Source organism: Molothrus aeneus, chromosome 8 (genome assembly GCF_037042795.1).
Source record: "Molothrus aeneus isolate 106 chromosome 8, BPBGC_Maene_1.0, whole genome shotgun sequence".
Lineage (NCBI taxonomy): Eukaryota > Metazoa > Chordata > Aves > Passeriformes > Icteridae > Molothrus > Molothrus aeneus.
The window spans coordinates 14,955,694-15,443,280 of NC_089653.1; the positions used below are offsets into that span (position 1 = coordinate 14,955,694).

Consider the following 487,587-nt stretch of genomic DNA (forward strand, 5'->3'; position numbering starts at 1 on the left):
ATCAACAAAAATAACAGGTGAAGAGCCCTCACTCACAATAGCTCAGTTCTGGGCTTTTCAGATCTTACAATGACAGATTATGGCAAGGGTCTGTTGCTGAAATGAATCCATCTGGCATGGCATAGTTGAGTCCTCTAGAGAAGCTTCCACATGGAGTCAAAGAAGCAAAGAGGAATGCTCTCCCATGCTCAGCACTGCATTTTTGAAAATTAAGAGATTAATACCACAAGAACCATTCCATCCTCTTACAGAGACATGCATGTACCAAGAAAGAGAGGAAAATTGTAAGAATAACTCAATTTTTAGGGACTCCATACTGAAATACTTTGAACTGGACATGTACCTTTCTCAAGTCTAATCCAGTTCAATAGAAGTAAGGGTGAGGAAGATGAAAGGGTGAAAGTATTTGAGGTTCTGCTGCTCTGCAATGCTCACACATTCATTGCCAATCAAAGTTAAGTGGATTATGTGGAGAGTGGGTGCAGCATGGATTGTGTGCAGAGACATTAATCATAGAACAGGTATAAATTAAAGGAAACTTCCAATTTTCTGCCAATTTTAAGGGCATCAGATGCTTAATGAAAGAAATTCTATTTTGAGCTCATTGCAACCCAACAAAGCAGTGCAGTCTGCTCTTCCACAGACAGGCAAAGAGGGAGTGGGGCACACATCCCTTTCACTTTCACACAAAGTCTTTACTAATCCCTTGGTTACAATAAAGATTTGTCTCGGTTACAAACTCCTAGTCAGACTTCTAAAATACTACCCAGCAGCAGGCTTGACATTGGAGCTGTGGAGACAGACCTCTGCCAAAGTATAATTGCAGGATTGGGGACTTATGTTAATCAGAAGTTTGTTCCCAAATCTGTTAAAACCATGAAAAAAAATCAGTGGCTTTAGATTAGACCTTCATTTATGCTGTTTAGCTACCATGTACCAGATTGATTCCTAACTGGCTGGCTTAGTGGGTTTTAAGATGTGACTGTCCACTTCATTCAGGTTTTAGCCTGGAAGATTTGAGTCACTTGGGAAAGCTATTTCATAATTACTGCAAAGCCTGGTTATAAAAAATTAATCTCATGATAAATGTGTTTTTCTTGCTGATTTTTCCAGAGGAAGGAGGAGGAAAATTGATGTTACTGGACAAAATTTTGGACGAATTTTAAATCTGTGGAGAGTGGATTTTATTCTAGGTTTCAGGGTGGCAGGGATTTGGGGGTCTTTTGGGGTGGTTTTCTTGTTTTAGTTTGGCTTTTCTGTTTGGTTTGGGTTGTTTGTGGTTGATTTTCTTAATTTTTTCTTATTATTTTTCTTTCTGATGCTTAATGAAATTTTGGTTGGTAAAATGTCTCATGAGCCATCCCAGGCAATTCACCTTGTGTTTTATGTGCTATCAAAATATATGGCTCCAGCCTGTGCAGCTGCTTGCTGTTAGGTTCATTACATCCTGAGCATCCATGGCCCCAAGTGGTTCCTGCTGAAGCCTCTGTCATTCATTCATTGAGGAGATGACTGAGGAGAGAGCTGATCCTCGTGGAGGTGGGACTGGGGCTGCCTGATTGATTGTCCACAGAGGACAGCAGGCACTGAGTCAGTCTGCAGGGAAGGAGGATACAACAAACAGTTGGTTTTATCTTTCTTTGGAGCATTTCATTCACATTCCTGCACAACATATGCTTTGTTTTGCCTTTGTTCCACATAATAAACTGACAATGGCTAAGGATTTTAAATCGTTTTTCCTTTTGTTTCTCATGTGTTCCTAGAAATTGGAGAGGAAAGTGATGCTGTGTGTTTCAGACTAAGCCAGTTTGTCCTCTACAGAAAAGCTTGGTGCATTTTACCTCATCCAGTGTTAAATCATCTAGAAGTGCCATCATAAACAATTACACCTTGGGGCTTTACATTCTCAAAGAGAGAAGTGAGAGGGGGGACTTTGGAGCATGCTTGTCCTAAATGCCTTGGTTTAACTGCACAGCTTCAGGGAGTCACTGCTGCCTGGCAGAGAATCACTAGGTTGCAGTGCAGGAGTGCGTGTGGCACACGTATTGAGCTGTGCAGTTTGCTGCTCAGTGCCCTGTCCCTGGGCACACATGGCACCCCTGCCATCCAGGGGACGCCAACAAGGCAGTGGCACTGGGAGATTGCCAGCTTGGCACTGGGAAAGGCTGACAGCTGCCACGGAGCTTCCCCAGCAGGGCAGGAAGCTGGCCTGGCTGCAGCAGGTGCTGCCATGCCCTGAGTAGGTGGTGTTTTACCTTAGAGTAAGAGCCAGGCTGTGACAGGCCAGCAGCACCAGCAGTGACCTGGGCTAGTGACCCATGGTGAGGAGAACCATCAGGGAGGAAGGGCACCTGGGTCTGGGCCAGCACTGCAAGGCCTTCACCTTCCCATGTCTGTGCCAGGCTGATGATTCACGTTTGCCTGGAGCAGCATGTGGTGTAACTTGACTTTCAGCGCTTGTTTTAAAGTCCAATTCTCTCCACATGGCAGGATTTTGAACTGACAGGTGTGTGTGCTTCTATGAAAACATTGCCCCGTTTCCCTAAAGCCTCAGCTAAGTGATCTTGTCTGGTGAGCAGTCAAAAGGAAAGGCAGGAGAGGAACTGTTGTCACAAAACCACCATTTACAAAGGATGTCTGTGTCACGCACAGTTCATGCAGGCAGCTGATTATTTAAGATCACTGTTCAATTTAAAATGACATGGGAATTTGAGCAAAGATTAATATGATTTTGCACCTGCAGATAGACAAACGTGGGATGGGCAAATGTGAATGTTGATTCTGACATTAAGGAAAAAAATGCAGTGTTTACATCTGAGCATTAGGGTCAAGGATTTCCCTGTCTCCCACTTCATTACAGCATTTAGTGCCTTGTCACAGAAGGGTTCTCTGAGGGCTGCCTTTGTGATCACAGGCTGAGTTCTGTGGCAGAACCCAGAGAAATCAACTTTATATTGCATCCCCAGCAGAGATTTCAGCTGATAACAGTTGTGTTTGTAAACTTAGTGCCCTTTTATGTTACCCTGCACATAAAAAATGAGTAAATAACACAGAATGGATCACCATGAATCCTTCCTTCCCATAGGAAAGATTTCATGGGCTAAGCAGAGCAACTCTGATCTTCACTCTGACGCTGGCAGAGGGGCACTGCCATATTAAAATCATTTCAGACATGGTGTGCATTTGCTGTCACCTGAGTGACACTTGAGTGGCTGTTTGGCACAATACTGCTAATTGCACTCTGGTGCAATTTAAAGCCTCTAAACCAGAAGCACAGAAATTCCCTTTGCTAATTTGGTGCTGGCTCAGGTCTCCAGATGGCCTCATCATAGCAGCACACCAGGCCAGATCCAGTCCTGCCTCCGCACCTTCTCTGCAGCAAATCCATGAGTCCAGATTATTGTTCTGGTAGTTGTTGGAGGATTTTTTGTGTTTGTGTTTGGGAGGTTTTTTTGGTTGGGTTTTATTGTTGCTGGGGTTTGGAGGATTTTTGCAGGAGAGGGAGGATGGAGGATTGGATATTTTTCTTTTCCCCCCTTAGGTCATCTGACATCCTTCATTTTTCTGTGTAGTTCTTCCTCATGTCTAAATGAGTTTTAGTAAATCTGTTACTCCCCCCTCTGTTTTGGCAGCTGCAACTGGTCTGTCTTCCTCACTCCTCAAAATATTAATAATTTATTTTGAAGAGATCATATTGTTTACTTTCCTTTATAGCTATCCATTGCATCTTCCTTGTAATTCCATAATATGCCTTCTGTTTAAATTTAGGTTAGTAGCAGCTCTTAGCTTGAATACTTTGGCCACCCCTAATGTGATAAAACATTGCTGATTATCAAAGTAGTGGTAGCACTTAGACTCCCACACACACTAAATCTAGATTGAGGAATGTGAGAAATGAAATGTAGGCAAGAGAATGATTGGTTCCTTAATCAGAGTGCTATTAAACAGCAGAACACAGCCCATTACTGAAAAATAAATTAAAAGAGACATAATTGAATATTTAATATGGAAAATATGATGACATAGACATCTGGAAAACAGCTGATGGTATAGCTATCATGTTCTAAAATAATCAAAGAAGAGGACAAGTGAAGAGTGTGTTTCTCCTAATGGTTCTAGGAAGGGATGAAAACCTGCCTTTAGTTTCTGGCTGTTTGCCTTCATGGAGAGTTCTGTCTATCTATTGACTGTTCCACTGTGGCTCTGCAAAGTGGCTGTAGTAGCACCTGGCTCCTTTACTGCATCAGTTCAATGAACCCAGTCTGTGGAGTACCTGGGATTTTTCTCAGTTTTTCCTTCCAGATGAATAATAATCTGGTCTTTTTAGTTCTGTATCCCTGTTTTTTCCCCTTAAGAACATCCTTAATTGAAGTTCATATTTAAGAAGGGATTCTTTTTTCATGTCTTCAAGTTAATTTCTAAGAATGGCCATTTTAGAACAACAATTCCTGTTACTTTAATTCTATTCCATGCCTTAGAATTTTTCTTAAACTTTAATTTTGGAGTCAAGAAGTCTCTGGAATCGCTTAGTATAGAAACACATATTTTTATTTGCCATTATTCTGAAAAATCAGAATATCTGAAAAACATAGCAGCAGTGTATATAGATGCTAGGAAAACAAAAATAAACTTGCAAAATAAACCATGTGATCTGGTGGTTGATGTGAGGATAAGAAAAAAAGGATAATTTCTTTTGAATTATTGTGTTAAGAATGAGCTTTAGGGTTTTGTTTGGAATTAGTTTTGGAGGCACTCCTTTTTGCTTCTAACTTGCCACAGAGCAGTACTAACTCTTCCTTCTGTATTTTTTTTTCCTGTCTGAAAGAGCAGAAAGAGGCACTTCTATTTATTTATAATCTCTTAAACTGAGATACATAGCCTGGTGTTCTTGGCAGATTGCATAAAAGACCCATCTATGAACCAATAAAGAAATGCTCCAGATTGATTAGACACTGGATAAGGCTTAGGCTGAGGAGAGTGGCCCAAATCCATTTTAAGTTAGGTACAGGTCTGAGTTATGCTTCATCCCTGCCTGCCTTTTCCTGCCTTCAGCTGCAGTTCACTGAAGCTGTTGTCTAGGATACAGGCAGGCTTAGCTTATTCAGCCCATGGTGGAAATGCAGCAAGAAGGATAGTTTGGGGGCTGATGCAAACATCCATGTGGCATTTGAGAAGTCACTTACCAGAGCTGCTTTCATCTTTCATGTGGGAAGGTTCATGTTCTTGGGAGGGACCTTGGAAGTACAGTGATAGAGATCACAATAGGTAAAAGAGAGAGAAACAGACAACATCTGATGTCTGCATCCTACAGCTACATCCTTCTGGGTTTTGTGTTGGTGCTGCACAACTGACAGTGGGGATAAAATCTTCCACTTTATTCACTTAATTCACTCAAGTTTAAACTTCCTTCCTGCCATCCTGGATAGTCCTAGCAACCTGAGAAGCTCCAGACAGCCTCCAGGGACCATCCCGAGCTGCAGGACACAACATCTATGTCTGTGGCCATCCATCATGACTGGGTGAGAATTTGAAAGGCACATTCTGTATGCTGTGTCACCACTGAGCAGCTTTCCTTGGCTGAAATGGCACAGCCAGCATGTGAGGAAGAGGAAGGGTAATGTTGTTCTGCTCATGGGCTTTACTTGCTGGGTAATTATGGTGAGGAAGCAGGAGCCCACCATCTTCTGCTTGCTTCTGTCAAGGAGGATCATGGAGCTTCTGCTATGACAACTTCCATTAGGGAGAACCTTCATTTAAGGAAATTAAATCTCCTGTGTCACAAAATGTCATAAAATCAATACATTTTATTATTTAAAATTTTAAATAATTTTATTTTAAAAATATTTTAAATAATTTTTAAATGAAATTATGCAGGTAATTGATTTGGAGACAGGAGACTTTCCAAAATGCTGATGGGTTCAGGCTAATATGCAGGGGCTTGTGCAAGTCAGCCTTTCCCTTCCTCCAATGCAGGAGTTTTCAATGGCATGCAAAACAAAGTTCCAAGAAAAGCAATTATCCAGTGTCTCTGGAAAGCAGTGCTGTGCCTCTCAAGAATGAGCACACAGGAAGGGTCTGGTAAGACTTTCTGAGTGACAGAGCTTTAATCAACATCCTGCACAGAGGAAACTGCAGGGGAAAGTATATTATTTTGCTCCATTTCTCTAAAGATAAGCAGGAAAAAAAAAGAACAAACAACAAATCCCCAATAATCACAGCTCATAAATTCTTCATCCTGTGAACAGTCCTTAGGTAGACATATCCACCATGGGAGGTGTGTGACAGCTTCTAGGCACAAGCTGCTGCCCTCTGTGTGGCCTACAAATTGCTGTGTACACTAGCTAACACTTTGCTGATGGGCTGGGCTGTTAAACAGGAAAGAGCTCTTGACTGGAAACAGACCATTTTTCTCCTTCAAAGCAGATGTATTTTCTCATCACCACCTTTCATAGTAATTCAGTGATACTGTTTGCTGTGCCAGCATCATTTTCCCTGGCTGTTTAATAACCAGGCTCTGAACCAGAGCTGCAGAGTATCTCATTATTCTGCTCCAAAGGTAGGAGAGGAAGGGTAGATGTGAAGAAAAACATCTGTTTCTGAGCATGTCATAAGTAAGGTTATGGTGCCAACTGCAGTATGGTATCTGAGATACTGCAGTCAGTATCCCTGCAGCAGCTGTAGGAGAGGAATGAAATGAAAGAAAAATCAACATGGAAAAGCATTATTGATTTCTTTTCTGCAGCACTGAGTTTAACCTGAGTTTAATATTACTTGAATTTAAAATATTTGGGAGCTGCTGCTTACTAATCCATCCAGAGTTGGAAGAAAGCTCCTATTTGTTATCTCTGGAGGATTTGCAAAAGCAGAGTTAATGCTGGAGAAGGCTCTCTTGATGTTCCCAGTGCCTCAGAAAGGAAACCCACTGACTCACAGGTCCATGAGGGAAGTCAGAGCATTTTGAAATGAAAGCAGCATCCAAGGTGAGCTTCACTGCCAAGAAATGTCCTGCAGAGCAGTGCAGGTGCCTAAAGCACAAGGAAGAGAACTGTGGGGTGTAACACCCTGCAGAGGCACGTGAGCTGTGGGTCAGCTGTCCCAGCACAAAACCTGCAGCCTGGGCTTCGTTCTGTGCAGTGCTGGCTCTGTTTGTCATGGTCTGGCCACCCAGAGGTGCAGAGGCAGCAGCTCAGAGAGGCCATGGGGTAGAGGCTGGAGGGTGGCACTGCCATCAGCTGGCACTCCCAGCAGGGAGCACACAATCCTGAGGCAGAGAAAATCAATAGGTGTGCTGCTGCAATGTTGGGCTGTTGTCTTTTTGCCTCTTGCTCCTCACAGTTTTCTTCAGGGCACAGGTCTGGTCTTAATCTGCTTGCTGTGAAAATCCAGGGAAGTGCTTGGACATAACACCAGGTCTTTCCAGCTTCTCTGCATAAATCACCCTAATTTAAAATAAATTTCTTATGGGAATATTTGACATAAAATTTTTCAGCTGGCAGAGCATTGCCCACTACATGCTATGTCTTTCTGGAAACCACAGTACCACAGGAGAGCCTGAAAATTACTTTCTTGTGATGGGACTGCCTTCTTTGCATTGATTTTTATATCATTTTCAGCCATAAGTTAGAGGACATTTCAAACCTGCCACTCCAGCATCTGAAAAGGTAAATCATTTTGCCTGTGGTATTGCAGTGACTATTTCAGCATGGCTGGAGTTAGTTGCCAAAAATTATTTCAAAGGTGTTTTTAGGATGACTTTGGTTTTTAGCTGTCTCTTTAAAAATAAACAAAATACAAAACTTTATAAAAAGTGCCCTTTAGCCACAGAGCTGTACAGCACAGCATAGTGAGGACAGAACATACCTAGCCAAAAAAACACAAGGTCAGGGAAAACTTGATAGTGTTCAGCCTATGGATTTTTCACTTGTGGAAATTTTGTCATGAGATGCATTCTATTTTGGCTGCTAACATTTTTATCTTTATTTTTAACACCACAAAATATTTGAGATGAGCATGAGCAGAAGAGAAACTAATGGGCGTTTTAACCAGATGTTTTAATGAGTAGGAAATTAAGTAATTACAGAATTGAGAAGGAACTTTGCATTTTGGAATCACTGGTTCAGTCCCTACCAAGATCAGCAACAACCCTGGGATTTCTGCTTGTTCTTTGCTTATTTCTCTGCATCTCACAGAGAAGTGGAAGAGATTATTTTTTTTCCAGGTGCTTTTTCCCTCTCTCCTGCTAGCAGACTCTGTTGGGAGCCCAGGGACCTGGCTAGGGCTGGCCATATTCCCACTGCTAAGCTAGGATATGGGTAGGATAAGTTGCTCCTACACTGAAGTCTTTGTACCTGAGTCCCTTCACAGCTGATTTTCCTCCCTTCATTTACTTATTTTCTTGAACAGCAAAAAAATAAAGAGTTACTTTCTATTGCTAAGATAGTAAGGTGGGTATGCAGTTGCTTATATAGCTGAGTGATTCAGGAGCATCATTCAGCAGGTCCAAAACATTGGTACTTTCATAACACCTGTTAGAGTATTTAAGATGGAAAATCTTGCAGCAAATGAGTCTCTTTCAAAAGGTCTCTTTGTTTTTTAAAGCTTTTGGAAGACTCCTGAGACATGAGCCCAGAAGGCTGCCCATTTAATAAATGAGAGACCAAATTTTGTTTAATATTGTCTGTTTCAGAGAAGATGCTCCTGGCAGATGCTCTTTATTGAAACAAAAGCTTGATGGCTTTTGCTAATGATGGTGTATCCTACAAAATATTTATGTTCTGGGAATACTCTGAGTTGTGATCTTTTGGTAGGAGTTTTTATTGATGGAGTCTAGTACCCCATTATGGCAAATTTATCCTTTCCTCAGAGTTATATATATATATAAAACCTTTTCTCTGTCATTAGTTTTCCTGTCTCCAAAATGAGAATTAGCATTGCAGGATATTATGGTATGGGTGAAAAGATGAATCGTTACTCTTTGGAAAGGTAATTAACCTCCAAAGGCATCTGCCAGAGAGCTGCCATTACACCATCAGCTGCACTCTGTTTCAGTTTTAGCCTTTCCCTGTCCTCCTCCAGCTCTCAGAGGTGTGTTGTTTATCAGCTCAGCTCAGTGCAGGCAGGAAGATGGATACCTTCAGCACAACACCTGCAAGGAGCAGGGTGACAAATGCAGGGCTTTCAGCAGGCTAACACCCCGTGCTCTGCTCTCTTGCCATCCACATGCAGGGCAGAGCTGTGACCTTGGCAGTGCACCTGAGCAGGTGTTGGCAGCATCCAGGGATGCTGATGAATTGTGCTGGCTCAGTGCAGGGAGGGCTGCTCGTGGATGCAAGCCTGTGTCAAGGAAAGAGGAGACCCTTAGGCCAGGGCCCTTAGGTGAGCCCTGCTGGTCTGTGTCAGGGAAGGACAGCTGTACAAAAGGCACATTGACTTTGTGAGAGAGGGAAGGGGGATCTCTCAAAGAAGATGCTTCTCAAAGAAGCATCTCTCTTGCTGGCAGCTCAGGTATGAATCCTGATATGAGAGAAATTCTCTCCACTGGGAGAGAAATACTTAGCCTTTCTGCAGGCACTTGTTTGCTAGTAAACAAGAAACACTGTTCCAAACAGAAATGATTATTTGCAACCGAAAAATTTAGGAACTGGGTGGAGAGCCTTATTCTGCCTTGATCACACTACCCATTATGTCAGTAAGTTCTGATTTTTTGAGACTAATGGTAGGTGTACACTCATGCAAACATGCACTGATCTCCCCCTCAAGGGACTGTGGATTTATCTCTAATGCTGTCAGATTTATTTATAAAAGATAGAGTACACTCACAAATGCTCCATTTTGCTCTGTTATTTGGAACCTAGTCCCAATGGATAAGGCAAAATGGAATAGGGTTTTAGTCTTTGCCCTCCCAAATGAAGTGATTTTTAATTGAAACCTTTGAGTTTCTACCAGCATACCTGTAAAAAGGAAAAGATAGTGACCATTTCATACAGAATTCCGGGCAAAGAATTTTGTCACACTGCTGGAGGAGTGCTCACCCTCGTGTGACAATGATAGCAATAACCAGTCTTTTGCTGCTGCTGTTTCTGTTGCAATGCGTGTTTTCCTATTAAGACAATTTGGGTCTCTGTCACCCTTCAGTGACCAAATTGTAGTTTAGCTTTTCCATAACAAAGAGCTAGAAAGATGGTGGAGATGTTCAAGACACATCTCAGAGGAAGGACTCTCATGCTTCCTGGGTTTCTTGTCTTCCTGGATGCCCCTGATTTTTTCCTAGACACTTCTTTGTGTTATTGCCTACCTAGGCTTGTACATGCAGTTTCCAGTGCTGGGGAGAATGCTCTTACTAGTTCAGGAAAGATTTCCAGAAACTTTGAGGGGTTTTCTCCCTCCTCTTATATGTCTGTTGCAGCATGTGTATGTTATGCCACAGCTGTACATGCCTTTGCCTTCCCCATCCATAATGTGGTTGGATTTTTGTGCAGATGGACATGTGAATACCTGTTTGCAGAAAAAGCATGGCTGCATGGCTTCTTGTACAAAAATCTCTGCTTTTATAAGAAGCCCATTGTTCTCAGCAGATAGTGAGGTCTCTTTAAACCTCAGCTCTTCATTAAGAGCCAAATGCCACAGTGACAGAATTAAACTCACCTTGATATAGAGACACCAGGAAAGCATCTAAGCAATGCTTGAAGCTTTCAGGTATGGGCAAGTGCTGCTGCATAAAAAACAGCAATTGTTTCCAAACTCTGTTAGTGATTTGTATTTCACTGTTTATATTGCATTCAAAGCATGAAATTATGCACCTCCTGAAGTGCAATGCTCATTTGAATCCATGGGTTCCATCCTCTCCCAGTCAGTGGGAGTCTCTGCATTGATTTTGGCAGGCTCTGGACAAGTGTAGGCAGAGAAGACTGATTTTGTCACCAGAATGATGAGCAAGCTGCACCCCCTCTTCTGTTATTGAGAGCTCAACTCACACAGGCATTCTCCTCAGGTTCTTGTTCCATTCCAGGTAGTAATTAGATTTCACATGTACATTCTTACATCCCTATGCAATCCTTGCCTGGTAGGTAACGCTTTGTAAACAACCATCCTTTGCCGGAGCAGTGCTTTCCCCGATCTTTGAGCCTGAGAGTTTCTGCAGGGGAAGCATTTCCTCCCAACAAACTCTTTTGTATCGCCTGACAAATGGCTCTACTAAAAGAATTGTGAATTTGTGTGGGTTTGTTTTTTCTTTGCTTTCTCTGCTGCTTGAAGTATTCTCAGGAAGGTCAACTGACCTTTATCAAGCCCTGGCCACTGGCAAGATGATATCCATAATGAATGTACTTCAAGCAGCCAGTGCTCCAGCATGAGTGGTTTAACATCTGAGCCCTTCAGTGCAAACAGTGCAAGACACACAAGATACTTGACTCCTTTTCCTAGAGGAGAGCAAACTCCAACTGCGTACCAGATAGGGTGGAAAATACCACATACTTATGACCTAGCTAGAAGAATAATGCATCCAGTCCTTCACTTGGTTAAATGTAACAGTTCCTGCAGCTTGTTTAGGTTTTTCTCTATATGTGTGACCTGTACTGCTGTCTGGGAAGATGCAAAGGTTACTAATTTCCAGGTATTGTTTAGGTTTCTTTTGCTGTCACTTGCCCTACCCTCTAAAGGAGAAATACCATAGTTAAATCATTAATATCTGGAAAAGCAAATAACAAGGCAAATAACAGCCTTGAGGCTGTAACAAGTACTTTTCACTTTCTGTGATACAGGACATGACATCACATGCTCCTCACTGACCAGGGTTTTTACTGACACTCACATTGTGTTCCTCCATGTCATGATGGAAATGTTTTCCCAGGCAGGCAGAGGTGAAGCACCAAAGGCAGGGAGTGCACCATGGGGTGAGAGCTGACTGAGAGGTGCCTTGAGTGACTGCAGTGAGATGGAGCATAAATGAAGTGCTTCCTCACTACTCTCACCTGTTTTAATCCATGGTTCTTTTCTTAAAATTAAGGAAATTGCCCATATTAAGCCAAGTATAATACAAACATGTTTACTGAAGTAACCCTTTGTCTATCTTAGGGTTTTTTCCACATGAGCTGTCAGGCCAGCCAAACACAGAGTGTACCACAGGGAAATGTTGTTGGGAAATCACTGTTCTTCCCTGTGTTTGAGGGAACAAAAATGGGAAGACCCTTTCAAAAAGGGAAAGGCTCATGCATTAGCCTTATAATTTTTAAATTTGTATTTGTTATGGCATTTCACTCTCTTAGTAATAGCATGGCTTTCTGCTCATTGTGAGGGGTATTTATTGCACTGTCCCTGAGGTTTTCATGTCTGATTGTCTCCTTGGGGAGAAACTGTTGAAATTTGGAGGGGGACTCTGATCTCCTTTTGAATGACAGTCATCTTTGCAGTATCAGAGAAATGTCCATCTCTGTTAAAGCACAAGCTACTGTATGTTCTGCATTCTGGAAACAGCAGTTTGGGGTCTATGGAACTTAAACGTCTACTGGATATTCTTATCTCAGCAGCATTTGCTGGGATATTGATGTGCTGGGGCTTTGGTGGCGGTGAATTTGCTCTGGAGGCTTGTTAGTTTTTCTTTTTGCTTAAGAGTCAAGTGGTTCTTCATGTGAGGGCACAGTAACCCTTTTGGTAGGGATTTTCCACTGACATTTGATCATTATGTGCAGGTAGATTTATTGTTTGGTATAATTTTAAGGGCAACTAGGCTTTGAAATACTCCCCTCTGTGACCAGAGGATACAACGAAAAGTAATGGCAATATTTCAAAGCAATCATTTGAAATACCTTCTTATACTCAGAAAATTATGATCATTTATTCCCTGTTCCTAATTCAGTACTCATCCTGATTTAGAGATTTTAATTTTACTTGTAATGATATTACCAGTTGTTAAATTATAGAAGTCTATTTTTCTTCTGTACGTCTGATCTAGATAAATGCAAAATCAGAAGTTACTTGAACTTATTTGAGATGAAATAAAAGAAAAATGAGGGAGAAGCTTGAGGAGGTGGAAGTATTTCAGGATGTTATCACATATTGCCTGAGCACTTAGATTCCAAGATGATACATACCTAAAAATGCCATAGACAGATGTATCTGGCATTATCTCACCCTCTAAATGCTTGGTAAAATTACAGAAAAACTGAAACAATAGAGAAAAGGCAGGTTTTATTCTTTTTATACCTCCACCTGTGACAGTTACCCTTAAGAAAGCCTGTCACATCTTTTGATAAAAGGTCCATCCTCAGTTTTAAATGGGAGCTATCTATGCTGAAGCAGAGATTCAAAAGCACTTTATATAAACAGCCCCTCGGGAGCCTTTAGCTCCCTGCTAGCACAACAACAAGAAGAAAAGTCAGCTCCTGAGTCAGGCTGGCCTTGTCAGAGGAGGTGGGGGGAGCCTGAGCCCCTGGCAAGGCTCTGCCACTTAGCCTAGGTGGGCACCAAGGCACCCACGGGGCAGTTCCCAGCCCTTCTGCACTCACAGAAATCATCCCAGCCTCTGAGGAGCCAGGCACAGATTCCTCCTCTCCCCTCGTCTGAGGCAACACCCTGCAAGGAAAGGAAGCTGCACTCTGCTCTCACAAGACTTTTAGGAATATGTCAGATAAATGTATGTGGCTCTGAACAAAAAGAAGTTTGAATTGAGGCCAGCTCCTCCCCAGGTGCAGCATGGTGCAATGCCTTGCACTCTCAGGGAACAGTGACCATTTAGTCCATGTGAGGATCTGTCCCCAAGCCTGCTGTGAGCAGACAGAGATGTGTCCCTGATCTCTGCAGCTGCAGGAATTTGGATAAGAAGGAAGCCTGTTGTGAGCCCAGACTGTCCTCCTCTGGCCCCTCCTTTTAGCACAGATTGTTTTCCAGGACACTTGCTTGCAGAAAATGCTTTTTGTTTAGTGGTGAAAACTCCCTGAATGCTGCTGAAGAACACTGTTTTTCTCTACCACACTTGCACTGTGTCCAGTAGAAACTGATTTAAAAACAAGCTAACAGAAAAAACCTCTCCCAAGAGCCATCCAGGGTGAATTTACTAAATTGTTCATGTGGGAGGGAATGGAAAGGTCTGCATCCTGCTGGTTCCTTTTCTGCAGCACAGGAGAAAGGCAGTGATGGACAGAGCATGTGTGTGAGCAGGAGGGAACAAGGATCTCTGTGTGGCTGCAGGATATGAGGAGAAACAGTGAGTAGCAAGAACCTCTCCTTTGAGACAGAAACACTTTAAAACGTTTTCCTGAAAGGGGATGCCTAGTATAGACTTGGTGAGGGAGGGTGTGGGAAACACAAAAAAAACCCTTTCAACAATAGAGCTGCTGCAGTGGTGAGCTCGATGGTGCCACCCAGAGTACCTTTTTGCATAATAGATGATGCTCTGTGTGGGTCTGGAAACTGGAAAGATTAAAGCAGATGATCTTTCTGCATGCAAAGCAGCCAGAGACAGCATGATGGATTATTACTGAATACATTTCTGGCCATGCATAATTGTGTTCTGATCCTCCTTGCTGAACTTCTACCACCACCTCTCTGCTAGACTATGTCACTTAACTCAACTCATAAGAGCCAAAAATACTCTTTACTTCTCCATGTTCTGACCATAGCTCTCTCTGGGGTCACTTGCACTTGAAGTAGGTTACTGCCAGCTCCAGTAAAATATTAAAATGGTACCAAAGCATCCAGAGCAGACCAGCAAGGGGGGGAATCAGGTAACTGGTTGCATGTAAGGTCTAGGAAAAGTGTCTGTTCATATTTTAATAGGCATGAGCTTTGTTTAACACTTTGTGGTTATTTCTGCACTGTCTGATGTCTGATTTGCACTGAGAATATTAATGCAAAACAACAGAGGGGGATTGTTCTGTCATTTACTTTCCTGTCATTTCTAGTTGATGTTTATCAGAAAAACACTGTGCAGTGTATTTACTGCATAAGGGTTAAATAATCCTTAACACATAGTGGTGAGCAATACAGAAGTCTCTCTTGCTTACAAATGGAAAACAAAGTCAAAATGAAGGTGGCCATGTGCAGTGGGAGTTTCAGGAGCCCTGGGATCCAAGTGCTGAGGGACATGCAGGTGGTCCTGGTCTGCACAGCTGAGCTGCAGCTCTCCTGGGCATGAGACTTGTGGTGACATGGTTTGCACTGCTGCCCTCTGCACTGGTTAGAAGAGCTTTATTGCAGGCCTGTCAGTGTGAATCATTACCTGCCTTTACATCTGCAGGGTGTCACCTATGTCAAATAATCTATAATTAATTTATCCCCTGCATTAAACAACTTTTAATTGTACATGGTACCTATGAACACTTAGGTGCCTTTCACTTCTTAGTAAATACAAGTGAGAAATGCATAAAGTGCCAGAAAATGTCCTCCTCCTTTCTCTTCCCTAACACAGTAAAGAAAAACTGGAAATTTAAGGAAAGATTGAAATCAAACTTATGTTTAGAGATTTTTTTCTCAGAAATAAATAGCAAAAGTTATTTTGAAGCAAGGTTTAAAAAGGAGATATTACTCCTTCATTCAAGTCCCAGAAGCATTTCAACAGTCTTTATTTCAACACTTATCATATTGGCAATTACTTGAGAGGTGTATATACAGATATATATATATATATATATATATATATATGTAAGTGTAGCTATACCCACAGGCAGTCTTCAATTTGCATTCACTATTACTGCTGGTCCTTAATATCAGGCTGTGCTAATTAAGTCGTAATGAACAAATGCGCATCATTTGCTTTCCAAGCTTTTTCATCTAAAAATGTGAGATTTTTATGTTCATTATGACATTAATTCTCCACTTACATACTGTTACTGAGCCTTTTGGATATAACCTTCAAGAATATCGATGCTTTCTATTTTCAACATTTTAATTTCCAGCCTTAAAAAGAGGTGTCAACAGGTGAAAAGTGTACTTTAATGCCTTATTATGCTGCTTAGCTCCAACTCTAATACTTGAATATTTTTCATTTATTCAAAATTAAAGAATTTGTGCCATAAATACACCCCACGGTATTTTTATGTGATAAATAAATGATACAAATGATAAATTTTTTCACTCTCAAATACATAAATATGGTTTAATTTGGATCAGCACATAGCTAGTAGGAGTATATAATTTTTTTTTTTATGGTTCCATTTTTTTCTTTTAAGATGTCTGGAATTGTCTCATTCCAGTTTGCACAGGACTCAATAGAAAATGACACATTTATAGAAGGCAACTGGTTGCCTCTAGACAGCAAGAGCTTGGTTTTTCCTGACCTCAAAATGCTTGCTTGTCATGAGTTGCAGAGAAAGGAACCATTTGGCTCAGCTCTGGTTTTGGCTGCTGTTTCTCTGAGCTGTTCAGCAAGGCACAGAGCTCCTCCCTGTCCCTCCATTGCCCTGCAATATGTTGGAGTTGCAGGAAATTTCATGGCATGAATTGCTGCCATGCTGAGCAGAGCCTGGCTGTGTGGTTCTGATGCTGCTGAGCCCAACAGCAGGGCCCTGAGCAATAACTGCAGGCAGGTTCCATGGGACAGCTTCTCCATGGGTGCTCTTCATTGCCAGGCCATGGTGTGCCAGGAGAGGCCAACCCCTGGTGCCTCCCTGCAGCTGCACCTTGCTAACAAACACTGGGCATCTCCTTGCTCAGGGAGAGTCAGCCCAGTAAGAGCAGCTTGTGAAAAGAAAATCTCCCTGCAGGAGTAGTTGTGTCTTGTGAAATCAAGCACTTGTGATGGTTGTTCCTTTTAGAGCCAGTTCTCTTCCCTAAAAGGATTCTGAGAGGCAGTTTCTTGCCAGGCAGTCCTGTGCTCCCATTTCCAGACCAAACCTCAAGGGCTGGCACCAGAAATAACTCTATGGTCCATGGCCTAAAGCAAACCTGTACTGAACCCTGTTAAAAATACAGGATGCATGCAGCTTCTCTGGAGTTGCAGTTGTTTTCCTGCCTCTGGGTGGCTCATGGTGAAGAGCAGCTTCTCTTTCAGGAGTTGTGCAGCCTGTTCCTGCAGCTGAGGGAAACTGGGGAGGGGGGGGTAGCAAAACACACCTGAGTGCACTTCAGGGCCCCCAAAGCCATGGGGAGGCTCCAATGTGCTCCAGGAGATCAGAAAACCTACAGAGACATCAAGAGCTGTGACAGGCATGTCAGTGTTGAGAAGGCAAGAGAAGCATGAGGAGAGCACATGTGTTTCCATCTGAGAGGCTTCAGGACTTTGTGGCTCTCTTTCCATGCCTCTTTCCATCCCCTGCTAGGTGTGTGTTTCCCCTTCATGGCACTATGGCACTAGAAAGTTGCAAGCAGGAACTTCAAGGATGGGGGAAAAAAATGGAAACACAAACCTGTCCTGCAACCACACAGTCTTTTTTTTTTTTTTTTTTTTTTTTTTTTTTTTTTTTTTTTTTCTGATGGCAGCATCCTACTGCTGCCTCGCTGGGCTGTTTTCCCTTTGGGACTTGTGGGGGTTTCACTGTTTTTACTCTTATCTGTCATCTATGTCGTAGGCATAGTCCATTTTTCCTCTAGAGAATTGTTTAAGACAATGCACTGAGGAATTAGTTCCTGCAAGTCATTCCTGAGCACAACTAAAAAGCCTTGAAAGTGATGAAATGTGTTTGTGTCATCTGTGAATGCATTGATATTTATCCCTATTATCCTTCACATTTTCAATTCAAGCAGCACATAATTTATAAGCTCTGTTGTCAAATGCTGCATGTAATTGTGTTAAGTAGAAAGCTTGGTGGGAGAGGGGAGAGCAGATGGGGGGGATAACCATTCACTTTTTCCCAGGAGAATTGCAGAGCAGACCTTGCTTTGAATTTGGTGGCCATCTACTCTTTTCAAGTACTCCCATGGCAGATGTTGTAAAAGTGGAGCAGCATATCAAATGTAAGAGTGCAGTTCAGCAGGGGCAGCACAGGTGAATGTCTCACTGGAACGATGCAGAGCATGAGACTGGAAATCCTTCAAGGGTTTGCCAAGCTCATTGCTCATTGACATCACTCTGAAAATGAAGTCCCTTGGATACAAGATGCTGGTGCACTGCAGTGGTCTTCTTTCAGTATCAATATTATGCTGCTTTGAGTAGAATTTATTTTAGTTCTTTTAATCTCCTTCATGAAAACATGTATACCACACAGTTAACAGATGGCACCACTTAGACTGGGGATGTCAGCTGCAAAAGAGGCTGGAAAAAAGCCACTGACATGCTTTAATTTCTGTAGGAGAACATGGCTCTGTCTGTGTGCCCTGGTTGTTCTGTATTCAACAGCTGTGGAGTCACAGCAGAAGACCTGACAGTCAGATCCCTTTATGTACTCTGCAGAGTTGCTAATTAAGACACACAGGGAGCACACCAATAAAGTATGCCTATGAAAGTAGCAAAGGGGACAACTTGTGGACAAGGGCCTCCACTTTATTCCCCACACTAAGGCTCCTGCAGCCTGTGTGACAGCTGGTTCTTCTGTGGCTTCTCCCTTTCTCCATTTCTCATCATGACCTGTGGTGTGTTGACAGAACAGTCCTTTGGAAAGTGTTTTTGCTTATGTCTTTGTCAAAGATGCATGGACAGATTCTCACCAAGATTTTTTGCATCTTGTAGGCCTAAAAAATGACATTGAAAACATGTAGATCTTCCTGCTAGCTGTTCTATTTCACTCTGGAGGAACTGCAGTGCAAGGAGCATGTTGGGAATTGAGACATCTTGATGGGTTTCCCTGGACCTGGTAAACGTGGTTAGGAGAGAGCCCTTCTGCAATTCTCTTTTTCCACACTTAGAAAAGCACTGAGGAAGTACACTGCTGTTGGAAGGAACAGACTCAGTGCCTGCAGTATGGGCCATCTAGGGTAGTAGGGAAATAAAGCCTTTTTCTTTCTCTTTTTTATTCTTTTGATCGTGAATAGAGATATGGAAATTGCAATACAACTCTGTGTTCTCCCAAGGGAACATTGTGACCTGGAACCTCAGCACCTTAAGAACTTTACCCTTAAGCCTAGTATTTAAGTGTGATGTTTTTAAAAAGAGGAGATTTCTTTAGTTAGGTTTGGTTTCCCCATGGAAAGCATGCTGCTCTGGTGCAGAGCAGTGCTGTGCTATTACCCCATCAGTAGAAACTTGTAGGGCTTTGCCTTTTCCCCTGTTGAATGCTGAATCTATGCTGTGAACCTTAGTGGCATTGCCTGCTTGAACAGGACAAAACAAGGCAGCTAGTGAGCTGTCATAGGGATGGGAGGCACCAACTCCTCCCAACCGCAGAACCCTTCAGCCAGCCTGGCAGGGAAAAGCTTTTCCTGCTGTTATGAAACCATGCCCCATGCACCAACTGTGCTGACTGTGAGTGAGAAGTTTTGTGCTGTGGCTTGAAAAGAAAAGGGAAATAGGATGTGGCCTGCTCTGGTGTGTCAGCCATTTGAGAGCACTAACAGTGACGAGTGCCTGTCTTAGGCAGAGCAGGGGGTGTGAGGGATTTGAGCAATAAGGGTTGTCAGACTGGTAGTTTGATGTCAGCCCTCACTGTGCCAGAAGAGCTGCTTGTCCCCTGTTAATAGATTAGCAGAAATTTCTGTGCCTCTCTAGCATATTATCAGCAGTTTGCCTCTGTTTTGCTACAGAAATAGATTAAGCTTTAGCTGTGCTCCTATCAGACAAATTTTCTTTGCCTTTTTTTTTTTTGAATAATCATCAGATCTCATCAGTTTGGTCCTACAAGTAAAGCTTTGAAAAAACCCTGAAGAGTTGACTGAACAGTTGCTTTTCTTTCAGCATCTGTAGCTGTTTAATATTTTGCTTGTCTGTCTCTTCAGGTGCACAGGGGAGAGAGAGCTGCTCTTTCCAGTCTGTATCAAGACAAGCAGAACTTGATCAGCTGGGGAGAGAGGACGAACTGCCACAGCAGTGCCAAAATTTCTGGCTCATGTTCTCGAACTCTGCTGTCCATGTGTCAAAAATTGAAAGTGTAACTGGGTGAATAATCCTCAGGCCATGAAATTCATAAGTGTTTGGGTTTCAGCCAGGTCTTTAGTGGGGATTTTATGAGTCCAGTTTTAAGTCTTCCTTCCATTTGACATGGGAATCATGTAATTTATGCAATTCTGGAAATGTGGAACCAGGCAGTGCTTTCTATCATTGCTATTTTATTTATTAATTTATTTAAGTGCTATGGTGACCTGTTACCCTTCTTATAAAATCAGAATTTTGTAAGTATTTAAAGCATACTGACATGTGAAGGTCAGTACATAGTTCTGGATACTCACTACCACAAGCTAATCAGACTTACATTTGCTGAAACAAAAAAACCTCTTGTTGTAATATGAACACCTGCTATGGTGAGGTCAGGCATCAATGACCTCAGTGACAGAGCTTTCTTTAAGCAATTTTGCAAAGAGCAACTGTTTCTTTCAGGCACAAGTTGCTTTTTTGTGTTAAAATTCTGCTTAAGAGCCTCATCTAAAGTCAAATCACTACAATGCCACTATAGTACCTGTCTCACAAGCTGAATCTTTTGTTGGATTTAGTATCTCCTATAACTTTTAGCCTAATACTTACCTCTTGGCAGGCTCTTCAGGCATAGCCTGTAATGAATTCAAGAGATATTTCATGCCTGAGCCAGGAATTTATTTATCTCACTTCTGTGGATGCACAGAGTGGAAAGACAGAGTACTGACAGCGTGTCTTGCTGCCATGTACTGAGAACACTATTGAAAACATATTCCTAACTACTTTTATACATCTGAATTCTGTGAAACAACTTACTCTAATTGTGTCTCAGAATGTGTCTGATCTTCTGTGGTGAAACAGTATCAGCATGAAATGAATCTTCCTTGGACAATGGTGATTGGAGTTAACTGTGCTTGGATCTTTGTCTTTTTTTTTTTTTTTCTTTTTTTTGACAGACTTGCATACCTGGGTAGAGGTTCTGGTGATGCTGTAGGCTTTTTGTGTGATGTTGCAGAAATATATTAGTATTCATGACCTAACCTAGAATGTTATTAATGCTCTCCTGCACTCTGCTTACAGTGTGAACATGTAGACAACTGTCACTAATTCTCCAGAGCCAGTAACCCAGATTTAGTCTTACAGAATTTGCTCTTATACATGGAAATAAAGCACAGGAATGATACCTGGCTGTGGTCATCTTAAGTATGAAAGGATTATCAGCACTTGAAGTCTGAGCTACAAGTTATTTCCATGAGGTGGAAAAGGCTGCCTAATTTTATTTCTGCTTGTATAGAAAGGAAGAATAGTAAGAACAAATGTTTTTGAGAGTAGCAGGTGAAGTTTCTTGGACATTTTTTTCACCTAAATCAGTGATTTCTCTGTAGTAATCAGATGTTGCTCATTTGCTTTTTTCTTTTATATTATTATAGAAGTGTTGGTTTGTTTATTTGCTTTAAAATCACTGCTGTGTCAGCCCTACCTCCCCCTCCTCATTCTCTCAGCAGTGGATGAGAATTTGCTGCAGTGCTTTCTGATAGCTCTAGTGCTTGTCCTTCAAGTCAGTTCTGTGGTTAAACAGATACTTTGAAAAAGATGACAGAATCCAAAGAGGATGAAAAATCATCCCAGTTTTCCCTAGGGAAATAATATCCTTGATGTAGAGTCTGTGTTACTTAGTTTTACTCCTGTATCATTTTTGTGCTGTCTTATTTTTCCCCTTCTCAAAAAGACACAGGGATCTTGCCAGGCACACAAACTACAAAGGGCCCTAAAATGCATCTCCCTGTGTGCCAGGAGAGCAGAGTAAAATACTGCAGCTTTCTGTGAGAGTCCATTTTGTACCACTGGATTACAAGAGAGTGTCACATAAAATTTATTTCTATTTTCTGACCTAGAAAGACAGATTAGTAATGTAAGATTGTCATAAAAAAAGAAAACTAGCTCAAGATTTATTCTTTAAAAGAAACAAATACTATTAATTTCTTCCTCTCTGGTTCCTTCTTCTTGACTAGCTCCCTAGCAATCACTTCTAAATTTCAAATTTGCATTTCTGCCAACTTGACATGCTACATAGAAACAAAGCTTTTCAATAATATATGTACTGTGCCTGCTCTGAAAGCATATTGTGGCAAGGGCTTTTCTAACTCAAACTGGTATCCACTGTCAGAGATTCCTTTTCTATTACTATTTAATTTCAATACAGCCTGAGAGAGGCTGCTCTCCAAGGTCCTGCAGAGCAGCGTTATACAGGCAACTGCTTCCTGCAGGAATTTAGAGGCTGTCAAGGAGCCCTGGAAATTCAAAGCCTGCATGCAAAAGAGCAGAACTTCTCACTTGACTGTACTGCCAGTGAGGTTCAGAGCTGCTGCTCCTCGGGGACTTTTGGGGATTCATGAACTTGCTGCATCCCAGAGAAGCTCGGTGCTAAAGGTTTCTGCTGCTGCTGATCACCCCTGAGGGCAGGGCTGGACAATGAGGGCTCTTAGGACCTACATCAAGAACCTTTCAATTTCCATCACTCCATGGGGAGGGCTTTTAAAGAAACAACAGGTTCCTACTGATTTCTGCCATGCCAGAAACAGACTGTGGGCCAAAACTATTGGTAGGGAGAAATCAGTAACTAGGGCGCCCTCGCTTCACTGCTACAGGGAGCATATCCACAGATATAAGTTCCAGAGAGGGTTCTTAATATTTTCTCTGACCTGCTGAATCACAGAAGATGGACATGACATGGCCTTCCTTGGGCCTTCCTTGGGCCTTCCTTGGGCCTTCCTTGGGCCTTCCTTGGGCCTTCCTTGGGCCTTCCTTGGGGCCTTCCTTGGGGCCTTCCTTGGGGCCTTCCTTGGGGCCTTCCTTGGGGCCTTCCTTGGGGCCTTCCTTGGGGCCTTCCTTGGGGCCTTCCTTGGGGCCTTCCTTGGGGCCTTCCTTGGGGCCTTCCTTGGGGCCTTCCTTGGGGCCTTCCTTGGGGCCTTCCTTGGGGCCTTCCTTGGGCCTTCCTTGGGCCTTCCTTGGGTTTCAGTAATCTGAAATTATGATGCACTTACTAGTTCCTACCACAATGAATACAAACTGTCCCTGGATTTAGTCCACCCTTAAAAGCTTACCATTCACAACATGCTTGAGGACATTCAATTACTGAATCACTTATGCTAAAAAAGTAGAACCATAGAATGGCCTGGCTATTGGTCATGGATATGAAGCCGTAAAATCCTATTTTGGAAAGTATTTGTGCCACAATATAAAATTAAGCTCCCCAGTGTATTGATATTGGTGCCTATGTAATTCTATGCATAATTTTATAGAAAGCCATGTGATAGGGTGAGTGCTTTTTGGGAATTTGATACTAAGATATACAATAGATTGCATTTTGTTAAAAGTAAAACATTAATTAAAGCCTGTTCTTCCTACAGTTCTCACGGCTTTGTTTTTGAAAGCCAACCAAATTTAAGAACTGCTGAGGCATGAAATTCTGGCAGTTAAAATGTATATTTTTCTTCTATTATAGAGAAATACATGTGAAAGACCAAGTTCAGAAGGAGGAGGGGAGTTTTAGTAAATATTACTTCAGAATGAACATTCTTCCTTATTTTGAGACTTGGGAATGGGTTTTTCCCCAGTCAGATTGTTTTTTCTTGTTTGTGACACTGACTGTGTACTAACACAAAAATGCCAAATGGCACATTTTTATTTACAAAGCATTGGTAAAATACTTCCCATTTTAAATTTTTTTTCCTTTGTTCAGTGGCAAAACAGCTTTTTTTTTTATAGCATAGAGTGGCAAAAATTTTTCAGTATTTTTATATAAAGTGATACAAGCTGCATCACAAAACAACTTTCCACGGAAAATTTAGAAAAACGTAAATAAAAAGCATGAAATGTTTCAGCTTCAGATTAAAACCCAGCATTTTTATCATTAGGAAAATAACAGTGAAAATGTTTGACCACCATCAATTCCCAGGATCAGCAATCACTGTAGGTAGTTTTTTGATTTTCTGCTCCCTTACTCTATCAAATTGTTGCATTTGAATATTTAGCTCAGCTCCTTTGATCTCCTTCCTCTATTCAGCTCACATTTCTGTCTGTACTTCCTCACGTTGACACATAATGAGGAATTATTTATAGATAATCGAATCTCTCTCAGTTTTGGAGCCACTATCAGCCTGCTACATGGCATACATTTGTCAATAAACTACAATGTGATTTATTTCAATGCACCTAAAGCCATCTTCAAAATGCAATTCACTTACAAAAAGATGTTCACCTGCTTTGCAGAATTGTTCCTCTCAGGTACTGTTCTCATTTTGACAAGCTTGAACAACAAAACCAAAGCTAAAAAGTAGCTGTAGCACCCCTTCATTGTGACTGTCTCTGGGAAATACCAGTGGTTCATGTTTTCAGAGTTGTGTTCTAGCTCCTCCATAGACGTGCTCTTGTTGCATGCCTTCCTCAAACCTCCTTTGTTTCTCCATTTTGTCACCATATTTTTAGATGGTATTTACAATACACTTGGTTCATTCTCAGTTGCAAGGCTGTGTCTATGATCTGTGGGCAATAAAATGGGATAAGCTTATGCACATTTGTGGAGCAAGATGGTACGGCTGGAACACGTACAAAGCACATGTGGAAGAATGAGATGAGTGTATGGGAAACCAAGTGCAGCAAAAATTAATTTTGATCTCTTGCTTATTTTCCTAAGCCCACTGGCATCTATCTATCTATCTATCTATCTATCTATCTATCTATCTATCTTTCCAATAAGGTTGGCCCCACTGGCAGAGGATTCTCCTGTTAACTATACTGCTGTACAGTGAGTTTCCTGCTTATCCCAGCTGTCACATTGCTGAAGTGTCCTGGGATATGAAGCTGTCAGCTTGCTGTGTGGAGCCAGACCCATGTCAAGCAGCTGCCACCCCATATTCATAACCTATCTCCAGTCAGTCTGAAGGCTGCTTGCCTAAAGGGACACTCGGAAAGTCCTTAAATACCCAGCTTTTCTTATCTAAAAAGGAGTTCTTGTAACTTATTGGTATCACCTCAGTAGGTGTGTATTTAAGGGCCTTTTTTTTTCCCCTTCTTCTAACATATCTCAAGTTTGCAGCAAAATCTGTATTTCACCAGGCATGCATACACCCAGTGCACATCCAGTCTTTGACCGTCTGGGTGGATGCTGTTAACATTATTTATACATTACCAGACATGGGCTGGAAGCAGCAAGATAAAAGCTGTATTTTATGAGTGCTCCCAGAAGCACAACCCTCAGTTGCATAATTACCTGTGGCATCTGCTGGAGACGTGTGTTACCGAGCACTGGGAGCTATTCATTTGCACACAACTACTGCTCTGGTTTTCCCCCTTTGTCAGCTGACCACAGCATGCTCAAGAGCCTCTTCCTCATCTAGAGGAGGACACTATCCCTGCTTTCTTCTGCAGCCAGGCACAGGATAAGCAGCACCTGTTGGGAAGGCAGAGGAGGGAGGTGGAGGTGTCCCACACCACGTGTCTGTGTGCAGGAGGATAATGGGGTAAGAGAGGCTGCACAGCCACTCTTGGTGTGTGCCTGTGTGTGCAAGAGACAGGCAGAACAGGTTGAATGTATGCTGCAGGCTTCCTGCTGGCCTCCTGCAGTACTAGGAAGAATTGTAGCGCTTTAATCAAGCACATAGCACTAATTAATAATGAGGAAGGCCATCCTGCCTAATTAGGGTTTCCCTGCTGACCCTGCAGGATGTTACTTATGAACCTCATCAAATCTGCATTCATTCATTCACTCAACAAAACATCATTCCCTAATAACTTTTATTTTTGCCTGATGCTTCAGCTGCCTACCTTTCTCTTCCCAATACCGTCTTTTCTTGCCCTGCTCCATAAATGTAATGCCAGACAACACCTATTTCTTCCACTCTTCTAAAGAAAGCATTAGTCCAAACTAATGCACTTAGTACGTGCATTTGCATTTTTGCAGTGGACAGGACAACAGGATTTGCATTTGAGTGGAAGAAATGCTTTCTGCCAGTGAGGATGATGAAATGTTCTTCTTTAGGTAGGTGGTCTCACCAGGACTAAAAGGCTTTAAGAACAGTTTAGATTATTTTTCACCAAAAGTGCTGTAAGGTGTAGTTGAATCTGTTTGGGGGCAGGAACTTAAACCCAGTGATCATTCAAGATCCTCTGCATCATCATTATTCTTCAATTATTCTAATAATTCTGCAAGTTCAACTCGCTGCCTGCCACTGTTTCCAGTTAAGAGTTTTTGGGGGTCGGGGGACATAATTAATAAAGCTTGTGAAAATTTTAGTGACACTTTTAGGTACCTCCAGGCATGAGATGAGGTACTAAGCTGTACCTTAGTTTGAGAACACAGTTCAGCACCTCTGAGAGCCCTTCAGCCATCAGGGTATTATTCCATGTCTGAGCTTTCATGGCTCCTGGTAAGGAGCTGTTTCACTGGGGCTTTGCAATGGCAGTGCCAAGAAGCAGACAGGGCACACAGCTCTCATCTCACTGCCCTCCAGGTAAAGGATTGAGGCCCCTAGTGTCCCTCCCATGCCCCTTAGATAATTAAGGATTTCAAGCATGCTAAATTGTGTTAATTACCAACCAGCCTTCCTGCTGCAGGAATGTGTTCAGGAGAGGCAGTGATTTCAGACTGCAGCACTTCAGACTGCTTGCTGTATGTGCTGTATGCAGAGCAGCACTCAGAGCAGATGAATGTTATATCACCAGAAAGTGTGATCTACTCCCCCTGTCAAATATCAACTCTGGTAATTAAATTCTTTCCACCTACATTCCCCTTCCCATTTCAATGGAGAGAGGTATACTTCAATTCTTTTTCCAAATATTTATGTAAGCTTAAGGGGGAAAAACTAAATGGTTCTTGCTGTCTGGTCCTCATCTGGTTACAGCTGAGCAGTGAGAGTGTGAGCCATCTGTAGCACTACATTTGAATGGTAAAGTGCTTTGAGAACTTTGGGAGGTAAAAAGCATTTCATACCAAATCTCATCATCAAAAGTGTTTCAGTAACTTTTTAGAAAATAATGTCTGCTCTTAATCTTGATGGAATAACATGGAGGTCTCTAATATACACTGTGGGTCTGAAGCAAGACAAGATGTAGGTAATAAAAGGTGAGCCTGGGCTATCAAGCCCAGGAACTGATCAAAACTTGCATAATGCCAGTGCCTCTCCAGGTCCACAGTTTTGGTTTTTCATTGTTTCTGGATAATTTTTAACTGAATTGAAGGCTTTTCCTGAGTTTCTTCCAAGCTATTTCTAAAGCCACTTATGTTACAAATGAACAGAACACACTTTCAATACTTATTTTTCTATATATTTTATAGGACTTTTTTTTTAAATGAGCCCAAGTACCTACAAAAGGAGAAACAGTCAAAACCCTACATCCAAAGGAATTACAAGAAAACAAATCCATAGTATTCTAGTATAAGCCTTTTCTAGTACAGAATGGTGGTGTCTCATTTTTAAAGCTCTGTTTTTTTCTAAAGAACTAAAGCATGCAGTTAAGGAAAGTATATAAGCAGATTTGATTTACTGGAGCAGTTAGCTGGGATGGCAGGAGCTTTGCCCTGTAGGCTGCATCAGCTGGCACAGCAAGGGACACTGTGGTGGCTGCAGGGACATGAGGTTGACCTGCCCATGCCTGCAGCCTCTCTGTGGCACTGGCTGTGGCTCTGTGCTTTGGTGTCTGCTTAAAACTCTGCTTAATGCCTCAATGTTTCCCCAGCTGGTAGGACTCAGTCTAAGTGCTGGAGAGTTTCTAGAGTTGAATCAATAGTTGCTGTTGCTGCTTTCTGCCAAGACTTTAACCTTTTTTTGAAGCAGTTGTGCACAACGTTAATGAGTCTCTGCAAATAGAAGCCTGTATTAAATTGGCACTGGAGTTTGTGCCCTGGAGTTTGTTCAGACACTAAATGCAGCTGAAGGGAAAGTCTGAGTATTATTCTAAAATGTTAAGTACCCAGAATTTCCTCTCTTCTTCAGCTGATGCACAGCAAGTCATCCCTTCTAAATGACCCTGTTAGCTTGAGTTAGAGGCATTTAGTGTTATGACTCAGCCATTACAAGCTGTATCTTTCTAATTCATTTCTCATCTTCCCTTGCACTCTGAGGCCAGCTGATGGATGCAGAGATGGGCTTGGGTGAAATGCTGAAAGCAGCTCTCAGCATGCCATGAGCCCTGCAGGAATTAGCCTTTCTCTACCAGGATATCTGCGGGCTAAACTGATAGGCCATGTGCACGTTCTCTGTAGTGTGCACACACCTCACACATAAACCTCTGCTCAGTGTGTCAGTCTGTCTGGGATTTCTGAGAATTTCTCAGGTTATAAGCTAGATGCCTGAAATGATGCTTTGAGCAATCTTTATAGGAAAGGTTTGTTTAATAATCATTATACCTGAAGTCTTGAAAGGCATTTCAAGCCTCTCTTGCCATATCATCTGATTTTAGCTCTGTTTGCTTCACAGACAGAATATGCAAATCCCCACAACATGTCTCTACAGTGAAATGAGAAATTACCAGAATTTTATTGCTGGTTTTCTTCTCTGCTACCTCCTGGACAAAAGCCACCCTCAAATTGTTTCTCTCATCTGGTTGGTAGCAGCTAGGCTGACAAAGTAAAACCATCAAGACCAGAAAAATTACAAAAGCTTGAGGGAAATCTGAAATGTGCACAGTCTCTGTAAAATAGACAAAGCACATTTTCCAGATCACTGAAACAAGTGAGCATATTCCATATAGGTTTTGTTCAATTATATATTTAAGAAAAAGATCCCCTCACCTTGTCAATTGGATGGATGGAATCAAAAGGTTTTAAGTCTGATAGTGGGGCATGGTATGTGGATTATTAAATGCAGAAAAATTTAGGACTTTGTAGGATGGAAAACCAAAATGTGGCAGGCCTGATCCTCTGTGGCACTCAGGCTTCTGAAGGCGCTCATGGTGGATTGGGAAGTGCCACAACAGGGCAGTGGGAGGACCAGGCTCTGCTGGGCAAAGTGGACTGGGGTCAATGTTCCCAAGGGTAAAGCAGAGGCAGGAATGGATCTTCCAGCATCAAGGTGGAAGGATCTACTTCTGCTTCCATGGACCTGTCAAATTTGTTCAGTACCACCTTCATGAACACTGGGGACTTCCTGGTGGGATGCTGCCAGCTTTTGGCTGCTCCCATCTTCCCTAGCAAGGTGAAAGGGAGGGAACCTGATAATCCTGAGAGCAGAGGTGCTGGGAGAGCAGAGCTTCCATGGTTCTGCACTGTGTGTGCTAGAGCTGTTGAAGAGGAGCCAACATGTTGGCCATCAACCCTGGGACTTGTGGGTTCCTGGGATGTTTGGGGCCCATCTAGCAGATGGCTTTCCTCAGTAATTGGAGCATTAGGCACACTTTGTAGGGAAAGTATCAGGCTGGGAAGGAGGACTGGAGAGCCAGAGTGGCTTTCATATGCCTGGGTCCTGACTGCTGAGGGAACTGCCTGAATGAGCCAGAGGAGTGGAGGCAGCTCTGCCTTCTCCTGTTGGCCAGGCTGGGCTGAGCTGAGCAGCAGCTCTGTCCTGAGGGCTGCTGAGTGTCTGCACTGTCCCTGCATGGAGAGGCAGCAGCCTGGCAGGGCCACACTAACAGCTGTGAGTGCTTGCTGAGCATGTCCACATCACTGGCTGAGTGAAGAGCAAGTGTTTTCTCTTCCAAGGACACAGGAGATTTTTGAGTTCATGGAAACACAGGATTATAAAGCCCTCAGTGTAAAATAGTACAGTTTAATTTTCTGAAATGCAACCAGGTAGGTGGGGAGATTAAATTTTGCTCCATTTATTCTCTCACCACCTAAATCCCAGTATTTTAAAAATAATTGCTTAAGTGACATTAAAATAGGTCTAGACTTCCAGTAAAATATTGATACAGTTTTTCACTTCATGTTTCAAGATTTTCTCATCAGGTTGGGTTGTTTTTTTTATGGCGTACGCAGCCTGAAGTAGAGGTTGGATTTGTTACCTAAGACTTATTCCAAGTGAAGAGATTTGGCAGTGGTATGTGTTTGAACTTACTTGTTTTTCAGAGATTTCTTTACTTTGCACTTCCTCTGAGGTTAAGCTGCCAAATAGCACAGCTTGGGCTCTTTTACTGGGTTAGGAAAGACAGGGAAAAGTTTCCCCTGCAGACCATTAGAGGTTAGATCTCTTCCTCTAGATTTAATTTGCTGAATTCCACTCATACAGAAGGAAGGAGCTTTAGTACTCTTGGCAGACAACTGTACTGTCATTAACAGCTCCAAATAAGCAGTTATCTGATAACACTGATAAATGACTGCCTTGGAGGGAGTGTGTATTTAAGAGGCATTACCTCAACTGAATTTTAAGGTTGGTAAGAATGCCCCTCCTGCTGTGCCAGTGGAACAGAAGGGCACGCTGCATCTCAGCTTTGTTCTATGGGATTTATGCTGCTTCACTATAGCCTGTTAGAACAATCAGACAGATATTTCCAAGCTGCTTGCAAACTGTTGGAAGGGGTACACTTGGGAAGGGGAAAAGGATGCATATTAGTAATGTTTTTATCATGTGTTTATTATTTTATGTACTTGGAAGTGTGGGGTTTTAGAAGCATAATAAAGCTAGCTGTTGCCAAAGAAATTGCAAGCAGACCTCCATGGTGATAATTTTCCAAAGCAATCAACATATAAATCCCACTTCAAGTTTTACTTTGGTGTAATGTTGGCATAGGGTCCCATCTGAATCCAGATACAGGTTTGGAACTTCCCTAAACTTCAGGGAAAATTAGATCTGAAATTTGCTTTTCTCATTCCTCACTATTTCTGTTGGAGCAATACCAGCAAGAGACAATTGCCAGTAGAGAGGAAGGAAGGACTGTGTGTCTGACTCCATGTGGCATTTCCTAGTTCTGAGTATAAGGAGCATTAACATTTAAGATCAACTCTTGAAATTTGTACTCTCCTGCTGATGGGAGATGTTGACCAAAACCAAAATTTTAGACTGGTGAAATTGTCCACATCTCAATTGTGTGATAAGACAGGCTATGCAATCAGATTTAGATTGCTCTCACATTTGTGGCATGTTTTAGACACATTTTTGATGCAATCATGACTTGACAACCACTGCTGACAGGCTATATGAGAATGAGATTGAAAGCTTTTTCATTTTGTATATGTTTACAAGAGCAGTTACTCTTCTTTAATAAAATAAAATGTTTTCTTTTGCTTTGGTATTCACCTGTACGACATTGAAACCCAGCAATTTAGTAAAACACTCTGGAGGAAGGTGGGGTGTGAGAACTCAGCACATCACTCCCGATGTCCAGAGTTGCTGAGAGAACTCTTGGGGGTCTCAGAAATCCTGGAATGTTGCCAAGAGTGCTTGGTGGCTTGATTTTGATCCATCCACAGAAGTGACAGCAGTTTGAGGACTTGAGAACCACTTTAGAGTGAAGGGTGTAAAAGGGACACATTTATAGGGTGAAATATAAACTTTAAAGTTTTTGGTACAGGGGGGTTATGGAGACAAGATGGAGGGATCAGGGCGTGTCTCGTCCTTCTTTCTTCTTCTTGTCTTCCATCTTCTGTGGTGATGTTGGCACTTGGGGATTGGTTTATGGTGAAGGTGCACTTGCCAACATGGGTGAAAAGTATTGGAAAATAAAGGTAAATATCATGTACGTAGATATTAGTATAAAAAGACATGACCGCCCCGTGGGTGGTCAGAGAGTGCCTGTGACTGCTTGCAGATCAGACCTCTGTTGGGCAGACAGAAAATTTTGTAGATAAGAAACAATAAACAATCTGAAGATCGAAAAGCTGAAGAGTCCAGACTCGTCCTTTGAAACGCGTGCCACCCAAGAACCACACTACCCGTGTCGGGGCAGAGACAGACAGCCGAACCCGACAGTGGGGTTATTGAATTTTATCGTGGCATGTTACATAGTTTTCTGCCTCTGAGGTCACTGGGTATGATGTATAAAATTGGGGTCTCTCAGGACATCAGGCACTCTTTCTTCCATTCTTATGCCTCATTTGTATAATGGGTTTTTTTCCTGGCTTTGCTAAAGCATTAGTAATCCAGTTGAGTTCACTTAAAAGCTCAGACTTTCCCAGAAGAATATTCATCTTCTCAGATGCAGAAAATCCTGCATATCTTGTGTCATTAAATATCTTGGAGTACTTTCAGACAGAGTAGGACCATGGTCCTTTTGGTTTGGACAAAACATGGGTCTGACATCCAAATTTTTTCAAAGAATTCAAGGAGTTAACAGGGTTTCTTTTTGTATTTCCCCCTACAGAGTCTTGTTATCAGCAGAGACAAACATAATTCTTGTTCAGTGCTAGTCCCTGATTCTGAGAGGGCTTACACGTATGATTAGATTTCAGCAGAGCAGCTTGTGTATAGATTTAAATGAGAATTTGTTGCAGGGCTGGAACTATTGTGAATAAGATACATGTTACCCTTGGGATCATTTGATGAAAGGTGTTGTTATCTGTATCACTCAGATCAGATACATTGCTTTTACATGAGTGCTGTGGTAGTAGTCAATTCATTTCCTAACATTTAGAATAAAAGATACAAACCCTGGATGACCTGAATATAGAGAGAATCAACATATCACAGGCACTGCATGTAGATTCCTCCCTGGCACAGCCAGCTGACAGGTATTTCATGGAGTTAAAGGTTATACTTTTTTTTGTGTGTCAGGCTACAGTTTGCACACAGATCAGGTATTTTTGACATTCATATTCACATACACCACTTAAAAGTTCTTCCTGCTGACTGTTACAGAGCTCAAAATTAGCTGGCTGGCCAAATTCACACAACCTAATTTTTCTTTTGTGCTGCCCACCACCACTGGCTATTACTGGATGTGGCAGAATTGTCAAAATGCTCATAAGCAGCCACTGATTTGTGGCCAGAGCAGGAACACTATGGATGGGCTTGAAAAATGTCATCTGAATAAAAAAGCACCTGCTGCTTTCCTTGGGAGGTAGTGCAAAAATAATGATTTATTTTCTCTCCATGCATTACAGAGATGGAAGGGAGAGCTGCTTGCAGCTCTTTTCTCACTGGATTGAAACTCATCAGCCTTCTGAGAGCCCAAGACTGAGGCTCTCATTTGCCTCAGTCTGTGATCCCTGTTACATTCTCTGGGATGAACATCACAATTAGCTATTGAGATGGGCTTAAGGTTCTTGACATTCCTTGAAAGGGCACCCCAGAGCTTCCTTTGTGGTAGTTTTATTAGGAATGTGCCATTTCTTCAGGAAAAGGCTGAAGTCCTGAGCTTATTCAGGATTGCATGTTTTGCATTTGGTTCCAGTTGAATCAGGATTTCACCCAAACTGGTCTATATATGGTCTCTTTGTAAAGTGCCCACCACCTGAGTGGTGTAAGGTGTGTGCTCTTCCAGCAGCATGTGCCACATTTTGTACAGATTTGCCTGGTTTCCTCCTCATTCCTCCTGCTATTTGCCTTCATACCCAGCCATTCTATGTAGAGCTAAAGAGAAGCTGTATTTAACATGCCCTACAAAGAGCACCACCAGTGGGTTCCACCCTTTTCAAAGTGATGCAGAACTCAGCCAGAGGCTGAGGTTGGATGTGTCTCAGGGCCTGTGTGTGCACAATCCCATAGTCAAGGGATAAAAGTAGCTCTTGCTTCAGCATAACCCATCTGTGCTGGTTCAATTTCTACCTTAGGAGCAGATAAATCTGGAAATGGCTATTTCTCCCCATGGCTCAAATGAGAACATAGCCAGAGAGTTTAGATGCAGGTATTTGTTTTGTAGACCTGCAATTTGCATACACAAATCCCTGTTCATGTGTGCAGGGCAGGAATAAAGCTCTAGTGGCAAATGGGATAAGCAGGGCCAAATCTCATAACCCTACAGACTTGAACAATTGTGTGGACAGAATACCTATCTGTGAGGCACATCAGCACATAACTGTATTAAAAAGTCACCACTGCACATGTTAATGACCTAGTTTTTCTTCATTTACCCCCTAGCATAACTGTGTGCATCAAATGAAACAGTAAACTCTAGGAACTTTATCTGTGGGTTGAATATGGCATATATCAGTTTTGTGCTAGGAACTTGGAGCACTTGCCATACATCTCAATGAAGACCAGTAAAGTATCTTTTGTATCTGAGGTAGGAAAAAGTATCTATCTCTGTAGTGCAGTGAGCTCTGCTAGCTAAAGAATGTTGGGATAGTTTTGATTGCAACAATGAGATTATAAAAAAGGTTCTAAAGTAAAAACCTCTTAATGCCACACACTGCATGCTAAGGGCCAGGAGTGAACTCTGAGAGCTGCAAAATTCTTTGTACTGCTCTGCCATTGAGATGTATTCTCATTAGAAGGAAAGTGATTCACCCAAAGTAGGATGTCGACAACTTTGCTCTTTCCCACACACTTTCTTTGAACTAAGGGCTTTTTTATTGTCAAGGTCCCTCAGGATCATAGTTTATGAGAAATTTCATGCAAGTTCAAAACCTACTTGAGTCTTTTCTTAGTGCTGGTACTGAAGCAAGGCAGGTTTCTTCAATTATTTCATTTCTACTTTCTACTAGCAATGACTGACTTCATTTTTTTCTTCAGCTGTTTGGCTTTGTTACACCACTGAAACCCTGGTATTGCAGGGTTTTGGTTTGGGGTTTGTTGTTTGGGGATTTTTTCCTGAGGGTCACATCAAGGATAGCTCAGCATATTGCAATGTACTTAGCTTCCCTTCCCCCTCAGACACTGAATGAATAAAAACAAATCTAGAAAGACATTTCATTCTGACACCTAATGGCATGCCAGGACCAGACACACACTACATAACTGATAAAGCAACAGCCACTATCAGGTGAAGGGGATGGGTTTCAAAATGAAGGTTATTTAATGTTCTTGTTGTTGCAGAACATCACAAAATATTAATGGGGACCAGTAAAGAAACTGTATCACTTCCATCAGGAAAATGAAAACCAAGTTCATTGCACAGTCACATGACTCCCATGAAGGGCTTAATAGAGATTCCCTTTACTGCTGGATCATGCTATAAATAAGCAGATGGTGGTGATTTTGGGTCCAAATTGTAGGATTTACATACAAAATGTCTTTGGATACCAGGAAGAGGGTTGAATAGCTTTAAATTAAACAAGAAAAGCACACTGTATTTAAAAAAAAAAAGATGGAAGCAAGAGTAACAATACTATCAGTAAAAAAAGCTCAAAGCCTGCAGTTCTGGCAATGTTTTAAAGCTGAGTGAGATAATACGTAGTTAAGATTACTCAAATATAGTAAATTGAAAAATCAGTGGAGTCTTGCTGATTTATAGCAATAGAGTTTTGCTCTTATGATTTTATTTTCAAGTTAAGACTTCAAATACATTCGTTCAAAAATATTTAATAAGCTCTAGCCATAAGCCTATTTTGGACGGTTCTGGTTACACAGCTTGCATCTGAAATTTTCTATAAGTAATATTTGTTTTTAACCTACTTTTCAGTCAAGCTGATGGAAACCTGCCTGCCTTGATTTAGACCCTCTGAAGCATTTGTGCCATAAGATCACTCCTGGCTGCTGTTGTAACATGATCCTGCCCCACCTCTTACAGCTCCTAAAAGCACAGACAAATGGAAAAATTCATGACAGTGTTGCCTACCTGACTGACTTCAGTGCTGAGCAGCAGTGTCTACATACAAAGAGCTTTATGCCAGTGAAAAACCATATTATAGCAATGCCTTTTGCTTCTCTGGATTTATTGTGTCCAGTGTGGATGTCTCCTGGATGTTTTTACATCTAGATACTGATACAGTGTTTTGTGGAAGTATTCAGTGTGCAGTGTTTGAGAGCAGCATGGGCAATAGCACATGGAGCACTTGCCCTGGAGCTCATGGACCTGTTCAGCTGCCCTTGAATGACAAACTGATCCTCCAAGAGGGACAAATGGGAAGGCAGCAACACAACTGAGACAGGATAACCCTGCCCAGCATCCCTCTGCAGCTCATGGCTGAATACCACACGTTGTTGTAGAGGAAGGTTGCTTGTAGCAGCTTATGTTCTCTTACAGAGGATAAAACTATTCTGCCTGCTGAAAATGTCCTCCCAAGCATGAGCCTTGTGACCTCATGAGAAGGGACAGTGTTCCCTACAGCTGCTGTTTTCATTTGGATGGTTAAATTCCAAATGAATGTAAACTACTGGAGGGGAGCAGAGAAGCTGGAGTTTGTCCAGGTAAATATTGGCATGTAATAATTGCAAGTGAGCTTGTGTTTGCTTTTTTGGGAACGGTTCACAGAATTCATGTACAGGCTTTACCTCAGCCACAGCTTAAATGCAGCTGTCTCAGGGGAAATATGGAGGTTATTTAATAGTGCCCAGCAATGACACAAAACAACTTAGGGCAGGAGGAGAAGGCACCATATTAAATTAAAACTGCACAAAGCAAAATTTAGGGAGACAGAATGTAATTATCCAACTTGGACCCTGGCCAAGGCACTGATGCTAACACCTTTATTATTAAAAAAAAAAAAAAGAAAAAATGTCATGAGAGCCAGGAAAATCAAAAACAGACAAGACCTTGCTTTCAGTCTCTTTTCTGAAAGATGGCACCTCAAGTAGCACAGTGCCCATTAGCACTATGCCAGGGTATTGATTCAGTACCTACTAAGAAAGAAGAAGGCCACCCACTGAAGAACATGCATAATTAAAGCTGAAAAATGAGCTGATTCTCTGTGAAATACAGAGTTCTCATAGCAGTATTTCCCCAGGAATACACCATCAGGGAAAAAAAAAATAGTTTGCACTTCACCTCCAAGGAATTTTGCAAAGGTTAAGCACTACAGCCAGCTGGATGCATTATTTAGTGACTTGATCATTTTATTACTGAATATTTAATTGGGTTTGTTTTTACAATCAACTATTTCTGCTCATGTTAAAAGGAGTTTTCACTAAATCCTATTTCTACTATGGTAGACAGTGAGACAGAGGCAGCCAAAGGAAACAAATATAACCAGTTGTCCTTGATATTCAGCAGCTTCCAGTTCCTTTGAGTTCCTTTAGCAATTCCCACTTTCCAGTGATTTTCTCAGTGTTATTCTGGGAGATTGCAACAGAAATCAGTATTCTTATTGCTGCCCAGCAGTGCACTGCAGAAGTACTCCAAATTACACTGAGGCCCTGAAGATACATCATCAAATACTTGCAAGGTTCCATGGGCTTATGGGAATAGGGAAAGGGAGAAAATGAGTTGAAGGCAGATGTGGTGGGAGCACAGTTTTGTATTTTCTGTGCAAACTAGAGACACACAGACTGGAAGTGACCCATACATTCAGCACAGTTGTGATTTCAGCCATGGACCCAGATTCAATCTGGATTTGCCCTTTACAGACTGGGTGTCTTCCTTCAGGAAAATCCAGAGAGTTGCCCTTGATCAGAAGTTCCACAGTTGGTTGTGAAATAATTTGAGATTTTAGGGTCTGTATTGTACAGAAGTCCTTTTCAGGCTGAAATTCAGTAAACCTATGGCTACTCAAATACATTTTTGACCTTCACCAGTCCATTGTGCCATTTTGCTGAATGGGTAAATCTGGAGTTGTAGGAAAACAGACACAAGAGGTATAGATAGCCTACCTAAAGGTTGTACACTGGCATTTATTTCATGTTCAAAAATATGGACATTATTTATCTCAATTCCTGGCATGTTTGTTTGATTTGTTCTGGGGTTTTTTGCTGCTAGGATATTTCAGCTTTCCTGGCTGCATGCTAAATTATTTGTAAGATTGAAACTGCAGAGCAGAGCCTGCCTGTTATGAATAAATACTATTAAGTACATTATCTAGTTATGCCAAGTCTTCACAGGCAGCAGCTTCTACTGTATAGCTCTTCTGTATAATATGCCCTTCAGAGCCTGTGCATTTACCAATATGATTTTATGGGTATCTGTTGTAAGCTGGAACATTTTAGATTAATAAATTACATAGCAGCATTATTATGTGCAGGTTGTGTTTGCTCCACAGTTACAGCTGAGAATGACTTTCCACTGTAAACCCAAAAAACGCAGCTGCCTTTATACAATCAGAAAAGCTCTATCCACTTCAAGTAAGTAAAAAGTCATAGCACACAGGACAGGAGAATAAGAGGGCTCTGTCCTTGGGCCTCATCTTAAATGCAGAAGTCTACTCTGAGTTGAAAAATGTTCAGAATGTAACAAATACAGCCAGAAAATACCACAATATCTGAGGAGAAAAATCTGAAATTAAAAGTATTTTTTGCAAACATAGATTTGTGTGAGTCCTGCATGAGCAGGTCCTTAATACCATTAAGAACTCTTGTTTGAAAAACCACTGCATGTTTTCCATATTTATGATTTATGATGGATGAAAGGTGTTTCTCTCCACAGGAAAATTTCTCAACTTTTGGCAGCCCTTATTTTGATCAGTGCTGAGCAGTTTTCAGATTCTTTAGCTGTGGTGTCTGCATGAAAAGAAATATAAACTTTTAATCAATCTTCTTTACATACAGAGTCTTCCTTTGTTAATGAGTAGAAAAGGCTAGAATGCTTTTCTCTTAATCATACAGTAATTTTACTAATTCCAGCCTTCTTAGTGATCATACTACAAACCACAAAAAATGTACTTTAGATTTCTTATGAGACAAAGGGAATACTGGCCTTCATTCAGATCCCAGGCACTACCCATTCTGAGGAAGGATCATTAGAAAATGAGTGAATATGTTTGCAACCTTCTTGGCCAGTAGCACACAATTACTGGATGTGTATAAAAAGAAAAATAATGATCTGATTCTCTAGCATCACCATCAGTGCCAGAGATATGGATGTACACAGTGAGTCAAGATCCATCGTACAAGTTACCATTGCTCTGTTTGGAGCTTGGATGTGCAGGGGTTTTGGACAGCCAGTGACAAAACGCAAACATTGGTTCGTAGGTGTGAACTGGGATAACTTAGCTGGAGATCCATCCACAGTGGAGACTCTCTCAAGTCCTCCACAGTGCCTCTGCTGTGGAGCTGTTGTGGCACACCCAGTGTGCAGGGAGCTCCCCAGCTACCAGTGCTTCTCATCCCATGCTAGCACAGGAAGGGTTGGCAGTCCCAAAACTCTACCTTTCCCCATCTTAGCACCAAGCTATGCTCCAGCAGGTTCTAGCAAAGCACCCACAGGGGACTGAGCTTTGAACCATAGCCAGCCACTCCTGCTGCTACATGGGATGGCCACTACATGGCCCCTGAACTACAGGAGCAGTGCTTTTACAAAGCTCCTATGAAGCTGATATCCTATGATACTGATAAAAATAATACCCAACATTGACATATTGGGATTGTTGTAGAGTGTTCTTCAAGTTTGTTTTTTTTTTTTTAATTAAGTTCTTTTGCAAAAGTACTCTATGCAAAAAGGTGACATTTTGTTGAAGAGGTACCATCTTGGAAAAGAAGATAGATGAAGGTACAGCCACATTCACACTTCTGAATGACTGGCTTGGCATCATGCTCAGTATTTAAAGTAGAGGGAGGAAGGAGAAATGGAGGGATATTTGGAATGATGGTGTTTGTCTTCCCAAGTAACTCCTGGGTGTGATGGAGCCCTGCCTCCCCAGGGATAGCTGATTACCTGCTTGGCCATGGGAAGTGTTAAACTAATTCCATGTTCTTTCTTTCCTTGCTTGTGTGGCTTTTACTTTCCCTATTAAATTGCCTGTATCTCAATCCATGAGTTTTCCAGCTTTTACCCATCTGATTATTTCCCCATTCCTGCTATTCCAAAAGTGAGCAAGTGGCTGTGTGGGGCTTGGCTGCTGGCTAGGGTTAAACCTGGACAAGGTTACTCCCTAGCCAAAGAATAGCCCCGATTCAGCTTAAATTGTCACTCCCATAAGAGGAAAATACTAGCTTTTCTCTGAGTCTTGGGATTTTGTTATTACTATTGATTTAATAATCACCTTTTCAGATATTGTGGTGACAAGAAAAAAAAATAACAAAGGGGTAGATAATAGTTGTATCTAGCCCGGGATTTTATCTGATTTCTTTCAGTCTGCTGTAGAGTGATGCAGCAAGATAATAATACTGACTTCAGTGCAACCCACTGTAGCAGAGTGGAGAGTCAGAGCCAGTAACCTTCTCATGGTAGCCATAGTAAGAACTCCAGTATTCACTAAAACAGGAAATCCCTACTTCCCTTCTTTCTGGTATTTTGTATCTTTTAGTTATGAGCAAAAATGTAAAGGGCTTTGGTTATCTTATTTTCCCAAAAGGAATGATTCTATAGAAAACATCCATTACTGCTTATTCTTTAACTAGGTGTTATTCCCAAGTGTTGTGTAATCATTAAGTGAGCTTTAATTTGACAAGTGTGCTGCTCTTAGCACATTTTCACTTATGTAGTAGTAAATTAACTATAACAGATTGTAACTGTTCTCCATCATTTAGCAATAAGGAAATCTTCCCATAAATATCTTGAAAACTAAACCAAGGTATTTTATGGCACTCGTTCTTATTTCTCATCACAGCTTAAACAATATCCATTTCAAAGAAAAGATTATTTTTCATGCTAAGGTTCAAAATTTCAGTTCATTTGCTTTCTGGTTACTGGGAAGGAAACTGCAGCACCTGAGGTACGTCTCACTTGGCCAGCTCTGGGAGATGAGCAATGCTTTGATAACAGGGATGGGAACACTTCAGTGGCCTAAGTGAATTCACTGGATCAATGAGGCATTGCTGCATTTCCACAGTGATTTCTTCCAGTGTCTCACAGTTTCACACTTTTATATCACAGGTTTTGCTTTGGTAGTAATCAGCAGCAAGTCTCTGAATGACAACAGTGCTAAGGGCCAAATCCCAAAAACACAGTAACCAAACAAGAGCCTGATATTTAGAGGAGCTCTCACCTTTTTATCTGCAGCCTTCTGAGTTTGGATGTTAAGTCAAGCCTCTATGCTTGTGTCTAAAGGGGGAAAACTCCTTCTGAAAGACTGTCCTTATGTGACATTTTTTCTCTCTGTCCCTATGCAGACAGGGAATGACCATGATTAATTAGAATGGCTACTAAAGTAATTTCTTGAGAACAATGATGATCTTTAACTTCAATTTTGTTTTCTCCAGGGCTTTGCCCTGGTCCTTTAGGATTGTGCACTTCAAAGGGAAAAAAATGGATCTGGCACTTACATTTATAGGCTAGGCTGACATTGTTGGTTTGCTGCCAAAGAGGCATATCACAGAGGCACCAGCTGAGGGATCTCAGCCACTGAACCTTGGTGCTAGCCTTACAAGAAATCACTTCAATGGTGACATGGGCTATCTCTGTCCTATTTGTCCTTAAAGTTACAGAAATGCCATCCCAAGTTAAGTTAAATCACAGCTTTCTCATGTAGGTACATGACCCTTCAGAATCAAACTGATGCCATCAGCTTTTTTCACATTTCACAGCCTCAAGCAAAGTCTTAGAGGATAAAAAATTTGCCTATAAAAAACCTTCTCTATCCTTACTCTCTTATGACCCCCTGCATATCACAAACCTCTTCATAGGACATTATCTTTTCTCTGGAGTTTTCTATATTGTGGCTTTGGGTTTTTGGTGGTTTGGTCTTTTTAAGGGCAAAAACAAACATGACATTAAAAATAACTGTTATTCTTCTGTCGTCAGGAAAAAAATGGGTCTACATTTTAAAATAATTGAATTTTCATTTGAAATCTGTTTAACCATAATGGTCTCTTGTCAGTATTCTCACTCAGAAATGTTCTTCCTGTTCTTCTTTAACACCTCTTTCTCTCTCAGTTCATGGGGATTTCAGTCTCTAGCAGAAACTAGCAGAGAATAAAATAGTTAAAAGAGGCTAGTGGAATTTGAGTTGCACAGGGGTGTTACATTAATTATTGTTCCAGTGAGTCCATATGTTCTTCTAAATATACAGTGATGGCATTAGATGGGTAATAATCAGTGGTTTCTCTCAGTAGTTTTAGCTGAATTGTGAAATAGAATTGTTCCCTGGAAGCTTATTTTCACTTGGCAAAAGCAAATACATTCATTAGTCATGCAACTGCAAAAGCAAAACAGAGCAGGAATTCGTCCAGCATTTTCAACACTACCATTTTTTAACATGTAGAAACTTATCTTTTCCTTTCTATGCTTCATCAAAACAAAGTCTTTCTTTTGGAATTTGGGAATTTTTTTCAGGGAGGATGTTTTGGAAGTGGCCCACTGTCACAAGAAAATTCAATAAATATTGCTGTATTTAGAATCTGGATTTCTGTCTTCTTAGGGATTTTATTTTGTCAGTCCATGTTATTTAGATATTTATTATTTCAGTTCTTATGCTATTCTGAAAACAGAGAGAAATATTTGTAGAGCATATTTTTTTTAAAATGTAAACATTTTTCATTTGTAAACAGTACTCCTTAGAGTCCATAGAGAAAGGCATGTGTGAGCAAGTCTAACATCAGTTATTTTACTCCTGCATCTCCATAACATAATCTTGTTCTCAGCTCATGTGAGGCCTCTGTTTGTCCTGTCCCAGTGTATTAAACTATGTCAGCAGAGGTTTGATCTGTATTATGTTTATGTGGCTCTGCTTAAAGTTACAAAAGGGCAAGTTCTTTAGGATGAGCTTCTCTCAGTAGTGTTGCTTGTCTTAAAATATTTTGAGAGCATGTGTTTCCCTCTCAGTCTTTTCACTGACAGCCATATGTCAGGGAGTGCTGCAAGCAGACAGCCCAGAGTCACTACAGGTGTCCTGGTGATGAGACTCTGTTATGGCTCTGGCTGTAAAAATAGTTGAAATTTTCATCAGATATGTAATATTAAAAGTGTGCTGGATAAATTATGAAAAGAAAAACGGAAAGTAGCTGAGTTGTTTAACACCTTAAATAAAAGGACAAAAAATAGGTGGATCAAAGAAGTCTAAAAAGCAAGTCTGTTTGCTCTTTTTTCATCAGATGTTGCTTGGATCCCGGGGGGTTTCATTATCCAGATGGAAAGCACAGGGCTTGTTTATCAGAGCGCTGAGGCTTACACTGAGATGACAGCCTGGTCTGCAGTCCCCTGGGATGTGTGGGCAGAGCCATGGGCACAGCTGAGCTCACTGATGCCTCACCTTTGGCTGGGATCCTTGGAAACCTGGTAGCACAAGTTCAAAACTTCACACTGAGTTTCCTGAGCCCTTCCGTAAGAACAGGGCCTTTGACTGCAAACCCCTTTTGCCAGCCTTTGAATTCCTGTCTGCACCATGTGGCTGCTATCAGTTTACAAATAGAGAAGAATTAAAATTAGTTTATGAACTGTTATTATTATAACTGAATTCTGCTATTAGCTAGGTCTAAATGCTTTTATATATTCCACACCTCTGTTGCCCTTTGAGATTTTTAACTGTTGTTTTCTTGTACATTAATAATTTCCTTGTATAATTGTTCCCAAGAGAATGAGCTGAAAGAATTATGAATTAATTTGCATCTTTTAATGTACTAATAAACTTTGCAAGTAGAAAATTTCACTCCATCCAGGTGGAAACCAATCACTTTAAATCAAAGCTTACTGAATTTCAAATAGGTTTTTTTTCAAGAAGTCGGAGAAGAACAGTGCTCTGCATGTTAAAAGTAATTAGAAAGCACAAGCAGCAATTTCAGACAAAGCCCTGGGTCATTTTTTTGCTGCAGCATAGAGTTCACAGGCACTTAGGAGAATGAGTATTTATTGTATTTAAACAAAATGAATAGCAATTTCTTGGAGGTTGAGAGGTCTCAGGCTGTAAACGTAAATTTCACCCTTTCATTGAAAAATATTTTAAATTGTTTTAGTGTTTTTATTGTTTGATGTAAATAAATAATTCATGGTATAGCCTCTAAAACAGGGTTCAATAAAAAGAAATGTCCTTCTATGTACAATTTATTCAAATAGAATTTTGAGTGAACAAAATGTTCTATCTCATGTATTCGTTTGTAGCCAAACAATGTCAGGTCCTTGTTCACCAAAGCACTCATCTTCATTTATCTCTGAGCACTTGAGAAACCAAAGCTCTTCTCCTGAGTAACTAAAGAAACAAGTTCTGGGCATCTACTCTGAGTTTAATACATGGGAGTGTTACTCACAGAGTTACTGACAAGCTTAAGCTATTTACTGAACTGGTGATTTGACACCCAAGCTTATTTACGTTCATGTATTGTAGCCTTGGTAAATCTGGGAATAGAAATGCATTCTCTAGCCCCCATTCTCCAAATGAGACACAAAATATATAATCAATGGAGAAGACAGGTCTTGATATCAAACTTCTGATTTTGGAAATTTATTTTAGTAGTTGATAAAGTTAAGCATTAACACTTGACAGGGCAAAAGGCATTGGTTTAAATGGCTACAAACTGCAGAGGGCAGAATGAATCCCAGCTGGTTTGGGACACAAGGGACAGTGCAGAAGGGGAAAGGGACTGAGGAAGGACAGAGTGAAAGCAAGGATAAAACATGGCAGGTTTGGCAGGGGACAGGAGTGGTGGAGCTGTGACCAAGGGCAGGCCAAGGGAATGTCACAAGAGGTGAGAAAAGGCCAGGTGGGCACATGCTGGGAAAGGGAGAAAGATGAAATGGGGGTGCTAGGCCAAACAAGGGGTACTGCTAATACTGCTAAAGGCAGAGGGAGCTGTGCCTCTTCCCTGAGGGAGCAGATGCAGATTAGAGGCACAACTTCATCAGGATTATAGATATGGCCATAGAGAATTGAACCTACAAAAAATGTTCAATACAATGTGGGTGATGTTTCCTCTCAGAAAATAGAAAAACAAAGTAATTTCTGAAAACATGGCCTAAATATGAATGATCAAAAAACTGAATGCAGGAATTTTTCAGCATATATGGATGTTTAGAGTTTTTATCTCCGTTAGGGCTTTGAAGAACATAAGCTTCTTTATCAACATAGCCTGATAGGATGCTCCTTTCTTTATGATGCCCAAGAAGGAAAACATTGTATTGACTGAAGAAACCCCCAAAAAACCTGTTTCTCCCACAAAGCTCCCAGGCACACAGATTTCCACACATTCTACCTGAAAGAGTTTTTCTGTTCTAAGTTTGAAGTTTGCAGAGTGCTTGCAAAGCAAACTTGTGTGTGCTCAGAGCACTGTTTGTCATGAAAAGTACTGACAACAGCAGAACACCCTAGCAGTATGAAAACACACATTTTAAAAAGTTGCTCTTTTTGTTGTTTGAGATCTATTGTTTGATTTTTCAGTCTGATGCAGAGACTGCAAACAGATAGTTTGTTTTCCATTCTTACATGGTTTTTTATACAAATGTATTTATAAATCATTTTTTAAAATGTCTGTGGTAATTACAGGATATTTTTCCTGTGCTCAAAACAGCATTTTTACACACAAAAACATCCAGCTATACCTTAAATAGCCCAGAAGACACTATTTGACACCACAAGTGTCTGCCATGATGGATTCACTTTATTTTAGCACCAGATAAAAATGTAAAATTCTTTATAGCAGACAACCTTTCTCCAATTCCAGACTGAAATTACTTTTGATTAATGTAAATATATATGAAAGTCCTCAAAATATACAAGCTGCAGTACAAATTTCAGTGAAATAATTTTTAAAACAAGCAAGGTGAAAACTTCACACCAGAAAGAAGGAATACACCTCAGAGCCAGCACAGTTCAGTACCACAGAAACGAGGCTGCTGTCTATTGGAGATGTTTTGAGATCTGGCCAAATAATCCAAGATCCTGATAAGTATCACACTTGTACAAAATATGGATACTGCTTCTCTCCTGGCACTGCTCTTGGTGCACAAATTCCTGCACAGAAGGACTTATTCTTCCATGGTAAAGTAATACTCTATTTAACGTCATTATTTTCTTGCCAGGATTTAAGAAAGTCATCAGTACTGTCTCCCCAAATTCCCTCCCCACTGCAGTGTTTAATGATATCTAATCTAAAGTAAGAACATGGTGCCTAATGAATATTCATTTGTCACATGAATACCAGGAACAGATTAAGTCCAAAAGTCCCCTGTACTCTGCTGGGAGAGATATCTGGAGTGCTGGAGTCAGCACAGCCAAAAAACCTTCAAAATATTTTACTTCAGAGCTAATTTGAAAACTTCAATGGCAAAGTTTACCCTAAGGAGAAATGGTGCTAAGCACAGATTTATTTCATTCCTGCTGTTGAACACAGCCATGTGAATGACTGAGATATTTTTTTCTTGCAGGAGGCTGCCAGAGCTGCCAAGTTAAAAGCATAAGCTTCAGAACTGACATTGACCCTGTTTATTAGCACAACAATGGGCTTGCTGTGGCTCCCGTGGCATTCCAGGATTGCAGAGAGCTAACTGTAAGTGTGCATTTGCTGTCCCAGTGCAGGTGGCTGGCAGGGCAGGGTGCCTGGTTGAATGTACACCCCGTGGTGTCTCCTGGAAGATGCCAGCATTACTCGGGATCCTCACGGTCAGGGCAAGGCAACAGTATCCCTTCAGAAACTATTTCTCTCTGAAACTTTATTTGTTGAAAACACACGATGTTTCTCCTGCAGGACTTGGGGGGCAGAGACTGGATGAGTCTCTTTGGGAGTGAGGCAGTCAGACCAGCTTTCCCCTGGGGCACTGCAGTTAGAGACCACCATCCCTTAAGCCCTGGCATTTATGGGAATGCCACTGCTGGGAACTAGCAGGGCTGGGAAGCAGGTGAAGAGGGATTGTTCCTCACCTGCTTCCTGCCTGAATGAGAGGAAGGGTTTGGAGCCTGACTTCACACTTCCCTCAGGATACTCAAGTCCCCTCATAATGGCATTTTTTGATCTTGTAGAATTTCTAATTAGGAGTTAACCCTCTAATATCAAACTCTATTTGACTTTCTCTAGAGAAATGTAAGATTTCCAACACATGCAAAACATGTTGTTAAAAACATGGCCTACTGAAAAAAAATGTAAGAAATTTTTACATACAAGTAAAAATTTTCAGTACAAGTTTTCCTGTTTATACTTTTGATTACCAAGGAATTGTTCACCTATTTTCAAAAAACAGTATCTTCATGAGGTTTCTTTTTTATTACTGTTGTTTTTGTTGCTTTGAAAATAGCTTTTTTTTACAACTGTTTTCCAAATACCTCTTATTGGTGCATATCAGTCCTAAAAAAGCCAAAAGTGCTTCAGATCCTTCAGCAATCATCAATACTTTGTAGAGACTCACAGAATATCTGAGGTTGGCAGGGACCTCTGGAGATGATCTAGGCCAACCCTCCTGCACAAGCAGGTTGCTCAGGACTATGTCCAGTCAGCTTTTGAAAATCTCCATAGGATTCCACAATGCTCTGAGCAACCTGTCCCACTGTTCAACCACCCTTACAGTAAAAAAGAAAAAAGTCACTAAAAAATTCTTACTTAGAGAAAAAAAGTCTCATATTTCAGTTTATGTCCATTGGCTATTGTCACCAGAAATCACTGAGAAGAGTCTGGCTCCTTTGCTCCCTGCCATCAGCTATTTACACACACTGATAAAGTGCCCTAAGCCCTCTCTTCTGTCCTTGGCAGCCAGTGGCCCCTGGGGACTCTCTCTGGTGTGCCTGCATCCTTCTGCTCTCCAGCTGCACAGCCCCAGCCTGTGCTGGTGGGTGTGTTCCTCCTGCCCAGGTGCAGGGCTCTGCACTCCCTTTTGCTGAAGTGCATGACCTTGCTGTTTGCCCAGTTCTCTGGCAGGTCTTCCCCCTGGATGGCAGCACAACCACCCTTCGAGTCCTGTGCCACTGCAGCCCTGAGGGCAGCTCTGTGCCCCCAGCCAGGCTGTGAACAGAGGTGCTGAGCAGCACCAGAGCAGGGGCTGGATGCAAGTAGTGTTTGAGCACAGCCCCAGGGAGGAGCAGTGCTCGGGAGCCCAAAAGCCAGCAATGTGCCTTGGTGGCCAAGAAGGCCAATGGCATCCTTGCCTGCATTAGGAATTGTGTGGCCAGCAGGAGCAGGGAGGTCATTGTTCCCCTGTGCTCAGCTGGTGAGGTCACACCTTGAGCGCTGTGTCCAGCTCTGGCCCTCAGTTTGGGAAGGATGTTGAGATGCTTGAGCACGTCCAGAAGAGGGCAATGAGGCTGGTGAGGGGCTGGGAACACAAACCCTCTGAGGAACGTTTGAAGGAGCTGGGGTTGTTTAGCCTGAGAAGAGGAGGCTTAGGGGTGACCTTATTGCTCTCTACAGCTCCCTGAAGGGAGGCTGCAGACAGGTGGGGTCAGTCTCTTCCACTGGGCAGCACTGACAGAACCAGAGGACACGGTCTCAAGCTATGTCAGGGAAGGAATAGGTTGGATATTAGGAAGAAATTTTTCCCTGAAAGAATAATAAAGTACTGGGATGCTCTTCCCAGGGAGGTGGTAGAATCACCATCTCTGGATGTGTTTAAAAAAAGCCTGGACATGGCACTTGGTGCTATAGTCTGGTTGAGGTGTTAGGGCATAGGTTGGACTCAATGATCTTAGAGGTCTCTTCCACCCTCATTATTCTGTGATTCTGTGATGGGGCGTTTGTCTCCCCTCCAGGCCTCTCCTCCTGCTGTTACCCTGCTCTTGTCACAGGAGCTGCAGTGCTCAGAGCACAGCTCAGCAGCTCTGCAGCATCACCAGGGACACAGGGACCAAAGTCCTGCCCCAGAGAGAGGTGCAGGAACAGCCCAGGCAGGATCCAAGCAGCTGCTTCCAACCAAGAAATCCCTGGGATTCAGGGGCCACTGTTGCCCCACTCACACATGGATTTGGCCAGCTTGGAGCATTTACAGGTGTTCACCATCAAGGAGAAAAGGAAATTTCTGTGAGAAGGCTTCTACAGCTGACTTTGCTGCAGGGTGGGCCCTGAGGAAACTTGGGTCGCTTCTGACAAAATTATCTATTTAAGAAACAGTTTGGGGAAAGCTGGGATGAGTATCTTATTTGAAAGTCTCAGGAGAGTTCTTTACATGATTATATGCTGTAGTAAAAGAGGTAAGTTTGATTCCTTGCATAAATTATTACTATTAATAACTTAATTATAAATTTAAATATTAATTATTATAATGAGTCCTTTAGTACCTAACAATTATAGAGTGTTACAAACTCTGAAATAAGCACTACAAGTCTCTAAATAAACAACATATTCATGGCCTGAAACTGACTTTTTTTTTTTTCTTGTGTTGTAGGAGACCTCGATACAATAGAAACCAAAGCTCTGGATTTTCACTTACTCCAACAGAAATCAAACAAGTGTCAGAGTAAGTAAGAATCAGATCTTAAACCCCAGTAGGTCTGGCCTCCTCTGATGGAATTTCCACCCTTCTGTCATGTATTCTGCTTCATTCTTCTACATTCAAATTCTTCCTCACGATCTTACATGCTGGTGCACTTTCAGATCTCTTCCATATCTAATCTCTCTTGACTTTCATTTTATGAACTAGCAGGTAACTGAATTTCTTTTCTTATAGTTTAAACAAGGAGACTCTGAGATACAGAAAGGCTAACCTCACAATTCCCAAAAGAATATCTGTAACTCTCATTCTGTTTCTGGACTTAATTCTATATTCAACACATCTTTTTTGTTATATTTGTATTTGATCCTGCTGAAGACCCTTCACAGTCTGTTTTACTTGGCAGTGAAGAACCATGCCGATTGTGTTAAGGTTGAAAGAAACTACACAGCTGTGGCTGGAGAGTGGAGCTGGAAAGGGCCTCCCAAACCAAAATTTGGTATCAATTTGAGGATTTGATAGTCCAGGGAAGTGCTGCTCTGTCCTTCCTAATGCTCAGTTTAGGATTCAGCTTGGAAAAAATCCCAGATTTCCATTTGGAGTGAGACTGGAAGGAAGCTGCCAGTAGAGACAGCTCAGTCCAGAACGGAACGTTTATCCTGGGAAGGGCCGTGGAGAGCCCCTGCAAGGCCGGGATTAGAGCGGGCAGCGTCCACTTTTGTAATTTACATACACAACGCTGCTTTTTGAGCTCATCCAGCACGTGAGCACCAGCCTTAGAGCATGCACTCTTCCCACAAGGAAGAGAGACGTAACTGCAGAGGGACGTAACTACAGAGAGTGCTGTGCTGTAAGGGCAGGAACTGCAAAGCTCCTGAGTTGTCTGACACGCTGGGAAGGACGAGACTGAACTGCACAGGCAGCACAGGCTGTGAGCTGGGTGTAGGCATGGTCAGGGTGCCGACAGTGTAACGCTGCACTCTCAGGACACTCATGGCAGCCACGGCACCACTCTACGGCGGCATTGCCCCCTCACGCACCCCCGGCACTGGCACGCCCGGGCCCGCCCCGCGCGCTTCCAGAACCATCGCTGCCCCGGCCAAAGATGGCGGCGGCGCGCGCGTCACCGCCCCGCCGGCCAATGGCGACCGCGGCCTCTGGGTCACGTGGCGAGAGCGAGCCAGTCGCCGGGGCCGCGCGGGGCGACTCGGCGTCACTTCCGCTGCCGGGGGCCGGGCCTGGTGCGGCGGCGGAGCGGGGCCGAGCGCGCAGGAGGCGGCGGGACCGCGCCGGGCCGGGCAGGTGCGGGGCCCCTGGGGACCGGGGCGGGGGCAGGAAAACGCTGGAGAAGGCTCGACCTGGCCCGAGCTCAGTCGGGCGCCGCCCTGTTGGGGCTGGGAGGGGTTTGTGCGCGCTCTGGTGTGGCAGTGACTCCCCGGCGCTACGTTACGCTACTGCCAGTTAATGTGTGGGAGTGTTGTTCTGGTCTTAACTCTCGGCTCCCCGCCCTCCTTGCTCTTGATAAAACACTTGAAGTTGCCTTTCTCTATATGCCCGAAAAGGAAAGGTAAAATCTCCGAGTTGGCCCTGTGAGTTCCCGCTGTGCCATCCCTGTGGGAGAGCTGCGTTTGGTGGCAGTCGGGACGAACCTCGTGAATAGTTCCCGTTACAAAAGCGGCATTTCGTAACTGTTGCAGAGCAAAGGCACTTTCTAGCAGCAGGGTTATTATATTCTCAGTCACTGCTCTGTGATTCATGCGAGCTGTCCAGTGCTGTGCGTGCCTGTCTCTCACCCGTGTTTAAACCTGCCTTTCTTTAGAATACTCTTAGCTTATGCTGATCACTGTACACGTAAGGTATGGCCGGTCATTTGAAAAAAGGCACTGGTAGTTGGGGTGTTCCGTGATATCAAGGGATGTGTGTAATTGTAATTAAAGGACGTTAAAGTGACTCCAAGGCTTTGGATGTGCACCATTTGTGGCAGTGAGCTAGCAGTTTTCATGCTCCCAGGGGACACACAGACTGGTTCTGCTGGTGCTGTGGATTTACCCGTGAGTGGTGTCACTGTTTTGCAGTCAGAATTGCTTAGGATGATCTGAAGCTGGGTTCTGGGCTGTGACCTTGACTGAATGCTGTGCCCATATAGCTAACTGATTCTTTAAAGGACGGCTTAAAATTGGTTGCTAAATATTTTCCACCATACATCTTGTGCTGTTTGCTCACTTGGGTTTATACTTCTGTGGAGTTTTAAGTAAATTTGGAGGGCAGAGTAGTCATGCAGTGTTGTGTCTCAAAATGAAGGTTAGTTGCTGAAGTAACTCAAACATAAATACGTAAAGGGTCTTGATTGAATTTGTACATATGAAAAGTGGAATATGATTCTGTTTTTGAGTTAATTGTGAGAGAGAAATCTCTGATTAAAGACTTATACTGGTATAAATACAGGTAAAACAGTTAAACTGTGTATTTAAGAAGTTTTTATCTCCTATTAAAGTACTTCAGTGATAATATTGCTTTTACTGTGGATAATCTCTGATTGATTGGTTGGTTTCTATTATTTCTGTTGTAGTTGAGAGTAAGGAGTTCGTGTACCTTGTCTGAAAACCATGTAACAAAACAGCAAAACACATTTTCTTGTGCATTTGCAGGAACACAGTGTGTTAAGTTATCTCAGCAACCATGCTGGCTGCCAGGCTGGTGTGCCTGAGGGCACTGCCATGCCAGACCATCCGCCCCACCATCACTCAGGCTTCCCCAGCCTTGAGGAGCTCCACCATAAAAGCATACAGGCTGTGGCAGCCTAGCCAGGTAAGGCAATGCTCTTTCTGATGGCCCTGATTGCACATATTTTAAAGGGTTCAGTGTATTGCTAAAAGAATCACTTTGCATGGAGTACCTGATGTGAATGAGCATGAGCCTTCTGCTTGTTTGAGGCACCTGCTCTAATTTACTGGAGGAAAAATGTTCTTCAGTTAAAACACAGGAGTTTTGGAGCAGAAGAACTGAAATCTTCTGTTTCAATGACTGACTTGTGTCTTGACATTAATGGGTAAAAGAGGTAGTTAGGGATGGACAGGCCTTACTAGGTAAAGTGGGAGGAACAGAAATTCTTGTCCTGTCTTCCTGTTCCCAAGTTAGAGTCTTAAATATAACATTAAAATAAACACTTTCTTTTCAATTATTTTAGTCCAACGTGTTTAGAGCTGTAGTGTAGATTAGAGCAATTTCTGAGCTATGGCAGGACAGTCACAGATCTCAGCAGCGTTTTTAAAAACCACACTCATTATCCTGGGACACTGTTTATCCTTCTCTGAGAGAGGATGTCTCAGACCTGCAGCTCACAACTCTTAGGGGCTGCTGTTGCTCTTCTGCCATCTTGATAAAAGTGCTAGTAGCAAATTCTTCACCTCTTTTATATTTTCCTCTCAAGCATTCTAAGTTTGTAGGTACATGGTGGGCTTTTTTGTTTGTGAGTTTTCTAGCATTGCGCTGGATTTCATTAGCTGCCAAGCACAACCAAATTGAAGGGCTGTGGTAAACCCCTTGAATTGCAGTGCTCTAATGCCTGATGAGAGTAATGCTTGTAGGTTTTGTATTTTAGTGTTGAAACAAACTCACAGCTTGATGTGAGTCCTTGACTGCTCAGATGCAATTTTCATTTAAAAATTCCTGTAAAAGATGGTAAGAAAACATAAAGTTGTTTTTGAATTTAATATGAGTGTATTCTCTTTGCTCCTGCAACTCACTAAGACTTTGAGCAGCATAATCACTTGGAGCTTGTTGACCTTAAAAATCTTGATTTTCTAGGCCTTCATTCAAGGTTTGTTCCATAAATCAAGGTTAGACTTGAAAGCAAGAAATCTGTGCTGCTTTTCCAGCTTTAATGTCTCTAAAATAGCACAAAAGTATTGTGCAGAATTTTTTTTACATTGAAGCACAAAGAGTGTTTTAGCATAGAAAGCAAAAGGCTTTTTTACAAAACAAAAAAGTAATGATTATGTTTTTATATTTAACAGAGAGGCTTGTGGCAGTGTTTGGTACAGTGGGACTAAAGTAGAAGAAATGCAGTCTGAATATTCCAGCATCGCTGCATTGGTTCTGTGTTTCTAGAATATGTCAATGTTTTTCACAAAGGTTCCTAAACTTTAATGTTCACTTGTTTTCCTTGGGCACAGTTGCTTTGTATGTATGAAGGTAAACACAGATTAATAAGAGATTAATTAATAATTTTATGTGTAGCAAGTAAGTTGGTAAGACTATCTTCTATTTTGTTTCATTAAATATTTCTTATATTATTTCTGAATTTAACAGAGTTATGCCACCAGAGCAAGAATAGGTTCAAGGCGTGGAAAACTTGGCCAGGATGTGAAAGATGCAGCGTTTGAGCCATCTGCAGAAGCTGCACTTAAAGGTAGAGGAGCTCTGCTTTAAATTTGAAAGCTGAGAATCTTTCAACCTGAACTTAAAACTTCCTCAAAGGAATATGTTTTTCACTACTGAAACAGGTAGTGAACTGGCTTGAGATGAAGTGAAGCTTTTAGAAGGAGGGGTAAAGTGGAGCAGCCATTGCAGATAGATCAAAATTTACATGAGGATGTTGTTAACTGTCAAAGAAAAATCATTAATGAGAGTGTTTGTTTTTATTTCTTTACCCAGCTGACCGCCTGGGGAAATTCATTCTTGCTGGAGGGGCTGCTGTTGGCCTGGGAGCCCTGTGCTATTATGGAATGGGCTTGTCCAGTGAGACTGGGGCTATTGAAAGGGCTGCGTAAGTAACGTGGTTTATTTGCCTCTCCAGTGGAGCAAACCTCCTATAAGCTGCTATCACCCAGTCTACACTCAGGTTTTTCTATGCTCTGAAGAGTAAACCCCCTCCTGTGTCTCTGCAGGTTTTTAAAGCAAAATTAGAATCATTCAGCCTTAAATGGATAGTAGTAGCCTAAATGAGTTTGTTTTATTAAATCTAATGTGAAGAGTATATAAACTTGTCTTGTGAGGTGTGCTCCAGATAACTTAGAAGTGTGGTCTTCTGAAAAGCATTGCTAAGACCAGTTTCCCTGGTGTTTGTATGAGACTGTTCATTCAACTTTAATAGAGCTGTTAAAAAAGTCTCCATTAAACACAGTATCTTGGCATAAACTTTGATACAATAAGTGTGTTCTTAAAACTTCAGTGAATTGCTTCTTGGTCAAAAAAAACCCCTGGCTAATGGCAAAACTGTACAGTTAGACTTGAAAGATGGGTGGTAATAAGCATGGGCTTGGGAGAAGTGTGTTGGGCATATTTTGCTTTATTTTGCAGTTGGAAATGGCAGTCAGCATTTATAATGAACATGTGCCATTTGTGTTTATGAGAAGCTTGTTATAGATAGAGCTATGTTTATTTTTTTTCTGCACAAGTCTTGATTAACAGGTCAGAAGAGTGAAATGGGAAAAAATATATGCACTGAGTTCAAATTTAGTGTTAGCAGGGAAAGTTTTCTTTCTATAGTGTGAGCAAATGATATTGCAGAAACTCACTTATGTCCAGGTCTGTTGCTATTGTTAGAGCTCGCAAAATGACGTTTGTGTCCTGTGGTGTCAGATAACCGTGTGCACTATGACTCAGCAATTTGTGAGCTGCTCAGCAGGCTGCTTAGTGCCAGTACACATTCTGTAGACCTTTTACCTGAAACCAGTTTGTTATATACACACACCATTCTTTTATTTTTCCTGTGGTTAAAAGCATTAATTACTCTGTTTTCTATGCATGCTTCCTGCTTAGAATTGAATTATAGTCAGCATTATTTGTAATTTTCAGTGTTTCTACTGAGTTAATATTAGATTAAATCAGCAAGACTGACAAGTTCAGTCCCCATTGTAAAGTAAACTCATGGCAGAAGTTGCTAGACCTCATCATTATAATGAAACCTCCCTTATATCCATGGCTATGAAGGCACTGAACAGCTTGATTGTGTTTTTAGCTGCTCTCTGTTGTGAACCTGGTAACTGCACAGCTCTGTATGACTGCTTCTTTTGCAGCATTTGGCCACAGTATGTGAAGGACAGAATTCACTCTACGTACATGTACTTTGCGGGCAGCATTGGCATGACAGCTCTGTCTGCTGCAGCAGTGAGCAGAACTCCTGCAATCATGAACCTCATGACAAAGGGCTCCTGGCTGGTAAGCTTTATTATCAAAATAAAAGTATTTGCTGAGGAGTGCCACCAAGTGATGGTTGATATTAAAAAATCCAAGAAATCTAACTACTTGGTGGAAAGTAAGGCAAAACTTGACCTACATGAGTATCCTTATCCATAGAGACTATTCAGGTATCCTGATGATACTTTATGATGTAAGATTTGGTGATTCTAGTCACATTCTGACATGTGTTTTGTATACTGTTTTGATGGTTTGTCAAAGATAAACTACACGAGCAAAAACCACTATGCTACCCTTACCAGCTATATGTGCAAGTAAGAACCTCTTTGAAATAGCTACCTAAAGGTAATGGCACAGTTTCTATTGCTGTCTGTAAAGAGAAACTGAGCATTCTTACTCTTATCCCTGTGCATTCTTACTCTGCCCTGTGGAACTTTTAAAGCTGTCTCTGTTTGCCAAGGCTGAAACAATACTGGTAGGCTTAGTATGTATTCAGTGTGTTACGTAGAGGGAAACAGTAACACTTAAATGCCAACACCTACATATCTTAGGCATCATTGGTGATAAAAGTTGTACACTTCTGACCAATTTGGTAGATGTTGAATGATTCTGCTTGGAATCATGAATAAGAAGAGGCACTGAGATTAAAAAAATCACTGGTAGCATAAGCCAGTAAACTAAGTGTTGGTTTTGGGTGGAGAAATGTACAAGAGAAGAAGGAAGGCTAACACATTTGAGGTAGCTTCATGAGAGTGAGGGGCAGAACCATGAGTTTTCTCCTTTTATTACTTTACACAGCCAAGACAGTTGCCAACTTCATAGTTAAATTTGGATTTCTAGAAAACTGACTAAAAATAAATGAAAATTAGTGCAAGCTAAGATCTGCAAACATTTGACTGTAACCTTTCAGGAGTAGAATCGATGAATATTCCCTCTAGTTGTGAATTAGGTTGCTGTTTTCAGAATCTGTGTTGACTTTTAGACTAGGAGATTAGAACAGAGACCATATGTCCATATGCTAACTTGAGCTCTGTAATGCTGTTTCTTCAGGCAATTGGTGCAACTTTTGCAGCCATGATTGGTGCTGGAATGTTGGTCAGGACCATATCCTATGAGCATAATCCCATAGCTAAACATGCAGCGTGGATGCTGCATTCAGGTATGTGGATTTAGTGTTTGTTGTAGAGATGTCTGTGCTTCACTGTCACCAAATGAAACTTACTTTAATAAAACTCTGGCTTTAAAGTAAATTTTCATATAGTGCTGTTGGGGAGTTGAGGTTTTTCAGAGATCAGAGGTAATTCCTGAATGTCAGGGAAAGATGTCTTAAGTGTCCTTAACAGAAGTCTAGTTTTTTCATACTCTTCTGAAAGTCATGCTCAAGTTTAACTTGAGGTACATACACTCCACACTGAAAATGGAACTAGATGGTTTCATGGCTGCTTTGGTTTTGTTACTGCTTTCTAACACTACCACTTCTCTGAGTGCTCTTGCCTACAGTAACCATTCTTTAGCTGTGCAGGATTGGAGGCATTTGAAACCTAACTTAAAAAAAAAAGATATTTTAGTATTAGTTTACTTTTGATCTGTGCTCACAGCTGAAATACCTCATGGACACACATCTCAATCTCTCACTAATGATACCAACTTCAAATAATAATGGCTCTCATTTTTAAAACTGTTTTGATAGAAGTATTTTGAAATTCAAAAAGACATGTGGAGGTTGGGCACTGGAATCATATTTACCTCTCCAGAGCTAACATGTGTGCCAGTAAGAAATTATGTTTATTGTAGTGATTGTTATTAAGTGAAAAAACCTAATGAGATATTAATGGGCTAGATACACATTTCCTACAAGCCTCTAGCAAAAAAGTCTGACTTACTTGCCTAACTGATTGTTGTATCAGAAGTCTGTTCTGCTTTTCAGTGTTGCATGCTCCTAATGCTATTATGTAGTTGATAAGTCCCTGCTAAATATCTCTTCTTACCAGTTCTGTTATGAACCAATCAGTATGTTGACTTAGTCTTCTTTTCCCAAGATGAGCTCTCTGAAGTGTTCTAGTGCTAAATAAAAGTGCATAAGGTTGCTAATTTATTGTGCTCCCTTCTATATAAGAGTACAATCAAGTGCATTGGTGTTTTGTCGTGCATGGATTAGTTTGAGCCATGCCATCTGGCTGGAGATGAAAATCAAGTGGGTTTGGCGTGTGGTATTTCAAGTGTTATATGTGTTCTGTTTTGCTTTGCCTAGGTGTCATGGGTGCAGTGGTGGCTCCTCTGGCCTTCCTTGGTGGTCCTCTGCTGATCAGAGCTGCCTGGTACACTGCTGGAATTGTTGGGGGGCTCTCAACTGTGGCCATGTGTGCTCCAAGTGAAAAATTCCTGAACATGGGAGCACCACTTGGCATAGGCTTAGGCTTTGTTATTGCTTCTTCAATCGGTAAGATACTGTTTCAGTTCTGTCATATAAAGTGGTTTATGAACTTAAGCTACTACAGTGCAGCTCACAGTTGCAGGCTGGTCTGCTCAGTGAAGATTTGCCTTAAATATAGCCCTTGCAACTCCAGTACAGCAGAAAATGTTCTGTCGTTTTTGTTCTTGAAAAGGAACGTGAAGTTATGGTTCTGGCAGATGTTAGTCTGGCAAACAGCTGATAGGGGTGCCTTATATTTTAGATACTGCCAGTGAGTAGGGAAGGCAGTAAATGTGATCTTAGTTCTCAAGCCACTTGTTTTCCTTCATGTGTTTTAGTCATTGTTGTAGTCATAGGTACTTTCACCTGAAGAAAAATGCACACAGTTCCCTGGAGTGTTCAAAATGAACAGGTCAGGTTGTGTATGTGACATCTTCAGTGTGCATGCTCTTGGTATCAAACACACACCACAGACTGAGAATTGAATTGAATGCTTACTGGACAATGTGTGCTCCAGTGACTGGAGTTTGAGCTAACCCAGAGTAGCAGATAATGATCTTTGCCACCTTTGTCCATTGCTCTCCAGGATCCATGTTCCTGCCTCCCACCTCTGCCTTTGGTGCCGGGCTGTATTCGGTGGCGGTCTATGGTGGCCTGGTGCTGTTTGGCATGTTCCTGCTCTATGACACACAGCTGGTGATCAAACGGGCTGAGACTCTGCCCCTCTACGGCGTCGTCAAATACGACCCCATCAACGCGTAAGTGTTCTCTGCTACCACAGCTGCTCTGGGGGCTGGGTAGGAGTTTGCCTCAAGTTACATTGAAGCATGCTTTGAAAAGAGCCTTTTAAAAGTGTATTGCTGTTCAATGTGAAGAATCACAGGGTTTGAAAACAACAGCAACAAAATAGCTGCTGAAGTTAAAACTGAAATCATTGTGAGAAACAGAATTGAGCGTGTGATGTCACATGCCTCCAGCAGTGCATTCTAAAATGTATTTTGGTTTTCTAAAGCATTGCTGGCAGAATTTATACCTGCTTTCTGAAAATAACTGTCAGTATCAGTTGAGAGGAAAAGAAGTTAATCTTCCCGTAGTCATTTAATATTTATTAGTCCTTGTCACTAAATAGAAAACCTGCAATGGTGTGATAGGGAAGGAAGGATTGACTGTTTAGTAAAGACCAAGTCTGAATAACAAGTAACTTTCTTGTAAATGTCTGTCTGATCCTAGGTAAATTCTTACTTCCTTTGGTTCTGTTTTATTCTAATTAAAGCAGAGTAATACTGATCTTCTTGAAAATTCTTGGAGATAAGCAGATTAACGTTCAGTATAAAAGCAGAGGCTCCTGTATGAGAGCAGGATACTGTCTGTTAGGATTTCTGTAAATAGTTCTTGCTGGCAGAGGTGGTAGAACAAAACACAGGTGTTCTTTGACATACAAAGCACTGAGGGCAGTCATAGCTGGGTTTTGTAAAGATAGTTCATGAGGCTCCTAAAATGAAGTATAATGGTGTGAAACACCAAATCATTCTGTGTCTGTTCAACAGCAGTAACTGTAATTTCTTGTTTCCTAGATGCCTGGGTATCTACACTGATACACTGAACATCTTCATTCGGGTGGCCACCATGCTCGCAGGTGGTGGAAGTGGCAGGAAAAAGTAAACAGAGACTCAACTTTGCAACTGTCTGACAGCCTACCTAGTGCACATATTAAATAAACATTCATGATTAAAGCAGTAATGCTCCAAGTGAGAATTTTAAAGCATTTCAGCATATTGGTTCAGTGCAATGTGATTCAGTCTTAGTTTTTCTTCAAACACTTTCCAGCTCTGTGTTTAAAATAGTCTGAACTGCTTCTTCTAATTGTACATTATTTTGGGAAAGTAAATTATTTTTAATATATGAATAAAATAGTCCTACCTGCTTTTTAAGGGGTTTGATGGCAGTTCAACTCTTACTTTCTCTTTTTTGTTTTTTTTTTTAACTGTTGTTGCATAGTAAAGAAAGTAATTTTTGAACTGGTATCCCATAGGCAGATAGGAGTACAAGCTACTTCATGAAGTGCTGCTTAGATGCATCAATTTTCTGTTAAGGTTCATAAATTTTATTTTAGTGGCATCTTCAGAAGAACTGAATAAATTGTATATGGCCCTAAATGCAACCATGACTTTCACCTGGGCAGAAATATCAGAATAGATTAAGCAGGATTTCACAGGTTAGATGACCAAAAAGTGTAAAGGAGACAAGATATGGGAACTATGCAGCATTTGTCCCATATGAACTTCAGTCTCCTTCTGGAGTACACGTGAGAATTCCTTGCTTTAATGTTGACTGGCTATAATAGCTAGCTTATTTTGATACTAGATTTATAAAACTGTTGAATGGCAATAGAGCTGTGTCTTTCTTCTGGTGGCTGAATTCTTGTACTGCAGATGAAGGTCTGTCCAGAAGAGCTCCTAGTGGTTATCTCTTGGAAGTTTGTATAATTGAAACTATAACAGAAACTGGGAATTCAGGATGTCATGCTGTAAACCCCAGGATCATAAATTGGTCCTACTGTTGTGTGCATTATTAGTCTGCTTACTTCTTTTCCAAATTGATCTGTTAAATGTGGTCTAAAAGAAATGTTCCCTAACAGTAAAATTGATTTAACAGTAAGAAATTATACTTTCCATACTCTTTTGCTGTATGTTGGAATAAAAGGGGAGTTCTTGGGCCATGAAAATTTTGACCTACCGTCAGCAGGTCTTATTTTCAGTTTCTGGCAAATATGTTATGTTTATGTATTGACCTATGAACAATAAAATTCTAGCCTCACAAGTTGACTACTCTCACTTTTCCCCATGATAATGGAAATATTTTAGTACCTTTCACTAACAACTTGGTGAAGAGTACTATAAATATTTTTTTGTTACAGTTACAATTTCCTTTGTAAGAGAGTACATATTCCTCTGTAAAAAAATCTGCAAAGATGCTTCTCATTTTCACTGGCTAGCACCTTTTTGGGGGTGTTTCCCAGTTGGAGGATACTGGCTACACTTGAAGTGGTTCTCTTGGTATAGCCTATTGGCCTCTTACTGCAGCCAGTGCTACTTTTATGTTTGTCACACACTGTAGTATTTTTTGACTCTTCAAACAGAGGGAAGAAAGCATGGATTTTGAAGAACGTTGTTGCAGCTCCTTTGTGCCCAAAGATTATAAGGCACAATTTAGTTCCTGGCACTATTACAGCTGGAGGGACATCTGTAGTTCTTAAAAGGAAGAAATCTTTGGATCATGTCAGTTGTAAGTAGCCTGTTCAGAGAGTTTTATCTTTTTAAGCAATTTGATACGCTTAATTTCTTCTTTTACTGTAGCCCAAAAACAGCACTGTGCTTTTTCTCAAAATCTGAAATGTACAGGAAGCTGTCTTAACATTCTGACATTGATGCTTGTTGCAAAAGAAAACTCGGGCAAAAGAACCTTTTGGTCTAGATTCTGAGGCTGAAGTTTTAGAGCTTGTCTATAACCCAAGGGAGGGATTCTGGTCTGTCTGGAATAGTGAGGTGTAGAAACCAACACATTGCTTACGGGAGGTATTTGCATGAAAATGAGCCCTAGAGGAAATCTAATAACCTTTTGAGAAATAGTGCCTGAAGAAACATGAGCATCACTTGTGCTCAGTCTTGTGGAAAGGTGTGACTTGGCTTCTGTGGATGACATTACAACACTAGCAGTATTTTCCTAGTGTTTGTCTCCAAAACAAGAAAAAAAATTTAGTTTTTCCTTTACATTTGAAGTCTTAAGTCAAAAAGTAAGATATACCTTAATTAAGACAGCTCTGATTAATGGCAGATGGACATCTAAAGCCAGGACTACTGTCAGTGACTCCTGGCAGACCTACTTAGGATCATGAAACTCCGGGGGATTTTTTTTGCAGGTCAGGTGTGATTCATCAATACATAAATTGAATTTGCCTAAAAATTCCCCACCTGTGTGCCAGAGGACATTAAAGACGTAAATACTGTGTTTAGTCCACAATTTAATTAAATTCTGATCTTTTCTACTGATTATAAATGGTTTCTATGGATTTTCATGATGTTTGAAGTAATTCTCCTTTTAAATTATGATCTAAATTATCATCTCTATTATATTTAATAATTTACTTCAATTTAATATTATAAAGCAATTCTTTTCCTAAGAAAGTGTTCTTCAGCGTCACCTAGTATAATTAAGGAGGCCAGGTTCAACTGACAAGTATTTTAAGTCTGCATAGCAGAATGCAACATGAAATTTAGATCTCACCTAATTAAATTATTGAATGTAAGTAGCTTTGCAACTTTCATCCAGCTTGCCCCACCTCTAATGCTGCTAAAAGCTGTCAGATAAAACCATCATAAAACCTTTATAATAGTTCGCTTGTAACACAAGCAAATAGGGTGTGCCTGATATCTTTATGTCACTTGAATCGGTCCCAAGACAAAGATTATTCCTTCCTATTACTGCTGTCATTAAAGAATAGAAATTTTTTTTAACTCTTCAACATTTGAAAATAATTTAGGAATACAGCATAATTTTGCTTGAACTTCAGTTTATAGCAAACTTGGAATTTAGAAATTGTTGCCATAAGTTCATTTCAAATTTTGAAATAGACCATCTGAAAATAAAAAAGAGTATTTAAGTAAGAACTGGATTTTTATTTATTTTATTTTTATTTCAAATTAGTCATCATAAGAAAGAGAGATGGGGAAAGCAAGACAGGCTCTTGCAACACAGGAAATAATCCATCAGTCTGTGGCAGCCGTGGTGGGGGTGGCTGCTCAGACCTTTCACCTGGCACTACAGGGGCAGCTGCTGCAAAGGCACATGACCTTGTGGCACAAGGTGTGACATGAGTCACTAGCCCAGCATTCACCCACCCCATTTTTCCTAATACCACACAGAGCTGGCAAACACAAACCCAGCATGTCTGACAATGATGGCTTTTAGATCTAACCACCTCTCCTTTGCCAGTGATGAATAGGAGTAGGTCCAGAAAATACCATCTTTGTTAATTCCTTCACTCAGTTCTGACACCATTTGGTGTGTGCCTGCAGACATCATTAAGCTTCTGAACAAATCTTTAGTACTGCTGTAAGGCATTTCTTTTATGAGCTTGTGCACAGGAGCTAAACCTTCACTACACTGTATTCGTGTTTGTTTTTCCTTCTGTGAATGAGCAACTTTGTAATACATTATGTAGTACATAATTACAATTTGTATTCTTGCTAGTGAAGATCGCCAAAAAGAACTACTGAAACTGTTTTTTTAATTATCACAGTTTCCGCTAAAGAAAAAGCATAACATCACATTCTTGTAATGTTGGTCAACAAAAATTAAAGTGGCATAGGGAAGAAAATGAAAAGCTTCTAGCCACTACCAGAGAAAAAATTTAATCTAAATTTTAACTGGAAAGGCCAAGATTAAATGGAACTCCATGAAAAAGACCAACTTTACATTTTTATAAATTGCATAGTGGTCTGCATATCTATGGAAGTACCAGACTTCTTCCTGGACACTAACTCAGCACCACTGCAATGGTCAGATAGCAGAGGCATGATAATGTACTTGTGTTGAGGTAATGGCCTTGGAGTTACAGGTCTTCCTTTACTGCCTGCAAGTGTAAAATCACTTCATCATCCCACCTAGTATGGACATGAGATGTTGCACATCTACAGACCCTACCAACTCACCTTATTCCTGACTGTTGTGATGTCCATTCAGAGATGAAGATCTCTTTTTTTCTTCTGAAGCAGTGCAATACATCCTCATCCATCACCATCTTTTCTAAGAAAAATGATGTTACAAGTTAAAAAACCCCAACAAACTGCAAAAGCAAACAGAAATTGCATGCCTTGTAGCACTACATTCCTTAGGGACTTCTGAAGAACTTATAGGAGCAAGAGCCATTGATCAGATTCCTCCTCCTGCCCAAGACAGTGTGAGAAAACAAAATTCCACATGTGTTTTACAAATTATATTTGAGTCCCAAGGGGATGAAAACAACTAGTTAAGCTGAAATGCAAAAATCTCACTCTTCTTATGTCTTATACACAGATGGATTCATACAGAACTTGGGCTCTTAAAAACTTCAGCAGAGTTCTCCTATCCCATCAAATTTTCACCTGAAAGTAAAGCCATTGCTGCTGAAGTCTTTTCTTCTTTTACTGCTTCCTAGTCACATGAAGTAAACTGAGGTGACCATAAATGCTTTGGTGGACAGACTGTGTTCAATGCACTGAAATACTGCCCAGTAAACTGGATCATGGGATTTTAGCAAGCTGACAGTAAATCGACAATGGAGCATTCTCCTCAAATGTCTCTCTGTCAGAGGTGGCAGGAAGAAAACTTGAAAATCATACCATTTTAGAAATGAAAAGATCTTTAGCCTCTAAATTCCTTAGTTCAAGTTCTGGACTTTATTACCAACTAATTTTGTTTGTATGAAATGATTAGCATATCTACAACGTACAGAATAACCAGAAAGAGGTGAGAGTGGCCAAGTAACAGCATCAGGACAAAACACTCTGTTATCTCTGCAACCATCTCCTATCAGATAGCAGAGACAAGGCTTATTCATGTCTTCAAGAAAGAGATTAATATGCAGAACAATCTCAAAATCTTTCCAAAAGCCTAGGGGCTGACATCTGCACAGTATTTTCTATTTTGGAGGCTTGCCAGCTGAAGTAAACATCTTATCTATTCAGGAGGAAGAAGAGTGAGATGCCTGCCCAGATATCTGTCATTGTACCACTTCACTTCTTCTAAGTTTTCTGGAATTAAGCATTGGGCAGCTGGACTCCTTACTTTGTACAGAAGACCAGATAGACTTCATATTCTTCTATCATCTTTCTGAAAAACAAAGTGCTAAATGAAACAAGGACACATCCTTTAGAGCTATGGTAAGTGGCAAGAGGGATAATCTTCCCTGCTTGGGTCCCTGTTTTTTCCCTGCTTTGGGGGAAGTAACATGCAGTGGGAACAGATCTGCCTCCTTAATGAGAAGGTTACACTCCATAATGAGAAGGTTACACAGCTCCTCTCATCATGGAAGTGTGAGCTCCGGCAGATTACCTGTCAAAAACAGTCTCTTCAATCACGTCTTGCCTGAACTAGAAGACTGGGCTACCACAAAGAAATGTTTCCATCACACATAGTACAATGAACACTGCACCTAATGGAAATTTTTTGGCCTGAACCCTTGCCTCATTTCATTATGCTGTTTAGAGGCCTACAGCAACCAGATAAACCACATCGAAGGCTTGAAAAACTAGAGAGAACACATGAACTAAGCAGGGAAAAAGGGAAAACAGTTTTTTCTGTTTTTTCATGTTTGCCACATTCCCAGCAGGAGGAAAGTTAAAACCAAGCAAAATAAAAACAGCTGCAAGTTCCATTTTAATAGAACTATCTAGAACAGTGACCTGTGAAGAGAATGGAGTGAGCACACAGAGCCTGGACACCCTGAACAGCACACATGAGATTCACAAACACACCAGCTGGCAGCTCTGCAGAGGCTTTACTTGCAGGTGCAGTGTGAGTGGCAGGACACTCATTGAAAAAGCTGTGTCAAAGATGCTTTAAACGCTGTTCCAGGACAGTCTTCCAAGTGTTTATCAGCTCACCATAAACTGCTAGGAGAAATTATAACCTCAGTCCTGCTCTTCATTCTGATCTTTGTTAGTTAGTATAGTTAGTATGTCCCACATGTTGTCATTACTGCTTCTCATAGCCTGACTGCTCCTGCAGCCTTCAGTTTCTACACTATGTTCCCTCCTTCAAAAACAGACCCACACATGCTCCTGGATAACTATGTTGGTTCCCCATAAGCGGTCTAGGTTGAATTAAATTAACTTTGTATCCTTAAAGTTCTTAATGTTTCCTACCTTCTAGCAGCTCAAAAGTTAGTTTCATTTAGCTCTAAATTTAACAAGATCATTTGCTCCAACTGTGTTATTCTCCTTATGTCACAAACAGCTGTTTCAACCTGGTTAGAAGAAATTTTCATTTACAAAATGCAGATTCTTCTTAGATTGGCATGACCTTTAAAAAATATTAGTGAATCTTATATTAACATACCACTTCCAGAAATAAAGATTGCAAATTTAAGAGTTTTGGCAAGCACAAAAGGAGACTCTGGATCATGCCTTAATTTAATTTTAGGAATCAAAGTACTTTCTTTAAGACTTTGAGAGACATCCTATGTGGCTTTTGAACACCATTAATGGGAACATAATGCAAATCTCAGGATGCATCCCTTATTTCCCTGGATGATTCAGAAATACCTCTGCACTCAATTTCAACCTTTTTTTCAACTGGAAAGATGTACAGCAGCTGCTGCTCATTTCATAAAATTCATGTCTACAGGAGACTATCATACAGATGCTTCAGACTTCCAGCTGACAGACCCTAAGGACACAGGTTAGCAGAGATTATTTATTAATCTCTGGTTTTATTCCCTCTCCTGTCTCCAGCCACTCCCTTTACACAATTGTGTCTCATTATTTTGTATAGTCCACAGCCTTATTTGGTAAAAACTTTTATCTCAGGGCAAGTCTAAAGATTATGCTAGGTCATTGCTTCTAGTCTTCCCTTTTCAGTTTGCTTAACATTTCCTGTAATATTAGCATTTATAGACACATATGAAACAGGGCATTAAGAATTACAGGGTTTAACCACAGCAATTATCAACTTTGCAGCCTGAAATTTAAGATAAAAAGCACAGGAATTTCTTCTGAAAGTATTCAGGTTAGAAGGAAAAGTCTTCCTCAGCTATGTTTCTTCTCAAAACTGCTAAGCAAAATATAGTGCATGGACCCCAATACCTATTCAAAAGAATCTCTCAAGGTTTGCAACTAGACCTCTCAATTGGTGAAAATAAACAAATAAATTACAATATCCTCACCCCAAGAAGTTATTTTGATAAATCCATGCAGTATTTTAGTTTTAGAAAGTTTCGGGTTTTCTGTTTGCGTTCCTAGAGCAGGCTGACAGTAAGACAGGACAAACTCCTGAAACAGATGCTGTCCTTGAAAAAATGGGCACTTGTTCTTGTTCCTATCAAACCCCTCTCTGGGGCTTTTGGGTGTGCAGTGATGACTGTACAGGTGTGCCTCATTTCCCCTCATAGTAGCTGGAAGGCTTGGATTGTTGTAACAGAGACCAAGTAGCAGCCTGCCTCTTCCACGCAGAAAACAAGTGGGGCATTCAGGTAGCACATGCTGTTTTCTTGCTTGGGGTGATTGATTGGTAAAGTCACAGTGCAGTGATGTATACTTAGAAAAACAAGTCTTTGTAAATAACTTGCATTGCCCAATATTATGTTGTAAATATTTCAAAAGAAAGATGGGGTAGTGCTGTTGGCAGCACTTTTTGTTTAAATGAGCAAGTTGGAAATGTCAATAGCCATCACGTGATGAGGTTCTGTTTTGCAAGTCATCTCCCATCTTATCTGGTTACTTTTCTGTATTCACTTTTTATTTCTTATCATGCACACAAAAAGAGAGGGTGATGGTTCTAGTTAAGGCTAAAAATACATGAAAAATTATTTGAGTATGTGGTTTAACCCCAGCTGGCAACTGAGCCCCACACAGCCATTCACTCACTTTCCTCGGTACATGAGCTTGTCTGGAACTTTCTCAGAAAGTATAATGGAGATAAAATACTGTAGTCACCAAGTGAAATCCTTGCTTCAGTGCTACCACTACTCAGCCTGATTGAGTGTTGCAGAAAAATTACTCTCCTACCAACCCTTTCTTGTGCCTTATTTACATTTCAGATTTTCTGCAAACCTTTGTGAGAAGGCTGACCAGCTCCATTTTACATGCTCAATTTATGTTGGGATTTATGTTATTTGGTTAAGTCTTAACCAGCAAAATGTTGACTTTAAAACTACAAAATGAGGACTCACACCTATATGTTTCAATATTCAAAAGAAGCCTGAGATCATAACAACAACATTGTTGTCATTCATCTTTCTCTGCATCAACTGAACTGTAGAAGTCCCTCCTGACTTAGGTGAACTAACAGCCTTACTACAGGCTGAACAAGGTGTGCCAGTGTGAGGCAGGCTTTCATAAAGCACTTTGAAGGTAATTCTATCTTGTAGCTAGTTTTGTTAGTGATTTGATTCCTGAACCTTGCTAATACCGGCCTTGGCAAACGAAAAAGGCTGACAGGTATTAGTGATCTTCACCATCTATGGATATTGCTAGGTAGGACTGCAGAAATAAGCTTTTGGGGCTAAATTTGGTAGATAAAAGGGTGACCCAATTTGGAAGGCTGCTGGTGAATGCAAGAAACAAGCCAAATCCAAACCTGAAATAGGAAACCTTTAAAACTGGGGCTGGGAGCAATATTTGTGCACCAGAGTGAAGCCTTCTATCCTGCTGTAATTCCAAGTCTGGGTGGCTTGCAGATACTGCTCCCACCTTTTAAGGCTACATGGCTTTTAACATATTCTGTTGTTAGAGACCCAAATCTTACCAGATTAAGCTGGGAGAATTGAATGCTCTCAAACCTGAACTTTTTTGCCTTTTTAAGTGACACAGCTCTATAGTTGATCCCTCCTTGAAGGACTTTTTTTTTTTAAAGTACACTCTGTGAACCTTGATACTATGTTGAATTTGATGACTTCTTAATCTTAACTGTTAGCTGGAATCTTCACAACTTAATTATCCAGATATAACAGAAACTGAGATGTTAATAATAAACTCAGAAATCTGGTGCTTAACCAGCTGTCTTGTTAATTATGGTAACAACAGACTGGCAATTGCTTTGATTAAAACACCGTGGGTTTGGTTTGCCTTTTCAAGCCCCAATCACTGTCCACACAGATTCAGTTCTACTGTACTCTCTCCCTTTCCAAGCATGCAGAGGAGCACACCAGGTCCTCTGGAGAGGCTGCTGTGTAGATCAGGACAAGGATTCTGCCTCAGAACATCCCTGTGTACTTAATCTTCAAGCTCCTGTGTAACTGGTAAGGAACTCTCTATCTTGCCTCATTCTGAGTAAATTGCTTCTTCAACTAGGAAGTGCTGTTTCTTTTTGTCTGTTGAGGTGCAATACAAAGGCCAACTCTCCACCCATTCTGAATGTAATATTCCTTTCACTCTGTCTTATAAAAAGCTGAGGTGCTGGAGGAGACAAAGACACACCTTCAGCCTCCTCGGAAACGTCTCCTTGGAAGGATGAAGCTCCTGGCACTTTGTGGCTTTTTGTTTCTCTGTCTTTTGTGCCTCAATGTCTTTGCTGCAGAAGGTACAGTATTATAGTCTTCTAACACAGCTTTCTCTTTTCCTCTCTTTTCTTTTTTTATATAAAATGCTTATTTGCTATGTTGATTTTAATTAAAGGAAACAAACAGAGCTTGACAATGAAAAGGAGGATTGAACTTAGAAAAGGTCTTAGACTGCAGAATGTGGTAGCATATCAGTGCTTTGGTTTGTACAGTAGTGTTTCCTCTGCTATAGCCTGTTGCACAGCATGATTAACTTTTACCTTAATCTGTATTCTGAAATCTGCTCTTCTGAAAATGCTTCCTATTATATTTCCCATTATATTTTCCCAGTAGATAACCAAGCATCCACCAATGTAAAAATAGTATAATTTTGTCAGAAGTGGGAAATGTGTTAATGGAAAAAGCTTCTACCCATATGAAATAAGGGAACATGAATCAGTCAGGTTAACAGAGTATATGATAAGTTCTTTATAGAACAGTGAAACTGTTCTTCAGTAATTCTTCTGATCTTCAATCAGTCTAAACTTTGTTTTCCTTTGGTTTTTTTTTTGGTTGGGTTTTTTTTACCACTGATAATCCACACTTCATCTGCAGTATCTTGAGGCACTTAGTTACCATTTTGCAGTATTCCGAATTCACAGAGCAATTAAATTCCTGAAAACAGAGGATTTTCCATCTGTCTATAGCCACCTCTCTGCAGATGTCATTGTGCATTTGCAGAAGGACAGTTCAGTAGCATTTTTAAATTGAGAGGTGCAATCTAGAGTTACCTGTGCAGACTTGAGGTTTGATATTGTAAATCTCTGAGACTCACCATGATTTTTACAATGTGTATTTTATACAAGATATAGAGAGTAAATGTGAGATAAACAAATAAGCTAAGTGTCCAAAGATCAGGAACAGCAGACTTGCCATGCTTGATATTTTCTAGAAACCTTTTAGGAATTGCTTTATGGGTAAATATGAGCATGGAGAAAGATGTGGAAGCTGTTTTTCTAATTGGTTAAGTCAGCTGCCCAGTTTTGTCATTTACTGGTGTCTGTGCTGGTAGAGCTATTTGCCAGAGCAGTGGTAGCTGAAGCCCTTCTGCTCTCTTTGCCTTTTTTGCTTCTTTTTATTCAGGTTTTTCCATAACCCTTGAGAAAAACTTTAGGAACAGTGCAAGGGCAGTTGGAGACTTTCTTGAAGTGTCTTCAGGAGCATAAAGGAAGCCTGTGCAGGAAGGACAGGAGATGGCCATATCAATAAAACACAAATAAATACCTGTCATTCCCATAGTAGCGTTTCCTTCCTGTTGATGTGCATGGTTCTTTCATGAGTCAGAAGGTGGGGAGGAAACGTGCAAAGGACACTCTTACTTATCTGTAAGCACTGATGTCAAAGTAAAGTGTCTGGTTGTGCAAGATAAATGCACTTTGCATGTTAAACCATTGCTCTGTTACATCAGAACTAAATTATGAGAACTGTTATCTAACTAAATTATCAGAACTAAACTCAGCTTCCATCACCAGCCTTGGCTGTAAACTGTGCCTCAGTGATTTCCAGAAACATTGACCATATATTAGATTTTGTTGATGAGAAATCATCTGTCTCTGTCCTTTCTGCTCTCCCCCAGCTCCAGAGTAAACCTTTTTTTTCCCCCTTTATTGTGACCAGCACTGTGGTCAACTGTAGTCAACAGCTCACTTATTTAGGTGTGGTGGGAGGGAATATTTCAGTGGCTTTGCCCATCCAAAGCAGTTTATTCTACACTCTGGTGCATCTGGACACTGAGATGCTCTTTTTTCCTGTTGGTAATTTTTTCTATTTCCTTAAAGTGGTGTAACTGTAATTGTATTGCCTGCCAGTGTGACATTTGGAAGGATAAAGAAATCTTTACAATGTGTATCTGATGCATCTATGAGTAATGATAGAAAAGAGCAAATAATTTTCTGTTCCACACTAGGGACAAAGCTGTGCAGAGATCTGAAAATCAGTCATGATAATCCTTTGTTTTACAGATCCCTCTACACAAGGATGTCAGTGGTAAATACAGTTATTTGCATTACCTGTCTCCACTGATAATGAATTATTTTTCACCCTTAGGTCAAAGGGTTAGAAGACGCTGCTGTTCAAAAGCATCCACAGTCAACAAAAATCCACATAAAGGTAAAAGGTTTACAGTTTCATTAGATGAATTAGGTGATCTCTCTCTTATGAATCATAAGAGAGAAATCACAGCACTCTGGTTTTTTTCCATCTGCAAACTTCACCTAATTTTCCATGCAGGTAAATATTAGCTTCATTGAATCACTGAGAACTTGTTCTCTTTTTTTTAAGAAACTTACTGAGTGTTTGGATTGGGAAGAAATAAGATTAGAAAAGATTAGAACCCATTTAATGCCCATAGTATAAAACAATCAAAAGAACTGTGCTCAAGTCTGATTAAAGGAGTGTCAGTGTTCCTCATTGATAAGAACAGTTGCAGAAGTGAAATATTATCCTGGCTTTGCCCTGCTGTATTCCATCACCATTCATCTGTGCCTGCATTCATCTTTATGTTTTGAGAGATCAGCCAAAGTGTGGTTCTGTAAATTCCCAAAAATCCAATTTTTGAACCCACAGCTCTACCAGGAACAAGAATTAGCTGAGACTGAATTTGTTCTAAATATGGGCATCTAAAGACCGTGCAAGTAAAAGTACATAATATCTCTGGTTTCAGTGAGACCCCAGTGGAAAAAAAGCCAAACCATGAACAAGTCTAGGATAAAAGGATTAGTATGCTCTTTAGAATCTTAAATCTTAAATGTTAATGTTTCTATCTTAAATCTTGTATCTATCTTGTATCTTAAATCTTAATGTTTCTAATTTCAATAAAATGTCTAGCTGTTAACTTCTGTTAAACTCTAAAGATAAAGAATTAGATCTAAAATACTTTATTTCCTATTTCGAATATTTTAATCATAAAATCACTAATTTGAAGTTCTGAACAAATTCATTCTAGCTGATAAAATATCTTAAATGCTTGATTACTTTTTATATTTAGATAACTTAGATGATCTAAAAATCTTTGTGTTACTCTACAGTTTTCCTTTAACTGGAGTCTTTCCTTCCTGCCCAGTCTCCCAGTGCTGAATCATGGGCTCTGTTTTATGGGCAGAGTCCCATTGGTACCAGGAGCAGTGAACAAATTGCAGAATTATTATGGGTCAGGGGTTTAGAGCTGTCTGGGGCTCCTCATTTAATCAGCAGGTGTAGTAGCAACTGGGGACTTGGGCAATAGCAGGTTCCCAGCTGGCCCACAAGGCCTGGGGGGATGTGCAATGCCAGAGGCACAGAGGTGGCTTCTGGCACTCCTGGCCTGAGCTGGATTGCACTGCTGCTGCCTGCCTGATCCTGTGCCCTTTCCACATTACTGAGACTTCATGTGATCAGCACAGCTCTTACTATTCAATCTGAGTACTTTCTGATGACAAAATAGGGGGTATTTCAGGCTTTTTTACATGCCATAGGCATGAAAGCTCTCTACTAAAAGTGCTTGCAAAGAGAATGTTCCTTTGAAAGCAAACTGCTGTTTCCTGGGGATGAGTCCAGTGATGCTGGTCTCACAGAGCAATGAAAGGTATTGTGCTGAGGGGCAGAAAGGAAGCAGGGGCAGGAGGTCTCACAGAGCAATGAAGGGTATTGTGCTGAGGGGCAGAAAGGAGTACAAAGGAAGCACTCCAGTAAAACCTGTAAATTCACCACAAAGATCTCCTACTGAGGGAATCTGAAATGCTTTCCTCTGCTGCAAACACAATAATACTTTATCATCTTTGCTTTATGATCATTACACTCTGCCCTGGTTCTCAGAGCATTCAACATGCTTACTGTAATCATCTCCTGTCCTTACCTGCAGCCAAACCTTTTATTGGTAAGGGATTGTTGTTTATTTGCTTCCATATAAGGTACATCTTTCTGCTGCAAATGACTTCCTCAGATCTGCTTGTATCAAAATGCTTGATCTGAATTGGTTTCTACTCTTATTGAGAGGCAGCTGTAAAAGCTTGGGCCTAATGCAGCAACTGCCCAAAGCTGAATTTTTCTGTTTTAATGTGTGGTTCTTGACTGGAATTGTACAGTGTTGGCTTTGTTTTGTATGGTTGCTATGAGATTTCTGGGTGACTTGTGCTGTCTTTTTTAGTGGGCTATTACTTGCTTTATAGTCTGCAGGCAAAGCACAGGGACTGTTTTTCAGCCTTGCTCTGTACTGTTCTTTGTGCTGGGCAATTGCCCTGGGCAAGCTGCAAAGCCACTTGGAGACCAGCTCAGTGTGGCTTGAGGAGAGGGTTATGTATAACCATACATAACCACACTGGCTACTTCTTTTGAAGCAAAACCACTGATTTCCTAGAAGTTGGAAAGTTTCTGTTGTCATTCCATCAGAAACAATTGCTGTCCCCGAAAGCAAATGCTTTAGTTCTCCTTCTAATGTCAATCTATGGCTTCTGACCAGGAAACAGGGAGAATGTGATGATAGTAAGGGGAAGACACTGTTTAATGTGTCAATTACAGAATTCAAACTCTGGAGAGACAGTAGCACCATCCTGTGTCTATGAAGACCTTCACCTGACTATGGAAACTTCCAGCAGCAGCAAACTTGAAGTGATTGAGCACCCTCACTAAAGGGAGAATAGTCTGCTGGGAGTCAGTGACCTCCAGCAACCTAATAAAAAGAAAAAAAAATTGCCATCACATCCCTGTTTATTTTCAGATCACTGCTAATCTAAGCCTGCCCACACAAACATGGCTAAATCTCAGATATTAAAGTTTTGTGCCATTCTCCACACTCCCAATTAAACAAATCTTTCTATTTTCTCTGTTTTTCATGTTTGTTTTACAGGTATGGGTTTTAAAGTTACTCCAGTGGAAACAAGGAAACCGTGCAAGCCTTGTCATCCGCGAGTCTTTTCTGGACCACTTCCACAGCTAAAATAAGCAGACTGAGAGGAGGGTGAAAAGCATCTGCCTACATGCACAACCAACAGTGCTTCACTATCTTGAAGACCCTCCTTTCACAGACAGGACATGAATGTACATTGCTTTCTGTTTGGGGAAAGGCTTCATTACTGTTTATTCATTCCTTCACTCACTTCAGTCACTTTGCCTAACTCTTTCTGCCAGGTTAATACTATCAAAGGTGCTCACTCAGGCACCTTTGATAGTATTAACCTGGCAGAAAGAGTCAGGCAATGTTGTCTGGCTGCCACCAAACTTTGTGTCAGTGGAATACTCCTCTGCACCAAGCAGGGATTTGGCTCCTCGAGTAAGAGAATGAGGAAAGCTGGTTGAAGAGGTAGCTGAATTGCACTGGTTTGCATTTCTAAATGCCTTTTAGGCATTCTATTGCCTAAAAGGTGGTGAAGGGCTGATGCTTTTGTTTCTAGTTATAAGTATACATGCATATTTAATCTTTTCTTGAATCATTTATTTTAAATTAACAACGGTGTTTGTTTGTATGATCATCAATCATTGATGATTTTTCCTGCAGCCCTTGTACTCAGTGCTAGCAATCCACTTGGAAGTAAATTTCTACAAATGATAAAAATCTCATAATTTACAAAGGGCTGAGAAACTAGATAAGCAAATTATTAAAATAGTGGTGATGGGCCAGATTCAAGTAAGCTTTTCAATATGTCATCAGAGGGGGCTAAATCTGACTTAAAAATCAAAGTGGCCTGGTTTTAACTTCCTTAAGAGTGTCATCAGGTGGTTATTGAAGAGCATACTGAAAAGATATTAAACCTAATCAGATTTCATCTGTTCCTCTGAAGCCAGAAGGCAGCTGTTCTTTCAAGACAGCAGAGTTGTGTGATCACCTCAATAAACAAAGCTTACTGGAGCATGAAATAAATGCTAAGAATAATACCAAAGGGCTGAATAACAGAGAAACTGAAAAACCCACTGATACTTTAGCCATGTATCTTCTGTCCTTTCCTAACTGTCCTCTGCATTGCTGCTATTTCTCTGCCTGGGGGAGAGTCCTTAAAACTGAATTACTTGCTTGTTCATAAATTCAGTTCTCCTTCTAGTGAATATGAGGAGGAGTAGAAACCTTTGCTGCTGGGTAAATTGCAGATTGCAAATAGTAATTTTTCTGTCAGTACTCATAGTACTACTCTTTCTCTTAACATAATTGTCAGTATGATAGAAATGGTTTCGGTGCCCTTCACAATTTGGGGGAGTTGAATGGGAACAGTCAGAGGTCTGTTGTAACTCACACAGGCAAATGGAATTCCAAAAGGTCAGGTTTATGGGCACTTGCTCAGGGTCTGCTCTTATTGAGAATGTTTCTATTGTACTGAGCAATTGAACCTATTTCTGGCTCTTCTGTGTGCTTGCTATTACTTTATTTTCATATTGGTTTTGAGAGTAGGTAGATCTGACACTCAGCTTCCTATTTTTGAATGCCTGACCATGCATAGCATTTTTTATATCAAGGATAAAGGAACTGCCAGTTTTCCTTGCAAGACCTCTGAATCAGGAGGTTGGTGAAGGAACTGTGTTTCATGTTTGGTTGCTGGTGAGGGGGCCAACATATTTTATCTCTGTTGTTTTGTGGAGCTCGCAGAAAGAATCTGTAGAATGTAAATGACAACTAAATAAAAGCCATTTTTGGTATTGTTTGCAGCAGGGTTTTTCTCTGTAAAATATGGCCAGGTGTTTACAGCTCTGTATAGAGCTTCACTAACAGGTTTGAAGATTCTGTTCGCTAATATGAGTTTAAGCCCTTTTCTTTTATATCTGAAAAATGCTCTAAGATTTTCCTCTTTGCCTTACACCCTCCAAACAGCATGCTCCAAACTCTCCAACCCTCCTTCAGGCAAAATGTTCCCTCTGATAAGAAAAGCAGAAGCCCCAGAGACCATTAACACAATTCTTACAGAAATACTCTATGTAGGCACAGAGTTTGTGGTGATTGGGGTGGGGCTGTGGGAGCCTCATCCCCAGTGGGTGCAGCTGTGAGAAGCAGGTGAGCAGCTTTGAGCCATGGAGTGCCCAGGGGCACTGGCCAACCACCAAAGGGAACAGAGGGCACACAGGTGCAGTGATCAACCTTTTATGAGGGGATAAAAGGTTGGGCTAAAGGACAAGAAGGGCAGATGCTTGCAGCCTTCTGAAGAGGAGTGGTGTTACTCTGTATGGGCAGATACCTGAAGCCCTCTGCTGTGCCAAGGTGTTACTGTGTGAATGGGTGAATGCCTAAAGCCTTCTGAAATTGTATGGTGACGCTCTGTGTATGGTGGCTGTCTTGACTGCAGCATGTGCTGTGGCATATGCTGTGACAGCTCTGCATCTCTGGGGAGATCCCAGCACGTCATTTAATGCACTTTAGTATTTTTACTCACTAAGTTTCCCAGGCTGGCCTCAGTCCCTCATTGGGGGCTATTCCAGCTAAAGATGTTGTTTGTCTGAAGTCCTAGCCTTGGCTGAGCAGAATACAGCAGCAACCTCCAAATAATTTCAGCATGGATTGTGACTGCTGCCCAAATGCTTTGTTGCTTCATACAGAGGTATCAGAATGTTGTTTGTCCTCTTGAAAGTAATTCCTCAGCAGAGTTTGACTCTTATGTACCAGGCCATTTCCCCATGTGGTACAACAGAGCTACCATCTGATCATGGTTTCACTTACAGGCATCTGTTCTTCCTCTTTATTTTCCTTTCACTTCTACATGTATTTGTCTGGCATTACCAGAAGAGAAACATATTTGCTCAGTGGCTTTTCAAAATACACAAGCTGCATGCTTATATAAAGTAAATTCATCTTGTCCAAACTGACAAATGAATTTTTTGTGTCTTGTGTTTTTGTGTGCAGTCGGCTGTCAAGCAAGAAAATTGCACAGCCCATAAGTTGCGATAAAGATGTTTCTGAAGTGTCTCTATGCCTGACAGAACAGATGTTGAATCCTGGTCTGACCTTGTCAATTAAGTGAGCCAGGTGTCTCCTCACTTTGTTTACAGCTTAATACCACCAGCTAACACCAAATCAGTCTGTTTTATTTGGCACTATGACTGTGAATTGTCAGGAGCACAGAAGAAATGATCTCTCCTGACAGGGACTGTTGGTTTAGAGACAAGTTCTGGGATCTCTTTTTCTAAGTGGGTAGTAGGAGAAATAAAAATATGGGTTTTTATACAAAATGTAATCCCTAAAGGTGAAATGGGGGCTCTTGATGTTGGCTTTTCAGCTCTCTAGACTGGCTCACAACTGATGCAACCGCCCAGGTATCCTCAAAGAATTCAGGATTTTGTCTCCAGAGAAGTTCTGTTTATCTAAAGTGTGGATTACAGGGGCTACTTCTTGTGATCCCATTTGCCAAGGAAAACTGCACTCCTCTATGAACAGTCTCATCTCAAACAATAAACTCAGCTGGAATATCAAAGCAGATGGATATTTCCTGTGTAGATACAAGGCTAACTCTTGCCAAAACTGAGTAGAAGACTCGTGGTGGCTTCAGTATTCATTGAATCAAGTCTGTTGCCTGATTCTGTTTTGTCCAAAGTTGTTGCTAACTAGTTTTAGGAAGATGTTGTCAGGTTGTGGAGTCAGGTCAGACGCATGCACACTTTTTACCAATGTTTTTTCTGAGGAGAATTTATCCAAAACTTGTCTCTTTTGTCCCTCTTGTAGATTGGGGGGAAAACCCACTTATACAGTCTTTTTTACCTCAGTTGTCATTAGATATAAGCAGTTATCTTTAGCATAGCTAATTGCTCTGCAGGACAAATTTTTTAAGTTGCTGTTGGGGAGCAAGGAGTGCTCCCTAATGGCAGGAGCAAGGATGTTGGTTCCAATCCACGTGTGACTGTGGTTCCTACTAGCCTTCAGTATCCAAGACAGCAGCTATTGGATAATCTATGCTTTTGAACACATAACTGTTCCATCATGCTTTGTCTTCTCATCTTAGAGCAGGGCTCTCAGAACAGAAGGAATTCCCAGGAATTATTCCTGTTTTCAGTGTCTCACTAGTGGATCTCTGCTAGAAAAGTTCAGGATATGGATTTGTTCACATTGTCATTCAACCTTTGTGCCAACATCTGTTTGTGTGTTTCAGATGCACTGACTGGGAATATCTTTAAGTGTGAGGGATTTAAGCCCACATTTCCAGGCTGATGCTCCACAAGGGAGCTAAGGACAGATTTCCTATAGCATAAGCACCTTACAATGCCATCTGGTCTGCTCTGAACACATTATCAGAGAAATCAGGTCACTGTGTGCCTGTGAGTGATCCTCAGGTGAACGTGACTGGTCTGGCTTCTGCAGCCTCACAGCCACAACAACCTCAGCTGATTTGTGGAATAAGGACTTAAAAATTAAAAATTGTCCAGCAGTATGTTTTATTCCAGCAGGAATAATGCAGGTGTGTTTTAGTCCAGCTGGGATGCATGGGGGATATTTCTACCAAAGACAGGTGTACCTGGTCAGACAGATTTCAGGTTTAAATACACATTGATCCCCCCAGGCTCACACCTCCCTGCCTGCCCATTCCCTGCCCAGAGTCTTTGGTGGTTGTGGGTGGGCATCTTTGATGAAGTAACATCATCTTCCTCGATGTTCACTGCTTGGCCCTTTCTTCTGGGCAGGGGCAGTGGAGGTTTGGCTTTCTCTCATGTCAGTTTGTCCTGGCTGAAACCAGGAGCCTGGTTCTTGTTGGCTCCTTAAGCAAAAGGTTCTGCTTTATGGATTTCAACAATACCTGAGTCTTGCTTTAGTAAGTTTTCTTATCTTTATGGCCTTTACCTAGCAACTAAATTCTTATGTGTTCTGTTACAAGTTGTCTCTACCTAGCAGGTTACATTTCTGTAACAAACTGTGTTTGTACTTTTGCAAATTTGTTAAATAGGCTATATATATTTCTGTTTTCCTCCACCCACCTAGGTACATTACATGCTTCTAAAATTCTGAATTTCATGTACGTATATGTTTCCCATATCACAGTTCTCCCAAGAAGCTCTTGCACCAGGGCCAGTTTCTGTCAGACACTCAGGCTGTATCTGGGATGTTCCTTTAAGAGTTGATTGCTCCCAGCTGCTCACACAGCACAGGCACTCAGGGCTGATGATCTACACCTGGTCTAGGAGGCATTGGAGCCCCAGCATTCAAAGCTTGCACCACCTTTTGTTAACTGCCCAGCAGGCACCTGTACATGTAGGCACAGAGTTTGTGGTGATTGGGGTGGGGCTGTGGGAGCCTCATCCCCAGTGGGTGCAGCTGTGAGAAGCATTGACAGCAATGAGCCATGGGGTGCCCAGGGGCACTGACCAACCACCAAAGGGAACAGAGGGCACACAGGTGCAGTGCATCAACAGGAGGGGATAAAAGGTTGGGCTAAAAAACAAGAAAGGCAATGCTTGAAGCCTTTCAAAGTGGTGTGGTGTTACTGTGTATGGGTTGAAGCTTTCTGAAATTATGTGGTGATGCTCTGTGAGTTGTGGCCATCTCAGCTACAAGGTGCTCCTTAGATCAGTGAATAAGAGTGCTTTTCTGCTGGGTTTTGTCATGTTGTTTGGTCTTCAGCGCTGATGCCAACCTCGGGGGGCCAAAAGACGTATTCCTGAGGCATCCTTTGGGGCCTGCCTGGTCTCTGAAAAGCAAATCTCTGTAGCACATGCTTCAAATTGTCTCCCAAAACTGAGGTGCACTGGAAAATGCTGTCTTTACTAGGTGGGTCCTCTATACAAAGCTTCCTGTTTGCATTGTCTCAGAACCATGTGTCCCAGTCAGGGCCAGTTGTGTGGGCTGTTCACTGAGCAATGCTAAAACCTATTTGCATTACAGATTTCTTCCCAAGGGATCAATATGCCTGTATAGGAAGATGTTTTCATCAGAAAAAAAAAGCGTGAAGAAGTCCATCTGTTTATGAATGCTATCAGAGAAACAGTGAGGTGGTTAAAAACAAGATTCTATATGAGCTGAGATAATGCAGCAGCATTTTCAAGTCCCTCTTTAAAGTGTTCTTTCTGACTCAGTGGCTTTCCTGTTGTTAACTTCCATTACTTGGGAAACCATAAATGATGGCAATTGTCACTGAGCTCTTATCTTGATGTTGTTTGAGTGTACCAAGGTTAAACAATTCAGCATTTTCCTTTTACTTAGTTAAATATGTACCAATACTGCTGCTTTATTCTGCACACATCTTCAGGAGCGTGGTTGATGAAAAGAGAGAAAGCACTCTGTGTGTCTTGACCTTAACCTCATAAGCTCCACCTTTGATAGTCTTTGAAAGGAACTCCTCTTAAATTTCCATTAAAGTCAGGACTCAGCAGTTTTTAAAACAGATCCTTGAGTCTGAGCAGTAAAGTCAATCTACTCTTCACAATTTTATTATAAAATGTGCTTTGCACTTTTTCCTGTCTTTTGAACAGAAATTTCTGTTTCCTTCCTCAGCATTCTTTCCATGCTTTCTTTTGTTCCTAAACATGTCAAGTCTTCCTCCTTGTCAGTTCTCATTGAATAGAAAATTAATATTTTGCCTCTTGTCACCATGATCCCTCACCCTTTCTTTGTCTATATGGGATCTCAAAGAAATTCTGTGGTCTGAATTTCCTCAGGTGCTGAACTACATTAATTTGTCTCTATGAACTTCTGTCCATGAGACTGACTGGAGTGTATATTTTCAAAAAATATGTTGTAAAATGGGGCTGCATTGCCTTTTTGCTTTCAGACACTAATTTTGTACCAAGGACACTTACAGGATTTGAACGTTTCCATTTCAAGGCCCCATATAATCATCTTAAAGCCATAGTATGAGAAGGGATTTTTCTGTCATTTAATTTGTACTTCAGCATTCACTGCAGTAACTTTGGACTGTGTAATTTTAGTTAGCAGGTGCGAAAGTCTTTTCCCAGATATTTTATTCATTCTTCAACTTAACATCTATTGTTGAGATTCTTGCTATGTAGTTCTCTTGATTTATCTTATTGACAGAATGTTAAAAAAAAAGAGCAATTAATTACAGCATTTTGAGATAAAGTACTAGAAATTGTGGGAGGAGATGGTGAGAGCACAGTGCTCATAGGTGGAACTAGTAGGAATGAAGAGACAATCTTTGGGCTCTCACCAGGTTAAACTATTTGATTTGAGAGTATACACACACTGATTGTAGAAATTTCTCCAGGCAAAGAGTAGATAGTTGGTGGAAAATGTAAGTGAGAATAGAGCAATAGTCCCAGGTGGTTTGGAGGTAAATTACTTCAAAGCCGAGTATTTAATATTGTAATAGAAAGTTTGTTGACACATATCTTGTTTTCTAGGTTAGGGAAAAACACTGCTTTGGTCTGAGGCTGTCTGGATGCTTAGGTTTCCTCTGGACGCAGCAATCCAAGCAAAGGCTGGTGGATGCCCTGGCCAGTGGGATCTCCATGCCCTAACAAGGTAAGTACCTTGTCACTTAGTCCAGTGTGAGAGTTGCTGACTTGTGGGATTCCCTTTTGAGAATGGTTTAAGGCACATCCCTGCATTTCCAAGAGATATCACAGGAAGAGCCACCTGCAGTCACAGTGTCATACATTTATTTACCTGAGTAAAATGCAGGGGCTGCTCACCCCTGTGGCCAAAGTGCTGGTGTGGCTCAAAGCTGATCTCTAGTGAGGGCTTTGGTTCACCTGCAGTCTTTGCATTCGTGCCATTCCTGCACTGAACAGCTGAGTCTGGTCACACATGGCAATGAAAGGAGCATGTTTCATTTTCATACATGCCCTGCTTCAACAAGTCCTGTTACAGTCTTGTAAGCAGGGCATCCACACAGGGATGCCCAGGGCATGCACACCAGCCAGGAGATTTATGGGGAGAACACAAGTTCTTCTTTGCTCCACCTAAACAAGTCTCATTATTTTCTCAGCCACACTGAGTAAACTATAAAATCTTGATTTATTCATTATTCACACCTCAACTCTGAGTTATATGTATAATTTTTACAGGCAAAACAATGAACAATACTAGTTCTTTCATAAATAACTTGGACTGCCTGTCTGCTGCTAAATGGCATCCTTCACACAGATCTGTGTCATGCTCCACAGCACCACATCCATCACAGATCGTGCTGCTGGAGTGAATGTAGGCTATCTAAATATACCTGGATATTCTAGGGACTATTTGTTCATTTTCCACCCCTGTCAAAAGAAAATGAGGAGAGTGATTCGTAGCTCCAAAGAAGCAAAGTTACTGAATTGTAAATGGATTTTGCAGTGGTCTTTAAAAGCCTCTAAGCTAGCAAAATGGATAGCAGAAACTTTAATTACTTAGCAGCTGCAGAAAATGTTACCCTTTTCTCAGTTACCTGCAGCACCTTTTTTGCAAATGCTATAAAACACTTTTTGGCAGACTAAAGCCAGGAGAAGCTGTATCTGAGATGAAGTTACTTATTTTTCCCAGGAATTCCCCAAACCTCTGCTGCCACCCACAGTGAATGACAATAACTCATGATAAATCATGCAAGCAAATGCTCTGAGACTTTTGTTGTGAAAGCTAGCATTTTTTTCTGATGGGATGAAAGTACCATCTCTTTACCTGTGTGGAAAAAAATGCCCACCACATTTTTTTGGCAAAGCACTTTGTTGTCTGTTTTAAGGCCACTGTGGAAATGCTAAAATTGGTAGATATTTGGTGTTTGCTCTCCCTCTGTTTGCCTGACATTGTAATTTCTTAATTCCTTTGGAGATAAGAACGTCATAGCTGAGTGTTCCTGTTCTTGTTATCCAAAATAGGGGGGGGGGGGGCTCAAACCCAAGGGGCTTGAGTTGATATAATGCTTGTAGTCACCTCTCTAAATCTTGGTTTTTCTTTCCATAAATTGGGAATGTTTTCCTTCTTCAGCTCTGTGGGTGTATCTTTCTCAATGAGATGAGTTACAAAGTCTTTTTCATGCTGTCTGTTTTATCAGATAAATTTTTTCTGGTGAGCGTGGTGAAATAGTGGCACAGGCTGCCCTGAGAAGCTGTAGATGCCCTGTCCCTGGAAACATCCAGCAGCAGCCTGATCTAGTTGAAGGTGTCCTTGCTCAATGCAGGCCTTTGGACTAGAAGAGCTTTAAAGGTTCCTTCCAACACAAACCATTCTATGGTACTACCCAGGTTTCACCATTCTCCTGCACACTGCTGAGGTTTAGTGTAGCTGCTTAGTGGAGTTGCAATACAAAAAAGGATCTGTAGACAGCTGAGTTACAACTCATGTTCATTAAATTCCTTAAACCAAACAGTACAGTGTCACTTTCAGCCTGGAATTACTGAACTAAGAGAGGTTTATAAATTTAACCAAGGTCACTCATGATCACAGCAGTATCTTTTGATTACTTTTATGTGAATTTAATGATCTTGGGTTGATTATTTATAGACTGTCTGGGCTAGATATGAAAACCCCCATGTGTCAGAACTGTAACAATGACCTCATTTTCCTTTTAGAATGTTAAATTTGTCCAATTAATAGCAAGAAAATAAAAGTGAGAGGAAAAAAGAGGTGTTTATTTGTTTGCATTTTAATGTGTCACGACTACTAAAACTTCCACGTCATTTTAACAAATTCACCTATCCTAAGTGATGAGAGTGGACTGTGGAGAGATGCATAAACTCTCATTTAGGAGGTGAGATATTTGTTCTGGCAATTGGGAGAGTTTAGTGATAATGGCCAAGGGCTCAAGCACACATCTCTGATTAGATTTAACCACCAAGACATAGGACTGTTTCTCTTTTGTAGTTCCTACTGAGCAATGTTTGGCCTATTGCAAGTCTGTTTCTCTCTCACAGCTGGTAATTCAAAATGTAGAGATGGACCTTGAAGACTTCTGAGGGACTTTAATCTTTTCTCTCCTGCCAACAAACTGGCCCAGGTTCTTGCAGATTCCCCAGTTCCTACAGTTTCTCCCAGCAATCAGACAGAAGGTATGGTGCTGTGCTATGAAAGTGTAAAATCTGGGTCATGTAAAATTCCTCACCACCAAAACCAGTCATCTGAAATGTAATCAATAGCTGTTCCTGGATTTCCAGCACCATCTGTGTTCTGTATTAATGGAAGTTGGTGGAAAGTGATGATATGCCCCAGTACAAGTCATCCCTCAGTCCTTTGCAGGGGGATTTTTAGGGGAAGGAATAATGTTGTCTGGGCAGGCAAGAGTGTTTTGTTTGGTTTGTGGTGGGAGCTGTGTGTTTAACTGTGTCTCAGCTCTGGTGAAACAAGAGTGCTCTGAGCCCTCCCAGGTGCCAGCCAGGCAGCAAACACCCAGGCAACAAGTGTGATCATTACATTTACCTTACCTCAGTGTGTCCTGCTGCTCCTAAGGTGTTTGGAGATCAGCTGAGACAATTCTTGCTCACACTATGCTGTGGGACTTGCTACTGAACTGACCCTTTGGTGTGCAAAGGACAGCCCAGCTGGGGCCAGGGCTGTTAGGGTGTCTGTCTTACCTATGGTTTATGTCATGGCCCCTTCCTTTGCTTTCAAGCTAAAAAAGAAGTTCCCAATCACTTTCAAATATGTGAGAATAGAGAGAGTTTTGAGAAAATTTGACTGAGGCTCTACTTCTCTCCTTTGCAGAATTGTATGAGGAATTCTGAGTGAACTGTGCTGTGCATAATGCCTCCAGGGATCTATGGTAGGTCCCACAGCCCCTTTTAGCATGTGATTTACAAAGAGAAGGCCACAGTGTGATTTGGTGTCGTTCTGCACATGCTGAGGTTTATGTAAAGAGTGCAGCATGTTGAATGTACATGCCCAAATTTGCACACAAAAAATGCTGAGTACTCCTCTCCAGGGTAATGCCTAATGTCATACAGACCCCAAATTCAAGGACAATCATATAAAAAAAGTAGCTTAAACTATTGTTATATGAGTGTGAACTTTATTACTTATCAATACTTGTCCAGAGCATAGAACAGAGGAAAATGGAAACACAAAATATGAAGAAAGTACATAGTAGCTAAAAAAGCAACGCAGGACATTGGAAAATAATATCTGTTATTTCTTTCATTTCATTTTTCTCGCAATTTTTAAATTGCAAATGCACGTAAGCATCCAAAAGCTGATCGAAATGCAACTCATGAAAGCCTCCCTTTTATATGCCAAGCAGGCATTCCCCAGGTGGGCAGCTCTAATGTGATTGCCCTGAGGTGGAAGGGCCACCCACAATGTGGAAAGAGTAATTTCCCAATTTCCCTCCGTGCCAGCTCAGTCAGAGCCCTCTGCTCAGCCTGCCAGCACAGGTGGCAGCGGTGCCAGCTGGGATTCCAGTGGCACAGCAGGGCACTCCCTCCCTCAGCTGTGAACAGGCAATGCTCCTGGTGGCAGTGCTGTGCAGTGGGAGGGGCTGTGCTCTTGGGGAAGCCTAGGTGCCATTTTATGTTGGCATCTGCTGCCAGTTCTAATCTGGCCAACATTTTAGGCTGTGCTTTGGCCTGGTCTCAAGAGCAGCTGTCTTTGTGGGACCCACAATTCCCCCATTCAGGGTTGTGTAAACAGAAAAAGTGCAGCTCTTGGTAGTGGTGAAAGTCCCTTTCTTGTCAGTCGTATTTGATTAAGAAGTATTACTAGTCTTAGGCTTAAGTTTTAGGGCTAAAAAAGTGAACACAGTGGGGCTCAGGATTTTCCAAGATTCTTAAAGAGATGAGAGTTAACAAGGTAGGAGCTGGCCTTGCATGTGGCTGGTTTTGTGTCTGGCCCCTGTGCCCAGCAATGATCAGGTTTCCTGATGGGAATTAGCTTTGTCTCAGGGGAAGAAAAGCATCCATGGCTCAGGGCATCCCAGGGACTTCTCAGTGCACAATCCAGCAGCTCTACAACCATGCAGATGTACACCCCAGTACACTCCAGCTGCACTCAGAAGAAGTCTGAAAAATATTCACTGCATTATTGTAGCATCCTTCAACATTTAAACTTAAATTGTATAAAAATTCAGGTTGTCTAACAAGCTCTAGTAGATATTGCTAATCAGTCACCCAAACTTCTCTTCTGAAGATACTGGAACCTTTTCTGGATGTTTTTTGTACTGAATAGTAAACAAAACCCTGGGAAACCAGTTGGTCCAGATCAGGTGGGTATATTTGAGATCAGATGGGTATATTATATTTTTCTTTTATGTTTCTTGGTACTTGATATGCTAAAGATGTACAAAATAGCAGGTTTTTTCTACATAGAGAGAGGGATCCTACCATTCCCAAAAATGTTGGGACAGAAAGTACTGCTTTCCTGAAACCCCCTCCTGCCCCTTTTCTTCCAAAGGAGAAAATTCATCAAAATAAGCCTGGATCCATGGGCTGTGATGGTTTTGATCAAAATGTATTTTCTGACAGAAAAAACAACTCTATTGAATGTTGCTGTGTTAGGTATGGCTCTGGCTGTGCATAGACACACGTTTGCTAGGTTTTCAAACTGTAAGGGGATTAAGAGCTCAAACTCATTGAAATTCAGGAGGGAGGCATTTTGCTTCCTTGGAGATGCAGGCCCTAGAGATTCAGATCCCCAGGGGATGAAACCAGGGGAACAGACAGCTATTAACTTTGACAAGAGCTCTCCATCACTTGTTCTAGGAAAATTCTCTGTAGAAAAAAAATCATGTTGGTAGTTCTGGGTTGAGGAGGCAGATGAGAAGACATTTAGGTGCTATTTCTATTTTTTTGGGGCACCATGCAGATCTATTTCTGTGACTTTTGTCAGTGGTTTAATTCTATTTTTGACAGAGGTGGGATGATTAAATCTACAACAGGGACTAAATTTATATCCATCTTCTATATGTGTATCTGCTCCCACACAGTTTTCAGCTTTGGATCACCATATCCTGAATTTAAATGCACTAAAAATACATTTGTTTTTCATAGTTGCCTGCTGCAGGTTTCCCTGGGCTTTACAGGCCAGTGCTGCAGTCACAGATTGGTTCAACATGGAGCTTTTGTAAATAGTGCTCTACAAATATAATCACACAGAGCCAGAAGAAAGGTCTGATCCCATAGGAGATGGTCAGAAAGAGATCAAGATGTCAAAGAGCCTTCCCCTGGTTTAACTTCTGAGCTTCTGGCAGGTGATCATGTAGTGCTGTACTGAGCCAGGGTTTGCATCTATGTCATCACATTTGTTAGTCATCTGTGAACCCAGTCTTCATTAATTTGTCTCATCCATTTGCAGCCTTCTTTTGCTCTCTATACCATTCTCTGGTAAATTCCATTATGGGTGATGAGTTTTGTTAATATTGGCCTAAGAGTTTTGCTTTTCTCCTTTGGAGGGCCTTACAGCTGACCTGTTCTGCAGGCAGAGGTGTCCTGCCAACAGCACTGCGGATCCCAGGGGATCTGCAGATGCCCACAAGCCCTGTCCACAGCATGGGAGCAGCACAGCACTATCTGCAGCAAAGGCCTCTCCCATGGCCCCCTCCAGCATTTGTCAGGGTAAGGTTCACCATAAATGTGTGATAGGATCCAACTGTCAGCTCCTTCTGTAGGAAAAATATCTTGGAGCTGCCCAGCCTGTCTCTCCCCTGGCTGAGTGATGAAAACTGTCCCTGGGGCCCTGCCCATCTTCACCTCTGCACCCCACAGGCCAGGGCTGGGAGGGGAGGCTCTGCCTGTGGGGTCATGTCTGGGGAGCAATCCCCTGCTGCCTTCTGCAGCTTAGCAAGCAGTGATAAAACATGTGTGTGACTGAGGGAGCCAAAGCTTCCAGTGCTGCCCTGTGTGAAGCTGCTTTCCTGGCTCTGCACCCGCTTCCAGTGTTTGCACTGCATGTGCCCACCTCACCTGTGCCACTGCAGGCACCCAGCATGTGCAGCTGCTGCTATTTTTTAAAGCACTGGGATGGGGAACTCTTTGACTGATCAATTCCTTGGACATGTCTTTCACTCTGGCTCTTAATTAACCCAGAAAACTCCATTAACACATCCTTAAAGAGCAAGTGCTTCGCTGCAGGTCAGGTTTAAATAGCTCAGCTCCCATGTAAACATCTCAGTGCTTGGCAGCCAGGTGCTGCAGGATCACAGTCACAGAATCATCTGAGCTGGAAGGGACCACAAGGGTCACTGAGTCACATACTGTCACTGATGGAGCTCCTTTCAAGCAGGTTTATCTGTGAGCATCCTCAATGTGGCTGATTTTTAACCATATATTGTATTGAAAGATATATATTTTTAGTTAGTGAAAACACCTTATATGTGTCAAACCAAGCAATTTTAAAAAGCTATTCTGTTAACTTTTTCAATGTGTTGATGGTTAAACACACTTCTTGTATGTTGAAAATTTTCTGCTGAAAGTAAAAGATGCTTTCAGCAATTCATGCTGTTTAAGAATTAAATGATCAGGCCAACTCATAAAAAGAACATTCTGCATTTTAATGCAATCTTGTGTATTTTTTTGCTATCATAAGTGCTTTCTTTTAAATTGTAACAATCATTTCTATTGTTTTTGCTAATACTAAATTTTCTTCTTTTGTAGTTTCTCAAGATTACCAGAGCTAAAATAAACTTCTATTAGCTCTTAAAAACAGATAACTGCCTTAGAGAATTAAAGACAGGGTTCAGGAAGAAAACAAATTTCTACTTCACCTTCTCCCTGACTTGTGTTTGTACAGCACAAATACAGTACCGAAAGCAAAACATGAGAGTTACACTGATTCCTCCAAATCTTGTCTCAGAGATGAGTCCCACAGCTCCCTGCAAAGTAATTGGTCTAATTAGGTGGTAGGAAGGAGCTTCTTTAAATTCCTCAGAAATTAAGACGTGTCATCCGCTTAACATCTTAGCATCTGTTACTGCCTCTTCCACATTTCTCTGCTACATCAACCTGAAGGGCACTTTCCTAGATGTTTCAGAGAGATAAAAAAAATAAAAATAAATAAAACTAACAAAAAACAAGCCCTTATAACACAGAAGAAGTTGGCTCTTTCTTCAGTGGGATGAAGCATGTAAGGCATTTCACCCCCTCCTTATTTCTAAGTTTGGTGCATGTTTGCCTGGGTGAGTACAATAATCACTTTGTTAAGTAAAAATATAGAGAATACAAGCATAACCTTAAATCTTGTAGTTATCCTTACTGATGTGGTAATGTTGTTCTGAAATATTTTCCATGGCAACTGGTCCTTGTGCAAATGTTACTGTCTGTGTTTATATACTTGCAATTTTGTTTCAAATGGGCTATTTTGAATCTCTTAACAGTCAGTCAGTAGAATGACAACTAATTTGTTGTTTTTTGTTTTGTTTTTTTTTAAACTTTGCTGTTGTCTGGCAGCAAGTAAGTATTTAATTATGGCTAATTGATCATGTAGTAGGCATAATTTTAAGGCAGGATGTGCTTAGAACACTGGGTAAGAATATTTGGTAAGGAACCGAGGCACTGGGAAAGTTTCAGGCTTGTATGTGTGGAATAGAGGAGAGGTATTCCATCATTGCAAGCTGGAAAAGTTCATTTTTCATTGAAGCTGTCTGGAACTGGTTGAGTTTTTTTTAAGAGAGATGTTTCTGTTGGTTGGGAGGTTTTTTATATACTCTATTTCCTGCTGTGTGAATACTGGCACAGTGGCACGTAGAAGTAATTTTATTAAAAATATCTATACAGATACAGTTCTGAAAGTCCATTGCAGCAACTGGGTGTGTTATGCACTCCTAGTATTCCCTGAACAGCTCCTGTTTACTGAGAGTCGGGTAACTGAGACAGCCAAATAACTGTCACCTACAAAATGCTTTTGTTTGGCTTCTGTTTTGTTTTAATTGCAGTTCAGGCAAATTATGCCCCCTATTTCTTTGATAATGGAGCCAGAAGCACAAATGGGAACATGGCACTTCTCAGCCTTTCGGAGGACACGCATGTTGGTCAGTATTAAAATTTGTATGTTTAATCTGTGAAACTGAAATTGCTTGCTCTTATGATTAACATATATATTTTCCCGTAGGTTGTTGTTATTTGCTGTGATCTTAGATGTTTTTTTCTCAAGCTTTTAATTGGCCTCAATTTAAAATGACATGTTTGAATTGTAGCTGCAATTTAAAACATGAATTCTAGCTCCCTCTTTTTTTGTCTGCCAATCTATTCATAGCTTCAGAGCTCAGACCTTTGGGGTCAGAAATAAATTCATGGTGGGAGGCTTCTTACCAATTCTATAAATGCTTATGAGAAGAAAAAATTACTAGAAATTAGGCTATCAGCCTTGATAAAAGCAAGCTGTACATTGAAAAACTAAGGGGCATGATTTTTTTCCAAACACATTTTTAATATTTATGTACAAATGGTAGAAAATGTTTCCACTTGCAGTGAAAATTGTTTTGTCTAAATAACTGATGTTTTTTAAAAAGGTTTTTTTTAATTGAAAATTCAAAAATGGATGCAGTTTACAGATTTTTCAGCACTCTGAGGCAGGTCTATTTATGCTTCTTTTAACTGTAGTTGCACTAAGAAAAGTTAAATAAGAACAAAAGGTGACTTACAATCAATATTTTCTGTGGGGGAAAATAATCTCCTGAGACCTAAGCAATTGCATAAAAATAGATATTAAGTGATGAACATCACCTTTATTTAGGATTTTCTTCTGTTCATCTGCAGCTTTCACAGGCTGAATCAGAAAAATATTTAGTTAATGCAAGCTGGGTACCAAAGCACCCCTTTACTCGTGCCTCATGCAGAGAGGAGAGATATGGCTGCTCAGGGGGTGCAGCCAGACACCCTCTCCCAGGGCTCAGGCAGCTGGGGAAGGCCAGGATGAGGGAGGGATCAGAGGGCACAGCCTGCTCTGCCAGCCTGACACTGCCACCCACGCCTTCTTAAAGCAGACCAAGGTCACTCTGTGCTGGGATGCAGCTGCCTGGGTTTGCTCAAAGTCTCCATTTCTGACCCAGTGGTGTTAATGTCATCCAAGACCCACACTGGGCCTGCTAGAAGGTGGGGAGGGGGTATTTGGAAGCAGCAAAGTCTCCTTTACCTTCTCAGCTTGAGAAGAGGAGGGGGAGATGGCAGCACATAGTGTAGAAGTGACACATCTTGACAATGGACTTAAAAGGAGCCTGCTTATGATACAGCAGGAATTTGCTATAAGCTTGATCAAGCTTAGGTGGAAACCCCAGCTTGAAGGCCAACAGTAATGTAGTAATGTAGTGGCACTTGCAAAAGCCAGAGGCAGACCAAGGAGCTGAAATTTTTGCTGCACTTCTGCCTAGATTCTCATGGAAACCACACTTAGTTCAGGCTTGGCAATCCCTATGGTTCTGCTGATAGCTGGAGGTATTGGAATCACTTGTCCAAGTGTAGATAAGGCTGTAATCCCAGACAGCCACAAAATGGGACCCCAACTCAGTTTGTTTGGAGTGGTGCTTGCCAGCTCTGCCACTGAAACCTCAGGCAGTACAACTCATTTGTCATCCAAGCCCCACTCCCTGGTGTGGTGCCAGCCTCTGCCTGCCACCACTGGGAGCCTCCAGGCACCTGCGTGGGGATGAGGAGATAAAGATGGCACATAGCCACAACATGGGCAAAAATGTCCCTCCTGTCAGGACTGCAGCACCACATGGTCTCTCAGATGACAGCACTCCCTGCAGCAGTGAAGTACAACAGTAATTTCCATGCATCTGATCTGGTGCTCTAGCAGCCAAAATGGGACAGTGTGCCTCAACAAACAGCAAAGCAGCAGTGTGAGGGATCAGAGCCTGTGTTAGTGCTCTCCTAATTAGCCTGAGTAAGAATAATGAGATATATGTAATGGGCTTCTGTATGTGCTTTTGTAACATTAGCAACCAGACTAGGAACATGGAGGTCTCTGGAGAGTTTGTACTTTGCTTGCAGCAGTGATAAAGCTCAGGCTGCTCTTTCTTAGAGCTGCTGTGCTTCCTGCCTACTAGCTTCATCCAGAATGTGCTTACATGTGTTTAAATTGGCTGGCTTGTACTTCTAATTTGATGTGTAAATGTGCTTTAAAAGACAAGAGAGAAAGCCTCTCTGTGAAAACTCCAAAAGACCTGTAGGAACCCTTGGGAAAGAGAGATAAGACCTTACTTTTGGGAAGACCAAATGTGATTGTTTTGTCACACAGCTTCCAGTGCTTCTTTGGGCTAATTCCCAGAACAGCTCTAAGTAATGCAAGGTCCTCTCTTCTGAAAGCACTTTCAGAAGTTCCATTGGAACATGGTTGCTTGGGATTTGCTTAATGCAAACTGCTGCTGCCCATGTCAGCATAGCCAGTCCTTGGGGAGGCTTTGGCAGAGAGTCACAGGGAAGGGCACAAACAGCACTGACACTGCAGTGCTGGGTGTGCTTTCAGCTTTGTACAGGGCAAGAGGACCAGAGTTCACATCAGACCACAGCCAGATCTTGGTGCCAGAGCTCAGTGCTAAATGGCTACCAGGCTGGCCCTTTTCTGTGGCACTGCAGAGGAGAATATTGTTCTTCATCACCTGCTCTGATCTCCTCCAGAAGCAGGAGGAGGCATCTGGTCTCTCATGTCCATGTGCAGTCCCAAGCATCCACACTCCCACAGTCATCTCTCAGGTTGAGCAGGATGATCAGTGACAAAACAGTGGAACTAAAACTTCCATATGTTTGATTCTGGATGGCTGCACTCAGGTTTATGTGCTGCAAAAATGGACAGGTTGCTATTAGATATCCCCTGACCTTACATAAAGCTTGGAGTCATGGGCAGGATGCTTTTCTTGGCAGCAGCTGGTGTCTGAGTTGTGCAATGCCACAGACAGCAGCTTTAATAAACTTCCAGAAATTTTACAGTCTTTGACCCTGCTGAGATTGCAAGTGGTTGGCAAAGTAGTATGTGTTAGTTTTATTCCCAGGCATCTGTAGGCAAGGGATGTGGAACATTTGGGAATGCAGAAAGGACACGATGAAGTCTGTGTGTGGCTGTAGAAGGAGACATTGCAGTTCTGCAGCTGTGTGTGAGCACATCAAATTCATTATCATTCTTGTATCATCCTTAACTTGACCTTATTTTCCTTTGTCCAGTTTTGATTATTTACACATGGTTGTAACTTTTGTACCAACCTATCATAAAACCATCAAGTACTATTTCTGCATGAATGCTTGAAAGTACCTGCACATTCCCAGATCCTATTTACTGCTGCAGGGCTTGAGAGCCCTCAGGGTAAGAGAGGCCAGACAGCAGCAGCCCCTTTCAGTGCCAGATTTAAGAAGAATGGGAGGAGTTATGAACTGAAATAGCAGTTGGTGTTTGTGTTTTGGTGGGGCAGGTGGTAATTAGCTCTTTGCATGTGTACATACAAAATGTGCATGTGCTCCTAATCAAGGTCTTAGGGCAGGAGTGGGATGCTATTTCAGGTTGTTTGTTTCATCTTACCTCATAATCCTGCTAAGCCTCATGGTGGGGACAGAGTGGGGCTGGGAACAGCTGCAGAGCAGGGGATTGAAGCATACTCAGAAGGCCTAAGTTCATTACTCTCTCAAAGCCCAACCATGATCAGTGCTCTGTAGATCTCTGCATGATCTCCTTGCATTTCCCTTTCTGTTTTTTCCCTTGCCCCCAGAAGGCACTTTTCCCATTAAAAGCCAGTTTGCAGTGGCAGTTCTTTGATCAAAGCTACAGCTGCCACCTACTCACCACTGGGTGACTGATCCCTTCAGATCCCTCCATCCTTCAAGCTCACCCTGTTCCTACATGCTGCTTTCTTCCTTTCTTCCCATCATTCACAGCTGACTGAGGAGAGCCTTCTTGTCCCCTGTGGCACCTATCATTCTTCCCTTGTTTCTGTCACCCTGCTCCACCTCTAGGCAAGCTGGGAGCTGCCAGAACAGCAGTGTAAGCACAGCCTGCTTTCTGCACCCCTGCAGCAGTGCCAGCGTGCACAGAGCAAAGCCCCCTGCAAAGCCAAGCACTGCACAGAGATGCTTTGAGGACTCACAGGTGTTACAGCCTTCAATTTTGTTTAGATTATTCTGACAGAAACTGCAAGTACATCAGAAAATTGCACTCAGATGACTCCTCCTTGGAGTTGGTTGCCATGGGTGCTGCAGGGACATATTGCTGCTGTCCATGGGGTGATGGTCCGGGCCCTGTGCTCAGCCCTTGCTGCCATATCCCATCTCTCCAGGTCAGGCACTGGCAGCTGCAGGGTGTGTTTTGGCTGCTGCTGGTGCTGCCATGTCTCTGCTTTGGCAGCTGGCTGCTGCACCAGGCTGCAGGGAGGGAGCAGGAGTCCCCTGGGCACGGTCCGGAAGGAGCAGTAACAGGCAGTGAATGGGGAAGGGGCTTTGGGGTAGTCATGGTGTGTGTCCATGGCCTCCAGGAGCCTGTGCTTGGGGTGAGCTTGGTGTGAAAACAGCCCTGTGTAGCCTTTAACTGTCCATCTCCTCTTCTGCTGGGGAAGTGGGCCCTCGGCTGAGAGAGGTGGAGAGCAGACATGTGACCCTGGGCTAGGTGGTGTTTGCTGTGACATTAGGAACAGAGGCGTCCTGTCCTGGGAGAATGGCCACACATGTCCCTCTCAGCATCTTCTTAACAGTTGTCAGCTGTGCTGGCAAAGAACAGTGCCTGAATCCAAAATGTGCTTGGCTTGTTTAACTGACAGGGAAAGGATCTGATTGCTGGGTGTTGCACAGCAGAGAGGGAGAGTGTGTCTTCAGTGAGAAAGCAAAACCAGTCCCAGAGCCCAGGGCAGAAACTGATTAAATTTGAGTCAAAAATGAATTAAAATAGAGCAATGACATCATGAGACAGCCATTCAGCCCAAGTGGCAGAGCAGAGAGCAAATGACTTTTAAGCTGCAATAGGAAAAACAGAGTGAAAAAGCCTGGCATGGCTCATGGGAGGAAGTCACAGCAGGAGGCAGCAATAGCACCCCAGGACTCCCCTGTCCCAGCCTGCTGCATCATCCCCTGGGCACTCAGAGTATCCAGCTCTTCTAACTGTGGCATTTGCCATATCCTCAAGTAAAGACTCTTCTATTCCCATATTTTTATGACAGGGAGAGGGTATTTACTTGGTATCCTCTGGTAAGATTTTATCTGCCTTCTTCATTTATTTCCTTTTCAGCAAGTAGAGGCAGCACACTGAGAACAGATTTTTAATTGGCATTAACACTGTGGTGAGAAGTGTTCCTGGGGGTGTTAATGATATGGAGGGTACTGTGCAGCGAAATTACAATTTGGAAAAAATAAGGAATTATAATGAGTTAGAAAATAAATTTTGATCCACAATCTAATTTAAAAGGCATGCAAGTATTTTGTATTATGAAAAATGAAGTATCAGCTTTAGCTAAAAAGCAAAGACTCCGGTGTAAAGATCAATGAAGTCCATCATTACTTGCTCAGAAAGCTCAGTAATCTCAGTCTGTACCAATATCAATGTTTCTACTCATTTAGCAGCAAGAAAGTTCCTGTCTTTCTTATAAGAAAATTCTAAGAAATGTAGGAAAGGAAACTGTGAGATTTAAAGAACCAGCCCAGGTTTTAATGGGTTCACACAAACTTTCAGTCTGTTGTTCTCCAACCCTGTGCCCCCTGAGGAGGGGTTTGCATTTGTGTACTGCTGGTATTGGTATTTCAGGGCAGCCCAGCAGAGACCTGGTGCCTGGTGGTTACTCTCAGCTCCAAGAGAGCCCAGATGTGGTGTCCATCCTGCTTCTCCACAGCACAGACAGCACTGCTCAGCAGCTGCTGCAGACATCCACACAAGCTAGAAACAGACAGGACAGCCAGCACTGAGTCAAGTGCAAGGGACAGGAAAAGGTGGCAAGAAGGGCAGAAAACGACTGAGAAGTAGAGACAACTAATGACCAAAAAAAAGGCTGCAGAAAAGCACTATATTTATAAGGATATCAGTGAGATGATGGCAATTGGCACCTTAAATCTTCCATTGGATCCAGCTGTGATATTAAGATGAAGCTTTTAAGAAACAAGAATAAATAAGTCAGTGCTGGTGCTGCAGAACCCTCCAGTTTTTTAATTTCTCTCTCTTATATAGACAGTTGAATCAGGAAGCAGGTGTCCTTTCAGGATCCTATTTTATATCAGTCCCAGTTAGTTCCTCTCCTTTCATTTCCTTGTGTTTAGAGAGTTGTTACAGTCAGAAGTGTCTCATCATACTGCTCATTGTCTTTCCCTAATAATTTTCAGTGATCACAGTTACAGATGTGTTGTTATTTTCCATTCTGTTTTGTAGGAAAAGTACAAGGAAAATGTGGAAAAATGGTTTTTAGTTTTGTGAACTGTTTTGCAAGTCTTGGTTATTTGTTGGCTGGCTGAACCAGCCCATGACAGGCTCTCTTGTTAGTGTTCTTGTGGGTGCATTCGTTTTTGCAATGTAACATTTTTTTGTACAAAGGTGCCCAAATATTGCCCTGATAATTATCACATGAGAGTTTACTCCTAAGTGAGCACAGATTCCACATGGTTTAGTACAATCTCTTGCTATGATAAGAAGACAGGCATGCTTTGCAAATGTCACCACTGATGGCTGGATGTCCCATGGCCACTAAGGCCCCAGAGCAGCTTCACAGTTTGAATGCCAGGAAAGAAGCAAACGAGGTTCAAAAGGTTGCCTTGCAAAACTGAGGAAACCTTTGAGAATCTGACCTGTCAATGATGTGGGCAAAGCTCTAGAACTAAGCACAAACTTACAGATCTGGTCAGTGATCTATGAAGAGAGGAGAGAAGAAAAAATTATCATTTTTGAGTACTGAATTAAATATCTGTCAAACTCAGGGCCAGAGTAGGTCAAAACTGAGCCTTAGTGTTCTTCTTTAACTTTATGCTGACTTTCTTAGCAGGGTTCCTTCCATCCTGTATTTGGGTTGCATGCACGAGCAAAACTCACTAGTAACCAGTGAGGCACTTGCTGCAGTATTTCCAGTGCAGAGGGCTTTGCTAGATGTAAAGCAGTTTCTGTGCTTAACCTCTCCAACCTGAATGTCTCAGGTAACTTACCCAAGGCACAGCAGATGGGAAGAAAACAACAACAGTGCTTTATATTTCAGGCTCAGTTAACTGGTGTTTGTAAACTGCTTGAAGTTATTTAGATGAAGGTGTTAAAGCATAATAGACTGGCAGATGTAAATTTAAAAAATAATACTAATAAACACTCTCGCCATGCTTTGAAAATATGGGTGTTATAACTCCCCCAGGAATTATCATTTATAATACACAAAGTCAACTTGATGAAAAAACTGGCACCAACTTCTCAATGTATAAAAATAGAAACAACTATCTTTCTCCAGCTTCTGAAGGAAATACATTGATGAGTTTGAAAAATTTAATAATTGGTATGAGCATGAGTGGGTGTGTCAAGTAAAGAATGTAATGAGAGAGAGCTAATGAGTGGGAGTGAAACAGGAAAGAAGACTTTTGCATCAATTAATCCTGAAAGTGGGAAAGTAGGAAATGTCCTTGCACCTCCCAAGTTCCAGAGCTCAGATCTAATCCTGAGGGAGCTCTCCCTGAAGGGAGATTACCAGATTCTCTGCATGCTAGTTTGCAGTTCTGTTGTTCCTACAAAGAGGTCTTTGAGGGCCTTTTGGTGCTGCTGAGATTGTCACCCACTTGTACAACAGCATCACTTCTGGCTCACCTGGGCTGAGAGCTGCCCAAGAGCTTGTCCCCTATGTCACTCTTGGGTATGAACAGTATTGACCAGGAAAGGGCCTAAAGTGACAGAAACCAGCACTGATGAACTCAATTAAACCAGCTGGCTAAAAAGTTGCCATCAGGACTATTGAACTATCTGCTTTTCCATACTTCCCAGTAAGTGGGCTTGATTGACAAAACCTTTTCCTGCTGCAGGGTAGCCAGGTTCCTAAGGAACAGACCAGTGAAACACTCCCTGATTGAAATAACCACAGGGGAATGCTGTTGAATATCAATTTTTCAGGCACCCACGTGTACACTCTGAATGGAACTGACCCAGAAGGAGATCCTGTGACATATGGCCTGACCTATGAAGCTGGATCAAGGCGTTACTTTTCTGTTGACAAGAACCTTGGAAATGTTACTTTGATTGAAGAGCTTGACAGAGAGGTACAATCAAATGGCATCACTCCAGGTGTTTGTGGAATTTCAGTTTAATTTGATCTGAGGCTTTGAGGGACAAGGCCAGTTTATTAGCCCCTGAAGCATGTACTTTGCAATTCTAGGACATTATACTTCACCTATCATGTTGCATTCCAGTTGACTTGTGCCACTGACATTGCTATCAAATTTTTCAGCAGCTGTCTCTCCAGCTTTTTTCAAAAGAGAAGTATAGTCTTTATTTCTTATCTTCCCCCACCCACACCCCATAAAGAGCTTAGGGGCAGCTACAGTCATCACCAAATCCTCAGACAGGGGAGTCTCCTGTCACTAGGAAGAAGTAGAGATTTGTGTAAGCAGTGTTTCAGGACACTCCTCTAGTACATCACAGCCCTTTAGCCAGTGTAACTGTGCTGTTAAAGATGCCTAAATCCAGCCTTATTCTGGGAAGAAGGCATTGAACCCTTCATATCTCCTCACTGAGAAGCTTACACAATATTTTGTAAACCCTTTAAAAATCTGTACACTAATACAGAACAATTTTAACCAAAGTGCCATTTTAGGGAACATTTCTTGAAAAAGGAGACTGATTATTATGAGCACTTTAGGAAGCAGCAGGGATTGCCAGAGCAACCATCTCCTGATGGTAGCCTGAGAAGGTTCAGGGAGCTGGAGCTTCTGAGGAATCTTCCTGGCCGCTGCTGGGGTTGCTCTATGATATTATTTGTTACTTTCATCTGCCTGCCTAGACAGGTTTAAATCTGCAGTCCCTTTTCCAATCAGGACAAACACCATCTCTCTTACAAAAGAATTTTCTTCATTTACAGAAGGAAGATGAGATTGAAGTTATTGTCAGTATTTCAGATGGCCTGAGTACAGTAAGTATTTAATTATGCTGTCGCTTGTTAAACTGTCTGTCCTCACATACCTACTCCTATTAAATTACCTTAATGGGACCATCTCATTTGATCAGAAAACATAATCTTATTAGAGCCTTACCTCCTGTTCCAAGAGCCACTGAACTCACAGTTACTCCAGTCTCACTTCGTCTCCTTGCTCAGCTATTTGAAGATAATTACAATGAAGTGTGAGCTGAAATACTGACTTAGCAGCCTGCAGAATTACAGCAGCTTCCCATGAAGTTTCACTGCCAGCACAGTTGGATTTGTGCCTAAGATCTGGAGGCTTTTTGGAGAAATGTGTGACATTAAAGGAACTAGTGTTGGGTGCCCAAGAGCTGCCTGTCCCCACCCCCACAGTGTTTCTCTAGCATGATGTTAAGAAGATTTGCTTAGGCTAAGATGGTGGGGTGTTTCTTGTCTGCTGCTAGATAAAGCTTTGTTCATCTAATCATTAAGGACTTACCTGAGCCTCCAGTCCTATTTCCACAGATTTTCTTGGCATTTTTAATTTATGGACTCATGCTGTCAGGGCCAGGATGGCAGTCTGCCAGTAGGAGGATGTGGGCTTCATCACTAGAGGTTCCACAAAAGTGGGCCCCTCTTCTTATCTACAAGACTGGATAAATCTAGAGCTCTTCCTCATCTCAAACAAATTAATTGAGATTATTACAAGAAATGTTTGAGATGTTCCAGCCTCCCACAGGCACAACTGCCCTGGAAATCTCTGTAAAAGGGAAATAATGGGATCCATAAATAATGGGAGCCATAATATGCTCTTCATATTCTACTCCAGGTTTCTGAAAAAGTCAGGATCCTTGTAATGGATGCCAATGATGAGAGCCCAGAGTTCATCAATACACCTTACATAGTCCAAGTCCCAGAGGTTGGTGAAGTTCCTTTGCATACTGGAAATATACTTCTCTAGGATGTAAACAGGGGCTTATATGTTTTCAGTAAAACAACAAGTTGTGCAGGACAGACTTGCATTCTTTTGGTTTAGGGTTTGGGTAGATATTTAAAATTCACTGCAAACTTGGGGAATAAGTTTATAGGTACTTAAGGTGTGCTATTTTGGGGGTAAATTCCAAGATGTGAGTCAATGTGAGTTTTTAGAATTGGGAATAGGATAGAAGTGGGAATAGGATACACCCAGTCTTAGCTACAATGTTCTGTTATTTTTATTTCACAAAGTGTTTCTTCTTGTTTTCCAGTTTTAATCTCTTCCCTCTTTCCCTTCTGCTCTTTGGTTCCCTCAGTGCTTTTACATTCTTTCTACCATCACTCTCCTTCTGCCTCCCTGCATGCTCATGTTTCATTTCTTTTACCTCACCTGGTTTTCTGTTTCTGTGTGACTCTGCTAACTCTTTCTGGTCACAGAACACTCCCTCCAGCAGCAGCATCTTTAAGATTGAGGCAATAGACAAGGACACAGGTTCTGGAGGAAGCATCACCTACTTCTTGCAGGTAAAGTATTGTCTGTACCTTCACAAATTTTTCTCTCATTTACTGAGATTTCAGAAAGCAGATTTTAAAAAGAATTTGGGGGTTGAGTGCACTGCTAGTGCCTATAGGATTAATTTTGTACCATGCACAAGAAAATAAGCATTGGCAGAAGGGATGTTGTTTGATTGCAAGCAGCCAAGGGTGATCCAGCAGGCAGCAAGGGGAGCTGGAGTTGCCACTGACACTCCTGTGCCTGCCAGCAGGACCCCTCATGGCAGGGCTCTTACTGGCCCTTCTTTTGGCATGACAGGGAGAGCAAGATTAGCTGGTAATCTTGTATGCTTATGGGATTTCTAAAGCATGAAATAGCTTTCTTTAGGGAGCAAAACACACTGGAAACATAAATGTGCCCTTCACTGTAGCAGGCTGGTGCATAATTGATACCAAGATCACAGTGTGAAATGAGAGGTACTAAATCTTCTCCCTGACAAAGCAGTGACTGCCTGAAACCACCCTTTCAGTTGCTGCCCACTGGTGAAGAACTGAAAGGGCTCCAGATTTAAAGCTGAACTTCTGTATTACATATCTTCTGTATGCCACAAGGGCAATGTTTTGCATTATGTCCTTCAAATTTCTCCTTCCTATAGGCAGTTTCATCCAGGTTATCTGCAGTTCCCTTTATTCAAGGGAAACATGAAAAAAAGTAAACAAAAGCAAAGCAAATTTGTTGCAATATTTAATTTTGGATAAGAATATGAAGACAAGTTAGGAGATATTTATATAGCACTAAAGCTAATCCTGTTAAGAGCTTGGGCATACTGTGAAAGAACACCTTGAGTGCCTTGTTGAAATTTAGCTTTGATTTCACAAATTATGATCCATGTGCAGCATTCAGCTTTGCACAGGGCTCTTTCCAGACAGCTGATAGTCTATGGACCAAGGGGCAGCAATTTCAAAATTTTATGTCTGGTTTATAATATATTTGTGTGGCAAAAAGGATTAAAAATATGTTGTTGAAAAAATCTTGCCATGTCTTTGGGCACAGTCTCTGAGAATTCTCAAGTTGCACAGAAAAAATCTCTCCATAGTTATGATAAAGGCAGGTGGTGATGTCTGCTGAAATGGCCAAGATTACCATTGTGTCTAGATACAGGAACAGAGGTGTTTGTACAGATATCTCCAGTTCAGAAGAATGGAGGGAGGCATTTTTTAGGCCTCTTTTAAAATCAGATGTCCTTTAGATTTTGTTTGTACATCACAAAAATCACCAGACCACCACTGTGTTTGACAATAATCTATACATGCAACCTTCCTGCTTTTTTTTGAAACCAGTAGAACTTTGAAACACTAAGGGGTGACACCATTTTTTTTAAATTCCTTTTCCCTTCATCTTTTTTCTGTTAAGTCTCCCTACCTCTTTCCATGCAATTAACTGAGTTAACCAAAAGTGTAAGTTTTCACAATGAAATACTAAAAGATTTAAAAAATCTACATTACAAGTAACTGATTTATTCTGAATAATGACAGACTTGTGGTTGGTTCGTGAATTGTTCATAAACACAGAGGTGAAATTCATCAAATGCATTATTCACCCAAACCGTGTCATTATTCTAGTCTTCTCCCTTAGCAGATGAAATAAAAGATGAATCCCTGTGGCAATCCTATCTCCACATGTGTAATCCCTGGCTGTTTCTCCTTTTCTTTCCCTCTAGAACATCCATGCTAACAAGTTCACGATAGACCGTCACAGCGGCGTCCTGCGCATCAAACCTGGGGTCACCCTGGACTACGAGAAATCAAGAACACATTTTGTTGTGGTTGTAGCCAAGGTAAAAGGCTTTTATGTGAGACTAGAGGAGGTGGGGTAGTGTTTGAGTGGGACCAAATAGTTTGAATGCAAGTGCTGCTGAAACATGGAGGCAGCAGAGTTACTCCTGCTGTAACCTCTGGAGGCGTGGTGGGTAACGTGGAAAGGTGAGGGGGTAAAGGTAGCAGGTGTTTGCTGCTGAACAACATCTGGAGGATTTGGGAGGGGGTTTCCCACATTTCATTCATGTCCCCGGTGCCATGGGACTCACCTAGAAGTGAAGGGTTGGTGTATCCAGCCCTGGCTTCAAGAAGCAGCAACCTGTGAGCTCAGGGCTCCTCATGCTGCTCAGGGCACAGCCCTACCACCACAAGGACAGACCCTGGCAGGCAGATGGGCCACAGCCACTACCCACAGCTAGACCCAGCACAGCACAAGTGATGGATTTCTTTTCTGGAAATATCTGTGAATGTTCCTTTTTCTCACTTCCCTGCAGCCTCATGGCAGGAGCTTATTTAAATCCTGTAAATATTGCTGCACATCCCTTCTTGCCACTGTCTTTCCCAGCAGTACTGTGCCTGTGACTGCACATGCTAACAGGCATTAGAAGTTTATAGATTCTGAAGTCTCTCACAATCCTGTGGGGACCTGTCACACAGACAGACTCACATGGGTGGAAAGAGGGCAGTTTTGCTGTAACTTATGGGGTCTTGGAGTTGCTCATATTTTTTTTTTAAGTGTATGGACCTTTTCATGTATTTTTAGCCAAGGTTCATTTGAGGAAGAATAACAAAATTTGGCTTAAATTCTACCTTAGGGGCAGTAAGGAAGAAAAAAAAATCAGTGTATCTTTTAAAAAAATTGGAATTTTTAGAATTGATACTGCAGACATGTTGAACAATTCACACTCTTACACACCAGCATGACTACTGACCTACAGCTGGTGCTCTGAGACTGAGGGTGTTAAAAGCCTCTGAAATAGCAAGTTGTCTTCCTAATTGGCTCTGCTGTATCAGTGGTGCAGAGCTGGTTGTACCAAGTCCCCAGAGACTGCTTACACAGTGTGGCTGTCTTGCAGGTTTGGGCTGCACAGCTCCTCTGTGCTTGCACTTTATCACATTGGAGTTCCTGGGAGACTTTGAGTATGTACACTGTTTATTTCCTTCCAGAGATGCACTACCTTGTCCTGTGCACTGTCTTGTGTTCATGACAAGACTATAGGTAGGATGAAAAGTTGTAGACCTTGGTCACTAACTTTTGCATCAGTTTCTAGTATTCTTTTTTCCTGAAAAAGCCCTTGAATTCCCTATCCCTTCTCTAAAGATCATTTATGACTGCATATATTGGCCCAATCACTTTTAATATAAGAAATTACTTATGAGGCACTGCAAGCTGTCTTCCTAATCAGAGGGAGAGCAGGACAAATGGAAAAGAGAAGGGACTAGGGCAGCACAGATTAAATCTATATGTTCAGAGAGGGAAAAGATTCCTGGAACTGTGCTTCTGAAGGCTCATGAGGTCCATGCAATGCCTCAGCTGATTTGCAGACATGCTTCAGCAGAGGCATCTGACAATGACTTCTTTTCTAGGATGGTGGTGGGAAGCTCAGGGGAGACAACAAAGTCTTTTCAGCCACAACAACAGTTACTATCAACGTGGAGGATGTTCAGGACACCCCTCCAATGTTCATTGGGACTCCCTACTATGGATATGTCTATGAGGACACGCTTGCAGTAAGTTCTCGTTTCATCTATGGGAGAACAAGTACAGCCTTTCCCATCTTACTCAAGATGGCCCTAAGGTTTCTAGCACAGACTCTACTGGAAACAGCACCTAAACTCTGATTTGACTACTAGGTGAACTGAGCTGACCAAATCTCACACTTGTTCTTCCTTATGTCTACTACCAATTTGCCATGCAAAGCTTCCTGGTTTTTCCACTGAAGTCAAAAAAGATTCTGCCCATTTACATTGGTCTAAACCCAGACAGTGACTAAGAGCTCTTGTGTAGCTCAGACCTCCAGAGGCACTTGGCTGAAGGCTTAAGGAGGCTGCCAGTCACCTCACCTGAACACATCATGCTTAAAAGCCTTTGTGTGTCTGTTTGCTCTGTGGTCTCACAGTGCTTTCATTTTCTAGCTCAGATCAGTCTGCTACCAACAGTTGGTTGTACAAGGTCCAGACAGAATTTATGCCCAAATACTCCAGACTCTCTGTGTTGTCCCATGAACATCCCCTGGGGAGAAGCAACCCTGACATCCCCAAAATGCAGGATGCTTTCTGCTCAGTGATGGCTGGTTAGGCAGGATGAGCCAGGAAGCCCTCTTAAGCCTAAACTCAACCATATTATCAGTCAAGCAGGGACATAATTAGGAGAACCGGTCATTTTCAGCCACATGTTCTTGAAGCTGCAAACTAATGAATTTTCTCTATATCTAAATAGTGACATGATTGTGTATGGATCAGCTTTCACCCTGATCCATAAGATTTAATTAAAATTTTCATCATATATAGGACAAGAAATGGTATCTACCCATTAAATTACTCAACATTAGGCTGTTGATCAGTTTAGCCGTGTGATTGCATTCTGTTCATCTGACCTTCCCTTGAGTTTCAGGAAAGATTGTGACTTACCTTTCTGTCCAGAAATGTGCACTGCAGCCCGTGCATGGCTATATACTGCAGTTCACTGCAGAGGCTGTTACATTTCAGCAGGGCAGAGAAGTAATGCTCATGTGCTTTGCAGGTGTTTAAAATGAATGATATTATGTATATTGATTTATTCTGCATAGTTACATATAGATCTTGAAATAACTATCAGGTGCACACAGGAGTTAGTGTTTACTATGGAAATGAGAATCAATAAATGTTAATTACATCCAGCTTGAGCTCATAACTTACACCATTATGATATAATGATGGAAGCACGAATCAGTCCTTCCCTGTGAGGGTTTTTGCCATTAGAATGAGCTCCACAGAGAAAGAGGCAAGAGCTGATTTTAGTGGTGTTTGTGCATTTGGTGTTAATTTTGTAAACTTGCTTCTTTTCTCCTTGGTGGAGTTGTCAGGATTTACAAGTACTCTGTCACCTTCAAAGGGACTGCACTGCATTTTGCCCAGTAGGCAGATTTTATTGCTGCTTCCAGCATAAACGATAATAAACACAGTTCTGTATTTCCAGTTGCTTTAACAGAGCCTTGCTCTTGTTTGAAATTCACTCAAGGGTTGTCATGAAAATGTTCCTTTTTGCCATTTGTGATTCACTGGCAGTTACTTCAATGTTCCCCAGTTCTGCAGCCTCAAACAGGAACACTTTAGTGCAGAGGCCTGAATTGTACAGCTCATTCCCACTTGAGTGAGCATTTTAATGTGACACTCGTCATCCCTCTGAGCTGATAGGAGCAGTCACATGAGCAAATGGTCCTCAGTACACAAATTCTGTACGTATGGCCCACGGCCACGTTACTTGTGCAGAAAGACAGACATGAAGGTTTAAGGGCAGTTAAATCACCATCATTTTCATCACAATTTTATGCCCTAGATGTTCTGTGGGCCAAGTTGCTCTGTGATCTCTGTTTGCTTCTACTGCCTGTCTGAACTTAATTAGGAAGGACCAAAGTGACCCAATAACTTCTTGGCATCTGCCTGTGTCTCAGCACACTATGTGGCCATGGAACACAGAAGCCTACACAGAAGCAGCCAGAGGGAATCTTGGTAATGCCCCAAACTAAAATTTGGGTTCCAGATTGGCTGCTCCAAATCCTCTCTCCACATCTGTGGCTCCAGGCAGGTGTCCCCTGGCCACAGCTTCCAACCATTCCTGTGAATTTTCCCCAGGGCTGAGGCACCCATGGCCATGCAGGGTCTGCAGCCATTTCACACTCAGAGCAGTGGGCACTGGCCCTTTTTGTGCTCCCCATATGGCACAAGCAAAAGTGCCCACTCTGCCCCCAGCACTTCACTGCAGAAACACTTACAGGAGTTCAGTTTATTAATGTGCAGTTGCAATTTCACTGCTCTGATCTCAGCACACAGACTGTGATTTCCCCTTTCTCCCCAGGGCTCTGAGGTCCTTACTGTTGTTGCTCTTGATGGAGACAGAGGAAAGCCTAACAGTATTCATTACTGCATCGTGAATGGTGAGTAGGCTTGTCTTAGACGAAATTTGAAGGGCACTCAAAACTCCATCTGGCATTAAATAAGAACAGAATATGCTAGAGTTTAATAAACCTGAGACCAAATCTCATGAAATAATGTCAAATACCTCAAACAACTTCAGGGCCCTGTCTAGCAGAGAATAGCCAAGATTCATTTCAGTGAATTTTAGTATCTTCTTCACAGAACTGTGCTTGGAGCTGTTAATGTTGCTGATTTGTTAGGCATCAGTGGGCTGCTTGTCATTTCAGAAAGTGTAAAGGGAGATGCATTCACTCTTCTAAGTATCTCTATCACTTAATCTGCGAGGTGAGATAATTCATTGGGAGACCCAGACATGGCATTTGGAGGGATATTTTTATTAATACAGTGATAAAAGAGGCTAAACGGTCAAACCTCCAATTTTTTGGAATAAATTATATTTACCAGTGAAGAGACATTGGCTGTACACTGAAGTGGAAGAAAACAGATGTTATCAGAAGATTAATGCTTTCCATGAGCTATTCTGAGAGTGTCTGTCACACATCTTTTAATAGCATGAATGTGAAACTTAGTGAATTGGTGATTCATTAGCTGGTGAAGACAACAGCTTAGAGCAACTAAACTTCAGGGATTATGAATTTTATACACTCTCCCTTCCAAAACAAGGCTTCTGTAGCAACTGGGCACCCCAACTCACAGGTGTGAAAGATCCCAAAACTTCCTAAGAGAAATCTGAGGTGTTGTTGAAGCGCTATGGAGTAAGTGCTTCAATTGTGTTAAGTGATCTAAGCATCCAGAACAGAGAGATACAGCTGAGTTTTTGTTGGTGTGGGATGAGACCCATGCTGAGGTTCCTTCTTAATGTGAGGAAATAAACAGGTAAAAGAAAGGTAGAAACATCAAGGAAAAGAGAATTGCAGAAGACAATGATAGAAAATGAGAAAAGGTAAAAAGAAAGGTACAAAATGAGGAGCAAGAATAAGTGGGATGAAAATATACTAAACAAGGGAGAAATTAAATAAGGAGAACAAGTGAAGGCAGAAGAACCAGGGAAAATGTCAAAGGGGAGTAAGATTAATGAGAAAAGATACTGGATTGCCAAAGAAAATAGAGAAGGACCAAAAGGGTTCTCTGGGATAAAAATAAATGATAAGTGTTTAGGAAAGAGTGGGAAAGAAGATGGAAGGGGATAACAGATAAGTAGAACAAAATATAACTTAATGGAGAGCAAGCTTTTCTCATGCCCATTAACAAAGGGCTTTGTTTTTGTGAAAAAAGAGGGGAAGGGAATATGCTTTTAGTGCATAGAAAGTTGAAAAACAGAGAACAGAAGATTGCAACAGGTTTCTACTCCTGCACCTCAGACATTGGCATTATTTTTGACAAGCCATTATTCCAATAACTGCAGGCTGGGATGTTAAAGGACAAGAAAACACTTACAGCAAACAGGAAGTTGTTTGTTCTTAATAAGCCTGTCTTATCCCAGGAGTGTGGAATAATGATAGGAAATGCTCCAATCTTCTAAACATCTGGAGGAACACCAATACTGCTACATGTACTCCAGGTTACCAGTTTCCCTGGGATAACTAGACAATAACACAATGTATGGTGGTTTGAAACCACTATTGACTTAAGCTTCCTCTCAAGCAGAATGTATTTTGCAGGCCAATGTATCTTAATAATTGGGTATTATGAGTCAATATCTGTTCAATGTTGTGTCTAGAGTGCTTTAATGAAGTTGCAGTTATTGTAGGTATTAGCAGAAGAGGATACTATCAAATGGTTTAAAAATCAGCATTGGAAATGAGTTTAAGAAAAATGCTGGGCTTTGGGGTCATCATCCTTTATTTCTGAAGCCTTGATCTCCTACATTTAAAGGGATTTCCTCTCTTTTCCTTTCAATGGTAGACTGCCACAAAGCACAGGATGTGGCCAATACTGTACATGAAGCAGCATCAGGGCTGCCCTTGCTGGGCACCAGCCTGCCCTTGGCTGTGATGTGAGATGGTTCCTGACACTGCTGCCCCTCTGCAAGCTGGCATTTGCTTCAGCACAAACAGAGCACTCTCAATAAGCTGCTGCCTGGAACTGCTATTCTCTCCAGATCAATGGAACTTGTGTAGCAGTAGCAAAGTCAGCCTGCAGCCCTGTCCTGCCTCTGTCAGACTCTGCCTCAGTTCAGAAACCTTGGGGCTTACCCCAGATACTCCAAAAAACCCTTTTGTTCAGGGCAGCCTTGCAACAGGCTGAAAGCTTTTTTTTGACCACTCAGTGTTTAAGACCAGAAGACACTTCTCCTGAGATGCTGTCTGAGGGAAGTGACTGTACTTCTTTTTGACAGATTGTCAGACTTCTCACCTTAGCTGATATAAGTGAGAGAAATGTTCTTGTTTCTCAGAGACTTAATTAAGCATTTGCTAATTACAATGACAAATGTCTATTTTTGTCTAAACCAGCATATAAAGAAGGCAGCATAATAAAATTAATACCAAATTTGCATGCCTGGATGCTGAGGCTTGAGGGAAGCCCAAGCAGGATGAGAAGAGGAAAATGCTGACAATTGCCCTTAAGGGAAGAACTCCACTGAGCTGTTCCTAGAGGAGGAAGCCCTTTTAGGCCCTCATCTGTGTTTTTGTCTCAGACCAGTGATAGAAATGCTTTGTTTTTGAAGAGTGGCTTCAGATCTACTGATACATATGGATACACATATGGACAAAGATGTGCTTAATGAAGTGTACAGTTGATTTGCCCATGCTTGTTCAAAGAAAGAAAGTGTGGCATGTAACCAGAGCATCTTGGTTTCATTGCAGGAAGTGAAGGTTCATTTGAAATCAGCAACACAACTGGAGCCATTTCTGTGATAAAAAGCCCAAATCACCTCAAGAAAGAAGTGTATGAACTAAAAGTTAAGGTAGGTACTGTGGTCACTTTAATACTATTAGTCTAAAATGCCATGATTGTCTAAAATGGTTCAATTTATAGCTGACTTTACCTGTTTCAGAAACTACCTCCCATATTTGAGCAGAGTGCCAGATAGTATAAAGCAGCTCTAATTGCTAATGTAGGGATATTATTGTTGGGATATTTAGTATCTCAAATTATTTCTTTCAAATAAAATCCTCTTGTCCTAATTTCATCTCTGAGGCTAGAAAATCAATGTCCTTTACAGTCCATAGATACCTGTTCTCTGTGTTTCCAGATTTTATTGCTAAACTGGGAATTAATATCTTGAAACCTCCATGTTATGAGATAGGTAACAGTCAAATCTGTGATTAGTATTAGGACTGGGCCAGATCATGCAGTGTCATATCAGCATTCACTCCTGAGGCACTCTTCAGCCACACACAAACACACGCTCACACCTTGATGAGCTAACACCTCAATGAGCCAGTACTCATGTGATAGGCTGTGTTATTTTAAGCAGTTTCTAAAGAAAAAGTGTTTAAAATGCAGAATTAAATTGTGAAGACTGTATCCATTTTCTCCAGCATGTTGGAACTGCACATTATTGTTGTGATAAGGACAATAGTGGCTTAAAGGCTGCTTTGAGGAATTGCACACTGCCAGAACCAGTGTGTAGCACCCCCAAGGGCACTTGCTTGCTCCTGGGCTCAAGCAGGGCAGGTACAGCTACAGCTGCCTGAGAGAACAAGGATTCTCATGGGCTCAGTTAAACTCAGGCACCATTTCTTCCTCTATCAGCTCTGCTTCACTGCATTCTGCTACCACTCCCCAGATGCAGAATGGGTTAAAGCCTTGCAAGCTTTTCTGATCTCCTAATTATGTGTGTGGTGACCCAGAGCTCATGCAGGCTGCAAAAGCTGCTAGAGGAACCAAAAAGGTGTTATATTACCCAGCATATACAGTGACAGACACCTCAGTTGCCAGACTAGTGTCTTTGGAGAAAGTGCCTTTGGTTTTGAGCCCTTTGAGCAAAAAGGCATGTTAGATATAGCTGTTGGGACAAAAATACCAGCCAGTTTCTGTCCTGGCATAAGAAATGTCTCAGGTTCAATCCAGTGAATCAGGCTGCATGTTGCGGTTGATGAAACCCAGACAGATTTGATCTCATGGTTCAGAAAAATACCTAGGTTTGCCTGTCTGCCTAAACTATATCCACCTTAAATTAAGCTCATCTAAACACCACAGCAGAATTTTGGAGACTAAATCTCAAAAAAAAAAAAATAAACATGCACTTTTTGATATTTGCCTAAATGCCACAAGTACAGTTTTTCTCACAGTTTTAAAGGCTGCAGTCCTTGCAGCAATGAGACAATGAACTGCCTGTGGTACCACAGCAAATTTAAACATTGTCTTCCTTTTCTATTCTATCAACACTTTAGGCAAGCAATTACCTTGCCTCTATTGGATTGCTTTTAGAGAACTGTTTTCATCCAGAGTGAATTACTAAGATGACAAAATTAGAGGGAGAATCAACTGGGGCTCTACTGGGACTGGTTTATTACCATAATCTTCTAATCATCATAAACTTCAGTGTGAAACGGACTCAGGTTTTAGAGAAATATAAGCCTATGACTCTTCCTACAAGTTAGAGTGCTTTGTACATGTGGAAGAATACCTGAACATGAATCTGAAGAAGGAGAAAACTGCTTCATCATTCTTTTCTTCCTCTTGCCTGCTGCAGGCATCAGAAGTCAGTCAGGAAGGTGACATCTCCGAGCACACCTTTGCCATGGTGACCATACGGGTGGTGGACCTCAACAACCACCCACCAACCTTCTATGGAGAAAATGGGCCCCAGAACAGGTTTGAGCTGACCATGTACGAGCATCCCCCAGAGGGTGAAATCTTACGGGGATTGAAGATCACGGTCAATGATTCAGATCAGGTAAATGGAAACTAAGCAGACTTTCAGTTTTCCTGTCCTATTTTCCTAAAGACTACAAAGAGCTCTCAGATGGAGAAATGTAATTTTAGAAGCTCAGCTGTTTCACCTGCATTCCCTAAAAGCCTAGGACAGACAAAGCAGTGGTAGGGTCCAGTACCACAGAGAGACTGGATCCAGGAGTTCAGTTAGTCTGTCCTGTACTGTTATGCCAATGGGAAGGATGGTCCTAGACCTGCAGCCCAGGTCTTGTGGCAGCTGAAGTTGAACAATCCTTATGAACTTCCCTAACTGCTGGTTGTGTTCATTTGTTGCCAGTATATTGTCTGTGAACATACTCCCTTTGAAGATTTTCTTGGATGTTCCAAGCCCTTTAGTAACTTCAGGTGCAATTACTGTCTGCATCTTCTTCGGGCCCTTATGTTACAGTCAGGGTCTGCAGTGCATGCTTTGATTAATCATTCCCACTGGAATTATATTTTTATGTACTCTTAAAAATTATGCCCTAGCCAAACGAACTCTTTTCAGATCAAGGAAAAGGAAAGAAGATTCCATCCATCTCAGCCTGCTGTCTAACTGACCTGTGATACCTGTAGGTGCTATGGCAGCATAGGGACCCCTAAGCTAAATACTGTATGAATGACATCCATCTGAATTAGCCTCAGGTTAGGTAGTGACAAGAAGAAAGCTTGATGCATCTGACAACTGTATTACTATTGGAAAGAACTCTCTTCTGTAACTGTGCTCAGTATTGTGCTGGTTTGATGGTATTGTATGTTATCAAACCCACTGGCTTCTTCCCTCTCCCTCCTGCTGCTCTGCAGCGAGCAGATAAATGACTGCTTTCAAAGCAGTGCTATGTCTATCCTGCTATTGTCATGGGGGATGGTGCTGCAGAAGGGGAGAAACAAAACCCATCTCTTCTCTTTAGAGACAAAATATATATCTAGGCTGACAAAATATTCAGGGTGCAAGTTAGGCTATAAAATAAGCAGAAAACACTGATAAATACACTGTATAGATTTCTCAAGAAGCTTCCTAGTATAGTGTAAGGCATCACTCTGGGGGGATGGGTGGCTTTTCTTCTAAGGCAGAGAATGCAATGTTTTCCCTTCTATCCAAGATGATTCTGTAGAGAAGAAAATTAAACATGCGTCTGTCTCTGCCACAGCTGCTAGAGACTCTTTGTTTTGGAGGAGTGGAGGAAAAAAGTGAGGAGGAGGAGGAAGCTGTGGTTAAGGTCTGGTTTAGGCCTACAGATTGATGGAAATGCCATGCTTACTTGCAAGAAAATGATACAGAAATTTCTCTCCCAGACCTCTTCAGTGTGGCTTAGCACTCAGTGCTGCTGTTCCCTCAGTCATTCCTGTGTCCCATGGCTGTCTGCTTGGAGGCATGCAGCAGCATGGCTGGCTCTGAGCAGATCTGGGTTCCACGGACATCAGTGGCAGAAATCACTCAACTGTTGGAGGGAGGCAGTTCTCTCCCTGTCCCATGCCACCCTTCTAGTCATGTACAGTCCCATGTGCCACACACTTTGTAGGACTTTGTCTGACTGTATTGTCAGACTGTCCACTCTTCCCATCAGCACCATTTTCCATTGCCCAGCAGCTGTGGCTTTGTGTGTTTGGCTTTACCACCCAGCAAAAGAGAGCCCATTATCATCTTTGTAGTTGGGGAGTGGGTTTATGTGACCAAACAACACAGACCACTGAGTTTGGATCCAAGGTCATTCTGTTTCCATACTGCTGAATCCTTTTTCTCTTGACATGAGCTAGGGCTGCTCAAGAACTGCTCATAACAAGCTCTCCAGGGATACAGCTGAAAGTAAAGTTGTCCTGTTTGAAAGTTATTATTAGAAATTCATCATCTCAAGATTCATGCTACAGGCAGAGCGTGGCACCAGGCAGGCAGTGAATCTGGCTGTTTGTCACAGTGTAAACATGACACTGAGAAATTGGTGAAGCCAGAGAGTTTGGTGAGGTAGGCTCAGTTCCTTTTCACATCTTTCCTGTAAGGCAGAAATATGAGGATCCCCCTTTCATCTTTTCTCTTACATGCTCCAGTTTGGTTTAAAAGAATTAGCCTGGCCAGCTGGCTCTGGCTCACTCTCCCTACTTGCATACAAGTGATGATAACCTTTTAGATACTGCTGCTTCCCATGTTCTCTCTGGCTAGAAGGTTTATCTGTGTAAGGGGATTTGCCTTCTCACTTCACCTGGAGCTGTCAAGTGTGTGTCAGATTTTGTCCTGTGCAAGTGGAGCTCCTCTCTCCTCACAAGTGCATCAACTTCAAAAAGATTTGATGTTTGCATCTCTGGGCTAGCTTAATCCAATCAGTGCAAAATGTGATACTCCACCTCTGTTTGGAAATTGCCTGTCTTTGTGATTCTGCATCTTCATCATGAAGAACAACTCACACAGCATATGAGTTATTAGGACACAGGCTGGACATGGGAAGTGTTCAAGGCCAGGCTGAATCGGGCTCTGAGCAACCTGGTCTAGAGGGAAGTGTCTGTGCCTGTGGAAAGGGAGTTGAAATGTGGTGATGTCAAATGTCCCTTCCAACCCAAACCATTCTGTGAGGCTGGGTTTGTGAGGTTGTGTTGTCCTTACTGGAGCAGCTCAGTTGCCTTTCCTTGGCAGGAAGCAGGAAGAGGCAGGATTTCCCTGCCAATATGCACGTGGTGTCATCTCTGTCTAGCTCCCAGTATGTGGCACAAAACCCAAGGCTGCTTGCCACAAGACTCCTCTCTTAGCCAGGCCTGCTGCAGGGTTTTTCCATCATGACTGAAAGAATAACCAAGCCTGTCAATCTATTTTAAGAAAAGCTGTGTCTGTCTTGTGACTAGGGCTGGAGGTATTATACAACTAAGCTTCTTAGTGATCTCCTGCCCAGGGGATGGAGAGTAGAGGGCTCTCTGCAGGAAGGCTCGTTCTCATTTCATGTAGTTTGAAGAAACAGAGCAATCTAGGCTGTAAGAAACCTGACATTATTGAAAACAATCAATGTCATATCTGCTTTTATCAACAGGGAGCCAATGCTAAATTCAACCTCCGTCTTGTTGGACCTGGTGGCATCTTCCGAGTGGTTCCTCAAACTGTCCTGAATGAGGCTCAGGTTACAATAATAGTGGAAAATTCTGCTGCCATTGACTATGAAAGCTTCAAGGTGTTAACCTTCAAGGTACTTCTGCTTTCCAGGTCCTCTTTTTCAGTGTGTACAGTACGAGTATGATGGCTTTTGTATCTGATGTGATTTAGCTTCTTAATCCACCCAGAGATGTCTGATGCATTATCAGAGACATGATAGTCCATGTAAAGGAAACTCATTTCTGCCTCTGGTTCACCACCTTCACAAGGTTTAATGGATGCATCTGTGGACTGATTTAGTCCAGTCAGTGCAAAATGTTGATTTTTTTGTCTCTCTGGAAACTGTACATGTTGGTGGCTCTGAATCATTCTAGACTGAACCCTCAGGGTGTTATTTCTGCACTCACAATGATACATTCACAGGATGAAATCCTAATTTCTCTGCAGCAAGAACTTTACCTACTTAGTGCTAAGTAATTTGATTCACGATCATGCTTTTGGATGTTGGCAGTCTGAAGACCCCAGCTGACTGGAAGATAATTCCCCAAAATTGCTCACTGCCTTTGTCAGAGTCTATCTATCTATGTGGCCATTTGCAGGCTGACCTGAGGCTCACCCACGCTCTAAACCAGCCCTGCAAGAACCAGTTTAATCCAAAAGCTGGAACCTTGCATTATCACCTTCCCTGATGGATTCTTTGGCTCATCAACAAGATAATTAAGTAGCCTGGTTTTCTGTCAGCTGCCTCTGAAATTGAGTGTAGATGTTTCAGTTCTGACTGCAAAGAACTGCATAGACAATCCCTGTAATCATTTAAAAAACTGCCAAAACAATCTAGCTGAGAATTAACATATGCTAGTTTTGTAACATACAGAGAGGGGCACTTTTTGCACAATCCAAAAGCCAAAATTCCACAATTTTGTTCTCCCCCTTGCTGTATGGTTTGCTCTGTGTCCTCAGCAAGTTTCACTTCAGTATGTTTCAGGCCTCTTCTTGTAATGTTCCTAAGCCATTTTGAGCTTTATAGGTTATAGATGCTACAAAAATATGAGGCATCATTACTGCATTAAAGTGGAAGATTCTGAAAGGGCCATAAAGTGCTACTGAAACTAATTATAACAAGCACACATTTATTCAGGTTAAACTACCAAAAGATCAGTAAAGGAGTTACACATGGCCTCCTCATGAATGCCAATAGAAATCAAAGTAGTTAATGTGATTGCCATGAACACCAAAAGAATTAATTACCAGGAAAAAGGATATATATTTTTATAGCTTAAGCAGTTTTTTTGGTTTGTTTTTTTTTTTTTTAATTATTTCTACTGGAGAAAGACTTTCCAAAATTTTTTCTACTGGAGACTATAAGACTTGGCTTAAAAAGTGCAGCCTTTTTCTGGATTCCAAATGGAGAAGGTGCAGATGGATGATATGGTTGCAATGTATGGCAGCAAATACTTCATAAAGATCTCATTGCTGGCTTCACTTTCCTGCAAAGTTCAAATCACTTCCTACCCAGTTTTAGTTGTCAGCGTAGTCATTCTGGTTAGAATTTTGGATGAAATATATTTCTATTTAATGTGGATTTCACAACAGCTTTGAGAGGTTATCTTCAGGGTTTTGGGTTTTTTTCTGTAAGCAATGATCCCTCTCCTCTAGTTCATCTTTGAAGAGTAAAATGCCAGAGAGTAATTAAAGCTAATTTGTCTGGGAGATGCACTGAAAAACTTTCTGAAGCAAAGGCTGCTAGAGAAACCTATCTTCCATTTAGTGCTGGCTCTTAAATGTAGGTGGTAGTCAGGAGTTCCTTCATTTTCAGCTAAGAGCTCAAATGGGTTTCCCAAAGTATGGCAGCAGTGGTAATTCACATATCTCTGCAGTCCCTCTGCCACAGGGGCCAGATATTGCTGTCCCACCTTGTTATGGGCTGCCATGATTTGGGGGCAAACCTCCTGCCTCTATCTCCTTCAGCATCTTGCCTTGGCAGGAGCCTGGACATGCTGCAGACACTCACATCTACAGACTGGGACCAGGTGAGGCTGATTGTCTTCAGCTGCCAAAATCAAACTCTATTTCAAAAATTCACCTACCACTTTTAAGATTGCATGTCAGTTTGCTCTTCTGGCACCTAAGTATGAATTGTTTATAGGTAGTCCTGTGAAGTAATAGTTTTACACTTTTTTTTCTCTCTGCATGATACAAACAGTACAGGTCTGCATAAGACACTGCAGGCAAGTGAGCTGACAAAATTTCCTCCCTGAAGGAAGATGTTGTCAGCATGTTGACATGGCAGGACTGTGGCTGCTTAAAGGAGAGGGAATAAAAATGAGTGTAGAAAACATAGTAAAAATACTGAACTTTCATAAGTTGTATTAAGATGGGCTGATTGCTGCAGCAAAGATGTTATAATTTAGTAATAGCTCCATGTGCACAATCAGCACTAAGATTTTACCTCTGTACTGCTTTAGAAACTGAGATTTCTCATGAGGAGGTTTGTGCTGATGTCTGCATGGCTGTCCCTTCAAAAATTTCTTTTGCTGCAACACCACCTGAGACTCCCAAACACAAAAGTTTGGGAGGTCACAGCAATGGAGTGACCAGGCTCCCCTTTTGGAGCAGCATTAATTAATTGCAAGCAATCCCTCGAGATTCATTTCTTCTCTTTATTTCCAAACATTATAAATGTCCACACAGCAGACACAGCTCTAGGAGATGACACTGAGATAGCCATTTCCCTGTCTACTTGAACAGCTCCCCATCTTCTGCTTTCACCTGGAGGTGATACGAATTGTCCCAGTCTGGCAGAGCAGAGCCTTGAGCCCAGGGTGTCCCCCAGGCACTCGGGGGTGCCACTGGCTGGGGAGCATCACTCACCCTCCCCATGGTCCCTGCACAGGAAGGATCAGCTCCACAGCTCCCAGGGGAGCAGGGGATGCTGTGGCAGCCCTGCTGCTCTTGCCAAAGCTCCCTTAGGCACTCCCTCTTTGTGGGAGCTCCTGGGACACGTCCCCTAGCAATTAAAACCCCTGCAGCCAGATTTCTCAGCTGAGCCTCTTAGATCTCAGTTCATGTCCTGCTCAGTAGTCTATTCGTGGTGTGCTGTCTTCTCAGAGCCCTCCTGCTTTGTGCTAACTGTGTCTTTGCCCAAGCATGAAAACCAAACATTAGACCATTGTTTTTGGTGTTAGCCATTTGGGCTCAGCCCCCACAGAGCCCAGGACTGATGGCCTAGTGCTGATCCTGTGTGATACAGACCCTGGGAAGGTCCCAGTGGGTCTCAGTACCCATTGTTGAAACTGCTCTTTCTTGCTGACAGAACCACCACAGACCACCTGAGCTTGCTGCTCTACCAGCTGAGGCATCCTACTGATGCTCCCCAAATGCAGCAGATTTTGCTCAGTAAGGAGCAGATAGATACAGTAAATACTCAGTTTACTCTATGTGATTGCCTGTCCTTTCAGATGAGCAGTTCTAAGAATGAGTGATGTCAGAGAGCTCTGTTCTCCTCAGAGACAGTGAGGCAATTCAAAAGCCCTCATTTTATCTGATGAAGTCCTAATCAGCATGAGGCAATGAGGGTAGAAGTGCCATGAAGTCAGTAGTACAACTCTTCACAATCTTTGGGACATGGGATTCTACTGTACATGCTGGACCATCCAGCATTTGGGGTGGGAGTAATGCTGCTTCAAAACAACTGGTTCCCTCATCTTTTTACCCTGTTTGGTGCAGTTTATTGTTCCTGACTTCTTTCTTGATGAAGAACTTCCTCTGCAAAAGATCACAAGTTTATGTGCTTATTCAAAATAATTCAGTGCTTCTGTTTCCCAAAGTTCTAGGAGCTGCCCAGGGATGACTGACAACTTCTGTTCTGGTTTTTGGATGTGTGTTGGTTAGTTATGACTAGTCACATCTGTCACTTGAAGTCTAATATGAATGCACAGGGTTTGAAGGCCTCTCCCCACAGTTTGACTGCCCATCCTCAAGCAAGCACATACAAACAAGCCAAGGCCGCACGCTGACCTGGCTCATCATCTCCCTGGTTCTGAGCTCTCTGACCTATCTGCTCCAACCAGACTAAAATGCACTGATGTGCCACAGATGGTGGAGGAAGCTCTTTAAGAGAACTAATAGCTGCTTTGTAGTGATTTCTGGTTTTTCTCTTCTTAGCTTCTTGCAATAGAGGTGAACACACCGGAGAAATTCAGCTCGACGGCTGACGTGGTGATTCACTTGTTGGACACCAATGACAATGTCCCCAAGTTCTCCTCTGACTACTACATTGCCAGGATCCCTGAGAACTCCCCAGGGGGCTCCAATGTAGTTGCTGTTACAGTAAGTTTCATTCACTTCTTAAGAAGTGTTCTCTTTTCAGGGTGTCTGTGGAAACAATTCAAGTACCTTAAAAATAGTGGACAGGGCAAATAACAAATCTTACTCAACATTTGACTTCTGCACCAAACTCCAATTATTTTCCAGAATCAACCCAAAAAAACCACTTTGGGAAAAAATAAAGTTTTGACAAATATTATTTAGAACAACATGAGCCATCTGCTTTTAAGACAAATCACATGGCCCTTGAGTATTAAGAAAGCCTCAGCCAAATCAGTGTCCAGTGGGAAGATTCAGTTATGGCTAAGTGGAATTGGATTTACTGGATTTGCTTGCTTAAGTATGAGTAAAAAGAAAACAAGATGGCTGCTTAGAAGTTATTAGTCACCTCCTCTTGGGAGGAACCTGGCTGCTAAAGGATCATGAAACAGTTAATGAGGGCAAGAATATAAAATGAAAGTGCTTAGGACTGGGAAAAAAAGATCCCTATGTATGCATCTTCTCACAGTGGGAAAAATATGCCTATGGATTTTCCAGTATCTTGCATTTTCATACAAAGAAAGTTAGGGTATTACATGGGCCCTGAGTGCTGGAGGAGCATTTCCAGCTGCTTCTCTCTAATGCAACTGCTGAGATTGGAAACAGCCCTCATGTCACAAAGCCAAGAAAGCTCCTGGCCACCTGGCCTTGGTGGGGGATGCAAGTCACCTTGCAGAGGCCACACAGGTAAGGATGGTGGAGGCAGGTTGCCAGAGATCTCCAGCAGAAGCTGGCAACATGTAAGAAAGATGATTAAATAATCAGAATAATAAAGTGCTGAAGGCAAATTTTAGCAATGGAAGAATCAAAGAACTGAAATATAAACAATAGAGAAAAGGTTATTGCATGAAACTAATAGGAAATCTATTACAGACTCTTAAACATAACTATCTTTGAAGTAAGAGGAGTAAAAAAATTCTAGGATGTGGACAGCAAAAAAGAAGAGATTTAAAAAATGTTTGCAGAAGCAATAAAATTTCTGAGCCAAAGTGCACAGGAACGTGTAGCTGAAGGAGGCCATGTAAAGTTTAGTCATGTGCTGTCAACTCAGTACTTGACCCAGATTCACAACTATATGTGAAAACCTAAGATGTTTCAAGTACTCAGAATGGCAATTCTGGAAGAAGTCCCAGGTATGCAGATGTTTTAAGTGAAGTTAGACAGTATTAAACTAGGCTGTGGTCAAAATCATGGCGTTAGAGAATCTGACAAGCTCATGCCAAAGAACGAAATTACACCTACCAGTAGGGCTGCAGATGTGTTATGTTGATCATGCAGGAATCAAAGACATTGTTCCAGTTGTCAGATATTTAAACATGGGGATGAATGAATCAACCAGCACCACCATGAATTTTGATGGCCAGATCCAATAGTGTAACACCTCCTCAGAGCTATCAGAGGAGCAGGAGCCTATGGAAATAGCTGCTACCAAATCAATAGCTTTCCTAAGCCTGAGCTGAGAAAGGAAGCCAACAAGAGCATGAAACAAAGATATCATCTGGTAGTAGCGTATGCATTATTAAAAATCACACAGGCACAAGAGTGATTAAAAAATAAACAAAGCTGAAACACAATGTATAGATTGAAATATTTGTTATTCATTACTATAAATTGACTTAATTAAACAAGCAGAAGATTAAAAATACAATATAAGAAGTAAATAATTTTGTCTAGGGAATATTCATTAATGTTTAACTGATAATTAGGAAGGTCTGAGAGCTGGCAGTGTGTTCATGTCACTGAGAGTATCTCCATCTCCATCAAAGGAGGGGGAGGTAACTGTGGATGGATGGGGCCATCTAGCGTCACTCTCTGTGCCAGAGCCCCCGGCACAGGGACAGCATTCCTGGGGCTGGCAGGGACATTTCCTGGTGGTGGGTTGTGCACTTTCTAGGTGCATATTTGCTCATGTGGTTTCCCACTAAAAATGTGATGGAAAAGAGAGTGAAAAGCATTTGGGCCTGTTAAAATAAAAATGAAACAGTTCTTTTTCCATTTTAGTAAAGTAAAACTCTCTTCTTTTCTTAAGGCTACAGATCCAGATTCAGGGCTTTGGGGAGAAATCAAGTACTCTATCTATGGAACAGGAGCAGATCTGTAAGTAACAAGTAAATAAATAAAACTACATAACCTCTGAGCAGAGTTGTAAAATAATTTTAAAAGAAAGCTAGCAAGCTCATTCTTGGTCTGCTCATTTCCAAGAACATTTATGCCATGTTCTTTGTGAGTTCTGTGAACTACTACTGTGAAGCTACTGTGATCATTAAACATCTATTTCATCAACCCAAGGAATTCTACCCACAAACCCCCAAAGAGATACAAAGCAGCTAAAGTATCAATACACAGGATTTGTTCAATCACCATTTGAAAAATACTTGTAAGAGAAAGAGAGATTTTGGTCTAGTTGTGAAAAGTCAGTTCTACAGAAAAATAATTTCTTGGGTTTTTTCCCCTTCCCTTTCCACATGGCTTTACAAATAGCTCTTGTCAAGATAAATCAAGGGAGACAAGATATTCAAGGATATACACTTCAGCTTTGGAGGTCAGCTGCAAAGGCTGTTAAAAGCCTTTCATATACTTAAATATAATAGTCCTGCATCAGGAAAAAAGGAATTTGATGCTTACTTGATTTGGTAATAATGCCTCCCTGTCTTTGGGAACAGTGCTGAGGGTAGAACATGTTGAAACACTGGTTCCTTCACATCATGTCCATGGTGGAATCAATGACATGGCTGTCATAGATATTCCTGCTGGAGCCTGCATTCTGCAGGGCAGGATGCTGGAAATGAATGAAAAGCCTGAGCTCTTCAGGCACTCATCTCAAGAATCTTTTTTCCTCTGTACATTATCCACCTGGAGCTAAAGCTGAACTCTTCTTGTTAAGGTGAAAGCCATTTAGGAGGCACAATCAAAGTCCAAAATCCAAGATGTTAAGGGTGAACCACTTCTGTAGCCAGAAGGATACACATTTGGGAGCATTTCCACGATGGATTATTTTGAGCCTCTTCACTAAGTCTTTAAGCTAGCTGCTAACTGCACAGAGAGAAGCAAGAAAAGGTCATGTCATGCAGGCAGACCTCTTAGGTTTAGAATGCAGCAGCTGGTGGAAAGAAGCTTGAGAAGGTTGTTGACAAAGGATTTAGGGGAAAAAAAATATAAGCACAACTTTATTCTGATTGGCATTATGGGGCTGCTCAGATTCACTGTTCTTATGCTGTTGAATGAAGAAATTATGATGTGAACTTTTCCTTTTCAAGTGTTTTTGTTTGTTTTCCTCCTGCTAGAATGGCATCACTCTGCAAGGCTGGATTGATTTTTCTAGCCCTGACACCTCTAGATGTGCTGAACACACAGTTTGATGCAAATAGGAGAATTTCAGCTAGAGGCACAATGTTTCTGTCTTGGATATTACATCAGTGGGTGTGCAGTTGTGTGGGCAGAAAGATGAGTTGCACTGGAGTAAGAGAAATAGTGTTAAATGTAGAAGATGAAACCCATCTGATGGCAATCCTACTTTGATAATCCAAGCTGCCAGTGGGAGCACTTCTATTCTTCCCCTAAAATGAGAATGATGAGAGTGCTGTCTGCATGGTTAGGCTGGGCTGGGTGCTGAGGAGGCAGCACAGGCACTGTCTCCTACACAGCTATTCCCACCTACAGATCCTGGATTTCATCAAAACTTGTATTTGTATTGAACAGGGTTATGAGAACAATTGAAGACTCTAGATTGCTAAATGCCCCTTTTATCATCACTCTCAATTGCATTCAGAGCTGGAATACAGAAAATATTTTGCTACCCTGTACATTGATCAAAGGAAATATAAAAAATTTAATCTGTTAAAAGCACTCCTGCTTGGAGCCTACAGTGGCAGTCCATTTTAAAAAGACACTTTTTTGGTGTCTTCTCTATAAATCCAAACTTTGGGCTGACACTTTTGACAGTGTCTCTATAATTACAAATGTGTAAAACTGAACTTGCAACTGATAAATCTGAACACCCACTCCATCCTAGTGTCAGTCTATGGAAAAATGGTTATTTTTGGAAAAGATAATTTACCCTGTAGTTTGGGAGATTTAAGAGCAGATTTTTTTCCTACCCATTCTGAGAAGTGAAGACCTTAAATATGAGATGCATCACACTTCTTTTAGATATTTAGGTGACATAAATCAATCTTAATTTATGCAGGACTTAATATATTACACTGTACTTTTAAACTGAAAAAAAAAAAGTAAAAATATAGGCTTAATGTTTTTCCTTTTAATGCAAGAAAATCAATCTGGGAGAAGGCCATCACACTGAGCATTTACTGAGGACAAAGACTTTTAATGGAAAATGCAGCTAAAATGGCACAAGAGAGAGAAAACTATGAGACACTGATAGTTCTCAGGTTTTCAAGCCTAAAGGAACTAGACAAACACCAGGTAGAGTGAAAGATTTGGAAACAGAGAGGAATTAGGTGAAGAGTACCAGTGTCTGGGCACAGCATTTCAGTCTTTACAGCCTGGAGCAAAGGTGGCATCTAAACATATATTAAGTGAGCAAAAGTCTTTCCTTGCTTCTTTTCCAGGTTCCTAATCCACCCATCAACAGGTATAATTTACACCCAGCCCTGGGCTGTGCTAGATGCTGAAGTGAACTCAAAGTATAATTTCTATGTGAAAGCAGAGGACACAGATGGGAAATACAGCTTGGCTGAAGTGTTTATCACCGTGCTAGATGTCAATGACCACTCTCCAGAGTTCAATGAAAACATCCAGGAGAAGACAATGATCATTGGGTCACCAGTGAAGATAGAGGTGAGAGATGGCACCGTGTGTCACAAAGCAGAGTGCTTTGGAAAAGCCCTGGCTCTGCTGTTTACTCTCAGGGGTTATGATGAATGTCTGAAAGTTGTCTTTTCTTGCAGCTTTATTTTGCACAGCCATTTGGATGTAACAAATGGATTAAAGTGTAGAATTATAGTATTTACTGACTGCTGAGAAGGAGAAATAAATTCTATAGGCAGAATATAAAGTCCTGTTACAGCATTTGAACAATCAGCTGGGGGACAGTCCTGGATTATACAGTGATCACAAGAAGCCCAAACAAGATAAGTGAATGAAAGGGTTTTGAACACATAACCTTCCTGACACCCCTTTGTGTTCAACCACACAACTTAGTTCCCTTCGTTTTGAAGAACCATAACCAATAATCCAGTGCAGAACAGAAGGTGAAAAAATGCAATAACTCATTCCCAGGCAGAACATCCTATGTTACACATATTTAAATGCATACCATGAAGCCTGATCACACAACACCTAATGTTAGCAGTTTATTCTGACAGAGCACAAAAATTAAGGCAGCTATAGTTTATGGCATGGAGCTAATCCCATTGTTCTTTATCACTTCACATTTGTCCCCCACACTGTGTGAGAAGCTCCCAGCTGAGGACCATTTGCATTCTACAGATAGGTTACAGTTCAGTTTTTCCTCTGATTTTATTTCATCTCAAATAGAAGTAATTTATAAAGAAAGGAGCCTAGTCCTGCTGTTTTTCACTAGAAAATGTAGCCTACCTTCCAAAATTAAATGAAAGCAGCCCAGTCATGGCACAGATGCTATCAGAAGTGAGTGATCAGAAGGTGTTTGTCCTCAGGCAGAGATACAAACAATTACACCTTTGTTTTTCACACTTCCCCTACCAGGCTATAGACCAAGATGCAGAAGAACCCAACAATATTGTGGATTATTCCATCATGCAAGCAGATCCAGCCAATGTGTTTGACATAGACCAAAGCACTGGGGAGATCAAGCTGAAATCCTATATCCGATCTCTGGACATCATCCACAACATCACAAACAATAAAGATTGCATATGGTCATTGGTGGTCCAGGCCAAAGACAGAGGCTCCCCATCCTTCAGTACCACAGCAGTTCTGAAGATTGATATCACAGAAGAGGTAAGCAAATGTTTTAGAAAAGTCCTTGTGGGAGACAATCCCTGAAAGGCACCAAAGGGTAGACATTGCTTGCTCCATTTCTGAGACTTTCTTGCCAGCTCTGTTTTGCAGAGTATTTCTATAGCCTTGTGGTGAAGCTGGATTCTACAGCCACAAATGTGAAAGATATTTTGATCAGAAATATTGCAAAGGTACAAAGGTAGGAGCATAATATAGCTGGGAGATGAGATTTTGTTAGAGATTGTTAGATATGAATTAAGGTCTATGGACTTCTGAGAGTAATGGTAAATCCCGACTACTACATTTCTGCTGTTTTATTTTCATCCAGAAGAAAAAAAAATCTTTTTTCCCTTACAAAAAGTGAGTGGAAAACAGCTGGGGTCAGAGTGAACTAAATCAGAGAAATCAACTTAAGTGACATAGGAAAAGTGAGAAAAAACTTGACAGAAATGCTTTAAAGTACATAGAACTTTGGATGGGAGTTCAATAATTGCATTTTTAGCAGATGAAACAAGAAGACTCTAAAACAGTCTTGCACATGTACGTTGAGCTTTTCCTTAGTCCAGCTTTTAAGTCAGCTGAAGAACAAGCAGGGATTTATGGTGTGCAGCACATGCTTGCACGATTCTTATTTATTGTAACTGCCTTGCCATGCCTTTAACTAGGTACCAGCAGGGAGGAAATGGGCTTTAAAGCAGATGAGAAACACACCATTAGCCTGACAGTCTCTGGACCACACACATAAACAGGACAAAGATGCAAATCTTCCAGACAGCAGCTGGCCTTCTCTTTGTTTGGTCACAATGCTCCCACTGCCCTTAGGTCTGTTATAATCTGTCTCTGTTTTCTCCATCTCCTTTTATTCCCCTGGTACTCTGAGGCACATTCACATGATAGTTTTCGTACACAGGTCAGAGCCTGCTGGCCTGCCAGGGGACTTGGGTCTGCCCTAGCAGGGCAGTGCCTGGCATGGGGCTGCCTTTGGGGCCAGCCCTGTGAGCGTGGGCTGGGCTTGCTGCTGCAAGGCTCTGCCACGTGGAGCTGGGTGACTCTGCATGCAGGGTGTCTGTCTGTGGTGAGTCTAGAGATTTAGCTGTTCTTACAGATACAAAGGAAATGCCCTGCTTAGCACTTGGATTTCTCATGGAAATGAAGTTTTGGTGGGTTTTATACAACAAACAAGAATTGCTGCCCACAGCCAAGAGCGGGAGTAGTTGCCCTCCCTGCCTTGCTTCCAGGCTCCTCACATGCTGCAAGTTTCAGGAGTGCATGGCAGCAGGTGGACCCAGGCACAGCCCTCAGGCATGTCCCTGCTGGTGGCCACCAGCCTCCCCTTCCCTCCTGGGTGAGCTGGAAACCTCTCTGTCAGCATGTGGGGCTGATGGGTGTGAGTGGAGGGAGGGTGTCCCACACCTCCCTGCTGGGGGACAACAGCTGAAGGACAACTGTAAGGAAAACAAAAGTAGCTGATACTTTGGGATAAAGAGTTTCCTGAAGCAATAGCAGTACCTGATGAAAGATGGTGTCCTGTATGAAATCCCCTGTCTGCTCCCTTTTCTCCCCCTCCAGGGGTACATATTTGGCACAAGGTGAGGGAGAGCCCTCCTCATAAAGTCTGAAGGGGAAGCAGAGAGCATGTGATGACATAGATTTCCTCACACAGAGTTCTTTTCCTTCTTCCCATGCTCCAAGTCCCAACAGAGAGTCTGAGATAGCAACAGCATCTTCTTTCTTTGAGTTGGTTTCTTCAGCAGGATCTGGGCTACTAATCTAGTGTCACATCCTCCATAACCTCTTGTACATGTCTCTATTACTTCTTCCATGGCTTGTAAAGATTTGGGTTGGTTGGGTTGGGGGATTTTTTATCCCATAGCATCCCATCTTTTTTGCAGAAACAGACTTCAGTTTGCAGGTACATGAGGTGCAGTGCCAGTGTCCCAAACCCTTGGTCACTGCCTGTGTCCCAGGGACCGACAGTCACTGCCAACACTTTGTGAAGAAAACAATCTCTTGGTGTAGGCATATTGCATACACATTCTCTCTCTCTTTCTCTGAGGCTGTTACAAATGTGCATTTCATCCCCCTGTGCTCCAGCTGTACAAAGGCTCTTATTTCACTGTTTGGTGGGCATTTATGTATTACTGATTTTGGATAAGGAGGATATTTTTGAATGCATCCTCTAGAGGTTTCCTGCAGTGTTAATCACAGTAAGTAATTAAACAGGCATATTTTCTGATTAACGTTTACCATTGCAATTAGCACAAGTCTGTGCCCTTCGAGATGGATGCCTTGTGGCTAAGTTCAGCAGTATTGCACATCAAAAGGACCTTCTCTTGGAATAATAGAGTGCTAAAAGAATCCAAAGGCCTTTTAATTTAACTGAGTCTGATTTTATGGAAATTGGTACTGAGGGGCATCTCTTAATATCCTATCCTTTCACAATAAATAAAAAATACCCTTTCACAGAATGAAAAAACATATGCTGGAAAAGCCAGTCTTTTTCCATCCATATGTCTCACTCAGAAATCTATTCCTGCCTGATATTTTCAGAGGAGGCTGATTCCCACTCCTGTTCCTGAAAGCTGGCCTTATGGGGGCATCCCTTGGCCTCTTGATGACTCCACTGAGGTTCTGCAAATGTAGAGGGGGCGTTTATTTACACCTCCTCACAGACTGAGCCTTAAGTCCATATTTAGACAGCATAATCTGTAGTTCTTAATAGCTTTGACCACTCATTTAGCCTTCTAAATATAGCTGGTGAGTCTCAGTTTTAGATTCTCTTAACTGAAAGGCTTGACAAAAATCTTTGAAGTAACATGGAGATCATCTGTTTCGTGCTAATGGCAACCATGGGAGCTGTGGTTGCTGGCACTGAACAGCCCTTGCCACATTTGCAGAGCAGTTAGCCTCTTCTTTCCACGGTTTTATGGACTTGAAATGAATATTGGTTTGATTTGAGAAGTCTTGCTTCATGCTGGTGTTTGTACTGCAAAGTGATGCAAACACAGCCTTCAGATACAGTGACAGCACTGAGCTTTGGGATAAGCACTGCAGGGGCAGCTGGTGTTCTACCTCGGATCAGGATTCACTTCTGAAGCAAATCTCCTGATCATCCCCACATGCTGTGGGATGGCCTGTGCCTCACATGGCTCCAAGCACACAAGGTGGATTCTTTCAGAGGAAAATGTGTTTTGGGAGCACACCTAGTGTGCCTAGGCACCAACAGGCAGTTCCTCCCTGCAACCAGGCTAGAACAAAACCCCAGAAACACTGAATGTGTGGAAGTGGGCTGGTTCATTGCACAGACTGTACAGATCCACTTGCTCAAGTCAACACAGCCTGAGATGTCTGTAACACAATCATTGAACCAAACAGTTATGATGGAGTCCAACCCCAGCACTGCCAAGTCCATCACAAAACTATGTCCCTTAAGTGCCACATCTGCAAATAATCTGCAATAGCTTGGGCTCTTAACAGGTTTGCCTACTTACTTAGACTCCTAAATATAGCTGGTGAGCCTTAGCTGCTCATGTGATTGAAGAGCTCAACCACATTCCTTCTGGGTCCAGCTTCTGGATACTTGGCCCATGTGCTCTGCTCACTGCAACCCATGCATTAGGGAAGGCACTTGAGAAGCCACCACAGCCAAAAAAATCCCAAAAAGCAGCAGAGCATTATCTTCTGTGAGCAGTGGTATTTTGGTTTTTTAACTCCTCTGATGACTGTTAAAGAGTGTTTCTTCCATGTCCCAGCCCACAGAGACGTGACAGCTTTCATTTAATCATGTATCTGCTTGTATTTTATGTGCACCAGAAAAACCAGTACCCTTCAAAGTGCAGCATGCCTTTTAGGAAAAAAACAACAGCTTCAGCAATTCAACAAATAGTGGCACTATTTGTTGAGCTGGCTACGTGGCATTGCTGGTAATCAACACAAGGACTTCATGTTTTAAATGTGCATTTCCCCTAAGTGTCTCTGCAGCCTGGCTAGGATTATGTCATTCCTGGCCTGTATTGCAAGTTATTCCTTCTATTTATCCTGCCAGTGTCATGGCCATGACAAACAGAAACTCTCCCACTGTGTGCTTACAAAATGTCTGATGTTTTTATGCAGAACAGTTGTTGTCCAAGGCTAATTCCAGGCAAAGCTTTGTATAGTAGAGGTCAAGTAACTAAAATAGAGGCTGAACCAGCTAGCTGTTAATGGGTTTAGTTTTGGTATTAATCATCTCTTCATCACTGGAAGCTCTGAACAGATGCCAGATTTTCTGAGGCCAAGCGATTGAACAAAGCCAAATGTCAAAACTCTCCATACAATTTTTTATCTGTTCTTACTTCTGCAGCTGTAGTACATGGGCAACATGTACTTCTGTCTAATCTCATTTATTCAAGGTTTTCAAATACCTAGTCAAACACTCTTCAGCCATTAGTGCCTTCCTATAAAATAGATCTTGACAAAACTCGTAACAGGTGGACTCAGGTCACATACGACTTAGCAGGGTTTATCTGACACTTAATTTATCTGACTTTCACATGAAGTTAAGTAAGCCAGGGTAGAATTTCTATCATCTGATGGGATTTAAGTACAAAAAAAAATCCATATAATGCAGAACAGCAAAGCTGATGTGAGTCTAAGCTCCACCAAAGTCATGGGCTGCTTTGCTTTTAGTTTCTGGTTCAGGTCCACTCCTAATTATGTACTGGAAGAACTCTCTGTACAGCAAAATGATGAAAATTTGTCCCTACCTGCCCAGTAACATGGTCTGTGAGTTTCACTAGCATTTCTTTGCCACTTTCTTGTTGGCAATGGGACACATTCAGAGTATGAGAAGAGTGGGATTGATAATGTGTTTCAAATAGGTTGTGAAAAAACAGAAATTAAGACAAGGAGGTGTTTATTAGCTAATATACATACCCCTAGTTTATGGATGTGATATTACTGACAAGAGGTACTCTGAAGCACACTCTGGGATACTCTGTCATCTTCCCCCACAGACTGGGGAGGGGAAAGAAATGGGCATCCTAGATTAGAGTCACACAGGGAAATCCATCTGATCTACAAGTCAGAGGTTCAAGTCCAAGCTACTGACAAGGTTGTCCTTATACACACTGTCTTTGACACCTATTTTAGCATATGGTGATTACTGCTCCAGAGGGGTCCTTTTCTCCCCATTGACCAAAAGCTGGGAGCTCAGACCCCTAACTAAAACACAGCTCACTGGACATGCAAAGTTTGGGTGAGGATTCCCTCCTGTAGTCAAAGACCGGGGACTAGGGCACAGTGGACAGCCCTGTCTTTCTGCAGCCACACTTCACTTTATGACCAGCTCTCAGTAACCAAACCTGCATGTGAATGTGCCATTTCTGAAGGCTCTCCTGGCCTTACATAGCACTACTGTCTGTTCAGACACCACCTGTATTCAAGATGAACTTCTCTTGGAAATGCAGTCCAAGGATAGGCTTCCATGCCCTGAATAAGGGTGATCTATGTGCCATGCCTCTAGCCTTTATTCCCCAATCAGCCAGGTGTTTAAATGTGCTTCCTAACTTCTGTTACTGTTTCTGGATTCAGTTCAACGTCATTGCAACTGCCTCCTCTCCTGCGCCTATTTCAACACTTAGCTCCCTTTATTTTATAGGCTCTCTATCCTGTGCACATTTCAGCCTAGTTCCCCAGCTGTATTTAAAATAGATACTGGCCTCTTTCAAATATAACCATGTGAGGGTTGACCATTTCTCTTATTTTTGATATTTCCAGATCAAGTCCAGGGTAAAATCCTATATTTTAGGCCTCAAGAAGCGTCCATGGACAATATATGGAATATGCATGAGTGGCGTCCTTTCCACCATTTCTGTTACAATGGTGATCTCCACCATCATGTACTGGAAAAGTGTGAAAAGATCCAAGCTCCACCCGCAGGGCAAAATCCGCAAAATTATACGGGGACCTCCAAGACGCACAGTGTGCTGAGCTGGAAAGTGAACTGGCCATTCATTTGTCCTTAATATGCCATATGTAGCATATGTCATTGCTGATTTCTTTTCTTTCTATAAACAAAGCTCTTTAGCTCCACTTATCTCCCCTACCTCAAAGAGTTTTGTTATGTCTGTAAAAGAGTACTTGAAAACAGAATGCAGCACATATCTGCTAACTACTCATTTGTACACTGGCATTTTATAAGCAGAAGCTTTCTCCTAATCCTTTTCAATGCCATGCTCAGTAATTGAGCCAATTATTTTCTTGCTCCATTCTTGCAAGTTAAACACTATGGTGACATGAAGGAATCTGCCCAAATTTGGTGGCAGTACTTCTGTAAGCTTTTGTGTTCAAGTCATCTACCTCACAGTGCTATAATGTTTACCCAGTCTCCAGCCCCATCTAAATTCTCCACTTCTGGACTGGACTGGCTGTGTGACTCTCATTTTTTTTTTTTAGACACAACTGCCATCAATCAGCTCTACTTGTAACATATTTTGGACAAATGAAATTTCTGGGTCACTGTCTGTCCCCTGGAGTAAGTCATGTGTTTTCTTTGTACTCCTTTACAGACTCTTCACAAAGGGCCTATGGCCGCCTTTTTGATGCAAACTAAAGATAACCCCATGAAAGCCTTAGGAGTGCTAGCTGGTGTCATGGGCATAATGGTGCTGATAACTATCATGATCTCTACTGCCATGTTCTGGCGCAACAAGCGGTCCAACAAAGTCATGCCGGTGAGGAGGATCATAAAAAAGAGACAGGTGCCGCCATCCCGGACAGTCAGGATGGAGTGGCTGAAGTTCAAGAGGCCCAGCAACGCTGCAGAGAAGTTTGTGGTTGAGGAGGATGTGAAGAGCCTGCACAATGAGAACAGCAACAATAACGTGCAGGTTGTCCCCGTGCCGCCAGCAGCCCCCGTGCCCCCGCCGCCCCCTGCCCTGGCTCCCCGAGGCGATGGCCCAGGGTGGCGGGTGCCAACCGTGTCCGGCTCCCTCACTCCCAAGCATGTCATCAAGCCACCGAAGAAGAAAGGTCACAGCAGCACCCACAACGCCCTCGTGTCAGAGCTCAAAATGAGGTTTGAGAAGAGGAACGCAGCTTTCGGGGAGCCCCACATCTAGGTGCTCTCAGCAGCCCCAGAGACTGCAGACTGTGGCTGGGCATGGATGTTTTTACTTGCTGTCTCTTCCCTGTGTCTGTCAGCACCCTGTGAACCAGAGCAGCTTCTCACTGTGATAGCCACCCCTCACCTTCTGCAAGTACCATCGTGACTGCTGTTCCCTCGGCCGTGTCCACGGGCCCTCCCTGCAGCTGTGTCTGCCCACGGTGCTGAGTGTGCCAGCCACAGTCTTCCCAGGTGAACAGGGACTCAGGCTGCCCCTGGTTTGGAGGTTTCTACCCAGAACTTGGCTTTTCAAACAAGATGCTCTGCAGCCAAGGCCCTTCGTGGATGCTTCTTCTGACCTGGTCTGGCAGGTGGGTTTGAGGTGTCTGAAAATCCATCACTTTAAATCGCAGACCCATTTTTGAAGATGTTGACGTGGCTGTGGCAGCAGCACTGAGTCGGGTGCAGGTCTCCTACAGCAGTGGCACTGCTGTGTCCTGTGCACAGTGTGCTTTGCAGCAGCTGGCGGAGCGATGCGCTCCTGGCCTCAGTACCTTCATTCCCAGAAGGTAAGCAGGCAGGCTTGGGGAAATTCTTCATTTTCCTGCAGCTTATGCTGGGTTATGCCAGAGCACATTGACATGATGCTGTGCTTTGCTTCTGCCCTGGACTTGCCTGCTGGGGAGAGACAGGACAGGCACCTCAGCCTTCCCTGGACCAGCAGGGGCAAGATTTGAGCATGGAAGTTCAAGAGCAGCACTCAGCACTGCCTCCTTCTGACACTGCACCCCAAAAGAGCAGGAGCCCAGCAGGAGAAGGACATGAATAAAAACACTGGGAAGACAAGGTAAAGCTAAAAGGCAAATGATAAGTGGAAGACAGAGACAAGTGCTGGAAAGTTGCATATGTTGGTCAGGGAAGTGTCTGGAAAGATCGTGTGGTCTTGTACACTGCTAGCAGAAGGTGTCAAGGAATACATTTCATCACCTCTCCTGGCTTGTTGCAGGGTTTGGTGTGTGCAAAAGGAAGTTTCCATAAAATATTCAGGTTTTTCTTATCAGTATTTTTTAGTGAATTAAACAACATTTAATGGAAGGGGACTGGCAGGGAAGCTGACAGGTTTTTTTTTCCTGTTACGTGACAGTAGAAAGGCACCAAGAGCAAAGCACTTTTTTCACTGGATCTATCCCACAGACCCCCTCAGGTTTGTTTCTGAGGAGATGTTTTTCATCTGGGCCCAGCTCTTTCCCATCCCCTGGGGAGAAGGCAGCACCAACTGACCGAGCTGGCTGGGGAGCAGCACCCTGCACCCTGTCTGAGAGCCAGCCCTGCAGAGAAGCTGTGCTGTCATGGTACCAGGAACATCAAGGTGGGGAGCACTCCGTGTTAATTCAAGGGGTTCATGAGAGTTCTTCAGCCGTCATTTCAGTTGAACCAGCAGACCTAGCCCTCAGGATCTCCTCTCACTCCAGCAGCTGAAATAATTCCCCTTTTTGCACCAGGACTTCATCAGTTTAGAGGATAGCTGGTTGAATATGAAATTATGCACTGACAAGGAAAATCTTGTATTTTTTTAACTTCAGTTCAATCTGCCTAGAGGCCATAGTGCTCGTGGCTCATGTCACCCGTGAGCAGAGCCAGCAGCTGTAGCCAAGAGATCCAGGAGAGTCCCAGCTGGGGGCCATGGCAGGAGCGCTGCTCCCAGAGCCTCTCCTGTCACATCTCTCCTTTTCTCTACTGTTTTCTTGCTTATCCCTCCTCCTGGGGCACTGTGATGTGAGGCCAAGTTCTCACCTGTCCAGCCACCTCGTCCTTGTCCCCTGGCCATAAGCTGGCCGGAGGGAGGGGACATGCAGCCCCTGACCCCACTCCTGCTGCCCTGTGCAAGCCCCTGCCTTTTGCTGGCTGGGTGTCTGCAGGTTCTGCAATGTTCCCTCAAGTTCCTGATTTATTCCCCATTCCACTGTCTTCCCAGTGTTGTGTTATTGCCAGTACTCAGTGTTCATTCTCTAATGAGGAAAGCCTATAAAGACCATTCAATTAAGTCAGATTTAACAGGAATTACAGGCTTATAGTCTTAGAGATTATATTTAAGAGGCAATAAAGATGTTTTATTACTATGTTGTGAGACTCTTTCCCAGCTACTCTGTATTTCAACTTGAAGAGATTTTTTTAATAAAAAAAAAATTTAAAAATCTGCAAAAAGTGCTTCTGTGCTTGGTGTGCTTCTGCTAGCAATGATGCCTTGTGTTCACCTGTTACATTACCAGACAGCCACAGGCAGCCAGGCCACTTTTTAGGATGGACCCTTCTGTGGGCTGTGAGTCAGGAGAGGGGCTGTGTGGTTTTGGACACCACCAGGCTGGAAGGAGGGGAGGTGAGAAGCAGGATGCCATTGGCATAGGCCATGGGCAGGGTCACAGAGAGCCCTGGCCGAGCTCCCGTGGTACAGAGCACTGCAGCTTGTCCCAGGGGCAGGGAGGCAGCAGGTTCAGTTTGTGCCGATGTCCAGGGTCTGCAATTTGTTATGAGGTCCATAATCCAGAGGTCAGGGGATGTTTTGTCTTTCCTTGGCTGTTTCCTCAGTGATTCAGCAGCTCTCTCCAGTCTCTACAGTGTCCTGTTGTCCCTCCCTGCTGACTGGGGTGGAAGAAGGCTGGTCATTACTGACAGTGCTTTGTTATTTACTCCCCCTCACCCACAGCCCCACACTGGTTTTCAACCAGCATCAGCTCATGGCTCACTCTGTACTAGCTGTGTCAGTGGGTGGCTTTCCCAGGACAAGGTTTTCCTGCTTGGCCAACTGCTGCTGCCCCTTCCTCACCACTCCAGGGTGAGGAGTGGCAACTTGTACTGATGGAGCCTGGCCTCCTCCATCCCTGCAGCCAAACCCCAGAACTCCTTGGAATCCAGGTTTCTTCCAATTTGTAACTGTAAAAGGCCAGAGATGAATTAGAGGACCTCTGTGTATTCTGAAAACCAGTCATGTTTATTGCTTTGACACTAAAAGAATGACAAGATTAGGAAGTCCTGTGAAGTATTAACAACGAGAGTCAGCAATGACAAAACAGAGCTCTGTTCAAAAGCTGTGCAGTATGGTACAGCAGGAGGAGGTGCTGGGAGGAGAGACAGCATGGAAAACACACATCAAAAACCAAAATACAATTAGAAAGCCAAGCTACCACAGCATGAAGCTCACAACAGCTGGGGTGTCTACTCTAGATTCTTCTTTTTGAGATGATCTATAACACATATTACAAGTGCTGTGGGTCTATGGGCCACATGCTTTGGTTGTGCTGGAAAGTAAGTGGTCAAAAAAAGAAAAATTGTAAGTCACATATCCTCAGACCTCTGAGAATCACAGCAGTGGGCTGATTCACAAGCAGGAGGCAGTTGCTTTTACATGCATCTTTGGGCTTTTTTGTTTCTAGCAAAGAGGCGAGCTTTGGTTTCAAAGCAGCAGGATAGGCAGGCACCTGTCTGCATTTAGGGAATGTGCCTGGCTTGCATCTTCAGCTCCCAATCCCATGCTCCACTATGTTCTCTGCCTCTGTCCACTTGTCCCACTAGCCTGGTTCAAGCACTTACACTTCTCCTGTTTGTGGTACAACCAAAGCTGTGAATCTCTGACGGCTGCGTAAACCTTAAGAAGGAGCAAGGAAAAAAACCCACCCCAAAACCACCACCACTGGTCAAAATAATTTTTTCTCCAAATAAAATAAAATCTCTTCCTCATGTTGACCCAATCCTCCCCATCGTTTGTTGTTGCTGGGCTGTGACGGCAGATGTGCACAGCTCCCCTGTCTGCTCCCAGGAGAAGCTGGCACCGGGCACTGGACAGAGCTGCGGGCACACATGAGTAAAGACACACCCGTGTGGGAGAGTGAGGGGACACTTCTGGCCTTTGGCCACAAGCATTGCTATTGGTTCGGGGGTTGTTTTTGTTAGCGTTGGTTCTCTTGGCGTGTCAGTGTGCGTTGCTCCATGACAGTGCTGCAGGGACAGGCTACGGAGGCGCAGCTCCCCCCACACCCGTGGCCGGGCAGCCGGGGCACTCCATTCCCAGGGCTCCCCGAGCCTGCCGCAAGCACCGGCGGTGCGCCCGCCGTGCCCGAGCCCCGCAGCACGGAGCCGGCCCGGCGTTGTCCTTCAATAAAGCCAACACCGGCCGCGGGCGTGTGGAGGTGCCGCAGCGCGGCAGGGCCCGGCTAGTAGAGGTCGGCGCTGTTCCTGTGGGGCGGCCGGGCCTTGCCGGGCTCCGCGCGGTCCGCGGGCCGCCGTGCGCCGCCGTCGGGGCGGCAGAGCCCGTCCTCGCTGCCGGCGGGCAGGCTGTCCAGCGTGCTCTCCTTGCTGCCCGCGGCCTGCGCCGGGCCCCCGCGGCGGCGGCGCGGGCAGGCGCTGGGGCAGCGGGCCAGGCAGCCGGGCAGCGCCTCGGCCGTGCAGGCGTACATGCCGGCCGGCACGGCCAGCACCATGGCGCACACGATGACCACGATGTGGATGAGCTTCTCGCGCTGCTCCATCTGGCTGACGTCGCTGCCCGTGACGAAGACCACGCACTGGCCCTTGCGGGGAGCCTGGTTGCGCACGGCCACGCACACCTCGTACTTGGTGGCGGGCAGCAGGTCGGTCACCGAGTACGTGTTGACCCCGGGCCCGATGTAGATGGTGTCCTTCTGGGCGGCGTCGTAGCGGCCCACAAGGAGGGTGTACCAGGTCTCCCCCGGCTCCGCGGCCGCCGCCGCCGCCGCGAACCACTCCAGGGTGATGCCGTAGACCGTCTGCTTGGCGATGCGCACCTCCACATGAGCGCCCGGCTCCGCGGGGGCCGCGGGCGCCCAGCCGCGGGGCGTGGTGCTCGCCCACGGGGCCACCACGCGGAGGTTGATGGCCACCGAGGCGTTGCCGAGGAAGTTGGCGGCTGTGCAGGTGTAGTTGCCGGCGTCTGCTGGCCGTGCCGCCGGGATCAGCAGCTCCGAGCGGACGGTGTCCTCGCTGATGGGCTCCGTGGACACTGCGGGCAGAGGTGAGTGGGTCAGCAGCGAGCCACCGTGCCCTTGGGCCCAAAGGCTGTGTGGGACGGGACCCGCCCGCTCAGGGACAGAGCACAGGAATGTGCCAAACCCCACAGAGCTGACGGCAAAGCGTTTTCTGTCTGAACGGCAATAAACGCATTGGGACACCCAGGTGTAGGAGACGTGGGGTGTGCCCGACCCCTGGCCCAGTACAAGCGGCTGGAGGAGCTGAGGTGGGCAGAGGCTGCTGTGGGCAGAGGCCGAGCATCTGCCCATTGCCATCGGCATTCTTAGGGCAAACCAGGAGAGGCACTGAGGAGGCACACCTACATTTTGGACACATGCTTCGTCCTCTGTTAGGATTAAATTGTCATTCTCAACAGGCTCAGACCAAAATAGGTGTATGAAGGTAGAAAGTGTTGGGCTGGAAATGAAATGCAGTTTTAAGAACAGTGTGAAACCCTGTCATCTACCCAAACAGAGGTGTGTGGCTGTGGTTGAGAAGAAACTGTATGTAATTAATCAGCATGTGCCTGTGGAAAGACACCCAAGTGCTGCTGCAGCACTGCAATTGAAGCAAATATCAGCCCAGGATTAAGGGCTAATGCTATCCTCTTTAGTTAGCTGGCTTATTAGGGACACAGAACCTATATGCTGGCTGCCTGTATGTCTTACTTCACCTGATGAAAATAGCAACTTGTCCTATTGAAGGCTCTTAGTAAAAATAAACATGAGGGAGGATGGATTGGGAGAGAGAGGAAAAGGTCTCATATTACAACACCTTTGCTAGAGAATATAAATAAGCGAGACTTCAGGTAAAAACCAACCTCTGTTTCAGTTCATTCAGAACAGGAATGAACACAGACAGGAAGCAGAGCTGCACAGTTTTGTGGTTTGTGTAGTATTTCTTGAGGGAATACATGGGAATAATGTAGGAACATACAAGTCTGTGTATATGGGTGTGGGCTCATACAAATGCATCTACATGCACATACACATATACAGAATGTGTGCATATATATTTGTAGTATATGACATAGTAAATTATGTAGTATATAATCTTTAGTAAATATACATGCATATTTAGATAGCTACATTTTTATTAAATATGTACAACTAATAAAAGATTAGTAGCTCCTACAGTCATGTATCATGAGGAAAGAGCTGCTTCTTAAAATCCACAAGAACGATAATTGTATAAAAATGAGGCCATGCTCCTTTTCTTTTTGACTGATATCCTGCATGAAGCAGCTCTTCTTATGCTGGTCAGATGTGCCTAGATGCACAGGATGATTGAGATCATTTGGATTACAGCCACCACAATAACTGTGGTGCTCTAAAGGGGCTGGGTTGCTGTGGTGACTGTGATGGCCTGCAGACCTATGTAAGTAGAATAGTACAGCATAAATTTTTAATTAAAAAAAAAAAAAAAACTAAGAAGAAGAAAAAGCTTTGCTTACCATTAAATGCCCTTAAAAGTTTGAGTGCATAGGTCCACCAGACAGCTGGGGAAGGGCTGGCTTGCACAAAGCAGGTCAGGGTGATGTTTAACCCTGCTGGGACTGTCAGGTTGGTCTCGAGGGCTGAGGTCAGGGGCTTCGTGCAGCTGTTAAGCTCCACTTCGTGAAAAAACTTCCCTGTCCTGAATTTTGGGCCTGAGCAAGTTAAATAGGAATTCATCAGGATAATAGGTGGGCCCACAGACTTGATAAACTGGACAAATCCGCGCAGGCGGCAGTCGCAAATCCAGGGGTTGTCATGGAGGGCCAGCACGGCGTTGGAAATTGCTTCCAGCGGCCCCTCCGTGCTCTGGCTTCTCTGGTACACGGGCCAGTTGTAGAAGACATCCCTGGATATGATGGTAAGCTGATTGGAGGATAGATCTAAGTAGGTCAGGTTGGGCAGATAGCGTAGTGCGTGTTCTGGAAGGACGTCCAGGCGGTTGTGCTTCAGATCCAGGATCTTCAGAGTCGGGGTGTCTTGAAATGCTGTCCATGGTACTGAACTTAATTTGTTCCCTTGCAAGCGCAGCTCCTTCAGAGCTGGCAGATATTCCAGGCTCTTGATGTGCATCACTGTGATGTTGTTAAAATTGAGCCACAGATACTCCAAGGCACTGACGTTCTCAAAAGACCCACGGGGCAGTTCTGTTAGGTGAGAATTTTCTATTCTAATTTTCCGGATGTCCTGAGGGATGTTTGCAGGGATCTGCCTCAGCAGTGCAGACATGCAGAGCAAACTCCTAGGGAGGAAACCAGAAAATTTTTCAGGTCACAGACCACATTTGAAGCCAATAAACCAGTTCCCTATGCAGGTCTACAAGCACTTGAATAATTATAAGGTATTGTATGTAGGGCATGCATAAGCCATCCATCCAGCCATCCATCCATCCCTGGGGTTTACACCAATTTTGCTATAAAGGATGCAATTAAATAATAAAAATGGCTATGTTTGTAGCTACATATCTCAGGGAAATAAGAGAAATCTCATTCTATGCTCAAGACAGCACAGTTTGAGTATTAGAGGTGGCACTCCATACATCAATCTGCTTGGTTTTGGTGCTCACATCATCAGCAAGTTCCTACTGGGGCTGTCTGAGCCACTTCACTGGTGCTACAACAGGGTAACAGTGTTCTTACCTTCCAAAGCTGTCCTGAGAACAAGAGCATCCTGTGATGCAAGATGAAACAGATGGGTTTATCTTGTGGAAGGCCAGAAGAAGAAGAAAAATATGACAGACAGGGTCCATATTCTCCTTTAAGAAAGCACTGTGCAGGGGTTTGCACCAAACACGCCAAGAGCCTCCAAGAAGCAAATCCTATTAGCTGTAATCTTCCTTGACGCAGAAATAAATCCTGCTGGGGACCCAACCCTAAGGAAGACATGTAGTGTGGTCCTCAGTCTGTGTCCAAGTGCTAAAATCCACCCCCAGGATCACTCTTGGCATTTCTCCTCCAGCTGAGGGGATTCTGGCAGACATATTTATTTGGTTGGGAATATGAAGATGGAGCCAAAATCACTTCTTTTGCCAAGCCCTTGCAAGTAATTAACCAGGCCAAATTTATTTTCTTTTTTTTTTTTTTAATTTCACAGGGTCTGTCTCTGTCTCCTATATTTTAATGGCTTTTATCAAGGCAGAAAGCCACAGGAAGGGCCAGACTTCAGCTGTAATTTCCATAGTGCCCCATTTCATAGTCCATCCTCCCCCAAACCCTGCCTGGTGGGTTCTGCTCATGGTGAGCATGAAGCCTGCTCTACAAACTAGGATCTTACAGCGTGGAAACATAAACATGGCACCTTTTTCCTCTGAAACGTAGCTGTGGCCAGTCCATGGGGGGTTTATCTGACAAGAGTCTCTAGGAAGTCAATTTCTTTTGTATAAATACAAATTTTCAGTGCTGTTCTCTGGCTTCCCTCATAAGACACGTGCCGACTGCCTTTCAGTCATCTTGAAAAACTAAGCCATTCTGAGAAGGGATTTTGAGTAACCAAATGTATTGATCTCTTTTAAGCCAAAATAGCAGGTTTCAGTTGTGCTTTCCAAGGGGTTCTGCGTTCTCCTGAGGCCATCTAGTGTGGATGGGCTTCACTACAGCCGGCACAGGAGCACTCTTGGGAAAAGGGCTGCACCTCACTGCCCTTCTGTGTGATGCTGGGGCACAAAGCAAGATTAGCCTGAACCTGCTTAACCTCTAACCTCTGGGACGAGGATAGAAAAGTATTTAAAGTGTGGCAGCTTAGAGCTATATATGTGGCTCTAAGGGCTGTGCTGCTTTCACCCTACAGAAAACACAGGCTTGATTCTGCAGTGTTTAAATCAACAGGAGCTTTTATTTCATGATTTCATGGCAAATCAGCAAAATAGACTGGTGGGGAAACTTCAGGGGACTGATATACTGTGTCTGTCCCCCATGTACAGGGAACAGGCCACAAGGAATGGGCCTGTGGGGATGCTATTGCTGGCAGTGCCTCACATCTAACCACAAGCATAGGGGTTTTTTACGGTTTGGATTTTTCAGCTGAAATGTTCCTTATTTGTCCATGGTGCAGTATTTGATTTTTCAACAAGTACCCTGTATTCAAACCTGTCAGTGAGCTGGGAAGGGGAAAGGCTGCTGGTCTGTAGCACAGCAGGTGCAGCAGCTGAAAATCCCCCACTGGGGGGGTGGTGGCTGCTGAGGAGTTTCTTGGTGAAGCTGCTGCTGTTGTGCTGGGGGTGGCAGCACTGCAGCCCTGTCACCTGAGGCACAGACTCCTTGTGCACTTTCCATGTCACCAAACAGAGGGGATGCCCGTCAGCAGGGCTGCTGCCTAAACTGAGGATGTGCAGGAGCAACAGTGGCAGCTGCTATGGGACAATGTGTCCTTCCCCATCATCCATCAGCCACTGAGGCAGAGGGACTCAGGGACCCCCTCTCCCACCCAAATGCAAATGCCACAGTCACAGGTGCCTTTGGTCTGCCATGAAAATATTCCCTGATAAAACAATTAGAATTTCTATTATGATAATAGTTTTATACATTTACACTTTACAATAATAATAAATATAATTTCACAATAATAAAATAGTACAAAATATTAAATAAAATACTAAATAATAAAATAATTCATTATATTATATTATATTATATTATATTATATTATATTATATTATATTATATTATATTATATTATATTATATTATATTATATTATATTTTACCAAAATATATAATATAATATAAATCATATCATATATAATGATGCCATAATTATATAATTTTATTATAATGAAATAATATTATTTTACCCTTTACAACAGTAACAAACTATTTATGATGTAGTTAGTTAGAAAACTCCTGGGTGTCAGGAGCACATCCTGGAGTTTGCTCATGTGTGAGCTGCAGGGCCTGGGAACAGAAAGCTTTCAGCAGAGGTAGAAGCAGATCAGTGCCCTGGTGAATCCCTTGCAGGGATTCACCACTTCTAAGGCCCAAAACTTCCTTTGCTTAAAGGGAAGAGCCCTTCCTTGCCACCTTCCCACCCCTCCTCCATGGCCCATGGGGAGGGTCTTACAGTATGTGGCAGCTAAGTCACGTCTTCAAAAAATCTTTCATGAAAAGTGAAGTGTTATTTATTTACAGGTTTATAAACTACTGGAGTTTATAAACCTGTAAATAAATGTACGTCTTCAGGCAACAGAAGGTGCACAATGCCCAGTGTCCTGGGATGCAGGAAGCAAAATGATATCCAGGGTTCTCTGTTAGAAATACCTTATTTTAAATAAATGAATTGCTTAACAGAAAAAAACAATAAAGAAGAATTGCAGTTGTTTTCCTTTTCCCCGTGAGAATTCCTGCCAGTCCAACCTATCTTCTAAAGGGCTGGAAAATGGCCTTTCAAAGAGTGGTATTCAGTACCATGGGCCAATGCTCTGGCTGTGTGCAGGCTGATATTTATTTGCTGCTTGAGAGGCCATTTATCTAAATATTTCTCAACCCCAAGTGTACTCAGCAGGTTCAGTATTAACCTGAGAGTCCAGTGGTGAATCACTTACCAAAGCTGGATGAATTAGGGTAGAGAGAAAGGGAAGGAGAAGAGGGGGAGGGGGAAGTAAGGGAAATAAATCCCCCAGTGTTAGCCACAGTCATTATGCTTATGTTCCCTACTGGACTGGGATTTTGCTGCCTTTTTAATTCAGCCCAGTTTATGCCTGCTTGTAAATGTAATGGTCACTGTTGTGACAGCAGATGTCCACTCAGTTCAGCTGCTCTTTAACATCATGTGGCATCCTGGCTGAAGCCAAGATGCAGAACAAGCTGTCTAAAACTCAAGCTGTCAAAATAAATCTCCACAGAGACAGTGTCTGTGGGAAATGGAGTTTAAGAGACTGCGCTGATTGCCAAAGCAAATGCCAAGAGATGACCCACTGTGTGCCAGGGAGTCAAACTCCATCTTGAAATGACATTTCTTCTTGTAAGAAATCAAGTCTGGGCTGATGCTTTTCAATTAGTCCCTCTGCCACGGCTTTCAGTGTTAGAAATCACTGCTGGGCAGGACACGAGCATTGAGGGCTACAGTTGGGTGTTTCAGACAGTGCATGTATCAAAGTGTCTAAAAATGAATTGACATAATACGGTTTAGTGGGCATGGCAATATCTTGTCCAAGCTTGTTAAGAGGGAGTGCAATAGCAGATGTTTGCTTTGGTTCTTACAGCATATCTTGAGAATTGACTTTAATCAAGAAATGAATGGTTTCCTCCTTACCTGGAGGTAAGGATGAAACTAGGTGCCTAACAGCCCTTCCATGACAAACAGAAAATCCAGTGATGTACATCTTTACATGTCTGATACTTTAGAAAAACTGACTCAGAGCATTAAAATCACATCAGCTTCCTTCATGGTTTGACATTTCCCTCATAATTTAGCAAGTACAGGGTTTCTCCTCTGATCAATGCCAGACAAGACAGAGCTTGTGCAAGTTTGTCCCTATTGCCTATTGTGTATAAACCACCAGTGCAGGAGAGAAAGGCTTGTCTTGAACAGCAGCAGCTGAGATGATAATCTGCAGTGCCTCAGCTATGAGACAGTGAGAGAGGGCACAGGAATGAGAGAAGGCACGTTTATTCTATTTGGGATCACTATTTATTGAAAGTACAAAAAGAATCCAGTTGAGTCTGTAAAATTGAGCACATCCACAGGGAATGTCCCAGGATGATCCCTCGATGGAGCACAAGCAAAGAGGGCTGGTGCTGGCCCAGCTGGTGCCTCCTCCAGCTCACAGAGCAAGGCTCCAGCAGGGGAGGGCTGCTCCTCACCCGGGCTGGTGCAGCAAGTGGCCCAGCTCATGTCTCCAGTCAGCTGAAAAGTGAATTCTTCTGGTTCCCAGTCACAGTAAAGTCCTTGGGCAGTAGGTGCACTCTGTTCAACACAAGAAAACTTCAGGCCAGCCTTGGTTCTTCAGGAGCTTACCCATCCAGGGCCACGGTAAGGAGAGTTCTGCACAGCCCAGTGCTCCTGCTGCATATGTGGGCAGGACCCAGGCTTACATACAGCAATCCTTGCAACTCAGCACAAAAACTGCTATATTTTTCCTCACTAATATAATCAGGCTGGGACAAAATTTTAAAACTTTATATTAAATTTTATAAATAGGGAATATATCTATTACGTACCATCTTTCATCAGTTCATTTGTTGCATTAAAATATATAATTTTACAAAACTTTACTTGTAAACCTAAAAATCTGCAGTCCAATGATAGAAGTAGCATGAATTATTTTATACAATGATTGACAAATTCTCCCAATACAAGAGAAGTTCCTTATCACTAATGCAAGGAATACAGGGAGTCCTATCAGAAACTCTTAGGATGCATCCCTGTTGCTGGTATTTATGTTGAGATCAAATGATGCTTTTTCCATCAGGCCAAGTAATCTAACATAAGTGAAATCCTTCTGTACAAGGAGGACTTGCAAAATCCATACAGGGCTCCATTCCAGCCAGTGAATTTTTTTAATCCATGCTGTACATACACATCCAGAATGTGAGTGGAAGTCCTTCCAATAAATTTACAAACACATTTCAGAACAATTCAGCAACCTTTATCCCTTAGCATTTCAGCTTGGCTGGATCTTTCCCATTCAGCATTTGGCAGAACATATATAATTTTCTTCATGAATAATATTTATTACAAAGAGAAAAATGTTACATACAGTATTACTACATAAGGGACTTGAGTAGAAAATCACACATCTGGGAATTAGTTTGTGATAAGCACTCAGATTCAAATTCCAGTGAAGCTGCAGAACTTAAATGACTGATCAGTTCACCCTGACTATGAAAGTGTATTTAGATTAATATTAGACAGGTTTTTTTTCAGGGTCCTTTAATTTGTAAAATGTTTGAAACCCAAAAAGACTGCATTGAGCCTCTGCTACCACTGAGACCATAGTCAGGAATGGCTGATGTGTGCATGGTCAGTGGTCTGACACCACATCACTTTCTCCTGCTCTGCACAGAGCAACTTCTTTCCATGACTAAGTCACAGGTACCTGGCTGATCATGTGGGCCTTCACCATCAGTATTGCCAGGAGCACAGGCACCAGTGACAGAGCTGGAGATTTTTGCAAAACTGTCTAATGTAGGTTTTCTAGTATGATTGCAAAGCATTACACCATCATTCACACAGTGTGCAAAGTAGGCTGTTGTATGATTGTAATCTAGCACAGCTGGTATAAAACATATTCTACTAATTACAATACAGGTGGTACAATATACAAAATGGCAGCTAGGACTGATACTGAAAGACCTTTGCTATTGTTCCATATCTTTAGAACAGAGTTTAGGGCCAAAATGCAATCAGCAAATGCTCTCTATTATGCATTCTTTGGAGTGGATTGGGTTTTGTCTCTTCATTTCTATCTCCTTTGCACATTTCTCAGCAATGACAGAGAGCATAGAGGTGTAATTATGTTGGACATATCAGAAAGGGTTGCTGTACATCTCTATTTAGTGATCTATTAAGCATCAAGCTGCATGTTTCATGCAAACATGGGGGATGTAAAAGGTGAGACTCTCAATCTTCACCTTCATAAGTGTTTTTATTAAAATTACTAAATACTCCCCTGACTTGTCAACCAAAAGAACATCAAAAGAGCTGAGAACAAAATACATAGCATATTGCAGAGCGGGTCCTAAATGTTCCTTAATGTGCTTACACTTAGTGTGCACACTTCATTTGACAGGAAAAAAAAAAAAAAACTAAAAAAAAGTGGTCCAGGAGAACGAGGACATTATCAGAGAAGCTTTTGACTGGGTACAAAGCAGCCAACCCTAAGTGGTGTGAGCAACATGTTTCTGTAAATCTTGGGCACTGTCTACCCTCTTGCATCCTCTTCCAGAACGTGTCAGAGACAGAAGCATGGCCAGGGTGGCGTGCAGGGCTGGAGCAGAGTCACAGAACAGCCACTCACTTCCCCCTGGGTGAGCTGACAGCCAGCCGAGGTACTGTCAGCAGAAGTATTCATTTGGCTGTCCCTCTATCTTTGGTATGGCTTCCGAGTCCACGCTGGAGCGGGCGGACAGCAGCCTGTTGGACTCGTCAGGGGTGTGCCTGGTCAGGTATTCTCCCTCCACGCCCTTGGTCTTGGCCCCAGGGGACAGGCTCTCAAAGGTGACGTATGATTCCTGCGCGTCTTTGGGCTTGCGCACAAAGCATTTCTTGCAGCGCCGTTTCAGGGCTCCGCAGCAGACCACCAGGGTCAGAGGAACAGCAATGACACAGGCCACGCTGATGACAACCACATTGATGAGCTTCTGCGTCCCTCCTGCACTGACAACTTCATCTGTGGAAAATATGATGCACTGCTCCTTCCTGGGGATCAGCCCTTTCACACAGACGCACACGATGTATTTGGTCTTTGGCAGCAGCCCGTACAGAGTGACCTTGGTCTTCCCTGGCTCCACGTTGATCCGCCGCATGTCCCTCTCCCCAAAGACAGCATAAAGGACACTGAACACCGTGGTGTTCTTGGCCATAGGCGCCTTCCAGGCCAGGGTGATGCTCTGGTCGGTGTCCCCTATGACCCTGACAGACCTCACCATCCTCTCTGGCTCCTGCTGGTCCGTGGTGGGGCTCACCAGCAGGTTCTGGGGGTTGCTGTCCTGAGCCGTGTCCGGGAGGAGGACGCTGTCTCCGGTGCCCGCCCCAGCCCCCAGCGTGGGCACTGTGGAGGTGGTGATAACGTACCTGGCCACCAGTTTGTCATTGTAGGCAGCTGCCTCCATCCCGCTGGCCTTGCCATTCCACGTGCCTTTGGCACTAGAGTTAGGGTCATCCGTGCTTTCTGAGTCTGTGATGATGAGCGAGATGAAGGCTTCTGTTGCCCCCAGGAAATTCTTTGCTTTACAGATGTACTCTCCAGAGTCAAGGTAAGAGACTACAGGCAGGCCCAGGATAGACCAGCTCATCCCATCACTGGAAATCTCTTGGTGAACTGCAAGGCAGGAAAAATATTAAATAAACAGGCAATAGTAAATGGAATTAATTCCATGTTTGTAAAATATTAAGACTCCATCACCAAATATCTGCTTGATAAAGTATATGATAAAGAATCATAATTTCTGCTTGCCACCAAAAACATTACAAAATCAAAATAAACCTAAGAAAAGGACTAGAATTAGATTACATCAGGATTTAAACTGCTTCAAAATGAATATACATGAAAAAGTTGATGCTATTTCCTACAAATTGATGTACATCTTGAAAACATAACAGAAAAGGTTCTTCCATTAAAAAAAAAAGCTTGAAAATTCTTATATAGATGCAATACTTAAAAGAGTGGAAGGAGCAGGCAGTAACATGATCTATTCAAGCATCAGATGCAGACTGTGGAGGCAAAGAAAATACAAACAGTGGAGATTTTATTGTAATAAACACACTCAGACTAGCCTAGAGTACATGGAAAAATAGTTGAAAGATAATATCCTTTCTACTGCTCAATTACTGCAGGTGTTTATCCTTACACAGGTGTACATTTGGTTGCCACCAAAGGATATGTACATAGCTGAGTGTTGATTTGCTCATGTGATATACTTGCAGACTAAAACTAGCTTTTTTTGCCTTTTTCTATTGATGCAAAGAAAAAAAAAAGAGTTGGGATCTTGTGGAAGGGTAAAGCACCCTCATCATTATTTAGCCAGCCTCCTTAGGATGGGCACATGCTGTCTCAGTCCTTTCCTGCTGAAAGGTAAACCAGGGAGATGTCTGAAAGGCAAAGGTAAGAGAATGCAAACTTCTTCCAAGCCCTTTTGGGGTCAGGATCCTGCCTTGGCAACCAGAGTCCCTTCCAATGGCAGCAAAATATAAAGGTAACAGAAGTTACTTTTTTAGTTTAATTATTTACCGAATGAGTATTTTAAAAAGCATGAAGCTATGGGTCTACCTATGGCAATTACCTGTAGATACAGACTGTGGGCTGTTTCTCACTCATTTCTGCTCAAAACAAACACCAGCATCTCAAATAGTCACATTATAGCATTGGCACAGAAGCTGCCATTGCTGAGAAATAACCTATCTTTCCAGCCAGCTTTTTATTGAAAGGTGATAGCAGCTGATTTAATGAGGCACAAAATACATTATTCTTAGTTGTAGCTCAAAGTAAACTCAACACAGGCTTTCAGGAAATCACCCCATTCTGTTGGGGTGGCTCTCTTTCAAGTGTAGGAGGGATGTTTGCAGCATGATGGGTACACATTACCATTATCAGGAGCAGCTCTGCTGCATCCTGCACATCCTGCACAGCAGAGCAATGACTTGTGCAGATCCCAGGAAATGATACTTGTTACAAATGGTTCCACTGCTGTGAAAGAGAATTGCTCTCTTCCCTGTTCTGTGCACCGAGGAGCCCTTTGAAGATCAGACCCAATACTTATTTATTTATCTGCTGGGTTTACATCCTCTATGAAAGTCAGGGCAGGACTAGGATACAGGAGTATTCGGGGCAGGTTGGAGGCAAGAAGGTGCAGGTCCTGACTCAGAACTTCTTGGACAAGAAGCAAAAGACAACTGTCTTCAGCAGAGCAAAGGTTTCTTCCCTAAATTCCCCACAAATTAAAGGACCAGTGTTGCAATTACAGCTCCAGACTTCCTTATGAATGGAAATGAAATCATGATCAGTCACAAAACCAGTGTCTGTCTGAAGGCTTCCCCCAGGCGAGGTGCTCAGACCAGGTGGTCAGGGTTTCTTCCACAGACCTTTTTCCCCAGGAGAGCTTGTCAGTCTATCAGAGGGAATGATTCCTTGGGGACATTCCCACTGGAACGTCCCCAAGGACTCCTTCAGCACTTTAGGGGTTTTTTTTGTCTTTTAATATATCAGTAATGCTGTATGCTTGTAACCTTTTCTTTCTTCTACAGCTGATCTGAATCCCAGTTGAATTCACATCAGACATCTCTCTGCCAGAGATGTTTGCTAATGGATTAGCAATACAATAGAATATAGAATAATTCAGTGGGAAGCCTTTTCAGTGACTGAATAACTAACTGAAAACAGCTAATTGCTACTGTTGGAAATATTTAATTCCTTTAGCTCCAACAGATTTCCAAAAAACCCCTTGACTTGTCTCACCACTACAATTGCTATGAAACAAAGCAAAGCCAACTTCCTACACATAACACACATCTGATAAGATTAAGATCAACATATAAGTAATTTTATAGTCTATAGAAAATCACAGTGCAAGAGTGGATTGCACCTAGTACAGGCCTGTGTCACTCATTCCATGTGTGCAGAAAAGCATGAACCAAACCCACCTGTGCCATTCAGCTGAGCCCCATCAGCTCTCCTCCAGCTGAGCTCGGGGATGGGCACGCCCGTGGTGCCGCAGCGCAGCAGCACCGTGCTGCCCAGGATGGTCTTCACCTTGGCTACAGACGTGTGCACCACGGGGCTCTGGCACTTCCTCAGCTCCACCTGGCTGAAGAAGACTCCTGCAAGGCTCCTGGGGGTGAAGCATTTCAGCCTGGGCTCAATGAAGGCTATGTTAGGAGACTGGAAATTTAGGAAATGCACCATTTCGTACAGACTGCAGTCACACACCCAAGGATTGTCTTGCAAGCCTGCCAAAAAGAAATTAGGGCACTAAGTCAGTCCAACAGCACCTTTTGTTTCTGCCATTTTTGTTTCTATTTTTCAGCAGGATACAGTGTGATAGACTCCCAGTCAGCTCTACAAGAACTGCCTGTGCAGGAGTATGTGAGGTGGGGAGGGGTGTGTCCCCCCATGCTGCTGGATGAGTCTGATGGATCCCACAGTTGCCAGAATGGAATAAATGTGACTGGCTAAAGTATCTCCAAATCTGGATCTGAAATCATAATAAGTTCAAAGCAAAATTATTCATATCATGAAGACACTGTGATTCGTGCACATAAAGAAGCAAAACAAGAATTTATTATAAATACATTTTGTTCCAGGATGAAAAAACCAAGTACTCATGGGAGAAGGGCTGTGGATTCTCTTGGTACAAGGATACTATGGAGTCTCTGACAGGCCAGAAAATTCTCACTGGACATTTTTAAAATACTAGCCAGATTGTGATGCTACTTTCACACCTGCAATAGTTGTGCTGATCCCACTTGCCTGTCATAGTTCTCTTCTAGCCCCGTTACTCTTATTTTCATTATTTTGGTGATCAGTTGCTTTTCCTGAAATGCTAATTTATACTGGATAATATGAAAGAAATGTTTTAAGGATTAAATTGAAGAGTATGCCTGTTATGGTATATAAAAAAATGTAGATAGACCATAACTATATTTAGGCTATACACACAGAAAGAGGTATATTGAAAAACACTCCTGTTTCAGACTCTTGGAATGTTTCTCTTCTTTATTCTGCTCTCCCAGTTTGCACCTATTTAATTCCAATTCTGAAAAAATTATGCATTATTAAAAATAGACCTGTGAAGATAGTACTGAAAAAACAAATTTGGAACTGGAACAATGCATATCCATGAACAGAAGTTGCTGCATTCTGAATAAATCTGTGTCATCCTACTTAGAAATGTTCACATCCGGCTGTACTGTGGCCAGGTTGTGGTCTCTAATGACTTTAGCGAGCGGAATTGACATTAGGGATATGAATGCCATGCAACCCCGGGCACACATTTGAAGCCTAAACCAGGAGCATGGCTCCCAGGCCTCCTGCCTGCCACAGGAGTGAGCTCTGCTCCCTCTGAGGGGGCTGCACCTCCTCTTCTCCATGCACAGCCCAAGGACATGCCTGGGGCTGGCACCTGCCTGAAGGGGAACAGTACTGATACTCCTTCACACTGTTTTAAAGATGCTGCAGAAAAACTCTTCTGAGTGTATTCCCTGGGCTTAGAAGAGGATCTGGAAGTGATGGGTTTTGGCAGGAGGTCAGTTCTTGTAAATTAATATGTTAAAGTGAAGGGGGACTAAGTAAATAATGAGCATTCAGCTTGGCTTTGTTGTTTTGTGGCATTTTTCTAGCAGTTTCTAGTTCATGCACTAGATAGCAATTGATCCCAGGTTCCCTGGCAGGTGCCCCAGCTCCAGCTGGAGCAGCAGCACCACAGAGCCCAGTGAGGCCTTTGCTGCCCTGCACAGCACAGTTCCATGGGCTCACGTGGGCAGGCCTCATGTGGAAAAGCTTGCACCCTTGGCACAGACTATTAGCCAGCAACTTAGCAGAGGAATTACTTCTTCTTGAAGGAGTCTGCAAGCAGTGGCTCTGGAATCACAGTGATGCACTGCAGACAAGGAAGGGATTGGGCTGACTTTTTTTATTATTCATGATTTTTTATGCCTCCATGAGAAACTGTCATTAGCAGAGTGAAACAGAAACATGCAGCTGTGTTTTCCCAGCCTGCTCCTGTGAGAGACATGCATTTTATCTACATGGTTCCTATGGGTGTCCACAGGACGGGACCTAGAAGCTGGAGTGTCTGTACATTACTGCATTAATTTTAGCATTGTATTCATATGGCTACATGAATTTTTTAGGATCCTGGCACAATCAACCTGTGCATAGCTGGATACTACTCAATTTGGCCACATGCATCAATTATCTGTTCTTTATAAAACACTCTCCCCTAATCTATATTGAATGGAATAACATTTTTACACATAACTTGACTCTAAAAATAAAAAGGAAAAGTATGATCTAGGCAGTCTTGCCATGAATGAAATGGGCAATCCCAAACTGCCAATTTTGGCTTAAAGAACTTGTTACTGCATCTGGCAAAACAGGATCATGAAACACCTGCTCCTCTCCTGACGCTAGTGAAACCTTCAGCAACATCTGCTAAAGGACACTAAAAGCTTTGTAGGTGGTATTTTGTATCTTTTTTAAGTCTCGTATCTCTTTCCACTGCAATCCTGCTTTAAAAACTTCACCTCCCTAAATTTATCAAGGGAACCAAGAGCAGCAGGTACTTGCCAGAGTGAGAGGAAACTTGCAGTGCCTCTGCTGAGATGATCAGCAGGTGCCTCAGCTGACATCCCTGGCTGCAGGGGCTGTGCATGCAGATGGCAACAACTCTGAGCCATCATCAACCTGCCGTGGATTTGAACAGTGAACAATGGCTAAAAGACCATGTGATAGTCCCCTGAACTGGGAAATGTGCTCAAAGCCTCACCTGGGCATCCTGCAACTGAGAGCCAGCTGTGAGACACCTTGACACAAAAATGGATAACTGCCCCAAAGCCATACCTCTGGGGAGCCTAGAGCTGCCACCAGAAAGGAGCTTCATAGCTGTCCTTCAAGGCAGCACTGTCTTGGTGTGTTTGGGTAGACTAGGGTTTAATTCTCTGTGAACAGATAAACAAGGCTCTGGGAAGAGACAAATTGGCAGCTCTGACCCAGATTTTATGCTCAGTCATGGCATTATTCCTCTTTAATTTAGGCATAATAAATTATCCATCCTTTTCTTTAGTTCTGCTTAAAATGGGTCAATTCCAAACACAGTGCTATTAGAAAAGAGCACACAAATGATGAAGAGCTGTAAACATATTTGTATTTCTATCCAAAATGGCAGTGGAAATAACTAAAAAAGCCTTGAGCAAGAGTCACCAATTTTGTGCTGCAAAGATCCAAGCAAGTAATCAAATTTATGGCATAATAAGATGGGTGTGATGAGCCTGAGGTGAGTTTGTTAATGTGTAAATGAATTTACACATATTATTTAGGGTATTAAATTGTATACATATAATAGAAGGGTACTTGCTATGGTAGCCACAGTGGGTGAGAATGCTGCAACGAGATGAGGAGCTCTTGACATTTGTGCCCCCTGCAAAATGGCAGGCATTTCTCTTACCTAGGATGATCTTGGAGTTATCATTGGGGAAGTAGGGAACAGCCTGGAGGTTGGCCCAGGTGGCAATGAGAGCCTGAGGAAGAGTCATCAGCTTATTGCTGGACAGATCCAGGTATGTGATGTTCTTGACATAACGAGCAGCATCTGGAGGGATTGAGGTGAGTTCGTTGTTGTGCAAATCCAGGAGCCTCAGCTGGGGCATGCCAGCCAGGCTCTCCCAGGGGAATGCGATTAGGTTGTTCCCATCCAGCCTCAGCTCCTGCAGACGACGAAGGCCCTTGAAGGTGATGCTGCTGAGGCTGCCCAGGGAGTTATAGGGCATCCAGAGGTACTCCAGGTTGTGGAGCAGGTGGAAAGCCTCTCCTGGCACCCTGCGGATGGCTGTCTTTTCTATCCGAAGCTTGCTTGTGTCAACAGGGATGTTCACAGGAGGGAGGGTCATCTCTGGATCATTACACAGCACTGTCCTGGTGGGAAAAGACAAGGACAAGCAAAGATGTGACTTTCTTTTATTTTGAAAGGATTTGAAACCTTAGTTTAATGCAAAATTTTGATCTGCCTTTCTATTTTCACAAGATTTCTTCTTGTCATTTCTTTCTTGCTGCTGATCTCTGCATCATCACTGTAAATACATCAACCTGCAGTAATTCGTATGTGCCTTCTGACTGCAGACATCACAGTGTTGTGCCTCTCCTGGAGTGGTGTGAGTCCAAATCTGGCCCATTTAGTGTTCCTGTTGGGTTTTGCTATCAGGTTTTTCTAAGTACTTGTGATAGCAGTGACAACATTCATGCACAGCAGAGGATTCTAGTGCAAGTAAAAACAAAAGGATCCATAAATTGAACTACAAAAGCCCTACAAAAAGAAGCCTTATTGACATGTAGGAGGGCAAGAAGTTATATAGATTAAATATGACAGAGGAACTCTGGTTTGAGAAATGAGGATAAGAAAGCTAGCTAACAACTCCTTGGAAGTACTCTGAAGTAAGCTCTGCATTACTGTGGAGGGTGTGTAAAGATGGTAGCAGTCACTGCACTGCAGACACATCTAGTCTTGAGAGTGAAAGCACAGAAAATTAACTCTCTGGAAAATGCTATACTGAAAGCAAGACAGATTTATGTGTTTTAATCATTCCTCCCCATTCCTAATCTCTAAAGGTCAAAGCATGAAAAGCCTGTGCTGCATTTTGCAGCCTTCATACAAAAAATTGTGACTTGGAATTGTAGAGAGCCATGAGAAATAAAGGGAGACAAAACAGGTCTCTCAGACTGAATTTTAATTTTCCTATCAGCAAGTAGGGGAAGGCAAGTTCTTTAACAAAACACCAAGCCACCTGCAAAAGGTAAGAGGTTGGATGGGCGTGTTCCAGTCTACTCACTGAACAAGACACCACAGGAAATGGAATGTGATCAGTCAGGTAACATTTTCCTATCACACTGTCTCTATAAACAGAATATTACAAAGCTGTCAAAACCAGGCTGGTTTTGGCTGAAAGCAATTATTCCTCTACTATCAACAAAAATATATAACATTGCTGAACTGCTCAAGCAGACTTTCCAGATTTAAATGCTATTTGAGCCTACAGTTAAATTGTTAATTTATAATCAAAACACAGTACATTACTCTCACCCAACACTTTTATTGTGGCATTAAATCCTGCCCACCCTCTGCTGAAGGCTGAGATTTGAGTAAGATAAAAATCTACCAAATAAGAAAAATCCAGAAATCCACTTTAAATAAAACATTTTACTTTGTGTAGTCACATCACAAAATGTTACTAAAAGAAAGACCATGGCAGTAAAGCAGAATGCTTCTCATGATGTCCCTAAATTATGTCAGTGAGCACTAAACATTTAATCTATGGGATAATCTCCTTCTGGTGAGAAATATGAATCATAATGCAGAAAAAAAGGGTGGCATTATGCTCCTTAAGGGAGTAATGGATATTTGCTTCATTATGTATCTTACTAAAATGTACAACAGCTTTTTCCAGTCACTGAGAGGAAATTCCCCTGGGAACTGTGACATTTATGGAAAAATAATTGGCTCTCATGCTGTTGCACTTCCTTTTAGCAATTTCAGGCTACTTGTGTCTCCATCATGCTTCTTCTTACTGTGAAAGTTTCTAATATTAAATCTATAGCACCATAAAAATGATAAGAAAGTAGAGCTATTTCATGGGGTTCCAAAATAATATTTCAGTAATGAAAAAATATTTCAATCTAGAATTAAGTTTATTACAAAGGATTTTGCAAATCCTGTATCTCTGTCACAAAACTTCCTTTGCTGTGAACCACACCTTATGAAAATATGGGCTCTATTTTCTTTAAGTCAGATACTTTGTGCTTACCCTTCAGAAGGACTCTTTTATAACAGTCCTCCAGAGAAATGTATGTTCAATGGCTTTGCATTCAAAGATGGGTGTCCTTCTGGTCTTGCCTTGTTTTTTAATGGAAAGTTTCCAGTCTGAAAATTAACTTACTTTAATTTTTTTTTTTGTTACTGTCTGGTTTTTTAGTTCCTTTTTGTCTAAAGTCTATTGCTATGCCTAAAATCACCAGCTGAAGGATTTTTGAAGTAAATTGTTGGGTTTGTACCACAACATGAATCAAATCTAGTCACACTTTAGCAACAAACCAGCAGAGCAGAATAAAAGCTTTTAGAACCAGAATTTTCAGCAGAAAGGTTAAAAAATATATGTATTGTTTAAATTTTATTCCCTTTTTGCCATTACACCAGCAATAATTATGTCACTCCTGTTCTCACAGAGATGCCCAAACGCTTTCTCTGAAATCAGCTTACTGTGTTTTCAGAAGCTAATCCTCTGCAAATATAGCTAGAGCGTGGAGCAACTGGAAAAATAATGGCCACGAAGTGCAGAGACAATATTTTCTCGTGCGAGCATCCTCGGAGAGGAGCAGAACCACCCCCCGAGCCCGCCGCGGGAGCGCCCGGCGTACCTGGCCTTGGTCCCGTCGCCGAGGCTGTGGAAGGCGCAGCTGCACTGCGAGGGGCAGGAGCCGCCGGCCCGGGGCAGCCCCGCCAGCGCCCAGCAGCACAGCAGAGTCACCGCCAGCCGCATGGCACCTGGGCATGGGCACACCTGGCTCTAGGCTGCGTGCAGGGCTTCGCCTATTGTTCTGTCCATCGGCCGGTCACATCTTGTTAACTCCCTTTTGTTTTCAGCCACACTGGGATCTTCCAGCTCTCGCTGAGTCCATCAGATAAAAAAGGATAGGCAGGGATTAAGGATGGGGACTTGAGTTATTTTCATGAAGGTGCTTATTGCTTCCCGGAACCACTCACGGCATTTCTTCCTTCAGCAGCCCCTTCAAAACACCCTCCTCTGGCAGCCTGGGGCTCTCATGTAAGAAAAAAGCAAATCTATTTTTGGGGGACATACATCACAGGCAAGATAACTGTTATCTGACCAGGAATTAGCAATAATTTACTTCCTTGCAGAGGTATTGGTAAGATTTAAAGCAGTTACTTGTGCTAATGGAATGTAAGCCTTCTGTCTAAGAACACTAATATATATATATATATATATATATAGTAGTGCTATTAAAAGGCTTTATTTTCTTTTAAAGACTCCTAGTTTGATAAAGCAATTATTGAACTGTTGGCTACAAGACTGTTACTGATAAACAGTTAATAACCCAGTAAATATGTACATATTTCAGTTTCTGCCAGGGCTAGCACACACCTGCAGGACTGACCACTGGCTCTGACTCACTGACACAGCTAAGCTCAGATAAGGGACCCTTTTGGGGAGTGCCACCTGATGCAGAGCTGAGTGGCAGGAATTCAGGAATGCTAAGAAAAGCTCAGCTCTCTCTTAAGGTCAGCTGAAGACACCTCACTTTTCCAGCATTCCTCCCTGTTGTGGTCCTGTTGTTTTCCTTTTGAAATCCATAATGAGAAGTTACCACTCAGAAGTGCAGCAATAACACACCTATCTATGTACAAACTACCTGAGGGTTAATGACTGTGCTTTCATCAGTGTTGTTCCTAACGAAGATTGCTCATCAGGATTTCTGGAGTGGAGCTCTTGTCATGCAGAGTTCAGCCTGTGTTCTTCACAATGAAATTATGCTGCTGATTTTTCAGTAATTCTAGGTAATGAACTTTCAGTTTCAAGATGTTTCTAGATGTGGTTTGGGGCTAACTATTAAACAGACATTTTATGCTGTTTAATAGTTTTATGGTGCCATAGTTTCCCATAAGCTTGTTTCACATGAGGTTGTTTCACAAGTTATTCCGATAATTAATTAAGGCTTGCAGAAATCATTTATTGAGAGGATGGCCCAAAGGATTACTTTTCCCCCTGCTGTTTTCACATTCTACATTTACTGTTGTTCAAAGAGAAATTCAAGTATCTGATTATTTATTTCTGAAGAGATGAGAACATAATGCAGTGCTGCTCATTAACTGTCCATAGTTGTTCTCTCATTGACTTCCATTAGGTCCCATTTCTAGATTTAACGATTTCTCGGTTCCCTTAATGATCTCCAAGCTAAGACCAAGCTTATTGGTTTTTTTTAGTGTACTCATTGGTCAGCTTGCCTTGCTGCCCAGACTCTGCCTCAGCTCAATACTTACAACATTGACTGAAACATCTCAAGTTAAATTCTACTTGAAAGGGCAATGCAACATAATTAACCTCTTGCATCTTTTTTCTTTTCAATGCATCTGATAAGGTATTTTCCCTCCATTGGAGCTCTTGGATAATAAACTTGTAGAAAGCAGAACTATATTGTAAGGTTTGCTTTCGTGAACCTCAATTTTGCCTCACTAATGAAACATTTAAGTTACCACTAAATGTCAGGAGCAGTAGAAGTAAACTTAATTTGTAAAAATCAACAGCAATCAATAAAGCATACCTTAGCAGCAGCTAATGCTCTGCACTTTGTCAAGAAAGCTGCTATTTACTTAACATGACAGAGTCACTTCTGAACAAGAAAGAGAAAGACCTGGAGGTAGGCTGAGAGATTAATAAAACCAGATAAATGAAAGAGGTAACATTAACAGGTTTCACATCTTGGAGTGTATTCACAAGTGTGTGTCTGGAAGGAGGAAAAGGGATGGAGAAGGACCAGTCAACTATTAACCCAGTTATGTTTTATCAGCACTTACATTTGGAGTTTTCCCCTCCCTGTTGACTGGATTATTTTATAATCCTTCATCGACAAATCACCACCAAATGATGGGTTAGCTATCAAGGCACCATGTTAGGCTTGATCTGAATGTCAAGAGAGTGAGTCTGCTCTCACCCTGCAGAAACTCAACAAGAGGTTCATCAGGAGGGGTGGAAACCAGCTCAGGTAGGCTTTGGACATAAGGAACTGGAGGAGAAAGAAGTGGAGGAGGAGGGCCTTGGTGCACAGGGAGCAGATATATTCCCCTGGTTCACAGGCTGCATAGATCATAGCATCACACAATGGTTTGATTTGGTTTGGAGGAAACCTTAAAGATCACCTAGTTCCAAACTTGCTGTAGTGGGCAGGGACAACTTCCAGTACAACCAGTTGCTCAAAACCCCATCCAACCTGGCCTTGAACACTTCCAGAGATGGGGCATCCACAATTTCTGTGGCCATTCTATTCCAGTGCTTCACTGCTTCATAAACAGTAAACAATTTCTTCCTAATATATAATCTAAACCTGTCCTCTGCCAATTTGTCACTACCTGTGCAAAAAGTCTCTCCAGCTTTTTTCTAGGCTCCTTTTAGGTACTGGAAGGCTGCTCCAAGGCCTCCCCAGAACCTTCTGTTCTCCAGGCTGAACAACACCAATTTTCTCAGCTTGTCTTCATAAGAGACACGCTCCAGTCTCTGTTCATCTTCATGACCCTCCTCTGGATTTGTTCCAGCAGGTCCAGGTCCTTCTTTTGTTGGGATTCCCTGAACTGGATGCAGTACTCGAGGTGAAGTCTCAGACTGGAGCAAGCAAAAGAGAACAGAGAGAATCAGTGAAACAAAGACAATGAAAAGAGATCCTTAAAACTGTAAGAGTAGATGCCAGTACCTGCACTTCAAAGACTGCATGAGGCAGCATTGATGAGTGGGCAACAAGATGCTGCTTCTGCTTACACTCATGCTCTCTCCCTACTTCAGGCAGATGGAAGAAATAAAACTGGAAGGAAAATCTGATTGCTATGTTCAACAGACTATGAATTTGCTTCTACACAAAATTCTGGTTTATCCTGAAGACTGTTTGCAGTACAACAGCTTTCTAGATTTTCATGGTATTTTTAAGGTTTAAGTGTATTACCTCCTCCCAACTGCTGAACAGTTATTCACTCATTATGCTATCCAATGTAAAATGAACACTCATTAGATAATTTCCCTGTAAGTGCAGGTAATATTTATTTGAGACTTTAAAATCAATACCACATTTTGCAGTGCAGAGTAAAAACATTTTTTTTCATGACAGACAATTCCATTCCACAATGAAACTAGTGGGAGTTAGGCTCTTGACTTACAGTTCTGTGCTCCCAATCATAAAAATTGTGCTCCTTGCTGTTTACTTAGGAAGGGAAGTAAACAGTTTCTTCTCTGCACCAAACTAAAAATAACAGTTGTAGGGAAAAACATGGAAAGAAGCAGTCAGAAAGTGTCATTCATCTGAAGTGTAAGAATTTGTTTTGCATTCTCTGAGAAGAACCAGATCTCCCGTTTATATTTTTGGTGTAAATAAATGCAAAGCAAATGAGGTGAAAGTCTACTGTCAGCAAAGTTCAGCTCTGTTCAGCCATGGCAGTCTTTCTTATTTTTCTTAGGTGGGGTTATAATTCAGATTAAAAAAATTGCTTTGTATTTAATAAGATTAAGTTAATTATTTGACAGCATAGTTTCAATTTTTTTCCCAGAAAAGCCAGAAATGTTTTATCAGAAGATTCTCCTCACAAACTCCAACAGCTAAACCTGAGTGACAAACACAGCATGCTCCACTAAGTTGCTCATTTTTAATATGGCAATTGGACAGAATTTATTTTTATTTCTTTTCTCCATATACTTAGAAAAATATGACCTAAAGCAAATCAAACAGCATATATTAGCATAAATGAAAGCTATAAAATACCTTATTATCGTGATTTTGTATGAAAGATTTTATTAGCAGGCAACACAGGCCAGACACTAAATCAATTTCATTAGGTAAATGCACCTCCAAGAAGCTTCTGGCAGGGCACATGTAAAGTGGAAAATCCTTGCCACTGATGCAAGCCGAGCGCACGCTAATGCATGACGTCATTGTAAATTGGATCTTGCACTTAATGCTGATGAAGGCAGCTCCTCCAGACCTGTAGGACCAAAGTCATTAACAGAGCTCTGGACTTGCTGTAGAAATAAAACAAGCCCACACAGCTTTTGGCATGGCACATTACAAGCCTGTCGGTGGTAGTTGTTTTGTGCATGTTTACCGTGGTTGTTACAGCCGGCGCAGAAGAGCAGATGTGAGGGCCGGCCTCTGGCCCGTGGGGAGATAAACTCACACACCTCCAGCAGTGCCCAGGAAGGCAAAGCCTGGCAGGGGATGGAGGGGTACAACCCAACCCCCTGGTGTCTCCCTGTCTGCTCCCTCTGCGCTCAGGCGCTGACAGAGGCCTCGCCCTGGCGGAGGCAGATGTGAAGGGCTGGGCAGAGCCTCCAGGTCCAGTGGAGAATGAGCCCCTCAGCAACCAGTGAGATAAGCTGGACACAAACTCTTGCCTCACCTTAGGGGAGGAATGGGTCAGTCACCACGGCCATAGCTCTTCTACTCTTCTTCTACAAAGGCTCCACAGTGACAGGAAAATTCCACCAGGATTGGACATTCAGGGCCGCAGAGCAAAATTCTCTGGGACAAACCCTTTGTGAACTCCTCCACAGAGGGAAAGCAGCAGAAGAACTGATTATCAGGGATTACCAAAACATACACCTACAACAGCATAAATGTCTGTCCAGCAGCATCATTCTCACTGGAAAAAGTATTATTCTCTGAGATGCCTCACCCACAGACACATCCACAATAGTCCAATTTAATGACTGCACATACCACATAGTCATATCTGATGTATTTTAAATGAGTGAAGCTTTCTTAGGTTTATATTCCTGGTCCCACATCTCTATTGTACCTTTATTGCCTAAAATCCAGTGCAGTTCCCTCAGTTCCACAAAATCAGCTAATTTTGGCCTTAGCATCCTCAGCTGCATGCCAGAGGGGCCCATGCAGTAATATTGCTGACTGCAAACACCTTTTCTGATTTGGACCTTAATAGTATTAGTCTAAGCCCAGCAGTCACCTCTGCTTAGGAAACAGTGGCTGTTTTATTTTGCTTCTTCGGGCATGCAAGAACTTCCAGCATTGTTTATGTGGCTCCTGAATGCAGATGGAGCACAGTGTTTGACACACCAACCCTCTGCCCCCTTGCCAGTCTGACAGTCACTGGCTTTCCTACTCTGATTTACCTGAACACAGCCCCAAGATTTTGCAGGCTGAGTACTTCTGTGGCAGTTCTAGTCAACTTCTTGGAAGCTGCAATATTCTAGTAACTTTATTAATTTTCTAGCCTGGGTGCATATACATATATTTATGAATTACATATTCCATTTACAGTGAATTAAGCTGCCTGTCTCTGGAGAGGTAACTCAAACAGTAGAGGCAATGCTTCCAAGCTCTACAGGAAGCTCTGACTCTCGAAACACTGAGGTGCAGCAGCAGGCAGGAAAGCCAGTCCCAGTGCTGCCAGGTCCCAGATGTTGCATCTCATGGAGCCAATCACAGGGCTAATGTGTGATGTTTGGGGAGCAGGTGATGGATGTGTGTCCTCTTCTGAAGAGACTTTCACACAGAACTGCTCTGACTCTGACTCTGAAGCTGTCCCTCCTGGCTTTCTTACTTCTCACCAAGTTTAGAGCTCCTTCATTTTTGCTGAGCATGGCCAAGGAGCTTTCCCCAGATATTATCCCTGACCTTGATGCTTTCTCTGTACTTGCAAGTGAGCCCTTTCCTCCACCTTCCTCTGCACAGACAGCGCCTCCACCCCTGGTCCCATCCAGCCCTGGGTTCCTCACACCCTCCCCACCACACCTGGGCTGCCAGGTTCGTTCCTCAAAGCACAGCCATGGGCTCCTGCCTGCCCCCAGCACCCTTGGCCCTGCCCAGGCCTTCACCACTTCATCTTCCTCTAACAGCTCTGAGACAACTGCAGAGAAAATCAGATTAAGCAGGGTGCTGTACTGTGTTACACAGACTGTTGAGGAGAAGGGTTATTGTGTGGCTGCAGGCATTTCCAGAGGGCTGATGCTCATCCACACACTGGTGTGATGCCTTTTTCCCTGCATCATCCCTCCTAGGGCCAGCACCAGGTGCCTATTTACAATCTGGGTCATATTCTCTACCACCCCTACCAAAATGAAACAAATTTACACAACTGCAACTAGAAGGTCTCCAGACAATACACTTACTGTTTCCTTGCTTTGGCAAGAAGCCTTTCCCATGAGGACCAAGATTACCACTCATTTCAGTGATACCACTGCAGTTCTGGGTGACTGCATTCCCAGCCTGCTTCTGCTGAAATGCTGCCATTTTTCATTTAAAGGCGTATTTCAACATAAAAAGTCAAATTTGGATAAACCTGAATCAGAAGAAAGGATTAGGAAGGCAGAGGAATAATAACACATCAATTTAGCAAAATTCTTGCTGTGAATATAAAATACTGTGTCAGTAATCTGCATTGATTGCTTGAAGAAAATTCAGAGTGCATGAGCACTCTGTTATCTTTGCACTGCACCTTTTTTTGTAGTGCTTGTACCAATGCATATTTTACAAAGATTAATATGCTCCCACCAAATGTATACAGTTCTGTGAAATCCACAGGGACATCTGGCAAGAACCTATCATATATTTTTTCTGTGTATTCCTTGCAAACAGATTAGTAACCAGTGAAATATTCTTCGGCAAGAGGGTAAAAGGAAATGGATCTGTTATTGATGCAGAAAGGAGATCAGCGGAATTCAAATTATGAAGTTCTAGGATAACATCAGGTTGAGCAAAAGACCTTTCCCCCTCAATTTAGAAAGAGCAAGTAGCTATTGAAAGAGTGCATAAAATAGAAAGGCATCACAAAAAACTTCATCACTACGGAGTTAATGAGTGTCTTTGGGAAACCTGTTATCATTTGCATGTTTTCCCTGACTTCACAGGAATACACGATGTGAGGTTACCTCTTACATAAAAAGTTCAGAAAGGAAATGAATGCAGCTTTGTTTTACCAACTGGAAAGAGAACTATCATTAGAAGATTCTATCAAAGTCAGTAATTTATTCCTTATTTGCACCTCCTCTTTGCCTGAAGAAAACCATTTACAACCTGAACTTATAACTGAAGTTAGCAGCCATATTGGACCATATATCATTCCATACTATCTCAACATCCCCTTAGAAAGTCAGCTTAACACAGCATCAGCAAAGAAATTAAGAGATTGATGCAGGAAGCTTCTGTTGACATTAATTTCACTTGAGTCAGATGCTGAACTGCCACTGGAAAGTTTGCCTATGACTTACTTGTGTAATTAGACTCTGCACTGATAAATTAAATGAGATTTAGACATGGAAATTGTTAAGATACTTAAAGAAAAGCGGTGAACAAGTTAATAATAATCATTGTAGCAAAGGTCTGTTAAATCCAAGGGGACTGGGGTAGTAGCCTAAAATAGAAATAGTATTGGAATGAGCAAAGTTTGCCCCACAGGCTTTGAAACACTGCACAAAAACTCCCAACAGTGTAACACACCTGGGAGACATGCTTGGGAACAAAGGTGAAGTACGGTGGCAGGCAACCAAAAGTACCTGCCAGGCCTCAGGAGGGCAGTTCAAATATCTGTGTCCTTTATCCCCAGTCTAGAAGAGCTGCGCAGCTTTATGTTGACAAGCATTACAATGAGCCATCCATTTTCAGAACTATCACGCTAGGAAGATTTACAGCACATTTACAAGATCTAGCACTAATTTTTTTGCAAGAACATACAATGGATCACTATTAAAACACAGGTTTATGTCATTCATTTGCCATGCTAGGAGGCAGGACTGTCACCTTCTTTGTCATCAAGACATGTAGGTGAGTGAAAGGCAAACATAACAATGGATTTATGTGGTGCAATGTAATTTTACTCTGCTTAAACCAAATATCTGTATAGCCTAACAAATATCATCCCCTCCTGAATTCTACTTCAAAATCTAAGAGCATATCCATCAAGGCAATTACCTGCATCAAAAAGAGCTGTAAATTGAATACCAGAGATCAAAAAACTCAGCAAGATGGTTTCACAACAGCCTTGAAGCTCTAATCAGTTCTCCTGGGCATCACAGCCTTTAAGCACAGATTTCATGAAAACTGCAAAAAAATCCACCATCCTCAACCAACACCCCTGATTGTAAATGCACCCCTGAAATGGAAACTCCACCATGTAGTAAGGAGAGCTGAGCAAGTTCTGGTGGCATCTAGGGTGAATTTACTCTGCCTGAGACCTCAATCAACAGGGAGCCAGGTCAGCACAGTGTGGGGCCTGAGCTGGGGGAAGCTCATATCCCCTGTGCTCATATCCCTTTCTGCTCCCATTTTGCAGTAGGATTATCAGGATGAAGAAAGTTACATATCAAAGAAACAACTGTCATGCTAGTGGCACCTTGTTAAGGCAATGAGCTGGAGGCTGGACAAGCTGCAGACTACACATACTCCAGAGCCACTGTGCACCCAGACTCCTGCCCCCAAACATCTCCAAAAGAACAGTAAGGTGATTCCTGTCAGTGCTCACCACTGAGCAACTCACTCACGTCCTTGTATGTTTAGGGCCCCAAATCAGTAATTTGTGCTTGTCTTTAATCAAGCTGTGCCAGTGTGCATATTAATTTAAGCCTCAGTTACAAAAAGGAAATATGTTAATATAGAGAACAGTCATTGCCAGAAAAATACACTGGCCAGTTTCTAAAAAAGTGGGTGAGGGGAAGATCTGCAAGCTGCAGAAATTATTGGTTCATACTTTTCCTCTAATTATCAACTCAATGAGTGCCCCTTTGTTTTTCAGGTCACTCCCCAATTACATGTTTCCTTTGTTCCACAACATTTAATTCTTTTCCAGTGTTGCAAAATTAACTGGACAGGTTTCTTAATCTTGTGTCTACAAAGAACTTGTTGTAATTGCCATGAATGCTTTCATTTTGCTGGTGTCTGAAATACGATTTGCAGGGGAAGGGGGAGTGCAGGCTGATGCTAGTCCCATCATTAATAACATTCCTGCAGGGATTGTAGTGGTGGGAGTAAAAACCCCAAAGCTTTTATATAATAACAGCATGTGTTTGCACGTGAGCTGCTCCTTTAAGAAGCCTTGGGCTACTGGAAGTAGAGAGATCCAGAGAAAAGGCAGCCCCACAGCTATAACAGAGGGCAGAGGTTAAATCTTTTGGCATATTTACCATAAGAATGGTCACTGCACACCCTCTCCCCGAAGGCTTCACTGAAATAGAAGTGTTTGCCATTGGCACTGCCCTGCTGGTAGAAGGTAAGTTTGGTGTGGGACCTCGGCAGCAAGATTTCTTTCCTCCTATTATTTCTTGTTAGAGGGGGGAAGGAAAATTGAAGTGAACAGCAGTATTTGTGGTATGCTGACCCTGGTTACTGTGGCTACATCACCCGTACTCCTGGTGAGTAAATCAGGGTGAGCTGCAAGCTCTTTGCTGTGAAGATCTGCACTCTATGCATAGCTGTGGCAGTGAAGTACTTGCTAATCAGCTCTCTTCTCAGGAATTTGGGATTTAATATTTTGTTGTTGACTTTTAAAGACAATTTTATCTTCCTCTGGGGAAAGAAGTTGAAATGACTGATAATCTCTCAATAAAATTGGACTGCTTGTTTTGTGGGTTGTGATGGCTGCCTTACAATCAAACACAATTGCTCCAAAAAAACTGTAAACTGTTAGCATACATCCAGACTGCATTGGTAGCACTGCAATTAATGGCTGCTGGGTAAAAGTAACAAACCATATCAATTTAATTTAGCGAATGTGATCTTTTCTTAAGGCATATTCCACTTATTGAGAGTCTGCAACAAAACTGAGAATTTATATCTACCTGGCAGCCAGCAAAGGCTCATAGCTAGGACAATGTTGGTGTCAGTCCCAGGGCCTGGGATGCCATTCCTGCACAGTGCTGATCAGAGGGGAATGTGGGAATTGTGGGGCACAGCAGCAGAGGAGGAGAAGCTGTGAGCACCCTCAGAGTGGGATAAATGCTCCTTAGCTCACCCCATGAACGGGGAGCTCACCTTTGCCTTGCACCTGAGCTCATATCTGGCTGCAAAGGAAACCTGGAAATGCTGTCACACACTCTTCCTTGGAAGAGAGGGGAAAAAGCTTCTACCTCTTGCCCAGGGCCAGGCTGCTGCCTGAACAGGGCTAAGCCTGGCTGACAGTCCCTGAGCCATGTGCACAGCCTGGCAGGACCTGCACTCCCATCCCAAGGGGTGGGAAGCAGCAGCAGGACAGGGACAGTGCTGGAGGCTGGCAGGGCCCCAGAGCTGGGTCCTGCTGGGGACCTGCTTGTGGCACCACGTCCCTGCCAGCCCTGACCTGTGCCAGGGGCTGCAGCCTGCCAGGGTCCTGCAGCTGTGGAAGTTCCAGAAAAGAGCCCCATGGTAACCTTCAGTTAAAACTAGGTGTAGTCTAATACATTTATGGTTTACTAAACATAAGTATTTTCCCTAGGGTTTTAGGCAGAATGTGCCCAGTAGATTGGCAGTAAAACTTTTTTATTGTCATCTGGATTAGAAGACCAAGCTAAACAATCAAGGATTAATTCACTTTCTGAACACTCTGAGACAAAGGCAATGAAGACCTCTCCTTTTCTTATGGCAGCTTCTGAGTGCAGTTTGCAAAGAAAGGTTGTGGTAAAGAGTTGCATTCACTTTATTAAGTGAACATATTTGCTGATCTAAAATTGAAAATTCAATGCTTTTTTAAAAAAATTAGTAAGTTCTCTATTTGTACACTCATGCTGACCTTCAAGAAAGCAGAATCTGGTAAAGCCCGAGGCTTCCAAAAAGAGGGAAAAGATAGAAAAAAATCTGATATAGTAATAACTCTTCAGCTCTACTCTAAATATGCTCAGAACACATCTCTCCTAAAGGCTTCTCTGCATTTGAGAGAGTTGACAGCAGTTTTACCCTGTGGGTGGGAGGTAATCTGGCAGGGAGGAAATAAAAACAGCAGATCTCAAATGGCTCCAAATATTTCTCCTGGAAATATTTTGTTATATGTTGTGCAATGATAGACACACATCAGCTGTTACTATGGTTATGCCATCAGCCATTAATGCAATTAAGGTAGAAGCAGGATTTCTGACTAGAAAAAAAAATCATCCATCTTATGTAACTGCAGAATTAAGACAATAAGCATAAGTAACTACACTACTTTACAGAATTAGGGGATATGGATTTTTTCTGTGCTGCAGCATTTCTTTTTCCAAGAAGAACACAAAGACACAGTGCCTCTCATCTAACTGAGACTTAGAGACTGGATGTTGAGTCAGATCCTCATCAGAGCTAAAATAATTCAGGTCGCCTTGAAAAGGGCATTAAAGGACAAAGCTTGAGTTTAAACCAGTGAAGGATGGGCTTCAGAGTGGCACAGCTCTGTGCTGGGTGAATAGCTTGGGTTGCTTGGATCCCTCCCTGAAGAACAACATAAACTTATTTTTTTAAATCTATCAGTGACTGCTTTTCATAATTAGATTATTCCTTTCCATGTATAGTCTGTTGACGAGGGACAGTAATAAGATTGAGCTGGTGTAATTCAAGCACTATGTAGGCTACCCTAAGACAGAAGCCCAAAGGGAGGCAGGCTGACTGAAACATGGCTGAGGGATTTCTGTGCTTAAACAAAAAGGAATGTTACAATGGATATTAAATACAAACCATTTTTCTAGCAAATTCAGGCCTGACGTGTACACCAGCAGCATATGCTGGCTGTCAGCTCTCTTGAAACTTCCTCCTCTGCATCTCGCTCTGAACCCTGAACCATGTGTCCCTGCATGGAGCCTAACAATCCAGTTTCTCTTATTTTAATAAAAGGCAGAATTACAAATAAGATCAAACTGCTTCTGCTCCCCATGACTGAAGAAATCTGAAGCACTGGCTTGAGCTGTCACCTATGAGTTCTCTTCTGAAAGCCTTTGTAACTTGCGTGCAGACTGACCACTACAGATCTATTCCCTGTGTATAAGATTGCACTGTAATTATTGTTCTCTCATCAAAGAAAACAGCAGTATCATTGTAGTTATTTTCAATTTCCAGTTGAATCACAGCAAACAATTCTGTCTTTCAGCCCTGCTTGGTTTCTGCCTGAATGGCTTGACAATTATTTCTTTCCGCAAAATCAAAGAGCTGCGGACACCCAGCAATCTGCTGGTTCTCAGCATCGCCCTGGCCGACTGCGGGATTTGCATCAATGCCTTCATTGCTGCCTTCTCCAGCTTCCTCAGGTATGGCACAGAGGTTTTCCTAAAGCATGCTTGGGAGAGCCACATGGAAATTAGCACCTTAAGTTCTAAGAGGTCAATGGCTCTCTTTCTACCGTAAGTCATAGCCAAACTTCTCCTTCCCTCAATCTGAAACAACAAAACAAAATCCTACATGGATCTACTGGGCAAGTAGAAAAGCAGATTTTACTGCATAACATCACTGACAGATTATAAGACTGACTAAAGAAGACATTTAGCCAGACAGCTTTACTAGGGGTTATAGAAACTACTTGAATATCAAAATATCACTTTACTAAACTGCTAGATTGACCCTAAATTTGTCTGCAAGTCTTTATCTGTTTGTTGTGTTGCACTGACTTGCACACTGACAAATTGGCTCCTCACAAAGCAGGCAAATCTTGAAGAGCTGTATAATTGGATGAAATGTAGATTTCAAATTTAAAAACCCTAACTTTTCAATACACAGATGCAGGGTTCTGCTTTCTTCTCAGTATTAAGAGTACAAGTTGCTGTTGTACTGTAAGAGACACCACAGCAGGAAAATGCTGACAAATGCCTAAAAGCAAGCACAGTAACATTTTTCACAGTGTTTCTCAGACAGATCCTCAGGAGAAGCACAGGCTATCATTTTACCCTCTCTGTTAATGCAATTTCCAAACATGCCTTTACCTTTCTCTATCATTTCCTTAACATATTCCTTGTTTGTTGACAGATACTGGCCCTATGGCTCTGATGGCTGTCAAATCCATGGATTCCATGGCTTCCTGACAGCCCTGGCCAGCATTAGTTCCAGCGCTGCCGTGGCCTGGGACCGATACCATCACTACTGTACAAGTAAGGGCTGCAGTTTCCCTCCAACCTTACCCACGGGCTGCAAAAGGCAGCTGGCTCAGGTTTCTGAGAATCAAAGCAAGCACATACTTATTATTTGTGTATCTTATATATAAGTTTGTTTTTCTTACACACTAGATACAGCAAATATAAACAGTTTCTCCAAAGGACCTCTTCCCATACATGGGAAATTATCAACCACCTTCAGGAGATATTTCCTTGTCCTGATCACATCCAATTTGTGACCCTCTTGCCATGCTTTCTTTAAATCCATAAGTAAACTTTAAAACAAAATCCCAAATAAAATCCAATTCCTCTTATTGAAAAAAAATCTATTCATCTGGGGCTTTCATCCAACACCCTGCTGTGTACCCAACAGATCATCATGTCCATGCAGAGTTTACTAATGACAGATAAATTTGGTGTGAGCAGAGAGCTGCCTCTGCAGAAACAGTGGCTGCAACAGAGCCCCTGCAGAGGCATGATTGGGCAGACAGAGCTCAGCAGCCCCTCTGTGCAACACACAGGCATTTTGGGGTGCAAGAGACTTATTTTTGCCCACAGAGCGTCCATATGATTCCAGCAGCAAATGGCAAAACACACCCAAAGCACACAGGGAATATGGTCAGTCTGATGATCCTGTTGAGGAAAGGCTGCCAGCGTTTTTGTTCCTCAATTTTTGCAGGAATCCAGCTCAGGCAAAGAAATGTATTTTTTCATGTCTAGACAAAGGCCCCAAATAATGCAGGCTGTGAGCTAAATCCATACTAACACCCCTTGGACACTGAAATGCATTTGGAGCTGGAAGAGGAGCATCTGTATTTTACAAGAGAGAGCCTGAAAATAAGCATCTCTGGGAAAGACATTTTACTCTCTGCCTACATTGGCTTTAATGCTTTTGTGTCATGCACTCCTCCAGTCAAGAACATATACTACATTAAGAGGACAGAAGGACCCTAAGGGCACAAGCTTCTTTACTTTGCTCAAATTGTTACTTACTGATGGCCAAACATGGCTCCTAAAGCAAACATTTCGAACAACAAAACTAAAAACCCAGAAGGTGCTCATGCCCTGTGGTTATTCCAGGAAAACCAGCCCCTTCTAGTTCAATTCTTCACATGCTGATTGCAAGGAAGATTAAGTCATATTTCATAGATGTGCTACAGCAAGCCCACAGGCTATGCTGCGTTCTCAATCCATACATTAAACTCCTGTTGACACTGGTGTGAGCTGCATGCCTGTACAGAAGGTACAAAATACCTTTACCTAAAATACAAAGCTATCAGCCTTTTATCTTCATTCCCCAGGATCTGGTACTCTTTCCAAGCTCAATTACATAATTCCCAGTTTTTTGTTACATCCTAACAGTTTCCCAAGAAAACCTTCATTGTGGCATTCCTCAGCTTGGCACTTGATTATTCACTATCCCTATTTCTGGGAAGAAGGAGCTGATGAGAATGTATGAGATTACTATGATGATAGGATAACTTGGGACTTTACAAGCATTCTGGATGCTAATATCACCAATTTCTTCAGTAACATTCTGAAAATTGACCAGGTTTTTAGATTTGGAAGTCAGCACAGCCCTAAGTGACGAAGCACTACCTTTAAAGTGTATTGATAACAGACAGGTCACTCAGAAGAAATCTGGTTCATGTTGCTTTTGATATGGAAGAAAATAGTATTATCACCCCATGTGACAGAGAAGGTCAGGATATTTTACTCTCCCCTCTCTTGTTTGTTTTTTGTTTTTTTTTACTTCTAGGCAAGCACACTGGGCAATGCTGTTCATCCCCTAAGTGTGGCTCTGGGGTCTATGAAATGCTACTTTCACAGCAAAGAGTTCTTTTAGAGAAAGAACCTAAAAGTATGCAAGAGGAGAGATAGCAGGGGAGTCTAGAGGGTATCAATGCCAATCCCTAGCAAGATGGGAAAAAAAGATTTTAAAATTTCATCATTAGGGGGAAAAGGAGAAAGCAGAAGTAGTTATATGTTAGTGCCTGACAGTGAAGAAGAAAAGGGCAGATTCTGAGGAAGCTGTGTCTCAGCAGCCAGGTATTCAGGACAGAAGGTGACAGTTTAGATCAAGGCAGACATTGTCAGTTCCTCTCTGGCCATTCACACTGCCATTAGGAGTTTGGGAAGAGGAGAAGGATCCTGGTCAGTTCATAGTGTAAAGTTATAGATTTAAAAGGAAAGAAAAAATATAAAATTTTTAACTTGCATTTCAGAATCAGAGGGAAACAGAAAATCTGAAGTGAGTTATATCAGTACTTCTCTCAATATTATAAAAGAGAAGACGAACAAAACCAGCAGGGATTTCACAGCAGCATTCAATTTCTAAAAGTAAAATTACAGTGACTTTTATCTAATCCTTAACAACCAAGGTAACCTGGGTTGTTATATCAGTATTCAAAGATTACCACACTACCATTTGCTAAAATTGCAGTGTCAACTCTGTCAAATTAGGAGGAAGTCCTAAACTCCTGTCACACTGACTGCATTCCCCTCATGTAGCTTTGCACCTGTATCAGTTTTCCCTGACAAAATGTTGATGTTTTTACACATCTTGTGTTTTTCACTGAAGCAGGAGGTAACCACCAAGACAGTCTAAGATGATGGTGAACCACAGCAAAATAAAAAAAAGAAAAAGGAGTAAAAAATCCCTTAATGAGGTTATTTTAAAGAGCTTTTTATAATGATATGCATAAAATAAACTATTTCTTATTCCTACAAAAACTGAATTCTTGTGAGCACCAGTGACTGGTGACTACTGCAGATGAAGTAGGTGCTAACACCTCTTTCATTTATGACTGATATATATTTTTCCTTGTCAGATTTTCAGATATTTCTGTCTTTGACAAACTTAGCTAATTTTAAATGATGCATGCCATTAAGTTTGGTACAAGCCATTTACTGTCCTGGTATATATTATAACTTAATATTATACAGCAATTATAACTTAACCATTTGCAGGAATGAGTAAAAGGGACTATTTTCCCCCTCCATCATAGAAAATCCTGTTGACCTTTTATTTCAGACACTCCTTTTGAACAGCAGACTGAAATCTAGCTGAAAGGTGGCCCAGTGTCAGAGATGTATTTTTCAGTCTGTGAAAATCAGCTAAATGTTTGAATAAATCATAAATCTTACAAAAATACATTCATAAATGTTTCCAAAAACTAAACCCTGAGATATAGTTATGATTATATCACTAAAACTGGCTTTCATGATCAAAAGGATTAAGGTTCCATGCTCTATCTAGTACTTGCTAGAAGTTCATCTTTTGGCATCACAATTTTAGTAATCTTTGACTGATGATGGAGCAGTCTTTCTGTTCCAAAGCAATTAGAGAAATCATTTAAAATTCCCTGTATTACTATTTCACTGTGTGGAAAAGAGAGGCTTCCCTTTTGCTTTTCAAAGAGAGAAAACCAAAGCACAAGAGTGATTGGACTTAATAGGACCAAACTGCCAGCACAGGGCCCTAATTAAGAATTCTATCTGTAAGCATATGCTGAACCCCATACACATGCATTTAATTGAATTGGGACCTACACAGCTATTACATCAAATTTTATCAGGCCAAGAAAAGGCATTTAAGGTAAAGCAATGGCCTGCTGTGCACAAAAACAACTGAACTGAACAAATTGTGCAGCCTTCTCAGGGGAGGATATTTTTGCCACGTGAGGACAGCACAACTTTTTCACTGTCCTTGTACTGAAAGTGTTTTTTCTGAGTAAAACTAAAACAATCTCAAGCTTGTTTAATTTTACATTCCTACATATTTAGCTACTTCTGATGTGTGTGTAAATATTTCTGAAGGGTCAACCAGCAGCTGATTTCACCAGGTCTAAAAATCCAGTGAATCTAAATCTGGTGAATCTAAAAATCTAAAAACCTCATCCCCAGTCCTTCACCTCTCAGGGACAGATCAGAATTGGCCTGAATCTTCCTGCCTGCTGTCATGATGCTGCTGTCTAAGGGCAGACAAAAGGATTGCTTCCCAACCTCAGTGAAAATTACATCATTACTTGTCCCTAATGGGAGACTGGATTAGGAAGGAGTGCTGGGGAAAGTCACTGTTCTCCTTGCTTGGTGCTGCTGGCGTCACGGGCTGCCCAGCGTGGGCATGATGAGAGACAAAGGCCTCAGTAACAAAATTATCCAGACCTTTCTGCATGCCAGCAGTGGGGCTAGCACAACATCCTGCAGCAGCAAGGAAGCCTGCCTGCCTTCTCCATGAAGAAATACTTCCTGTGTCTTCTCAAGTTTCCAATCTTCCATTACATTCCTATAGTATTTGATGGAACTGGATGAGATAGGCACAAGAGAACACTTTATTATAAAATTACTAAAAAAATTACTAATGCTGAGCTTCACATTTCCTGTTATAGGCTAAGTGATGATCTTAAGGACAAAATTACTTGTCCAGTAGTATTTTTAGAACAAGCTCTGTTCTCAGATTGTATATATATTCACATATGTTTATTGATGACCAGTAATTTTAGAACAGGATATATGAGATATCCACACCCTCCTGGCCTGGCAGGAAGGAAGAGGGCAGGGGCTGGGGAGTGTGTGCAGAGTCACATTTCTGACCTGCCCCACACTCTGCAATGGGACTCAGTTTCTTCAAACACTGTTTATTGCATCACCCTGTTCATTGTACTTGCTGCCTCATCTGTGTCTTTAAACACATTCCCAAAACACAAGAATATAGTGTTTGTAACAGCAGCTGTATCTCCAGTGTGGTACAAAGCTGAGCAAGCAATACAGCACTTGTCTAAGTAAAACACACAAAAGGGAAGTGCACTTTGCTGTTTCCTAAAACCTTCCTTCATATTTTATGGAAGACTGATTCCTCCAGACTCAGGTCAGCTTCAGGATACAAAGCACAAACTGCTTGTTTCTGCCTGAGGCCCAAGGGCCTGACAGCTGTTTCCAGTGGTTTTGTTCAGGGCATGGAGATCCCCTTTCCTCTTCCCACAGGGAGCAGGCTGCAGTGGAGCACAGCTGCCTCCATGATGGTGTTTGCATGGCTGTTTGCTGCCTTCTGGTCCGTGATGCCCTTACTGGGGTGGGGAGAATACGACTACGAACCCCTCCGAACCTGCTGCACCCTGGACTACAGCAAAGGGGACAGGTGAGGGCCAGGGCCAGCTCCCACAGGAGCAGAGTGGAGGCTGCCATCCCCTAGGATGGCCTTGGTGGCACACAAACCCCTCAGCTGTGCCCAGCACTGTTCCTGAGGCAGATATCCCTCCCCAGCAGCTGGGACAAGGCATCACCCCAGGCTGCCTGGACTCCCATGGAGGCACACAGAACAGCTAAACTCAGGTTCCTCTGTGGGACAACCTGGTGCTCAGCTTTCTGCCACTCCCTCACTCATCTATACACTGCATCTTTTCTGGGTTTAGGGCTTGAAACTCTTTCAGAATAGTTTCATAATATTTTCATAATAATTTCAGAATATTTTCATAAAGCTTTTGGCTTTATGCAGGCCAGCACTGATGTCCAAGTAGTGGTGCTTGGGTTTAGAATACAAATACCTGTTGTGATTTTCTACAAGACTATCCATCCCACACACAATAGCATGGCACAGCTTAACTGGCCTTCAGCAAATGCTGCACCTGAAGCACGTTGACAAAGGTGGTTTTAGCAATTTTTAAATTACAACTTGGTAAATACTTACAGCAAGTTTACATAAATGCACTAGACTTGAATTAACACCCTCTTTTTTTTTCTTCCCTCCTCACCTTTCCCAGAAACTATGTCACATTCCTTTTTGCTCTGTCCACTTTCAATTTCATGATCCCAGGCTTCATCATGCTGACAGCCTATCAGTCCATACACCAAAAGTTCAGGAAAACTGGGCACTTCAAGGTAAGAAAGCTCCCTGAACCCCTGAAATCACCATGACAAAACAGGCCTGCCTTCAGTAGAGACAAAGTCCTTGAAAAAAACTAATTTCTTCCACAAAGACGTTGACTCATCTCCTTCTGTCCTAACTCCCCAGTGCAACACAGGATGGGGCCATTCAGAAAGTTCATGGAAACACCATCCTTGGAAATGGCAGCATTTTACCAGATGGCCACATTTGCCCCAACCTTGTGCTGTAAACAGCTCCACATCAAAGAGGAAGTTGGACCAGCATTCCTTAAGATTTCCCTCCATCAATACTGGTCCATCTCTCCTCAAAAAACAAACACAGAGCATACAGAATATTTACCAATTGCAAATCAATTTTTATCCAGGGAAATTTGTCTCAGGAAGGATTGTTATTTCTTGCTTTGCTACAGGCCTTTGTCTTATGGCTGAGGAAGTCAGACAGAAGTACAGCTCTGCAAGGAAACATGCAGGCACCCCATGGGGGAGAAGGGCCTTCCCATACACATTGTGTTAACACTTGGCTGAGGAAAGTCAGAAATCTTTATGAGCTGGAAACAAAGGAATTGCTCCAGTGTGGCAGGTTTATGGGAATCTAATGTGGTGATTATATGAGTTGTTTGCTGAGGTGCAGGCTGTACAGTCTGGGGCACTATGCATGGCTGGTGGGCACAGCCCAACCCCTGCACTCAGTAAAGACAGTCAGATCTCAAGAGAAATGTTATATTGACAGTCAGGCAGACTTGTTTGTAGCTGACTGGAATTAATATTTGTGTCCTCTATATATTTCTTGAACAAAGCTCAGTGTTCATTATTATGTCTATTACTTTTTTCCAGTGAGTTTGTATGCACTAGCATGTGATTTCTTTCTCATGATTCTCTGTAGCTGTGCAGACAAGTTACCATGCAGAAAATTTAAGGATGAAATTATCACTTCCTTAGTCATTAAAATTTATAAGATACTTGGGAACAGCTGGCCATGTACACCATGGATAGGTCCCAGCATAAAGGACAGAAAAAATGCTCCTACCACAACACATCTACTGTATCCTTTTGTTGCACCAGCATAGCAGTGCCTTGACACAGTTTGTCTGCAAGACCATCTAGGAAGTCAGCAAAATATTATTCCTTTTAAATTTTAAATGAAACTTAAAAGGAATTATTTTAAATAATTTTTAAATTTTCACTTAAGTTTTCACTTAATTTTCAATTGCTTCACTTTCACTTAAATTTTCAATTGCTCTCTCCCCTCAGGAGGAGTTACTGGCCACGGCTTCTATATCTAGCACACACAGATTTATCTGGTCTACCATAAGGTGTTTTGTCACCTCTGTCACTCCCCACCCACGCCCAGGATCAGGGCTTTGGTGCTGCTGCACTGTTCTGTCCCATGTCCTGTTGGCTGATCCTCTCCTGCTACTGAACACAAACCACAGTCCCACAGGACCTCTGCCATCCATTTGTTGCAGTGTGTGATTGTGAAACACAAACCTATTGCTCTTGTTTTCCAGTTTAATACTGGTTTGCCACTGAAGACACTGGTCATTTGCTGGGGTCCCTACTGCCTCCTGTGCTCCTATGCAGCAGTGGAAAATGTGATGTTCATCCCACCAAAATACCGCATGGTACGTGGGTGCCCCCCAGACCCCAAAGTGACATTTCCTCCCTCCCCTCTCTCTGTCTCTGTGGAACATTGCCAATTTGCTCACTACTGGGTTTATTTGTAAAAACATATATAAGTCCTTTTCCTCAAAGCATTCTGTTCATCTACCATTTTTAGTGAAAACAGGCAAGCACAGTGATATAAAAGGCATTGCATTACTGCTCTGATCAAGAAAAAATTTAGAAAGTCAGGGGTATTTTTCTTCAGCAGTTAGTTAGGGGTGTGTAACCTGCACTGAACCTGTACTGTTCTGTGCCATATAGGAGCTTTTGGTGTCCTTCTCAGAGGGAGGTACTAGCTCAAAATTTTCAGTTTTAAAGAGACTGGTTGTCTCATTCATATTTCTAATACTTCTCTCTCCTCAGGGAAGCTGCAATTGTTCACTCCTAAGGCTCTGCTGCCTCCTTTTTCCCCTTTCTTCTATGAGTCTTGGCTCCAAAGCCACTGCTTGGATTCAGTAATATCACATCAAACCTTTCAGCTTTCATACCATGCCCCCAAATCAGCCCAGTTTCAGGTCACCAAATGCATTACTGTATTCAGTGTCACACATTAAATGGGTTACCAACATCAGCCTGTTTATCCATCCAAAGGTGTCCATGGCACACCTTTCACTCCTCCTAAGTGTTGGTGTTCACTCTCAACTGAATGAGCCCTGTTCCAGGAAATGCCAACCTAAACTCTTTCTCCTGGAAATTGTAATTTCCTGAGTAGGTCTTCCCACCAGCCAAATTGCTTTTACTTCTCCCCTCTCTGGGAGTAGCAAGCTAATGCTATTGGAGACAGGCCTTTTTTTGGTAAAGGGAAACTAAACATAGGCTGACATCAGCCCACTGGCTTCTCAATTTTCCTAGTAATAAATATTGTGTCTCATGACAGATTCCTGCTCTTGTTGCCAAGACTGTGCCAACGGTGGATGCCTTTGTATATGCCCTGGGAAATGAGAACTACAGAGGAGGAATATGGCAGTTCCTCACAGGACAGAAGATTGAGAAAGCAGAGGTTGATAACAAAACTAAATAACCCATTATGGTATTAAACAAAATTACTGCAGGTACATCACTGAAAGCAAAATTCAAGAGAAAACTGAGTGCATTCTCTGATATGTATGTGCAAAGGTGGTTCCACATTGGAAAGGCTGTGCATTGGCTGCAAACAATGAAGTATGGAAAGAAAGCCCTCCAGATAACTGTCCAAACCATCATGAGCTGCTTGTCAAACAAGCTGCCTTAAACCTGTGTCGATTGTCATCAGTCTCATTTTATAAGTCACTGTGAATAAACTATGTGCTGGAAAGCATTTTTTTTTCTCCTGATAAAAGCTAACATAAAAGCTTAGCAAATTAACTGAAGCAGGATATTAATTTACCCAGTGAGGCCTCATCAGATCAATCTGTGCAGGTTGTCCATATGGTAATGTCTGGATTACTAGAAGATTAAACCAGTATCCAGTATTGACCACATGTCTGTATAAATAGCTTGTTCATCTGAACAACTCATTTTCAGTGCACCCAAAACAGGCATTTCCAAATTTCCATCATGAATCTGACATCCTAGTTCCATAAAAACATTTTAGTGAGCATGTTTCCCCAGTAAGGAATATTGGCTTGGCTCCTATTCAAATGAGTTACTGCATGACATTCAGCTTTGTCACACACTAAACTGCATTGGATTTTGCAGCTGCTGCTTAGCAGGACAATCAAAAGCTTATAGTCCCTCATAAAAAACATTCATCTTTTTGTTGAACATTGAGCAAGAACTAAAGGGAGGTATGAGTCAGATTCTGTTCAAAAATGCCATAAGAATAAAAATTAACTTCTCATCTTACATGAAATTCCCCTATGTTCTACATAAGAGAGCAATCCCTGAATCAGTGGTGATTAAAGAGTCTGAGCAATTAAAAAGTCACTTTCATAATTATCAGAATTTAAATGTATTTTAAAGTCTCAGAAATGTCCATTTTAAACATTTGTATTTGCTCATGTTGCTCATATTGCCTATGGGATGAAAAACTGTGAAGTTGATATTGCCTGTTATTACAAGATGTGTGTCAGAATTGCCCATTCGTAAAAAAATATGTGCACGACACAGACTAGGAGAGATTTTGTGCACCAAAAAAGCAAATCTAATTGATACTTACAGGGATCATATGGTTCATTTCCAAGCACAGTGAAAGGGTTTTTGAAACTAACCAAAGAAAAAGCTGATCCATCCTTTTGATGCCTTCCAACATACTAAAAGGGAAACCAGTTGTTTATGAGATACAAAAGGGTAAATGGTACAATCCTCCAAGCTAAACAATCAGTGGGTAGAAGGAATATTCCTCTCATGTCTAGAGATGGGGAATAAATGTCATTTTGTCAGCAGTTAACCAGCAGGATCCCATTCAGAGATGTGCTTTGGGACTTCATGAGGTTCAATCTGGTCACAAACTACCTGACAGAGCACTGAATAATGCCATGACAAAATTATGCAGAATAATAACTTTTAATGCCGACAGCTAAGACTTAAATCTTAGATACACATAATATAAAGTGAGAAGATGACAAAATGTTTGCACTGATAAGTGCAAAATAATGTGTCTGGGCACAAAATTATCTCTAAGTATGTATCTACAGTGACAGGCTCTGAATGTGCAATTATCTCTTTATCAGGAAAGAGGCCTGGGTAGGTCTTGCAATCACCAGCTCCATTGTCAGCGGGGTCACAAAGACAAATCCCAGCAGAATGCTAAAAAAGCACGAAAAAGGGAGTAGGCAACAAAACAGGACACAGTCACACCATTTGAAAACCATTTATTCAATGAACAGGGTGCATGGTTTGGGTCATTCCAACTCGGAGAGGATAAACTAGAAAAGGGACACAGAGATGATCAAACACAGGGAGAAGCTTGAACACAGTAGGGAGGAAATGAAGACAAGAGTTGGCTCAGAAGAGGTGGCTGGTGAGGAGAACAGAGACAGCCTTATTGAAGCAGGGACACAGGGCATGAGAGATGGAATGATTGTTTGCTGCCCCCAGTAGCAGAAGAATGATGGGGCATACAGTAAAATTAGTTTGAGATGTACATTTTCTGAAATTCATGGTTTGAGGAGTGTTCTTCATGTCTGCCTACTGAAACACATGGCTTACATAAAAAGACTGTAATAACCTAATAAATAACAGCTAAAAACATTTGGTTGGGGACTGAGTCCCTTTGGCTTGAAGGAAACATACATCAGGAACTCATCTCAGACTTTGGCTCTTAGTCCATTTGCAGATTGACTTTTGACTTGCTCTTACTACAAACCTTCTAATGTGGGAGTAGAAAGCAGCAGAGCCATTTCTTCATTCTGTTGGACAGCTACAAATCTAAATATGCCTCTGCTTAGGTTTGTGCATGCTTTTTCATATTGATTACTGAGAAGAAGTGATGGGTAAAGCTGAATATCATGACTTGGAGAGCATACCATTGGTAAATGGTATTCAAGTCTTGAGACAAATGGGGCCTCTGTCCTGAGCAGCAACCAAAGCTGTCCTCTAGATCTCCACTGAAGAAATGCAAGGTAACAAAGTCACTGAAACCTTTCAGATGGTGCAAAACTTACAGAGGGACTGTGAAGAACACAGGATGTGTTCATATGGCCCAGCATAGTGCTATAAGCCTGGGACAAAGCAGAGGCAGCAGAGTGCATTACAGTGAGATGAGAATAGCCTGTCCTACCCAAGAGAGAGAGAGACACTCACTTCAGATGGCTTCCTGTGCACTGTTTCTCTCATTGGGTCAGAAATCCCTTCTGGTTTCACTCTGCACCTCTAAACCTAAAGATGTACACAAAACCTGAGTCATTTCTCCTGTCATTTATCTCTCCCCTAAATATCTTCAACAAATGCTTCTCAGCCACTCAGGCCCACAGCTGTCCCAGCCTGAGGGATCCTTCATACAAGTTATAAAAGCTCCTGACTGAGTGAAGAGAGGTAAACAAAGCATTTGAACAAACTCTTGAAACTCTAGTTTATAGCCTTGGCTGCTGACTTCCTGCCAAAGAAGGGAGGAATTGAGGTTGCTCATGGCTCATTTATTGCATTATGGATACTTTCTCTCAACAAAATAAGTTTAAACAAAAAGAGACATGGAAATAAACATGAGAGTTTCCAGGGACTGGTCACCAAGATCTAGCAGTACCTGAAAACTGGTCTCTCTTCTGGCTGTGACCAGTTCTCACCACGGGTTTATCCACATCAAGGAGTGGCTGATGACCACTAACAATGGCCTAAACAAGTGTGCTCTGCTTCAGGAAAATGTCTGAAAGCAAACTGCAGTGCATCAAGAAGCCCAACAGATACTTCCAGTTAATTTACACAGTTTACCCTTAGCACAGTCAGCCCTCACCACAATGTGCTGGCCCAGTGCCCCATGGCACTGCAGGGTGTCCAGGTCTTGCCAATGGATATCTCTTACCATCTTGATAAGACCTGTCACAACAAGGTGTTATCTTGAGTAGTTTAGGCTGAAGCACTCAAAATCCCATCATGTTTTTGCACTCTGGTGAGTCACAGATGGCTAGAAACAGGATTTACATTACCCTAACCAAAGTACAGGCCAGGGGGTTATACAGGGGATGCAAGACACTCCTGTACATGTAGTATTCCAGCTATTCCCTAAAGCAAACTGCATAAGAACAAAAAAATGGAGACTCACCTTAAGCCAGTTCAGCCAACATGAAGAGCAGTGATCAATACCTGTCCTGTCACTAAAGATGAGAGTGACTCCAACTGTGTGTCCACTGTTAAAAGTAATTAAATGACACCTCAGGTTATGTCACATTAGCCACTGCAACCCTTTGTTGGGGAGATTTTGAACACAACCAAAATAGAAGTGGAAGGTGGACCTCTCCTTAGGCTTCAATTACTTGATTCAGCATCCAACTCCTCTTAATGCCCAGTGATTTGCAGCATTATATCTAATATCACTTAAACATCCTCCCATCCCTCTCACAGGCAAACTAATTCTGCTCAGAGTGAGCACTCTGACACACTGATGAAAAACAGACTTTCAAAGAAAAAACAGAAGGCAATTTTTCCTCCTTATCTCTAGATACAAAGTGTAATTTCTTCAGGTTTTCTTTCAGCAGACATAAAAGCCTCACACCTCAAATAGCATTTCATGCAGTTCTATTTTCAAGGTTATTAAACGCCCACAACTCCAAATGAAGTTACTGTGTCCTCAATAATGCTGCAAATCCAGATCTGGCTGACTCAGCTTTCCTGCACTGCCCACACTTACAAACACCCTAGAGTTCAATAAAAGGAGTCAGGCTTTTCTGCAGCGCACATTCCTCACACACATTGCAATGTGTTTTTTCCAGCACCTGCAGTACAGCTGATGGGAGCATCACACAACAATTCAGCAAGAGGGTCAGAGGAGGAATCTGCACTGTTCCCAGTCTATCACCATACATCTTGGAACTACATTACTGTAAAACAGGGCAGAGAGCTGGTTTTGTCATCACAGAGAAAAATGGACTGCCAAAATCTTAAACATGAACCCAAGTGTTAGTGATTGGTTTGGTTCAACAGGGTGGGATACAAAGACAAAAAGTGAAATATAAGATCCTTATAGGATGATGAATGGCAAGTGTTAGTCACAAGTACTCATCCTTTCTGTTATGTCTCACTTAAATTCTGTTCATGTTCCACCTGCAAGGATGACAAAGTAGAGGTTCACACCCCAGCCCATGATAGTGAGAGTTTGCATGTTGGAGTTAAACTGCAAAAGTATTTGGTAGCATCTGCCTTTTTATACATATTCACATTTGAGATTGTTCTTCAGAGGATTACAATGGTCTCTATGAGCTACCCTGGCCAGGCTAACACTGTAAATACCCACAAGACTTGTTGTTATGAAAATAGGCATTCCACTCTCTGCAGAGAAAAAGGATCGTGAGCCTGGTGCATTATTATTATTATGTAAAATAATTAGAGTTTTCAAATGGTGAACACACATGCCTACACATATATATTAGGTGTTGTTTGAAAGCTTACTAATGTAATCTTTTGTGTATATCATTAAAAGACAAAAGGATGCAGTAACAGCACCAGAAGCACAAAAATGCTTCTCAATGAGATGCAAGTCTGAGTGATTATTAATACAATTGAAATTGTAAAAGCAAGATTTAAGAATTTTTTTAACACTTTGAGACCCTTGAATTTCTGCAGACTGAAATTTCTTCCAGTGTTCACCATGTATGAAATTTTCCAAAGCAGGTTTTGTTCAGAGCAGAACTTCAGATCACAGAACTGTCAGAAGAGGAGAGCTAATGCTGTGTAAAGGGACTGTGCTGGGCTACAGGTTTTCCTTGGTTCAGAAGAAGCAGGACACAAGCACAGGGCTCACTGCTTAGGAATAATACCCCTGAGCAGTGCCAGAGAGGAGAAGCAAAGGAAGCTGCAGAGAGCTGATGCCTCCCTTGAGACTCTGACCCACAGAAATGGTCAAGACAATTAAGATTTTGCACTTTTGGCATTTTGACATTTGCAGATTTGGCATTTTTGACTAAATGACAGTTTAATGTATTTCAGATGCAAATTCAATTACCTGTTTTAAAGGAATCTAATTTTAATTAACCCAGGTCTCAAATTAATGTAAACTAATTAAACATTGTTTAGAGCTATGTTTCAGAAGAAAATACCTAGTTCAGTAGGTCTCTGATGGTAGAAAATGTGTTTTCTTTACTAACAATTTGTTCTTGGGATTTAGAAAAATAATTATGTAGCTATAAATCAAGGCCTAATACTTTTTTACGATTCTGTCAAAAGTCAAGTTTGAAAAATAGTTCTTCTAATTACTGTAGTACAAAAATATGACTCTAAGAAGACAAACATTTGTATCCTACAAACATCTATCTTTTTTTAAATGGAGACAGCAGTAGTTCACTTACATATAGGCCAGGTTGGATGGGGTTCTAAATAACCTGGTCTAGTTAAAGGTGTCATTGCTTAAGGCAGAGGGGCTGGAACTAGGTAATCTTTAAGATCCTTTCCAAACCAAATCAAGCCATTCTATGATTCTATGTTTTAAAAACCAGCAAAGAATATTATGCAAGTGGAAACAGAGAGCAAGCTTGCAAGAGTGCTAAGCTTTCAATGTGCTTTAGATCTTGACAGTGAAAACAAACTGTATTTTGACAGGCGACAGTTGGAGGCTCAAATTGCTGGAGAAGCCACTCTTTTAATCTTCTTGGTGAACAGTGAGGAAACAGATTTTTTCATGGTGTTCATTGATTCGTGTCCACTGTCCCAATATTTCTTCCACTGAACTACACCCTGAGGTGCTACAGCAACATTCTTGATTTCTCTATCAATAAGCTGACCCATCATTCAAAGACAATCAGTTTGCAAGCAAATTATATCCCATTGGATGAAAAACCATTGTGCTGAAATCAGCTGTAGAAGCAGCAGGTCAAGCATGCTATTAAGTACAGATGGGGCAGGGAAAATGTCATCAAACTAACCGAAGGAAGGCAAACCCAGTGCTATGGTGGCAATATTTGTCAGCTCTTTCACTACTGAACCAGAGTCAGTTTAAACTTTAAAGCTGATCAGCACCCTGCAGTTGTGCCTCTGTCTCAGCAGCTCATTGAGTGGAGCATGTCCTGGGTATCACATGGAATAGTGCCTCTGAGGCATGGATTAAACACTGCATTTCCCAGGGAACTCTGAAGCCTCTTTTACTAGGAAGGTTCAACTTTCTTGAAATAGATAACCAACAAAAATCTATATGGAGACAAGACAGTGGACTGATTCACTGTTAGCCCTTTATCTACAAAGAATCTAAGTACTGAGATCCTTGGCATCACCATGTGATACATTAGCTCCTGGAGGATGGTCCCCAAGCCTGAGTCTGGTACATAAGCTCTCACCAAAAGTGGAATCCACACAGAAAGTAAGGAAAAGCACCTTGAACAGACTATAAATCTGAAAACAGGAGGGATTTTTGTTTCATGTCCTTTGTCAGCGCATTGAACCACTGTTTTCAGCAAGGATCCAAAACCTGGGACTAGGCAACTTAACATCATTGAATTGTTTAAGCCAGAAAAGACCTTCCTAGAATCACATTCTTTTACTACTAATTAGGAATAATTATTTTTTAATTAATGATTGGACCTGTTTTTGACAACTGAACAATTTGGAATTTATTTGACTTGACTAGATGTGAAGAAATCTAGATCATGATATTTTTTCCAGGATAAAATGCAAAGACTCATGTTCCTAGTGAAAACTTTAATTTCTCTATTTGTAAGGATAAGTAAAATACAGCAAATAATACCTTTTGTAGAATTACCACATAACACGTTCTATGAGCTGAATACTAGGCTACTGGTATTAACAGCTCTTAAAATACAGTTCATGGGTAGATACCACTGACTAGGGCCATTTTAAAACCAGAGACTTTTTTTTGACTCTTTTGTTCTGCTTCTCTGTGCTACAGTTCCATCTTCAAGTGGCATAAAACTGTGTGGAGTAGTAACTAACAGATAGATGGGTAAGTGAGCCATTAGGGTAAATAGTTGTAGCCTGCAAAAATACATTTTGGTAAGATCAAATGTTTGAGATCCAAGAATGGAAGTTGCTTATATTTACATGATAGAAGACTTTGCTTTGAAAAACAGAGCTCAGAAAAGGATTTAGGGGTCATTTTAGATAATCGCCTCACTGTAAGCTGTCTGGGCAATGCTGTTGCAAAAAGGACTAACGAGATTCTTGAATATGGGTGGGGGAGAATAATATGAAGCAGAAATAATGAAGGATTTCAGCATCATTTGGCAGCACTGCCAAGACCATTACTAGGTTACTGAATGCTGTCCTAGTGTCTGCATTTTAAGAGGATTTGAAGACATTGGACAGAGTTCAAGTGAGTGTCACAAATGAATTCTCTGCTTAAAAAAAAAGCCCATGCCTTCTGACATGATGGGTAGGAAGCTCAGCATATTCAGCTCACTGAGGAGAAAGTATAGACATACCTTCATCACACTGTGTAGGTAATCGCTCTTGGGGAAGACACACGTGAGGAGCTTTCCAATCTGGCTGACAAAGACCCAATGAATAAAAGTGGAAGTCAGAAAAATTCAGCCTTGAAATAAGGGGAAATTTCCCAGCAACCAAATAATGAAGGACAGAAGCAGCTTTTCAGGGGAACTAGTGAAACCACCATCTCTTGCAACCTTTTAGACAAAGACAGATAGCTCTGAAGACATTTTTGGCCTAGTTTCAGATTAGACGATTATGGTTGTCCTTCCTGGCTCAGTAAGCCCTGACCCCTTAGTTTCCCTATGCACAGCTTTATTCCCTCAGCCCTTGGTGAAACAGGACTGCCTATACTGTAATCAAGTGCTTGCAATGCTTCCATGATGGCTCAAATGATGCTACAGGGGCTGTGACTGGCAAGGATGAAGGGTTAGCATTGTGGGGCCACATTGGCCTCATGCTCAGAGAGAGGGGGTAACCTTACGTCCTGTTCTAACATAAACAGTCAAGTAAGGTTTTGATAGCAGGTGTTTGAGAGATCATAATCCATTCCTAAGGATGCAAATCAAGTGTAGCATCTTCTTGGGTAGCAGTGGAGAGTGATCAACCCTTGTGAAGCAACTAATGCTTTCTTTTACATTAAGGCCAAAACTATTTGAAACATTCCCCTAGTTTCTCCAAACTCATGCACAGAGCACTTGGAAAGTGGAGCACATCACAGATACAGTCAGATCTGATCCTAATGTGCTTGCTGAAGGGAGTCACACTAGCCAACTTCACTGGTCTAAAAGTTTAGAAGACACAAGGTGCTTATTCAGAATCAGGATTCTCCAGGGGAAACTGTACACTGGACAGCAGTGCAGACAGACAGACACACCTGCTGTGGGATAGACAGGTGGGGAGAGCAGAGTATCAGCACCTCTGAAACAATTGCCTAAAGATGGCATTTGAAATCAAATGTATATAGCAGCCATACCTATAAATACAACACGTGAAGCAGCAATGAATTTCAGCCTGAGGCATCAGTGAAAAAACATGGTTCTTGACTCCAGTGAAACCCCACCCAGCAGCTGAAATTAGAAACATTAATCCCATGGCATTGCCCATAATTAAAGACTCCATCTACCACCAAACAGCTGTGTAACTACTGCTGGCTGAACCTCAGTGCTTTGAAATAGGATTTAGGAGGAAATTAAAAGAGAAGCAAGCATTGCAAGCATTAGTAAGACAAGCAATACCATTGTGTTACGTGGACCAAATTATAAAAATGGTGTTCTTTTGCAGTTACTCTTTCTCAGAATTCATTACCAGCAAAAATGAGAGTATTACAAAGAAAACTAAGAGATTCAGGACTAGAGGCATGTCAGAATCCTATCACCCAACAGTCTCTGCTTACACTGAGCATTTATTAACTTCTTTTTGCCATAATATTTCAGAGGCCTGAACTTGCCACTTGTTCTGGTTTTGGCTGGGTCAGAATTAATTTTCTTCATAGCAAATGGTGTACAGCAATATGTAGGATTCCGTGTTTATAATACAGTGATGTTTTCCTTATGGCTGATCAGCATTTACACAGAGCCAAGCCCCTTTCTGCTCCTCACCCCACCAGTGAGAAGGCTGGGGGTGCACAAGGAGCTGAGAGAGGGCACAACCAGGACAGCTGGCCTCACCTGACCTAAGGGATATTCCAGACTATATTACATCATGCTCAGTATATAAAGCTGGGAGAAGAAGGAAGTACTTCCCAAGTAACTGTTATATGTGAGAAAGCTCAGCATTCTTGGGGATGGCTGAACACCTGCCTGCCCATGGGATGTGCTGAATGAATTCCTTGTTTTGCTCAGCTTATGGATGTGGCTTTTGTCTTACCTATTAAAGTGTCTTTATCTCCACCCATGAGTTTCCTCACTTTTACTCTTCCAACTCCTCCCCATCCACTGCAGGGGGAGTGAGTGGGCAGCTGCCTGGGGCTTAGTTGCAGACTGGGGGTTAAACCAGGACACCACTGAAATCCACTCCATTGATTTACCACCACAAGAAAACATAATGCCTCAGACAAAAATGAACAAATAACTATCCAAAGGGATGGTGTTCTCTGCTTGAATGTCTCTAAGCTGTGCCTGTTGCTTTTCTGGCTGAAAACTATTTGTAGATAAGGACAAATGACAGGATAGCAATAAGAAAGTGTCATCCTGTGAGAAAAGTGCCATATGGTACACAAATCCCATTAAGAGGGTTTAATTGTTATTTAAAAGCCTGCAGGCAAGCAGGAATAAAAGGGAGACCAGTTCAGACATTCTCTGGATGATGATTTTGCTTCCATTTTGGTTGCAGTCAGAATGCAAGATCCCTCCCTCGTCCTGCTGGGAGCCATTAAATATGACTGGAAGAATGTGGAATAACCAACCCCCAGTAAGCCTGTGCTGGGCACTGTATCTTACCAAGTCACCAGGCTCCTGCAGTGCCTTGGGGCTAGCAGCCAGTCCTCCCTCTGTTGCACTGACAATTTAACTCAGAGAAGCTGGTTCATCTATAATGAATGATGGGAATTCCATGGTTTAAAGTTTTTTGTGTCTCTTTTCAGAAGCAGTCCACCCTCCAACCAGAGCCATAAGCCTTGGTTCCAAACAGCATTATTTGTCACTCATCTGTTTCTTCTTTCTTCTTTTTTTTCTCTCCAGGTGATGGAAAATAAATTAACTGGGAGGTCTTTCCAGGTGAGGTGGCTGTACTGTGACCAAGGGACAGTACTGGAGCTGCAGAGCTGCCATCTGCACTGGTTCCTCACATCCCAAGCTGGGCTTTCCTGTCACTGGCAGGAAGGAAGGAATACAGACAAGGAGCTGGCTAACTGCTGCCTCCAGCAATCAAAAATTATGGCACAGAGCTGGCTTGCCAAGCTTCAGGCAGTGGAAAAAAAATGACCTCTGAAAATGTATCCTGGCTGTTCCATCAAGGGTAAAACTGAAGTGTCTAGTTTGATTTTATTAAATTGGTGTATGGAAATAGTACATAATTTAGAATCATAGGCTTTGGTTAAAGATATGATTGCAAGGTTTTTAGCAGGTCAGGGGCTCAATTAAAAAAATTAAGTCCACAAAATTTAATCCCTCTGTACCTTTATGCTTCAATGTGACTCTTGTTAACTCCCTAAAATTAGATTTTTAATCTCAGATTGGCACCCCATTCTCTGCCACTCAAGTAACACAAGCAGTGAGAAGATTATGGCCACTTATGTAGTATCTATTTTCCTATAATCCTTTTAGCACCATAAATGCTAAATATAGCATCCAGTTTAAATTAGCTTTAACCTCAAGTTGACTCCAGTTAACCATGCAGGAACAGTCAGAAGAAAAGAAAAACAAAACCAAAAACAAACCACACCATAAAGAAGAGTAGAAAGAGGTAGAAATATTCCCACATTTAAAAAAAAAATGTAGTAAGCTGTTCAGTGCATATTAACAAATAACTGCAATAGTGGTGAATTGTCAGCACCTTTTTGAAAACATAGGGCTTGTGAGCCCTTAGTCTGCCCCACATGAGTAGATTGCCCAGAGTACTCACCCTTGCAAACAGCCATCCCAAAAAGTACAATGAGAATTTGGGGCTGCTCCTGCAGCTCCTTATTCCTGGCTGTATTTACAAATTAATAATACTGAACATAGAGGCATTTCTGTGAATCAAACTCCCACTAGTTTTTCCAGGACAATTCTTTGCAGGCATCAGGAGGCCTTCACAAGGAAAATTGACACATCCCCTAATTAGGGAAGGACCACCATCATAAGTCAGTAGTGAGAAGAGCTAAATCAGGCTCAAAACCTAGAACAGGAATGAGTTCAGTGAAACAACTGAAAGAATCCTGCCTTTTGCCTGGCAATTGCTTCAGGAAGAAATAAGTCCTCAGCACCAAAGGAAGGATTTCAGGAGTTCTCAGAGAGGGATACCCCTGAGGGGTCCCAGCTCCTGCTGAGCACAGCCAGCTTTACAGCTGCCAGGGCCAGATCACTCCATGCATTTTACCTGGTTACTTACTCATTAGCCTGGATGCTCTGTTTCTGCCTCTGCAACAACACTCACTCTGACCAGCTGTTTTTCCAGCTGTTTTAGCCAGTTTGCCTAAGGAGCATAACAGCAAATGAATCCCAGCACCAAATCATCCTGAAGTAAACAACCATACACCATTAAAGTTAGAGGTTCATCTCAGAACTTAATACTAGATTTAATTAGGCTGCAAGTTTCTCCACTTGTTACTTTTGCCCTTTTCAAACACCACATGGAGACAAGGGAAGCCCACCCTCAGCCAGCCTGGTATTTTTTCATATTCCAGAAACAGAATGACTGCCAAATCCTACTCTGGCATGGGAAATGCCATAGAGATGCAAATTAAAATATATCTGGTTGTGTCTGCCTGTCCATTTTGCTTCAGCTTGTTAGGAACAATCAAACAGATGCCTAATGCTGAGCAGTAAAATGAGTACCCAGGAACTCTTCCCACAGTTTTCCTCCTTCACTTGGAGGACTGCCACATACACAGATTGCGACATTCTCAAACGTTCATTATTGAGACACACTCATCTGTTAAACACAGATTAGAAGGAGAGGATAGGCAGAGCTGGTCAAAGGAGAAATAATGAATTGGGAAATGTTCGTGTGTACTGTCACAGCCACTACCAAAACATGTGGTAAGCTTCTGTTTAAAAAGCTATGAAATCTCAGCAAAATAAACAAACACATTGATGAAATTGAATTGAGGTTTTACATCAAAAGCAGAATCAAACTTGCTGTAGGTAGGAACTCCAGAGCCCACAGTACCCTCATGCATCAAATTTCTTTTATTTTTTGGAAAGGCTGTATAGTAGAAGAGTGAACAAAACATTTTCGACTACACCTGGCTACACAACCAAGGAGCAGTAAGACAGTAATAGGTGATACAGTATTATACAGTAACCAGTATAGGTGATATCTGGAGGAAATATAAACTGCAGGTATTTATTTTGAGCCTCCTGAGGTTGGACTGAGCACCTCATGGACCACAGCAGGAGCATCACTGCCTGAGGAGCGCTCAGGCTCACTGAGACATGAGGGGAGCAGCAGCACCATAGCGAGCAGGGGGGACACAAAGGTGAAAGACAAGGACACGTTGGTAGAACCACATATTTAGAGGGGAAATTTATTCAGTTTTGCTATATTGCACTTGCAAACCTATTCAACTCCTGACTTCAGCAATCTCTTTCACTCTGGACCAAACCCCTACAGTAGGTGATGGACAAAGATCCCAACTAGGTTACACCATAAGTTATCTGGCTTTCATAAACTGAGCCCTTGGGAATAAAATCTTTCTGATTGCTTTCATTCTGCAGAATTTTCAAAACTTGCTCACTGGTACTTTTAAAGTGATTAGCATGTTGAGCAAATATCTAAGCTATCATTTCCTCCTGCAATACAGGTTAGTTAAATCTTCTTAGGGTCTGCAATGGTACTATGGCACACAGTTACTGTACAAAGTACTGTCAAGTCACTCCAGATGAAGGAGGCTGTTAAGGTTTGGCTCTCCCTTTTTATTCTTAAAAACAAAAGCCAAAACCTCATCATAACATAAGAAAGCCCAGTCTTATAGAAATTAGAAGAAAGAGCTTAATGTTATTATGCTAGTGGGGCCATGGCCTGTAATAGTGAAGAGTCAGCATATCTTGTCTTTATTCAGTCCTGTGTTATTATCCCCAGAGTACACTGAAAGGGCAAACTTCCACCAGAGGGGAAAAATAAGTGGCTCTATGCCAAGTCACCCCATCCTATGCCCACAGCCAGAGAAGATTCGCAGCTGGTGCACACCTGAGGTTGCCTAATGACATTTCCCATCACTGCAGCAGCCTCTGTGGGCCCCAAAGAAACCTCACCCAGTCCTTTTTTTTTCTTAGTTAGCTCTTTTTCTGTCATAAAAAAAAGACTTCAAAACTGAAAGTGTAATGAAAAGATTATTTCTTTAATACTGCACTAAGATTTTAGGCTTAGCCAATGCCCAGGCATTTCCTAATGTCAGCAGGGCTGCAAGTCCCCTGACAAGAGCACTGGACTTCTCTTTGGGTTTTGATTTGGGTTTGTTTTATTTTTATTATTTTTTTTTATTTTGGTTTAGTTTTGTGTTTTGTTGTTTGCTTGGGGTTTTTTTTACCATGGAATGAATAGGGATTAATCAATTTCACATTAGATTTTTCCTCACCTTCCCCTCAAGAGAGCATTGAAATCAGACTCATGTCAAATTGATTTTATTTGTCATGAAACAATAGGTCTGTGTGTTTAGGAGTACTGAGTGTTACTCCTCATATAGAAATATAAACTCATGTACAAACATGTGACTTGTATAACTTCTGCAAGAGGCTGCCAGGTTCTGCTGGGGCTTTACAGCCACTTCAGGCAGGAAATACACAGCAGAGGCAAAAGGATGTGTGACCATTTGATTTGCTCAGCCTGTGACAATCTCATAACCAGGAAAACAAAAATCACAGGGCATCTCTTGGTTCTGCTTTTTCTGAAAAATCAATATTCCTACCATATTATTTCTCTCTCATTACAGAAAGAGAAATAGAAAGCCCACAGCCACAGGATGTTAACCTAGCACATGCTCAGAGCACTCGAGGGTACATACTCAGATGTGACCTGCCAAAGGTGTTAGCAAGCCCTTTCCCACAGCCCACCAGGACAGGGACACCACACTTGGTGGCAGGATTTGGGACTAGGGTCTCTAAGGCACAGCACAGGCACATATTTATCTCAACAACTGCAGGGCATCCAGTGCCCATGGTGCTGTTTGAGACCATCATTGTTTCTTTAGTGCAAATGTCCAAGTACTCCAAGAGAAAAGCCCTTTTCTCCTACCATGGCACCCATGGAAGGGAAAGGCATTGGCAGTCTGTGCTGCTGTTAGTTTTCCAGGCTGTGTCTCACTCCAGAAGCACATGCATGTAGGGATAGGAGCCAAAGACAGGAATTACCTCCCTTTGCTAGCAAGCACCATCCTCCCAAGTCCTGGAGATGTATTAAACCTCTTAGGGACCTCTCTAACCAGGTCTCTGTCATTACTTCCAAGTAATGACAAAACAATTTCTCCAATACACGTTTCCAATAAGAGTAGTGTTGGAGGGAGAGAACAGTCCCTGCATCTCTTGCTGAGGGGATCTGGTGTCCTGAGTACACACCAGTCCATTTAATGCAGTGACCTGTCTCCATTTACTGAATTGATTTGGCAAATGAATGTTTACACTGCTGAGTGTATTTAAACTAATGGCTGCTAAAGCAGCTTATGTGACTTTTTAATCTAGCTTTTCCATAGAGTCATTTGTGGAATGACTGTTTGACAGGGAAACAGACAAGAAATTGGGGCAAAACTTACGCTGACAGACACTGAAAATGGGATGATGTGGCCAGAGCAGTTACACAGGCAGATTTGTGGCTCATTCATTACCATCAGACTGTTTCCCACAGCTGAGCTTTTCTACAAGCCAGCTGACCAGAGGCACAGCCTGCTCCCTGTGAGCAGACCTCAGGCAAGGACGGACAGCCTGCACTTTACAAAATTAATTTCATCCTCTGAAGCAGAAAATACAAATTCCTCTTTCTCCCTGAGGAAAGAGGCTGGCAGAGTACTTGACCAGCTAAGAGAAGCCCAGCTGGGTGCCTCATTCCCCTGTGCTCTCAAAGGTTTTGACTTAATGATCTCAAAGATCTTTTCCAACCTAGCTGATTTTACGATTCACACAACTGTTTATAGGATTCTGTGTGAATTACAGTGAACCTCAAAAGTTGCCACAGATAATTCTGTGTGACTATCATTAAGCACTGAGGCAGAAGGACCATTGGTGACTAAAAGATGGTTTCAAGGACCTGCTGCAATGTACAGAGACTAGCTCTGATCACAGATTACCTGATTTATTGAGCAGGTATAATATTAAGTGTCACTGTATGGTGGATGTCTCTTTGTGCCATTTTCCCTTAGAGAACATAATGTTGATCTCTTACAAAACACTGAGATCTGTTAACAAATTTATATGTATCATACTATTTTCCTTTTCAAAGTCTTCCAAACCTTTTTATAGTAATTAAGCATGCTACATCAAAAATCAAATGTGAGCAAAATCATACTGACACCCCCAATATGTCAGACAACTCATCTTGTTTCAGCATATGATGGAAAAAGTAAATCAAGGGACAGAAAACCCTCTTTGCAAGAGTAATAATTAGATTTACTTCTCCTAATTCCTTGCATGTGATCTTCTGATTTGCACTGCAGGCTTGTCTACCCACCACACTGCAGCCCTACAGACAACACAGGACCAAGTCTAGCTATTCTAGATAACCCATAACTTCTTCACAGGCCCTCTGGTAGGCATTGCCACTGCTGTTTTAAATATGACCAATAAATTGACATAATATTCATTTAAAAATGAGTATTGTCTAAACCTGCTATTCTGACACTGATATATCCTTACCAACACTTGGTACAAATATTGCTTCAAAATTAGAGACAGCAAAACCAAAAAACTCCTTCAAGAGGATTGGTGCCTGTCCCATCAAACATCTCCTCCTGCAGGTGCCCCCACAGAGCCAGGAGCTGGGGCTGCTCTCACAATCACAAATCCCAGATGACTGTCCCACTGCACTCACAACTCTGCTCAGAGCAGAGGGCTGGTGATCCAAGATATAGAAATAGGAAAATGAGATGGGAAGGGACACATAACACTATTATGGCTCCCATCTTTAGTTTCCTGAAAGAAACCCTATTCCATCAGTGTGACTCCAAAGGTGAAGAGTCAGTTCCCAGCACCTGTCACAGTAAGAGAAGAAGTCACCTTTGGGTAATCTCATCCTGGGGATAATCATGTTAGCTCCTCCTGACAGCTGCTGCAGATCTGACAACAGGAGGAGCAGATGCAGCATGATGTGGCCAGCCCAGCTCTGTATGAAAGCCACCTTCACTCCTGCGTGGTTGAAGCCATGCTCTGAGCAGGGCTTTCCCCTTTTCTGGATATCCCACCTCCCCACAGCAATGGCAGCACCTGATTTTGCTGCAGCATCCAAAACTCCGGAAGGAAATGACATGATCTCCTTAAACTGCAAGATCCACCTGGCAGTGGAATTCTGAGTGATTATCACATACCTCGGCTTGTCCCCGGACTTCAATCACCTAAGTGTGATAATCTCCAAAACACACGCCCTAGTGTGTCTTATCTGTGGCAGAAATCACAGCGATGCATGAACAATGACTTGTGCTTTCCACACGCGGGTGGATCTGGCATGAATCCCAGGAGCCAACTCATGCCCTCTGCTGGGTCAAGTGTGGAAATCGCCTGTCTCCTTTCACCACTGCCTGCTCAAAGGCACACCACAAGGTCATCTCCAAACACAGCTCATCGAGTGTTTACTGACTAGTTACTTGGATTCATAGCTGGGAAATGGAAGGTCATTCAGCACAAGAGCACTGTGCCTCCTCTCAAAAAATAGAAAGCTGTTGAACGTAGATCATCAGTCCCAGACTGACAGCACAACGTGGCAGAAAGCCCAGCAATGAGAAGGGAAAGCCACAGGACCCTGTCATAATTATATCTTCAGTTTCAGAAATTGCTTTGATGTTCTCTCAACGGGGGATAGCTTCCATTTCCTCCAGTCTTTGCTGAAGCTTTAGTAGAAACATTGGCTGTTTCTGTAGGATTTTTAATTAGAAGTGGACTGCATGATTTCCTGCAGAAACCAGGGTGTCCTCCCTCAGCACCCATTCAGACTGTATGAAAAGAGAGAAGTAAGAACAGAACCAAAGGGGTGCCTGAAAACAGAGAAAATATTCCTTGGAAGAAGGCAAAGACACAAAGGTGCATTCAGGCTGTAATTACAAAACAGTGCAAACCTCTAAAAGCCTGGCTGGCTCCTGCATTCAGCACCTTGTCTAAGGAGCGTGGCCACAGCCCAGCTTGTGATTTATTTTAGACTTCCAGGACAGAGCTGAGTGTGACAAGCTGGAGGAACGTTCATGATCCGGTCTCTTCAGGCCAGTGGCCACTGGCAGCACACACCTCACTGCAGCTTAATCAGCTCTGAGCAGCCCAGACAGCAGCTGCCACTTGCTTTGTGCTCTTGCATAAATGCTGTGGATTTTACTCTGAAATCTGGGTTTGACAAACTGGGAACAAATAAAGATAGCTGATACCCAGGCATCTGAGCAGACTACCCTTAATGGAAAAGAACTCTGCCAGGAAGAAATTTGCTTCTTATATTTTTTAAGATTTATGTTTTTGTTTGCTGTTCACCAAACAAATCATTTGAACAATATTAACCTCTTACATTGTAACCCATCTTCATTGACATAATCTTAATGCATTACTGGAATTACAATGGCAAGAAATAAGAGAAAAAACCTGAAACACAATGTCACAAGTGAATTAAATTAATACTTGACTCACTGATCATAAACCACAGTGCACACATCCTCGGAGAGAGGAAGCTTTTATCAGGATCCTCATGAAGTGTTTAGAGAGTACAAAACCAGGACTTCCTCCTGCAAAATGCCTGTTGAAGCAAATAACTTTAAGGTAGCTCCTAAGTGAGGAAAAAGTTGTTAAATGTTCTATCAAGCACGAAGGTACCAACATGTGTCAAGGAATGTTTTACTTTTTATGTTAAAAACACCACCTTGTACTTCTAAATTCTTCCAAATACTTCTACCACTACATACATACCATTCCCCTATACATAATCCAGTGAAAATATATGACATTTATTTTAAAAATTTCTAAATATATGAAACTGCCATCAGAGTCTCCAAGAGATCAAATCAGACAGCTAAGGTTTGTGTGCAGAACTCAGTGTCAGCATACACCAGCCAAGAACAACACTTGGAAAATCAGGGTTTATAGTGGTAAGTAATAGAGAATGAAGTTTACATATCAAACCTTTTAAGAAATAAGAGGAAACATTAAATAAGTGCACTCTGTCATCCTGAAGGCGAAATTAATTTTTTGTATGCCCCAATAACTAAATTCCTTCTTATTCCAGAAAATAATGGTTTTTTACATGCAAGAGGTGGCATCAGATCTTTATGAAAGGAATGAAAAGGCAGAAGTCATTCCACAGCTCAAAAATTTTTCCTACAAAAAAAAAATGCAGAAGTGTTGTAATAATAAAAATACTCTCTAGAAAATAGAAATGAGTTACAGTAAATAGAGGTAACACCATTCCCTGCCAGGCCGCATCTCCTGTAGCAATTGGCATACATGTAAAGTGAAATTAGATTCTATCAAATAATGCTTCTCCATCTGCTGACACCCTGCATCTTCTGTGTTCTTTCTCCTTTGTCATTAAAAGCTTCCTTAAAGGCTAGGCACTGGATGAAGAGATGCAGGGCTGAGCTGAAGAAGAAAAGGGCTTTTTCCCCCAAAACACACGCTACCTTTGCACCCCCTGCCGGGGAAACAGCCACGAGCAAACAGCCTGCAGAGTCTCACCACGGAGATCTTCCCCATCACCCAAATGTATACACAGAGGAGCTGTTTTCATCTTAAACAGGCCATTTCTTCTAACCCCGTCATATCCATCGGATTCTAGTCAGAATCTTTACTGACTTTAGTTAGAGACAGCAAAAAGTTTACGCATAGGACTAATGCAAAGGAAGAGCAGCTCATGAAAATCCTTTCTTTACCACATTCTTGCAAGGTAACTCAGTTTTGTTTATTTGTGGGGGTTTTTTTGTTTGTGGGTTTTTTAGGGTGTAGTTTTTTGTGGTTTTTTTCATGGTTCGTTTAGGGTTTTCTTGTAAGGAAGGAGTCCCCTTGCACTGAGTAGAAAGACCATTTAAATACAAAAAAAACACCCTCTAGTAGCAATATATCACTAAATAATGTGTCCAGAGGACAAACAGTCGCTAGCTACTGAAAATCAGACCTTTGCTATTGATACACAGAAATGGCTGTGGCAGATTTTCTGTAATGAGGCTGGCCAACCCTTTTACAGAACCTCCACTGTGTAAGCTAAGCAGCAGATCACAACATAATATTTTTATTCTTATCGTCATTATATTTTTACTAATATAAACAGTAACCCAAGTGAAAATTTTTATGTTACTTGGTATAAAAATGTGTTTAAATAAAGTTATCCAAGAAAGCCACCAAAGAAGTTAGGTATTTGTTATCCCAGTTTATCAAAGACAGCAATAAACCCTTTAGGAGCAGCTCTGCTGCTACATTTACAACCAGAAGGTGGCATTGAATGGCCACGAATCTACTCCCAGTGTCCTTAAGTGCTGCCTGCCGGAGCGGAGCCGAGCTGGGAAGGGTCCTGGGCGATTCATACAGCGTAAACCTGAAATTTAGGTTTCCACTCGCATAAACTCCCTAGAACTAGAGAGATGCAGTCAATAACTAATCCTGTTACAGTAGCAAAAAAAAAAAAACAAAAAAAAAAAAAACAAAAAAAAAAAAAAAACAAACCTTTATTTCTTCTCTCCTATCTCTCTATCTCTTCCCTATGTGCAACCAACCCATGGCATACCTGCTCTGGGTTTTTTGAAGCCCACTGAAGCTATAGGACTCAGAGGACTCAGAAGAACCTCACACCCCGTAGTGTGTGCAGTATGTGCAATACTGCCATGTGGAGTAGAGGAGCAGGATCTCAAAAGCTCAGCAGAATTTCAGAGGAACGGGTTCCCATGATCCTTACCATTTATTCACATCATCTCCAATGATGAAGGTCACTAGAGAAACCGGGGCTGTAGCTGAATCCTCAGCTGGTTTCCAGCAATTCTGAAAGGCACGCTGCCACCTTGCCTCTCCTACAGCGTTTCTGTGTGACTCCGGAGATGCACTACTATCGATGGCATAGGCAGCAGCTTGGCGTGTTTTACTTTGGACAGAGTCCTCTCAGGAGCTGGTGCACAGACAGGAGCCCTGCCCGACGGCAAGGGAAAGCTGCCCAGTGCAACTGGGTGCACATCAAAAGCATCTCACATGGTTGTAGTCTTGGGAAAAAAAATCCACACCTGCACACTGACAGCAGAGAGAGCCTCCGAGCCCGGGTTTCCTGCAGGTAGTTCAGCGCAGCAGGAGCCCGAGTCCCTCCGCACCGCTCCAGAGCTGCTCCGCTCCCCTCCCACCTGGGGCCGGCGCTGCTCCGGCTGTCACGGCTGTGGAGGAGCTGTCCCGTGACTGGGAAAAAGCCGAGGTTCAGGGGCTGCTGAGAGCAGCCAGTAAATGTGGCTGAGAGCAGCCAGTAAATGTGGCTGAGAGCAGCCCTGAGCCCTGCACCGCACGCAGAGTGAGCAGCACTGGGGACAGGCACAGCTCCGGCTGCCCCTCGCCACAATGGCAGGAGTTCCAAGAGCGCTGCAGCAAACAGCAGAGCAGGGACAGAAGAGCCAGGGCCCTGCTCCCCTTGGTCTGCCACATCCCCTCATCAAGTTGCAGTCCTGCCAGCTCTTTGAAGGAAAGGGCTTTGCTGTCACAGCTGCCAATCAATCATACTAACAGCATGCAAACACATGATGCTCTGCCAGGAACAGTTGCTGTCTCAACACAGGCTGTGGTATACTGACAGAAAAGAACTTAGAAACAAATAAAAAAAATGAAGTATTTTTTTACAAAGACAGCTTAGTATGGCTGTTTCATTTACCCTTTTAAATGAGTTGATTATTGCTCCTTTTCAGTGAAGATGTCTCTTATTTATTCTAGTGTTATTCCCAGCCCATCAAAAAGAACACATTTGAGAGAAGAAAATACTATTTACTAAAACAGTGCAACAGGGAAGAAAAAAAAAAAAGAAAAAAAAAAAAAAAAAGCAGGCATCCAAAACTGCAAAATGGAAGGATCAACTATTCATAATATTTCAACTGAAATGCAGGATAAGGTGACAAGATGAACACTGGGATTTCCTTCTTTCTGTAATCATTTATGTGCAAATGCAAAAGGAGACTCTTGCAAGGAACAACCCAGTTGTTGGAATCACTCTGTATCTACACAGAGTAAGTAGCAATTATTTCAATGATCTTTGACCTTATCTCAAACTTTATGTGTAGCTTTGCTCAGAAAATAAAGATAAAAATAAGATATTTTATTCCCATATTTCAGATAAATAATTCAGAGGTTTCTGAGTTTTTGGGACATTTCTTTGTTTTGAAGAAAAGGGGCTCCAATGATGGACATTTAAAGAAGAGATCAGCTTTGTGAATCCTCATGGCAGCCCAGACAAAATGAATATATGCATGCAGAGGGAAAGCAGAGAAATAAAATTCAGGGTTGGAAGAAACCTTGCCATTTGGGCTGCCAGTCATCTGGCTCAGCAGAGCCTCCTGACAGCTGACAAATCTGCATTTCCTTTTCCTGGGGCTTGCTAGTTGAAGGACAGACTGAGAGCAGCTCCCAGCATGACATGAGTTAGATGTGGTCCTGAGTCACACCTGGATGTACAAAATAAACAGGGTTCAATAGAAACCTGAGTTCTGGGGGTGCTTAGGCATGGGCCCTGTTACTGCTGCCTCGGAAAACATAAGGCAGGGGAAGGCTTGGAGTGAACAGGCAGTGGCAGGTCGATCCAATCAAAAGCACAGTGATGCTCAGTTTGTAGCACATGAAACTGCTGAAAGATTAAGTGCTCAGAGAGGCTGAGGGAAATGCAAACAGAGCCCCCGGAGGGGACCCATTTTTCAGCAGGTCACGAGCAAGCCAATAATGATTTCCACTTCATTTGTATGTGTGCTAAACATACTTGGCATTACTTCAGAGACTGGGGTCAAAAGTTCGATGATTGCTAAAGGCATTGTGCTAGAAGATGCAGCTGGATAGCTGCTAGGGGAGGGTAAAAGCCAGGTTTGCCCTAACCCTTCCCCCTGCTCTGTCCTGGTGGGGTTTCCCGACTGAGATCCAGTATATATGCAACTGGCACACTGAAAAATGACCACAAAGTTTATCTTGCATGGTACCTCACTGCCAGGATGCTTCACAACAGCAAGCAGAAAGCAGAGCAACTAGGGCCAGCATTCCTTTTGCATCTCTCAATAGCATTCACATGCTGCTGTCTCCTGGGCCAGCAAGAGCCTTTCTTTGCTCCTGACCCTCTTCTTGCCACAGCCCTCTGGCAATGGAGGACACTGCACACCAGGTGCTCACTGCTGGCTTTGCTGCAATGCAGCAGCAGAGTCAGTCCCAGCACTACCTGATGTGCCTTGAGCCAAGACACATGTAGCAAGCAAAGGGTTGGAGAGCCAATAACTTAATTTCTTGGAGACACCACTGGCATTTAGCCTCACTCTTCAGGCTTTGGTGGTCTGGTGGACTCACAGTGACAACATCACATGCTCTGAGATACATGGTGGAGTTTCCCCTCCACCTCCAGAGAAATTCATGATCTCCTTATGCTGCCCCTTATGGTCCCAGTAACACTTCACTGTGCTGCCTGGGGATAAGTGGAAAAGAAAACTAATTGCAACCACAGGTTTCTCTGCCTGAAGATAACAAAGCTACAGCAAAAAAAAAAAAAAAAAAAGAGGGTCAAGTATGTGAACACAATGCTACAAGTGCCCCTTTCCACCAGCTCTCCATTTCTTCTTGACTCCTTTGCCTTTCTCTGAAGCACACCTGTGTGACAGAAACTCTCAACTCCCTGAGTTTCAGCACACAGTTTGACTTTGCATTGCACTGGCAGGAAAGGAAGAGATTTACACTGGTCCCAGGTACATGACATTGACTGTGTTTTCCAGGCACAAGTAGGCCCATGGAAAAGAAACCTTCCAAGGAAACAACAAGCAGACCCCAAGGGAAATGGAGGAGCAGAGGCTTCAATTAACTCACACTGGGTGTGGCTGAACTGAATTCAGGTACTGAATATTGGCCGGGGCAGATAGAGGCTCATTTTTCAAAGACCCCTGTGCAACTGTCTTGAACTTGACTAGGAGCTTGCAATGCTTGCTCCAAGACTGTAAGCCTGATAGATATGTATTGTCAATTTGACTTTTCACGAGGTGGGGAGGAGTAAAGAAAACAAACCCATCTCTTTTTTTAGCAACTCTCCTCTGCCTTTTTCATAATTAAATTCACCATAATGACCACTGTACTAAATCTAATAAGAAGTCTGAGTTTCTGGTTTCCATTGGCAGTCATTAGCACAGCTCAATTTAGGCAACTCACTAAAGCATAAGAATAGTATTGTAAGGCAACCTTCTTGAGTCAGTAAGTAAGAAGAAAAGCTTACCTAGACAGTATTAAATCACTAAAATTGATTGCATCCTATTGCTTATGCTCTGATTCCACTGGCAGGAAGGCTCTGAGCTGGCTTATTTACACATGCACTAGTGAACTCATTCACACACAGCTGCTTTCCACCTCAGAGCAATAAAAATTAATAATAAAAATAATTAAACCTCATCAGCCTTCAAGCATTTGGAAACCCCAGAGCCCCATTGCCAGATCCTCTGAAAATGCATCAGCCTTCCCATGAGAGAGACTGGGGTTCAATTCCTGCAGGGCCTGACTGCCAGAGCTGCCATGGCGCCTGGGCGTCACACTCCAGCAACAGATGATCCCAGGCTATCGACCCCCCTGCTCTGGGTTAATTCTTTTAATTGTCTCACCACATCTTTTCCCATTAGGCTGATGTAACTTGTTTAAGCATACACAGATTGATTTATGGCAGCACTAGGGATGTTAATCTGATGCCTGCTCTCCAGTTAATGCATGCACAGTGAGAGATGCAGGACAGCAGTCTCCCATATGGGAGCTCCAGCCCTTTGCCTTGAAATCAAAGGCAGCCTCCCAGTGAGAGCAGAATTACAGCGCTCCAAGAACAGTGTTTTCTACTGCCCTTATGGGTAAAGCAAGGTCACAGCGTCCTGCTCTCAATTCTCAAGTGCCATCTTCTTTAAATATAGCAGCAATCAAGGAAATGGAAAATCTCTTTAAAAGTTCACTCTTAGGAAATTACTGGAGCCCATTGAATTCCTAAAATCTTGTCAGGAGGTAAAGAGTTCCCTTCAAATACAACATTTGTCTCCAATTAGAATCAGTTTCCTTCACAGTGTATGTTCAACATCCTTTAGCTCATTGCTGCATGTTCTCTGCATTTCCCTTTTACTCAGGGGATGGGCACAAAGTGCAGAAACCTGCACAGAGCAGCCTTCTCTTCCATACATACAGTTTAGGTCATGAAATACACAGAATATGTAATGCCTATATAAGTTGAAAAACAGAGTTCTCAACAGTACCAATAAAAATTTGTAAAGCTTTGGGAAAAAAATAGGATACCCCACGGAACCAAAGTACTTTTCCATTCTGTTGCCATGTTCACAACTAAAACAATTGGGTGCATTTAAAAAGAATTAAGTACATCTGTAGGTGCCACCACCTAACTGAAAGTCAAAGAGAACTTGCCCCATAATTTTATGTTTCTGGGACAAAAAAAAACCCCAAGGAAACAAAATCAAACAAAACTCCCACACATCAACTGTGCCAAACTGCTTAAGAAAACTGAAATTCTGCTTCTGAAACTAACCTACATAACCAAGCATTCTTTGGGATTACAACTGGGACACCAGCAGCCCCATCACATTTAGACAGCAAATCCCATGCATTTTCCCACCTCCAGGAGGGCTCAGAAAAGGAGCTCTCTCAACTGTTTATCCCAGGTAAACTGTAACTGTTTCTCCTCCTGCTACCCAGTTGGTCCTGCCTAACTACTACTACTACTACTAGGTTAGTAGTAAATAGACTTCATCTCCTTGGATTTTCACATCCTCCAGAGAGCTCTCAGTACAATTTCTAAACACAAACTTATTAGATGTGCTGTCAAATCTCACCAATTTTTATGAAGTTTATTCCACTTATGATCTACTCTTCACAGTTTGGGGAGCATAGACATGTTCAGGTTGAGACACTAACACTGATTCCATGTGCTTCCAGCCCAAGCAGGGGAGCAACAGAAGGTATTCCACTCCTGAGAGCCAGTCAGTGCAGTCCAGATTTCTAATGTTAGGCACCTCATTCTTGCAGCAACTTGTCTGAGAACAACCTTCATGCTAAGAGCAACTTACAATACCTTCAAACAAAACTAGACACAACTGTACTAGTGTCTCAACACACACCACAGCTGAGACAGCCACCATACACAGAGTGTCACCATACAATTTCAGAAGGCTTTAGGCATTCACCCATACACAGTAATAACACCTTATCACAGCAGAAAGCTTCAGGTGTCGGTCCATACAGAGTAACACCATTCCTCTTCAGAAGGCTGCAAGTAAAGAACCCTTCTTGTCCTTTAGCCCAACCTTTTATCCCCTCCTGTTGATGCACTGCACCTGTGTGCCCTCTGTTCCCTTTGGTGGTTGGTCAGTGCCCCTGGGCACCCCATGGCTCATTGCTGTCAATGCTGCTCACCTGGTCCTCACAGCTGTAGCCCATTACCACAAACTGTGTACCTGCATACCAGTACCTTCAGATGGTTCATGAATAAAAAGAAGGAAAAAAAAAAGCCTAATGTATTATTGAGTACAGACTATTATTCAACTTTATTCAAAAATACCAAAGGCTGCTTTGATAGATCTTAAAGCACCAGCAGGAGTCACTGCCCTTTGTACCTTGCAAAGAAGAGCCCCCAGCTGACAAAGGCCACATATGGACTATACACTGCTCTGGAGCTGCAGTGGAAACAGAGACTTCAGCAGATAATTCCAGTGAAAAAAAGCACCACAAAATCACTAATGCCTCTACTGACAACCTGTTCCAAGCCTTCACTCCAACTGCAGCTTCACAGTGACACCAGTGACTCCTGCCATCCCAAGACCAGCCTCAGGCTAGAAGGCTAAGAATCAGTCTTGTAACCTCCTGAGGTGGAAAGCATGATGCACCCCTGATTTCCCTTCCTAAATTTGTGTGAATACTAATCCCACACACCTATAAGGACCTTCAAGGCAGCTTCAGTCTCCACTAGCTTTATCTATGCTGTAGAAAGGAGCATTATTTTCACTTCTTTACAAGCACTTTTCAATGCTTTGAAATGCCACAGCTATTCAAAATGTTAAGGCACAGGATGAAAACTACAGAAATATAACTTCTTATGAACTAAACAGTGCATATGGGCAAGTCTGGTGGCAAACACTGCCACAGACAAACCTAACATACAGTATATGGAGATGAGTAAATAGCTATGGTTTAGATATTTAGATGCATTAGATGTACATGAGTAATTATCCAGGTTTATTTTTTCTGATTTGCTTAGGTCACATGGGAAAGTAGGACCCATGTGACCTAAGCAAACAACTTTACATTGTTTGTCTCCTTACACCAATGCCTAGTTCATACTTAGAATTTTCTCCTTCACAATAATTTTGTAGAAAGGCATTAAAAAATTGACAGATGCCTGAGCTTTTCCTGACAGTGAAATTTTACTTAAATAGTTAGAAGACATAAGCTGACTTGTATCCCGGGATATGTCACTTACAATATGTCTTTCAAACGTATATTTAATTATTTCCCAAGATATTTGCCTCCCCATTAAAGTAAAACATTCACATTCAATTCATTCTGCTTTGGACAAATGAATGTCTTTGCAGATTACCAATCCAAAATATCTGACAGGTTTTTTGATATATATTTCTTCTGTAGTCAGCATGAGGAGAATGTCCAGCATGATGGAAATGCACATTTTAACAGTCAGCAAATCAAATTGCCAATCTGACACCACTTTTAAAGCTCAAGAAACTATTTGTGAGCATGTGGAAGATGTGTTTCCTGCTATCACAGTTCTGAAAGGCTGGTAAGCAATGAGGAATTTGATTTGGACAGCAGCAAAGCCCCAAAAGTTGAGCAGAAATGAGTAGCTAGTGGAGAAGGATAAGAATCAGGAGCATTCAAACATTCTTTCAGCTCCTGTTGCCTGTAAAATTGGATCAGAAATGAACTTGAGGAATCTTGGAGCAAGGATAGGTTCTGTATGTTTACAACTGAAAAGATGAAAACCAGGATAACTTTGGGGGGAAAATATACTTTTGTGGTTGTTTGGAGAACATTTTGACAGAAATGTTCTGTCCAAAAGATTCCACAAAAGACCAGAGAAGGACATGACAGGACAAAAATGGTGAACAAGAACTAGGAAGAGAAGCAGTCATTGGGATTTCCCAGATTTTATAGCTGCTTCTTGCATCTCAAAGACCAACACCACTTGTCATCCTCGTATAGTCTGGAAATAACACAGTAAATGTTTGAAGGATATAAAGAAGAGGAAAAAGTGGTGTGGGGTGATGCACATGGTAGACATAGGCTTAGCAGGAACAAAACAGAAAAAGAAATTTCAGACTGAACATCAGGAATTTTCTTGGACAGATAAGTATTCTCTAAGAGGGAAAGTGGAAATCCCATTCACTGAGCTATTTACACATTCAAAAATTACTTTGTCATAGAGAACACCCTTTACTTTTAGAGTTGGAAGATACACCATCATTTACTAGCTTTCTTTTAATTCTAAATGAAGAACTGTCTATTACAACTATCAAGAGTATCAACTATTTCTAGAACTGACATAAGTTTAGACACAAATCCTTGAATTTCTTTTTCTCCTATTTTCCTATCTTCAGCTATTTTTCCTTTCTCTCTAAGCACTATTTCCAAAGAGTGAAGCAGCATGAAGTACGGGTGTAACATTAATTTTAAAAACCCACCCTGACCATTTTACCACTCCTCAAAGTATGACAACCATTAATAAAAAGCAGTTTTCCAATTGAACAAAGCTTTTACAGAAGTGGAAGGGCACACTTTCATGTACAGCCTCCATCCCACATTTCACCTCTACCACACAAGAACTTTTGACAGTTATAAGACACATGGTCCCTTCAGAAGGCTGTGCCTGGTGGCTAATCCTGCTAACCACAAAAGTACCAATAGTTGGAGGGGCTAAGCCAGAACTGCCAACGAGCCCAGCAGGAATCCAAAGCAGGACCAGAGGCACCAAGCCCTGCCTGGCATACCCTTGCCCAGTGCCACCTCACGGCACCATGAGCCACTGGCAGGACTCCCTCTTTCCTCTGCTTTCCAAAGCTCCTCTGTGTGCCTCGTGTGCTTCTGTCTGTACTGTGTGTCCATCTGCCTTGGCAACAAAGGTTTTAGAGCTCAACAGGAAGAGCAGGAGCCTCAGCTACTACTGACATACAGGAGTATGTTAATGGATCATGCAAAATACCTGCTGTTTTCTCAATAATTACATTCATGACAAGAACTTATTGGCTGCCATTTTACAGCCTGACCATTTTCTGCACAAAAATGCATTTGAAATTAAGTTTTTGAAAATGGACCTTACCTTCTATCTCTTCCATTTTCTTCTACCACACTTCTGAAGATTGTCACATACTTGTCAAAGTAGGTGAGCCTCTCCTATTTGGCAGAATCAGATTAGCAGGTCTTGTAATCAAAAAAGAAACACATAATTAGTTCAGTCCTAAGTGCTAAAAAGTATTGCCATATCCTGAAGAGGGCAAGCTCTCCATTGTAGACATTAAGTACTCAGGCTATTAGGAGTATTAATATTTTGCAGACCTGGAGGACTCTTAACTCTCTGACTCATTGTGTTTGGACACCTCATAGCAAAAACTTTTTCTCCTGTGAAAGAAAGTCTCCTAAGGATGCACAATTAACTCCGTTCCATTCCTGACAGCAGAGTGCATCCCAACAGTTGTTGCTTCTCTCTCTCTCTGTAAAATTGCCGTGATACAGCATCAAAAACAACTGTCATTTCAAAGCACAAGGTCTATCAATTCAGTAAGTAGCAGGACAAGCAAGAGCAGACAGTACACAAATAATTTTATCTGTTTAAATATTTATATATTTATTTTGATGTTTGGAGAGAAACCTCTCTCATTTTTCCAAAATTCCAAATGTAGATAGGTCTCCTTTTTAAGCTGAGTGTTAGAAATGTGATCAACTGGTCATACTAAACCCCACTTTACCCTTACATTCAATTTAAACTGATACCATATCAGATATAAAGGTTTGTATACTCATATATGTTATATATTTTCTAGGATTTTTTTCTGAAATCTTTAAGATCCTAAGTATTATTTCTCTTCCTGAGCCATAGGCTCTTTTAGATTCAATATTAAATTCCTTTTTATTCCCAAACAGTCATCCTGAGCTATTTTTCCTTCATCTACAGCCTCTAGAACAAAGAAAGTGGTAGAAGTCCTGGTGCAGTCATCCCTGTTCTTTACACAGATCCAAAATCTTCTCTCTATCTCCTTGATATTACGGTGGCTTTCCAAACCCGCCTGTTCTGCACTGGAGGACAAATGAAGTACATCACCTCCTCCACACTCCTCCTCTCAAACTAAATAATTGTCACATTTCTGGGCTTTGGGATAAAAGCACACAATTTTAAAAGTCATCTCTCATTTCACCTTAAAGTCCCTTCCCAAATATAATTATAAATTTCTAAGCCAAACACCAGGGAGACGTTTTTAACTTTAATTTACTGTGGGTCCATCAACTTTGACCACACTTGAAGGTACATTTTCTCCCCATTAGTTCTGTCTAGTCAAAGAAGCTCACGTAGCGATGACGCATCTCTTGCAGATAAGGGTATCCACTGATTTGATTTACTAAGGAAGCTAAATTTATTATGCAACATTTTACAAGTATAATTCTGCTTTCTCTTGATGGTAATAAATTCGATATCAACTCCCATGAGACAAGAGAACCAGTCCTTTTATTATCCACACATGACCCCCAGAGCCAGATTCCATTTTAGAGACGGGAAATGACCGTATCTCTGATTAAAAGGGAAACTTTAATCAAATAAAGTGCCTCATCAAGCGAGAGCCAAGATTCCAATACTCCTGACTGCAGCACAGCAACGATCCAAAGTCATATCTGCCCCCAACCCATTACCGCCTACCGCAACGTGATATCCATCCCAAACAGGAGGTGCATCCTTCAGCCATTTCCTCATCCTCTGGGTAGCTGCCCCTTCCATGCTCACAGTCCTGTGCAGAAACATGTTCTCAAGAAGCTAGCCCAGGGTCTGTTTGAGGAATCAGAGGAGGATGGCCTTTGTCGTGTTTAGTTTGATTTTTTCCCAACTAAATCAGTCTCACAGGTGACAATTGACTTGACTCCATGCAGCAAAGTGCAGCAGTCTTGGCTTTTAGCTCAGTACCCTTCCAGTTAGACTCTTCTATTCCTTCAGACACTTTCCTTCTATACCCTGAAATTACCTTTGGAAGCATTTAAGATAATAGCTTATTTAGAGTCCCAGGTCAAGAGCTTTATCCCGATTGTCAGTGGTTCCTTTCTGCAGTTTTACAGTGACAACGGTAACAATGACAATATGGATGTCTAGAACTATTGTTATTTTAAATATTCTCTAAGGTTCCACTTCTGTGTAAGCACAATTGGATCTGTACGCCTCTCCATGCAGGGATCTATCTTTAAGTGTTTCTGGCCATCTAGAATGTTTTCCCGCAACAGAGCAAGATACAGCAACTGACAGATAAATCATATCCCTTTCAGCTGTGGAAGCCCAGCTACGCAAGCAAATGAAGTTGCCCAAATTCCACATCCACTCAGGAACCGCTCAACTGAGAGATGGGATTAGTTCATACAGCCTTCGGCAGAGATCCGCCTTGGATCAGCCCACATGTCCTTTCTGCTACGGGAGTACAGATGCGCTGCTTTGTGCTGAGGAGTACTTCTCAATACCAAAGCCTCTGCACCGGGTCAGGCCCCTTGCCCCGCAGCTCTTCCAGCTGCCGCACTGACCCGGCAAAATGCGGGCAGTGTGTAACACAATAGCACATGAGGATTATTTCCCTGGCGTTTGTCCGAGTGTCAGAAACACGCTCGCACGCAGGAAGACAGTTATTGTATTGCTCTCTGATTTCCAATGAAGCTTCCGTGGTCTCACGCCCGCCGTGAGGTAGGGGGCTCAGGCCGGCCCTGCCAGCCCCGTTTCCATTAGCTCAAGTCTCCCCGAGCGCCCCTACACCCTGCCGTCGAGGGCGGACCCGCGCCGCGTGTTGGAGAACAGCCCCGAGCAGGTCTCGGGTTAGACGGCGGCAGCGCAGCGGCAGAGCCCGCAATCGCCGGCATCCGCAGGCGAGCCGGGCGCCGCCAAGGCAGCGGGGGCGCAGGGCTGAGAGGACACGGGACCGCTGCCCGCAGCACCGGCGGGCGCACGTCGCCCGGCCCAGGGGGAAGCAAAGGAGAGCTCCGGGAGGCTGCCGGGGAGCCGGGCTCACTACCAGGGATGCCCGGGCGTCCGGGGCCGGCCGCGCCGTCGAGCCACCGCCTCGGGGGCGGTGCCGCATCCCCACCGCCCCCCCAGGCACACCTCCGGGGCGGAGAGCCCCGGCGGCACCCCCGCCCCGCAGCCCCCTTACCGCGGCGGGCAGGGCTGCCGTCCCCGGCGCGGTGCAGCGGGCGGGGCGGGGCGGGGCGCGGAGTGCGGGCGGGCGGGCGAGCGAGCGGCGGGGCCGGCGCGGTGGCGGGTGGGGTTTCCGTGCGCGGCGCTTATTAGTGTGGTGATGGAGGACCGGCCCCTCGGAGCCGCCTGGCAGCGGCGGCGCGGGCTGACGGCAGCCGCCCGGAGGTGAGCGGCGGCGGCTCGGGCGGCCGAGGCGGCGGGGCCGCCCCCGCCGTGCCCCATGCGGGCGGCGGGGCGGCGGCTGCGCTGAGGGCGATGTCGGAGGCGGGGGGCGCGGGCCGGGCTCGGGCCGCCGTGGAGCGGCTCTCGGAGGCGGTGGGCGAGCGGCGGCGGCGGCTGGGCACCGCCATGGGGGAGGCACGGCGGCAGCGGCGGCTGCTGCTGATGGTGGTGTGCGTGGCGCTGCTGCTGGACAACATGCTCTACATGGTTATCGTGCCCATCATCCCCGACTACATCGCGGCTATGCGCGGCGGCGGGGGCACCGCCGGCCCGTCCGCGCCCGCGGGGGGCAACGGGAGCGGCGGCGGCAACCGGAGCCTTCTGCCTGCGCGGTACCCGCCGGCCACGGGGACCAACGAGGACGTGCAGATCGGGGTGCTGTTCGCCTCCAAAGCCATGCTGCAGCTGCTGGTGAATCCCCTCAGCGGCACACTCATCGACCGCGTGGGCTATGAGGCACCGCTGCTGGCCGGGCTGGCCGTCCTGTTCCTCTCCACCGCCACCTTCGCCTTCGCCGAGAACTACGCGACGCTGTTCGTGGCGCGCAGTCTGCAGGGGCTGGGCTCTGCCTTTGCAGACACGGCCGGCATCGCCCTCATCGCTGACCGCTACGCCGAGGAGCCGGCGCGGAGCCGCGCCCTGGGCACGGCGCTGGCCTGCATCTCCTTCGGCAGCCTGGCCGCCCCCCCCTTCGGCGGCGTCCTCTACGAGTTCGCGGGCAAGCGGGTGCCCTTCCTGGTGCTGGCCTGCGTCTGCCTCCTCGACGGGCTGATGCTGCTGGTCCTGGCGCCGCCCGGTGGCACCGGGGCACGGGCCAACATGCCTGTGGGCACCCCCATACACCGCCTCATGATTGACCCCTACATTGCCGTGGTGGCAGGGGCCCTGGCCACCTGCAACATCCCCCTGGCCTTCCTGGAGCCCACCATCGCCAACTGGATGAAGGATTCCATGGGGGCCAGCGAGTGGGAGGTGGGCCTCACCTGGCTGCCCGCCTTCTTCCCCCACGTGCTGGGTGTCTACGTCACCGTCCAGCTGGCTGCTGCGTACCCACACCTGCAGTGGTTTTACGGGGCCCTGGGCATGGCCATCATCGGTGCCAGCTCCTGCCTGGTGCCCGCCTGCAGGAATTTCGGGCAGGTCATCATTCCCCTCTGTGGCATCTGCTTCGGCATCGCCCTGGTGGACACAGCCCTGCTGCCCACCCTGGCTTTCCTGGTGGACGTGCGACACGTCTCTGTCTATGGCAGTGTCTATGCCATTGCAGACATCTCCTACTGTGTGGCATATGCCCTGGGGCCCATCGTGGCCGGCCAGATTGTGCACACCATGGGCTTTGCGCAGCTCAACCTGGGCATGGGGCTTGCCAACGTGCTTTATGCCCCTGTCCTTCTCTTCCTCAAAAATGTCTGCCAAATGAAACCTTCTCATTCGGAGAGGAACATCCTCCTTGAAGAAGGACCTAAGGGACTCTATGACACCATCAAAATGGAGGAGCGCAAAGGCATGGGCAAAAGCCTCCAGCCAGCGGGCGAGATGGATGAGAACGCCATGGGTTCTTACCACAGAGACCTGAAAGGGGTGTCTGAGGAGGACTCATCCGACTATGAGTACAGTTAGGTTCCCCCATGAGGCCCAGACCCAGGAGCAAGGAGAGACCTGTGGGAGAGAGGCAAAGCGGGGGGAGGAAAATGTTACTGCATTATGTTTCTGTACTGACGTGCAATATCTACAGTTTAACCTTTGTCATGATGTAATGGCTTTCTTCTAGAATTACTTTGAATCGGTATTTCCCTCAGCAAAGTGGAGGGGGTAGGAAATGGGAGATAATACTGAAAAAATTATTGGAGTAAATATTAGCAGAATCTGAGGGGATCGTTCAAAAAAAATGCCAAAAAGAAAACAAAAAACCCAACAGCTTTATAGCTGGGGTATAATTGTGCAGTGTTCTCAAACTGAAACTGTGTGTGACATACTGTATATCTCTGTAAAAATTACAAGAAAAGCAAAAAAGTATGTGTAAAATTTCAAATTGTGTATTCAGGGACTTAGTAAATCTTGTGTACATATACTCAGACTTTCCGTTGGTTTCCTATATTTAAGAAGAGCAACAGCTGTCTCATTTCATTCTTCCCTGGGAATAAACTGAAGTATTGTACCTTTTTTTTCTCTCTTGTGCTGCTCTCTGGTAAGTGCAATATGCTGTATTATGTTGAAGTCCAAGTTACAAGAATAATATGATCTGAATAAACAGAATTGAAGGAGATTGATTGTCTTTTGTTTTGTTTTTGAGGGCTCCTTGAGGGAGGGAGCTGGTTGTGCACAGTGTAACCCCTAAAGTAACAATTTCCTAGAGCATAATTCTCACTTGCTACCAAAATGGCACAGGAGAAAACCCCAGTACAAAAACCCCAGTACAAAAACCCCAGCCTGCTACTGCTTGTTTAAGAACAGCTCCTTGAATTCTCATGTGAATTCAATTTTAATTCCCCACAATAATGAATTTCAATTTTCTAATATTTCAAAAATTACGTCACCAGCAGTTAGAGGTACAATACTGGAAGGTGCCTTTCTCAGTGCTAAATGCTGCCCGAATTAAAAAGCACTCACCTCAGTGACTCGATAGGGATTAAACAAAAACAAAAGATGGGTGAAACGCTTAATTCAAACATTTGCAAAGAGTGGAAACCTTCGATCCATTCACAAGGGAACAAGACTGCATAATTTGCCCTATAAATTTCTCTTAATATAAAATAAAATCGTTTATTTTAATTCTTAACCCAATAGGAAACAAAAATAATTATTGATAATCGCAAGAGGGGTGAAAAGACATTTACAAGCGGCCATAGCACCTATTAAAGGGCTGCCACCCGTCCCTGGGGATCGGGGCGCCGCGGAGCAGCGGCGGCTCGGTTCCGCCGAGCTGAGCGGGACGCACGGCTCCGCAACTCCCGCCGGGGCGGTCGAGTCGCTGCTCAGGCGGCGCAAAACTCATGAAGACAGCGGGATGGCGCTTTGGCACGGGGGTTCGGCGAAAGAGCAGTGGCCACCGTGGCGGGAGGTGAGACCTGCTTCCCTAAACCGCAGCCGCTTCCTTGTGATAAGCGGCAAAAGCGGAGCCTCTCCCAGGCTGCCGCCCCGGGCCGCTGCTGCTGCCGGCTCCAAGGCAGCGTCTGCAGAACCCGGGCCCCTCCCCGGACCGCTGCCGCTCCGTCGCGGCTTCCACCCCTCCTGGCCGTGGTGCCGGCAGCCACCGGGAGCGCCGGTCGCCCGTTCGGCCACCGAGCTTTCAGGAGCCGCAGATGCCCCACGGCGACACTTCTAGACACTGGCGACAATCCCTGCGGCAACGCCGGTCTGCGAGCACAGCAGCCCCTCGGGGCTGCCCTTGCCGCTGCCGAGGCTGACCCCGACGACCGTAAGAGCTCCGGCGAGCCCGGCTGTCCCCGCCCGCCCTCGGGGACACGGTCGGCACTGGGCGCAGCAGCCGCAGGGCACAGCGGATGGGCAGCAGCGCCTGTTGCGCGCAGCGGGAGGGGCGGTGGGGCAGGGCAGGGCCGGGCCGGGCGGGGCGGGGAGGAGCCAGCGGCGGCGGAGTTGAGCCGCCCTCCGCACGCCCCCACCCAGAGAGGACCTGGCCGCGGAGGAGGCGGCGGTACCTTGGACAGAGCCGCCGCGACTCGCAGAGCCCGCCCGGCGGCCGCTCCGGAGCTCCCCGACGAGCAGGTAGGGGCGGGCGGGCTGTGCGCCCCGCGCCTGCCGCTGCCCCGACGGCGCGGCTGCGGGAGAGCCTGGGGCCGGGGAGAGCGGGAGCGGGGCCGGCCGGTCCCGCGGAGCGGAGCCCAGCGAGCTCCCTTCGCCAAACCCGGCGGGTTAGGCGGCACCCACGGGGCCGCCCGTTTTGCCACCGCCCGAGCGTCCCGCCGCGACGGGCGGTTCGGGAGGGAAAGGGCTCCTTCGGGGCTGAGGCTTGGGAAGGTCTCGGGACGTGCCGGCAGCCTCCGGCGGAGCGTGAGCGCTCCCCGACCGCTCCGGCGCTGCCACGGCCCGCAGGGAGCTCACGGCCGGCGACAGGGCGGCTCCTGGCTCCGCTCGCAATGTCCACTGCCGCGGCAGTGCGCGCTTCACACGTGTACCCCTGACAACGCATTCATTCCTCTTAACTTCACGCATAGGTTCCTGAGAACTTTAAAGCTTATCCTCCTGATAACCCAGAGTGAGGATGAATGGATGGGGACTGAATGTATTGCCCCAACAACACCATATACTGCAAGCTGCCTCCCGAGTCCATCGTGTCAGGAGAACTCAAGTATAAATAAGCACATGGGCTTATTTTAGTCCTCCTCTGCTATCTGCTAACGGAGAGATCAGTGCCTTTTGTTAAGGATTTGAGTTGCTCCTTTGAGCTGTGGGGAAGGCCACCCAGCTCCCCAGCTTGCTGTGACTCGCAGCCACTGTGCTAAGCCGCTCACCCTGGCCCTCCAGCTAAGCCAGCCGTAAATAAAAACAGCTAGGATTATTTTTTTTTCTTTTTTTGCCTAATAACTTTGACAATGTACCTCACAGCTTTCTAGAGAGCAACTTTGAAATCATCTTGAATTTCTGCAGGATTTTCTCCTGTGTCAGTTTTCTTGTCCTTTATTAAGCAAATACAGGATTGGGTGTGATGCTAAGCTGTCAGCACTTGAACCAGAGACAAAGCCTCCGTTCATCCCCGCAACAGAGAAAAGCACAGTTCAGGCTACCACCTCCAAACTCTTTATCACACTGTTTTTACAGATATGCAGGGCTGTTAGTAGTAGCACTTCCCAGAGACACTGAGCCAATAGAGACTTTTAGTCAGCATGACACCATATTGCAGTTTGACAAAAAAGCATAATGAAAGAAAGAACAAAATTCCTAGCAAAAAGAATACCAGCAGGATTTTTCCTTTAAGGGAGTACAGTTTGAGGGGCTCTAAAGACAAAATGGCTGCTCTGTATTCTGAATGTAGGTAGGGGGCTGAGGCCAGCCCATAAACATCTGGGCAAGCCAACAGTCTGCCAAGAGTTACAGGATGTGCATTATTTGAGTGCTTTGAACCTGTGTTTTAGGAATAGAGTGCATGGCTAAGTGATGAGCCCTGTGCAGCACACGAGGGAGAGCGGAGCAGTACAGAGAGTTAATGTGGCCTTTCCTTGAGGGACATTATCTCTCACCTGGGTTGAAATTGTACACAGATGACAAATCAACACAAGTTTGCTGTGTGGCTCATTGCAGGGCCCCAGGGACATCTCTCAACCTTATACAACCTATTTCACAGCACATGGCCCCACTGACAGCCAGTGCAGGACAGGATCAACACAAGGTGTCAGTGACCACATACACATTGGCAGAGCCATGCTGAAGCTGCAAGGCTGCAAAAGCCAAGCTAATTCCTCAGTAGAGGAATAATCCACAGCCATCTCTGCCTATTGCTAAACAAAACTCTTCAACTCACTTTCATGCACTGTAGAGTATAATCCAAATTGCTCTTAAAAGCTGTTGTAGAAATAATTTCAGTGCCCTGAATGTAATAGTTCCAAAGATTACAGAAAAGTATTATTTTCTATATAGTCAACACATGTTGTCTTTTATATTTTGCATACACATGGTGCAAAGTAATTAAAAGAAAACCAAAAAACCTCTAATCCATCAAGATCTGACTGAACACAAAAAATTCCCTCTGCTTTAGCTGTACTTATGTACTGTCATAATTGAAGGACAATCACTTGGTGCAGTCACTAGTATATCAGAAGAAATATGCATGTCAGCCTATCCCTGAACAGAAAAAGAGTGAAGAAGCATCTTTAGAAGTGAAACCAGGATAAGCACAGTACGAGAGAGACACGAGTGGAAGTACTTGTTCTGTCACAGATTACTTCTGTGACTTTTAGCAGGTTAAGCCATCTCCCTGGATAAGTATATGCTATTTGAAAGACTGCTCTAAAAAACAGCTCAAACCCAGGGTACAGCCCCCTGTCAGTCCTCCCACAGCCTTCACAGGCAGGCTCACAGGGTCCCCCAGACCCATGCCTCAAAGCACTGGTACCCTGTGAGATTCTAGTCTGCAGAGGGAAAAGGCACATCTCCATCAAGCTCCTTTTTACATCTTCTAGCACAGCACCTCACTGTACCCATGGAGCAATGCCATGAAAAATACATTTAAAGGCTGTGGTGCTTTCATATAAAATGGTAAGGGGAAGAAATATAAGATTCTAATATAGAAAACTGCACCATTACTATTACCTGTGTCAACATAAGTACATTCAAAGAAAAGTCCCCTCTTTCCTCCAGCTAACATATAACGGTAACACAAAGCACGCAGATTATGCCACAATAAATTACAAAGTAAATTACAGTGACAAAATAAACCATGCTGAGAAGGGACCTTTTATGAGCATCAGATAGTTCTGAATAAATAAATTTATAGCAAAACGAGACAAACAGAATGTCAGAGCAATCTCCACAGGGCTCAGTTTAGCTACTTTGAATCTTGTACTTCTATTTCTTGTCAGGTTTGCATTCTGAAGCTTCTGTGTGTGTTTGCACAGGGAATACTCCCCTTGTACATTTTGGTTATAAATAATGGGTACTGACAGGACTTTAAATCTTTTCTATTTCCAGAACTGAGGCATCAGGCTCCCTAAGTGCCCCCAGGTGACTTCAATTTCTGTCCTCAACGAAAGATACCAAAAGAAATGCAGGAATGCCTGACTTAGAAAAAAACATGCAGAAGAACAAGAAAGATACATGCAGTAAAGATGAAAGAGTAAGTAACTCTTCCTGGGAAAACAAAAAGGAAAACAATGACTTAACAACTTTTAATTCTGTAAATTAATATCATAATTGTAACCCAAGCTCTGTTCTAGAGCCAATTTCTTCATTTCAGCGAACACCAGTTATCCTGCAACAGTTTATAGCCAGAAACCTTGATCTAACACTAGTGCTTCTCATATCCAAATAAACTCTTTCTCCCAACATCCTCTGAAAAATTACTGAATTAAATTAAATATTATTATACAACAAATATTTTTATAGTGCAAAGTCAGAGATGGCATGAAATTATTCATGCTAGTACAGCACTATCAAGCTATCATATATGATTAATTTTCACACTGGTTTAGAAGGTGTTGGGTGTGCATGCCTGTCAATAGTCAGCCTCCAGGGTTTTTTCCTAAGCAGAGTCATGAACTGCACAGGAACTTTACCCAGAAAGATAGGGCCAAAGCCAGGTATCAAAAAGAAATACTAGTTAGCACATCTATTTCCAATGACCAAGAAATCAATGACAGAAGAAATATGTCTTGACTAAACACAGCTTGGAACTGAAGAATTGCCATTCTTTTATTTCTGGGTGTATTATAGGCTAAATTGGATTTGCATTTCCATGAATAACAGGTAATCCTATGACAGTTTTCATGAGTATCTAAAATCTTTGGTTTCTAGATAGGGAACATAATGCATTTCTGTGGATGTCAAAAGGCAGAGCTGGTACTTGAGTCAGAGGACACCCAGTCCCTGCCAGCTGTTCAGAGCACTTCCTCTACACCCTCCCTCCCTGCATGCACTGGACTAACTCTGAGCAGCAGGTGGGACAGGTAACTGCTAATCCTTTTTTCCACCCAAAATCACACTGCAATCCTACTAAAATGAACGTCCATTACAGCAAGAACTAGCAAAAAAATCTGAACATTGCCTACTTCAGGAGATGGGCAAAAATCAAATTAGAAAAACAAAGCCTCCAAAAGTTTATGGCCTACACTAATCACTAATGGACAAGCATAGCTGCATTAGATTGACTGTTTCTCAACTAGGCAACTCCCTCCCTGAGGAACCACAATTAGAGCATCACAGCCTCTTGCAACTTCCCAGTCTTCCATGAATTACGTCCTTGCTTTGTTTTCCCACTGCCCCCAAAATTGCTTATTGGTGATGGAGAGAGAGATGGGGAGACTGAAAGCTGCTCAGAATCCAAACTGATTGTGAACTACATATGCTTATAAACTATTCTAGGAAGGCTAGTAATTTTTTACCACAATGATTGGGTTAATAACCACAGAAACAAACTTATACATTTTACAACATCTCTTACTTGCAGAAGTCTTGATGTACTTTTCTTTTCCGGTAGGTCTTGATTTAATCTTCAGTTAGTCTTGATTTATTCCTCAAAGTTCTGTCTGTTCTTGCCAAGGCATGCTGATGATCAAATTTCTTATGCTAACCAGGTCCAAAGTCCATCATCTGTCTTGTGTGTCCCCGTATCTCCCTCTTCTCTTTTCAACCAAAACCACTCCTTTTATGGCCTTATTAATTAATCTCTGCACACATTGAAACAAGCAAGGTATCACAATTAATACAATTATTACGTAAATCATCACGTATATACCCATCTTAAAAAGAATCTTTTAGCTAAAAACCTTAGCCACTAAAGGCTCAGGCTTGATCTTTATAAACTAAAAACTTTCCTGATGGCAGCTGCAGGGGGGACATGACTGGATTTAGAAAGATTGCAAGAAGTGCAATTGCACCAAAAGGTTTGATTCTTATACACGAGGTGATAGGGAGAAACATTTTTAAAGTTTTAGACTGAATTTTTTCCATGTATTTAAAATTAACACAAAAAATCCATTTTCACAGAACCCAGGGCTCTAATTCTTGGGGTTCCAAGGGTGCTTCAGGAGGTAAAGGCGTCAAATTTCATTTGATTGGATTTGCTTTACATTTTTTTTTGTGTAAATATTAGTATAAAGTTCTGGAGGAGCTATATTCCCCCTTAATTTTTTTTGTTTTTTAATAGCATATGTGTTTCTTATTATGAAGGCAATATAAAAGTAAAACAATAAACATAAAAGTAAAAACAATGAACTTATACTAAGTAAAAAATAAATCAGATAATATATACAGTTAGCAGCACATGAGAAATAGAACATGGTAAATAGTGATTAAATAATGATTTAAAATAATACACTATCAATTTCTTAAATATTGTACTATTACTTAGACTCTGTAGTAATTGGCAAGCTTCATTTTTAAAGTTAGGGCTTGGAGGGTAAGCCCTCCAAGTTCACTTTAAAAAGAGGTTTAGCCATTTTAGGTCCAAATTTGGCAAGTCAGAATGATTTGAGTATAGTCTTGATGTAGAAAACACTTGGTTTTATTGGTTTATTTCTCTATTAGTTAAGGCTAGGACTTGGCCAGGGTCCAGGCTTTAACTCTTTAATATATTTTAAAATCCTCTTTAATATATTTTAAAAACCTCTTAGTAATAGTAGTGAGAAAAATAATATATGTCTTATAAATAGCTATACAACAATATGTGAAGGTTTGTAAATCAGCTGGCATTGGCATTTTTTCTTTAGCTAAATAGTAGTAAAACAAAGCATTAAACAGATCAGAACTGATAGCAGTCATAATATGAAATTTTTACTTATTCTTCATTACTACTTATAAAAATAAAATAGCAAAAGTTGTTCTTCTTTCTATAATGAAATAGCTGTATCTCATAATTTAAATTAGCAAATGTTGACTAAATTCATTTAGGCTTTATGTTATTCACTTGTATAGTAAAGAAATTATATCTTATAATTTAAACAGGTATACTTCAACAAAATTTAAAATTAATGTCACTAAAAATTAACTTCAGTAAAACATAACAAAAATATGCTTAGAAGAAGTTAAAGTTAACATTACTGAGACTAAACAAAAATTAATCTTAACAAGAATTAACTTATTTAAACTCTATCAATTTTAAAAAGTTACTGAAAATTTGTCATTTACCTTGATGTTTAACTGTTATATGACATCTGTTCTGAAGAATTTATAATAAAATGACCTCACTGAAACTATGGAGTAAAAAGCAAGCACTTAATAAAGCTGACAGTGGAGTTTTATGTACTAGTTCTAGTTAAGTCTCAAATAACTACTACAAATAGTTGTAAGTTTGAACAAAAGTTCAAAGTTTGTCTTGAATGTGATCTAAAGAATCTTGAATTTACGACTTACCTAATTACTCTCAGTGAACTATGCAGTTTTGCTGTGTTATTAATATGTAGGAAGACACCACTTTCACACAAACACCTTTGAATTTTTCTAGTAACAAACCTGTTAAAAATCACAAATCACAAGTTACTAAAATTAGAAGGTAAATGTTAATAGAGTTGGGATAGTATGCAGCATCAGCTGGTATTTTGATGTGCTATAACTTCAGCATGCTGTGCAGGTTAAACCATGCTGGCTGGTGCCAGGCAGTGGGGGACACACCCCCTGCAGCAGCATTTAAAGATTGCTTGTATGATAGATTTAAGTTTGGCATAATAAAGGTAATGGGATATAAACATTGAAGGCTAAAACAATAAAAAAATAGTTATATAATTCTAAATAGCTGTACAGAAAAATTCACAAGAAAATACATTGTTAAAAAGGCAAGTAACTGGAAATATAACTGGTTTGACTAAGGTAAGGTGTCCCTCAGGGCTTTAGGTCTGTATCAAGTGTCGCCTTTGATAGCTGGCCTGCTCCTTCCAATGCTTGAAAGCAGCTGGGGCACTTCAGCCAGAGACCATTGTGGAGGATTTCAAAGGTCCTAATGACTCATATACAAAATTTGAATGCATAAAAATTCCCCACTGTGTCAACACATCCCTCCCCCACAAAACCAGGGGGTCAGAGAGCCCAAAAGGTTTAACTCTGACAATCTGCCCATCAGGCCCTGCAATGTGCACCAAGTGTTGTCTTTGCAAGCTTTGACTATTCCCACCCACGCCCGAGAGCACTCGAGGCACAGACAGTAATGGCCAATCACTGGGCCATTCCCTCTTTGACAAAAGTCACATCTGCTCCAGTACCAAGGAGTCCTGTTAAAATTATATCCCTGCCTTTCAGAGTCACTTTGCATTGGCACGTGGGACACTGAGGTGTGATATGTTGTGTCCAAAAAGTCTGCAGGACCCCTGTGGAACCAAACCCCCCTCCCTGCTGTTCAGCTATTGGGGGTGCAGGTAGGGGTGCTGCCAGGAAAAGTACAAGTTGGGCTATATGGCTCCTGGCCAGAACCACACAGGGCAGCTGGGGGGTCCAAGCCATGATGTTAATTTCCCCAAGGGAGTCAGAGTCAATAGCCCCAGGGAGAACAAACAACCCTGTTATCCAGGTGCATGATCTGCCTATGATCAAAGCATGCATATGCTGTTCCAGTGGTCAGAAAACTCCTGTGGGAAGCAAATGAACAGATGAATCTAGTAATGTTACTGTGATATTGTTTGATATGTCCAGTCCTGTGCTGCCTGGGGTGGCTGCACACAGGTCAGTGACTGTTGTCCAGCGGGCAGGTCTGTTGGAAGTTGGCAGCTGCTCCTGGTTGCTGTGTCAGCTGTGGGATTTGTGTTGTTGTGCAGTGCTGCTCTGCACTCCAAGATGAGTTCCCCTGTAAAAGCTGGCAATTCTGGTGAAACTTAGAGCGGCACAGACTAGCAAAGTGAGGGCCTTTCCAACAGTGAGGGTATATACCTGGGGCTTTGGGTTTCTGGGCTTTTTGGCAGTCTCTTTTAATGTGTCCAGACTCCCCACAGCCAAAACAAACCAGCTGTTTTCCAGGGGTTAATTTCAGGACAGCAAAACCATCCGCTATGCCTTGCCGCATGACTTGATGGGTGATTGCCGTGGTGTGTTGTGCTGTTCCCAGGTGGTTGCATGCTTGTATCATTTGGAGTAAAGTGGGCTCAGGTTCAGAAGGCAAAGATTTCAAAAGGTGACTACAATCCTCATTGGCATTTTCTGTGGCCAGTTTGAGTATAACTTCTCTTGCTTCTCTTGCTCCAGTGTTTGTTTTAATCTGTCCACAAACTGCATATAGGGCTCTTGTGGACCTTGTTTGATATTTATGAAGGACTGTTTAGGGGTTTTTTGCATCAGGAACCTTAAGAAAGGCCAAACAAGCTGCATTTGTGATACCCTCTAGGGCTTCTCTTGGTGAGGCAGCTTGGCCCAAATGCAGTTCTCTCACTGTCAGGATCAGTTCCAGGGGCTCACCAATTGCAGCCAGATAGGCTGTTCCTTCTCACTCAGAGCACCAGTTGTCAGCAATGGGGAGACTGAGAGCTGGTCAGAATCCAAATTGATTGTGGACTACATATGCTTATATACTACTCTAGGATGGCTAATAGTTTTTTACTACAATGATTGGCTTAATCATCACATAAACAAACTTATACATTTTACAACATCTCTTACGTGCAGAAGTCTTGATGTAATTATCTTTTTTGGTAGGTCTTGATTCAGTTGGTCTTCATTAGTCAGTCTTGATTCAGTCAGTCTTCAGTTAGTCTTGATTTAATCCTCAAAGTTCTGTTTGTTCTTGCCAAGGCATCCTGATGATCAAATTTCTTATGCTAACCAGGTCCAAAGTCTTGTCTGTCCCAATAATTGCTCTGGCTTTTAAATTACTAATTACACTTCACTTGGTTAATTCTAAATTTAAAAACAAAGGAAACGTAATTGCATGGACAGCATGGAACTCTTTTCTTCCCAGATACTATTGCTCCAAACAGGGTAAGGATATAGGAAGTATAAATGGAAACATGTTATCAAGCCTTCCAGGGGGGTTCCAGACTGACTGACAGCAGAGGTTTGGCTGGGTAAAGTACAAGCTTATTGAGGACTGTACATAACCAGTACTAATAAACAGGTAGACCTGCATGTTTTCTACTTCTATCATTGTATAACCATTCATATTACCAACCAGACAAGCATTAACCTATGGTTTTACTAACCAAAAGCTAATCACAACTTCTTTAGTAATGAAATACATTAAGATATTATTTTATTATTTTGTAATGTATTTGCAGATTTCCTAGAGCTTAGCTCATTTGCTTGCATATGCTTCTTCATCCTAGGATTTCTAGAATTTTTACCAAGGAATAATGTCCTTGATAATTTTCCACTAGTTCACAGCTCTATTTGAAAGCCTACAAACAGTACATTTGTAGTAATCAGGCCTCTCAACTGCTAAAACAGAATAAATTAATTTTAAAAGGGATGTAACATATTAATCAGAAACAGAAGAAAAGAAAAATAAGAAAACAAAAGAGGACAGATTGGAAACAAGTAGAATTACTCACCAATATATATTTCTTTTTAATGACTAGGAAGGGCCAAAACTTCCAGTTCCACCACTGCAACAGACCTTACACATGTACCTACAGTGCATGAAGCACTTGGTGCCAGAGGAGCAATTTAAAAAAACCAAGGCCATTGTGGAGAAATTTGGAATTGCAGGAGGCCTGGGGGAATCCTTGCAGAAAATGCTTGAGGAAAGAAGTGAAAAGACAATAAACTGGGTAAGCAAATGCAGTAGAAAAAATAATTGCTGTGTTTGATGATGCTTATTTACAAGTTCTTTCTGATGTTCTCTATGCAATCACTGTTTTCTTTCAGAAGGTCAATGCAAACAGGGGTCATTCTGACAAAGAAATATTTCAGATGTAATAGGCTAGATTTTTAAAATTATGTCAAAATCCATGTCACAGCCTTCTACACAAAGGTCTGATCTACTCCAATTATTCTGGAATGGAACACTTCATTATCGGTATTAGTCTTTGCCATTTGTTGTCACACTATACCAAGGTAGTGACTTTGCCAAATATGCACATGCATGTATATTCGTGTACATCTATCACACAGACCATGCTGAGACCTTTGCCTTTACAAAAGTTCAGCTTTCTGCTTCCCAAGGCAGGCAAATTAGATAAGCCACAGCTAAAGTAGATTTTACCATTCCACAAAGTCGCAGTTCATCCTGCCCTTATTAACTATGCTAGAATATGGCAGTTGAAAATTAGAGTTTTATCAAAGTCCTTCCATTCCAACAAGGAAAATGATTCTATAGATTCAGTGAAACCCTGCAAGCTTGTTACTGATGTCAGTGAATTCTGGTTCTCTCTTTTGTGTGACACAAAAAAAACTCCATCAACTGCTGCTACAGTCAGGGAGAAAAGGCTCCAGTGCTGTCAGTGCTTTCATTTTAAAAGCAGTGCTTAATTTGTGAACTAAATGCTGCCCAATCTTATTTTCATATTGTGATCACAGAATTTCATGGTGACTAAACTCACCAGCATTTAAAAAGTGTTCCCGATAAATAATATTCCAGAAGACAACTGCTCATTTGAGCACTTATAGCATAAAAACTACAGAGGAAGGATGCATAAGCACTTTCTGAAATTGTGACAGTTTTAAATATTGGCTGTTAAAATAAATACCTGATTCTTAAGGTAAATTAGAAATGGATTTATTTGAATTTAACTTGCCAGGAGTATATCTCTAGCATGTTCTCCTGAAGACTCCAGAGACTGTGGGGGAAGCATCTGTTCTAACAGCAATGAAATATCTCGGAGGAAAACTTTTTCAACTGATGCATGCATTTGTAATTATTTTTGCATAATTTTGTTGTTGTTTATAGTTACCATATGCAAAGCTTGCCCTCTCAGAAAGGCCATTTGATCTTTTTATGAAAGCCTCCATTTTCCAAGTAATGATTCTTCAATCTCTGCTCAGACATAAAGGAATGCAGTTACTGTTCATATGTGTTTTCAATAAAAATGGTTAGAAATTTAAGGTGTGTCTGTCTGGGTCAAGAATCAGCGATCTGCATTTGTGTCAGTGGACACAAAGGGAATTCTCCAGGGACCCTATCCATGTGCCACTCACTGCAGGACTAAACCATTAGGCTTGGGAAATTCTTCTCCTGCTCTGTCTTGCTACAGGACAATATCTGATGGTTAGCAATGGAGCATCTTGGCATCATTCACAAATATTTGAGACCCCCTGAGAAAAGGCATCACTGGTAAAACCCTGGCCCTCTCTCAAACATATTCTAATTGCTATGCAAGAGTTAACATGTTGTATTCAAATATTTTCTGGTTGTATAGAGAAGCAAACAACAAAATACCCAAAGCACCACAATCTGGAGCTTGTGTAGTTTTTAATGGAACGCACTGTAAATTGCCATTGATTGAGAAATAGGATTATGGAATTGTGGCTGACTTCTGCTGAGCTGAGGTCACAGAGCCCAGACTGAAAATGCTCAGCAGCTCCATTAATCAGAGCCCATGGCTGACACCAGCAGCACCAGGCACTGTCCCCTCACCCCAGACTGCTTTTCTGTGTGCTGTGGCAGCTTTAAGACGTTGTGTCCCCTTCTCTCAGGTGTTTCACTACTGGCTGGATGACATGTACCTCAACAACCGCCTGGCTCTTCCAGTCAATTCCAGCCCTGCAATTATTTTTGCTCGTCAGCATTTCAAGGACGTAAATGACCAGCTGAGGTAATGTATTACGACTTTGCAGCTTTTGCTGAATGAAAGGATATTTTAAATGTACAGCTTTTTGCAAAAAGACAATCAACTTTCATTAAAAAATAAGGGCTGTAGCCATTAAAGTGATTTCCTACGAGGCCTGCTGACTGAGGACAGTGCTTCTGGGGTAATTCATACTGATATTCAGAAAGAAAGATGTCATTACTATTACGTTTATTGCATGAAAAAAATGCCAAGGGATTTATATTTTTAAAGAATATTTACAAAGATTTTACTGTATATGATTCAAATAAACCACTTTGTGATGAAAAAAAAATACTAATTTCTGACACACAGTTTCAAGGAAAATAATCCTTAACGTGGCTTCATTATGACTCGTAACCACCCTGCAAACTGAAAAGGCCACGCTGGCATTAAATTGTCCCTCTCAGATGCACAAAAGGGCACCAGAAACACAGGGGATCTAAGAATAAGAATTCAGAAATCATTCTTCCCCAAGAACACTGCTTCCTTCAGGCCCATCAGTCCCAGCTCTGAACTGATCTTTCTACTTTGAGCTGTTGAAGGCAATTACTATAATTTAAAAAGTGAGAAGGTAAGCACGTAGCCAAGCACAGAATATACCTCTCCAGACACCCTTAAAACAGGATTCCATTCTTCAGCCTTTGCCAAAACATTCTTCCTTTTTAAACCAGTAAAAATCTACCTTAATACACTGCAATTTTCCTCTTTGCTTTTAGCACTCTCTAGCTGCTCATTACTGAAATAATTAACTGCATATGAATTTATGCTATTATAAAACAGCCAGAACCTTAAAACAAATATGCATTATTTTAAAATTTTGCGTAGACAGCTAATGCATCTTTTTACTTTACTTTAAACATAACTATAAATGCTTTCATTCATTACTTACTAAATTTATTGTGCACACAGCTTTCAAAAAAAACTCCACTTTGCATTTTCTAATGCACATGCTTTAACAAGGAAATTTTTTTCTCAGAGCCTCCCATTCTGACACAGTGCAAACGGACAATGTCAGGAAAAAAATACACCTGTCCACAGCTCTGCAAAAAGAATATCTGCTTAGGACAGGAAGTACTCTAATGCTGGACAGGTTATGAGTATTGATATTGAAACCCATGTGAGGATTCTATTAAATATTCAGTCTCTGCTCCCATTCTCTAAATAAGCCCTTTCAGGCTTCCTCCTGTGGTAGTCTGTTTAACCATTTGAAGGGACTGTCTCTGAGATTTCATATTTCTCTTGACATGAATTAATTTAGGTTTTGGGTGGGGGCAGGGAGCTCTTCTTGCCAAGCCAGAAGACTTTCTCTCCTTATGCTTTGTCATCAATCATTCAGGCTATCCTCTGTCTCCCAGAAACAGCCAGTGTTGCCAAATGACAAAAGACTGATGTCACTCTCTCTGCTACTTGCAGGTTTGCTGCCAATCTCATTTCAGGAGTGCAAGACTACAAAGCTTTACTGGACACGTAAGTGGCTTGGAAGGAGAGCTTGAGTATCCACAGGGCTTCTGATTCGAGGCTGCTCTCAGTACAAAGCTGGGCTGTATTGCACCTCTCCACCATGGGGAAGGGCTGGGGCTCCAGCATGCTTCAGGGCAAGTGCTTCAGCAATATTTTATGCCCTTGCTGCTGTATTCCTGCAGTGTAACAGGTTGAAGAATGATCCTTTCTGATGGAGGGCAGCCATCACTCTGGCAGGCACCGTGCAGCCCAAAAGGGCACAGACAATTTGCCTAACAGAGTTACTGAGAACACAAGAGGAAGCTTGTGCTCCCAAAGGACAGCAGCACTGTGGTTACACAGCCTGCACACCTCTCCTGGCACTCTCCACATACTGCACTCACCATTTACAACAACACTGTCCCACCTCCCTCCCCCCAGAGGAATAACACATCCCAGCAAGGGAGGGAAGTCTCACCACAGAAAGCCTGGCTCAGTAGCTAGTAAAAATAAGCTACTTATGCTCTTGTTACTTTCTGAATAAATACACTGGGGAAATACATGATTCCTCAAATCATAGATGTATAATGCACCTGTACAAGGAAATAAGTGATACAGAGAATTTGAGAGTTGGGAACTGCAACAGTTCTAAAGTCATGGTTGACCAAGATAAACTAGCATAAAATATTACCCCTCATAAGCTGTATGAGAGTAAACCTCCTTGCCTGCTTCTTTACCCCTCCCCCTGCCTGACAAGTTGGAAGCTTAGTCCTCTTTTGCAGAAGGAAAATCTCTGCACTGTAAGATTTTCTTCCTCCTGTGGTCTCTGCAGCCTCTCCTGACCAGCAGCTCCATTATTTCCTGCTGCAGTGTCAGTGGGGTATTTTACAATCCATAATCATAATTGTGACTGCGATAATTCTTCTTTTTTTCCCTTGGCCACTAAAGAAGCTTTTAAAGAGATGCTGGTTTCACCTACCTTCTAATCAAAAAAATAATAGGTTTTCAGCACATATTACTCCGGGGGTCTAAATGAAAATTAGCACAAAAGTAAGGACCTGTGGAAAAACAAGTCATTGCCCAAATCATTCCTGTTTGTCAAGGAAGGCCCTCTCACACACACTAACCAGTCAGCACAGTGCAAGACTGCTGTGATTTGCAGGGAATTTCATCAGTACCTTTCTTTGAGGTGCTGCTCTTTCCCAGCTGTTCTGCTGACTTCCATCCTGCCAGGTTTCTGGGGTCCCAGCTAGTCAGGCTTCCCACGCACATGGCAAAGCTGCTTGTGACCTGCTATTTCCATTTCCACTAGATGATAATGCAATTGCTTAATGAATATGCATGAAGCTGCCAGGAATGATGTATTTAACTTTGGTATGGGAATTCATCTATTTCCCTTATACTGTAATCTCATTTTATTATTCAATTTGTGTTATACCTGATCTAATTGTAACAGAACAAAGGACAGATAAGATTTTTTTTCCTTTTTGTCTCTCTCCCCTCTTTTCCTCTGGCTATGTTTTTCTCTTTCTCTGCAGCCATGCTTTACCTACTGACTTTTCTCGTGGACAGCTGTCTGGCCATCCTCTCTGCATGAAGCAATACTATGGACTCTTTTCTTCCTATCGTCTTCCAGGACTTACCAAAGACACCCTCGTGGCCCAGAAAAGCAATGTAATGCCAGAACCAGAGCACATCATTGTTGCTTGTAACAATCAGGTAAATTCATTTTGTTTTTCATACCTTTCTATATTTCTTGATTTGCTTAACTTCACTCCAGAAGAGCCTAATCTAATCTCTGTTCAGAAATGCAATTAGTGTGCTATGCATGAGCTCACTTCTTACCAAGCATTTGCAGTTGATATTTCTAAAAGATGCTTCTGCAGCATTTTTGTCCTTGGACCACATAATGCTCCAAGTACAGTGATGCAGAAAGGAGGAATGTGGCAGAATTTATTTGCCTTCTCTTTCAAACAAAAATGTTTAATAAACAGCGATGAAACCACAGAGAAAAAAGAATCCTATTAGAGTGCATTTGCTGGAAATGCTCTTCTCATGACAGGCAAGTATTGGCCCAGTCAAGTTCATGGCAACTATACCACCATCACACCTATATTGATAGATACCATGTAGGGGCTCTAAGCTATGCCTGAAGAAGTCAGCACAGGTGCAGGCAGAAATACTGAAGTGTTAGAGTCAATCTGCCCCAACCAGTAATTACCAGAGAGCGGCAGAGTCTGTTCCCTGGGCACAGCACTTAGAGCACAGCTTGACTGTTTGCAGTACTGCAGCCACGCCTGCAGGTGCTCTTGGAATGAGGAAGTAGCTTCCAGTGAAGTGCCTTCTGCTTTTCCAGGAAGCACAGAAAATTTTCTAGATTCTCTAGGTTATGTTTAAACAAATAATACCACGAAAATTACTTATATACTGCCTGATTTTATCTCTCCAAGGTTTTTAAAGCTTATTCCAATAGTGTGTATTTTATTTGAGTCCAACACACAATATAAGTCCCCTATCGCAACTGGCCTTACATTGGTGTTAAAACACAGGAGAGCTGAGTCCTGGGCCATTCATTCCCCAGTGGTTTTGTGGTGCATTGCATGCAGGCCTAGCTCTCCAGGCAGGACTTCAGCATCTCAACACCTACCCAGGTGACACCAAAATGTTGGACCATAAAGGGTCCAACCCACTTCTGACTGATATTCTGACTTCTGTAATTTTTTTGCAGTTTTTTGTTTTGGATGTTGTCATTAATTTCCGTCGTCTCAGTGAGGGAGATCTTTTCACTCAGTTACAAAAGATAGCAAAAATGGCAGAGAATGAAGAGGAAATGCTGCCTCCAATTGGCCTGCTGACAACAGACGGAAGAACAGAGTGGGCAGAGGCCAGGATGACCCTTATGAAAGGTTAGCTGCAGCAACCCCAGCTTTCTCTTCATCATCTTCCTCCTCACCATCACTGCCTTTCTTTGCTGAGAGCAAACATCACAGCAAACACAGGACTGAATGTGCAACCCCACTGCTGAATTTTTCCAGCAGTAGGAAACTCTATAAGATGTGTGTTGCCAGGGGAGCGGCAGAAATGGCTTGACCCTTTGGCTTTGTATGTTTAAGTGTTATGCCATGTAATAACTCCCACTCCATTCTTTGTTTTTCATTGCATAAATTACATTATGTCAGATTTTGTGATTTGTCTCTTTCTTTATATCCATTTTGTACCAATAGGAATGATGTATCCTCTTAGCTTTTGGGAACTATTTGATATTATTGATCTTATCCAACAAAAGCAGCTGCAAGTTAAACACCTATTGAATCTAGTTGTGTACTCTCTCTAATCAATGGAGAAGGTACCAGGACTGATTCAACCAATTCTTAACTATCTAGGAAAGATGGCACCAGTTATTATCTGGGGACTGCTCTCTCTCTCCTTTCCAACAGGCAGCGTTTAGCTCTCTCAGATTCTGGACTTGAATGGCAAACTTGGAAACAGATGAAAATAAAGGATGGGGTTAGTGACATCTATCACATCACATCACACCACACCTTATGTATTTTATCCCGAGGCTAAGTGATAAAAATGCCCTCTTTTTGCCATTTTACATGCAATAAGTATTTACTTTTTCATCGGGAAGAAAACATTAACTCATCTCTTTATCTCCAGTTCAGCGATGCCACAGAAAATATTGCTGTTTTACTAATGCCCTGGAATATACAAGAGTTGCCAATAGTCTCAAAATAAATTTATCATCCTAAGGAAGATTCCCCTTTTCTTATTCAAGTTTATCTGTGATTATAAAACTTAGTACAGATACACACACAGAGAGTCCTGGCCATTATTTCAGCAATAACTTATATCATTAGTCTCATCTTTAAGCTTTCCCCTCCTCTTCCCATAATTTCTTTTTAAAGGAGGAAACAAAAAAAAAAAAAACTTATTTTAATGAAAATTGAGGTGAACACCTAATCATTTATTTTCATGCCATTCTAAGGAGAACAGCCAATGCCTTGAAACTTCCAGCAAAAATATCTTTGTTAACCTATATCATCCAAAAGGAAAACAAAAAGAAAAATCAACAAAAACTAGCAAAACCTTCTCCGTAGTGTTTTTAGATTGCCTGGCATTTCCCAAAATAGAAGTTTTAATCAGAAGGCAAACAACTCAGCGATGCAGCTGAAAAACCAGATTCTGCACCAGTAACCCTCCTAGCACCATGATGTGAGCCTTCTCTAATCTAAGCAGGAATCCCCTCCCAGACCATTCAGGTTAGCTCAGCCCTTCTATATAAGTGAATGCATTGCTGTTACACATGGATGTGTGATCATTAACAGCCCTTTTCTTTCTAATCTGTGATGGTGAAATGTTCCTGCAACAATAAATAAGAGAATCTGGGAAGCAATGTGGGTGAAAGGGTCACTCCACAGCTGGTCTGTGCTGGGCAGGGCAAGAGAGAATGCTTTGGGACAGAAAACCTGTGCAGTGCTTTGCAGAGGCTACGAAGGAGTTATATCCATGGGCCTGCACAGACCTGCAAGTAGAGCACAGGTCTTCTAGGTGAGAAAATGTCCAAGATATTGTAATAAACCCAGCCATCACTGATTTATAAACACACTCAGCATTGTAACTGCCTTCAGGCTGCAGAACTAGCTTCCTCTTCCTAAGTATAGGAAGTGAATTCTGTATGAAGTGACTGGCGACAGTCCCATGCATACTCCATCTGAATTTGATTCAAAACTGCTTTCTCATATTTTTCTTTCTAAGACTAAATTTTAAAAAATCTAACCAACCAACAGTTGGCTGGCCAATTCAATGCAACTGTGCATTAGAAAGGAAGAAAAGTCTTGCAGGCTTTAGGCTTGGTTGTACTCTCTTTTGTTTTAGCTCTTCCTGTATATATTTTCAATCCCAAGTCATGGTCCATGACTTCTCATACAATGTATTGCCTGCTTCACATGATAATTTTTCAGTGTTTGATCAGCCCTCTGGATATGTCTGTTTCCTTCTGTAAAGGCATCTTTCCCCTGCTTCTCTGTTTCTGGCACAGCTTAATTTTATTCACTCTAATACCTAGACTCCAGATACCCTGAAGCCATATGTCAGACTAAGGGCTTCATATCTGTCAAAGATGCGTGGTAGCAGCCACAATGAAATATATATACCTATCAAACAGCAGAAAGCAGAATGCTGAGCAAGCTGTGAGCAGTTTGTAAATCACTAGCCAGGCTGTTTTTCCTCAAAGATGCCTGTCTGCAAGCACCAGAAGTTCACACATACCAGGCAAGTTCCATTCACAAGGATCTTTTCAGCCTTTGTACTGATGCACCCAGATCATCAATGAAAAAAATACCACAATTACAGTCAGCCCTGCAAGTGTGAGATACTAGGAAAGCTTTACAGCCAAGCAGACAGGGATGTGTCTTCTCTCTTCTAAAGATTCTGAATGCTTTTGAAGATACTCCCAAGGGACACTGGTGTTTACATTTTGCAGGGCAGCAACCTCTCTGCACGCCCCATCAAACAATCTCTTGGCTCAAGCCTTTGTAGGAGCTGGCAGGTGCTCCAGCTGCTTTCTCTAGGACTCTTCTGTTGGCAAGGGGACACAGCACACTCTGCACTCCACGAGGTCCCCAGGGAGCCTGCAAGAAGTCAGACTGCCCATCTCTGTCCCTTGGGCCCCAGCTGCTAATGCTGCCTTGCAGGAGCCACCAAACAGCAATAGGCAGGACCTTACCATAGCCTGCACAAGGCCACAGCTCCCCCTCTTCCTTCTCAGCCACTGCTATCACTTGCCTCTTCTTCTCTTGACACATTTTTAATTTCTTGCAAATTTGGTTTCTTTTTCAGCATCTGAAGAATGAACCTGGATGGTAACAAGTGTCTGGGTTTTTTCTAGCTCTTGACTAACCTATGTTACTCCTTCTGGAAAGGTGCATTATTTCTTACAATGAAAAATGCTGCTCTTTCAGACAATCAGCCCCTTTACATACTTGCAAACCTTGAAAACATGCACATATTGAAATGGCCCCATATTTCAAATGCAAATCAGAATTGTTTAATTTTAAATATTTTTCCATTCTTTCAGCTAAAATAGTTTTCTGAATTGAGCATGTATTTGTTGAACTTAGCCTAGACTTGAAAGAAGTTTTGATCAATCTGAATTGATATCTTTTGTTGAGAACATCCTGAAACAAGTTTACATTTACACTAAAATCTAGCAAAGCCAGAGGATGAAAGCTGATCTGTTAAGAGCAAAAGGAATTTTGTGTTGATGCTTGAAAGCCCTTTCTCCTTTGATCTTATTAACAACCATATAACAGCAATTAATTATTTTATATGTTTCTAAATGAAACAAGTTCTTGTTATAGGTTGCACACTTCTATCTTTCAATGAGGAACTGTAAGAAGTGGTCACAATTAAATATGTCCTATGCTTCAAACTTCTTCAGATGAAAACAAACCCTGAGCCTTTGTAATATTTCTGAGTTAGACAAAGAAACTGAGAAACATATAAATATACCATAAATAAGGAGGGAAGCACTGAGGACAAAGTAAAAATATGCCCAGCAGTCCAACCATATAAGAGTGTCAGGATAGGGAAAAGAAAGAGAAAGAGTTCCAGAAAAGCCCATTTTATTCAGCAGTACAGTAGTGACAGAAGAGCAGTGTAACATGGCAACCCATGATTTTGGCAAAACCACATTCAAAAACTAAACCTCAAAACCTCATCCACAGATGTTTCCTCACGTGATGTAGGCAACATAAGCTAATGATCAGAGACAGGACAGACAAGAGGGTTTTAATACAATAAGACAAAAACAACATAGACCCTGCTGTTCCTTGTTCTGAAAAGGGCTTTCATAGGGGACAACACAAAAACACTCTCAGCTCTGCTGTTCCAGAGCAGAATACTGCAGCACTAGCGTGAGCTCTGAAATTTTCTATATTCCACCTGTCCTCTGTCACTGTTATTTATAAAATAAGTAAGCAATGCTGGCTTTAAGAGTAAAATAGATCTATTTTGTAATATAATTACTTCAAGGAAATGAAAGGCAGAAAAAGAAAGTGGATATTATTGAATCATGTGAGAGATACACAGAGTCACAAAAGTTAACGCAGGAATTAATGCCTTGGTGCAATGTTCCCTAGCACTGAGATGATCTGCTGCTGAGAGAAGCTCTGCAGACACCAGCTCATTGCAGAGTCAGGGTCAGATCTTCAGTGCTCTCCAAGGCAGAGGGTTCCCCAGTCAGTGTTGTACTCAGAGGTAAGAGGATGTGAACATTTCACTCTTCTATCCCCAGACTCCACCAACCGCGACTCTCTAGACATGATTGAACGGTGCATATGCCTGGTGTGCCTGGACAGCCCTAGTGGGGTGGAACTCAACAACACAAACATGGCCCTTCACATGCTGCATGGAGGGGGCTACCATAAAAATGGGGCCAATCGCTGGTATGACAAACCTATGCAGGTAAAAACCTTTCAGCACTGTGACATTGCTTGCACATTGCCTGATGGTGGGGACCACTTAGAGTCAGGTGGGGGAAAGAGGGGAAGGTGGTGCCAGCATCTGCCTGGGCAGGTTTGGTGTGAGCAAGGCTGTCCCTTGCAAAGCAGGGGAAGCAGGAACACCTCCACCTATTCCAAAGCTGCCCTTTGCTCTTGAGATAACACAGATACTCGGATGTATGAGTAGGCAGACATTGGATATAAAAAACCAAAATGTTTTTATACACTGAGTCAAATGGAATGAAAATGCTGGCCTAGTATCCCAGAATGAAAAAAAATAAAAGCACAATATTTTTTTTTGTTTCCCCTTCTTACGCATTTTCCTGACATCCTAGAAATGCTACTGCTTATAATTTGGCACATGTTTAAATCCTCACTTAACAGACTGTTTACTCATTTAATGGCATCCTTGTGAGACTTTCTTTAAGTATTGCTTTCTCCAGCCTTTTTCCCTATCAGATTTTGATCATCGTATTTTAAAGCACTGCACTGTTATTTCCACTCTTTGCAATAGACCCAGAGTGAAGTGATGTATTAATCTCCCAACTGTCAACAATGTTGACACCTTATGAAATATTGAAAAAACCCTGACTGATACATTGCTTGCATAATGCTTTTTGCTCTTGCTGTGTCTAAGAACAGCAACATGAAAAGAGAAACCCCTAAAATAATTGCCACAACTGAGAGATGGGACTTTGAGGGAGGGATGTGAGAAGTCAAGGCAGAAAGAAGTCGAAGGTGCTTTATTGTTTTTACGGATCAGTTTCTATATTTTTGTAGCCCCAAGCAGTTACATCCTTAAGCAGCAATTTCCTACTCTTTACACAATCAGCCTACTGTATGTGTTACTTGGCAGCCTTACAAAACCACATAGTTTCAAAAAAATTGAGAGCTGTATATATGCCGTACTTCTCTAGTTCTTCTTTTTATATCTATGGTTGCTTATCCCACAATCTGTACCTGACCAAGGCCAGAATATCTTGATCCATAAGCTCAACTGAGCTCTCTGCTCTGTGTCCCATCTGTTCTCCCACTTGCACCAACTTACCCAAGAGCAAATACATTTCAGTACTCAGTCCTGATTAATGCCACTGCGAATGACATTATTAGCAGACTCTTTTGAAGAACAAACCACATGTCTTTAGAAGAGTTAGAGACCTGTTATTTGCAGGGTCAAGTGTTGAGATATTTCAAGCAGATGAGAGCAACATTTTCTTTTTGTCTACTATCATAAGGCAGCAGAAAGCAAATAAAATTGTATAGAGTGTGAGAGAGCCTAATCTGTCCAGATGTATTCAGGCCAAAGTAGTTCAAAGGTGAAGAGAAATTCTTAGGGAAATAAGATCCCATTTCCTTTTATGCAAACACAGATTATGTAGGAAGCCATGCTCTCTATATTCTTCCTCACCTCTGTACTAAGGGTTCAGAAAATGTCCAGGTGAGCTTTTTGCATCTTGCCCACTCTCTGAAAACCTCATGGAAAGCAGGGAGGCAGGATGTGAAACAAATGTGCAAGAGAGAGCTAAGTGAGGGAAGTCCAGCCAAACGCACTTCAAAACAAGTGTGGGGAAAAGCCCAGGAAAAGGACAGGAAAGCTGCAGTATTGGCCTAGACATCTGCTTTTGTATGAGATGCAGAAGTTGCAAATTGCATGGGTGTATCACAGAACTGAAGTGCAGCAGGTTGTCACCAGCAGTGCCATGTGTACATAATGAAATTAAGAATAAAGATAAATAAGAGGGAAATGAAATGAAGAAAGCATCTAAAAATAAAATATTCAAAATAAGCTATGAGAAAGCTATCAAATAAGGATGCTTTGTAATGAAATGGGATCCTAAGGATTTCCCAGACACAGATGTTTTATTGTCCTCAAAAGTGGAAGGAGAACCCTGGCCTGTCTTTGCATTGATGGGTTTTATGTACTATAAAGGAGATGCTAAATCAAATTTTCAGATTCCATTGGGAATTGCTAACATTTACATTCTCACAGGATTCAGTCCCAAAGAGCAGCATGAAAGGAATTCAGTGCAACACCTTTCACAGAACAAGCAAGTCTCCTGCAGTAAATCTGTAAGTCACTCACTGATCTGTAGGGCAAGGAAGTTCCTAATATGAGCAATAAGAAAACCACAGGGGAACAATAACACCTTTGTCAGGTTTCCATCATGGATAACTTACTCAGAACACAACTTATTCCCTGTGTATGTTGCATCTATCCTTCTCCTTGTTTAGTTTGTGGTAGGAAGAGACGGACTCTGCGGGACCGTGTGCGAACATTCCCCTTTCGATGGCATCGTCATGGTGCAGTGTGCTGAATACCTGCTCAAGCACATGTGAGTTCCCTTCTGTACATTTTACACCCATTCCAGACCCTGGGAAGCCTCTGCCATGGCAAATTTCCCCAGGTGCACTGGGGCACTGAGACACATTAAACAGTTGAGAAGCAGTAATTCACCTGCTAAAAGAGCAGTGTGTAATAAATGGATTATTCCTGTGACCTTAATGACTTCTGTCTCACATACCAACAGGAAAGAAAATTCCAAGAAATTAGTCCGAGCTGATTCAGTGAGCGAGCTTCCTGCTCCACGGAGACTGAGATGGAAGTGTTCCCCTGATATTCAGACACATTTGGCATCAGCAGCAGAAAAACTCCAAAGGTAGAACAGATGCCTCATCTTTCTCAGCCGTGACTGCAAGCTGGGAACTACCCAGTACAATTCATGGGCTCCCTCCTTGGGGGCCTCCTACTTTCCTGCTCCTCCTCTTCTTACCTAACTGCACACACCTAGCATCTCTGGGCAGGATAGGACCCTTATGGGCTGGAGCTACTTGTCTGTATTCAGGAATTGCATTACCATTGTTTCCTTCCATGTAAATATTAGGGACTCTAAAACCACTGGAAAAACAGCTTACCCATATTTGCACAGGATGCAAACAATGCAGGTCCTCTGTTTTTGTGTCTTATGGGTTTGAGCTGACTCAATCTGAAGCCAGGGCAATAGAGGTACATATAGAGGACAGTAGAATACAACTGGTTTGAATAAACAATTTGAATTTAGGAACATAATTTGTTTACATTCATAGTGCTCCTAAAAGTCTAGTTTTTCTGACTGTTTCCAGGCTGTCAAAGATTTGCATGATCTTTGGGGGTGGGGGCAGCAATAAGAATTTTTTCTCAACATTCAGGCCCATGATGTTTTCTTAGAGAATTAACACATTGTCTGCATGATCAGCTGTAAGCATGTCCAGTGTGGCTGCATTAGATAAGACCTCAAAGTCTTGAAGCCTCAAAGGCTAGAAACATACATATGAGTGAAAACATTCAGGATGTAGAATAACTCCTTTGTGTTTTGAAATAAAGGTAGTAGTCCTCTAAATTGAATCTTGCAAGGAGCTTAGCACCTTCATCAGTTCATAAATGCACCCAATTCTCACACCAGTAAATGTCTCAGAAATTTGTGAAGAACAAAGGAGACCCTTGCTTAGGCTTCAGGGATGGAAACACTAAGTTTGCTGGATTTTTGGTTTGGTTTTTTGTTTGTTTTTAAAAAAGATGATCTACTCAAATGAACGGACTTGAGTGCTACAGTTATGGCTGCAGAAAACAAGCCTGGTGTAGAATCTGTATGAATAAAATTTACTGTCTAGGAACAAGTTACCAAAGGCCAGGACTGTCTGCAGAGCAGGAGACCGCTCACCTCTAAGAGGGTACTGGCAGGAAAAGATCTCTGGGTTTTATTTTCAAACAGAAATGAGACAGAATATGGTTTAATGGTGAACAAGGTAGGGTAGGTTAATGGTTGGACTTGATGATCTAAGAGTTCTTTTCCAACTTTAACATTTCTATGAGATTTTTACATCTACCCCAGTAGTAACTGCCTTTTGCTTGTTTTCCAGGGCAGTGGAAAATCTGGACTTTATAGCCTACAAGTTTGAGCACTATGGAAAGGAATTCATTAAGAAACAGAAGTTTAGCCCAGATGCCTACATTCAAATAGCACTTCAGCTGGCATTCTACAGGTAAGGTTAGTTCAATTGATAACAACAAGGCACACAAGGTAGTGGGGTTTTATACAGAGGGTCCATTTTTTCCTCAACATTCAAACAAATGCCTCCTACATGAAAATGAGTGATCTTTCCTAATGACTGCAGGGCAGACAAGATAGAAACTGATACCTAGTTATGGGAGAGAGTACTTCTTTTCTTCCCTCCCTTTCCCTCTTCTTGCTCTGCCTTCCCATCCCTGTGTCCCACCCATGCCATTCCCAGCCAGTACCCTCCCGCCAGCTGTCCCTGTGCTTGGCACTGAGGTGGTGAGGGAATATGGCAGGGATGTCTGGAGCAGCGGCAGGTGGGGAGCCCAGCTCCCTGGGGCAGAAACACCACTGCCTTGCCTGGTGGGTGGCTTGGGAGGAACCATGGCAGTAACCACACATGCATCTCTGGCACAGGCTGAAAAGCATCCCCTACAGCACAGCACATCAGACTGGAGTTCCTACACAGAACAGTAACTACTGCTGTTCCCTTCTTCACAAGCATCCCAAGATTTGATAGGATCCCCTAAATTCCATGGTCTTATCAAAGTGAAAAGCTCCATTCTACGTTTCCAGAACTCCAGGGTAGAGATAGGTTGCATGGTTTCCCGCAGAACAGCCTATTGCACAAATAATTCTTTACCACAACAAGTTAAATCCCAGAGTGGTCTTTACCTGGTCAAGACCAGAAATGCTTAACACATTTCAAGTACTCCTTTAACATCTACTGAACATCTATTTTGCATATTCCATTAATAAAAATTCAACTATGACCTAGCCCAAGCTTTTCATCTGGATCCCAGCCATGATATAAATCCCCTGTTTGCCATAAAAACCTTAGGGAACAGTTGTGTTCTGAGACCACCTGTTTCAACTGAAAGACACAGTCTGTCTCCTGCAGCAAGGAGCAGTATCTATATACCTGGACCCAAATTAAATAAGAATCTTTATAATCTGTTCTAATTGCTCTGAGGGTTGTCATTCCAGCTCACAAAAAACAGGCTATTCCCCTTTTGGTTTTCTTCTTTTCATTCACGCACTTGGTGCATTTTCTCTTGTTTTAAATAAAACATATTTCAAGCCCATAAGTAAATGATTAATTACACAATTATTTTATGATGCAGTGAAAATAAAACATTCCTTGAGATCTTTCAGTAAATTTTTGTTTCACTAGCCTTGTTTTTACACAACAAGTCATTTTTTACTGGCAATGCATAACTAAAACATATACAGCTGTATGCAGCTCTTCATATTAGAGACAAGTGAGCATCCATCTTTTTAAAGTTTCTTACAGCATTCTATCAACATTAAGATGAATACTGTGCAAGAAATAAAAGTGTGGCCGTAACTATAAAATGCACCAAGCCTATATTTCTCTTAGTCTTTAGGACTCTGAAAATAACCATTCTTTGTTTTTCTTCCTTCACCCTCTCAGGCTCCACAGGAGGCTTGTCCCAACCTATGAAAGCGCTTCCCTGCGCCGCTTTGACGAGGGCCGGGTTGAGAATATCAGGTCTGCTACCTCGGAAGCATTGGCTTTTGTCAAAGCAATGGCAGGTGACAAGGCAGCTGTGTCGGTAGGTTGGGCTGGCTCCTTCTGTCCTCTTTGCCAAAACACCAAGGAAATAATGCATTCATGGTCCCCAGTCTCTCACTTCTTAACTCTTAACTGAGAACACAAAGGCGTAGGGCAGGGTAGCAAGTATTACAGGATTTTGCTTTTTGCACAGACCAACCATAAAGCTAAATATAAAAATTCCCTTTCTTTTATTTAAGCATTCAAAAGATTCAGAGGTACCTGAACATGATGTTATAAGAAATATAATATCTAATTTTAAATTTAGTACTGCCTTATGAGTGTTCTATCATAAGATCCAAATTCAGTTCCCTGGAGACATCTAGGCTGAGCATGCAAAGTTCAGGATCATTAAACTGCCACACCAGGGGAATTCCTGGCAGGTCCCCTGCAGTGGTTAGTACTGCTGCAGCCTGCAATATGTGACGTAATTCCCATGCTTTCATTTCTGGATATGTGGATATGTTCTGGCTGATCTTTTTTGTTTTAAAGGGATGTTTCTACCAAATAGACTAAGTCTTATAGAATCATCAAGGGAGCTGAACCTTGATGATGAAAAGCTTCATCAAGCTAATCAAACAACTCTCCAAACTGTCCTGATACCATACTGCAAAAAGAAAAATTAAAATTGCCTTTCTTTGGGCCACCACCATCTGTTTGCCAGAAGCATGAGCACTGTACAGAGTAGATGGGGATGCAAAGAGGTGCAGCTGGGAGCAGAGCTGCACAAACAGCCCTGTGCACTGTCCTGCCCACCATCCCTGGAGAGCCTCCTTCAATGTCTCTGCATCACTTCCACCCACTGCACTGCGCTGCTGTACAGGGAATTTCCAGGTGGCCGTTTAGATGCTAAATGCTGCCACAATACAGTTTATTTTTCACAGTAAGCCCATTCCACTGGCAACAGCCCACATGGCTGTTCTTTAGAATTTAGCATAACATTGCTAGAAGCATTTCTGGGTTATAGATTAGGTGTAAATGAATGAAAAATTATAAAGCAAGATCTAACGTCCCAGAGGGTTATGAAAATTTGCCCAGATAAGTCCTCTCTTCATCCACAGCTTCTTCAATTTCCTTAAGGTTCTTATGCCCAGAACTTAGCTCCTGACTGACAAAGCTCAAGTAAGTCCCATGGTAAAACAACTCAAAAAACCTGAAGTAACTCCCACTGTTGGGTGGGTAATTCACGGCAGACTGGGACCATACTATTGCACATCATAGTGACTACCACACAGTAGGCAACAAGAGGCTGTTTTTATTTCCTATCAGTGCCCTGTCTGACAAGATGGTTCTCAATCACATTTCATCGGAATTCCTGTTTTCTGTGCACTTTCCTCTCCCCACCTGGGCACTCAGCATAGTCCCAGCCCATGCTGTGGCACACTGACTGTGCTGCTGGCAGGAGCCAGCGTGCTCCTAACCATGTTGTTTCAAGAGATCTTTCTAGCTCCTTGGAACTCTCTTCCTTCCTGCCTTCTTCCAACACTTACTGACTCCTGCTGCTCTCCCAGAGCTTCAGCATTTCTCATCTTTTTCCCACCCAAATCTGAGCTCATGCCCCCTTTCCCAGCCCCCTAAACTGTCCTGTTTTACATAAGCAAGCTGCAGAATAGCATGTATGTCTAGATGAAGCTCAGTCTTAGCCCCCATATGTTTCTACTGCATGCCTTGGCCATACAGAATAGGGGGAATAATGGTTTCATTTCCCCTGGAAAACCTGTAATCATAATGCAAACCAACCCAGTGGTAGTTTTCCTGGCCTCTTCTCCACCGAGAGCTAGAAGGACACTTATACTAGTCTGGGATTGTTCTTTCCAACAGACATTAATAAATCTTTGTTTTAATGTGAACATCTTCATCTTTCCATGTAAAACTACATATATATCAGTATCACAGAAACATTACAAAATTAATTTAATACAACCCTATTCCAAGGTGATTTCTTTAGACCTACGCACTGCTCTGAATGTGAAGGGGTTAATTCTTTTTTCTGCACAAAGAGATGCACAACCTGGTGTAAGTAGCCTTGAACTCCCGAAAATATAGTTTGTTAATAGCCATTAATTCAAATCCAATTAAAAAACATTGTTTTCTTCTGATACAAACAAAAAATTATCCTCAAACGATAGCTTGAACAGTCACCAAAGATTGATTGAGTCAGATTGATTCTTCAGCAGGAGAAATATTTCATGCATTTGACATGCTGTAAAAGCAGAAGCTACTGACACTAGGGATTGCTTGAATAGCTGTAAATTAATCAGATTTAAAGACTGCATTTGGTAATTTAATCTGTACAAGGGAACTAAGGCCTAGCTCTAGCCTTGTAAAAAAATATCAGACTTTGTATTTTGAAGGTCCCTGATGGTGACCTTGACTTGCTTCTAAAATGAATTCTTTGTTCAAAAGATCATTCATCGTCCATAGGAGCTGAAGGTCCCCTGTTTATCTGGAGACCCACTCATTTCTGGCTGTTTCAGGGTCTCCCAGAGTTGCAGTGTTGGACTTGATGTACAGCAAGGCAACACTTCTTAAGATCATTCCCTTAATATAAAAGGCTGCCATTTGACAGGAGTTAAAATTTACTAGTTTGTTATCTGAAATGTGAGGCATCTGTGGATGCAGCCTTGGAAAGTCCTAGATGCCCTTTCACACATGGGAGTAATTTTTTGACTGGCTAGTAAAATATCAGTAATGGCTTTCATTAATATTACTGTCATTGTCTAGATAAACCATTCTGGAGAAGACTGTCTGTGTGTTTTGAAAATACTGAATTACACTAGGCAATTATTTTCCCTACTTCGAACACAGTGATTCTATTGGTAATAACCTACATCCCCAAAATCCATGGAAGGAATACACAAAAGGAACTGCAAACCTTTTCTAGACTTCAAACAATGCACCACCAATGAAACCTGTTCTCCCCTTGCACAATCAGGTGCTGGTGCTGATCAGGACATTGATTTCTGTGGCTTTTCATTTATCAAAGTACCTACAGCTGAGCCAAGAGCAAAGGACATCTGGGGTGCTTGCTATTTGGCTCTTGGTTAGTTGATGGAAGATGCTATTTCTTTTAGAGTTGATTCAATAATACACGTATCCTGATTACCCCAACAGGATTCTGAGAAGATGCAGAAATTTAAGGATGCAATTGCAGCTCAGACTAATTACTCTGTTCTGGTGAGTAAAACACTGCCTGTCTGAATAAGAACTACTCAGCTTTTTCAAGAAAAGTATCAAGACAGGCGTTAGCTATTTAAACACTAGAAAAATTTAGGCATCTCCAAATAGAAAAGTATCTGCTCTGTCACATATAGGAACATTTCTAATGCCCCAAACAGCCATATTCAACTAACCTCAACTTAAAAAAATCTAAGCCTAATGCTAACAATCTATGCATTTTCTTACATTTCTCTTCACTAGATGATAGAGGTCCCTATCTGGAACCTGATCCTCAGACGGACTGGTATTCTGGAACATGTATTCTGGTATTCCAAACTGCCATTTCTAATAAAGGTCATTAACAATGAGGGAGTGATTATATTAAGTTTTCTTTTAAAGACCTGAATGCAGTGTCTAATAAAAGGGAGAGATGCCCTTGAGTGAAGAAATCAGTTTAATATTAAATACAACTCATTTTCTGTTGATTAAAAATGAGACAATTCAATCTGGGTAATGCTCTACGTCCCATTGTGCCAAGACAAAGCACAGGCTTGTTCTATAAACAACTTAGTCATACCACTAATGAAATTAATAAATATTAATAACCAGCTATGATAAGTGAATTTGCTGCCCATGATTTTGACTCAGACCATTGCCTATAAACCCATATTTTTGATGACTCTTTGAATGGTCATAATATTCAAGAAATCATTCACCTTCAGAGGTGGTTTTAAAGGTATATTCTGAGCACCGAAGAGGGAAAGTGTTGTTTTCAGGCAGGACTGTGAAACAAAAGAAGCACGGAAGAAAAACCGTTCTGTGTTTCAAGCCTTGTGCTGAGAACCCACATCTTAGAAGCTGAGACTTCACATGTTCTGTAAAGTGAAGTCAAGTCTTAGTTCAGGGCAACTGCCTCCCCTGAACCATCTTAGGGTAACCTCATAATGAGCACAACACACTGAAGGTCTACTGGGTCACAATCAATGGAATTTCTGTGCAACAGCTCTCAAAAAAACCCAAAAAACCAAACCCAAACAAAAAAGAGAAAAGAAGAGAAAAAGAGAAAAGAAGAGAAAAAAAGAAAAACATGCATTAATTCTCCCCTCCAAGTTATTTCAAATCCAGCAACTGTTAAAGAATTCAGCTTCCAGTGTAGCTCATGGGAAATATTAAAACTTCCATTGGAAAAATAATTTATCTTTAAATTTTAAAAGCTCTCTAGGTATTTCTACTTACTAAGCTCCCCCTCCTTTCTCAGAATAGCAGAATGTAATCTTTGGGGCTTTAAACTCTGAGTAAGACTTAGATGGTCTGACTAAATTGTGCATAACAGACTGAAATGTAATAGCTCCTAAGAAAACAACAAAAAAAATCTACTTCATAAAACAAAAAGCAATTTAATGATTTTATTTCCCTTGTTAAGGCTTACTAGTAGCAGTGCTATCTTAAAAGTGGAGCTCTAAAATTCAATTTAGCCCAGTTTTTTCCTATGCGTTGACTCACATTTTATTTTGTTAGCCTGTCTCAGCCTCTCTTCAGACATGACATTGATCTATGTTGCAAAAATGTCATTGCTAACAGCCTTATAAATCTTGTGTGATAGCAAAATATTTCCTTTGATTATCAAGTCAGTTTCCCTGTATGGGAAAAAAACCATAAGCATAGCACTGATGTATGCTAGCTTTTTGCAAGCATCCTTCCTCTGTCTGGGCTGATGAACAAATAGCTCCTTTACCAATGGGTGCTTTGACGTTAATAAGCTAAACCAGGCTATGCACCCCCAACCCCCTGTTTCAGGCACTTAGCAGTGGTTAAAATTATTCTTCTCATAAGAGAAGAATAAACTTGCTCTCTTTTTTTATTTTTTTTTTTAATCCTTAAGAGGAAAACCAAGCTCATGCCCTTTTTAAATCCTGCTTTCTCTCGGGCTGTTTGTTCCCCTTGTTACAAGCATCCTCTGCCACAGGGGTGTCAGCTCTGCCCTCAGGGCAGTACAATGTCCCTAGTTCAGCATTCCCTTCCTACATGACTTCAGCCTGGGCCTCAGAAGAGCTACAGCTTGGTCCACAAAATCAGTGCTTTCACCAGCAAGAACAAACCTGGACTGAAGGATTTTGAACACACTTATTTATCTGAGGCAATTCCTGCCTGGTTGGACCAAACTTTGGTTTGGTTTCCTAAAGAAACAAAGCTCTGTAACTATCCTGTCTGCCAAGCCCCCAGTGCTGAATTTTTATGCCATTAGCCATCCTCAATCACATTTACTGTAGGGCAAAGCTCTTAAAGCTAATAAATGCCTTAAGTCTAGAGCATTTGGTAGCTGTACAGAGCAGAGACCTGCATAGGCAGCTGATGGCAGGGACTCACTGCAGGCTCAGCAGCAGCTCCTGTGAGCTGCCACCACTGCTTCTAACAGTCCCTTACTCCAGTTTTCTCAAGCAGTGGGGTTTGCTCATAGATTGTGATAGGTCACTGGCAAATCTATCTGTTATTCTGTTCAGCCTGTTGCAGACACCTATCAGATCCTTGGATCTACATTCCAAGGAATGATATATGCTTTAACTGCCAGAGGGAGATGCAGGCAGCAAGGTGATGGAAGACTTGTTCCAATTTGGAGGGGGTTTGGAGCCCTCCACCTTGAAACATAATCCAAATGATGCACAGAAAATTCCAAAGCATGCTTAGAAATTTCTGCTGTCCCATATGCTCCCCTCAGCACCTTTAGAAGCCCAGCCCATGATATTCAGCTCTGAGAGACAACGAGCACACAGATAACATCAACACATAATACACATCAAGACTGTCTCCTTCCTAATTTGTAAATCTTCAGAGCACCATATGAATTTCTAGTTACTGATCCTCAGCAGAGTACATACTTAGAGTGATATCTGAACATTACAGGCTTTACATCCCTCAAAGCAAGTTCATCATCTCTGACCAGAGCACTAGGCAGCAATAGTCCAAATGCCTCCAAACTCAGTTAAATGCTGTTATCTTATCACAGGCTGTCACTGGAATGGCAATAGACAATCACCTGCTAGGGCTCAGAGAGGTGGCACGGGAACACTTCAAGGATCTGCCAGAGATATTCACAGATGAGACTTATCTGACAAGCAATCGGTTCATCCTCTCAACCAGCCAGGTGAGTGCCTCCTGTTCACTGGTCTTGCCAAGCAAAGCATAATTCATTTGTATTCTGCCAGACCTTGTTGCTCCCAATGAAAATAATGTAAAAAAGGCAAGCAAACAAAAGCAGTATCATCAAGAAGTCTGCAAATTGCTCCACATTTTCAATCCTGTTTTGGTTCATCAGCACAGTAAATACTGACTGCAGTTATGACTTCAAAGGCAACATTCCAAAGTCCTTAGCAGGGATTCTGGAAATGCACACAAACTAGTAAAATTCACACGAAGGCTCAATTTCCAAACTACACATACTCCCATTCCCCTTCTTTTCTGCCTTGCCCTAAGATAACAGCTCCAGTGAGCAGTCCTTACTCCAGTGACAGTATAGCCACAAGCCAGAACGGCTGCCACTCTGAGAAACAGAGAGCCAAGAGCCATGAGGAAATTCTACTCTTAAAAGTTGCTACATTTAAGATCTTTGAGAGCCTTCTGTTGTTTGCTGTAGGACAGCAACCCATGCAGACATGCAACTTAAGACTTACAGACATTTACAGATTTACAGTTATTTGCACGTACAAAGGTACTCTAAGAGTCAATACTTCCTACACTTAATGTTCTGAATAAGGAAGCAACTTTACGTCATATAGCCTAAAAATTAAATGTTTCATTGCATGTAGTAGCAGTCCTAATGAAAAAAGAAATCTATGTAGGAATTCATTAACTGAAACATTAACCCAACTGCAACAGATTGAGACTATGCAACAAAAGAGACTTTCAATATCATGCTACAGCATAGAACCTCAATAAGTAATTTGATCATGTCCTAATGTTTGTAGGCTTTCAGACATGAGTGAACGTAACCAACGTGCTACTACATAAATTCTCCAAGAAACTATCCATGAGCAAAGAGTGCTTCTGAATAGCTTTATGGCCTTCGGCTGTTGCACAGCAAATTCATCTGACAATTCTATGGCTCTATTAGCAGGACTAATGGCCTGTTCTACACCATTAAAAAGGCAAATGTTGTTTGAGAAGGCCCATGAACACAAAGTCTGAAACATATAGATTTCTAACACCTTTCATTTTCTGCAGAACAAAGTGTTTCACTGCCACATTATGCCATGATTAAACTGGGGTGTAATAGAATTAGGGTGTAATCTAGTTGCATTAAAGTATTTTTATACAGCATCAAAATTATAAACTATTATTAGAAATGGACAATGTTAATTTCTCTAATTTAATGCAGTCTTCACATTACAAATTTAACATAACCTTAAGAAATTAAAAACCTTAAAGAAGTTTTATGTATCCATTTTATGTACAAGGTTTACATAAAATTCCTATCAATAAAAAATCTTCTAGCTTTCAAATATCTATATAAATTCAGCAAAGAAACACATTATTGCCACCTCAAATTCCAGCAGTTTTTAAACCATAGCAAACAAACAGAGCAATGAGATTCTATACAGAGATCAGCTTTTGCCTTCCAAGGTAAATCATCTCCAGGTCTGGATTTCTGGAGACAGGGATACTCCACAAGGCTGGATTCACCACATTACCAGCATTTGTAGCATTTTTTTCTCTTTTTCCTAATTCCTAAGCAGCTGGTTTTAGATGCCCTGATTAATGAGAAGTCACTCCTTCCTTCTCCCTGTAACCAGGTTCCTACTACTATGGAAATGTTCTGCTGCTATGGGCCTGTGGTGCCCAATGGATATGGGGCATGTTATAACCCTCAGCCAGAGCATTTATTATTCTGCATCTCAAGCTTTAAGGAATGTAAGGAAACCTCCTCAGGCATGTTTGCAAAAGCTGTGGAAGAAAGTCTTCTAGCAATGAGAGATCTGTGCAACAAATGCAGTTCTACTACAGCAAAGCCACCTGCTAAACAAGATGCAGCCACCCAGCTGCAGAGTGACCACCGGCGCTAAGAGGCTGTGGGAATTATTCTCCTGAATCCACTCTAGGAAGAAACACCACATAGCTGCTCAAAGGCAAGATAATACTAGTAATATAATAGTGTAGAACCAAAGTGTCATTTGTTTCTCATTGTTGCCAACATTTACAACTCTGTGTACTAAATTACCATTTCTTGCTTATGAGTCAGTAAAAAAGATTTGGTCTCACTGACTGAAATGAAGGAGGAAGTCATAAAAGTATGTGTTGTACTAACCGTAATTAACTTGTGCTATTTTATCACCTAAGAAATTGAGTCAGCTATATGCATATGACATAAATTAAATACTAAGGAACAACAATTAATTAATATCCCCTGCAAGTAGTTCTAAAATATTCACATCTACTACTACAAGATTTGCATGTAAAGAAAAAAAGAAATTTCCCCTATTGGGAATTTTGAGAGTAAAACTGTAAATAATAGGCTGATGCCATTATATCCTGAACTTTTGCATGAAGAGTATTTAATACCACCAGTCTATTTACTATATAAGAAAAACTGATTATTTTTTAAAGAGTGGCCCCTGTGCATTTCCACAGAGTTTAGGAACATAACACATGTGTTTGCATGTTTACCCCAATTCAAAAATGCTGCAGAAATAATTTAGCTTTTATTCTGGTTTGCACTGGTCTCAAGCACAGTCCTGTTCTGAAAGCAGCATATAAGGAGACATGATCCATCACAGAGAACTGGGATAATTTTGTCCCTAATGAATAGACTTAATTATTTCTTTCTATCAGTGAGTAAAATCCAGCCTGACAGAGTGGCAAAGCACAAACCATAAGTACTATTCAATCCTACTTAAGACCTTTTCTGTTTGCATCGGAATTAATTTAGTCACTGTGACTGGCAGGAGAGTGAATGCAACCACACAAAATCAAAGAGCAATAATTAGAATGAACAGGTAAATTTGCAATATAAGGAAGTCTTCAGCTTAGAGCTATAAATACCAGTACTGGTACTCATATCAGCTTTGCATCATCCCACTTGGAGGGATTTATATTTTATATTTTTAAATAGCAGATGAAGGGTATCATATTCTGCAATATACAGTAAATTCAACCAGGAAAGTGGCAATATATAGTGTCTGGTAATTCCCATTTTATGTCAGTGTTATCCTGAGTTTTTCTAATTATCTTTTTCATTCCCTATAAAACCTTCCAGGGACTGATATTTCCAGTTACTTTCTTGTGAGGTCAAATATGCTGCCTTACTTTGAGGTGTTCAGTATCATTGTTAGAACACAACTTACTCACTCACTGAAGACAGTTCCGAACTCCCATGCTGCACAAGCTGGAACACACTCTGAGGCCTGGCCAGGGGTTGCTTCCTTGCCTGTGGAGAGTGATGTTCTCTCTTCCTCTGTAGACCAAACAATCACATGTTTAAGCACTCTGAAGCCTAAAAGCAGAATGGATTTATCACAATAACCTAGAGATGCAGATATGTTTCTGTTTAAGAACTCTAGATACAAATTCAGGAGATTCTATATGTCCATTATTATTTTACTGCCTCTTTGGAGGTGCATACATGCACTTAAGCAGTCTGCTGGATAAAGGATATCCCCAACCCCATAGGTGAAAGCCTGATAATCAATTAGAAGTAGCTATGTTGAAGTAAATCAACTGTGATGATTTGCAGACATTAAGAGCTCAGCTAATTTTTTTTAAGTTATTTTATTTCACTGAAATATATGTATGTTTTATTACTCTGTGAGCTGTAGTTCAAATCAAAGATGAAATCTGGTTTTAGATTAATAATTTAGATAAATAATATTGTAGCATAAAAGCTGCCCCAAAGTTATCATAGAATGGTTTAGGTTGGAAGATCATCTTGTTCTCACTTCCCTGCCATGGGCAGGGACACCTTCCACAAGACCAGGTTGCTCCAAGCCCCATCCAACCTGGCCTTGAAAACTTCCAGGGATGGGGCATCCACAACTTCTCTGGGCAACCTGCTCCAGTGCCTCACTGCTCTCACAGTCAAGAGCTTCTTCCTAACATCTAATCTAATTTAAAAGTACATAGATCTAAAGTACACTTTAAAAGTGCAAGATCTAAAAACGCATAAACAAAACCCAAGAAAACTGTTGCCAAGACCAAAAGTTTGCTCAAAGAATACATGATTCAAAATAAAGCTTTAAATTGTTCCTATACTATAATTACGAAAATTTCTTCAAAACATTCCCAGTAATTTTTCTTTATATCATTTCACTACAAAAGCATTCTGCATTTCTAACATAACTGTAGCACTACGTATCTTTTGTGGAATTATATGTTTAAAATTGTAGTCGTATTTTAAGTGTCTAAAAATACTGTGAATAGTTATTTGATAATTTTTTTTTAATTAAATATATGCTTTTATTTTGTAATCCTAGCTAGATAAGTACAGATAGTTATTTGCAAATATTACCTGTTTCTCATTTTATTTTTTTGTCTGGAATCTTAACAGTAGCTTAGACACTGTGCTTAACACAGCCACTGAGAACTCAGGAAGCATCTACACCCACACCTGATACTTTATACCAATTTATCATTAACAGCCCCTTAATTGTCTATAGCTGCTGTAACAAGTGTTTTGCATTCTCCAGCTCTGGAAGCTACTGGTGGTGGAAAATACTGACAATATATTTTTACTTGAGGACCAGTGATCATACTTCCTATTCATTTAGCTAACCATTCTGTACTTGTATCTTACTGATCTGGTTTTAGTGTTCAGCCTGAATATCTGAAAGGAGCAGCTTTGATGACCTCAGTCCCTGCAGAGAAGTCTTTTGTGTACATGGTCTACCTTTGCCACTACCTGTGCTAAAAGCACTATCTGCAAGGTACCTGACTTGGGGCAGGAAGCTTCAGGCCCAGTTCAGGTCTGTTTAAACTGGAGGCTTCTGGTTAAATTACAGATGGATAAAAATTCACAGGCATTACAAACTTCTCTGATGCAGGAGTTTTCCAAGGGACTGTACTGCTTCTCAGTTAACACAATTTCCTACACCTGTGTGGTGTGATTCCATGCTGTATCTATCAAGGATTTCAGAAATAAGTTTTCTTAAATTCTTATTTAAAAGTATTTGTGTTATGCAAATGAAGTTCCTTTATGAAGTTTAAAAATACACACCTTTATGCACTTATGGAAACCAAATATATTTCTAACATGTTTCTAACCACAATACTGTGGAATAGGTTGTTCAGTATAAAAAGAGAGAAAATTTTGATTGACAAACGAGGTGTAATTACATTCATGTAACAAGTGGCTATGATTTAATGAGCCTCTTGGTGAGACCCGGGCCAAACAACCCCCTGCAAGAGAACTTTCAGAAAGTAATTGTTTTGCACTTCCCATAGGTGTACGCCAATGTACACATAGTGCTGGGGTGCATAAATTAAAAAGCAAATTTTTTAATGAAATTCCATGTTCACAGTGATCAAAAGTAAAAGATATTCGATTTCAAAACAGGGGTGTTTCAAGGGTGTAAGAGCCCGACCTCGCTCCTTTGACAGGAGTGCTGCCAGAGCCCCTGTGCCACGGGTAATTTGGCAGGACATGGCTGTGACAACACAGCGTGAGTTGCAGAAGACAGAGAAATATTTTAGTGATACTTTTATTTTTATAAAAAAGTATATATTTATGACAAATGTAAATGTGTATTTATAGCACATGTTGTTCCTGTTATGTTTTGTCTCTACTGAAATACATTTATCTGTCTATATCGATATGTACGCCCTGAAGTGTACGCTGGTTAACGCGCATTCAGCTCGTTCACGGTCGGAGCTCCGCACCGCAAATAAAAGCTATCAGAGGAAAGACCTTGTTGCCTTTTTGTGCCTCAGCCCCGGCCCCTGGAAGCCTCAGGGTCGCCCCGCGGGGAGGGAGCGGGAGCCGGGACTGAACACCCGCAGCTCCCGTGCCCCGTCCCGCCCGGCGAGGCTCCGGGGGACTCCGCCCGGTCCAGGCCTGCCCTGCCCGGGGAGGAGGCGCGGGCTCCTGACGTGCGATCGTGCAGTATCACGGGTCAGGAGGGACTCAGAAGGATCAGCGGCTCCTGGCCCTGCACAGGACGTCCCCAGCCCTCCCAGCACTTTACAAATTACCTCCCAACAGCTTACAAATTACATGTGCCCGAGAGCGTTGTCCAAACGCTTCTTCAGCTGTCAGGCTGCTGCTATGAGCGCTGCTCTGGGGAGACTGTTCAGTGCCCATCCACCCTCTGGGTGAAGAACCTTTTCCTGAACCGAGTCTCGGCCTCCCCCGGGGCAGCTTCAGGCCGTTCCCTCGGGTCCCTGTGTCAGATTCCCCGGGGCCGCACCGTACCGGAGGCTCTCGGTGTTCCAAAGCTGGCAGGCTGGAAGGGGGCTCCAGCAGCTGTGCCACACGAGACAGGGGAAAGGGCTGCTCCTCAAACACGCCTCAGAAAGCACCAACACCTCCATCTTTTGTGTTTCTTAGAATCAGCTTGCATTACAGCGTGCATATATTTTCCAGTTACACAAACCTCATTAAAAACACAGACTGAAAGAAGCACATAAACCAATGATGGAAACATTTAAACCCAAATGTAGTTGTAAAGTGAAGTACTTTGGAGTAGTTACATTTGCTGCTCACAGCTCAGCTGTTATTTCCAGCAACCAGCACAAGGCAGGCGCAGCAGGTACCCCCAGGCTCGGGCGCCACGGTTTGGAGCAGAGCTGCTCCGATCCATCTCCCACACGGGCAGCTGAGGGACCGAGCCAGCTGTGAGGCTCGGGGCACCGCTGCAGGGCTTGGAACGGCTCCACGGCAGCTCTGACAGAAAAGCAGTGCCTGGGGCTTTACAGAGTTCGCAGGTGCTGCAGAACTTCACTAGCCATACCTAAAGTTGCAGCGATGGATAGCCCACAGAGAAGCATTGTAGCTATTTTTTTCTCATTCATCTCATTAAGGACTGGTGTAGTCTATTTCCTGTTTATGTGGGAATGAGCAACACTTTTCTTCTGCTCCAATGCTCTCCAGCTGTAATAATAACCATTTCTGCCTAGCAAAATTCATCTAAGGTTGCAACACAAATCAAATTGCATGCATGTGATCTTAAGTATTCCAAATTCCAGTTTTGTGAATTTAAAGGCTTTAGATAATATAGAAGCATCCCCCCCCAAAAAAGTATCAGACAAATCCCTATTTGCTTGACACTGAAAATTTACAAAAAGCATTAGTCAATAAGTGGGATACTAGCAACTCATTCAACTTTTTCTCACTGGGGTTGGTAGATCATTGCAATGTACCTGTCATGGCCCTAACCTGGGGAAACTAATCAGGTGGGCTTTTAGAGCCCACAGAATAGGGATGTCATCTCTCTCACCCATTTATAAGTGTGAATTAATTGTCTGAGTTTACCATCAAAGCTTCCTAGAAAGCAGTGAGAGCTGTCTGATGAGAATGGCAAAACAGCAGCAGAAGTTGAAAGCATGCTACTTTATGAGCACTCTTTCCTCAGCCACTTCTACTTTTTCAGTAAGCTGAATTTAAATACTGCAAACAGCCCTCACAGGTGGATGCAGTTAGGTTAAATGTTTGAGAAATGCTGACCCTTGCAAGTCATACAGCTAGAGTGGGCTAGGACAGAGAAAATACCTCCACCTGCCAGAATAACTGAGATGTCAGTACAGCCTTAACACAGCTGATAGAAACCTGGAAAGGTGAGACCCTGAATGTTTGACTCTGCAGGAATTTGCTTCTGCCTTGTAAAACAACTCAATAGAAAGTGATGAATTAAAACAAATTCAAATCTGGGGAGTGCTCAGGCAAGTACTTGCATTTCTGTGTTCTTATTTCCCTAGTTCTGATTAATTTAACATTATACAATGCACCATAATAAATCTGAAAAGCACCTAATTCAACTAAAAAAAATGTGGATCAAGAGATTATTTTGTCCATTTTGATTTGATTCTCAGCTTCACAAAAATCTCAAGTGTTTAATATCCTGAGGGATTACTCTTTCAGTAGAAGAAAGATGAATTATGAGTCACTGAACAACTGGGTTATCAAGGTTGTTCACTTAATGTTCCAGCTGTTCTATAACACCATCTTAATGCTAACTGAAGAATTCTTTTGAATTTAGTCTTATTCTGTGGTACTTACAAATAAATGCATTTTGTTTCTTACAGCTGCTCTGCCAGTAAATAGCAAATACGAGTACAAAATTAATTTCTTGCCTTTTACCCCTAGACCTAGAAATGACAGAGGCTAGAGGCTTCATTCAAAGGAGATCCATTAATGTAATAATAGTGAAGATGGAGATTAAAGCTGATAGGCTTTGTGGGGAGTTTTGTACAGCACTTAACTACATTAACACTGGGTTTTTCTCATCCTCATAAGTGCTAGAACTTAGATACACTCAAAATTTACTGAGAACCAAGCAAATACAGTACTGACCACTGCTTCTTTGCCTTTTTCCAGCTGGCCTGGAGGCAGAGGGACGTCACCTTATTCTGGAAGTGGTAACAAACTGGAATGCTGTAGACCTGGTGGTTGACAGGGATATTGTATTTCATTGCAACATTTATGACCTGGGTTTTGGTAACACCTGAATTTTATTATTTGCAGTTTTTTGAAAAGCACCTGCATTTTGAAATGAGCACTTCCTAAGGCATAAACAGTCCAGGTTCTACCAACATTTACACTTTTAAGCTCTGTACTGCTTTATATTCAAGGCAGTTTGAAAGGCACAGTCAGGAACAGAGAATGGCTTGGGAGTTAAGGCCATGCTTGGGAGAGCACTGTCTGGGGCCATCCCACATGCACCAGCCAACAGCCACAAGAAAACCTGCTAGGTTTTGGTCCACAGAGGTATTAGGGCTTCCCTCTGCTTTCAAAATAGGAATTTTTATTTTTTGTTTGAGCTAAATCCATCTCAGATTACTGAATTAACTACAGCAGAATCAAACTGGGTCCAAGTACTGTGAGGGAGAGCACGAAGGGCTATATGTGTTGGGGTAAGAAGCAGAAATGTAAAAGGTAAAAAATATATGCAAGTAAATGTATTTAAGTTGTAGTTTTCTCCTTTAGGAGGTGATGGCAAGTTAGATCCACTTTGTGAAGAAGCCAGAAAAGCAGTGTTAAATGCTTAACAATTTACAGGGACACTTCCCCTTTAATCTTGGGTTTCGATCGGGCAGTTTACTTGCATCACAAAGATTGGTTCTTTATAGTGCTAGGTCTCTTAATGAAGGGGATAATTTTGTTACACCCTCATGTCAACCAAATAAGAATAAAACATCTTTTCCAGAAACAGCTGTATGTTACTACCCTGAATATTGCAAATTGGGGTAGAACTGATTTGTATGGCATTTTAATAATTTGACTTAAATTAAAAGAAAACTGAAACTCTGGACATCTTTAATTCTTTCAACTTTATAAAGTTTCTTATGTCAAAGATACTTTCAAAGTCATTAATAGCTGATAATACATCTTTTTACAGTTATACTGGTTGACAGTTCAGTTCTTCTCTTGGCCACAAATATCTCAGAGAACATTTGTGCATCACTTGGGAGCCCAAAAGGAGAGAGAAAGAAGTTGGCATAGCCATGAGGACAGGATTAAAACTGACTTGGTATTATCACAGCTGATATTCCATGTACCTCAGAAGTAACTAGAGTATGAAGCTTCTCTTTTGTTCCTTATTTGTCAACAAACAATTTTATTTCAAAAACAATTTACATTTAGGTAAGTTCAGCAGTGTGAAAATAATAATATGCCAGAATGCTGGTGCCCTGAGCAATATCCAGTTTGGCCCATGATTAGTTATGAAAGAAGGAAGTGGTCAATCTTTGCATCCTAACAAAGGGGGTTGAGCCAAGAAACACAAGGATTTGCTGAGCCCAGGAAGAGCAGGCAGCAAAGCTGCAGTTTCCAGCAGCACTGCAGGAAAGCAGGCTGCCCAGCACAAAACCAAAACCCAAAGAAAACCTGTCATTCAGTATCTTCTACCAGCTGAAATCTGTGACACTGATCCAACACTGCAGTGTGTCAAAATAACACCATCACTATGTCCAGATTCAGTCCCCTTCCCTCCAGGTGACAGAGACACTAAACCAATATTCTTTGATAAGAAAAACAATACTCATAGTTAAAGCTGAGCAAAGCGGGAATTGTATTGTTCCTTTAGAAGACTGAAACATTTTTGCTTTCTACCACTCTGATAGAACAAGATTAGAAAGTGGGAACATCCAGACTGAGCTGGATTGAGAAGATCAATACAATGAAGCTTGGCACAGCTGGCCAGGGGTACTTTTTGCAGGAAGCATTCACACAGCAAACTGGGTTTGCAGCACCTGCCCTGGACAGAGGGAGTTTGTTCACACCTTGCTGTCACTCTGAGCCTCCCTCTGCCACTATTGAGCAGATTGTCCTGCCCATAAAGCAGCTCCAGTGCAGCTCCCAGCAGAGGCAGGGCTTTCTCAAACACACCTACCACATTCATCACTGGGACACCAACAAATGGGCTTCTGCTCTGGCAGTAAATTGTTTCTTGGCCTCTTAGATAAATGCAAATTAATTAGACTAAAATAGTTTAAATAATGCTACTTCTGGGCAGGATTTACTCCCAAAAATAGCAGAATAAACTCCCCAGATCTCTTAAGCATGGAAAGCTGTGAACATCACTGGAAACACAGCAAGCAGATGAGCTCACTACTGTGACTAGTCTTGGGGTAGATTTTTGGTTTGTTATTTCATTTGTTGGGTGGGTTAATTTTGCTGTATTTGGTGCCCTCTTTAACATCACTCTGAGGACATTTCTGACATACCTCCAAGTCAGAATAATAGCAGTTTTGTAGGGAGATATTAGACCTTAATAAATCAACATGTTTAACTGGAGTAAATACAAACAAGCTTTGAGGAACACAAAGCTGCAGGTTTGAAACAGCAAGCTTTCAAGACAAGCATGGGTTGAGAACAGCTGCTCTGACTTTGCTTTAGAGTAATATTATGACCAAGTTGTAAGAGTGAGGCAAAAAATCAGCTGCACCTAAAAGAGATCTCATAGCTCCACATAGAGATCTCAGGCCCCCTTACTGTGTTTTTGTTACAGAAGGAAGAAATAAACACAAATTTGCAGTAGCCCTTTCAGTCTGGTACCTGCCCCCAAGCACTACCTGCAGTTAGTTGCCACAGTACTAACTGTGCTGGATATTGAAAGGCACAACAGCAGCCCCGTGGACAAAGGCGTGTAATTTTTTTATAATGAAATATCCACTTTTTTCCCCTCACTTTTTTCCTCATTTATAAGGGGATTATCTACCCTGTGGATAATCATGGCCATTCAAAACTGAATTTAGCCTCCAAGTCTTCCCAACAGCAACTTCTAGCCAGACTATTGTGACAAAGTCAAATCAGGAAGAAAGCAGCCGCAGCAAATTATTCCAGTAGTAACACCAACTAAATTGCTGTGCAGCTTTTATGGTTTGACTAATTGTCTCGTTAAGGCCCATTTCTGATCACTGAAATGGATCTCAAGTATTATTAATCACTGAAAAAACGGTACCACTAAGAGCCTCTCTCCCTCCTATCCCTGGCACTCTTTGCAATGGAAAAGGCTGACAGGCTCCTGTTGATTGGAGCCCCACTGCTGCACAGTTGGCAGTCAAACAGTACTAATGGCACAATAACCCAATAGAACTAAAATAGTTATGCCTTTCACAGTAACAATCTCTTATAACGTGATTAAGCTCCATCATGCACATTTCCTTGTGTTTTGCAAATGGCTCAAAAAAATCTGACAGTTTTTCCAGTAACTTCTTCAAAAGGAGAGGAAAAATATATATAAAATTCATTAGCTATCGTGAAACAAATTTTAAAAACTCGATGCATTTTAGAATAATATGAAAACAACTGCAGCAAGCACGGGCTGTGGCACCCAGTCCACTCCCCCTTGCAGAACACACCTCCAAAGACTGGCTTTGGCTCAGTTATCTGCAGGCACTTCAGTGAACCTTAGTTTAGGGGCTGGCTTGCCCTGGGCTAGCTCTGTAACTGATGGAGAGAGACACCTCCACAAAGCAGCTCAGATCTCTGGGTACAGACTGTAGCATCTCTGGGCTCCTAATCTAGGTACTTCAGGGGTGTTTGGCTTGAAGCAATATTAGGAAAGATGAAGCTTCTTCCTCATATAAGGAGCCCACTAATGGGCTCTCTTCATTCTCAGCAAACAGGAGGACTTTGCTCTTGGCCATCACTCCCAGTGGCTGCACAAGCCATACACTGCAACAGGACAGTTCCCCTTTCCAGGGGAGGCCTTTAGCTGTTTATCCCATGCATTATCATATTAAAGACAGCAGACAATTTCCAAGCAGCTAACTTTCAGAAGCCTAATGCAGAAATGGCACAGTTATTGCTGCAAGATATACAGACTTTCATGGTTACCAGTTTGATCAAGGAGAAGAAAAGACCTGCAAAGGTCTGGGAGCTCCTCTGTAGAGATGGAAGTGGTACATGGGAAGGAAATTGCAAAGGTAATCAGTATAGGCTCCTTCAAGTGAGAGACAAGATGCATCACTAATTTAAAATTTATTTGGAATGCAGCCATTGCTTGCTACAGCTCTCAGTTTTAATCAGTTTTGCAAGGCAGTTTTAGGCAAAGACAGGGTTGTTCTGCACCAACACACAGGCACTTTTCAGGCACATCAATATTTGCTCACATATAGGTGTATATGCAAATGTGCCCAGGAATGACCCACCAAGGCTGTATGAAGTACAGAAACAACACAAACAAGCGGGCTTTGTTGTAGGCTTTGGAATTAGTTCTGGGGAACAGAACCTGGCTACAGAGATCTCCTTCCCTTTGAGCTTTGTTACAGAGACAGGTACCACAGAGTTGAAATCTGCATAAATCTGTTGAGCTCCTGAGCTGTGCAATATTATTCTCACTATGACAAATATTATTTTACTGATGACTCTAATAAGGGACCTCAGGGTTGTGGTAAATGAAAATGAAATAAAAATGGAAGTAACAAAAATAATCACACTTCATGTATTCCCTAATTTTTAAATGTACATAAATATCAGAACAGTAATGCTGAAAAGAAAGAAAAATATTCTACTTTTTTTTCCTGGCTGTCCCTTCAGAAGCTATTTATGAGCAGTCATAAACTGACATGCACACTCAGATATATTTTCCTGAAGCCTGTAGAGTTTTGTCTAAGCAAAAGCTTCAGAATATGTGTGTGTAAATAAATTACAGCCTGTCTGGTTTATAATGAGAAGGGTGTATTGTGGTATAAATACTGCAGAGCACATTAAATAAACATGGTCACATATGACCAGGTATCTATTAAATGAGCACATCACAGGAGAAGTTAATTATCTGAGAGTGTAACTAGGAACCGTTTAGAATCACTGGAGATTAAGTTGCTTTATTTGTGTTTATCTTTCCTTCTGAATAGGCAGTAGGTCGTTGCAATGAAGAGTCCCTGAGCAACACAGAGCTTCAGCTCTTCATCAACTCTAAGATGACAGTGTTGTCAACACCAGTTTGGAGTCAGGATAAGCCAAAAATTTTATTCAATGTAATTTTGTGCAAAATGAGTTGGCACAAACCAGTATTTTAAGATGTGAAAGTGCAAAATATTTACAGATACCTTATGGTGTTCAGAGTAAAGAGGAAAACTTTAAAGCTAAGTATTTATTTGTCTCACATACTGCAGCCTAAAAAAGTATATAAAGACTTCTTCAAAACAGATTTGTAGTGTCAGAGACAAGCATCCTGAGAGTAACATACAACTTTACCCTAGTAATAAGATTTTTTGAGACTTCACAAGTTATTGTGTTTCAGTCCACATGCAAAAACATCAGTGTTGATCGAATTTGATTTTGCTTGGGTTGTGAAACTCCCAAAGAAAGCTGTCCACTGTTCATCCTATACAAAATAACCAATATTGCAAACATGGACTAATTAAGGATATGTTTGGGCAAACTGCTGTAGCACAAAGAACAACTGATGAAGGAGGATTTAATCACATACAATTATTGAAAGCAAGATGAAGCCAATCCCCTTAAATTACTTAAGTACTGCTTAAACCCTGTAATAAACATATAGTAATAAATATTTCATCTTTAACAAGCCTACTGGGAGCAGTTTGTTAAACATTTATTTCCAGTCATGGGAAATTATGTAGCGTCATTTTGTCACATTCTATATCAGACAATTTTATTTTATCCTCTTTATTTTACCCCCAGCAGTGGGTATGCTAATTTGGGGAAATATGATCATTCTTCTAATGTATTGAAACATACTCTTCCTTCATATGTCTTTTGGCTTTTACTAATTAACTTTACCCTTGCAAAGTCTTGGCCAGCAGACAGTGGCTGCTCACATCTACTTCCCAGCCTCTCCTGTGGAACTGACTCACTCCAGATAGGGGAGCTTTAGTGGGAACCCCAGCAAACCCACCCAGGGCATCACTGCAGAAGTGACCTCACAAGCCTGGGCAGGGTCACTTTGGGCCAGAGAGAAGAACCAGGTCTGCTCTATGGCACAGCCAAGCCCCAGACACAGGGTGGCAGGGGTGGGTTTTCAGGCAGCTTCTAGCACTGAGCTGCACTTTTCCTTCAGCTTGGGCAGCCCCACAGGTGCACGGGGCATTCTGTGAGAGCACCAAACATCACTGCCCTTCAACCAAGTCTGCATGCAGACAGCTGTTACTCCACTGCAGGTGGAATTCCAATGAAATGCAGCCACTTAAACCAGTACTAAAACAAACTCATTATAGGGATAATCTACTACTCACCCAAGGAACATACTCGAGAGCTAAGCTGAGCTCTCACACAGACCCCTCCTCTTGTGGCAGGCTGAATGCACCCAGTGTGAAATTGTCCTGAAGTGGAGGAGAATTTCACACTGGCTGGGTATGACATGGGCAGAAAGGGTCTATGTGCTCTTTCTGTAAGAGTATCAGTGAATTTATGGGCTATTGACCAGGAAGTAAAGACTTCTGAAATGATAATTCAGGGTTTCTTTAGTGATGACTACAACTGTTTTCCCCGCTAAACAAATTAGATTTCCATTTGCCATTAATGACTGAATCACTTAAGTGTCACAAAGGAACTGCCTGGTGCACTTATTAATAATTGAAAACATTGAGGAAATCCGTGAAACATTTTCAATCAAAGCTAATAATTCTCTAAAATATTATTTTTCCTGAATAATTACTCCTTTTGTTCTTTTATTCCTTTTGGATAATAGGCAACATTTTAAATAAAGGCATTAAAAAAAACCTGAAGTAACTGTTAAGAGGTATCTAAAACCAGAAGTGGTTTCAATGTTAAAAAGCACAAATTAGAAAAGAAAAAATATTAATCTGTTTCCTTCCAGCAAGTATGCTGAATTTCTATTTTAGACTGCATGCTGTTCCTTGATATCTTACACCAATGATTAGGAAAATGTACTCATTTAATCTCTGTCCTCATTCTGTATAAACATGAAGAAAACTTACAATTGTCTTTTTAATCAGTAGAGTCTATGAAATCAAGAGTTCTATTGCTACACAATTGGACTTTGCAGAACTAGTCAAGAGTCAAAAGGAGCAAAGACAAAAAAACACCACAAAATTTTTTTATCAGACCTAATAGGAATCTTGAATGCCATATGTAGTTACTCTACTCAGTAACCTTTACTATTCAGGAACAAGGGCAGAAAGATATAAGCAAAATTACCCAGATCTGCAAGGGTTTTTTTGGTGTCTAAAATGATCATCAGCACAGAAAGGTTGTGTGACAGGTACTGAAAAAATCTCCAAGGCCTGCAAGTTTGTCCACAGGACATGGAAGGAGGGAGAAGTAGAGGTTCAGTGTCTGTCCATCCCAGCAGGTCTCACCTGGGGATGATGGCTGCAGCCTGGAAAAATCCAGATTATTCTCTATTTCTCCCCAGGAAAGGAGAATTAATTTTTTTAAGTGTTCGGGGTTTTTTTGCAAAAAGAACAAAATGCATTTCTTTTCCACTGACAGGTCCCTTTGCTTTTCCCAAGCCAGCCTCACTGCACTCACACTGCAAGTGGCAGCATTTTACAGCCCGAGCAGCTTTCCCCACCGGCTCCCCTCAGAGCCCCACAGCCGCGCTGTGGGCTTTACTCCAGGCCTGACGGCACTCAGCAGCTCTGACAATAATTCAGTGTTCCCTTCACCCCAGGGCCAGGACAGCACGTCCCCACCCAGTTCCCAGTCTCTTACCTGCCCTTACAAAGTGCAATATCTTTGAGCCTGAGGCCACTTTTCCCTCCTGAGACTTTCCCAGCAGCCATCCTCATCCTTGTTCCCCTCACCTTGACTCCGTAACTCCTTCTTACTGCGGACATGGCGGCAGCGCCACACAGGCCCCTCACAGGGCCCACACAGGGCACAGCCCTCAAGTCTGGGAAAACAAGGCAAAATACTTGAGGTCTTGAGGGCAGGACAGCAAATTACAGAGAGAGGGGCCAGCTGCAACCACAACCTGGGCTTTAAGCCCCACAGCACACAGGCCAGTCCCATCGGCCATAATTAACTATCCCCACCTGCCCTGGGCTTCTCGTTAGCCTGGCGGGGCCCTGGTGCCCCTCAGCACATCCCAGGGCCCCGCACCAGCCCGAGGAGCTGCCTGGAAAATCAACACATTCTGAATTCACTGAACCTCTATAAGAGACAACAGTGGGCTCTTTTCTTTCATCTTTGATCAGACTTGTTAACCTTACAAATCTATTCTATCTGCTTTTACAGATTTATGTGAGTATTGAGCGAGCCTCTGGTTCATGTTTTAAACAATGTTCAACGTCATCTATGCCAACAGCAATTAAAAGAAGAGATATATATACACACACACATATATATATTCATACACACACACACATATATACAATATTTGCATGTGTGAAAGCATAGGGTAGAGGTTCTCAAGCTTTCATTTTGTTGTTATTCTTAGTGGCAGTGGGTATTCCCAGCTCTGTATCAGAGGCAGCACATCTGCTGGTTGTGCACCCAGGTAAGAGCTACCCAGGGCTCTTGGAACAGCAGCCAGAGAGTCTAACCAGGGATACTTGAAACAAAACAAAGAAAAGAAACAGACAACACCCCCCAAGGCACACACTTTCATCTACTCAGTTCAAACAAGGCACACACATTCCTGGCTCTTGTCTAGTCCCATACATTAATTTTTACCTCTTGGAACAAACAGAATGGTTTCTCTTCTGGAGAACAGGCTCCTCCTCTGCTCTAGCACAGACTCTGTACTATGGACAGAGCAAAGGTTTCCATCAAGTACACTCCTGCTGTCTGTCAGAAATGAAGAACAGTGACAGAAGCGGATTATCTAAGCAAGTCTTGCTGCTGTGGCCATGCACAGCATGGTGTGTCCCCAAGTAGATGAAGTCAACTCTCACATTTACTATTTCTTCCAAATTGCAAAGTTGTCATTTGAATTTCAGTGCCAACTTTTTTCACAAGAGGTCTATATAATACTTCAGTACTTGTCAAACATTGTACAAAGATGAATCTTTTAATCATATACCGTCTCAAAGCTGAAGACACAACATGTTTAATAATTAGAGATGTTAATTCCAGTCTAGTTTCAGTATTTTAAAAACTCTCCTTGAAATAAAAATGCTTTAATGTGCTATTTCAAAAAAATATCAGATAAGAAACCAAATATTCTAATATAACCTCAATGTTATTGTCAATTTTGACTCAACGGTTTTGAATAATTATCTTTTGCTAGTCCAAATGCTGTCTACCTCACCGCTTCCATGTTTAAATAAGCCAACACTGAGGAAACAAATAGAAAACAGACAAATGAGCTGTCCTAACACTTTTACAAATAGGATGTTAATGTCCCCACTCAAAGGAGAAATTGTCAAAAAGAACAGCCATAACAGAGAATTTTCTTCTTATGTACTTTTATTTTATTGAGTTTTTTTGCATCTTTGATGGAATTTTTATGCAAGTATTATGCCACAATCTATAATACACAATGAGAGTGAAAATCTGTCATTTACCATTTATATTTCTATGTTAATTTTGTTTTCTACCTCTGCATATACTGTGGCAAAAGTGCATTTATCATATTTCATGCAGCGCTGACTGCCTTATGCAAACTGAGAATACAATAAACAGAGCCAGAAATATTTAGCTGCACTCAATTCTTGCTACAAGAAACAAGCATTCATAAAAGCATTAAAATACTTTGGGTGATGGTTACTGTCTATCAGCTTAATGTTTTGAGCTATAGAAAAGGATAGGAAACAACATTTGTGGCTGTCAGCTGCAGTACTTTCCAAGTTCATTAGGTTTTCAAAGACTGAATTAGCTTAAATGCTTCAGTGAGAGAAAAAGCCCAGGGCAACGAGCCTGATTTAAAAGGATGCTACAGAGTTTCACAAACATTAGACTAAGTTCAGTTCTGGATTCCATGGTAAGTACCTTACCACATCAATTCTTTGCTCTGACAGAAGGACTGTTTCTTCACCGTCATGGTGTATCCAAGCCAAATAAAAGGACAATACAAGGCACACAGGCCTTTTTGGAAACATGCTTGGGCATGTAGTACTTGATCATAGCTTTAGGTTTTAATTACAGCTTTTTATATTGAGACAAGAAGCTTTCCAGCATCACCCGACTCTTTGAATCAGACATAAAGTGCCATGCTTTGTTATGTCACAGTCCATACAGCAGCAGCAGGGCAAAGTACTCACAGAGCAACAGCATGTCCAAGGAGCATGCTCAGGACAGGGAGGTGGAGATGGAGTGAAGCCTCATCTCTGTGTTTTCCAGTCACTTGTCATGCTGTCTCCAGGCAGCTGCAGGGGAATCCAGTCTGACCCTCAGGGCACGGATGGGGCACAGGGCCTTTGTGCAGCTGCTTCCAGCTCCCTGCCCCAGCACAGGCGTGGCCATCCTCTGCACCCCAACACTGCTCAGCTCACCACTCCCTCTGCCAGCCAGTACAAAGAGGGCAGAAAGCCTCCTGGCCACTACAAGGGTTAGTGCTGCAGAAACCTGCACTCACAAAGTCCACTCAGAGCCAAGTTCTCCTGGGCCAGAGGGAACAGGACTTCTGACAATACTAGTTCTTACATCAAGAGGGAGAGAGGTGCTGGGCTCCCCTGCCTTCTAGCACTATGGAGGAAGCACAAGCAATGGTTCTCAGACCACCCTGCCATGCAGTGCCTCCCCAGAAGCCAAGCACTAGTTCCCAGCAAGAGAAACAGCCTCTGCTGCTCTCTCCTGTCCAGCACTTGCTGTACATCAGCCCCCTGACACAGAGCAGCTTGAGGAGGTTCACTTTTATGCCCATACTCAAAGTACATGGCAGTTGGGATTCTAACTGACAGATAAACATAAGGGACCAAAAAAATCAATCACTACTTGCACAAAACCACAGCATGTGCCTTTGGTAAATCTGCAGCTGTTGCTTGCCCACCTTCCTCTAAAAAAAAAAGGGTGAGTAAATCAGGAATAGCCATTTCAGAGCTGAATTAGTATCAGCAAGGAGGTGTGAGGTAGGGAATAGCACTGGACAAAGCAGAAAACCAACTGCTTGTTGCAAAAACAGAAATTTCTCATTCAAACACCGTCTTGTAATGGTCAAGGAAAAGCATATCTTAGTATTATGGTGAGGGAAAGACTTTTCATCCAAAACAAGGATGTTTACAGGACCCCACAGTTCCCTAATACCACACAGCATCAAAGCAGGCAGCCCAGGGAGCAGGAGCACCTCTTACTTTTGAAGTCATTTGATGCTGAACTCTCCTGGTGATCACTCACTGCTCTGTCAACTGTGGTCTCATGTACACTTCTTCCTTCAAGCATCCTCAAACAACCTTTTCTTGGTCACTTTTACTTCTGCCCTTCTTGACCTCATATCTAAGTGGTTTATGCTACTTTCTGTTATCCCCAGTTGAACAACTTTGTAATGTGACTTCCTGTTTCCAGCCTCCTCCTTACACCTCCAGGTTACCTCACCATTTCCTTCTAACAAATACAGCTGGTACATTTCTCTACCAAAGTCATCTACCAACTCTGCTTTTCAGTTTCATTACTCTTCTCTGATATATAGACAGAAATAAGTAATTTCTTTTCCTTGTGGTAATGATTCTTGTGTGCATAACTATGGTGCTGTCCATGCCTGCTCTACTTACAGTAATTAGACAGTGCCCATAGACTGAGAGATGAGCCTCACCAAGCACACATTGCATTCTGGGATAGGAGAAGCTTCTTGTGTCAAAGAGGTCCCAATTTAAAGAAACAAGTGACAAAAATGGTGGAAGGTAGGCTGGGATTTTTTTCCTTATAAACTGGAAAGCAAGGTACAGAGGAATGAAGTCAGATGCAGGATCCTTTTATTTGGTAAAGCAAAAAATACATATTTTCCAGTATTCTCCCCACTTTGCTTTTGGATGCAGTGCTTTGAGAGACTACCAGTCAGAGACAGGTCAGGACCCTGCAGTTAGAATGTCTTTCCCTCAAAGGCCTCCAGGTTGAAAGCTGTATCCAAGAACCTTCTGAGTGACACCAGATGTGTGTTCTTGTTGCCTGTGGCAGCTGCAGCAGCAGGCTCTCGGCCAACATACCTTCATGACAAAAAGAATTGGGTGGACAGTGAGGTGAGAAGAGACACTATTTTGACAATAACAAGCATGAGAGCATGCTATTTAATGCATTCAAGTCAGCTTGGCAGGTTTGGATATTTAGTCATCAATCTTTCTTAAATAAAAATCAATCTAAATTGTACCAAGTTATACCTTCTGGTCAGCTTCCCTCTCTTTCCTCCCACCATTGTTAAGCTGTCTTCTCCCCATCCCTCCCAGGGCAGCCAGATACACTGTCTCATAACTAGGTAACTTGCTTTTAGCAATGAAGAGTCACATTCCTTTGACAGCTGCATGGGCAGATCTGAGAGTCAATCATCTAAAATAAATGCAAAAGTGCCTGAACTGAGCTCTTACAACAGCTGTTTCCTGCAGAAACCTAATATCTGGAATGAAATTCTTAAAATGACAGAATCTTAGACAAAAGAGAGCTAAGTGCTGGGCTAAGTAGCAATAAATACAGACCTAGTTACTGATCTTCTTTTAGATCTACAAGGAGGAGCAATATGTGCATCTTATATTTGAGAAATAATACTCTAGATTTTTCCCTCCTTCACCCAAGAACCCAGAGTCAGAGGTTTTGATTTGTGAAGAACCTGACTTACCCATAAATACCTGAAAACAATCCTAACCAAATTTAAAAGCAAACACATCAGCCCAGGAGACAGAGCAGTTGTTTAAAGTCTCATACCAGATGGGTCGAGTGCGGTTCACAATAGTGCGGAAACGAGGTCTGACATAATCGTAATAGCCACTGTTTTTGTGCTCCTCCTGACACCAGACCAGATCAGCAGCTGGATACTTATCAAGCTCTTCTTTCAGCAAGTCAAAGGGGAATGGTGAGATCTGGAAAAGGAGGGTAATAACTGTCAAGGCTTTCTCTTATGTGGTATTAGCCCATGGTGAGTCATTACTTTTCCATGGAGAGTGACTCATGTTTCTCTAATTGATTTAATGCTCAGAAATGAGTACACAAGTATTTTATAGTTCTGCTAGTATGAACAGAAGTAGATTGTAGTCCAGACCACCTGCACTCCTATGCCTTCTTTAGTGAAGTAGCTGTAGCATGTCCTTAATCAATGAATGATAACATAGCTTCAAAGTGCACTATTCACAACATTTAATGCTAGCAGACTGCATATACAAATTTAAGGTGCTATCATATTGTTATCTTAACTCTTCCAGAACAACATAACAAAGTGATCAAGTTTTCTGGTTCTCATTGTCCAGTATGCAATCGATGTGTTCTTTCTCCACAAGGCCACAAAGGATTAGAATATGTGAGATGCTAAGTGCTAGAAAAATGCTATCACCATCTATTCTAGGAGAGAGCACAGGAACTCCCATGACCCTGTCTTCTGAGATCAGGGAGCTCACCTGTTCAAGTCTGGTTATAGCTACTTGTTTCTCCAGGTCTTGGTTCTTTCTCTCTTTCACAAGGTCATAGTAGACTTTTCCTGTGCAGAGAATCACGCGCTTGACCTCATGTGGTGCCTGAGCTGCTGGCCCATTCTCAGGAATCACACGTTGGAAAGTGGTACCTAGTTGGAGCACAAATTAGAAAAAGTGCCCTCAGTGGACCTGACATTTCAATAAAGCAGCCCAGGAAACAGCCCCTTGAGTCCTTTACTGAGCCAGCAGCAGGTTGCAGTGGTTGAAGGGTTCTCCTGCCTCTCCGGTCCTACCTTTCACACTGGTAACTTGGCTAAAGTCACTTTCAGCAGTTCTGTTTCAAGAAGTTAGAAGATTTCCAATAATCCAGTCTTTCACTACACTTAATAGACAGAATCATATCAGTAGTAGACTGTGTTTCAGCTTTGTGCTGTATATTACATCTTTACTTTTAAATTGATTGGGCAGCTCAACTTTGCTTCCAGTTTGGGTTTTTTTTCCAGAGAATCACCTGAAATATTCTCTTTCTTCGTTCCAAGATTATCTCAACCATGTAACATTAATATAGCTTTACAAATTTCAGAATATTCTATAAAAACAAAACAAATATCCATAATGCAACTACATCTGGCAACTGCAGAACTATTTACCCAAGCACACACATTACTGCTGTATATTTGATTTAAACTTCTGTTTGAGAGCTAAAATAGCAATAGCCAAAGCAAGTATTAGCACAGAGCTGAGCCACATGTATAAATGCTAATGTACAAGTACCATTTCAGATGCATATCTTCACTGCTACCACCTCCCAGTGGAGTACAATTTGCTTGGGATACTGGAAGAGGGACTTGATAGTCTAAAAGATCCTTTTCTTTGCTCTCATATATGATTGAGTAGAACTATTTCCACATTAAACAACTGCAGGGTAGCAGACAGCAGCTCGACCTCCTATCCTGAACCAGCACACCCACTTACCAGGAGAATAAACTCCTGTTTAAATCATTTATCTTGGGGAAGAAAAGCAACAGCACAAACATATCAAAGAAGAACTGATTTATATCAGAATTATCTTGTCCCACTGAACAGCAAAATTCATCATTAAAAAAGACTGAATCTGTGCTTCATTGGGTCAGCTGGAGTCAATCTTCCTCTCTCTCAGCTTTCTATTAAAAGCAGAGCAAAAAGGGTTAGCTGAGAGTCAGAAACACTTTATTACCTGTTGTCCTCTTCAGCAGAAACATGAAAGTATGCCAAAATTCAATGTTAATTTGGAGTTTAGCCACTACTGTGGTTAGCCTGAAGTAGAGGGGACTCCCAAGACAAAGTGACAAATCCCAAAGCCTACAGAATTTCTAATCTGACCCATTCTACAGAGCTTTTAAACAGTAATATAAACAGCAAATGCCTTTGCTTGAGAAGCAGATTTTACACACTTACAAAAATAAAATAATACAATATTTAAGCACACTTATATAGTGTAAGTTGCTTTTAAAAAACTGAGCAGTTGCTCTCTTCTGACAGCAGTCAGACCCTCACTGGAACTGGAGATAGACCAGCATACCTATGCCCACATTCTCACTCTGAACAGTCACTTTAATCCCTCACTCATTACATGTCACTGCATTTCCTGATGCCACTCCAACACAGACTAACCAGTGCAAGGCAGGACAAAACCATTGCAGTGTTTGGCATTCCCCTTGCAGTCACTGTGCATCTCTTGGTGCTGATGGCATGCCAACAACAGCTCTGAACTCACTGATCTCTCTTTAGATCACTGGTGTGACACAGCAGCCCCAAACCAAGCACTATAACAAGAACTGGGCACATTATTCTTCCAAATGGGCCCAGTGTAATTAAAACATATTCCTCAGTCATGGGGGCAGGAGGCATGGGCAGTACAAAGAACAATTACATATTTATATGAAGAGAAAAAGAGCAAAGGGACATAGTAGCCTCTTGAGGGGAAACTCCCTGCAGACATGGAAACGCACTTGCCATTAAGTTTAAGGGTTAAGGTCACAAGATAAACCTGTTAAATTAAGAACCTATATGCGAAGGCAAAGTTTTCAGCAAAAGTCCCTGCTAGCTCTCACTATGGCAGCTCCACAGGAATAATGCCAAAAGAAAAGACAAGAGCAGAGCAGATTCAGAGTCTCACATGCAACTTGGTATAGCTAATTATTTCCTCACAATACTTTGAGGCGACCTACCAGATACCATTTCATCAAAACTGGATTTAGCTTCTGGATGCCTCAGCAGTGACTTGGGTGTCAAAACAATCAGCTGTAAGACAGAAATTTTTCCAAGAGTCAGGAGCTGCTTTTTCTTCATTTCACATGCAACATTTGTAACTCTGTGCACACAAAACCCACAAACTGAGTATGATAGAAAATAAATTAGTATGAACAGCAAACACAGTAAATTTTTCCCCCTGTTTTGAAAGCCATGAAAGTTTCAAAATTATTCAGAAGATTTAGGTAGCCTATTCCTTTTACAGGTTCTCAGAACTCACTGGTTATGGTTTTTTTTTTGACAACAAAATCAAATTACAGGTTATGAACCAGTAAAACATTCAACAGTTGTATCTTGGGTCTTTGAAGTTCCAGCAATTAGACATGCAGATGATAGTTCTGCAGCCTGTAAGCTACATCACTAATATCTTGACAAGCTCATCTGAAGATCTGCAGACCCAGATGGAAGCAAAGCTGAAAATCAAGTTTTAGAGCCATAGTAAATCAGAGCTGAGCTTCTTTCCATCAAACTGGCAACTTCAGCCTGGGCTCAGTTAAGGTTTTTCACCAGAAATCCTCATTCGTTTCAGCAGTGTGTCATATGCAAAGGCCGCTCCTTGTTTGATGGCTAATTTAGCTGGAATAATCAAGTCCATTCAGGTAACCTTACCGGCTTTCTGAATGGCAGCAAGATCTGCCTTCGGAGGACATGAAAGTAATTGGCTGGAGTTGAACAATTCACCACAATCCAGTTGCAGTCATACAGCTGGGAAACTTCAAATTGCTCAGTGAACTCCTGAGAAAAACATTAAAGGCTTTAGAAAAATATCTGAAAGATCATATAAAAGGCTTGAAAACCATCCTTCCATTTCTGACTCTCAGAAACTCCTTTCCACAAAAATTTTATTTAGCAGCTCTAAGCTGAGATCGCTTTATTGGCTAGGGAACCATCCCTACAAAGCATCCTTTCTATTTCTCTTTCTTTCTAAAAATTTATGCAAATCTACATGAAAAGTTTCCATTAATTCAGAAAAGATGGGAAGTCCAGGAAGGAAGACTGAGGAGAACTAGGATATCAGCAGGTGGAAGAAACAAAATAGAACCACTTTGAAAGAACGTTAAACTGTAATTCATTTTTTCAGTGTAGAGTTGGCTTTCACTCTCTTTCCCATCCTGTAGAGCTGTGTACTTTATCTGTAGAAGTGAATGACCAATCAAGTCTTAGCCCAATCAAAATTAGAAGTTGCTTATTTTTGTGCTCCTAGCAGTACAATTTAGCTCCACTGCAAAGAGCCAAGCTAGTCTCACATGACCTCCTTTAGAAATTGGCTAGAGACACCTATTTGCAGTACACACAGCAGTATAAACCAGCGGGATCACTGGGCCCTGAGGAACAGCCATAAAAAGATCATGCTGCCAGAGATTAACTGTATGTGACCTCAGCTTGTAATGAGCAGCAATGCTGCATACTTCCATTACTTTCACTGGGATCAAGTTGAAGTTATACCAAGACTTGAAGCTAAATCCTAACCTGCTATATCTAGCTAAAAGGATGCTACTAACAAAAAATCTCTGGGATGTGAAAAGCAAGAAAAGGACAAAACTACTTACTGGATAGGCATCAGAATCATCATTGCTCATCTGCAGAAACCTCTCGGGCCTGGCTGATGAATGCTCTGGACCCTGGTAAAGGTATCATTTAAAACAATGTTGAAGAGCCAAATGAGCAGTTAGACATCAGTCTAGATCACTCACTGCATGAGTACTTCCTGTCCCCTCTGCACCAGCTGCACACCTACCCCCCAGCCAAAGGCATCAATAACAGCAGTGGGAGACAGGACACACCACAGGACAGAATTCCTCATCTTCTGCTTTCATAGGAGTTTGGGTTATCACATGTATTTCCAACGATTTTACCAGCTGCAAGTGATTTCTACCCTCAGACTAGCTGCACAATGAAGAACACTGGAAAGGCAGTGGGCCCATGTGGGCACAACAATCACCTTGCTAATACAGAGCAAACAGGAGCACGAGGAATGTCAGGAAGAGAAGCACTGGATGCCTCAGAGAACTGCAGTGACTCACTCTTTGTGCATGCTGAACAGGAGCAAACACAAACTGCTGACTATTTTTCCTGTATTAGCAACAAAAGCAGGCACAGGTTCTGTCCTACTACTGTTCACTGTTCTGTACAGGACCAAATACTGAGATGAATGCTTTAGCTAAAATGGATCAAAATACACACACGCATTATCTGCCAGACTAACCTATGATTAATTTCTGCCTCCTCAGGAGATATTTTTTATGTTCTGTCATTACTGAACACTCCCATCCACTGTCTCACTAGCAGTACCCATGGCAATTACTTGAATTGCACAAATGCTGTTAACTCCATTTTACATTAGCAAAACATGAATGCTGGCCACAGAAATTATCAGGAATAAGGAATGTCGCAGAATCTGTTGTTTTTCCTTTTCATTTATAAAGGATAAGAGAAAGCTGTGAGGAGTGTGAGAATGCAATGTGCTTTTTTATGTATTACTATTGTTGACAGCCTTGGCTTGTTCAAGTGACAGGTGCCCTTAGGAAGGGTTTTCCTTTCACACACAGCTGTTAAGTATTTTAACCCAAAGACAAACTATTACACCTCTCAACTCTCTCCATGTCTCCTGAGCTAATAATGTTCATAAAGAGATTTCTTCTTTATATGGCTATCTCTCCTAATAACTTCCTCTATTGAAATCTTAATTCATGAACTCCAAAATCAGTCATTATTCTGACAACTGGTAGTCCCCCTTGACTGAACACATCCTCCTTCCTAATTCCAAGTGCAGGATTCCAGATCCAGATCCATAGGAGGGACACAAAGGTAATCCAAGGACATAGGAGCACCTCTCCTATGAAGGCAGGCTGAGAGAGTCAGGATGGTTCAGCCCAGGGAAGAAATGGTTCCAGGGAAATATTTTACAGCCCCTTACAGTACCTAAAGGGGACCTACAATAAAGCTGGAGAGCTACTTTTTACAAGGTCAAGTAGCAATAGGACAAGGGACAATGGCTTTGAGAGCAAGTATAGGTTTGATACAAAGAAGAAAATCTTTGCTGGGAGAGTGGTGAGGCACTGGCACAGGTTGCTCAGAGCAGCTGTGGATACCCCATCCCTAGAAGTGTTCAAGGCCAGCCTGGATGAGGCTTTGAGCAGCCTCTGGTCTAGTGAAAGGCTCCCTGCCATAGTGAGCAGGTTTGAACTAGATGGTCTTTACAGTCTTTTCCAACAAAAACCATTCTATGACTCAATGATTCAGTCTGCTTCATGGACTAAGGGAATTCAAAGGAAAAAAACATTCTGTTGGCAACAAAGGTATAACACAAACAGCCTAGAACTGTGCCTGGTATCACTGCTCCTTTGAATTCTGCCTCCACTTTTGAGGTGCCAAATAATCTGGTCACAGACAGGAAAGGACTTGAGAGCAAGGAGCAAAGCTGCACAAAACTGTGGAGCACAGTAGCAGCCCAGTTTATTGTAGCACCTCTGCTGTTCACATCTGTTTGCTGTAAATCAAATCTTGCACTAAGATGGCACACACAGCACAAAACCCAGTGCTTCACAAGCACACTGCAGTCAGTACACTGGGAACAGAGATGTTACCAGCAAACAATTACAGGAGAGGCAGGTGAGGCTTTCCCATCACTCACACACTGCCCCAGCAACAACCTCAGTCCAGAGCCTCAATGTTCACATCCATCTTCGGTTTCTGTGCTGACACCACCAATCAGACTGCCAGCAACTACTGCGTGGGATGGGGTAGGGCTTATCTCTACTGTGACCACCTATCCAGTGAGACCTATACTGAATCCATTAGCTACTTTCAGATGAGTCCCCAAGGAGCCATTAGGCTGCAGAGCCTTTCAATCACAGCCAACTTGCCTGTGAATGCATGACCTAGAGGTGAAGGGATCCATATCCCATTAAGAGTCCTTCCCCAAATCATCTTGTCCCCAACACTGTAGTTATAGAAAGACTAGTCCTCCTGTAATGAAAAGGTCCTCTGGGAAGAGAAAAAGACTTCAGCAGCCTGGTGGGATTCTTAAATATTCCAAAAGCAACTGACACTAGTAGCAAAATAAGCATGTTTCAGAAGACCTGTGCAAATCTTCTCTGCCAAGTGGCTATGGGGAAAAAAGGATTAAATGTATTCTAAGTAGCAGAGAACCAGCCCCTTAAGCTGAGTGCTTCCCTGCAGAGGACCACACCTACTGCTGAGGGCTCATTCAGGTTGTCCCCTCAGGATACAGTTAAAAAAATTAATTTCTCAAAACCCTTGTGAACAGCATCAGACCCATTATTCTTTAAGCACAATGGATGTGGAAAGCCATTCATAAGATATGAATGCACCCCAGTGTATCAGGACAGGATCATAATTGAATGGAAATAAACGAAATTGTTTGTGAGAATAGAAATGACACAGTTTGTGGTGAAAAGGTCTAAAGCATTTATACAGATGGAGATTGGCACTGTGGCACATACTATGCTTTTTTAAAATAGAAAACTAGAAACATATATGCAACAATTCATGAAGGTTAATGTATTTGAAAAGGAGAAAATTAACCTTGCCTGACATGATGCTCATGTACTCTTAAAAAGAATTTAAAATATTTGAAGAACAATTCTGCTGCTGATACGAACTTCATGTGTCTTTATACATAGGGTGTACCCATGCCCTTTCCCTCTAAGACATTGTCTAGTTCCTCCTACTAGCCACCAAAAAAAGACAGTCAACAGCTAGTAGAAACATTTTCCTTTCCAGAAAGACAAAGATTTCTTATAATATCAAAATTGACCAAGGTCAATGATTTTTGAAGTTTTAAAGTTTTTTTATATCATTTCATAGCAAGAGAATTTAGTGCAGAGTTTACACAGATATACTTTATGCAAAATAAAACCAAGCAAGCACTCTTAAGACATGATTTTTTTTTTTCTTATTGTACACTGAGAATGCAGCTTTCTGGGGAAAGAAGGCAGTGTCTTAGGGAAAGTTACCAAAAAAGAGAGAAAAAAAAAAGGAAAAAAATGGGGGGAAGTGGTACATGCCACTAACAAGGACACAAAGCTAAGAGCTCAGAAATCTTTCTCAGGGTTTTCTGGTTTTCACCAGTCAATCTATCTGAATTCTTCTCATAACACTGAGGCAGCCCCACATGTTTAACAGTGCCTTCCTCCCCTGGGATCCCCAAGCCCCCTTAGGCTTTTCCAGCTGCAGAGAGGGCAGTGCAGCCAGCCCTCCCTGGGGCACGTGCCAGCCAGCAGCGCTCACCATTCCTTCCATGCCGTGCGGCAGGAGCAGGACGATCCCGTTGTGCCGAACCCACTTGGCCTGGCCGGAGCTGATGAACTGGTCTATGATGCACTGAGCCGTGTTGTGGAAGTCCCCAAACTGCGCCTCCCAGCACACCAGCGCGTTGGGACTCGCCATAGCGAAGCCGAGCTCAAAACCTGACAAGCAAATGGGTAGAGAAATAGAAAACCAACAGATTTCCTGAAAATTCTGTTCAAAAATAAAACCAACCCAAAATTACAGCATGAGCTGGATGTTCGGGGCCCCATTCTAAATCATGCAGTTTTCAACTGTACCTTTACCAAGCTTGACTTCAATCCTTCAAACTTTTCCTCAAACACTTCAATATCATAGGAGTTTTTAATGAAATTAAACCCCCTCCCTCCTCTCCAACTTTAATATGTTTACCTAAAAGCTCACTACTATCTTCTCCTGTAAAAATGCACTTACAGCCCAGTTAGAGAGTTATTTACTAATTTTAATATTTCCACAGCCCTACACAGCATTATCATCTGCATATGAGAGGGGGAAAGAAAGACAAAGAAAATTACTGGTGACATCAATTTTCATTCTACAGACATGATCCTAGTCTTCAGATCTTCCAAACTGTGAATATAACAGCTGCATGGCAAATGCATTTGGGACTTGGATAAAAAAAATCCTTTCTGAGGCAGGGCTAAGGGCCTTTAGGTTTCTGCTTCAGTGTTAAAGCATTTGATCACTGTTCATATTTTCCTTTGACCCTTTGATATAGCAGAGCCTGGAGTGCTGAATGAATGAATACCTGTACTCAGATTCTTCACCTTAGTTTGGACTGATAATAACCAAAAAGGTTAAAGCTCTCAGTAAAAAGCAGAGCTATATATCAGTGCTCTGGGAGTAGAGGTTCTGACTGAGGCAAAACTGATTCAATACACACAGAGAATAAATATTTAATTGATAGATACACTTCAGGTTGAAGCTCTACACAGAATATAATGACCTGGTTTCAAATACAGAACTCAAATATGGGAGTACTCTCAGTGAAGCTTACCCCAGCAGATCAACTAACTTTTGAGTCTTCATAGTCTACTCCTTGGTAATTCCAACCCAGTTTTTCATTTACGACTCCTATGGCAAGAAATCTTTGGGTCACTTGGCTTTTGGACTACTGATCTCTGAACAGTCCATCCATGACTCCAGCAGATGCTCATGGTCCCACCAAAAGGTAACTGATACATTAGAGGCCAAAAAAAGACTACAAGGTCAGACAGACAGCCCTTTATGAGTGCCCATGACAGGTCATTACCAAAGAGAATGACTTTTTCTGGCCTTGCCTTTGGCCTGACTGCCTGAACAGCCCCTCCTTCAGCCTTTCCTCCATCTCTGGCCTCCTCATTTGTGTAATTCCATGGTTCTTAACACAATGAAAACAAGGGAAAAATTTACACAACTTTGTCAATCATATTCCCAAAGGTATGTGAAAAATAGATTTCCCTAGATAGGCTTGAATCCCATTCTAATTTTACACAAGCATTAAGAGACCATTTCTACTGATTGGGTGACATGGTTGAGAAAATATGCAATATGTTCAAGGTTTATTTGTGCATATGCTGCTCTCTGTAAGGGTGGGGTAATCTAGCTTTTAGAGAAGCACAAACTGAGGTCTTGACCACTCAAGAGTTATCAATAATCAAACAGTGCTTTTCAAAGAGTATGGAGCTCAGTGCATACTTAAAATTTGGTCACAGTACACGTATAATTCTAATTCATGTATGAAAGATCACCTCTAATATTCACATGGAAAAAGGAGTATAATTTCTCATTTTCTATCTTGTTGACAACTTCACACTAATCTCTACAGGGTAAAAATGTTCTAGGTGAAGCTGCATCGAAAAATGTGATCTTAACACAGATACCATTTGTAAGCTTTCTGACAGCTATAAAATTGTCTAGGAAAACATATCCAAATGTAATCTATACATTCTGATTAGTATTTTGAGAAAAATGTTGCTGAGACTACTATTTCATGACATATGTGTCTGTGGTATACACATCTTTGGTATACCAGAACCCAATTTTCCACCAGGGAAATGACAATGTGAGTTACTAAATTAAAACTATTCCAATCATTGTAGCAGTGGAATAGCTTTAACTCTTGACAGACTAAGGAGTCTGTGAAGAATTACTACTACTACCTTCATGGGGAGAAAATTGCTTAAAGAACAAGATCTGAACTGCTAAATAAAAAAAAGAAAGTCCTGGTGGAGAGAGATCTAGACAGAAGCAAGGTAAACAGCGCAGGAGAGGGTGAGGGGTTCTCTTGAAAAGAATTGTTTGGGCAGCAGAGTCAAGATCAGGGAACATGACCTGAAGTAGAAAGCCTCCACTGTTCTAGAGATGGGACATGAACTGCAGAGGAGCAAGTTCCTACTCAGTTCCCTCATGAGGACTGAGCATTATTTTGAAATCCTGTGCAAATATTGTGGGTTTAAAGGATTAACTTTTACACAGCTAAAAACAGAGAACAGGTTGAAGCTGTGAGGAAATCCAAATCCAGGCAGCAAAATAACTTTCAAAGAATTTCAGGTAAGGAATCTGCACACCCAAAGGGTGTTGGAGAGCAACCAGCCAGCTCCAAACAGCAGGCAGCTGCTCAGGGCTCAGAGCACACCAGGGCACAGGGAACCAGGAACCAGCACAGCAGTTTGGAAAACTTCTACACTGAGGAGACAGAGGGAAGAAAAATACACAGCACTTGATTAAGGCTGCAAAGCTAATGTTTCAATTGCTGGAGTTCATTATGGTCCCTAGATGACAGACCTAGCAGAAATGCTTGTTTCTATTAGTCCAGTGCCTGCTGTGCTCCCTCACTGTTCTTCTGCCACTCTGGCACAGAAAGAAGTGTTGTCAAGCCAAGTGGCAGCTTACACAGCATACTGTGCTGTGTTTTTCCCTACAGCATTTTCATGATTGTCATAAGAATGGCTGTTTTTCAATTAATGTAAGTAAGGCTAGAGCCATATCTTAATTCAATGTGATTTTAAAGTGACTTAGGGCATGAATGTTAACTAATGGTTAAAAGGGATTATCAGTACAAGGATTTTATGTCAGAATGAAGAAAGGTTCAAAGATTTTTTGCTATCTTTGACAGAAATTCTAAGCACAGGGATATGCATCCTTTCACAGACCCAAACACAGCTCAGGACAAAGTGAAGTTGGTCCCTATCTGGTGGCTGACTCTGTTGAGCAGGGAGACTGATGCCTTCTCAGAACTCCATGCAGATGCCATTGATTACTAAAGTCTGTCCTAGTTCCTAACACAATTTCTGACAGGTATTTGTATTTGCTACTCCTAACTTTAAAAATACATTGTTCTGACTGAGCAGTAATACTACATGTTCCATCCTAGGTGTGTACTGCAAAAAAAATAAAAAATTACATTAATACCTGTCTTCTTCCTTTCATCTTTTGCTTAAAACTTGACTTTTTCCCCTGAAAAAACTGTACTCCAAGTCTCATGGTTCAGGAATTTCCTGAACTACACACAATTCCAAGTCTATCTTGCCTGATATTCCTTGAAAAGTCCTAGTATGGAATGCCCCAGCCCAAGATCTCTCAAAGGCACTACAGAATCTGACAAAGAACCCCACCTCTGGATGGAGACTCAACACTACACAAGTCATTCTGAGGGCTGTAAAGAAAGACAGGAAATCCTTTCAAGTATTAAAAAAATGTTGAAAAGCTAGAATAGAGCATCTGTAAGTTACTTTTGTTTTTCTCCTCTATCCTAATCAGCAAATAAGTTCAGACAAACATCTTTTGCTTAAATGACTTCTCACAGCTGTCACTTACACTTCCAGACATTCAGTTTCAGTATAAGGGAAAAATGAGCAAGGCAAGTGGATGCACAACTAAATTATAATAATCTGGGTATAACTAAAAGTAGTAGACATAGGATGTCAAACAAAATTATCAGAGGTTGTTAAATACTCTAAATTATCAGAGATTGTTAAGTACTCTGATTTAATGCTCAGCTTACACCCACTCCAGAGTTTCCTGTAGGCAAAACTTAAGCAGTTGTCTGAACTATAGCTGAACAAGAGTGACTTTGTTTTCTTTCTAAGTGAAATCAGTCCTGCCAGAGTATCATATTAATGAAGCAGTGGCTCCCTAGGTGTTCCTAAATACCTCGACTATAACTTGATGCAAAACTCACAGCTCTGAACAGATACCAGCTCTTGCCTTATATACCTGCCAAGGAAATAATCTGTATTTATATCATGCTGAGCTGTTTAATCCATTTTTATTTAGCTCTCCCTCACAGAAACTAAGGAAATGCTTCTGAGATGCTGCATGTTAACACAGTCATAAATAAATTCCTAACACTTTTTCACCATTTTTCCCCCTTTATATTATCTCACAACTCTCCCTACAGCCACCAAACACTTCAGTGTGCTAATTCTAAACTGCTTCTTTTAATAGAATTAGATAGTGGAAACAGCAGTTAGAGAAAATAAAGTGTTCAGGGGTTTTGGTTCTCCTGAAGAACCAATTCCATGAACTGCAAGCCTTCACTTATTCCTCCATGTATTAAAAAAGAGACCAGAGATGTTGCCAGCCAAATAAATATAAATTCTGATAGCTCTTCTTTGACTCAGAGCCTTAACTAGAAGAGACATGTTCACACACTGCTGCTTATCCCAAAACTGTCTCTCCATGGAGGCAATACTCAAGAGTAAACATGTTGGGAAAGGTCAATAAATAAAAGCCAGCAAGAGAGAGAAAACTTCATTATAAAATCACTTCAACACAGAACATGGCATTTTTAGTTTAAAAAAACCTAACCCAACAAACACACAAAAAGCCACATCACTTATCAACTATTTGTACAAATTTAATCTCCTTTTCTGCTAGAAAGCATCTCGAACATAAGAGATTTAAAGTTCTTGAAAATTAGAAGTATCAATATTATTAGTTTTGGAGAACCTGTCGTCTCATCTGCTGAAGCAGAAGTGCGCAGAAATGGTATTCTTGTTTTCAGCATACAAACAAGACCCTATTTTACCCTATTGCTTGTATTCAATGAATTTTATTAAATCAACTTTCACCTATCTTTTGCTGGGTAAGGTGGAAGGGCAATAGCAAGAAGGACGAGATCGAGAAAGAGAGAGAGCCCACTTGGTTAGTTCTTTAAAGAATTGCCTTCATACCATAGCAACACTAGGCTTCCTATTGAGGTGTTATTTTTTAAACAAAATCAGATTTCAACCATATCCAGACATTTGTCACTTCTTTTGGAATATAAAAAAAAAAAAAACTAATCCAGAAACCTATGACCCACTTACCCACAAGTTTTGTAGCAACACTGTAAACAGGCTCAAATTAAGAAATCCCAGAACACACGGAGAAACAACAGGAAATTGGAAACAATCATTCTCTGAAATTAAGTTCTTGAATTTTATCTATGCCAATTTTTTTTCTCCCATTTATACACTTCTTTCCTTGTACTCTCCTATTTAGAGTTCACCATTGCATGTTAGCAATACAAAATACCTGATTCTATTCACACCAATTCTGCCACAGAGTTAGCAAAAATACCTAAAAATCTGGTCTTCAGCCCATGCTCCAACTGTACAGTTCTATACCACTTTAATTTTAATACTATTAGCAATGGGCAATATGTAGCATTGCAAAAATGACTAAGTAACCAAATATTTCTGAACTTTGAAACAAGCAGCTATCAACTACCACCTTTATCTACTACAATGTTTCAAGTTTTTCCTTCGCACGATATTTTATTATCCATAGAATCAGTAACACTTTTGATAAATTATTAGATGTATTTGTTTTGTACTCCACATTCCTCTTGCCACCCTCATCATGTCAGAGTAAGGTTATCCATTCTCTGTGGCTGAAGGTAAAATAATTCACTATGATTAATGCTATCACTAAAAAGAATTTGTTTGCTTGAAATAGCACATTCAGAATAGCAGTTCAGATAAGGCCAGGATGGATTTTTTTATACGTCTATGACAAAGTGTCTCTGGTTTTCTTGTCAGTTCCTCTTAAGAAAGCATCAGGTGCACATTCCAGCACTGCTAAGATCAACAATAGCAGATGGACGCTTTTAACTGAATCCCAAAACTGTAAAATGTGGAGATGCTTGTTTAAAGGATGCCAGAACCTGAGAGGAAATACCTGATACCTGTTTCATACATGACCATTTCACAGCTTTTTTCCCCCCACATTCTTTTCCTTGCTGAGCAGTGCTTGCTGTCCAGCAGCCTCAATAAACCCCAGGCAGATGGAGACGTACCCAAGACCCCGTACTCGGAGAGGGAGCTGTTGCACACGGTGTAGGGGGCCTGCTGCTCCCACAGGTGATTCATAGGAACACAAATTCTCTTGTCAACTTCTTGATCATGAAGCACATGGTGACGATGGCTGCAAAGAGATGTTGAAAGAGATTTATTAGCCAAGAATCATTCTGGGCTTTAACAGAGCTATTTTCAAAGCTAAAGCAGCAGAATTGTGGCCTGGAAAGCAAGCAAGCACCATGGTTATCTCTGCTACACACAACACCCCGGTCTGGTTGAAGCCATGGAAATGCAATCACATGTCTAAATACAATTGTTGCACTGTAAGGACTTTCACTGATGATCCAGGCTTCTCAAGCACTCACAGAAAATAACTCATCACTAGTAGAAATGGGAGAAAGACAAAAGGATGGGAAAGTTGTTGCTATATTATAGAATTATTAAAGAAATTCAAAGGAACAAAATTGTTATTAAAAACATTTCCTTCTGCCTTCCTCACAAATTCTAATATTTCTCTTGAAATAATTGTTGTTTGTCTTTGGAAAAAAAATGTCATTTCAGCACTGAAACTTGAAGGAGCTGTATCCTCCTTCCTGCTATTTCCACTCACATGCACCATTTACTGTTCTCTAGAACATCATTACTCAGCATTAGAATAGGGCACCAAGGAATACTACCAAAACAGAGATGACTGAAGTAATTACTGCAATCCATTAACTCTCTGAGCAGACTGAGAGAATCACAGCAATATGTCCAGCTTTACAACCACTAACATCAGGCCAGTTATTGTACTGCTAACAATACTGTGTATTGTAGAGCTGCCAACACTGAAGTCTGAATCTTTTTGCACTTCCCTTTGCTATAATGAATGCTAGCAAAAGAGCTCTGAAATGCATCTAGAACTCAACAATGTAAAGCCAGAAAAAGACTGAACCCTTCAAGAGCAGCACAGGGATGGAAGTAGGGAAAAAGGGGGAAATTCACACACCAGGCAGCTGTTTGGCAGAAATAATTTTTGCCACTGTAATTTTGATTTTGTCATTAAGCCAATGACAGAAGACCTGGCTGTTAAGCTTCTTGAGTACAAAGTTTTGTGTTTCCCTAGAAAAAGGTGATTAAGATGAGCATAAATGGCCAGCCAGAAATATACAGACATACAATTTGCACATATGCAATTGTCAGATTTCCTGACAACCCCCTTCCCTCCTTCCTCAAGAGTTTGTCTCCAAGAGAAGGTGCTTCTGTCAGCAGCTTTATCTAGCTTCTATGTATTGATAGTGTTGAGGACTGAAACAGGAAGAAAAGTAGACATCACATGGAATATTGAAAGAAAGAAGTATTTTCTAGACATCACTTTAGAAGTTCCAAAATAGTGAAAGCACCCCATCATGTTGTTTTATTATGGTAACACAGTATATTCAGTTCTTCCCACACTCTAGCCAATGCTATACCAGAGAAGACAGGCACCAAAATTTATTTCTCTCTTCTGCAAGCATTCACAATGAAGCACAGTGCAGCATTCACCCCAGGAATTGGCATCACTTCAAAAGGTTTCAATTAAATACATCATTAACATCTTACTCTACAGAGAACCAGGTAAGGCAGCAAACTGTACATATTTTACCAAGTGATGAGACCTGCCTTCATACATGCCCCATAGGCATTAAAAGTCTCAGTAGAAAGGACCTTATTTCACTTTAAAAGCCTCACCAACTGGCAACATGTTTGTTCACAGGGTACACAAGCCCCAAGCAGCCACCATTGGAATTTAAGAGACTCAGGATCTGTTGCAGCAAGTATCCTCTCTTACTTCCCAGCAATTAGATGGAATGCAACTGCATTTCTTGTTAGAAAGCAGGGCGAAAGATACCATTTCTGCTTTGCAGCAAGAGAAAGTAGAAAGGGTCTAAAAATGCTTGTTCTGGCTTAAATATTATACTTTAAAATGCTGCTTACAGATACATAGGAATTTGATTATTATTGACTGCAAGAACCTATAGCATTCAGATTAATGCTGAAGAAAGAGCCCCAACTTCCCCCTCCCTGGAGAAGACCTTATTTTTTGAACAAATGCCAAGTTGTTTCTTTAAGTGTGGAACTTCAAGAGTTTTAACACCATTTAACAGTTATCTCAGTACTGACCTGAAAGTACCTCTCTCCACATCCTGCCCACTCAGTCGGACGTGGATCCCTTCTTTGAGGACAGAGCCAAAGGCCATGTACTCTGCTAAGGCCCAGTCAACAAGCCTGTTCTGCGTCATCTCTGCGCGGGCTTTCAGAATCCGAGAGAGTCCTGCATCAGAACAAAGATCAAAATGAATGGATCTATTGCAGAGAAATTCTCTGTTCACATTGCATTCACCATTCTCCTTCATCATTGCCTAGACTAAGCACAGTTACCAAATCAGGTCTACAAACTGTTTTTCTAGAACTGAACTGCTGGGAAAATAAAACAACTTGCTTCCCAAGCAAACAGTTGTGTAATGTTCATACCTTCTGTTTGAAGAAGTAACGTTGACTGTGTCAGAAACTACTGAGGACAATTAAAAAGACCCATGGTGAATTTCTTCTTCCTTAAGATTTATTTTCACATCTCTAACACCAAGCACTGTTTTATAAGAGACTGAAAATAGCAATTTGGTTTCTGAATGTTTGTCTTCCTTCCTTTCCTCATTTTTTCTTGCCATTTGTCTTATTGCACTTCTGGCGATGTTATACAGTGAAACAGGCTGGACTGATCAATACTATGAATATCATATAAATAGAAAAACTGTAGCAGCTGCCAATGGATTTTCAGTTGGCAACCAATGGCTGACTTTTCAGTGAAGATTTTATGACCTCATGAGCCAAAACACAAGTTACAACACTGTCACACTGTCACTTTCAAAGGCAACAAAACTCGACAGCTGCTCACAGGTGCTTCCAGCTTTGAGGCCACAAGTCACCTGTATTCACTGGCAATTGACAGCATCTTATTTTCACACTGATGATTTTGGTAAGCTGTCCCACATGTTATTTTCCCATATTTCCTTTTCCTTTCTTTCCACAATTTTACAGAAAAACACCCCTCTTTCTTTCCACATAAAACGCTTATTGAAATTGCTTCATTTTAAGTAAAAAAAAAATCTTGAAAGTTTTGCATTTAGAATATACTAAACATTTGATTTAAAAAATAATCTTCCTTTTTTTTTTTTTGCAAGACTGTATGATAATAAGCATTTTCATTCTAGTGAAAGGACAAAGTACATAAAATTTCTGTTTCTCTTCCTTTCTGTTTCTCCACAAATTCTCTCTCACAGCCTTTTAAACTGCATAAAGAACCTAGCATACCATAATTGTTTTGAATCATAAATCTACCTATATACCAGCAAGTGTTCCCTAGTGTCAATGGCTAATCAACTTACTAACAAGAGACCAATTTACCTTCTAAATAGAATGTCTAATACTAAATTTTATTGGGCAACTACAATTTTTAATTTATCAGTGTCACAATGAAGTGCACAAATGTGTATAAGAGTTAAATTTATCCATTAATTGTATCTGCTCAACAAGCCTGTAATTAATAACTGGGAATGCCCCACCATCATTACTTGTGTTTCATTTCCCAAAGGAACAGAAACACATAGAATATTTACAAAAGACAAACCTTATTCTTTGATGGATGACTCCAGAGAGGATTAGCCTTCTCTGTTTAAAGATTTTAAAGAGAAAAAAATCTCTTTATTCCTTACCCTTAGTATGTATACTACAAGTCAACAAAAGAAAAAAGATTCCTAAACAAAGAGTCTCCATGTTTCTCCATAGAATGAGCAGGTTATTGTTCCCAATAATTGCTAGATTTCAAAATGTCCATAAAATAAAACTATCTCAGAACTTTGACACAGTGTTGGGGCTCCCCAGTGACACAGGCACTTACTGTAATAGATGCCAAAGTGAGGACTGAATCTTTTCAGAACAAAAGCTAAGACTTTTGGGGGGAAAAAGCAAGGACTTGGAGAATGAAAGGAGTTATTAACTTAAGGTTGCAAAGAGACTTCTACCTTCCTTAGAGGAAAATCTATTTTAATGAGGTATGAAACAAAAGTGGTGTGATACTGAAAGAATATTATGCTGAGAACAAGCAGCAGGAACTTAAATGTCACATTCTCCTCACCCATGGAGTGGAAGAGTCAAAGTAAAAAAAGTCACAGGCATTTTCCTCTTGGAGAAATGGCCCAAGAATAACTTCTGTGCAAAAATACAAAACTGGAGCAGGACACAAAGCTAGGAGGAGACACAGAGCCTTCAGCTGACCTGAGTGTATTTTGAAGTCTTCCACTGGCACTGAGCTGGCGACGTTGCCGATGTGAGTCAGCAGCTCCTCCGAGATGCCGGTCGGGGGACAGGACATGCTCTTGGGCTCCCCGTCCGCGTTAAAGAAGCCTGCAAGGACAACATTGGTGACATGTCCAAGGACTGCTTAGGAGATATGGACATTGCCTGTAATTTATTCAACAACTCAAGGGACATGCTAAGCAGCAGACTAAGCCTAGTTCTTTCCCTTTTGCTGGGAACCAATAATTTTGATTGTCTGCATGACAACAGAAGCTGATCTTATAGACACACAATGATCTATTTTGTTTCTGCTTTCACTCCCTGTGAAGTCCAGCTATGTAGGCAGAGGCTGCCAATAAAAGGCATATGGCACCTCAATCCCTCAAATAAAAATAAATAAATGAATAAATAACATGAGACATACTCCTTCTTCCTGACAGTCCAGACAGTTAACAGTACAGGAAAACCTCTTCTCTGCTAAACTGGAAAATGGCTTTTTCAAAGTCACAGCTTACTTTGCACATTTTGTAACAAAAGCATTTATTTCAAGTGGATCTGGCAGAATGCTATATTTACTATTAACAGGGGCAAATCAAAGGTCACATATTCCATTTTAAAGGAATGTTGTCTGATAAAATCTATTTAAATCCTAGATTCTGGACTCAAAATAAAAGCACATTTGTGTAACACTACAATAAGTGAAGGGACACTCCTTACCAGGCCAAGGTGAATCCAGCCAGTGCTTGATATGAAGGATCTTCTTATCCTTAGATCTAGTATATGCTTCTTCACATATTCTGTCATACTTTGCAATTTCTTCCTGTGGAACAAAAAGGTTTTAAAATGGATAAACATAACTCCCTCATATCTTACAGATGACACCTGTCATTCAGCATGACAAAACCAGCTATTTAACTCCATGAGAAAATTTAGTTCCAATAATACAAATAAATAAAATTAACTTTGTCTAGGATCAAACTGCCTTCTAGAAACATGCTTACACACATTACTCTAAATAAATAATTTCATTGGACAGGTGTTACAGAGGAGTGTACCAAGAGCTGAAGCTGCAAGCATTGCTCTTGAATGAGACAACAAGTGAAATACTAAATATAATTTACAGTCATACTTCTAAGATCAAAATCATCCTGCTCTCACACTCCTGGGCTACAGAAGCCACTAAATTTTGGAAGTTTCCAAAAAATTAGTCTGTCTGGGAGAGCCTAGCAAAGAACCTGCTGGCCACACCTCTGAAGGGCAACAGAGAATGCCATATTCCACAGAGGCAGAACACCTCTGCCATACCTGTGTTTCAACCCAGAATGACACTGAAGTTATTAGCTAATCTTTAAAGGAATTAACAGCAATGTTGAGCTCAGTCTGTGCAGCCAAACATCCACCCAGGATCCTAGATCCAGTCACCAAACTCCATGGTGCCTCTACTGGCACGCTCTTTCAATAAATGATTCAGAAAAGCTACTTCAGCATGAGCTGTGATGCTTCTTACAGAATGCAACTACACAAACTGCTTATTTTCTGGATCTGCAATATCACATCACTACACCTTCTCAGAAGGTCCTTGAATGTTTCAAGGCTCTTCAAAAGGTTTCATCTGCACTCTAAACATCCATTCTCAAAAAAATTAACATAAAGACCTAACCAGTTTAACACAGATACCAGACTCTACACTTCACCGTTCTGGAATACTTCAAATGGTCTCTGAACTTGGTTGAATTCTTGCAAGTAAACTAAAAGATTAAATTGATTCTATTTCATTATTGCTGGACAGAAGCCTGCCAAGGTTATCAATATGAAGCTATCAACAGCAGTGCTCAAATACTGTCTTGCTGCTGAATCAAGGTTCTAGAGATAAAGAACAGCTGACAAATGCTTCTATTTTCCAATGCTCTCATTTAATCACCTTCTCCCCTCAGAACTGAAGCAATTTTTTATGAGCAATATATTTTAATTACTTCAGAGCACTTCCAGTCCTTTTGTTACAATAGTATTTTACACAAAAATCCAAGCCAAATTGAATCACAAATTGGCAAAGGGTAAAGACATATCACAGTAAGGAAGTTTTCAAGCAGGCAGCATACAGTGACTGTTGGGTCTTTCTCCTTTCAACTCCTTAGATTCCCTCTAACTCTGCTGGCATGTACCTCAAACTCCTGCAGTGTGACAGTCCCATCTGCAATCAGTTTGTCAGCATATTTCTTCAGCACTGGCACCTGCTTATGGATCTGCTTGTACATCAGAGGCTGGGTGAACATGGGCTCATCCATTTCATTGTGCCCTCTTCTACGGTAACAAACCTACAAAGGGAAAGATTGCTTCTGTTGAGAAGGAAAAATGTAAAATGGAATAGATTTCCATTTCATCATTTTACAGAGATTTTAAGAGGTTTATTGTATAAAAAACATTCATGGCTTTTTGTTGGCCTGTTTGTTTTTTTTAAATGAGGAAACTAAAGGCCTTTAAAATCAAATATGTTTCTTGACCTTCTAAGCCACAAAAAAAATAAAGAGTAGTACATAATGCACAGAATGAAAAGTAGAGAAAACCAAGACTTACCAAGTCAACAACCACATCCTTGTTGAAGGTGTTTCTCCACTCTGCAGCTACGCTGCACACGTACATCACTGCCTCAGGGTCATCAGCATTCACGTGGAAAATGGGAGCATTGACCACGCGAGCAACGTCTGTGGGGTATGGAGATGAACGGGCCATACGGGGGTCTGTGGTGAAACCAATCTAAAAATTCCAAAAACTTCCATTAAAAGACTTTGGCCACCTCCCTCTACTCTCTTTTGAAGTTTGCATGTAATAGCCATTCACACAGCAGCAGTATCAGCTTTTCATTTTGGCTAGCTAGCTTCTTTTTGCTCCCTTAAAAACCAAAGCAAACCTAATCCAATTAAGTACTACAAATTGAATGGAATGCACACAGGTCATAAAATATTCTCCACTCAAGAGCTGCTAGATACTAGGATCATTTTCAGAAACATCTCAACCATTCTAATATCCAGAGGGGGAAAGGAGCCCAGTTAATAACAAACAATAAAAAGAGATAGATGGGCAAATATTCAGCAGAAAAGTTGATTGCAAAAGGCTGCACTTGTTACCTGGTTGTTGACCACAACGTGGATAGTGCCATTTGTGGTGTAGGATGGGAGGTCACTAAGATGAAATGTCTCATAAACCACTCCTTGTCCTGCAAAGGCAGCATCCCCATGTAATAATATGGACATAACCTAAGAGGGAGAATTGTACACACATATATTAGAAAGGAAAACTGAGCTTCTCAGCAGGATTTCTTGGCTCCATATTTTTGTAATGCTTATAAAATAAAACAACAATTTTTTAATAAGTCATACATTTCTCAGCATTCTGCTGCCTTTTCTCAGCATGCAAAGGAAATAAAGCTTTAAGCCTACTTCCCAAAGTTACCCTTGGGGTCTCATGTCAGGAATCTTACCTAGTTCAACAGGTGACATATCCCTTTTGAAGGAGGAAAAGTGGAAGATTCAGTGATATGAAATTACTGGCAAACTATTTTTATTGGAAATACCATGAAAAACCACCATTAAAAGTTACTATATTAAACAATCTTTACCTTTTTCCCTGCTGTATCTCCTCGATAAAACTGTTCAGCTTTTGTTTTGCCTTGCACAACAGGATCAACTGCTTCCAAGTGAGAAGGGTTAGCCATGAGGGACAGAGTAATTTTCTTGTTTGTTTTTCGGTTGATCCTCTCATGGTACATTCCCAGGTGATATTTTACATCCCCAGATCCCTAACAAGAAAGAAGTAATCACAATTCAGGAATGTCATTCAGACCTGCTCCATCTGAGTCACTAGGCCTAAAATTTGTGCTTCAGCCTGAAAACTGCATCTGGTTACCTGAACATCAGTGTGCACCACGGGTTTGATACCATAATTTCAAACTGGGACACTATTCCAATTCTATTATCTTACTATTGTCATCCAACATTAGATAAATATTTACAGCATATTAATACTTTGTTCATTCATATACATCAAAAAGAGATGCTTAAAGGTTATGAACTCTGTCAAATGGAACTTATTTATCTACAGTCACTCCTGAGAGACCTTCTTCATGCTAGAAGTATAATATAATTTTTAAGTTTGTAAAGAAATTTCACCAAATCATGTTCTTCAAACTAGAAAAGAGGGCATTGCAGCTGATAATGCTGTTTTCATAGTAACCATGACCAAAACAACTGAAAACCATCTTGAATGTTGACCTCTCCATACAAATCTAATGAAGAAGCATCTTACCTCATCAGCTGCTTCAAGTTTGGGATCAAACTGACAGAAGATCTGCTCCAGCTCTTTTCGGATGACATTAGCCAACACATTCAGCCGACCTCTAAGAAAATTCCAAACACAGTTATGTCTCAAACATAGTACTAACAGAGTCAACAGCATAAAACTTACAAAATCTGCAAACCACCCTGTCAGAAATTTGCAAACATTCTCTTCAAACTTTTGAGCCTGAAACCCTTGATTCAACCCTTCTTCCCATTACAAAGTTCCTCCAAGGCATTCCCTCAGATATTTTAGAACACCTCGTTATCCAAGTGAATTTTGTAGCTATCTAGCAGTCTTCAAATAATCACATTATAAATTACTTAAGGCAGACTGCAAAAGTAAGTTCCAAACTACCTCACAAGCTTTCCCAGTTCTAGAGACTCTATGCAATGGCAGAGATACCATGGCTGCTGCCACATTTGCTCGCAGCTTCAAAGTACACTGAGGAGAGTTTCTCTGTCATTTACTTTTGAAGCGTGTAGCCTCTTACTCACAGGCATTTGCTACAGTTCTGTGTTCCCATTACTTGTTATGACTGATTCTTCCTACCTCAGATTCCCTAATATCAACTTTTAATTAAATTTCTAGAACCCAAAACTTGTCCCAACACAGTAAGCCCATTTGTTGGGGTGTTTCCATTGGCATTACCTATGAGGCATTCCCATTATAACATATTCAATTCCCATTTCACTGGATTTATCAATGATGGTCTTAAGTGCAGGAATCATTACTTCACATCCTTCCAAACCAAATCTCTTTTCAGAAGACCACTTGCGAGCAAGGAAGTCTTCAAATCTTTGCCAAAAAGAAACAAAAAAACCAAGACAAATTATTTGCACTAAGGCAATGTAGCAAATATAAATCGTTTACCATCTTACAGCAAATGAAGTTACATTAAACTGTTTTAAAATATCTGTGAATACAAGTTATACACCCCTGGAATTCAGTCACACATGGGGAGGGAAACACAGGAGAGAATTCAGTCTTCTTTCTCCCCCATCTGAAAACTATTTACTAGGACTTGGAAACAATTAGGGGTCCCTACCTCAGAAAAAAGTCACTTCCCAAGTTAAACTCTGTTCTCATGTACACAAATCTGACCACTGAGAAGGCAGAGTGACAGAAGTCTCTTCTATGAATTGAAAAAAATAGAGAACCCGTATTTTCTAATACTTGTGACAAAACAGAGTAGAAAACACATCTATTCCATAGGTGTCACTCAACAGCAAGGTTCCTCAGACTGTGTGATGTAACACTTAAGAATGGGCCAAGAAGCAGGACACTGGTATCCTTGCCCCAGCTTCAGCAGTAGAATGATGTCAATCCCTGACAGCTCTAAGCTCTTTCATTCTTTAATGCATTTGAGCCAGAGGCAATGTAAGTGGTTAAAAAGTACCTTTTAACAAACACTGAAAGGATTATTTATTGAAAAGCTTGGAGATAGGAAAGGCAAAGAAAATACGTCTTCATTAAAGTAACTGTATTGGTTACATCATCTGTGCAGTGCCTCACCTCACAACACTGCCACAGTCCATTAATACTCAGCTTATTCCTCACTTAGAATCCTGACATTTTCCTCTTTAGACTGAAGTCCTAAAGGCAGTGATATGAATTGTTGCCAAAATCTCTCCTAGCTCACCCATCAATACCTTGCAATCAATCCAGCCATCTAAGCAACAAACCAGACCCTCAGCTGAGCCATTCTGCCAGAATTCCTGAGCAAAGTCTGGGGGGCTATGCCAGTTTCCATACAAAGGGAAAGCAGTGTGCCATGTGAACAGCAGGTCCCACAGGGCAAAGGAAAGCAGTGCACACAGACTTCTTCCTATTTGCAGCAGCAAGCTCAGCCAGTACCGGACAAGCAGCAAGTTCATTACATGAGGCAAAGGGCCACTAAGTGTGCAGAGCCACAGAATTTCACAGTTACACCTTTCTTGTCCCCCACATGCCACTGGGGGTCACAGAGCCCCAGCCTCTGCCACTGCATGCATTCAGTACCCAGTGAGGAAAACACCTGGTGAAAGCTGACTGCTCTTCTAAGGGATTAATCTGGAAATGTTTGACCCTGACCAAAGCCCAGATCAGGCTCCACACCAGGGTCTAACATGTTTACTAAGGCATTACAAAGTAGCTCAGAAATATACAATGAGTATTTTACATAAGGAGGAGTTTAAAATGACCTTTTGTTCAATAATCTATCAGTGAAAACCACAAGGGATGAGAAATCCAACTTTAAAATTCAGTTTCAAGTACCTGAACTCTGTAGTTCTTGGAATGAACATTTTTAAAAACAGTCTTGAGCAAAACAATGAAAACCTGCTTTACAAAGCCACAAATCTCAAGAGGACAACCAATTTTCCACAAAACCAGACCTTTTTTTCCTAGGTAATTTTCAAACAATAAAATAAAAAGCACTCTAAAGATAGCTGGATAGGAATTTTTGTAAAACCTTTTTCTTCCCTGTTCAGCAGACAGTTAATTTGGCAGATGAACTGCCAAAGATGCCAAGATGAACATTAGGCTCCTTCATGCCACTAGAAACCCCAGATCTTTCCACAGCTTAGGCAGGAATAAAAGCACAAATTCTTACTATAAATGGAGATGGCTCATACTGAGCACTTGTTAAACAAACTGACTCAAGTGTAATACTCACTTGAACAGGAAGTGTCATTTTTATTTCTATTTAAACGAAACTTTTAATGAGACATTATAACACTGGCAAACAAAAGACCTGGCAAAAGTATCTTTTAACACCTCCAATGAGCACTTCATTTTTAGATCTTTGAACATAGAATCTTAACCAAAAAGTGTGCCTTTACAGATCTCTGACTCTTGTGTTTAACAAAGGACATACACACTGTTTTAGATTGTAGGGACTGAAATAAATCTTGTGTCTGAGAAGCCTTGTTCCAGGGGTAAGAGGATAATTCATTCTCTGGGATCACAGTATTTCCACACAGATAGCCACAATGGGAGCAGTCAATAAGCTATTTCCAAATGTGCTTTCTTTTATTGTAGATACTAAAACTGCTGCTGCCAGGTCATGCAACAACAGCACAACATATTTTGGCACATCTTAAAATGAAAAGGGCAGAAAGCACTTGAAATCACACACCAACATTGTTCTGACACTTATTTTCTTTAACACAAATGTATATTGCTAGTGTGTCGAAACAACTTTTTCCTAGTTTACCTCCTGAAGCCAATGAAAACATTGCCAGGCACAGCACTAAATGCCTTTTAAGATAACAGAATACTAAGTCACAACACAGACTCTGTTCCCCCCACACCAGCAGCTCCCAGGCAGCAGGCACAGAGCAGTGGCATGGCCCAGCCCAGCCCAGGGTACCTCATGGAGCGCACCAGCCTTGCCAGCAAAGTCCTCTTATCATCGTTGCTGAACTTCATAATTCCCGGCGTCTCAAACTTCTGACGGATCCACTGACACTGCTCCACATCGTTGATGAACATAAACTCCAGGCCAATGTGCTGGCAGTAGGTATGCTAGCAGGGGAAAACACCAACAGAGAAGGTTAGAAGCTAGTGGGCCACAAAAAAAAATAATATATTTTTAAATTATATCCTCCGTTACTCTCCTGAAAGCTACCTTGTCTACCTGTTTCACAACATCTCCCCCAAAGTAATTCTATAAATGAATAAATTGTTTTACTGAATCTAGTTTTGTATCACAAAGTTTTCTCTACAAAGTAACATTTCAAAATTTTTAAACTGGAAGATTCGCATCTTATGCTACACTCAAAGTAGGCCAACAAACCTGCATTACACTGACTGGCACATTTCACCTAACTCAGTGCTTTTCTTACAGGCATAGTAGATTCTTCTTTAGATGCACTAGCACAGATTTCAAGTAATTTATCAAAATCTGTGTACTTTATCACATCTTTTGTAAATGTAACCTTAAACCAAGAAATAAAGACAGTGAGAAGACAGCTATGAAGTCTAATGCAAATTATCTGATAACTGTCAAGTTTCAGAAACCTGGAAATGTGAAAAAAGATCCAAGCAGCTGAGAGCAGAGAAAGGACAGGGAGAAATGCAAAGACTCAGCAGTAATTTTATCTCCTTGTTCATTTTTTAAATTTTATTTTTCTTACTTTAAAAAGAGTATTTCATTAGAAAAAATATTTCCAAAACATAAGTCAACAGAAGTAAGACCTACTGTGAGTTTGAGACAAAACTACTCTCAACATAGTATGTGCTCTCTACTGCCTTTAAGGAGTTGAATGTTAACCTCGATTAAAACAAAATCCAAAGCTCTAGAGACAAGAGGAAAGAAGAGGGTTATGTCTCCTTAAGTTATGTCTCCTTAACACAAGTCAGTTCCTTAAGGCTTCTATATTTTGCAATTGATTTTGTCCTTTTATTTGCACATTACAATTTTAAGAATTATTGCTACACAGATAAGCTAGAAGTGCAAAAACAAACAAATAAACCCCAACCAAATATGGAGCTCAAATGCACAACAAAGATAATGTGGTTTAACAATTTACCATGCCTCAGCTAAGCCAACATAAAAGTCAAGCAACTGGGAATATCCAGCAATGACTCACTCAGCAGCCTACAAATTCATTACCATTCCTATTTGCTGCTTTGCTATTTGGAGTTCGCCTCTAATTATATTTATTCCTTCAAATTAGTTTTACTTTGAATTATTCTAGCTTTGATAACTTCCTGTGGCATAAACCATGTCACCTGTCAGATAATGAAACTCTACAAAAAAGACTGGGGATGGAAAACAAGGACCATCACAGTCTAGAAGCTACAGCTGGGCTTTCATGAGTTTGGTACCCAGCCTTCAAATTTTTCCTCAAGTAAAGGTCTCAAGTAAAGGATCTGAAAGCAACCCCTGGATGTCCTGAATGCTGTGTGCACAGGTGTTTTATCTGTGTTACAACACTTCAAAGACAATTTCTAAAGGCTCTTTTTCTTTTAAACAATATCATTTCTTTCCAGAATGAGGGCTGGCATTAATATTCTACCATATTCACCTCTTTTACACTCATCCTTAATCTACATCTTTCCAATATCCAGCTAACTGCACCAGTGGTGCTGCGACCTCTAGAAACAGTACAAAGGTTGTTTTTAATGCTGTTGGAATCCTTTACACACTCTGTTGGCAAATGATAAGGGGGTTTTGTGACTGACACCTGAAAAAAGTTCCCTTTGGTCTGAATGAAAACATTCCAAATGAAAACATGAAATTACGTCCTACTGACCTCCAGGCGCTTGATGATCTCTCGCAAAGACAGACTGTTCTCATTTCCTCCTATGAAGGTGGTTGTTGGCAGCTGAAAGACCTTGTCCAAATCTGATTCATGCAAACCATAAAACCCTACAACAGGTATGTTATTGATTTGCAAAGCAGAACAGGAGACAAAAAGGAAACCAGCATTGTTTTTCAAGCCATGGCAATTATATTTAATAAAGCAGTATTAAGAAGGAAGGTAGCAGATTAAAAATTGAAAGTGTGAATATTCTGAAGGTATCCGTTAGTAAAATGGACTTTAGTCTGCATTTTAAAAGGAGTGTTTTAATTAAATAGTCATTACTTAATTCTTTCTTAAATGTTCAAATGAAACAGCTGGAATTAGAATCATTCTAGCCTTTTTTATATTTTACCATATTAAGACATACATCATCAATTTTCCACACTACTTCTTACAGCTCACTGTCTAATAAAATAACTGACTCTATCATGAGCAACAAACACAAAAAGAATCCCTTCTCACCAACAGAACCATCTGGTTGGAAGCATTTTACATTAATAGACAGACCAAGAGAATGCACAACAGGTTCAATAAAATGCTGTACAAGCACTCTGGAGAACTTTCAAGGTATTTCTATTCACTCTCTCTTTTTAGGGAAATTAGTTTGAAATAGCCATGTAATGACCTGTACAGCTCTAGTTCCCAGGCAGTGACCCCTTATAAAATACACAGATTTCTAGACCCCCACCATCTAAAACTTGTTTGACCACATTGATCCATCTTGTTTTGGACACATCTAAATTTGTTCTGGCTGAAAATATTATTTAAGAAAATATTTAACCTAACTATTATGCAGTTTCAAAAGCCAAAATACTCAACAGACACGACTGAAAGACTGGTATCAATGCAAGTTAAAGGCCTTGTATAATACAAGTTAAACTTAGACCTGTTAAATGAAGGAAGAAAAAACAGTTCCTTATAATTGTAAGGAGCAAAGGTACAACACTTACAATACACATCACCCACAGTTATAGAACCTTATATATACATTAAAACTACATATGTTCCTACACATGTGAAAATATTTGAAGAATTAAAAACACTTTCTCCATTTTTAATTTTGAACACTTTATCTTGGTTCGAGATAAGCTGTAGACACCCACTTTAACACTGATAAAACAGCATGCACATAACTCTTAAATCAATAAAGTGCTTAAATGTTAAGTGACTTTTCTGAAGATAAAAGCAAAGCAGCAAATTAAGGATGAAATAATAACAGTATGTAAGAGTTGAAGACAGGCCATAGGATTGCATTGCTACCACTTTTACTATACAGCAGTGTCAGTAAATAACACGTTTTTTGCTTTAAAAAGAATATATTTTAAAATGTTAATTTTGGCTTTAATAAAAATTTTAATAATATATTTAAATTTCAAACCTGAAGCGCCAAAAAAAGCATAGGTACCACTACTTCTCCTTTTTCATATTGTAACAGGCTTTTTCCCAGCAGGAGGGGAGAGTGACACAGGGGATGACAGGGCCTTTAGAGTCATTTGAAACAAAGCAGTGCCTTTATTTCTTCACTTTTGCTGACTTTCCCTCAGACTTCAAAGGCTCTTGATGTCCTCTCATGCATAAAGCAGAACACATACAGGAGTGATTTGGGCACACACAGAACATCTGTGCTTTGTACCACAGCACCACATATTTACTGAAGCATCACCTCATGTTTAAAGAGATACACCCTCACTGAAATCCTGAAAGCAATTCTATACTGTGACTCATGCAGTAGGTATTTTTAGAAGCATTTTAGAAGCAACTCTGGGAAGAAATTTCCTACCACAAGGTTTCTCAAAAAAAAAAACACCCAGATGATGGGACAAAGAAAATGCACAGAAAAAAAAAAAAAAAAAAAAAAATTTTCTGTCCTGCCAAAGACCTTTCATAAGTTTCCTGCCTGGAACACTAAGGATAGGATTTGAGATCTTCTCCTATTTTAGCTGTGCCAAGATTGGGTTAGAAATTTTGTTTCCCCTCCCAAACTGAAATCTCCTCAGTTACACTCTCAAACACACCCCCCCATCTCATTCAGAGGTCTGGCATATTTTTCTTATGGCACGAGGGCTTCAGTGGATGCCTTCTGATCAGTCACAACACCCTGTACTAAATGATCTGTAGAGTGTAAAGAAATGTGTACTGACATGCTAGTAGTCACCCATGCTCCAAATTAATTATATTTGCTTAATAAATGTCTCATGTATGTTCTAGTTGGTAATTTTCTTTAATTAAAGCTGACAAACTTCAGAGAGAAGACCCAATTTGTGTAAGCACCCTTCTAGTCTTAGGTATCCACTTTCTTTATATGATCAGAACTGCTTCTTTCCCTACACCAGAAATAGAAAACAGAGCAGCAAAGAGTAGATATGCTTATAGTAAAATTAAGCAGAGAATGTTTTATTTACTTCCTGCACTGTGTTTTATGTCTGATCGAAAAAGCTTCCCTACACATCAAGGAAAAATTGATTCAGTGTCTTCATCAAGTAGAAAACCACATTTTAACCTAACCAGGTAGATTGAAGAGCAGAGAAAAATCAATCAGGTGTTTTTTTATTCAAGTAGAGAGAGGCAAAGAAATTGATCAATGCCAATTTCTCAGACACAAGCCCTCCTAACAATGAGAACAACCTTTGCAAAAGCAGACCCTAGTGCACCCTCTTTTAGCAGTAAACTGAAGTTGCTAATAGAAGATATAATCACCCTTGGATTATATCTACAGGTAAAGAATTCTATGCTTTCCACATTTTCTTCTGTTAACTTCAAAGACACTTCAAGATATACATAAGGAATAAGTAGCAGACATTAGATTCATACATAAGGAATAAGTTGCAGACATTAAATTCCAAATTTGGTATGAAGTTTACCCTAAGTTCCTCTGTCCAGTGCTTTCTTTATTGCATGGCTTCCCTATTGACTACCCTTCAGATGTCACCAGTCCAAACAAGTATGAACTGTAATGCTATAAGAATAATTAAGATTATCAGAATGTATTGATTAGTATTCATTTCTGGTGTGGTTCAAAAATAAATATTTAGGGGGTTTATAGAGCATTTATAATAATCATTCATCAGAAGATAAATTCACAGGAACCTGACCAGTGATCTCAGAGTAGCAATTCCTTCATCCTGAAATTTTAGCCTCCTTACAGATGCTCAAAGACTCTAGGTCATAATATCAGCAAGCAGAAAAAATAGAAGCATCCCTGAAATGTGGCATCCCTGCCCACAGAGGGGAGTTGGAACTAGGTGATCTTTAAGGTCTCTTCCAACTCAAGCCTTTCTATGAATTTGTGCAATGTCTATGAAATCCCCTCAGTGCAGGGATACACAAATGAGCATTTCAATAAGAAGGCACACAGAAGGCACACAGCTTACACACCAAGTTTATCAATTGTAGTGATAAGGTCAGATGGAATAAAGGAATCCAAATCTGCATCCAGAATTCCAAGGGGATCTAGCTGAGCCACATGATGGCCACGGATCTGAAAAAGGAAGAAAGCAGAGCAAGATGAAATCACACTAAAAGTCTGACAAAGGGAAAAAGTTAGTGATATCTCTCCATCATATCAGCCATTAAGCTGAACAAGCAAACACCACTAATGTGATGACAGAGTTACATACTCTCAAGTTTTCCCATAAGAACAAAAAATAAGCATTATATTACTGATTACATATATACCTCTATCAAAAATTACACATTGCAACATAATCTTCAATATGTTATCTGACACACAATTTAACTGGGATTACACTGGAGTTCTAGTGAAGAAGGCTACTAGAGAGTACACTCTCAGTCTCTGGCTAAAATTAAGTAGCTATGATGAGCCTGATAGATCTTACCATTTGCCAATTCAGTTATTTTGTATTTTTGCCTGAACCCTCCTTTCTGCACCTGAATTATATTAAAATACAGAATTGCTGACTTAAAACAGATTAGTGCTGTAGTAGTTTATATTGGAAGTGAAGAGATCACCCTTCCAAATCAGATAGCATCTGGCAGCATCTATTTTCATTCATGAAATTTCAGAAGTTTGATCTGATAGAATTCATATTCAAGACACTGAAGAACACAAATTGAGTGAGGAATTTAGCCAGCTTTCAATGATCAGTGTAACTGGTGCTAATGCATGCCACAAGTGCTATAAACCAGTGAATTATCATATAATATTGCTACAGAAGAAATAACTAATTGATCCCAGAGAGCCACAAATATAAAACCATTTTTAATATGCCTCTTATGTGTGACTCTCATATACCAAATTAACTCATTAAAAGATTTGTATAGACAAATATATTAATAATTTCTCCTTATAATTTTTCTTTTTAACAACATATTTGCATCCCTTGGGTAGAATTTCATTCACACTACTAGTATCCTAATTGTCCCTGAAAAAACCCAAAATTATGAAATGCAATATTAAGAGTGAAGTGCATCACACAGTAAAAGAATATGATTACAGTGTGGTTCATCAAGAAGGGTGTAAAAATGCTGTTCAATTATTGTATATTTGCAGGAGAGTTTATAACAAAATGGTTTCCAGTCATAAAAACCAGAAATATGGCATCTTTTTTGGAACTACCAGCCCTGTAATCTCAGCCTGACTTCTGTGATTCTTTGCATCTCATGAATCACCAGTAATGAAACTCTGACAGGCCAAATGATGCCCACAGCAACATCTGTGCCATCTGACTGTTTACAGCAGCACTAAGTTTATCTGACTGGAACAAAGCAAACAATTCTATCTCAAACATCATCAACAGGAAAGAATTCACCTGCCTAAGTTACATCTGCTCTTCAGTATTAACAGGAAGAGGAAGGAGGTCAGCAGGAATGCCAAAACCCAGAGCAGTAAATGCTGTGCCATATTATCCTAGGAGCAGTTTGGTCTTTCACTAAAAGACAGTATTTCCCTCAATATCAAGGCATTTTTATTAAGTCCTACTACTTTCACTGAATACAGAAAATAGTAGCATCTGCAAAAATCAGAGCTCAACCTTGTGAAAATACATACATAGAAAATTTCCATTGATTGCCATATGACTAAATGCAAGTACAGAGTACCAGAAACTAGACCTTGATTTCTCTGGCCTCACTTTTGTTAAGCACACACATCCCACTGAAAATCCTTCTTTCAGTGTGCCCAATGCTCTCTGTTAGAACAAGCAATAGATTAACTGCCTTCTCAAAGTCCAGCTCAACAGACCACAAAGCAGTTTACCACAAAACCATAAAACACTGACACATCTGAAAAATGAAAATTCTGTATCCTTCTCCATTTCATTTCATTATCAGGCAAAAGAAGGTCACAAATTATCATACCCCTTCAGCACTGAATTTAGAGGGTACTAAATACCTTTTAAAAAGCAGACAGTTGCCTTAGGCAATCCTCTGTGACTGTTTGTTGCAGACACATGGGTGCCTGCCATTTCTACAGACATTTCTGTTCCATCACTTGACAAATACAGGGAGCAAAATGGCAATCCCTGAACTATTTTCAAGCAAATTGTGTCAAAGCAGCCTAAGGTTCTCCAATTTTATCTAATACTTCACCAAATTTTTACTGCAAAATTGGTTATTTTCTGCATATCTATTTCTAAGCAAATTTCACATATTCTTTATATTCACAAACATTTCTACTCTTTTACAACAACCCTACAACTCAATGGTGACAATGTGATGTGTACAAAAACAGGTCTTTTAAGAAGTTTCTCTTCTGCTCCTCTCATGACACCAAACAGGATTTAAAATACTTAGGGCAGGGAGGAACAGATCTGCTCAAATCAAACTGTAGGAAACTTCTTGGGAAGTTACTAATTTAAAAATACTTGTAGAATATTTTGTTAAACACAGATCTAGTGTTATGGGTTGGTTATTCTTGGGGGGTTTTTGACACCATTTGTAAGCCTTTCATTGAAACTAAGATACTAAATAAAAGTCTAAACAAAAATATTTAAACTTGTTTTCATTTGGAAACCATATAACAAAATCCACTGTCCTATTTCCAAATTCCTTCTTCTGTTAGAGGAAAAATAATGAAATTAGACTGAATTTCTTAATTTAATAAAAGGGTTAAAAATCAGAGTGTGAAACAAAATCAGTTTTGATGAACAGCTCTCTAAAAGAATCCATCAAGGTTAACCCAAACTCACTACTGTCAGCCTCCCAAAATTCAGTTTCTGGTTAATTCATCATTTCTCCTCTCTCTTTTTACCTATAATCCTGCTCAAATCAGGAATCTCAAGATTCACCTTAGATGTATGAGAAGGCAAATACATTCCACCCCTTCCTAAAGAATGGCAGTAACATTTAGAACTGTATTACAAATGTTCCCAGAGGTGAAGACAGACTTTCACAAACCACTGTCTCCATAAAGTCCTTCAGGGCTGGGTCAGATGACCAAAATTAGGTCTGTAGGTAATCGAGATTATGAGTTTGCAACCCAGAGGATCACCCCAGTCTGAATCCAACACTTCCATGTTCAGACACTGTGCTGGAAAGAAAAGCTGTCTAGTTCAAGGCCTTTTGGATCAGAAGCAAGACGGTAGTTAAGACCAGAATACAAATCACAGAATCACAGAATAATGAGGGTGGAAGAGACCTCTAAGATCATTGAGTCCAACCTATGCCCTAACACCTCAACCAGACTATAGCACCAAGTGCCATGTCCAGTCTTTTTTTAAACACATCCAGAGATGGTGATTCTACCACCTCCCTGGGAAGAGCATCCCAGTACTTTATTATTCTTTCAGTGAAAAATTTCTTCCTAATATCCAACCTATTCCTTCCCTGACATAGCTTGAGACTGTGTCCTCTGGTTCTGTCAGTGCTGCCCGGTGGAAGAGACTGACCCCACCTGTCTGCAGCCTCCCTTCAGGGAGCTCTAGAGAGCAATAAGGTCACCCCTAAGCCTCCTCTTCTCCAGGCTAAACAACCCCAGCTCCTTCAAACATTCCTCATAGGGCTTGAGTTCCAAGCTCCTCACCAGCCTCATTGCCCTCCTCTGGATGATGAGAGCATAAAAAGGAAGAAGGGTGTTTGCATAGAAGCAGCCTTCCCACCCCTATCCCAAAATGCACTTACTTGGTATGCCCTTATCAAGGACTGCACAGCGAGGTGGTCCTCAACAACCTTCTCAGCCATGGCCGGTGTGGGGGCCAGCCCATGGCTCTGCAGGAACGATCCCTTTCCTTCCTGCTGAGCTGGCAGATGGGCGGCTTGGCCAGCGGCAGCGCTCCGGAAAAACACATCCCAGGACTGGATAGTGCACAGAGAAGAGAAATATTTAGAACCTCAAACAAAAGTCTCATCCAAAGCAGTGCTTTCAAACTGCAAATGGAACCTCACTGCATTACAGTGTTAAACTCTACTCACAGACAGCAAAAAAAGAGCACTGATATGTGCCAGTCTCAGTAGAACTGTGTGTTTTATTTACATAGAACACTTTTCCTTTCATTTCTTACACCAAGCTTGCTCAGCAGAAAACTCTGCAGCACACAGGACTGTAAAGTATCTTCATATTGTATCCAATCACACAGCTCTTTTTAATTCTGCTGTTTATTCAGGCAGTCAAAAATGGGCACAATATAATGCTGCTGGGAAAGAGCTATCAAGCCTATAAAACAAAGAACCTTAATAAACTAAATCTATTCCTTTAATGATTCTTGTAGAATTTATGGTACTTCAAGACACTCACTGATTATGCTAAATCAGAATCAGTCTTTAACAGCTTTTCTTGAAGAAATGTTAAAAACAATTAAAGCTTTTTTGAGTGAGACTTGTTCTAAGACCCTTTCCTCAACTTACCTTACTATGAAAGAAATTATGGGCCTGGTTTCAGATGCAAGTCATAATTTTAGAAAAGTCCTTATCTCAGAAACTGAATCACAACAAACAAGAGATCCTTTTATTTCCTTCTGTTCTTTTACACAAGCTGCTTCGTTCACATATGCCCCAATCTTGTTTTCCTGAACTGTTTTCATTCTGGTGAGGTGCTCACTGTGCCAGGTGCGCATGGTATCAGATACATGAATGCTAACAGAGAGCAGCAGAATGGGACTAAACATGTGAGACAGTTGTACTCAGCAAAGAAGGAAGTCTGTGTAAAACACTTCCCTCAGCTGGCTAACTTCAGAAAACAAAAAGGAAGCTATTTAAAAACTTACATATCTTTGTGACTGGAATAGAAGAACTGCAAGAGATAAATTTCTGCAAGGCTGTGAGCCTTGCAGATTTCCATTACATTTCAAAGAACCAAGTGCCAGAAAAATGAAAAAGTAGTCCAAAACAATTCTTTTTAAAAGATTACCTAATACTTGCATTACAGAACCCACAAAAGAATCTAAATAACATAATATAAGCATAGCGTGACAGAAAAATATTTACAAAATCCTTTTTACTTTCATTAACAAAAATTCTTCATACTGAAATTTCTAAAAGTTCTAAGGTGTTCAGAAACACCATGAGAGAGGCAGCATAAAGGAGCTAAACATCACCCAACCTTCCAAGCTCAAATTGTGGAAGTGGGGGGATTCATTGAACCTGTGGGTGGGAACCTCATCATTAGCACGAGGCCAGTGCCCAAGAAACATTGTTTTAATGCACCCCTCTTACTTCTTTATTCATACAAAGCTGCATCAATACAAATACAGTAAACCTAATTTATCACCCTGCTCTTACACAGGCTTATCTAAACATAGCCTGACTTTTATATGCCCTGACAAATTAAGGCAGACAGATCATGTGTAGTAGCCAGTTCCAGACACACTGATGAAGCATTCATTCCTCCTCCCTTCTCTTATTTATGCCTGTTTCCTATATTCTTCTTGCCTTGACATCTTGGCAGCCACACGGAGATTAGAAGTCTGAATTTACATCCTATAAGTGGTCTACAAGAGCCTATTAGTGGGACTGTATTTCACCTGGGATTCTCTCTCTTCACCTTCTTGGTCTGTGTTAAGAACAGTATTGTTATTCCATGCCTACACAGCACCCAGCCCGAGAGTCTCCAGACAGTGCAAAACAATCACAATCCCTTTTTTAACTACTAAAGCTACTTAGACTGGAGAAATTATTTGGGCAATACACAGTAAAAAATTATCATTAAACAATAAGTAAGGAAATTCCTAACATACACTTGGATCCATGACATCTCTCACATTTGAAGTTTTAATAAAGAATTTGCTTTGCTTATTTTAAGGTTTCTCCCTTAGTTTTTCTAACAGCATGATACGTACACAATGATGATAATAACATAACGGTTCCTTTTTTGAGTAAAACCTTTCATTTAAATGTAAAAGTTATCACAGCACAGTCCTGCAAACAATTCAATGGGTTCTTAGGCAAGTGCTCTGCTGAGAGAGTTGTTAACAAACTCCAAAAAGACTTGCCCAACAAGTGATCTGTTTAAGGAGAATCAGTTTAGGGCTCTTTCTTCATGCAAACTTACAAATATAAAGAAAATGTTTCCATCTGAAGATGCAGCCAGTTGAGACAGAATGAACCCAGACTACTTTTTCCTATCACATTTTTGAACTTATTGATTTGTTGGACAGGCTTGACATTTAATCAGAGGGGAGGGAAAATACATCATTTGGCTACAGAAAATTAGTTTTTACTAGATACACATCCATCAAAGCCTCTACAAATTTCTATAGTGTCTTTCAAGATTGATACCAGATTATAGTCTTCAAGTTCTGTGTATCAATGTCAGTCTTTGGCAGCAGCATTTGCCATGTGACTGAACAGATAGAAGACCAGCTTATTCTCACTGCAAACCTGCAGCTTCTCAACTAAATTAGTAAAGTTCATCAAGAAAATGGTAGAGGAGATTTATAATACAAAATACATCCACAAAAAATTACTATAGTGATAGATGATATATTTTCTTTCATTCTGCCAGCAAATCTATATTGTAGTTAACCATTATTTTCTCAAGTAATATAACACAATCCAAATGATTCAGTGGCAATATTTTACTGTCATATAATAAACAGTGTTGCAATTAGAAGAACAAGTAACATATGCTTTCTCTTGATGGTTTGGGGTTTTTTCCTAGTGCCATCACAATATTCATCAACTACAGTGAGAACAGTAAACCCTTAGAAGACACACACTGAGCACCACTATATCATTTAAAAAAGAAGATGAACAAAATGAAGTCAAAGCAAAACAATCCCCCACATCTTTTCCTAGTCCATAAAACCAAGGAGGTGATTACACACTCACAGCAGAGCAGCTGCACACAGGATAACATGGCAGGCATTATGTACTCCAGAGCAAACCATGCAGTTTTGTAATTAATCTTGTGATAGTAATAACTGAGTCTTGTCAAGCTTCTCTCTTATGATCTATGGCCCTGACACCAAGCTTCAAGGAGAAATAATGATGCCTTTTTCAGAGCACACGTCATTTTATTCTGATTGTTGTTTTGGCCACTCTGATGGCAGGAAATTCAAAAGGCAAGAAAAAGCAGGAAATCATCTGAAGTGGATTTGTACAAAGAATAAAAATTCTTTATATATATCTAAAATGTATAATATACATGCATATTCCTTGGTATGATACCATGATTAACATAGAAAGGAGTAAATCTTAGAAACACTTTGGAATGTGGCTGCCATACTTCAAACAGCTCTAAATAAGCCTACATGGGAAGACATGCCCAGTCAAATCTTCTGAGGGGGAAATCAGTTCAGGAGCCCTGATTAATTGGAGTTTCTAAGTACAAGTGAATAGAGTAGGACTTTCAAAGCCCAGGAAAAATCAAGCTTTTCCATCTAATCAATGAGGAGGCACATCCCCTCCGAAAATGGGTTATCTAAGAAGAAACATGAAGAGAAATAAAGTATAAAAAGGAAAATGAGGAAAGCAAATGCAATGTCTAAATGCACAAGCTGGATCTCTAAATCCTGCTGGACATACCAAATAAAACAACAAAAATGAGTGGCCTGCAGAGAGCCAAATCATTAACAAAATCATAATCAACATCACGTGCTGTCTCTTGACATTATTTTCCAACACTTCCTCTCCTTTCTATACCTGAATGACAAATGCATAACTTTACAGTCAAAATCACAGCATGATTTTTTCTGTGTTTTTAAGAAAACAGGGTGATTTCAACCCTTAACATTTTTAACTTGTTTTATGAAAGCTCAAATTGTACAATTTCTGTCAACAAAAATCTTGGGAAGGTATTTGCAGCTTTCAGGCAATTAAATGAGATGGTTTTCAAGAAATTAAAAATTAATTTTGTTGATGAAACAAAGTAAAATTTAATTGGCATTCTTCTCCCCCTCCCCTTTTCGTACAGGCTGTGAAAAAACTAATAATTTAGGCAAGAATAGCTGTAATCCATTATTCCATCCATCCATCCATCCATCCATCCATCCATCCATCCATCCATATTCTTTCAAGCCTCATAAATCAGGGACACAGTGAATTTACTTCAGTTTGTTACTGTTGCAAATTTATTAAACACAGTTAACCTAGGAAAGAATTCACACAGTTTTCTAATTGCGCTGGTTTGGGCTAGAGTAGTTAATTCACAGTAACTGGTTTGGATTTTAAAAGGGGATTGGCAATATAGAGACATTTTTGTTATTGCTGGGCAGAGCTTACACAGTGTCGGGGCCTTTCTGCTCCTCATCCCACCAGTGAGGGGCATGGGGATGCCCAGGGAGCTGGGAGGGACACAGCCAGGACAGCTGACCTCAACTGATGTGCCTCAAAAGAATATTCCCTCAAAGGGATATTCCAAACCACATCATGTTCAGCATGGGGAAAGCAGAAGGAAAGGGGGACATTCAGAGTGATAGTGTTTGTCTTCCCAAGTCACCATTACATGTGCTGCAGCCCTGCTGTCCTGGGGATGGCTGAACACCTGCCTGCCCACGGGAATTGGTGAATGAATTCATTGTTTTGTTCTGCTTTGCTCGTGCATGCAGCTTTTGCTTTCCCTATTAAACTATCTTGATCTCCATCCACAAGTTTTCTCACTTCCACCCTGCTAATTCTTTCCCCCATTCGTGCATGTGTGTGAGAGAGAAAGCACAAGTGGCTGCATGGTTGCCAGATGGGGCTAAACCACAACAAAAATGCATCTTGAATTTCCTGGGATCCACTCCCTAGGCCACACCCTGCATTCCTCAGTCAATTCATTTATTGCTTGCTGTTCAACCCACAACCTGCATCACCTCAACGGGATCCATATCAGACTGTGCCTGAACTGCACTGCCAGATGAGTTGGACGGCCTTTCGGCAGGGTTTTCAGCATTTCTGCCTACCCCGAGCCGGTGTGCAGCTCCGGCAGCCCAGGTTCAGCACCCTGGGCAGCTCCAGCGCTGCCGCCCCGTCCGGCTGCGGCGGGCTCTGTATTCCCCTGCCCGCAGACACCTGCAGGGCTTCCCAGCAGCAAAATGCACCCCACTGCAAGGGGGCTGAACCAGGCATTTCACTCATCTAAAAGGAAAGAAGCTAGCCAGAAGCCAATATAATGTAAATACAATAAAAAACAAGATGTCACCTTGATGTCACCATGCACTCCTTATGCATGAGTTCATCCCTTCAGTATCCCCAGGATAAAAGGGTTGGGATCGATCTACAGCCTTGGCACACCATGAGGGCTTTGCAGAAATCCAATGCACCCACACAATGTGCTATCCCACCCCACAGTGGTGCAGCTCAGCTGGCAGCTACAGCACAAGGGCTGCCAGTCAGATGAGAAAGAGCAATTCCTGGAGAAGGTTTCTCCATCCCACGTTCAGGTGTAACATAAAAGACCACGGATCAATCTGCTATGTGAAAAACAGTCAGTCTTAAGGGTTGGCATTGCTTATGTCATCTTTCAACCAGACTAAGTTCATACACAACATCCAAAGAAAAAAAACAGCTACAAAACCACCCTTTTTGGTTTCCTTTTTAGTTTCTGCCCTTGGCATGCATCACTTCCTCACACTCTAGACAGATTATCAGACTTAGAACAACAACTTCTAAGTGACATTTTGATATACATGCCTTGAGAATAAGGGAACAGACAACCAATTTGGTAAACATTTTGGGCACAATTCACATTACTTCCTGGAAAATGACTTGTCTGTCTTAGAATTGATGAGACTTCTCATCAACTTCTTAAGTTACTATACATGTATCACCATAACAGAGCTCTCTTTGTCAGCAGAAAGCCTGTTAAAAAATAAGCCTATGTATTTTGTCCACAAGAAAGGATTTGGGTAATAGAGCTTTTAGAAAAGCAAACAAATGTCTATTGCCTGGAGAGAGAAGGAAAGATTCAAAACAAAATACTTTTCAAGATACTTCAGAATAATATTCTGACCATTTCAGATTCAGTTTTAAGGTTACAACGTCCATAGTTTAATCCAAAGACAACTGAACATTCATCTTCTACAGACAGCTTAGAAGTACCAACATCAACGCATTATTTAAATATATTTTCTGATACAGCCCTACTATAAATCAAAAAATTAAATATATTTTATTCTTGGATCTTCTTCTGGATGTAATGGATTACTTAACTGACTGCTTGACCAGCATTTCCATGGAGTAATAAAGTTTCAGAGCAGCTGTCTATTTATGGTCTGTACTTATCCTTCTTTCTGCTCTGCTCACCATGCCTGTGCCTCCCCTGTACTTTCATAGTTGCAATATCAAATCTTACACCAATCAATAGGTGGGAAATTAATTTCATGTTTTTCATTTCACACAACACCTTTTCTTGAACTTTTTTATTAAAAAGCAAGTGACAAAGTAAAAGAAACCTATTCCACTCTTAACCAGCATTACAGTCAAGTTTTAGACTTACCTTATGTACGCTCTTAGGGTTTTCAAGCCATGCACAGTACATTTCCTCCACATAATTGGAATTACTCCCACTCAGGAATGGCTCTGAGGTTCCTGATGAAACATACCGTTGGCCATGTAAAAATGCCCTTCTGGCTATATCCTGATTTTCCAGAAGTTTAAAGCCATGCCTCTTCAGAGTAGCTGCAAACAACTTCAGATGACTCATGTTTGTTTATTAGCCAGACGATCCAAGTCTATTAATAAAATAAAACCAAACTTAATCAGAAAAAGAGCCAATGAATTGTAGACACATTTCAGCCTCACAGCAAAAACTGAGGTTTCTGGCTACAGTGCCCTAGTACAAAGCTCAGGCCTAGGCATGAAGCTCCCTTCAGAGTTGGAGCCACAGCAGAGAGTGTCTGCTGCTGGCCATCCCCACACCAGCCAGCTCCAGCAGCTGGTAACACCACCCCGCTCCCTGAAGCAATCACCACTTGTACCGCCTGCCCCTGGGCCCAGCTCCCTGGAACAAAAGACACTGCTAATCACTGACCTCTCCAGAGCTCCTGGCGACCCCAACTGCTTCCCCTCTGTTTGGAAAGCTGTGGCCTTTCACCCAGCCAGGCTGGGCTGGGGTCAGCAAACAGCATCAGCCACAGATGCTGTGGAAAACAAAAAGCCGCTACCTCAAATTCCTGCCCTGAGTAATGGAGCTGACCAAATCATTAGAAGTGTTAGTTAAGTGTTCATATTGACATTAGCCTTCAACCAAACAGTGAAACACTGAGAAAAGGCTCCCTTTCATTTGTTTTCCTAACTGGCAACATTTATCTTGTGCTTCCAATGATCTCTTACGAGCTTTGTAACAAGGAGAGCAGATTCCATGCAATTTTGAATTGAGAAATTCAATTTTCCAAGTCAATTTCCCACAATAAGGGTTGAATCTTCTGAATGCTGAACACCATCGGCTCCAGCACTAGCAAAGGGAATCAGGGCTCACCTTCAAAACAAAAAAGAACAACTGCATCTTAAAATTAGTCCCAAAATAATACAATCTTAATGCTGAAATTGCTAAAACTGCAAAGAAAGAGCAATAGCGTGAAAAGAAATTATTAGTTTTATTTTAATTTTCAAGTATTTAAAAAGCTACAAGATCATGAAAGATAAGGGATTAATTTAGAAGAAGTAAAATTCAGATTTAACTCCAAAGTGTCTCTCATTTGTTTAGCTGTCCATCTGGAGAAATTATGTATTTGGTCCAAGGTAAAACCCAAGGTCTTTTGTTGTTTGGTGTGATTGAACAATTGCTAAAAACAAAAGTAATGAGCTGCCAAATGAACTTCAAAGTTTTTTAAAAACAACACAGTTGTTGTTACTCACTATTTTGAGTAACAGAAAAATTTTTAATGTTACCTATTACATATTAAGATTTCTTTATCTCTAATTCAAAAATAGATACTATAAAAAATCTTCATAAACATTTCTGTATATGAATCCCATTAAATTATTTTCTCACTGTTTCTCCTCTTACAGCCTCCTTTCAAAAAACAAAACATGGTTACAGAATGCCTTATTTTCTAAGGGATATGAGTAGCTATATTTTTCATCATCCAATTTAAAAGTTAATATTGATCCTAAAAAAAAAAAAAAAACCAACACAAGAAGCAGGCCTCCTACTAAATAAAACAGTATTACTGCTTGCTCTTCTCTGGCATCACATTTTTAGCTCAACATCTATTTAAAAGCTGATGACTAGATCCTTTTCTTAGTCACTACCTTTACCTATCACCCCAGCAGTGAACTGTCCTTGATCATAGCAGATTCCCTTGTCTACTCTTTCAAGGCTTCTGCAGCCTTTTCATTCTCACCCACCAGCAGACCTGAGCTGTAGCTCCTAAGAGCAGCAGCCATCATCCACTTACTGGATGCTCTAAACAGGCACTTGTCCACATTTTCCATGTGCCCAGACACGTGGCAAGTGTTCTTCTAAGGCAGCAGCACTGAAACTAGCACCCAGTCCTCATTTAAACCTATGAGCTCCTCAAAACCACACACTCTGCTCTCTCCACCTGGCATTTGCATGAAACTGGCAACAGCTGGGCTACTGGCATGCTGATTCCCTCTCATCAGTGTTATTTCCTGCCTGCTTACACTCCCTTGTCATTTCCCACTTTTTATTTAGTTTACCATAACACCTGTGCCAACACCCATCTCTGACCAGGGCAACTGGAGCAACAGGAACACCCCCAGCACCATTTTCGAAGCAGATGAACTCTGCAAGAGCTCAGTGACTGCAAGAGCACTGACAGAACTCATATACTGTCTGCATGCACAACTCTCTGTAAGATTTAACAGCAAGCATTCATGTTAGCATTTTGCAAAAGTGGGTGAGAATTCAACATGTTATAACAATAAGAACAGAGAGGTCACCATGGCACTTACAACTTCATGTCTGTGCCCATTCTCATAGAAATAATAATAATAATAATAATAATAATAATAATAATAATAATAATAATAATAATAATAATAATAATAATAATAATAATAATTATTATTATTATTATTATTATTATTATTATTATTATTATTATTATTATTATTCCTACCTTACTGCATACAAATCTCACCCTCTGCCACCTTTGCACACATACACTCACTCCTAAGGGATTAACTACTCTCACTTAAAGTAATTTGTAAAGACTTGAGAGAGAAAGGCAAGAGAAGAACATTTTTCCCAGTTGATCACACTGCAGCAGCAAGCTTCTTAAGCATAGGTAATTTTACATTTTTTCTTCATCTTATTTCTGCCTGAAGAATGTGTAGTTCTTCTAGAGTTAGTAAAGAACACATAACAGAATAAGGAAAATGTATCAAGGAGATTGGAAAATGGGTGTAAGTGACATCATATATAACAGAAAAAAAGAGCTTGTAAGCAGTACCAGTCACTTCCCTCTGGTTCCATTTAAATTTCAAAACGGGGTCAGAGCCATACTTCAAGCAGTAACTACTGAATATGCAATATATAAAAGCATACAGGAGCTAAGTCATTCCAGCCAGACTTCAGTTACAGATTAATATGATTCAAAAGCCCTGACTTCTTCCTAGTTTTTCCTTCTGCACACATCGCTCTTCAGCACAGATGTCAGCTGTCAGCAGCTGAACAAACCAGAGACCACCAGCGTGATCACAGACCATCCCAGCCCACTCAGCCTTGAGGCTGTCAGTCAGAAATCAGCACCCAGGACAGCGCACAGGAGCCGGCAGGAGTTGGACCCGTTCCACTCCACTATGCTTCCCAAACCAACCCTGAAATGAAAACAGTGATTGCAAAGGGATCGAGCTAAGAGCAACCTAAAGAATGGCATTAATTAAATCTCTACCAGAGGTCAAAAATAAGAAAGAAGCAGTGAACCACAAGAACAACCTGATATTTAATGCACCACAGCACCCTCAAAATGGTGGAAAAAAAGCCCTGAGTAGCTGAAAATTCCTGCAGCTGTCTCAAACAACGACCAGGCTTTCACCTTGGCACTCCCACCTCTAGAAGTGCCCTAATGTCACAGACAGTCTTGGGAATTATTCTACCCAGGTTTCTAGAGGGTCATAGAAGTATGTGGAAAACAGACAGCAGACACTTCTTAAAATAAAGTTTTTATCCAGCTCTTTTCAAAATCACTTTCAGTATAAATACACTACACATATGAATTAATATCCTCCTGGTATTGTCAGTGGCATTACTGAGTTTCTTAATGCATGTGAAGCCCTGCTGCTAATGTTCTTTATGGTCTGCAGAAGTGGTGGCTAAAAAATCTGCTCCATATTTCATAAAAATAGTTCTTCATCCACTACAATGGTAATTTCCCACAATATTCCCCACACAGCTTACTCTTAAAGCTCTCCTTAAGGCTTATAGTAATTCAAATAAAACAAGGCTGACATTGAAAAAAAAAATGGATGAGCATGATAAAGTTTCTCCAAAAGATTATCACAGATAATTTAAACTACAGATAGAGGGAATATCCTTATTAAGAAAGGCTACTTCAGGGATACCTCCATGCACTAAATGTTTCTTTTCCGCTAGCACAGATCTGCCGTGCTGTATGGAGAATCCTAACTCTCCACACACAAAGTTGACCTGCAGGAGGTTTTCCAGCGTCACACTCGCCCCAAGGCGCCCAAGGCGCGAGTCCCGGGCAATGGAGGCGCCTCGGTGCAACAAAACTTAACGGATTTATTACCGTGGCCTGAAAAACGCCTTCAGCGGGTACCACAGGGATGACATCCCACAGTACCGGAGGGATAACACCACAGACTCCAGGCTACCAACAGGCAGAGGGGAGGATCTGGGAGGGTCGGGTTTGTTCTGCGGCCCCTCCCCGCAACGCCAGGACGCGGTGTCCCGGTCACCCTGGCACCGGGGGCCGGAGCCTGCCGGGCTGTCAAGGCGCTCCCGGCTGCGGCGGGGTTGAGGCATCACCGGAGCCCTGGCCAGGACGGGCCGCCCCGCTCGCCCCACGCTCCGGGGCCCGGCCCGGCCTGCGGCGCGACCCCCTCAGCCGCACGGCGAGAGGCCCCGCCGCGCCGGGGGCCTGCGCGGGGGACGGGCCCTGCACCGCGGCCGGGCCCGGCCTGGCTCCGCCGCCCCCCGCCCCTCACCGGCGCGGACAGACCTGCGGGGGCGCGGAGGCTCCAGCGCATCCGCGGAGCGCGGCAGGGAGGGCGCGGAGGGAAGAGAGGGAGGGAGCGCCGGGAGCGGCGGGGCGGGGGCCGCACCTGCATCACGTGAGGCGCGCTGAGGTCACGGCGGGGCGGGGCCGCGGGCGCTGCACCGGCACCACCGCCCCAGGACACACCCGGGACACGGAACACACCCCGGGGCACAGCCGGGATGCAGGACACACCTCGGCACAAGGGACGCAGCCCGGGACACGGAACACACCCCGGACAGGCCCCCCGGCTCCCTCACAGCACCCCCGGCCCCGGCGGCATGGCGGGGTCGGTGGGCACAGAACGCGTTTGGTGCTCCGCGCCTCAGCCCTCACCGAACGGGTAAATACTGGCGAGAGCACGGCGCTCCCGGTGAGCAGCTGAGACAGGCGACGCTGAGGAATCCCGTCCGATGGACCAGCTGCTCGCGCCGCTCCTGTGCAGGAAAAGTTTGGCGGGAAGAAGATGGGAAGTTTGACAAGGGACATACAAAGTGGCCCAAGGACACACATGTTTGGTCTCCAAAATTTGTACATAAAGTAGACTGAACGTAGTAGACCTTGACCAGATGATAGTATCTGACTTACATGACCAAATATAAAATGCCAGACAATACAATTTCAAGTGTTCCTTTGCTGGTAGAATTCTCATTTACAACTTTCGTGTTTTCTCCTGGTTGCCTTCAAATTACATGTCTGTCCGTTTTTTCTCATAAATCAAAAATGATTTATTTTTTTATTTACCTGCTGTTAATCAACTTACAACCAAAATCAAATGCCCATATATTTTATATATATATATATATGCAAAATTGGTATTTTAGATAACTATTGGCACCATCACATACATCCCAATGTTTGTTAACTTTCTGGGTAAGTAATAAGATTGATGGGAAAACTGGACACACATTAAAAGGAAGGAAGAGAGAAAGAGCTATAGTTTGTTTTGTGCTAAGAATATAGCGCAAAAATGAGTTTATCAGGGTCAGGTGGGCAGAAATGGAAAGGAAAAACCTTAGGAAGAAACACAACAGGCTTCATCTGGGGTGTTGTCACCTAACGGTCACTCAGATTTTCTTGAGGCTTACTAGTTGATACAATTGTTGATTAGAGTAAAATTAATTTCTTCAAGATGGAAAAACCCTCAATCCTGACATAAAGACATCAAAAACCTTATTATCATCTCAGCAGTTTTCCCAGCAGCTGTGCACCTTCAGGGGACTGCAGAGCGAGGGTGTGAATGATGTGTTCATGGTTTTGTGCTACACTGTTTGGTGCAGGGAACAGATGGAGCAGGGATGGGGCACAGGCAGCCCCCAGGACAGCCCATCCTTCGCTCAGCGCTCCCGGGGAGGGCGGCCCAGCACCCCTGCAAAGGGAAACGGGAGCTGAACTGGTGCCTGCAGCTGGCCAGGTGCTGCTTGAGCCTTCTGGCAAGTGGTGAAACATTGTTAGATGCTGCAGCTACTAATTGAGTCTTAACCTTGTTATGGGCAGACAGAAACCATCTTTAGAGCAATCATGTTATGCTGACTGAACATAAATTCAATTAAAAATTATAGTGAGGACAAGCAGATCTCCTCTCCACTTTAGAGGGAAACCCACACGCCAAATCTGACTGTGAATACCATTGCAGTGAACAGGATAAATTAAATATGCTTGGATAGACACTAAGATATTACAGTATGTTTCAAGTGCTTATGTTGTTTCCAAAACCCTTTGCCCAGTTTCACATTTATGTTATTTTCCTTTTCTCTTTTTTTTTTTTTTAATGCTTCACACAATGGAATTTGTGTGCTTGAAACAGCAAGATTCTGGTTTATTGGGATTTGGAGCAGCTCCCAAATTCTCCAATATTTATTGTGACTTGGTTGTCCCACCAGCCTGCCCCAGCAGCTTTTGCTGTACTGGGCTATTGCCTTGCTGCTGCTGGCTTCTGGTGTCACTTTGTCACCAGTCTGCACCCCCGAGGAGCACCTGCTTGCCACTCATGCATTTGCTCTGCAGTGAGACCATGATGGACAATAAGCTATTTGCCCACTATTCCTATTTCAATCCTTACAATTTCCATTTACAACTCACATTTACCAACCCATTTCTGTGTCCACTTGTATACTTACCTCTCCCTCCAGCCAGCCAAAGGGAGATCGACACACTGGCTTTGCTTCCTGCTAAACCATCACACATCAAAATTGGCCGGAACGGAAATCCATCAGCGGAATGAAAACTTTGAACAAAATTGCAATTCCTAGCACACACAGGATCAGATGTGGCAGCTTGCTTTGCATGGCTCTCGTACCAGCTCCATAGTGAGGAAACCTTACGTGTTAGAAAAGTTTTGTACTGGATAAATGTACAGCACACGACAGTCACAACAGCACCCCTGTGCTGTCAGAGGTGAAACTGCCTGCTGTGCTGAAAGACACACTGCCTCACCATTATTTATTTTTATATTTATCCTTATGTCCTGTAGCACCAGTGTGAATCTAACAAGTTTGCTTACTTATTTCTGCCTCATTTCTGTCTTAACTCAGGTATAAGTTAACAAAACTAGGTCCAACCTGTTTAAACAACCCAAAGCATGTTTTAACAAAACTAGAACCCGGCTGGTTTTGGAAACTCACCATGCTGCCCACTGAGGGCTCAATGTGCTTGTTCCAGGGTATGGTGCTGCACACCCCTCTAATGCCTTGCTCCTGTCTTCTCTTGGGTTTGGTACGAGGGTTTTCCTTGGTGGATCAGCAGCCACTTGCAATCAGCACTGAGTTCTTCCTGAGGTTAATTGCTCCACACAACTCTCTCCAACACAGCACGACTTCTCAGTGGGCTTGTTTTTTCAAAGGGTAATCTCATAGGAGGTGGTCGAGGTACAGGATTACTCACAGAAGGACAATCTCATTAATAGCTTCCCCTCCTGAGAGAGATACATTTATGTATTTTTGGCAACTCTTCATTGTTGTTGGTAATGTAATTCCACTAGAGACAATGTTGACCAGAAGTTCTCTTTAAGCCAAGCCAGAAACTCTATTTGCTTTTATTTCCCCATGTGTTTATTACACACAGACTACAAACTAACAGAGGTTCAAATCTAAAGCACCATCTCTTCTCAAAGCAAGGCAATTTGGAAACTGTAAAACCTGCTCTCACTTTGAGCCTAACATGGATGTCACACAGGACTCTGGTCATTATGTTTGTCTAACATGTAAACCTGAGACCTAAAAACCTTTGAGCCCAGACCAAACAGCTGCAACAAATGATTCAGTCAGTTTTCAAAGGAGAGGCTTTGGGGGGGTTTGAGAGGTAGACATTTCAAATATGTCCAGAAACCCTTTTTTAATCCCTTTCTTTGTCAACTAATAATTTATCAAGCTTTTCTCCCTCCCCAGTCCTACATAAGAGAAGTATTTTAATTATATCTGACACCTCCTGCAGAAAATGTCACATGAGGAATTTCTTATGGGTTATTTCTGAGCCCTTTGCTTTCTGAAATCTTTGCTCTGTGTGCCATAAGCTTCAGTAATATCCCTGACTTCCATGAATAAATTTCCTGTGGTAAAGGAGATGTGCTGCTGGATGTCTGAGGGACAGAAAAGTCAGTCCCAGTTTCACACAGCTCCTTGCTTTGGGCAGGTTAAATGTGAGGCAGCAGGGAAAGCCAACAGCATGCTGGGCTGTGCCAAGTGAAGCACAGCCAGGAGCTGGAGGGAAGCAATGACTGCCCTTTCCTCAGACACAGGGATAACCTGGGGGGAGGGAGTTCAGCAGGAGACAGAGCCAGCAAAGCCAGGCTCTTCACAGGGCTGCATGGCAGGAGGATGAGATGGGGAAATAGAAATGGTTCCATCTAGGCACAAGGAAAACAGTGTTCACTCAGAGGGTAAAAAACATCACAAGGGGGACCCAGAAACATGATGCCATCTTTGGATGCATCTGGACCAGCTGAAAAAAGCCCTGGACAGCCTGGTGTGACCCCAGTGGTGATCCTGCTTTGAACCCTGGATGACCTCCAAGCTTCCTTCCAAGCTAGCACCTATGACTTGCACCAGTTTCACAACAGAAGTCATGTCCAACCTAAGGGTAAGCAGACCATCATTATTTGATCAACAGACAAACTCACATTGATAGTTTTATCTGAATAACAGCTCTTTTGGGTTTACTTACTCTCTGAAATGTCAGGCTGTGGAGAAAACAGGTACAAGTACAGGGTGTTTTATTGGAAGACCAGTAACACCCAAGACTGCTCCTTGATTGATTTTGGTCAATAGATAATTTTTAAGTGATTTTATTCTCCAAACATATTTCTGGATAGAATCAAACTGCAGGAACCCATTTGTCTGGCCACAGATCTGTTAGAGAGAGACAAGCTCGACAACATAGCTGATTGAAAATCAGGAAAACACAACTTCTTCTTGGTTCCCCATGTCTTTGCTAATAAACTAGCCCATTACAGCTACAAGAACAAAAGCAACAGTTGCTGTAATTATTTCTTTGATACCTCATTGTATTTTCATTAAATTCTTAGAGTAAACAATTAACTACAGTATATACAAAGCAGTGAGTGAGTCAGAAAGACACGTAGGTTAAGGAGGAACTCTGGCATACATTTAGTATAGCTGCCAAATAATGAATTCATGTAGAAATTAGCAAGAGCACTAAACTTAATTTGTCCCACAATTTTAGTGGGAGGTTAGTACATTGGCAGGCAAATCAGCAAGAATTCTTCCCACAAACTGTGGAAACAGTTCACCACTAACACTGCAAAAGTGCCTGCCAGTATTTGGCACAATGACAATGAACAAAGCACTGCCAACTGCCCACTGCCCTTGCCTTAACCAAGAAAGAATTGAAAATATCATCTTCTTCTATTTGTGGATTAGGAGAAAACTGCTAGAAAATTGTTTTCAGCGTTTGCAGGTGTTTCATTAGAGAATCCTAACAAAAATAGAAAAAAGAATTATTTTTGATATCTTTCTTTTGGCTACATCTAAACCACACTGCATTTTGTTAAGATTGTTGCTTTAGGTAACGATAAAATTTTAAGGTGCCCTGACTTCATCATATTGAACTGGAAAATTATCCTCATCTCTTTAGAACTATACCACTGGCTGTGTTTTCTTCAGGAGGATCTATTTTGATTTTCAATGCTATTTATCCAGATGAAGGAATATGTAATTATCTTTCATTTGGAAGAAAATAAATAAGGGAAGACAGTCCTCCAACAGCTAAAACTTCTGGGGTATCTGAGATTTACAGCTCTCACTAGGAGCAGGGTTTGCTAATGAAGCTTTTGAAGCCACAGTGGCAGTGTCTGATTGTAATTGCTGAAAGGTGACTCTTGAAGAGCTTTATTTGCACTAATCAACACCACGTTGTGCCTCAAAGCTAGAGTTCCCTTAGAAGCACTGTCCCTACTGAGTTATTCTGCAATAACTAAACAGGCTTTTCTGTTTGCTTCTGTTTTTCAGAACTAAAAACTTATCTATGTTTTTCAATGGGATCCTTTGGAGTTGCACTCCAAACCTGTTGTACTGTTAAAACTTCATAATTTCTTTCTAACACTTTCCTCTGGCATTCCCAACCCTTTCTCTTCTGGTACCAGAGCCATAGGGATCATTTGCAAAAGTATTAATGTAAAATACCCAAGGGCTCAGGGGTGGCCTGGGAATATCAAACCTGTTAGATGGAGACCACAATAATTTCTTATTTTCCTGATGGTGTTCATTTGGAAACATTATACTCATAGTGCTGAACTCAGATGGACAGTGTTCAAGAGTGCTTCTGCTTCACAGCTGAAACAACTCTTCCTTTATGTGCTTCCTTTATGTTTAGTTGCCAGCAAACTGTTCAATTGTTTTCCTGTAAAGAGGAAACACCTGAACTGCACAGACCTGTGAACATCTGAGTTACCAAGGTGAGCTCACCGTTCATGCTTCATGGGGAACTCTTGATCCACAAGCAGCCACCGTATCACCAAATACATTTTCAGAAAAATAATGTTGGTGCCATAGAAAAATGCACCCCGAACAACTCACCCCAAACTTGCCCCCAGTATGTAGTTTTGGGCTTGTTTTATCATCATGGAATAAACTGTTCTAGCTTTGCCCTAAATCCCTTTCAGAACAGTTTGCTGTGCAGTCTGTGCTGTCACATTACAGATCCCCATTTTACAAAGTCCTTACCTATAACACTGACCTCCTGGAATGGTTCTAGTGCTGATTAACATGAGGCAGCTGTGGGGCTCAGCACACAGCACTGTAGCAGTGTCCAGCTCTCCAGTCTCTGCAGGCCAGTTCCCAGTGGGTGCCTGTGCTTGAGCTGCATGAAATCCTCGCCTGATGAAGCATAATATCACCTTCAATGCACAGAACACTACATGAAGAACATCATTAAGTGAAAAGCAGGACCCACAGTGAGATGACTTTTGGCTGTACTGATGCTAGGTTTGGAGTTTTAGTGCTATTGCTGTGGCAGCCTAAGGCAATTACAGATGTTCCCTTAACAAACAGACCTTTCCTACACAGACCCATTCCCTGGACGAGCATAGTGCCTGTGGGAGGCTGTCATTGAAGCCAATTATAGAAAAATATTGAAAAGCCCGTAAAGGTGTCTGGCAAGTAGAAATAAATCCCACCTGTCACTTCTTACTCAATCCCACTAGCAAATCATAATCCTCAGTCATCACCACCTCGGAGCTTGTAGCCCGGGAAGGATCCAGCTCCGAAGAGCAAGGATTGCACGTCACTTTAGGGACTGTGATTAGCCCAAGCCTTAGGTAAATGAGCGTGGCCCTGTCACTGCAGTCAGTACTCTGAAGGCACCGTGCATGGCCGGCACGCGCTGTCCCCAGCGGCCGCTGTCCCCCACGGCTCAGCAGGAGCGAGCCCCGAGGCTGAATTACGGCTCCTCCCGCAGCCAGGGTGAAGCTTTGGGCGAGGCTGAGCTCATCGGCCAGACGCTGCTGAGGAGCCATCTGCCCAGAACACAAATAGAAGGCAAGCACTTCAGTAAACAAAGAGGCTTTTGCGAGAAATTACAGCTTCTCAAGAGCGGGACAAAACACACACGGGTCTCAGCCACATTGATAGCGGTGTTGGACCTGTGTGAGGAAAAGGAGCTGCCTGGGGCTGCTGGGCACTGCCTGAGCAGGGGATAAGGGACATTCACGGGGTCCCTCAGCTCCCCCTGGCTCATCCTGTCCTTCAGCCCACTTCAGAGAATTCCCCTCACCTGGATGTATTACCAATACTCGGTTTTGGAAAGGCTGTAAGACACAAACTATCAAATACAACATTATGATACTTGAGCCACTAGTTGCTGCCTGTGTTAAGTCTCTCAGCCCTGGAGAAATATTAAGGCAGCAGAGAATACCTGGAGTTATTTGACCTAGAGATCAGAATTCAAAGTTAGATTTAATTCCCTTAAGACAGCTCTGTTAGGTCATTGCCACATGAATTTTCAGAACAGCAAAGCCTTCCCCTGCTCATTTAAGTATACAAATGCCTTATTTTAGTCATAGATTAAGCATTTCTCATGGGTACAATTTTACCTTGGACTGTAACAAAAACCAATTTCAGAGGAATTTATTAACATTTTGAGGCTCTCTGAAGGTCATATGTAATCAAGATTTGAGGCAAAAAGGAGATGCTTTTCTAAAGCAAACAGAAATTTGATTAGCCTTGAAACCCTTCAGATTACTGAGGCCAAAGCCTTTCCTAGTAGGCAAAGGAGGTTCCTGATGTAAGCCAGGGTAACAAACCCCTTCCAAAACTCACATGTAGAAGGTGCAGGTTCATCTGAGTGTTTCTAGGTCTCATGCCAATGACCGGAAACAATTTTAAGACTTCAAAAACTTTAGAACAAAACCACCCAAAAAAATTCAGTGAAAAGATTTAGAGCCACAGAGGATGAAGCCATATGACTTTAGGAGATACTTAGTTGTCATTAGAAACATCTCCTCCACATGATTCCTCACAATCAAGTAGTCCAATTTCAGATAAGGAAAAAAAAGCTCCCAATCTGTTGCATTCTGGGTTTGGCTGCTGGTTTTTGTGTACATGGAATTGGCAGAATGAGGAAGGAGTGGACCTAATCAATCAGTAGGTCTTCTTTTTTCATCTGAATGCTCAGGGAATTGTCATCACCAACTGTAAAGTCTAAATAGCACTTAGCTGAGATTTACAATGTGGATGAATTATGAACCACCTTTTCTGAAAGTTGTGGTATGTTCAATGTATCCATGTCCAGAAGACACTGATTGCATTTTTTCTCACCTTTCTCCTCAAAATGCAAAAGTTTTGATTTCCCACAGAATGTAAAATCAAACATCCCTTCACTCCCTGACCTACATTTGCTGCAGGTCATTTAATTATGAATGAAAATGCCACTTTGTTTATTTGAGTTCAATTTATGACAGAGATTAAGTTACTGAATTTGTTCTCCTGGCATCTTATTAATAGTGCTCTGCTGTAAAATTCCTCAGGCAACAGGCAAAAATAATGACTTAAAACTACAATGATATAATTACCTAACAATGCAGGCATTTTGAAGATAGACCTAACTCTGGATTTGAAAATACAATTTTTAGGATCTTATCCTTTACACAAAAGGGTGTGAAACACTCACAATTACTTTAATTTATTTTCATGACATTTTGGTTTAGATCCAATCAATTCCTACTACATTAAAGAAAATTTTGTCATTATTCAGTAACAGGATTTTAGCTATTCACAGCATTTTTTTAACCTTTAATTTTGAAAAGATAAGTCTTCAAATCTTGGCAAAATTAACTTTGTGCCATGATGAAACACTTTGATCTATACAGTGCCTTTATTGCATCTGGTATGCCAAGATTCTTTGATGAATGAAAACAAAGAGCAAATTCAGCACTTCCCATCAACTTCCAGCTCAAAGGCAGTTGCACATGTGCAGAGGAGCCAGGTCCTCACTGATGGCAGGCCATGGATGAGGATTCTTCTGAAGCATCTCTAAAGCAGATGTCATAAACTACATCTAAATCTTAAGTGGACACAAATAATTGGTTTGATTTAGCTCCCTCCCCTTTCAAATGGAAGTAAATAAAATTTCTCTCTTAGTGATACACAGTTCAGGATCATGAACTTTCCTAAATTTCCCTTTATAGGCAACATCTGACGTAGAAATAGCACAAGAGATTAATCCACAAGAGTGGAACAGGTCAAACTCCTGGGAAGAGATCTTTAATATAGTGCTTATATAATATAGACCCTGGTCCCTTCTGCAAGGCCAAGCCAGAGGGGACACCCTGCTTTCTCTACACATGGACCCAGTTCCTCACTGGCCTGGTTATTCACTGTCACAAAAGAGGACCCCATAAATATGGGAGCATTGTTACTGGTGAAGATGCACAAGCCCACAGAAAGAGGAAAACCTACTCTCTTGGTGTTCCAGGTACACAAAGCAAAACAACTTCAACCAATCAGGCAGCTTGGAGAAAATTTTCCATATTTTTCTTATTCCAATTCTAAAGTTGCAAGATTCTAGACATGGTATGGTGCTTAACTTGGTCATTTCCCCACACAGTCCAAAACAGTCATGACTTACTGGGACACTTATGGGCAGAGCTCACATTGGTGTTTTCAGAGAAATATCACCCTTGTGGTTTTTCTCCCCTGTAAGCAAAGCAAGACTACTGTCAGGATTTAGTCAGAACAGCCTTTCACAAATTAAAAACATCAATCAAACAGGCACCAAAGGTGTTTCTGCTTGGACACCAACACATGGGAGATGGCAACCCCACAAATGGGAACACAGAAACAAAAAGCAATTGCCTCCTGAAAGTGTTTTTTCTGCCTTTTTTGCAAAGACCTGCAAATTTTGAAACTAAAGGCTATTTGGGAACATATATCCCTGCCCCCCTTATAGCTGGTCTTGATGATTTCTGAGAGAATCTAAGCATCACATTTAGAGAGCATGACTATAGAATATTACTGTAATAAATGTGAAAACATTGGAGTTTGCCCGATTCTGTCTTTGCTTTCCTGGTTTATTTTTTTAACAAATACTATTAGCAATTTCTGAGAATAAGTGTAACAGTTCCCCACAATCAAAATAATTCTCTATCTCCATCAAGTGAGTGTAAAAGAAAGGTGAAAACAGTCTTTGAGCAAGAAGACTGCAGTTTTCCCCTGCAGCCTCTTTGCACATTCCACTACCCTGAGAAGATTTCAGATGCTCAAAAGCCATTACAGAGCCCATCCAGACAGTATTTACAGGAGTTTAATTCCTTATGCACTCCAAATGTTGTTCTGAGTGTAAATTATAGTTATAAAAGCTAGCAAACATTGTCCTTCCAGAAAAAAACACCCACAATGCCTGTAACACTTAACTAAGGTCAGACATATTAAAGAAGTGATGACATACAGATATATTAAAACAAACAGTTTGTAATTTGTCATTACTGCTTTCCTACAAAAATAGCCTTGGAATGAAAGTTCAGGATTTGCACAGGGACAGTGATTAGATGCTAACAACATACAGATGTCTTGGATCCAAACTGATAACTTCATGTATGGCACTGCATTATTGTTTCTTGTTAACTAGAAACATGGACTTTTAAAACAATCCTGCCTCACTGGTCCAAAGGTCCTTTTGCCCTTCCTATTTAGCAAATACAGCTTTTATCTGTGCAGAATCTCACTTTGATAATATTAATTACAAAAGGAAGCAGCTGTAGTGGGTATAAAAATCCCAATCATTTGCAGAAGGCTTCTCTAAAAAGCAAACAAAAAAGATGTTACTGAACTGGGCCTTCCAAGTGAAAACCACTGAGAGCAGAATAGACAAAGCCTCTGTGGTAAGTTCTGTACAGAGAAAGTATGTCCTTATCTGCATGTCACATGGATTTTCCAAGAGGAGATTTACACAAAACAATGTTTATCACTTGGGCAGAAGGAGATGAGGCTTTTCAGTAGCCTTTACCCAACCAGGCTTACTCTTACTGTTTACACCCAAATGCCTTCATTGTATTCCATTTCTTTAAAAATTTGAACATCGAAGTGGTCCTCTTAGCTATTCAACAATTAAAAATAAAGGGAAAACCCCCTCATCTTTAATATCACCTGTTCAATTTACTATTAATTAATGAATAAAAACCAGAGGAAAAAAATCAGCACAAGAACATGTCATTTTTAGGCACATCAGCTATGCAGTTTTCAGTACAGTCCATCAGAGAGAGAGGACAGCTGACTGCAAGAGGCTGAGGTGTGTGAACTGTGGACACAGAGAGCCAGCAAGCACAGCCAGCTCATAAAGATAGTGCAATCTCTCTAGGTTCCTGCCCCCTGCTTCCCAGATTTACAGCTGATGAGCTACATTAGCAATGATCCCCACTCCAGCAGTTCATGGCAGCTTCTTTAAAGCTTCTTCAATGTGTGTGCATGCACAGCACAGCGTGCACACACCCAGACACATCCCACAGTGTCACCAAGAGGACTTGGAACACACCAGTGCCTCCTTTAGCTTCAGACCAAGTGCCACTTAGCAGGAGCACGCAATGAAAGCCTGCCTGACAGCTCAGCTCAGCACAAATTGATGGCATTGCTGTAATGGAGTTATCAGTGACAAATACCTCCTATGCAACTTCCAGGTCACACTCACTTAAGCAATGATAAATGAGCATGAAACACTGTTAGCACAAAACAAGATCATAAATACTCAATTCTAAGCTTAAAAAACCTAACCATTTCAGACAGCTGTTGCATCTTGCAGTCTCCATGATTTTATGGATGTTCTCACTCTTGTCACAGAGGTGCCACAAAACAGCAAAAGATGACTTTAAGCATATATTAAAAAGAAAAAAAAATTAAAAAGAAAGAAAAAACCCAAGTCATCCATCCAGAGCAAACATTGCATCACCCTACATTGGCTAATATACAATTACCTCAGTGAACCTGACAGAGTTTGTAACAGCTTTTGGAATCCCAAAGTCTGACATCCATCTGTCCATCCTTCTGTTATAGAAAGCTGCTCAGGATGAGAGGATGCAGACTGTGAAGGTAAACACGAAAAGTTGTGAAATTCAGGTGTCTGGAATTCCTTTGAACAAACACTGACATAGGTAGGAAGACACTGGAGAAGACCAGGAGAAGTTCATGGTGAAGCAGCCCTTGCAATTGTGCTTTATCCCCAGGGTTATCTCCACAGGCCATGGTTGCTTTTCAAGTGTATTCATGAGAGTATTTGCTGATTACAGGGAGATCAGTGACAGCTTGGGACAGACTGGCAGCTGCTCCTGCACTGCAGCAGCACAATGGGAGCACCTTCTGCCTCCCCTGCACCTGGGATTTCCAAGGTACAACATGAAGGCGTCAGCCCTTCCCTCCCTTCGCAGTTGTCACGCAACCAAAGCCCAGCACCCCCAGCTCCTCCAGCACTCAGCCAAACACTGAGTGAAAATGGGATCCCTTTGGCCACTTCCATGAGCAGAGTTACCTGGGCACAGTGCAGGAAGCTCCCTGCTCAGCCACCACCACCTGCTCATTCCTGCTCTCCCAGATGTGTCTGTCAGTCACCACCTTTGCTTCCATTGCTGCTGTCTGATGGACAGAATCCTTTAGGATCAACGCTGCAAACTTCATAAGCACAGCTACATGTAAAAGCTTAGGAGAAATCAAATTATATTTTTATCCTAATTTCCTGTGATGCTAAAAAATTAATTACTTAAAACAAGATTTTGGAAAAAGTTTGAAATGGTTTTATTTAGAAGGATTTCAACTCCACTCTTACAAACCATAAACCCCCCTATAAAACACGTTAATTATTTATATATTTTTAGGGGGTTATTTGCTTTTATTTAGTGACATTTCCTTCATGAAGTTCAATGAATACTCCAACATCTACTTGCTTACCAAAAGCTTGGAAACATCAGAATATCTGCATATGGCCATACACATGGATGAAATCTCACATCACACTGACACTCTTCCAATTTACAGTAGCTAATTGTGTTTTACAGTGCTGTGCAGACAGGAGCAGCTGCCACAATACTGTACAGGAAGAATAAATTTCTCAGCTGTGTGTTATGTGTCAGTTTACTGCCAGAACTATCTGCAATATTATGCCCTGTGCATTCAAATGTGCTGGAATTCTTCTTTCCTGGAAAGTATATTAAGTGACAAATTACACAACATGGCTTCAGTCAGAATTTTTTAATTGTATTCCTACAAAATTCTGTAAACATTAGCATACAGATCCAGAAAAATCAATACAATATAATGGTGCATAAACTGTAAGTTTAGAAGAATGTCAGGAACACTTTAACAGTTTATAAATTAATATATACAGTATTGGATACTCCTCATTGGATAAGGAAACATCAAAACTGAGCAATTTAGCTGCAAGAGCTGTAGAACAATAGAAGTGCTCAGACACCAAACTTGACTATGAGGCAACATTGCAATCGACATGAGTGCCTGTTGTTGTTTCATATTAAGCATTCAATTTAGCTGCTAAAAAGTATAAAACAAAAGTTTTGGTAGGAAGTTAATTTTTATTGGAAATCATATAGCAAACATCCCTAAAATAATAAAAAAATCCCAAACCTAGAATACTCCATCACCAGGTTTCTGGAAGGGTGAACCTGAAGCTTCCTAGGCTGCACAAGGACATCACTGGCATCTCCATTCCACACCACTTCCCCCAGAGCACTGAAGGCATCACCAGCTAAAGGAAACATTTCAGGGAGTTTGGAAATAGGGAGTGCTGGGTGGGGAGAAAAAGAAAGATGTAGAGCACATATTGGGCTGACATGCAGCAATCTGGGCAGTTCAGCTCTTTACTGAATTAGAACATCATGGGAATGTACCACCACTGCTAACTAATTCTGGGCTATTTTGCTTTAAAAAAAAAAAACAAAACAAACAACAACAACAACAACAAAATAATCTTCAGCCTGCCTGTGATCAAAATCATATTCAAAGCATTCTTACAATGTTGCCCTTCACGAGATCAGGAACACACGATAGAATCCAGGATATATCACTCTTTTTCAGACAACACATGAAATGAAAAAGAAATTATTTTCCTTTGTTCCTGTCCATACAAGCATAATTCACTAGAGAAAAAGGTATGGTAAACATATCCTAATGAATGATCTCAAACAAAAGGCATTCTTCCCATATTAGAAAATGCTCAGTATCACTGAAACTACAGAGTGCATAAAAAGACTAGGATCATCCTGGAAGCACTTGACACTGCAAGAACTCTTTTAACTGCATACCTATAATATGATCACCAGAGAATCTCTCCAAAGTTAATTTTTTCTGTTTCTAGAGTTGCAGTAGAATTTCATTCCATCATATTCTGGTACATTTTTCATACCTGACCAATCACTTCTCACAATGACTACATTGCACTAAAGAAGTATTTATATATAATAAAGGGGAAGTAATTTCTAGGCATTTAAAGCTTTTTGCTGTGTTTTTTTCCAGTTGTTTAGGAACAAATTCTTCATCTCTTCTATATGAGATCCTGAGTAGTAAGGTGAAAAAGGTTTGGCTGATAGCACCAATTTTCCATCACTTGTCATAATTCCCAGGGTACATCTATCATCAGCAATGCATCTAGAAGCACTATCATACTTGAACCTAAATGCTCAAATAAGAGCTAATAAAACAGTTATTCCTACTGCCAGAATCTGAGCCAACACTAAAACACCAGGAGCAGGAGAAAAGATTTCTGCTAAATCTGAGGACACAGGTTGCAAACACAGAAAAAAGCCTGAAATTCTAGCCAAAATCTTTTTCTCAAAATGAATGGGGGTGGAGAAAACTACACCTGGTGGGAAGAACAGGAAGAAACCTCTGTGTCCATCGCTTCCCAAGTAACATACCTGCAAGCTGCCCACTTAGAATTCATGCCAAGCTCCCTGAAGGTATTTATAAACGACCCAGACTCCTTCCCGTTGCTTCCCCCAGAGCAGATCACACAGTGAGTGATTTATTCTAAGCCAGACTGCCAACAGCTTCCAGCATTTAATTACCATGGTGTGTTTGAGGCTTGGAGAGTTTTATCTGACATAACTCAAAAGGATTCATTGAGTAAGAAACTTAGGTCACTACATTTCCTGCTGCAGATTTTACTTGTATTGCTAACTCGGAATAGAAACTATGACAGACAATAAAAATCTAACACAGTAGAGATTAAACTTAGGAATCTGGGCTGAAGCTTAAACTGGGCTTAAATACAGAAAAAAGTCTCACTGGATTTGCCCTGTACACAGACCTGAAAAAGTTTTATCACAGATGTATCTGCAGTTTTGTGTAAACTATTAATGTACTACAGCAACACTAATTTGGTATTCACAGATAGTAAAAGCACGGGTTTTAAAATGTTTTGCCAACACTTCACTGTTACTCCCATGTCTAAAATGACACAGGCAGAAATCCCTAACAAGACCTCATGTTCTTATCTGTAACCAGCAGACTTTCCTCCCACTGATATGTGATTTGTTTCCTAACTCACATATCCCATGGGGATCTTATACTCACACATATGCATACTGAGAGGAGAACTGATATGACAATATGAACACAACTAGCAGACCTTAAATCAAATATTGTCAAAAGCAGTGAACCTTGAGAAACTTCCAATAGACTAAAACCTTGTTCAATGTGGTAACAGATAGCACCAACAAAATGGTATTGAAGAATTTCATGTGAAAATCTTTCCCTCTGCTTCCAGCTTTGGTTACATTTCTCATTTTTCCACTCTTGTTGTTCTTTCTCTACTTCATTATGCTAACTTTTATGTCTAATTTGGTAAAGACCACGCAGTTGTGAAATGCATTCTTGACTCCCCCAGAACTTTTCCATTTTTAACAATTAAAAAAAAAATTAATTAGACCCAGGACATTTTAAGTTAAAAGAATGAAAACTTTGCTAAGAACACCAATGGTACCTTGGCACTTTTAAGGATTATGACAATTTTCAGTAAGAACAATCATTAAAATGCTTCTCTCTAACATCATCCAAGGAGTTCCATGGCTGTCTGTACTCCAGCTGTAAGCCTCCATGAGAAATATACATAAGAGCTCTGAAAAATAAAGGCAAAGGAGTACAGGGAAATCTGAAGATTTTTAGCAATCTCAAGTGAAATGTACCAAAATATTCTACTTAACAAGGTATAATGCAAACCAGACTTACCAAAGAATTTTTTTCTGTACACACATGAACAAGGTTTTCATGTATCAAACCATCAAACAAATAAATCTCATCTCTCAAAGTTGTTTGTGGGGTTTTTTGTTTGGGTGTTATACATAACTACCAATGCAGTCAATATAAATTAAGCCAGCTCATTCATTATGTCCAGCAATTCACACAATATACCAGTGGGAGGAGATAAACATCATTCTGATCAAATACATTTATTTTAATCTTCAAAACACAACCCTTTTTCTTCATCCTCCTCATCATCATCAGTAGAATGTGCATAGGACTCAAGGGTGTTGTATATGAAAGAGTACAGCTTGACATCTGGTCCTGAAGTAGAACAGTTTCTGCATTGTTCATTGTAGTATCTCAGCAACAGCCTATAAATGTCCCCTTCAAAAACAGAAAAGAAGTCCTTAGAAACCATGTGAGAACATGCCAAATGAGCAATGTATGATTGCAAAGGAAGGCTAGAAATGCACATGTACACTGAGACAGTGGCTAGGAACATCTCTAAATGAGCAGAGACAGAGGAGGCAGAAGACTGTAAATGGGAATGTCTGCAGGTTGTTCAGAACATAGGATGGCCTCCCTCAACTTCCTGCACAAGCAATCCTAACATTAAGCTTGCATACACATTACTTACAAATGTATTGCCAATTACCCAGCTTTGTGCTTCTGGCCCAGAAATTAAAAGACACATAACAATTACAATAGGGCAATGGATATACTGCTTTTCTTGTATTGCAACTGAATAACACATCAGACCACATCCTGCAGGATCAAGACAGAACCACTAGAAGACAAGCCTGTATCAAGAATGCCTAAGCAGCTTCTCCCTTTTCAAAGCTTTACTGAGTTATATCAAAAGCTTTTGCAAATCTTCTACCTACCACATGTATCTCTATTTTTCAAATTCTTCAGCATAACTCCTAAGTGAATCAGAAAAGCATCTACAAGTCTTCTAAACTGATTAGCACTGTGCAGTAGATCCCAAATCAGAAGAGCTCCCCATTCTGGGAACAGGTACAAATAAACTGAGACCCATTTGCTTTTGTTCAGCACTTAGAGACAAGAATTCATATTGGAAAATTTCTGCTTAGAGAGATGGTCATGTCTCTATTGTGCACACAAAGATTTCTTTTTGCTCACCAATAGTTTGGCCCTTCTCACAGAGAAAAGTATGCATGCTGTAAATGTCCCGCATCAGCTCCACATCTCCAAAGGTAAAATACACAATATCACGTCCAGCCTCTGCAGCTGCCAATATCTGAATTAAGGCTGAAACAACGAAAAAAGATTACACATGAACACAGGATAAAACAATTTGCTGAAGGAAAAAACACAGCTTAAGTTTACAGCAAACAACCATAGCACCCATGTCCATGTGGATGCTGCAAAGCACTACAAACAATGGGTAGGTAAATATTACTTCTATTTTTTAAATGAAGACATGAAGTAGTAAATAATGCTGGGCACTGCAAGTCAAGAGTGTTGGAGCATTCTGCTAGAGCTGTTAGTGACATCCACCCTTACTTCCAGATAAACAATGTGCTTAAAACTGAGAGGGGTTTATTTTGGTCCATGTCTGCCCCCAAGCAGCATGCAGACATTAATTAGTCAATAAATGCCTGTGGCAGCATAAGGCAACAGAGCAGCCCCTGGTATGAGCTGCCCATACAGCCACAGACAGTGGGGTAAAAAGCATCCATGAGCACTTGGCAATTTCCATTCTGTGCCGCCTGTAAGAAGGAATGAAGCCAATCCTTTCACTAGGTAAGCTATGCAAAGTGAAAACTGACCCAACTTTTAGCTCCAAGAAAAGAACTATGGTTCTGCAGCATGTTCATGCATAATTTAAGGTGTCCATGATACCTACAATAGAAGTATGCAGCAAGGAATATGATGGCTTATTCTGACCTGTGAGGGGTGATGTCAGCAATGCAATTCATGTTAACTTCCAGCTTTCTGTCAAACTCATTGGCCCAAGCTGCACCCCAAGTTCTGCCAACAGCTAACATTACAATATAGACAGATTTTTTTTCCTCTATATGTAAAAGAAAGAAAAATGTTTCCTATCTTGGGAACAGTTTTTTGAAGATTCACCATGAGAAATCATCTGGATCAGTAGTGCTGATGAGCCAAGCTAATGACCCACTGCAACTGGAGAAAGTAGCTCTGGTCCACTTCTCACCCAGCTCCTGGCTTTTCTGCAGCTCTCTGGTGCTCATCAGACATCATTATGCCAATTCCATTCACCAAAGTAGCAGAAAATTATGGATGCAGAATAAAAGCTAATTGTTTTCTGCTAGAACAGCAGTTGAATTGGCAGAGTGAAAAGTTTACCAAGAGCCAGAGCTGAGGCAAGGGAGGGCACCAGACCACAGAGCCAGGAACAACAAAGGGGGAGAAGAAAACCAGGACCCTTTTAGGCAGCACCAAACTTAGAAGAGCGCAGCTTTTTCATCAGCCAGCACTGCCAGGCTGGAGTGCCACAGAGGCATGCAATCAATCACAGGTTCTACAACAGTCCTACCAATGGGCCCCAGCAACTATTTCATCTGCTGCAGCTTGTCTTCCTTCAGAGCCTGTTGGTGCAGCTCTGATATTAATTCCTCCTTCTTCCACCCAGTAAGTAGAGTTAATTAAAATGTGATTAATATTGTCTTTGTAAAGATTAATTTTAAATAAAACAGTGTACATAGTGCATTACCACCTGCTAGTGGAAGCTAAATAGAAAGCTGTTCAGAGCTCAGCTCAATAATCTTTCACATTTTTAAATAGAGACCTATTAAAACACTGCATCCCTCAATCAAAAAAACTTCCTCTTGTAAACCCATAGCCAAAATTATAAATTACATGATTCACATGTGAAATTAATCTCAATCTGGGAATGATATTTTAATTAAACCACTGAAGCAGCTGTGGATTTAGTATAGCTTCAGTAGTTTAGCTTTTAGGGTCTAATTAACTAGCTTGCATAGGGGAACAGAACCTAATGAATCTTATTATTCATTCCAAACTGCAGTTTCACTTTACAAGATGTTAAAAATATCCTATAGCTTATTTTGAATTGCTATAGATCTTATGAAACAAGGATCAAAATTTCTGTCAAGAATCAGACTTCACAATCTTCTGGACATTAATGATACACAATACCATGGGAAATTTCCATGCTTCTGGTACAGGAAAGAAGCATCACAGGAAGAGCAACAGAGCCTGTGGTACTGGGGTCTGGAGGGATCTGAGCTCTCTTGGCCCTTGCACCCAGCTGATGTGATCCCACTTAACTTCTGGACTTGCACCTGGAGCAATGGCGGTACTGACATCCTTCTTCTACTTTAAAAAAACATACATGGGATATTACAAGTTCAGATCCAAGATCTTATGCAAATTGAAGTACTTGTTAAACCTTCCTAACATAAATCAAGTATGCTCAGATCCTACAGTAAATACTAGTCCTGATTGTGATAAGATATGCATTTGGCAGCCTACTTTAGCTAATGGAAATAAAAAAAATGCCAGGAACCCAATGAGCATTGAGAAAAAAATAGATGCTTTATGAATTAAGCACATTAAAAAAAGAAATGAAACTGGTAGCCTGATGACTGTCTCACTGCATCTACCTAAAGCTGTTCTGAAAAGCAAATTTGAAATACTCTTCAAATGCTTGGAAACAACAAAGAAATGTAAATTTCTACTTAGAATTATATGAACCAAGATATGAATTTATATGTCAAGATCCATCAGTTCTTGAATTGATGGAAAAGGTCTTAAATGAATGTAGGCATGGGATATCTGCTGCATTACAAATACTCTAATTAAATATAAAAGAACATGAGAAAGTGAGTGATATAGCAGGCAAGTCAGGAAAGAAAGCAGCATGACTGAGTGACTGGAAACCTCTCTGGCATACAGCAATATATTAAGGAGTAAGACTAAACATTAACCATTGCCAGCAAATTTGTGAAGCCTTGCAAATTACCAGGTACTTTAAACAGCTTTGCAGAGATACGAATTTCAGGCAGAATCTGAAAAGACTGCTCCAGAAAGGTCAACTGATTTATATGACTGACAACTGCAATGAACACGTTCTTCTGTGAACTAAAGATAAACATTTGTGTTTTGGAAGGTTTCAGTGCTACAAGTCCTTGCAAACCCAGCATTTCAGCATCATGTGCGTGCCCCAAACTTTTAACTGAAAATAGCATAACAGTCTACAGCACAAAGAATAAAGTGGAATGCTCTTTTCTTGTTGAAGGCCACATTACTCACAGCCTAAAGATCAGCAGTAATGTACCAATTCTATAGAATGCCATTTCTTGGCAAACATGTATTAATTAGAACAAAAGCAAAAAATGTACTTGAACAAAAACATATGGCCCAGGACCAAAATGTAAGTGATTTGATTAATCTGAACATGAAGAATTGCTATGATTTACCTTTTAATCGGGAGTCCCCTCCAAAGGCACCACATCCCCAGTTTCCTGTGGCTATTGCAGAGAGATGCTGAGGTGGAACGTTGGGTCGAGAGAAGCCACAGTAGGCCTGCATGCACACAAGAGTCAGAGATGGATTTGAGAGGCAGCCTGGTGCAATACTTCCAAACAGTAAAATGATAACAAAAACCAGCAGTGTCTTCTAGCAATACCAAATTCAAACTACTTCAATACATCCTTAGTCTTCCTTTAAATTCAACATCAATAACAAAAAAAATTAAGATGGGAAGACTTTTGCCTTATTTGGATCCAAGTTAAAAATTAAGATACAGGTCCTAAGTCCCAGGCATTTCATCACAGCTACAGGAAGCTTTTCAGGATAAAGACTTAAAATTTTTCTTAAATACCAATCAGTCCTCATAAAAAAACATCAGCCAAACCAACACACCTTATAAATGTAGCAGTGATTTACCATAATTTATTTTAAAAATCTAAACCAAATCAATACACTGAAAATTGTAGACAGATCACAAATTCACTGATGTAGGTAATTAGAATTTTGTACTAAGATATCAGTAAGGTTTACAAACTCTACTTAAATGTCCTTTTTAGGGCAAATTTCATTACCAGCCATGAAGAAACAAGCTGGTGAATGTTACTTTAGTCAAGATGCTAAGGTTTCACAACTAATTTAAATTAGTCCTTCAGCACTGTACATCATTTCAAGAGGGTGTATTCCCTTTACAGCCAAGAATTAGGGCAGTGTGTTCCTATGTTTGAATTTATTTAAAATAAATCCTATTATATTCTATACCCTCCATACTGCAGAAAGAAGGAGGCTTTAACAATAACAACATTGAGCTCTTATATTCAACACCCAAGCTCACTGCATCTGTAAATGTAGAATCACACTAAGGAAACTCATCAGCATGTTTTGATCCCAAAAACTGGCACACTAGCAGAGTATAACTGAATTAGCATTACTGTACTCCACTGCCCAGTAAAAACAGCACTGCCACTGCTAGAACAGGCCACACACCTCTCACTACCTATGCCTTATACTGGCCATGCAAGGCCCTAATTCTGGTCCATTAACCTTCTAATTAACTTAGGAGAATCTGCTTTGTGAACTGGAGACTGATTCCAGACACAGCATGTCAGCAGATAAAATTTGTGCATGGGATAACAGCAAAGGCCTTGAAAAGTTAAGGTCCCATAACCACAGACAGCTCACTGGTGGCAATTACTAGTCCCTGTCAAAGTACAACCTTAAAAGCTGGGAAAAGACTGCTTTAGCTTCAACAAAAGAGCAGCAGCAAAACAAGAAGAAAAACAAGTGACAGGAAAACCTTGGCTATGCACATGATAAAGCACCTGCCACAGCTCGGGAAAGTAACCCAATGTTCCCAAACATTATGTTTGGGAATCCATGGCAGACACCAAGGACTGGGAAACATCTCAAATATCTTACTTAAGGAGAAGATCCCAAATTAGAGATGGCAGAGGAGAGAAAAAAAATTATGTCCAGCACAGTTCCAGCTTCCCCTGTCAAAGAGCTCTTCAGCCTGGGAACTTGGATGTGTGAGATTATCAAGGACCACAGTCACTGCAAAGTGCAGTTTTTACACAGCTGACTCAGGGCAGGGTCAAGGACTGAAAACTTTGAATAAATTATGATAATGAATAATAATGTGCAAGGATTATTAGTAAGAAGTATGCTAGTTTTGAATGTCAACCCAGAAGCTTTGTTTAAAGGATTAAACTGGCCTGCATTGTCAGTCTTTATACACACATAAGTAGTTACAACAGCCCTTACAGCTACTGTGAAAATAAAGGGGATTTATGAACAGCTGGATCAAATCTCAAGAAAACATCAATATAGGAAAAGGTAAACTCCCAGGCAATATGTCAATATCCCAAGAGCAAAGAAGAAAGGTGGAAGAAAAGCAAGTGGGACCGTATTTATGAACTGCCCCATGTTAAAACATGAGGCACCTCCTTCTGCACCTTGACTGCACAGCTGAGTAGAATTCAACAGCACAAATCGTAGGGAAAGAACTTAGACTCATAATTTAGTTTGAGTTGGAAGGGACCTCAAAGATTGCCTCATTCCAACCTGCCTGCCATGGGCTGGGATGCCATTCACTATCTCAGGTTGTTCAGGGCCCCATCCAACCTGGGACTGAACACTACCAGGGATGGGGCATCCACAGGTTCCTTTGGCAACCTGTTCCAGTGCCTCACAACCCTCACAGTAAGGAATTTCTTCCTAATACCTAATTTAAACCTGTCCTCTGTCAGTTTAAAACCACTGGCCGTTGTACTGTCACTATCTGCCCATATTAAAAGTCCCTCCCTGAAGCCTTCTCTTCCCCATGATGGACAACCCCAACTCTCAGCCCATCATTTGGAAGCAGGACAGGGAAGAATTAACAAAATATATATCCAAGTTTCATTTAAATTTTTGAAAGTTGTATAAAATACACCTTTGAATAGCACATCAAAGGACAAGAAATATATTTTACAATCTTTTGCTTTAACATTTTGGACAGCAAATACCTGTCATATGAGACAGAAGTAAGCAAGAACTTCCTTAGATGAAGACAATAACATAAAAATATTTGAAAAAGCTCTATAAACATTAGACTGCAGGTTATTGTAAGAAGTTACTGGCCTTGTTGAGCTCTCTTCTAATTTTATCTGGACCAAATTGATCAAGGAAACGTCTGAAGTGAAATGCATCTATAGCAACAATTTCAGTGTAGCGTCGTTGCCATTCATCCCTAAAATTGGAGGGGGGAGAAAAGTAGATGACATTAGCTGTTTAATATCAGCCATATAACCCCAATTCAAAATGAGCAATTCCCTTCTCTGTTAGAAGCAGCTGAAAAGGTGAACTCAACAGACAATGGAATACTTTCTCTTTGTGGGTTGGGAATGAAAGCAGCATCAAAAATGAGACAGGCCTCCCCATAAATTTAGAAATACCCTGGCTAGACTTTGAGCATGAACGTGAAACAAATCTAATTACACAGCCCTATTTATCAAGTATATAAGAACATTGCAAGGTCAGTGTTTCTCTGTCTTCCTCCAACATTTAAATGAGAGTACACTGTGTATGTTTCTATACCAAATGAGTAATTTTCTGTATATACTTTAATGACATTGCTGGAGAAATAAATTCAAGAGCTCACAGCCTTCTACTCAGATTCATGGTATCGATTCTTATTTTGCCACACATCAGCTGCACTGTGGCATCTGAGGTATCATTGTCAAACTTCTTGTGACATTGCAAACCATAGTTCAGTCAGTATCTTAGCAAAAATGTGCATCAAATACATATATCTCTAAACTGTAAAAGATGTTAGTCTAAGAACCAACATAAGGGCAGGTACCACTTATTAGCATTAGTATGGCACTACTAATATGACATAACTTTCTTAGCCTGTTGCCTCTGCTGAAGAGAGCAACATCAAGCAAATATCTTATTAAGGCAAATGCTAGGAAAAAAGTTTTCAAATTTCTAACATTTCTTTCTGCCTTCACTTAAAATACTTAAATGCAACTTTACCTAGGGGTCTTATCTTCGTGGCTCCTTGCCCAGCGGTAAGTCTCTGCATAGCCTGTGTACTCACTGTACTGCTCAGTACCTGAAACAAATTATTTTTCAGATTACATATAAAATATGTACATTTTTTTTTCACTTGGCAAATCTTTGATAGGAATCACTGCTTCTCCAAATGAACACACAGCTCTCAGAAGCAATGGGAAACAGAGAATTTGTATTTGCACCACGAGTACAAGATTTCCTTGTAGAGCTCCCTTGCATAGGTGATGAGCAGCACCACCACAGAACACTACGAGTGCAGATCAACGTATGCTGCCCAGTATATAATGATAAAGGCTCAGTACAAAAAACCACAGCCTGGAATGTACTTGAATGCTCTTGAAAAGGTCCAGAAGGGGATCTTGGCAATTATTAAAGGCTGTCAGAAAGCAGCTCCTTAAAGCCACCAGTAATTTTAGCTATTATGCTCTGCTATACCAAATCCTTTTTAAAGGTTTATCCCAAGACAGAGTGTATCTTAACTGAGAACAAGGATCATAACCCTTCTAAAAAGGTTGCCTTTCACCTCATTTTATAGAGCTTCAGGACCTTGCTTCAAAACCTGTGCATTGCACAAATGCTTCAGAGAAATATTCCTGAAGTAATGCCCCAGCAAAATCACACCTTCTCTCCATTCTGAGCTCACAACAGCTGAGTTTCAGAAATCACAGAATTGCCTGGGTTGGAAGGGACCCCCAAGGATCATGAGTCCAACTCTTCAGTGAACTCACGGCCTTGGTGTTATCGGCACCATGCTCTGACCAGCTGAGCTGACTTGTTTGGAGCTTCCTGCAGGTATAGTCTGGCACAATTACAAACAGTAAGAGTAAGAAGAGAACTGTTTAGCAGTCCCTTAATTTGTGATACCAGCTATGTCTATAAATAGAATGGGGACAAACAAGGTTTAAGGAATTGCAAGCTGACAGCACAAAACATCTGATTAAGATGAGAGTACTGCCTAACTATTGCACAGATCAGCAACATCCTGAGAATACAAAGGTTGAAATTTAATCTGAGTTTTCTAATCTCTAAATAAAAATGCAATTGAAGTTGAACAATCAAAACCATAGAACTATTAACTTTAAACCTCACTGACAAGGAAACTTGAACGTTTACCTCCAGTAGTCTCAAGCATGGGAAACAAGCTGTTAAAAACTCTACAATGATGCATATACGTCAAAATATTTTCCCCATTTACCCATATTAATTTTAACTGACAAGACTTATCAATGCTCATTTAATTCATCTGTCCTGTTTCTCACTCATTATTTATTTATTCTAGAACATTAATCATTCTGAAGGCACACAAATCTCGCTTAAGGCTATTTTGAAAAGTTGCTATGCAAAATGAGTGGGATGGTAAGAGATTTCTCACCAAGTTCACTTCCTGATTAAAAAAATCATCTGAAAAATGTGGATAACAAAATATCCCTACGTATTCACACACATTCATGCCCAGACAAAGACAAAGGACAACCACAAGCAGCTTCCATATTCTGAAATCAGCCTTCTAATTGAACTGCAGGCTATCAGCCTTCACTAAGACTTTTCCTGACATGAGTAAAATTCAGTTCTCTTGACAGGCTTGATGAAAGTGTCTAAGCACAGAGCAAGAAAAGACAGATAAGGGAAGTATGTGACTCTTCTGAGAGGTCTCTTTAGAGGACAACCTAGCAAAACTTCGAGCTTGAAAAAGGAAGCATTTCCTTTGGTGTCTAAGATGGGGAAAGAAAATTCTAGGTCATCAAGATATTGCACCAGGATAGATTAAATGATAAAGTATTAGGCTGGCTTTTTCAAGGTTCATTGTTTCATTCATTTTTATGGAATTGTAGTGTCTGATGACAAAAGCACTAGGAAACAAACAAGCAAGCAATACACCCATATACACACACATATCCACTAAAAGAAAAAAAAATCAATACTGGAGAAACTCAAGGAAATCACACAGACTACAAAGTCATGTCCCAGAAATCTGAAGCTAATGAAAATCAATCAGTTTTCATAAGTGAAGCTCTGGAAATTTGTCATACAATTTTCACTGGCAATACTTCTGCCTGTGAATTACTGGGATACAAACTTCTGTTGCTGAGAGAACAGAAGCAGTATGGGATAAGCTAGATATGTTAATATTTTTGGTGACTCCTTTTTCTTCCCATCAAAAAAAAAAAAGAGGTAAAAGAAGGCAAACCATGAATAAGGTTCCACCAGAACTTTAAAAACAAGCTCCAAAACCTAGAAAAGCCTACCTAAAATCAAAAGAATGTATATATAAGTACCATTTAAAAATCTATCCTTTGTGAGACTTGTAAAAGTTACAGCATCAGGCAAAAAGTGAGATTGCCAGCCAAATGTTGGTGTTTATGGGACCTCTCCAATTTAGACAGATTTGCAATTATTACTAAAAATAAATTTACCTTCCTCAGATTCCATAGTCTATCTTTACATTTGATTTTGATGTGTACAGCATTATAATGTTTCCAGGGATTGGGAAAAATCCCACCATAGCGTTCCTCTAGTATTTCTAATCATCTAGAAATTACAACCCCAAAGAGGCAGAACCACTAGCACTAAACAAAAAGTAGATGTGAAAATTGCACAAGTTTAGTTTTATAGTCACCAATATAAAGGCACATTCAGTGCCATAAGTGAGAGGAAGGTCCTTCTTTCCCTTTCAATCAGTTCTGCCAATCCTTATCCTGTACCACCATTAGTCTTTGGCTCTCCCAACAGTGGCACAATCAGCCTGCTAAATCCAGCTGAAAACCAATTTTCTCCTCTGCGTAAATTTTCAGCCAAACCAATTATCTCATCCCATTTGCTGCCTGGCTAATGTGGTCAGAAGGCTCCAAAACTGCCCTGCTAAGATGTAGTCCCCACTGGCCATTGATACATCTTTAAATTTAAAGCAAACAAGGAACACAGCTTCATCTGCTCTTAACACTGCCTGAGGATGTGTGAGCTCAAACAGGAGGGAAAAAAGAAAGAAAGAAAAGAACTGAATGAAAACCACTCACACTTATTCACAGCTCTACCAGAAATGCAGCTGTAGGAATCTCTGGTGTTGCTGCTGACATTTCTGTAGGTAGATGTCTGTGTTGAAGAACTCCACTGTTTGCATGACTATTTTCATAGTCATTACAGCAGTGATCTTAACCAGATACTGGAAAATCACAACAAATTTAATTTATCTCCCAATTTCTTGGGCTCCACTGCAAATTTAAGCTACACAGTTATACCCATTAGGCTGCCGAGTCAAGATGCATCACAAAGAATGTAATTTATCAAGAGGATCGTGATACAGAAGAGGCTTGGCTAAGAACCAAGGTGGAAAAGCTCCAGAGATTAAATAAAAATGATGGAATGGATATTTCCATTAGAGAAGAACTCCATATCCCAAATACTAATTGCAAAACACTGGAAGATAGAATATTAAGAAAGATAAAACATTGCTGCAAAAAAACATTCTCACCTTTACTTGTCCATGCCAAATCACCATTTTTGTTTGCAGGGGAATGGAAGGTCTTTCAAAACACTAATTTAGTGATTCCCCCTAATCAGTTATTACCCAGACTGATAGCTGTGCTGTTTTTCCCCTTCCCCAAAAAGTCTCTCCCAGAGGACAGTGCTTAAAATATGCTAATATAGTATCACATTCAAAATACAGAAGTCTCTGATGGCCAAGAACTTCTTTTCTGACTCAGTTTTTTTAAAATGTAATCACAAAAGCCAATTTATCAAAAATTTTTCACAGAAAGGGCATTAATTCTGGCAGAGTGGAAAAACAAAATAAAACACTGTCTTAAAAAGATTGCCAAGCATAAGACTGAAAACAAAAGATACTCTGCCCAGCACAATCAATAACTCAGAACAGAGTAAGACCTGCAAGATTTAAGCTCAAATTTCTACTGTGTATGCATGTGAGAGAAAGAAGTGCTATTGATGGATTTTTCCAAGGAATGTGTTCTAATACCTACAGAAACTCTTGACTTTTGAGACAGCTCAGGTAACTAAACCCAATATTTTTGCTACAGCAGACTGAAAAATATAAACATAGTCTATTGTAATTTCTACCCAGGGGATCTCTCAGTAAATATATTTTTTCTTTATAGTTGCTCTTTAGTGTAAATAAAGTAGTATTATGGCATCATTTTGTTTCCTCAGTCATGAAAAATGCTCATTCATGTATAGAACTGAGACATGCAGCATGACCTGGACTGCTCCAGTTCTTAACAGTGACATTTGGTTTTTGATGCTGTTTTAATCCAATGGATAATTAAATAATCCAGGGTCTATGACAGAGTGGGAAGCAAAAGAAAAAGCCCTTTCAGCTAAGCTCTGGGCAGACAGGACATCTCCACACACAACTCCTCAGCAATGTACTGGAGAAGCAGGTTATTTCTGATATGATTAGGAACCCATAACTAACATACAAGTAACATATGTCAAACTTACAAGATCAAAATCCTTCAGAGACACTTCCTAGCTTTCTACCCTTTCCTAATGGATGCGGATTTTCTACTCTTCCTCTTCCTCCTCCTCCTCCCCTTTTAGGTAATCAGAAGGTAGCTCCTCTTCTCAAGAGTGTTCAATCCCACTGATCACATCAAATGTTACAAATTTAGGAGAGGAACAAAAACCCCACATCTTTTAACATAAGAGGAGCAATATCAGCTAACAGCTGGAAATTGTGGCTGTTACCTATATTGCCCATCAGCAATCTTTATCTCAAGACCCCAAGTCCTCAAACACATTTACAAAGGATAAAATAAGTTCTTTTGCTTGCTGTCACTTTTCTTCCTTTCACAGAATATGTATGGAACAGCATCCCTTGTGGTGTTAGCTAGGATGAAGTAGGAGGCTCTTTGTCAAAGGGTATTAATATTTTTCCCTTTTTTTTTTTTTAATTCTTCCAGCATTTAAACATACTAAACTTCAACTTGAAATGTATTTCGTATATATAAAACCAGAACTTGATGTGAAACATTTTCTGCAAAGACTAACCTGTGATGATAAGACATTCATTGTGATCCAAGACTTCAGTGATGAGCCTTGATACAATCAGTTCTGGATTGATTAAAAACCGAATTTCTTCTTGTACCAGTCCTGCCCCGGTCACACCACCTCCGACAAAACGGTTTGCAAAGTCAACCTACCAAAAATACATTCAGGAGGGTTATGATAGGATAAGGAAAAAAAATCCTTTAATTACCAAAGTTAATTTAATCCTGTACAAATTTCAATTATTGTGTTGAAATCTGCTGCTATCACTTAAAACTACAAGCAGAGAAACCAATTAACATCATCATGCCTCTCTCTTTTTTCCCTTCAACTTTTCAGAAAGCTTACAACAAATGAGACACTACACAGCAAAAGAAATTTTGCATCTCAAACGTTCCAAATCCAAGTTGTGTGGGTTTCCCTTGAAGAAGCACATATTTCAGAACAAAACACATTCCAGTAAATGTGACAGATGAAAAGAGCATTCTTTTTAGAGCCATTGAAACATCATTAGTTTGTCCTTTGGAAAGCATTCTGCCCCAACTGTGCCCATGGAAGTATTTTAGATTAGCACTGCCCCTGTAACAGTTCCATACTCAAAAAACCCTCTAACAAATTCTTCTTGCAATGTAATACCAATCTCTTATGAATTGTCCTTGAAAAGCACTTGAACAAGGCAAATCACTTCGACTCTCAAGGTTTCTGTTTGAAATAAGAGAAGCTCTGGACTATTTTTTGCTGCAATAGTACATATTTTGCAAATTACATTTTCCTACAAACAACAGTTTTAAAAGGAGTTTGTTTTTTCAATAAAGTAATTACTATTCACTCAATTAACTGCCCATATAAATATATATATTATTATTATAATATTATAATTTTTAAAAGTTACTTCATCCTCCAAATACTATTAGCTTCTTACTGATTTTTACTTAGGCAGCTGATGAGAGCACAGGTACAGGAGGGAGACAGAAGTTGCTGGGGTGCCATGAACACCTGTGTAGATTACAAACTGACCCAGGAGGCAGAGTCCAAAGCACACCAAGAGCCAGCCACTACAGCAGCAGGTGTTCCTCTAGTCTATCCTGGAAACACCAACACATTTCAGTTGTTTAAGATTTGCTAAACTTGACTATGATAAAAAAGTTGAAATATGAAAACCACTGAGATGTACAGCGTGCCAGGGTCCCAGAGCACTGTAACTGTGCTGGGCAGCGTCCCCTGGGGCCAGCCTTGTCCCACACAAGCACCTGTCCTGCCCCTCACCTGAGACATCATCACCTGAGGCACATCACCTGTGGGCCCAGGCCCAGCCCTGCTGATGCTCATCACACATCTCTCACTGTCCCTGGTGCCCTGACTCACCACCTTGCCTTTGTCTGACGGCCACAGCCAGTCAGCAAGGGCTGTGGCTGTCACCATCCCTCCCCACTGAGGCTGGGGTCACTGTGGGCTCCAGCACTGTCCTGCCTTGCTCATCCTGCTCCCTGCTGGAGTGACTGCTCTGTTGTCAACTTATTGTAAATCTCCCATACCTTCTCAGTGATTTCTCAGGGGCAGCTCTTCACAGCACTGACTCCAACTCTCTCCATGGCACAACCTCCAACTCTCTCCACGGCACAACCGACAACCTCCAGCTCTCTCCACGGCACAACCGACAACCTCCAGCTCTCTCCACGGCACAACCGACAACCTCCAGCTCTCTCCACGGCACAACCGACAAACTCCAACTCTCTCCACGGCACAACCGACAAACTCTCTCCACGGCACAACCGACAAACTCCAACTCTCTCCACGGCACAACCGACAAACTCCAACTCTCTCCACGGCACAACCGACAAACTCCAACTCTCTCCACGGCACAACCGACAAACCCACTCTTTTGTAGCACTCTTCTTATTTGACACAGCTGTGGCCTGTTAAGGGCAGGCCTGTTCCTAATCTTTGGTGATTGGTACAGCTGCAACTCCTCAGGTGTGAGACTACCTTCTGCACTATTTTCTTAAATTCTATCCCTCCACACTGCTCCTCATCTGAGCAGAAGTATTTTGTTTGAGAAGACTTGAAATAGCCAAGAGGAAAATATCACATCCTAGGCAATACCCCCTTATACAGGGTACAACACTAGAAAAATGGTTATTATTGAGTAATTGCTGAGTTCTTCATAATTTCAGCACACATTTGAGTGCCCCAGTTTCATAAAGTTATGAGACATTTTAAAGTCTGAACAAAAAGCATTGCAGAAAAAAATTCTCCTTGTCTCTTTCCTCCTCTTCCAATGCAGTACTTGTCCCTGGCTAAAAAAGTTCTAATTTTTACTTTTTTTTGGTAAAAGAATTCTAGAAGGCAGACCTTTTTTTTTCTTAAAGAAAAGCAGAAAGCAAACAACTAATTTGAAAACTCAAATGTATTCCTTCCTATAAATATGGACAGGACATCCTCCTTATGAATTTCTTTTGCTGACTGCCTCCCAGACTGAAACAGTGGTGCTGGCAGCAGCAAGAAAAGTCTCCTGGGTCACTGACCTGGTCACTGTCTGGGGCACAAAAATATTTTTTTTTAAATAAACTGAAACCCTTGACAAGTCATCAAGATCACAGCCTGAATCTTTTGTCTTGTCAATCTTTCATCCTGGCTTGAACCAGAAGACCTAAAGCTGTCCAGGACTTGTGATTTTCTGTCAGCCCTTTCTGTAACAGGTACATGTGCTACCTAGATGAGCTGGGGAATATTGACAGTACTGCCCATGGAATTAATTTTGATAGGTTTTTTCATGCTGCATAACATCTTGTTGTTTAAGTCAATTGAGGATAAAGAAGTAACTTTATTAAGCTGATAGACCATAAAAGTATGACAAAACACAAAATCCACATGAACTGTTATATGCACTTACCTGCAGCATACCTTGTCCATTGCTTTCAATGGTGCCTTCATAGGTGACATGCAATCTAGATAATTTTTTCTGAGATCTACCATTGAGGAAAAATATTGTATAGAAAGGATCATTTCAGAACCCCCACAAAAACCCATTCATTTTAAAACAAAATTCACCCAAACCCCAGCTGCTTACACACCTTAAACATAAGGTGGTTTTAAAAAAACCCAAAACCCCCGATGGATTAAAAAAAAGTTTGCATCACAGAAACAATGTCATTTGTCAGTTTCTCCACCTTCTACCATAAAACCCCACATCTGAAGTTTTAAGTTTTTCTTGCTCCCCAGCAATGAAGCTATAATACTTGTGCTCATGCTGATCATCACCCATAGTTCATTACATTACCTATAATTTCTTAAATAAGAAATGATTGGTAATATAATCCCTCTCTTTTTTTGTCCCCTCTCAAACAACAGCATCAAAGATATGTTTGTGTTTTAAAACTTCACCTAATACTTGTTTGCTTTACAGGCAAACATATGGGAAAATTCAGGACACAAACTACTTGTGGCAATTCAGCCACTGCCCTCTATTTCTTTCTGCAACAGTCCATAGCAAAGATTGTTCTCTGTAGTACTTCTAGACCTGAATCAACTCCAAATGAATAACACTCAGTTACTGTGGACTTAAGAAACTTCTTACAGTAACAGGATGTTTGACTTACCTCTCCCAATCTGGAAACTCCTGGAGACACTGCCTTGTGAACGTCACCAATCCCGTAGGTTCTACAGGCAAACCAACCCCAAAGGAAAATGTATTAAGTGTGGGAGCTTAGCCCTGAGATTATCTTAACTGGTCATCTTTGAAAACTACAAACATCATCCTTGGTCAATACCAAGAGCTTAACTTTCCTCAAGAGTGACTCTGATTTTTCCCCTGACAGCCCATGCTCTAACTGATGACAAGTTACATGAAGACCAAAATATTACTTCTCTTACCACTTTGCAATTTGAGTATTTTAGTTTTTCCAGATCTAGGAAAAACTATTTCTTATGTGATTTTCACTTTAATCACACTCAACATTACTAGAAAGATCTAGTAGTTGAAGTAAAATGTGCTGCTTTAGAGAAAAAGATTGTGAGCCTTTCAAATCAACAACTATTCAGTGCTAGAGAGTATTCAACTATGGAGGGAGGAAGCAGCAGCTCATCTTTCCAAGAAAGTCCAACTATGTCAATAAGCATGCAGTGTTAGCAGAGTCCAAATCAGGCAGTTTTTAACCCTGCCAGGATGCTAGTGAAATTCACTGTATTCCAAATGAGAAAAGACTCCTGCCCTTGAGGGAAAAGGAGGAGCTGTTGCTCATTGAAGGAAGGAATGCAGTATGATCTTTTCCTCTTATTACACTCAAAAAAGTTCAGTTTCGCAATAGAAAGAAAATATCAACCTTTCATTAGCTGATATCATCTTAATATAATCTTCAATTAAGATTTATTTCTCTGCTACAGTAAATCTACTGTGATTTATGAAAACATTGAGAACACTACGTAAAGCACAAATGCATCCTTCTAAAAAAGCCTTAAGTAGTCCTATGCTTTACTTTAAAATTTAGGTTAAAGAAGGTTACTTTCTCTGAAAAAAGAGCATAGCTTTCAAACACAATAATCAAGTGCCTATTCACAAGGGAATTCTGGTATCAGTTGTGGTATTCTGCAAATCAAGCATTCACCTTTTAAGCACAAAGTCTTCAGTTTCCAGTGCTCTTTTAGAGAGAACTCAATTATTATTTACAATAAAAAGAGCTACAAAATTATTACAGGAATTTTAAGAGCTAAGTTACTTCAGCCTTACTAATTCCTGGGACAAAAAAAAAGAATAAGAAATGGGGTATTTTAAAGGTACAATAGGAATCTTTAATTCAAGAAAAGAGCATTCAAGAATCTAATTAAATATTATTTAAAGTCATAATGTTAGAAAATCTAATATGGTAGTTTCATAAAGCATGTTCCCATCAGATTTCATATTCTCAGAGGCTCAGGGACAGCTGCATCAATTTAGGACTTGGTTTGCACAAAAACATTGTAACTCAGGTATTACAAAAAGCTGGTACACTGTATCTCTTCTCAGTCCCACACATAGATCACAAGTTACTTTTACCTCAGAGATTTAGTTCTATTGATATTGCTTAAAGTCTGACAGCTGAAATAGGACATAGCTGCATTCATTTTGTGGTGAATTAAAATGATGAAGATGGTCTGGACCAAGTAAGGGGCTTTTCTATTTAATAGCTTAAATCTGTCTTTCTTTTAAAACAAGCCCTTCAGAGAAAGTATGAAGTTAATAATAAAATGCTGACATGTGAAGGAAAAGTTCATTAAAAAAAGACCATTGTAAGGATATTGCTGCAGATCTGATGTATGCTACTACAGTAAAATCTTTCTCCCCAAAAATGCAATATATAAGCTATGGTAGTTATCACAAAAATAGACCTGTTTTGAAAAGCTTATGCAAATGTTCAAATCTGTGGTAATAACAGAAGGTCTGACTATGCATTAAATTTCCCAAGAGCAGGAGATATCTCATGTCTTGCCATCATTTGTTTTATTTGAACTGGGCAAACCTAAAAACAGCTTTGCTTTGGAACCACAGAAGGGAAAAACCTGAAATATCAACACAAGTAGGGGAAAATCCCTCAGAACTCCAAACATTATAGTCAAAAGACTAAATATGCATTCTGCAGGAAAAGTGAAGCTTGGCTGTAATGGTGCCAAGTTCCCCTACATCCTCACTTGGATGTGGTGATGGAAGTGGTTGCATATATTACTAGCATTATATATATATATATATTTAGATCTACACATCTACACAATGATATACACACACATTTTTACACACACACACATACATATATAAATATATTTCTGTATTTCACACACACCCCACATAAATTTATATATATTTATCAGAAAAAATAGAACAGAATGAGCTCTGGGCAAATAATTTGCTTGCATGCATCATACACATGGTGAGAAGTGCCATTAGTATGAAAATCAGTGTACTTTGCAAGCTGTCTTTTGTTAAATACTTCCATCATGGCTGTGTAGCCATTTCTAAATTGAATGGGATTAAATTTTTCATCTATCTGCTTCGCAGCTCAAAAAAAGAATAAAGGATATACTTTTTTCTGTGACTCTTCTAAAATAGCAGAAAAGGGTCTTAAGTTTTTCAGGCTTTCTTGGTGACCTCCCTTCAAACAACCTGAAAAACAGGAAATAAAAACAAACAATTAGATTTCAGGGACACAGTGCAGAGCAATTAGTGCTACTTACTAATTGCAATTTGATTTTTTGTAATTATTACGCACACATTTCATTAGCTTTGCACTTAAGTACTGTACTGTAGAAAGAACCCTCTAGACAGCCCCTCTGTAATTCAAGATTTTAGGACTAATGAGTTTATTGACTTGCTGTATTTCTGATGAAGATGCCAAGTGAATGCTTCTCTCACTTGCACCAATTTTCTAATACCAAGAAATGTAATTTCAACATGAACATTTTGGAAAGCTACTAGTTTTATTTGCAACAAATTGAAATGTTTAACAGGTCATTAAGTGACCAAGAGGAGAAAACATATGTGTTGGGTACTCCAAATGTCCCCCTCCTTTCAGCTCAGTGAGTTGCTCAGAAGAATTAGTGCAACCTTGTTGCTTTCAAGAGCTGCACTGCACCAGCAGCATTTCTAAAGCAAAGAACCTTCCCCCAACAGAAATGGCTCCATCCACTGGGCTGTTACAGCCATTCTAACAGACATTTCTCACAAACCTAAGCACTACAATGAAGGATCCTTTTTTTAGCCATTAAGTGAATGTATTCTTTTAAGGTTAGCTGAAATACTTTTACTGCATCATCTGTCTTCCAGCAACTTGAACATGCATGACTTAATTTCACTTCCAGCAGAGTGACAAGGCATTGTTATTGGCAACACATAATGGAATTTATCTGGAAGGAAGAACAGCAGTGATTTCAGAAATGAAACCCTTTGAATAGGAAGTTTACTAAAAGATGTCTGATCCACTGAAAGCCCTGAGGATATAAGATTCCCCCCCAATAAACAGTCTAAGTAAAGCAATGACACAACATTATTCATTTGTTTCTGTGTAGTGGAATGACAATCTGCTTTTAAAACCAGAATGCTGAGAGGTGAATTAAACTCGATTCAGCAAGGAAGTGAACTGGATTTTTTCCAGAATTTAAAAATCCTTATGATGTGTACAGGCTGAAGAGATCAATTGCTTCTGAAATCTATATTAAGTCACAGAGGTTAATTTTATTAGCACTTTATTCTTTGAACAGTGAATCAGGACTTTAGGAAGGAAAACTCCAGACTTTTACAGTCTATTGTAACATGGGCCTATATGCAAGTTCTATCAAGGCCTTGAGCTTGCACAGGTAAAAAGGGTTTTATAAAAGGAGTCAATGCATGCATGTGTGTGCAGGTGTTGCCTACATTATCCCCAACCTCTTATCTGGAAGTCTCAATTCATGTGAAGCCTTTAAACTGGTTAATTTATCTGTCAGCCTGATCATGCCTTTACTAATTTTTTTGCCTCTTCGCATCCAAGTGACACCTTGCTTACATTGTAAACCCTCAGGAGACAGTTCTTCATGTCTCAAAGGCAATATGTGATCCAGCACAAACAGCAGGCTGGGCAGGAAAGGTGCAGAACTATGCCTGAAGTAAGTCAGATCACTAAAACCAGTCATAGTTGTGAATGCAACAGGAAAAGCAAGGGATGTTTACATGATTCAAAAATGGCCTTGTTCTACCCCATTAACTTAAATGAGGACATCACATGGCAAATTTACAAACATTTTAACCTTGAACTTTATTTCTGAAATAATCAATTGGGCAACATAATGAAAATTTTCTTCTTGAAACATATACTTTAAAGAATAGAGCTATATGAAGGCATCACTAAGATATTAAATAACATTATTCTTCAAGTGCTGCAACACAGATCCTACTAAAAATCCACCCAAAAATCTAAGTGGAAACCACATAATTTCCTGACAGAACCACCTAGGGCCAAAACCCATTAATTTCAATTAAAGCACTCATCCAGATGAAGTGCACTGTAAATCAAACACAAAGCACTGCAAGTCCACTTTCAGGTGAAGTAATTAAAATCTTAGTGGCAACTGCATATGTAAGCTTTGTACAGGATGTTCCCACTGCAGTAACTTCAATTTATCAGCTACAGGAGCTGAGAGAGCCTCCAGGACTGATCACCAAATTCATCTCTGGCTCTCCAGCCACTCCAGGGGAGTAGCAATGTTAATCAAACAGGAAACCTCCCCAGAGATACATTTAGGTATTCGAGGCCAGAGATTTTAAAACATAAGAAAGTAGATGTCTGAACTTTGTGTTTATGACTATGTAGATTGTTAAAGTCCTTGTGGCCAAATGAAAAATCTTTCCTAGCAAATATTCAGATATTTAATTGTTCTGAAGAAAAATACAGTACATGAGAAATAAAATACTAAAAATAGTAAGAACTATTATTGAATGAATACTAAGTGAAGTAAGCACACAGTAAAGTATGCTTACTTCACTTAGTATCTGTCAGCAAGCATACAGTAAAGCTACAAGGCAACAGTTCACAACATTTCAACAATTATTACAAAAACATGTATGAGCATTATCCAAAAAATTCCAGGGTGAAAAAAAAAAAAGCATTTTAAAAGTGCAATCAATATTCTGGTTTTTGCAGTCTTGACTGTCAACTCAAAATTGTCATATTTGCAACCAACATTTCCACCTTCTAAAGCTGGAGTCAAAAGCTCTAAAGAACCTACTCCCAACTCCTTCCTTGCTGAGGCAAGTGGACTGTAAACTTGCAAAGAGCTTCAAAGGGTGCATTGAAAATAACCCAAGAGCAAAATTATTTAAGAACATTAAGAGCTTCACAAAAGTTACCTTGGTTTGCATGGAGTTTACTGGGGAGAATTTGAACCAGCTTAAGTAAACAGTTCCCAAATACACTGTTTCTGAATAAGGTAAAATTTAAATGCAGTATTTACCTGTAAAATTTAATTTCTAGGAATTAAATTGCTGCCCTGATGTTACTCTAAGAACTGGCTCCAGCAGGAGCCATTACAATCACGTGATTTAATCTCCCACCTCAGTAATTTCCTAATGATATTTCCATACCCAGGCTGGGCTTCCTTTGAATGTTTCTCTTCAAAGAGAATAATCATGTCTTTTCATTGGAGTTGGAACCTACTGTAAGACACAGAAAGGTGTACACACTGTAACAATATGCAAAAATTTGCAGTATGGATCATACTTCAAATAATAATTGCCATTCATAAATCCATGGCATTCCATGGCTACTCTTGGCAGAAGTGTGGATACACAATTTTGTACTTGTGATCCCTACAATTAACCAAGTGTACTGTTTCCTTCACTACCCACAGCCATTAAAAAGTGTCTTTGTCTTTACTACTGGACTTAAAGGAACTTTAAGTTGTTTGTTTATTGTGTTGTTTCTTATATTTTAGTGTGATCTCACTAAAGATAACAGAACACCTGAACATGTACAAAAGATTTAACTAAAGCCTGATCTTCTCCTACAAACAGAAGTCAAAGAAGGACTTACACAGAAGTCATATGGATAGATGAATTTCACTCAGTAAAGGGACTGAGCAGGGGGAAGGATGGACAGAAATTAAAATACTGGAAAGATGTTTCCTTCCACCACAAGAACACAGCTAATCACTAAACAGTTTTAGTCTAAGGCACTGGATGACAAAATGTTTGAAAAACAGAATAAACCAAATATCTTGCTTTTTCTATGTTGCTCCATTTCAAGCCTGTGCTTACCTGATGTATATATACATGTAGGGGTGGAAATAACATACTTGAAGTATGTTACTGTCAAACTTTATTGCCCTCCATATGCTTGAGGGCTATTTTGATTAAGTGACTGAGCATTCTCAGTTGCTGAGCACCCTCAATAGGAACCACTGAAATTTCAGGTTGATACACAGCACCCTAAAGGAAAAACTAATATAGTGCTGAATGGTCCAATAGCCTCATCATTTAGGACTGCATCAGTTGCACTGGGGAGCACATAAGAAGCATCTCTTCCATCTTTCTCCTGCAATTCCCAACCTCATGGAAAAAAAAAAAGTGGAGTTCCAGCAACAAACAAGAAATACAAAATTCTCTTTTTCAAAACCAGTATCATATTTCTAATGAAGTATTTTTTGAGCTTTGACTTCTAATACTAACACAGCTTATCAAAACAGTTTCAAAAGAATTCTCTGTCAGTATGATTTGACATTTTTTATTCAATTGTGCTCAAGGCAACCTTAGTCACATCCACATTAAGGACTGCCTATAGATATTAGTGTATCAAAGGTCAAGCAAAGCTGTGTGCATTAATGTGCACACAGAGAGAGGAGCTCACCATGTAAGATTTGGAATGTGCCTATAATTATGTGTGCTTATCACACAATTGCATGGAACAGACAACAATTTCTTTCTCTAAATATGCGAAAGCAAACCCGATTACCACAGAGGAATAACTGGAATTACATTCATTACCCATATCCCTTGCCTCAAGTATTTTCTGAGACTGCTGTTTTGTTGATTATTTATTGGGTGGGGTTCACCCCATACAGAAACATATATCTACCTTTTAAAATGGAGTTTTAAATCTCTAAAGCCTCACTTCAGTGAATAAGATAGGAGATAGGACCAGTCAAGGACTTTTCATGAAGAAGGGAGCTGCAACAAGTGTTTGATCACTGTAATTTATGCTTCTCTTCCCAAGGGAAACAAACACTATACTTAGGGAACAGCAATACCCCAGAGACCCACTCTGGTCTCCCAAGTATGCCAGGGGGTGTGCAAGACAATCCACTAGGCTGCAGGAAGAATATATTTTTGTCCCATTCATTAAATAAAAAACCATTTTGAAATAGTGGTTATTTCATCTTTATCTCATCCTTTCTAAATTTTTTCCATGTTTTATAATGCACTATATTAGTAAAGTAGCATATGTATGGAACTCCTAAGTAAATAAATACAAATACATTGGGGTCCATGCTCAAAAATGTTTTACTGATAAGTATGTGTGATCAAAAACGTTTGGACACCACTGCCCTAGACAGCTTTAAATATAAATACCTAAGCATCAATTAGATAGTGCAAGAAGAAGAAACCTTAGCAAATTTAAAATGGGACATTCTTATATCCAATATAAGACATAAACCCTTACTAGAAAGTCCTGCAGTCACTAAAAATATTTTAAGTGATAATTAGAAGGAAAACAATTCAGTATATTACAGCTTTACTTTATGCAATTTGGACTTAATGGAAATCAAAAGCAGAATAATCCAAACGAGAAATTCCTTCCAGAGAGATGAAAGGCAGGCAAACTGACCATCCCTCTGACAAAACAAAAGGAAATGCCACTGGCCACATCTTGCATTTCCTGATAGAAAAACAGAGGAAATCTCCCTACAAGTCAGGTACAGCAACTTTAGTTCTTCTTTTGTGGTGCCTGGTGTGTGCCTCTTCCACTCAACATGAATTCTATCTGTCTGTATTAAAACTGCCTTCCTGCTCTGGGCTTATAAAGGACATCATTCTAGAGTTCTCTAATTTCCTTCATATCAAGCTGGAGAAAAACAAAACATTCAATATTTCAACCTCATGGGCAATTTCTTATTTACTGTGACGTGTTATAGGCACAAACTGTCGTCATCAGAGAAGTTATTTAAGAACACTGCACTATTCAACAACATTATGTTGAATTAGAATTTTATCTGTAGATAAATAATGACTCTTAAGATGTATGTAAACAAAAAAAAAACGGAGCAATGTAATTTTGTTGGGAAATCTAAATACATAAAACTATCTTTCATCTCAGACACTCCCATATACTCACACGTCTCTTCTCTGTGCTTTTCATTTTATTGTTCTGTTTATTGTGGCAAGCAACTTGGTGCATTGTAAATCTGTTTTAACAAAAGGTTTTGGTGATTTATGAGTCTTAAAATGCATCAGGTTGATATATGACCTTGATGAAATGATAAGATGCTAACTGCAAGTACTCAACACCAGAGAATAGTGGGGTAAAATGTTTTACCCTGGGGAATCTAAAACAAGGGACAACCAACAGCATGGTAAAACTAACTTCTGGACTACATGACTATATTTACTAAGCTAAAAAACATTCAGATTCAGTACTTTTTTAATCACTATAGAAAAGCAATTATGCCAGATTCATAAAAATAGTGTCCTTTTGAAGTTGTCTGTCTAAAGAGTGTTTCCACATTTACCAAACACAAATGTTGATTCAAATTTTTTGACAGAAAATTATACTTTACTTAAAGTAATCCATCCAAGGCTAATCAGTTCACATGCCCAAAGAAGGCATAACAGAATGAGTTTTGTAGGATCAGTGCCCTTTAACTCAGAAAACCTAGAACCACTTATCAGAGGAGCAATACATCTCAGTCCAAAACAAGCTCTCTCAAAGTCATTAGATAATCTATTCCCAAGAGAATATTCATTAGTGTTATGAAATTGATGTTGTTTATGGAGAGATAATTGCATTACTGGTAAATTAGATTTCAATTCTCCTGCATAAATGTACCATACAGTTTCCCATTTCCTTTCATATATTATATATTCCATAAAAGAAATATATCTTAACTAGTGTGTTTTTCTCCTCATTTCCAATCACTTGAAATTACTTTAAAGGTTTGTTTGATAAAGATGAAGAAATTCAGTCCCAGTGGAACACTGGTGGTTTCAGACCAGAGCATGCACTAATATGTGTGCCAGAAGATCTACCAGGCTCATGCTGTTAGACTTTACTGCCTTCAGTTATGAATTCAAGCCCAATATTGCATCTTGAGTTTAACCACAGAGCTTTTGAACAAGGAAAATGGAAGGGTTCTTCTAACTTGACACACAGCTAAACCAGATCTGTAGCAGGTCAAAGACACAGCAGAAGCAAAGCAAACCTGTGCAAACCTGTGCCATTTCCAGAACACTGATTCAATATTGCAGACATTTTTCCTCACATTTTGCTTTCACATATAACCAAACTAGACAGTTCCCTATATTACCAAATTCCATAGTGTCTCCAGTGTAATTACAACCATCACCACAATCAACTACTTTAAACTCTGCAACCAACATCATAATGCAATTCAGGCTCTACATTCAACCAGAATGCAACTTCCAAGAAAAATACATCAATAAGGTAAATAAAATGGCCAATTCAACTATTTCTTTCTTTTGTGATGGGTTATTTTGGAATAAAACTGCCCAATCTAATGTCATCACATATATTATAGTAGTGCTTTTAAAAAGAAAAATTTAAGACTCTAAATTTACCTTGATATTTTGAACAGAAGCAATATTTTATGCTACTTAGTAAGATCTAATGTTTGGCCACTGAATGGATGTCATTCTACCCACTCAAATTCATAAATATTAAAGCTCTTAAACTATTACTTCCTTTTTATCAACTACAATTGAAATGAATTATCTTATTAATGACTTAGGACTCATAATAGGCTCATCCCTGCCAACCAAAAAAGGGAAGAATTCAATTAAATTACTGAGTATTTAATTACACTCAGGTGACTTTCAGTCCATAGGCAAGATAAGGAATCACAATGGACAGTCAGTGTCAACACACACCATTAAACCAAGTGCTTCTGTGTCAAAAGAGGAATGGCCACATTGATTTTCCTCTCATTTTGCAAGACTAACAGCAGGAGAGAAGTAAAGCATAGATGATGTGTGGTAATGCTAACACATACAACAGCCTTCCTCCCAATCAGCTGCACTCATGTCTCTATGAGTCTTACATTTTAAACTATCTTGCAGTGACTGTCTTGTTTTGTAAACAGATTTGTACCTTAGGAGGAGTAGGGGTGGAACTTACAATATGACAGTTAACAGCACATAAAAACCTAAAGCAGGGAGAAGACTGGGAGAAAAAAAGGAACATATCAGCATTTAAATGTACAAACCATAACTATTTTATAGTGTATGAAAAGGTACTAATGCTTAAGTCTGCATAAAGTGACCTGACAAAAGACTGCAGTGTAAAACAAAAACCGCAAGAAAATGTACACAATTGTGTTTCTAGCTTAGAAGTGGCAAATTTCAGTTTTTCAGTCTCAGAGATATGAGGGGAGGAGTGGGAGTCTTTTGTATCAATGTAGACAGGACATGGATAAAGGAATGGAGGAACACCACCTTTTCTAAAGAAAAGCCCCTCAAATGTTAGCATCCGTGCACTCAGTAGTTTGGCTTTGTTAGGGAACAACAGCAGATTACTTTTGATACCTTAAGAACAAAGTCATTCACTCACAGTCACGTAGCAAATGAATTATGCTGAGGAAAGAACTAAGTCTGAAAAAAAGCAACAGACCATAATACTGTGGGGACAAAAGGTTGATGTGTGAACAATCTGTTATGCCCATCCCTAAGCAGACAGAGCAGAGCAGCAGCCTCCAAAGCCTTTACATCAAAACACTTTTATAAGCAGAAAAAAAGTCACAAATATTTAACTTCAGTCATTGCCTACTGCCTTTTGAGTACATCCAGCTTCCCAAAATGCTTTTTTTCAAAAGCTGAAAACACACACTGCAGTGAACCAAATCCTGTCATCTTTACAACTCTGAAACAATAGCTGAAAACATTACTGTTCACTCTGTCCTTGCTACTAAAGAATAACTGCAGGGCAGGAAAATACAGGGTTGACAGGAAGGAAAAAGCCCATAAGATACTATCTATCCTCCTTCTCCTCTCTCATTTTAGATTTGAACTAAGTCAGGTTATATACAGTAGCAGAAAACTGTACATCTTGTAGTACTCTCTCCAGAGCTCTTCCTTTTGCTTTTATCCTACCAGTCTCCCACTCTCACCAACCCATTTTCTCAAATTTTATCCACTGCCTGCCACACTTTGTATTCTACTTCACTAGTCTGCTTATTATCAAATTCAAAATACAGGGGGTGTAGGAGTGTGGATTTGGTGCAACAAATGGTTAAGTAAAAAAAAGGAATGGAAAAGAAAACTGTACTTATCTAACAAATGCATAAGTTGGCAAACACTGAGGAAGAGACACTTCTAATCCTCAATAACCAGAGGACATTGGCTTCCCTTCTTTCTCCAGTTTGGCAACAATATTGTTGTTCTTGCACAAATAAAAATGGCTTTCTCCCCTATGTGACCTGAAGCTGGGGATGGCCTCATGCATAATGCAAAAGGAAGGCCTGAAGGTTGTCTGCTCTATTTCCCTTCTAAATAACATTGTGGGACCTTTACCATGATAGCACCAGGCAGCCAAGTCAGAAAACAATACTGGACTGACTGAAATGGAGCAGAAAATTCTGAATGCTTGATACTTTGTACTGGTCATTCTTTGAGTCCACAGCAAGAAAATATTTACCTAATAATTTGCCAGGGTTTTTTATTTAGAAGTAGTTTGCAGTATTATGCCCTGAGTCAACCACAAGTAGTGCACTTTAATACTATCACCTTACATTGCTCTGCAATTTTCATAGAGGAGCATATGAATTTACTCCAGTTATTTAACAGCATTTTATTCTATAGTTGGTAAGAAATTACCCAACTTGCAAAATTTAACTGCTTAGTTTATAAAATGCTTCAATTGCAACAAAAAACAGTAGCTTAGAGTCCTTTAAAAATACCACAAAATACAGCTAGAAGTGTGCAGTCAAAAAACTCCTTCCAGATCTTTCACTCTCCTCTTTCAATCTCTGAACATCAGTATTTTTAATGCACCAATGGTACTTTTCATTGATTTGTTCTTAGGAACTACTGGTAGAAAAATACATTGAATTGTATGGCATGATAATGTCCACCCACCCTTCTCTTCTGTAACCCACTGCACTCTTGGGACAACCACCCAGACAGTGACCCTGGTCTCTCCTCTGAGATACACAATATGGACAAACCCGGGACAGCCCTTGAAGGCAGCAGCTGCCAAAACCATCATTAGTGCATTGGCATGCCTGACAATTTATTCTGAGCAGTCCTAGTCCAATACAGCTCTCATAATACACACACCCAAGTGTACCAGATCACAGGCAGCACTGATTTTGTATTTCATCTCAGCTGTCACAGCACATACACTACATCTGGTAACAGTGAGGAATAAGAAAAACTCTAGATCAATAATCATCCAAGCTTCAGCCTAATAAACTTAAGGTTGATCTACACTTGTATGCAAGTGCCAAAAAATGATGAACTCATATTCCTAATCTACAAGTCCATGTGAATCATAATATTCTGCAGCAGAAAATGCCTCCATCTGCTTCCCTCATTTAAAATTGAAATAAGCATATTTAAATTATAAAAAAGATGTGAAGAAAAATTTATAATCAAATCTGGTTGTAAGTTAGCACTAAGAAAAAAAGAATAAATGCTTGCTTAGACATCAGAATATCTTTAAGTAAATTCTTATTGTGGCCATCTTAGGCTAACTTGCAGCAAAAAGAAAAAGTTGATTTTAACATGCAGCTCTACAACTGCCTTAAAATAGTGGTATGGATGCTGAAGAATGAAGTCCTATTGGTATGACTTAATGTGCAGATCACCACTGATGACACAGGAGACAACAGAAACGTGGCTGAGGAAACACCAGCCTTTAATTTAAATACACACAGAACACTTGAAGCACAACTAAGATATACCATTTGCAGATGATTGGCTTATGAGGAGGCAGGGAATTGTATCAATCCAATTATGCCAGAGCAAGAGTGTGTCTGTGCATGCTCATGCACAAAAGAAAATTTGGAATATTGATCATATCTTCCTGTGCACAAGATCCTTTCTTACACAGATGCACAGTTTTCTTTCCCTTAGAGGTAATAGGAAAAAGACAAAAAGCAAACTAGTGAATTTAGTGACAGAAACACCAAACAAATGAGTTTCTCCCCTAAAGGACAGCAATATTTCCATGGCAGGGTTATCAGGCTCATTTACTGCTGATGCCATACCTGTTGAAGTTAATGTCTGGATAACTGGAATACTCAGACTTCATCTTCGCATTGCGACGTGGAAAAGTACAGAAGAAAGCATTGGCCAGAAAGCTGGAGATCTGCTCCTGGGACATGGTGATGGAGTGATTCATCTTCTGTTTCAGCAGAGGTATTGGCTACCAACAAAAGAAATGAGGGGGAGGAAGGGGCAGGGGAGAAAGGAGGGAAGGAGAGAGAAGAATAGGTAGTTTACTCTTTTTGAAAGAAAACCAGAAGTACAAAATTACATTTGTTATATTAGAGCAAGAGTAATTTAGGCCATTGGTAAAGCCTTTAATCAGCAGCACCGTTAAAGTCAAGAACAGTTAATTCAAGACAATTCAGAAAGGGCTTGCCTGGCAAACTGCATATTTCTAATCAATAATAAAAGGATCAGGGAAGCACAACTTATCAAACAAAACCATCAGGAATGCAGAGGGGAAAAAAATAGATGGGATGTAGCAAATCCTGGGCAATGTTAAAAACGGAAATAAAAATCCACTTTCAATAGCTGTATAGTTAAGACCCCTTCAGGGAATGCTTTCAGCTGCAATAAGCTTGCTTTGAACTTTACCAAGAAACCAGGAAGTCATGCCACAGATCATAACTGTATGACTTGCTTTGAATTTTTTTCCATCCTACTTGAAGAAATAACACTTGGTATTTGTAGAAAGTGTGCAATTATTCATTCTTTTATAATCAGAATGAACAAAAAGCTCAGCTTTACTTTGGTCTCCAGCAGTTTGAAGTTTTATTTTACTCTGGTCAGTGTTTCCTTCATAGAAAAAGAAATAAATGGCCAGAGAGAAGAAAGAACTCCCCAACTTGAAGCATTAGACATCTTTCATGTTATCAGGCATTAGCCTTCTGATTTTGAGCTTGGGCTCACAACATTCATGGTATTTAATTTATTAAATTATGTGTTAATATGGAGCATGGCAGGGGCACATCATTCTGACTGCTGAGTCCAGTAACCATCACAATAAATCCACTTGATAGGAGAAAGAGAACACAGTTTTCACCTGCTTCCAAAATTCTCAGCCATCATCATTAGCCTAGCACCTGTACAGCTACATTTTCATCCTTCTAGTTGTGAATACAGAAACTGCTGTTGATTCAGACTGTTGAATACCCAGCCCTGTTTACTCTAGAAAACAAACAAGTATCCCTTCATTCTTATAGCTACTACATTCACATTCACTGAATCTCATTCTGTCTTCTGGCTATTTAATTAACAAGCTTTATTAGGATGTCTGAAGTCATACAGCTAGAGGGGGAAAAAAGCCTGAGAAGCTCACTCTAATAAGTTCTACAAACCTATAAAAACAGAGTATTTTGGATAGTGTTATATTGGAATAAATTTATCTTTATGTCTAACCAAAAAAATGAGTCTGACAGAGATCTTTACAATTTACATTGCCTAGCAGTACATGATCTCTAAAAGGCTTGCAAGTCTTGTGCTTGACTTGTGCTCAGAAACTTCATAGCATTTTCAAACAACTTCCCTCACTGACTTACAAGCAAAAATAAAGTAAGAAATATTCATAGCTTGAAATTATGCATATACTTTGGGACCCTTGCAGCATAAAAAAGTAGGGAAATATTTTTCCTGTTTATTCCCAATAGGATAAATTCAGAAAATGGTAACAAAGAAGTTTACAAATTGTTGTCACCCTACTAATACGTTACCTACCATACATCCTCACTTGACCAGCCCAACTCACTTTAATCAGATTCACTCTTTACAGAACTAATTCTCGTAGCATTCATATAGAATTATTGTATGTGTGCAAGCTCTAAACAGAATAAAGTAAATGAAAGCTTTATGAAAATACCACTTCTAAGATTAAAAAAATTCTAAAATAAAAAATTAGATCAGATTGAAATAAAATATTGAATCAGATTATTGAATTGTTCCAGTTTCTAAGGCTGATTTTACAACCTGATTTGTTGTGTGGTCATTTCATTTAAGAAATGCAAGGAGCAACTTCAGCACATAGAAAGGAAAGGGTTAATGAAGTTCAGGCTAAAACTATGACAGTGAGATTTACTTTTTTTTGCATTCTATTACATAATTACAGATGTGTATTGTCAATTCTGCTCCTTAGGTCTCATCTGCCTTCAACACAAAAATTACAGCTTTTATTAAGAACATAACATGACCCTGATGTTTTGACCTTAGCCACCAGCTGCAGTTTGCAGAGAAGGGCTCTGCCACAGAGCACTTGCTAGCTGGGTTTGCTTACCTGGGTGCAGATAGTAGGGAGACACAGTGCCAGCTTGACCATATCAGGAAGAATGGACTGGAACAGATGCTGAGCCTCTGCATCTTCAAGAACCTGTTAAAAAAATAAGGAGAAAAAAAAGCTTTTTACCTCAGAAATAATGACTGAATTAGAAGTTTGTGAAAACAAGACCTATGCAAAAGAAACAAGAAAAAAAAAGAAAAAACTGGCCCTCTTAGCTTCATGCCAAATCTGTAACACTTTCACAGCAGTACCTCACTGAATTCACCTTGCAATAATGCACTGAGATACCGAAACAAGTCTCACAAGTTGCAGTTGAGAAAACATGTCACCAAATGCCCTTTAAAGAAAGCTTGAGTAAGTTACCATTTTATTCTTTCCAAGGCAATGAACGAAATTTTCATCTGAAAAAATCACTACCTAACCACAGAAGTACTGGAATGATTTACTCAAATTTCATATTCAGGTCATATTCCAAGACAAGTACCTGTGACATCCTCCTATAAAGGACAGATAAAATGCACTCCTGGCTCAGATCAGTGGGCCTCTGCAGCAGCAACAGGAAATCCTCTGCAAGAGGATGCAATCCTGCACATTTTCTGCCATCCATCCCCACCATGTTCCCTCAAGAATTCCAGCCACTGTTACATAAAGGTGCAGCCTGCAGGCCCCACAGGGGCAATCTTTTCAGGTTGCAATCTTTTCAGTCTCTTCCTATAGGACACCTGCCACTACAACTATTTCAGCTGCCTCACCTGCTCTTCTAACATACTTTCTGAGAAGGGGAGACCAGAATTGACAACACTGAAAACAAATGGGTGCACCCATGTTTCACAAGGCCTCTCAAAGCTTTTACACCCAAGAATAAGTCACATCAAAGCTTTCTTGCCCTGCTCTCAGTTCCCCCCTGACATTGTCTGACCCACTGTGTTTGGCTGCCAAAGCCTATCAAGTCAATATATTCAGAGCAAGTCCAGGAACCCACCCACATGCCTACTGATGTATCACACACCTGTTTTTCAAAGATGCAAAAATTTCTTTAAGGTAGGCAATGGTCTTCTAAGAAAAGCTAGGATAAGAGGTTATAAAAAGAAATGCAACATGAAGTGGCACAGTTGCAATATGTGAAGCAGCACAAAAGCCTCAAAACTCTCAGTCTGCTGAATGAATAGGCTGAACAGAGATGTAGAGAAAAGCACATTGCTATGATGTGGAAGTTTTTCCCCTCATCTGTGGGTACAGGCATCAGATGTCAGTGGCTGTTAGATTTGCATGCTGCATTCAAGGCAAAAAGCAGAGAGAAGAGAACACACACCTTGCACTACAGTGGGGAACAGAAGACAAAGGTCACAGCTCAGTTTTCTGTCTCCATCCTTCCCCTGCAGGGAATCTGTATTTGAGACCAATACTTTCTACCAGTTTCTAGACTAAAATCCTCAAAATTCTGAAATGGTGGCTTTAAAACTACACAATATTATTTTTCAAGTAACACTTAAAAAATTGATTTGCTACCAGTTTTGCACAAAACCAGTTGCAGACAGAATGGATGAAACAGCATGAAGGTATTATCAACTTGAGTCTCTACAACACTTAAGACTAATTGTGAAATCACAGGAACAGATCTTTTTAGTCATATTTTCAGGGCTTTGCAATTCACATTTCTATGGAAAGTTTCACATAGGCTTCAGAATATAAAAAAGACACTGGCAATTCTCTTGAGAAGGAAAACATGGTGCCTCAGACTCAAGACACACTGATCCTCATAAACACTGAAAATATTGTTTGAAGGTAACTGTAGCAACTTCTGCTCTTCCAAGATCATTAAAATAACCATAGAAATATCTTGGCTCTGTTGTCTCCTGCTCCAAGTAATAATATAAAGGGATAAGAGTACTTAGGAAGTTGAAAACCAAAACACAAACAAATGCTCAAAGCACAAACAACTTCTGTTCAGAAAAAGGGGGAAATACAACAACATCAAGACCTACAAAGTTACTTTGTATGCATTATGTATGCTGCTTGTGGAGGCATAAAAATGAGGGTTTAATATAAAGTTTTAAAATGAAAGAAGAACTTACAAAGATCAACAAGCCCAGGAAACACAAAAATAACTTGATATGAGGAAGAATCCAAGTAACAAACAAAGTACTTCTGAAAGTAAGATGGGAAATGAGCAAGATGCATCTCTCCTGTTGCTGGCTGCATATGCACCTACATATTTACACAGCATAAGTCAAACCCTGAAAACTGTGACCTAACCTTTAACATTATCTGCTCTAGCAGGAAAATTTGCTCTGTTCTTAGGCACAATGTTTTTAAGTGCCATAAAGTAACCAAATGAGCATTTAAAATCCGGAATTTCAAATCTCAACCCATAAAATGAATACGTAAGTTACAGCTATTCAAAAACTGACATTTAACCTCAGATGTCTACCAGGCTGTCAAATTCTGATCTTCTCTTCCCTTCGGGTAACACTTCCTCTCTTTTAAAGCTGACATATAAATAGTGGCTGCTGTGCTTTGCTGACTGCCACAGACTACACAGTATGACTTATCTGGTGACACATTATGGCACCAGACTTTGTCAGAGCTGTCAAGACTTCAACCTTTTCTTTATGCTTCTTTGAAAACAACATAATAATAGCGTGAGACAATTTCTTCCCAAAACAGAGGCAGGCCAGCAATTGCACAGCTCAGCTCTGATGCAGAATACTTAACTATAAAGGTCACTTCTACTCTGAAATCCTACTTTTCGTTCTTCTTACCTTCCTAATGATGTACCAGAGTATGCTTTCTTTTCTATAGTATTTCTATGCATGAGTTTTACTAGATCTCTACTAATGAAAAATGTCAACATTTAGAGGTGTTACTGCCCAAAAGTGTTCTCCTTGACTTCTGATTATTCTTACATGTGAATGAAGCGAATTTTTAAAAGAGTTTTGGGTGCCATGAGGACCCCACAACTTCACAATATATGATCATTGTGAGTTCACAGACCTTGTCAATAAATTCCTAATTCAGCATTGTTCTCTATCAAATGGCCACATCCATGTAACTAAAGTTTACCCTGTCTGCCCAGACACTCTTCCTGTACAGGTAACATTCCCTTGAGGTTTCTGTGAAAAAGAACACCTGCAAACCCCTGGCTGCTTGGCCCTCACAGCCTCTTTTGACCACTCACCCAGCAAACCATCACCCATGCAGCTTTGTAGACTCACCACTGTCACTGCATATTCTCAGCTATGCTGAGTGCAACAGAGCCTGGTGTTACCTGTGACAGTCTTTTCAGGCTTTGAAAGCAGCAAAAAAGGAACACTCAGTCATGGAAAGTAAAAGAATTCCAGGACATGGAGTGCTGACAACACAGCTACATCTGGCAGACATCCCACGATGCACATGCCAGCCTGAAGAACCTAACATCAGCAGAGAGAACACCTGGTCAAGAACTGAGGGGAGATTTATTCACAAGGCAACTCTCTTTAGGAAGCAGGGACTTCTACTGATGTAAAATCCAGCATATTTAGAGTGACACTGCACATTCTACATATTTGATGCTGCTGAAAGAGGAATGTGTTCATTCTATCCATTCAAACACATGGACACACCCTCACACACCACATTTCATCACTTCCCATGTTCATCTGACAATTTCCTGACATCCTTCATCTTGCTGATTCTACAGAAAAATAATCTGGAGGTGGGGTTAGTCTGTCCATGCAGTAATAAGTTGAAGCAGTCTACCAAAAAGTCATGCATTATTAGATGTGTGCAGAGTGGGTGTTAAGTGAGAAAGCATCAGTCATGACCCTTGTCAAAGGGCTACAAAGGCAGAGCTTGGATAGCAACTCTTCTCACTGAAAAAACAGGAATGCTCTGGTCAGAATGAAGTTGCTAAAACAAGCACCTCACTTGGAAGTAAATCTGCTAGTACAGGAATGTCTGTATAAATTCACTATTGTGCTTTTAATTATGTACAAGTTTTTCAAGGCTACAACTCTGCAAATACTAAGAGAAAAGACTGAATTTCCATTTTTAAAGGAACTAACATTTGTTTTCTAACTTAAGGAATTCTAAAATGTGAAATGGTTGTCAACAAGACTTCATAAAGGAAAATACACTTAAGTACCATAGCAATTTTGGTTTTAAACAATTGATCAGTTTCTCCTTTCCTTATTATGCACTACTGTCCTTCACAGCTTCCTTCAGTATTTGAAACAAAAACATAAATACACTGTTGACTTTATCAGTGCTCCAGCCATGCAAAATACATAGGAATTAAATACATGCAGGGGTTATACCCTGAGGGAAAAGTACATGGAGTCAGAGTTGCAAAGCATGACTTGCTTTTTACCAAAGAAATAATTTGGCAACTCCATCACTATTTTCACTGGAGTGACTGATTAAATGAACAGGACTTAGGGCTCTAATTCCTAAGATGCAAATGGCTCAGTGAGCTGTAGCAGAGGTATGAGCTCTTGGCCAAACCTGCATTGCAATTTAGCAAAATGAACATTTATCCTGCAGCAAAGAGGCCTGACTAAACATGGCTGTAAGTAATGGCCTCTTGTCACTATAAACCAGTCCTCCAAAATGCAGGGACGAATATGCCTGACAGCCTAATAAGAAGGATCTGAGGTAGCATGGGGTGATAGTGATGGCAGAGAGTTTAAATCTAAATCTGACTGCTCATCAAAGCAGACAAACCACACGTAGGGTACACAAATTTGGACAGCTCCATCTATCACACGGGAAGGCACAGCCATCATGCCAACAGGCAGGCAGCATGCTAAGACAGCAATGGCTTAATGCTTTCAATTTGTAGGGTTTTATATGCCCATATTAACTTCTGTGGCAGGACAAGGACCAAGTGAATCATGTTCTTAAGGATGAAGAGGAAAACCAGAGTGCTTCCTTCAGACTATCTCTTATTTTCTAATTGTAAAGGATTTTGAACTTCTGACTTTTTCCTTCCCAGCTACCATAATGCCTCATGCTGTCAGTGATTTGAACCATCTACAGTTACTACACTGAACTTTCCAGTAACAAGTTTCCAAATTATTTTAAAGTAAGATATCATATAAAGGTGAAAATATAAGATATCATTTAGAGGTGATAATGCTGAACTAAATAATTGGACAAGCCAAATAACTTGTATGTACTCTATTTACAGTAGGTTCATTCTCCTAATTTCAGGAATAGGTTTTTTCTTTTTCCTTCTTCACTATCTTCAATTTACCTCAAATAAAATATCTATTTATATTTTTATAAGGTATTTTGAGGCACATGAAATACTTCAAAGCTGAAAACACTGTCCTTGGAGGTATTTTAAAAATGTATGGATGTGGTGCTTAGGGACATGGTTCTGTGGTGGACTTGGCAGTGCTATGTTAATTTTTAACTCTATGAACTTCAGGGTCTTTATCAACATAAATGGTTCCATGATTTTGAGGCATTTAAACACCTGAGTGTGCTCAAACAATCAGAACATGCGCCCGCTCCTTTATTGCACTTTATTGTTTTCATTCTCTCTTCCTTCCAGAAGAGAGAATTTCCCTGTTCTCCTGACTCATCCAGAAATCCCCTGCTTCTTGCATACTGCTTAACACTTAAACATGGGGAAGTCTAAATCCATGACTAGAACTCTGCAGTGCCAATAAAACAACAAGAAGCTGGTTATGACATTGAAGTCCTTTACTTGAAAGTAACCAACCTCAGACTGGCAATCTGTACTCCCCTTCTTCCTCTAATCCTTGTCATAGGTGCCTTTAAACATCACAGAATCCTAAGCGCAGACTTTCTCAATCTGACATTGGAACAGATGGGGAAAAACAACTGAACAAACAAACAAACACACAAACAACAAAAAGGCCCATGTCAGTTCCTATTGAGTGACTTTAAAAACTAATCTATTTAAATTAAACCCCCAAAACAAGCATCACTATGTAGTACTCTCTACAAAGCCTTTCTTTCTGCACAGGGAGGAGATCAATTCTACTTAAAGACATTGTGCCACAACTATCAGTGCACTCACATCCAGACAGAGACACCAGGCTGCAGCCCAGTAACTTGCATGTCTCTGCAAAACAGACTCATCATAATGTCAAATACTGTACATATTAACAAGACTGAAACATAGAAGAAATGTGAGCTGGAGGGTGTGGTGTGTGTGCATTCTAGTTCCCATTTTATCATGTCAATGGATTTCCAAAACTGCAGGAAAGAATACTCTCATCTGCCTCTTCCAGTTCCTTTACAAAACTAATTCAGTAGAAAACACACTCAGCTGTCAACTCCATCCCGTTTATTGAGCGCTTGTCTGATTAGAAACAAAAGGAAGGACAAAGTAATCTTTGGAGGAAAGAAGAAAGAAACCGTAACACTGGATTATGCAGAGAAGAATCTTATTTGAGAACAAGAATGCTCCTGACATTTATCAAAACCACAAACTGACACTTCAAAAGGAAAAAAGAAGACAGCTTACAACGCAGAGGTTAATTTGGTTATGTTTAATTTTCTTCCCTCCAAAGGCTCATTCACGTCTTCTGCCAATCCAACTCTGGAATAACCTCTCAGGTGTATCATCCTTAACAACCTCTGCTTTGTTCTCAAAGCTTTTAAACATTCTAAATAAAATCTGAGAGAAGAATGTGTGTTTATTTTTCAATCTCTTCTTAATGGTTTTAGAAGCCCAGTTGATACTTCCAAGGAACTGGAAATCTACCCTCAGTCATTTTCACTACCCTTCAGGCCACCAATAGCTTCTACCTCTATGCTGCTGCAGAGTGATTCTGTCATGGCTAGAAGCATCACAGCCATTTCCAAAGCAGTGGCAGAGTCCTGGGATGAAATGTCAAATACCACTTTCTAAGTACTTTCAAGTTACTCTAGGGAAGTAGAGCAAGTATGACCTTGCCTCTATAGAAGAGTTGTAACATGAGGGGAAGATAAAGTTCCTTTCACCTGCCTGATACAAGTTCCCAGTAAAAGTGATCTGTTCCCAGGCTAATTCAAAACTTTTATCTCTCTGAATATAATAATAGAGGAAAAATATTTACTACTGCTATGATTTATAAAACAATTTTTAAAAACAGTGTAGAAGTGTTTGAAAGCCTTCAGATACTAAATACGTGCTGCAATCACTTTTGAAACTTTGGCACAAAAAGATTCATGAGGCAACACAGCTGTTATCCTTATGGAAACTGCATTTTCTTTAATATGCCAAAACAACAAGCCAAAACAAAAAGTCAAGCACAGGAAGAAGGGAAAAAAATAGGATCAAGTAAAAACAAAACTATACCACTGCAGATTTTAACCAATCTATAGACTATTTTTTGCTTGACTGTCAGTATTACACAGACTCAAAATGACCAATATTTAAAGAAAAATATCTAGTAATTACAATTTTATTGGCCAAATAAAACCCTCAGACCATCTTGAGGGTATACACTTGGCCACTTTTGCAAACCTGCTCTTTAAAGAATGCATGGCAGCAGTAACAAACTCTCCAAGGAAGCCATATAAGCAAAATCAGTTTTTCAGATGAAAAGGAAGGAGGGAAAAACCCAGGAATATAATTACAATCTACTTCCTTTATACTTCATAGTCATCCTAAAAAATGACAATGCCTCTTTACCACCTCCCTACCTACATGTACACCTTTTCAGCAAGCATTTCTCTTGAAAGCTTTGACCACCTGGCTTTGTTTTGTGGGGCTTTTATATTCTAATGGCTCAATACATTATAAATATTTTTTTTTTAATCCAAAAGCACTAAGCAGCTAAGGAAAGCCCCCCCCCCCCAACAAAAAGAAACTTCTCTTAGTCACTTGGGATACATAGGTGAGCACAGATAAATGATGATTTACACATAATCCAGTCAAGAAATCTATTCATCAGTCCTCTGACCCCAAAACAAAAAACAAAGCAAATATCAGATGGCAGCCTTTAAACCCAGAATTTTCAGGGTTTTTTATGGTTTTCTTTTCTTTTTCAAAGAGGAATGTTCTCAAGACAGTGAAAAACTACAAAAGAGACACTCAGAATGTGTCTTTACATAGATCTTTATTAAAGCACTGAGTATCCACAAGAACCTGGGACACAGCACAATTATATCTCTGCACCTGCTATGTGCAGCTATCCCTTCCCTGATAATTCCAACTCAGCAGTCATTGCAACAGTGCTTACAAAACACCACTTAAAAATACTCAACTGTTCTTCCAAGACAGTACAGACAACTAAGAATAAGCCTGTAATTCCCTGCTCTTTCTCCTCTACAATGTTTAGTTTCTAATGTCTTGAATGTGTACAAGATGCATATTCCCCCCACCACAGAAAAGCTCACCTTTTGTTCAATATGGGAATAAATTCCTTTCTGCTGCTGTGAAAAGAAAACTCTTCATGGCACACTCAAAAGACCTTTTCAGTTTAGATTTTAAAAAGGTAATCTGATGTAATGAAAATTGCTTGAAAACATCTGGACTAAAGTAAAATCCAACAAGGAGCAATGGATAGGCTATTTTCAGCCTTGGGACATTCTGTTTCTTGCTTAAAAGCCTACTTTTGTAGTGCTGACATCTCTATACAATGCTTACTTCTGTTAGTACTGTCCAGACAATTACAAAAATGATTTATCAAAAACCCAGTCACCAGAACAATTTGGTACTTCAAAATTCCTTCTATTCCAGTTTCACTGATTACAGCAATCACTTTTTCAAGCAGATCATTCAAACAACAAAACAAACAGGAAAGACTGTCATGGTTCATAAGACCCACAAGGAGACAGGAGTGGGGTGAAACCCTACTAGAACATAAAGATTTCCCAAGATATGCACATACTTAACTGTAGCAGTCTTCTGTGTTTGGTCTTTTTCAAATGAATGAAAATCTAGAGCTCAACCATAATCCAATTATACTACATTGCATTTGCATCATCTTCACATGTTGGATTTATAGTCATTTTTTTAGATCAACGTTTGAAAAAACCAGTAAAAAAATGGAGCCATAATTTCCAAAATTACCCAGGTAATTTGAAAATTTTCTCAAGGTTATTTTGGGGTTATTAAAGATAAGACTATACACCTACAAGAGACTGTGTGGTTCTGTGGCTGTCTGCAATTCTGCAATTAGAGTATTTCATTGACAATCGAGCTCTTAATTTTATTCAGTTATCTCAAAATGCAACCAATTCTTTGAGAGGAAGCAGACACACTGCCAATATTTGCATGTCTGATTTTTTTTGCTCAGTTCTCTATCATTTAGTATGCTCTAATTGTAACTCAAGTTACTTGTATCTGACATTTTCTGAAAGCAGCAAATTCAGTCCAAACATGCTAGTATGCTAGGTAGTAGCATACATTTACATGATAAACTACATTTTGGCCAAAAACTGCACTAAGCACTTTCTGTAGATATCCCAGGTTTTACAGGTTTGTACCACAATCAGCAACACACATCTGCTAGGTGTTCCAGTGAAATACATTAGTGTACTTCTATTTACTTTAATTATTCTTAATGTCAATGAGTCTTTTTAGTCAAAGCATTGACTAAAAAGACTCATTGGAACAAGCTCCATCACTCCTCACTTTCAGAATATTCTCTTATATTCTGGAATCTGCACACAACACCTGCAGTAGAAAAAGTGGTATTTTAGAAAGTGTGTGTGCACACACCCATATAAATACTGCTAGGCTGAAATTAAAATGGCAAGAATTTGTGAAAACAAAAACCAATTTCTAGTACAGAGTTAACTTCAATTTTGCAAGGAAAGGAAACCAGACTTTTGGAAGATCAAAACATATATAATATGGATGTGTGGTATTTGTGGAAAATAGAAAGAGATGTATTTATAGATCAATTTCTATACATATTTATCTTATTACTTTATTTATGTGTTTTTAAATTACATTTATGGAAAATTTTGAAAAGGCATTAAGTGAAGTTCTAAAAACTTACAAAAAGAGACTTGCATGTAAAAGCAGATGGTAACAAAGTCTCCCATGCCAACTGTTCTGGACTTCTAAAAGGATTCAGCATGCAGTAGCATCCATCATGTAAGTTTTAGTGGAAAGAAGTGAGAAATGGAACTCCTTTTCTAATCTTGTATCAAAACTAATTACAGCTCTAATTCTAAGACAACTATTTTTAAAGGATGTAGAAAAATAGCAATATATTCCTTCAGTTTGACATGTGAGTTTGTTTTCTTGCTACATGGCTTTTTATCAGATTTTACAATAATCTGAGGTTTCTGCCACAAAAAATCCCAACTGCTAACAGTCAGTTTGGAGGCTAAAGCCAGTGACCTCACACTTGACTGCAAAAGGAGAAAGAGGAGGACAGACAAAGTGGTCTGGTAAATTCTTCCCTCATGCTGAAGGTTCTTCCCTGTAATTAAGTATAAAGAAGGGAAGAGACTGGTCTTTTTAGACATCACTATCATTTTTCTTTTCATCTCATAGAAAAATCTTAAAGTTATACAGCTTCTTTTGTAATATAAAAGGATTTCCTGGGTGCTGAATTTGCATGGGAATCAACAGCAAATATGCAATTACTGGCCATTAAATAGACTGATTGGCTTCAACAGCTTTCCCAAAAGACAGAAAGACCACAAGGCATCCATACACAGGCACTGCAGACACAGACACAGTTTTCTCTACACTAGAATCAAATCTAACAGTTGGAAATTGAGTATTACACAGTGGAGAGTGTCTTTGTAAAAATACTGATAGCATATCCCCTCTAAGAATTCCTACTTGAGTCAAGTAGGCACCAAGGGTTTAAAGAGAGCCTGGAAAAGCAAATTTTGAAAGGCATAAGTGCCTTAAATGATTCAAGCATTTAAAATGCCAATGACCTTTAGTATTTTTGCCTCTTAGAGAAGTCTATTGTATAGATGCCATACCTTTCTGTCAGCAACATCTCATATTGCACACTATGCAACAACAGACCCTGCATGACAAGGGCACTTGTCTCAACTCTCAGCTTCAATGCAGCCAAGCCATAAGAATGTAAAATGGACAATAGCTCCATGTACAACAGAATGACAGTAGAATGAAAGCACAGCAGCAAAGGATTCCTAGGAAAGTCTAACAGCAAGAAGCACAGGTAATCAGCAGCACTTCCTCCTTCGCAGTAATCAGTATCAGAAATTCCCAGAGCCCTCTGTGGGTGTCAGTGAGATCTTTCTAACAGCAATTTCTCCATATTCCTTCAAAACCTGATGTAAGGCATAGCATCCTCTAGCTCCCCTGACAAGGGGTTCCACAGCATTCAGTATCTCAATAAGTACTTTTGTCTGGTGTTGAAACCCTTACCTGCTAAGAACACTCATCTGGTGTCCCTTAACTGCTGTGATAGAAGAATGGACAGTCATTCCATCTTCACCCTCTCTTACATTTCTTTTGGACAGCAGTGTTACACCCATTACTCATGTCCCTCAACTAAGAAGATAAGGTGAAATGATCCTAACTTATTCAGACATTTCTCATATGGAAACTATTACATACCTTTGCATCACTCCTGACTCCTCTCCCTGTATGTACTCCACTTCCTAAACTTTCCACCAAAATGACCAAAGACTCCAGACAAACAAAATATAGTTATGGATCCACTGTACTGAACCTGCAAGAGGTATTATGATCCATTTGTCAGACCAGGTACAGCACCTCAGACACAATCACTGCCTATGCCACACAAATTTACCTAAACTCAATCTTTGCCCTATGCCATTTTCAGATTTAAACACTCCTCTGTTCCTGAAAGGGGAGGACAGAGGCAAGCAATAAGAGGAGGAGTTCATTGACAAGAATTATGCTTAAGCTCTAAGTGACTTTAAAGCAATATAATAAAACCAAAGCATGTCCAGCACAAGGAGGCCCAATCTAAAGCAGTACACCACGTGATTCTCTTAAATGACAGAGCCCTACTACTCCCTTTAGATCAAGTTGCTGTTGTCACAGATTAGTCTAAGGTCCAAGTCCTGAGTGACCTAACTAGACTTTTTATTTCATGCACTTAGGAAAAAGCAAAATAACTTGTTTTTGCCTGGAAGTGGAATGGCAAGTCTAGAAGAAAGAAAAATAAAAACTACCACAGTGCATAGCACCGTTGAGCAAAAGCATGTAATTAATACCCAGCCCATCATCACTCCCAGAAATAAAGCTCATCTATAACACATTGTGGGTTCCAGTACAGCTCCATCCATAGTGATTTCCTCACATTTTCTTTTCTGCTTGTTGCTTACTCTTTCCTGGCTTCTGGTAAGTTCTGGGAAAACAGATGCAAGGATGACTTCCAAGTGACAAGAATTTTGCATGTACAAAGAAAAATATTAGCACTAATAATTTTCATCCACAAAGTAGTAACTTGAAGAAATTCTAAGCATGTATGCCAATATCAACAGACAGATGGCAAAACAAATGAATACAACACTGTGGAAATTCTGTAGAAAACAGCAGAAGAATCAGATGTCTGAAGTAAACAGCCACCAAGATCTTTACATACACTGTTCTATGAACAAATTCTATGTTCTATATACAAGTTTTATGAAATTGTCAAAAGAAACAGAAAGGAATCCAAACATCCCAATTTACCTCACTGTACAAACAGGAATTATATTTCCACACATTAACTGACATTCAAGAGAATCCTTTGGAAAGTGTGAGGGCTCCCTCTTCTGGCAACACTTGGACCAAACTGCAGAACTTGCAGGTTGTGTTGTTCCAAAAAAAATCTTGGCTCACATACATAATATTTATTCCCTATTAGTTAAGAAAGCTGAAAGTGCTTTCATCTTAAGGGAAAATAAACCTAAGCCAAATAAACTGGTAATTATTGCTATTATAAGAAAATTTACTTGAATCTTACAAAGTAGTGTTTAAAAATAATGCATATTTTGATAGTATAACTTGCAAGAAGCTATACCTAAAATAGGAACCCCAATGCAAGACTGATATGACAGTATTTAAGAGATTAATAGATAAGATGAGCTGTGCCCATAAGCAGAAGATAAAATAACAAAAGGCACTTTATAACCAAACACAGACCTATTGAAGTAATATCTGAATAATCCTCCACACAGACACCACTAGATTTACAGACACAGCTCCCTTCTAAATCACACTACAAAATCCTTGGTTAAGCAGGCACTGGAAGTCAATAGTGCCCAACGATATAAATACATATCTGACAATCACAGATATAAATACATATCTGACAACCACAGACTCTGTTTTAATCTTTTTCTTTTAATATATATTTGTGACCACATCTCCTTCTGTTGAGCTGCTGCCACCCCCTTTGGGCTGATGACTCAGACCAGCTTTCCTTCTAACCAACCCCCTCAGCCTTGGTTGGGTAAACCTGAAACAGCTCCTCTGTACCCTCCAAATCATAGGATAAACCAGAAAATACACAGGCTAGTGGTAAGCCCTTAATCATTAACTCATAAATACAATGAATTCAAAAGCACTACAGCTCACTATACCCAGTATATTTAGGTCATTTCCACAGAGGATGTCAGCTTTCACACAAGAGCTGCTCACTTAGACTGCAAGCATTCTTTGAAAGCAGATGCCTTGTTTATTTACAAAGCTTGGAAAGTTCACACATCCCTTAATAATGGAAAAATTCAAACATTTCTCTGCAAAATCTATCCCCTCCACCTGTCCTGTAAACTCAATATATTCAACAAAGCAAGCCAGGGCTTGCTTTTGCTCCTGTGGTCTACAAGAGGCAACTCTGTCACAAGCTCTTCACTGTTTCTTATTTAAAATACTGCTGCACACTCTTTTAACTTGGCTGAAAATCTGTGTATGAAACAGATCTCCACCTTCATCTGAGAACCACACAAATAAACCATCATTCTCAGGATACAGAAATTTCCTTTTCATCCTCATGAAAGATTGATGCTGATCCCCAGTTTATTTCCCTATTGTTCCCTCTCCTCTGGAGACAGCTGATATTACTTACGCTCTCTGGCTGATGATCTCTGAATCTAATCACCCAGAGTTTTCAAAATCCCAAATGCACACTGTGAACACATCAGGACAAGCTCAGTGGTGCTTGTAGCAATATGATGTGAATCTGTTATGTTCCTGAGTCAGATTTTGAACTGAATAGCACTCATACTTTAAAACATTCTAATTTAGGTATGCATACTCCAGTAACATATGAGTGAACTCAACAGGCCAAGTTCATTTTGCTTAACATCTCCTGCTCTGATCACATGGCCTCAGCAGACATCTATTCACATACATAGCAAACAAAATTCACTTCAAAACAAATTTATTTTCCACTGAGTCTTAATAGGGCTTAGCAAGCCCCTCCCACAAAAACAACTATGTGTGTTTTAGAAGTACTTCTGATGTATTGAAGAAAAATACAACAATTTCTACTACATCTCATTTAACCTTGCATTTTGCTTTAATTAACATAGTTTCTAAGTGTCAGTCAGGATGTACATTAATATTAGTCCAACTTGCATTTGAGACCTACTATTCATTTCCCTTTCCCATCCTCCCCATAAAAGTACTAATACCTAATACTTGAAACTATAAAACCCACCCCAGTCTTTCAAAGGCTCTACAGTTTAAATTCACCACCTCACCAAACAGCAAAATTTTTCTGCTATACCAGCAAAGTACAGTCCATACAAACACCACTGCAATAAGACATTAAGTTTTACAAAAAAAGAATAAAAAAACCAACACTTTTTAAAACAAAAAAAACATTACACTGGAAATATTAATATGATTTCTTAATAAATCTGGTCATCATAAAACAGAAAAAGGGCATTTCTCACCTTACTTTCAGGAAGCTTAGATATTACTGAAGAACCCAAGTTACATGTATAAAATTTAAAATTAAGTCAGTTTATAACGTATAATTGTTGTTTCAGCTGAAATTACCACCTAAATAGCTGCTCATTTAGATATCTGACAACTGGAAATAAAGCCAAAAGCATTGAGACATATAGGCAAAATAGTCACTTTCATATTACTTTTCCTCCTACTTTAAATCAACTTGTTTTACCTTCTCACAGAAGTCAGTAAGAGCTGTGAAGTCCCATTTCTTGGAATAAGCAACATTGTACCTCAATATGGCCTCCTAAGGAAGAAGCACAACAAAAACAGAGCTAATTATTAATGGAAGAAAACCCATTTTAGGAAATTCCCTTGTTGAAGGAGCAGCACCATCTGGTGGCTAAAACCTGCCACAGAGCCTGCCAAAATCCAGAACACTTAATTTGCTCTATTAATACTCTAGAAAATCCTTGATACTGAACTCTCTGGTTTGCTTTAGCAATGAATAAGCTTCAGTCTATGGGTTTTTTTCTCCTAACACAAAATAAAACAAGGCATATCTCCCAACAAACAACATAAATGCTCCCCATCCCATGCTTGCTCTTGTTAAAGTACTAATAAAAGTTATTTAAGGTATAAAAGCAATATAGCAGAAGTTGTACCAAGTTTGGGAACTTAAAAAATCAGAACCACGGCAAATTAAATAGGACCCTTTACAACAACACCACCCTCAAAAAAGTCACAAGAAAAAAAAAACCAAATAAAATAACATCAAGGGAAGTCTCCTTAGCTGCTGGGGAAGGTCTATTTGTTCATTTAAAGTTTATCTATAGCATCCTCCTCCTTCCCTGCCTTTCAGGTATAACCTAAAGTACATTATTCTTCACCAAAAAAACATAATCGAACTCTTAAGCTGCTCCAAATCAATATTCATGTTACTGTAAGACTTTGTGCCAACACAACTGCAAAAGTTATCAAGAGCATTAGCCCCCAAAATCTACAGATTTTTGTCAGCAGCTTGAATTGTAATTTCAGTGGAGTGAACTGATGTGAAGAGTTATTTACTATTTCCAACTCTCACCTGTGCATCCCCAACCATCTGGCTACACAAAACCCTCATGCTATGTTTACCACAGGCTTGTATATACTGCTGGACAAACATAGTTTTGTGTAGACCTTAAAATGGTCATTCATTTAAACAATCTGAATAAATTCACTGGTAACACTTAGTACTCATTAAGAACCTTCCTTCTTAAGAAATCCCTGGAAGAGCAGAGACTTTTTCATAATTTATTTTTTTAAGTCATTAAACAAATAGAACCAAGCCAGAATCACTGGTAGTACACAAACAACCTGAACATATTTATATGCATATAGACTTGATTTCAAACTGACAAGCCTACCTTCAAATCATGTGAGCAGGTAAATTTGTTAAGTAAGGCAGTTTGGATTAGTTCCCATCGACTTCCAGCAGTTCTATCTCCATTCTTTAAAGTAAAAGCCCAAAACAAAGTCAAATTAAATTATTCAAAACATAAAGACACATTTACTGTCATTTGTAAAATTGGTAAGTGAAAAGACTAAGTGTATTTGATAGAGACTATAAGAATTCTTTGTTTCTGAGTTGAGTATCAATAATCATTATAGAGTTTTTACTACAGGACACACTTGCTGATTATATTCACCCTAGTCTGAAGTATTTCAGTGGGTATGTTTAAGTCTCAAGCAGTGACAAGAAATACCAGACCAACAAAGCACGCAGGGCTAATCTCTGCAATTGTTTTAGCAGAACAGTCAGATCCACCTCACTATCAGCAATACCTGCCAGAGTATTAGAATCAAACTGTGCTTACAAATTCATTCACTGTTGAAATTGCAAATTGCTTCACACACACATAATAGATAACATATAAATATGTAAGTAAATAAATATATTATTTATAAGGAGTTCAAGTTTAAACTCCATATAAGTATAGAAATATATATATCATCAAATCATTGGCTAAGTAAAATAATTACCAGGAAAAAAAAGTCTTCTGCTCTGTCTGAAGCATCATGACCCAAAATCCAGTTTTTCAGACTTGATTTTCTAATTCCATTGTCAGTCTGACAATTGAGCAAATGCAGTAAACTGAAAACTCATCTATGTGGAAACAAACTTATTTGATCACACAACTGTAAATACTTAATCTTACCTCATCCTCTACAGGGTATAAATTTTGTTCTGAGCAGGGCATTTTAACATGCTTGTTGTCCCACAAATCTTTGTAGTGAGTTGGAAAAGGTTTAGGTACCTCTCCTTCCCTCAGAAGATCTACCTGTAACACAGAAGGACAGGGGAAAAATAAATCAGACTCTACTTTAAAGTTTTTAAGTGGAAGAAATAAAAAGTAAGAAAAAACACAGTTTAGAAAGCTCTCATTTACAGCCATCCTTTTTGGAAAGGGGAAAGCTACAAACTGACCACATGATAGCTACTCAGAAAAAAATCCACTTGTTAATCTTACATTACACTTGTTGAAAAGGACACCACCTTAACACACTCAAATAAAGCAATATATTCAATTACTTACTGTATCTCCAATCACCAGCTAAAGATTTCCTCATTCATCAATTTAAGTATCTACATATTTTCATCCAAATATTTTCAAAATGTAGTTACAAATGTAGCCATAGTTATATATCATATTAGTGGGGTGCCCCGTGGCAGGGAGGAATGACTCCATGTTCTCAGAAAGGCTAATTTACTATTTTATGATACTATATTATATTAAAGAATGCTATACTAAACTATACTAAAGAAGACAGAAAGGATACTTACAGAAAGCTAAAAAGATAATAATGAAAACTCCTGACTCTCTCCAGAGTCCTGAGACAGCTTGGCCCTGATTGGCCAAAGAGTGAAAACAACTCCCAGCAGAAACCAATGAAACCATCAACTGTGGGTAAACAATCTCCAAACACATTCCACATGAGCAAAACACAGGAGAAGCAAATGAGATATTTGTTTACATTTTTCTCTGAGGCTTCTCAGCTTCCCAGGAGAAAAATCCTGGGCAAAGGGATTTTTCAGAGAATGTGAATGTGACAGTTATACGCAGAAATAGTATTTTTAACTTAACACTGAAAGGGATGAGGAATCATTATAGCTAGAGCAATGTCTCAGGTTTACTCCAGAGAGCATCAGAAAAAAAAAAAGAACACCATGTTCTTAAAGACTTAATTTGCTATTCAGCCCTCTAATAGAACTAAGTCTCTCAGAATAAGTATTTAAATTCAATGTGCCTTTCTTTTGGTCAGGATTTATCCATCACCTCATAGTTTTCTGGTCACATTTTGTTTCAACAATAATTGGATTGCAAATTACTCCAAAGGATTAAAGGAAAATTTATCAGATTTGATTTAAAATGCAGTGGTAAAATAGCAAGAAACTCTGCTTCATTCCTTGTCTTTTCTATATCTTGACTATCTTGAGCCATTTGTATGTCTTGAACCCAAACCAGAATTACATTTAAATGAAAAAATAGCATGAAAATGTTGGAATTTTACTTGTAGACATAGCTAAATTCTCAAACTTTACAACTCAGTCAAGGAAGCACTTACAAACCCCTGCAAAACAGAAATACTTGCCCCTAACAAGACAGAGGCAGCAAAACCCTGCTTTTCATTTGGATCTCAATATCCTAATTCTATGCACCAGAAGAGCCAATTTTCAGGAAATCAGTTGCCCCAGCCCACTTGCAAGGAGTGGCAAGACAGGTGGCATTTCACATGACTGAACACTAGAGGCAGGATTGTGGCTGGAGCAATGCAAGGCATGCATGACTGAACACTAGAGGAGCCTGGCTGGAGCAATGCATGCATTGCTGAACACTAGAGGAGCCTGGCTGGAGCAATGCATGCATTGCTGAACACTAGAGGAGTCTGGCTGGAGCAATGCATGCATTGCTGAACACTAGAGGAGCCTGGCTGGAGCAATGCATGCATTGCTGAACACTAGAGGAGTCTGGCTGGAGCAATGCATGCATTGCTGAACACTAGAGGAGCCTGGCTGGAGCAATGCATGCATTGCTGAACACTAGAGGAGTGTGTCTGGAGCAATGCATGCATTGCTGAACACTAGAGGAGCCTGGCTGGAGCAATGCATGCATTGCTGAACACTAGAGGAGCCTGGCTGGAGCAATGCATGCATGACTGAACACTAGAGGAGTGTGTCTGGAGCAATGCATGCATTGCTGAACACTAGAGGAGTGTGTCTGGAGCAATGCATGCATTGCTGAACACTAGAGGAGTGTGTCTGGAGCAATGCATGCATTGCTGAACACTAGAGGCAGGATTGTGGCTGGAGCAGTGCAAGGCATGCATGACTGAACACTAGAGGCAGGATTGTGGCTGGAGCAGTGCAAGGCATGCATGACTGAACACTAGAGGCAGGATTGTGGCTGGAGCAATGCAAGGCATGCATGACTGAACACTAGAGGCAGGATTGTGGCTGGAGCAGTGCAAGGCATGCATTGCTGAACACTAGAGGCAGGAGCTTGGCTGGAGCAATGCAAGGCATGCATGCCTGTACCCTGATTGTCACGGTGTGGTTGGCCGAGGGTCGCAGGTGGGGCAGCCGGGCCCCACACGCCGGCATCCTCCTCATCTCCTCAATCGGGGTTCCAAACCATTTCTTGTTGCTCGGCAGAGGAGGTGGTGTGTATTTAGCAACTTTCCTTCCTGGCCTCTGGGGTTTGAATTCACACTTTTCTTTCCTGCTGTTAAAAAAATTGATAGAAAAAATTGATAGAAAAATACACAAACTTCCACCCCAGGGTTACAATGATGGCACTCAGTTTATTTGCCAGCCTTTGTTGCAGTCTCAGGCCAAAGCTTTATTTGGGGAGAACTCCCACCACCACCAACCTTCCCCTCCCCAAGACACACAAGTTCATTTCTACCAAAACACTCTTCTCTACAGGCTAACAAAACCCTTCACAGACCTGCAGTGGGTTAGCAAAGCAGGGTATTCCTCTGCAGAGCCGTGCTCCTTCCCAACAGGATCTGTTATCCATGGACCATGCCCCAGTAAAGATGTGCAAAACGACTTTCTAGCCTTACTTGATGGACTTGAGTCAAGTCAAAGAATTGCATGTTATACCAAAATAGAGAGTCCTTTTGTTTCTGTTCACTCCTTAGACACTTATTCACTTTCTCAGCTCCCACTGAAATCTAAGGTCTTTGGAGCAGAGATTATCCTTTTGTCCTTCCACAACATCTGGCATGCAGAGTCCTGTGTCATACTCAGGGCTCCTGTTTCCATCGCTGCAGTATGATCACCAGTCCTTCTCTCTCCCAAATTATAAATAGAGCCAAACAAAACAAACCAAAAAAATCCACCCAAACCCAAAAACATCAACAAAAAAACCCAAACATCTCCACACATGAATTTTCCCATGTCTATTTCAATTAAAGCATCAATAGCACTGACAGTTCAACAAAACAGATTCACTGTTTTTGACAGATCAAACTAATAAGAATTCTAAGAATTGCACTGGACAAGAATATCCTTCAAAATTCCCACAAACAGCCCCATTAAAAATAAGTTATTTCAATCTTACATCAGTTGTCTTTGTATCTTAAAATATATTTTGCAAAACTCTTTATACAATACAGCCTCTGAAACTCTATCACCAAGGAGGAAATTTCCAAGCATGAAAAAAACAAATGAAGAGGCATAGAGAACACTACCTTTTCTCATCAACTTTAGGTATCCTCATGAAGTGAGAAGTGATTTTGGAGTCTCTCTTCACACCCTGTTTTGCACCTTTGCATTCTGATGATGGAGCAGAGGAGGTCCCAGGTGCCTTTGTATGCTGAGTGTCCTCTTTACCAGAATTATCTACTTCCTCAAAGCTTTCACAGCCCTTGGCAGAAAAACGTGATTTCCTTGACTCCAATTCAGCATCCCCATATTGAGTTCTAAAAGATTTGTTTATGGGTTTTGACATATTAATCTCCTCTCGTTCATCCAGAAAGGGACTTGTTTCTTCATCAGCCTCTGACCCATGGCAGCTATTTTTAGAATTGTCCACATCCATTGGTGACTCTGGCTCACTTTCTTTCTCAAAAGCAGGTGAGTCCCCTGAACTGCTCTGACATTTGCTCAGTTTCCCAGGACCTCCAAGATCAGATATACAGCCATCACAACCAGCATCTGAAAGTGGGCTTTCTGGAACTACATCCCCTTCCTCTTGCTCACCCGTTAAACAGACAGAATTGCAACTCTTCAGCTTCTGTGGGTTGCATGAAGCCACCTGTCCATCTGTCTCCGTGTCTTTTGAAGGTTTTGGATTTCCTGCTTTTGAGGCCCGGCCTGCTGATACCTTCCTCTGAGTCCAAGTGGCACTGCTTTCACAGCCTCTCTGCTTGCCACTTTTGTGCATCTGATCAATGTTGGCATTTTTAAAGAGTTCTGCAGACTGCAGCCCCTTCACAGGATCTGTATCTAAGACTGCATCTTTTTCCTCAGCCTCCCAGCTACACATGCTGCCTGTCTGAGGCAAATTTACTTGCTTTGCACCAACTTCCACAGATATTTTTGCATTATTTTGCTGACAAGTATTCTCTAGCTTTTGCACATCATGCTCACAAAAGTTCTCTTTTTTAACGGAAGTCATCTTAGGATTTGCTTCAGTATTGTTATTAATTTTGCTGTGCAAGCTGTGGAAAAGAAGTAAGAGAATTCAATGTCTTATTTCCAAATGAAATTTCTGAGCATATTTTTTCAAGGAACAATAATAAACAAACAGAAAGCACAGATTTTTATTCATTCTACTCTGTAAGTGAACACTACCAGGAGCACCAGGTTTTACTGCACTGAGGACTGTAGCTCACTAGCAACCCATTTCCATTTAAAGTCTCCAAAGGATGATCAATCAGCTGCTTACCTCAGGAATCTATTCCAGTCATTCATTTCCTTATCTTCAAATCTAAACTTATGAAGCTATTATTTAGCTATTTTCTCCAGATGAAAAAAAAAAAACAAAAAAACCTAGAAGTTGTGATAAAGTCCTCCACAACTTTTATTTTTATCCATCAAATACAACAAGCAAGGAAATCAATGGTTTTGTGACCATTCCCTCAAAGCTACAAATTCATCAAAGAAGAGGCCACAGCAGGCCAAAGTTTCCTATTACTTCCTCACTTTTATAAACAGCCCATGACTTTAAAAAAACTCCATACAAAAGCTCAGGTGTAAAATATATTTCAAACTGATAATCAAAATTAAAAGATACTTTAAATCAGGTGGCTTTCAAGAAAAAATAACCTGATTTGTCTTCCTGTAAGGCAGGGCAGGACATTTCCTAATGACAACAAAGGGAAATTAATCGAGTTTTGTATGACCAGATGTCAGAAAGTCATTTCATATTGACATATTTTATGTGTCAGTGTATTGATAAAGAAAATTACTTAGAGGACACATGAATATTAAAAAAACCCTGACTAGTCTTGGTGAATACACCACTCTGAACAGTATCTCCTCCTGAATGTATTGCTACAGTTCTGTATACTCCCAATGCAAACTGAGCACACTGAACTCTGGCCACTGCCCAGCTTCCCATTTACACTAAGAAAAGATACAATTACCACAGCATCCTAAACTCAGCCACTGGACATTTTAATAGACTATAGATTCCTGAAGGCATTAACTTTCTCCATGAATGGTAACAGAACCCCTTCTAAAAGACCACTCAGGATTAGGAGAGATGATAGCTTGGAACTGCATCCACAGGATGATTATTTGAAAACAAAAGGATTTTAGGGGGCTTTATGTCATGATAATTTAACTTCCCATGTATGCATTTATTCCTGCAAATTTTGATGAACAAAAACAAGAGTTCATACTGCTGCCATCTCAATTACTCTTTAAAGGTACTGACAATATCTACAGCCAACTTGAGAAATTAAATCTAACACAAAAAGAAACTTAAATTAAAATTGTGATGTTGACTGCAATAGAAAGGCACATGAAATGTTTACACAACAAATTTGCTTCTTAAAGTTGCCTAGGCTCTAATCTGTCAGCAGGGATGAAGAGCAAGACTCTGAAGGGAATTTTAAAAAACTAAAATAATTCATTTCCTCCTTAAGAATCCTCTTAACATCCTTGATTTAGTGGAATCTGTATGCCTGCAATTAGTCCTGCATACTTCTGTGTTAATCACTATCACAAGTCCTCCCAACTATTTTTAGCACTGCTATGGACTTGGGTCTCTATTTATTAGCAAACACCAAAGAAAAATAAATCAGCACATTTACAACTGTAACTACAGGAAAAAAAATCTGATATTCCTCTGCACCAGACAGCTAAACTCTTTGGAGTACAACTTTAAGGCAGCTGTGCAATCACTGCTCCTGACAGATCACAATAGTTGAAAATATCAAACTTTACCTGGTATCATTCAGCAGCAAAAACTTGTAACATCTTCCATAGAAAAAAGCTCCAATGCACATTTGAGCACCTATAAATTCTACCTGTAATCAAACCAAACTACACATGTTTAAACTACACTTGCAGTCCAATGAGACAAACCAAAACAGATTTTTGTCTGTAAATTAACAACAGTGAGTTGGTTGCAGGACTATCAGTGCAAATCTGCAACTGTGTAGTAGTGCCCTTTGTCAAACAAAAATGAAAGCAGCACTTGATCAAAGATATAGTCTGCTATTACAACCAAATTGATCAAGTGTTTGGCTGCTACTGAAAGCAACACTCCCACTTTGCCTTTCCTGCTCCAGGTTCCCATCTTTTGCTTTGCAGGAGCAGATGTATTTATTCACCTAAACAGTGACATGCTTCAGGAATCTATGTCAGCAATAAGGTTGGGCTTGGCTGTTTAGAGAGGATGGGAGGGGGACTAGTTAGCTGTTTGTAGTGGAGGTACCTGCTTGTTACTCAAGAGGATGTGCCAAGGTAAGGAAAGCAGCAGAAATGGGGCTGCCTCCATTTAGCCAGCTGTACTGGCAACCTGCACTTGCAGCTCTCACCAGGCCCCTCAAAGAACACACCTTTTGAACAAGTTTATGTTGTGCTTTTTACCTTTTGGACTCCGTTGTCTTGGGTCCTTTATTCTCCAACCAACTGGTAATTGTCTGCTGTTTACAAACTGAAAACCACAGTTCACTGTTATTACATGAAACATGATAAAACTGCAACATCACTGCATATGAAAAAGATAACTTGTACTGGGTGAAGATAAAAACACCTCCAATTAAGCCCTCATTAGCATCTCTACTACAGGGAGCATCCAGACATTAACAGTATTAAAACTACATGTGATGCAATATTTAATTTGCATCAGTCAGCAGCTGTAGCTTTTGTAATAATCTTCATAAATTTCAGGTGTGGTATGAGGTGGGATTTCTTTCCTCCAATCTTTTTTTTTAAATACAGTTAAAAGTTTAAAAACACACAGTGAATGTGCAGAATTCAAAGAAAAAACCAAAGGAACTTGAACTTTCTAGCTCCCATCATTACCTTTAGTCACCACCACAGTGAGCCCCAAAAGCTTCTGCTGAATTTTGGAATGAAGAGGCAACCTGACATAACTTAAAATCCAAAAAGAACAAACAACAAAGCACCTTTGAGGACCCATCCAAGAACTTTATTTGTATGTAGCATAATGTGAAACATGAGGCTCAATATAAGCATAGCACACCCTATAAGTGACAAGCACTCAGAAAAGGACTTTTCCTTTCTCCTCCGTCCATAAACAGTTTGAAGAGGTTTTCAATACTTACTTTCCTAAACAGCAACAAAATGAAGGACACAATTTCTTCATATTGACTACCAACAACTCATTTCCAGTCTTATCTGTGTGTTGCTGCAGCTCACACAAGCTTTCAATGGAACAGCAACACATGAATTAATTATGCAGAGACTTGGGGGCAGAATGGGGAGAAAAAATTCAAAGCAATTCTTTCAAAACTGGAAAACAGGCTTTATTAGTATAAGGGGTATTTAATTTTGTTGTTGTTATTTAAAGATATTCTGCAAATTTGGCAACTAGCTTCAATTCCCTCTCTTTCCACTTGCCAAGAGAAAGCATCTCCCTGGCACTGCTGACTGTGCAAGGTGTTTGCTGCCTGCTTTCAGCTGGGCAAGGAACAGCTGGAGTGCCTCACTGCAACAACAGTTTTGCAGAACTTCAAAGCCACTAAATCATGCCTGGCTCTTCTGATTCGGAGGATGGGAAGTCTCAGCAGCCTTCTGCAAACGGAGGTTGTGTAACTTGTAACAAAGATGGCTGAGGCCTGAGGTTACTTATGAGACATTGTTTCATAAACACTTTCCCCAACATTCAAGGCCTTGAACACTCTTACAGAGCTGCTTATCAAACACCCTCATCAGAGGATACCACAAGTTTTAAAAGAGAAGTAATCTCCAGAAAATACTAAAATAATTTTTAGTTATTCTGTAATGGCACAAACAACAGTGCAAATATTTTTATTTCCAAAGAGTCACTAAACTTAAATCTAGTAGTTTTTCTGATTAGCAAATTTCACCCTCTCATAACATTTGAAGTGTTAATCCAAATTGCCTACGGGTAAGCAGCCAGAAAAAAACACCAAACACAGAAACCTGAAGAGACATGTTAAAACATGGGACAAATAAACCTCTTCAAAGGCAGCTGACTACCTCTTGAGGTGTAAACTTGTGCTGAGGAAGAAATACTTATTCATTAGCACAATGAATGGAAATGATGGCAGCAGCACCAGAACAGAACAAAATGGCTTTAGTTTGAACTTCAACATCTGAGCAGCCACATAAGCCCTTCAACCAACATCACTTTCATCCTTCCAGCATGGCTTTTTGCTACAGATAAGGTGGTGGGAACAAGAGGCAACAAAAAGACAACCCATGCTTATTCTCAGTGTAAACAGAACCAGACTTTGCTGCTTTTTTTGTTTATGGCATATTTATTTCTACTCAAGATAACTCAAACCATTCCCATAAAACAAATCATCCCCTACAATCTACCTTTGAGGAAAACACCCTAATTTTCAGAAGATTCTCATTTACTCTGTAGGAGTGTACACCTCTAACTCCAAACTATCGTCTACTCAAAGCTAGTTAGGGCTTAGTGAGGTTTAACTCATCAGCTGCAGATGACAGCAAATCATTTGTTTGGGGCCTTTTTCCCTTTCTATGCATTCCTTTCTATTTCTCAAAGAGGTGCATTAAAATTTTATTTTGACAACGTTAGCTCCAAATAGAAAACAAAACTAAGAAAGCCACGTGGGAACTTCGTCTGCACAGCTTTGTTAGGCGGCAGGAGGAGCAGGCACCCCACCCATGGGGCCAGCAGCGCTCCAAGCCGGCAGCCACGTGCTTATGTGAGCTCCTGTCATTACTCTGGGCTCTCCCTGTGTGACAGCCTGGCACAACCCCCGTTGAAAGCCTGTGATCCCGCAGGAAATATCTGTCCCCTCTCCTGTGGAACACGCTACCTTTAGCGGCTCACGCCTCTCTTCGATGATTTGTACTATGAGTGAAAACTTGCAAAGAATCAGGCACACAACCGGTGCAAAGACCCTGCAAGGGGAAGCACGGGCAGTGATCACACCACGGGGCTGGGACACAGGGGACACGCTGGCACCGGGAAGCGAAGTTACAGACAATTCCAGCCGGACAAGGAAGGGCAGCTGCGGGGAGGCTCCGTGCAGAAGCACATGCGGTCCCCGCCGCCCAGCGCTGCCCAGGCCGGCAGCAGCCCGGCAGAGACGCCCTGAGCGGCGGAGAGGGACACGGGGACTCGGAGCCTTCGGCCCGGTCACCTCCTGCTGCTCCCGCCCAGCCCCAGGAGCGACTGGGGGCGGGTCGGGCTGGCGGGGGGCGCCGGGCAGCGCTCCCAGCTGGGCCGTTCAGCGCAGCCCGGGCTCCGCGGGCACCGCCGCTGTCCCGCACCCCACAGCGAGCAGGCGGAGGGGGCGGCACGGCCGCCAGCGAGCCCCGCTCCGCGCCCGGCCGCTTCCGCCGCCCCGGGGCCGCTACAAACCTTTGTTCCCCACGGCGGTGGCGGAGCTGCTGCCCCCGGGCCCCTCCTGCCGCTCTCCCTGAGAGCCGCCGCCTCCGGGGCTGCCGGGGCCGGGCCGGGCTTTCTTCCGCGGGGGTTCCCGCCCGCAGCCCGCGCTCATCCTCGGCGGGGCCGCCCTGCCCGCCGGGGCCGGCCAGCACCCGCCCCCCGGGGACGGCGCGACGCTGCGGCAGCGGCTCCGCCCGTCCGCATCCTCCGTGCCGCACGCCGGGCTCTTCCTAAGGCGCGGGGGGCGCGGCGGGGCCGGGAGCGAGCGGCGTCCGGCGAGCGCGGCCCGGCGCTCGAGCAAGATGGCGCCCGGCGCGCCTCACCCCGTCGCCATGGCGATCCGCAAAGCAGCGGGGCCGGGCGGCGCTTTGCGGCGCTTTACGGCGGCGCTTTGCGGCAGCCGTTGGTGGAAGCGAGGGCGGCTGGCGCGGGGCCGCCATGGAGGGCGGCGGGAACTCCAAGGGCACCGGGCTCGGCGGCCTCTTCGGCGCCGGCGGGCTCGGCTACTCGCACGCCGACCTGGCCGGGGTGCCGCGTGAGTACTGGGGCGGCCGGCGGGGCCGGCCCGGGGGGGCGGTGTTCGCGCAGCGGCCGCTGCAGGGCCGGGCGGCCGGCCCCGGGAGCGGCGGCGGTGCCGGGAATCACGCGGCCCGAGGGCTCCGCCGCCGCCCCGCCGCGGGGGCCGCTCCCGACCGCCGGCACCTCCCGGGGGTGGGCGCCGAGGTGCCAGGCCTCGGGAGGGGGCCGCGTGTCGCGACGGGCGCCGGTCACAGGGACAGCGCGATCGCCTCGCCCCGGCCGCTGCCCGGAAAGGGGAACGGGAAAGGGGAGTTGCGGCGCGTGCCGCCTCTCAGGGAGTCGGGCAATTTAACGGCAGCATCTCCCCTCCTGCCACGCACGAGAGCTGCCCCTTTTTGCCTTACAGGATGTGAATTGTTGGCGTTAAAGTGTTCTGTGTTTTTTCCTTTTAGTAACTGGGATGAGCCCTTTGTCACCGTATTTAAACTTGGACCCCAAGTACCTAGTGCAGGTGAGAAGGTGGCGTGTATTTATCCTGTTGAACTCGATTTCAGTGTTTGCATAGTTACATGAGCACCTCAAACCTCCTGCAGTGCTGGGCTCTGTGTGCTGAAGCCTTGAACAGTGGAAAGCAGCAATTTTTTCAGTATTGTCCTTAATAAATCTTGAAGTGCTGTGACATCTAGAACAAAATGAGCACTGATGATGCAGAGGATAGGTAGGGCTGTTGTGTCAATGCAAGCCTGCTGCTGTTGGAAAGAGATCTCCCTCCCTGCCTTGAGGCAGAGAGCCCAACAGCACCTCACACAAGTGTCAGTCAGTAAGAGCAGCCAGAATCTCTCTCCTCTTTTCACGGATGAGTTTTCTGAACTGTGACAAGTTCCATCAGTTTACTGAGGTGTTCAGCCAAGCTCCAGACCTGATAACAGGCTTTGGCATCACAGCAGCTGCACATTTCACATCACTGTCCTTATGTCATTACCCAGCTGAAGGGAGACCATCATGAAGTAAAATTTCCTGGTTTATTCTATAGAATTATGTAGCTGTCACACTTGTACATTTTAACATCAGTTGATATAAAACAAGGCCATCATAAGGAAAAAAATATTTTAAATCAAGAAACGTGTCCCATTTTCATAAGTATTAACTGTAGCTGAAAATGTTAAAGTTAATCCAATTAGGATGCATGTCAATGATTTTATTTAGTTCGTGGTTTTCTGCATACATGGCTTATATTCTCTGAGAACATGAAGTTTTCTAGAATGAGCAGTTAAAGTTCAACAGTTGCATGGTGCCTGCTGACCTCTGTGCCTGGTTCCATGGTACCCTGGGTCACTGTTTCTTTGTAAGTGGGAGCTGTGCAGGCAGTTCAGGGGCCTAGAAGCTGTTGTAGTCTGGGTTACAATGTAGCATTCCCAGAAAGATAGAACACCACGGCTGTGTCTCTGGTGGCAGTGGTTTCAGTACTGTGGCTGCTGCTGTTGAGTGGTCAGAAAGAAGCTGAGATTATTTAGACTTTCTCCAAAAACACTCTCTAAAGTGGTTTTGTTCAGTTAGTAAGTTAGTATTTTTTCTGAGAATATGTTGGTGTTATGTCAAAAGCGGAATAGCAGGGATTTTGGAACAAAGTGTGTACTAAGAGATTTTTAGAAACAGAGATGTTTGCTTTAAATGCAGAGGTGTTGGCATTAGTGCCATGAAACACTTCTAAAAATACTTATTGATGTAACACTAGAGGCTGAGTCTGTGTTGTAACACTTCACTGCCCTTCATGTTTAGCTCTAGTGTGTTGTAGTAATAGCAAATTGCATTGAAATAAAAGGGAATTCCATCTTTTTTTATCTGAACAAGTTGCCCATACAAGCTGTGAGGTCTCTTCCTTAGAGAATCACAAGACATGGGAATGGCTCTGAGTGCCCAGCACTGACTGACCTTTCTTTTAACAATGGGGGTTGCACTAAACAATCTCCACAGGGTCCTTGGGCTCTAAATACTGAAGGAAAAAGACTTAGCTAATATTTCAGAGTATAAGAGGTCTTCCCATAATAACAAATGGTACACTGGTACTTGGTTACTTTAAACCCCACATTTTTGGTTGGTCCATGAGTGCAGGCATGGAACAAGCTATTTTCTGCAATGCTGTGTTGCCTGCAGCAGGTAACAGGTGTTATAAATGCATGTGCCAGCCTTTGGCAGAAGCCTAGAGGATGGGCTTTGGAGGTTGCCTCTAGAAACTTAGATGTTACATGGACAAGGATTGCTTCATCTTGACTTTTGGGACAGTGGTGAAAACTGTTAGAAACTGCTAACTTGTGTAAACACTGAATTTCTCCAGCTGTCTAGTTACAAGGAAGACAGAAACCATATTGTAGGTTTACTTTATTGATAGCACTATTCACAATTTTATGAGTTATTTTTTCTGTATTGCCATTCACATTTAGTGTCAAATGTGGGCCAGTAAAACCATTAGAATACATTTCCTTGAGCCTGCAGCTGTTGGAATCATGCATCAGTTAAACAGGGGTGGATAAAACTGTGACTGGAAAGCACAGAAGCTTAAAAGAGATCTGCTGCTTTAGCACCTTATCAACAGCAGGCATCTTCAGTGTCTGCTACTGAAGAAGTGCCTTGGCACACCTTATCTCTGCACAAATGCCAGTTTCTCTAGGCCACTTCGGTAGCTTTTTAGGCCACTGCTTTGCAAGAACACAAGTGTGTCCCTGTGGCAGAAAGATGGACAAGTGAAAAATTACCCAACCTCACATATTTCATACCTGATCATCATTAGTTTTGAGCATATTCCTTGTGTTTTTCACATCCTTAAATAGGTCACTTATTTCAGTGCAAGAAAATACTTCTTTTCATAGTAAGGCAGTTTTTGTTTAGTATCAGAGTAGTGGGAAACTTAATGCATTATTGTATCAGACTGGGTTGCTCAGTGAGGAAACAGTGCTATGTAATCAGACAACAGGAATGTTTTTAGAAGGCTTATGTTGCCTGCTGCAAGTTGTAATTAAGCAAATAGTCATTGAAAACAAAAACAACCAACAACCCACACAGTATGAGTTCCTTGGCTGACTGATACAATTTATAAAAAGTTAACACAGCTAGGAAGAAAAGAAAACCACTCAGTCAATTGAACTTTTTACAGTCCTTTTCATGCTTAAAACAGTATACACGTGGTACATTCCATCTCTGTGCTACTGTAGGCAAGAATTTTCCAGAAATACTCATCCATCTTTAGTTTATTGCATGGATTAAAGAAAAAAATTAATATGGCTTACATTTTGAACTGGACTTGGAATATACAGAAGTATCTGTTTTTGTTTTCCCCCAGGATACAGATGAGTTTATCTTGCCCACAGGAGCCAACAAAACTCGAGGCAGATTTGAGCTGGCCTTTTTTACCATTGGAGGATGTTGTATGACAGGTAGGTAGTTGTGGTTTTCACTTTTCCCAGCTGTCCAGGTAACACCTATGCACTACAGTGATGGATGAGATTGGAAAGGTCTTGTTCTGCAAGACATTGGCTGTTCTTAAGTAAAGAGATACTTGATTTTAGTTTATACACTGAATTCTGTTCTCACTATTTGCTTCTAGGATTGTTTATTCTTTTTCTTCTTAAAAAGTAATAACTGCTATTATTCCAACTAGGGGCAGCATTTGGTGCACTGAATGGTTTGAGACTTGGCTTGAAGGAGACACAGAATATGGCATGGTCAAAACCTAGAAACGTACAGTAAGTGTTCCATCTAAAAAAATGTACTTCTTAGTGACAGAATTGTTTCTTCCAGTTTATACAAGGTTAGATCTGAATATACTGCAAAAATAAATTGTTTGGGTTTTTTTCTTTAATGGGGACAAATGGGAGTCAGTATTTGTCTTGATCAAGTTATTACATGTTTTTAGTTACAGTGATGTTCAGTTCAACCTTTTTGCTTTTTGTTTGGTCACAATTGGTGTGTCCTGTGACTTACCTTAAAAATTTGAGAAATAATTACTACTTTGATGTTTACTAAAAATCTACTTCAAAGTCAAAGCAGTTTTTATATGTAGAAGTATTCCCAGAAGCAGTAGTGTTTACTTGCAGCTATTTTTTGCTGTTATTTATCTGAGCACAAGTCTTCCTTCTTTCCCAAGCTTTTCACAAGCAGGACAAGATTCAAATGCAGAGCTGGGCCTGCCTGGATTTGCATTAGGGCTGACATTGGTGTGTGCTGCTGAGCAGGCATTGCAGGGGGGAGCTGTTCTGGGTTATGGATCCAGGAGCACCCATGGCATTGCTGTGTTTTCACCTTACCTGATTGTTTGAAAGAACACAGCAAAGACAGGAACATTTGTTTCTACAGGATGCCTTTTCTTAAAATAATGGCAGCTTAGACATAGCTATAGGAAAACCTAAGTGAGAGAGACATTGGAAACCAGAGGAACAGAACAACTGGGGGAAAGCAGGGGAAATTCTCACTCCCAGAATACTTTGGAACAAGGGAATTTTAGAAGAGTAACTTCATATTTCCTGATACAGTTTATATTGGCTCTGCTTCTTTTTAAATTGTTTCTATATTCATCCCTTTCTTTATCAAAATATTCACCACTATAATTATGACTCTTTCATAATGCTCTAGGTTAACAGAATTGTATTTTAGGGTTTGGAATGAGCAGAGTTGGAGAAAGCCATGATGTTAAGCACAAACTTTGGCAGGTCAAGCCCAGGAGGTGGCAGTCAGTGCACACACTGCTCTTATCCTGGCTCTGCAAGGCAAAGGTCTGCTGAAGGTCATCACCTTCCAGCAGTGCATTAGGTTCTGGTTTTCCCTCATCAGGTGCAGAGAACAGACTTACTTAGCTAGATTTCTTCCAAATTTATCCTTAATGTACACAGATTTATTTCTTAATGAAATTTAATTTTGCTGTTATTCACTTGTCATCAAATACCTCACAGTAGACCATGGTTGTTAGAATTACTGATTCTCTTATCAATTCAGAATGAATATAAAATTAAAGGTGGGGGTTGTAATTAAGGAGAGATTATCAATAGCCTGGCTTCTCAGATTTTTTTTCCTCTTGTTTCAAAATAAAATGTTCCATTAATGTTTAGTTCATTGCCTAACCATATTCAGTAACAACCTCTGTCCTAATTAAAATGATGAAAAAAGGAAAAACAATAGAAAATTGAATCAGAAGGAACATAAAGCAATTAAAGTATCAGACATTAATTTAAACTTAAGTTCCAGTGGTAGTCAGCTGTCCAGAGCAATACCATGCCTGTGATGGTGTTACACTGCTGGGAGATAAAGATCAGTCATTTCTTCTGGCTGCTGTTGTCACCGTTCTGGAGACAGCTGGTAGCAGCAAGAAGTGGCACTGTGCTTCTCTGAGAGCGCACTAAGGGTTCTCTTTTCCTCTTGAGTGCTAGTCTGGAAGCCTACACGCAGAGCAGACACACAGACACACCTCTTGGCCTTCTGCTGGGTGGACAGATGGGGTTGGAAGGGACTGAATCTTCCCTTCCTGACTTACTGCAGTCCAGACTTGCTTTTTTGCCCACAGCATTTGCTCAGGCATCCCCACACTCCCTGCCACATGCTCCATGTAGAGGAGCACTGAGGCTTTCTTGGAGACCTTTTACCAGCTAAGTCTGCATAAGTGTGTCAGTTATTCCTGGAGCTGTGTGTGCTCACCATGTAAGGAAGGACAACTTGGGTTAGAAAGTCATTTGAAGGGAAGAGATTTGAGTCTTGGGCAGGGTCAAGAGACAAAGATTTTCTTAAGACTTGACAGGACTGAATATTTGCTTTCAAAAGCTTTTAGTTCATCATTGTAGTTTTGTTAACCACATATATAGTGTAAACACACAAGCTCTACTGTCATAAACACTGCCTTGATGTAAACACAGAGTGCTAAAGGTTTTCATACCTCTTTAACTCCTTTATAGAATTCTAAATATGGTGACAAGGCAAGGAGCATTATGGGCTAACACTCTGGGATCACTGGGTAAGTAAAGTCATTCCTTCATAGGGAAAGCAACTTAAAGTTGGAATTGTGGAAAAGTGTATTTGTGTATTATCTGAATGAGAGTGTTCTCTAAATTTTCATTATTAAATCCATCAGGAAAAAAGTGCAGGTTTCTTTCTTTGGGGACTTGAGGGTATTTCAGTAGACATGAAAATGGAAATTAAAGGCTAAAATAGGATTTGCAGCATAAGGAGCCAAAAGCCTTTAATTAAAACCCAAAATTTTTACTGTATTATAAAAATTATTATATTTTTTACTGTATTAAAATTATATCTATATCAGAAATAACTAGAAATTACAGATAATATTTATGTGTTAATAAATTCCAATTAAATTACAGCTTAAATTAAAAAAATATAATTTAATATTTCTGAAATCGCTTTAATAGCCTACACTGAGACTCTGTGGTCATGTGATCAACTGCCTAATGTTTGTTTCCTGTTGAAGTCAACCAAATGTTCATGTGAAGAAGAAATGTGATAGTCAATACAAAGATTTATCCTTTAAATGATGGTACATTAGCAAGAAAAATCACACATGGTACCACTGACTCTAAACCTAAATGGTGCTTATAACTAATGTGGGTTAGGAAAAAAGACAAAAGAAAATGACCAATAGCCTGAGGTACAAGAAATAAACTTGTATGAACTGAGATTTGGGTGGGAGGGAGCTGTGGAATAAAATCACAGTTGCCTCAGAAAAACAAGGTTATTTCATAAAAGTCAGTGAAATAACGAATGCCCTAGAAATTACAAAGTTTTTTACCTCCCCCAGAATCTTAAAAAATGAAAACTGATGCAGTAACTTTAAAGGAGATATCCAAAATTGATTAGATTATTTTGAAGAAAAATAATGATGGAACTTGTTGTCCTACAAAGTTAGAGTTGGCAATATTTAAATCAGAGACTGCATCCTGTTATAACCCAGTCTACATCTGTTTGACTTTTGAGAAATGCATCAAAGTATAGGCTAAGTTGCATGGATGACATTTATTTCATTCTTATTTCTGAAGAGCAGATTAGCTGCCATTTAATTTAAGCATTAGCTTTTGAGACATTTTATAGAGGGCAAGGTTAGAGAGAGGATTCTGAGCTACAGCAAGAAAGGCATTTTTTTCTATAAGCAATGCATATGGTTGCCTGCTGAAATTTATTGAGCCTTTTTTGTTTGGATATTTTTCTTTTTTTTTGTTCCAAGTCTAACGAAAACACGTCTGAGAGCTGAGATGCAGGCACACTGCAGTTCAAGGTTTCATTTGAGTGACACATTAACAGGTTTTTCCAGCTGTGTTTGAAGAATGATTACTCAAGAAAATGTTTGTGCATTCCAGTAACAAATTGTTATTTTTCTTACAAAATATGGCCTCCAAAATCACAGAGTTAAGCAGAACTTTATTTTTGGGATTCTGGTAGACCTCTTTCTTGTCCTAGCTACCAGAGAAATTCCTTTCAAGGAGCTGAATTATTTTTGCATCTTACTTTACCTTGTGCAGCCTTACTGTACCTCAGAGATTCTTTTTGTCACTAGTGACAGTTTTTGTCATTCTGTTCCTGAACAGAGGCAACATCTGTGTGGAACTGTTTTTAACAGTTATGTTGAGTTCAGCTTTTCCTTCCCTCGTTGCTAATCTGCTTGCTGCTAAGAAAAACTGAAATACCCTTGCCTGTGCTGAATGGAGAACGATGCTGCTGTTCACTCATTGACAGCATTGTGGTTGCTTATGAAGGATTTACTGCCTTTTAGCAGAAGGAAAGATTTCAAATTCTTGGAGGGCAAGGAGCAAATCAAATGCCATGGTCTTTATCACTTCAAAATGATGACATACTCTACTTTTCTTTGCCAGCATGAAATATGAGTGTATCATGAGGGGTGAGGATGGGGGGGAGGGATTTCCTTTCATCAAAATGTATAACTGATAAATGCATCCATGCTAAAAAGCCCATGCATTTCTCTTTCCAGTCTATTCCAGCACAGTCCCTAAAGTTATCCCAAAGAAAAAGGCCCTCTAGGGATAAAGATTTCATGCACAAGCAGAGGTGAAACAGCTGTAAATGTCAAATCCCAAGCATTCTAATAGTCTTTTAAAAAAGAAACAAAGCCCATTTACTCCAGCTCTTGGTGGTATGATCTGAATTCTGTACTTAACTCACATTTCATCACTGTCACACATGGACAGCAATTTTCTCTACATAGAAAATCCCTGGATTTAGTTTCATGTCATCCACAGAGGACAGAATGAAACTGCCAGTACAAATTTAAACACTGAATTTTGAAACAAATTTGAACTAGCAAAATAGGCTTAAACTTCAGTCAGTGCTTTAAGCACATACTGTCATGAAAAATGCTACTTTATAACCAAACTGTAGCTTGAGAAAGAAGAAATAGCTGTACAGGAAGAGATTTGGAAAAGAAACACCAAAGATGGGATTTTGCAGAGGATTCCCTTCAAATAAGCAGAAAATCTGTTCTTCAGAAGCATAGTCTAAATAACTACACAAAGCCTGGATTCTAAGCTTTCGGCCTCAGACCATGGAAGGTTTTTTAATATTTTTTTTTTCCTCAGCTCTACTTTACAGTGCATTTGGAGTCATCATTGAAAAGACACGAGGTGCAGAAGATGACCTGAACACTATAGCTGCTGGAACCTTGACAGGAATGCTATACAAAAGCACTGGTAGAGTAGCAAAATATTTCTCCTTTTCCCTCTCCTGTGCTTATCCTAGTTATTAGGATTCTCATGACTTTTACTAAATACTGTCCTGCTCTCAAAATTGACAATGTAAAAAAGACTATTAGCTCAATGTCCCCTAACCCACAATGCTTTTCACCCAGCTAAGGCTACCTAAGGAAAACTTGCACTAAAAAAAAAAAATCAGCTGAATTAAATTTGATTCTTTGCAACTGCACAGGAGTGACAGTAACCATGAGAGCCAAATTATGACTGTTGTACATATATACTGAAGAAACAGTCATTTATTTCCTTAGGTATATGGTGAGGTTATGGTGTAAAATACATACCCACCTCATTCCTAGCCATGTTTTCAACAAAAGCAGGAATAAATGTAGTTGTTTCTCAAGTCCATGAGTTGGATGCAGGCAAATGGGAACTACCTTGCAAAGTGAATGGGGGCAGGGAAGGAAAACACAGAACACAGAGATTGATTGCATGAACATGAAACTAAAAGTGATCCATGTGACAGTAATTCACATGATAGTGGTACCTGGAGCTGCAAAAACCCTACACACAGGGAAATTGGTGTATTTATGAAATAATTGCTTAGGTTTTCATGAAACTATTGTCTTGGGATAGGATTCCAGTCTTTGCATAGTGGTCAAAACCAACAAAAAAGGTTATTTGAGAGCAGCATGGATTTAAGGTGAGACTGCTGATGCAAACTGAATTGTTTGCAGGAGAGAGGGTCTGACCTTCATCAGCAAAATGGCTGCCAACACATGTTCCAAGCTTAATCATTGGAGCTATCATTTCTAGAGGATTGCTGGGTACCACAGGTTGACATTAGCACATGGAAAAAAGTTTTATGCTTTAAGTTACTCAGTAAATGTTTGACTGCATGACTCACCTGCATTTTATGGAGGACATAATACAAGAACTGACCTATGTACTTTTGCATATCTGACTGGGTCTCAGTGTCTGAGCAGTGTTCCTGAAGGCCTGCTTTTTTTTTTTAGGGTAAACAGTTTGAGTAACTCTATTTTCCTGATGGCTTAGACTACCTGAAGCCACAAATAATTGGCTGGAACAGCCTTCAGAAATATGAGATTCTTAAGTTTGCAGGGGCACATTGCTCTCCTGTAATCCATTTCTTCCTTGGGATTTCATGAGAGATATGACAGATTACCAAGAACAGCTGGAAAGGGTAGCATATAGAAGCCTAATATTTTCTGTAGGAGTTTATTAATAAGGAGAATTGTCATCTAATAATTGAGCAGAGGCATCCCCCTTCCAGAAGTATAGAGCTGGCATTATGTGTAATATTTTTTTGGCACAGTGCAACCACAGTTAACTACTCCAGTCACATGCACAGTCATCTGACACTACTAAGGTTTTTATTACCAGAGCACAGTGGGACATTTGTTTTGTAACACAAGATCTACAGAGCTAATGGCAGTCCTTATAAAGGCAAATGAAGTCAGTAAATCTCTATTCATGACAATATTGTATTTCAAGTGTGTGTTGTGCCTATGAACCATAGGGCAGAGAAACTGCTGCCTCTATCACCTTATGCCAGAGCACCCTTTCTTATTCTGTATGGTAAAACTTAAAATGTCTGCCTTGACACTGCATCAGTGTATATGTTTACCTCAAAACCTGGAATATTTAAACCATATTTAAACCATGCAAAAGATCAGCACACATCTGACACATCCAGACTGTAATAATTACTGTGCTACATGGAATGCCATGATGTGTTGGCATTAAGAAAAGGAAAATGTAAAAGCTTTCAAGGACACTGCGTTTCAAATCTCCATATTTCAGTGTCATATAGAAGCTCACACAAACATGCCACTGCAAATTAAGGCTGCTCTGTAGTCCACAAGGGGTGGATAGCAGGTAGTGCTATTCAAACACTCAGATTTCCCACTTCCATCATTCCTGCTTTGTAAAGAGATCAGACTTAAGAAGAAATGGGATAATGTATGGCAGGTCTTTTATTATAGCTTCATGCTTTACCGCAGCACTGATGGAGGAATCACATCAGAATCCATTCTGCGCTGAAAAACACTCCTGTGAACACTGCAAAGCCTAGACTGAATTTCTGAAACCAATGATTAGGCATCTGATGAGTGGACAGGAAAAAAAAAACAGCTGGGAAGACTTTGTGAAGGCTGAGATTGGTTGCCCCAAAACTGGTCCCAGTTTTCACAATTTGTCCTTGTAGAAGTGTTAATCATTACCAAAATGGCAGCAGTCAAACAGAACCTGCACGTTCTAAAGCCATTGATTGGGAGCACTTTTGTGTAAAGCTACTTGACACAGCTTGTGTGGGAGAAGGTAAGAGAGGTTTGAAAGCTCTGCAAGTGAGGACAGTGGCAGTTCAGCCCCCTCCCTGCATTCAGTGGCAGTGCCATCACTCACTGAGACTCCCACTGCAGTGACTGAGGCAGTTCAGCCCCCAGTAACAGCAGGTGATGGCTGGGCCCATCTCAGCATGGCTTAGGTCAAAAGACACCTCTGCAGTGGGAATGGACAACTGATGTGGGGATTTTGGAAACACCTTCTGCTTCATTCATCTGACCAAAGTGATCTCCAGCTTTCACATTTGTTTAAATTTAATGCCACAATTACTGACTAGATTTTAGCCCAAATGCAGCAATAAGAGTACATATTAATTTGTTACACCAGTCTTACAACTTCATGGGAGCAATTTTTTGAGCTCACCACTAAACTTCTACCCAGAACATTCAGTTTGGGTAACAGTTAGAAAAAAACCCTTTGGGTTCCTCTGCCAGTGGCATATGCAATAGAAATGTTACAGCAACTCAGTCAATTCAAGTTTTGCTAAAAGAGGGTCTGATATTCTAAGTCCACAAGGATGGCTTTTCCATTTAATAAGATACTATTTATTCTTTAATTTTAAGCAAAGGCAAAAATTTGTATCTGTTATGCCATGTTTTTTCTGATAAATGTTACAAAGGACAAACATATCTTAAAGCAAATGTTTAGCCTCCTTGCATGTGCTTTCAACCTCTTTTCTAAACCAACCATCTTTATTTGGTTTTCTTATCATTGTATTAGTCATGAAAGCAGCAAACCACCAAACAAAAATGATTGTCACTGTGCACTATGTCACTGTTACACCCTCCCACCATGAAAATAAATGGCTCCAGTTGTCACAAAGGGACAGCTGGCTGAGGCTCCTGCACTCCTCCCCAGGCATGCAGATTGATCACTCAGGAAAAGATGAACTAGCAAGACTTTGGCCTGACCTAGTGTGACAGCAATTAATTTCTCACTGGAATTCCTGACAGACTTCAGTAAGCAAAAAAAGTTAACCAACCTTTGCCTCTTATCTGAGGGTTACACAGGTTGTAGATGTTCTTTTTCTTGGATAATTTTTTTCCTCTCTTGAGGTTAGGGGTAACAGCAGAAAAAGTAAACTAATTCTTTGGACAAACTAAATTTATTTTGTGCAGTAGGACCCAATCCTAAGTACAGCATCTTGTGCCTTTGGAGCAATAGATGTTACATAATTTGGTACAGAAAATGGTGTGTCTGGAAAGCCAGGAACTGCATGCTAGCAATAGCTGAAGGGAGCAGTTGTCATTTTAAGGCCTCAGAACACAACCCTGAAAAGCCAATACGTTATGAATTAGGAAGGGCTGAATGTTTCATTGCCAGCAGTAAGATCTGGTGGGAGCTAAAGATCAGTTTTGTGACATCCTGTGGGCAGTTAAGGGCAGCTGTGTTAGCTGACAGCTTCTTGAGCTATAAAAAGCCTGTTCTCTAAGCCCAATGAATGTTTTTCTTTGGGCCAGATAGGGCTATTTTCTCATTTCTCTTGGCTGGAGATGGGGAAGAGGTTTTTGGGGACTGCTGTAGGTACAGTCTAGGATATCTTACTTTTCTGCAGTATTTGGGGAAAAGTTAAGAACTTGCTTGTCATCCCTTAAGTTAAGGGCTGTGAGACATTTTGGAAATTTAAGAACCCCTTTTAACATAACACGTCTATAGGATTATCAATCAAATGATGTTTAGAGAAAGGATTTTTTTAAAATCTGAAATAAGGAAGAGGTTAGGACAATGTACAAGCAGCACTACAAGTAACAGCTTGTTGAGGCTTTCTTAGTTATTGAGGACTGATGTCTAAGAGTATGTGTGGCCACTGAAAGCAGTGCTGCCCAGCTCTGCTAGCCAGGAGCAGTGAACTCAGAGCTGCAGGGATTTGCAGAGTTTGCAGGTGCCATTCATTTACAGTAGCTGAAGTAGCCTCCTATCAGTCAGGTGCTGCTGCTTTCACTCGGCGAGAATACAGCAAATTTTAATCATGTTTGCAAAGTAACCTCAACAGCTCTAGTACTTCCAAACCAGTAAATTGAATTGTAGATTCCTACTGTTTTTTCTAATTTAGGTTTCATACCACAGTAACTACAGGAAATGTTCCCCCTTTCAAGCTTTGTTGTTTCTGTATTCTAAGCACAATACTGCCTTAGCTGCAGCAATATGAAAATGGAAGATGCTTTTCTGGAATATGTCTTGCTTCCAAATAGAACTCTTTCAGTTTCCTCATTAATTTCTGCATCCACAGACTTCCCCACTACTTACAAGATTTCATGAAATGAACCCCATGGAGCAGAAGGAGGAAACTCTTGATACTTTCTAATGACATCAGGCCACCCACAGGGTTCAAGCAGATGACTGCTTGATGGTTCAGATGGTCTGGTTACTGAGCTTGAATTCGGAGCAAAACTGAGATTGCCTTGGACACTTGAGTTGAGCCCTTTAAACCATTTAAAAGTATTTTTGTTCCTGAAGGCCTGGCAGGAAGAGAAGCTGTTTTCATTCAGACTATCCAAGAGAGATTGAAAGACAGAAAACTAATCACAATTTAAAGATTATTCTTCTATTGTTTGGCTTAAGTGGGTCTGAGGTTTTGGTGAAAGTATTTGGAATGCCTGCTATTGGATAGTTCTTGCTTTAAACTTTCCAGGAACTATCCCAGGACATTGGAATAACATTCTGAAAGAGACAGTAAAGTCTAATGGTTCTAACCATGGTTCCCTCATGGTTTTACCTACTGGACAGGTACAGCTCAGTGTTAGGAGTGGCTCCTGCAGTGTTGAAATGCAGAGCTGTGCTGTTGCAATGCTGTGAGCCATGGCACAGTGTAAGCTGGAACCTATTGAAATGAGGGAGGGACAATACTTGGAGGTGGAAGGGTGCAGCAGCTAAAGCCAGAGAACTAATTTCCCATTTAGGGAGCATCAGATGTACCTTTGGAAACCCACAGCAGTTATCAACTCTTGTGCAAGGTGCCTGATCTCTAAATACCTGCTTCCAGAAGTGTCTGTCAGCTGGAACCCTTATCTTACTGGGACATGCAAGATTAGGGGCTCAGGGCCATGTTTCAGCAGGGCTTGTCAGGGCAGACTTGGTATCAAAGGCTTGCACAGAGTGATTGCAGAGGAGGGGTGGGAATGTGTTCTATCATGCAAACACAGCTGGGATGGGAGTGGAGAGTTTCTTTTTCATTTTTGTTAACAAGTTAATTTTGTCAGAGGCCCTAAGATTTTCTGCCCAGCAGCAGGGCTGTGTTCTAAAGTGCATTACTGTTTGAAGTCTGCCACATATTTACTCAAAGGTAGTTCAGAAATCAGGAGCAACTGCTACCAAAAAAAATCCAACCCCCCCCCCCCAAGATTTTGTAGCAGAAGCATAGTATAGACACACTGGTAAAGGAACACTTCTTGCATGTTTTCCTGGATATTTTCTCTCTCAGTCATGCACCTATACCAACTGCACAAGTTTAGTACACTGTTCATGAAACATCTCCAGCAATGTCCCTAAGTTGTCTGCAGGCCTGCAGATGGCTTTAGGCCCTGTGGTTGACTTTTGCCAGTGGGTTCAGGGCTGCCATCCTTACCTGGCTGGCTCAGCACATGACAACACCAATATCTGCTGCAGTAGGAGCAGCACATCTAAAGTCCTTATACGTGGATGCTAGAAAACAGCTCAGTGACCTGAGTTTAAGATGTCACCTTTCTTGTAGAGCCCTGACTTCACAGAATCTGCAGCCAGGCTTCATCATCCTTCAACTACCTGTTCTTGCACAGGAAGAATAGGATTTTAAGGGGAAAGGAGAGGAATTGAACCTGCGGGGTAAGGAAAGAGCCCATGGGAATAGTCATAGTTCTGTAGTGCATCACATTCTGTGGGGCTGTTCCACGTTTCCTGGTACACCTGATGCTCATGAGCCCCCTTTGGGTGTTCCTGCTGTGATCTCTTGAATCCCAATATGAACAGCGGAAAATTGGGCTCTAATGTTGTATTCATTTACCCCAGCAGGAATGAGGAGTCAGTATTTTTACAGATTATCTCAAATACTTGTTTTCCACAAAGTGTCCTTTAAATTTCACCTGTGGCTTTTTGCCAGACACTGCTTGCACATGGTTAGTTTTGTGTACCCAGCTGCAAGCCCTTTTTATGAAAAGCTTTTTGTGCAACAAATTCAGGATCAATTAGCAAACACAGAACATCTACATTTGCTTTCCTAAATGCTGATTTAGGCACATAGATCATATTCAGTAAGGCTTTTCTTAGAGCTGTTGAATTCCCAACAGTTACAGCAGTGAACTCAGCCTTATACCCTAAAAAACCTCTCAAATTGTCACAGCTGGTCTGGCAATGAAGTTTCTAGAAACTGTGGCTAGATATGGCTTCTAATACCAAGTCCCACTTCTGCCGCTTCTTGGTTTCATTGCATGCCTGGGCAGTACAGCGAGGTTTAACAACTCCAGTGAAACCCACTTAACTTTGCAGCACAGGTAACACAGTGTCAGTCTAGCTGATGCCAACAGCTTGTTTCCTCTCTAAAAGCCTAGAGGCAATTCTGTGAGACAGCTTTATGACCCATAATGAAAAGGAAAAAATAAACCCAAACACAATCTCTCTGATTACTGAGGTGCGTTTGTTTTGAGGTTTGAGGAACCCGAACTGCCCTGCCAGTTTCTCCAATAAAGCAGGCAGGGTTTTTTATCTTGCTGTCAGCAAAACTGGCCTTGTTCTATACACTGTACACATTATCTAGCTTGGTTCAGCTGCAATGATAAACATTGCAGAATCAAACTCTCTGAAGTTTTCCTAGCACTGAGGGTCATACTCCCAGGTGCTCTGTGCATTTTTAGTGCATTCTGGGAGCTCTGCTGAAGGCACAGAAGTGTTTTGCTGTTTAGTAAAAGCAGCAGAAGTCTCTTCTTGTGCCCCTGTACAGCCTAGTCCTCATGTGGATGCTGTGGACACAGGATGCCACCTGACTCCCAGCTCCAGCCAGGTGCACTACCTGCAGGCAGTAGCCAAACTTGCCCTGTATTTCTGCCTTACACTAATGTGCTCACCAGCACCTTAAGACTTTAATCACCTGTGTGACTCAATTTTTACCATTGCAAGGTGATAGTTCTGATTATTAATAAAAGAATAAAGAAAGCTGTTCAATGTACACCATAGTAAATACTTGCCAGTTAATCCCTTTCATCTACTTCCTATTTTTTAATCAAAAAGCTTTAAAATTCCAAAGACACAGGAGCAGTGATAGGTTTTGCATGATGGCCCTAATGGATCTCTGGAGCCCACTGTAACGCCCATATCGGCTGTTGTTTTATTCACTTATTTCCCTCCTGCTCCTTCTCATTCTGCCCAGAGCTAATTATCATAATTGAAAACCTGGAGGAGAACATGTCTATCTGTAAAAACAAATGTAAAAAGGACAGATAGAATAGTAGGACTTGGGAAAAGCCATCTTGGCTTCCAGTGCTCTGTAGTGGTTCCCTGAAGCAGTGGTGCTAACACAGTTTGAGAGGAAGCTGTTCCAGCAGAATTAGTGTGAGTGACCATGAGCCTGGCAACAGGTTTGAGAGGAAAGCAGAAAAAGCACAGGGACCCTTACTGGAGAGTTACTCAAGAAAGGGCTGTTCATTGAGATGCCTCTGGATTTAAACAGCTTTTTGGAAGTTGCTGTTCACTGACCATTTCCTGACAGTAACACTAACGATAGCAATGTGTTTGTTCCTTGCAGGTGGAGTGCGCGGGATAGCACGAGGTGGGATCGCGGGCCTGATGCTGACGGGCCTCTATGCCCTGTACAACAACTGGGAGCACATGAAGGGCTCCCTAGCCCGGCAGTCCCTGTGAGCAGGGCAGAGGACACGCTTGCTTAGTCACCAATCAAATCAGTTGTGAGATCTATCTGGTGCCCCTTGCTATTTTATTTACAATTAGTGTGAAACTGATGGAAGCTGTGCTGGGAGGAACCTCTTGACACCGTGTAGCTGGACTGGCCCTTCCTGCCAGCCAGTTGCTGGAGAGGCAGCAATATTTGTTGGACCTGCGAGTGACCAGAGTGGCCACCGAGACAGTGTCTCCTGGCCAGAGCTGCCAGGCATGCTGGGCCCCCATAGCTGATCCTGCTCACTGCCAGGTTGGCTGGGTCCTGTAAGGTCTGTGTCCATGGAGCACTCCCTGCAGTCCCAGCAGCACAGCCCCAGTAGCCATGGCACAGGCAGGGCTTGCTATTCTGACAGCACAAGACAAGCTAGCAAAAGGGACATCATCAGAATAAAAAGGGTGGTACTTACTCAAACCCATTTCTATCCTTTGCTCTTCCTGCCACAAAAGCATTCTGCATCCAGTGACCTATCTATGGATTCATTTTAAAGGACCTGTGGTGAAATCCTGGGGGAATTGGTGGGCGAGGGGAAGTGTACAAGCAGGCTGATGACCTCCTGATGATGTTACAGTAAGGCATAGCAGGACTTGACTTTACTCTCTTATTTGCTCTAACAAATTGGTTGTTTATGGATGAAATACAGTTGCTGTTGCAGAGCAGCTGCCAGTGGATTATCAAAACATTTGGGTGCTCCAATATCCCAGAACTCATTTAGCCAACAATTAGAAACCTAAGAGTATAAAGACTGCACTCATTACCTATTACAGGACTTTAATTAGCAAGAAACTTTTTGTCTGAAGTACCGTATGTAGGTTATTGGCAGAACAAAGACTATGATGAACCTACATGTTCTCCTACAGTGTTAAATTTAAACCGTGTACCAAGTATCATTGGCAGATAAATTAAACAGTAAGTTGGGAATTAGTTCAGTAATTAGAGTTACTGTGTAACAACTAATTCCTTACACATTAAAATAATTAAACAGGTAACTTATTGAAGAGGTCTGAAGACAGAGAAGGCAGAGCAAGAGAAAAACAGGAAACTTAATGGTCAGCAGACAGTATAATGCAAACCAAGTTTACATTTGAGTTTTTGCTACTGAAACAGCTCTTAATAATTATATTGCATACACCAAAATAAAACCAACAAAAGCAGTAAAGGGAAGGTGGTAGCTCTTACCTTCTCCCAAGAAGAAATGTCACTTTGCTGTGAAACCTCACTGGTAGCAAATAACCAGTGAGACCAGCTTTTTATAGAGCAAGTGCTCCAGCTAACGAGCCATCACAGGTGAACTCAATTTGCTTTGCTTGGCTACCAGGTCACATTAGTTGTTTTTTGCCAGCACTTAATGTGGCATAAAGGAAGCAGACTTTTCTCACCTACTGTGTCAATGCTGCTTTTTTTAAGCCTTATGTTCCACAATTCCATAGTGCTCTGCATGTTGTTATTGTGGTGTGAGAGCTGGACTTCCTTCCTAGCATGCATTTTTTGAGGGCTGTACCAACAAAGAAACTGTTCCCCCACTTCCAGGCTGCAGAGGGGTGATGTGGGCTCCATCTGCACAGCACTGTCACATGGGACATCAGGAAAACAGGTGTACTTTCTTCTGAGCTTTTTCTCTCCCCAGTGGTATCAGTGAGTTCCTCCCCTGCATGTTTCCTGGTCACCATTGATTGGATTTGTGTTCCTGCACTCTTCACCACGCTGGATGAAGGATTGAGAACTGCTTTGGGGGTTGATGAGGGGCAGGGGTGGCTTTTTAAATGTCAGGAACTCTGCAATGTATCTTAGGCTTTCTTAAGATTTTTCAGGACTAAAATGTGACCCAGGAACTGTCTGCCCTGATTGAAGTGGGTAAACCATGAAGCTTAACAAATTTATTTCCTTCTTCAAGTACATTGGAGATAATATAGAAAGAAGCCTTTTCAAGTTCATAGTTAGCACAGCCTTAAGGCTAGCCTGAGTCTTGGACAACTTAGCATGGTATCTGGTCTGCAGTGTGCTCACATTTCCTGGAAGTGCTCACTTCAAGGGCAGAGCTGAGAGCATTTTTCTGAAATAGCTGTGTTACAGCTGTTAAATGGTTTGGTTCATAATCTGTTTGTAGCTTGAGCTATGAAACACAACCAGCACAGAGGCAGCAGTGAGGGAGGTGAATTGTATGATACAATACAGAGAACGCGTTTACAATATTCTGTGTCATGGCGTACTGCATTCACAATTTACTGCAAATTAAAGTTGCTACTTTAAATTGTGACCAAAAATATATCCAAGTTCAGTAGGAATAAAAGGATGTAAAATCAAGTTGGAAACAGAATTTGGCTCAAGTTAGAGCCCTCCCATGCAGTGTTACATAAATGTGAGTATGGGAGACCTTGACTGTCTTGGAAGAGCAGGGTTTTGGTGCCAGTTGTGGTATCTTTGCTGATAGATCCAAGGCAGCTTTGCTGTGGCTCCAAGTAAGGGAGCTGAGACAGCAGGTGTAATGGAAGGGTTTTGAGTCTTGTGAAGATGGTTCTGGTTAATCTTTGGAACAGAAAGGCAAATCCACTTATACCATTCCCAGTCAGCAGGTGACTTCTGTTAGGATTGGAGGAATTTGTTAAACAATCACTACTTAGGTTGGGAATCTCTGGGCACCCTGAAGCAGAAGCAGCTTCTGAAAACAGGAGGCAAATATGTGTTAGGGCAGAAAAACTATCCTGTGTTCATAGTCTGTTTCCTGTGACCTAATCTGGGACTTCAAAAGGAGGGGGGAAATCCTTTGTATGCTTTAACAGAAGGTTACCCCTGCACTTAATAAATTCTAGATAGGAAACTGGAATGTTTTAAGTGGAGCTTTGTGCACTCTGTGGGTATTGGTCTGTGCTGTTCAATGCCAGCCAGTGCAGGGACACCAGAGGGTACCCCAACCCTTTTTGGGACTTTCCTAGCATGGTTAATACCCGCTCTGTGTTCCTCACAGGTATTTCCTCCTCTGTCAGCCCCCCTCTCTCCCTGCCCTGTGGGAACAGCTGCCCCACTGACTCCATGGTTGCTCTGAGGACAAGGAGCTGAAGGGGCTGATTGATGCCCCAGGAGCCTGTGGCCACCCTGCTCCAGGGAGGTGTGGGAGGGAAGGAAACCTTCCCCAGTACAGTGCATCAATCTCATAGCTCACCTTGTTCAAAGAAAGGTCTCCAGCCAGTTGAGAATCCATGAATAGCATTCACTTCCTGCTACTCTGTCCTTCTTGTCTTGGGATAATTTTGAAGTACTTTTTCCCTGCTTTTGAAAGCTCAACGTTCAGGATACACATTCAGGAGTTCTGCATGTGACTACTTCTAACAAAGAACTTCCAGTCCACTTTAAAAAAAAACGTGTGTGTGCACACCCCCACATGAAATTTAAGGTATGGTAGTTCAAAGGCTGCCAGGCCCAGCTGTAAATGTTCTCCTAATGAACAATGAGTAGCGCAGGCTGCAGTTAAATACTGGAAAATACTCATTGGAGGAACCAGTCGTGCAGGGAGGCTGATGCTGAAACACCACAGAGAAAGTATTCACTTCCAATTGCACAGAGGTTCTTCAGCCATGGGAGAAGAGGACCAAATGCTACTAAAATCCAAGAATCCTCATTACGTATTCAAGAGTGCTAAGAAGTAGATGGGTCATTATGTCCAAGTCTGTTTCTTCCAACAGCTGAGCAAAGCCCAGGTGACTGAGACACACCAGCTGCATGTGCAGGGGGTCACACTGCAAGGCAGTAACCTGACAGGAGCTTCCCACTAAGTGTGCACGAGTGTGCCAGCTGCCTGAGTTTCCCTGCTCTGGAGCTCAGTGCAGCTCCAGGCAGTGGTGAATGAACTAAAGCATGTGAATCCCATCTGCATGGAAGCACAACTGTAGCAGCTTCCAGACAGAGGCAAGCTGGACACGTGCCACAGCAGTTTTTGTTGACCATCTTGTAAATGAGACATAATACACACTTTGGTTGCAATTATTTTTTAATGGAAAAGACTAATCAATGTTTCACATAAATATCAATTAGTGACAAGTCAGTTGAGTAAAGGAATACATACCCCCAAGTTTTAAAGGCTCATAATGAACTGACAAAGTAGCACACAATGACGACTACATGGAATTAATTGGAAGAGGTGGGCTGCACGTCAATCCCATTCATTAACTTCAGCTGCTGATCACATCTGTTACTGGAGTTAGTCACAGTGCAGTCTTCCCATGGAGCAACAAGGACACGTGAAGGGGAAAGAGAACTCCTAAAACACCTCTCTGCCTCCAGCAGAAAGCCCTGGCTATGAAAGTACAAAAGCCTCAAGTGTTTTGCTGATGCTAAGCCCTTTCAGGGTCTGGTTTCAGATGTGCAGTCTCCCCTTCTCAGACTAAAAACTTACTTTGAAATGAATGCACAGGATTGATCAGACAGGAATGTGTTCACACTGCAAAGTGACACCAAGGTCAGATCTTAATAATAATTTCTTTTCTACAGGGTTGTGAGGAACTCAAATCACTTTTATTCCCAGGCAGGCTGCAGGGATGGGGAGAAGGGGGACCTATTTTCATAGTCATCAAGAGCAATTTGTTAAGTGAGTAGAAGCTGCACCAGAAGCTATGGAGCTTCACAGTTTTTCCATGGAGCCTGACAGGCATGATCCACATTTCCATAGAATGTCTTTGCACTCGTTCCTACAGGCTCAAAAAGCTAAATAGCTGAAGAGGTATTGCTCATATTGTGTCCACAGCTTCAGGAAGATCCAAGTTACTGGACCCCACTTTCACATACATAATCACATGGAAACCACAGATTAAATACGTTTAAACTGCATCAGTGGGAGCCACAGTTTGCCAAGTTAGTGTTTCCCAATTAAACAGCAGGCCATCAATCTGCTGAAGGCATCTAATTCCCCAAATATTACCTTTAAATATTATGTGGCTAAGATGCCTGCTTTCCAGTGGTTTAGTCAATAAAAATTCATTATGAATTATCTAGAACTAACAGAAACATTTCATTTTACAGCTTTTTCAGTGACATTCAAATTGTTTGTAAATGCTGGGGACACAGTAGGGTCTGATCTACTGGTGCATGAAAATTAACACCCTACCCTGTTCTCTGAAAGGCTCAAAATTCACAAGAAGAGTTTTGATTTAAAACTAAGTTACCAATTCTCCTGTCACATGCTAGGTCCCATAAATCCATGTATTTTTCCAAGTCTGGATTTCACATATTTAGCTGGGAAATGCACCAACACAAGATGCAAATGAAACCTCCAAAGTGAGCAACTGCTCCATAAACAAATTGCTTGCAAGTACAGCCTAAGTAAGCTGGAACCCAACGCATGACAGTTGTAGCAGCTGAAAGAACAGCAGCACTTGTAAAGTCACTGTCAAAGGTGGATGTTCCACAGCACCAGGAAGATTCTGCTTTATACCTGCACTGGCCTCAACATACTTGGAGTGACAACCCATTAAAGATCCTTGTATTCCCATAACAGATACAAATTTGCTAACACCTCTAAAGCATCAGATTGCTTATGGTCAGTGGGTTTACATTTCAGAATTAATGACAACAAAAAGGGATCTTCTGCACCAGAACTCTGTTAGATAAGGAATCTTTCTTTTTGTTATAATTTTAGAAGAGAAAGCAGATGGCCAAACACAAAACACAAGCACTCAGCTGGCTGCAGTCACTCAATGTGATGTGCGACTGATAGCAGGAAGGGGATGATTTCAACACATCCAGTTCTTCACATCTAAACAAATTTAAAATAGGGTTATTATTCTCTTTGATAAAAAGCAACAATTTTGGAAAAAAAACCAACTATAAGATAATAAAAAAGTGATATTAACATTCCTCCTAGAATTGAGGATCCTGCCCTTTAGGGTTTGAAGTACTCCTGCTAAGGACTATTTTCATTAATTTCAAAAACAATGACAAAGAGTTATCATCAGAAAGGAAAGACATGATGTCAGCTGTAAATACATTACTAAGGAAAGAAAGAAGCTGCCTGGAGATTGATACACTAATTCCATATCTTAGTTACAATCAGAGTTACCAAGTGTCAGTCAGTTGAGAGATTTACACAGGAACAGAAGTAATTCCCTCCCTGGCCTGTGATCAGAAGAGGAGGAATAATAACAAAGGGGAACGGTCCAAGCTGTTAAGAAGGTGTATGGGGAGGAAATTACTACATAACATTTAAAGACTTTAAGGTGATCATTAGCTGCCAGTGTCTGTGTACTGTACCCCCAAGTTGTGATTAGGCTCAGCTGTTCTAATACAGTCTGTATCCTACCTGTAAAGGAGACCGATACAGCCATTTTTCATTATCTCCACTGAGCTTCATGCAGGCAAAAAGGTCACAAACTGTAGGAAGGCCAAAGTCCTGAAAGAGAAGTCACCTTAATTACCAACCCCAAACATAAATACATTCTGATGTATCTTCAAATTTTGTCAAAACCAAAACTGACTTTTGAGTCTTTGAGATTAATACTTTCTTCATTTAGTATAACATATTAACTTGTTTAGTGCTAAGTAACTAATAATTGTGAAAACATCAAAAGAGCCAAGAAACCTAAAAACTTTCAGTCAGTATTATCCAGAAGAGCTATGACTTTGGAAGAGAATGAAGTCATTAAATTCAGTAAAGCAATAAACCTGGCACAAAACACACAAAAGTATCAAAAACTAATGCTCACTTGTGCTTTCTTGCGCAGAAGCCATTTATCTTCCACTGGAGGCAGGTTTGCATTTTCTAGGTCATTTGAAGCCAACACCCAACTGTTTACATTTAAGGGGAGGTGGAATGGAGCCAAGAGGTCTAGGAAAGGACTCTTGAAACTCTTGTCTGCTTTTTCCCGACTCTCCTTTTCTTCTGTGCTTTCTGCTTTGTGCTCAGCCTTGGCCAGCCAGCTTGTCAGCGGCCTCTCGAGCAATGCTTTCCAGGGTTCTGCAACCTCTGCTGAATAATCTGCTTTCTCGGCACTCATGGCTTCCCCTGGGAGCTTCTGGGCGGGGCTAAGCCAGGAACTGGCAGCAAACTTGGTCTTCTCATGCTGAGGGTCTGGTACATCTCTCTGGCTGACTGGAACTCCATTTTTGTCCTTCCCATCTTTCTTCAGAAGCCATTTGCAAAGAGCCTCTTTTCCACAGTTTTCATCACACACACATTCTGAAAAGCTGGCACAGAGATCATTTGCTTTGCACACATCTTCCACTTTAAAGGGGGCCTGAGGATGCTGAAGAAGCCAAGCATTTACAGCAGATGAAGTGGGTGATTTCTTTCCATCAAGATGCTCATTCAGGCACTTGAGATTTCCCAGGTTCTCAATTTCCACACTTTTGCTCTGGCTGCCAGGACAACTGGTACATGTTTCAGCTTTGAGGAGCCAATCATTCAAATTGCATTCTTCCCTAAAAGGTTTAAATTCATTCTTCCATTTCTCATCTGAAGCAATACTTCCATTTTCTGTGTCAGGAGTAAGCAGCCAGTCAGAAAGGTCCATCTCTTCTTGTCCAAGGGATTCTAATTCCTCCACCTTTTCAATAGTGGAAAAGGATGAGTTAAGAGTAGCGGTGGAATCCTTGCGATCAGGGGAATTTGTCTTCCCAGCAAGATCACACTGCTGATTGTGCAGGAGCCAGTTCTCCAAATCCTTCAGATTTCCCCAGGCTTGCTCAAAATAGCAGACTTTGGAAGAATTCAAATTCTGGTAAAGACACATTGAAATACATCCATTAAAACTAAAAGGCCGTGTTCAGTAACTGTATAGTTAAGAGCTCAGAGCATTCAGCTAGTAAGTGCCAAAGCATCAGGTGAACATGAGGCAGAAGGAAGAGTACTACAGAAAGTTTCATTCCCACCATGTTCTGCTTGCAATCATGTACTGTGTTTTCCCCTCTGTTCAAAACTAGGTTAGCACACAGAAGTTTTACCTGGCTGGGCTCTGACACACACTTCTGGGTAACCCATTCCTCAAGGTTGGTGCTGGGAACGTAGGGAGCCTGGCGCACAGGCACGGGCCTGCTTCCGAGTAACCAGCCAGCCAGCGAGGCGCTCACTGCCCCACACTGCGTCTGCTGCCGAGAGACAATGCCCTTGGTTAGGGAAGGACTGACTGCTGGGCCAATCTCTGCTGAACGCCAACACAGGCAGGCAGCAGGATTTCTGCACCAAAAGGAAAAACAGTCCCCTCTAATTACAAAAAACCCACAGGATTTGGGTAGTTCCAACATCAAGGAGCAGTCAATTAAAAAATCCTGTCAGCCACACCCCACGCACACTTTCATACTCTGTTCTTGCCTGTCTGCTCCTGGAGCAGCTCCAGTATGAGATCACTCTGCTCACCATAGCCACTGTCACTGGCTACTCAAGCATCTTAACAAACAAACACAAGCCATTACTCAAGCTCACATAACGTGCTTGAGTTCTCCTCTTTCCTCTAATGCAATTAAACACTCACACACAGGTCAATCTTACCTGCTCACAGTTCATTAGGGCACAGCTCTGCCCTGGGAACCAGGGAGAAGTATTTTCTCTTTCTGAGGTTTGCTGAAAGAAAAGTAAAAATTAATATAAAACTCCATTTTGTCCAGTATCTAGAACAAATTCTACAATAAAGCAGAAGTAAAGCACAGTTACAAGTGCTCAGTGCTTTATGGCTAACAATGTTCTCAACATTTACAAACAGAATGGAGAAAAATTTACTATAAAAATACCACCTTGAGCCTGCTTCCTTTAACAGAATTGTCTCCAATAATACAGGAAATACGCTGCTTACATAAGAATCCCAAAATACTTTTATCACAGAAAACATCTACTATGTTTTAATTATTGCTATCTAAAGAAAACAGTAACGAATTTTCATCTGCTGGAATAGAGTAAGAATGCCGTAGTCATTCTCTCAGCCAAAATACATTAAAATAAAATGTACATAACTGAACTCAGTGAAAACTACATGCAATAATTAATAAACCACTGTGTATTTATTACACAGCTAAAATTATGACTCACACACAGAAGCCATTCAAGCTATCACTAAAAGCAAAAATATGACTTGGAATGTATTGCTCTACTGAAAAAAATCTTTGAGGCAAGTATTCCAACCCAGGGAAGTCCTGGTACCTACCATCGTTTTAATGGAACCAAATGAGGTAATAGCTTGGCGAAGGTAAGATGTGTCAGCCTCAAAATTCAGGATGGAAGACTCTTCAGGTTTGAGTGTAAGACTTTCCAGTCTGAAAGACAAAGGTGATAGTTACAGAAAGGAAAAAAGATTACAGTCTTCTTCATCTGTCCTGTTTTGGAAGTCAGTCCATTATTTCATAAAAAGGCTTTCAAGCTACTTGGCAGTAATTAGGTAACAAAGAAGACTTCTGATACAGTGTACAAGAAAGGAATGGCTATCTACAAATCAAGAACAGAATAAATTGCCAGCAAAACACAAGTTTCACCTTCTTACTTCAACTGCCATCAACAGCTAATATTTGAAATAATCTGCATAAATGAGTACCTCTCCTGCTCATTATAGCCCTGGTTTATCACCTCAGACTGCTGTTCTTATTTCTAGAAACTATCAAAAATGTAGAACAGTGAGATCTGTTAGTTCTAATAGAATAAAAAATCAGATTAAATTAATAAGTTATAATAAACCCAACTGTGTTAACTTGCATCATAAAATAGATTTACCTCTCCAGGCAAATTGAAATCTGGTTTGCCAGTTCGTTACTGTAGGAGTGTTCCAGCTGATGAATAAGGCAATTGAACTGTCCCAAGTACTGCATGGAAGACAAAACACATGTTATTGTTTCAGCTCCCAGGATTAAAACTGAGCCAATACTTGCAAGAAAAAGGTTTGCTTGAAAATGCCAGTGCAGCAACTGAGAACCAAGCCTTACCCAGTAGAGCTGCTGTGCCTGCTGCTGCAAGGCCTCCTCTTTGAGCTGCTGGATGAGATCCACCTGCTCGAAGAGCCACACCTCACGGCTGCGCAGGCACTCCAGCTGCCGGCTGATGTGGCTGTGGATCTTGGCCTTGACCTGTCAGGAAACACACACCACTTCTACATCTGTCAAGTACAGTGCACATACATGTGCTGCACTGACTGCAAACTACTGTTTGTCACTGGCAAGTGGTATTTTTGGAGTGATTTATTTCTCAGAAACTCAGCACAGTCATCCACAGCACCACATGAATCAGGTCAGTAACAGTTCCAAGGCTACCTTTAAAGAGGTAGCAAAGAATAATGTTATTTGTAATCTCCCTCTATTCTGATGTTCCAATCAGCAGCTTTTGGAAATGCTGCTTGCATTCCTAAGCTTGCAGAATTGATAAAGAAGATAAAGGTATACAGGAATACCTGTATCAAGAGCATTGGCAAAATGACACATCAATGTGTTTCCAAATTGCTAGGAAAATTTCAGACCACCATGATAATAGTAAATATTCTGGAATAACAAAAACTTTAATTGAAATCATGTTAGTTATTAAAAGATCTTTAAGAAGTAATTTAAAAGTACCTCACGCCAGTTTTCTTTAATCTGCTGTTCAGCTTTGACAATTCCAGATATAGCTGTTTCCAAGTCCTTCTTAGCTTGAAGGCACTTTGCCAGAGTCTCACTGCTGCAGGAATTTCTATTTCTATCTTGTGGTGGACTCATTCTTGAAGTGTTCCTAAAACACAATGGAAAAACGATTTCTTAATAGTTTCTATTCCTCTTTAACAGAAGAGGAAGGGCATCATATGAAGAACCATCTGTTCTACTTCACTATAAAGGTGAACAAAAAAGCCCCTAAGACCCTACACAGATGCAAGTTTTCTAAACATAGATAAAGCTCTCCTCCAGGAGCAACAACGGTCTCTCAAACACCTCAGCCCACGGAATTTGCACAATCACAGGAAAACCAACAGATATTTGACAACAGCTTCAGCCACAGGAGTTTAGGCAATCCTCCCCTGCCAGGCACCTTCCTCCAGCTTTTATGCCTAGCCAGCAAACTCCAGAGCCGAGGGGCTGATTCAGGGAAGGTTCAGCAGCAATGTTGGAGCTGGGGGAGAATGGCCTGACCAGGGGCAGGAAATATTTCAGTCACCCTTCTCTCCTCTGCAGGCAACAAGCTGGCTCCCACAAGTGAGAAAATTCCAATACAGTTTCACCAACTGAAAATCCACATGTTGCTACAAAGATCATTCTTTACTAAGCTGCAAAGGCCAGAATTTTCACAGCTACCCATTTTGTCCTGGTCACAGCTGTGGTAACTTAGCTTCAGCACAGTCTCAAGTAGAAGGGGCTCAAATACAAAACTTCTACAGAAGTGATACTGGCAAGGATTCTGCAAGTAAGGGGAAAGATAGTATGGATTTTTAGTAAAAACGGGAAGGATCACTGGAAACACTTTTTCTAACCAGTGGGTTATTTTGTTACCAAAGAGTTTGAATTCTCCTGTCAGTTTCATGAGATTCCTGAAGCACTAAACATTCATAGTATTTATTCTATTTAAACAAGTCTTCAGCAATGACAACTATGGAAATTCCCAGCAGATTTAAAGCATACACACGTGCCAATCTAAAATGTCACAAATTTTACCACAGCTCTGGAGGGAACTGAAAGTAGTTTTGAATATAACAAGACAACGAAGAGCTTGCTTCCTGAGCAGCTATTTAGTCTGCAATTTCCAAGCCCCATGATCATATAAACTGCAACCCAAATGTCCTTCTACAGGAAGATACAAAAGTGTGTGTTTCACACGGGAGAGGGCTAAGAGTGGCTTGCAAGTGGAAGGTGACAGAAAAAGCAATGTTCACGGTGGGGCAGGAGCAGAGGCTGCACCTCCCTTAGTTCCCTCAGCACCATGGGCCTCCTGTCCCTCCAGCACCTCCAGACACAAGACACAGACTAGGCACAGAAGCCACCCCAAGACCCTGCACACAACTCGATCCCATCCTCACCATAACATCTCATTCTCCAGGAACTGCAGAGCACAAGTACAAGAGAACTCAAATGTAATATTTATGTTATTTTGCACCAAATCAGACAGTGCAGAAGTCCAAAATACATCATTCTCCATGCTGTGCTGTGAACACCAGTATTTGCACACCATAACTTGTTCACAGGTTCACTTCTATAAGGTTTCATGATCTTCACCATGCTAGCAACATTCAATATAAAGTAAGCTAAGCTTTTCTCACAGCACTCCCTAGACTTTATCTTGCTTTTCAACTCTCATGGACACCCTACAGGATGTAGGAGCCAACAGTGTAAGTGGGAGCCCTGGTCCTCAGATGTAATCTAACAAAGAGATGACAGCAACACGTTAAGAACTATCATATACCCAAAAGTAATTTTAAAAAATCATATTGGTTATTATTTCATTTTTTATATTCTTATATAATAACAAGTCAAAGTCTGAAAGGCTAAATAAAACTACCATATTTGCTTACACAATAGATAATGTACTTAACAACTCTTGTGAAAATTATGTTAACCTACTGTATCGCATTCTGTATTAGCAACTTAGTAGTGGCACAATTAAATTTAAGAAGCTTACACACTCTTCTCTAATAATCTCTGAAACTACTGTTTGTTGCTTTTCCTTTTTTCAATGATTGCAAGAAACTCACTCCAGAATGTATGGAGAGAATGAGTGCTGCCTTCCTCCAGCCAGCCAGCTCCTGCTAAAATGGCTGTTCTTAGGCTTTGTCGCAAATAAGCCTGTAAAACTCACATGTTGAGCATGAGAGCCAATCCACCCTTCTTTTCAATTTCCACAAGCCTCTAACAAAACCAAGGGGGGGCAAGCACCTATTTCCTCGCTTCCCAGTTACTCCCAAATAGCACTGAGAATTTAAGAGGTTTTCAGGTCACATGCTCTGGTACAGCCGCGATCACACAATTCGGCTCAACAGTAACAAAACACAAGGAGACACACGGGTACAACACACGGTCACCTGCTCTGGCCATTTCCGTGCCACCGAGCGGTTTCCAGGCACACGGGGGTCCCCAGCAGCCCCCGCTCTGTGCGTCACGGGATGCACACCCCCACCGCTGAGCTCGCACTTACTTTCCGCGCTCAGGAAGCAACCCACAATGTCCTGTTTATACCGCGGCCTCCATTCCCCGGCACGGCCTCCGGAATGCTCTCCGGAATGCTCCCAACCCTGCAAATATCCGCTCCAAGCCCTGGAGCGGCCCCTCGCCTTATCGGGGCGGCCCAGCCCTTGCCCCGCCCCGGCCACCGCGCCCGGCCGAGCCGCACGTCGGCAGCGCGGGGCGGGCCCGGGGCGGGCCGCGACCACCGGCGCCGAGCCGAGCCGAGCCGCTCTGCCCCGGCCTGGCTCCGCTCAGCCACAGCACCGAGCGCCCCCGAACATCCAACCAGCAGTTGAAACCGCGTAACCTCAACGTTTTGCAACAAAACCGCTATTTCTTGCAACTTGGTAAGTGTGGCAATGTATCTTCTTCATGCAACAACAAAGCCGACCCGAGCGCTGAGGCATCCAGCGCGGATGGAGCAGCAAGGGCTGAAGAGCTGCGAGCCGATCCAGCGGCCGAGCTCAGCCTCCGTCCCTGGCCACGCACAGCCCAGCACTGAGGCTCCCCATCCAGCACTGAGCCTGCAGCGTGCCAGAAATCCTGACACTGAGCAGCTTGGATGCGAGTTACCTCCTGGAAGCACCAAAATCACACATACACAATTCTTGTCACATCTACTCCTGCTTCCACAATTTCACACACCCAGCTGAGGAAAGCACACAGAACGGCCTCGGTAGGAAGACCTTGAAGATCATGTCATTCCAATGCTCTGCCATAGGCAGGGACACCTCTCACTAGAGCAGGGTGCCCAGCGTCCCATCCAGCCCGGCCTTGAATACTCCCAGGGGTGGGCCCCACACGTGTCCTCACCTGCATATAAGCAGTAAAAATGTCATAGCCACGAAACCAAAAGAACTGCCTGAATGATAAGGAAGATTATATTATTGTTCCTAATAGTAAAATAACTACCAGTTTTTACAGAAGACTTTTGGCTCGCTGGAGAGGTGTCACCACAAGACCCTGCAGCTACAACTCCTGGTCACAGGTGCTCTGTGCAGCTTCCTGGCTGCCTGCACTCCACCCCTGGGATGTTACTTCCCATAGGTCAGAAACAAAAATAATTTTAAGCTTTTAATTAAGTATGTGGCTGCTGGTGAGCAGAGGAGGAGGAGACAGCCCTTCCTCTTCTGCCAACAGGCTGGCAGGAAACTGGTTCTACCAGCTTTTCACTCTCAGCACAACCATTCCTGCTGCCCTTGGGAAGAACATTGTTTTTCATTTCAAATGGGTGTGGAAAAATCACCTCAAAAACAGGGCTGTGCAGAGCCTTTGTTGGGGAAAAGCTTCTGAAGGAAATGAAGCCTCCCATTGAACAGGCTCTATTTATAAACGTGGAATGATTTCTTCCATTAGGCAGGACAAGACTGCTCCAAAGGCCTCTCTGACCTGTCTTTATGTGGCTTTAAACCAGCTAGCTTGTTTGAACTGAAATCCCCACGGACTTCCATCTAACCCCACCAAAAAACAGAAGTTCCTCTTAAGAATCTCTCCCAAATTAGATAGGCAGGGGTTGTGGTCAGGGAGTGAAGTACTCTAAGTACACGAGCTGAGTCGGGGAACTTCCCATTTACATCCAAGCATAGCAAGCACTTTGTACAGTGCAGCATCAGCATTAGGTACCAGTATCTGCACGGAGCTCCTGCTAGGGAGATCATTTTACTCCAAAACAAGTATATAAAACCCTATTTTTTAAGTCACAAGCCATGTGAAGCAAATAAATAACCTTTAACAGTTTCAAGCAAGAGAAAAAGTGAAATAAACACCTTAAGAAATAGTAACAGAAATTTCAGGAATTACATTTTCTAAAATTCAGGTAGTTTTCACCTGTCTGCACAGTGTATGGTCTATGCCACAGATCTGAACAACTGTGACTACTTTTTCTGCCTGTTTTAGCTCTGAAACAGCCCAGCCAGTGCACAAAGCACCTGTACTGAGACAATCTCATAAGAGCTGGGCTCTGAACAATGTCACTAATGCAGCTGTGAAGAAGTCTGATCACCACTTTATTCTATCTATCATAAATATATATTTTATGCACAACAAGCATATAACTGAAATCACAAAGTATCTGAATACAAAGGCCTGATATCTCTATGCTATAACTACTGAAAATACCAAAGAAGATACCCAGAGTGGGGAAGACACACATTTACCTTAACGCAGATTACACATTACAACACATCTTCCAGACTACTACACTTAAAAACCCTTCAGAAAACAAGTGACAAACCCCTGGTTGTGCCTGAGGCACCTGGCCCCAAAGGCAGCAGCACTGCTATGCTCTCTGCACATCCAGTTATCCAAGGTTAGGCACTTACAGCGGGACGAACAGTGGTTTTTACGTGGCTGCCGGCTTTTTTCCGCTCCCCTGACTGCACACCTTATCGAAAGTCTCGGAGGAAGGCAACCTTGTTCCTCTATCATCTTTTCTCTTTAATCCCAGCCATAAGCACCGAGTTTAAAGCTATCAGAATGCTCGGCAAACCCCCGGAAGCTCCGGCTCACACCATTTACCAGCAACGAACAACACAGGTCTGACAAACTTTCAACAAACGCGATGCGGCACAACCCCGACCATTGCTAACCCAGACATTTACTGCTTATATAACCTTTGAGAAGCGCAGCTGCTGACAAAAGACTTGGCCTTTGCAATTAGAAACGTGGCTTGAGGAGCGCTCGCGGCACAACCTCTCCGGCACACGGAGAGCGAGATCAGTACAAAACTCCGTCTCCGTGCGAGCCCTGCGCCGCGGAGCGTCCATTTCCCCAGCGACCTGCCCGACCCAGGCCGGCTGCCTGGGCACTTCCCGCAGCGCGGCACGGGGTGCCTTACGGGACGCCTTACCGGGTGCCTTACGGGATTCCTCACGGGATTTCTTACGGGATTCCTCACGGGATGGCTCCCGGCTCCCCCCCGGATGTCTCCCCCGCCCTGCCGGCCCCACCGCCCCCTCACCGCTGCCCGCGCGCCGCTCCCTCAGCCCCGCGCCGTCCGCCCGCTCGCTCCCCGGCCCCGCGCGCTCTCGCGAGACCGCCGGCCCGCGCGCCCCCTGCCGGAGCGGCGGAGCGAGCGCTGGGCGGCGGCGGGGGCGCTGCTGCTGCTGCTGCTCCTCACGGCAGCCAAAATCCGGGAATCACGGCTGACCCGGCGTGGCGAATCCTCGGAGCACAGAACGTGTATCATGGGGCGAGCCACCGGTGTGGGTCTTTTTCGTGTCCCCCGGAAATTTCCCAGAGTATGTGCCTTGGTGTGGCTTTCCGCAAGCGTGAAGCGCGGCAGAACGCCTCCCAGTACCGCCAGCCCGCTGTCCAGCTGGGAGCAGGACCCAGTTACTGCTCCCAGAACACTTCCCAGTACTGCCGCCCCGCTGTCCAGCTGGGAGCGGGACCCAGTTACTGCTCCCAGAACACTTCCCAGTACTGCCGCCCCGCTGTCCAGCTGGGAGCAGGACCCAGTTACTGCTCCCAGAACACTTCCCAGTACTGCCGCCCCGCTGTCCAGCTGGGAGCGGGACCCAGTTACTGCTCCCAGAACACTTCCCAGTACTGCCGCCCCGCTGTCCAGCTGGGAGCAGGACCCAGTTACTGCTCCCAGAACACTTCCCAGTACTGCCGCCCCGCTGTCCAGCTGGGAGCAGGACCCAGTTACTGCTCCCAGAACACTTCCCAGTACTGCCGCCCCGCTGTCCAGCTGGGAGCGGGACCCAGTTACTGCTCCCAGAACACTTCCCAGTACTGCCGCCCCGCTGTCCAGCTGGGAGCGGGACCCAGTTACTGCTCCCAGAACACTTCCCAGTACTGCCGCCCCGCTGTCCAGCTGGGAGCGGGACCCAGTTACTGCTCCCAGAACACTTCCCAGTACTGCCGCCCCGCTGTCCAGCTGGGAGCAGGACCCAGTTACTGCTCCCTGCCCTCACACTTTAGCCGGTCAGATGAGATCCGCTCAGCTCAGCAGGCCAGAGCGCGGCGCCGGTAACACCGAGGGCTCGATCCCTCCTGTGGGGGCCAGCCAGGAGCTGGACTCGATGGTCCTCCTGGGTCCTTTCCAACACAGACTATTCTGTGATTCGGTGACATTTCAGCCTTTACTGGACTACCCGGCCAGCGTATTTGTGAAGTGCTGCTTTTGTAAGTTTATGCACAGCATTTAAAGCTTAACAGAGAATGTAGGGGGCTTCAATCAGAAAGGACTTCAAATGGAAATCTAAATAGATGAGTACATGTGGAAGCTGAGTCACAATTTCCCACACATTTCCTCCTCTGGGCACAGTCCAAGGAGCCATTCTTCTGATCAGGACCTTACTCGAGCTTACAATTACAAATTATTCAGTGCTGACATAAGAGAAAGTATAAATCAGCCGCCTAATCCCACATGTGCTGTTACCCTAGGAACAAGCATTTCAGGTATTTGGCTTCCTTGTCTAAACATGTAGGAGACACAGGGTGTGTTATATAATCCTTCTCTGTGTACTTGGATTTAAGAGGAAAAATAATACCAACCCTGCCTGACCTTGGAAAACCAGGAGTGCTCATATACCACATGTCCCCACATGTAGCTACCCAGCAGGATTCTCCCAAGGAAGGAAAGCTGCCTCTCCTGGGCAAGCAGGCACAGAGGACAATGACAGGTTTCTGTCACGTCTTCCACAGGCTTGACAAAGGCAATATCATAATCCAGATGGTCTGAGACTTTTCTGGTTGGTAGAGTTGCTTCACACAGTACACCTTCTGTGTGGATTCATTATGGTCAAGGTCACGCTTTCCTAAGAGGATTTGCTCTTTGGACACATCTTCCATTTAACCTCTAAAGGAATATTAAGGTTTAGGAACTACATGTATCTTTTAATGATCTTTTTCCTCCCACCCCTCATGGCAGTACGCCCTGCTCCTCCCTCAGCCGTAGCCTTGGCCATGCAAGATGTGCCTCTTTATACAAACCTGCATAGTGGATCAGAAAAAGAAACCTAAAATTGCATCAGCTTAAGCAAAAGGCAAATTGGTGATCTACTGAAATAGAGGCAAAAGGTTGGATAGAGATGCAGTTTTATGGGAAAATAAACAGGATAATCTGCTCATGTTAAAAGAGAAGCAAAGATGGAGATGTAGTGGGCAGTTCCTCAGCACTGGATAAAACTGTATCAGTGTTCACAATAAGCCTCCAACCACAGCATGAAGAAAAGCATTTTGGATGCATAAAAGGGATCTAAATACACATCAGAAATAGTTAATGAGGTTAAAAGCCTGCAGCTTTTCCCTTCAGAAGTTTGTGACACCACTTAATGCATGCCTATACCCAAGATTCAGTGCTATTTCTTGCTGAATGGGAATCCCACTTACAGCAGCATAAAGCATAAATTCTGTAGCATAAAGCCCATCCTTCCTTGATTTGGCAAAAGTGTCACTCAAAGACATTTTTGCTTGCTCATCTGCAGTGTGGGAATGAATAGCAGGGAGAGATTCATCCCTTCCCATCCCCTGGAAACATGAGGTTTGATAGAAAACTTGAAGCTTTTTCTCAATTTCTTAGGTATGGGCCTGCAAAACTACTACTGGGCAGCACTCAAACCACAAATAACTTGAAGAATATTCTCTGGTGCAATGGCTCTAGAGCAAATTTTGTGGGGTTTAAAGAATGTTTGTTTTCTGTTCAGATTGTTCCTCTTTCAACAACTGCAATAATGCAGTTGAAGGGCATCATCTGTGTTAACTTCTCTGTTAAATGCTCTGGAATGTGAGTTCCCTGTTCTGCAGTGCTACCACGCAGCTGAGCAGTCCATCCCTGCCTCGGGTGCAGCGGGACACCAAGGCAGACCAAGCTGCCGGCTGCTCCCATCGGAAGCAGCAAAAGTCCCAAGGCAGAGTACGAAATTCTCGAAGAGTCTAGAAGAGTGCCTTGTAGCCGTCAGGGAACCTCACGCAGGCTCCCGCGGGAATCGCCAGTTTCCTCAAGCTCTGCCGCTGGAAAGGGACTGATTTCCCTTCGTCCCTGCCAGCCCGGGTGCATGACCCTCCCTGCACGGATCCTCTCTGACGTGTGTCCTTGGTCTCCTTCCAGGCAGGCCGTGACCTGGCACTGGGTCCCGCAGCTGTGCGCCAGATCCAGCCCCAGCCTTCCCGCAGGGCCCGCGGCCCCAGGGCGACCTCAGCCCCAGCCCGCCCAAGGAGCCGAGAGAGCAGCGCCGCTTGTGCTGAACTCCAAAGGCTTCACTGCCCCGCAGGGCACTTCCAAGCTCTCTGCACTGTATTTACTCACCTTGAATCTTTGCTGTTTGTGTCGAGCTACCTCAGTGCCAGAGAGGAATGAAATGTTTTTGAACTCCCACACGAAGAGTTTCATATATGGACTGTAAACAGATGTTTTAATGGCCTTTTCCTGCACACCACACACAGCCTTTTTCCTTCCTCTAGTTTAGGGATTTCTCATTTCTGCAAACTTTTTACTTACTGTCTAGTCTTCTATCCCACTTCACACTGAACAAAAGTACCACCCTACACCTAACTCCACACTCACTTTTCATTTAAAGAGATTCTCAGGAAGGTCTTCTGTAGCTTCTCCAGACAGCCTAACCAAAGGCAGAACTTCTGGAAACAATGGGTTGCTTTTGTGAATTAGGGTCCCACCACAGACATAAACAAATTTCTTATTTGTTGTGGCCCAAACCTATCAATGCAAAAAATAACAAGCACAGCACCAAAGGACTCACACTAGAGGGAGGGAGGCAGGTAAACAGTGTATAAACAATTTTAACTAAACTAAAACTGTTTTTACAAACCTTCAACCCGCTTCAGAAAAGTTGTTCTATCACAAACATAGATCGAGCCTATAGCAAAATATCCGTGTGATTTTGGTCACTAAACATTTTGCAGCCCCCCAGTATATATATATATATATATACACACACATTCCAGTTAAAATTGGAGCAGGAAAGGACTCCCAGTGCAGACTTGGAACACAAGGGCTGCAGGGTTCGCTCTCATTTGAGTGGGGGAGCAGGTTGTTGAACAACATCCATCACACAATCAAAACAGGTCTCTTCTGCTTTCTCAGAAATACTTGTCTCATCTTTTCCCAAGATCCTTCTTTAAGAAAACAGTTATAGCAGCACAACAGTAAATTAACTCCTTATTCTACTGTTAGAGTGAGGCTGATGCCGAAAAAAAGCATGGAATTTAGAAAACAGATCACTATGTGAACAAGGAAGAAATTACAACAAAACAAATTCTAACATCACATCGTGCATTTAAATCAATGTAAAATCTTTTCTAAAATTGGATTCTCTGAGGCAGTGGCATTTTTAGGATTTTCCAGATAATGTGAACACAAGATAGCATTTAAATAACCTGCACACAGGAATTTCTGCCCAGTCCCAATCTGGAATGCATCAGTTTGCACAAAAACCAACACCAGAAGAAGTGTAAGCAAATTACCTACAAGCCTACAAAAAGCCATCAGAGGAGGGAAAAAGCCTGACTTTTATGCATGTGTCATCACTGAGGGTGCTGTGTCTGTGACAGGGGAAGGACCTCAAACTCCAGCCGTACAGCACAGGTCAGGTGCTGGCACTCAGGCCCGGACAGCTCTGTGTGCTTCCTGCACCACAAAAAGCTGCCTGTCAGCAGCCCTGCTGGAAAGCACCAACAAAAGGGCCTTGGGGCAGGATTCACTGCACCCCAAGCTGTGAGCCCATCGCTGCTTTACAGTAAAAATTACCGGAGGTGAGCAGGGACCAGAAGATGCCGAGGAAGAGAGGGTGTGTCCTGCAGAGCTGTGCGCCGGCGCTGAGCACCAGGTGGAGCTCGGAGATGAAATCCTGGCCAGCAGGAGTGCACGGGAGCGCCTGACCCACATTCCTTAAGTCCTACTACCTTTAACACCTCGGGGGACAAAATCTCCCCTTCATCACACCTGTGATACCATTGTTACTGGAGTTGTCTTTAGTGCCTGTAGGCGAGCAGAAGGTGGCTGGAAGGGGATGGAAGTCATCGTTTCCTTGCCTGTGTCCCTCCCTCCCCTTTGCTTTCTAAGCCTCCTTCACATGCCATCTGAGTAGCATAGCCTGTAGTATACTGAAAGCCTGATAATAAGACAGATGACATCTGTTTAGGTCACATATCTGAAAGGATTAATGCTCCCAAAGACTTACAAGCTGCAGCTTAGTACTCTGCTATCTGAACACATTGGCCCTGGTACATGTGATGGCTGTCAGCTCAAGGCTCAGCAGTTCTACACCTTGAGAAAGATGGAAGCTGGACATCCAAGCAACCATGGCAAAGGATATGCACCATTCCCTTCATGGACACAGTAAAAGCCACAAGCAATTGTGTGCCAGGTCTGGTGAAAGAGTTCCAGAGGAAACAAACAACTTCCTGGCACTGGTTTTGCCTGTGGCAGGGTGCTGCCCCACAGAAAATGGACATGGACATGCTCATTCTAGCTGGCAGAGGCTAAAAGGGAGCACAACCATTTTTATATGGGGCAGCACTGCTGTGTGCATGCTGCTTTCTGAAGAAGAAAAGGAACAAAATTCACACTAATCCACATCACCCACAAAGCTTACCCATCTCTTTCCATTTAAAACCACATGGCTCTGTAGGATTGCTCCTGTGGAGGGGCAGGGAGTGGGATGACCTGCACTACAGCATCAACAGAAAACACCACAGCTCCCTTCCTCAGCAGGCATGAGGGGCTTGCAGGACACACAGTACTTGTGGATAGGCAGTACCTGCAGACACCAGCAGCCCAGGGCTCTGCTCACAGGCTTTAGATTCCCCTGTTTTGATGAGGGTCAGCTGGATCTTGTGACCTGTGTAAATAACAGTGCTTTGGAAGGAAGCTGAATAGAACATTATATTCTCAATTTCAGATCCATAGTTCTCTATGGAGGGAAAAGAAATGAAATTTAGAAATCAATCCTGGACCCTAAAGTCCCCTGAAGGGGAAAGACACAAGAGACTGACGCAGCAAGTTCCACTAAGTTATTTAACTGGTACCACGAGAGTTGATTAGAATGATTTATTTCCAACTCATAAAACCCACATGCTGCCTCTTTCTCTCTTGCCAATTAACAGTATTACTTAGCACTAATAAACTGCTTTCATTTTCAAGGGGCTTAAGAAGACAAATTAATCACCTCAACATGTCTGAAAGGAACAGATGGCAATGAAGTATTAACATTGCAATTTCCCAGTTGGAAAAGCTCCTGAGAGAGGGGGCAGTAGCAGTGTCTGGAGGATACCCAGCCCTGTTCCCTCTGTGGAGCTGGCGTCCCTTGATCTCACCTCCACTCGCAGTTTCTGCTTTAACCCAACCTCACCACACATTCATTTTCCTCAAGCAAAGCTACACTGTTTTTCTTACTCATTCTTTAATAGTGACTTACGTGCTTCTAGAAGGCCTCTTACCTCAGCACATCTCCAGACAGGTCGCTCCTGCTTTGGATTTGAAAGACTAAATGTCTATCCAATAATGCAATTAGTGCAGCCTGTCATTATTCTTACTGGCTACAAGCAGAGAAGTGATCAGGAAGAAACACATTGCTCTGTCCATACAGTGGAGATGCTCTTCTTCCCTGAAACATCTTGTTACATTTCAATACAGAACAGCTGACTGCCTTTTCCTCTTCTCACTTGCCCCTGTCCCAGAGGACTCTGCAAAAGTGCTGTTCTGTGGGGCCTTTTGGCTCAGCTGTACAACAAAAGCTTTCTTAAGCTACATCTGGAAGGAAGATAGGCTTTCTGTGGAACAGGGCTTCCTAAAGCAAAACATGTTCAGGTGAGGACCAAGCAAACAAATAAAATTATTTTAATAGTAACTGATGTGACAATGACTAAGCAACCTTTTAGTGTGCTGTTTTGGCTTTTTTAAAGACCTGATTTAACTATGGATGATTTTTATTTAAAGCATTGAGATAATACCCTCTATTTCAGTATTTAACCTCAGCCAAAGATTATCTCAAATTGAAACTGCAATGATAATAGTGCCAAATGTCTGACAGGTTTTGGTCTCTCCTCTAGGAATGGTAACAGTAAATACTACTCCAGAATGAAATCAATTATTCTAACACATTTTCAGAACGATTTAGCACATACTGATATTAGTATCAATTGCCTTCAATCTCTGCTGAGTCACTGAGCTAAGTATCTCAGCCCATGATCAATCTCAGCCCTCAAGTATCAATGTACAATTAAATCATTCTAGAGACATTAGTTAGTGTCTAGCGACAACATAATATATAAAACATAACATATCCCAAATACTGCATCAACTGGGGCTGTTCCTGCATGTTAAGGTGAAGAAGGCACACTGAGACAAAAGCATTAAGCACCCACTGTGCCAGAGCATCCCTCCCTGAGAATTCTGGGAAAGGCAGCCCCGGTCTGCTCAGCTGGAACTGGTACCCGAGCACTCAGGCAGGGGAGCAGAGGCAGCATGGTGCAATGCACACTGGTCTTCAAATGGACTTGAGAAATAATGCACCCTATTTCACCCCAGCTTGACAAGCATCTGTGTTCAGCATTGACCCACTCAGTTATAAATCTAGTGTGAGTTTTCCTGCTACTATATTTATATTTAACAGTAGAAGGTAATGGATGTGGATTTTCTTAAGTTAAAAAACATTAAAAACAGAGTTCTCACATTTACAAGAGTAACACTTCAATGGAGAATACTTAATATACAAAATGGCTGCATTTGATTTTTTAAAAAACTGAACCCAAATGCAAAATTAATTCAAATAGCCCTTTTTTAAGACTTCAATTGTACAAATAAACAACTTGTTTTATCTCCGTAGCTAATAATCAGATGAATTTTTGTTGTTGGGTTTTTTTCTCAGATTTCCATTATATTCTTGTACTTTAAACCTTTCCAAAAATGTAGGAAGTCCTCAAGCATAAACACTATATTTTGTAAATAACAGCAATGCTGATTAATAATATGAAGATTCAGAATGTCTGTAATGAGGGAGCATCTGTTTTTCTGAACTTGCAAATCATTAGTATCCTTTGCCTTTACTTGTAATTTATTTTTCTCATTCAGGAATCATAATTGTATTTAGGACTGTAGTAGCAAGTCATACTAATGCATAAACCATAAGTAATTGACACCAGAACTGCATGAAATAAAATACTTCTTTCAGGTTTTATGGCACAACACACAAAGAATTCAAGGGACTTTGCCGTATTATTCCATCCCTTTTGCAAACTCTCACTTTCTGACCAGTTTCATACTGGTCTTATTATATCATATTCCTACAGCTGGGGGCTTTATTTTGGAGAGGTGCTTGGAACACCAGGGGTGGGAAGGAGAACACAGTTTTTCCACATGTCAAATAAAGTATGGATTACAAAGGCTGTGGGAGGAAGGTACTCTTGCTATTTTAAAGCTTTAGTTTGACTCTTCAAATCTGGAATTCTCCTGCACACCTGAGGAGAAGCTAACAGACAGCACAATGTTTTATACAACTATAAAGCTTAAAATTTTCAAAGTGTAATGTTTGAAGAAAGGAAAAAAAAATCAACATTCAATATTCTGGACCATAAAATAAACCTGTATAGAAACTGCTTAGTTAAACTATAAATAACGGCAGAGTAATTTTATTTAGTTACTCATTACTTCCTTACTCCTATTAAAGCTTCAATTAAAGGAATTTTAACATTCAGAATCATTAGCAGAACTTAAATGCTCACAGCTATAGAGGCATCCTGAATAAGGCATTATATTCCAGTGGCTTCACACTTGGTTTGTCTAAAGCTCATTTTGAGCTCTTTGAGCAAAACTCATTTTGAGACTTCTTTGAGGCCAAAGTCCCAGGGTCTAAACTAAGCCTCCTGAACACCAGGTGCATTTCACAGGAGCCAGCTCTTTGCCCAGGAGTGAAAATTTGATCTTGAACTACTCCATACCATTAAATTAATGCATCACACGACATTCCAATTAGGAGGTCCTACATTTAAGGATTTTATAGATGAAAGTTTAAAGCTGTCCTAATCACCACGAGTTCCTCTTGATATGCAAATGTCAGGTGAACATTGTGGTGTCAGCCTGCTAACTTACTGGAACAAAAACCACAAGCCCACACATTTAGAGTAAGAGTCGGTAATTCCACAGCAGTAAGTTCTCAGACACTGCAAATTTTCCTTTGAGACAGAAATGAATGTTTCTCTTCTCTCTCATAAAAAAAAAAATATTGCACATCTCATTTCCCCAAGAATCTTAGGCATTCACCAAAGGCACATATGACACTAGAAATAGTATTCTCAGCTTCCTTGACAAACCTTTTACTTCCAACAGGCCCTGCACGATGGCTGCATTACACTATTATAACAGGTTTCTCACTGAAAACTTGTTTGTGAAGTTGTTTCTAGAAGAAAATAAATCTTTAAGCTGCCCAAATGACTGAGGCACTCAGAATAACCTTAGGACTGTCCTTTGGGGAAGACACAAGGTCTCACTTTTAGCAGGTGCCTGACGTCAGGCCAGAGAGGGAACACAAGACAGGCAAAGGTTACATGGCAACTGTCCCCTGTGGCTTATGCAAGAGCCAAACAACCACTGCTCAGGATAGATGCACATAAAGAGAACTCACTGGAAATTACTTTTAATATAGGCAAACCAAAACTGCTCGTGAGTTGTAGGGTATGGTGGTGCCACAGACTAATCTGAACAGCTTCTGTTTCAGGTCTCTAAAGCAAGCATTCAGTAATTCACATTACATCAGTCATCTTTGGTAATACTGTACATTTGTGTCAACCACTTGGTAAACATGAGTTCTGCATATTTACAGTATAATTCATCATAACTGCAAACTAATTGGAAAGTTGATGGAGTGTCCTCCAACTGTACATGAGCTTGCTAAGGGAAGAGTTCAGACTAGCAACACTGAAATTACTTCACAGTTACATAGAAAAAAGTTACAATTCTTTGTCATAGAACATTACACAAGTTTGTTATTTTGTCTACAGTTAAAGCAGGTTTGTAGTCAGGATTATTAAATTAACAGCAAAACAGCTGCCAAAACAATTTAAGGGAATGTGATTTAAAGCTAAGATCTTTGATTAAAGTATTTTTTCTAACCCTAAATTATTAAAATACAGAAAAAAGTCATAATTATTTCAAAAATATGTATCTTTAAAAAAGGAGTTCCATTCCTTACAATGCAGTTTAAAACTAACATAGAAGGAATCAGTGCTACATTAAATACAGTCAGTAGCATTTGGATGGCATTATTTAAGTGTAATCTTATGTTTTCTTTTATATGGTCCAGCAATGGACTTCTCCTTGCTTTAATGTGTATCTGATGATCACTGAACTTTCCCCACTCATCCTGATGTGGGCTGTCCACACATACTGTGTTCACACTTAAGAGTCAGCATTTATGTACAATTTAAAAGCAGCACAGCTTTCCTACACCCTGCAGCTGTGCTCACTCCCCTGCAGTACTGGAGCGAGCACAACAGCTTGGATATCTCAGGGAATGCATCATTGTTCTGAAAGGCCTTTTTTTCCCCGTTTTCTCAGGGGGTGGCTCCTCATTATGTTTCCCAGCTGCTTCAGCAGGCACTGTCTGGAACTGTTCTATTTGAAACTCAAGATGTTTTTGAATGGCTACCCCGAGGACTTCTGGATCCACAGATGCCCCATACACTTCCCACGTCATTCCTTCATCATCCCATCTCACTTCACGAACTGGAGATTTGGGGGCCTCCAAGCCTTGCTCCAGGTTCACCTCTGGGAACACGTGTGAGTGACCTTCTGCTGCAGCTGCTGGGCTTGTTGCCACTGATTTGCATTCCATGGTTGGAAGAGTTTGTACCTCGGCATCTCTGCGCTCCAGAGCTAGTTTCAGGCCTTTGGTTATGTCATTCATAGAGGTCATAGTCCACATATCCTTAGTTGTCACTGCCGTGTCTGCACATTGCTGGCTGCTCAGAGCAACCTGGGCAGCCTTGGCTTCTGGAGGAGGTCTCTCCTGTGGAGCAGGTTGCAGTTGTTCTTCAGGAATGTTACAGCACTTCAGGATTTTCTTGGCATCCAGGCCCGATTCACTTACTGAAGACACCAGCTTAGGATATGTCAGAATGTCAGAAGCAGAAAAGGAATGAAAGTAGCCAGGTGCTGCCTGCTCTTTTCCTGTCTCACTGACAGAGCACACCAAGCGTGGGATGAGCTGGATGGATGGGATGGGCAAGGAGTGGCAATAGGCCGGGATGGTGGCGTCTGCCTTCAAGGCATCCTGCCTGAGGCTGCAGGGCCCCGCTGAGTTGTTGTGAACTGTCATCACCATGGGGGAGTAGGCAGAGTTTGGAATACTACCATAAGTCAGACCACCATGAATAATCCCAGGGGCTTGACTGAACGTTGTCCTGTTTGGGAAACCATTTCCAGGCACGTGGGGTCCTAGAACAGCAGTGTGAAACGTGCCAGGATCTGTGTAAACAGTGGTGTTACGTGGAATACTGCCACTGTCAAAGGTATTTGTGGGTACTTGTTGGTCCCTAGGTAGGACCGGAAGATGAGTCACAAGGTTTTGATAGTGACATGTACTTGGATTTGTTTCTGGTCCATATCTCTGAGTTTGAAAAGACATCCTAGCCTCTGGTGGACCGTGCCTGCAGCCAGAAGAGCTGAGGCTGGAGTGAGTAGCACTGGTTTCTATGTGAGTGACATGAGCCTGCTGTTTGCAGCTGCAGGTTAGGTCTGAGTGGCTTCTCTGAAGGGCAGGTCCTGATTCTTCCATTTTACACATCCCTTGCTGGTGAACAAAGCAGGCTGAAGAAACATTCTCAGCAGTGCTGCTCTTCACACACATCTTAGTGTCCCCCACTCCCCAGGATGCTGAGGATTGTTCAGTGACAAGAACATGGTTTGTATTCTTAGTTCTTCCCTCTGAATGGTCATTGGCTGACTGGTCATTTATGGTTGGGACCTCTGATCCAAGTCCCACCATCCCAGGCTGTGAGGAGGACCATTCAGGACTCTGCACACTCCTTGCATCACTCCTGTTTTCCAGGATATGGCAGATGGTGCTGCTATGGCTTTTCTTCAGCTCCTGCTTGTTTTGCCTTTCCTCTAAACTCCTTGAGTGCCCAATACAGGCCAGATTTGAGGAGCTCTTGGACAGGGGGTGACTGTTGACATTTAAGAGACTGTGACAAGTAGAACTTAGTGAGTCCTGGTAGCAATGGGTGTGGAGCTGGTGGTTGTCAGATGACATGGCAAAAAACAGAGACCTGCAAGAAATGGTGGAAAAGAAAAAGACACAATTTAAGTAGGAAATAAATGTACTGGAAACTATAATCTCTACTGACCTTCTGCTTGGGCTTCTTGCCTTCCACAGTTCACAAGTACTTTCTAAAAAACACAGTACTCTAGTCTAAGTGTACTTAGACCAGACAGTTTCCATTTTTGCTTTCTCCAAAGAGTTTTTCTCTAAATTAGATACAGGATTTTTTAAAATTCTGGTGAGTTTTTTTCCAATTCATAAAACACAAAAGGAAAAAATCCTCCTTGGTTTCTATCTTTTAAAAATAACTATCTCAACATTACCAAGTATCATCTCCCCAAATTCACTGGAGCCATTTTTGGGACATCCAGAGATGTCATGTAACTTAAGCAAAGACAGAAGTATTTTCCAGCTAGATATCTTTTCACCACAGTGGTCATTAAGCCAATGATATTAACTGTATCATCAAAACAACAACAAAAAGAGCTTAGCTATCAGTCTCTTGACATCGTCATTTCAGAAGTGATCCAGTCACCGATGGAGCTTTTAAACCTTGAAGCTGCAACAACTGAACAAATTCTCCCTTTTCCCCATATCTTTCCAAACAAGCTTCCTGATATTTCATGTTACAAGATCACTGTTTCAGTCCACCATTTTCCCCGAGCCCACACAAGTGTAGAGCAGGTATGGACAAAGTTGTTTTGACCCCCTGTGACAGAGATGACATGAAACCCAAGGTAATGACTTCTACCAAGCCAGTGTGGAGTCACTGCCAGTGTTCCCAGAACAAATTATGCTGGGCAGCACTCCAGCTTGTGCTCATCTCTGGCACCACAGGAGCTGGCTGCAAAGAGGGACCCAGTGAAAGGCTGGAGGTGAAATTCCCCTCTCTCTATAAGGAGGGTCTGCACCCCAGCACTGCCTCTGTTAAGGGTGCATGCTCAGGGCTCTCAGGCTGCTCACCTTTGCAAATCCACAAGTCCATGCTGGCTGTGGAAGGTGTGCACTCATGACACCAGAGGCAGGGTAAAAACAAAACAAGAAAATCTTTAACCAAAGCCTTGCAGTTCTTGTCCATTTTTATAGTGCACTCAGTCATTTCTACTTTTTAGAAAATCCTTGTTTCTACCAGTTGGTACAACACCCTAGACATTATTAACATTTATGTTAGCAGTTTTACATCTGAGGGGAGTTGTGATTGAAGATTTTGAATCTCACCAGATTTCAAGATCCATTTTTGCTGATTGAATCAGATCTTCCACTGATTGGCTACACATACTGCCTTGGTGTCACAGAGGTGTTGCAACATTTGTACAACTAAAGGTATCTTAATATGTTCATATATATCTATATATACCCACACAAATACATATATGTCTTTTCCATAAGAACTCACTGTGTTGAACAGAAAGATCCAGAGCATTTGTGCATTGCTTCCAGGCCAAGTACTACCAGATATTTTGTTGTGCAGATGTAGAGAGTGAAAGCCAGATTTTCTCATTTTAGACAACTTCCCCTCAGATATACTCCATGCACTCTGCCTCCTTAGCAGGTCTCTGACAGAAACCTGCACAATTTCCTGTGCACTATAACACTAAAATAAAATGAATGTGTGGAACAGAAAGGTACATACACATGGTGAACAAAAGCACGCTGAAAATGTCACAGGGAAGTTCACTCCTACCATCAAGGACACCGTGGCTGCAAGGGCTCACATTCAGCACTCTCACATGTGATCCTTTTAAAGTGATATTCACAGGCTTTAAGTCACGTACCAGTGTAACAGACAAGAACATGCCTTTTGCTCCCTCTGCCAACCAAGAGCTCTACAGCTGATCCAGGCAGCTATCAGTGCTTGTAATTAATTCCATTTCCATTGTAAATGTCAGCAGGCTAACAGGCTGCAATTTTCCCATCACCTGAAATCCACTTGTGTTGGCTGTTTGTCCATCATGAAATTAAATTGAGCATGACAACATTAAAAAATAGTAATATTTGCAATCACATTCTGACAAAATTCTCATTGTGGGTTGTGTATCAGGGACTTGTGACGAGCAGCAATATCCTCTAGCACAGGGTTGCTCCAATTTGAATTGTAGGCAGAAAAAAGGTGAAATCCCATTCTTCATATTTGTTACCTCTCCTGCAGTCACTTCTGCACATGAGTATAGTCTGCACAGGGTTCAAAGGAGTCAAGAGGATTAAACACCAGAGCAATAGCTGCCTACAAGGTGAAAACCTTACATTTAATCTCTTTAAAAGATAACACCCGCAAAGGCTCTCACACACACCTGGATGAAACAACACTTACTAATGGCAATCCTCAGACACAAATATTGAGACTCAGATGAAAGGAACCTTCGAACATATCCTGTTACAAATGATACAAGGCTGTAGGAAGCTTGAAGGGCTCTCTTACAAAGTTTACAGCATTCAAATACCTACATGTACACAGAAACCAGGGCTCTATTTGCTTTCTTTATGTAGCAATGGACATTGCTGCAGAAGCCTCTGTAACTGAAAGAAGTGATGTATTTGAAACTGATTTGTGACCTCATACCCAACACATTCAGATGGATGAAACAGACCAAACATAGTGACATCACTGAAAGCAACACCCAGGGTGATGCTGGCGAGGAAACCCTCAAAGAAAAGTCAGAATAAATTTAATTTTGCCCCACTGCAGGTGAAATCATGACTGAACATGGGCCAATGTGACATAAATTACACATGCACATGCAGAATATTCTAACCAGCTACTCCCAACAGCATCTGAACATTGTTGCTCAGACAGACCAGTGTTCCACACCAGCATAATTGTAATAATTCTCCTATGGCCTTGCACCTTCCCAAACTCTGCATTTCACATGTGCACTGCTGGCACTGATTGCTCAGGGTGCACAAAAATCCCCTGAGAAGAGGCCCAACACTGCACACGCACATCCCACGGTGCCAGACCTCCCACTGAGCCCAGGGTCCAGCCCATGGCTTCTGGGAAAGGCTGGAAAGCAGAAGGGTCCTTCTGGACGGGCCTTCCCACACCTCTGCCAGTGAAGGGTGGGTCACGTACAGAGAATGAGGTGCCAAACTTTTTAAAAATCCAACCCCAAAACATGGAACCTCTTCAATGACACAGCCATGCAACTCCTTTGTATTTTGTGAATCAGCTAATCAGGAATGGATTACTCACATGAAACATGGATAGAAGCACACTGATTTTGTGGGTACAAAGGCACCCAAACCAACTTTCTCTGTGCATGCTGGGCAGAGCAGACTGCTTGGTTTAACTCTCATTTTTAAAATGTAAAAATATAACTTATAGGAAAGGAATTTACTCAAAAATATCTACTTTAAGTTCTGAGTCTGTCTGAAAGATTTTGATTTGAGAGGAAATTCATACCTGAAATTCACACCAAAGGAAATTCACACCAAAGGAAATTCACACCTGAATACACAAATAAAAAAGTATGAATTTTTGAGGCAGATACTCTGCTATGAATATATAGAAAATTGTTAGACAAGCAGAGAAAGGATTAGGATAGAAATGGAATTAGCATCCACTATTTTTGGCTTAGCTTCAGATAGCTTATGAGGGGATCTAGGCTGCTTTCACTAATTCCACTGAACTACTTTAAAGCAACAAATGTGTATTTTGCTATGACTTATGATTAAAGTTTTGACCTATTTAATGCACCAGTAAATTTAGTCTCAAAATACTAAATACAATGTGTTATCAATTGAAAGACATTCACTGTAAATTAATTATGATTCTAAAATCCTTCAGTATTTTTGTACTCCACACACATATTTAATTGAAATTTTGACAACACTCTAATCTTTTATTCTGAAACTGTTCCCCCTCATCCTATCTGCCCATGAAAAAGTCCTTTTCTCTCTTTTTTAAGAACCCTCATTTAGTACTTTGTTACTATAGGAAGTTAAGAGCCAGTGAGGCAGTGCCAATCACCTGACATGTTGAACAACACAAGTTAGCTGCAGAATTTGGGAAGAGTCAGAGAAATGTAATACTATTTACTAGAAATATGCATGCAATGCCAGACACTTCTCTAAATCTTCCACAGTTATTTCTTCTTTATATAATGCTGATGGTCAACCCACAAGTCAAGAAGATTTGTAGTAATGACTGCAGCTGTTTCACCCATCTTCACTTGGCTGACCATACAAGAAAAAAAATTTTTCCTTAATTTTATGCTTTTAAAATCAACATCTGACTGCAAAATAAGTCATAATATCAAAGCCAGTTTCAGGGGTGAGAGCACTAATATGCAAATGTGGAATTTCGAAAAGCTAAACAATCTGATCCATACCACATTTTTGGATGATGATTTATTTTTGGATGCTGATCAGGACCCTCCATGGCAGCACTAGCCCTTTCAGAGAAGGCATTTTCTGAGAAGTGTTAGGGGGTTGCAAGGTCTTTGTCCTGAATTTGCTCCTTCATTCTGGCCCTGCTGTGCAATAATCAACTGCACAAAGCAAGCACAGAATTTCTGCAACACCAAACTCCAAGACAAACACAATTATATTTTATACAAGAAGAATAGTGTCATTTTAATTAACTTAAGGAATATACTTGAAAAGAAAGCTGCTAGATACAGGTTCTTACCTTTATTTAATCTTATTACAAACACCATAAATAAATTATAAATTAAAAACGTATAAATTTGAAATGAAGAGCAGTTTATGGCTAAAATGATGTAACTTTAATTATACCCTAAAGGGACAGCAGTCACTTAGCCATAAACACTGCTGACCCCTGCCTGGGGTGCAAGACAGCACATTGAGGAAAAGCTGCATTTCTGCCCCAACAGCCAAGCTCCCTCAGGTACCAGAAGCAATTTATTCACACTGGGTTCTCTTCAGGCCTGGTATTTTACAATGTGGCCTCCTTACTGCAATCCATGACTAAACTTCTAAGATACATGCTTCATGTGGTAAAATAACATAAAAAGTAACATCATCTAATATGATATTCATTCCTTTTAGAGCTGTACTAATTTTAAAGAAACTTATACCATCAAAATAAAAAAATTAGAGTGTGCTTATGTCTAAAAATTGTCCTTGCTTGCTTACATGGAAAACTACTTGCACGAGATAAGAAAGATCTGTTTTGCTTTAGACAAAGATTGGCATGATAGCATTATGAGATCTGATGGCCTCTCCCTAACTACTGCTACTGAAGGAAATAGTTCATTAACAGTAATCACTAACATTTACATTGAGGGGGAATCAAACCACTCGAGAGGCATTGGCAAAACAGGATTAACCATGGTAAAAAGCTTAGAGATTCAAGTGCTGGGATTAGGAGTTTTGCTGTTTTGCTGTTGCTGTTTTTAATTGTTATTTTATTTTGGTGAGGTGTAAGTGAAAGGAATAAACAGAGGAGTTACAGTAGGGGAAAAGATATCACTTGTCAGGGAACATTAAAAAATTTCTCCAAATTCTGTCAATGCAAAAATAATTTCTCTAAATTCTGTCAGCTAGATTAATAAAGACTCAGGTTGAGACCCCAATCACTTAGCCTCTAATCCATCATCTTTCTGTAAGCTTTCCATTTTGGAATAGCATTATAAACAAACTATGCCTTGTTCAGTTTAATCTGCTAATGCCCTTTTGTAAATATTTTCTATCATCCTAAGTATTTCTAATATCAGCCAGATCCACAGGACAGGCTGGCTTGGGCATCCAGAGATACCAACAGACAAACACAACAGACACGGGCACACTGTATGCAAAGGAATGGGGTTGTTTCCCAGTTCTGCACTGCAAGAGGCACTGGGGACACTGGGGCCATGGCACTGGGACCATAATTCACAGGGAGGAGGGGGAGTGCACTTGGCAGGCTGGAAAACAGGAGAGCAGGAGAGCTGTGACCCTCAGTGCCCAGCACTGCCAAAGCAGAGACCTTGTGCCTGATGCCCTCTCAAGGCCACTGGTCATAACCTCATTAGTTTCTGCTAATTACTGCTTTGGCTGCCAGGCTTTCCTGAAACACTTCTGTCTTTTGCCCGCCCTGTGCTGAGCACACTGGGCAGGTATCTCTGCGGTGACTGTGACAAGACTCAGAGTGAAGAGCTCCTTTCTCCTGAGTGTTAATGAACCTCAGCTCTCTCCTTCCTGAGGCACAGCAGAGATCTCTTCCCCAAAGGCTGAGGGTGCCATGGGTGCCCTGGTTCTTCCCAGCAGCCTCAGCAGGAGATAACAAACGAGTTACCACATCAGAAAATGAATAGATTCCAACATTTGCCCATGCATTCAGCTCAGTATGGAACAACAAGGCCACAGTGCCCACAGTTATCCCAACAGCCTGGAAGAGCCATGCAGGAGGGTCAGCATTCTCTTTTAAGGAGCAGGGACAGCCCACAGAACCAGCACAGCCTGAATTCTAAAGATGAAAACGGCTAAAATGAAAGTGCCAGGAGAAAGGAGCCTGATAGGGATGAACCAAAGGAGACAATTTCAGTGACACCTTCAGCTGAATTCCCAGGAAGGACAATTCACAGGGCTGTAAATATATTACTGGAAAATCAGAGAGAGAAGCACTCTGTCACAAGGGAGGCATGTGTTGGGACACTGTCCTGACACCACTACATGATTTACTACTGCAACATGTGGCATCTTCTTTGCCACCTTTTTAATTTAATCATCTATCCCAGAAACAACTTCAAAAATTTCTTGGACTTCATCTTTTTTTAGCAGAAGTTTATGAGCAAAACATTACTCCCACTATATCTCCATGTGGAGATCCGCCTCAGCATACAAACTACCCTACAGTATATCCAACAGAGATATTGTACAGTCATGTTTTGATGCTCACTTTTACTGTTTGACAGCTTCTTTAAAGCTCATCTCTTCAGTTAGAAGACTTAAAACTTTAATTACAAATTAAATATGATGACATGGTCATTTAATCAGCTGTTTTCACCAGCTGGGGCTTAAAAAAATCAAATATAATGACAGCAGGCAACACTGACCTAGAATCATGCTTACAGTGAATAGTGCATGCCTAAAGAAGTGGTATGTTAATATAATTGTCTTTCTGGCTTAAGCAGAACAGAATTAAGCAAAATGAAACTGTTAATTCAGATGCCAGGATTATGCTGCTAAGAATTCATGGCTACTGATATCCACTGGTATTGTAGAAGTCCTGTGACAAAAATATCTGATAGTTTCTTTAGGAATTCATCTTTAATGTAGAAAATATGCAGTGGCCTATCCACATTTGGATTTATTTCAGAGACAGACACTAGTGAGTCTTTTCCTCTTTACAGCAGGGGGTCAAATCCTATTCCTTCACATGTTCCAGCTTGGAGGAGACAGAATTGGTCTGGTGTTGAACAACTCATGCTCTTCAGAGCTCCACTTTTGTACCCTCTCTTCAGCCCTAAGCAGACCAGCTTCAAAGCAACCCCACTGACCTGGAACTCTGCAGAAACACATGGCCATAGCTTTGCTCAGTAAGCCTCTGCCTGTCAGAGGCCCAAGCCTGCCAATGTGTGAATCACAGCTGCCTGGGCAGCAGCATGAACTTAAAAATCATGCAGAAAGCCAGAAGCATGCTTACAGCCTCCTTCCAATCTCAGAGTACAGCTGGATACCAGTACAACCTGCACAAGAGGCCAGCAGTTTGCACATCCAACAAACTCCACCCAAACTGGCTAAGTGATTTGAATATCTGTTTGCAAATTCATGTGTTTTAGTGAAAAATATTCGAGTAATAATTTTTGCTGTTTGCTTGAAAGCTTAATAGTGACAGTTAGAGGGAAGGCACAAACTCAGTTTATCCCCCCTGCCCTGTGGACATCCCAGTTTTAATGGCACTGCACTTCTGGGTGAGGGCAGTGGGACACCCCTCCCTGCCAGGTGAACACACCTGTGACAGCTAAAGCTGTGTCCCAGCCTGTGTCAGAGGGTGCACAGTCTGTGTGTGTGCTCTGTGCTGGCTGCAAGGAGGCAGAAAAGCACAGAGCTGAGCCTAACATGCCCAGCCTCCCCATAAAGCTCACTCCCTTGCCTCAGTGTTGTGCCAACAGAGATAAAAGCTTTACAACCAGCTGCAGTGGCAGACAAAGGAAGCTCAAATCTGCCTTAAGAATATTGAATATACAAACATAGCCACAAGCACAGCAGCTTTTCATGTTCACATATGATCCTTAATTGAAGGATGGCAATTCCTACAGCAGCATCAAACAGCAATAAGGGTGATATAAACAAAGGCCTCCAAACATCTCCATTAGGATAAAGACAATAGATTGAAGGATGCTTCACCAAAATAATTAAAGATGACTCAGTATTCTTCAACATGTGATAGCTGAATTTCTTTCCTACCTAGAAAAACCTGGCAACTTACTTAGCAAAACCTAGAAATTTATCTTTATTGCTTGTTCCCCTGTTTCCCCCTGTGACTGAACACCATACAAGGGCCACAAAATCCCCTTAAATTCTTTATTTAAATAAGAGCATTTATGAACTGTATGGAAAACCTTGGAGAAAAAAATAATTCAAAACCACAATCCATCTACCTCTAGAAGCTGCTCTCAGTGGTGGCAGAGAAAAGACTGACTTTGACATTGTGGACTGACAGAAAACTGACTTCCAGAACTTAAAAACAAATTGCTCAGTAATTAGAAAGAGGAAACAATTGCTTTCTAATTCTGTCTGTGCTCACTGACATAGTGTATGACCTTGAGCAAGTCATTCCCTTTGTGACTCAGTTTACTCATCTGTGACTCACAGATTAGATGCAGAAGCCCCTGATGTAGGTATTTAAAGGCTTAATTCATGATTGCAGAGCACTCTCAAATCCTAGAATAAAAGATATTAAATATAAGATGCTGAAGATAATGTATTCTGGCCCTTCTTTTGTAATATTTGGATTGGAAGAAATAAATAGTGCATCTCTACAGGAAATTCTTGTTGCACTTGCAGAAAACTCACCTTACCAGTAAAGGTCAGACACTATCTGTGCTTCAGAAGAACAAGTTTAAAAGATCCCCTGCAACTTTCCAGCATCATGAGCACAAGTAATCTCAAGGATTTCAAATACTCAAACTCAGCCCAGTTTCTCAAATTGGGTGTTGTATGTAAAAGCTCTCTATACAATATGCATGCTGACAACATGTATATTGTATATGCATGGTATGTTAAGTAGCAATGATTAATTATTATAAGCAGCTTCATTAAACTTTCTAAGCAGAGTTGTCACAACTGCAGACCATGTTGTCTTGCAGTGCTACATGCACTTGTAGGCTTTTATTTACTAGGGTGAATTTCTCATGAAAAAGAGATTCTGTGACTAATTTATGCCTTCAGTTCACACTGCAAGCTGTCTTTTATACATCCTTAAGCTGGAAAAGAGCTGGCAACCTCTATCCAAGGGGCTAAGTATTGAAAAGAACTGAAAAGGGGACTAGCTAATCATGTTTCATAGCATTAAAAGGTGCCATTGTAGTATGAGGTAGCTTTGAAACTATTTAAACAAGGAATATGGGAAGAGGAAGTTTTCATTTCAAACTTGGTGTTTTGTCTTAAAAAACCATTATGTCAAAGTGCAATTTCTGTCTCCCAAAAAAGAAACCATCCCAATTCATCTGTGGTCAAATCAGACCCATGTGGGGAACTATTATTATAGTTTTCAGAGAACATCTGAGAGGGATGCAAGGGAACACTTCCCTACTCTCTCAAGACTGAGAGAAGAAAAACATTAGAGCTTGGATAGAAGAGAGCTCCTGCCTCCCAAGGCTTGATACCAGAGACTGTAAGGAGAAATAAACCCAAGACAGAGTAAAGTAACAGCCCAAAGCAGCAGAATAAAGTTTACAAATACTTTGTCAAACCCAAGTATGTGAAAGAGTTCCTCTAGAACTAATGTTTACACCCTACTCTGTGTAAACAAAAAAATTCCCCCTCCTCTTGGTTAATCTCAATCATAAACCAAGCTGCAGAAGTCTCCACTTCCTTATTAACATGTAATAATGTCAGAATCACAAAGTTTTGAGGTATAAATTTGAAACAACTCAAGAACCATGAGACAATTCAGTTCCTGTCATCATTCAGGTCTATGAAGATCCCACCTGTGTGACACAGACAACTAGAGAATAACTCCTCAGGCACCTGCTGCTAACTGCTAGAAACAAGATACTGATTATAAAGAATAAAGGCTCTGCTACAGGAATACTTTGCTTTTCAAACATTGGTTTGACCATATTCAAGACTCACACAGACAGAACCCTAAGAAATCTGGTCTGACCTCACAGCTGTCTCTGCTTTGAGCAGGAGATTGGAATAGATGAATTCACAAGGTCCCTTCAAAAAAGACTTTTGAAAATTCTTTTCATAAATAGGAGCTTTTATCCATCAGTGCCAATGAATGTCATGTACCTTCTCAACCTAAGAAGCTGAAATGTGCAGCCATTTTGCAATCCTAAACCACTTTTAATTGATTAGAAGAACCTGTACATTTTACTGAAACCTGAGCACCTTTTACTGAGACAGGAATGACTTTGGAAAGGAAGCACAAAGGTGATCTATAGAAAAGAGGCAGTGACTCCAAAAGTTTCTTTCCAATCCATTCGCACCTCTGTTGTTACTAAATCAACAAAATCACTCCACCCCTTTCACAGTTTAGAGGCCATTGAGAACAAATAAAACTGCTATAACAAGATGTGTGTTTTTCCTTGATGTTTCAAGAAGCACTGATCTACCCTGCTCAGTCATAAACACCGAACTTTCCCAGCAGATTCTTAAAAAAAACAAAATCAGTTTATGAGAGTTAGGGTGGCTTTGTGCATTCATCATCTCTCCAATTTCCATGGCAGGTTTGCTTAGCTTGAGCTAGAAAGGAGATGGATCTTTCACTTCAGCTCAGAGGAACTGGTGTCTGTCAGTCTTCTGCACTGTTGACTGAAGTAAAGCTCTGCAAGTCAAATGAAGGTCTTACAACTGCTCAATCCCATTAACCTTCATTTGCACACTCAGGTGTGCCCTTGCTAAAGCTTAATTAGCAAATATTCTGCAGATGGAGAAAGACTCCTGCTCCTTCTGTACTACTTTCATACTTTTTTGTATGAAATCCACACTGTGCACAAGTCAAGCCATCATTTTGCAAGAGCTTCCCCACACAGGGACAGGCCAGTTGAAAGGTGATCTTTCTTATGAAGCTTTTTTCGGTGCAGAATGATGCTTGGCTATAATTCACATGCTTAATGCCCACACACCAAACTAGGAAAGACCTGGCTGATGTCAACTTCATTTAGTTGGCCTGACCCAATTCCCATGCTCTGAATACATCTACCCAAGCAGCCACAAAGTGATATTTTTTTGTGGTTCCTGTTACTAAAGATAATTTCTCAGAATTTTAACAGAATTTCTAAATGGAAGAGGCCATCTTCTTCCCAACAATCTTAGCAAATACTAAGCAATCTTAGCAAATACTCCTAAAGGAGAGCTCTTAACATACAGATGGACTACAACCTGCACAGCTATAGATTAATTCAATTGTTATAAGGCATCCATAGGAAATATTGCATCAAATTACCTTAACCAGAGAAAAGCTCAGCAGTATCTTTCATTTCACTGCCTTCTCATTGTATCCCTCATGCAGATATTCCTGACCACTGTACTCCAAAATTTATTTTCATTCTGCCCCTCATTTTGCTTTACAGAAAAGATCTCTCTCAGAACTGAAACACTGCCCCCAACCCCACCAGAAAAAAAAATAAAAAAGGCTATTTAGAAGTTTGTTTAATTTACATCTTCCAGAATCTTAATATCCCAGAGAGATACTGTGTATGCATACAGCTTTACTGTTTACACCAGTTAAAAATGTCTTATTTCTGTACAAGGAAGCTGCAATAATTAACTAAAAGGCCAGTGCCTGCAGTCCCTATGGTGTGGCTCATGGCCATGGAAATTGGTTTAAGAAAAAAAAAAAAAGAGTTCAAGGCTCTCAAGGAAAGTAAAGTGCAACATCACTTGGAGCCAGATTCCTGCTGGACTGTTGCTCTTGGTCCAAAAGGGTTTAGACTAGAAGCAATATCACACACACCTGCCAAAGACAGTTGCTGCAACAAAACTATTGGAATGATAAGAAAAATATTTTTTTCTGATTCATTGGGAAAAATACTTGCAGAACAAATACCATTAACAGGTATCTTTCAAGTCCCTAGCCTTGGAAAGCATCATTCCTAGGCTGCATTCTCCTGCAAAATGTGTAACAGCTTGCAATATTCAAATACAAGGGACCAGAGTGAAGTACACTGCATCCTGATCTAAAAACACGAACTCCAGGGCAAAGGAATGAGCAATTTAGTCTCTCTAACCTCAAGAAGAGTCCACTGAAGAAGAAACGGGATTTGGTTGCTGTTCTGCTCAGAAATAACCTGCCTGCAGTCAGGTGTAACAGTATCTCACTGGTACAAGCAAATACCTCTGCTCATCTGCAGTGGTTAAAAGCCACCTCCAATTTACCCTTTGTCATTGCCCTAACAGAAAGAAAGAAAGAAAATCAAACTTCTGAAGTCCAGTGAAGCTCAATAACAATTTTCCTCTGTTTTACCCTCCCTCATACATTTTTATTTTCCAAGTGCAGTTTGAATATGCGTAGTTTACTATGGAAGGAAAAATGTGGACTTGACATGGTTATCTGATGGAAATGTATCACATTTTGTATTATAAACTAACTCTGACACTCCAGGGCCATATACAATTTACTGCTCTTGTTTAAACAGCCCCAAATAACTGTCAGATAAACTAAATTGCAATTCCAGCTTTCCCTGGAGTACAGTTAAAATGTCTAGACAATAAAAATCAACAAAACCTGATAAGTGGAGAAGTGTTTATGGAGTAATCAAGACATGGCATGAAAACACACAGCCCTCATCTAATCCACCCTCCTAAATGAAAACTTCTCCAAACCTAATTGTTTTACACAGGGACTCCATGCAGAGGTCTCTAAACTCAGATCTTACTACAGTCAATGTACTGCAAACATTCATTGCACTAAAACATGCAAACAACCATCTGCAAGCTTTCATCAATCTCTTGGGGCAAGAAAACCACTGATAGTTTTGTATTTTGTATGAAATTATTACTTAGAAACATGAGTCAATGGAAGAGAGGCAGATTTTGATCTATTTTAGATCCATCTCACTTATGTCTGAGATCAACATCTTGAAAAATGCATTTATTTTCTCTTTCCCATCACCTTTCATGCTTAGAGTTCTCTAAATGGAAATAACTGCTTGCTGCCCCCTCCCTTTTCCCTCTTCCCCTAAAATCCAGGAGTGCATCAGCACTGACTCTTGCTTTTAATCACAACATATACAGAAAACAGTCTTCTAAGGATTCTGATACAAAATATTAATCTAGTGACAATAAAAAGCCAAACCAAATCAAATTTGTGACTTTGGGAAAAACATACTTTGGTTTAAGAGAAAAATTTTATTTGCCATTTTAAATAGCAATTGACCATTTATCTAGGAAGGTAAAGTGCAAAACAAAGCTGATATGCAGAAAGCACTGAAATATTCCTCAGATTTTTTTAGTGTTGGATTTTCCTAAGAATTTAAAAAACACATGGTACACATGGTGGAAAGCAGTAAGGTAAATGATTCTCTGGCACATTAGTACTAAAAGGCAGAAATTTAAAGCAATAAAATTTACACTTTTCTCTTATTTTTAGTATCCAAACACTAACATGCACACAAGAGATAATCAAAAAGCATCTTCATAAACTCACAGATGTGCAGAGGAATAAGATGAACAAGCTTATAGGGTTTTTCTCCCCCAAAGAAACAGTGACATGTATACTCTGGAAATAATTACTATAAGACAAACACATACACATGAAAGTGAAAGACATCAGCACAAAAAAACCCACCTTCTACAGAACTACATTAAATTCAATTAAAGCTCAGGGTCATAGTTCCCATCATTTCAGAAAAAGAGAAAGCTACCATTTCCTGGGATTTTCAGTGCAGCTATCAAGCCCCTGCTGCCAAGACAGCACTTACAGAAGCCTGGCTCTGTCTCTGTGCAGCTCCTCTCCCTTCCCTTCCCCTGCTTTGTTCCTCTGCTGGCAAAGCAGAGAGGGCTCGGTGTCCTTAGAGCAGACAGAGAACTGCCGTGGTCCTTACCTTCCCCCCACTCAGAGATTGCACATCCAGCTCCCCTGCACAAGTTACTTGGAGGGCATTTAAAAACAGATGCTCAGAAATCTGAGGAGAACAAAAGCCCAAGGAGTTCAGATTTCCTCTCCTTGATCCGCCTGATGCTGTTGACACTAAGGTGAGCATATGAGAAGGGGAAGGAGGTGGGATTGTCAGAGAGCATCAAAGGCAGGAGATTGGGAGATGGGGTTCCCTCTGCCTCGACGTGGCTCCCCCCTTGGCTGGAGAGGAAATAAAATGGAGCCCAGGAGGGAGGGAGAGAGATAATCCTGCAGCTTCATCTGATTAGAGAAACTGGGCCTGTGCAGAGCTGGCAATGCTGCTGGGGAAGCACAGGGAGGGGAGGCACACAGGGGCAGGAAGAGGAGGAGCAGAGGGGGAGGAATAAAATTGTAAGGGTTAAAGGAAAATTATAAAAGGTATACAAAGGAGCTGACTCCTGGGCCAAGGCATCCTGGTACGTGTTCAATATCAACCCTGATATAAAGGTGAAATCACCAGTAGGAAACTCCCATTGCTTCTGGTAACGTGGAACAATCAGGAAGAAAACAAATCAAACCCCAAGCCCAGAATGCATCCATCCTGTGGGCACAGACTGGGAACAAGGATGTTCCCATGGACTGCAAAGAGTGAGATTGTTTGGGCTGAGCAGGGAGAAATGGAAAAAGCAGTATCCTACAGATAATTATCTAGATTGTGCCAAACAGGACACAATTTAGAAACCATTTTCTATTGCATGCCATTTTCCAGAACCTGTTTCCACTTACTTACACACATCTTAGTTGAACCAAAGTGACTTCCAAGGAGCTCATGCCAACACACACATCAAGGAGCTCGCAGCTGAGGCTGCCCTCCCACAAGGCTCCCACTTGTGCCACCCCCTCTCCCACAGCTGGCACAGCTATTTCTGGGCTCACAGGTGCCCACAGAGTGTGGCCATCCCCACCCCTGTGGTGCTGCAGCCCTCGGGGGATGCCAGCCTGCCCTCCCTGCAGCGCTGTGTGCTCACCCTCAGCCTGACACAGGGGCTCAGCCAGGCACGGGCAGGGTCCTGGGGGTGCTGCCATTGAGCATCCCCCACCCCATCCTCACCCAACAGGAATATCCTGCCTTGAGGACACAGGCACACAGCTCCTCCAAGCTGCCAGATGTGACCTGTGGTGCACCAGGGAACATCAAGGACAGATGTGACCAGAGGAGTCTCGTCCCCATCCACAGTGGCCCATTTTGGTATAGAATTTCCTCTTTTGCTCACCTTTATGAGGCTAAACTCAGTACTTTCCCAAGGATCACTCCAAATTTCCACATTGTGAGCTGCTTTTATTCTTTTCTGGCCTATTCCCTTCATTTAGAACTTGACACAAGGGAGGGTGGTTGGATCTCTAATGGAACAAGGAGAAGGATGCCAAAACATCAGAAAAGAACCCTTTCAAGTCCTCTTTCTTTCTGTTCAGGAAGCAGTTAATAATTCTTGTAAACCACTTCCAGCAGTTCTCAGTTTGCTCCTAAGCCTTCACCAATATCCTCCTATCAGTCCTAGCTCAGCTGAGAGAGGGGGATCAACACCCCTCCCCAATGCTTTTAGGAATGTACAGTTGCTCCCTGAGTCTCCAGAATGGGCTCAAACCCAGTAATTTCCTGTGTGTTCCCAGGCTTTGTTCCTAAGATGCACACCCCCACAGAGTCACTGAGCAATCCCACCCTCAGGCTGCAGGTCAGGAAGCATCTGGGGGGTTAGGAGCCATGCACGGGTCAGCAGCAGCTTTCTGGCTGCATCATTTTACCTGCCATGTGTCACAGCAGTGAAGCAGAGTAGGCACTTGCAGTCAGCTCTTTGTGCTGACCTTGACATCCTTCCTGCCAGGCTGGAAACAGAAGTCCCTTGAACCCGTTCCTTCCAGCACATCCTTACAGCATTCCTGCTGGCCCAGGATCATGCCCAGTGACTCTTCCCATCCCATGGTATGGGCCTGCAGTGGTGCTGCAGGGAGAGGGCAGCTCTACATCTTTCTCTTTTATTCCAGCAAAAGACCTTTGGCTGACATGGTGAGACACACCCCTGGCACCTGCAGCTACTCCAACATTGTTCCAGTGCCAGTGGCCAGCCATGGAACAACTCAGTACGACCCTTCCACTCCAAGGCATCTTCCAAATGAGTGCCAGGTTGCCCAAATGACATCCCAAGAACATAGAAAAGATAAAATGAGAGGACAAGACTGCACTTAGCTTTTCCCCTAAACCCTTTACAGAATGGACTTGCAGGGCTTTCTTGTCCCAGATTTTCTCTGTCCACCAAGGTTGACTATTTTCATTGAAAGCATCACAATGTGCTTACTGGAAGATACTGGTGACCAACTTTTACATCAACAGGTCACAAATCTGAGCATCCACAATGCAATTGGCATACAGCTTTCTCATTCTACATTTGATGAGAAAAGGTGTACAACTGCCTCAAATTCAGATCTGGAGAATTCATTCTTGTATCTTTCTTTAGGAAAGCTGATAGTTAAAGGAAGCTGAGAAATCAGTAGCCTACAGATCCATTAGGCCAAATCCAGACAATGCTGATGAATTTCTTTTGAGGAGAAGGACAGCATTATTTTTCAAGAGAATGATTTCAGAACAGTTCTGCCACTATGGCTCAGCCTGACTAGCATTCATGTTTTTCTGAGAACTCCCAGGGCTTAGACATGTGAGAATGTATATAATTTCATGAAATTAAAGTCCTATGTCCAGCCATGGAAGAAAGCTTTCAAAATTACTCTTTACTGATTTGGGTGCTTGAGGGTCATATGAAAGCAAGCCACCAGCCCCCTGACTTGGAGTCATCTGGTGTGAGGAGAGGCAGCCAGCTCTGCCTGCCTGCTGAAGGGCACCACCCAGGCAGAGCTTTGGACCTGCAGGCCAGCTTTTGTCAGTCTCCATCCAGGCAACCAGGGCTTCTACATTTAAGAGAAGTCCAGTCCAAACCCAAAAACCCTTTATCTAACCTAAAATCCACTGACACACTTTGGCCATCTGCTCCTCTTCAGAAGAGGAAATGGGGTAGGAAAACCATCCTGATTGCTTGGTGCCTCCTGAAACCAGGTACTGAAGCCCTTCTCTCACCCCTTCCCATTTATAACCCCACAGTATTTTCCTGCACTGCCTGGTCTGCTGTCATTTTGAGCAACTTTGTCCTGCCAGGTGGGTGACCTGAACCCACCCACACTGTGCCTTCTGAACTCCTCCATCAGCCCTGAACCTGCCCAGCTCTGCTGCTCTTTGTGGAATGCCCACAAACACTGCCTGAAATTTGTTTACATCTCTGTCTGGGGGCTCTGCATGGAAACCCTGCAAGGCTTGATATTTGTTGTCTCTTGATTCAAAGCCACTTAAGCCAGTGAAACTGCACCTTCCACCAGGCAGATTTTATCTTAATGCATTTCTGGGATATATTCTAGTCTTCCACAATAAGGCAGCCCTCCAGGAACAATATGCTGTCTTGTGGGTAACACTGCTCATTTGCCTGAATGTCATCTGCCACAGCCAATTTGGATCAGGTTTTGGATTTCTCCATTGTAAAGTATTTTTGAGGGTTTCTGAAGAATAACAGCCCCTTAGCACAGTCTGGGAGAGCCTTCAAGATAATCACTAATGCACCATGGGCAAATTTAACTTTTTCTATGCCTATAACCAGTCAGAAGCTCTCCATTCCACATACTACTTTTCCCTTATTGAAATTTGAATTCTGTATGCAGCGCAAGTTTTTAGTTTTCACTTATACTGAGACACCCAAATAAGTCCAGTCAGTCAGGTGTAGGAGCTAGCATAGCAAGTGTTCACACACACACTCAAGGCAACTGAAATGCACAGAGATTATTTAAAAACATGAAAGTGACCATCACCTTCCATTTGACATAAACAGCAGGGTTATTTCTAACAGAGTTCTATAAAGAAAGCAATTCTGTCAGGTAAGTGATATCACATTAACTTCAAACCTTCCAACACATCCCAATTCATCACCACAAACATCATTCCATGAGGCTATGTGCCACATTTCTAACAGGTCTGTCAACCTAATTTGTCTATAAACACTTATATAGAGTTTTGGGCATAAATATAAACACTATATAGAGTGTTTCTATCCAGCAAGCATCATTACAAGTTTTGCTTCTTGTGCCTGGGAGAAGACAACTGTTGGTTAGATATCTCAATTACAGCAGGCATGGTCTCTGAATAAGCCTCTATTCTGTAATTTTATTTTTCTCTGAAAAGGAAGATGATTTGTGTGGGTTTATCTCAAAGTCTCCATGAAAACTGCCAGGTCACCTACATTTATCTTCATTGGGAATAATGCTGTAACACTACTGACATGACTTTTTCCAAGGAGCAACATAGATGCACTTCTCTTCTTTGCAGAATTAATCTTTTTGAAAGCTGTCAGAATTTTTAGACCTGTGAAAACTGGTGGTTTTGAGCTCTGTCATCTCCTTTCTTTTTCATCTTGGATATAAGAGCAGCTTTCTCAACAAAGCAGACCAGTTCTTTTGCCTTTATTTTACCTTGGCAGTTAGTGAGGCAGCCCACTGATAACAAACAATGTACTTCAAAGACTTAGCAAATCTCTACAAAGCACAATTTTTAGTTTGGTTATCAAATAAATAGAACAGTAGCTCATGGAGAATGAAAACAAGCTCCCTTTTTAAAGCATATTTTGCAATAAGCCAAAGATGATATTGCACAAAACCTTACATCTCCTCTTAAATCAGGGGACTATCACATGGACACTCTGCTGCCCTACTTCTCCCAGCTGTCATTTCCTCCCATGCACAACCACTGGAATGTCTTCCCTACACTTCTTTAGTATCCATTAGCAGAAAGCAATAAATAATTGCACCAAAAACCCAACCCTTCAATCCAGTTTTGGGGTAGCTTTAAGCTGCCTTTCATGCAATAAGGGCTTTGGCTTTTTGATAATTTAATCACATCTCTTCACCCTGCATTTGATTGCTAGTCTTCCATCTGTTCTGTAGTCTCAACTGAAAAGGAGGAAAGCCAGGACCACATAAGCAGGCAGGGCTCCCAGAGTCTGCTTCCAGAAAAAAATCCCACTGCAGAACCACCACACTTTGAGAAGTCACCACCAATACTCTCCTTATGTGTCTTGCCCACCAGAACACTCTTGCAAGTTTGAATCTGACTTTTTTTTTTTCAAAACTACATTCATGTAGATACTAAAGTGTCCTTGGTTTACTTCTGCAAATGGTGTCATTAAAAAAAAATTACTTGGTCTTTGAACAACACAGTATGAGAGTCTGTTCTAGATGTTAACTGGTGCCCAGGGCTGAGGGCTATGAACAAAGCCTGCTCTAGAGAGAGTTTGCTTTACTCAATGGGAGTTAAGCATCAAATAAAGACTTGAACTCTGATGCCTCAATTCCCACATGTAAAATGATGAAATGGGATCAGCAAGAAGCTGGGGAAAGTGCAAAGGAAAACACTACACAAGAGGAAAGTTCTGCAGCCTGGGAGCATAATTTGCCTCATGCACTTTGAAAAAACACAGCTCTGCAGCTCCAAGAAAGGCTTTGTTTTCCCATGACCTGCAATAGTCCCAAACAACTCAGACCACAGCCATCCTAATGTCTCACGGCCTGTGAATCAGCTCCAGTCCACTCAAAATGCCTAATCCAGACTCCCTTTCCCTGGACAACAGGCCTGGGTGACATATCCATCCTCATTTCTTCCCCATGCAGCAGGAGCTGCTTATCCTGGTCTCCCTGACTTCCTCCAGGATATTCTGAGGAGAGAATATCATGGAAGGAAGAGGGACTTAGGAAATCTGGGGGGAAATTTGAAGAGGGTCTGGATCTAGTCCCTGGGGCTGCCTATAGTGAACCAGTCACCTAAGAGGCACAATGATCCTTGGTTAAATGAGAGAGAATTATTGTACAACCAATACACCAGAGTGACATCTCAAATTAGACAAGAGCTGAGAGCAGCCCCACTATATATTAAATAAGGCTTGCTGCACTAAGCCCAACATTTCAGAGCAGCCCCACTGTAAGAGAACAATACTATTTCAAATGTATCCACTGTCAGAGGCACTCCAGCAATATGGAGTGTAAGCCCCAGGCTAGCTCTGCCTGCAATAATCTGCAGGCTTGACTGTGTGACAGATTGAAATGCAGTAATAGTGTTTATGCAACTAATTCTTGTTCTAATCTATTAGTTTATGTAACCTTTGCTCATGGACATACTGACTTACAGGTCTCAGGAATCTAAAGAAAATCTCCTTTAACTCTCTCCCATCCTTCAACCCCTGGTTGCCCAATAAACAGGTTGTCAGAGATCTTGTTCATTCTCTTTGAGGAAAAATTATGTTGGCAATGGGAAAAAAGGTATCAGTTAAATTTCTCAAAACCTGTGTACTTCTCCATGCATACCAATGAAGTCATGTAATAAGCTCACCTGTGATGTGCAGGTGTCCTTCAGGTTAGCATTTCCAGCCACAGCATGTACCATTTGAGCTGGGAAAGGCACAGCAATTGTTTGTTTAGCTCCTACAGAGAAAAATTACTACTTTCTGGCATTTACTTTTTTTTTTTCCCTGAGTAAAGCAAGGCAACAATATCTGTGTCAGTGACACTTATTCTTCCTAGCTTGAAAGATTTATTTTCATTCTTCTCATATTTCTTGTATTTCCTAGAACATTCTTACATCTATTTTAAGTGAAGAGCTAACCACAGAAACAGTGTGCAGAATTCCTCCTGCAGCAGTCACAACTCTAGTGATTACCACACAAAACATGCCCACATCAGCTTATTTTATCCTTTTTGGCTAGGCACTAATATAGATTTTGAAAGGATTAGAGTCAGATCAACCCTTTTTGAGTTTTTTTGGTTGTGAGGTTTTTATGTTTGTTTGGGATTTTTTTGTTTTGTTTTTGGGGGGGTTTTCTTTGTGGGGTTTTTTTTGTTTTGTTTTTTTTGGGGGGGGTTGTTGTTGTTTTGCCTAGGGTTTTTTTTGTTCTTTTTTTGCGTGGGCTTTTTGGGGTTTTTTGTTGCCACTGGAATAGTTCACACAGCTGCTGCAATGTTGCCCTCATGACACTCGTTAAGTACCCTACACCTGATTTAATTTCTAACCCTTGGTATCGAGGATTCCTACACAGACCAAACCTGATTGATATCAACTGAAATCTAAAGTATTTGGAGCCAAAGCCCATGGTATTGGGTGTATTTAGGAGACATCATCATGCATTTCTGATGCATGCTGGACACTACCAGTACTAGATAAATACTCTGTAAACGGACCAGGCGTTCCTCATTCCTTGGCGCAAAAGCAGCGTAAGAATGGGCAGAGTGCCTCTCTCCAGTAGTGCCTCTGCTCGTGGGGTGGTGCCCCAGTGGGTTCCTGCTCACACTGAAGCGTTTGCTCAGGCAGAGCCAGGAGCTGGGTCCCAGGGAGCTCGGTCAGTTCCAGCTCTGTCCTGTGGGGCCCCTTGCCAAGGAAATCCAGCAGGGACAGCCCCAGGACGGCGCCCGCTGGCCCCCTCCTGGCCACTGCGCAAAGACAAAGGCATCGCTCACCCCCGTCAAAGAACCGCTGCATTATATGAAAGGTTTACTCTTTTTTTCCTGCAATCAGCATTTCCATTTTTTATTCTTACATCTTTGACCCTCAAGATCTCCCTACTGTCTTTCCCAGGATTTTGAGCAACCTTTAATTCTTTTTAAACACAAAAAAATGTATGGGATGACACCTATAAATCTGTGGCTGCTATACAGAGAGCAGTTTTAGGTGCACTGCAGAAACATCTTTAAGTTAGAGGAAACAGATCTTCAGCTTTCAGTATCTGATTCCGGGTGTAAATGCTTCCAAAAAGAAACATCACCTTTTGCTCTCAGTTAAAAGCTTGCATCCCCTAAGGTTGTACCTTAGGGCTGTATTACACACGGTGTATTTGCTATGCCACATACATGATTTTGTGCTTCCCTGCAAACCTTAAGATGGATTAGTGTCTACAGATTCACCTGCCTGCTCAGCAATCCCTCCCCATTTGTCTAATTCACATTATGTCTGGCTTAAATTCATTATCCCTCACTCAGAGAGGGTGAGGCTTAGGAAAAACTGTCTAAAACAAACACCAGTCTTGCCTTAGGGCAACTTCTGTTGTTCACTACAGCTGCGTGAACAGGTCATTTTTCATGTGTACACATACAATCTTGCAAGGTCTTGCCAAAGTTATTGAGTTTAGATTACTCTTATCAAGGCTGGGAAGTGTACAAAACTGGAACAAAAAGTCAGATATTGCCCCCAAAAATCTTTAAAACCATGCAAGCCAAAGCTACACAAGTAGTTTTCTCTGCAAAAGTATCTACTTGTACATATTATCTCTGAACTTGGAGTTTATTAATAAAGTAATTTTTAAAGGAACATTTTGTGTTCTTATGTTCTTAAAACATCAACAGCCAGCTAACTCTTAATGCAGTTTACATTACAAAAAACCCTTGCAACCATAAGAACACATTCTAGTAAAAGCAAACTCGAAATTCTTACTATAAAACACAGGAAGGAAAAGTTATTAGAAAGGAATAAAAGTTCATTTTTCCATTTTGCTTCATACATTCAAAAAAAGTCACCTTTAAAGACCTTTTTGCTTTGCTCTACTATTTGCACCGAAGCCCAGCTTTGGACAGGAGGTGGTGCTATAGTCTGTGTAAATTTTGTTATTAGGCAACACCAACAGTTAAAGATTACTAAAAGGAAAAGGTAAAAAAAGAGAAACATTCTAAATCCTGTAGAAGTGCTGGCATGCAGACTCTACCTACAGTTGCTTTCATATCAGCAGGTATTCTGTAACAGTGCTAAAAAGTTTTGTAAGAAGGCACTAAAATATTTGTGTCTGTCAAGGATTTCAAATACCTAGCAAAACATGATTATCAAAGCATGGAAAAAATCTGTTATGCACAGCTCTGGGCAAGCTGTAACAGTTTTTATGTGGCCAAGGCTCTGTTAAGCAGCTCTGGGCCATGAGGAAACTGATGGAACAGTGGAAGATTTTTGCAGCTCCAGTGAGAACATTCTGTCTGCCTCTCCCTGAAGAATGCAAGGTTAGCTGCAGGGTCAGATTTACTGGCCAAGATGAAATGCCAGATTAGGAATCCAAACCCCATGCCTAGGTTAATGCTCTTTCCCCCTCTCTCCTTTCTTCTTTTGCTGTCTTTCTCCTCATGCTCATCTAGAAGTACCAAACACGGCATCTTCTGAAGACTTTTTTCTTGCTGTCCATGTTGCCCTGTCTCTATCCCCATTTTCCACCTGTAACTTTACTGGGAGAGCTGTTCTGGATTGCAGTCTGCTTGACAGTGACAACCATCAGCAGCCAAGCTGAGAGAAAACAATTGTGGAAGACTGGTTCCCTTCTGGCTGCACTTCCTGTCCCATTCTCATATTTTCTTTAGAAAGGAAACTAACAAATGACTCCCAGAATGGATCCAAGGGGTGTTTTCTAAGAGAGTAGATCTTTCACATATTCCTTTCTGAAACTATCAATTATCCATAGCCTGCTAAAGCCAAGAACTACGTGTCAGACCAAGGCCAACAGCAGATTGTGGGAGAAATTCTTATCTCAGTTACACAAGTCTGGATCTGGAGGAACTCCAGTTATTAAACAATCTATAAAATTAGGATAACAATAAGTATTATTTCAAAAAGGTTCGTGATAGTTAACTACTAGTAATTAATGCTGGTATAGAAATCAGGCAATGGTTGCCTGGAAATGAAAGGCACTATAGAAATTCTAAGTACTCATTATTTCTGCCATTTGCAATTAGACTTTTCAATGTAATCTATTTGTTGTAGTCAGGGTGCCCATCAATGCTCCCCGCAGATCTCAATCTATTGTTCCTGAATAATTCACCAGTCTCAATAACATTAGTTCACATTTAATTGGGGGGAAAAAAAAAAGCTTACCTCTTTCTAGATGCCATTACAGATGAAGGTACCACCAACATGAAAGTCAAAATTCCCAAACACAAGGGAGTGGGTGTGAAGGCAGAATAACTTGAACATATTTTACTTGAAATGGATGGACCTGAAGATCATTTTACAACTACAAAATGGGATTAAAAAAAAAAAATCCTTTTATTGAATGGGATCTGTTGAAGCTTTAAGATTATTAATAAATAATAGTAGGAGTTAGACTTCAGTGTAAAATGATGCTATAATTACTTTCCTTTCTAAAGACCTATTGATGCTTGTGATCCTACAGCTGTATCTTCTTTAAATACTTTTCTATCTTTAATCAAGGGATGTTCCTATACACAGCTTTAAGTAATTACACACAATCAAATTAATTGTAAATCAGAACTGGATAAAAAGGTTTATATGTCAAATAAATACTTGATTTTTTCAAAGATATCCAACTTAAAAAATACGTATGTTGAATTTCACCCAGTGTAGTGGGAATTACATGAATATATGATAAATTATTTGCTGTTACTTAGATAGGTGTCAAATGAGCATTGTGACATCCCTGTTTTTAAGGTAACACACTTCAAAAAATTTTTTGTGACAGAATTTTTAAGTGGTCTTTTAAAGCTCAAGGTTTGACTGTAAGATGTCCCTGGATAGGGAGACTGAAAAATGTGTATGTTACAAAATATGCATCAGAAACACTGAATATTTATAGTACAATATCTAGGTCCACAAATCATGAAACTCTTAGCTGTTCAGGGATTTAGGCTAAGAAGGAGGCTGCACTCAGAGATAAAGGAGGGAATAGTTGTGTTTCATGTCCTGTATTTATTCTGATTTCTAGCTGTGGCAAGAACTCAGCACAGAAAGACTGGAACGGGGAACATCACAGTAGGGCAGAAAATCAAACTGAAAGCTCCCTGTTCAACAGCTTTGCCATTACCTCCTTCCACAGGAACTTGGGGAGGGCAGGATCTGCCCCTCCAGGTCATGGCGTCCCATCCCGGGCTCACTGGAACAGGAGCTGAATCAGCAGATGGTTCCTGGCTAGGGCTTCCCAGATGTCCAAGCTCCCACAGCTCCACACAGGCAGCACAGCTTGTGTGGGAGCCAGAGCATCTGGCACTGGGCAGCAGGGCTCTGAAAGCAATCAGGTGTTCACAGCAGCTTCAGCACTCCTCACACAGCCACAAAAGTGAGCTCAAGCAAGAGCACTGCAAGAGAAAGCAGGCAGTTGTTGTCTTGCCATCCTGATAAGTGCAAAACTGCCGAGAAAAAAACTCTACTTCAGCATTTGCACTAATTCAATAGAGAAATAAGAGTAGCAAAAGCACTGACTGTGCAATATTTATTTAATAATTAACTATCTTATAAGCATAAAACTAAAATATATGAAGCTTTTTCTTTTTTGGGTAAAAATTATCTAAACACTTTCTTTCTTCCAGAGGACTCAAAAATTAATAGCAAAAGCTTAACCTTCCTACATTTACAGAATATTTTAAATGCAATGATTAAAAAGAATTCTAAGACTCTACAAACCAAAACCTTAGAACAGAGGATTCATTAGGAGGATTCAGAAGATGAATTGCATTAGGACCCTACTGCTTTTAATTCCTTTGCATTTCTTTGGCTTTTAGATTAAACAACACTATGCACTACACAAGCAACAAGAAGAGAACATGTAATACAAACAGCTGTTAAATTAAAGGTATAGGTTCTTATCATATGCTGGCTGTGAAAGAAGCATTAGGAGACAAAAGGTGATGGCAAATACTTTGTTTCTGAACTATACATGAGTAATTTGGCTGGTTAAGATCTGGTTGGTTGTATCCATTACACACTCAGAGATTAAAGACTATTATGTTTATAAATACAAATTGTAAGGGCTGTAATTGCAATTGTCTAAGGAGATGTGTTCCTTTGTGCTTACTTATTTTGTTAAAGATAAAAAAGAAATGCATGCTATTTCTGGCCCACACGAATGTTCAGAATTAAGCTACTAATATCTAAGAATTTTTCTGAGCTCAACTGTAGCTTTTGGAGCTTTCTCACACCGGCAGTGTTGCACAGGTGCCTTTTCAGGGCTGCCAGAGGATTTATGCAGCACAATGGTCAGCATCATTCCTGCCCGATTCCAGCCCTCCCTCGGGAAGATGGCAATGCCTGGGATGGCTCGGGATCTTTCCCGAACGGGTCCCTTTGCTTTTCTTGGCCAGCGATGCCTGTCTTGGAGCTGCTGCTCGCGGGCTCTGCCGTGTGCGAGCCGGGGGCGGGCCGGGGAGGGGCTGCGGCGCTCGGGCACCGGGACCGCGGCGGGCACTCGGCCCGGCCCGCCGGAGCAGCGGCACCCATGGCCGGTAAGTGCCGGGGGCGCAGCGAGGGAGGCAGGGAGGGGGTGCCCAGCTCCTCCCGCAGCCCCGGCCGGGCTGGCGCTGGGGAGGGCTCGCTAAAGCATCAGCCCAGACCTGTCCCTGCACCGGCCGGCCGCGCTCCGCAGCCCGCCAGGGAAGGGACAGCTGGAACCGCAGGGCTGCCAGCACCGCCCGACAGGGCAGAGGCTCGGCCCTGGAGACAGGCACAGCAAATGGGCAGTCTTGCCTCCACTACCCCCCAGTTATTTAATTTATACTGTACGTGGGCTTAGACTGTGTTTTTATACGGGATTAAAACTAGTTGTGGAGAACGAGCTGCTTGTAAACTTGCTCGTAAGCCAAAAAGCTTGCTGCAAAGTTTAAGTAAAGCTTATTAAAAGCATATAATCACACAGTAAGCAAAAACGGGATGCAATCCCAGAGGAGACAGAGGATGCCTGTCAGCACCTGCACTATGCTAGGATAAACCTGGTACCTATCAACAGGAGACAGTCTGCTGGCTCGGGGAGGAGGAGATGAAATGGTCCAACAGGTCTTTTCCATCTCCTTTGCCACGATCCTGTACCGCAGCAGGATACAATACATCAATTGCTCATGATGCCAGGTAGTTATTTTAAAATATACATATTTTGTCCCTGCATACAGTGGATGCAACTAATCTCAGTGGTCAATTTGTGACTAGTGCTACATTGTGCCCTAAGCCACTGGTTCTGTTGCTGATCTAATCAGATAAGATGGTCTAAAAGTGAGACAAATTCTCCTTACTCTCATTAAATTACAGGTAACTACTAAAATGAGTAAAACTTTACCTTAAATCTACAGCTATATAAAGTTTAAAAAAAACCCCAGAATTTGAGTCTATGCCTATGGGTGTGTCATGAATACTTACCATTCTGCGGTGAACAAATTCAATACATACAAACTCATTAACTAAAAGACTAGAAACTCATTCTCTTACTCCAAAATCAATGCACACCTCATCATACTGTCTTTAATGGTAAATGGTGACAAACTGGCTATAGGGGAACACAGGACTGCTGCTGAGAGCATCAGAGACTTGTGAATGAACAGGACAAGTTAAACAAAGACCTGTACAGCTTGCTTGAAATGTTAACCTTTCAGATCAGACAGTAAAACTACCAGCCATATAGAGATTTGTGTTATTTATAGTGCACCTACATGAAGGAAACCATTAGTTTCTATTATGTTCATGGGCATTAAACTGAAGCATTTTTTCTGCATCTGGCCTTCTGAGATGCAATAAAATACGAGTCTGACTGAAGATATATTTGAGCATGTCCTGCAAAACTAAAAGGAACACACACATAAAATTCCCATGCTCATGTGCATTTCCTCATACTGTGCATTCTTATTAAGGAAAACCAATTTACCCACATGGCACAGTCAGACTTGTCTCTGTATTAATATTAACCCACATCAAATAGGAGCTTGTTTCCTGTTGCTCAGAATAAGCATTGCACTATTAGTCTGGCTGAATGCTGGAACCCACTCAGTTCACCCACCAGCTGCAAGGACAGCAAAGTGCTGTTGCTGTGGTACCGCCATGAGCAGGGTGGCTGCTCACGGTGCTGCTGGGAGACAGCAGTGACTCAGGGAAGCAGCCAGCCAATTCCTGCAGAGGCCTAAGGCAACACACCTGGAGGGGAGCTGCAAAACCAACTTGGCTTCAGTGACTCCACCAAATGCAGGAAAATGAGTCAGGATCAGATTAAGGCCTTTGAGGCGCTATGGGCAGGTTAATTTTATAGTACAAAGTAATTACTTAAGCGTTCTGTAGCTGAAGGACATTTCATGTCACTGCAACACAGCAACACTGAAAAAGATCAGCAACAGATGTATTTTCAACTCACCTCCCATACTCTTTATAGCTCTAATGAATAAACTAAATTAAATGAAAATAGTTTGGAATTATTCAACACTATTATTATTTGATAGTCAAAACTATCAATAGTGTTGACTGATGCTTTTGTGCTTGTATTTTCTTTATTTTACTTGTATCACTGTATAGAGATGGCTAACTGCAAGGTACCTACCAAGCACAGATAGATAAAAAGAAAAAGGAATAAAGCATAATCAAGTTAACTCTACCTAAAAGCAGAGAAGAAAAAAATTCAGTACCAGTTGTAAGAAAATGCCAGGTCACTTGGCTACTTCAGTTTCAGGGGAGACCTTGAGAACTGTCAGCACCCAGTGCTCAGCTGCTCCTGAGCTGCCTCCCATGGCTGCAGAGTGGAAGATAGAGTTTAGGTACAGAGCAAAATAATCTTTGCAGCCTATCACTCCAGCATTCTCAGCAAACATGTGAAAGCAATGAACTGAACCTATTAGCAATTATCTACCCTTGGTCTAACAAGAAATTCTCACAACAGAATTTCTGATATTCATATTAAATACATTTATTTAGTTTTATTTGGGTTTGTTCACAGTAATTATAACAAGATTTTGTTGTATGTTAAGTACTCACGATTCAGGAAACTCTGTTTAACGGATATTTAACTTTGACTTCACAGGTCAGGAAACACATGCATCCTTAGAAAGAAAACAACCCATAGCTTTACTTTGTTCCTTGTGGCAGGGTCCAGATTCAAGTCAACATAGATAAATAGTTGGAAGAACAAACCAAACCAAAACAATGGTACCTTTCATATTAGGTGCTCCAGAGTTCTCTTTTTCTTCCATTATGCAAGCTCTAGCATTTCTGCCATGCTAAGGTAAATGCTAATACAAAATAAGAGCCTGAATAATTCTTTGGCATTTGGGTTTTTTCATGTCTGTAGTCTCTCACATTGCAGTAACTGCCAGTGCTTCTGAACACTCTGATCTGTCACTGCCATTGTTATGTCTCTTCAGGTGCTGCACCATGCTATAACCAAACAAAAATGTGCATGTGAGCTGAATGCTTAATTTAAAAATAATTTTGGAATGGTTTTTGTTAGCTTTAATATTCCTGTCTACACCCAAAATATACTTTGATCTTCCTATGATGTTTTGTGTGCTTTTATGTTTGAACAGAACAAGCAGTTGCTGTGGCTGGAGGTATAATAGGAGGGATCCTTTTATTTGTCCTCCTTGGAATAACTGCATATCTGCTTTGGAAAAAATTTTGCCACCTCTTTTCTTATGAAAAGCTCATCAATCCTGTCAAAACAACAAATGCAAATGCCATTTTCCAGGATCAGGCAAATTCTGAAATTCATCTAAAAAGTACAAGGTACCTTTTTTCATTTTGTTTTTAAAGCATATGCTATGTAATTTATTTCAATTTGTCAAATGTCAAATGAGCAGGTGATCCAAACATATATCTATATATATATATATAGCATGTACAGAAATAAAGGCGATCCCTAAATTATATGAAAACATCAGGCATGTTCTGTTTTGTTCCTTTAGGAAAAGGATAATCTAACTATCAAAGTGATGGTTATTCCTGATTTATTTAAAAGAGAGAATATATTCAAGTGTAATTGGTGAATGGATAGTTTTACCTGTTAGACAAACCCAGCCTATGTTCCAGAGTCATTTCTAGTCTAATAACAGAAACAACAGGACTTTAGTTCAGGAAGGAGACTCTCTAAGAGAATTAATAATTTCAGGGATTTTGGCTCTAAAACAAGCAGCTGCAGTTAATTCTTCCTTTCCTTTGAAAGATAAATTCTAAAGGGAAGGAAAGGGGGAAAGACAAGAATCTGTGAGAAGAATTAAGACCTAATGTGCCTCACTGTCTTTTTATGCATTAAGCAATTGTTTTTATTTGCTTTTTGATTTTATTTTTACCTTTGCATGTCTGTAGAATTTTTACATTGTGACATAAGAGCAGTAAACTTAGTACTCTCATCAAGTTTGATTTCCAGCTTTAAACCAGAAGAGTCAATAGGTGCTGCTGTCTTGAGCAGGTCCAGAAGTGTTCCATTTATCATTCCACCAACACTGCATGGGCGAGACTGGATTCACCTGACAAATGAAGAACAGGTTCAGGAAGACAGGGACCCCTTCATGACCCCTCAGTCTGGGCCACGGTCATCATTTCATTCCTTGGGTATGGCATTGCAAAAATGGGACTATTTTTAAGGGTAGGGTGGCTTTAGTGTTATGAAGCATATATCGTGGGGGCACAGCAGAGACTGCATTACCCAGCACAAGCCCTAAATGCTCCATGCATTTATACATTTTATATATGAGAATTGGGCAAGAACACAGTAATTTTGTTCCCAGTGCTGTGGTACCTTACATATTTGGCAGACAAAGCAATCTCTCCTCCAATATTTTGTAAAGGCCAGGAAGTGTCTGTTGTCCCCAGAAACAGCAATCACCAGCTGCATGCTGCAACTACAAATAGCTAGAACTAACCAGGTACAATCACAGAAATAAGACAAAGAAAAGTGCTGCAGCCTACAATTACTCCCCCAAATCTCAGGAAAAAGGAAATAAAATATGAAATTTTTACAAAAAATTGATTGTTAATAAAGAGGGTAATCTGATTTACCCCAATACAGCAGTGGTTCTAAAAATGCCTGCAATGGTTCTTGAGGCTAATCTGAGGGTGCTTGTTTTGCCTTTTCTTGTAGCTGGAGCTTATGTTGTAGGAACCATTAACCCAGATCTGTACAAGTTTCCTGAAGACAAAAGTGAAACAGATTTTCCTGATGGCAGCATTGGCCGCCTCTGGTTCTCCATAGAATACGAGCAAGAGTCAGAAAGGCTCCTTGTCTCCTTGATAAAAGTCAGAAAGCTGCAGCCTCCTGCTGATTCCTGCAGTCCATTTGTGAAAATCTACCTGCTGCCTGATGAAAGAAGCTACCTGCAGTCCAAAACAAAACGTAAAACTCTTAACCCTCAGTTTGATGAAAACTTTGTTTTCCAGGTACTTTTTCTTTTGATGAGGCAGATTTTTGTTTGCAAATATTAACTTGTCAAACTACAGTACATGTTTGTATGTTCACAATGCTTCTACCAAGACAGAAGTTGTTTCCACCACAGACAGGATTTTTTACTGGGGCTTTTGGAGATCCTGGGCTACAGAAGCGTGTGGCCCCACAACTGCTCTTACTTCTAGTCTATACTAAAGTCAAGGGTTCCAGAACTTGCCCAGGGAATAACAAAACCCCCAGTTTGAAGTACAGCTGAGCAGTTCAGCCCAGCAGTTCTAGAAGTTCAGAAGGAGCCAATGCTGACATGATGCTTTCACAGCTTTTGGTTTCTTTGCTGTGGAAGTAGGCTAGACAGCAGAACCTGGGAGGAATCTCTGGGCTGCTATTTGTACAGTACTGCATAACTTGGCTTCCCATGCTAACAGGCTTTCAGCACATGCCACAAGACAAAAGCTTTAAAACCAAAAAAGTTTGTGTTTCAGACAACTGAAAAAATGTTTACAGATTCTAAACATCTGAGTTTGAAAGTGAATGCATCACACAGCACTAGATCCATATGAGCTAAAAAACCACCAACTAACTTCACAGCTTCCAAATGAACTTGTATTTTAGCTTGGATCTTGACTTCCACATAGCTCAAGTTTTAGGCAAATTTTAAAAGTACTTCAAATAATTAAAGGAAATCCCCACCTAAACTTACCACAGTTTGAAAAATATTTCCTTTGAAGTCATGCTAGAGTAGGAAAGTGTCGGATGTTTTATAATTATTAATATTCTTCATTTTCCTGTACAGGTTTCCAGTAAAATGTTGCTCCAAAGGACACTAAAGTTTTTGGTTTATCATGTTGATAAACAGAAGAAGCATCATCTCCTAGGCCAAGTTATCTTTCCACTAAAAAATGAAGCATTAACTGAGGACAACAAACTAGTCATATGGAGAGATCTGGAGAAAGAAAACTTGGAGGTACGTGATACCAGGCTCTTGGCACTGTTGAACATCAGTCATCCTACAAGTATTGGAAGGAGTAGAACTATGTTGAAGTAGAACTACATTCTACCAAGTACCTCACATGCAAAAGTACTTCATAAACATTTAGAATAGAAATTCCCATCTTACCAACCTGCAGACCCATAGCTATTGTAAAAGGAGTACCCAGATGCTTAGAAAAGTCACATGAATTAGGAGGTTGTTACATAAGAACTTTTGTTATTTGCTTCTTTCAATTATTAAGAGCAGAAGAGGCAAGGACATTGATATCCTCTAGAAAAGAATAATTCTGAGGGTTAGGAAAGCTGATTAATTGGTTCCATCAAATGTTACAACAGCACAAATAAAGCCATTACAAGTCACTCACATGCCTCAGTGTGACAGACACCATTCGCATGAAAAAGGATTGGTCTCCCCATTTGACCACACGATGAGGGAGTTTTTCAGACATATTTGACAGGTGTTGTTCTGCTTCCAAAGCCTCCTTCAGAGCATGGTGATATCCAGTTCTCCCTGAGCTACAATGACTACCTGGGCCGTCTCACTGTGGTGGTTCTGAGGGCGAGGGGATTAAAGCTCCAGGAGGAGAGCCCTGCTGTTGGTAAGTGGGATTTCCTCCCTGCTATCAGCTCCACAACTCCTGTCTTAATTTGCTCCTTCCTCATCTGTACACCCAAGCTTGTGCTGTGGGACTCTGACAGGAACAAATAAACATCCTGGTGATTTGAGTGGAAACAAGCCATATTCTGCCCTGAGGCAATTAGATTTTGATAGCTTAGTTTTGCTATCTTTGAGGTTTGTTTCATAATAAAAGGTTTGTCCTGTGGCAATTGGTGGTAACTTTTTTCTCCTGTTTTTGTACAGTGAGCAACATCCTTTTGCTGCTCTCCAGTCCAGAGAAGGCAGCATTTCAGGGGACATTAACAGTTGCCTCAAGTCAAATTCCCAGAGGTAACAGCTGCAGGACAACTGCTTATGCTGAACACCTGTTCTGGGAGGAACTGAGTTGAGAGAAAAAAAATCTCAGTTTAGGACAGTCTGGCTATTGTTCAAAGGACATGGCATGGACTCACAATTTTCTCCCTTAGCACAGAAGGCTTTTTCTGGTACAACATACTCATGTATCCCTGGTCTCAGAGATTACCTCAAAATGCTCTTTAAAATCTAACACTCAAAAGCAAAAACAGATGAAGAACAAAACTTGTATTTCAGTCTAGTGATTCTTGCAGGGCTTTGAAGCTAAACAATATAAATGCAAAATACGCCTACAATTTAAAAAGAAAAGAAGTTTAGTCCTCTATATATATTACACACACATCACTGAGATTTTTTTTGACTGAACAAATTAAGCCTTCAAAAAAGTCTCCATCAGAGGAAGGGAAGGCACAGAAACACAAGATCAAGGATGCAGGGTAAGAATATGGCTGCTTATTTTAACAGCACTTAAACTGGAAAGTGCACTCCAAAACTGCACCCTCGGTACTTTGTAGCCTCCCTGCTTTATGTCATGCTGTCATGTGTGTTCCATCAATCTTTCACAATCTGATGTTACACTTGATATTGACTCCCAAAAGGAAGCAATTCCCTAAGCTGTCTCCCAACTGCTTCATGAAGATGTCTTTTAGTCTTGAATTTCTTTTTCTCCAAGGTGTGTATGTCAAAGTCTCACTAATGAACCATAATAAATACATCAAAAGTAAAAAGACAGCAGCTCTTCTGGGAACTCCCAACCCTGTGTACAATGAAACCTTCAGTTTCAAGGCAGATCAGACAGAGCTGGATACAGCAAGCCTGAGTCTATCTGTGCTCCAGAGTAACAAAGGAGAAAGTAAGTTATATAAATTATTACAGTCATATAAATTACTACTGTCAAGGTGTCAAATCTCTTACACACTTGAGACATGTTTAAAGTTGAGAGGAAGTAATTCCTTTCCAGCAATAATCATAAAACATGTAAGAGTTTTGGGGTATTTCAAAGGCTGTCTCTTAAAAAGCAGAACAACTTATTTGTAGTTAAGCATATGTCTCTCTGTCAGAGGCTACATTCCATGGAAGACATGAATAAAATCACTGTAGCCTAGTCAATGCTAGTACAAGGTGCTGTGCCTTTGTTTCATTCCAGCATCCCATTAAAACAAGCTTATGTGAACACTTGTGTGTGCAACACACAGCCTCCAAAACTGTGTGGCCATTCACTCCTTCTGAGCATATTTGAAAGAGGAATAGGAATTTTAATTCTCTCAACAGAGAGAAAAAAAGAAGAGAGATTAGCAAACATCCCCATTCCCTGGCAAGAAAACCTGATGCATGAGGCCACCTCTTACTAACTGTTAGAGAATCCATTAAAGAGTTCTGCTTACAGAAGCAAATCAGAATTCAGTATTTCTACTGCTCACAAGAAAAACATCTTCCCTGCAGTGCAAATATGATCTCAATAATTTTCCTCATTCATAGCTGAAAAATCCAGGCATGAATAAGCAATCTGGACCTTGGCAGTAGCAAGACACACATTACAGCTCCCAGCTGTCTCAGTAACTGCATTTATTTTTTGCAAAGCCAGAGCATCATGTGAATCCTACTGAGGTTGAAGATACCCAAAATTAGGACATGCTTCCCCAGTAAACCTGAGGTAAAGGGGCAGGACAGATACAGATCAGATATTTGCACCTTGAAGATGTTTTAGTTTAACTTCAGGTAAAAGGACAGGCCTCCATTGACTAAACACCCACTTACTGCTGTACCTTTTAATGCTGAACCTCAGCAGGTAGAAGCTACAGAACCTGAAGTCCAGGGTTACTTCACTGAGAAATGTTTTGGTTTAAAAAATACCTTTCAGAAAAGGCATTATTTGGAGAAAAACATATTGTCATCTTATTACAGGGGTTCCACACTGTTGTCTCCTTATCACAAAAGTTCTATACCTTCTTGGTGTTTCTTGTGGGCAGCTCCTCCAAGCACTGACTCTTTCTTCTTCACAAAGCAGCCACCTGACTCCAGCTCCCCTCTCACCCAGCCACCCCACTCTTTTATAGCATCTTCTTCTCATTGGTTACACCTGTGGCCTGTTAAAGTCAGGCCTGCTCCTGATCTTTGATAATTGGCCCAGCTGCAACTCCTTAGGGGTAAGATTACTTTCTACACTATATTTTCTTATATTCTACCCCCTACAATACATGTTGATATTCTAATGTAGGCAAGGGTTTCAGAGAAGCATCACAGGGGTTCATCACTAACTGCCTTTTTTTCCCCAGAAACACTTCTGCTGGGACGAGTGGTAGTTGGGCCTTTCATGTACACACGTGGCAGAGAACTGGAGCACTGGAATGAGATGATCAGCAAGCCCAAGGAGCTGGTTAAACGATGGCATGCTCTCTGCCACAGCACATGAACAGCACTGAGGAAAAACCAACCTTAACATGGAGAAGTTCTTACTATCTTTCTCATCTAAAGGGTAAAAAAAAAATCTTTGCTAAGATTTTGTACCTGAAGAAGAAAAGAATAAAATAAATTATTTCCTTGACCAAACACAAATAAAAGATTTGGTCCCTGGTAGGCTGGGAGTCCCTCCTTCCTCTCTTCAAAATATATGTTAAATTTAATTAACATGCAGCTGAGCAAACAAAACAGCCAAACATGATCTCTCAGTATTAATTATTTTGACTGGTAAATTCCACTTCTTGGTCATGAGTTCTGGGCACAAATGATCACACATGTAGACAGAGCCCAAGAATTGCCAGTGATGACAGCAGGCCTATCTGCCCACTGCTCCACATCACCACAGTGCTTCACCAAAGGGGAGAGAAGCCCAGTGAGAATGCCAAAACAGACACAGCCCAAAAGACACTGACTGATACATGTAGAACTTGTTTAAAATAGCAGCATTACATTTAAGACCTCTTTTGAACAGGAAGGGTGAAGGCACTGCTCATTGGTCACACACCTGGAAGCAGCTGTTCACATCCCTCAGCACCTCAGTGTATTTCCTGCAGTAACTCAGTTCAGTGTTTTCAGCTGACCCCAAGTACAGCACTTTGTGTTGACACTAAGGGACAAGCAGAGAAGTCACAGAGTCACAAGTGACTGGAGGCTATTCCAGTACTGGAGTACTCTGGGACAGTAAGATGAGGACATGTCCTGTCCTATTACATTTCTCTCTAAACACATCTCTGCTGGAGACAGAGCATTGATTACAAGAGCCTTGGGTTTGACCTGGTATGACCATTCTCACACTGAAAATCCAATTAGCTTAAGCCCCCTGGGCATGTGTCTGTTTTAGTAGTAGAGTCCTCTTCATTAAGTAAATTACTGCTCTCTAAAGTAATTTGGAGCAATTATTCCTAATCAAAATAAAATATGATATTTTTCTCTTTTTGATTGTTCACTGGGGACCTGAGCTCTGTACCCTTCTCACTGTACAGTCATAAACCAGACACACTGACTACTGCAGCAAAACATTTTGCACAATCATGTTCCATAACCTCTACAGCTGAAATAAAACCAACTTCCTTTCAAACAGGATACAACATTAATTAATTCAAAACCTTAAAAATATTAGCCTTCTCTGGGGAGATGAAACCACTTTCCATTTTGATAATATTGTTATTACCTAAAGGAAATGTTATGAATGAGAAGATACCACAGAGGAATTGTAAGATAACAGACCTCCCTGATCCACCATCTGACATGTTACACAGTACCCTCAGTCTGTCTTGCTAATTACACCACTGGATACAAAATGAGCCAAACTCATTACATTACAAAGCTGTTTTCAAATTTCAGCCCCACAAAACTACTCCAAACCAATCTGATAAGCAAAGTTATTCTGTTTGTTCTGGGGAGAAAAACTACACAGTTATCATACAGTTAACATATTACTAGAATAAAGTGATTTTACCAAATAAATGTTGTATTTTATTATTTCAATCATACCATTAAGGATCTTAAAAGTAAGCAGTTAGTATTTCAGACAGCTGGTTTATGAGCTTGTGCAGAAGATGCATGCAATGCAGTGTCTGTTAACAAATACCCCCAAGGTGGGAAGTCACCTGTCTGACATTGATGTACAGTGTGGTCCTCTTTTATTATACATTGAAGTAACAATACTTCCAGCTTGTGTGTTCAGTAATTTCAGCTAAATTGTGAAGAAACAAATTCTAATGCACTTACCAATGTACTTGTACTCACAGTCATCCAAGGGAAGCAAGTGAGAAAGGCCCTTTTTGACTCTACCTGAACAAGAGTTATTTCAAAGCAAGAAACATCATCAAATAAGGAGTTCTAATACAATGTTTTTAACTGTCACATAATGAGCAAATTTTTTACCTACTGCCTTTTATAAAACATCCATCTGATCTTGTGCTTGAGACTTACCTTGAGCTGAAGGAGGTGGAATGATTACAAGACAGTTCTGTTTTGCAAGAGAAAAGAGCAGCAGCAAAATTGCTGAGGGTAAATGGCAAAAATTCTGCTGTTAAAAAAAGGAAAGCAACCACAACAGCAAAACAAAACCACCAAGCTACAGATAGCATATGGGTAAGACAAACAAAAATTGTGAAACTAAAATATTACTGAATTCTCTAATATGCCAGGTCTCAGGAAAATTCAGTCTCTCACAATAGTAGTGAACTTTTCTGAGGAGAAAAAGGAAAACAGATATGGAAGAAATTGTTGGAATTTATTAACCTCATTATTAATACAAATATGCATGTATAAAAATATATTATGCATGTATAAAAATACATTTTACGAAAATTCATCATTATTACTCCACCAGTATATACTATTAGCAGATATTCCATACCAGTCCTTTTGATAGTTTTGCTTTTTTCGTAAGTTAAAACCAAAATCCTTTATTATAGTTTTTACAAGAGATTTGCTTCCTTCAGCTAAGTAATTTTTCTTCTGCTTCCCATCTGTGTGTCCTTATGGTCTTTGTTACTCAATTAGTGCAGAGGTCAAAGATCAGGATGAAAATTCAGCAGATGGAAATCCTTTTGCAAAGGATAGCTGTTCTCATCTAGCACAAAGTGGCTTCTGATTTCCAACAAATAGGATGCTTCTGTATCTGCCAGCAGTGAATGACACAGATCTGCTACTACTGTGCTGTAGGTTATATCTGAAGAGGGCACTGCAAAACACAAAACAATTCAATTTACACTTGATTTTCACAGTAGCACCTAACATTCAAGTTCTACCTCCATGAAGCTCCATTTAATTACTGCAAGTGAAGTTCAACATCTGAATAGAAAATTAGCTTTTATTTTTAATTACTTTTTAAAAACAGTGAGCTGAGCCTGTTTCTCATTAAACTTTTAACACCTGTGAATTACATAAAACACCTCAAGTCAAACAGGACGTATCAAGTGAAGCTTGTCTGAAACAGTTCAATGTTTCAAATCATGAAAACATGCCAGCTCCTTCTAAAAGCTCCTAAGACTTTCAATTTTGCACATAAGGAATCTATTTAGTTATTGAATATTTAGGTATATACCTATTATATAACTAAGTCGTTGTAGTTATTCACACCTCTTACCTCCTGTTGTTGCAACCTCTCCAGTGAAATTGAGTTTGTCAGACAGCCACTTTGATGTTGGTGGTTTAGGGTTTCTTTTCAACTGTAAATGATTAAAAATTTTCCCTCCATTGTGAACTTTGCTGCCTGTTTCTATCACAAGTAATTAATGAAGCAGTACCTACTAATCTCTTCAGCCAATCTGCAGGAATATTGAGGAAGATTTTTTCCATCAACTCAGACACCACATGAACATAAATTTCATGTCCTTCATCTTCTACTGTCATCAAAGCAGGTCTAGATCAGAAAACAAAGGTCCATGAAAGTTAGCTGCTATGGTTTGTTTTTTATTGAAACTTAATCTTACTGTGCAACATAATACCAACAAATAGAAAAATGAGAAAATCTCAATGTACTTGTGTCAAATCTGTAGCTCTGGAATCAGTTTGAGGAATAAATAAGGAAATGGCCCTAAACTGAGACAGGACACTCAGATTAGACATTAGAAGGAAATTTTTTACTGTTAGGATGGTCAGGATTGCCCATGGAGGTGGTGGAAATACAAAGCAGGGACATAAGCTTAGGTGTGTCACTTGGAATTGTACCATCTGTATCAACATCACTCTGTGTTATCTGTCTTAATACATCACTTTATAGCCACATAATACCAGGGTATAGCTCTCGCACTATAAATAATACCAAATGTTTTCACAAACCACTGAACAAATAAAAATCCCTATTTGGAAATACTGCCAAGGTGATGCATTCTTACTAAATTGATCAGAAAAAAATTTCAGTGCAAAAATGTGAGGCTTTTCTCTGAACAAAATGGACATGTAAATTCTACATCTGGATGTGTTCTCATGCTGAGAGTACAAACACTGGAAATCCTTATCATTTTTCCACCATCTTTTGTGCAGGAGCAAACTGAGGTCCTTCATGCCCACTGAGATTTCATAGTCTTATGAAAGACTGGCAGAACCTTTTCAGTTAAGGAAAAAACCTTTTTGCACTTAATCCTTCCTCACAGGAAAACAAATAGCACATAAAGATGCAAGACTATTTTGCTTAGAGGAAAAATACTAAGTCACTGCCTGGTTAGATAAATAGGATATTTAAGTCCTAGTTCATTAAGTAATAGTATTTAAGTTAATGATTCATTAAGCTCATTATGGAAGAGTTTAGAAAGAATTTGAGAAAAAATTTAGATTGGAAATTTACATATTCTAGAATTCTATCACATCCATGGTTGTCTCAATAAACATTCTCTAGCTACATGTCTTTCTAGTCACAATGAAAACTACATTTCAAAAGCCCAAGATAAATGTGAGAATTGAACAATTAGTCAATAAAGATGTACCTACATCAACTGGATCCACTTAGTTTATTTTCTCTAAGTGTGACTATATGTGTCCCACAGTGCCATCTGGTGATAACTCACTATCTCTGCTCTCCCAGAATGTTTATTGAAAACATTTGCCAATATTATTTCTGCACAGCTGAAACTGACTAATCCGTTTAAAAACATGGTTCTGCATGCACGTGATTTCAGATTTAGGCTGGAACAAGATTCTCAAGGAGTTTTCCTTTGGTCCTCAAGCTTCTTCTCTACCTCAGCTTTATCTGACACAGTACTGGGTAAACATCATTCCTGCATGATAGTATTCATAGAAATTAAAAAGTTAGATTCAAACTAAGAATATCGTGTATAAATAATGACAATATAATACAGCAATTCAAGAACAACAAATTGAAAATTCATTGGAGAGACAGGGATTGCTAACCACACCTTAAACAAAGAATTTTAGATATGGGGGTAATTAAAATGGAGAAAGTTTACCTCCCTAATAATACACATTACTTTATTTCATTTACCTGTAGAATGTTTTTACTTTGCTGTATGGCAGACATCTAATACACTGCTTATAGATCATGTTCTCATCTGCCTGTAGTTCCAAACCACATTTGGCACAACCTGAATATGTGATCATAGGCAGAGAAGCCAAAACACATTCCAGTGAAGTGTCAGCAGAGAAGATGAATTGCTTGTACTGACCAGTGGAAATGGTAAACTTCAATTCCAAGATATGGGCTTTCACTTGGACCACTCCTACAAAAACAATTCAAATATGAATTAAGCTTTATTTAGAACTGAAAGCGAAATCAATGGCTACAGCTGATTAGAAACCAAAATTGCTATCAAGAACTTTCTCAGTTTCTTCCCCCTTTGTTAACACATGCTCAAATTTTTAGAGGTATTTTATTCAGTGAAAAATCTTGGTGGCTAAATATTATTTTAAAATGTACAAAAGAACTACATTTTCAGGTACTATATCAGTAGATGCCACTACAGAAGGTGCCTGAATAAGAGATCAAAATTGTGCAAAGAATTTCCAAGTGATTTTCTTCCCACTGTTTCAAAGACACTGAGAAGCACAGCTTTAATGACTTAGCTTTTCATTATTTATATATAAACTAGAGTTAACTGCTGCAAGAACAGCTTTAATGACTTCCTAGCATTTAACACCACCCATAGCCATCTTCTAGGCTTATCTGGGAAAGGATGACTGTGTAAAATGTCTTCTTTGTCCTTTTGTAAGAAGTTTTCAATAGCAGTAGCTATTGAGAGTTCCCGGTTTTGAGAAACACTGATAAACTTCCAGTAATTAGTCACATCATGACTGGCTGGTGTGGATAACAAAAGTCAGCATTTCCCTCTGTGTTCTGAAGCTGCCTTTGCACGGCAGCACACATCACACCTATCCCTCTGCTGGGCTCATGGGATGAAGGCTGCATTCAGTTTGGCCAAGTACAGGGCAGCAGCCTCCAGAATAAATTCAGACCCAGACCTGGGCTACCTTAAAAAAACAACCATCTTACCTCATCATGAGAGCATCTATTCTGCCTACTTGTGCATGGCACAACAGATATTACAGAGCTGTGGATAACATTTACCTGAGCATTTTTCTTCCAGGAGCGCCGAGAGCCTTGTCAACTCCATGAGGGATGTCTGCCTTTTCTGAAACTTTTCTTTGAATTCAACTGCCCTTTTGTCATCATCAAACAAGCACTCATAGGATGACCATGGAGTAGTGTGCAGTTCCAGGTCACCTGAGACAGAACTACACTGGACCAAAAGGTATTTGAAAGCCCATATGTGGTCTACAGAACAAAAAAGCAAACAGAAGAGTTTATTTTCTGTACTGTGGTTAATTTACAGAAAGCCAAGGTCACGTACAAGATTGAGAAACAAATCAGAAGACATTCTCACATAGCCAGCTCTGGCAACTTCCTTTTAAGTGTGATGACGTGTAAGGTTCTTCCTTTCCCTATAAACTTTGCATGAGTTGTTTCCCATAACAGAAATTTCATTTCACCTCTACCAAATTCAGCTGTCACGACAACTGAGCATTTTGAAAAAGAAACCAGCTCTGAAATTTGTTGTCAGCACTAATGCTGGCAATGTCTCAGAGAAAAAAAATCTTCATGTTATTAATCAACTTCCATTTTAATGTGATTAATGTTTTTAATCTTCCATCTCCAGAATTTTCAATTTAACATAAACCTAGTTTAACTTTTCTTAAAAGAACAAGACTAGGAATAAATCAAAGTTTGGTAGTAGTCACTGCACAGTCACATGTAATTCTTGTCATTCTAAGTAGAAGAGATGCTTCTACTTAGTTACCTGGACTTGTTCTCAAGACCATCAGGATATAAAGCCTGACATGAGTAAAGTGGAAAGCAGAAAATGATAAAAGGAGTAGGAAAAACCCAGCAATTCATGCTACACCAGACAATGATAAGGAAGACCCAGCAAAACTGGTACCACAGTTAACACTCATGGATTTTTTATAGTTACATAACCAGGCACTATATAAGTAAGTGCATCTTGTATATAGATTGAAGTTTTTAAATATTTATGCCTTCTCAGTGTTCTGAAGTGCAATCAAATTCTGTTACTGATGGCACTGCTTCTAAACAGAGATGATGTTAGAATTAGCACAAAATACATTATCCCTCCAAGGGGAGTATTGAAAGGTTGAATGGATAAATGTTACCAGCTGAATACTTAAAAGGCACTTAGAGCATCACAAAAATCCTTTCAGACCTACCCATAGGTACAAGGAACCTTACCTTTTTTCCTCTGAAGCTGGGGGTACCAGGCAGCCCCTGCTCCCCACAGAACCATCCTGTAGTGTTGATCTCTGTTCTGTTCTACTGTTAGAATAATTTTTCTTTGGCTGCCACCTCTGTAGCTGTACACAGATTCTGGTAAGAATTGAAATTACATTACTTGTACAGTGAAAAGCATATAAGCACACAAACCCCACGTGCCTCAGTATTACAGTGAAATCATGGTATAAATATAAATCATTTTATGCTACAATTAAAAGCAAAGAAGAATACACCTACAATTTCTTCTGGACAGAAAATAACCTGCTTTCTTCTGCAACAGGAATCTAGTTTGAGGGAGTGCATAAAGTATATTAATTAACTTTTATCCATCTAAATACTCAGTAACTGGACAACTCCCTTTGAAGCAGAAGTATCTGAGCATCTTTCAGCTCCCATTCCTCCTACTTGTACTGAGTAGAAAGAAATTGTACTCAATCTCTCAGCAACTGTTGTAATTGGAAGTTCCCATAACTTCTGTAGAATACAGTGGAAGAAACATTTCACTACAAGTTTTCACATAAAAGAAAACTATGGGCACAAGGTGTACAAGGCACACTAAAACTATTAGTAACAGTACATACAAACCTCTACACAGCTCTTATCCAGGACACTGCATGTCTGTTACAGTTCCACACTAAAACTACAGCATTTTTCAAAAATAATTTTTCAACAAGAACACCTGGATGGAATACCTAATTCCAAGATTTACTAGAGCAAATGATGAAGGTTTTTATCTTCAAAATTCTGCATTTAAAACTAATAAACATGCTATTGATGATGTGGGTAGAAATTTGTATCTTACTAGTTCAAGATGATAGTGCAATGTGATCAAATTTTTGTGCAAAGCTTGAAATCAAGCAGTGAGAAACATTTTGCCTTACAAAATTACTATTTAAGTTCCAGCTACTGCAGAAGTTGAAGTCCAGTGAATTAACTTACCTGTTAACACAGAAATATTGATAATTTTCAGGATTGAGTGCACCAAAACATTGGGCTGGAGCTGATCTAGCTGCACGTACTGAACATCATCCAGTCTCTGAACTTGTCTTTGTGGAATGTCTCTGAAGTGTGGGAATTCTGATGATATGTATGCCAATAAGCCATGCAGAACACCATCATCCACTAGAGGATAAATTTATATGGAAAAAAGGCAAAGTCACATACTGCTTTTTATGCTTAGAAGTGTAAAACTTGTGACTTGGAACATGTTAACAGTGAAAAAATCAGAACAGTTTTAGAAAAATTTTAAGGTAAATTTTTTTAAAAATTTTTAAAAATTTAAGGTAAAATTTTAACTGCACTTCAGGGTAGTATCAAGAGGAGGCAAATGAAGTTCAGCTAAGTGCAATACTTTAAAATACACAAAAAAAAACTTGTACCATAGCTTGGTAAGAAGAAAGCTGTTCTTGATCATTGACCTCAGAATCTGCCTTAAGAGCTGGCTTTACAATACTGGACATCACAAAGACAGGAAGAACAATGGTGATACTTCCACAGTATTTTCCCCTCAGTCTCCAACCCTCCATGGCCTGCAATTAATCACTTTGGATCCACTTACTCCATTTTGCAAAAAATTGAATCCTCATGCAATCTCAGACATCACATGGACAGGTCCTGGGATAACTGCTCTTTCCTAAACTAAACTAATTTTTTTTTTTGAGTTCAGAGTGGTAACCACCAAACTTTATGATGATCTCCACATGCCTATCTGATGTCATGTCCACATCTTGTGCTTAGGTGTTCCTGTCATATTTTTCTATTGTGTTTAGTACCTCTCAGTTACACACATTTCTATTTTATATTATGTGTGAGGCATTGCCAGCAAAATGGAGTACTTGAAATGGCTCTTTTACTGTGATTTGCATGGCAACTTATGCACTACAATCTTACATTCTTCTGTCTTGAGAGCTGAGCAGTTCCCCAGATTCAATAACTGACTGGTAAATGTTGACTGAAGCATGACCTCTCCACACCAAGGATTCTCAGACATTATTATATCTGCAAGAAAAAAACAACTTTATCAACTCACATGTCAACAATAATGAAGTGTATAATATTTCTCTTGACTATATAACTGTCTTACATAGAGATGTGTAAAGCACAGGGTTTGAAAGAGAACACTTGGAAATGCAGTGATTATTTTATTTTAATCTACCAACACCATTTACAATGAGTTGGTAAAATTTTCTCAGTTTGATGTAATTCTTAAACTCATTAGCCTCCTAGCAGACACTGCTTAGGTCTGGTTTGTAGCAGCACTTGTACTTTTCAAGAACAACTGTTTTAAAACACTGACACCTTACAGAATAGCCCTGACTCTCCATGGCTGTGTCTGAGGGTAAACTTCCATGGAACAGTCAACGCTGCACTGGCAGGATGACTGAGAACTCAGCAATGTAAGTGATGTAAGAAAGCAACATACAAATGTTTAGCTATAGTTCCAAATTATTTGTTACATTCTTCTATTTTAAGCAGGCATTTTTAAGATCCATATTTTAAAAAGGCAAACAAAAGAACTCTCACCTGTAAGCAGTATTACATCCCCAGGAAACACAGTGAGGGACCAAAATGCAGCACCACGCCACAGCACCACCTTTCTCTCAATTTCTGACTGGTCAGTAACAACAATTGTTGCCACAGGAACTTTACATGAAGATTTTGGTTTAGTCTTCTTCTGTACTTCTTTGATATGACAAGGATGTACAACTGCAACCAAAATATTGTACTTTTGATTTTTGCAGCAGCAATTCTTAAGTAGTGAGAGTTTCTTTTGGAGTTTCTTGAACTCTGCCATCCTGTCTGGATCCACTCTCAACCCAGAACCAGGTGGAGAAGAATTCAGTTTAGCTCTCTTGGATTTCAGCTGTCTTCTAAATGCTGAGTGAGAAAGACGAAGGGAATCTTCATGCTTGCGGGGTCTTTTAGAAAAGTTCTTGTGAGAACAGTTCCCTTGAGAGCACAGTACTCCAGAGCTCAATGGCTCAATATGGATTTCATTTACAAGTTGCTCAGCAGCAACATTAGGTTCTTGAAACTTTTCTGCATTTTCCTGAGCACTTTCTTCCTGTTTTGTAGCTTTAACCAAAACATTCTCCCCATCATCCTCAGAACTGAAAAGTTCAAGAGAACTTGCATCCTCTTCCTCATATTCATTTTCAGTAACAGTAGTAGTACATGTTCCAACACCAGAATCACATTGGAAGTGACCATAGTGTCCTTCTTCAGCTTTTTTGCCTGCTGCTATTTCTGATAGTTTTACAATACTTTCCTGCATCTCATTCTGTGCAAAAACAGCCACCCGACTCGAAGTCACTACACTACGAAACTCAGTGTCTGCTGACACTGCAAAGTTTGCACAGTCATTTGGTTCTTTTGCTTTGGACTCCTGAGCTTCTTGGAAAAACACATCCATACATTGCCTTAGATGTTCATGATGCTCAGCTCTGTGAGCTGCCTGAAGTCCCACAGACTGTAAATGGATGCTGACCTGCTCAGTGCTGGCAAGCAATGCAGAAATGTCAGTTCTGTCAACTTCTGAAGGACAGGCTTTTGTCTCAGTGAGCTCTGGGCAGCAGGCACCTGATGGTTTCTCTTGTCCAGCTGACTCTGCACAGCCCTGGGGCAGGTGCTGATCTGCAGCCTGATTTACATCTGCAGGTGTAAATCTATCTTTGGGTTCATGACAATCAGAGCAAGCTAAACCTGTGATCTTTTTAGGTGCGCAGGTACAAGTTAGTGCCACAGGGGCAGGAGATGGCAGATCTTTTCCTTCTTTTGCCATGAACGTGCCCTGCTGAGCTCTGTCCCCACTGGTGGGGACCCCTGTGGGCGCAGAGCTTTCTGCCTGGGGCACCGCGGGGGCAGCAGCGGCCCGGAGCCTCCCAGGAACACGGCCAGGGCTGTCACACAAACAGCGCAGCTCCTTCCATCGCTCACCAGCAGGGGCTGAGCTCTGCTCCAACCCCTCCCGTGGCCTCGGGATACTTGGTGCTCCCACAAAAATATGGATTTGAGGTCTTTTTGACATTTTTGACTGCTGTGTAAGTTTGACTTTAAATAATGTGGTTTATGCAATAAGCGCAATAATAATAAATATCAGCAGATGCAAAAAAAAGAGGATTTTACTTTTCCTTTGCAATTTTAAAAACACCTAAAATTCATGGGAGTTTTTCATAGTTTAACCGGTAAAAACACTACTTAACTGCTTCAAGCCTATAAAAATAGATGTACAAAATCTAAAAAAGGGAATTTATTTTAGAAATATTCAGCATTTATTTCTGTCAAATTTGCACAGAAAAAGAAATTTACAGCCACACCTAGTTTCTGATTCTGATACACAGAAACACAATATAGGGAAGTTAAAATTAAGTTTAATTATTGACCTATTTGTCTTCATTTACTATTGCTAATCAAACAGTCAAATGTGACTTCACTATTCAGTACTTGATTTAAACTCATCTGAAATAAATGTAAGAAATCTTCACAGCATAGCTAGGAGATCATTTCATCTCCCAGAAAATCAGTTTCAACTAAATGATTAAAACACTATAGCTATTTAAAATTAAATTTTGCTAGGAATGCAATATTTTACATGCTGTTTTGGCATGAAACTACTGTTTCAGGCTATTACTGATAAATAATAATTATTTAATAACCACTAAGAGGTCAGTAAAGCTTGAGCAGGTGATTTAGGATTTGCTTTAATTCATTTATGTAGTATCAAACTACTCAAGAAATTACTAGCTTTTCTAGCTAATTAAAAATCAGCCCACTTACACAGCACACAAAAAGATGACCTTTTATTTTTTAAATTTCTGCTCTATAATTATAATTTTAATATATGCAGAAACAGCTACGACTGTTCCTTAAAATGTGATTACAGCTACTTGTTTTGGGAGTGCTGTTGCTAATAGAAGTTGCTTCAATAGGCAATTCTGCAGATGTAGAGAACACCAGAAAAAATTCAAGAGCTAATCCAGCTGTAAATAGAAGAAAAAGACCATTGAAACAAATGCAGCATTGAAAAATATGCAAATTTTTCATTTAGCACTAATTAAATTAGCAACCATTTTCCTAACAACCCCACTAAGGGTCAATAAATCTGCACATTCACAAGGCTCATTGTAACATGGAAAAACCATAAACATCACAGAATAGTGATCTCTGGTACACGATTGCTGTCACTGGAAAAGCAATATACAATCACTAAAAGAAGATAGGGCAGAATACAAAGAAGCTACAAAACTCAGAGACTAGTATTGGTCACTTTTTATGCTCATAACAAAATAAATACCACTTAAAACATTGGAGTGTCCAAACTTCTGCAGTTGTACATTTAAATTTAGTCCCAGAAAATGGTAACTTTTAAAGGACAATACCCAAAGCTGTGAAAGCTTTGAGTTTTATAAAGAATGGTAATATACAAATAACCAGAAGAACAGAATTTATGGTCAATACTGAAGTAGTGGATCAGGTAAGGGAAAGACTAAGCAAAGTGACAGTGAGGTTGAATCCCCAAAGAAGTGATGTTAATAAGCTTTGTAGATAAAAGGCTACCAATACATGATGTAAAAAGCTCAGTAACAGATCTGTGACAAACAGAAAATGTTACCATCAGTTCAAATGAACTTAGTAAATGTCCAGTTATATAGTAATTTATCAGCCCCTCATTTTAAGTATCACTTCTCTTTTGCTTGTTGACATGTTTAGTGGTTTATAAGTTGCACAAAAATTCAGAAAGTTTTCCTTAATTTTCCAGTTCTGTAACTTCTCTAAACTTAGGATTTGCTTCGCTGATTCACATTTTGCAGTGCCAGTACATTAATGCCAGGCCACAAGGGGCCCTGAGCAACTTGGGCTAATGAAACGTGCCCATGGCACAGGGTTTGGAACTTGATGATTTTTAAGAGCCTTTTCAACCTGAGCTGTTCTATGATTCCATGATCACACCAAAGGAATTGAATCTTGATGTTGTTTAATGAATGTTTGCAATTAAAATACAGCCTATATTTTCAAAACATAAATTACCTTAGAAATGGTAAATGACCTCTGCCAACTTTCTGATTCGTGTAATAGGTTCACTACTAAATGACCTGTTTTGGCAATTTCCAAGTGACTTTTTAAGTCAAAGATGTCAAACTCCTTCCTGTACCAGGAATCACCAGTACCTAAAATCATTTTGAGTCTGTAAATTAGAAAGAAAAAAAAAAAATTAAAGTTTACCTAAACTCCCTGTACACAAAATTGTTTAAAGAACTGTTGATTTGCTGCTTCAGAAGGAATTATTACCCACTTAATGAGTTTTGTTAGTGAAGTTCTACACCTTGTTATAAATAAAAGTCTGAAAGAACAATACACTTCATATTTTACAAGGTGAGCAAAAAACCTATTATTTTAGTAAAATTCTACGGCCACAAAAAAACCCCCCATTTTATACTGTAGTTATCTGTGGGCAGACAGTGGCTTAACTAACTACACAAAAGATAACAAGAGCTAAAACTCATGAAGATACAACTGAAACCTGAATGCACATATCCATTATACCTGTTAATTATTACACCATTTCCTAATTTGTGGAAAGGTGCTCTATTCCTAGCAGCCAATGAAAGCCAAGCTTTTTATCTCTGAAATGGTCAGAGTCTGATTGACGGGTCAATGATCTATTAAAAAACAGTAACTACATCAGCAAGTTTTACATTTGCAAGGCACTGCAACTGAGGTTTAATAGACAGAAATATATTATGCTATATAGTGTATTTCCTCCAATCTAAACAGTAAGACAGGAATTCTAAATTTAAATGTTTTTAAAACAAACTGTCATTAACAGATTGTTAATCTCTAGTGATCTGCTGCACATAGAATAAAATTAAAAATAGCTTTAAAAATCCTCTTCGCTCTAGAAATGTTCTGATGCTACATACACAACTTTAAAGTATCCCAAAAATACCCTAAAAATACTCAATTTTATTCGATAGTTTTCTACTCATTAATAGTATTCACTCACCATGATAATCACTAAGCATTAAGCCAAGGTAATTTAAGAGGGTGACACAGCTTCAGCTTCCTATAATTCCTGAATATTCACAGTAGCCACATGCCTGATCTCTGTTCTGAGAAGTTACATCTAAACAGCCTCATCAAGTCCTTACTCAAGCCCTGTACCCTAAAAGTAAACCACACTAATTCAACCTCCAGTTAAGAGTTTCTTTATGTCTGTTACACACTACAAAGTTTCAAACTACAAATAAAATTACAGAAATGAAAGACAGTAATGTATCAGAAGACAACTATACCAATATAATGCAAAAGTGTACTTTCCCCTCTAGGAACACTGAAGTTTTAGGAGACAAACAGTGTATTCTTTTAACTTCCTGCTTTGATTTGCTGCAGCTTAATGATGAACATCCTAAATGGTAAGTGGTTAATGACTTGACCCCTAAAATTTGCAAGAAAACATTATAATTGTCCTTTCCCTGCTGAAAAGCTGGTAATAAAGTAAGTAATAAATACATCAAGTACGATATTTCTTAAATTCTAAATTTTAATTTCTGTTGTGGACTTTACCCTCCTTTATTCACATACTTCACTTTATACTCCTCCTACATGTAGTATAAAAAATTAAAGGATTGATTCATCTACCTTACAACAGAGGGAAGTGAATTATTCATACCCATCTTCAGAGTATTCCTTTTCAGTTCAATTCAAGCTGCAGGGTTGTTTTTTCAACAACTTAATCCATGTGATTGTGGAGTAGAAAAGCTACTAAGACAGTTGCCAACCAAAGGGAAACCAGAAAAACTTCTTGATGCAGAATTCTGTTTCCATCACAGGAAACTCTTCTGGTGCTTTCACCATGCTGCTCAAGTCTCCCTCCAAAATTCAACGTGATCTTTTTAAAAAGCCAGGTACTGCAGCTGTACAGCAACTTTGAAAGAAGAAACAGCAAGCAGTGTAGTAACATTTTCATACACTTAGAAACTGAAACAACTCTGGAATAGTGAGGAATGCCATTACATATTTGCTTGCAACTTGTGCAAGAAAAAGAAGGGAGATCTTTCTGCCAACAACTCCTGCTGGCACTGCAAGTGAATCAATATACCAGCAACAGCACCTATCTGCTAAATCAATAAGCTTGGTCCAAATACATAATGAGAGGAACACTGGCAAATAAAAACTGACAGAACTCAAGCTAAGCACCTTGTAGCTGAAGCAAACTCACTCTACATAAGAGTGAGGGATGCATCATGTGGGCTTCAAGAAGATGCTCTGTGTAAGTGAATGGCAGCTCAAGGAGATTTACTGATGTGAGCTGCAGTAGCCCAGGCTAGTGGCACCAAACAAGAACTCAAGGAAACACAGATGTGGGAGAACACACACATACACATGCTCCACTGGGAAAACGAACAGAACAGGTCTTATTTCTGTTATCTGTTGTTTGGTGATTGTTACAAGCACCAAATACCTTTTATCTGAATTTTCATACAAGGTTTCAGGTAAAGACTGTAGTCCTGTCCATAACTGCCCTGTCTAACCAATGCAATTTTACACCAGGATGATCATTGGGCTCACACAGTAACACTGTTAGCACATGGAATACTGTGCACAGAGGCTGCTGTCAACCAGACCTGGTGGTATAGCAAGAACCCTGCTAGCTGATATCAAAATTGATGAAAAATCACAAACCTTCATTTGCATACAGCAGTATCTGTAATAAGTATAAAGTTACTTCTAAATGAGGTACTTAGGTTATTATTGACCATAAAATAACTTCTATTAGTACCTACTATTGAAGTTAAATAGCAGCATCCAGTATTTAGTTCTTCTCACTGGCTATTACCAGAGGACCACAATACCATTTGGACTCAAGACAGGTACAGCTGGTTTACAAGTACAGAAAACCTGTACTCAGCAATACCTAGCCATAAAACACCAGGTATCCTTTTTGTTTCCTTATTTGGAGCACTTTAAGTAACAAGATGATTTTTAGAATAGAGAACACTTATGGTATAGGTAACACAACAGAAACCTTCCTAAATTCTCCTGCAGCAGCAGGGAAATAATTTAAACTAGAAATCAAGGTTCTAAGCAGTTCTATAGCCTAACACTGAAAAAAAATGTAAAATACTGAGTAAGAAGAGGCAAGTTGTTCTTCATAACT

General features: G+C 41.3%; 14 protein-coding genes, 2 long non-coding RNA genes and 1 other non-coding gene across 29 annotated transcripts; 9 read left to right on the plus strand and 8 right to left on the minus strand.

Annotated features, from left to right (window-relative positions):
- The first annotated feature begins 46,139 nt into the window (after positions 1 to 46,139).
- Positions 46,140 to 60,485, plus strand: GHITM (growth hormone inducible transmembrane protein). Of its 2 annotated transcripts, XM_066554337.1 has the most exons (10): positions 46,140 to 46,248; positions 49,067 to 49,138; positions 51,760 to 51,919; positions 53,423 to 53,522; positions 53,768 to 53,879; positions 55,132 to 55,273; positions 56,303 to 56,411; positions 57,504 to 57,692; positions 58,252 to 58,423; positions 59,240 to 60,485. In XM_066554337.1, the coding sequence occupies exons 3-10, from the start codon at positions 51,791 to 51,793 to the stop codon at positions 59,325 to 59,327; spliced, it is 1,041 nt and encodes a 346-aa protein (XP_066410434.1). In that variant the 5' UTR covers positions 46,140 to 46,248; positions 49,067 to 49,138; positions 51,760 to 51,790; the 3' UTR covers positions 59,328 to 60,485. The 2 variants fall into 2 exon arrangements, with proteins under 2 accessions (XP_066410434.1, XP_066410433.1); XM_066554336.1 differs by lacking the exons at positions 46,140 to 46,248; positions 49,067 to 49,138 and adding an exon at positions 50,309 to 50,413.
- An 8,104-nt stretch (positions 60,486 to 68,589) lies between these two features.
- LOC136559172 (uncharacterized) lies at positions 68,590 to 74,022 on the plus strand. Its single transcript, XR_010783980.1, has 3 exons — positions 68,590 to 68,661; positions 71,008 to 71,070; positions 73,784 to 74,022. It is a non-coding gene; the product is annotated as an uncharacterized lncRNA (long non-coding RNA).
- A 14,777-nt stretch (positions 74,023 to 88,799) lies between these two features.
- On the plus strand, positions 88,800 to 131,847 carry CDHR1 (cadherin related family member 1). Its single transcript, XM_066554788.1, has 17 exons — positions 88,800 to 88,868; positions 89,625 to 89,720; positions 97,724 to 97,869; positions 98,688 to 98,738; positions 99,556 to 99,645; positions 100,140 to 100,226; positions 101,918 to 102,034; positions 103,602 to 103,745; positions 106,072 to 106,150; positions 108,959 to 109,059; positions 110,794 to 110,997; positions 114,029 to 114,181; positions 118,252 to 118,416; positions 120,482 to 120,549; positions 123,021 to 123,249; positions 124,138 to 124,392; positions 130,941 to 131,847. Exons 1-17 carry the CDS (start codon positions 88,808 to 88,810, stop codon positions 131,490 to 131,492), a joined length of 2,598 nt encoding a protein of 865 aa, XP_066410885.1. The 5' UTR covers positions 88,800 to 88,807; the 3' UTR covers positions 131,493 to 131,847.
- Positions 131,848 to 135,684: 3,837 nt separating this feature from the next.
- LRIT2 (leucine rich repeat, Ig-like and transmembrane domains 2) lies at positions 135,685 to 139,240 on the minus strand. Its single transcript, XM_066555072.1, has 3 exons — positions 139,131 to 139,240; positions 137,952 to 138,733; positions 135,685 to 136,490 (listed from the first exon to the last, which is right to left on the minus strand). Exons 1-3 carry the CDS (start codon positions 139,238 to 139,240, stop codon positions 135,685 to 135,687), a joined length of 1,698 nt encoding a protein of 565 aa, XP_066411169.1.
- Positions 139,241 to 145,325: 6,085 nt separating this feature from the next.
- Positions 145,326 to 155,387, minus strand: LRIT1 (leucine rich repeat, Ig-like and transmembrane domains 1). The gene is made up of 4 exons (XM_066555021.1): positions 155,266 to 155,387; positions 152,306 to 152,772; positions 148,785 to 149,090; positions 145,326 to 146,466 (listed from the first exon to the last, which is right to left on the minus strand). The coding sequence occupies exons 1-4, from the start codon at positions 155,385 to 155,387 to the stop codon at positions 145,481 to 145,483; spliced, it is 1,881 nt and encodes a 626-aa protein (XP_066411118.1). The 3' UTR covers positions 145,326 to 145,480.
- Positions 155,388 to 164,766: 9,379 nt separating this feature from the next.
- RGR (retinal G protein coupled receptor) lies at positions 164,767 to 177,225 on the plus strand. The gene is made up of 7 exons (XM_066555032.1): positions 164,767 to 164,845; positions 167,663 to 167,819; positions 168,532 to 168,653; positions 173,643 to 173,796; positions 174,419 to 174,536; positions 176,051 to 176,164; positions 177,082 to 177,225. Exons 1-7 carry the CDS (start codon positions 164,767 to 164,769, stop codon positions 177,223 to 177,225), a joined length of 888 nt encoding a protein of 295 aa, XP_066411129.1.
- Positions 177,226 to 209,897: 32,672 nt separating this feature from the next.
- SLC18A3 (solute carrier family 18 member A3) lies at positions 209,898 to 212,130 on the plus strand. The gene has a single exon (XM_066554584.1). It carries the CDS (start codon positions 209,898 to 209,900, stop codon positions 211,482 to 211,484), a length of 1,587 nt encoding a protein of 528 aa, XP_066410681.1. The 3' UTR covers positions 211,485 to 212,130.
- A 1,346-nt stretch (positions 212,131 to 213,476) lies between these two features.
- CHAT (choline O-acetyltransferase) lies at positions 213,477 to 251,818 on the plus strand. Its single transcript, XM_066555047.1, has 15 exons — positions 213,477 to 213,590; positions 216,510 to 216,654; positions 223,028 to 223,219; positions 225,084 to 225,202; positions 226,631 to 226,684; positions 228,196 to 228,376; positions 229,386 to 229,563; positions 233,955 to 234,124; positions 236,395 to 236,495; positions 236,691 to 236,819; positions 238,060 to 238,182; positions 239,632 to 239,773; positions 242,887 to 242,949; positions 245,936 to 246,073; positions 247,719 to 251,818. Exons 2-15 carry the CDS (start codon positions 216,592 to 216,594, stop codon positions 247,986 to 247,988), a joined length of 1,923 nt encoding a protein of 640 aa, XP_066411144.1. The 5' UTR covers positions 213,477 to 213,590; positions 216,510 to 216,591; the 3' UTR covers positions 247,989 to 251,818.
- A 12,075-nt stretch (positions 251,819 to 263,893) lies between these two features.
- On the minus strand, positions 263,894 to 314,377 carry OGDHL (oxoglutarate dehydrogenase L). 3 transcript variants are annotated; one of them, XM_066554219.1, is made up of 23 exons: positions 314,263 to 314,377; positions 309,609 to 309,843; positions 302,873 to 303,046; positions 299,171 to 299,273; positions 295,745 to 295,860; positions 293,857 to 294,011; positions 291,156 to 291,302; positions 290,475 to 290,565; positions 289,789 to 289,968; positions 289,298 to 289,426; positions 288,747 to 288,926; positions 288,335 to 288,487; positions 286,890 to 286,992; positions 286,152 to 286,280; positions 284,001 to 284,151; positions 281,858 to 281,985; positions 275,539 to 275,717; positions 271,836 to 271,907; positions 270,895 to 271,020; positions 270,204 to 270,276; positions 267,979 to 268,142; positions 267,293 to 267,447; positions 263,894 to 266,583 (listed from the first exon to the last, which is right to left on the minus strand). In XM_066554219.1, the coding sequence occupies exons 2-23, from the start codon at positions 309,813 to 309,815 to the stop codon at positions 266,460 to 266,462; spliced, it is 3,039 nt and encodes a 1,012-aa protein (XP_066410316.1). In that variant the 5' UTR covers positions 309,816 to 309,843; positions 314,263 to 314,377; the 3' UTR covers positions 263,894 to 266,459. The 3 variants fall into 3 exon arrangements, with proteins under 3 accessions (XP_066410316.1, XP_066410317.1, XP_066410318.1); XM_066554220.1 differs by lacking the exon at positions 314,263 to 314,377 and adding an exon at positions 310,445 to 310,564; XM_066554221.1 differs by lacking the exon at positions 314,263 to 314,377 and adding an exon at positions 310,143 to 310,396.
- A 13,090-nt stretch (positions 314,378 to 327,467) lies between these two features.
- PARG (poly(ADP-ribose) glycohydrolase) lies at positions 327,468 to 389,711 on the minus strand. The gene is made up of 18 exons (XM_066554539.1): positions 389,573 to 389,711; positions 386,614 to 386,680; positions 383,262 to 384,233; positions 382,102 to 382,288; positions 379,724 to 379,846; positions 378,932 to 379,015; positions 377,758 to 377,832; positions 362,732 to 362,824; positions 360,465 to 360,622; positions 349,583 to 349,662; positions 347,129 to 347,189; positions 346,423 to 346,498; positions 343,533 to 343,680; positions 338,493 to 338,571; positions 337,596 to 337,704; positions 334,925 to 335,030; positions 331,635 to 331,763; positions 327,468 to 330,875 (listed from the first exon to the last, which is right to left on the minus strand). The coding sequence occupies exons 1-18, from the start codon at positions 389,709 to 389,711 to the stop codon at positions 330,703 to 330,705; spliced, it is 2,859 nt and encodes a 952-aa protein (XP_066410636.1). The 3' UTR covers positions 327,468 to 330,702.
- A 283-nt stretch (positions 389,712 to 389,994) lies between these two features.
- On the plus strand, positions 389,995 to 409,859 carry LOC136559460 (mitochondrial import inner membrane translocase subunit Tim23). Its single transcript, XM_066554691.1, has 7 exons — positions 389,995 to 390,134; positions 390,571 to 390,629; positions 393,456 to 393,549; positions 393,774 to 393,858; positions 396,055 to 396,113; positions 398,698 to 398,808; positions 406,886 to 409,859. The coding sequence occupies exons 1-7, from the start codon at positions 390,038 to 390,040 to the stop codon at positions 406,999 to 407,001; spliced, it is 621 nt and encodes a 206-aa protein (XP_066410788.1). The 5' UTR covers positions 389,995 to 390,037; the 3' UTR covers positions 407,002 to 409,859.
- On the plus strand, positions 395,349 to 395,551 carry LOC136559791 (small nucleolar RNA SNORA74). The gene has a single exon (XR_010784047.1). It is a non-coding gene; the product is annotated as a small nucleolar RNA SNORA74 (small nucleolar RNA).
- Positions 409,860 to 411,002: 1,143 nt separating the features above from the next.
- On the minus strand, positions 411,003 to 423,130 carry NCOA4 (nuclear receptor coactivator 4). 4 transcript variants are annotated; one of them, XM_066554690.1, is made up of 10 exons: positions 423,078 to 423,130; positions 417,548 to 417,701; positions 416,927 to 417,067; positions 416,718 to 416,806; positions 416,158 to 416,266; positions 415,509 to 415,580; positions 414,965 to 415,105; positions 413,728 to 414,738; positions 413,325 to 413,414; positions 411,003 to 412,781 (listed from the first exon to the last, which is right to left on the minus strand). In XM_066554690.1, exons 2-10 carry the CDS (start codon positions 417,686 to 417,688, stop codon positions 412,776 to 412,778), a joined length of 1,800 nt encoding a protein of 599 aa, XP_066410787.1. In that variant the 5' UTR covers positions 417,689 to 417,701; positions 423,078 to 423,130; the 3' UTR covers positions 411,003 to 412,775. The 4 variants fall into 4 exon arrangements, with proteins under 4 accessions (XP_066410787.1, XP_066410784.1, XP_066410785.1 ...); XM_066554687.1 differs by having other exon boundaries at positions 414,965 to 415,108; XM_066554688.1 differs by lacking the exon at positions 423,078 to 423,130 and adding an exon at positions 422,967 to 423,048 and having other exon boundaries at positions 414,965 to 415,108.
- An 8,555-nt stretch (positions 423,131 to 431,685) lies between these two features.
- Positions 431,686 to 459,576, minus strand: GPRIN2 (G protein regulated inducer of neurite outgrowth 2). Of its 4 annotated transcripts, none has more exons than XM_066554604.1 (2): positions 459,492 to 459,576; positions 431,686 to 435,349 (listed from the first exon to the last, which is right to left on the minus strand). In XM_066554604.1, the coding sequence occupies exons 1-2, from the start codon at positions 459,530 to 459,532 to the stop codon at positions 433,543 to 433,545; spliced, it is 1,848 nt and encodes a 615-aa protein (XP_066410701.1). In that variant the 5' UTR covers positions 459,533 to 459,576; the 3' UTR covers positions 431,686 to 433,542. The 4 variants fall into 4 exon arrangements, with proteins under 4 accessions (XP_066410701.1, XP_066410703.1, XP_066410705.1 ...); XM_066554606.1 differs by lacking the exon at positions 459,492 to 459,576 and adding an exon at positions 449,499 to 449,735; XM_066554608.1 differs by lacking the exon at positions 459,492 to 459,576 and adding an exon at positions 449,376 to 449,432.
- A 2,175-nt stretch (positions 459,577 to 461,751) lies between these two features.
- SYT15 (synaptotagmin 15) lies at positions 461,752 to 472,645 on the plus strand. Of its 2 annotated transcripts, none has more exons than XM_066555058.1 (8): positions 461,752 to 461,851; positions 464,900 to 465,098; positions 465,781 to 465,923; positions 466,453 to 466,748; positions 467,549 to 467,719; positions 468,224 to 468,344; positions 469,392 to 469,571; positions 470,995 to 472,645. In XM_066555058.1, the coding sequence occupies exons 1-8, from the start codon at positions 461,845 to 461,847 to the stop codon at positions 471,129 to 471,131; spliced, it is 1,254 nt and encodes a 417-aa protein (XP_066411155.1). In that variant the 5' UTR covers positions 461,752 to 461,844; the 3' UTR covers positions 471,132 to 472,645. The 2 variants fall into 2 exon arrangements, with proteins under 2 accessions (XP_066411155.1, XP_066411154.1); XM_066555057.1 differs by lacking the exon at positions 461,752 to 461,851 and adding an exon at positions 462,449 to 462,470.
- LOC136559701 (uncharacterized) lies at positions 464,268 to 466,288 on the minus strand. Its single transcript, XR_010784035.1, has 2 exons — positions 465,662 to 466,288; positions 464,268 to 464,750 (listed from the first exon to the last, which is right to left on the minus strand). It is a non-coding gene; the product is annotated as an uncharacterized lncRNA (long non-coding RNA).
- Positions 472,646 to 473,398: 753 nt separating the features above from the next.
- On the minus strand, positions 473,399 to 482,751 carry SHLD2 (shieldin complex subunit 2). 3 transcript variants are annotated; one of them, XM_066554590.1, is made up of 8 exons: positions 480,954 to 482,751; positions 480,321 to 480,428; positions 479,370 to 479,552; positions 478,389 to 478,523; positions 477,210 to 477,416; positions 476,130 to 476,364; positions 474,436 to 474,551; positions 473,399 to 473,870 (listed from the first exon to the last, which is right to left on the minus strand). In XM_066554590.1, exons 1-8 carry the CDS (start codon positions 482,455 to 482,457, stop codon positions 473,698 to 473,700), a joined length of 2,661 nt encoding a protein of 886 aa, XP_066410687.1. In that variant the 5' UTR covers positions 482,458 to 482,751; the 3' UTR covers positions 473,399 to 473,697. The 3 variants fall into 3 exon arrangements, with proteins under 3 accessions (XP_066410687.1, XP_066410688.1, XP_066410689.1); XM_066554591.1 differs by having other exon boundaries at positions 473,745 to 473,870; positions 474,440 to 474,551; XM_066554592.1 differs by lacking the exon at positions 473,399 to 473,870 and having other exon boundaries at positions 474,442 to 474,551; positions 476,311 to 476,364.
- Between the last annotated feature and the right edge of the window lie 4,836 nt (positions 482,752 to 487,587).

Coding starts and splice junctions, on each gene's coding strand:
- GHITM (XM_066554337.1), top strand. CDS start 51,791: ATGCTGGCTGCCAGGCTGGTGTGCCTGAGGGCACTGCCATGCCAGACC. Junction 53,523..53,767: donor TGCAGAAGCTGCACTTAAAG/GTAGAGGAGCTC, acceptor TTCTTTACCCAG/CTGACCGCCTGGGGAAATTC. Junction 58,424..59,239: donor AAATACGACCCCATCAACGC/GTAAGTGTTCTC, acceptor CTTGTTTCCTAG/ATGCCTGGGTATCTACACTG.
- CDHR1 (XM_066554788.1), top strand. CDS start 88,808: ATGAAGCATGTAAGGCATTTCACCCCCTCCTTATTTCTAAGTTTGGTG. Junction 114,182..118,251: donor TCAAGGTGTTAACCTTCAAG/GTACTTCTGCTT, acceptor TTCTCTTCTTAG/CTTCTTGCAATAGAGGTGAA. Junction 120,550..123,020: donor TATGGAACAGGAGCAGATCT/GTAAGTAACAAG, acceptor CTTCTTTTCCAG/GTTCCTAATCCACCCATCAA.
- LRIT2 (XM_066555072.1), bottom strand. CDS start 139,240: ATGGACCCTGTCTGTCATATTTTTCTTCTTCTTCTGGCCTTCCACAAG. Junction 138,734..139,130: donor TCTCAGGACAGCTTTGGAAG/GTAAGAACACTG, acceptor TTTCCTCCCTAG/GAGTTTGCTCTGCATGTCTG. Junction 136,491..137,951: donor ACTTTTAAGGGCATTTAATG/GTAAGCAAAGCT, acceptor CTCTGCCCGCAG/TGTCCACGGAGCCCATCAGC.
- LRIT1 (XM_066555021.1), bottom strand. CDS start 155,387: ATGCGGCTGGCGGTGACTCTGCTGTGCTGCTGGGCGCTGGCGGGGCTG. Junction 152,773..155,265: donor GGCGACGGGACCAAGGCCAG/GTACGCCGGGCG, acceptor TTTTCCCACCAG/GACAGTGCTGTGTAATGATC. Junction 146,467..148,784: donor GGCTCAGCTGAATGGCACAG/GTGGGTTTGGTT, acceptor CCTGCCTTGCAG/TTCACCAAGAGATTTCCAGT.
- RGR (XM_066555032.1), top strand. CDS start 164,767: ATGGTCACTGCACACCCTCTCCCCGAAGGCTTCACTGAAATAGAAGTG. Junction 164,846..167,662: donor CACTGCCCTGCTGGTAGAAG/GTAAGTTTGGTG, acceptor TCTGTCTTTCAG/CCCTGCTTGGTTTCTGCCTG. Junction 176,165..177,081: donor TCCCACCAAAATACCGCATG/GTACGTGGGTGC, acceptor GTCTCATGACAG/ATTCCTGCTCTTGTTGCCAA.
- SLC18A3 (XM_066554584.1), top strand. CDS start 209,898: ATGTCGGAGGCGGGGGGCGCGGGCCGGGCTCGGGCCGCCGTGGAGCGG.
- CHAT (XM_066555047.1), top strand. CDS start 216,592: ATGCCTGACTTAGAAAAAAACATGCAGAAGAACAAGAAAGATACATGC. Junction 225,203..226,630: donor GACGTAAATGACCAGCTGAG/GTAATGTATTAC, acceptor TGCTACTTGCAG/GTTTGCTGCCAATCTCATTT. Junction 234,125..236,394: donor GGTATGACAAACCTATGCAG/GTAAAAACCTTT, acceptor CTCCTTGTTTAG/TTTGTGGTAGGAAGAGACGG.
- OGDHL (XM_066554219.1), bottom strand. CDS start 309,815: ATGAGTCATCTGAAGTTGTTTGCAGCTACTCTGAAGAGGCATGGCTTT. Junction 286,993..288,334: donor TCACACTGCAGGAGTTTGAG/GTACATGCCAGC, acceptor TTTGTTCCACAG/GAAGAAATTGCAAAGTATGA. Junction 266,584..267,292: donor AACCGCACTCGACCCATCTG/GTATGAGACTTT, acceptor TTTGTCATGAAG/GTATGTTGGCCGAGAGCCTG.
- PARG (XM_066554539.1), bottom strand. CDS start 389,711: ATGAGCGCGGGCTGCGGGCGGGAACCCCCGCGGAAGAAAGCCCGGCCC. Junction 379,847..382,101: donor ACCACACCGTGACAATCAGG/GTACAGGCATGC, acceptor TCTGTGTTACAG/GTAGATCTTCTGAGGGAAGG. Junction 331,764..334,924: donor AGGGGACTCCCGATTAAAAG/GTAAATCATAGC, acceptor TCGTTGTTTCAG/CCTTAATTCAGATATTGGCA.
- LOC136559460 (XM_066554691.1), top strand. CDS start 390,038: ATGGAGGGCGGCGGGAACTCCAAGGGCACCGGGCTCGGCGGCCTCTTC. Junction 393,550..393,773: donor TGGAGGATGTTGTATGACAG/GTAGGTAGTTGT, acceptor TATTCCAACTAG/GGGCAGCATTTGGTGCACTG. Junction 398,809..406,885: donor AATGCTATACAAAAGCACTG/GTAGAGTAGCAA, acceptor TGTTCCTTGCAG/GTGGAGTGCGCGGGATAGCA.
- NCOA4 (XM_066554687.1), bottom strand. CDS start 417,688: ATGAGTCCACCACAAGATAGAAATAGAAATTCCTGCAGCAGTGAGACT. Junction 416,807..416,926: donor AGGCACAGCAGCTCTACTGG/GTAAGGCTTGGT, acceptor TCTTCCATGCAG/TACTTGGGACAGTTCAATTG. Junction 415,581..416,157: donor TTGGTTCCATTAAAACGATG/GTAGGTACCAGG, acceptor CTTTTCTTTCAG/CAAACCTCAGAAAGAGAAAA.
- GPRIN2 (XM_066554604.1), bottom strand. CDS start 459,532: ATGTTGGTGGTACCTTCATCTGTAATGGCATCTAGAAAGAG. Junction 435,350..459,491: donor GTAATGGCATCTAGAAAGAG/GTAAGCTTTTTT, acceptor CATTTCTTGCAG/GTCTCTGTTTTTTGCCATGT.
- SYT15 (XM_066555057.1), top strand. Junction 465,924..466,452: donor GTCATCATTTCATTCCTTGG/GTATGGCATTGC, acceptor CTTTTCTTGTAG/CTGGAGCTTATGTTGTAGGA. Junction 466,749..467,548: donor ATGAAAACTTTGTTTTCCAG/GTACTTTTTCTT, acceptor TTTCCTGTACAG/GTTTCCAGTAAAATGTTGCT.
- SHLD2 (XM_066554590.1), bottom strand. CDS start 482,457: ATGTCAAAAAGACCTCAAATCCATATTTTTGTGGGAGCACCAAGTATC. Junction 477,417..478,388: donor CCAGCTTCAGAGGAAAAAAG/GTAAGGTTCCTT, acceptor TTTGTTCTGTAG/ACCACATATGGGCTTTCAAA. Junction 476,365..477,209: donor CCTGGAAGAAAAATGCTCAG/GTAAATGTTATC, acceptor TTGTTTTTGTAG/GAGTGGTCCAAGTGAAAGCC.